At 39.2% G+C, this 576,716-nt stretch overlaps 4 protein-coding genes across 5 annotated transcripts; 2 read left to right on the plus strand and 2 right to left on the minus strand.

Annotated features, from left to right (window-relative positions):
* Positions 1-133,107: 133,107 nt before the first annotated feature.
* On the minus strand, positions 133,108-388,780 carry LOC135703419 (membralin). Its single transcript, XM_065224637.1, has 10 exons — positions 388,587-388,780; positions 388,436-388,518; positions 388,112-388,261; positions 387,507-388,051; positions 387,098-387,435; positions 386,977-387,034; positions 309,316-309,399; positions 233,327-233,459; positions 154,601-154,700; positions 133,108-134,650 (listed from the first exon to the last, which is right to left on the minus strand). Exons 1-10 carry the CDS (start codon positions 388,746-388,748, stop codon positions 133,535-133,537), a joined length of 2,769 nt encoding a protein of 922 aa, XP_065080709.1. The 5' UTR covers positions 388,749-388,780; the 3' UTR covers positions 133,108-133,534.
* LOC135703357 (uncharacterized) lies at positions 196,482-197,101 on the minus strand. Its single transcript, XM_065224551.1, has 2 exons — positions 197,069-197,101; positions 196,482-197,009 (listed from the first exon to the last, which is right to left on the minus strand). The coding sequence occupies exons 1-2, from the start codon at positions 197,078-197,080 to the stop codon at positions 196,482-196,484; spliced, it is 540 nt and encodes a 179-aa protein (XP_065080623.1). The 5' UTR covers positions 197,081-197,101.
* On the plus strand, positions 204,469-205,205 carry LOC135703358 (cuticle protein 19-like). Its single transcript, XM_065224552.1, has 2 exons — positions 204,469-204,589; positions 204,649-205,205. Exons 1-2 carry the CDS (start codon positions 204,578-204,580, stop codon positions 205,174-205,176), a joined length of 540 nt encoding a protein of 179 aa, XP_065080624.1. The 5' UTR covers positions 204,469-204,577; the 3' UTR covers positions 205,177-205,205.
* An 8,898-nt stretch (positions 388,781-397,678) lies between the features above and the next one.
* smg (smaug) lies at positions 397,679-463,384 on the plus strand. Of its 2 annotated transcripts, XM_065224624.1 has the most exons (7): positions 397,679-398,665; positions 433,924-435,084; positions 444,001-444,715; positions 444,787-445,422; positions 445,525-446,005; positions 446,076-446,301; positions 460,660-463,384. In XM_065224624.1, the coding sequence occupies exons 2-7, from the start codon at positions 434,207-434,209 to the stop codon at positions 461,474-461,476; spliced, it is 3,753 nt and encodes a 1,250-aa protein (XP_065080696.1). In that variant the 5' UTR covers positions 397,679-398,665; positions 433,924-434,206; the 3' UTR covers positions 461,477-463,384. The 2 variants fall into 2 exon arrangements, with proteins under 2 accessions (XP_065080696.1, XP_065080695.1); XM_065224623.1 differs by having other exon boundaries at positions 444,787-446,005.
* The last annotated feature ends 113,332 nt before the right edge of the window (positions 463,385-576,716 follow it).

Here is a 576,716-nt window from a genome sequence, read left to right on the forward strand (position 1 = left end):
AAATGTTTGTTGGTCCTAAACATATGCACAATTCATTCTGATGTGTAAATGGTTATTAATAGTATGTGGAATCGTAGATTATAATGAAAATTCGCCCTTGGCCTAACTCCCACTCTCTAGCAGTGGTATTATGGATAAAATCTGCCTGCAATCATTTCTTATGAATGCAAAGAAGCTTGAACCCGGGAGTTAGAAGGTTACAGCTCTACCGCAGCTTCAATATTTAGCCCATTTCAAGAACGCAAGCATTCCAAAGCTATTTTCACACATGATAATCCCCGCTCCAATACATTATTGATGCAAATATACATCATCACCATATATTTCCTATCGAGGACAGAGGAACGAAAAGGTAAATAAACTTAGCTGAGCGTAACTACACGTAGGTTAGAACAGTCGGCACCACATGCATCGGATAGGAATTTGAAAATTTTCCCTTAATCCACTTTTCAACATCACTTCTGTACTTTCAAATTAACACCTTTTTAAAATGAAATTGTAAATTTATAACATTTCCACTAGAACGAAACGACGCAGCAAAATAAAAACACGTCATTTTCGCAGCGCGGCCTACTTCGATCTTGTTGAATTTGCTTCGCTCAGGCCATTAAATATAAAACATACAATTGTTTTATTTTTGTGACCCTCTGTAAGCTAAATTGACAGGTTGTATGTGTCATACACAAACTTTACCTCCTCTCCATGCATCATACATACCTATAAAAATTATTATTACTATATCTCATAGTTTCATAATTTCGAAAAGTAGCATTTGTTCTGTAATGGGCATTTCCAAGTCTGAATAGGACATTACTGCCTATAATCGCATAAAAGTCTATTAATTGGCACCTACTTTCATATCATGTGATAAAACTACGGACTTTCATCATGAAAAATGAGAAAATAACATCATGTCAGTTTGTCTCATCAAGCAAAGTAATCGGATAGCAGTCCCATTCTGAAACTCAATCTTCCAGAAGTGAAGTTACGGTTCAGCTTTTTTAGTTATATTATTCGCTAATGTCACAAAACATGCAAGCTTCAGTACAACTCATTTTAACTTGAAACAAATATTTATAAATTTACTATCGTTTTTTGAAATATTTACATGGGAATCGCACTTCGTAATTTTGACTGCCATTTTCTCAATGCCTACTTTTTCATATGGGATTGATATGGAGTTATAGCACAACATTAGCAGCTCTTATTATGATAAAAACCAAAATACATAAATACGTGGTGGTCTTCGGCGACAGTGTCATTTGACAGAGACTGTCATTAGATTGGTACTGTACTTTGATAAGCTGTTTTGCAATTGTCGGAAGCAAAGGCAGTCGATTATCACAGAGAATGCGTCGACTACGGAGGCCGCTTACAACACTGGTTAAGAGAACATCATTTGATTGTAGAACTTCGTAAAAGTTCATGAAACGTTGTAGATTTTCACGGAAATCCATACATCTTCAAGTTTATTTAATAATTAAATCGCATATTATCTCCATAGAACTACAGGATGCTTAGGAGAGCTTGAGTAAACTTCATAGAAGCTCTGGAAACTTTCTAGACGTGCAGCAAAGTTTATACAAGTACATGGGTAATTCCTGCTCAAGCGGGTACACCACCTGTGGTCGATGTCACCTATTTGAGCCAAACTTGGCCAAAACACTTATTTTGGCATTCTGAACAAACGCCTTTTTTGCTTTTGCTCTGAAGTGCTTAGATCCCTCTGGGCTACAACCCTGGATTTTCCAGATTAAAAAAAAAATCATCTTTCAGAAAAGATTACTCCACAACCAAAAAAGCTATTCGTGAGAACGTCAATTTGAAGATTTTTTAATGTAGATTTTTTAAAGTGTACCGAAATTTTATTTTTGTTATAGTAACTACAGTAAAAAGGCTGATTACCGGAAGGTTTCCAAATTGTCAAAAAATGGCCTATTTTCACCAGTGGCGGGATTTTTTGTTACTTAATATTTCTGGCTCAAATTTTCACCACACTTTGAAAAACTCTTCTACTTGATGTGTTTCCAAGGGCAAATGATTTGGACAAATAGGTTTTGAGATGAGTGAGTGGTAGTTTTAAGCTTATCTGGTGGAAAATCAATACTATTTAATAATTTTTATTTTATCTTGAATTCCTTCACGCCGATGGCTTTGATTCTCATTATATGAAATCATAACTAGCTCATTTATTTACTTCTGTCCATAAAGTGAAAAATACGTTCCTATGGGATACAGTCAAAAAGTTGTGATTTAGAAGTACGATGAAATCAGATAGATTAGCAGGTATATAAAATTCCAGTTGTGGATGACAGCTCCCAAGTAACAATTCAAGCTGAACAGTAAGACCATAAGCTGATTATTGGTTGATCTAAGGTGTAAAAAGCTGAATTACATTAGGCTGAATATATAGTTGATTAGTAGAGCGTGAAGCTAATTGTATCCTCATAATTCAACCTCAATAGGTTAGCTAATCTAAAGATGGAACAAGCCTTATTTTAGCTGAATACTACTTCACAAATCAGCAATGCACTGCAAATATTGTGATATCCTGTTTTGTTAAATGTAGTCAGTGTCATTCGTTGCATTTCCGTCATTTTAGTTCTTTTTTATTCACTGCCTACCTTTCTAATCCCAAGCAGCGGCAGCAGTAGAGACAAGGTATAGGAGCTTTTTAGGAATAGCTCCTGCTAGAAGTGGGCTGCGACCGAGGGGGGCGACACATCTAAATCTCAATTTTAGATGCTCAAAAAATCTCACACTAGCGAATAAATCTTCAAAAAATCTTCTTTCATTTCTCGCATCTACTTGCGCATCATCTTTTTGCAGGAAATCTTCAAAATCGTGATAAATCTTCTTTCTATCTACTCAGTGTACGCGCAGCTAGCCACAGCAAATCACAATATTTCCTGCATCGTAGATAGAGTCGTCCCCCTCGGCTGCAACGACGTCGGAAGCATTAAAATTTGTATTTCTGTGATTTAACTGCTATATTGCACTGAATTTTCAGACAGAATTCCAAAAATATAACTCAATTATGGCACTAAAACAGCTTCCAAATGACGATCGAAATAAATCGCGCACTTGTGTCCACATTGTGTTAACTGCACTTGAAAATGAGAGGAATGTGTTACTGTCACCAGTTGTTGATTACAATTCTGCATTGCTGTATAATACTCTTCCGGTTGCTGTTATTGAACTTAAATTTGACGTGTTTCTTGTCAATGATCATACCTTTTACCACACATATGCTGAAGTGGTCCAGTAGGTAGGTATGATTGATGCCTGTGAATCAGCGACTGCCGGTTCGAATCCCGAAATGTAGAGGTAATTTTTAGACTTATAATAACAATACAAATATGTAAATATGTAAATCCTATCACCTTTTTGCAGTCCCATAAAAATATATAAGATATGAAGCAGTCTTCAATTATTTTTTTTTTCTCAATAAAACTAGAAGGCTGAACAAGGGTTGGAAAAGATTGTTATTTAATTCCTTGAAAAGCTTATAATTTACATAACTGTGAAGCTTTGGCTGCCTAAAATCACCAGATTTAGGTGTTTAAAAGCTGAACCCAGGTTAATGTGGTATATGTACAACAATTAGTCAAACTAAGGCTGAATTAAAATCGATTGAACAACACTTGTTAAGCTTAAAAAATTTACCTGTCCTGCTACTTGAATAATACTATTATTTGAGTAAATAATTCATTTTTTTTATTCAGTCTCACGAGCAAGAATGTTCCACCAGAAAAGCTTAAAACTCCAATTCACTGATCTGTTGTCAACTATTTGACCAAATCATTTGCCCTTGAAAACACATCAAAAAGAAGAGTTTTCCAAAGTGTGGTGAAAATTTGAGCCCGATATATTAAGAAACAAAAAATCCCACCAATGGTGAAAATAGACAAATTTTTGACACTTTAACACCTGCCGGTAATCAGCTTGTTTACTGTAGTTACCATAACAAAAACAAAATGTGGGTACATCTGAAAAAAATCTACATTAAAAACCTACAAAATTGACGTTCTAAGATCACGAATAGCATATTTGGTTGTGAAGCAATCTCTTCTGAAATTTGAAATTTTTAAAAAAATATCGAAAATCCAGGGTTGTAACCCAGAAGGATCTAGGCAGTTTAGAGCAAAATCAAAAAAGGCATTTGTTCAGAATACCAAAATAAGCGTTTCGGCCAAGTATGGCTCAAATCGGTGTTATCTACAACAACTTTTTTAAATTCTGTACCCGCTTGAGCTGGAATGACCCACATTTATCATTATAAAAGCCCAGTCAACTTTTTAGAAGCTCAGCTCATTTAAGTGTAGAGAAATTTGAAGAACTTCAACAAACTTTGAAGAAACTATACGAATTTTAGAGAAATTTAGAAAATTTTGAAGAAATTAGGAAACTGTGCTAAAGATCAGAGATTATTATTTAACTACATTGAAATTCTTCACACATCAGGGACTCTGTAGATGTTCAGGGACATCGTAGAAATGCGGAAGTCAAATAGATATTCGAAGATCTTCATCAGGGAAATTCGTAGAAATTTAGGGAGCTGTGTAAAAATTCTGCTAAACTTCGTTGTACAGTTTGTTTAGCTTCTGGAACTTAACTTTGTTTAGTCTCAAGAAACTTCATAAAAGATGCAAGACCTTCCTTAAGCTTCAAGGTTAAAGTTTAATGTTTTAATATAGTTTAGGGAATTCCGTAGAACTTCAGATCATAAAATCGACGAAATTCTTAGAAATTCAAGGAACTTTGATAAAATTAAGCTTACTTAAATTCAGCGAACTTTGAAGAAGTTTAAAAAATCGCGTAGCTTTTCGATGAACTTCGAGAAGCTTCATAGAGAAGGAGTTTAGTAAAATTCGTAGAAGTTCAGAGAATTTCGTACAATCTCAAGGAATAACTTCAGTGGCGCTGGTGGTGTAGTGGTAAGCGTGATTGCCTCTCACCCCAGCATACCTGGGTTCAATCCCAGTCGGTGCCGCCGGGATGTTCTGAGGCATAACATCTCTGATCACGCCTTCCTTCGGAAGGGAATTAAAGCCGTTGGTCCCCGGTTCATGAGTTGATGGGTCGATAGGTGGGGTCCAGGTGTGGGAGCTGCCTTCCTGGCACGTCGGTAGCATTGGTGCTCAGCACGGAAAACAAAATCGACGGAAATCAAATCAAGGGGAAAAAAATTAATAACTTCAGTGGTTGTTTTGAGAATGCCCTTGAAATTTTTAAAACTTCTTTTCGCCCAGATGTTCAAGAAATTCATTAAAAAGGTTCAGGGACTTCTCGGAGTATTGTATAAGTTCATTGATATTCTGAGATTTTATCAGAATCAAGAGAGCTTGGCAATGTAGTAGTTATGGAACTTGGAAGTAGTTCAGGGACCCCTGTAGATATTCAGGGAACATAGTATGAGTTTTAAGCAAGCTTGGTAAAAATTCAGTAGTAGCTTTATTAAGACATGGAAAAGTCTTAGACGTTCAGGGAACGTCGTAGAAGTTGACGTAACTTTGCATGAGAAGAAATTTTCTGGAAGTACATTAACCATCGTAGAAGTTCAGGATGCTTTGTAGAATTTGAGAGAACTTCGATTATATGAACGGAATTGCAATAAGATATCAATAAAGTCCTCTGGACAATTTCAAGATTGTGATGAATTGCTGAAATATGATTTAGTTTTTTAAAAGTTCGAATTAACTAGTGAATTCTAGAAGTCTAGAGATAATATAGAGAATTATAGTTCTTTCTGAGAGGGTCAGAAAGAAAGGGATGCAAGTGACAATCATAAACAGGCTCTATTATAAGATAATATGAACCGTAAATACATATCAAAACATCTTTCCCCCTCTCAAAGTGTAAGGCGTTCATAAATGTTGCTGGAAGCATCGGAAAGTTCCATTTTCTTTTTCTAATGTATGTCATAAGTTCTTTTCTTTTAAGGTTTGTGTGGTTGCACCCATTTTCTTCTAACCCCCTCAACTATGAAGATATAGGGCAGGATTCTTGTTTCCATTTCACTACATAAAAATAAAATAGATTTTTTGACACTCAATTGATAACTAAATTAGATATTAAAATATTGATATCGTGTTATAATATTTAAAAAAAAACAGCGGAAAAAAAATGTCCAGGGCTGAATTTTTTGAAAATAAAATTGAAATGTTGCTCAATAACATGCTGAAAACCCAAAGTGATTGCATTGATTCTAATGTTTTAAACAAATTAAGAAAAACTACACTTTTTAAGAAATATTAACAGGTGTTTCTCCTTAATATTATATGAAAATAGTACCTGTTCAATTTTGGCGATAAGCCAAACGTTGTAAAAATTGGCCCGTGTCAAAATCGAACGGTTTTATTTTTGAAATTTATTAAAAAAAACGATTTTGAAGCATCGTGACTTAAACATTATTAATCCGTTCAATTTCAAAATCGAACCGTGCCAAAATTGAGCGCGTACTGTAGCTTATTCTGCTAATAGATCGAAATTAGCTCTAGAATCCATGATACCATAATATCATAACAATAGAAATTTATGCTATTATTGCATAATAAGCTATCAACTTGTTATGCTCATAAGGTCTGTATCCATAATAATCCGGACAGATCAAAACTTAAGTAAAACACAAATTTTGCTTAATATTTCGATTGTAAATAGTTTTTTATTTCAGATTCATGGGATATTATTCTAAAATACACGTAGTCAAAACATAATTATTCGGTATTAGCATAAAAATTTAGAACTTTGCGAATTAACTCCTTTCACTAGGGAGTTTTTCTTTTGCTGCGTATTTTTTCGTCAGCGAATTAAATTTTTTTGCTTTAAATTTGTTAATTTGTGTGCTGAAAATTAGTTTCAAGTGTTCATAAATTTATCATTTAGTGATATACCGTGTTTTGCCTTAGGTTTTGCCTGTGTTTGCCTTGAGGGACTCGGTTGACCATAAATCTAACCTCCAAAATTTACGACACAGCACCAGTTTCATTTTTCGGTGTCGGTTTTCATTGCCTCCCACATTTTCGACGTATAGTTCTGTTTTATTGAGAGATTCATCACCACGGTCCGGTTGGTGAATTATCCCGGGAACGTGCTGATAACGTGTCCGTCGCGAGTTTTGGTGGTGATTCGGTGGCTGACGTTACCGTTATTCAGTAAGTTTTCCGCTTACAAAAGTGCTCGGCTTCTGGTCTCTCGCCGGTGTCGAAAATTGCGAGTAATATGAAAGATGCCTCACTGGATACGCCAAAGATTGGACGGGTGATAGCTGGTGGCCGCGAAAGGTTCCTGGGGAAAGCACTAGACGTGAACCTCCTCCAGACGTGAACATGACTATGGCAATGCAAGACAATTTGTGTTCGTTGAAGTAACTATTACGACAAAGGTGAATCACGAAATGAGATGCAAAACGTAGAGAAAACTACGGAACCCATAAATTAGAGGATCAAATTAACATGATGAGACCAATCCAAATACTTTTTATAATTAAAAAAAAAACATAAACTAAATACGTGCCAGGATTCAAAAAACATTTTGAAACTGGACTAAAGCTGTCTAGAATGACCATAAATGCGACATTGTAGAGAGAGCTCTTCCATAATAACACTGCCGGTCAGTGGGGGTTAGAGGGAATACACACACACACCCAATGACATAAAGCTAAATGGGGCCACAACATTTTTTTTTTATTTTTTTTTTTTCTTGATTTGTTTTCCATGCTGAGCACCAATCCTACCGACGTCAGGAAGGTAGCTCCCACTCTTGGACCTTACCTATCGACCCATCAACTCATGAACCGGGGAACAACGGCTTTACTTCCCCTCCGAAGGAAGGCGTGATCAGAGATGTTATGCCTCAGAACATCCCTGTGGCGCCGACTGGGATTGAACCCAGGCCTGCTGGTTCTACAGGCACTCTTTCTGGTAAATCTCCTTGTTGATTGTGCCTGTAGTGACAAAAGATTTACTCTTTCGGCCACACTTGCAAATTGCTTGTCAAATAAGGTATTTTTTTGGGGAAATTTCGATGCCTTCTTCGTCCTGAAATACTCAGCTGTCACATTTCTGGTCATAGCAGAATAGAAAACCAGTCCTGGAAGCTGCTTTGAAATCATCCAGCACATAAGATTCATCGTCCATAACAACGCATGAAAACTTCGTCAAATATTCGCAGTGCAAACGTCGAGCCCGTGATTTTGCTGTCAAATTCAGCCCCAAACGCATTGAAATTCGCATTGATCTCAGATTCTGAACAAACATAGAAAAAATCGCAAGATTCTAGGACAATTTTGATAATGTGGCCACTTTATCGGTCAATCCAGATTATCCAGAGAACCAGAATATGGCCACCAAAGTATAGTTTATATATTAAATACGCTTTGATCTCTTGATTCTGAACAACATAGAAAAAAAATCACAAGGTTCTAGGACAATTTTTTATAATGTGGCCACTTTATCGGTCGTTCCAGATCCTCCTTTAGGCCAGTAGAGTTTCCCTGAGGGCGTATATGGTGTCTTTACACCATATATACTTAGTACTATCAATTTCCAGTCATATACGTTAAGTAAAGTGTAAAATTATGTCGATAGATAGTGGTATTTCCTACTTTACCGGGAACTCGGGTTGATCCCGGCCCTCTATCTTGGTACGCAAAAGTATCCGGCCAATGAGACTACCACCAATCAATTCAGCAGAATGTTTCCTTTGAGAATACCGTTTTGCAGCCGAGATATTCAATTTAGTCGTGGTTTTGTCCATTTTCGCCCACTGTGCGCTGCTTTGATTTTTTTGACAAAACCAGGTGCCATTCCTATTTTACGAGCCACCGTTCGAACGGAGAGATTCGGGTTTTCCTTCAATATCCTATATACACTATATATGGAATGTAAACACCAATCATAGTCTTTTTCAACAAAGACTCCCAGCTATACCTCAGCGAGTTTTTTTACTCCTACGTACAATATTTCAAAAGTATAGTGATTTAAAGGTGTCCGGATTAATGTGGATAACCTGAACATAATGAGATATTAATAAAAAAAATTGATATTATTTTGCTCTGGTTTTGCTATTCCCCTCTACCCGGGAATCTTTTTTTCATGAATCAGAACAGGGCCCATTCACCCACTGAACATCATCGGCACGATTGCCCAGCCACCCACGCTGGTAAACTCTTTCGAAAGCTGCTGGCATTGATGGATAGAGAGAGAGAGAGAGAGAGTCGAATATGACGAGGATGTTGAAAAACCAGTGGTTTAACATGTGGTTGAGTTTCGAGGTTTTGGTAAATTTATTATGTGTTGCCTGTCCAGTGGTCGGAGCCTCTGTTGTTGAGGTTTCACTTTGTTCTGTTTTTTATTACTTTTATTACCAAAGCATGTTCCGGGGTATGACTGCTGATGGTGGCAGTGTGGGTTCACCACATATCAGGTGGCTTCGTTGATTCTTTTGTTGTGTTTATTAAAAAGCTACCTGAAATAATTGAAATTTCTACTACCAATTACGATGGTGTACCGATTGATGAGACCTACGTTTCCGTTGATTAGCTAGAAAACCTCATGCAATCCCTGTAATTCAATATATGAAGGCCCCATGGAACTCAGAAGGCATATCATTGTTATAAAATAATCAAATAGAAATTATATTTTTGGGCACCGGTTACACTTCAAATCCCAATAAATCTCATAATCGTTCAATTTCAGTCTGGAATTTATCACACCTTGCCAAATAGCCCACTGACAAAGCGCTGTACCAACAGTGGCTCATATTCTTGACCCAAATGCTTCCGACCTTCCATCGTTTCTCAGGTGCAAGTAATACTCTTTGCGAGCCGCTAGTCACGATCCATGTCTTATAGAGTCCTTTTCTCCCCTTTCCGTGAACACCTTAACGTGCCGTGATGCTCTAAAAGAAAGTGCCAAGTAAATCCCTCTATTCTACCTTGAACTTTCACTTTCCTTGGGATATCAAAGCCAATGAAGCCCACGAAAGAGAAAAAGCACAAATTAATTCTCATCATGCAAATGGACTTTCGGATACGTCCAAAAAACTGCCCAACCAAAACCTGAGATTGCTTCCGCAAATCCCCAAAACATGCCTTTTTAATGTTTCTCCACCTCGGGTTCTTAATCCGGAGAGCGTTCGCTTAGTTTCCCATCCTGCTGTCCCAATCCACCCGCAAACGATAAATGAGTCATTCACTTTCTCATTCGCTCGCAATACCACTTTTTCACAGTCCATTATTTCCATTTTGGAGCCATTCTCTAAATTAAATTTCACAATTAACTTCATCTTAATCCAAATTTAAGGGAACACTTCCCCCCATTATCCCCCTCCACGTTAACTGTGCCGTCCCCGTGGAAGCGCTGGCAAAGTGAAAAACGGTGCGGTTTTAAGCTCTAAATGAGCCGGCACGAAGCGAACGATTCTTGTCTCGTAAAATTAAATCACAGAACAACCGGGCAAAATTTGTGTTCTCCGTGTGCCAAGGGCTGCGTGGAACTGATGAAGAAAAACGACACGACGCCCTAGACGGGCAGCGTGTCAGCTGATGGGGCTGCGAGGACAAATTAGTGCCACCTACCTTGCGAAAAGATAACCTTCCCCCATGGGTGGAAGTGGCGAGCCATAGCGTGGTTCCACAACTATGGAGAAAGAGAGCATTAATGAAGATGGATGTTTCCGGTGTCCGCTCGATCCGAATAGGAGAAGGGTTGCCTCAATGTGCACCACGGCTAACCAACATGGATCCAACATATACAGGGGGAGAAAAATAAGACGATCAGAACGACGCTTTTGTTTGTCCTTTGCGAACCGGATTTTACGAAGATGCTCGTCGTTCGTCCGCCTCTGGGAGCTGTTTTTTTTTATCTCATCCCGCAACAGTTGACAGTGCATGGGTAAACATTTTGTTTATTTCCTTCTTATTTTACTTTCCGGTGGGTACTAAAAAAGAGTTTATTTTAATTAAATTCAAAGCCACAATACGCGGGCCCGGTTCAGCTTGTGTGGGGAAGACGGCTAAAAGGTGAGCGATTTCAGGTTTTTTTTCTGTCTGGTGGATGGATTTTAAAAGATTTGTAGCTTTGGTGGCTCAACGCGAACTTAAATAGTATTACTGAAACCCATATCAGCACAAGAAAACATATTTGAATCTGTTGCTTAACTATGTGGGTAACGTGATAATGAAAGAGGTGTTGAACAGGTCAAATTTATGTTGTAACCTGGGTGATGGGGAGACGGACTCAAGGTCCAATTTTGAGTTGGTAAATCAAACAATTTTTTTGTTCTCTCCGTATGAAGAAACCAGTATTGCAGTCCAGTTCAAAGTTCAGCTCGAATCATTCTATTTATGAAGGAATGCAGCGAAAATTTATCCACATTTTTGACGTAGGACTACGTATGTGATTTCTATATGGGGGTACACTTTGTGAAAACCGAAAATGGAACATGTAACAAAACTATGAAAGATTTTGAACGTTAATAACTCAGCTGCCCCTGGACCAATTTCAATAATTTTATCACCAATCGATCAGATGTATTTCTAGGCATCTCTGTTAAATTCAAATCTTTATCATTTTTCAAAACGTTTCAATAGTGAAATTTGTGCAACTGTTGCTATAATAATTAAATTTATCACCGATTGCCTGCGAAAAGCGATTTCCCTAACACAGATTTCAAAGTTGAATTGCATCCGGTCTCACCAAACGATGTCTATTCAATCATCGCGTGGTTAGTGGTGGTGTTCTCCAGCACACAACGAAAGGCTCCCCGCAAGCAGCTAGCTACCAAGGCTGGCCTCAACCGCTGATCGGATTCAGTTCCAATCACCGTGTGTGGTGGTGTCCGGTCGTCGGCATCAGCAGCAATGCTTTCGAACATTGTTCTCCAGTACACAACGAAAGGCTGCCTACAAGCAGCGAGCTGCAGCCCACATGAGCATCCATAGAAGAAGGAAGAAGGCACACCACTATTGATCGGAATCAGTAGCTCTTTGTCAGTCGCTGTGGGCCATCTATGCCAAGCGCGTCACCCTCATTCCAAACAACATGCAGCTCACCAGCCTCATCTGTGTTTTAACACCCTAATGGCTCAGCATTACTCAACCATCAAGACAAAACGGTCTTTTTTAGGACCACCATAAATTTGAAAAAAGAGTATTTTTTGGACATTTGTCAAGATCATCAATCGGATGTCGGTTCTCATATCAAGATATATCTGGAATTAGGGCGTAAAAGCTTTTGTAACAATGACTTCTTTCGATGAAGTCAAGGCTCGCCTACGCAAATCAACACCACCATCAGGTTGGGTAAGACTTCCCCTACCTGGCGGTAATGTTGGTTTGCGTGAGCGTGTCTTGAATTCCTAAAAATAATCGAGAGAAGTAATTGTTTACAAAAGCTGTTACGCCTAGTTCCAATTCTATCTAGATATGGTTAAATCTAACTTATCATGTACTTTAAGACAACATTGGGGGTGCGATTTCAAAAACCAAAGTCGGTCGCGGCATGAAAGTGGTCTGATTTTGATCCAGAGATGATGGATTTTAATTCTTCACACGCCAATCGATAGGATTTTTTCTGCGAATCCGTTAAAATTAAGACTTTATCATTTTTCAAAATGTCACTTTTGAAAATTGCACGGATGTGCAACTGTTGCTATGATAATTATCGATTACCTCCGAAAAGCGATTTCCCTAACACAGATTGTAAAGTTGAATTTCATCCGTGTTCTCCAGTACACAACGAAAGGCTGCCTGCAAGCAGCGAGCTGCAGCCCACATGAGCAGCCGCACCGCTATTGATCGGAATCAGTAGCTCTTCGTGAGTCGCTGTGGGCCATCTATGTCAAGCGCGTCATACTAAAGAGTACAAACAGAGAGAACTCCACTCCAACTCCTATTCCTACACAAAACACAAGCTCCTGCTGCAGTTAACAAATTAAGATTTATTATATAAGACCACGTAGTCCTACGTCATCATTCCGTAGAACCCCATAGGGCTGTCCCTTGTAGTTTTTTAAATATAAAAATCATTTCGCTAAACTTTTTCATCAAAAATTGGTTCATTATGCGTCTCCCTTCTCTTTCATGAATTTACGATCGCAAACAAACAATCGAAGAGTTACGATTTGGCTTTTCCCAACAATGCAGTTTGGCAGTGCTTGATGCCAACCGTTGGCGGTGAATCGATTATTTCAGCACCAACATTGCAAAAAAATCTTTCCACATCACCCGGGTGCTAACCATTTAGAGTAAAGGATCGGAGGTGTGAAATGGGTGTGTTTTATAAATTTATAAAGCAACACATTTTATTTGCACTCAAATTTTACGTATTTGTCAGATAAAATCCAAATTTGTAGGGTAGTTTTATACATGTACTTAGCTCAATTTTTGTGGGTTGTTTGGTAAAATGTCCGACACTTTTGCTTCACGCCATCTATAAGAGCTTGTACAGTCGTATCCGGTACCTTTTCTAATTTTTTATCCATTTCCTCCGCATGTCATTTGCATCATTTACTTTCTCCTTGGTCTTGTTGAGTTCCCGCTTCGTCATGTCCCAATAGGTTTGGGCGTAGTTCTGGACAGTTCGGTGGATTCATGTCCTTGGGGACAAAGTGCAGCGAATAAAACTCATACTATTCCAGCACGCTTTTAGAATAGTGTCATTAAGCTAAGTCCGGCCAAACTAATGGGTTTTCCCTGTGCTGTCTCAAAAATGGCAGCGAAAGTTTTGATGGTGCCCTTTGGGACGAATATGTTTATTATTTTTCCACAGATAGCCTGCCAAATAAGGCATTTTGATGCAAATTTCGGCATTTTCATTTTCTAGAAACAAGCATCCACTTGAAACTTATTTTTTAAGGTGTAAAACTCCTGTCCTGGTATTTGTTGGAAATCAGTTTTAACGTATGTTTCATCATCCAACAAAGCTTCCTTGAAGTCACCATATTAAATTCCGAAATGATGTCTGTTATCGATTTCCAGTCTCTACATATTGTACCGAGGAAGGTACAATATGTAAAGACTGGAAATCGATAACAAACATCATTTCGGAATTAAATATGGTGACATCCGATTGTAGTATTGTAGGATTGTACTGATTTCTGAGAGAACGAGATACAACGGAATCATCTTCACATTGATTCAACTCTATTATTCTAAGCTTCAACTTTACACGTTAACGGCGCCGGTGGTGTAGTGGTAAGTGTGATTACCTCTCACCCCAGCAGGCCTGGGTTCAATCCCAGTCGGCGCCGCCGGGATGTTCTGAGGCATAACATCTTTGATCACACCTTCCTTCGGATGGGAAGTAAAGCCGTTGGTCCCCGGTTCATGAGTTGATGGGTCGATAGGTAGGATCCAGGTGTGGGAGCTGCCTTCCTGGCACGTCGGTAGCATTGGTGCTCAGCACGGAAAACAAGATCGACGGAAAAAACAAACCAAAGGAAAAAAAAAAAAAAAACTTTACACGTTGTGAATAGCCTTGCACTATGAAAATAGCTTGTAATATCAATATCGTTCACATATCACGTATGATATTGATAGCGTGTGAGAGCGGGAAAATATCAAATGCAAATGATTGTGCCATCGCTGGTCAGCTATCAATTGTCTGCAGCTTCCTAGATGATCATTTTCTCAAAACGAATCCTATACACTGGAATCGAATCGTACGCAGACAGTGAGTCACTTTTACTCATTCGTATGGAGAAATTGTTAGAAGCGAATGAGTAAAGTGATTCACAACTGAGTACATTGAAATCAGTGGTGCAAGCTGATTACCGAACAATTTCGCAGCATTTGATTCGTTACATTCTGAAATACCGTCAAAACTACAACTTGTGTAGCCTTGGTATGTTGGGACGAAAGTAGTATTTCATTGTACCCTTATTATTTCCTTTATTTAACGTCGGTCTGTGTTCCGAAATCCAGTGCCAATCACCGATGGACATCGATTGCCATCCATTGACGGCAATCGAATGTGCAGGAAGGCAGCTTCCACACCTGCGTACACGGCGAATGAGAACGACTCAAATTTGAGTTTAGTTCACTCATAATTTCCAAAAGTGCAGGAACTCAGCGATGAGTAAAATTTGTCTCATGGTTTCCTGTGGAAAACCTAAAAAAACTGCCGGAAAATGAGGAAATTGACGAAAATTTTATTCAATCTTGGAGTAGTACCAATAGACTGAGTCAATACAATCTTTACTTTTCTCAAATTCGGGAATTTTTCCCTGGAAAATCCTGGGAAAACATGAGGCAAATTAACTCATCGCTGAGTTCCTGCACTTTTGGCGATTATGAGTGAACTAAACTCAAATTTGGGTCGTTCTCATTCGCCGTGCAGGATATCGCACCCATTCAAACACACAAGGGCCGGGACCAGAGATTTTTATGCCTCAGAAAAATCCCACCGGCCTCGGCTGGGATTGAACCCAGAACCATTGGGATGAGAAAGCAGTAACGCTTACCACTACACCACTACACCAGTGAACCCCGGCAATTTGGTGCTGGTGGTTCTGTCAAACTCACAAATTTCAGAAGTGTTATCTGAAAAAGGCGAATGCGGAAATGATGTACAGTAAACAAAACTAACGTTTAACTTTCATCTTATTGTGGCGCGCTCACTAAACCACACACGCTACGTTACACTAAAAAAATTCCACACATCATCATCATGTGTCTCACACTTCATTGTGCACTTGTGCTGTGAACTATGCCTAAACACTATTGGTTCGAATTGTGACACACTTGGAGTCTATGTGCCTCACAAGGTGATATCAACACCAACAAACCGACATGAAACTTAAACTTAACTCTTGATGGAGAATCCATAACGGCCGATTCATATGTGCAGCGATCCCATCTGTCAAAACCATAGAAATGTTTTATCAAGATAAAAAAAAATTGTCCGAAATAGATTAGATTTGAACCACCCCATAAATTTTGCACGCGTGTTCGTGGATAGGATAAATATTTTCCGGGCACAGATGCCAGTTTTGTGCTTTGATCAGAAATTTCTTTGTAATTTGTATGATCATTCATGTCGGTTTGTCGGTGATATCAATAGCTTTGCACATCATAGTTCAAATGTTGTACAATATTTTACTTTATCGATTCCAACAGCCGAGTAGTTCTGCAATTTATTTTACTGAGATTCGGTAAAACAATTGCCGAGACTCAGCTAACACATAAAATTTTACTGAGATCTCAGCTAACAGATAGACATTTTGCAGAGATATCAGCAGAAGTAAATGCCGAGATAATCGGCTGTTGGAGATTTTACCGAGCTAGATTAAGTGTGTTGCAGAACATGCAATTCACATAGCATTTAAATGCAAAAAACTTCAAATCCATCTGTTTTGAATAGTCGTGTGATTCAATGTGCAAAACACTTGAATGGCTAGAGAAAGATTATCAGCATTTCAAAGTTTAAAACATTAGAAATTCACGTGTAGAACACATTGAAGCATGGTGAAATACACTTTAAATAAATGTGATTATGAATATGAAAACTGAAGTGTTTAAACACATCGATCAAACGTGTGACATAGGAACTCCAGTGATGCCAGGTAAAAATTGCGCTTTGATTCTCAGTAGTATGCACAATTCATAATCAATTTATGAAACTTATTTGAGCAGCACAGAACCATATGATTTTTAAAACGAAAATATATGATTGTCATCGAATTAATTTGAACAAATGAGAATTGAACCAGGATACTTTCAGTGTTTTCAACACTATTGCTGTTATCGTCGATGATGAACAAAGAAAGAATGGTTTTGCAACGAGTAAGAGTGTACTAATTGTACTCATCTGTTTCTTGAGACTTCTTGTTTGGTGAGGAATAATTTTTTGTGAGACCCTTATTTGATTTAGTTCATTTAATTTTATGTATTTCTTCAATTTAAAATGGATCTACAAAATGTTCATCTTCACCCAACCAAAGTGCTACTCATCGTGAAATATAATCTATTTTGTAAGTTTTTTACGGATATAATTCAAAATGCTTCCAAAGGTTTGGCATATTCCTCAAGTCGGAGTTTTAAATAAAAATCAATGCACAATTTAATCAAAATATTTCGATTTCCTGATAGTTTCAAAAAACATGTTGATGAATGTTGCAGATGGTCATTAGGATTCTGTTTTCAAGCCGCTCGTAATATGTTCGAACGTTGAAATACTTGTGGTTATTAATAAGTATTTTCAGTTTAGTTTCAGAAGTCTTGCATGTCAGAAGAGTACACAAGGCGACATCGCTCTGATGAGACAACGAAACCCTACCCCAAGCTCCTCCCCTTTGCCTATCCTTCGACAATGTACCCCTCTAACCTCAAGTAAGCCGCGAGTATTTGGCCCAACTCCTACTAGACATATTTTTTTTATAATTACTTTATTTGTACAGGCTCAATCGAATAAATTTTACAGAGCCGAGTTATCCTTTGCGTTATACATTATTACTGTCTTATATTTAAAGTTAAAGGAACTGGACCGAGTACTCGCGGTTGTCTCGAGGTTAGTGAAGATTTACAATTTTTTGGATGGGAAAAGGGAAGAAGGAGGTTTGAAATGTGGTTTACGATACAACTATTTAATTAATCCTAAAGCATGAAATTATTTCTATTCATCTTGCAAACAAACATTGAAAAAAAAAAACCCACACGTACAAAATACAAACTAAACACAAGGTTAATCAAACTTACAATCAACGGCGCCGGTGGTGTAGTGGTAAGCGTGATTACCTCTCACCCCAGCAGGCCTGGGTTCAATCCCAGTCGGCACCGCCGGGGATGTTCTGAGGCATAACATCTCTGATCACGCCTTCCTTCGGATGGGAAGTTAAGCCGTTGGTCCCCGGTTCATGAGTTGATGGGTCGATAGGTAGGGTCCAGGTGTGGGAGCTGCCTTCCTGGCACGTCGGTAGCATTGGTGCTCAGCACGGAAAACAAGATCGACGGAAAAACAAAACCAAAGACAAAAACCTCCATCAATCGGTTTGAACTTCGTTTCACCACGAATATAATAAATTCGCAATTATCATATAGCATATAGCCTGTTGTTTGACATCCACACATGGAGAAACAAAAGGTTGGATTCCCATAGAGAAATGTCATTGCGGCAGTGAAGGACAATCCCTTTGTTTATGTTGCGTGGCGACATCTACTATTTGCAAGTGGGTACGTGAAACTAAGGATATCTCAAGAGCAAATTTTCATTATGTCGTAAGTTACATTCGCACCAATCCGAGAAAAATAAAGTTTTGTTTTGATGACCGAAAAGTTATTCCTAAGTTATTTACTCATATAATCTCATAGTGATAGCAATGTTCAACATATTTAGCAGGGTTTTAATCATACAAATGCAAATCGCTAGCTTTCATGCTAAGAAATACTGGTTTTTAAGTCAAAAGTTATTATACGTCGTTTGGTGGCTCCTATTGTTACTTAAGTCAAAGTGTATTTACCAGGATATTCGGGAGAATTATCAATTACGTCTCCTTACGTGCACCCCATTCATCATTTTAGGACCACCGAAATGATCTTAGCAACAAACAGTTCGATTTATTCACTTTAATAATGAGAAAGCGAAACGACGAACGTACACTTTTCACGGGTTTCTCAGCGCTGTTACTTGAGACAAACGGCATCTCCATAGAATTCGGGTGACTTAAGTAACATCGAAAACTATTTTGATCGGAAGGTGATTACGTCACAGCAATTTGACTGGTAAATAAATTTAAAAATGGGATGTGATCCTATATTTGGACAGTATATAGTTAGTGTAATAGCAGGAGCATCGATTGACACTGATAGCTCGACTTTGTTTACCTTTGTTACTTTCGACGTAATGAAAATTTGCTCTTGAATCTGTCACCTTGCCGGGGAATTAGGGTAGGTTTGATGTATAAATATAATTATACAATATAATATGAGGAAAGTAGCATGTAAATTGTGGTTCAAGGTCGGAGGCGAACCAGCTTCAGGCTGAAAGCCTCCCTAATAAAGAAAACCTAACCTAACCTTGTGTTGCAAGGCGGGAAACTTGTATATTTTTTGTGCATTCTAAGCATCAACGTTCTTCAGAAAAGTTATTCTATAGACCTTACAGATTCTATGATAAATATTATCAATGTAGTTATATAGTATTAAATTGAACAATAATTGTTCAATTTGATACTATATAACTACATTATTAGCCAAAAAGCCAAGTTTTCAAAAAGTGCTTCGGGCTAGTTCCTGTGTTGAGCAAATAAGCTTTTTTTTTACCTTGATTTGTTTTCCGTACTGAGTACCAATGCTACTGATGCCACAGGGAGGCAGCTCCCACAGCTGGACCCTATCTATCGACCCATACACTCATGGACCGGGGACAAACGGCCTTACTTCCCTACCGAAGGTAGGCATGATCAGAGATTTTATGACTCAGAAAATCCCTGCGGCGCCGACAAGAGGTGATTTTCTACACAGAAACTATTGAGGCTTTCAGAAAACAAATTATGGATGGGGAGCAAACAGTTGATACCATTGCTGAAAATGCTCAATAACTTTTCTAATCATAACATTTCAAACTCATTTCGAGTGAATTACAGTTTGCCTACGCAAACAAAGTACACCAACGTGAAGAAGGAATGCTCTCCTACTAAATGATGTTATTGGTTTACGTAGGCGAGCTAAAATACGCGAGAGAACTGCCTAAGAAGTTTTATTACTTATAGCGAATTCGTTTATTATCGGGGTTGGAACCAGTTCCAACCCAGTGCGAAACCGAACTTTTTGTCAGTGCGAACCTCAACCTGAGCTAGGTTTTAAAAACAAACGGACAAACTGACGTTTGTCAGAAAACAAGCAGACCCAATCTTGATACCCAATCCAGGTTGGAACTGAATAATAAACGAATTCGCTATTAGAAGAAACTTTAAATATACACCACGGATGGTAAGCAAAGAGTCACAATTGGTAGATTATTGCCTATAACTCACCACACTCTCCATTCTGACAATTTAATTATTATTATTATTATCAATGATGAACCACAGTAGGTATTTTCCCAAAAAAAAAATAAATTCAATTTTTTGCCAAGAAGCCGAAAGCTATAACTCGAAACAACCCAAACTTGTTGAGTCTCTGTCGAAATATCCTTTGAATACCGTAAATTGACTAGAAAATCCCAAATGGAAGCTCCTTAAATCACATTAAATTCGTCCCCTTGACCGTGCAACGACAGGAAACATGATCCATTCAACCTGACTGCCATGTGTTGCGATGCTCACTCGACCACAATGAACAAAAAATTGACATCCAGCCATATCTGCGTCCCATCTTTCTGCAATCGCTACATAAAACTTGACGTGACGCGACGATGAAGTTTAAGAAAACGTTCAAAAGTACGCATTGAAACCGGAGTCATCTTTTCACTCGGAAAAAGCGGTAAAAGTTGTGTGTACACCCCCAGACAAGAGAAGCGAAATCAAATACTCTACCGTGGCAAACCTCTTTTTCGTGTACATACATATTCTCCTCCAACCATCAGGGTGAGCAACGAACCCTTGCGGCAGCAGCACATGTCGGTATGTGCGGTGATGGTTGATGGACATGGCGAAGCCCAACGCCCCGGAGGGAAACCCTTATCAGTTTTTCTGCAAGGCTGCCTCCCATAACAAACAGAATATGGCGTGGCGGGTCTTCTGCTTTCGCTCCATCACTCGGGAGCAGTTTGCTAGTAGGTACCTACATCCTTAAAAGTGACTGTGTATGTGAGAAGGTTTAACAGAATATAGCAATCCGAAACCGATAACCGTGCGATCTGTGAACGCTCCGGTGAACTTGTTGTGTGAAAAATTGAAAGCAACAAATCGATCGGTATCAATATGGGAAGGGAGCGGCTCGTCATACGAACGTTGAGTTACATGCTGGTTTTAAGTTTATCTACACGTTTTTGAAGGATGAGGATGAGTTTTTTTTCTACTGTAAATGGAGTTTTAAATATTTAAAGCAATAGAAAATTCTTCATTCAACCACGATTTTATTCGTTAAATATATGAACGATTAAGTAATTCGGAAATTCTATAATCATATGCAATTCTAACATTGATAATAATCTTGAATTGATTTGATGTTGATGTGAAAAGTTATTTGAGATTGTACCAATGTACCAAACCTATTGTATTTTCTCCACCATAAAACCCCCAGTCAATCATCCAATATTTCGACAAACAATCGAAATGACCGCCATTGAACGCGATAATTAACAGACCCCAAACGCATTCGCCCATTGTACAAACAACCCACATGGAATTCAACCAACGATGACGGATAGCAATAATGGACGATAGGTGACAGATTGTTTTCGGGGAGAGGAAAGTAATAATGATGAATGAGCTTATGAAATTGTGCATATACATATCGCACCGCGTTGTTGTTACGGTAATTTTGTGGGTCTCATTGCTGCCAATGTCCGATAAAAGGGTGCCCCATTTCGATTCAACGGTTGTTCGGTTTCCGTCAATCATCAACATGAACGAGAGCTGCGGTTTCCAAGATACGATCCCCCGTGTATGAGTTAATAGACAAATTTCAGATTTTTTTTACCCATCCTACAGGAATGGATGCTAGGTCGGTTTCTCATTCAATTTGATAGTTAGAGACTAAATTGAGGTTCAGAACTGTGTACATATTTTTCGCCAAAAAATGCTACTGAACTTAATGGGTCAATAGGCTGAAATTAACAAACAAAGAAGAAAAATATTAAGGGCTATGGTATCAACTTTACACACTTAAATTTTTTCGCCGGGATTCCAACAGCCGAGTAATTCTGAAATTTATTTGGCTGAGATTCAGTCAAACAATTGCCGAGACTCAGCTAACAAATAACATTTTGCTGAGATATCAGCTAACAAGCAGATATTTTACAGAGATATCAGCAAAAGTGAATGCCGAAGTAATCGGCTGTTGGAGATTTTACCGAGCTAAATTAAGTGTGTATGATAAGTGGTGTGTTCTGATATGATGGTGGCTTTAGAGCGGCCAGTGTTGCTTACTGAAGATGGGTTCAATCCATCTCTCGAACTGATCAGTCGCTTTATCACCAGACATTATATTCGAGATTCTTTTGAGCGGCGTGCGAGCGTGTGCTTTTTACTTTACTATGAAAGTGTTACGAGAAAACTGTGTCGTATTAGACACATCGATCCTTCCCAAGCGACCGTGTATTTCGGTCATAAAAGCATTCATGGACAATGAGTGCTATGTCGCTTGTGACAAGTATCCATATGTCGCTTGTGACAAGTATCCAGCCTCACAACATAAAGAACGTTGTGTACCTGGGTATGCGAGACAAGGACGCGGCCAACAACATTGCTTCAGTCCATCATTTGAAGCATTGTATTGAAAGTAAGGGGATAAAGTTTCCATTACCCATCTACGTCGAGAGCAGTGCTATTGACGTACGGATTCACGATCTCCCGCCGGATATGGATAATGTGGTTATCGTTGACCATATGCGCCAGTATGGTGAGATAATTGCAATCAGAAGTGAAGTTTGGAAAAGCTACTTTCCAGGCTTCATTCATGGAGTTCGCGTCGTAAGGATGAAGCTTAATCATCCAATTCCTTCTTACATTACTGTGGACGACGAAGTGACTTTGGTGTCATACAAAAACCAAGTCAAAACTTGCCGTAACTGTGACCGAAAATCTCACCCGAAACAACGTTGCTCCGAAGTGGCAAAAAAACAGAACTCTCAATCGGAGATGGGGAAAATAACACCAGCAGCGATCAAAATCACAGCAACAGTAACATCAACAACAACAACACGAAGACCAACGGCAGTGATGCAAAATATCATGACACTCACGTGACACTCGTCTTCGCGTCAACCGACTATCGCTGACAGATCGTTTTGTCAGGCAGTGAGAGTTAGAGCCATGGCAAACAACAATCACCAGTAATGGTCGCTGCTCACAAGCAAAACTTTACACTCGCTGCTGATGATAAAAAGCACAACGAAAACAGTGAAGACTTCTGCAGTACGATCATGAAAAAAAGCGAAACGACAGAAGAAAATGAAAACAATGCCTACGCATTCCAAGTTCGTCTCGGCAGGCGCGACTGTGTGAGTTACAAACAAAGCAGGCAACATGAAACGGAAACTGTTGGGCTCACTCACCAACACACTCACATAAGCAAGCAAAGCAGCAACTGCTTCAAAACGAGCACAGATGAGTGTCGCGATTGTCGGGAATGACCAGATCGGTGATGGATCACAACATAAGACGACATTCACCAGTTGCTTTTTACTTCTTTCGTCAACTTGATAGATGGTCATGGAGTGAGCTTCGACGAGCTCATTGATAGGAATGTACAAAGCCTTACTACCATCAGCTGTTTGGCGATCGTGATTGTGATAGGTCGCAACTCTGACCAACGGCAATAGTAACCTGGCGGACGCAGCTAAAGATAAGCAGTGGCCTTCTCTTCCTAAACCGGCAACTGATGCAGATCTACACATAAACAATAGAGCAGTGATGAACAAGCGACAATGGTCTGTCAAATCGGAATCAAACAATCAACCACACGAAAAAAATTAACACGAACGAACCAACTTCCAGTGATAGTGATTGCAGCCTGACCACGTGAGTTATATTTTTCCCTACACGCAGGGACCATACAAGATCCCGTCGTTTGAGTGGATTGAAGATGAACAGCAGAAACGTGCTTTGATCGAGGATTACAAGCAGAAAGTGGATGCTATATACTTAGCGCAGCAAAATTAATGAGACAAAAATATTTGAATTATTTTTTATACGATACTTGGCTCCGTTGAGCCTTTCTAGACATTTGATTATAAGGCTCATAAACAGATTGAATAAAAAGACCATTTCATATTAAAGGGCTTTAGAGTCACATTGCCTGTTCGTCGTTTGTTGTTTGACATTTACCGATGTCGTCATCATCGCCGGGTTTGAATGGATGCATCAACAACTCAATCACAAGTAATGTATTGTAATATGAGGGGCTCGGTGGACTTAGAGCGACCGTTTTTGATTACTAAGTATCTATTGAGCGTACTAATCTCAGGCATCTTTATATTCATGAGTCGTTGATCGCTTTCAATTAAAAACATGAACACATCACATCAAGTCAGCGTACTGTTTACTAAAACTAACCCTGCTGCCAACACATATCCTTTATCCAGCATGACATCACGTAGAAGTGCAGAGTAATACCAGTGATAGAATGGACCTCGTTTTATTATTATTTTTTTAATATTTACAGTGTCTAATATGGTATTTGATTGACCTATCGAAGTTCAAAGTATTGCTCATCTGTCTGGCTACTGGCACGTGTTTATCCCTGGCCCATGATAAAGCCTCCTCGATAGACCGAAGACAACGGTCAACGTCTCCGGTTAGACATCATAGTCAACAGCAGTCTCGACAGCATAGTGTTGTAACTGATTCCAGTTGACACGATGGCAGTTGTGCCAGGAAGCTTGAAATCTGTTGACGGAGGTACGCACTTTGATTTGACCTGAGTTCTTGGTAGATGCTGATGTCGATATCTATGGTGGCGTGAACACTGGACCGACTCAACTAGTTGGGGGAGTCCAAGCTGAAGGTTTTATAGTGAGCATTTTGCAGGTCTTTGTTCAGGATGGTGCCGTTTTGCTTCCGCCGACTGTTGTCCCAAGCTTGGTGTGTGGCGTTCAGGTTGCCAGCAATGATGTAGTGTTCCCGCCGGCGCGTTGACTTCATGATGTCTCTCCGTTGGTTTACCACCGACCAGTCTCTGATTTTTACTTGTTTGATACTATAGGCGGAAATTATGATAAAAAGATTGATAGAGGTGGAGAGTTGGTTTTCAACTGTAAGCTTGGCAGCAGGCGTTTCTTCTTACAGCGATGGCAAATCCTCCTCCGTCGCAGCTCAAGCATCACCAACAGAAAATCAAGAAGAAGACGATTATCTCGGGCTTTAGGTGGGTTTCTGGTTATGCCGGAAATGTCAATGTTTCGCTCGTCGAAGAAGGCGATTTTTTCTCTCTCTCGCTTCTAAAAGCGTCTTCATATTGTAAAAGCAGTACTATATTTAAAATTTACTTAGGAATATTTTGCTCTCGATTTTGTTTTTTTTTTTCATTTTGAGTTCTCGGTTTTATCTAAGCCTCTGCTCGGGTAGATAGGACAACATTCCCGGGAAAGTTACCAAAAACACATTTCCCAATACCTGGGAATACATATAGTTGGACTTCCCGGTAAAAACTTACAGTGCCTTCCCGTTGCAATATGGGCTAAAAATGGTTAAAAAATACCCAAAATTAATCTCAAAAGAACGGTGGTTTCAGGCCATGAACAATTACTTTTCGAAATTGATTGATAAGCGTTTATGTAAAAAAAACGTATCTCGTTTACTACTTGCAAAATTCTTCAATGTCTATGCCTATGACTAAAGTATTAGGAGATTATTGGGTAGAATTCATTGGGAACTGAATCCACGGTTATAATTTCTAATTTCCTCAAATTGTCGTACGGTGAGATTTGTGAGTGACTCAATAGATTGCCGACAGAGAAGAACAAAAAGTAGAAGGGTCTGTACCTAGGGGCTCGAACGGAGGTTTGACGTAGGACCGCTAGTGAACGGAACAAATATGTTGATCTTTTAGTTCTTAGCTCTTTCCGTTTTTGAATTGGTCGCCCTGAAAAGGGCCGGTTGTTTTTCAAATGGTGACCACACCAAAGCAAGTCGATGCCGACCGGATGACGGCGGCCTAGTCATGCTGCCTGTTTTTTTGAATTGAAAAAAGTGAAAACCTACCTGGTTACGAGTACAACTTAACCTAACGTGCTAGATCACGTATGATCTGATGATTTGATCTCAGACAGGTGTCTCTGAACCTTTCCAGGATGAATACTCTCTGTTCTTCTAGTGTCTGAATTCCAGCCAGGAGGTGGATCTCAGAATTTCTAGTCCACGAGAGACTGTTTAGGACCATTCTAAGTATCTTGTTCTGGATCTTTTGTAGTTTAAGGTGATGGCATTTGGCCCAACTGTTCCAGATTGGCATCCCGTATTCTATTACGGGAAGGATGATGAAGAAAACGATTTGGCAAGCGTTTTTATTATCGCTGCTTTTCTCCTCCCTTTCTTTCATTTTTGAAATGGTGAGCGATTAACCGAGCATTGAGCTCGCTCATGTGAGAATGCGCAATGTGTCGTTTGTTTGATTGGTGCTCTATCGTTGCGTCCGTGTTTGGGATTTTACGTTACATGTCTGAATTTTGATTTTTTTTTTAATGTGACCCCCAGTATAGAAATTAAACCAGTAATCCTACGTCATTTTTTTAGTATTGTGGTATATTGGGGTTAAATCAATTTAATTTTAGCATTCAAATTCTTATTTTTTAAACAGTTTATACGTTCACAGATAAAATATTGTCCATGTATTTGATGACCTTGAATTCACATGACAATTTCTGTACCACATTGTTCATTGAGCCCATTTCCATAAATACTAAGGAATGTTGGGATAGATTTCATGTGGGGTAAAATAAAATCTGTGGCCATGGACTCTATTTTTTATTTTGAACGTAGTGATTTTCTGAGTGGACAAAAAGATTGATGCACAAAATACAAAGAAACTAATTTCTGGCAATTAAAGAATATAGCGGTGCCGGTGGTGTAGTGGTAGGCATAATGCCTCTCACCCCAAAAGGCCTGGGTTCAATCCCAGTCGGTGCCGCCGGGATTTTCTGAGTCATAACATCTCTGATCACGCCTTCCTTCGTAAAGCCGTTGGTTCCTTCGTAAGGCCGTTGGTTGAGTTGATGGGTCGATAAGTAGGGTCCAGGTGGGGGAACTGCCTTCCTAGCGTCTGTAACATTGCTGAATCCATTGGAAAATTAATGTATATTGGGGTAAAATGTGTTTTGTTTTGAACGTTATCTTATAGGCAAATGAGATCCCATCTTCTAAGCATTATTGTGCTATGTATTTAGTGACCTTATATAATATAATTTTTTGGGATGTATCATACAGGGAACTTCGGTATAACTTAAATTAATATTACTGTCAATCTAGAAATTAACTAAAAAATTAAATAACTGGGAGCTTTTCTTTTTTGATTATCGTATGTAGGATTTTATTAACTTATTCCGTTTTCCACATTAATATTCTACGTTTTGTCTTATTGTCGATATTTTTTCTTAATTATTCCATGAAAAGAAAAGCAACACATTTATGATTCTTAGGTTGTTGGGGGTAAAATGGACTTTGATTTTAATACATTCTCAATTCCCAATTCGGCTTACACAATCTAGGAATTTTTGCTTTGTGAATGAATTGAGGTTAAACTGTATCAACTCATACCTTGTTATCATTATACCTTGTAAAAAAGGTCTCTTTGTATATATGTGCATCATTTTATTGTTCACTCAGAAAAGCGCTACTTAAACAAAATAAAAATAAATTCACTTAATCGTTCATCCCAATGTGTTAGTATATAATGGAAGAGGCTCAATGAGCAATGTTGTCCAGAAGTTCTCTAGTGAATTTAAGGTCACTAAATACATGGACAACATTCTAAAACCACCAGCTCGAAGCATGTTGAGGGTAGTCGTAAAATTACAGTTAAAACACAATAGCATCTCACTTATTTTTTATGTTTTGTGCTAACGTAAGAACTACATGACATTCACAAGACGCGACGCGAGACAAGACACAACACTTATCGTTCTTACAACTTTAAAATAAATTAAAATTTACCTTACTGTCGACCGGTTTCGGGCGTGATGCTGCCCATCTACGGGACAATGTCCGACTGATTACTTGGATGTTCATACGTTGTTCCGTACACGTCCAAAAAGAAGAGAAGAGAAGCTACTGGATTCTCAGATTTGTCAGGTTGAAAAGGCAGGATATAATGGGGGGTTCATCTTCATTCATTAATGGTTCAGCAGCATTGGTGATAAATGATGATTCCCAGGCGGTTAGATGTGTAGTTTTTCTGACGGATTTAATGAGTTTTGCACCTTTCCAGTCAATGTTATGGTTTAAGCTAATTGTGTGTACTGCCACAGCTGATTCATTTGAGAATTTTGTCCACGAACTCCTTTTCATACCCATTCACTTCAGCCGCTTTGTAGATACGAATTCTTTCCTCTGCAAACTCGTCATCCTCCATGGGTACATTGTAAACACGGTGTGCCATGGAATGAAAAGCGGCTTGCTTTTGAGCTCCAAAGTGGTTGGAATCGGAAGTAATGTAGCGATCGGTGGACGTCGGTTTGCGATAAATACCAAATTTCAGGGTGTCGTCCTCCTTTCTGGTTATCATTAGATCCAGAAAGGGCAATTTCCCATCCACCTCTTTTTCTACCGTGAATTTTATTGAACTGTGCCGGGAGTTAAGTAGACTTACAGTTTGTTCTAAGTAGCGTTCTTTCACTGGTGCAAAAACATCATCTACATAGCGCCTCCAAACACGTGGGAAAAACTTGTGTTTTTCAGCATCGGCTTCAAAGTCACTCATGAAGATGTTCGCCAGGAGAGGCGAAAGTTTGCTGCCCATGCTTAGACCAAACGTTTGTTTGTAAAATTTCCCTCTAAAAGTGAAAAAAATCTGGTTCATGCATACCTCAGCCACAAGCAGATAAGCCTGGATGTGATTGTGTGGCGCTCGACTGCGTTCTAGATGTTGACGCAGGCTTCTTAAAGCGTCGGCGATTGGTACGCTAGGGAATAGTGCTGCAACATCAAACGATACCAAAATCTCACCTCGTCTCAACTTGAACCCTTCTAGCTGCTCAACCAAATCTACCGAATTTTTAACACTTTTTCCATGCGTTACGGGGTAGTTCTTCATTTCATCTACTAGCCACGCTGCCATTTTCTCGGTGGGTGTGCGGATATTTGACGAAATGGGTCTCATTCCAACCGGATTTTTGTGGATCTTCGGTAGACAATATAGCGATGCCACCATCGGATTGGGGACGTTGAACTTTCTTACAAACTTATCTTCTCCTATCAGACGCGCTACATTGTGCCGTGCAAAATTTGATTCCTCGATCATTGCATTGAGAGGATCTTTTGACTTGCCATTCTTAAATTTGCATTCTTCGTACGGACCGGAGCTAATCATATCATGGACGCGTGAGTCATAATCCTCCCTGTCCATGATCACCACGGCGTTTCCCTTATCTGCACGAGAGTAGACCACATCACGGGTTTTCAATAGCCGAATCGCACACGATCCACGACAGATACGTATTTCGACTACAATGTGCAGTCTTCATCAGTGTCATTCCCACTAAAGAACTTATCAAAATCTAACCCCCTTAAGTACTCATCCCCTAGGTAAAAAAGTCAAGATCATAGGTATAAAAATGAAACTACAACGGATTATGCTTAGTAGGACGGAAATTAGATCAAAAACCCTACCCGTGCAGAAACGCATCATGAGCTGCTAACAAAATTAAGCAGTATCAGCCTCATTCTCCTACTCCTGTGGAGTAACTTGAGAAAAATCTTCATTTTCACATGCCATAGAGTAGCTTTTTAACCGTTTTGTCTTTGTTTTATTATAACCACGAATCTTATCAGTTTGAATTAAAACCTTTATAAATATATAAACAAATAAATTTAATCGAGATGAAAAAGTTGTATCAGACTCTCCCCTACTCCACATTAAAAAATATTGATTGATTAAAAATGGATTTATCGATCAGCCATACAAAAGGCGATACAATAACAATAAAACATTTGTTTAGAGCAAATAGTTTGAAGAAAAATATGACTTTGTTATGGACTGGCAAACGTTGTGAAAGATTCTATAGACTAAAAAGTGACTAATGACCAATCGACTTTTGTTGAGTACTTAATACTACTAAATTGATTAATGATTTCTCTAATAAAATTTTAATAAAACTTAAACTAAGCTGTTAGGCATTAAGAATGCTACTTAGTTACTTATTCTACCAATATGGAACAAAACACGTGTTTTTATGGGCATCGGATGAATTCCTGCTACAAGCGGAAGGCCTGAAAGCAGACAGTACAACAACGATCAGAAGGCTCATTTATTCCTTTAAAGTTATTCCTAGAATTCCAATGGAATTTTTTTTTAAATTTGCATAAAATTTTCCCCATAATTTTACTTCAAACTACTTCGGAATTATCTATGAAAGTCTCCTCACAATAGTGTTGGAATTTATCTCAGTACTACCCTGCAATCCTTCTCTGAATTTTGTAAGACTCTCCTCAAAATACTTTTAGAACAATCCTCTGAATTTAAGACCCTTTGAATGCTTCTCCATTTATTCTGAGAATAAATGCAATTCCTTTGAGTTTATTATCTATTAAAAAATCAATTTGAGTTCTCTCCACAATTCTCAGCACAACTTAATTCACCTAGTACCGTAGTACGACGATGCTGCTCTCGGAAACTTCATCAAATATTGGAAATAACAACGATGAGTCTAAAGAAGGCGCATCGATTCTCCGGTGCTACCTCTGAGCGCATTTGTTTCTTCTAAAACTGATATTCAAATGAATAGATGAATGATTTTATGTCAGCATCAATTTGCGAATCGTTCCCCTTGTACACCTTCCAGTTTTGTGCATCTGACAAGTTCTACCACCATGTGTCGAACCTTTTTCCCAGATTATGTAAAGTATGGGAAAAAATTAACAGTGACCCCCAAATATTTTGCAAATTTGGAAAGTGCGATAAATTTCCTATGAGAATTGATCAAGAGTTTCTGATTTGCGTAGATCAAAATGATTTTGAGTGCGGGTATGTTGCGTGACGTTACAACGATTTTCACTACTCCACTACAACTACTTAACAAAACCTTTTCAGCAGAGGCACGTCCACCTTCAAATATGTGGGTGGGACAAGGTACTATGGTCTCATCGAGCTTTTTGAATATTTTTGAAATCCTGAACTGATTCCGGAGATATATGGCCGGAACGTGTTCTGTTTTGTAAATGCCATAAAACTAATTGCGGCCTAAAATGAATAAAACCCATCGTGTGACACATGAGCGTTCAAAAATCAGTTCAATGGTAGTAATAATCACGGTACAGGACCATACAGGCTACATACGGTCATGTTTCGGGAGCCCCCAGCCCCACTTTCTTGCCACTTAGGGCCGAAATCCATCGCTTAAATTCACATGAGAATTCTAACTAATTTTTCTCATCGTATGAGAACATTAGTCGGAATTTCTATTACAGTCAACTTTCCATTGGTCGAAATTGAAGGGACCATTGAAATAGGGAGAGATCGACATTCAGAACAGAGATTTATCAGCCTACTAGGGTAGATGAGCCAGTTTTGGCACTACATATTGAGCATATTTAGTTTTCAAATTTTATAAAATCGAAACGCCCTAGTTGTGCAGCAACTGATACAATTAAATTGAAGTTTAAACAATTCTGAATAATAAAAAGATCTAGAATGGGTTTAATTTGTACCGAAAACGTGAAAAAATAGATTATAAACTTCTAGCTTCAGTATCAGTTTTGACAGCACATGTTCCTTTATTGGCCGTAGGCATGTTTCAATTTTTAGCCGCAGCGAAGCATTCTCTAATTCTACATAGGTGCAATGAAATCTCGCAGATTTTGAAACAAATTCATCTAAATTCATGAATGTGGGCGTCTCAAAAAATACCTATGATGGGAATTAGAGGAGATGTCATTTCCATGTTATTCCACTATTTTATTCTTGGCACATGCACGAGTCACAGAAAAGAATATATATGATTTAACATATATCAATTTCTCAAAAAAAAAAAAATCAAATTCTCAATCGCCGTTATTTCGGTGTGAGAAACACAATAGTAATCCTGCGACTGTCCTGTTATTTCGTATCTTGCTGAACGATCTACCAATGCGAAGCTTTCTTCTGGCGTGAAGTTGCTGGTTGCATTAATATACGGTTGTACGAACTTGAGAAAAAAGAATCGAATGATACGTTCCTCTCGAGTAAGATTAGATACATCGCCTTGTATCTTTTGCATTGTCTGACAACCAATCATGTCAACTGCTTGAATGATGTCATCTACAGGAACGGGGAAATGCTTGGACGATGATGGTGATGTTGATTGCGGAGGAATAGCTTGTAGCACTCTTGGCAGATCCATATTGTCCAGCGTTGGTGGACTTGGCTCTGTTGCATCCATAAGGCCGTGGCAATCGAGACAGGTAGTATCTATATCGACATCATGAGCAGCTGTATCGATGGTCTCTGCTACTTCCACTACAGCTGGAACATTTACCTTTTGAGCTAAACATTTCGAGTAATCTACTTTGTCGGGATTGAAAGGATGCAACCCACAAACGCGGAAGCCGTTAATAATGCTCTGTGGCTTGATTCCATCTTCTACAGCCTTAGCCAACGCTTTGCCAAAATGTGGCAACGTGCATACTTCACCATAGTGTGCCAACCGCCATTCCTCCACAACCTGCCTCCATTTATCTTTAAGTGGCTTAAAAACGGCAACATCGCACGGTTGCGTAATGTGGGTAGTATGTGGATACAATGCAATTAATATAATACCCAACGATTGGCATAAATCCGCCACTTCCAGGGCCTTATGGGAAATGTGACCGTCCACAAAAAATATCACAAGAAAAGGATGAAAGTCTTTTCTTATGTACTCGGCAAAGTTATGAGCAGTCATCCAACCACGTTCGCTTACCCCAATGAGCCAGTCAGGAGGAAATCCTTCAGCGACCTCTGCGTACTCGCTGTCCAGGTAAAATTACCTGCGGAGTCACAACTGCACCTGCCGCGCTAAAGGAGAACATTACAGTAGCATTATGTTTTCCTGCAGCCTGCTCCACTTCGTAAACGTTTCTAGATCCTTTTCGAGCGATCACTTCTCTCGTTTTTGGGTGGAGGTAAAACGACGTCTCGTCACCATTCCATACCCTAGAAGCATCGTTCTTCTCTATCCAATCCTTTGTCATGGTAAACCATCCTCGGATGTCACCTTCACTTACACGGGCACTGGCAGTTGTTAAAGATTCCGGTGTGCGCAAAGAAAACCCAGGATTTCTGCGCATGAACGATTTGAACCATTTTCGCCCTAAGACCATAATTTGATGTCACTTTGTAACTCATTACCCAGGATGACCTGTTGCTTACCTGGTTGACCATCCTTGAAAGGTGTTTTCCGAGAGTCTTGCACAATGAATTCGTTCACTTTGAATTTTAAAGTTGCTTGTTAGACCGGAAACCCCCTTTCCTGCATGTTGGTTAACCACTGAATGATTTTCTTCTCTTCTGAATTCGTCAGTACCGATCGTAGACCCCGGGTGATTTGATTCTTCCACTTGCCGCTCATCCTAAACCAGATTGTTGATACGGCGGGACATTCCATCTTTTATTCGTTGGATGCAAAGCTGTATTGACTCTTCTACGCACCTTTCACTCCTGGGTTTCTCAGCCGTCTTTCCCATTTCACTAAAAAAAAAATCATATTCGTACACTGGTCAAGTTTAGAAACAATGTTTCTCCTTACCTTGAAATACGATCCAATCCAAATTGAAGTAGGAATTCCGAACCGAAGAACTATCAGCAAAAACCAACAATAAACGCTGTCAAAGGCTCGCTATCACACTAGTGCCAATTAGCGCACACTATGATCTGATGGTCCAGTTTTTGACCGTAGTTAAAAAGTATAAAATAAAGCGAAATATCGACTTCTTTTGCTTTCAAGTTTAAAACTTGAATAGTTTACTCAACAATTACATGATAAATCAAATTATTTGCTCCATATTTCCATTGTTACACACTAAATCAAAGTGACTGCCTTTTAGCCATATGGTTAAATATGGTCGAAAAATTTGCTCTTTCAGCAAATATAGACAGTTTCTTATAGAAATTTTCGGTGGAGTGAAAGGCCATGTTTCACGCACAGTCTGACGTTTGCTTATGGATTTTCTCATAGGAGTAAAGAGCTACAGAGTCGCCGTCAACGCCAATTGACAGGTCAGAGAGCACAGTCCTTCAGATCAGTTAGTACGGTTTTTTACTTGTATATGTGTTGGTTAGGACTTGGCAGTGTGCCCAGCGGGCGGTGCTTCAACAGGAGAGATGACTAAAGTTAAAAGGGTCAGATTTTATAATTGGAGGATTTTTAGTCTAAGTTGTCTATAAAATCGCATGTGGGACAAAGCTTGGACTGTCCCTCCCAGATCTTTTTTATGCGTAAGACACGTTCAACCTGTTCCAGCCACTCTTCGCGCCTCTGCTTTGCAGAAACTTTTGAAAAATTCTTGTAGGTAGTTCAACGCAATTCGCATATCTGCAATACTATTTGAGAGTTACTTTTCGTTTTGTTTTTCAGTTACAGTGGATGTCAAAAAGTTGATCAAAACCGTTGTAGCGTCACGTAGAATATGTCTCCTACATTCATACCTACTATTGAGCCTCACGCGTAGATCCAGCACAGATAAAGTTCTTCTTTAAACAAAAGAAAATCCCTTCACCTTTTTTTTATCATAGTCGCTTCAACACTCCTGGGTCATTCGTGACTTGTCCGGGTATAAGATTTGAACTCGTGGCTTTCACGTGTGAGGGAGGTATGGATGTTAACCACTACACCGGGGCCGTCCCCATTCCTTCATCCTAAAAATCCATCCAATCCCGAAATCATCCGCATCCATATACCTAACTTCATCAAACGCTGCACATTCCGTAAACAGCTCATCCTGGCTGTGCTCGCAGTATTGGTGCCAGCGGATGAGACTGTTTGTTTTGACCAGAGAACGATACCGCCTCTCGACTCCGCAGGGGCAATAATTGTCACGAAGAATAAATAATTCGTGCTATTTTTAACGTTTGAGGAATTATTTGCTTTACTGAAGGATAGCGCGCGGCCTCTACCAAAGTTCCGTAACCGTCCGCCCATTCCTGCCGGTGGTTCGTGTCCTGTCGTCCGTCGAATGAAACGTGAAACAATTCGTTGATGTTTGTCTCCCCCACCAGAAATCCATTCTAGTATCTGTGACTAGTTGGTAGGTGTAGGTATGACTAGCGCAACGATGGCAGTGAATATTTATTGATTTCATATAGCGCCCATCACCCTAGAGGGCACAGTAAGAGCAGATGAGGTTCGAATCAGGACGACCAACATTCGAAACGTGCCTGCGGGCAAATGATTGATGATACCGAGCGACTGTGTTATTTTTTTATCGTCTTCTGCGCGTTTCCGAGGAAGGAACAAACAGGATTACATGGATGATTCGAACGAGAGAGCGTGAGTGTGTGCGTCTGTGTGGGAACGTTGCTTTGCTTTGATGGATGCACCGGGGGAGGATAATTGAATTTTTATTGATGATATTTCATCTTTCCCTGCCGCTTTGATGAAGTGCTACGGCGGTGGAACGCGAAATCATGGCAAGATGGTTCAATTACGATAATTGTAGCTAGCGGAAAGGCGTGGATTATTGTTCGCATTGAGCAAATAGGAACTGACAGCTGAAAATTTCTACGAAAATCTCCGAGTAGCGCCTACTGGCTGGAAAGTTACCTCCCATTGCGAAAAGAGGAGAAAAATTCAACAAAAGCGCCAAACCTGGGTTCTCGGTCTGAGAACGACAAACTTTTGCAATAAATATCAATTTAAGAGGATTGCCGGTGCTGCTGCAGGGTTTGCGACCGAGCGGCGATTGCCCCATCGAACTAATGTAACGCAGACGGAAGTTCGGGAGAAAAAAAGGCAACATTCCTTCGAGCTAAACCAATCGAATTAAGGACCGATTTGCTGATGTTGTAACACAGCAATCTCGCCGAAGGGCAGCACAGAATCAATCGAATTTTGATACACTAAGCTCCGATCGGCTGGAGCAACTTTTTCCTTTGAGGTTGGTGGACAACTAGGGTGAGAGGTAAAGTGGACGGGTAGTTTGTTTAGTTTGAAAAAAAAAGTGTGCTTTGTTAATGATTATTAAATGGAATGAAAGTCACTGAATCAAATGGAGTGGACAACCAGAGGTACATTTGTTGAATTTATAGAAACAAATCAATTGAACATTATTACCATTCAGTATCATAATACCCTAAAATAGTCGGCACACCTGATTTCGTGAAGCAACAGCTCAAACTATATTAGAAGCCATTATGATTCCAGCACAAATTGGCATATCTGCAAATGTAAAATGAGCCAAATAATTTCAGTTTACAAAGCATAAGTATTCAACTTGTTACTCATTAGCTTCCAATTCGTTCCCAAAGCTTCGAATTACTACCTCCCACTCTAAAATACCCATGATGGGAGAATTTATTTGCATACAAATAATAAAAAGGATTTTTCAACAAAAGCCCCGGCAAATGTGCATACCCATAATTAAGGAAATATAATTTAAATAATTTAATTAGTAACCCAAATGTATGCTGGTATGTTTCGACACACACACACACACACAAAAACAAGCACAAACATGCATAACCAATCGTGGTGAATGTGATCATAAGCATATGTTTGGAATGCCTCTCCTGCCACAGTTTCGACGAAAAACTGAAAGCCAATCTATCCACCAACCCAAGCCCGCTCTCTCTCTAAAAGGATTCACAAATGAAGAGTCAATTGTTGATTCGGTCGGTTCAGCTCGGTTCAGTTTACTCGGAAGGATGGGAATTTTCTGCTGCGCAACACCCCCCCAACCACCATTCCCAATAATGATGATGTTAATGAATAGCAACAGCATATCTCTTTGGAGTTGGGGAAACAGCAGGGGGTGGAAGAAAGGAGGCACTTTGGAGTTTCGAGTTACCAAAGCAGAAAATCCCTTTGCTGCTTCGAAACGGCCATTTGTGTGCACGTTATGCAACCAGAGAGTGATGCACAATGCAGAGGCAAAACGATGAAATGGACGGACAGTTGGGAAGCCAATTTAAATTCAGCTCGCCAGAAGTATTGTACGATACGAACAATTCCAGCCTAATAGAAGTGGCATCACATGTTCATGTGCACAATCACACAGCAAGCGACAGAGACAGTGCGAGTCAGATGAAGGAGAAACAGACTGGGGTTTCAAAGTCCATGGCTGTCGATCCCGAAACAATAGAAGCTTTAATTTAATTCATTAAATTGTGAATGGAGCAGAAAATATGTCCATACGTTTGTTGCATAATTTAGTGGGCATGAATGGCAAAAATCCATTTTCGATCAAGCCTTTCAACAGCAGTGCAGTTATATTGCAGCTCTATCTCTTGCTGTAAATCGAGGAAGCGAACGCACCCGTGGAGTAAATTGTTTGCACTTTTCAAGGAAATTGTCATTGCCATTTTGAACTGAATACAGCCTGGACTAGTCACTTTCATAGCATCACTAAAGCTATTAAGGAATGGAACAAACATGTTTGGCTAGTGGAAACTGTTGACGTCTACGTGCTCGCAATTAGACCTGTGCGCCGCCACGCCACGCCGCCGCCGCCGACGATTTTCATACGCCGCCGCCGCCGATGAAATTGAACCGGCGCACCGCCGCAGTAAAATTGTTCACGCCACCGAATAAATTTATGTCACGCCGATGATAAATCCGCAACACCTCTTCGGTAAAATGCATCTTGAACGCGTTGCAATTAGAACGTGTGTGCACGCTCGTTCATGGCTTCTCCAAATTTAGTGAAAACTCACTCAGTTTCATTACAACCGGATCTACTCTAAATTTAGTAACATAGCCAGAACTAAATTTTGAGTAAAATGGCGAGGTACCTACTTGTTGATGAGTTCTTTCTACTCATTTCCATAGAATCCAAAATATAGGGAAATGAGTCAAAAATACACAAATGGGCAAATATTTCGTGTCTTTTCGTTTTTTTCTTTAGGATTAATAAACCAAAAACTGAAAAACAGTTAAATCAAGCATCAAATAAAACAAAATGCAAAACAATTTCCAATTATTTGCGGTACGTTTCTGCATCCAATTTGCATCATTTTCTAATGAATTCTTTCGAAATTTTCAAATTTTCTTCTACGACGGAAAGGAAAACTTCGTATTTTTACATTCTCACAATCAGGGCTGAAAAATTTCATTACAGTTAAAAAGCTACTTTTAGAAATTATGAAACTATGGGATATTGAAATAATAATTTTTATATGTAAGATACAAGAAGAGGAGGTAAAGCTTGTGTAGGACACATAAAACCTGTCAATGTCACTTCCAGAGGGTCGCAATTACCTATTAGTTATAATGAAGGGTATTCACTCATTGAAATATCTCATTACAGCTAAAATAGCTAATTGTGACCCTGTGAATGCAAAATTGACAGGTTTTATGTGTCCTATACAAACTTTGCCTCCTCTTCTTTCATCTTACATAAAAAATATTATTATTATTATATGTCATAGTTTCATAATTTTGAAGAGTGGCGTTTTAGCAGTAATGAGATTTTTCAAGCCTGCTCACAATTCCAGTTTGTTTCTTTTTGAGTCAACAAATGTGCTGAAATCTCAAAATTGAGATCCGCCTTTATTTATTTATTGTTGAGTCAATGTTGCTCATATTCAGAAATCCCAACTACTCATGCTTTGACGTTTCGAAAGAAGTTATGAAAATGAAAATGTCTGACTCATGTTTGAGTAACCTGAAACAAGCCTGTATGAGGCAACTATTTAGCGTCATTTATAGCGAATTCGTTTATTATCAGTGCGAAACCGAACTTTTTGGCAGTGCGAACCTCAACCAACAATCAATACGAAACTAACGATTTTAAATCGGCTCACCACTTTAGTAGCCTATTGGTCCCAAGCAAACGATTAACGTACCCTATTCTAGTTGAAATTCTATTACTACACTATGTTTGTTTTGATTCGCTATGAAAGTTTGACAGATAACATCAGGGGTGTGTGGATTCATGCAGAACATGCAGGGGTGAGTGAAATAGCTTGGGACTGCTTGGGACCGTTGTTCTGGTACTGAGTGAGCCAAAAATAATAATGATTTTCTTCGGGACCCAGTGGTCTTAGAGTTACCTCTATGCCTCAACCGGAGCTGGGTTTTAAAAACAAATGAGCAAACTGACGTTTGTCAGAAAACAAGCAGACCCTATTTTGACACCCGATCCAGATTGGAACTGAATAATAAACGAATTCGCTATTAGTTTTTTGACGTTTGTTCGCACTTGCTCTATCTAGCACACAGGGATGAATCAATATTTGTCCTCCTGCTCGTACTTGTTCGAGATTGCGTTTTGGTGCGCTGATCAAACGTCAAAAATCTCAGTTCACTGGTTTCGTCTCGATGAGCAAGAACGGCCAGATCTACAGGTGAGGCAGAAGGAAACTAGCTGACTCTTTCTTTCTCTCGATCCGACGAGAACACCGGATGAATGAAACAGTCGACTTACGTTTCCTTCTGCCTCACCTATAGATCCTGCGCATCGGTCTCGTCTTTACGCATTTGATTTTTGGAGGTTTTGTTTCCATTCACGACGACTTCAGCGATGTCGAATAAAATAAATAAAATAAAATAATATAATAAATAAATAAAATAAAATTCCCTTGAATTTTCTGTCGATTGATACTTCGAGAGCAAAAAACCTTTAAAGTGAAACGTGGAAAGAGTGGCGTGAAAATACATATATTGAAGGAGAAAGTGATCTGCTTGTTGTGTCAGAGGCTAAGAACAAGCCGGGTGATACCGAGGTCCGGAATTGTAAGTCGAAATGGATAAAATAAACAGACACATCTTAACCGATATCGAAGAATCTGGAGATTGACTTGATATGGATGAGCAAAACCCGTTATCTAGTATGGAGGAGGAGCTAAATGCTCAACTTCCGAGTTTGTGTGAAACGAATGTCAATGTTCCGTCAAGGACCTAAATAAGCTCCAACACTTAAAACAATCAGCGTAACACGTTAGCATTACTTACGTAATGTGATGAAAAGTCTCGAACTAAATAGAGCTGGCGTGAATGCTTTATTGAACCGTCTCACGATCTCATATTCACAGCACATGAGTGGGCGCTAGTTGAATACTTCCGAAACTTTCTTGAGCCGTTTGAGGTGAGTTTTTTTTTTTAAGTCGTGGTTCTGAAACTATAACTGTAAACTATTGTTGCTATATCTCTAGCAACTAAGCCTACTAATAAGTTCCATCTGACCGATTGGTGACCATATAGGGTTTGAAAATTAATATCCAATCAGTGCATTGAAGATCAGATGTTTGTTTTCTGATACACTAGACATTCGATAGCTGAGAAAATAATGTTTGATTTTCACCTAACGAACGGAATTCACTAATTGAAATACATTTAAAAAGCATCAGTGTTCATCCAGTTAATCTTGACATTTTGAAATTGCATCATTTTGGCAGAAAATGTACTTCAACTGAAACATTGTCTCAGTTAGCGGACAAGTTAAAAACGTGCCAGTTAAAAGTCGATCACGTAAGCGAACGTCTAGTGTCAAAAGTTTCATTTTAGTTCCGATGTGATTTTACTCTAGTCTGTTTCTAAAACATGGTGACATAATGGTGGTGAAAAGATTGTAGTAAAATTTCGTTTTGGTTTACAGATTATAGTAACCCTGTTGTCTGCTGAAAAGAATGCAACAGTTAACATTGCCATGCTCTTGCGATCGGAGATTGAAGCTTGTATCAGTGAAAAAAATGAGGACTTGCTTGCCATGACACACATGAATCTGGGGATGAAGGAGCATCTGAATCGAAAGTTTCCTGTTAAGGACCTAATTTTGATTTCGACTTTACTTGACCCTCGATTTATGAACCTGAAATGCATTAAAAGTGCTTTGGATGAACGCTCGATTACCAATTTCTTGTACGTACTATATGATATGGATTTATTGTACGGACATCATTAAAAAACGAATATTCAAATGGGTTTCTAATCGGTAGCTACATCAGATGAATGCGATGAACTTCCTTCTAACTCATCTTCCTCGTTGCTCAGTCTTGCTATGAAGCACTCAAACGTTGAAGATAGTGTGACCTCTGTCATCGAGAAAGAGTGCACCGCATATTTGGCTACGTCATACCCGAACAACGTTATAGATGGAGATATTCTCTGCTTTTGGAAAATTAGAAAGCTTGGCAGCCTTGGTTCGCAAGGTCTCGCGAAAGGTATTGTGTGTGCACACCAAGTGAACGAGTTTTTAACATAGCTGAGCCGACTGTATCTGCACGTCGGTCAGGCATCCACCATAAGAATGTGGATAAAACATTCTTAATTCATGAAAATTACAGCATTTGCAAAAATAGAATTGTGCAATAATCACTGGCTTACTGACGAGGATCGGATTTACATAAAGGTGAATAAGGGACTATTATTAACAACACGCTGAAATTTGACCTTTTTTTAATCTCTAACAGGTCCAAGTTGTGCGGGATTCTACGTATATCCGAAAGACTTCATCTTCAATTACATAAACAAAAGCTATATGACTACAATGCGCGTATATTCAAATATGCATCAGAGTAATAAAAGCACATCATTTATCACTATCAACATATAAATAACGTGTAATGCTCAATAAATGATAAAAGATTACTTTTCAATACTATCCACCTCTACATAACGTACTTTTCTTATACTTAATAAAAAGGTTGCTTACACTTTGCTATACGACTCCACCCCCTGCAAATGTAAATAAGCACATGACTTACTTTTCCAAACAAATTCTGAATGCACGGCCAATGAGAACGACTCAAAATTGAGTAAGAGCTACTCATATTTGAGTTAAGATTACTCAAATTCGCGAAAATTTAGCTCACCCATAGAATGAGTCAATTTTCCGACGCTTTTCCGAGGAAAATCTCGAATATGAGGAAAACTGAATGTAGTTGTAGTCGTTCCACTAGTGCACTTCTAAACGTGTGTAAAATTTTCTTAAATTTTCCACATATTCAAGAAGTTTTTCCCGGGAAAGTGTCACAAAATTTATTCACACTATGAGTGACCTACGTTTTAGCGATTTTGAGTAATCTGAACTCAAATGTGGGTAGCATTTATTGTACATGTGGGATTAGTTTGAAAAGTATTTTTTTTCTAAATCATTAAAAATAAACTCACACCGACCCACGCCGCCACGCCGCCGCCGCCGAAAGCAAACGGCGTGACGCCGCCACGCCGCCGCCGCCGGCAGAAAATAACATATCACGCCACCGCCGAAAATATTTTGATCGGCGCACAGGTCTACTCGCAATAACAATAACAGTATATTTCTTTGCTACGGAAATCAAATGACACGCAAGAATAACGCACAGTTATCTGTAAAATCAAGGGTTTTCTAAGAAATTCCATAAGGTCATTGGCTTAGCTAATGTGGGTGCCAAGGGGCCAGGCCCCCTCCAGAATTACGTAGCCCCCCCCCCCAGTATTTTAAGTTTTTTTTACGCACCGGTTTTTTGTAATCATTCAGCTTGTCAAGTTCGATGTTACCATTCAACAGCGAATAATATAATGGAACCACAAACAATGATTTTTGAATTTGACCTTTAAGTTGACTACTTTTCTTATGTTCTGGAAAAGGAGAAACAATTTTGAGATATTATATTATATCGACATTTAATCGAGGCTTTAAAAATTGGTTTTAAGCCCAGAGATTTTTCTTCAACATCTGGGAACTTTGTCAAAGGGCTTCTAAGAAGTTCAGGGAGAATCGTGGAAATTGAACAAACTTAGAAGAAATCATGGGGACTTCACAGATCTTCAGAAAAAAAATCGTAGAAACAAGGAACTTGGAAAAGTTTTGAAAACTGTGTAGAATTGAAAAATTTATTTTGGGAGCTTCGTAGAAGTTAAGGGAGCATTATTTTATTTCAGGCAAGCTCAATAATGATCGGGAACCTCTATATAACATAAGGGTACTTTTTTGAAGCCTCATGGACTTGGGATAGTTGTGGAAATTACGTACAAACTTAAGAAATTTCGTTCGTGAAACTTTGTGGAAATTCTACGAGAAACGTAGAAGTGCAGCAATCTTTGTAGATGGCTTGCAAATTTCGTAGAGTTTTGAGGAGATGCGTAAAACTTCATACAAGTGTAAGGAATTTTAACAAAGTTCAGGGAATTTTGTAGAAGATCTAAAAATAGCACAATAAACTTCTAAGATCTTCAGGGATCCTCGCTTCAGTTTAGGAAACTTAGTTGCAGTTTGTGATAGATCTTATTTCAAAAAAGCTCCATGACTTCTAGGAGGTTTTGGGAACTTCTTTAAATTTCGAGGAACTTTCCAGATGACTATTTGTAGACGATAGTTTTCTTTCCCGAAGTGCAAAGATATTCAGAGATCTTCGTAGAGATTGAAAAAATATAGAATTTGGAATAAATTCAGGGAACTTCGTAGAAGTTGGGGAAAATTTGCAAAACCTAAAGGAGTTTTGTAGATGTCCAGGACACGTTGCTTGATGCATTCAGACGTCCTTTCTAGACAGCAGGAAATATTCAAAAGATCTCTATATTGTAACAGTCACTCCATGTTGTAAATAGTAAATTAGTCATAAATAAAATAAGAATGAAATATATCGACTCCATACGCCAAAAGCTTTTTTTTATTGTGGTCACGTTAACGCTCTTGGGTCATTCGTGACTTATCCGGGGGTGAGATTTAAACTCGTGACTTTGACGTGAGAAGTTTGGATGCTAACCACTACGCCGGGGTCGCCCCCACGCCAAAAGCTATGCCAGTAGCAAAACGACACTGGTCGGTTTACTATAAAAATAGAATGCCTCGTGAGTAAAGCCACTCGACCTTGTACAATTTCTCCCAAGGCCGAGTCCAGTGAAATCTTCGGGAAACTTGGGAAAAGAGAGAGTGTGGCTACACCCGATTTTGAACGAAGGACCAGCGATCGGAATAATCTCTCGCATTGCCGATCTAGTTCGAAGAAGTTCGCGGGAAAATCGAACTTCCGTTAAGCTCGACCGAGGTCACCTTCCCTAATCTGAGGGTCACGGTTTCGCTTCACTTCCGTCCGAACCGCAGATTGCAGTGGAAGTGTTTCATTTTGTTCGCGTGATAGTTTCGTTTTGTTAAGTGAGTTAAAGCAACGTGGTTGTACTTTTATACTTAAATTCTAATTTCTCCTCGTTGATTGTTTAGCTATAATTATAAATCAAAAACGTAGTGTGCGTCTTAGGCTAGACTTTGTGTGTGCGGAAAATAAGCTAGACCAGGTAATGTGCTCGTTAAAAGAAATCTCTGCATTGTGCTTAATGTTCTTTTCACCAGCCGACGGCTACGTTTACGCTTCCAACGTCAGCATCTGCATCCCCGGGCGAATAATCCCGGCAACCGTCACCTTGTCCGGTGAAAAGCGATCCACATCTACATCGCTGAGCGGGGCTTTGTGGTTCATCCACCCACGTGGAAATCGTTGGCCGTTCAACACCAACGGTCGAACGCGCATCGATTGAAGGTAGCATTGTCGCTGCGCCAGTAACAGCTGCGCAGCAATCATCAGCAGCTAAATCAACTGGTGAGTCCGTTCTGTTTTTTTCGTTGAGTGTGGCGTCCAGCGAGGGCGCCACGGAGGACCTTTTTTGCCGACCATAAGGTCGAAGAGCATGAATTGCTAATATTTGGATTAGTCCAATAATTGTAAGGTTGGGGTGTCGGCAAGACAAACGTGCGCACGTAGCGTCGTATATGGATGTCCACCCAACCCATCAATGTTAGACACCCGGGTGCCAAGCTTTGACGTTCCCCGCTTGCTGCATCGTCGTGGGATTCATCAGGAAGAAGCACAAGAGCACAGCACAGATAGAAGGTAGTTACGCACACAAGAATAGGACTAGGTAGAGGAAGATAATAAAGAGGAGTAGAAAATACAAGCAATGGAAATTTTGTGAAAGCACGATCTAGTTAGAATAAAATCTTAGCTTACCGTTTTCCGTTATGAAATAAATGTTTGATTTGATTTCGATGTAATGTTGTCCTATTAAAATTTAGAATGAGAGGAAGAAAGTGTCTTCACGTTGTTTCGGGTCCTTGTAATTCTGTTGTTGTCTTCCGCGTGGTCGGATTTTGACTTTATGTTGCGTACCTCTTTTGCTGTAACTGTGCCTCTGGCGGAAATAGGTGGAACTACCGATGAGGAAAGCTTGACGTGTAACGTCGTTTTAGGTTTGTGTGCTCTCTTACCGTGAGCTTTGGAGAAATATTTCGAGGTGTGAGAGATTATGCTGTTTTAGCAATAAGGGTTTCTACCCGTTCAAATTCGGTGGTAGTGAAGCTGGCTCGATCTCTTCTTTTCAGGAAGATTACTCTTGGACTCGCCCTGACCCCGTCTCATCCGGGCAAACTCAACATGGTATGCTGTCTCCTTTACCGGAGTGGCGCTTAAGCCGCATACTTATCCGAGATCGACCAGTGACGGCTACAATACAGACGAGATATTAGTAAAGTTCATTGGATATTTTTCCAAGGCTTCAGCTGGATCATGTTCTGAGGATCTACAACCAATTCAAATGTTATTTCAAGACTACAATCAACTGTAGGTTGTTCAGGAAGTATTCAAAAGTTTACAAGCTAATTGAATCTGATGCAATCTTGAATGATGAATCTACATTTTATGGACATGTTTGTACATTCTCTATATGGAAGACCCGTGCCCTGATGATTTAGTTATCTGTCATTCCATAGCAAAACGATATAAGTTTCGTTAGAATTTGTAGTTTTGTTCCTTATCGCAAAATATTTAACTCGTATTTTTTTATTAGTCTTAAATTAATTATATTTATTCTGTGTGCACTTTACCTTGTTTCACAGTCAGAACTTTAGAAGATTATAAAATTCAAACTTCTAGAATTTAATTTTGCTTCCTATATCTGTGATCAAGGTTGCAAAGACTCATTTCAGCTAAAATAATGTTTTTCGGAATAATAAAACCAAAAGATGGTATGATGGCATGTTTCACTTGTAACTTACAAGAAGAGGTTACAAAGTATGCGTTGGAAACATAAAACCTGTAAATTTTGCTTTCTATGAGTCACAATCAGCGATTTGCTGATCGCTGAGTGAGTGAGTGAGTGAGTGAGTGAGTTTGTGAAAAATCGCTGATTGTGACTCTCATGAAGTGAAATAAACAGGTTTAATATGTCAAACACATTCTTTGCAACCTCTTCTTGTATCCTACCAATTCAAAATTTGATCATGGCATCTAATTATTTCATAATTTAGAAAAACATTGTTTTAGCTGAAATGAGTCTTTGCAACCTTGTCTGTGATTTAACTGGTGATAAAATATTCAAAAAAAAAACTAGTTACAAAATTCATGGAATTACCTGACTCTAAGAATTTGCTTAAGTTTTAGATACTTTAATTTATGAGATCCATTCGCTATGCGATTAAACAACAAAAAAAACATGAACAAACGATCATTGCTTATTCAAAATGACTAAGCTTTTAAGGCTCTCACATCGAGGTCCCATCCTTGAAATGAAATAAATATACTCAAATTTATAATTTAACCATGAAAAACTAGTAAGCCTCAATGTCATATTATTGGTCACAGAAAAAAAATACCCAAAAACAAGGTGTCTTGATGCAATTTGATTGAGTAACATCTTGGCGAGTTTTTATTTAACCATAGTTCAATAAAATAAAAAAAGATAAATGCTTCAGTCCACCTCTATGTCCCCTCCAGATAAATTTTCTAGCTACGAAAATGCATTGAAAATGTGCAGTAACAGAAACAGTAACGAAGGCTGGCAAAAATCAATCCAAGAATCGTTAACCGGCATGTGACGGAATGTTATGAAGACCATTAGCATTGGGTTAAAATCCAATTTCCGTCATGCTAAGCTCAACCCGCACTTTTTCGAACGGGTTTGCACCAACGGCTTGACACTCTACCATATTTTCGTAGCCAGTATAAAAAATCTCAGCGGTTCCAGAACGTGGAGATTTAATGCCTGACCCATTGTGAATTGGACGTGAATCATGGTGACGTATACGCCACATATTGAATTGCTAAAGAGAAGGCGATCATCATAAAGTTTAAATCGGAAGCATGCTTATGCCCTGATGCAAAACTCGGAGTAACTAACTTTAGAATATGGTATGAATTTCGCTTGCCGGGGGCAACGTGCAATACGTGCGGGTGTACGATCTGCCACCAGAAGAAACAAAAGATGGTGATCCTGTTGTTGATAACAAAATACGGAAAAGTGAAGGGTGTTATTCGGGAAAAAACTACAACGGACAGCCCTATGGGGTTGTACGCAATGATGACGTAGGACTACGTGGTCTTATATAATACATTTTATGTGTTAACTGCAGCAGGAGCTTGTATTTTGTGTAGGAATAGGAATTTAAGCGTTTATACTCTATAGTATGACGCGCTTGACATAGATGGCCCAAAGCTACTCACGAAGAGCTACTGATTCCGATCAATAGCGGTGCTTTCTCCTTCTATGGATGCTCGCTGCTTGCAGGCAGCCTTTCGTTGTGTACTGGAGAACACTATCACTCACCACGCGGTGATTGAATAATCACCATTGCTCGATTACTTTTTCAAAGAGACGTATCAGCTTTTGTAAAAAACGCATTTGATCGTCGATTTAGCGTAACTGGTAGCTCGCACACCCTTACTAACACCACAAGCAGGTAGGGGAAATTTTCCTCTATCTGATGGTAGTGTTAGCATGCGTGGACGAGCAACCAGTAACGCCAAATCGACGATCAAATGCATTGTTTGCGAAAACTGATACGTCCCTTTGAAAAAGTTATCGAGATTTGGTGAGACCGGATGGAATTCAACTTTGAAATCTGTGTTAGGGAAATCGCTTTTCGCAGGCAATCGGTAATAATTTTAACAGTTGCACATTCGGTGCAATTTTCAGTAGTGACATTTTGAAAAATGATAAAGTCTTAAATTTAACAGATGCGTAGAAATTCTGATCGATTGGTGATAAAATTATTGAAATTGGTCCAGGGGCAGCTGAGTTATTAACGTTCAAAATCTTTCATAATTTTGCTACATGTTCCATTTTCGGTTATCACAAAGTGTACCCCCATATAGAAATCACAGACGTAGTCCTACGTCAAAAATTCCTGCGGAACTGCGCCTTGATATGTTCACAGGAGTGCGAGGTGGTTATTAGCACGTGGAAAAGGATAATCCCTCCTCGCTTAATTTCCTCAATCAGAAGAAGAATATATTCTATTAGGGAAATAAGGATAAGGTGAGGTGGAGTTGTACCCGGTGAATTCCTGTCCCAAGCAGAAGGCACGTAAATAACAGCAGCAGCTTTGAAGCAACCGAATGTGGACAAAAAGGAGGATGAAGAAAAAACAGGACGATAAAGGCACCAGTTCATACGCTGGTATAATGGCTGAAGGTGCATCGTCGGACAGCAGCAGCCTGGAAAAAAAATAGAGGTGCCAGCAACGGCATTGGGATGATCTATACGAGTACGAAGCGATGCAGAAGAAGAAAAACAGCAGGAGAAAAATTAAGAATTCAATCCCTAAATTTACATGAAAAAATTATTATTCCCTCGGCTCCGTTTTGCTCCTAGAGACAATGAGCCTCCCAAATAAACACTATTGATAAAAAAAAAACAATTACAAAATAGATCTGAGATTTGAGAAAGTTTACAGATCTTTAAGGGTGAGTTCCAAGAACTTCCAAAATCAATGAATTCCACTATACTCCCAAGTAACATTGCAAGTTTTATCAAAGTTTTAAAGCATTCTACAAGTCTAAATCATAACCCTTCTTCTTCTTCTTGTTCGCATTTCAAGCTTATTGCTTAGCGCATATTAGCTTATTGCTTGCTCTCAACTTAGTGTTCTAAATGCACTTCCACAGTTATTAATTCAGAGCTTTCGATGCCAATACCAATGCATGAATTTGTATATTGTGTGGCAAGCACAATGATACTCTATGCCCAGGGAAGTCGAGAAAATTTCCAACCCGAAAGATTCCCTCGACCGGACCGTGAATCGAACCCGCCGCCTCCGGCTTGATAATACCGTGCCTTTACTGACTAGGCTATGAGGCCCCCCAAATCATAACCCTCATAAAACCAAAATTGTTACTTGGGACTATATCAATCTATATACATATAAATTAATTTCTGTCTGTCTGTCTGACCCTTATAGACTCGGATACTACTGAACTGATCGGCGTGAAAATGTGTATTCAGCGGTTTTGGGGCAGGGAAAGGTTCTTATGATGGTTCGAGACCCCTTCCTCTTTTTAAGGGGGGGGGGCTCCCATACAAATGAAACAGAAATTTCTGCATAACTCGAGAACTAATCAAGCAACTGGAACCAAATTTGGCATGTGGAAGTATAAGGAGATGGTCATAGGGTGTAGCTCCTTAGATAAGAGAAGGGGGGAGGGCTACGTACAATATAACATGCTTTGTTTTTTAATTGGCGCATAAACGCAAGCTAATATTGAAAAAACACTCAGCTAGTACTCTGACTATATGTTTTTAGTATTACTTCTACGTGAAGTCAACGATTTACAGAGTTGAAGATGCTAATTTCAAATAACAGACTGTAGTGGTAATTTTAATACGATAGATGGAGTAGATGAAAGCGTAGAGGAACTATCAACTCTACGCTTTCATCTACTCCATCTATCGTATAAAAATTACCACTACAGTCTGTTATTTGAACTCAGTTAGTATTTTATAAATTTTACATGGACTTCTAGAAACTTAAAAAACTTCAGGTGTGATTAAAGATCTTTGTGAAAGGTCAGAGAGCTCGGAGAATGTTCTGAGAAATTCAGTTTCACAAACATCAAAATATTGTGGGAAATTTATGGAAGTTACTAAAATGTCATGTACTTCCGAACCATTTTTTCCGTGGCATATTCATCACTGCAACCAGTATTTTGATCTTTCGATATTCCGAGAAATTCTATTAACTTAAAAAAAACTACAAGGGACAGCCCAATGGGGCTGTACGCAATGATGACGTTGGACTACGTGGTTTGATATAATATTTTTTTTTTGTTAACTGCAGCAGGAGCTTGTGTTTTGTGTAGAAATAGGAATTTTAGTGGGGTTCTCTCTGTTTATACGCTTTAGTATGACTATGATTGCCCTGAAAAGAACCTTTAGATATGAATTTTAGTTGGGACATGTTCAGAAAATTAACTCTTTTGGAAAATGTTGGTGGCCCTGAAAAGGGCTCGTCAACTTTTTTTGGAAAGCTATGTGAAATTCGCATGGATTTCATGCATTACATATGTGATATATTTATTGAGTGTATCCCCTGTTTCCAAGTTTGGTTACAAGATTACAACTCTGGAGAGCGTTTTGTGTGGTCGTTGGGAGCGTGTGGTTCTGACTATGGCGATGAGTTCACGAGGAGCCTATATGTTTTGGTGCAAACATCTTCTTTGCTCCATGGTTTCAAAAGACGGCTTAACCTGCTTTCAAGCTATTGATTCATGCTGCCATGTCAATTGCAGAAAGCATACCCTCGCTCCAGACTTAGGATCTATTACCGACCGCTCGTGTGTATGCTTACCGACATCAAAGCGATCCTCCAATCCAAACTAGCACAACAAAAGTTGGAGAAAAAGACGCATAAAAGTCAGACAGAAAAAGTGTACTACCAACCGCCGAAAGAAAAACAGACCCAAACAATAACACGAAATGAGGAAAACATGTTTCTTTTGTCTGCAAGCTTTATTTTCCCGCCACCGCAGCAGCAGTAACAGCTTCTGCTCTCCCTCCCGATCACACCACGTTTGCAGCGTTCGAATCTAAGACGGAACTTAGCAGCTACTTATTTTATTTTTATTTCACTTAAATTTTCCGTCAGTATTTTCTTCCCCGCTTCTGGAAGCAGTGACGTGACGGAGGAGCGACCCCACTAGACTGTTTCGGATGCGGGAAAATTGGTCGACAAGGGAGCCCTCACTGTGCTCGCTCTCGATGACGGTAAATACACATCCCATTGGTAGAGCAACAGGCTGCCGTTCACTCGTCTGACGAGGACGACGACGACGATGGTTTGGGAAGCCAGTCAAGCAAGGCAGAAAACCTAATAAAAAGGGAAAACTTCCGTAACGAAATTCCTCACTTCCGGGGGTGCTTTGTTGGATGCTGTTGTGCTCGTTCCGGGAGTGAGTGGCAAAATGGTGGGGAACTTTTTGCTTTGTCCTGTTGGGATGTCCTTGAAGGAAATTGGGAATCAAAGCTGAAAGTTTGTCATTCGGGACGGACGTCACATGGCCATTCGGATGTGTTGTGGAAAAGTGAGGCTATTTCTCGTATTTGCTTGATTGAATTGGCGAGGCTGAACTCAGTTGGGAGATTCTTTGGTAGATTTTGATTCGGGAATTTCGGTAGAAATAAATAGTAAATAGTAGCAAACTAAGGTATGCAATTATTGGAAAAATGTACACTAAATAACATCATCAGCGATAATTTTAGGACAAAAACTTGAAATTGTATGACACAATTTAAATGTGCTTAAACTGCCTTGTTTGACCCTTCTTACAGAGAAGGCTATGTATATCGCCAACCAACTTTCGATGCGAGGCCCGGAAGTCCAAGTGTCATATACCATTCGAATCAGCTCGACGAAATTTCTGTACACGAGCAGGTGAAAAAAAACTTATGAATACCAAATTCAAGACGTTAACTTGATGCCGGAATACCATAATTTGTTATTTAAAAAGTCATAGAATACCAATCCAATAACTCTTAGTAAATATTTGTTCCAAATGACAAAAATGTCAGCTGGGGACGTTCTATTGCATTTATGAAACATACCACAGCGGCGCCGGTGGTGTAGGGGTAAGCGTGGTTACCTCTCACCCCTGCAGGCCTGGGCTCAATCCCAGTTGGCGCCGCCGGGATATTCTAAGGCATAACATCTCTGATCACGCCTTCCTTCGGAAGGGAAGTAAAGCCGTTGGTCCCCGGTTCATGAGTTGATGGGTCGATAGGTGGTAGGGTCCAGGTGTGAGAGCTGCCTCCCTGGCGTCGGTAGCATTGGTGCTCAGCACGGAAAACAAGATCGACGGAAAACAAATCAAGGGAAAAACAATTAAATACACCATTAAAGTTCAGTTTTTTAAAGGTGTCTACCTTCATTAATTTCCACAGAATTGCAATCCTTATTATTTGCAACATTCATAATTTTCCGAAAATTCAGTGAAAAATATTTACACAAGATTTAACGCAACAGAGTACTCAAAGACATTGTTGCCAAAATGGGACCCACATTGTTCTTTAATTCAACTGTTTGCAAAATGTCAACATGATTTACCAAATGTAAATAAATCTAAATTCTTCTTAAATACAAATCTCAGCTACTTTAAATCATTTGCCAAACCAGCCCGCACGTTACCAGCAAACAAACGATCGTTCAACCACCGTGCGGAGAAGGTAATCCCGAAACAATAAAACAAATCAGTTGCAAGTCATTTAACGTTCACTCGCACGTACCCGAGTAGCTACGTGTCGGACACACATCACGAAATGGAACCACTGCTACCCTCCGGATTACTGCTAATTATACAACAGGATGAGCATAATTCCATTTTAACGATCCACTAATTAAAACTAGGTTTGAACCCTACATACATACTCACATCAGCGATCATACATACACGAGAGTACACTTTAAAACAGCCACAGCAATTTAGGCTCATACCACAGTGCAGTGGTCGGCCGAAGGAGAGGGGGTGGACGGAAAAGGACAATGAGAAAAAAAAACCACCATGGAAATTCCCACAACAATTAAAAGCCCAACCAAGTGGTCTCTGCTCTGTATTACTTCCTTTTATGTACATTCAAGTCGCGAATGGGGAACATGCTGCTTCGTCGACGTCGTCGTCGTTGTTGCCGGGACGAGATTTGCATTCAAAATTTAAAATAAATTATAAACTCATTAAATTCATGTTTTGCTGCCATTCGTTCAGCGTTTCCCTTCGCCAGAAATGAGCTCATTTTTCTTGTTTTCAACTTTTTTTTTTTTGTATTTTCTTATCTTCGTTACAGAAACGACGCGATGGCAACGTAGAAAACCCGGCTAGGAGAGGTAGTCATTTTTTCAAACAAAATGACTTTCCATGCTGCTGGAAGCAGAGTTGCGATAACTTTGGTAAGTAAGGAAGGAAGGATGTGAAGTCAGACTTGAAAAAAAAACAATTGTTTGTCTATGGCTTAAAGGCTGTTCTGCGTTTCAGAAAATTTGTTTAGTTGAATTTAGATCGTACCTTTAGTTACATGGGACTGGGCTCCACCTTATTTGTGGAAGATGCATAGCGGTGTTAAGGAATAGCATGAGGGTTGCTTCGTCTCACGTCGCTATAAAAAATGATCATAAACATTTGGACCATGTGAAATTTGTACGAATATAGGAGAAATGGCTCTAATGTTGGCTTATGGATCTAAGATTGGGCGCATCGCTAAAAATCTGCTATTCATCAATTTTATCTAGATAAACGCGTCATTGGGACGGTATTAATGGATATTTTTGGTCGCTATTGAAAATTTAGTCGATTTCTGAATTCATGTATGGGCCAAAATTAGGGGCATTTAGGCCGACATTACATCATTTCCCGTATCTAAGGGAAATCCAGACGATTCTTTCATAACATTCTAACCATTCGCCATATTATTTTGAGTGAAAGCTACATGCCAGACATTATGTAGCACACCTACATTGCATCCTAGATGTGCATTAAACGCGTCAGAGACACCAATGTAATGATCCTGAATAGCAGTTGATTTAGCGTGATAAACAATGATGATCGACATCTTTTAATAAATCACTGTTTGTTTTTACTTCGAGTTGAAAGGTATTCTTGTGCAAAGTTGTTACTGAACTACCGACTTTTTCTTCAGAGCAATACAGTGAAAAACTATTAGAGCATGGTACAAAAGTTGAGTTTCTTATTATACGGTATCTGGGCAACCAATGTACCAAATTGGACCCAAAAAATTACTTACTTTTCCTGGTTCAACGTCCTTCAAGCTTTGAGCTTCTGTTCAATGTTGCACCAATTAACTCGGTTTACGGCTGCTTGTATCCAGTTTGATGTGTGTCCTTACTTCCTAGATCATGTTCCACTTGGTCTAACCAATCGATGTGCTGCTTTGCATATTGTTCCGGCCAGATTCGTGGCCCATCCATTCAACCCATTCAACATTACGAACTTTGCGGATTCTGAGCTCACCATAGAGTTGCGACAAGTTTTTTCTTCAATACCCCGCCCACAGATTGCCCATAGTACATGTCGTTTGAAAACATACAATTGTTGCAGAGCATGTTTGAGCATCATCCACGCCTCGTACCCGTAGAGATCTACGGTCTTATAAGAAATTAGAGATTACAGCTTTTCCCCGAAGAACGCGTTACCCACTGAGCTGCACCCACCGCTTTGCCTTGGTGGGTTTTCAATCATGCACTCTGAGTTTCTGCGAGTGACTAGATCTCCATTGACCCTACTCACATGACAAAAATCAGACCAGGATGCAACTCAGTGGGTAACGCGTTCTTCGGGGGATAGCTTTATTAAACTTGATCAAGACGAACAGCGAGGATAGTCCACAGTCTACTGACAGTTGTCTCTGCTTGTAGTTCCATCTCATCATTTCCAGACATCACGTACTTTCAAAACTTATAACTCATCTAAATGTTCATGGTGGAGAAAAGTCACAAGGAAAATCAGGAAATTCCATTGCCAGAGAAATAAAAATTTGTCAAACGATTGTTTTCATGTTTCAATACTTCTTATCTTACTTTAGTATTGTCACGTAGGGTCACGAGTTCAAATCTAATCCCCGGACAAGTCACAAATGACCTGACACATAAAAAAAAACAAAATTCTCGATAGAAATTGATTAAATTTATTTACATATATTTCCATAAAATTTTTCGGCGTTTGACAATTTTTTTTTGTATACGATCCCTCAGAGTAACCTTAGAATTATTCGTTTAAGTCTCTAAGATTTTTCATCCTGATTTTTTTTTAATATTGGAAAACGATATCAAAGATCGAAAAATATATACCTTTGTTACTCAGAATTATAATAAAACTAAACATAGAATAAAGATAAATATTTTCATCATATTATGATAGCTTATAAGTAAAAACGGCAAACACCATTTGGTTTTTTAATTCCATCTACCTAAGGATTCATTTGGAAACATCCTAGGAATTCCCTTTGAAGTCTCTTTAATAACTGTCAACAATTTTTTCTCAAAATTTCTTTGGAACGCTTACTCGATGAAATTATCTTAAGAATTCCACAAAAAAATATCCTTTGAATTCAAATTCCTTGCAATTCCAAACAGAATTCAAATTCAGAACCATCCTCAGCCTTTCCTTGAATTGTCCTTGAATACCCTTTGTAATCTCATTGGAATTCTTTTGATATAAAACTTGGACCATTTAGGAATGGAGAAAACATTTTAGACTATTACAGCGCTTCTAGTGGATAAATTTGAAAACTTTTGATGTCTATGTGTACACAGTATCAATAACAATTAGAGTATAACATGGTCCTTATCAAAGCTAACTTCAAACTACCCATTGGAGTGGTACTATCTACCGTTAACAGTGGCGGAATGTAATGAAGACAATGAAGACCAACCAAAGCTCCTCAAACTAAGATTTCATCCAAAACTTCGATGCAGCCCACAGTATCGTGAATTAAATCCCGGGAATGCTTCCAGTCCTGCTAAGCCAGCAAACAACCGAACTGGACCTTTAAGCAGGACAATATGGCCAGAATCCATGATCAGAACCTTCCAACTCCTTTATGGTCGTTATGAATCCAACGTCAACGCAGACTTCAGACCACTGGGAGCCATGTTTCTCGCAAATGATAGTTTGTTTTTGTCGATAAATTTGCACGTAAAGATATGACTTGACTGAGAATTTGTAGATGCAACCAAAAACTGCGGTTTTACGGTAATCATATATCGATTACTTTTTCGAAGTGACGTATCAGTTTTTGTAAACGATTTAATCGTAATCAGTTTTTGTAAACAATCGACGTAACAAGTAGCTCGCCGACGTATGCTAACACTACAGATTGAAGACATTACCCCCTCCCTGATAGTGGTATTAGTATGCATGGGCGAGCTACCAGTTACGTCAAACCGACGACCATCGTTTACAGAAGCAGTTACGAACCTTCGAAAAAATTATTGAAATATGTAAGACAACACACTCGCAATTTTACTAGCTGGAATGTCTCCAGCACCAATTATTGTCATCCTTTCGATCCCCCGAGGTTCCCCTCAAGTCTAGACCACAAGTTGCACCCTGTGTAGGATATGCTACGCTTTTGCGAGTTCAAAGAAATCCAGTTTGTTTCAAAAGATCTCAACCCACCCAATTTTTCCCAGGTGGATTGAGAATTTTTGGGCAAATATGATGGGAATACGGAAAGCGGATGAATGAAGGAATAAGTGCGCCGAACACTCCAAAATGATTTAACAATGTCTTCTCTGTTTTATTACGAGATGTCTTCAACCATTGATTTCTTGAAGACTGCAAAAGTTATTCCCTTGCACAAGGGAGGTGACAGTACACTTGCCAGTAATTATAGGCCAATATCAATTCTGTCAGTACTAAACTAAGTTCTGGAAAAAGCTTTTGGTGAGCAGAATGAATGATTTCTTTAAAATACATGCTGTTCTATACAGTCATCAGTATGGATTCCACTCCGGATCAAGCACTCTAACTGCGGCCAATGAACTAGTTCATGACATTTACAACGCGTTGGACTCCCGGCAATCCATGGGTGTGCTTTTTCTGAATTTGAAAAAAGCATTCGATACGATCGACCATGAAATGTTGTTACGAAAACTTGATTTCTATGGAATTCGGGGTACAACAAACACTTTGATAAGAAGCTATCTATCATCAAGAATGCGGTACGTAGTTACAAATGATGCCTGTAGCAGTCCTCCAAACACAACCGTTGGAGTACCTCAAGGAAGCAACCTGGGACCTCTCTTATTCTTGATATATGTCAACGATCTTCCTAAAATTGGGTTGCATGTGAAGCCACGTCTTTTTGCAGACGATACGTCTCTGTCATATGCATCTACTGATTCGAATCAGCTTATCCAACAAATGACGTATGACATGGAGAAGTTGAAGATATGCTTTGCCAAAAACTTGCTATCTCTCTACATATCAAAAACGAAGTACATGATTTTCAAATCCGCCCGGTCTAGACCACCAGTAAACATTGTTTTAGTTGTCAGCTCTTAAACGATAGAGAATGTTGAAACATTCAAGTACCTTGGATTAACATTTGATGCCAATATCACCTGGTACAGCCACATAAGCTAAGGTCAGTCGGAAATCAGCTCAACTTGCGGTCTTCTGCGGGAAGTTTCAAAATACCTGCAAAGGAAACAAATGCTTACCATGTACCATGCTTTCGTCCAGTCAAAACTCCAGTACATGGCTTCAATCTGGGGGCTGACAGTAAATTTAAAATCATATCACTGCAAACCATTCAAAACCGTTGTTTGATAGCAGTTTACCAAAAAACGACGTTTGAATTCTACACTCTACTCTACTTCTTTTATCAAGAGGCAGCTATATCAATTTCACCTGTAGCCCCACTACGTGAAAAGCAAACACTAGTTCAAATGCATAATATCCTGTGGAATACTTCAACGCGTCATAATCAACTGCTTCAGCAAGCTAAGGATAGTCACTTCACCAGAACTCAGTTCAACTTAACGATAGCAAGAGGAAAAAAAATAAGTGAAAACATTAAAATGCATGAGTGGGTAGGTTCATACCGACGAAGTAGTAAAAATGCCCAAATAATCCATTAATCACAAAAAAAGGCATCGAAAATTCATAAATGGTTTTGAAACAGGTGGTTATTATCTCATCAGTTTGGATTATCTCAACATAATTTTATAATCAGATAAATTGTGCACGAAATATAATAATAAAATGTATGACCAAGATGTCTGACTTTCTGCGACCCACCAGGTCGTGAGCCATAGGTTGAGAAACGCTGCTCTATGTTACTTGAATAGAGCAACCACTTCAAAGTGAAAGGTGAAAGCCATTATTAACTATTCTACATTCAAATCAAAAGAAGAACCAACAAGACAGACCTTCTATCCCCTCATCTTCCCGTTTTGGCAGAAATCGGTCTCTTCGTAAATTTTCCAATCTCGAGGATGGAAAACAGTGTACAACACTGAGAGGCGTTTATGAATGAATGAATAAGGAGGGATAATGTGTCTTTTTCAGGACGAAAAACGATAAAGTGAAAATGAAATGCTCGATTGTGTACTTGGGTACTTTAAATTGAAGACGCGACTTGAAGATGACTGCCACGACATGAGCTGCTAAGAAAAATGTTGGAATGGAGGGATGGCTTCTCTCCATCCACGATATTGATGACCACCATTTATCATGCTTATTGTCACCTTGTTATTGTTGATAATGTTCCCGTTTGCCGTTGGTTGCGGGATAAAACGATGTTCTATTCTCCATGCGAGCTGTTCGCTGCTACCTTGCTATTATAAACGGCTTTATGGGTAATTTCCTACGACGAGTGTTTGTTCTAAATTACGCCAGATAATGTAGTTATATTGGCTGCATCGAATTGAGTAAGTGTATGGGTGTGGGTTTGGTATGCCCCACGGTCGTAAATGAAAGCAATCTCGGTTTAATTGAACTAAAATCCTTGCACATTTGAGCTTCTCGCATTGTTGTGTTGTGTGTATCCACAACCATTCCAATTGATATGGCATATCGTTCCTTTTTTTTCTCATCGATCCAGCAAAAACTTTGAGGTTACTCACTATTTAGTGTTCTTGGAGCTAAGCAGTTATTAATTGAGAGCGTTCCAAGCCTGCACTACTTTTTCAATGATACACACTAAGATTATTTTACCGAAATCTGTGAAATTTTACCGAACCTCAACAGCTGAACGTTCGGTAAACAGTTCGGTGATTTTTCACAGTTTTCCTGGAATTTATCAACAAATTTCTGTGAAAAATCACAGAAAATCTTTGAAAAATCACCGAACTGTTTCCGAACGTTCAGCTGTTGAGATTTCGGTAAAATTTCACAGATTTCGGTAAAATAATCTAAGTGTGTACATTGCACCACGTGGCAAGTACAATGATACTCAATGCTCTAGGATTCCGACAAATTATTTAACTCTAAAATGCCGCTATCGATTCTGCCATCACAAACTCAGTAAAAATAAGAATAACCATGACGTAAATTACAACTGTACACCCAGAATTAAAACGATTTAATTAATTCTGATAACTTGTATACGTATATTCGAAAATTCGTTATGAGTTAAGTAACACAGTAGAAAGTGTTATCTGACTCTTCCGATTTCTCCTTGTAGCTTCTATCAACTTGTTTCTCGAGGAACTTTGTTCCAATTTCCACAGGAAGTTTTTGAAGAGGTCCCCGGAAATTGCTTCGACTTCGACCCGGAAGTCTACCGGCTAATCTTCACAAGGAAATTAAACTAGTAATTATCCCGGGACCTGTTGTCTACTTCCAATTTCCCGGGAATCAGGAAATGTGAATAATGGAAAACATCCTGAGAATAGTATCTAATTTATACACGGAATGGAATGATGTAGTAGAATCTACCATATTGAGGGTATAAACTTATCGCACCTACGTATTCTTGCATACTACATTGTGTTATCACAACGAGCACAAGTGAGCGGCGCCGGTGGTGTAGTGGTAAGTGTGATTACCTCTCACCCCAGCAGGCCTGTGTTTAATACCAGTCGGTGCTGCCGGGATATTCTGAGGCATAACATCTCTGATCACGCCTTTGGTAAGGAAGTAAAGCCGTTGGTCTCCGGTCCATGAGTTGATGGATTGATAGGTAGGGTTCAGGTTGGCGTCGGTAGGATTGGTGCTGTTTTATTTAAGCATTTGGGGTGCAATTTCAAAAATCAAAGTGGGTCGCGGCATGAAAGTGGTCTGATTCTGATCCAGAGATGATTGATTTTTATTCTTAATTCGCCAATCGATAGAAATTTTTTCTTCGAATCTGTTAAAGTTAAGGCTTTATCATTTTCAAAATGTCACTATTGAAAATTGCACGAATGTATAACTGTGATAGCTAAAATTATCACCGATTGCCTGCGCCATTTCATTCAATTTCTTTGGAACTATATGTGGTGAAATATAAAACCCACCTTTCAAAGTGAATTGCACATAACAATGTCCAATGTCATCACTTACTCACACATGAAATCTGCCTCGACCAACCTGGCAGAACGCGCCCTAACCCTCACTGAATCAAAGGGCAGCTTTCCAAGCTTTTGTCGCCTACATTTCGAAGTGAGAACTACTAGAAGGAGGATAGTTTCCAAATTCGTCAAGTAAAACAGACGATTTTTGGGGCAAATCTAATAATTTCCGGTGGAAACTTTTGCTTGAATCGTGTGAGAAAACGTGTTTGCACACTAACTGTTATTATTTCGGTATGGATCGAAGATGTTTTCATGGAAAATTATGCATCACAAGTGTGCACTCACAGGTAGAGGTTACCTCCTGCGCAGCTGAATTTTTCGGAAAATGGTGAATATGTGCGATTTCCACTATTTGTGTTTATGTTGCACAACAAACAACTGCCGTAGACTTGTACATTCATAGAGAAACTTTAAAAAGAATATTTCTTGAATACTTTCATCAGACATTGATTAAACAAGAATTCAGCTTATTGAACACTAGTGAATCTTCTTTAAATCATACAATTTCTGCAAATATGCATCAATGTATTGAAAAAAATATGAAATTTATGAATAAATCTCCATTTTTCTATCACGGAGATGAACCAGTCTGCAGCTGAATATACATCATTTATTAAAAGTAGATCTTCCATCCCTAGATGTCCTAAGATAAAAAATCCCGGAATTTTCAAACTTTTCAGGATTTTTGATTCCCGGGAAATAAACTTTTTAATCCCATGATATTTATGTTGTGTCAGTTTTACTCTTTTAAAATCGTGTTTGGCTTATCTGAAAATGGGTTTGGAACCTGTGCCTTTCCTACATTTGGCAGCGATTTTTTATTGAGGTATTGCACACTGCCAGAACTTGTTGTTGATAATCATTGTACCAAAAAAAAAGTGACAAACACGATCTAGCAGTGAACCAAAGCGTAGATATTTCGAAAAAAAAATCTTATCACTCGATGTTTTGGTAGACAGACGAAACTCAGATTGAGTGCAGCTAGATGTTTTTCATTCATAGTTAATCGTTAAACTATCTTAATAAATTGTTTGTAAAAATTACAGACGTATGTAGTATTTCTTGAAACTTATATCCGATCATAAAAAGACACAGTATTTAAAGCTTCCGTAGAGTCCTCCCTTGGATTGTTTGTCAAGTTCCAGTTTGGCTAGTACAATCTTGCAAATAGTCTACTGCTCCCGGAGGAACTCCAATCCATCCCGGCTTCTTTCATGGCTTTCCTCAATCTCCCTCTCTGTCATTTTCTAGCCAACAATCTACATGTAATCATAAAGAGCACTTATACTTCGTGTTTTCACAAATACTTTCGAAAGCGAGATCATCCACCATGGAGATCATGTATAACATTGACGTTTGGTAAAAATCATAACATCACACGAAAACACTAACTTATAACTGATTAACAGCAACCATAATTTACTCGTTTGCTCTGGATTGGTTCTAAATCCTGAATTGATGCAATTTTAGTTTATGTTCAACAAGCCCACTTCTAGTATTCATAAATTTATGATGAAATTATTCAAGAAACATCCTTTTTGAAGTCACTGTTTAAAAGTACCAGTCTACAGTGGATAGTATCGATAGAAACATCATTCCTTAAATCATAACCGCCGAGAAATGTATGCTCTATTTATGGTCACCGAGGAGAGGAATGATTTTTAGTTCAAAATCCACTGTTACTAGTGACTGGGTAAGTTAAATCTGGAAAGCGATCATTTAAAGTCTGATATGCAAATTACACGAACCTATCATCCCAGTAATATAAAAAAGGGCCTGCGATTGAGCCTAGGGCCTCCTTTAGCTCAAGCGCAGCTACGAAGCAAGACCATGCTGGAGGTGGCTGGGTTCGATTCCCGGTCCGGTCTAGGTATTTTTCGGGTTCGAAAATTTCTCGACTTCCCTGGGTGTACTTGTTATACTAATGCAAAAATGGTACAAGCATCGAAAGCTCTAAATTAATAGCTGCGGAAGTGCATCTATAGAACACTAAGTTGAGAGTACGCAAAAGCTTGAAATGCGAGGAATAAGAAGAAGAAGAAGATTGAGCCCAAGATCTTCTGCTCTGTAAGCAAAAATGGACTCCGTAAGGCCACCGAGCCCCGATTTTGTAATGTTGGTATCATATACATTAGAAAAGAAGGTATAGGGGAAACAGCCCTATTGTTGCGGTACGTTAGCAGCGTTAGAAGCCTATTGTTGTGTATGGAGACCTCCATAAACAACAATGGGCTTCTAACGCTGCTAATGTACCGAAACAATAGGGCTGTTTCCCCTAATATAAGAGAGGAGCGGACTGGCTGATTTCGAGTAAAACGAATTGTCAAAGCCAGAGCCAATTGAGTAGCACCTATCTTGATTGCATTGGCATATACATCAGTACCTGTGTTACTTCCTCACATTCAATCTTGAAAAACAAATTTAAAATTCCAAATCTTAGTTTATTTCACTTTCCCAAGTTCATTACACGATAATCATCATCTCTGCGACTTTAACCATCCCGAAAAAAAAAGAATGTGGCAAACCACCCCGTAATGCTGTTACGTTAATAAATTAATTTTATCCTTCTCAATTTTCCACCCATTCACCTCCATCTCCGTCACCCTTTGCAATTCCCTCTCCATCCGACGTGAAAGCACCGAAAAATGGCTCCATTATAGCCTCCGTCCGCCACGTTTAATTGCCTCTATTAAATTAATATAATAAGTTTTGTTTTCCTCTTCCCATACCGGCCTTTCCCTCGCCGCTCGCAGGCATAAAAACCCCTTTCACGCCTTGCCTAGCCTTACCTCACCGCAAAACGATTCCCATTCAACAACCAACAACACCATCATGCCCCGAGACGAGAGTCCCTGTTTTGCGGTCGTCGGGATACAACAAGTGGGTGTGAATGAAAACGATGCCAAATTTTTTCCCCGTTTCGACTACCGCCACTCGCCCGCACTGTTATTGTTGTTTGTGTGCGCTCGCGCTAGTGATCGCTCGCGACGTGGGTTTCCACACCGCTCTCTAGGTAAGGTAGGTGTTGGTGGTGAAAAAATTCTTCTTTTGTTGAAGGTGTTTTTCGGGTGGCTTTCTTCCTTCCGATTCGGTATGCGATTGGGGTGAGTGGCCAGGAGTGGAAAAGTGAAAATTAAGCTGTTTGGCTTTGAAGCACCTTCATGCTCTCAGTTTTTGGCAACCAGGGCGTTGCCACTGGATGAACCTGACGCGGGTCGGATCAGCTGCGGAACGACCTGGCGAATGTCTGTTGGGGTGGAGGAGAATGAGTTGAAACAGGAAAGGTTTATTGATAAGGATATTGAGGTACTTGGGTTAATATAGCGAGTAAATGAAGTTTTATTATAGGGAAGGGTGATTGTTACCATCGATGAGTCAAAAAAGCTTTGACAGTTCATTCAGTGTTCTGTGAGTTATTGTGGTTTCTGAATAGCCACAAACTTAAACGATCGGTCATAGAATTCGGCGAATGTACCTAGAGCGACGGGTTTGATATCCGGCTTAGGCGAGTATCGTTTCGACTTGAAAATTTTATTCCGTAGACAAACACAAAGGGTTTTTTTTTGTAACATCCTTGAACTTTCTATTCGATCGAGTAATGCTCCCAGTTAGTAGAAACTGCATAGTATCACATATCCGCGGTAAGTAACAATTATCTTCTTGACGCATAAACCTGAATTTCCCCCGTACGTAATTTCAAAAAAGCACACCGTAAGCGGATACATGGCGCAAATGAAGAGGCTCCCCGAGACCGAGTGTTAGTCGTTCCCTGGGGGGAAATTGTTTCTCCGGTAAACCGCACCACCATACCCAATGCCAGTCCCCGTCCGGTAGCGAGCCGAGTCACTTTAATGGTGTTGCTTCTGCCCGGTTCCCACCGATATCCAGCACCGTAGATACTGGTACATAATACGGGTCGGCACCGGGTATAACGACTGGACGTAATTCAGGAAGCAACAGAAAGAAAGCAAATACTACGACACCGGATATCAGTTTAAATAAATTATAATTAACCTCGGCGTCGTCGTTGTCGTCATTGCCATCGCCGTCCTTCCAGTGGTTTGTGTGTAGGTATGTGGTCCGATAGCCTACCGTCTGGGAGAGGACCACATGCAATTGGCCACCTTCACGTGCTCAAGCTCGATCTACTCCGTTGCCTCCTCCGTTGGTTTGCTAGATATAGCTGAGAGTGGGTTTTATTATTGAGCGCGTCGTCGGTTGGGCTCCCACAGGTCCCCTTCCTACGGTGGGTTGCTGTCAGAAAGAAGATATCGCTCCTCGTAAAAAGTATCAGATGATTCGAGAACGCGTCTAGCTAATAAATGAGAAAATATTAATCTCCGCTGAGTGCTTATCCCGGCGATATGGCGGAAGATCCCTTTCGTGACAGGTCATAGTCGCTGGATGCACTATGTGAGAGTTCAGCAAAGGGAAGGGCTGGATCGTATTTCTTATCAACCCTAATGACAGCCAATATGACATCCTAGGGATGAGCTGCACCCGGTTGCGATTGGGATCAAATAACTCCGACTGGACGGAAAATTCTAGGGGAATGCAATCGAGCAGAGTAGACTCGTTAGACATCGGTTATTTGGTATTTTACCAAAAAAGGGCATAGTATAACTCAATGATACTTTGATTTCATCACTAACTAACGTAATACTAAGAACCATCCCTTCCCTTTCTTGTTTCCCTGCACAGGATCTTCAAAATATCATCGTAAAACTTGGTTGGCCACGCGTATTCTTGGGTTATTAACACACTGTTTATGTTGTTATTGCTTGAGAATACACGTAGTTGACAAGTGTTCCACACCAAATACCCGACTTCAAACGACAACGCGCGGAACGGTTCAAGGCACACCCAAGCACCGGAAAGTGAAAGTGGAGTGAGCCAATGTGCTGTTTACCATAACGATAATCGTTGATTAACATCGTTCCATCGGCCTGCTGTGATTTCAACCCCTCTCCGCCGGAATCTACCTCGTTATCATAGCAATCTACGATCAATTATACATTGCTGAAAGCTGAACTTGCTACAAAGTGAACGGACGGAAGGTTATGGCAGCGCAAGAAGTGAAGTGAATGAAACAGAAGTTAAACGCCTCCCATAGATTGGAACTATTGGTACATGGGGTGATAGCTAGGCATGGGAAAGGTAACACCTGTGCCTGTCTACGACGAGGCCTACAACTGCTCCGAGCTCATCCGCAGCAGATGATTTTGAAGCCGCTCCGTTCGCTTTAGCTCTGTGAAACGCATGACTTGGTATGCTAAACGATAAGCACAGTTCATCCCATGTTCAGTGACGTTTCATTGGCAGGCGATTGCTTCATTCGGGCTGAAAATGTTGTGAACAATTTTCTCTGTAAATCAAACGGATTGATTCTGGTTCTAGGAACCACAGTGAAATGATAACGAGCAAATCGAAGAACTAGTGGAAAAGGTTAAGTGATGATTTGAAGAAAAGGTTACGAAGTGATTGGATTGGAATACATATTTCGTTCAATATTATGTTTCAAAAAAGTAACTAATAACAATAATCGGGAGAACTTTAAATAAAAATCCGAAAGCCCAAGTATCGGCATTGATATACTGCCTAATTGGAATCCTTCTACAGACCATGCAATTATCAAAAAAAAATAAGCAGCCAATTTTCCAATGGAACATCTAGAAGGATGCATTTAAATACAGGATACACGCTAACTCCAAAGTACCCATTAATGTGAATTTTTTAACCATTTCGAAGAAAAGGGGATACAATCATGGAATGAGTAAAACCAGCTTTACAGTAACCCCTCCATATATGCGATGGATGATACCATCCACACACCGCTATTTCTCGGCTGTCCTTCAACCAATTGAGCTGATTTTATGAAGATAACTAGTTTATGGTTGACACTAATCACACACTTAGAAAAAATTACCGAATTCGGTTTGATTTCAACCGAGTTTTTATCTCGGTAGTCTGTTCGGTTCAAAGAGGAATAACCGAGCTGTCGTTAGTTCGAACATCGGTTTACTCAAGAAATACAGAACGCTGTCAAACAAACCGACCCACCTGTTGTAATTACGGAATTCGGTTCTCTTGGGCAGCGCTCGGTTTTCACTTCAAATCCTGCTTTAAATTTTGATTAAGGATACGTTGCTTCGAATTTTCATAAAAATAAATCCATTAAAAATAAATCCAACAAATCAATGAAATATATTTATTTAATTTGTTTTGGCGAATAAAAACTTCCGTCACGCGAGCTACAGCGTGGAAAAGTACAGTAAACAATTTAAAGGGTTGTGTCCTAGACACGACCGCAGTATGACGTAGAACCACGCAAAATTGATGTTTGTCGTGCATTTTTGTACTTATTATTATGAATGGGGCGGGGTAGAACGTTTCTTTTGTGCAGAATATGGAAAACAGGATGGACTTTGGATGTTAATCTAATTGCATATATAGAGGTACCAGATATGTTTTACAGTCAGTTGTTGGTAATTTACCAATATAATACCATCGGATGTATGTCTCCTCTTAAGCAATTGTTTTGAAAATTTTGGATTTTGTTTGTACTTATAATTGTAGTTTGCTTAAAATTTATTTCCCAGAAAAAAATTGATCGTCACATCCATGTCTTTTTTAAGTTGACGTTATAGACGGGGAGGGGGAGAGGGGTATTTTGCATATCTAAGTCTCATTCCTCATTATGTGACAGGTGATCACGCCGTAATCCACCTGAATCCGCTGATCGGATCGCTTACAGCAATCTCTGAACCTTGCGATGGAGTCAGCTCTCCGTAACTCCAGTGCCTGAAGACCAGCCGAGGCGGTGGACCTCAGAATTTCTAGTCCGCGGGGGACACTTAAGGATCTTGGAGTTTGAGGTGATGGCATTTGGCGCAACTCTCCCAGATTGGCATCCCGTATTCTATTACGGGAAGGATGATTTGTTTGTAGACAGCAAGCTTATTTTTCAGGGACGGGGTAGACCTCCTGTTGATGAGTGTCAACGTGCTCCCTGAAAAAAAAAAGCTTGCTGTCTAGTGTTAGCCCGAGGTACACGACCTCTTTGGACCATTCCACCACTGAGCCGTTTAAGTAGATCTTATTATTTTCAGACGGAACAAGTCTGGGAGATTTTGAGTGTGGAAAGATGATAACCTGGGTCTTTGCCGCGTTGATACGGATCATCCAGCTGTTGAAATATTCAGACAGGACGTCCAGGCCTCTCTGAAGTTTGGTAGTCAGAGCTCCGATGACCCTACCCTTGTAGACGATGGATGTGTCATCTGCGAACAGAGACATCGATCCACCATCAGGGAGAGCCGGCATATCGGAGGTGAACAGGTTGAATAGGATGGGGCCAAGGATGCTTCCTTGTGGAACCCCGGCACCGATGTTGAAAGCATCCGATGTGATGGTATTCAGAGAGACTCGGAACGTCCTATCCGATAGATAGTTGTTTTTTATCTTGAGCAGAGGCACGACAGCAGCGCTGTTTTATATCTTTTCTGGTTCAAGCAGAACGATGTGCAACCGCACCTGACAGGATTTCCCTCCGTTTTTTCATGAATTGGGCGGGGCAGAAAGTTTCTTTTGTGCAGAATATGTAAAAAGGGATGGACTTTGGATGTTAATCTTATTGCATATATAGAGGTACCAGATATGTTTTACAGTCTGTTGTTGGTAATTCATCGAATGTACGTCACCTGTTAAGCAATTTTTTTTAAATTTTGGCTCTGCTTGTAAAAAATTGTATTTACTTATAAGAGGCTATTCATAAACTACGTATACAGAGTTTAAGAGAGGGGGGGGGAGGTTGGCAATTATCCACATCCCAAAAAAACTTTAAAAAAATGTATGGCAATTGTCTGCGCAGGGGGAATGGGGGCCAAGAATCCAAAAAAAACCGTCTACGTAGTTAATGAACAGCCCCTAAATGTGATTTGTTTAAAATTTATTTCCCGGAAAAAAGTGGTCGTCAAAGGCCATGTCCTTTTGGGGTTGTTGTTAAGGGGGAGGGGGTTTTACATACATAATTTTCCAAGTCTCATTCCTCATTGTGGTGGTCATGGTCACGCCGTGATCCACCTTTAGCCGCTGACTTGGTCCTGCTTGCTGCAGGACCTAGTGCCATGTCGTCGGAAGCGGTAATGAGCAGAGTCAGTAGTAGTAGTAAAATTTAAGTTTATTTTCTGTTTTTTTATGTTTCAACATTTGGTTTAACATTTCAATTGATTAGCCTTTGGCTCTTCATCTTTGTTCTAGTTAATTTGTTATTCTAATGTGATGATTGCGTTTAGCGCTAATTTACAGAATACCCTTTATGCGATTGTTTTGGTTTGAATTAAAAAAAAATTATAACCTACCTACTTGAGCACAGGAACCTGCCTAACTACTTAAACTAGGTTGCCAAATCACGAATGATCTGATGGTTTGACCGCAGACAGGCGACTCTGAACCTTTCCAGCGTGGAAGTCTTTCGCTCCTCGAGTGTTTGGTGGTGGTGAATCTCAGAATTACGAGTTCGCGGTGGACTGTTAAGGATCATTCTGAGGATCTTGTCTTGGATCCTCTGAAGCTTTAGGTGGTGGCACTTGGCACAACTCTCCCAGATTGGCATACCATACTCAATAGCCGGCATAATGATCTGCTTGTGGACAGCAAACTTGTTTTTGAGGGACAGGGTGGAATTCCTGTTTATCAGAGGGTAGAGCGACCTGATCAAGATGTTACACTTGGTGGATGTCTTGTCCACATGGGATCGGAATAGCAATTTGCTATCGAGGGTGAGACCAAGGTAGACTACTTCACTCGACCATCATGGGAGGCTACCCTGAGGGACTCCTGCATCAACGTTGTGAGCAGAGTCAGGAAAGCAGCGCTGTTTTATATCTTTTCAGGTTCTAGCAGAATGATATGCAACCAAGTGGTATTCGTTTATGATGACTGGGTTTGTCTATATATAAATTGCTTTTTGACGTAATCACCTTCCGATCAAAATATTTTTCGATGTTACTTAAGTCACCCGATTTCTATGCAGATGCCGTTTGTCTTAAGTAACAGAGCAGACAAACCCGTGAAAAGTGTACATTCGTCCTTTTGCTTTCTCATTATTAAAATGAATAAATCGAGCTGTTTGTTGCTAAGATGATTTCGGTGGTCCTAAAATGATGAATGGGATGTACGTAAGGAGACGTGATGGATATTTCTCCCGAATATCCTGGTAAATACACTTTGACTTAAATAATATTATGGGGCCACCAAACGACTTATAATAACTTTTGACACAAAAACTTTAACGTATAACGTAACCAAACGACGTATAATAACTTTTGAATCAAAAACTTTGCTCTTGATATATGATAGACAAATAGATAGTTGGCATAATGGACGATAGGCATAATTCTTTTTTAAATCCATTCTTCCTCTCATGAGCTGTTCTTTGCAAACAATCTTCATCTTCTTTGAACATTCATGATTTCTGTTATTCTCAGAGAGCCAAAGGCTTACCATTTATATTGGCATTTTTTATGATGGGTCATTTGACGGGTACACGACGTTAGGTATACGGTCGTTAGGCATACGGACGTTAGGCATAATGTACGATAGGCATAATGGACGTTAGACAAAAAGGACGTTTGTCATAATGGACGTTAGGCATAATCTACCCGATGAATTCCAGAAGAACCGTCTATTGATTGCTGACATCGGTGACAATAATGAAAGAGTCTTAATTTTTGGGACTCATGAAAACTTGTGACTTCTTCGACAGGCAAAGTATTGGGTTGCAGATGGTACGTTTACCACAGTTCCTTATTTTTTTTTCGGCAACTCGTCACTGTTCATGGAAGTATCGCTCCCTCACATCAGCAGACGGATCCGCAAGTTTTCATTCTGATGACAACAAAAACAGAATCGTTGTATCGAAAAGTATAGGAGGAAATCCTGCTTTTTGTTATTGAATGAAAAACCACAGAACTCACCATTCTTCATTTTATGAGCTGTTCTTTGGCATCGTCTTTTATTCAACCTTAGTTGTTTTTTTTTTTTTTTTGTTTAAATGAAAAATCACAGAATTCACCATTCTTTATTTCATAAGCTGTTCTTTGAGAAATAACTTTTCTTCTTTGACAATTGCAATATGTGTGTAAGAATGTATTACAACAAATGTGTGATTTTTTTTATTTCTAGATGTGATTGATTTCAAGACATAGTTCAAAACTCAGCATAGTTTTCAATGCCAGATTATTTAACTACTAATCTTGGACCTTAGCAAATATGTAGCTAAGTCACTTATGGTATGATTAATAATGGATTCCAAACTGTGCTTATTAAATAAACTATGTTTGTATAACTTGTATCATTTTTTTATTCAACGCTTAGCCTAATTTAAGCATTGTTTACCATACTCGAAACAAGATTCTAGAGTTGCACAGCAGCAAGATAGTTTATGCCTAACGTCCATTATGCCTAACGTCCGTATGCCTAACGTTTTTATAACTATCCATCTCCTGCCACTCCATTTGACTGAATTACAAAATTTTTTGAGAACAATCTTAATATTTTTGTTCATTCATAACAAGGGAAATGTCTCTCTAATGTCGGCTTATGGATCTAAGATTGGGTCCATCGCTAAAAACCTGCTATTTATCAATTTTATCTAGATGAACGCGTCATTGGGACGGTACTATTGGATATTTTTGGTCGCTATTGAAAATTTAGTTGATTGCTGAATTTATGTACGGGCCCAAATTAGGGGCATTTAGGCCGACATTACATCCATTTCCATCCATTTTTGATTTGGCAATTTTTTGTTGATGGGTCATATGAGCGAATCACAAAATGTTCACATGCTTGATTGCATTGCTGTACTTTGAAAATTTTATCCTTCTTTTTCTTCTTTTTCCTTTTCTTTTCATGAGCTGTACTTTGAAAATTTTATCCTTCTTTTTCTTCTTTTTCCTTTTCTTCTTCTTCTTTAACGAAAGGGTCTTGAGTCATTAAGCCGAATGACATTATGCTTAACGCCATTAGGCTGAATGAGGTTAGATTGCATGGGTTACTAAGGCCTGTACTCGAAAAAAAAAAATGCACCAGACAAAAGTGTTCGCCAAAAATTTATTTTAAGTCGGATTTTCATGAAACTTTCAGGGAATGAACTAATACATATGGATTATGTTTCGGCATAATTACTTTATTCAATTTCCTTTCCATCACTGAAAGCCCGCACCTTTCCCTTAAGACCCCTCATTACATTTTGTGCAATGGTGGAGCCGACCTTTTTTGGTCACTTTCATCCATTCTTTCTTCAACTTTGGCCTTCATTTTCGAACTTTGGCCTTCATTATGGCCAAAAATCTTTCCACCGGACGAATCTCTGGTGAATTTGGGGGGTTGGCGGATTTTGGTACAAAAACAACGTTATTGTCTCTGTACCAATCCAACGTCGATCGCGCGTAATGGCATGATGCCATGTCCGACCAAAATAATGTCTCGCCTCCGTGGGACCGCGGGAAGGGCAACATACACTTCTGGATGCACACGGTGCGGTAAATTTCGCTGTTGATGGTACCCATTGTGATGTACAGTTTACTCAGTTTACCGCATTGGCATATGGCCTGCCAGAGCAAGTATTTTTTTGGCGAATTTGTCCACTTTCTTCTTCCTTATGTCTTCCGGAACATCAAACCGTGATTTGGCAACGTAGAACTCCAGCCACGGTATCTGCTTTGCGTCTGCCTTGATGTAGGTTTCGTCATCCATAACCACACACATCGGTTTCGTTAACCACTCTCGATACAGCTTCCTTGCGCGGGATTTGGTCGCCGTGTTTGGTTGATCACGTCGGTTCGGTGCCTTCCGGACCTTGAATACACGAAGCCCAGCTCGTTTCATGGTTTGCTGAACGAACCAGGCGGAACACTTTGCCTTCACAGTCGCGTCGCGAATCGAAAGGTTCGGATTACGCTTGAAATAATCCAACACCTTCCGGGCCTTCACAGGGTCAGCTGTCTTCGATTTTCTTCCACTTCCAGCCCACCGCTCGGTCGTCTGGGACTCCTTAAACGATTTTACCACCCGAGACACAGTTGTATGGGTGATTCCCAGTTGTCTTCCGATCCATCTCATGGTCGCAGTCGGATTTTCCATGACGGCGCGCAAAATTTTCCGGCGATTTTCTTTTTGTTTCGATGTTATCTCAATAGTCACTGAACCGATTGTTATGAAATTTTGCACATGTAAACAATTCACTTCAAACTAGTTATACCCAGATTTTAATCAATTTTTGCCCTCGGATAAGAAAGTTACACTCGAATAAAAATGGTGCATTTTTTTCAAGTACAAGCCTTAGGATAAGCAAATCATTATTCTACGGCGCCAATAATATTTAAATATGTCTACCTGTGTCATAAGAAAACCAGGAATTTAATTCCACTTTTTCACATATCAATCTTGAAAAATTTCCAAAATAACAGAACTCTTAAATCTTTCGAAGTCTGACATGGTTTTGAAAAAGTTATATTCAAATAGGAAAAACCGACATGTTGGATATTGTAGTGAGTTTTGTGTTTCGGGATATCTTGAAAACTTTTCATGACCTAAATTCTTAAAAACATGTAGTCCTTGATTTTTTGGTGTGTATCTAGTGCAAGATTATTTTTTTTCTGTCTAAGAACGTTTATTTATTTTTTTATGATTCAAAATTAAGAAGATTTTTTTTAAACCGGGTTCAGAAAGCTTGGTCTAAGCATGAGATCTCGATATAAATGAAATCATCAAACCTTGAGTTATGATTTTTTTCTGTGTCCAGGATGTTGAAAATTTCCTTATGTCTGAGATCTTAAAAATCCTCTTGAATTTTTATCAATTTTCCATGTTTAAGATTCGAAACCTCAATTTGAAACTATTTTTTTTTTATTATGTAAATAATTCAAATATTATTCTTCGGCTTGGAGGAGCTTTGAGATCATGGACTTAAAAAGTTATCAAAACTTTGAGACTTGTGAATATTTTTAGATCGAGACTATCCATGAACTTTGTTTATAGTGAAATTTAGAGGAAAGTGTTGGAGTTTGTTTAAAGTTCCTACAATTGAAAGTCAAAATCGTTGAAATGGCTATTTTCATTCCTATATTTAACGTCGGTCTCTGTTCCGCAATCTAGTACCAATCACCGAAGGACATCGATTGCCATCCATTGACGGCAATCGAATGTGCAGGAAGGCAGCTTTCACACCTGCATAGGATATCATTCAATAAAACGCACATGGGCCGGGACCAAAGGCTTTACTTCCCTTCCGAAGACGTGGCCAGAGATTTTTATGCCTCAGAAAAATCCCACCGACCTTGGCTGGGATTGAACCCAGACCCATTGGGGTGAGAAAGCAGTCACGCTTACCACTACACAACTGGCGCCGCCTGTTTAAATTGCTGTCTACTTAGTATGTGGACAACCCAATTCTGCTAACAATGGATTTCCTACTTTTTTTTCTGTTAATGTATTAATGGTGGATCTGCCTCCTGACATATATCATAGGCTAGATGTTTGAGAAGGCTCTTATAATCACAATGCAAGCTGAATTTCCAGATCCAAGTTTGAAATTGCAGACCGTATATGATAAACATACTTAACAGCATGAGCTTTTATGCCCAACGTGCATTATGCCTAACGTAAAAAAATCAAACCAGCGAACAAAATTTTGTTTGCATCGTCAGCTTTAAAGGATTCCAAAAACATAGCACTCAATCGGTTGACCTCTTGTGCTATGTTTAATGGATTTGATGCTAACAAGCTAAACAAAATCTATGAATTGGAACATTAAATACTGTAAATCACTTTAAAAACCCGAATTAGTCCTCCTAATATGACTAAAATAAACTGGCCACTGGGTATATCCGGAATATGTGTGGTCCTGGGAAATCCAAATAATTTCCATTAAACTGGTTTTTAAATTGTCATGTGATATAATGGGTTTTATTCGTGTCAGGCTAGATTTCGTCTCATGGCCGTACAATCTGGAAAGTGTTCCAGCCATATCTCCGGAACCAGGTTACCGATTCCAAAACCATTCAATCATGGATCACCATGAGACTACGAAGCCTTTCATGTGGTGGTTGTTGAATCCATTTCGGATCAGCGGTTGTTGAGAAACACGTCTTAGATTTTTTTAATAGAATTAGTCCCTCAAATCTGTGTTTTTAGGATCTTGTTCTGTCCATATCTCCGGAATCAGTTTATGGATTGCAAAACTATTCTATGGAAGTATGAAACCTTTCATTTGGTGGTTGTTGCGTGAAAAATTTGACCGAATGTGGTAATAATCTCAATTTACGGGAGAATTGTAAATTTTGTATATGAAAATGTATGAGAAATGGAAATGTAGTCTTCTACAAAGTTTTTCTGCAAAGTAGCTCCAATCTATTTCCAAAATTGGTGCAATAGTTTCGTTTCGTTTCCTTTACATTTTACCCTATATACAATTTAAAATTCTCCCTAAATTCATATGATAACCAAATTTGTTCAAATCACGACTCGCATGGCCATGAGCCGGAACGTACTGCTCAATTTCCTTTGGTTCTGCTTCGTTTTCAGCGCTTCAATTCAGGCTGGACCTCCGTACCTTAGTATCGATGAGGACACACTAGCCAGAAAACGCCTCTTGCTGCTGCTTGGACCAGAATTGTTCGGCATGATTCTGGCTATTGCGTCGATGACCAACAAATAATTTTGATGTATGTATGGCACTATTTAAAAAAAAAACACATAGTTCAATTTTTTTTTATCGTTGATACTTGCAGAGATTTTAAACTAGGAAAATGTTGAAGCTAGTTGAATTGGGAATCTTTTACAAAGCTCTATTGTTTAGGAAACATCTGGTCAGTTAATTCTATCTTAATTTATAAGAACAATAACAGAAAGCATTCAAATGAAGGAACAATCAAAATAAAATTTACAAAATAAACTAAATTTAAAAATCATTGCAAGTTTCATTCTCAATCTCCGAATCACTTTCTTCTGGGCTGTCCATGTTCAACAAGAACTTTGCATCTTGAGACAAAGTTTTTGTCTCTTTCTTGGGATTTTGTCACATACTGGAGATTAGTGGGTCCGATGATACAAGCAAACGACGAATCAAGTCAAGTTTCAAGTTCATTCTTGCGCATTTTCCTGTATGAACTCGACTGTAGATTCCTGAGCCTCTTCGGAAATGATTGATAACCTGGGTGCCATGAATCGGGATTTTATGCACCAAAGCTGGCATGTAATACCCCGGGTATAAGTGAACCAGATACCTCGCTGTTTCTGAACAATATTCGGAAAATCGTTCTGTGTTGATTTTTGATCCACATGCTAAGACCTAAGAACATATCAATATTTAAATTAATTAATTAATTAGGCTTGAAATCAACCTGCAATATTGCACCACATCATTCTAGTGCTGTTACATCCAGCCCAGTTATTGCAGATGTTTAATTAGCATTAGAAAAGAAACGACGTGCAGTATTCCCATCATTCGATGATCCAGACCCTCCCGGCTTAGGCTTGTCAACAATTAGCCCGATTTCGATCTTAAACTGTTTTTGAATTAGCTTCTTTCGAATCTTCATGTCTTCAACATCCTTTCCTCTTATCTGCCATTTTTTAATGTCAAGGCGGTATGACACGTCGAGAAAGTATTCCATGAAACTTATGAAAATTTAAATTAGATTAAACCCTAATGCACTTAAGTCTAACAAATCTCACCGAATCCAGGCATGCAATGTAGAAAGTCCAAACTGAAAAGTTTCACTGTTCTCCTCGCGTTGCTTCACAGAATCAAGATCATTCATTTGCTTCGGTTTTGCCTAGCAAATGTAGCAGGTCTGTGATGATTTATTACCCGAGACAGAATTGCAAAATGTTTCATCTACCATCGTCAAAACCATTTTATAACATACAATAATGGTTCTGTCATCTACCGTGATCTCTGTTGGAGTGAGCTAGTCAATTTGATTCTCTATATATTTCTTCTCGCTTAGCGACACTTCCGTCGTTTCACAGGCCTACAGAATCGTGTTGATGATGGTCTCGGATTTTGGAACAGAAGTTTTCCGTTTGCTTCTGCCTTAATTTGAACTAAGGAAGTTATAAACATATTAGAATCACTGGATTCTCCGCAATCGTTTTCAAATTTTTGTTTGTACTCCGGATGTCCACTGATACCATCAAATCCCCATTTTATCAAAAGTTCAACCTGAAGAAGATAAATCTTATGTTTAACGCATCAACGAAAAAAAAGTACAACAATCTTAAGCTCATCATCTGTGAAATCAGCGGCGCCGGTGATGTAGTGGTAAGCGTGATTACCTCTCATCCCAGCCGGCCTGGGTTCAATCCCACTCTTTTTTGGCAATGACAATTTTTTTGTAAGACGGATAAAGGTTCTCATTTCTAATTTTTGCGTCTCCTTGGATTTTCAAGTATTGCGACTTGGTTAAGTTGGCATCAATGATCAGTGCTAGAGCTTCCAGATCAGAATAGTGAACGGTTTGCTTCTCCTGGGCAGTCTTGTAAGCGGTCACGGTAGTCGACAAATTTTCTGTGATAATTGACTGCCTTTGCCTCCGACACTTGCAAAACAAGCCATCATAGTACAGTACCAAACAAAAATGTCATATAACAGGCTCTGTCATACGACACTGTCGCCGAAGTCTATCACCAATGTATGTATTTTAGTTTTTCTCATAATAAGAGCTGCTGATGTGTTTGTGTGAATTCTGAAAATAGCAAGCAATGATGTCCTAGTAATAATATTTCTGATCAGAAATGGTTTGATTTACACCAAATTGAGGAATTACAACGAAATCACATATGTCAAATGATAGCTATTTTGATAATTTTCTTTTAGCTCAAATGTTATTCTACCGCTCGTGTTGTGTGAGAGAGACGACGGTTGAGCATGAGTGTTAGAATGCAAACAGACTGTCACGCACGACAACGAAGTGAGTGTAGTAAAAAACGTCAACTGTTTCAACCCCTGCTCCTGGGAATTCCTCCAACAAACAAGCATTTAGATGCTAGAGTAGGAGTTGTCATTGTTGCTTCCTTTACTACTTTTGCCGCAGTTAATGATCCACTTTCACGTAGTTTCATTTGCGTAGCGTAAGCCAACTTGCTGACGGAATGACCTCGTCTTAGGTTAGCAGTTTTTATGGGTTGTACTCGGCGCTTTAAAGCATCAGAACTATCTTGAAAACAAATCGGTGTTCTTCCTCGGCTAGCTGAAAGAAGGCTAGAGAGTAGGATACTGGGGAGTTTGAAGGATTTTCTGAAGTAGTGGATGTGGCAATTTATCATTTTTGTCTCACTTCGATGGAACTTGCGATACAGCTTCGTAAAGTATTAGCAAATCGGAAGCAGAGCCCTTTCGACATCAAATCCATTCAAACAAGACTCGTCAATGTTGTACGCCGCATACACTTCCACGCATCTTCTTAACTTTGTCTGCCTCAGTCCCTTGGGTTTCCTTTCATATTTTGATTATCAATTTCAACTGAGCAAGTGCGATAAAAAAAAAGTTTGAAGAAATGTTTCACAATTTCCAATCAATATTAAAAAGATAATAATAAATACCTGAAGTAATAAGACATTTTCGATTACTTTTTATTGCAATTTAATAATCGCATCTACTTTGGGAACTCTCACTTGTGCTCTGTAAGTTATTTAACAGCCGAATACAAGCTGTACGATTGTGTTTTATTTTTAATACAAAATGCGTACACGCAAACCAAAAATCTATTACAATGAATGTTAGTTCCGTTTCCTGTCATCCACTGTTTATGAACATCGCAACGAATGTTAGAAATTGACCATGCAGGCGATGTAATGGTTTTTTGTCTTTTTTATTTCGTGTTCTATCTACGCTTTCGACTATACCAGTAAGCTTGTAGAACGACGCACATTGTAGAACATTGTAGAACGACGCACACACTTGCCTCGAATCTCTCCAGCAGAAAAAGCATACGAAGTCGAGCATGCGAGAAAATGAGCGCTTCATTTTTGCTTTTAGGCTATCCATTTTCAGAAGCATGGAGAGAGCAGTGGAGAAAGCACAGGTCTAATAATCGCAACGTTCGTTGTTCGAGTCCAGCCCGCGGCAGTCTATTTACTATTTTTTTTTCGACATAACTAATTTACCTCACTAACACATTCTACGTTTTTTGGTCTCCAATTTTCTTGCATTGGACCGCAGCTAGGTATATCGCATCCTCGGTTCATGCGGTCTCCACTAACATCCTCTGATGATGAATCCCACATAATTGTAAGCGAATCTTACATCCCCCGGTTGGGTGTATGATTCTAAAACATGCAACCGAATTAGTGGATTTCGATTTGTGGAGTGTTTTTTTTTTCCTTTGATTTGTTTTTTCCGTCGATCTGGTTTTCCGTGCTGAGCACCAATGCTACCGACGTGCCAGGAAGGCAGCTCCCACACCTCGACCCTACCTATCGACCCATCAACTCATGAACCGGGGACCAACGGCTTTACTTCCCATCCGAAGGAAGGCGTGATCAGAGATGTTATGCCTCAGAACATCCCGGCGGCGCCGACTGGGATTGAACCTAGGCCTGCTGGGGTTAGAGGTAATCACGCTTACCACTACACCACCGGCGCCGTTAATTTGTGGAGTGTTGACTATAAGCTTCTTAATCTTTGTATATATTAAAACACACAAAGCATAATAAAATAAACATTTAATTTCAAAAACCGTAACTGCCCTGTGGCAAACCAAATTCAGACTCTTTGGACACAATTTTGGAAACTTTTGAAATATTAAAATTGGTTACTTACCTTACCAATCAGGCTAAGGCCTTGTTGTCCTCTGCTGTCCGAAGAAGTCGTCTCCACTCTACTCGATCCATGGCCACAGTTCGCCAGCCTCGTAGTCTGCGAAGGGTCCGCAGGTCACCTTCTACTTGGTCGATCCACCTTGCCCGCTGCGCGCCTCTTCTTCTTGTTCCTGTTGGGTCGCTTTCTAGAACCATTTTCACTGGGTCGTCGTGCGGCATTCTTACGACGTGCCCAGCCCACCGTAGTCGCCCAATTTTTGCAATGTGGACGATGGATGGTTCTCCCAGCAGCTGGTGCAATTCGTGGTTCATTCGCCTCCTCCACGTTCCGTCATCCATCTGCACTCCACCGTAGATGGTACGCAACACCTTCCGTTCGAAAACACCAAGGGCGCGTTGGTCCTCCACGAGCATAGTCCAGGTCTCGTGGCCGTAAAGGACCACCGGTCTAATCAGCGTCTTGTAGACAGTCAACTTCGTGCGGCGGCGAATTTTATTCGACCGGAGCGTCCTCCGGAGTCCAAAGTAGGCACGATTCCCTGCCATAATGCGTCTTTGAATTTCTCTGCTGGTATCATTTTCGGCGGTCACCAGTGAGCCCAAATACACGAACTCATCGACCACCTCGATTTCGTCACCGTCAATCTGAACTCGGGGTGGGAGGCTAACATTGTCTTCCCTAGAACCTCTTGCTTTCATATATTTTGTCTTTGATGCGTTGATGGCAAGTCCAATCCGTCTAGCTTCAGCCTTCAGTCTGATGTACGTTTCCGCCATCATCTCAAAGTTCCGTGCCATAATGTCAATGTCATCGGCGAAACCAAGGAGCTGGATGGACTTCCTGAATATCGTGCCACTCGTGTCTATCCCAGCTCTTCTGATCACACCTTCTAACGCGATGTTGAACAGCAGACACGAAAGTCCATCACCCTGCCGTAACCCTCTTCGAGATTCAAAGGGACTCGAGAGTGTCCCCGATACTCGAACAACGCACGTCACTCGATCGTCGCCTTGACCAATCGCGTCAGTTTATCCGGAAATCCGTACTCGTGCATAATCTGCCATAGCTGATCTCGATCGATTGTGTCGTATGCGGATTTGAAATCGATGAACAAATGATGTGTGGGCACGTTGTATTCGCGGCATTTCTGCAGAACCTGCCGAATCGCGAAAATGTGGTCCGTGGTAGCGCGGGCACCCATGAATCCCACCTGGTATTGCCCCACGAACTCTCTTGCATATGGTGACAGACGGCGGCATAGAATTTGGGAGAGTACCTTGTAGGCGGCGCTCAGCAGTGTGATCGCGCGGTAGTTGCAGCAATCCAACTTGTCGCCCTTTTTGTAGATTGGGCATACGACACCTTCCATCCACTCCTCCGGTAATATCTCCTCCTCCCAAATCTTGGCAATTACCCAGTGCAGCGCTCTAGCCAGTGCTTCACCACCGTATTTCAATAGCTCACTTGGTAGTTGATCTACACCAGTTGCTTTGTTGTTCTTCAGCCGACCGATCTCCTCCTCAACTTCTTGAAGATCAGGGGCCGGTAGCCTGTCGTCTTCTGCGCGTGCTCCAAGGTCTGTTGCCGTGCCACCTTCGTTTTCTGCTGCTTCACCGTTGAGGTGCTCGTCATAGTACTGCTTCCACCTCTCAATCACCTCACACTCGTTCGTGAGAAGGTTACCGTCCAAGTCCTTGCACATATCGGCTTGCGGCACGTAGCCTTTGCGCGAACTATTTAGCTTCTCGTAGAACTTCCGTGTGTCGTTTACGCGGTACAGATTTTCCATCGCCTCGCGATCTCGATCTTCCTGCTGACGCTTCTTCCTTCGGAAAACCGAGTTTTGTCTGTTCCGCGCTTGTCTGTATCGCTCCACATTCAATCTCGTGCGGTGTTGCAGCATTCTCGCCCGTGCTGCATTCTTCTCCTCTACTAACAGTTTGCATTCGCCGTCAAACCAGTCATTTCTTCGGTCCGGGATTGCAGTACCTAGTGCCGCTACAGCAGTACTACCTATGGCTGAACGGATGTCCATCCAGCCATCTTCAAGAGAAGCTGCGCCAAGCTGCTCTTCCGTGGGTAGTGCAACTTCCAGCTGCTGCGCGTAGTCCTGGGCAACTCCGGCGTCCCGTAGTTGCTCAATGTTGGGTCGCGGCGTTCGACTTCGACGTGTGTTATGCACCGTCGAGAATTTTGAGCGCATGCATACTGCAACTAGGTAGTGGTCCGAATCTATGTTCGCACTGCGGTACGTGCGGACGTTGATAATGTCGGAGAAGAATTTCCCGTCGATTAGAACGTGATCGATTTGGTTTTCTGTGTGTTGGTCAGGTGATCTCCAGGTGGCTTTGTGGATATCCTTGCGGGGGAAAAAGGTACTTCGAACTACCATACCCCGGGAGGCTGCAAAGTTCACGCATCGTTGGCCGTTGTCGTTCGATACGGCATGCAGGCTGTTTGGCACGATTGCCGGTCTATACATTGCCTCCCGTCCTACCTGAGCGTTCATGTCGCCGATGACGATTTTGACGTCCCGTTGCGAACAGCCGTCGTACACCTGCTCCAGCTGCGCATAGAACGCTTCTTTCTCGTCGTCGGGTCTCCCTTCGTGTGGGCAGTGCACGTTGATGATGCTGTAGTTGAAGAAACGGCCCTTAATCCTCAACTTGCACATCCTCGCGTTTATCGGCTGCCAACCAATCACGCGTTGGCGCATCTTACCCAGCACTACAAAGCCGGTTCCCAGCTCGTTGGTGGTGCCACAGCTCTGGTAGAAAGTAGCCGCTCGATGCCCGCTTTTCCATACCTTTTGTCCCGTCCAGCAAAGTTCCTGCAGTGCTACGACTTCGAAGTTGCGTGGTTGAAGTTCGTCATAGATTAACCTATCGCAACCCGGGAAGCCGAGCGATTTGCAGTTCCATGTTCCGAGTTTCCAATCGTAGTCCTTATTTCGTCGCGTAGGTCTGTGCCGATTGTTCCGATCCGTATTTCTTTCTTCGGTATTTGCAACTTTGTTTTTTTTCCAGGGCGGCTTGTTGGGCCTGCCCCAACCCCCTGTCTCGCCGGGGGACCATCGTGCACAGCTCTGTTTAGAGTCCCACGCTGGCACTAGGACGGTGATCAGCCGCTCCTAACATGGAGAACAGACGCCGTTTTGAGCCGCACCTCCATGGTGAGCAGACGCTCAGGTTTGGTGAAGCATTTCCTCTATCACCGTACTATGGTTACCGCGCCAGTGTTCGCGTCGCACCTCTTCACTTTGCTATTGCCGGACTGGCAACATTGCCCAGGCTACGCCAACCAGCTGTGTCCATGTTTCAGCTGGTAGTCTTTTGTTATCATATGACTCGAGGAGGCGTGAAGTAGGAACTTGTGAGGACCAGGGCTAGGTATTCCGCTCCTTCCAGGTTGTCAACTCACCATTTTGTAACCCAATATTAAAATTGGTATGTAACCAATAAATCTTCAAATTAATTGCAATCTTTGAATCTTAATATTTCATAAAATACTGAAATTCATAAATCAAAATTCTTTGTTCACTAAAAACCACCGCATTCCCCAGGATACTAACTTATGATCTTTCCACAAAAATAAAGATCTGGTTTTAAGCTTTCAAATGAAAGTTGTTTCAAGTGCAGCGGTTTGCAGCTTGCTTAGCTATAGCGCATTGAAAAAGGGTAATTTTTGGCTTAAAAATCGCTATAGCTCTCACAAATGTAAACATAACACTGTAGTGTTTTCAGCAATGTTGCTTATTATACTATTTTCTAAACCTTCGCACAACATACCTAAGAGATACAATGTGATTAAACTATACAAAAGCTTAAAAGCTGATTTTAAGGTACAACTGTCTAAGAATATCCTATATCGTGGCAAATTGAAGTCGTAAACTTGATGTATTGGGCAAAGTTTCTTGAAATAATATTTTCTATAACATTTTTATGTCCATCTACTCTCTATTTGTTAAAATGGAAAAGTTCGGTTTCTGAAGTACAGTTGCACCTTAACAAAAATGTAAGGTGAATATTCCAAAAGTTGCAGAACAGAACATTATGAAAATCATTCGAAAACGTCAAATGGCTTAAATGTACACAAACATCAGGATACAATTACGAATCACGAATGTTCACTTTTAAACCGCTGTGCGGCGGCGAGGTTCTCTGCCATCTGAGTGATGGTTGGAATGAATATATTACAGATATTGGGGGTGAACATTGTATGATTTTCCAATTCAATAAACTCCTAGAATTTTGTAACTGCCAAACCTCCTAGGATTTCCGTAAACTTAAAAGTCCTCTTAGTAGAAAGTCAAAACGTACGAAGTTACAGTTGTCAAATCTTACTGCATGATTTATGAACAGTCCCTAATCAGAAATCTCAAACAGATGTTTAATCATTGGTATTCATCAATCATTGAGAATGTACGTTTATTCCATGATCATTATCACTAATCATGCATCTATTATTTTAATCATTAATGATTATCATCAATCAATACAACATATGATTTAATGATGAATCATTTTCAATTATCATCAAATATAAAGATTAAATCATATAATAAGTAATCATCCATAAATAATCTGTAAGCCATTAATTCCAAACGTTGCTTCAGTGAAAATGTACATCATTATTTAAAATTCAATCTCCCACGATTACTGTCAAGTTCAAAAGTATTTAACCTAATGCTCGGGTCGTTCTTTCTGATTTAAATGAAAGTGTTGCTCAAGAATACAACAAAATTTATTCAAATATCATACACGATATGGATCAAATCCCTCTTGCTCCAGTGAGTTCCTCTAAAATCTTCCGCATTAATTATCAACGTCTACTTTCCCACCTAGGAGAACAGCTTACTCAACGGACTTGAATTTCTGAAAGTATCCGGCCAGTGATCCATCGTCAGCAAACGCAGCCAGTTCCTGGGGAATAACGTTGGCATCCTCGATTCCGGTGCAGGGGCGGCACATGCACTCAAGGGGGGCCTTCGTCGAGACCTACCCGACCGGAAGCCAAGCCAGTCGGTTGGAGAAACAATTTAAAAATGTTAGCAAAAAAATTTCATTTATTTATTTATTTTTATCTCCCCACGTAAAGCATTCAACAGGCGACGGGCAGCAAAATGATATCAGGCAATCATGCATTACGCGTGGTGACTACATTCAATTTATCGCACATGTGCTAACTGGAGATTCATTTTAAATTAAGTTTCAATTTAATGGGCGGCAAATTAAGAGTTTTCCGGAGCATGATTTTCCGTACCTGTCACTTGGTTGCAAAAAAGCCCTGAAAAATTATTTATTTAATTATCTGTGGGTGGGTGTGAGACTTCCAGGACCAGTAGAAGTAGCATACCCCATTGGCCAGACTGTGAAAGTATACACCGAGCTGAAAATGGATCACTGGAGGGAGGGAGAGTCAGATAGTAATATTAATTTACCAACAAGTTGTGCAAAAATAAAAGCATGGGGTGAAAAATCTGCCGGAGGTTTTCCGGTTAACCTAACAATTCCGACCAACAACCGACCAACCGACCGACCAACCAACCTATAAAACCTGTGGAATATTTTAGTTTTTATGACTAGGTAATAAATTAGCATATATAATACATTGTGCTGCACTTTACGGTTATCCTCTTTATGTGTATTTAGAGCCCAGAACCAGAGTGAGCCCCGGAAAAAAACTTGCCGCATCAACAAATAGCTCTCTGGTTCTATCTCTGGATGGATGGCGGCGTTGCAATGGTAACCAACTTACCGTTACTCTCCTTCTGGGCGCTCAGTCCTCCCGGGAGAAGAATGCAGGCCAGCACCTTCAGCAGGACGAAAGCGGATGACTTCATCTGGATTAGAAAGGGGAAGAATAATGCGATTGATGAAATTAAAAACTGGTGAAATGTTAGCCGACACCAGCGTTGTTAATCGATAACCGTCGATAACGTCAGCGTTGACGTCTTCAATGGTGAATTTGCAGTGCAGACGTTATCGACGGTTATCGACTAACGACCTAACTATAATTGTCCAAAATTTTTCGATGAGTCGAAAATCTGGACAATTCTGGACAATTTTGTGGATTGATACTTTTTTTTTATAAAATCGACATTATTCTGCTTCTGACATCAATGACATCCCTGCTGTAATGGCAGCTGACTAAGTCGGGCCAGAGCTTTACGGAACCGTCGTGTGACTGAATGAATGGAAAAATTCTCTCCATTTTTCACAGTTACAGTACAAAGCTGTCATAAACTCCTGGTATTTAGAATAAATAATCAAATAAAGAGTTATCAAACAAAAATATCTATCAGCTACCATTAAACATTGTTTTTCAATTTCCGAAGCCAGAAAAGTATAAAGTTGAATTCATGACAGTCATCATAAGAATTTATATTTGTTAACTTCTGTAGAACGATTTACCATCTTATTTTAATGTTTGCTTGCAATAAAAAAAAATTCTTCCGACTTATTCCGTAATTTTTAGTTACGACTCCAGGGCTGGTAGCGATCAATGATGTCAAAAATAGTGATTTTAGTGACCATGTTGGAGAAATAAGTGAACAAATAGTGACTTATAGTTGTAAAAAAGTGACCTTTGATGTGATGTTTGATGTTTTAGACTTATTCAATTAGAATATCATAAGCTCCTAAATCTATTATTAGGTTTTTGCGGTGTGCATTGCTTTTGTGCACAGAGTGACATGAAGAAGAAAAGTGATATTTAATTATTGTGTGGTTGGATTCGCTGGAGGAGGAATTGTTTAGAAATGACTAGAGAAAATTAAGCACCGAGAATGCGCTCCCGGATATATTGATTTGGTGAGTACGTTCCAGTTGAAGATTGTTCTCTCTTAATATCCCTTTTTTGAATACATTTCATTTATCAAACATTATTATATGCTGGGTTTGGGGGGGGGCAGCCTAAGGGTTTCAAAGGATTTGTAGACTGGACAAGGGTTCGTGGATTTGCCAGTCCCTTGTCACGTGTTGATAGATGTACATCTTGTCGTTTGTCTTCCAAAGGTCTTCAATGAAGCTGATTCACCCTGCTGCAACAAACCATCAGGCAGAACTTTACAACCAGTGAAGTATCTGCAGTCATAGGTAATCCTTGCACTGATGGTGGGTTCTATTCACATCACATTAAATGGAATATTTACGTATTTAGAGAAATTAGTGGCATCGCGAGTGATAATGTGCGTGAAAGAGCTCCGTACGATCGGTGTTGATGTTGGTTCGCTTGCAACTATTTTTACAAAAAAAAATAAGTGTTTTCGTACGAAATTGATATCGAAAGTGCGTCTAAGCGTGTTTCGCAGTTGGGTGTGGTGAAATTCGTGAATTCGCGGTTTTTTTCAGGGAAAATTCCGTATCACAAAACTGCTCACCGGGTTTACGAGAGGAAAATAAGCATCGGGAATGTGCTCCCGGATATATTGATTTGGGGAGTACGTTCCAGTTGAAGATTGCTCTTCAATAACTACGTAGACAGGATTTTGGGATTCTTGACCCCCCCCCCTGCGTAGACAATTATCCATGCATTTTTTTTATTTGTGTGGGCCGTGCATAATTGCTAACGCGACGCGACCAATTCAAGAGAATCTTATTATTTTTTATTAACGTCGCTTAAGAGTAGAATTTAATGAAGGCATAAGCGCTTTTTCGTAGCTTTTTTATCTCCAGGTTTAAAAGATCATCGGTAGCAGAGGCTTATTCTTGTGTAAAGGGCACCACAGTGGAGTTTGAGTTTGAATAAATCCCAGGTCCTATTATATTATTATTATATATTCAATGACAAATATTTAAAACAGGATCAAAACACAACTGGAAGAAGCAACGTAACATTGTTTGATTTTCTCTAATGTATGTTCTAAGTTCATATGACAGAGCAATTAACCATTTTATTTTTCCATTCCCGGAGAGAAAATAACATTACTTGTTGATATATTTAATTGTATACTTGTAAATACTCATTTAATCAGATTCAGAATATGAGTGATCGGGGAGCTTATTGTGTTCGCGAGTCCTCCGTTTAGGTTGGATTTACTGATTTGAATCTTTAAGTTTATTTTCAGCTCTTCGATGATGGAAATTTTTTAGAATAATGGTTCACTTTTTCAGCCTTCGTTCAGGAAAATACAAAAAATATTGTAATCCATGATAACAAGTGCATGAAAACTGTTAACTGTCCAAATAACCTCGATTTTTCTGACTATTGATTCATTATTAAAGTGAAATTATAAACAGCTTTCGGGGACGCCGTTTTACTTGCATAGCTTTGCTGCGACGAACACTTGAAGAAATATTATTATTTAAAAATTTATTTTCAGCTCTTCAATGATGAAACATCTTTTGAGTTCGTTGATGACGGAACATCTTTGGATTTATAACGTAATTATAAGTTTTTCTCAGTCTTCACTCAAGTTAGATCCATTGTTTTGAATAAGATAAGTTTATTTTCAGATCGTTGAATATTTGAATATATGACATCATAAGGTTTACAAAATAATAATACACTTTTTTCAGTTTTCATTCATGCGGGATGTATGGATTTTAATTATTTAAGCTTGCTTTCAGCTCTTCGATGATTAAACACCTCTAGGATTATATTATAATATTTCATTTATATTATTGAATTTTGCATTTATATTATAAATATTCACTTTTTCAGCTTAGAGATGAACTAGCCTACAGAAGATAAAGTAAAGTTAATGTAAAGTTAAAGTAAAGTTAAAGTAAAATTAAAGTTAAGTTAAAGTTAAGTTAAATTTAAGTTAAGTTAAAGTTAAGTTATAGCTAAGTTAAAGTTAAGTTAAAGATAAGTTAAAGTTAGGCTAAAGTTAAGTTAAAGTTAAGTTAAAGTTGAGTTAAAGTTAAGTTAAAGTTAGGCTAAAGTTAAGTTAAAGTTAAGTTAAAGTTAAGTTTAAGTTAAGTTAAAGTTAAGTTGAAGTTAAGTTAAAGTTAAGTTAAAGCTAAGTTAAAGTTAAGTTAAAGTTAAGTTAAAGTTAAGTTAAAGTTAAGTTAAAGTTAAGTTAAAGCTAAGTTAAAGTTAAGTTAAAGTTAAGTTAAAGTTAGGTTAAAGTTAAGTTAAAGTTAAGTTAAAGTTAGGTTAAAGTTAAGTTAAAGTTAAGTTAAAGTTAAGTTAAAGTTAAGTTAAAGTTAAGTTAAAGTTAAGTTAAAGTTAAGTGGAAGTTAAGTTAAAGTTAAGTTAAAGTTAAGTTAAAGTTAAGTCAAAGTTAAATTAAAGTTAAGTTAGAGTTAAGTTGAAGTTATGTTAAAGTTAAGTTAAAGTTAAGTTGAAGTTATGTTAAAGTTAAGTTAAAAAAAAGTTAATATCATTTTATATTCTGTTTATACTCACGAGTGCGAGTGTGTGTGCGTGTGTATGCGCCCGTATGTATGTGTTTGTGTACCTATTATAAATCACTACAATCAGCATTAGTTTACCAAAAACGATTCCGGCTGCTGCAAACCTTTCCCCACATACAACATCCCAGTGATTTCGCGTGGAAGCGCAGAGGATTTCTCGGTTTCCTTCACAGCGAGTATCACGTCAACACATTCCTTCTCATTCCCTATGAACCTGCATTCGGACACGGCCGGCGCTGGTATTGCTAAATATTAGATCTTCAGTTTTTACACATTGAGGATGAATGTTAGTCCCAAACATCATCTGTTGGTTCTCTGTGTAATTGCAGCTGATCTGGTAATAACAGAGTAGCAACCGTGGGCGGTCAATAATGCTAATGCTAATGCTAATGCTAGAATATCATAAGCACCTAAATATGTACGATAGGATCCTTTAAAGCGAAAAATTCAACAGAAAGTTTATGAATAAACCTCCAAGTGTCTACTGCCTGGAAAAACCTCAAAAACAGGGAATTCTCAGGGAACTTTATTTCTGCTGAAAATACCTGGAAGTCTCAGGGAATCTTATAATTACTCAGGAAATTTAATATTTTTTTACTGTGAATATTCCAAAAAAAAATCATGCATTTTAAAGTAAAACCATTCAATACTCCTAGTTATTTTCATTCACTCATTTGAAATCGAAGCAAAAGTCCACGTAATTTTTTGACGAATACTTAGGAAGTGAAGGAGATGCTAAAAGAAGGATTACAATTAAATCTGAGAATAACTGCAGGAGATCTTCAAAGAAATTCGGAAAATAATGCCAGCGGAGATTTCCAAACAAAGAAAGGGGAGAAATCTAAGGAATTTGTGAGCAGAAATGAAAATGAATTCATAGCAGGCTTTCAATGTGAGTAGTAATCCAAGGGAAGGAGTGAGATTAAAAAAGAAATCTGAAATGAATTCAATGAAAATTCTGAGAATCTTACTGAGAAGAATTTCAAGGCAATTCCTAGAAAAATGATTCAGAGGATAGTTGCGAGAAGTATGCTAAGTCTATTCTTGTCTCTTGTGATATTTTTTTAGAGAATTCAGAGAAGCGTTCCTAGTGAATTTCTGAAATAATTCAATGAGAGTTTCGGGAGAATACGAGCGAATGATGAGAAGAACTCTAAGCGAATTTGCATGAGAAATCTCCGTTGAATATGCAATCGACTATTCTGAGGTCTTCTGAACAACTTTCAAGTTCCCAAAATATTTCTAAAGTTAATGAAACTACCTTGAAGTTCTTTTGTACTTTGAGAAACTAGCCTGATTCTCACAAAACTTCTCATCATTGATTTTAACTTCTCTAAACTTTTTCGGACTTCCTAAATTTTCCACAATTTTCTTACGATCATAAATTTTCTCTAAAGTTTAACAATTCACTGCTCTGAGGATATCGGTTATTTCTTAAAGTTTTATTTTTAGCTTTTTAGTGAGATCAATATCAAGTTCTCGAAACTTCTCTAAAGTGTTTGCAGTTCTCATTAAGCTTGTTGAACTACTGGGGGAGGTAGCTCATCGATTCTTCCGGTTCGCCTCCTAGCATCGTGCTATAAGGTACCAGGCGATAACCAGGGTAGTTGATCGATAGCTCGATGACGTCATTTCGTTGGCGTCTGCTATGGGAAATTCTCATAGCAGGCGTTGACGATGGGACGTTGTCGAGTTGTTGAATAGCAACTATCGTGGTAAATCACCGATTACCTGTCGATCTGCCAAATTTGGAAAGACGTCTGCATTGAATTGTCTCATATAATAATATTCCGCCCACTATATCACAAGAAATTGCGAGTAGCTGAGTGGAAAGGAGATAAGTTAAGCATTGGGTACAGGACCAAGTCTCCCCTGGGTGGTGCAAGAAGATGAGCGCAATAGAATCATCAAGTTGCCATAAGGCACGGAATGAGACTATTGCATGGCTGGGTAGTCAAAGTCTTCCATTCGTTAGTCATTTCAGGTGGATTAGAACAGGTTTAGGTTTAGGGTGGGCGTTGGCCAGAGTTGGATTTTTCAGATATAATCCTAAATAGGACCTAGATTATTTAATACACTAGTAACCTCAACTTCTGTCACAATGTTTCATTGTGACTAATCAACACTCAATGGGTAAAATATCAAATTTGCGGTAAATTTGAAAAAAAGGGAACTTGGAGTGTAGAGTGCACTGCCCACTGGACGATTCTGAAGCCTGACCAAGTGAGTGGGTTACGGGTTTATTTGATTGTACGTCATTTCCAAGTTATATATAGATACATTCATACCATTGGCATTTTGTATTTGAGATAGGACAGAGACGGGATGCGGAGGGCCCGCTTAGGGGGAGCGTAACCCATGTTATGGCTTCCATTTATTAAATAGTTCAGATAGGCTGGAAATGATAGGTTCATGGTGAGAAAATGTACCATATGAAGCCCGTTCACTGATCAAAATTAGATTCAAATCGTCAGGCCCTGCCCTGGAATAAGGGAATTGACGATGATTTTTCAAGTTTCATTTTGCATTTGCATATAATTGTAAGTTTAGGTTTGCTTTTGTAATTGTAAGATAGATAGTTTGCCTCAATTGAAACATTGAGTTAAACATGACGAATCATACCTCTAAAATAGTAGTAGTTACAGTGCCGCATTATCTAACTTTTGTTTTGTTTGTTTACATATAACTAATACTAATACCTCCTTGTTTTCTCTCTAATTTGTCTACTATGTCCCACCATCACGATGAGAGATAAGCTACCGTACATGGTACACGCTCATGTACACTCCCAAAATAGTATGCCGCAAGTAAGTATATCACAGAGGCAACTAAAGATCCAGAAACAAAAACCGAAAACGCTGAACGGCAGATTGGTTTACAGTGGTCGACCAGGGTGTGTGCTGATAAATTACAAAATTACAATTACATAATTATTTCATACATCAGCTTGAATTGCGTTGATCGATATTACATTTTTTTGGCTGTGCACTACACCACCGGAGCCAGCAAAGTTCAACAATCCATCGTTGCTTATGCCTTTGTTGTCGTTTGGAACCAGTTTTGCGAGGTAGGTGACGATTGTGCGTATTTCTCGCGTAAATTTTGAAAAGGGCCTAGCCTGAACAATACGTAAAGAGCAAATTGAAACATTGTACGTCGCGTGAAAGTGGAACTTAATGAAGGCCTAAGTACTTTTTCGTAGTTTTTAGTTTTCGGATTTGAAAGATCGTCGGTTACAGTGGCCTGCTTACTGAGCAGAAAAACGCGGTCCCAGGTCCTTACATATCAAAGAGATTTATGGTAAAATCGCTTGTGTATCGTGTATTTTGCGAAACTCGTTGTTGTCGTTGGTTCCGGGTTTGAATGGATACACAAATTTGAGCAACGGTATTATGTGATATGAGGGGCTCGGTGGCCTTAGAGCAACCGTTTTTGCTTACTGAGCAGAACATCATGAGTCTATTCTCAGGCCCATCCACAATCAAGATTCGTCAATCGTTTTATTTTTTAATATGACTACATGGTAATAACAGCAACTCGGTGATTAAAAAGGTGCTCGTCTGCCTAGTGGCAAACGTTTTTGCTTACTGAGCAGAAGACCGTGGGTTTAGTCCCAAGCTCCTTCGCGTTATATGATCGTTAGGACATCAATTCAGCTTATCGTTTACCAAAACGAACCCTGCTGCAAACCCAACCCTCTTATCCAACATCCCAGTGATTCCTCGTGGAAAAAAGAGGTGTTCTCGGCTTCCATCAAAGCGAGTGTCATGTCAACACAATCCTTCCCATTCCTTTCTTGACCTGTGTTCGGGCGCGGCCAGCGCTGGTATTGCCTAATTTAAGATCACCAGTTTTTACACATTGAGGATGATTGCTAGTCCCAAGCATCGTCTATTGGTTCTCTGTGTAATTACAGCTGATCTGGCAATAACAGAGTAGCAACCGTGGGCGGTCAATCAAGCTCAAGCTCAAGCTCAAGCTCATTAAGCTTGTTGAACTACCCTGAATTTAATTGAACTGTTCTAAAAATGTTTAAGCTTCTGCGAATTTCTGGACTTATATGAAAACCTAAATAATTTTCTTAACATCTTTAAAGTTCTCTGAAAAATTTGGGAACTTCATGAAATTTTCGCTAATTTAGTGAAACTAAACTCCCCTGAAATTCTCCTTGTTTTTTGAGCTTCACTAAATTTATTTGAAATGTGGGGGAGGTAGCTCATCGATTCTTCCGGTTCGCCTCCTAGCATCGTGCTATAAGGTACCAGGCGATAACCAGGGTAGTTGATCGATAGCTCGATGACATCATTTCGTTGGCGTCTGCAATGGGAAATTCTTATAGCAGGCGTTGACGATGGGACGTTGCGAGTTGTTGAATAGCAACTATCGTGGTAACTCACCGATTACCTGTCGATCTGCCAAATTTGGAAAGACGTCTGCATTGAATTGTCTCATATAATAATATTCCGCCCACTATATCACAAGAAATTGCGAGTAGCTGAGTGGAATGGAGATAAGTTAAGCATTGGGTACAGGACCAAGTCTCCCCTGGGTGGTGCCAGAAGATGAGCGCAATAGAATCAAGTTGCCATAAGGCACGGAATGAGACTATTGCATGGCAAGTCACGAATGACCCAAGAGCGTTAAAGTGACTATAATAAAAAAAAAAACTATTGCATGGCTGGGTAGTCAAAGTCTTCCATTCGTTAGTCATTTCAGGTGGATTAGAACAGGTTTGGATTTTTCAGATATAATCCTAAATAAGACCTAGATTATTTAATAAAGGGCGAACACGAAATTATTGCGACACAATTCAAACCGACCAAAAAAGGCGGAATCATATTAGAACCAACCAACCAAGGACGGTCTACGGAAGGAAATTGCCGGTGAAGCACGGAATGAAATACGAAGCGTTAGAGAAAAAGTCCAAGGGATTCCAAAAGAAGCAAATAACGACGGCGGAAGAGCAGAATATGGTGAGAACTTTCCATTCATTTTAAAAAAAATAAATAAATATCAAAATTACACTAAATACATGCCAGGGTTGAAAAGAATATTTTCGAACCTGGAAGTGTGTATGTATCACCAATATCCATTTGATAACGGTGATGCATACATGCGGGGCTTATTGTGAGTGAAAGTAACCTCGGAATGGGCGTGACTCTCCAGACATTCTGAAATGGGTTGCTGGATCTGCAATAGAGCTATCACCTTCTAACTCCCGGACTAAAGCTGTCTACAATGACCATAAATGCGACATTGTAGAGAGAGTTCTTCCATAATAACACTGCCGGCCAGTGGGGGTTAGAGGGAATACACACACACACACACACTAAATTTATTTGAAATGCTCCCGAAATGTCCATATAAGTTCCTGAAGTTCTCAGATCTTTCCTTAAGTTCCATAGACTTTTATGAAATTCTCGAAATGTTTCTGTACTTCTGTGAAGTATTCGATGCTATTCTGAAGTTTCAGGAACTTCTTTAAGCTCTCGCAACGAAATAATTAATATAGATCTATAATTTTCACTGACGTTCTCAAGATATGTCGATTTTCTAAACTTACAGCTTTTTCAATAGTCTAGAGTTTCCTGATGTTTTTAAAACTGCCCAAAATATATATAAATTTCCTTAAAATTCTCAATACTGCCTTAAATATCTTAGTATTTTTTTTAAAAAGAACCCACAATTTTACTGGAATTGTTTGAATTACCTTATGTTTTATAAAGTTTATAAACGCTCACAAAACTTTGCCTTAAATCACTAATTTTCCCTGGAAAGTCCAGCCATAGAGTTTTCTATGCTCACCATAATTTTTCTAAATTGGTTAAATGTTCCGGTAAATTTTCTGATATAATTCCCTGAATTTTCTAAAGTTTTCAGATCAATCATAGAATTCTCGGAATATCCCATAATTCCAAGGAACTCCTTGTAAGTCACTGCAAATTTCCTTATGTTAATGGGATTTTTGTGGTGCTATCTGATCGTCCTCAAAGTACTCGGAACATCACTGAATATAACAAAACAATTTAAAAATATCAACATTTTTTAGAAGTTCTCTGGAATTTCTTGAAAATATCGGTGCTTGCTAAAAGTTCTCGCATTTTTTTTTAATTAATGGAACTCCGTTGATGTTCTCTAATCAACTTAGCTAAATTTTCGAAATTTCTTAGATCTTGAAATATCTATGATATTACACCCTTGAAATACTCTTACATTTTCCGGATGTTAATATAATTTCTATTTCTCTGAGCAAAACGGAAGTTTCCGGGAATTTTCCGGAAACCTTCAAGGTTTCTGAAATTTCGTTGAACTTTTTTTAACTGCCCTTTAATTCTATGATCTGTCTTGATGTTCTCGAAGCTAAAAATCACAAGCTCACAATTTCTAATGAAGATCTCTAACACCTTTAGACCTTAGACTTACTAAAATGAAGTAAAGCTTGTTTCTTTAAAACTGATTTTCATGTCTTAAAAACGTTTGTGTTAATTGTTGTTGTTGTTTTTGTTTTTTTTTTCCTTTATTTAACGTCGGTCTCTGTTCCGCAATCTAGTGCCAACCACTGACGGACATCCATTGACGGCAACCGAATGTGCAGGAAGGCAGCTTCCACACCTGCATAGGATATCGCACCCATTCACAACAACACACATGGGCCGGGACCAACGGCTTTACTTCCCTTCCGAAGGAAGACGTGACCATAGATTTTTATGCCTCAGAAAAATCCCACCGACCTTATCACTACACCACCGGCGCCGGCTGTTGTTTTTGTTGTTTTACAAAAAAAAAAATCATATTTTAAACGCATTTCATAAATAGCTTTCTTATTATTAACTGGGAAATTATCCACCAAAAAACCTGAAAAACTCAGGGAACTTTATTTAGCCAAATGAGTAGACACTCTGCAGATAGAGAAAGACGATTAAACGTTAAAAAAAACTCTATACAAGGTCGTCAACTTCGAATGGTTCAAAAATTAGAACAAAATCGAAGACAACATAGACAGGCAACTTTTCCATTTCCTCGTACGACCGCTATGAGGCAGGAACAATTGCGTCATCTGCCGCTTAAAAGTAAATGCTTCGAACAAATTTGATAGCAAAAATTACATCCTCAGAAGAAAGGTTTGTGTATTAGCTCATTTTGCTATGCGTTGATCCCACCTTCGCACAAGTGTAAGAAGAATGATCAATCTTGAAATAAATTCACGTTAAAATGACTCGCTACCAGCCTTGCGACTGCCCTCTAGAGTTTTTTTTATTATCCTGAAGATATATTCGAATTCTCCCTCAAGGCTTATTCAACTATCCTAGAAATTATCATTTGATTTCATCGGAAACTTCTTCCAGAAGTACTTCTGACTTCCAAGATAGCTTCTTTTGACTTCCGCTGGAAGGTTCATCCAACTTCTTCAGCAAGTTTCTGAAAACTTCCAATAGATTTAAACTACCTCAGAATTTAACATCTCCGGAAGTTTCTTATGACTTCCTTGAATAGACTTTGCATAATAATGATTAACCCTAAAGCTTTACCTGGCCTTTCCCGGAAATTTCTTCTGGCTTCCCTTAGGAAATTCTTCGGATTTCTTCTGGAACATTCTTCCGATTAACCTTAGAAGATCTACAGATTCCTCTGTAAATTAATTCAAACTTTCTTCTTAGAAGTTTCTTTTGGGTCCTCTGAGAAATTTCTTGTAACGTTCACCGAAAACAATTCTAAAAGGTGTCCCACATCAAATTGCATCATGGAAAAAACGCTGTAGAAAATTACCCATTGGGTATTTGCTCTTGAAAATTTAGGTAGAAGTAGTTTAAAGTGTATTGTTTACACTGTATTTTTATCGCTGTCAGCTTTTCGTTGGCGTCACCCAAAAAGCATCGTCGCGAATTGATTTTGCGCAAGCAACTGGAAAATCCTCAACTCTCTCATCGGGACTTCGAGGACCGCGAGCACCACGAGGGACTGCATACGTACAAAGTGCAGAAGGCTCCAAATCGTGACGAACGGCAAAACACGGTGGGAAAGTCACGGGCCAGATGTTGCCGAAGTCTCATTGTCTCATCATGGATGATAAAACTTACGTCAAGGCGGACTTCTGGCAGCTTCCGGGGCTGCTGTTCTTCACCGCCCAGCACAAGTTTGATGTTCTGGAGGAAGTAAGGCAGCAGAAACTTTCAAAATTTTCCAAGAAATACATGATTTGGCAAGCGAACTGCTCATGTGGCAAACGGAGTGCGCCGTTCGTGACTACCGGAACTGTAAACGGGGAGATCTACCTCAAGGAGTGTCTACAGAAGCGTCTGCTTCCTCTGTTGAAGCAACACGAGGGCCCTACGATCTTCTGGCCGGATCTAGCTTCGTGCCACTAATCAAATGTTGTCCTGGAGTGGTACGAAGCCAACGGGGTCACTTTCATACCCAAGGACATGAACGCACCGGAACTAAGGCCCATCGAAAAATACTGGGATATTATGAAGCAGGCACTACGGAAGCATCCCAACGAGGTCAAATCTGAGGAAGACATGAAGAAAAAGTGGGCTTCCGTACAGAAGAAGCTGCAGCCAGATGTTGTACAGAACCTAATGAGTGAAGTTAAGTGTAGAGTACGAGCGAAGAGTTATGGTATTGAAATAGAATGAAGTTAATGTGCCAAAAGCTTACTAATGGGTTATATTTTATTGTCTGAAAGTTTGAAAAGGATCGGTCAACTAAGTAATTTTCTACAGCGTTTTTTTTTTCGTGATGCAATTTGATGTGGGACACCCTTTAAATGTTATTCCCGGAAATTGGACAGATCCCCGGGAATTGGGATACGCGATTTTTGTAAATTTTCCGGTAATTGTTGCCCAGAATGTCCCGGGTAGGAAACACTAGATCATGATTCGAAATTTCTAAAAAAAAAAATCATCCAGGGAAACGTTAAAGAGAATTAAAAAAACCTTGTATGATAAAATAATTAAAGAACTCTGCGTAGAATTCAATGGGAATTCTGAGAAAAATTTCATAGAAATTTAATAAAAATTCAAAAAAAGTCAGACAAAAACTCCAAGTGAATTCTGACACAATTTACAAAATAATTGTGAACCCTTAGGAATGATCCTGATGATAGTCCCAAAAGAATTGCTAGTAGATTTATTTTATTGCGACATTCCAAGGAAGTGTTACTTAGAGAATGTGGAGGAGAATTTACTAGAATTATTAGCAGCCTAGTTATAAGAAGAATGCCAATGAAATACTGACTCTAGACTGCTGAAAGTGAGGCAGCTCCGGCCTGTAAAACAATTGCAGGCAACTTGCTGATCTGATCTACAATGCATAGCAAGTACTTCTCCCCGCCAATCCAGTGTCACTTCAAACATTCAACTCAATAAATACTTAACAGTTACCGTGGACTCACAAGCTAAAAGCATTAAGAAGAGCTTTTTGAGCATGTTGATTTATTTATTGATTAATTATCTTTTGACAGATACGCGTATTTCGTCTACTACTTTCAAACTTTATCCGTGCCAAGTACTCAACACCACTGAAGAATCCATATTTTATCTACGACTTCTACTAACGGGTGTTCAATATAAAATGAGATTTTTTTCAGTCATATAGCTATTAAAAAAAAAAAAATTTTCAACGAATTCAGTATTTTTTATTAAAAACACAATGTGTTTATTCTTCAAAAAAATGCCGGCGCCGGTGGTGTAGTGGCAAGCGTGACTGCTTTCTAACACCCTGATGAGTTTGGGTTCAATCCCAGCCGAGGTCGGTGGGATTTTTCTGAGGCATAAAAATCTCTGGTCACGTCTTCCTTCGGAAGGGAAGTAAAGCCGTTGGTCCCGGCCCATGTGTGTTGAATGGGTGCGATATCCTACGCAGGTGTGGAAGCTGCCTTCCTGCACATTCGATTGCCGTCAATGGATGACAACCGATGTCCGCCGGTGATTGGCACTAGATTGCGGAACAGAGACCGACGTTAAATAAAGGAAAGAAGATTCTTCAAAAAAAACGGTCAGCCGTACGACACAACTTAGTCACGATGCTCTCACAAGAGCGCTGGACGGCACTGAAATCATTCTCATTTTTTATTGAACACCCGTTACTTCCGCTACTAGAAGTAGTAGCGGAAGTATTATTATTATTTATCTTTATTAGGGAGGCTTTCAGCCTTGGGCTGGTTCGCCTCCAAGAGCGGAAGTAGTAGAAGTCGTAGATAAAATATTAATATTAAATCCTTCTACTTCTATTAATCAAAAGGTACTATAAATAAACAGGTACCCAACTGCCATGACACATTTACCTAACCAATTTAATTGGTACCTAATTTTAGTTTCCAGTAGGTACACGGATAGAAATCTCCTTATACCTTTTGGCAAATTTCTATTGCTAATTATTCATAAAATGTATAAGTCAACCAATAAGCAATAGCCTTGAAAAAAGTTAATGAAGATCATATGACAAATGAAATGTATAAGCGGTCACACATACCTTTTAAGCATTCTTATAGGACCCATGAGGTTTGTCTTATGGTATGTATAATAGACTGATGCAAAATTTGAAATTTTCGCTCCACAGTACTCGAACGGTTCCAAATTAGGCCCTGATTAGCCTCCCGAAACTTGAACTTATTTAGTGAGAAACTGACATGGCACAAGCCATTTGAAGTTTATGTGGAAATTACTATGAGAAAACCAAACTTTTTGTTCATTGTCTTCTAGCCTTTTTACATATTGTACTGTTAACAAATTCTATTGCTATTCTTATGGGAATTTTTATCAGCTACAACTTTGCAGAAAATCGTTTTTCAGCCAAACGTTAAATAAAATAGTTATTAATTGTTTAAGATATTGATAATCTTATACCAAGATTGAGCAACTGTATTGTGGGCAACACTGTATTCTGCAGTGTGACATAGTAGCCACGATTTTTGTCCTCTATTCTACGCGTCATTAACACCAATGTTGCCTGCTGTACAGTTGATTGAGCATAATCATAAGATATCAGTGACTTGAATCATCAATAATTTTTGTTCCTTACATTTGATCGAAAAGTGGTCGTGAACAAATTTGTAGCTGAGAAAATTTTCAACAAGCTAAGCTATTATTTTTCAAAGTAGAGTGAACTGGTAAATTTTGAGATAGATATGAACCGAAATTATGGTTTCTCCATAGTAATTCCCATATAAACTTCAAATGGTTTGTGCCAAGTCAGTTTCTCACTAAATGAGTTCAAATTTTGGGAGGCTAATCAGGGCCCAATTTGGAACCGTTTGAGTAATGTGGAGTGAAAATATTAAATTTTGCATCAGTCTAATGTATAAGGCTGATGTTTTGGCAAAAATGTATAAGTGAAAGACACGAATAAGATAATTGATTTTCGTGCATCGTATGCTACGATGTGTGGTTTTAGGTAGCATGCTAAAGAGTCTCGAGTATCCGCTTCCTTGATCTCTATTAAGCAATGTTGATTTTTTTTTATAATGCGTTTATTTTTCCAGGCTCATTTGCCGTTAAATTACAAAATTACTTTAAACTAACGTTAGTAAAGCGGGGGCCGATTGCTCGCGGCTATCTCGAGGTTAGGGGTAACAAATTGTAAAAAACGAATGGCAGGGTAGGGATTGAGAACACAACGTTTTTTTCTAGCAATGTACTCAAACAATGTTGATGGATTATGTTTAAATATTTCTAAACTTTCCGCTACGTCTAGTTTCCAAGGCGAAGATACACTCCACAGGATATTAATGTTATCCTTTGCCAAATTGTGCCCCTTTGTTAATATATGTTCTGCAACCTTGGATTTAAATGCATAATAACCGAGCGCAATGCAGTTGGAAAAAGACAAAACAATCATCGATTTCGGTGCTATTTACGAAGTGTGTTCCAAAGGAGTTCAAAGTAAAATTCCAATTGTCGGAACAGCCTCCAGAGAATAACGAAGAATTATCCAAGCAAAATCTAAAAAGCATTTCAAATAAATTGTAAGATCATTCGAAGGAAGTTTTGAGGTTAATTTTAAAGGAACTTTGGAAGAATACTTGAGGAATTCTTAAGAAAATTCATAGGTCACTTTCCAAATAATTACAATGAATCTTTGGGAGCAATTCAAGCTAATTTGGTGGATGATTAAAGGACTATAGAGAGGACAACTATAGAGAAAACATTAATTAGGTTCTTGCGAGAATGATTAAGAATTGGAAGAGGATTGTAGAATAGACCCCGTTATAGAAAAAAAAGCGAATACCAAAGAGATAACCTTAAAATTAATCACGAGAAATGTTAGCAGGAATCCTAAAAAATGTGAGATAATTCGAATGGTATTCTTCAGAAAACTCCAATGGAAATCTGCGAAGAGTTCAAGCAAAATTTACTTTCATGATTTCGCTGGAACTCGTATTCAGATAAAGACAATAATTGAAATTCCGGACTTAAAACTAATCATGATATTGGGCATGGGATTCTGATATTATCTTTGGATTAAGAATCTTCAAGATCTAGGAAATATTTAGAATCCACAAAAAATTACCCCTCTATTACAAAATGATATTTTTACGATTTACCAAGGGTGCAGCAAACTCTCACTACACTTTTACAACTTTTTGGAATATCCCAAATATTGATAAAAAATGATCCGATGTACCGCTTGAGTAACTGAGGGCTTAGCGGCTAAGCTACCGTTTGCATACAACATTGCTGGTTTATGCGATATTGAAATATCGTGTAAATTTACGCCATAATAGCAATCCCAGTGCGAACAGTGTGTGCAGGGTAAAGATTCTTCAAAATACCGAAAACAGTCTCTGTCAAGTGAATTGGTACCACTTTAAGTAAACCTAAGCACATCTTACCGAGTATCTCCCATCAAACCATTTTAGCTGCAGACTAGCATATACAGGCAAAAATTAGCTGTATAAGTCAATTTTTGGGGCTCGAGGTAGACAACCTAATGTTCCAGTTCGGGATATTTTGGCTAGACGCGATCTGGAGTTTATGAAGCTCATATATGTTTACTTTAAGGATATTAACCTAAGATTGTAAGTTTGATTAACCTTGTGTTTAGTTTGTATTTTGTACGTGTGGGTTTTTTTTTCAATGTTTGTTTTTAAGATGAATAGAAATAATTTCATGTTTTAAGATTAATTAAGTAGTTGTATCGTAAACCACATTTCAAACCTCCTTCTTCCCTTTTCCCATCCAAAAAATTGTAAATCTCCACTAACCTCGAGACAACCGCGAGTACTCGGTCCAGCTCCTTTAACTTTAAATATAAGACAGTAATAATGTATAACGCAAAGGATAACTCGGCTCTGTAAAGTTTATTCGATTGAGCCTGTACAAATAAAGTAATTATCAAAAAAAAAGTCAATTTTTGCCCCGTAACGTGGGCAGATCACCTTTTCGTGGTACGTTACGGGATGTAAGATCTACCACCGATTCCTAGTCCTGACTACTTCAAACTAGGGGAACAGGATTTTTCAGTAATCAAAGGAGCACATCTTAGTCCTTGTTAATGTTTTATGCCTTGTTGATAGTGATAAGTCCTCGGGTTTCTTGGACCGAGGTTGATCTTGAAACAAGAAAAAAATGAGTTAGTCTTCATCTATGTGATTCCTAATCTTCTATTCGCTGTTCCCTAGTTTGAAGTTACTAGGGTTCTGATGCAAGGTCATTATCGGTTTCATTCCTTAATTTTGTTGCTAAGGAATCCAATTTTGACTGACAAAGGGACGCGCCTTTGGAGGGAGGTTCCAACACTCCGAATGGTATAAATAGCGGGACCTTTCAATTAGAGTCGGATCCTTGCGATAAATGCAAGAATGACAACTGAAAAAACCGTATACTTCATCATTTCTCAATAGTGATGAAGTAGTACGACATGCACTAAACTAAGGACACGGGATATACTACAGTAGATCAAATTACTGGTCGCAGTGGTGTTAGGTCCCGAACAGAGAAAAAAAGCCATTTTTTTGGCGGAATAAGCTAATCTGCTGCTAAAACTGTTAGTAGGCCTGTCTACCATAGAAGTGCGGTTCAAACAGTGTCTGATTTATTAATATATTCTTATCCTACACCGTATGAAAAAAAATCGTGTGAAGTCTGCAATATATTGCGCACATGTTTTAACGCTAGATTTTTCGGAAATTTACACGATAATCCATGTAAATTTAAGCGTAATATTACATTACTATAGCTTAAATGAATGTTAGCGGCGCCGGTGGTGTAGTGGTAAGCGTGATTACTTCTCACCCCAGCAGGCCTGGCTTCAATCCCAGTCGGCGCCGACGGGATTTTCTGAGGCATAACATCTCTGATCACGCTTTCCTTCGGAAGGGAAGTAAAGTCGTTGGTCCCCGGTTCATGAGTTGATGGGTCGATAGGTAGGGTCCAGGTGTGGGAGCTGCCTCCCTGGCGTCGGTAGCATTGGTGCTCAGCACGGAAAACAAGATCGACGGAAAACAAATCAAAGGAAAAAAAAATAGCTTAAACGAAACGAACAGAGATTTTAAGCGACAGTTACAATTCAGATTCTTTTGCTGTGTATGATGGATAGGAGATTCTAGGTCCACTACCTACAGATATCCCTTTTTTTACTTCAATTTGTTTTCTGTCGATCTTGTTTTCCATACTGAGTACCAATGCTACCGACACCAGGGAGGAAGCTTCACACCTGGGCCCTATCATCGACCTATCAACTCATGGACCAGGGACAAACGGCTTTACTTCCCCCGAAGGAAGGCATGATCAGAGATGTTATGCCTCAGAAAATTCCGGTGGAGCCGACTGTGATTGAACCCAGGCCTTTTGGAGTGAGAGGCAATCACGCATACCATTACACCACCGGCGCCGCTTACTAATATTGCTGAATCTTATAAATTGTTCAATAAGTCAACATGGAAAGAAAGGGGTTTTGATTGCTGCTGATATCTTAAAATTGTTCAGACGGAAGAAGTCTACTTATAAAATATTTAATACTTTTGTGTTTGTGAGGGACTTTAAGCAAGTGGTAATTTGTCCCTTTCCGTTAGTTTTTACTTAAATACTACATTGTCATAAGACTCGCTTATCTTATAAGGCTTATCTTGCGATCATGACGGCAAAGAAACAAGCTGTAGCCGGTAAACTTGGCTTATCGGATAAGGACACTCCACTAGAAATGATGTTACAGTCGAAAACTCACTTACCTTAAAAAATGCTACAGATATCTCGTTCCGCAAAATAGGCACCACTCAATCCGGAAATTCAATCCGATCCAATTTCTAGCCAAAGCCTGCTGAAGTACTTCTTCTGCCCACCTGGCAGAGCGAACGAGCAAGATCCAGCGGAGGGAAATGCGATGGACACAAAGGATTGGACGAACGCGGCTACGGCGCTAATGGAAGCTAATGCCCCTGCCTGGTGCACACTCGATGGAGGAAAAGCCGATGGAACACTGATATCGAGTCGGTGCATGCATTACACTATTTATAATTCCGACGGAAACTCGCTTTTCCTCCAGTAAGCGTACACTCGATGGCCATATTGTTGTTGTGTTGTTCGGCCCAGCAAGTGATTGGCGTTCTTTTTTTTCCTCCCTACTTCACTTTTCCTAGATGGCGTTGTTTTCCTTCGACTTTTTTTTTTAATACTGACCACTGCTGAGCTGAGTTGAACGAGAATTGCAATTTACAAGCAGTAAACACGTGATGTATTTTAACTCCCATCCTGCTTGCCGCATGTGAAATGCTCTTGAACTGGCAGTTGATGAATATGGGTGGTACACAATCTACTTAATAATGCTGAACTAGGGCCCTGAGGGGGTAAGCTATTATTTGGGTGAATATCGCAACTGCTGGTGAGGATTTATTTGTTTTGATACAGGGTGTTTTAAAATAAACTGGTGGCACTTGGATTACTCATCAGTTTGTATTGTATTTTTGTATTATTGTATTAATAGGGTTAACAACCCCATTTCCGGCCTATTAAGCAAAACCCGCACTTAGTCTTTCTTAATCTAGCGCAGTTTAGCATCAAACGGAATGTTATTATTACTGATGGCTTTCAAATTTATTTACCTTTCCGTACGTAGCGTAACTGATGATGGTTGGATCTATTTAAGCCGGTTTCACACGACGTCAACATTCATGTCGTATTTTTTTTTATGAATTCAGTATATAATTATGAAAAATGCGTGATTAGGGGAAAGATCTATCTTTCTTGTTTCTAATAATAATATAAAAAGTTAAATATTATTATTCAGCAAAGAATTATGATGTTGGTTGGACCTAACACATGAGGATGGTTGGACCTATTTTTGCAAATGCTAGTTTAGCCCATATTTGTTCAAAAACTTTGTTTAGAGCTTATTGGTATCATGAAAAAAAAAACCCTTTTTATACAGTTTTTATGAATTTGCTATTTTAAAAAAAAATAAAGAAATTTGAGTTTAACTTCGTTTTTAAAAAAGTTCACTTTCCACGCATTAGCTATTCATCATGGCTCATTTTCTCGGAAATCATTGACCCGATTTGGAAATTTTTTAACGTCAAACTATAGGTATTGTGGTCCCATTGAAAGCTATCGAATATTTTTGAAATCGGTCAACTGATTCCGGAGATATGGCCGAAACAAGTTCCAGGGTATATGGAATATCCGAACTTAATTCCGGTTTTATAGTTTTTTTTATTCGGAAATAAGTTTCAGTTAGCAATTTTTAGTTTGTTAACATTTTATTTCAAGTTAATTCACACACAGAAGGTGTATGAGAAGTGCTAAGTGTAAATTCATATTAACAGATTCTTTCGGCGCTTTCGTGGTAGTTCGGAAATCGGTGGTTACCCTTTCAGCCAACCTGACGATGGAATTCCTCCTTTAAATTTACGCCCAACTAGTGACGCAAGGTCTTTAGCAGCTTGCAAGATCTTTTTGGTCGTCTTGGGACTACCACAAGCAGCGCACATACAAACCCAATCCGCTAGCTGGTTTTCCAAATCAACACCCAACACTATTTCCCTTCCATATTTCTTGCCGTGGCTTCCTTTAATTTTTTGCGTGAAGTGTCGTTTTCGGAATATTGTACCTTTTCTGTGCCTGATACGCGGTAAGTGATTTATTTCTTACTAAAAGAACAGCTTCTTGAAGATTTTCGACCGTATAACTCTTTTCTTTAGTCATTTTTTCAATCGAAGAAACTGATCACTCGGCCAAAACGAAATCGGATTTCAAATCAGCTGCGCATGAAGGATGTAGAAAAACCGAAGCGCACCTAGCGGCCGTCTTAGGAAACACATAGGTCCAACCATCATCATGAGTAGGTCCAACCATGATCATATTTATCTATTCGAATTTCGTCAATTATTCAAATATTTTAGTGAAACCAATGGATAAATGACGTACTAACGTGTTGTATGTTTGAAAGTAAGGCATGATGACGAGCTAATGCATGGAAAGTGAACTGTTTTGAAAACACATTGAAACTCAATTGCTTTGAATTTTTCAATAAAACACCCATGCAAATTGAAGAAAATGAGTTTTTTATGATAGTAAAGTGATCTTTGAAAATAAAAAATTAGCGAAGATTGTTTAGTTTAGCGATTGAAAAAATAGGTCCAACCATCATCAATTTTTGGATAGGTCCAACCAGAATCAATTACCCGACCGTAAGATTTGATAGAGAGAAACCAATCGTTGAGATATTGTCAAAAGTCTAACACTGCTTCTTGACGCCAAACTCGGCCTACGGATTCTAAACTCGACCTAACGCATTGAAACGCCATTGAAACGCCAATGAATTCACTTCGGCCTATCGGATGATGATTCGGTCGGAGCGCTTCTTTTGTTTTTGGGAATAATGGGTGCAAACCTTCATATCACGCGTTCTCATTGACTTCGTTTGGTAGCTTATTAACTCATAATTGACTTGTTAGCTCTGAAATCATGGATTTATTGGAAGTTTTCTGCTCGATAGGCCCAAAATGGGCGATTAGGCCGAAGTAGTTCTCTACCCTATATTGAATTCGTAGGGGTGCTTTGTCCCCGTGGGGCGTTTCGTACACTCCTTCCCTATCATAGCATGATAATATGCTATTTTGCAATATTATGCTGATAAGTTGCTAATAAGGCCTCCCTTAGCTTAGTTAGTTAAGGCGCAGCGTAGAAGCAAGACCATGTTGAAGCCGGCTGGGTTCGATTCCAGGCCCGGTCTAGGATTTTTTTTTGAGCTGAACATCCACACACTTAGATTGTAATTAGGAGTTCAGTATTTTTGTTAACTGAAACGATTCTGTGAATAGAAAAATTGCAGATATTACAAAAGATCATGAAATATTTACCAATAAACTATAGTAAATTACAGCTGAGTTTGTTTTTATTTATTAATCGTTTTGCTTCAGTATACCATGAAAATAATATTTAGGTAAGTTTTGAATAAGTGAAGTTCAAAATACTTTATTAGATCGCTGTAATTCATCAATAGCACCATCACAACGACGATAGCAGCCCCATTGGATCAGGATTACTGTGGTATCTGACTTATAAAGAATATACGTATACTTCGTATAATTCAACATAGCACTTGCAATGCAAAATTAGACGAATTAATGTTTTCCCGGATACAACGTATATTCGTTATGAAGTAGTAGTAGGCATTTTCCGAATTTGAACCCACAGCAGAATCCTGTGTCATCCAGAATCGTCATAATGAACCATTTAGTCAAGACAATTGTTCACACAGATGGCGCTGTTCCATTGGTAGTAACTAATAAAAATCTCTATATAGAAATCTGAAAAGTGAAAATAATACGCTTTTGATGCATGTTAAGATCAAAAAAAGTTGACGAAAACATAAAGAAATGTTTAAGGATTTTGTCGTTATAGTTAAAAAAAAAAAAGCATGGCATGTATATTGATGACACTCTATTTGTGATTTCTCTCTAATAGAGTACCTGACATTAATAAAACATTTTTTTACATTAAATTTATTTTTATTAAGTTGTTTTGTTTTTTTCATAGTTTAAAATTGTAAGTGATCAACATTAGTTATTCATTCCTTCCAAAAATTACTGAAAGCCATTGGCTAATTTTTGCTAATTGGTATTTATCCTTTTACAGTGTGAACATTTGTTCTATTTTGAATTTTTAAATTTTAAATTTCCTATCTAACTACATTGAATCGAAGACAACATATTAAGAAGACTGGCAACTCTTCCATTTTCTCATACGCCCGGTATGAGACTGGCAAAATCGCGTCATCTGCCGCTCAAAGGTAAATGCTCCGAACGAATTGGATAGCAAAGGTTCCATCCTCAGAATAAAGGTTTTGTATTTGCTCATTTTTCTATGCGTTGCTTCCACCTTTGCTCGAGCGCAGCGCTACTGTGTCTGTCACTTGGATTCAGGCAAAGTTGCCAGTCTTCATGATATGTTTTCTTCGATTAAATCCTAACTAAACCTACTATTTACAAAATTATGGGTAACGATTTCTAATTTTTTTGTACTCTGAATTTAGAGTCCTAGTTTGGTGCCAACTGGCGAGCGCAGTCATTCTCTGGTCGATTTGATCGAGATTTGATTCAGAATCATCTTCAGGAACTTGTTCTCCAGGACTTGGAGCTTCTTCCGATAGCATAGGCGCAACAATCTGCCTGTAGACAGCTAGATTGTTGACGGTGGATGCTTTCGAGCGACGGCTGATGATCGGTTACAGACGTTTCAGCATGATGGTGCCTTTTTTGACTCGGTCTTCCACGAGCGACCGGAAGAGGAGCTTACTGTCGAGAATCAGGCCAAGGTAGTGTACCTCGGGTGACCACTCAGATTCAGCGTTCAGGACCTTTATCTTTGATGACGGTTTGAGCCGGTCGGTGTTGCTATGCGGAAACCCAACGGCCGCGTTCACACATATCTTCCTGTCGGTGAGATAAAGGTATAGGCATCCAATCCGTTTTGGAGCTTCGATACGAGAGTGCGCATTACTCGTCCCTTGTAGCTGACTGCCGAATCGTCAGTAAACAGCGACAGTGTTCCACCTTGCGGCAGTGTCGGTATGTCCAATGTGTAGAGATTGTACAATATGGGTCCCAGGATGCTTCCTTGAGGGACTTCGACGGGTACATCATACTGTTCCAAGAGAGCACTGCCTACGCATACTTGAGACGTCCTACCGTCGAGGTAGCTGGGGAAATGAAATCGCAGAAGCTTGTGCACCAAGCCATCGTGCCACACGTTATCGAATGCCTTTTCGATGTCCAGTATCGCCATGACCGTTGTCTTCAAGACCGACTTCACCTGATTGATGAGGTTTGAGACCCGCTTGAGTTGGTCCACCGTCGAGTGACCTCGTCGAAATCCAAATTGCCCGTCCAGTAGGATGTCGTTTGCCTCGGTGTGCTCGAGGAGTCTGGCGTAAATGAGTTTTTCAAACAACTTGCTAAGCGAGGAAAGCAAACGATCGGACGGTAGTAGCTTGACGGGTTGGTAGGATCCTTTCCCGGCTTCGGTGTCGGTACCACCTTGGACCGTTTCCAGGCAGCTGGAAAGTGTCCGAGCTCCAGACAGTGATTTAAGGCGCTCACCAGAAGAGTATGTGCTTTCGGTGCAAAATTCTTCAGGACAATGTTGAAGAGTCCGTCGAAACCCGGTGCCTTCATGTTCTTCGTCGACTTGATGGTGTTCACCAGCTCATCAAGTGTGATTTTCCGGCACGCCGGAAGCTCGCTAGGCTCAGTAGCTAGTAGCTGGTAGACGTTCTCAAGCACCGGACCATCCATCGAGCTGAAAAAAAAAATCTCGACCCAGATTTTGCGAAGCCATGAACCTAGGGGCAAGCCAGCTGTACTCCGAGCTAATATTTTTAAATCGAGTAAATTTGAGGTACTCATAATTACTCAAAAGTGATCAAAGTAGGTCTATGTCAACAAGTGAAAGCAGGTCAACTGTCATCAGTTTGAATAAACATCGACGGCAACCCAACGAGTTGATGATACAGTTTCTATCCTATCAGCAAGTATGGTATTTTCACCGCTACTGTTATAAAAAAAACCTGAATACCCAATGACATGGCACGGATTTAAAAATATTGATGCATATTTTTGTAACAGTTTGGTCAAAATTCATAGCGAACAAAAACTGTAGTCAGTAACATGGGTGAGCAATAATAAATAATAATAATGTCTACCCAAAGCGATTGGTCTAATTTAAAAATTCAGTCTGCCATCCGCATGCTTGAATTTGAAAATTGTAATCATCAGCAACATGGAATTCCTTATTGAAAAACCTTCTGAAAACAGTGGTGTTTGTCGTCGAGCCATGGTACACTAATTTCTTCAAGTTAGTACTCATAGATGTGCGACTAGAAGACTCTTTTAAATCTGAAAATAGAATGGAACAATCAAACGGTAAGAATCGATAAATGATGGACTCTACTATTTTTCGGAGGAAGAATGACGAATGAGTCTGCTTGTATTGAATTTTGAATAACTCGAGCTAGTCAGAGTTACTCAAACTTAACTCGGTTTTAACTCATGATCAAAAGCTGTCTTGCCCCTAGCCATAAACTGTTAGGAAATGGAGTTCACCTTTTCGACGGCTGTTATGTGAACCTCATTATCAGCTCTAAGAGGCGGCATGGGCTTTGGTTTGTTTTTAAGCACTTCTGTTAATCGCCAGAAGGGCCTAGAGTAATTTGGTAAACTACTAAGGTCTTTTGCAAATTACCTGTTCCCAAGTTTTTCCACCCAATAATTATTTTTATAATTTTGTTTATTTTTTATATATAACTTTCCTACTAACGTTATACGCTTGGTCTCATCATCAAGGTTGGTAAACTTACAATTCACCGTGGATGTCGGGATGAACCGTTGTTCCGCTTCGCCTATGTCATCGGAGAGCGCTTGCAGCACGTCGTCGATTTCTTCCGTCGTCGTTAACGCAGGATTTTCGACCACTCGATCCTCCATAAACCGCTGGAGTTGAGGCGAATTCGCTCGATGATTTCGCTACGCCTACGATGCTGCTGACGTTGGTTGATGGTTTGATTCATCTCGAAAACCACCGGTAGGTGGTCGGATGACAGCTCGGTAATGACACGGGGCTCAGAGCAACCGTCCGCCATGTTGGTGAGAACGATGCCGAGGGTGAATCCGACGCCGGCTGATGAGTAGAAGGTAGGCGAGTCCGGATGGAGGATCACGTAGTGTCCCGTCTGCAGGTCCGTGGCCAGCACTGCTCCGTTCTTGTTGCTTCTTGCATTGCCCCACAGCGAGTGAGTGGCGTGCGTTGAGATCACCGGCGAGGATAAACTTACCCTTCCGAAGAGTAAACTTCTGGATGTCATTCTTGAGTCATTAATTCGATTGTTTCATCCAAGCATGGGAAAATTTTTTTCATTTTGAATTTTTGCATGAGTTTTCCCATGCTTGGTTCCATCCGACTCCTTAAATTGGGCAGGACAGTAGATGGCAATGAGTGTGATGGGACCATCCGGCGATGCTAGCTCGACTCCAATGGCTTCGACGAACGATAGACGAAAGTCAAGCAGCATCCTGTACTCCAGTCCTCTCCTGATGGCAACGCCACCGCCTCTCTGTGCTCGAACTCGGTCCAGTCTAGCAATTGTATGATTTGGCAGGCTAAAGTTGACGTCCGCCTTGAAATACGTCTCGGTTTGAAACGCGACATCGATGTTATGTTGGCGCAGGAAATTTACGATTTCCGACAGTTTTCTCGCCACTGAATGGGCGTTCCAATTAAGGGCGTTGATGGTGAACGTGAAAGTTCGTCATGAAGTGCATCATTTGCACCATCATTTTTTGCATTTCACTGACAAGCGTTGTCAGATGACTGATTACCTGCGTCAGACCATCGATTGGAGGGACCAACGGTACAGCGCCAGGCTGGGTTCCCCAGAAACCTGGAGGAGTGCAGCTTGGTTCGGTTTGCGTCGAATTCCTATACTGCCTTCTGGGCAGCGGAAGGGGAGGTATTTAGGTTTGATGCGCGTCCTTCGGTTGGAGGAAGCGGTGGAAAATCATTTTCCCGATCGATTCCGGGTAGTTGCTTATTTTTCTGATGTCTCGGCTGGCTTGCTTTCTTCCGCAGTGCGATGAATTCGGCCCGCTTGGAACACGATCGACTAGTTGACTGCTTGTCCTGCATGTCCACGATGCATTGGGCAGTGACATGTTGTTGGCCGCATTTGGAGCAACGCGATTTCATATGGCAGTTGCGCGCGCCATGTCCGAAATTCAAGCAGCTGCTACACTGCGTCACTTCACGGTGGACCGGCTTGTACCGCTCCCTCTCGACGACGACACTGAGCAGCGTTCGGATGCTTTGAAGCTGCCTCATGTTTGTGGATACACCAACCAAATTCACGAGGCACAGTTGGTCGCGATACTTGATCGCCTCGTTGTGGCGTTTGATGACGAAAACTTTCACGGGTTGAAGGTTGCTGCGTTTTAGCTCTTCTTCCACAACCGAAACATCCAGCTCGTGCAACCCGCGTAGAATGACCTTGAAGGGCTTCGTAGACGGCACGTCGTGGGTGAAATATTCCACCTTCCAGAGTTGCAGTGTCTCCGCCACGGATTTATAATGTTCCGCCGAGGGGACGGTGATTTTCACACCATCAGCGCAGAGACGGAATTAAGCCCGTAGCCCTTTACGGACTAGCACATTCAGATTGTCAAGCAGCTCGCGTTGCTGTCCCTTGACATAGAAAGAAGGCAACTTCTCCTTTTTCTAAACGCTTTCACGCCTTTCGCCATCATCCTCCTGGAGCAGCGAGAACTGGTTGAGGGCTAGTATCGATATTGTTATCCGCCGGCCACTTGCCGCCTTGCTTCTGGCTACCCCTTGGGCCCAGTTTACCCATGCTTGGGTTGAACGAAAAAACTGACTGATTGACTTGCCATCACATGTATGGTACCTCTATATATGCATTTAGATTAATATCCCAAGTTCCTCCTTTTTAACATATGCAGCTCAAGAGGTACTTTATAAGCCACACCTCATTAATAAAAACGGCAGGAAATTCTGCTAGAGGCGGGGCTTAGATAGTATTTTTTGTACAGAATATGTAAAAAATGAGAGACATTGGATGTTAATCTAAATGCATGAATACAGATTCCAGACACGTTTTGCACTACACTGTCCTCTGTTAACAATTAACGGAAAACAGGCTATGCGTACTTTCCGATAGATGTCAACGCAAACAATAGCAGTGACATCGGAAATGAATGCAAAGCTTGACTAAATGGTTAATTATCATCATGCCTCCAAAACAAAACAAAAACTTACTCATGCCAAAATAAATCGACTCACCCTGATAATTTCGGATTTTTGTTTACTTCGACTCTTGAAACATTCCACTATCAGAAAAGAAAACTAGAGCTACAGAAGTTTTAAGAATTAGGTGACACTTGATCCAATTTTTATTATATTTATTGGAATATTATTTTTTAGACACATCTTGTGAATGAATATGTAAAAATTCTGGGGAGTCAGGTCTCCTCAAACAGAATTTTATTTTTTCCATACTCTTGTCTCAGGATTAAGTGTTTCTAATCTTTGGGGAGTCTCCGCTAACTGAGTTTGAAACTTCAATTCACACTGAACATCAATTCAACAGCATCAAATCAACGATTATTATTGATTTTACTTATTCACAATTTTGAGATGGGAAAATTTCATACGTTTTGGTTGAATATACAAAAAGTAAGCACAAATTTTCATGCTGGCTAAAAAAAATAGTGAAGGTAAACATACGAAATCCTCTCAAAAATACATATGTTCTACAATATGAGGCAAATGTCACCATAACATTAACTTCCATCACGGATCTTTGTGTAAACTTACATGAAAAAAAAACTGCTCTAAATTTCAAGAAAACAGGAAGAAACAAGTGTCCCCAGTCTCCCCCATACTCATATACTCCTGTTTTTTTTTCGTCTATTAATTTATTTGACAAGGCTCAACCCAATTAACTTTACAAAGCCGAGGATTCTTGTTCATTACACATCTTAAAACTATAGTAAAAAGGTACAACACAATAAACATTTTATCTTCCACTATCCAATTAGTCTCCTCCACCAGAACGGTTCCAGTGGTTTCATTGTATGGCAGATTCGCCAACGGGGGTCAGAGCGCTTTCATTGCAGCAATGGACGCAAAACGTGGTCAGCACTCACGAAACGGTTGCTTTCCAAAGTCGACAACGCTTCGACCGAAAGAACTGCTGATGAAGAACAATGAGAAGGACCAATGGTTGATGCCGAGTAAACAGACGATCGCGGGACACACATCGAGAGTGGTCTGCTTCTGTCGGCAACCTAGTGAACACTGAATTTTTCTAATATTTCTGCTGATTTTTGAAGAAATTTACTCATCCACTGCAATATTGAGAATTCGACTCAATTTTGAGTTATTCTCGTTAGCCGTGTTTGCCTCACAGAGAAAAGTGCTCGATTATTTATGCATAATTTTAACATCAATGCATAAGAGTGGTTAGTATTCATTATTTTCTTTTCATTCCATGCAATAAACATCAACTAAATGCAGTAATTAGTCAGAAATCAGTAAAATTCTGCATGTCATAAATTTATGTCGCGGTCTTGTCTGCACATAAACGAAACTGCAGACGCTGGCAGTTCCGAAATGTCACGTCATTTTTGCCGATTGCCAGTTTGTTTGTGTGTCCTTTCACTATGGACATTGTGAAAAGTATCGATTGTTTCTATTCAATTCGTCAATAGAAGTTAATCCATTTGATTTACATGGTCACTTCACCGTGAATGATTAATGGTCACTTCACTGCGTTTTCATCGTAAAAGGACACCCGTAATGAGGGTCATAATCAGCTTTTTTTTTTTTTTTGCCAGATTCTAAACATTGAGCTTCCCACATCACTCCGGCTCCGAGCCCTACCCAATTTTCATTTCCATCGATTCCAACTCGAAGGAACGTCACTGTAGGTCACATTCATTGCGACGGGAGCGAAAAACCACTTTGGACGCTATCGGTTGCAGAAATCTTTGAATGAAATGGCAAACTCGGGCAAACTGTGCCCGAATGCCCGCCCATCCATCCACTAAACGCTTCCTAATAGTGGCGATTGATGTTGCTGTTGGCGATTCCAGTGAAAATCTGGATCCCTCGTCTGGCTATTTAGGATGTTATAAATGTGGGGAAGACGGTGTTTAGGCTAACTAACAACAAGGCAAGACATATTATTCGTGTGGAAATTGAGAAAATCGGATCCCCTGCTGTGTAAATTTCTCCATCGCTCGCTCAGCATCTGCCCATTTGCTGACGTCCCATTGGAGTTGAAACTGATTTGCAACGTCACTCAGCCGGCTGTTCGGAAATGGATTTGATGCTTGTACTACATTGAGTGTGGAGTGATTGCTAGCTCAAAACGATTGGGCAAGGTCTAAATCCACGCCTGCAAGGTAAAATCTGTTCGTTAAGGACATGGTTCATAGTAGCCTTTTATCATACTTGACATTTGACACATCTCGGGATCACAATCAACTGACGTTGAAAATGCTGCTCTGTGTTTGATATAGAAAAACAGGTGTTGAGTTTAAAAAATTACGTTATTCAAGGTTAATGCGAAGTTGAGAAGCAGATGAGGTTTTGACGGACTTTGTCCTTAACTAGTGGTAAAACGGCTACATTCTCACGTAACTGAAGAAACTGCGTAGCGTTGCGTTCATCGATTTATTCGATGTAGATCTTATCTGTAGAGCCTTTTACAACTGCGTCCATTACTTAGGAATATTGTTGTCTGACCCATTTTATCCTCTCACAATTAAGGTGTCATAGACATTTGTTGACATTTCACGCAGTCCCAATCAGGCACAACTCGTCTCTTAAAGTCTAATATCATTTTGAGATTGCTTTGCCAAACTCCAAAGGGTTCTGATATCCCTTTTCCAAATATTGACATTCGTTGATTGAACAGTGCTTCACAGCTGCAGAGTATATGTTCAGCAGTTTCGTTTTCAAATTGAAGAAACCGACATTCACTAGACAAAATTTTTCCTATTTTATAAAAGTGATATTTGCTAGGGCAGTGACCAGTCATCAGACCAGTTATTACCCGAAGATATCTTTGACTAAGATTAAGCAAAATCTGGGCTTTTGCTGCACTTGGCGTTCCAGTTGGATTCTACTGTGGACGTTTCCCAACTTTTTAGTTCCATCCTTATACTACACTCAGGGACTCCACATAATGGTTCCGGACCGATGAAGTTCGATTCAGAAGCTCGTCTTGCTAGACTGTCGGCATTTTCATGTCCTTCAATGCCACAATGGCCGGGCACCCAGTATGATATTACTTTGTTCCTTTCGGCCAATTGTTTTAAGGAAAGAATACATTCCCACACTAGCTTCGATCGACATGTGAACGCATTAAGAGCAGCTTGGCTATCCCGAGAATATGCAGATCTTGGCAAACCTGTATTTTCTTGTTAGACAGATGTTTGCACATTCAATGATCGCTTGAATTTCTGCTTGATATCCTGTGGGACTATGTCTCATTGGTATAATTTTACTGACTCCAGGGCCAAAGACCTCAGCTCTAGTATGCTCACCCATCTTCGCGCCGTCGGTGTAAAATACAATAGATCCTTGACGTATGTTTGGCCCACCAGACTCCCATGTATGGCGGCTTGGTTTAACCACTTTGAAGGGAACATCGTAGCTTGTTTTTTTTTGCTGCCTGTGGTTTAACCAATGTTTCCAATTTGAGAAAAGCGCAGAGAATAAATTCAATCATTATATTCTACTATCAAAGTTACCCGCATTATCAACGGTGTAGGGGCAAAATATTGAGAACAGCATCCAAAGTATCTGATGATGTGCTTCTCATTGCTCCTGTCATTGATATACGAGGTATTTCTGAGAAGAGCTCCAGGTTAACGTTAAGGATAGTTCAGAGTTGAAGTTTTTGGTTGTTCTGAGGAAAATTACATGAAGATTGTAGAAAGGATTCCTGGTTCATTTTTAATTAATATTCCAAATAAGTTCTGAGAAGAATATACGGAAAGAGTGGATGGTAATTCCAAAGGAATTCTGAAAGTGTTGATTTCCTCTCCTGTGCAAAGAATTCCAAGGGAAGAAAAGAAGAAGAAGAAGAAGAATTATCAGAGGCAGCTTCAGTAGATTATTGGAAGAATCAGTTGGTTGGTTGGACCTATACTGATCTTGGTTGGACCTAAAAAATGATGATGGTTGGACCTATTTTTGCAAATGCTAGTTTAGCCCATATTTGTTCAAAAACTTTGTTTAGAGCTTATTGGTATCATGAAAAAACCCTTTTTATACAGCTTTTATAAATTTGCTATTTAAAAAAAAAACAATAAATTTGAGTTAACTTAGTTTTTAAAAAACATTGGCCACTTCCGGGCATGTTCTGGGTGCCCCCGGGGAATTTAGGGGCTTAAAATGACAGAATATCAGAATTTAATTCCGGATTCATAGTTTTTTTTTCTCCTAGGAGTTTTTTTTTCGGAAATAAGTTTTAGTTAGCAATTTTTAGTTTGTTTACATTTTATTTCAAGTTAATTCACATACAGAAGGTGTATGAGAAATGCTTAATGTAAATTCATATTGACATATTCTTTCGGCGCTTTCGTGGTAGTTCGGAAATCGGTGGTTACCCTTTCAGCCAACCTGACGATGGAATTCCTCCTTTAAATGTACGCAAGGTCTTTAGCAGCTTCCAAGATCCTTTTGGCCGTCTTGGCACAGCCAGAAGCAGCGCACATACAAACCCAATCCGCTAGCTGGTTCACCAAATCAACACTCAATACTATTTCCTTCCATATTTCTTGCCGTGGCTTCCCTTAATGTTTGCGTGAAGTGTTGTTTTCGGAATATTGTACCTGATACGCGGTAAGTGATTTATTTCTTACTAAAAGAACAGGCTCTTCAAGATTTTCGACCGTATAACTCTTTTCTTTAGCCATTTTTTCAATCGAAGAAACTGATCACTCGGCCAAAACGAAATCGAATTTCAAATTAGCTGCGCATGAAGGATGTAGACAAACCGAAGCGCACCTAGCGGCCGTCTTAGGAAACACATAGGTCCAACCATCATCATGCGTAGGTCCAACCATGATCATATTTATCTATTCGAATTTCGTCAATTATTCAAACATTTCAGTGAAACCAATGGATAAATGGCGTACCAACGTGTTGTTTACACCTTAAAGCAGTATTTTACTGCATGAAAATAAAAATAAATGTAAAAAATATTCCTTTTTTGTGTGTTTGAAAGTAAGGCATGCTGACGAGCTAATGCGTGGAAAGTGAACTGTTTTGAAAAACACATTGAAACTCAATTGTTTTTAAGTTTTTTTTTTCTATAAAACGCCCATGCAAATTGAAGAAAAAGAGTTTTTTTGTGATAGTAAAGTGATCTTTGAAAAAAAAATTTGCAAAGATTGACTAAACTAGCGATTGAAGAAATAGGTCCAACCATCATCAGTTTTTGGATAGGTCCGACCAGAATCAATTACCCTACTGAGGATCCTAGAGTCAATTCGTTAGTAATTTTTTTTATCGGAAATTAAAAAAATTGCACTATTTTTTATGTCTTGTGACCGAACATCTGTATTTTGATTTGAGGCTACTTTGATAATGCTCGATGAATGTAGAAGAAAATGCGTGAAACTCTAGGGGTAAGTCAGCTATACTCTGAGCTTATATATTTACATTGAGTAACTGTGAGTTACTCGTATTTACTCAAAAAATAACTAAGTAGCCTCAATTTTAATTTTTCCATACTGTCATATTTACAAACACACTAACGTCAGCCATTATGAACAGATTTTACTGAACTACCTAAAACGGTCATGCGGGTTCAATGATCAGTCCACCTCAACCAGGTCACTGTATTGAACGGGCAGGTGACAAACGACAGCATTTTAATTAGTTACGTTGTTCCTAGTTTAAGTAAAATACAAATAGTGATAAGCTTAACAAACCTTGTATTGCATGTTTTGGTGTGATAAAGAAAGGGCTATGTATTATTTAAGCGTCGCGAGTACTTAAGTACTAGTACTAGAGTACTAGTTAGTTGATGCGAAACAAACCCCTCCTATTGAATTGTCTGATTGAAGCGCCAATGGACGTTGTGGTTTGTCCTTGCATACATAACACACACTTAGAAATTATCACCGACTTCGGTAATTTTTACCGAAATCTGAACAGCTGAACTTTTCGGTAAAATTTATGCAATTCAATTCAATTGCTTTTCAGCTACTTTGAAACTAAATCTCCACTAAAATGACAAGATTTGATCATTTAAACAAGGTTGAAAATGTTTTGATATTATTTTCAAACTCAATAGCCTTTAAAATGAAGGTCAAAGTTTTACCGAACGTTCAGCTGTTCTGATTTCGGTAAAATTTACCGAAAACGGAACCAAAATCTTAGTGTGCACCCTTTTGTTTGCCGTGAAGCTGGAAGGTAAAGGCCCACCCAAGTTCAAGTCTCTTGGTGAAACAATTAATTTCATTTATTTATACTGATGTAAGCTGAAAACGATTGTCTATGTTCCAACATCGATCAAACGAGCTTCATCAACTATAATATGGATTTAGATAAATGATAATTAAATTCGGTAGTCACAGTGTTATAACTTATATGGTCAATAAGTTGTAGCCACATTAAACCCCAAGAACTATTCTGTTGTTTATTTTAGCTTGAGCGAAACCACAAATATGTTAATACGGAGAGAAACCTGTTCAACTGAGTTGCTGCGATATAAATTATCATTTTGACAACGATATTCATTATTGGGTAACGCGAGCAACTCAGAGTAACTCAAGATTTACTCAAAAATTATTCATGATGGAAAGCTGTCTTGCCCCTAGGTGAAACTCAAATAAATTAGTTCTTTAAATATGAAACTTTGAATGAGTATATAACCAGAAAACATCATAAGCAATAAGAATACAACATTGAATTTGTGATGGCTATTTAGGAAATACATTTCATAAGTGATGGTTTGGGTGCTTTTTCAAACAGGCGAAAAATAAGAAAATTGTTTTTGTAATATGTTTGTAAAATATGTAACACATGCTTTTAAAAAACTTTATACCATATCAACGGAAAGACCAGAAGGTCCCGAAAATACGTGCTCAACTTTTTGACTCAGCTCTGGTACTATCTTCGGTCCCAAGCTAATCGATGAACCCCTCATTTTATCTGTCAAACTTTCATACACCCAACCGGTGGATGTAAGATTCGCTTACAATTATGTGGGATTCATCATCAGAGGATGTAAGTGGAGACCGCATGAACCGAGGATGCGATATACCTAGCTGCGGTCCAATGCAAGAAAATTGGAGACCGAAAAATGTAGAGTGTATTAGTGAGGTAAATTTATTGTGTCGAAAAAAAATAGGAATTTGGTTGCCGACTGGACTCGAACCACGAACGTTGCGATTATCAGACCTGTGATTTCTCCACTGCTCTCTTCATGCTCCTGCCTATGAATAGCCTAAAAGCAAATATGAAGCGCTCATTTTCTCGCATGCTCGACTTCGTATGCTTTTTCTGCTGGAGAGATTCGAGACAAGTGTGTGCGTCGTTCTACAATGTTCTACAATGTGCGTCGTTCTACAAGCTTACTGGTATAGTCGAAATATCCACGCTAACACGAAATAAAAAAAAGACAAAAAACCATTACATCGCTTGCATGGTCAATTCCTAACATTCGTTGCGATGTTCATGAACAGAGGATGATAGGAAACGGAACTAACATTTATTGTAATAGATTTTTGGTTTGCGTGTAGCAAATCAAAACAAACATAGTGTAGTACTAGAATTTCGAATAAAATGGGATACGTTAATCGTTTGCTTGGGATCAATAGGCTAGTCAAGTTGTGAGCCAATTTAAAATCGTTAGTTTCGAATTGATTGCTGGAAATACTCTAAGCTCCAATATGGAACCAATGTTTCCAATTTGAGAAAAGCGCAGAGAAAAAATTCTATCAAAGTTACCCGCATTATCAACGATCTATTGGCAACACTACGAATCAATTGAAAGTTTCAAATCCTAGTCTACCTAGGATCAAAGGTTTACCAAAGATTCACAAGCCAGAAAACGAAATGAGGGAGATTATCTCGGCTGAAGGATCCCCCACTCATAAGCTTGCGAAATGGCTAGTAAAGGAATTTCAAAATATGCCTAATTTTGTTGCATTAATTATGTCACGCTAAATCAAGCAAAAAATTACCCCTCCCCCCTATCGTGACGTTTTTCCTATACCTAATGCATTGCTTGTCACAAAATCTTAGACCCCCCCTCACCCCTTAGAGCGTGACATAATATATGCATCAACCCTAAACCCTTTACCACTCGCCCAGTTAACAGCACACAGGAATTCGCAAATCAACTTCAGGCATCAGGAAAGATTCGGGAAGATGAAGTCATGGTTTCATTTGATGTCACAGCACTTTTTTTCAGTAAAGGAAGCCATCATCAGCCTTTTAGAGGACTGACTTCTGAAGCAACGTGAGGATTCTACTTGGAAAAACAAAGTTCGGTCATATCTCAAGCTTACTCGTCTTTGTATGGAGGAACATTATGTCATTTTCAGAGGGAATTTGTATAAACAAACTAAAGGCGCTCCTATGGGCAATCCGCATTGTCCATTTTTATGTGAATTGTTCATGGCTAACCTAGAATATTCTCTGGAGGATAGGAATTTGTTGCCCAAGTGTTGGTATAGGTACGTGGATGACATTATTAGCATTGTCAAAAGGAAGATTTGTCAAAAACTTTGGAGGTCATAAGCAACGTTCACAAAGACATCAAATTTACTCACGAAGAAGAGGGAGACGGCAAACTCCCCTTCTTAGATCTTCTCATCATCAGGGAAACGTCTTCGTTCAATTTCGAAAAGCGAGTAATACCAAGTACTTCAAATCATTCACATCAACACAAAATTGCCTCTTTTCACCACATGGTTCACAGGATGCAAACTCTTCCTCTTAGCGATACAGGCAAATCAAAGGAAATAGCTCACATTTTTTTAAATCGCTAGACTTAATGGGTATCAAGAAAGAAAAAAAAACAATATTTCCTAATTATACAAGTTTCCACATTTAAGTATTTTGCATGAACTTTCGTTTTTTTACAATTAAGTTCATAAATGTTTCACCGCCAAGGAACGTATGTCCACTTATATATATAGTTACACTTGTCATACAAAAACCAACGAGTTCCCAATACGTTCAGCTAATTCACTCCATTTGACCCCAATACGCTACCTGTTCGTTAAAACGAACCGTTCTCTTGTATAAAAGAGTAACCGAAAATATATTTGAGTAAGATAGTAGATTGAAATTGCATGATAAGGAAAGAGATGTAGCATTGAATGGTTACAGAGAAATTTGACGTACTTCCGGCCACGATGACCGTTGAATTCACACCTATCTGAGGGTTCTGAAACTTCTACTCGTTCACTTTGATTTGAACCGTGGAAGAGGCGGGAGTGCGAGTAGTTTGTACTTAAGTGCAGTTTTTGCATATTCAAGTTAAATACCTACCATTTAAAAGTTTATGTAATTTCTCAATGTTTCTACCGAGTCTAACGAGCTGTAAGTGCTGCGTAAACTGGTGATCCAACTCAGCATTTAGATTTGCTACCAAATGTGAATGGTTTCGCAACTGAAATCTATTCTCCGATAATCACTGCACATGTGGATTTGAAACACACATTGATCCCCCATTAAAATTAATCCTCTTTTGGCAACAGTTGTTCATCATTTTCAACTCAAAGCCACAGATAATTAAAACATTCAAAAATTCAAACGATTGAATTTTTCTGACTGATTGCAATATCAACAACAATAGAAAAAAAAACTATGCATTCACATCCTATACTCAGTTGATTCGTTTCGTTGTTCTTCCGCATTGAAACATATTTATTCACCACTTTCCGTTCAGGTTTTGGCTTTTCTCATCCCATGGCTACGCTTTCATCTCGTTGCGAAACGATTAATTAATTTAATCCTTTTCTTTGCTGGAGCTCAACAAATAATAACACACACACACACATACATCCGGATTCAAAACAGAAAGAGCCAAAAGTCTACCAGAACAAAGAGCAGAAAAGTGTGGAAATCTGTGCAAATAATCCGTCATTTTTCGGTTTGCTGCATTGGCCCCGGCGCGTGTGATCAATCAGTCACGTGATCGGCTTGCGCTTTTCATGGCTTCCCGAGCATTCGGCAAAATAGCTACCTCGTTGAAATGTTAATTAAAAGTTATAATGGAATAATGTTATGCATTATTTGATTTTGGCAGAAATTTTTGTTGCACAATTCGTCGAACGGTTTTATGAGCAGTGGAAATATAGCGGAGGTGGCTGAAAATCCTGAATTCTGGGAATGGATCCTTGCAAAAGACAAATTTACGGTCGTAAAAAGCAGATTACAACGTCCTGCATAATATGCTCAACGGGTAACAGGTGTGACTGCGTGTGACGTTGCCATATGTGTGTGTGCAACATCATCAGCAGGGAATATATAGTTTTATAAACATTTCACAGCACACGAATTAATGGCGATCCTACAGAACTACAAAACTATTCTGTTCAACGTATATGTTCGTCTCCAGAGAGGCACTCACCCCTATTCTGTATTTCGTTCGAAAAGGAATTCCTATACATAAAATTATTTTTTTGTATGAGAATTTCGTTTCGAACGAAATACAGAATAGGGGTGACTGTGTCAAACGAATCTCAGACTTATATCCATCACGAATCAAGACAATGTCAGATTTGGGTCTGCTAGAAGACTGATTGGCATCGGGTTGGCTTAGGTTTATGTCAGAGCTCCATTTGCCTGGAGGTTTCACTCAATTTAACGACATCAAGCGGTTCTCAAATGAAAATGATCCTTGTTTCCGTCAAATGACGATGATGATGATTAAAATTATCCATTTGAATGAGATCCCTTTGAAAGTGTTGCTATATTAATTTTTATTAAATATGTTCAATTGAATATGAGAATTAGCAGCACTGGCTCACAATTATCAACAACAACAGAATGTCAATCAAATTTTTTTGTTTTTTTGTAATTACTTTATTTGTACAGGCTCAATCGAATAAACTTTACAGAGCCGAGTTATCCTTTGCGTTATACATTATTACTGTCTTATATTTAAAGTTAAAGGAACTGGACCGAGTACTCGCGGTTGTCTCGAGGTTAGTGAAGGTTTACAATTTTTTGGATGAGAAAAGGGAAGAAGGAGGTTTTAAATGTGGTTTACGATACAAATATTTAATTAATCCTAAAACATGAAATTATTTCTATTCATGTAGAAAACAAACATTGAAAAAAAAACCCACACGTACAAAATACAAACTAAACATAAGATTAATCAAACTTACAATCTAAGGTTAATATTCTTAAAGTAAACATATATGAGTCTCATAAACTCCAGATCGCGTCTAGCCAAAATATCCCGAACTGGAACATTAGGTTGTCTACCTCGAGCCCGAAGGTAATCGTAAAACTCGGATCTGACTCCACGATACTCCGCACAAGACCAAAGGATGTGATCAGCGTCCTGGTAACCTTGTCCACATTCACAGAGATTGCTGTCTCCCAACCCCACACGGAACAAGTGAGCGTTTAGACAATAGTGATTAGACATGAGACGAGACATCACGCGTATGAAGTCTCGACCCAAGTCCAACCCTTTGAACCATGCAATCTTCGACACCATAGGGATTATTGAATGTCACCATCGTCCCAAGCTCCCTTCACTCCATTGATGTTGCCAGCTATCGAGCGACTGCTGACGATAAATAGAGAAAAATTCACTATAGGCGATCTGTCGATCATAAATGTCGCCTTCCATAGCGCCCACCTTCGCAAGTGAATCCGCCTTCTCATTGCCCAAAATTGAGCAATGCGAAGGGACCCACGCGAAGGTGATGATGAAAGAGCGCTCGGATAAAGCACTAAGCAACTCTCGTATTTTCAAGAGAAAATACGAGAAGTGCTTTACCGGCCTAATGGAACGGATAGCCTCCACAGAACTGAGACTATCCGTAAAAATAAAGTAGTGGTCTGGAAGAAGTGAAGCAATAGTTTCCAAAGTGTAGTGAATTGCTGCCAGTTCAGCCACCTACACAGAACAAGGAGCTTCATGTTTTCGAGAGGCGCTATGAAATTCATTAAATACACCAAAACCAGCGGACTCCTCTATTAGAGATCCATCTGTGAAAAACGTTCTTGCAGAATCAACATGACCAAACTTTGCAGAGTATAATGACGGAGCAATCATAGGACGATGATGCTCTGGAATTCCACGGATTTCCTGCGTCATAGATAAATCAAAATTCACTGAATTTTCAAAATCGGAGGAGACTACACGATTGGGAATATTTCTTAAAGGGCTGACATCCTGTGAGGTAGTACAAAGTCATAAAACATGTTTGGGGATTTAGCTCCAGAAGCTCCTCAAAGTTTTCGATCACCAGTGGGTTCATTACTTCGCAACGGGTGAGGAGCCTCAGAGATAACTTTGAAAACATGCCCGCCAGCACTTCGAGACTCATAGTATGAGTCGAGTGCATGCATCCTAACGCGATACGAAGACAACGATACTGGATCCGTTCCAGCTTGATGATGTGCGTTTTAGCTGCTGACTGGAAGCAAAAACTACCGTCTAGTCTAGCCTAGTCTAGTCTACACATACACAGCCAGTACTTGAAAGAATCCTGGAAAATGATACATCTATCATTTTTCTTGTCATTATTAATGCCTGCTGCACATCAAGGATGTGAAACAAACAATAAAGCGGCCAGGCCTACTGTGTAGCGTTTAGTTAATTTTTGTGGAAGTGAATGTTTACCATGTCTACTTAATAAGTATAGACAGTGGTTAACATTTAATCCACAGGAAATCAAAGAGCGGGGACATACCGTACCAACCGCTCCGTATGCAGGATTTGAAAATAGGCTATATAAATCGTTGGGAGTGACAGAGCTAAGAAAGTTAATGTACACTCCTTGGTTGTCCGATCTCCTGGGATGGAACACAGGTATTTACCCCTTGTGTTCGAGCGTACAGTTCTCCCTCCGTACAAGCGTGGACGGCACCGCCCACCCACTGCCATCCCTCAATCGATCCAGCCGACCTCAGTCGAAGGACAACAGAGAGCGGTGTGCGGACGTAACCTATACGGAGGGAATGCTGTATTCGCCTAGGTTATAGCGCCCTTGCTCGCTATTCGTTATTCGCTGTCTACAATGAGAAGAAACAATGCATGAACTTACAACACGCCCCGCATACACGTAGTACCGATATAAAATGTATATTGGTACTGCGTGTACACTTCCATCATCAAAGCAATTCCTGCTTTGTAGATGGAACGTATTTAGTAGGATGTCTCCTAAAAAAATATGATGTCTAAAATCCATAGGATGAATGTTAAGTCTCATCCGAATCAAATGATTCCAAATGCTACGGATTCATAGAAATTAAGTTTAAATAGATAAAAGTAAAAAAAGGAACAATCTCACCAAATCAGTCCAAGTGAATTCTTTGCAAGCAGCTCTGTCACGTTTGGTGTAGTAGTTCCGATCATAGACCCGCCTTACGGGGATCAATCCTCAGGTTTAATAGGGTCAATTGCTCCTTGACGCAAACACGAAGCGACCGCTCATAAAATCATACAACGCATAAATAAACTGAACTTAAAAACTATCACTCGCGATGCCACAAATTTCTGGAGCGGGAGCATAAGCGAAATCTAATTACAACTTCACAAAAGTCGAGAAAAAACGGAGAAAAAATTGACGGCTGAAAATTTTCCATGTCTTTCTTCGAGCACAGCACACTACGATCCCCTGACTGGAAGCAAAAACTACCGTACTCTAAAACCGATAAAATTGTTGTCCGGTACAACTTCAGAAGATCTTGTGGATGGGCTCCCCACCACGTTCCGGTAATTGATCGAAGGAAATTGATCCTTAGTTGGCATTTTCGTCTCAGATACTCAATGTGGGATCTCCAGGTGCATTTGGAATCGAACCAGACCCCGAGATATTTGAAGGACATGGAATGAGTGATCGGCTTACCCAAAAGTTGAAGCTTCGGTTGTGCTGGGCAAGTTCAGTTTTTGAATTAAATTCTTCAAATGCATTACTGATGGCTAGATCCAGTTGATCGCATATATCCAAATAGATAGCCAATATTCAAAAAAGTGCCGTAAAATTAAAGGAAGGTTCTGGAATGATAATATAGCTTCCTGCAATAAAACAATGTTCCCAAACTTGTACAAGCACAAGAACTTTCAACAGCTGAACGTTCGGTAAAACTATTACCCTCATTTCATAAACTGTTTTTAAAGAATGGAGTATTGCATTGTGGGAAAATTGTTCTCGTTTTGTAGCCTGATTTTTACCGATCAGTTCAGTTGTTGAAAGTTCGGTAAAAATTATCGAAGTCAGTAATCTTTTCATAGTGTGTAGTTAGTTGAAATCCTTATCGGAATTAATCACAAATTATGTTATTTCAGAATCAAATTAAATTTAGCAATTATCAGGGCTTCAAGACAGTTGGGTTTTTTAAGGGTATTGAGATAAACGTATTTTCGTAATCTGCATTAAAAATGGAACCGAAATCCAAAATTTCATCAATTTCGGTACATTACAACTACTTCGACAAAAATATCGTTGTACTCAGAAAACGAAGCTCTTTCAGATGTTGAAACCAATTAATGTTTCAAAATTAAAGAACCCAATTGTAAAAACAAATTAATCACCAATATTCTCGTTTTCGCTCAAACCGTATTTTCATTCAAGAACAAAGTTTTTTTTTGTACAGAACATATGGTTTGAACGTTAGCGAGAATATGAGCGAATAGCTATTATTGTGAAAAGAGCTTCATGTGAAATTAAAGGAGGGTTCTGATAAGATTTTTTAGGTGGTTAAGAAGAATATTCCATGAAAATATGCGGACACTGGGTTTTCATTATCATAGGAACTGCAAACTTTAATATCGATTTGCTTTCATTGTGTTAACTGACTTTGCTCGGATAGTTCATCTCCGATTTCAAGAGACTGTTGTTCAGTACTAAAGCAACAAAATTGATCAAATAGTGTAAAAAGAATTCTAACTGTACAAGTTTAGGATTAATTTTCCCATTTTTGAATTTATTACAGATTTTTCATAAATTTACCAAACAAATCTGCAATCCAACAATAACTGGGTAACTAAAAGCAGAACGAGTGTGTTGGTCAGATACGAATATAATTTGTAATAATTAGTTAATATATGTCAGTAACGATTTCAAGTGAATTCTGATGAGGTTTCTAAGGGCATACAGAGAAGAACTTTGAAGCTGTTGTATTCTGAGAATGGATCCTCAATAATTCTGGAGCAAATTCCAAATAAATTTTGCGGATAATTTCTAGTGGATTCCAAAGAAACTTCCGAATTACTCAAATAAGGTAACAATTCAAAATGATTATTGAGAAGAATTTCTAGGTATTCGGACAAATGTTTCCAAGGATGATTTCAAGGGAATTTGGAGAAGAATCTCTAGAGTGAATCATCAGAAGAATTCAGGGGATAACTGTACGATGATTAAAAGCAGAATTTTAATAAAATTTAAGAGGTCGATTGTATGGTAGGTCAAGATAGAACTAAAAAAACTTCAGCGAATTCTTTGGATAATCAAAAAATACAAAGAAAATCCAAGCGTGAATTCCAATAAACTTTTGGAGTATTCTGTAGATAATTTTGAAACCATTATAATGAAAATTACTTAGAAGTATTAGAGATACTCTAATATTTATTGTGGGGTATTCTGAAAACCTCTTTGGCTCAATTGCATTTGATTTGATGAATTGATATGTATAAGGAATAACCGTAAAAATTGACAAAATTTATTCCCGGAGTAAATCCAAAACTCCTAGAAACGGGAAAACCCGGAAAATTTCAAATCGCATTTCTTGGTCACCTTGTGCTGTATCCATTTCAGTAGGTATTAGGTCTGTCCACATATGTACTTACTTGTATATATTTGCTGTAAGTTGCTGTAAGTAACACATATGCTGCAGAAAGTTTGGGAACATGCCCTTGCTTTTTGCTGTATATAACAGAAAAGCAAGTACAGGACCAGACCTATTATCGAACAAGTAGTTTTCGAACAAAAGTTGGCCATGTAAGCGTGTCAGTTATGGCACTAGTACTCCAGGTCAAATATGAAAAAAATCCTGATTTTACTAGGTGGGGTGAAAAGTAACCTCTTTGGGAATGATTTTTTTTTTATATGTTTTTTTTTATTCAATATAGTCCGTTTTTAGCTCGATACACTTATTCCAGCGATTTTCCAACTTCATGATCCCGTACGAAAAGTAATTTTCCGGAAGGTCTGCAAAATACTCCTCCGCGGCGTCGATGATTTCCTCACGTGAGCTGATTTCTTTTATTGATGAGCCATCTATTGAGGTTTGAGAAGAGATAATAGTCTGAGGGAGCCAAATCGGGCGAATACGGTGGATGCGGAAGCAATTGGAGCCGTAAAGTCATTGATTTCAGCCGTGGTTGCGATGTTCTTGTGCGCCGGCGCATTGTCTTGCAAAAACATTTTTTTTTTCGCTTCATGTGCGGTCGTTTTGCAGCGATTTAGGCTTTCAATCGCACCAATAATGCACAGTAATAGGTCTTTTTTTACACGAGGAATAGGGTATACGTCCCTAACCTCGGTCTAATATGCAGCCATCGATTACGTTTTTAATCATAACTCATCAATGAATTTACCTGCAAACGATATTCTACTGCTAAATGGTATGCTTAGATATGCTTATCATGTCGTTTGCTATCAGAAACCACGAAAAGTTGAAAAACTTACTTTTTTTAAGACAATAACTCACGAGGGAAATGTATGTAATATGGGTCTATTGTCCCCAAATTGGGTCTATTTATGGATGCAACTTCGTCCTATCTTGTTTGATCCTCAAAAAAACGCTCTTGGTAACGTTTTCTGATGTATTTTTTTTTATCACTATCACTGTTAACTTAATGCTCTTCATTCCTCAAAACATTTCTTAGAGAAAATTTTACGAAAACTACATTAAATCACTCAATTTAAAAATTAAAAATTAAAAATTTCGCTTATCGTCTTTTGACCGCAGAATATCTAAATCAGAACATTGTGATGTTCATTATACAGGTTTGGCAGAAAAAATCTCCCTTCCTGTTCGTTCCTTATCATCCAAATGCAAAACAACATTGTTGACGTTACTCTTATTGCTATATGCTGTCAAATGAATTTCATGGGCCATAGTTAGGAACATAGAAAAGAAATGTGTCCCTAAAGTTGGGTCCATGTTTTACTTGTGAAAACGTTGTTAAACAATTAAAATAAACATAAAATATTCAAACAGCAACTGTAAGTTTTACGTCTAGTGTGTATTATCAGGTAATTCCAATCAATAAATGCCATAATCAGGCCATTTGATGATCGTCAGTCAACCTTCCCATCTTAACCTTATAAGTCATGGCGGCTAAAAACTCCGAACATTGTGATATTCTCAACCAGTTTTATTACTTACGAGAGCTGAAAATGTATTGAAATGTTGTGATATAAATTGATTTGTGTGTGGTACACATTTATCAACCATCAGTGATCAATATTTTCCTTATTTTTTGTGTAATATTCCTTAATTAATTATTTATTTGCGTGATAGGCCGAATGAAAGGACTAGACCCACATTACATACCGTAACCCTATGTACCGTGTAAAAAAACCATGTAAAAAAAACCTACGAGATTTTAATTTTTCACATGCTTAAATGTTTTAAAAAAATCGGATTTTGATGCCATTTGAAATTATAGCATGCTATGGTCCATATAGACATATTTAAAAAATTTCTGTATTTACACCAAAAAAAGTGATGCCATTCGATTACCTATAGCTTGAAACGGATAATGTGATTGGAATCAAGTCGATAGGTTGTATCGTTGTCGAGAAATTGTTAAAAACGTAAGGTGTTAATCGCGAAAAACCGTGTAAAAAACCGCGTAAATAAAAAAAGACTTCAGTGTACTCGCTGTTGATGGTTTTTCCTTTTTCGAGGTAGTCCACGAAGGGTATGCCATGACAATCCCAGAAAACCGACGCCATAACCTTTCTGACCCATCGAGTCTTCCTCGGCCGCTTCGGAGCACTCGTGCCGGCTTCAGTCCATTGCCGGGCACTCATGCTGATTTCTGGGGTGTAATAGTGGATCCATGTTTAATCAACAGTTACCAATCAACGCCAAAAGTCCCCCCGATTCACATCAGCAAGTCCAAACACTCTTTCGAAGTACTCTCGCGTTCGTGTTTTTGATCAGGAGTAAGCTTGCTCGGCACCCAGCGGTAGGATAACTTTTTCATATGCAGAATCTCACCCAAAATATGGCGTGTGCGCTCAGTACTAATCTTTGCGGTATCTGCTAGCTCGCGCACCTTCATTTTCCGGTCAGCCAACACCATTTCATGTATTTTTTGACATTGTCCTCTGCAACCGCATCGAAGGGTCGCCGCTGTGGATTTGATCGGCAGTGGAGTTGCGACCACCACGAAATTTTCGAAACCAATATTTGACGGTGTAATCTGACGGAGCATTAACCCCATAATATTTATCCAAATGTTCTTTTGTTTCCTTCGCCGTTTTGCCTCTCAAAAAATAATGTTTTATGAGAGAACAAAAATTGTTTTTATCCATACTCAACATGATGCCAAACACGTCAACAACAATCAGCTGTCAAAACAAAACTAAAGACAGTATCGTACTGAAATTTGGCATGTCTGCCTAAATAGGACCGGACTACAAGGCACCATAACCTTTTTTTGCAGTAGCAGCGCATTCTGGCGGTCAAGGAGGCTACTTTTCACCCCACTAGTATTTGCGCAAAATCTATATTCTAGCCTTGCATTGAATTAATTTTGGTAAAGAATGATAAAATTTAAATTTAAGATAATAAGGAACAATAAGGGAATCACTAGTGCCAAAAACTGGCACACTTAACGTATCTTGCCGATGTATGCAATCCACCCTCTCAGAAATTTTTGGATGACAAATGGCCACCTTTACCACTAGCGGATTACGGTGCTGGCGAGGCATCATGTTACTGTGTATTATTCTGAAAGTTATGTGCAAAGTTTTCCTAATTCGGATACAGGAGATGATTAACGCGACTATTCAACGACAGCAGGCAGGATCAGTGTTGGCAAAATCAGAAATCAATTGATATTTTTCCGCTCTCATGTGTTCGCAATATCACGCGTGATATTGGAACAAAATATCATGCTTGATATTGATTTTACAAGCTCCTTTGATATTGCGAGACTATTCACAACGTGTAAAAAACAAGTTGAAAGTTGACTCGACATAAAAATGATTCCATTGCACATCGTTTTCTTAGAAAGAGAAAGTATATTATGCTATCTCTTTTTACTCTCCACCGATGGAAGAAACGAAGTGACTGCTGCCAGCCGTTATGGAAGTTTCAGTTACATTCAGGTGTAAAGCAAAAATCATGAAACTCAATCGCACCACAGTTTGGTGAGATGTGCAGCTGGTGAGTTTTGTTAGCTTGATATTCCAAACTGCGATATCACAGCTTGCTAAATCAACCGCAGTAGTTTGCTTGTTGATTTTTGTCTACGAAAATCAAGCGTGATCTTGGGCGTTGGTGAGATTTGATTTTTTGATATTTTCCCAACACTGGGCAGGATTCCGTACTAGAAGATCTTGTGTGCACCATATTGCCGCTCCGTATAATCCTGCAGCAGGTCAACGAATTCCAAGGGTCCCTCTATTTGGTATTCATTGACTACCAAAAAGCTTTCGACTGTTTCTGTCACGAAAATCTAAAGCGCGCGCTGAGACGCAGAGTGGCGGATAAAATCGTAAACCTCATCGAAGCGCAGTATGAGGCTTTCACATGCATAACGGAGCCTTGGCTGACCTTATCCGGGTAGCCGTAGGTGTGAGGCAAGGATATATATCGTAATCGACGAGATCATGGTAGGTGCAATTGACCGTGTACCGAACCGTGGCCTGCTTTGATAGCCTATCACCATGGAGCACCTCAACGACTTCGATTTGGCTGATGATGTTGTGGAATTAGCACAACGGCGCTCTGATATGCAGAGTAAGCTCAACGACCTAACCGAATGCTCCTCTGCAACGGTTCACACCATCAACGTCAACAAGATCAAATCGTTGGATGACAACACGGACAACCCATCCTACTTTACGGTAGCAGGGCAAGCAGTGGAGAAAGTCGAAGGTTTTCAATATCTTGGCAGCCAGATAACGTCAGACGGCGGAATCAAGAGGTGCATGAATCAACAAGGTTAGGGTTACTTTTGTGAGTTTACGAAATATTTGGAAGCACAAACCAGAATACGACTTTTCAACTCGAATGTGAAATCTATGCTGATACATGACAGCGAAACATGGTGTGTATCAGTGGAGAACACCCAGAAAGGGCAAGTATTATTGATGTATGAACATGGTCCGAAATTTACACTTACCTGAAATGTAAGGAAGCTAGTAGTACAACGTTTATTTATTCGATTTATATACTGCTGTGTATCAATTTATATGTATTGTTGAGACTTTGGGAAAAGAAAAGTTATCAGAAGTCCTTACAGTTACAAGTCCATCATGACATGGGTAAAAATTGATGCGAACCATATTTTTAGGTAAAGAATTTCGGATAAAAAAAATGTAACCAAACGCCATTATGTATTGAATAAAACAAGAGAACCAACGATACTGCTTCTTTAATAAGCACAAGTTTTTGATGCTGCACAAGTTTTGTTATTTTCCACTTTTTTTTTTTCTTTTATCACCAGTGCTCAACGAAAGAATTTTCTTGCTTCAATTTTTTTTTTCATATGAACACAAACAAAACCAGGCATAATTGTTTATCGTAAATTAGCCGCTCCAGCGCTTCTATATACAGTATGGGAGAAAAATTTCATTGAATTAGTCCAGAGCACTATCTTTATTTCTTCGGCTGTTCTTGCAGCCACTTCGTCACCGTTGCTTCCCGTAGCTCGATTTTCCAGTAAATTCATCATCGCAATAAAAAATAATAATTCACAGATAAATAAGCATACACAGAAACAATGAACTACCACAGAAAGATATTCATCCTTCTTTATTTTAAGACTCTTCACTGCTTGAGTTCAGCACTGCTTTCGCAGGAGACCTACTGGTAGCGTCCTCTATACTACTCACACTATCGGACCCAACCGGCCCTTGACCGAGCACGGGGTTGGAGGAACTAGGTTCTAGACTGCTATTTACAACGGCAACGGTGCTTTCGAGCTTACTGCTGCCGGAATTTGCGTCACCAGCCTGCTGATGGGCAACGTTTTCAATGTTGTAGATTTTGTCAGCGTCAGTAGAATCGCTGACGGAATCTATGTTGCTGTCCAGCTCCTGATGTTCCTCTTGCTGGCGCTGTTGTTGCTGCTGCTGATGCTGCGTAAGTACTGCCTCGGGAAAGATGAAGTTGTTTGCTTCGTAATTGCGCTGGTAGTTTAATCGAGGATCGACGGCCGATGACGCTGCAATGATTTCGGCACTCAATGGCTGTGCAGTTGCATTGCTGGAATTGACGGGGATCGATCCCGCGCCAGTGGATACCGGACCCGGACGAATGATTGTTGGTGATCGACCAACGATTCTGATCCTTAGGGGATGGTTCCTATTGTTCTGAACGTTGCCAAAACCGAACCGAAGTCGCTGGGCAAACAAGTTGTTGTTGTTGTTGAGGTTCATGTTACCTAGCAGTTCCATACCCGCGGAAACGTTGGCTCGTAGACTTTGAACCAAACTGTGTGCGATGTTCCGCAGAGCTGCTGGAACACCATTGGCGAAAGCCGGTGTACCATTGTTGTTGTTATTGTTCCCATTCATTGACAGTAACCCGTAGTATCTAGGTATGCTGATTAAGATATTTCGATTGTTGTTGTTGTTATCGTTGTTCCGACGTTGGAATCGAATGGCATTGATTATTCCGTCCAGCACAGTAGCTCGCTGCTGCTGTTGCTGTTGTTGCTGAGACCCATTTTGGGCAGCTGCCGCTGGTTGACCAGCTGCCTGTTGTTGTTGAGGTTGAGGTTGCTGCTGTGGTGGTGGTTGCTGTCTGTTGCTAGCAGCTGGAGGTGGATTGGGAACCTGACCGTCACGTGTTTGAAGGATAATTTGCTGCAGTTGAGCTTGCTGGATTATCACCGGCAGCTCATAATGGTGGAAGAAGTAGATCATCGAATGCTGGAAAATGGAATATGAAAAAAACAGTATTATAAAGAAAATCGATTCAGAAATTCAAGCAGCTATACTGCCTATAATCGCATATCACTCCCATATGGATTTTCGTTTATTTCACGATAACAACGTTTTCCACTATCGATTGGCATCTACTTTCATATTACGTGATAAAATTTCGTACTTTGATATTGAAAACACCATCAAGTCAGTTTATCCCATCACGCAAAGTAATTGCTTATCAGTCCTATTCTTAAATTCAATCGTCCAGAGGTGAAGTTACATGTTCTGATTTTCGAGTTGCCATATTTTTCGATGATATAACAAACATGCAAGCGTCAATGCAACTGATTTCAACTGGAAAAAAATATTAATTTAAATTTAATTACTATGATTTTTCAAATGATTACATGGCATTCGCACTTCGTAACTTCGACTTCGGTTATGGGCAGTATATATCATTTAAGGACCACACACATAAAAATTAAGAGTGCTTTAAATGTTACTTATTTATTTATCTGTGTAAAGTGTATAAAAATCTAATTTAAAAAAATGTATTGCGAAATCTGACTCTTCTTACTAATCTCGGCGAAAATCTCGATTCCAGATTCAAGAATTGTAGGTATGCAGAATAATGCATTGTAGGTATGCAGAATAATCCTGTGACACCCCAAATCTATCTAGGATTGACCAATGCATTCGGATTCGGGTGGCCAATAAGAAGAAGACCAACTTCTCTCGATTCGGATTCTGTAATCTGCTATCGAAAGAAGACTATTTGATTCATAAAATCCCACAAAAAGAATTCTCAAAACCAACTCCATTACTGCGATACAGGTAATAGAGTTGGTCACCCGCCATTTTGTGTGAAAAGCAGTCATATATTTGAAACTTTATTTCTCTAAACTGAAACAACTTAAAGGGTGATACGGTCAAAATTTGGTCAAGGGAAAACGCGTGTAAATCGGTGAAATCGTTTATTTAAAAAATCAAATTAAATTTCTTTTTCAAGTTCAATTAGTATAAAATTCAGGAAAAATATTCAGTAAGGCTTCCGTTTTTCCAAATCCGAATTGCCGGGCCTTACGCTTGACCCCTGCCATCAGATTTTGTACAGCCACCTTGTCCACCTTCTTCGCCGCAGAAAGCCAGTTTGCCTTGAACTGCTGCTCGCCCTTAGCAGTTTTTTTGGTCTTCTTTAGGTTCCGCTTGACAATAGCCCAGTATTTCTCAATTGGGCGGAGCTCTGGCGTGTTGGGAGGGTTCTTGTCCTTGGGAACCACCTGCACGTTGTTGGCGGCGTACCACTCCATGGCCTTTTTACCGTAATGGCAAGATGCCAAATCCGGCCAAAACAGTACGGAACAACCGTGTTTCTTCAGGAAAGGCAGCAGACGTTTATTCAAACACTCTTTCACGTAAATTTCTTGGTTGACAGTCCCGGAAGCTATGAAAATGCTGCTTTTCAAGCCACAGGTACAGATGGCTTGCCAAACCAGATATTTCTTTGCGAACTTTGACAGTTTCATGTGCTTGAAAACATCTGCTACCTTTCCCCTTCCTTTTGCCGTATAAAACTCCTGTCCCGGAAGCTGCTTGTAGTCGGCTTTGACGTAGGTTTCGTCGTCCATTACCACGCAGTCAAACTTCGTCAGTATCGTCGTGTACAGCCTCCGGGATCGCGCTTTGGCCGTCGTATTTTGTTTATCATCGCGATTTGGAGTCACTACCTTCTTGTAAGTCGATAGTCCGGCTCGTTTTTTGGCTCGATGCACGGTTGTAGACGATACACCCAGCTTATTTGCGGCATCTCGGAGAGAGAGGTTAGGGTTTCGCTTGAAACTACCGGCAACTCTCTTTGTCGTCTCAGCGGCTTCTGGTTTTCGATTTCCCCCCGATCCAGACTTCCTGGCTGTCGACAAACGTTCCCCAAATACTTTAATTACATTTGTAACGGTTGATTTGGCAACTTTTAGCGATTTTGCCAACTTTGCGTGCGAGTAGCTCGGATTTTCGCGATGCGCGAGCAAAATTTTGATACGCTGCTCTTCTTGCTTGGACGGCATTTTCACAACTGAAGAGTGAATTCCAAAATCAAAATAGGAGCAACATTCTACACACACACACCTTCAAAATGAGGGGTGTTCAGGTTTTTTAAATGCAAAATTGAAAGAAATACGTCAAGTTGATATTGACCAAATTTTGACCGTATCACCCTTTAGTGCTTAGGAATAAGATGTACAAGGTGGCCAGTGAATTTTCATTTTGAAATTCCCGGTTTTTCCCGGTTTTCCCGGTTCAAATCTTTAAAAATTCCCGGTTGTTAATATTCAACAAAAAAAAAACGAAATTGATAGCATTTTTTAGAACGTGCTGAAAGGAATTTACTGAAGGGATAAATATATGATTTTAGAAGATTCCCAACATTGTGGGGCTTTTGAATTTGTGTAGAGTCTGAAATTAGAACTTTTTTTTTTAATCTGTGATAAATAATAACCTTCTTGATGCAAGATTTGGAGAAAAAATTATTAAAATTTTAGATTTTGATAAATTTTCAAGATCACAGATTTGAAAAAAAAAGAATATCATACTTATGAGTCGTGGAGTCATAATTGCTAAGGGCATTTTAAGAGTTATAACAAATTACAGGACAATCTATTGAATCTAGTGGACAAACCCTGGAGTTTTTAGTTAAATTTAAAAGAATTCAAAGTGTTGATTTCGAACAAATATTGAGAAGGATTCCCACACAGCTTTCGAATGAGAAGTTCTGAGCAGAATACCAGAATTATTCTGACATGAAATCCTTAGAAATTTTTAGATGAATTTGGAGGGATTTCTGTGGAGAAGAATGCAAGTTCTAAATTAAATTTTTATGCAATTTTAGAAGATTTAAAAAGGAGTTGGGAAAAACAAAACTTTGCGAAAAATTCTTACGTGATTCTGAGGAGAATTGTATGGGGATCGTGAGGAAAATGACAGATAAATTTTAAGAAGTAGTTCAAGAGAATTATAACATAATTCAACAAGAAACAGAGTTCTTAGAGTGTTCTGGCAATAACTTCAACCCTAATGCGCAGGCCAGTGACAAGGCCTATACCACCAGCAGCGTTTGACAGTAGGCAGCATGTCCCGGGCTCAAATAATTTATTTTGCTGTGCTGGGCCCGTTGACACCGTATAACATGTTACCTACGCGCCTGCCACTGGGCTGCTAATGCGAAAGATTCAGCACAGAACTTCAACAAAATTGATTGCAAAAGTTTGCTGATAATTAGAAAGAAATACTTTAAAATACTTCCAAGGGTTTCTAAATAAAATTTAGAAAGATTTCTGCTGTTTTGAATAGGCCTTTTTAATGCACCACCAATGTAGAGTGCGCCAAGCGAATTCGAGAGGAAACGTCAGCCAAACCATTTGTTTACATCAGAATGAGGATTTTTCACAACGCAAATTAGAGCATTTTTCAATCAACATCTTGCCAATTTTCATCAGTAATTGCCATATTTTACGATTTTTCACAGATCTGAACAGATTTGCACCAGAACTATTCACACAGCACAGCAGATAACCACTAAGGCACTTTTATAATTTTCCATTTTTCTCACCAAAAATATTCCTGAACACTAGCAGGAGCCTTGCAAAAACGATTTAGAATTAAATTTTTCAACTGTAAATCAAGTTTTGGAGCATCTCAGATGAATCAATTTCTCAGGAAAAGTAAACAAAGTGTTCCGCTTCCTATGTCTCACGCCAAACATTTCAGCTCAAAACACTCTTTTTGACGTTCTCCTATTTACCACCAGAGGTTGAATCGATCGTTTAGTTTCTATTAAAAAGGCGTATTCTAAGAAGGATTCCTTAAATTTTTAGAAAGGGTTGCAAGGAAATTCCAAAAAGAATTCAACGGTAATTATTAATGCTAATGGTGGTTTCGACTGGTTGATTGGAATCACTTTAGCAATCAACATAAACCTAGATTTTTTCCTCGAGATGGTTAATTTCTGTATCGACAGTTGCTATTTCCAGTTTCGCAACAAATACTACCAACAAACAATTTGGAACAGCTATGGGCAGTCCTCTTTCTCCAATTCTGGCAGAATTGGTAATGGAAATCCTCCTAAGGACTGTCACCAAGAAACTAAACTTCCCAGTTCCAGTTCTCAAAAAATACGTGGATGATCTCATCCTGGCACTACCAAAGGAGCAAATCGAATATACACAGAACATTTTCAACGAATACAACCAACATCTACAGTTCACTGTCGAAAAGGAGGATCAATGCCGACTACCTTTCTTGGACACTCTAGTCATTCGGAACACGGACCAAACCATATCCACCCAGTGGTATTCAAAACCAATCTCATCAGGTCGGCTATTGAATTACCACTCGTTTCACCCCACTAGTATGAAGATAAACGTCGCTGATAATTTCGTAAAACGAGTCACATCTCTAACCAAAATCACCACCAACCAAAATCATCAACAACAATACAACATAATTCTTCAACAACTACGTCGGAACAACTATCCATCATCACTTATTAACAGAATGATAAGTCGAGCAAAATCAACTACCCCACAACATCAACACCACCACCAGATTGTTTCACAGCAAAACCAAACAAACAATCCAACACCGTCTGATGAAATTCCAGCAGCAAACCAATAACACCATCTACAGTTCAGAAGCATCCCGTACATCGCTCATCTCAGCCCCACAATAACCAGCCTCCTCAAGAATGATTACCCACAGGTAAAAGTCGCCTATAGAACACTAAAAAACACTAAAAACATACTTAGACCGGTCAAAAATCCAATTAATGATCTCGACCAACGCAACGTTATCTATAGCTTAGCCTGTATAGACTGCCAGAAAACGTACATTGGGATGACGAGAAACCAACTCAAAACAAGAATCAGTGGACATCGAAGCAATATAAACCAATACACAAAACTAATCCAAAACAACCACACGAACACAGATGAAGAGATACATAACCTAAAGAAAAAACAGCCATGATCAAGCACATCATCGAAGAACCCCATATGTTCAACCTAACACAACCAAAAATTCTGGACAAAACAAAAAAAATATCAACATTACCAATATTAGAAATGTGTCACATAGCACACACACCTAACACAGTCAACCACCGTACAGATGTACAAGGACTTAACAGCACATATGCAGGTCTGTTACACACAATCAAAAAGTCAACAACACGCAGAAGAAACACAACTGAGTTACTATCAGATCAGACACTTCAATATCAATTGGCTCACAATGATGATCATGACCCACCGTAAATAAATAATGACGGTGACCCCCCCCCCCCTTTTGTTGATGGTCCCACCATCTTATTTAAAACAAACGTTGCAGTGCTGTGCAAAAGATCACTTTAAAAATTTCCTAAAAATTAACAGTAAGTACAGTATGATCAACGAACAAAATACCATTTCAACACACCGATTATTTATCCAAATTAAATTAGACAGGTCATGAAAAATCTACATTTACGCTGTCCTCGATTCGTAAAAGTTTGTAACGGGAAACGATAGACATTAGTGAGTTAATTATTTGTGTAATTATGTTTAATTTATATGTTATATATGTGCAATACATTTTTTAGTAACCCTTGAGAAAGACCACAACCAAACGGTCGAAACGTCGGGAACGTAAAAAAATAATCGTTTCTACTAAAAGACTGAGAAAGCCACCCCATAAAGTGGTAATTATTAAGCGGGGTATTTTCTGGCTTATTTCAGAACAATTTCAAAATAATTCAGAGCAGAATTCCCAGTTAATTCTGGAATTCATATCGTGAGAATTTTGAACAACGAAAAATTTAAACCCTGTAAAAGAATAATTCAGTTTCGGTTTTTTACAAATTTGTGTTTCCAAAGTCCAGCATCTTCAATATTTTCTTTTAAGGACCAAGCACTTTACATCTGAAATTGAAACGACAAAAATCAATTTGCAATATTGCTGAGTGATTAAATTCTAAAAACAATAAGACGGGAAACTGAAGAAAATTATGCAGCAAATAGAGTAAGACATTCATTTGGTAAAGGATTACTTTGTTTTAATGGTATATTCTGAAATTCTGGTGTACAAATTTATTCCTATGTTATGGTTAATTTATTTTTCCCGGTTCTCTCACCGAATTCTCGGGTTTTCCCCGGTTTTCCCGGTTACTTTTCAAATTCCCGGATATTTCCCGGTATTCCCGGTTTTCCCGGTTTGCTGGCCACCCTGGATGTAGCTAAAAGCTTTCAAATGGTATATTTTTTATAAACAACTAGGAAAAGCATGCAATATAGACCAACGAAAAAAAAAACTTTTTTTTTCAACTTAAATGTTTAATACAAAAAAAAGTTTGTAATTGTGTACAGTCGGCACAACATCCACGATTATCTTTAGAGTGCCATGAGAGTGAAGCATGTTAGTGTGAGAAGTGATTATTCAAAGATAATATGGAGAACTTTACTAAGAAAAAAAGCTTTGCGAAAAAGATGAATGCTTCCGTAAAACTTTCGAACACTATCAAAGATTCGATTGTGATTGATTAACATTAAAACAATGACTTTAATCAATTAAAAAATATTGGGGATTTTTTCAAAGATAGTCAAGATATTTACCCCAATTCAACGTATCGCATCGTCCCTCTTTCACTTACGAGACACTAAAAGTCACTTTGTGAGGTGACTCTCCATGCAAATCAAATGTAGAGTCTTCTCACAAGGAGTGACTTTCATTGTCTCGCAATTGACAGAAGGTCAACGCGATGATCTTGACTTGTAAAGTTCCATCATCTTTTTGCTCCAGAATAGTGAGGAGGGCACCGAATACCATTCTGGGATTTACATATAACCAGAACATCTTGAACTCATAAAGATTTTAGGGACATTGATTACGACATAATTTAACCTTACTCAATGACCATAACTCCAGAACAGTTTGGAAGCAATTAATATTTGATCACTGATACTCTACGGGGCTGTGCAGAAACCACGTGGTCCATTTTTTTATGATTTTGAACCTCTCCCCACAACGTGGTCAAACGTCCATACAAATTTCTGAAAATTTGTATGGATCGTGAAATTTCGTCCCCCCTCCCTAAATTGACTACGTGGTTTCTGCATGGCCCCTAAGATGCATAATGCGTTAAACATCATTAGTAGGGACCTGATGGCATGTCAAATACGTCGACAATTTACGAGTCAAACCACATTGATTCAAGAGGACATCTAGATCTCAACTTGAGGGCATTTTGTAGACCTTAAGATGTAACATGATTTCAAAAACATCTTGAAGAATATCAAGACAAAATGCATAAAAAGCACGAACATATTGTTGGTCACCTTCTTGTCTGGAGCTTCCCCGCTGTGCAATGTGAACACCGTTTCTCAATGTAACAGCTATTGCTTTTGTTCTTGAATGGGATTTGTAGTATCTGATCATCCATTTTGGCGTATGTCTTATTTCCGCCACTTTCCAAGGGGCATCCAAAACATGTCCAGTTATGGCTTTGGGCAATAAGGTAACTTATGTGCTTATGTCTGTGAATGCTCATGTTATTCGATGCCACCCGATGCCCAATGATGTCCGGCAGTGGTCAATTTGGTCCTTTGTAATATGATTTTATAAATTTTCATTTGATTTTTTGCAAAGCTTTTACTGCTCCAAATAAAAAAAAAAACAAATGATGGGTTAAACTTCATGTTGGATTCTGACTTCTTCTTTGGCAGAATTTGTTTGGATGTGGCAATGTGATCCTTTGTAGACAATATAAGCATGTTCTTAAATTTTCATGTGATTGAATGAGCTACGTACAACATAGCATGCTTTTTTTTAATTGGCGTATAAACTCAAGCTAATATTGAATCCTGAACAAGACCGGGCACATTCAGTTAGTATTTAATAAATGATACTTGGAAAAGAGTCTGGCGATTTTATCTTTATTATTCGTATATTTGTATCAACGATCTTTTACAGAAGGTGGAAGCTCATATAGTGAAAACAAATTCGATTACCTGAATTTAAAGTTTAATCAGCAAAATACTGCCAAATGTCAGAATTTTGAATTGATTGCAGTAAAGAAATATTACTGATTGTCAGTAAAAGGTTGTCATTTTGACAGAAGTTGCAAGTGCTGAAAAATTCAGCAGCATTATTTTGCTGGAACGTATGCTGATCCTTCTTCAATTCTAAAATCAGCAAAATTTTGCTGATTTTCAGCGATTTAAATTTGATGTGTACTACATCTCGTCCATTATGCCTAACGCATGTAAGCCTACCCGCCTATTGACCTAGAGTAAAATTATATTTTATTTTAATATCAATATATTATTATGTTATTGCTAAGTTGCGTAAATATTATAAAATAAAAATCAGATGTGAACTAACAGATAAATTGTCAGATTTTGGCGGTACACGGTTCATGAAAACAACTCTAAATTGAGTATGGTACACTTTTTCTACACGCTATTCTGATTCCACCCAGAAACTAAGTAGATGGTACCCATTCTTATGTGCAGCAATTAGTTGTCAAAATCTGAGTACACTAGTTTTGTTATGATTAGTAGAATCTACCCAGATTCTGGGTTAATGGTTCTAATCGCATGTTTCTCAAATTTAGAATGGCACCGGTATGAATGGAAGATTTCAGCGCTATCAAATTATTCTACAATACCGTGGACGGGGTTCATTTTTAATTTTAACTTCTAGTAACCCTATGATCAGAACTTTGAGTTTCTGGTAGCCTTTTTTGTTGTTTCATATCGTTCCATTTCGCTTTACTCTATTCCATGTGCTAGATGACGTTTGAGCAATTTTTAGATTGCGCGGTGTGCAGATTAGCGGTGTTAGAACTAAAAAGTGTTCAGATTAAGAACGGCCGATTACCGGGGGTTCACGGTACTGCTGAAAATTTAACAGCTACGGAACTGTTTGAATAGTAAATCTAACACTAGGCTCAAGAGAATAGGCCTTTTTAATGCACCACCAATGTAGAGTGCGCCAAGCGAATTCGAAAGGAAATGTCAGCAAGCACAACGCAAATTAGAGCATTTTTCAATCAACATCTTGCCAATTTTCATCAGTAATTGCCATATTTTACGATTTTTCACAGATCTGAACTGATTTGCACCAGAACTATTCACACACAAGAAATCCAGCAGATAACCACTAAGGCAATTTTATAATTTTCCATTTTTCTCGCCAAAAATATTCCTGAACACTAGCAGGAGCCTTGCAAAAACGATTCAGAATTAAATTTTTCAACTGTAAATCAAGTTTTGGAGCATCTCAGATGAATCAATTTCTCAGGAAAAGTAAACAAAGTGTTCCGCTTCCTATATCTCACGCCAAACATTTCTGCTCACAACACTCTTTTTGACGTTCTCCTATTTACCACCAGAGGTTGAATCGATCGTTTAGTTTCTATTAAAAAGGCGTATTCTAAGAAGGATTCCAATTAACTTCTTAGAAAGGGTTGCAAGGAAACTCCAAAAAGAATTCAACGGTAATTATTAAGCGGGGTATTTTCTGGCTTATTTCAGAACAATTTCAAGATAATTCAGAGCAGAATTCCAAGTTAATTCTGGAATTCATATCGTGAGAATTTTGAACAACGAAAAATTTAAACCCTGTAAAAGAATAATTCAGTTTCGGTTTTTACAAATTTGTGTTTCCAAAGTCCAGCATCTTCAATATTTTCTTTTAAGGACCAAGCACTTTACATCTGAAATTGAAACAACAAAAATCAATTTGCAATATTGCTGAGTGATTAAATTCTAAAAACAATAAGACGGGAAACTGAAGAAAATTATGCAGCAAATAGAGTAAGACATTCATTTGGTAAAGGATTACTTTGTTTTAATGGTATATTCTGAAATTCTGGTGTAAAAATTTATTCCTATGGTATGGTTAATTTATTTTTCCCGGTTCTCTCACCGAATTCCCGGGTTTTCCCCGGTTTTCCCGGTTACTTTTCAAATTCCCGGATATTTCCCGGTATACCCGGTTTTCCCGGTTTGATGGCCACCCTGGATGTAGCTAAAAGTTTTCAAATGGTATATTTTTTAATAAACAACTAGGAAAAGCATGCAATATAGACCAACGATAAAAAAAAACTTTGTTTTTCAGTTTAAATGTTCAATACAAAAAAAGTTTGTAATTGTTTACAGTCGGCACAACATCCACGATTATCTTTAGAGTGCCATGAGAGTGAAGCATGTTAGTGTGAGAAGTGATTATTCAAAGATAATATGGAAAACTTTACTAAGAAAAAAAGCTTTGCAAAAAAAATGAATGCTTCCGTAAAACTTTCGAACACTATCAGAGAATTTTAATTGATTAACATTAAAACAATGACTTTAACATTAACATTAAAACAATGACTTTAATCAATTAAAAAACATTGGGGATTTTTTTCAAAGATAGTCAAGATATTTACCCCAATTCAACGTATCGCATCGGCCCTCTTTCACTTACGAGACACTAAAAGTCACTTTGTGAGGTGACTCTCCATGCAAATCAAATGTAGAGTCTTCTCACAAGGAGTGACTTTCATTGTCTCGCAATTAACAGAAGGTCAACGCGATGATCTTGACTTGTAAAGTTCCATCATCTTTTTGCTCCAGAATAGTGAGGAGGGCACCGAATACCATTCTGTGATTTACATATAACCAGAACATCTTGAACTCATAAAGATTTTAGGGACATTGATTACGACATAATTTAACCTTGCTCAATGACCATAACTCCAGAACAGTTTGGAAGCAATTAATATTTGATCACTGATACTCTACGGGGCTGTGCAGAAACCACGTGGTCCATTTTTTTTTATGATTTTGAACCTCTCCCCACAACGTGGTCAAACGTCCATACAAATTTCTGAAAATTTGTATGGATCGTGATATTTTGCTGATTTTCAGCGATTTAAATTTGATGTGTACTACATCTCGTCCATTATGCCTAACGCATGTAAGCCTACCCGCCTATTGACCTAGAGTAAAATTATATTTTATTTTAATATCAATATATTTGTATGTTATTGCTAAGTTGCGTAAATATTATAAAATAAAAATCAGATGTGAACTAACAGATAAATTGTCAGATTTTGGCGGTACACGGTTCATGAAAACAACTCTAAATTGAGTATGGTACACTTTTTCTACACGCTATTCTGATTCCACCTAGAAACTAAGTAGATGGTACCCATTCTTATGTGCAGCAATTAGTTGTCAAAATCTGAGTACACTAGTTTTGTTATGATTAGTAGAATCTACCCAGTTTCTGGGTTAATGGTTCTAATCGCATGTTTCTCAAATTTAGAATGGCACCGGTATGAATGGAATATTTCAGCGCTATCAAATTATTCCACAATACCGTGGACGGGGTTCATTTTTAATTTTAACTTCTAGTAACCCTATGATCAGAACTTTGAGTTTCTGGTAGCCTTTTTTGCTGTTTTGTTTTGATTCTGCGCTCCGTTTCGCATCGTTCAATTTCGCTTTACTCTATTTCATGTGCTAGATGACGTTTGAGCAATTTTTAGATTGCACGGCGTGCAGATTAGCGGGGTTAGAACTAAAAAGTGTTCAGATTAAGAACGGTCAGATTACCGGGGGTTAACGGTACTGCTGACAATTTAACAGCTACGGAACTGTTTGAATAGCAAAGCTTCCAGCAGGTAGTTGGTTAGTATATTAATTGAACTTTGAAAATCTTTTTAATTCTTCACCACTTTTCAGGTATGCAGTAGCGCAATTCTGGCCAATTTTTGTTGAAGGTTGTGAACCACACACTTAGAAATAACTAATTTTACACCCGACGGAATCCATCTTTGACACATTCGAGGAGAAGTACGTTTGATTGAGCTGAATTTTGCGTCTATTATGACTCAACTTTATGTCAAAATTGACACTCGTATATGTCAATCTCAGAGCACCTAAATTTACATGATTTTTTCTTAGTGTGCAATTTACAACACTCATTCAAAAGCGCATTCGATACGATATCCCTACTTGGGGATTGCAATGTTGAATTCCATTTCGAAAAATCATGATTAATCACCTCATCAGAGGAGCCAGTCGGATGAGGTTATGTTTGATATAGAGCTTCTGCAGCGGGACTACGCTTTTCATATCTAACAAAATGGATAAAGTTTACCCAGATGGAAAACGTTAACATCTGAGTAACCTCAACCCAGTTTCCTTCAAAAGTATGTTTACCCAGATCTATGTAAAATGCTTGTTTACCCATTTTTGGAGAGGTTCAGTTTTGACCGAACTGGATCGACACTACCCAATTTTGTGTAGTGAGCATTTTACCGGCTATCAACTTAAAACAAACATCTAAGATTAAATATTATTCTTGTTTATTGTTTTTTTTTTCTATTACATATTATATTATGTTTTGCCATAACCTCCAGATTGAATAATATTGTAAATTGCAATATAATTTAAAACATGGGGGCGACCCCGGCGTAGTGGTTAGCATCCATACCTCTCACGCCAAAGTCACGAGTTCAAATCTCACCCCCGGGCAAGTCACGAATGACCCAAGAGCGTTAAAATGACTATAATAAAAAAAGAAAAAAAATTAAACATGTAATTTTCTACAATACTGAGTCAAATTTTACTCAACTGTGAGTTGTTTTTGATAGCCTTGTTGATATTGAGCTGTCAACTGCTAAGCGCTCAATTTACAGTGTACTAGTCACCTTTCGTGTCACTAGTGCCGCTAGTGTCGGGAAAAATCGATAATAGAAGAGTGAACCATATTGTCACTTTATAATATTTGGTGGCATGCTATTTGCATAATTTGCTGATATTTTGGGTCGCTTTTTAAAGACTTTGTAACTTTTTTTTAAGATGTCCCTATTTTTGACATTCCTGCTTGAACTGCAATGAAAAATTCGTTCGAAAAATGTGCTACAATATGCTTAGTTTAGCGGCGCCGGTGGTGTAGTTGTAAGAATGATTACCTCTCCCACATCTCTGATCACGCCTTCCTTCGGAAGGGAAGTTAAGCCGTTGGTCCCCCGTTCATGAGGGTCCAGGTGTGGGAGCTGCTCTGGCGTCGGTAGCATTGGTGCTCAGCACGGAAAACAAATCAAGGAAAAAAGCATGCTTAGTTCCTAGTTGGAAGTTCATTAAACTAACGAAGGGAAAAGTACGCAGAAGAAACCAAGACGACACATATTCAAAGCACACTTTTATTTGCGATTCATCACCATTGAGGAGGCACAGGTTTTAACTTCAAAATACAATAGTTAGGGTGACCAGTTAACAGAGAAAACCGGAAAATGTTTGAAACTCGATGCCACTGGAAAAAAAAAACGGGATGAACCCGTTAACTCCGATGCCAAATTGAAAAAAAAATACCTCCCCTCTCTTTAAAAAAACGATACTTGGACTGGACTAGATTTTCAGGATACAGTCACTTTGATGAATTATCAAAGGATTTTATTTTTTATTTTTTCCCAAAGCAATTTTGAACCGAATTTAGAATAGATTATAGAGATACACTCCCGATCAAATGTTTAGGATCACTCAAAAAATATAAATGCAAATGTTTTTGTTCATAGCTCTGCCATTTTACGTCAAATTTTAATTATTTAAATGTAATTTGAAAGGTATTGATTTTTTTTCTCAGAATTGGGTCGCCAAATTTTGAAATGAAATTAGTATAGTTGAAGATGCTAATTTCAAATAACAGACTATAGTGGTAATTTTTATACGATAGATGAGGAGATGCAAGTATATAGAGAGTAGAAAGCGAGCAAGGACAACTTTTCAGGAAGGTACAAATCGGTTTGATCATCTGTCTTTACCAACCCCCCCGTTGGAGAGGGATGGTGAGGGATATTCCCCCCCGCCACCACTGACAAAAAGAGACGATCGCCGACTCGCTCATGTACCAACGATGTGTTTGAAACAGTTCTATCGATTTACCACACTCAAGTTGTTATCCAGTCGTAGGTTTGGAAATTGCAGCTATTGTTACCTCTACCACGGTATGTGCCTTTGTCATCGTCGACTTGACGATCTCGAGATAACACGGGTAGGGTAGGTGATGCTACTGTACCTTTCGACCAATGACAGTATTTGATGGTAAGCTCCCATCCCTATCCAACGGGGGAGTTTGGTAAAGAGAGATGATCAAACCGATTTGTACCTTCTTGAAAAAGTTGTCCAGCTCGCTTTCTCTTCTCTAAATACAATTTTCACACTGTCGTACTCTAACGGAACTATCAACTCTATACTTTCATCTCCTCATCTATCATATAAAAATTACCACTTTAGTCTGTTATTTGGAATTAGCATCTTCAACTATGTAAATCGTTGACTTCACGCAGAAGTAATACAAAACATATAGTCAAAATGAAATTAGTAATTGAATCCTTATTCTATGCCGATCCAGGAACTTTAGTAAAAATTTGGTGGAAAAATGTAGAATATATTTTAAATCAATAAAATAGTAATTCATGTCATCGATCATAAGTTTGGGGTCACCCACAAAAATGTAGATCTGAGTAGAACAACGCTGAATAGGATTCAAAAGAAATTTTAATGAAAATTCCAAACAGTTTTTGACGCTAATTCTTAACGAACTATGAGTAAAATTTGGACGAGAAGGAGGATTATACTCTGAGGAGAACTCCAAGGTTATGTAAAAGAATAATCTTAAGACATTCTGAGGATAATGTCAAAAAGATTCTAAGAGAAAAGGAATTCGGAGCATATTTTCATAGGAGTTTTCGGAGAATTCATAGAGGGTATATTACGAAAGACTACAATGAAATCTGAGTGTTATTCCTTCAGAACCTTAAATGAATTCAGTCAAAAATTTATAATAAATAAATGATGATGGTCCCACCTCTGACCCCTACAAAGGTTTGAGCTGGTCGATTTATCTTTAAGACAATTATATGACATTTTAACCAGGTTAGCAAACAAAATCGAACTGGGTTCAGTTACAGCTATAAATTTCCTCTAGAGTTTACAGTTGCTTCACAGCGATATAAATGTGGAAAAGCTCAGGCGTCCACCTCTTAGTTCGCCTTTTTGTCCACCTAAAATATTCAAAAGTATTACAAGCAATCAAGAGTTAATGAACAATCAACTAAAATTAACATACACTAGCAACCCCGCAACTGATGCTATCATAATTTTCAGCAATGTCAGGAATGCTCACGAACCCCCAACATTTGCCAGAAAACTTACTACTAACTCAAGGTATCTTCCAAATAAGCTTCAAAATTGCATTTTTTTTTTATCAAATGTTAAATTCAGTCCTCTATATCCGTTATACGCGCGCGAGGCTCAAACCTTTGTAGACTACTTTTTTTTAATTAATCTACTATTAAATCAAATATTAAAAATCCATAATCACCATCGTGGCGAACAAAAATAGTTTTTTCAGTGCTACAATAATTATTGAAAAGTCGTTATGACAGCTATCCATATAAAACAATCCGTTAGGGTTAGAGATAACTTCTTCAAGATACATAATTTGTCAATTTATGAAAAATCAGTGGATAACTGCTCAAAAGACTGTTTTAACGTGTGAAATGTAGTGTCTTTTAAATTCTGTAAGTGTTGCTGAACATTTGATATGTCTAGGCAGCGAATTGAAAACATTTATTCCTTTAAAATATAATGAATTTTGTGAAGCACAAGTCAAGAAATGTGGTGTTCTTATTTAAAATTTAAAATTTATAGAAAGTATTATATCTATGTATGAAAGTCACTTCCTCTTTCAATTCGATCACACAAATATCGAGGCAGCAAACCGTTAACTACTTTAAAAATGAACGCCATAGTCAAATATACAATTCTTTGCTTCACCGACAACCTTTGTAAGGCGTCTAACATCAAAGTTGAGGAAGTGAATCTATTACATCTCAAAATCAAACGCATTATTTTATTCTGCGAGCGCTGTAATCTCGATATTTGTGTTGCATTGACCAGACATAAAATGCTTTTGGTTGTATCGCCTGGTTGAGGCGTATCCTGATTTAATAACGTACCCAATACTCCAACTCCGTAGTACTTATGAGGGTGTCACTAATTCGGTGACCTCTCGTTGAGTAAGTACTACATCAACATTTCCTTTCATATCCCAAGTTACGGTAAACATAGAATATAGGCACACAAAAGGAAAAGTTCGCGTGTCATTGTGAGTTTCGTGAACTTTTCCTGTAGATTGATTAGAGACCCGTTTTTTTCTGTTTTTAAACAAGGGAAGATAGAACTAGGGTTCCTTCTCTCTTTTCCTTTCTCCTACGGCCTTTTATTCCTTTTTTGCTCTTCAAAAAGCGAGTCATGGCGCTATAACCATAAGCCATATAGGGCTAAGACAAGAGCTAGTGCTCATGTCCCAACCACTCTAGGAAAATGGAGCATCATTTAACTTTTTTAGATTAGATGCTCCCAACGACCAATCATTTATATCAACGGAACGTACGGTACGAGATGTCCACGTTTCATCCATTTATTGAATTCTGCCAGGGAGGCAGCTCCCACACCTGGACCCTACCTATCGACCCATCAACTCATGAACCGGTGACCAACGGCTTTACTTCCCTTCCGAAGTAAGGCGTGATCAGAGATGTTATGCCTCAGAACATCCCGGCGGCGCTGACTGGGATTGAACCCAGGCCTTTTGAAACTAGACTACTGCTTTGTTCAAAACTCAGATGGCATTGTGCTGGCAGCTTTAAATGTAAAGTCGAGATCAGGCAGGAGATCCTAAGCCTTGAAATTGACTAAATTCGTTTCTATCGATAGCGCCAACCCCCCCCTGCAGAATAATTCCAACTTTCTCTGGATAATCAATCTTTACAGAAGCCAACTTAAAGTTGGTGCATACTTCTTCAGTTGAAATTTGTCTTAATGGCTCACCCCTACTGTCTGTATTGTAAACACCCACATAGAAGACGCTTTGGATTTCTCTGGCGTACCAGTGTCACGTGGTTCAATTATATTCTTCACGTGTACAGAATTCTATGTAACGCTCACGTGACCTGCAGCTCCGCTACCAAGAACATTCAAAGACAAACCCCGTCCTCTCCCAGCAGGGGCTATGCATGTGCTCTTAATTCGCAAAAGTCATCAATGGCTCGTGCAGTCTATGGGGACACGATGATGATGTATACTATAAGAAAGATGGTAGTTACGAACCAACATCAGAAGCAGAAAATCGAGCTTTCTTACAAGTTTCCTGTTTCTGGCTTGGGAAAGAGAGGTGATGGCATATAATTTAAAATTAGTCTCAAATAACTCAATATGCGACGGCACCTGTGCGATCCAGAGAGTCGCACACGGCAGCGTTTCTCAGCGGTCGACGCAAGATCTAGCAACGTGACGCTGTCAGACGTTTCCATCATAACGCTCGGTAGGTGTGGTAAGGCGAAGAGAGCGTGTAGACCGGAAGCCACCGGGGTGATACTTTCCATTGATTATGTATATAGTTTTCAGACGCAGTTTTCCATTTTCTCATTATACTTGGTGCGGTGGGTGGAGGTGGGAAGGCTTGCTGTGCAATGGCGACGATTACGTGAAAGAAATCCTAGAATGGCACAACGCAACGGCAGAGAATGAGAGATGCGAGGAAATGGAAAACTTTCACCCTACACCGGAAGCCGGGTAACAGCTCAACCGCTTCACCAACCTCAGTGGCGCTGCGGATGCTGGCGAGTGATTGAGGGGGAAACCTATCAGAAAGAGAGACGGATTTTTTTTTTCGGTTACGTAAAATTTTTCTCATCAAATAGCTGTCATTTGCATAGGCGTGTGTTTTTCTTCGGTTTGGCTTCCACCAGGGAGGGGGTTTTCCCTGGTACTCTCCGAGAACAGCAGCATTAGCATGTACCTACCAACGTAGATTACCGAGCCGCATGATTATGATGTAAATAATTCCGTGTGGAGCAACGTGAAATGAACAGCGGAACGACAACCAAAGTAATTTATGTCGTCAAGTAATAATGATGAATTTGGTATGTGATGTGCCTGCCAAACGAGCGGAATTTTTTGCAAGAAACATTTTCTTACTTAACTGAAAGAGTAAGTTTTTGTCAAAGCTGAAGCCTGTCATTGTCTTTGAAGTATTTCACGGCACTGGACACTGGACAAAATTTCATTCATTTTTCGTCAATGACAAAGGTGTACATTGCAATAAAAAGTGTGTCCATATTTAATTTTGACCAAACGTTAGGCGATGATCAAATCTTAGTGGGGATTTGAACACCCTAAACACTCTTCTAATGCTTAGAAGCTATCGAAAACAAATACAAAATTAACTGTAAAACCCAGAATACAAACACACAAACGCCTAACATTTTGCAAGCACAGGACGAAACAATATATTAAAAAGATCGATTAACAATTCCCAAAATATACCCCATATGCCCTTAAAACAGAAAATACCTCATTAGTAATCCATTAATACTCAGAAGGTTTTCCGAAACAAAAATCTATCGTACTCCCATGATTTACGAGCAAAAAAGGTGCTGCCAACGAAGTAAGCCAACAACAACAAAAAATCTTGCCAATTTACTAACTTCCGATGGTCATTAAGTTTTAATCCACAGGCGCATTCTATCGCAGTCAGTTTCAATATTCTTGACAACAAAAACAAAAGAAGGATCAATTCTTAAGTACGCTCAGCAGCTGCTTACTTCGTAATAGCACTTTCTTCTTGCATAGCACCATCATCCCCTCACTTGCTAGATACACATTTAACTTATTAGCACCTGATGATGTATTGTTTTATAATTGGAAAGTGTTGGTTCATAATTTATAAATAGCATTACCAATGGCTTACTCGGTTCCTCTTGCAGTGTTTCTACTGCACCGTTCTTGTTCTTCCCGAAGGTAATAGAAAAAAAGGACGATGGAGGATGGATTTTCATTTCCTTCTTTTCGCATCAAGACAAGGCGAAAAAAAGACGCGAACAGCACCCGGGAATATTGACGAACTTCCACTTTTATTATTCGTTTATTGTTTGATTAATGATGCAACTTTACTCATTCATTCAACTATGGTTGAAATAATCTGGCATCAGCAAGGGAAGGAAGTAGACCCTACCTGTATGTCCTCTGCCGGATAAGCGTCATTGTTTTTCACTTCACCTTGTCCGAAACGTATTTTTACAATATCGTTCACTCCCGCTCACTTGATACTAATTGGATTAGTGGAGATATTGCTTTCTTTTGAAAACTGACGCAGCCACAAGGTTGGCGGGAGAGGGGTCAGCACGCTGAGGTGTAATCACTTTCGCAGCACAGAACTCAACAAAAGGGTCGGAAAATCGTCTTCATTTCTCTTTAAGTTTTGACCACATTTTTGCGTTGCGGAAAAAGCTGAAATTTTCTAGGCTCGACTGAGTTGAACATGTGAAGGTACCAAAGTTTTTCCTACCTCAATTAGTGCTCCTGCCAGAAGAATGACTTGATTTCAACGACCAACGGTTGACCGAACCAATCGGACTCCAGTGGGCAGAAAAACTTTTCAAGTGTCAATATTTGATTGCACTTTGATCGTTATTTCAGTGTGGCGTTTGGTCTGACTTTTGTGGAGCTTCTTTCCAAACTAAAGCAGATTGCCGGCAAGCACTCGTTTTAATTAAGGCCTATTCTTTCCTTTTGATTCGTGCGCAGCTAACCGTGCCAAATTAGGTTGAACACTGACTAATTTAAGCGTTTGCCTGCACAACCTACGAGCGGATGACACCCCCCCCCCCCCCACCCCAAGGAAAAGTTTAATGGGTTTGGGCTATTCCTGGAATCGGTTTCGATTACGATCGACCATTATTGTTGGAAGGGTCTCGCTGGAAGCTCTTTAAATAATTAACGCATTTCTTTGGGAACGTTTGAAGTTTAAAGAAACCGTGTTGGCCCTTTTGCGAACAATTTGAAAACCGCACTCATTTGTATCACTTACCTGAATGAAAAGCCACGAAGTAAACAGGGACAAGTTGCTGTACTGTCCGTTGAATCGGTAGTGATAGGCGTAGAATGAAAAATGGTACAAGTAGAAAAATCTGAAAAGAGACAAAGAAAACAAATGTCAGTCAAACCTCATCCATAAATAATCAAGAACTAATTTCGCGCTCGAAATGGACACCCATCCAGCAGCGAGACATCAACCTTATAGCCACCATTAAAATTTATCACTTCCCCATACAGAAGATACAAACGGAAATCCACCATTCCATATCACACACGAAATTGATGGGTTTTAATCGAAAGGATTTGTGTTATCCGTCCACCTGGATCCGTCCGCCGGTCGTTCGAGAACAGCAGAGAAGGAAAACGTTCATTTTCCTCTCCGTTTGCAGCCATAAATCGAACAAATTTGAATTTATAGCTCGCTTGATTGCCAACTCGAAGGTGTTTGTGTCCTGTAGGTGGTCATGAGAAGGCCAAGGAATATTGACTTCCTAGCATCAACAGCAGCGGTTAGCGGAAACAGCAGTGACAAGATTCGGACGCAGAGGTGAGGCTGGGTATTAGCAGATATCGGCAGTTGAGCCTCGCGACCCGATGAGTGGCGCTCCCGGTCAAGTCCCGATTCAGCTTGCGAAGTTGTGCACCCAGCGTAGTCAATCGTCTATACTTTTGATAATTTGTATGGACCATAGACAGTCGTCAATATAAGAATGAAGAGATAAGATAAGAATGAATTTAAAATACTAGCATCAGATTTTCCTCGCTATTTTTATTCACACTTTGAACTTCATAGATCCAAAGTTGATTAATCTACAGTAACAAATAAATTAAAAAACCAGAGGCTTGAAATTATTATTATTTTTTTTTTTGGAAGATGCATTTTTCTTAGAAATTTTAAATTTGATCTAGTTCTGGACTAAAAAGCTATAATACATCAAGAAATTTTCAAATTAAAACTTATAGGAATTTCTGAGGAGCACAACTCCCTTGAACTTCAGAGGAAAATTCCAAGGGCATTCTGAGGATAATTTCATAAAGCTTGTGGGAGAAAACTAATCCGAGACAGAAGCTCTAGGATTTTTTTTAAATACTAAAAACAGGATAACAATTAAATCTGAGGACATCTTCAAAGGAATTCGGAGAAAATAAATTCAGTAGAAATTGCCAAACAAATAATGCGAAGAAATCTAAGGAACTGTGAGGAGAAATGCAAATGAATTCTAAGGAGGCTTTCAATGTGAGTAGAATTCCAAGGGAAGGAGTGAGATGAATTCAATTAATATTCAGAGAATCATTCCAAAGGGTTTCTTATTCTGGAGAATATCAAGGTAGTTCCGAGGAAAACTAAAAAAAAAATAGAATTCGGAGGATAGCTTGATCGAAATGTTGAGGAATATTTCAATGGAAATCTCCGTTGAATATGGAATGGATTATTCTGAGGTCTTCAGAACTAGTTGAAAGTTCCAAATTTTTCCTTAAGTTAATGAAACTGCCTTGAATTTCTTTTGTAGTTTGAGAAACTAGCCTGATGGTTACAATACTTCTCATCAAATTCCTTAACTTCCCTAAACTTATGACCTATTAAATTTGCCTCAATTTTTTTTAACAATTTCCTCTGAAGGTTTAACAATTCTCTGAGGTTCTCTTAACTTCTTTAAAATTTATGGGACTTCTCTAATGTTAACGGAACTACTCTGAGGTTCTCTGTTCTTTTCTGAATTTCTCAAAACTTTTCTAAAGTTTTTGAAGCTCTCATGAAGCTTGTTGTACTGCGTTGAATTTAATTGAACCGTCCTAAAAATGATTAAGCTTCAGTGAACTTCTGAACATATGCGAAAACCTCAATTAACTTATTAATGTCTCTGAAGTTATCTGAAAATCTAAGAACTGCTTTAAATTTCCCACTAATTTTCTGAAACTAATGGAACTGACCTCCTCCTGAAATTTCTTCAATTATCGGAGCGAACTAAACTTCTTTTAAATGCTGCTGCATTTTGCTAATGTACATAAACATTCCTGAAGTTTTTTTTTTTTGGTTTGTTTTTTCCGTCGATCTTGTTTTCCGTGCTGAGCACCAATGCTACCGACGTGCCAGGAAGGCAGCTCCCACACCTGGACCCTACCTATCGACCCATCAACTCATGAACCGGGGACCAACGGCTTTACTTCCCATCCGAAGGAAGGCGTGATCAGAGATGTTATGCCTCAGAACATCCCGGCAGCGCCGACTGGGATTGAACCCAGGCCTTCTGGGGTGAGAGGTAATCACGCTTACCACTACACCACCTGTGCCGTTCATTCCTGAAGTTCGCGGAACTCCTTTTAAGCTCCACAGATTTGTATGAAGTACTCGAAATGTTTCTGAAAAACACTGTCCTTTTGTGAAGTTTTTCTAAATTTCTGGAACTTTTGTGCTCCCGCAGATTTCATGGAATTAGAACGAAATAATTAATATAGTTCTATGATTTTCACTGTAGTTCTCAAGATTTTTCTGAAGTTCATGAAACTTCCCTTAAATTATCGACACATATTTAAAACTTCAATAGTCTAGACTTTCCTGGTGTTATTAAAACTGCTTAAAAACTTACAGAATTTCTCTAAAGTTCTCTAGACTGCCCTGAATTTATCAGTATTTTTTAAGTACCCGCAACTTCACTGTAATAGATTAATTTGCCTTGAAGCTTCGGCAATTTTCCTCAAGGATTTTAACCATTATAAACGCTCACTAATTTTCCCTGAACTTTCTATTCTTACCTGAAGTTCTTTAAATATTATAATATTATATTATAATTCCCTGACGCTTCAGACGTTTTTGGATCAATCATAGCATTCTTGAAAAACCTCATAACTCCAAGGAACTCCTTGTAAGTCACTGAAAATTTGCTTAAGTTAATGGGATTATTCTGAAGCTATCTAATCGTCCTCGAAGTAGTCGGAACTTCGCTGAATATCATGAAACTATCTAAAAATATCTAAATGTATTAGAAGTTCTCTGGAATTTTTTGAAGATATCGCTGCTTGCTGAAAATTCTCGCTTTTTTTTTAATTAATGGAATTTTAGTTTAGAATTAACAATAGTTGCAATTTCCAAACCTACGACTGGATGCCTTCCTTCAAATAACAACTGAAGGGCGGTAAAAAATCGGTAGAACTGTTTCAAACACACAGTTGGTACTTGAGCGGGTCGGTTTTCATCTCTTTTTGCCAGTGGTGGCGGGGGGGGGGACACCCCTCACCATCCCTCTCCAAAGGGGGAGTTTGGTAAAGAGAGATGAAAAAACCGATTTGTACCTTCCTTAAAAGTACAGTTCCGTACTCTAACGGAACTATCAACTCTATGCTTTCATCTACTCCATCTATCGTATAAAAATTACCACTACAGTCTGTTATTTGAAATAAGCATCTTCAACAATGAAATTTTGTTGATGTTCTCTAATCAACTTAGCTAAATTTTTGCATTTTTTTTAGTTCTTGAAATCTCCAGAATATAACACCTTTAAAATACTCTCACGTTTTCCGGATGTTCATTTCATTTTATCACGTTCCATAAATTCTCTCGGCGCTTTGCTGAAGTATTCGGAAATTCCCTGAGTTTCTCGAAACTTCTTTAAGGTTTCGACAATTTTTTTGAAATTATTTGAACTGCCCTTTGACTCTCTGATCTGTCTTGATGTTCTCGAAACTTCCCTAAATCTCTGAATTATATTGAAGATCTCGGTTCTGCTCGGAAATAAATGGAATTCCTGTTAACACCTTTCAATTTCCCTAAAATTCGTTGGAAATTCCTGAAATATTTCTGAAGTTTTCATAATTTTTCTGAAGGTATCGATACATTTTTGAATCGGAACATATTAAGGGTCCTCAATTTTTTTTCAGCACATCATGGAATTATCCTGAATTTTTCTATATTTACGATTAAAGATCTATAACTGCTTCAAAAGTCTGAACTAAAGCTACTGAAACTGCTCTAAAACTCCCCAAAGATCTCTAGATCTAGTTTTTCGGAGGTAGTTAGAATTTCTTTAAAAATTGCACAATAACCCTCATGTTTTCTATATTCCTCTAGTTCGCTTGACACCAGGGAAATTCAATGAAATGGCAGAACAGGAAACCCAAATTGATATGAAAATACCTACTTTGTGAATTTAAACTTCGTTTTTTCAACAATTGTGTTTGCTTCAAAAAATTTAACTAGACGTACGGATTCATTAAGGTCTATTCAACAAAATCCAAGCCTAATAATCAGAGGAAGGCGCCAAATCCATCTTGGCTGAACATAAAACCAAATTTTGACAAACAATACGAACGTTTGTGAATTTAAACCTGAATTCAAAAAGTAAAATCCAAGCATAAATTTAAAAGGACGGTATCAAAATCCAACTGAGCAGAAAAGGAAACCCAAATTTCTAAAAATATACTTTTCGAATTACAAACCAGGTTCAACCTTCACGTATGGATTCAGCAAGGTCCATTCTATAAAATACAAGCTTATTTTTCAAACATGTGAGCCGAAATAGGATATGACAGGACCGAAAAATCAAGTTTCTATGAAAATACGTATGGAATCAGCAATTCTATAAAATCCACGACTATTTTCAATGGAAGGCGCCGAAATTCAACTTGGCTGAACAGGAAACACAAATTTATATGAAAAACCATACTTTTGAGAATTTAAACCCAGTTTTCAAAAAAATTGTTCATACATCAAAAAATTTACCATTACGTATGGATTCAGTAAGGTCCAGTCTATAAAATCTAAGCCAGTTTTTCAAAGAACGGAGCCAAAATCCAACTTGGCTGGACAGATAATCAAAGTTTCTATAAAAATACGTACTCTTGTGAATTTAAATTCAGTTTTCACAAAAATTTAAAAAACAAATCAACCCTAACTTGAAGATTCAGCGAGGTCCATTCTATAAAATCCAAGTCTATTTTTCAAATATCGGTGCCAAAATTCAGCTTGGCAGAACAGAAAATCAAAGTTTCTATAAAAATACGTACTTTTGTGAATTTAAACTCGGTTTTCTCAAAAATTGAGAAATTCAACCCTCACATATGGATTCAGCAAAAAATATTCTATAAAATACAAGCCTATTTTTTTTCAAAAATCGGAGCCAAAATTCAATTCGGCGAAACAGAAAAATCAAATTTCTATGAAAATACCTACTTTTGTAAATATTAACCAGGTTGTCCAGGTTGGTCCTTCACGTACGGATTCAGCAAGTTCCATTCTATAAAAGCCAAGCACCAATTCCAAACGATAGAACCGAAGTCCAGCCTGGCTTCAAAAAAATCTACCATCACGTATAAACTCACAAATGTCTATACTATAAAATCCAAGCCTGTTTTTCAAAAGACGGAGCCAAAATCCAACTTGGCTGATCAAGAAACCCTCAATCACTCAACAGAAATGTTTGGACTCCCTAAGGAAGGTATTGAACCATTTCAGAAAATGTTGAACTCCGTTTGATAATTTAAGCTCAAAAAAGTGTCGGTTCACTTCGAAAATCTCTCTACACTTTAAGGAAAGAGATTAAATCAGCTAATGTGGCCTCACTCCAGAAAATGCGAAACCAATTATTTAAATCTTAGGTTCGGGATATGTTGAATCATTTCAGGAAAGTTTTGACATCTTTCAAAAGGATTGAATAACATAACAGAAAGGTTTAGACTCAGCTAGAAAAATTTTGATGACTTATTCGACTCAGTTTTGAATCTGCTTTGAAAATTTTTACCCCAATTAGGAGTTCTCTGAGACGTTTCTGATTTGGTCTTACTTCTAAAAATTTTAAACCAATTTTGAAAAGATTGGATTTAACTCGGAAACTGTTGAATCACTGTAGAAAAGAATTGAAACATTAAGTAGCATTGCAGCACTATTGTAAGTTACGAAATTTAGATCGAATGCGAAAATCGGGCGACTACGGTGCGCTGGGTATACATCGTAACAATGTCGGATAACGATCCAATGAAAATGGTTTTTGGAAGCGACCCGACTGGAACAAAACGAAGATGTGCGCAGCGAACAAGGGGGATCGATCATACTGAAGGCGGCTTACCTAGTGAGTTGCCAAACAAGATTAGGATTGAGTTCGATAAAATTCGTTCAACAACTGAAACCGGCTGATCCAATTTCAAAGACCTGTTATGCCGTACCGGTCTAGTACCAATTTATATAAAAATTCTGTAAAAGAACAATATGTTGTAGAATACAAAGTAAATGTAATGAAATAAAATCTCCAAATGAATTAGCAATACTCGAAAAATAAATACACACTGAAAATTTTTTTTTCCTTTGTGATATGCCAAACTTTTGAAGGCACAAAAGAAAAACTTGAGATTTGTTCCAGCCTAATCTTTCCTTAAAACAGTACATTAAAGTCAATCCCGTCTCAATTTGGGAAAATCCATTTTTGAGATTTGAAGAAAATTAGTTCTTTCTTGCAAAGCAAAGTAAAAACCGTTGTACATCCCGAGCAGGAACGAATATCTCGATACCTTAAATTGATATGGATGAGCTTGACATAAGAGGTAAAATACCAGAAAATAATACCAAAAAAAGATATTCCCACAATACATTCCTATACCAAATTATGATAATGCAATACCTAAACAATACCACACAGGTATTCTTTTGGTATCCAAATATCAATTTTTGTTATTTACAAAGTATTTTGTATGCAATTTTTTGGTATTATTCTTTGGTATTTTACCTCTTATGTCATGCTAGTCAATACCTAATTTTGGTATCAGGTCAGAATTAGGTATTCATTAGTTATTTTCTCTTGCTCGGGATATACGAATCACATAACATAATTATTTCTGCTCATGTTTGTTGAAGACTGGATTACCATGGAACCAAAAATCATAAAATTATAAAATACAGAAGTCGCGTTAATTTATGTTGCATGAATTCCCATCTGTTTATTTGGAAACACTCTATGAATATCCTCCTTGAGTACGAATGTTCTATTTGCTTTACAGGCAAGTCGAAAACCATTTTGTTCGTCACAATGGTTTTGTTTTCCCTTGATTTTTTTTTCCGTCTGGGGTGAGAGGCAATCACGCTTACCACTACACCACCGGCGCCGCTTATCGTCACAATGGTGATGATGGATTTTTAATATTTTATTTAATAGTAGTAGTAAAATAGCTAATTATGATACAAGTTAGAAAAACAAGATTTTTTTCAACAAGAGTCGTAGTGTATCAAACGAGGCTTGCCGAGTTGGTTGATTATGACGAGTGCTGGATAAATCGAGTTTTGCAACGAGCTGCAACTTTTGCAACAATTTGTTTTTTTTTATTATTATTATGGCAAGTTAAAGAAAATAAAGCTTTTATACAATTATTATTTTTTGATTTTGATTTTATTTTTTAACTTTGATCAATCTGTTGTTATGTAACCTTTCCCATTACACTTCCCTCTAGGTAACAATTAATAATGCAAGCTCAACCCCCGCCCCCTCCCTCGATGCGCTACGTAATTTGTGAATGAAGCCTTGCGGGGTTGCTAGTGTAAAAGGATGCTTTGTTGATTATTCATGAATGCTTGATCGCTGGGAGTACTTGTGAATATTTTAGGTGGACAAAAAAGGTGAACGAAGAGGTTGATGCCTAAGGTTTTTCACATTTTTTATCGCTGTGAAACAACTGTACACAATACAGGGAATTTATATCTGTAACGAGTTCGTTTGTGTCTACTAATCTGGTTAAGATGTGGTACTTAAAAATCTTAAAGATAAATCATTCAACTCAAACCTTTGTAGAGGGTAAAGGTCATCATCATCATTGACAAAGACTTCTGAGCTACATACTTAGATTTTTTTCCGAGATGGGCAACACCGAGAAGGTCGGCATTTTATGTTGTTGGATCTCAGTGAAAAAATTGCCGAGATTCACTAAAATGCATGTTTGCAAGCTGAGATCTCGACTAAATTCCCGTTTGTTAGCTGAATCTCGGCAAGATTTTCAATCCAGCGAAATAAAATACCGAGCTGGTGGCGCCCATCTCGGCAAAAAAATCGAAGTGTGTATAATAAAGAATGGATATGTTTTTTTTTTAAATTGTATCAACAAGCAACGAACAAATTATGAATTTCCCAAAATTAAAAACTATTTAACGAATATTTCTCAAATATCCGGCCCAACAGATTGATTCCAACAAAAGCGTAACCTGCAATCAAATCGACAATCGTACCGGAAAACAACATCTAATTGCTTCGTGCCTGGATGGTGGAAACGATTCAAGAAATCCTTCAATCGACTCCAACACCCAACCGGCAAATAATTCCAGAGTGCTACCGCTGCTGCTGCTGCAAAGTATTGCTGATTCCTGAGGAAACAGACGTGAGAAGTAGCTACTGCCCGCGCCTCGGTATGCGAACCAAGCCAAGCTCCCGGCGCTCCACTCAACAGTAGTGATGCTGAAGCATAATAATAAAGGCGACAAACAAAAACCACCGCAATTAAGTTTTGTGTGCGCCCGTAAAATCGATATAAATTGCATATAATTTTCCCAACCTTTATCGTTTCGCATTTAAATTTTAATTGAATTGTTCGATATACACAGTTATTTCTGTTTAGTTTTCCCTCAGAGTCACTTCACAACGTCGGTCGCTCGATCGGGTCGGGTCGGAACGGAAGGATACTGCTAGGAAGGAGTAAGGATTGCTGCACAAAGGGGAGAGGTGATTGTTGTTCATAAACTTCCCTCACCTTCGCTCCGTGCTATCTCGCCGCAGTGCTATAGCCCAGACGGCAGTTCACGCCCATATCCATACCGGAACACAATTATTGCTCGTTTGTGGGTGAGGTTTTAGTGCCGCTCTAATAGAGGATGGAAAGCGTTCTCTACATTTGTGGTGGCTTTCTCCGACCCCGCAATAGTAGTTGGCATTCAACAGGTGGACTGGGTCGGGAAGAACCATTTCGGTCCTCGTAATCCCCGGCTTTAGTTTCGGTTATAAGTGGATAGCTCATAACGCTCGTTACGGAGAGGGTCGCTCCTTTCTCGGAGCCCGACTACACGTGAGGCGACCGTTCCACAGGTGCTTCTATGGTGCGGCACTCGGTTGTTATCTTTGCACAAAACCGACACCGATCGAGAAGAAGAAATGCTGTACCTGGGTGCGGGTTTGAGGTGGCATATGAATTCAACAGTTCGCGTAAAATATGATCAATTTTAATTTCTTTATTTCCAGCAGTGAATACCCTGAAGGAGCAGCCAACCGAAGGCAATGGGAAAACACACCCACGGGCGAATTAATATTTCTCTGTTTGCTTTCCGGCTTTCGAAATGACTCTCCACTTCGATGGGCTCGTTCCTTCCCGAGCTTGGGAGTTGGGGGCTGCCGGCTCGTGTTCACACACCCGCACCAGGGTGTGCACACGTGTGGGTAGAAAACATATTCTCTACCCTGTTGTTGTTATTGGGAAAACATTTATCGCGAAACGCCTTTTTCGCCTCCCTAGGTATTATGCAAGCTACCATATTAGGTGAATCATAATTTATTTTTAATATCCTGGGCGCGTATTGAACTGCGCCAATTTGCGGTTCTATTTTTGTGTAAAGAAGAAAATTAAGCGGTTTCTTGTGATGCTCGTCGGGAACAAATATAGCTAGGCCAACGCTTTCCGATCGTACTAATTCATCCGCAACGAAAACAACGTACACACCACGTTAGATTGACGTTCTGACAGGTGGTAACAGACGGAAAAAAAATGTTCGCCACGTTTTCGAGCAGCCCAACTTCACCGTCTTCCATCATTGTCAATCCGTTGCGGTGAGCGCACAAACAACTTCAAACCGCGTGTTTAACAAGCTGTTACCTATTGTGTGTATGTGTTCCTGAAAGGAATGAAGACATAGCACCTACAGCAATCGATAGAAGGAATTTGCCACAATAATGTTCCCTTAATCATTAGTTTATGTATTTGATCGTATTGCGGATTTGGCACCAAAGTAGACTCCAAGACCTGTGCTAAAAATAATCCTTCAAAAAGTTTTTCGCTCAAGGCAAAAAAAAATAAAAGTTAATTGTTTTCATAGCTCTATCACCGTTAGTATGCTGATATGTTATTCTATTGTAACATGTATTGAAAATAGATTTAGTAGGGCAGACAAATCTATCGCTGTTTGACTATCACCCATATTCTTGTCTATCGCTCAAGTGGACGAAGTTATAGGGTGAAAATGGAGTACAAACGGCAGTACCCCCTTAAAAATGTTTTTTCAGTGTTGTACAAAGTTGTAAATGCTCTAAAAATTCACATTTTTGCTGATGAAATCAAATCGCTATCTCTTCGTTTTAAGGATTTACGTCCGTTTTTATAATTTTAAATGCTATCTTTAAGGGGGTGTATCTTACAGGTTAGCAGGAATTAGCAGCTAATCTCAGCGTTATTTTATTCAGAAATTTATACCCTAATGTTACATATACAACTCATAGGGGGATCCAACGGGATGCATAATGAATTTTCTAATAAAGTTCCTCAATGTTTTGTTACGTTTTGCTGTTTTCATGACTATTTTTCCAAGCGGGATTGAAAATTTGAGCCCAAAATATTAAGAAATAATTTTGGCCTCAAATTTTCACCACACTTTGGAAAACTCTTCTACAAGATGTGTTTCGAAGGGCAAATTATTTGGAAAAAAAATAGTTTTTGAGATATGACCAGATGAGTGAGTGGCAGTTTTGAGCTTTTCTGGTAGAAAATCAATGCTATTTAAAAAAAAATCTTGAATTCCTTCACGCCGATGGAACAATAATGTTGTTATGTTCTGAGCAGGATTTTCATTATATGAAATCATAATTAGCTCACAGCGGCGCCGGTGGTGTAGTGGTAAGCGTGATTACCTATCACCCCAGGAAGCCTGGGTTCAATCCCAGTCGGCGCCGCCGGGATGTTCTGAGGTAAAACGGGGGAAGAAGCCGTTGGTTCTCGGTTCATGAGGGGTTGTTCATAAACTACGTAGACAGTTTTTTTTTAATTCTTGACCCCCGCCCTGCGTAGACAATTATCCATACAATTGTTTTTAAATTTGTATGGGCCGTGAATAATTGTTAACCTACAACACCCCCCCCCCCCCAACTGTCTATGTAGTTTATGAACAGCCCCTGAGTTGATGGGTCGATAGTAAGGGTCCAGGTGTGGGGCTGCTTTCCTGGCGTCGGTAGCATTGGTGCTCAGCACGAAAACAAGATCAACGGAAAACAAAAAAATAATTAGCTCATTTATTTACTTCCGTCCACAATGTAATTGTGGTCCTAAAAGTGAAAAATACGTTCCTATGGGATACAGCCAAAACGTTGTGCTTTAGAAGTACGATGAAATCATATAAATTAGCAGGTACATATATAAAATTTCAGTTTTGGATGACAACTGCTACTTTAGTAATACCCTTTAATTTATTTTTTTAGATACAATCTCACGAGCAAGAATGCTTTTTGTTATTATAGTTCACTTGTATGCGTGCAAGCCTAAAAATCTATACTAATACTTAGACATAAATATAAGTCTTCAACTGTTTTCTGTGCATAGCTTCAAATGCGAAGAAGAAGAACATGACAGTTACGTTCATGAATGGAAAGTGTGTTTTCAACATATGAAAAATAAAGGTTTAACGTTTATTTTTCTTTATAACTATAATAATAAAAAGCATTCCTGCTCGTGAGATTATATCTAAAAAATAAATTAATTACTTAAATTAGGGTATTATTAAAGTAGCAACTTTCATTCAAAACTGAAATTTTATAAATGTACCTGCTAATTTATATGATTACATCGTACTTCTAAAGCATAACGTTTTGACTGTATCCCATAGGGACGTATTATTCACTTTAGGGCCACAATTAAATGTTGGACAGAAGAAAATAAATGAGCTAGACATGATTTCATATAATGAAAATCCTTTTTGAAAATATTATTGTTCCATCGGAGTGAAGGAATTCAAGATAAAATAAACAATATTAAATAGTATTGATTTTCCACCAGAAAAGCTCAAAACTACCACTCACTCATCTGGTCATGTCTCAAAAACTATTTGTTCAAATAATTTGCCCTTCGAAACACATTTAGTAGAAGAGTTTTCCAAAGTGTGGTAAAAATTTGAACCCAAAATATTAAGAAATACAAAATCCCGCTCATGGTGAATTGACAAATTTGATACCTGTCGGTAATCAGCCGATATGTGCAAGGACTTGGACGGTAACCTTCTCACGAATGAGTGTGAGGTGATTGAGAGGTGGAAGCAGTACTATGACGAGTACCTCAACGGCGAAGCAGCAGAAAACGAAGGTGGCACGGCAACAGACCTTGGAGCACGCGCAGAAGACGACAGGCTACCGGCCCCTGATCTTCAAGAAGTTGAGGAGGAGATCGGTCGGCTGAAGAACAACAAAGCAACTGGTGTAGATCAACTACCAAGTGAGCTATTAAAATACGGTGGTGAAGCACTGCCAAGAGCACTGCACTGGGTAATTGCCAAGATTTGGGAGGAGGAGATATTACCGGAGGAGTGGATGGAAGGTGTCGTATGCCCAATCTACAAAAAGGGCGACAAGTTGGATTGCTGCAACTATCACGCGATCACACTGCTGAGCGCCGCCTACAAGGTTCTCTCCCAAATTCTATGCCGCCGTCTGTCACCATATGCAAGATAGTTCGTGGGGCAATTCGCCGCCGCACAAAGTTGACTGTCTACAAGACGCTGATTAGACCGGTGGTCCTTTACGGCCACGAGACCTGGACTATGCTCGTGGAGGACCAACGCGCCCTTGGTGTTTTCGAACGGAAGGTGTTGCGTACCATCTACGGTGGAGTGCAGATGGATGACGGAACGTGGAGGAGGCGAATGAACCACGAATTGCACCAGCTGCTGGGAGAACCATCCATCGTCCACATTGCAAAAATTGGGTGACTACGGTGGGCTGGGCACGTCGTAAGAATGCCGCACGACGACCCAGTGAAAATGGTTCTGGAAAGTGACCCAACAGGAACAAGAAGAAGAGGCGCGCAGCGGGCAAGGTGGATCGACCAAGTAGAAGGCGACCTGTGAACCCTTCGCAGACTACGAGGCTGGCGAACTGTGGCCATGGATCGAGTGGAGTGGAGACGACTTCTTCGGACAGCAGAGGACAACAAGGCCTTAGCCTGATTGGTAAGGTAAGTACGGTAATCAGTCTGTTTACTGTAGTTACTACAACATAGGAGAAATGGATGTAATGTCGACCTAAATGCCCCTAATTGTGTTCCATACATAAATTCAGCAATCGACTAAATATTCAATAGCGCCCAAAAATATCCATTAGTACCGTCCCAATGACGCGTTCATCTAGATAAAATTAATAAATAGCAGATTTTTAGCGATGGGCGCAATCTTAGATCCATAGGCCAACATCAGAGTTATTTCCCCTATTATGTTCAGTTGAGATATCTGATATATAATATTGCTGTTTTCATACTTTAAGTCCAAAAGTTTGGTGAAATTCAAAAAATTAAGAAACCTATATTCTATTTCTTTGATTTTTACGCTTCTTTTGCGAGCGTTTTGCCGGCTCTTAACTAGGTATTTATTATTTTTTTCGCACTGTTTAGGTCATAATCACTGCGACCAATACATTGATCTTTTGTGATATGGCCGTGTCCTTTGTTTAGTGCATGTCGTAGTAACTCATCGTCATTACTATATAAAACTAGTGAGGTATTCGTTTTCGATACAATTAAATCATTCATACTTGCGCATCTCATAAGAATCCTCATTCAGCGGCACCGGTGGTGTAGTGGTAAGCGTGATTGCTTCTCGCCACAAAAGACCTGGGTTCAATCCCAGTCGGCACCACCAGGATTTTCTGAAGCATAAAATTTTCGATCATGCCTTTCTTCGGAAGGTAAGTAAAGCCGTTGGTCCCCGGTCCATGAGTTGATGGATCGACATGCAGGGTCCAGGTGTGGGAGCTGCGTCCTTGGCGTCGGTAGCATTGATACTCAGTACGGAACACAAGATCGATGGAAAAAGAATCCTCATTCAATTGTGATGTTCCATTATATTCGAAGCGTTCTAGGACCTTTCCAATACACGCCCTCTCATCAATCAAAATAAGTCTTACATGAAGTATCATTCAATTGTGATTTTCCGCATCATTTGAAAAATTCTGGGATCTCTTGAAACATGCACCTTCTCAGCAATCAAAATAGGTCTTCTTAGTAAGGAAACACCCGAGACATGGCGCACTCCATTCGAGAAATGTAACCTTCTGGCAGAACACTTCAGACACGCCTTCAACGACACAACTGCCTCAGCGGATCAAGTGAACGAGGCAACCAGAGACACGCCAAATCATGTGTTTCGTTTCGACATCTTTGAGATATCCGAGGAGCTAGTGGAGTCTGCCATTAACAAGATGAAACATTCGATCAAGGTTGCAAAGACTCATTTCAGCTAAAATAATGTTTTTCGGAATAATAAAACCAAAAGATGGTATGATGGCATGTTTTACTTGTAACTTACAAGAAGAGGTTACAAAGTATGCGTTGGAAACACAAAACCTGTAAATTTTGCTTTCTATGAGTCACAATCAGCGATTTGCTGATCGCTGAGTGAGTGAGTGAGTGAGTGAGTGAGTTTGTAAAAAATCGCTGATTGTGACTCTCATGAAGTGAAATAAACAGGTTTAATATGTCAAACACATTCTTTGCAACCTCTTCTTGTATCCTACCAATTCAAAATTTGATCATGGCATCTAATTATTTCATAATTTAGAAAAACATTGTTTTAGCTGAAATGAGTCTTTGCAACCTTGCATTCGATTGCTGCTGGCCCTGATGGGATCCCCGCATGTATCCTGAAGAAATGTTCCTACGCACTTACTAAGCCATTAACGAAGTTGTTCAACCTTTCACTGCAGCAAGGTGAATTCCCTAGGAGTTGGAAATCCTCCTTTATGTTCCCAGTATTCAAGAAAGGAGAAAAGCGCAAAGTTGAAAACTATCGTGGAATCATTTCACTCTGTGCCTGCTCTAAAGTGTTTGAAATAATCATTCATGACGCCCTATTTGCAAGCTGCTGTAGCTATATTTCTCCGGACCAGCATGGGTTGTAGTCTAAGAGATCTGTCTTTACAAATCTAGCACCATTCGTATCCTCCTGCCTTCGGAATATGGAAGCAGGAGCACAAAAGGATGTCGTCTATACGGATTTGAAGGCTGCTTTTGATCGAGTTGATCATGCTATCCTGCTAGCTAAACTGGATAAGCTTGGTGTGTCACAGGGCTTCATTCGTTGGTTCAAGTCTAACTTGACAAATCGAGAGCTCTGCGTGAAAATCGGAGCAGCACAATCAAACTCTTTCACCAACACATGCGGTGTCCCTCAAGGCAGCAACTTAGGACCGTTGCTATTTTCAATCTTCATTAACGAGGTTGGATTGATTATTCCGGCTGGCTGTCTCTCTTTCTATGCAGATGATGTTAAGATTTATGTTGTAGTTCGAAGCCTTACTGACTGTTTACAGTTACAGCATATGATCGAAGACTTTGAGGATTGGTGTTCCAGGAACTTCGTCTCTCGTGCGTTCAATATTGGAATTTGGAGATGTCATCTGGTGCCCATACCAAGCGATTCGGATAGCGAGAATTGAATCCGTTCAGAAAAAATTCGTACGTTATGCATTACGCCACCTCCCATGGAACGATCCTGTCAATCTCCCACCATACGAACATCGCTGCCAACTTTTGAGCCTTGATACATTAGAACGTAGACGCACTATCGCTCAGGCAGTGTTCGTTGCTAAGGTATTTATGGGCGGTATCGACTCTCCAAGTATGCTAGTAAAATTAGAAATGTATGCTCCTGAACGACCATTGCGGACAAGGAATTTCTTACATCTTGGGACGCGCGCAACAAATTATGGCCTGCATGATCCAATAAGATTCATGTCTGCTAGTTTTAACAGCTTCTACGAATACTTCGATTTCAACATTTCTGCGGCTGCGTTTCGTAACCGAATTCAACGAAGTCTGCACGAGGGATGAAATCTACTGAAAATTGGAATAATTCGACGTGCAATGATGGGCAAAATTACATTTTGCAACAGGTGAGTAACATTCTAATGCTCTCACAGCTTAAGAAATGTGCTACCTGAATCTTTTTTGTTTCATTTTCTCTGTATTTTACTTGACGACGAGGTTTGCTTCCAACGATTGACCATGCCAATTACACATTTTATGCTTCTGACTGCTGCTGACATCATGTTTGTTAAATGTTATGTTCCTAATTTTGTATTTTGTATTGTGTATTGTGAAAAGATGTGGGGTTTTTACGCCATTTCGGCTTTTCCCCATCAAAATATCAAATTTCATTAAGACAACACAAAGTCAGATGAGAAATATTAAATAAATAAATAAATAAATAAATAAATAAATAAATAAATAAATAAATAAATAAATAAATAAATAAATAAATAAATACATAAATAAATAAATAAATAAATAAATAAATAAATCAAGAGATGATACTGATATTTGACCATGCATCGGAACCCTAGTCTAAACCTGTTCATATATCCAATCCCAAAACCGAGGTTCATAACCGTCAACAAGAGGAGCTTCGGGCCGGACATTCATGTGGAAAGGTACCACGAAAAGGTGATCTACCCACATCACGGAGTGGCTCTGAATTAATTGTTCTATAAATGCACTTTCCGCGCTATTAATTTCTTCTTTCTGTGCCTTTACTGACTAGGCTATCTTAGGCCCCAATCTATTCCAAATAACCACGGTGTTTTGATATTTATTTATTTTTACGAAAGCTCCAGATAGCACCATTTAATATGATTTCACTTCCAAGAATCAATGAAGTTTCCTTCACAGTGAATTGATTCACACCAACCCGATTCTAGCACGGCTCCATAATGCTTGATAGAAGCTTTCGAGGAAGTATTGTATCTTGAGTATTGACTCAAATTTCTTCGCACTTTGTTTCTCATATGTTATTGTCGTCCACGTTCCCCGAAGTGTGATGGCATCCAGCCAGGCAGGTAATGTGTGGCGCGTGTACACACAACTTCAACGCTGGATATGATGAGGAAATATGACGAATTTTATGCAACGGGTTGGTTTCGCATTTTCTGGTTGCTGTTTCAGTAGGAACCCGTATCGATCTCAACACAAATATTGGGTGTGTCAATGATGATGATGGTTATAATGATGACGACGACAACGAAAACGGACGACAAAGACGATGTCTGGGAGGCAAGCGAGGTAAAAGAAGATGACGGGCTTATAAATTACAAACCCATTTCAGAAAGAGGTTGCTGAATAAGTCAAGGAAATTCTTTACCATTTGAACGAGTTGCGAATGTTCCGTTTTCCTATCAGAGTTATTTTTTTTTTCGTTTTCGAGGGGAGAGATGAGGATTTGAAATGTGTTCAAAGAGGCGGAAAATGGATGCCTAAAGGTGGAGGGGAGAAAAAATATCGAATCGGGATGGTCCGTAAGTGGATCGAAATGATTCAATATTTGCTCGAAAAATATGATTTTTTTTTTTTCCTTTGATTTGTTTTCCGTCGATCTTGTTTTCCGTGCTGAGCACCAATGCTACCGACGCCAGAGAGGCAGCTCCCACACCTGGACCCTACCTACCTATCGACCCATCAACTCATGAACCGGGGACCAACGGCTTTACTTCCCTTCCGAAGGAAGGCGTGATCAGAGATGTTATGCCTCAGAACATCCCGGCGGCGCCGACTGGGATTGAACCCAGGCCTGCTGGGGTGAGAGGTAATCACGCTTACCACTACACCACCGGCGCCGCTAAAAATATGATTTAAAGAACAACAGTTGAACCGACCATCACCGGGCGGTCCTGCGTTCACTCTATATATAATCTGTGGCCACTGTTCTGTTTCTGGTTGTTTCACTTGGATTGAAGATGTGTACATTGATAGTAGGTTGATGTAATAGAGTAGGGAGCTTTGTGGAATAAAATTCAATACAGGAAATGTACATATACTGAAAATACCAACTTTAAAATGTTACTTGTAATCAAATTAGCAAACATTTGAGATTCCTGTAATTTACACATTGCTTTATTCCAATTTTAAAAATTCCATTCGAGCTTCCTGAAGCAGCAGCGGCTTAGCTCCTAATTTTGATAAATGTTTCCTTGAGCATGCAACGGATACCTCCCGTGATGTGACCTGACATCATAGCCTTCAGAAAAACAACAACGGAGGGGGGAGAAAAGCACTAGCAAGTTTCCCAGAATGTGTGATCTACTTTTTGTCGTTCGTCTTACCTCCCATAGGTATAGATATCCACCCACGACCACACCCACGCAAACACATCCCCCAACAATAACAACGATATGGAACGGTTCGACTTTGTCAGAGTTGCCTGCCTTCGAAATCGGTTGGGTGCAAACCGTCATCCCTGTTGGGTGAGCGAGTGGACGGACACGGTCGTCAGCGAAAGAAGGATGCTGGATTTGTCTCCTACATGAATCAACTTTTCCTATTTTTCGACCACATGCTGGGATCTGGCTAAACCGTGCCCTATGCAATGAAGACGAGAGCAAAGAAAGTAAGGAAAAAGCTATACGGTTGTAATATGAAAACACATTCTTGGACCGTGGAGGGATAGGGTTAGCGAAATGAACTTGATGCAGTATGAAGTTGGGTCGATATTTAAAAAAAACAATTTGTATAAACACACACACACACACACACACACACACACACACACACACACACACACACACACACACACACACACACACACACACACACCCACTAGGCCAGGCCTCCGCTGTTCGGTAAAAATTTAATAGTCGGTGAAAAATTCAAAATAGAAAACTTATTCCAAATTGTACAGATTTTGATCAGTTTACACTTTATGATAAAAAATTTTAAAAAACATTTTATTGACTTCTTACGTATAACGATCATTAAACATTCAGTTGTTCAAAAACCCGGTAAAACTTTACCGACTTTGGTGATCTAAATTCAGAGTACAGAGTCTAGAAAAAGCGGAAAACTGTCTAAAAACACCCCTGAGAAAGATACAGCAATTATTTTTCATTTGAAGAATTTACATTTGAAACGTAATTTGGAAACACTTTTTTGAAAAACTAACAAAAACCACTCTCCAAGGGAGCAGCCATATGTAATGTAGCATATTTTTCACCAATTGTATCCCCCTCCCCTCAAACGCTACGTCAAGCAGTTTATAACTCGACCAAAAGGCGTAAATCTCGATTCGAAGCTGCTGTGACGATCCAGACGTTTATTTGCGCAAATGAGGTCTAAATCGCGATTCAAGGGGTGTTTGGCTGTTCAAAATGTTTAAACCTGTTTACAGGGTGCCCAAGTAACCAATCTAGAGCTCTTGATTTTATAAAGGTTTTATTGCAGCAACAACAACTTCTAATGGTTTTATGACGGTCATACACATTGTCATAAAAAAAGTCATATCAAATACTATAAGCTATCTACAAAACCCTAATAAATAATATAATAAAACCAACAGATGCTATTTAATGCCATTTACATGTATGAAAGGTTTTATGGTTGCTTTATAGTGTCTGATACATCCAATTTGAATTGCTCTCATTAAATCCACCAATCAATCCCAATGTTGATTTATAAGCAGTCGCAGTGTAATTAGTTGGCTATGAAACATCCATTTTAAAACACTGATAAGTACTCAATTCCAACTTGTCAGAATTGTAAACAACCAGTGCCACCAAAAACTTTCTCCACCATGCTTTCATGAAAAAGAATCAATTATTCTGGCACTTTTAAGTGAAATGTACAGAAGCATTTTATCAACATTGTAAACATGAGCCCGCTTCTGTAAAATAAAACCTTCCGCAAGTTGTTCCAGCCAAGAAACAAGTTCCCTGTGTTTCTGCAGATGTCACGGAAGCAGCTCTTCACTTTTTATGAAGGAGCTGGAGCTGCCTTCGCTATGCTGGCCTGACGATGAGGAAGATTAAACATTCGCCAAACTTCGCCAAACTGGCCATATTTGCATTGAAGGAGCTATCGGTCGTCTGGTCTAATTCTTCTTCTCCTCTGGTGCGAGCCGAATGCCAAACCAGTGCACAGTGGGGAAAAATTGACCCAAAATCCCACTTAATTAGACGGCCCTGGGAAGGAGCCTTTTGCAATAGCTCTTATGTAATAAATGCGGGGAATCGAATGGTGATGGTTTCAGATTGTGCAGACCTCAGGAAGTGGTCCATTTTGCCCGATTTTCCCCAAATTTTCGTAGAAAAAAATGAATTAACACGTTGATAAAGAAATTGGGGCTACCAAATTGAGCTTACATGTGCTATTCTATTGTTAAAATATTCATAGCGGAAGCTCGTTTCGTTTCAATCCCAAAAAAAGTCCATTTTGCCCCAATTCCCCACAAACTATTTAAATAAGCTAAATCACACGCTCATCTTTATTGTTGCTGTTAAAATTGAACCCACTTTCACTTAACTAAAGTAAAAATGTCTGGTTCATCGATTGTCGATGGTTTCAGATTGTACAGACATCAGAAAAGGGTCCATTTTGTCCGAATTCCCCTAACACTTTAATTATCTTTTATTTCTTCCGGTTATTCTAATTTGCAGTAAAGATATAACACATACTTTTACTTTTTTATAGTAAAAATTTATGGCAAATCTATTGGCGATGGTTTCAGATTGTACAGACATCAGAAAATGGTCCATTTTGCCCGAAATTCCTCTCACACTTTAATTATCCCCATCTTACCTCCACCTAAAAAGAGTTGTGCTGTTTTTTGCCCATTTTTGATTTTCAAATCATGTATTATTAAGTAAGATTTAACACGAATTGGTTTATGCAGTTTTCTTAAGCATGAGTTTAATCTACAGATTGCTGATATGATCAGTAATTGATTTATATCACTGTATAATTCAAAATTCTCAAGACAAATCCTAATCTCTGCATATCTATGATAAGGGGAAAGTTAGGGCGGCCATATTGAATTTGTCCGCCATAATTGATTTACAATCCCCTGCTCTCCACTACTCTTTCGTTCTGGAATTACGAGAGAACTTTAAATTATGTAAGACAAAATGTATGGGAAACGGAATTGACTAATAATTAGCACATGAGACTTATATTAACCAAACTATGCAGAACAACTTTGTTATCGATCGCAAACGTTTACTTACGAAGAGAATAACATTTTGCACAGAGGTCGAGTCGGTGTGAGGTCTTGGGGACAAACTTGTTTTGAATTTTAGTTTCTTTAAATATCAACCAACTTTGTTCAAATTTGGCGCAGTTGGTGGGGGCCTCAATACAGATCAAAACAGCAGTGTAGAACAGTTGTTGTTAAGTTTACCGATGGATAGCTCCTTCGAAATTTGAATTGTTTCTTATAGGCTTCAGCTTTCAAATTCTATAGGAGGTAAGCTCAGCTATGGCAGCTTATGCACGAGAACGGATTTCCGAATAAACTGACGCGATTGATCAAGGCGACGATGGATCGAGTGATGTGCGTTTTTCGAGTATCGGGGACACTCTCGAGTCCCTTTGAATCTCGAAGGGGGTTACGACAAGGTGATGGACTTTCGTGTCTGCTATTCAACATCGCGTTAGAAGGTGTGATCAGAAGAGCAGGGATAGACACGAGTGGCAGGATCTTCAGGAAATCCATCCAGCTTATTGGCTTCACCGATGACATCGACATCGTGGCACGGAACTTTGAGACGGTGGCGGAAACGTACATCAGACTGAAGACTGAAGCTAGGCGGATTGGACTTGCCATCAACGCATCAAAAACAAAATACATGAGGTTCTACGGAAGACAATGTTAGCCTCCCTCCCACTCCGAGTTCAAATTGACGATGACAAAAACGAGGTGGTCGATGAGTTCGTGTATTTGGGCTCACTGGTGACCGCCGAAAATGATACCAGCAGAGAAATTCAAAGACGCATTATGGCAGGGAATCGTGTGTACTTTGGACTCCGGAGGACACTCCGCTCGAATAAAATTCGCCGCCGCACGAAGTTAACTGTCTACAAGACGCTGATAAGACCGGTGGTCCTCTACGGCCACGAGACCTGGACTATGCTCGTGGAGGACCAATGCGCCCTTGATTTTTTTTTTTCGAGCGGAAGGTGTTGCATACCATGTACGGTGGAATGCAGATTGATGACGGAACGTGGAGGAGGCGAATGAACCACGAATTGCACCAGCTGCTGGGAGAACCATCCATCGTCCACATTGCAAAAATTGGGCGACTACGGTGGGCTGGGCACGTCGTAAGAATGCCGCACGACGACCCAGTGAAAATGGTTCTAGAAAGCGACCCAACAGGAACAAGAAGAAGAGGCGCGCAGCGGGCAAGGTAGATCGACCAAGTAGAAGGTGACCTGCGGACCCTTCGCAGACTACGAGGCTGGCGAAGTGTGGCCATGGATCGAGTAGGGTGAAGACGACTTCTTCGGACAGCAGAGGACAGCAAGGCCTTAGCCTGATTGGTAGTTAAGTAAGGTAAGGGAGGTAAGCTAATTAAAAATACATTTTTAAGAATAAAACCAATTTGGCAGATAGACTCAATATGGCCGCAAACATTTTTGAACATGCCAAATAAAACCATAACATTTCCGCTTTACTACAGTGGATAAACATACGAGTCTTCGAGGAGAGCAGATCCACCTTAGTGAACAGTTCAAATACCTAGGAGTTATTTTGGACGCCAAGTTGAATTGGAATGCTCAGCTTGATTCTGTGATTAACAAAGCAACCAGTGCCCTGTGGGCATGCTACAAAACAATTGGAAGAAATTGGGGTTTGAAACCAAAAATGACAATGTGGATTTGCACATCAATAATCCGTCCGAAAGTAGCGTATGCTTCGTTAGTGTGGTGGCCAAAATCAAAAAAGGCTACTGCACAGAGGAAACTAGCAAAACTTCAACGTCTAGCAGTTGGTCATGTAAGCATTTTAAAATACTTCTAAAGAAGGTTCAGTGATGAGTATGAATGGAAACTGGATGAAACCAGAGGAACACTATGAAATTCCCTTCAACGTATGTGAAACGGCACGTTCGGATTGAAAAAAACTGGTGGTCCTAACGTTTGTCAAGGCTCAATCATATTTTTCGCAGATGGCTCAAAAATTGGAATACGAACAGGTGCAGGAATCTTTGGCCCGGGATAAATATTTCAGTTGCGATGGGACATTTTCCAACAGTGTTTCAAGCGGAAATTGTAGCCGTACTTGAATGTGTACTGAGTGCTTACAAATGTACATCAAAGATCGTCTGGGAATGGATTCTCTCGCTTCGGCAACTGTGCCAACAGAACTCAGTAAACTTATATTGGGTTCCAGGACACTGTGGCATTGAAGGGAATGAAAGAACAGACGACCTAGCAAAGTTGGCCCAGAACCATACTGTGGAATATCATACTGTACGGTAAAAATGGAACTCAAATGCTGGGAAGAGCAAAGGGTGATGGCCAATTGGATGACTGTCACAAACTGCAACCAGTCGAAAAGATTTATAACTCCTAATATAACATACACCAAAAAGCTCTTAGAGCTTAATAAAAGAGCTCTTAGTATATACACTGGCCTAGTAACTGGGCACTGTCCTAGTAGATATCACATGAAGAACATTGGTCGGGTTCAGAGTGATATCTGTCGTTTCTGTAATTTGGAACGTGAAACCTCGGAACATCTGCTCTGCAGTTGTGGTGCATTACACAAGCGTAGATCTAAATTTCTTGGAAGTATTAGCTTACAACCTAGTGAAATTTGGTCTGCAAATCCTGGAAAGGTAATTGGTTTTATAAACCTTATTATACCGGACTGGGGAAAAGATGTGTCCAGGCAATTAGCCGTCCACTTGGGGAGGGGTACCACAAAAGTTCAAATAATGGACGCAATGGTTTTACTCCCCTCTCCAACAAAAAAAAAATCACTCTAAGCAGTACGTTGTTTTCTGGGTCAGCTAGTAATATAGCATATGCGCACACTTAAAGTCGACAGTAGTTATTGCTTTGGAGAAGCTTTTAAAGTTGAAGAAACAACTGGAATTGTTAACGAACTCGTCAGATATAAAAAAAAGAAAAACATATGTTCGTTTCTAATCGTACCGTCAACCCTAACTCCATATTCCTCCAAACAACAATATTCTCTTCCACAGCAACAGTGGTAGCAGTAGCATTGTGTGACGTAATGATCGGTGAACCTTTTTCCAGTGAAACTCTGTCGCAGGGTCATCCCCGCGTTCGCCTTCTTATCCACCTTGTCGACAAGTTTCAACTTCGGGAAGCACTGACTCTGAAGCCTACACGTCCGAAGCAGATTTTGTTTTGATTGCCATCGCAATGGCACACAACTCGGAATAAATATCTGTCTTAGCCGGTACGACTCATCTCTCACGTGTGCCTTGCGAACGTGCTGTGCTCGGTCGACTTTTTCCCGTGGACAAGACCTCCCATCATCAATTGCCTTATGTGAATTGCTGCCCTCTTTCTCTGATGATTATCCTCAGGCCATAAAGAAAAGCCTTTCACCTCCTTCAAAGAGGACTGCGGATACCGCACGTCGCTGCAACACCCACTTGAACTGAGCAACCTACCGAATCAACCGTCGCCGAAGGCAAACCTCAGTCTAGATCTTCTCCTTAGGATATGTGTGGCATCATAACAACCGAGATGTATCACCAAAAATGAGGAAAGGAAAACCTTGCAGAGCTTATTCCTAAGCGCTTCTTGATGCTTTTCTTCTGTTCGAGTTCGAAAACGGACTGAAATCGTTTCCCATCGAATGAACGAAAGAGAGTGGCAAGGATAATTCCTAGGCTTTTGGTTCGAATTTGAACAGAGGAAAAGTCCGGAGAAATGGCAAAAAAATATGTGTATACATTTCCATTATTTGTCTGGAAATATGAAAAACTCACAGACATAAATGGTAAACAATGGGTGCCTGCTGCTGCTGCAAATACACTTTCCGGTGCGAGCATCCAATTTGATCCTTTCTCTATTGCGGGGGTTTGTTCATTGAGAAGTACATCAACGGATACGACGGGTATGCTCCGTATGGACGAATTCCGGCGGTGAAATGGTAACATTGTTCCACATAGTTGCGGACAAACATACGTTTGCTGGATTCAACGGGAATGAAGAATCGGAACCGGTCGAATTTTTATTATGAGCATCGAATGGCATGCAACACCCGGATAGAGCCAATCATTTTCCGGGGACGCCAGTGTGGGGGGAATGTTTTCTGCTGATGGAGTGGGACTCTTACGTTGTGGATATGCTTGTTTTTATCGCTAAGGACTCTAGCCATTCACTTTTTTTTTTGTGCTCTTTGGTTGCTTTTACTTCTGGAGTAAACTATCCGAATCGTGCTGATGAACTCTCGAAAGGCACGAAATGGAGTGTACATTTTGGAAGTTTACTGTGAGTGCGGATAATTGGAATTCGGCACTGAATACAAACAGTCGATTTTTTCGTGATATGAATTGAATAAAGTTCGGGATTGTTTTTTTTTGTGTGTGGCTTTTTTTAAGGAGGATTGCCGAAAAATTATGGGGAAGAATTGATTTAAAAAATGACATTCTTATTCAATTATGATTTTATTTTTTTAAATTTGGAGATCAACATCTATAGCCTGATTGATTTTTTTTTTTTCTTGATTTGTTTTCTGTCGATCTTGTTTTCCGTGCTGAGCACCAATGCTACCGGTGCCAGGGAGGTAGCTCCCACACCTGGAATTTACCTATCGACCCATCAACTCATGAACCGGGGACCAACGGCTTTACTTCCCTTCCAAAGGAAGGCGTGATCAGAGATGTTATGCCTCAGAACATCCCGGCGGCACCGACTGGGATTGAACCCAGGACTGCTGGGGTGAGAGGTAATCACGCTTACCATTACACAACCGGCGCCGCTAGATTGCTTTTGTATGTATCGGTATATATAATTCAAAATAAGCAAGTGAGTGTACACACAATGTAGGTTGTGAAATTCAATTAATTTCAAGACACGGAGACCCAAATGGCAACTTATGGTATAATTAGATAGTTCAAAAGTTATCCGCATAGACGGCCGCAATATCTAACTTTTTACTCTAACATTCTAGAGACTTCAACATAAAAACATAAACAACTCTTCTGAAGACGTCAGAATTCTTACTGTTTCCTAGTGTGGACTCTTCCAGGTTACGATGACGAGTTTCTTGACTCCTTTGTCGTAAACCATAACGTTTGGACGGTTTTGGTGGATTAAGATCCGATGAAGACTACATTACACAGTGGTCCAGAATGCAAGATTTAGGTGGAAGGATTTGATTTGAGCCTGAAATTTAAACTTCATAAAAGTTGTCTAACTAGTCTACATAGTTGTTCTTTATAGTTAGGCCCTCATTTTTATGATAATGAATTCAAGGGTGGTTCTTTTTATTATTAAAATCAAAAATCTAACTTTTTTGTTTGAAGAAATTAAGGTATACATGTTTGAGCAAAATTATAGCTGAGCTAATTTCAAGCAACTTTGTAAAAATAACTTTTTAGTATCTGTTAAATTGACCGAATTAGAGCTTTTTTTTAAATTGAGTTAGGGTGTCTCTAAAAAAGCAGATGTTTTGCTCTAGTTTTCTTATTTCAAATTTATCAGCAAAGGTGTCTTGAAATAACTTTTAGATCTTTAGAAGGCGCAAATTTTTGCTCCACAGAGCTTGTCGATATCTTTCGCCGATCAATAATTATTACCGTTTTTCTACTAAAAGAATGCCCTTTTCAAATGTTAATATCTCTGGATGGGGCAAACAAACAAAAACAAAAATTTGCGGCTTTAAAAGGACGTATGTTATACTCAACAATATGAAAAAAATTAGCGGTATGTTATTTTTTTAACTCGTATAAAATCAATTTGAATTTATTCATATTTTTTTTACTATAATCAGTTATATATTTTTTCTTAGAAAAGATACACCCTAATAAACAAATACCACGAACGAACTTTATCCCCGATGGGTAAACTATCCCACAAATGGTTTGGATGATATGCCGAACACGTCGTTAAGCTCTCTTTTATGGTTATTTTTATTAGGGCAGACAAAAACTTTTGCTACAAAACGTGCGTCTTAAAGAGCTTTAAAAGTCCCTAGCAGATGACTTTCATGAGAAATTTAAAATGAAAAAGTTATCGGCAAAAGGTGGTAGTCATAGGAAATGTGATAGTACATTTGTTTCAATATTTGGACATTTAGTGTCTTGGGAGAAGTTTTTGTGCTTAGAAATTCCCTTCTTTGCAATCGCACCCTGACGAAGTCCTCAAAGTAGAGGATTTTTAAAAACTAATTTTTTTGTTTTACTAAATAAAGACCTGTGTTGTTTGAAAAAGCTGTAGCTGAGTTAATTTCAAGCAACTTTGTCGAAGATCATTTTTTTTTCTATCGCTTAAAGTTCTCGTTTTAGAGTAATTTTTCAGAGTTGACTTAGGGTGTTAGAGACACCCTAACTCAATTCAAGAAAGTAGCTCTAAATCGGTCAATTTAAGGGATACAAAAAAGTTCTTGAAATTGCTTGAAATTAGCTCAGCTATAACTTTGCCGAAACATGTATACCTTGATTTCTTCAAACAAAAAAGTTAGATTTTTTATTTTAATAATACTAATACCCACCCTAGAATTCATTATCATAAAAATGAGAGCCTAACTATAAGGAACAACTTTGTAGATGAAACTTGTAGTCTTAAGTTTCAAGTTCAGGCTCAAAACAAATCCTTCCATCTAAATCTGCATTCTGGACCACTGTGCATTGTAGTGTCAACTATTTATGTACGGTGTAGGCTGCATTGGCGAGTACTGGGCAGCCACGTAAAGTAATGAGACATTTCATTATATGTGTCAAATATTGCATGCAATCGCCCATTTTTGTATGCAGTATTTCTTGCGTGAAAAGAAATACAGGTTTACATCATCCGTTGTATTTAGATTATTATTCTGTGCGGTGACTGGTGACACCTCCGGCAGCTTAACTTTTGCTGCCAATCAGTTCCTTGTTGGCATAATCCTATTCTGGATGGCTGCCATATCGGCTTCGATCTCTGGAGAGGCTTCAATTCGGGTCAGCCACATGGTCGATGCGGATTTTTCGGTGTCGTTATTCAGTTGTTAGAATTGATGAAGGTGGGCTCCGTGTACTGCCATTAGATTGCAATTGAGACAGTAGTTTACATGCTGTAGCCTCAATCAGCAGCACAAACTGCTCGGTAAACTCCGTGTCGTGTGGCGTTTTCCACGAAGTACTTCCTCAGTTGTCGCATTTGGTCAATACAAGTACCATATGGTTTTATCGAGGTTCATAAATTCAAAAGTGTTACTTGGGAAGGTAAAGAACTTTAGTGCCAATTGAGGATGGTGCATCCCGAGTTCTCTGACCGCGCTGCTCATCCTCACCTCAGGGTCTTCTAGGTCAGTTCTGCTTCATTTCACTACTCCAAAACTAAAGATCAACAGGGGAATGACAAACGTGTTCACTGCGGTCAAGACACCAGCACACAGTTCACCCTGCTCAAAACTTATCTCCAAACAGCTCCATTTTGAGATTGATATGGCGAATGCTCGTGAGTTGGCGAAAACCAAGATTCGTCCCTAATCATCTCCCCTTAGTAAAACTCGTAGCCATTTGTCTCGGTTCAACGTCCACTTGCAGCTGAACTTATCGGTATTGATCAAGGCTAAGTATCAGGCTGTAGCCGCTGCATACTTTTTCTATCGTTTTGAAGGCTAAGCCAAGTCCGCACTGTCCTAATAGACCTTGAGATCTCCGATGGAGGAGGTATGGGTAACTTCCTGGTATTCTGCGTTCCCATACCTTACCTTGAAGCCATAATCGTTTCACATTGCAGGAACCTTACGACCACAAGATCAATTTTGTACATCTCCAGTATAAGAGGAACGAGTGGGGTACGGAGTCTATAGAGGAAAGTCAGTAAAGACGGACGATGTCAGTAATGTCCAGCGATGACTGCATCAATGATGGCGCCTGGTCTATTCTTTTTCCATCCTTTTTGTCCCCCCCCCCCCACAGTGTGCGGATACTTTGGCAGTGATGATTGAACTCAGGTTCATAATCAGGTGATTGGCCTGTTTTTTTGTAGGCGTTTGCTTCATGGTGACCAGCAAATCCCAATTAGCAAATTCCCGGTTATTTCCCATTTTTCCGGTATTTTTGAAATTTTCCTGGTTGTGAGATATACATTTAAATTAAGCATAAGACCGAATGCAATTGAGCCGAAGAGATCACTAAGGTAAATGGCACTTTATTAAGACAGCAGCATTTTTCACGTATCTTGAATTTGGGTCTGCTTTCGAACTCTTCAAAAAATTTCGATGTTTTAAGGTGATTCCCTGAACAGTTCAAAAATCTCCGCCGTGATGGCTGATATGCTCAGTTTTTCAGAGCACAAATCTCGAATATTGCTACAACGATGCTCATGATATTGGAACTCCTTGTTTGTTGTACGCGGAGTTCCAGTTTCTTTGTTATATGTTTTGCGAGAGTCTATATTTGTGCTCTTGAAATTTCAAGGTGATAATGCAATCAATCATAAATAAGGTTTCCAGAGCAATTTAGCTTAACTGCCTTGAAAATTTGCTCAAAATCCTTTAAAGGATTTTATTGGAATGTTTTCAAGCATTAGAATCAAGTTCTAATACAGCATTCTTCTAAAAAAATATGAGATTATCTCTAGGAGTCCCATGGAAAGTTTTTTTAAGGCCAGAAACTGTCTGCAGAACACTCCAAAAAATTCTCGAAATTAATTTCAAATTCGTTCTAAAAATTCATTGAAGCTTCCTTGCATAGTTCTTTTTAAAATCCGCCAAAATTTTCCTTTGAATTCCAATGCAATTCACCTCAGAGTTGTCTTATAGTTTTTTTTTTATATTAGAAGCATTTCGCGCCAAATCGAAGCTGGCAACACCCTCTCAGGTTTCAATGAAATTTTCTGGATGTGTAGACTTTGACTAAATAAGCACTTTTGCATACTCAGTTTTTCCAAATTTTATCTAGACTAACATTTTAGAAAGGCCAAACTTTTTCTACCAATTTTTTCCAAAAAATATTATGGAAAAATGACAACTCCTACAACAATGTGTTGCATGGATGACTTTTAGGAAATTGTCCATGTTTTCGAAAAAAAAAACGATTTTTAAAATTTTAAGTCGATTTAAAAAATGGTCATGTTTGCTTTGGATGAAACTTTGTCTCAAGATAGGTAATTATATTTACTACCATCCATCCATACATCGCCAGATGGGCACTTTTAAGGAAAACAAGTTTTTCTTACAAAAACTTTTTCATGTCTGAACTGATTTTTTGACCTACCATTTTAACACAAAACTAAACCAGTGAAGCTCAAAATCATCTCAGAACCCAATAAAGCTCAATTTGTGATTCAATTTTGTCTAATCAGCAACTAATCACTTGGATTAATCGAGAATTCTATATGAAAAGGGCTCATATCATAAGAAAATAATATAATTGATTATATTGTCTACTACTGAGGCAAAATCCAATACTTCTATAGCAACTTAGAATTCTTAGCTAAAATTATCCATAAAGAATTAGGTATGAATAAAATTTAAAACCTATACCATTAACATCATATACCTACCACTTCATTCTACCTATGAGCACTATAAAACTAAGGATGATTTCATACAAGTAGCAGTCAATCTGATAACGAAAGTTATGAAGACAAGTTTTAGTAAAATTATTATCATGGACCAAAGTAGTAAATTAAGGCTCAAAGGATTGAAATGTTGTGCAAATATAAATAATCTGAGATGCAACCGAAATAAGTTACGGGCCATATCGTCAACGAAGGTAGAAAAAATACATTCTATGGGACATAACCACAAAATTGATGAAACGATGAGCATTTGTGAGTCATGCTGTAGCGTGATATCTCATAATAGAAGTCCAGTTATGAAAAAAACTCCGATCGGTTGGAAATGAAGTAAAGATCCAACCGTCAACAAGTGGGCAGCAGCATAGTGATGATCCAAGTCCATCAACGAGTGGCCATCAATACGTAGATGAGCCAGGTAAGAACAGTCATCCTGATGATTCTATCGAATTTTAGCTGCAACCTCCTAATTGCATTTATTTTTTTTTTTCCTTCAGATACGGTACCATCGGTTCCATCATTGGAGTCAGTTCCATCAGCAGATGATTTGCAACGCCCATACAATTTTGAGAAGTTTAATGGCTTTTTGGAAACGTTGAATTTATCTCCAATTTCATCAAGGAACATGAGGAGCATGGATTATCGTTCAAAAAAAAATCTCTAGAAATTACACAAGCACACGGGAAGAAAACCGATTCCATCTACATGAATAAAAAATTAAAGAAATGAAATTACGTTCCATGCAATGAAATCACAACAATGATCGACAATTTTATGATTGGAAATTCATGATTTCATAATGCAGCGGAATCATGACCGCTACAAGCGTTACACGTACCTGGGAAACCGTGTTCATAAAATGTACTACATAGGTAGCTCTTATACGCCTTTTGCCTTCCTCCTTATACAAGAACTGAGAGTCTAGTGGTTAAAGTATGGGTTTAATGATACCAATGTTCTTGGCTCGAATCCAGTCTGATGCTTTATTTTATTTTGTTTCCCATGTTTTGGTTTAAAAGCTGAAAGTTAAATTCATGGTTTCAACTCGGATGATTCATAATTTCGGAAATCTTGGGTGCGTAATGCAAACATAGCTCATGATATCATGAATATTATTCATGGTGTATTTTCATAACATGAAAATACGCTATGATCATGACATCATGAGTCATTATTCTCGTTTTGGTGATTTGATTTGTTTCGGTGCAGTGCGTAAAAATATATTTGGCCTAGATACAGCAGACATTAGCAAAGTAGAGGCATACGAATAAATGATTGTGCAGTTAAAGGAGAAGTTCAATTCCCCTACAGCTGAATGATATTTTTTTTTGACAAGGTCTACATGTCCAGAAAGATTGATTGAACTCTGAACGGGTGCTGCCAATTCCCAATACGATTTGGCGAGAAATTCATGATGAGCCCTTCCCAAGTAACAATTTTGGTTTTATGAGGGTTCTGTAGACCATGATTTAGACTTGTAGAATGCTATAAAACCTCGATAAAACCTGCAATGTCAGATGGGTTTTCATATGAAATTCCCGATTAATCAACGTGAACTTAAGTGCTGATTATACAAAATTTAATCGCAAATTAAGCTTCATTGGATTCTGAGATGAGACAAAGTTTCACCCAAATCAAACATGGAAATTTTATTTAAATCGACTTCAAATTTTAAAAACCGTTTTTTTTTCAATGCAGATCTCTAATGGAATTTTCTTCAGTATTTTTTTTTCTTCGATAATTTGGACAATTTCCTAAAAGTCATCCATGAAACACATTTTTGTAGGAGTTGTCATTTTTCCATAATATTTTTTTGAAAAAAATTGGCAAAAAAAAAGTTTGACCCTTCTCAAAGGTTAGTCTAGATAAATTTTGGAAAAACTAAGTATATGCAAAGTGGCTTATTTAGTTAAGGTCCACACATCCAGAAAGTTTCATCGAAATCTGAGAGGGTGCTGCCAGCTTCGAATACGATTTGGCGTGAAATGCGTCATTATTATCGTGGAGTTCTCCTCTTAAGGGACAAGTAAAAAAAAATGTATCGATTTTTTATATTTTACTTTGAAATTTTTTAAAAAATGCTACGAGCACGAAGAAGGAGTGATCTATGGCCCCGGTATCGCCGATTAACCGTAAGTTCCAGAAATCATGTTTTTACACAACCCAAAACTTTAAACGCGTTTTTCTCGAAACGGTGTTTTCCAAATTGGCGGGAAAGGTAACTCAAAAAGTTCCCATCCAAATGACTTGAAACCTGGCGCATTTTGAAGGAAATAGAATAGAATTACTCTATGTGAACCACTGATATCATAAAAAATTAACAATAAATAATTTTCAAGTCTTCCTAAAGTGGAAAAAACAGTGAAAAATCAACTTTTTTTTAGATATTTTTTTCTAAATTTCTTAATCGTTTTTTTTTTGGTTTTAGATTTTCACATAGCACAAAAATTTTTTCTGAATAAGGTCTCTAGAACGCCCGCCAATAAATCTCAAATGTAGAGGAAGATTTAAGCAATTTAATGCAAAAAAACCAACGTTTGGGTTGTTTCATTTGCTCACAAAAAATCGTCGAGTTTTTGACGTGTTACTTGGAAAATACAAGTTTTCAAAATACAAGTTAATTCATCTGAAAATTCACTTGAAATTCATCCTAATTCCAGAATTTATTTCAAAATGCACTTGGAATTATACACAATTTTCTGAAAACTTTTTTTTTTTCAGAATGCATTTGAAATTGTTCGTATTTTTCAAGGATCATGAAATTTTCCACAGAACTTTCTACTTAGAGCTCACACATTTGACTTGGAGTCTAGTTAACACTCTCTTAGATGGCTTATATGAATCAAAATTCGTACAGTTCTACCCACAGTTCCCTTGGAAAATTTCTCTAAAATACCTTGGTGTTCTGCCAGCTTCTGCCATTCGAAATATAGCCTCAACATTTCTATACTATTGTTGACTAAATTTGCCAATTCATTTTTCCCGCCATAAAAACTTTCACTATCCAAATAGAAAGATACACTCTAAATCTCTAAATCCACCCGTCACTCACCCGGTACCATTTGGATTGCGACCGTATATAGCCCAGCTTTCTAGCTTTCATCTGATTACGTATTCCGGAAGAGATTTTAGATTTTCAACGCTGCATAATCTGATGATATGGACGACGACGACGACGACGAAGACATCGCCGCCTCCAAAACAGCCAAGCCGTCGTCACCATCGTGGTATAGCGCAAAGAATGACTCTTTCTCTGCATCCAAGCAGCTAGTCAGCAGCCAGTGCAACAGCATATGCAACAGGTTTATAAATGTATGAATGTGAAGCAATGTTCTTCATTTCCGTGTTTTTTGCCGGTTTCTAGAAAACTATCGTTCTGTATGTCTAGCACTGAGAAAAGGTCGTCTAAAGCGTCCACCGTCGCCATTCAGGAAAGGGGTGGTAAGACGGATCGTGAAGGTGGTGTAAGCTGTGTGACGGACCTTTCATCCACTGTCACACGAGCACTCTCTGTGTTTGCCATTCGGCTTCTCCAGAGGATGCCATATTTTGAATGGGTGAAATCTGCATAGGAATGCTTGGGATGTGAAGCAAGAAGAGCTCTGGCGGAATGGTTGTAGTTTGTCACCGGGAGTTAAATCTGCAACTTGTTGCCATCAGTTCCCAGTAGGATGGTTTCCTACGGGGGTACGAAAGTTAGTTTCATTTGGGGATCCTACCTTCCTGAGGACAAACCGAGCAAAAGTAGAGTGTCAGTTGACTTTAGTTGGTGGTGATGATGTTAGCTTCTAGCCGAGAATCAAATCACCCGTGGCAACTTGACTACAAGAACGAGTAAGATGACGAAGCTGGGCGATGACGACAGGGCGCAGTCAGTTCTCTTGTTAGAATATGCGATTCCTGTGCAGTTGTGCAGTGTGGAACTTATAGAGCCATTCCTGACATCGAACGAAGGTATAGTAGTGGTAGGTGGACGTCGCACGTCGTTTGGATACTGAATTTTATGGAAAGCTTTTTTTTGCTGTTCTTTGTCCGTGTGCTCGTGTATGAAAAATTTATTATGCATTTCCAAGAGCTTTTATGTCTGTAATTCAATAGTGAGATTTCTCGTTCCAAAATCTTGTTTGGTTGTAAAATAAGAAGATTGAAATATTTTCATAACAACCATAACACGAACATCTACATTTTCACCAGTCAGATTTCTTCAAGAAAATGCAGATAATATTGTCCCTAAAATGGGTTGCAAAAACATCCGATCTTGATTTCGGGCAATATAGCCATTCCACAGGAGCAATCTTTAAAAGGACTTAACCTCGCTTTACATACAAGTGAAAATTATTCAACCATATCGCGTGGGATAAATCTACAGTCGGCCTTTACTCGCACCAGCCCCTGACAAGAAGTGCTTTAGCCGTAAAAACTCAATCGAAAATCTTCTTTCCGTGGAAGGTAGCAAAACCTAGACCTCATCTCACTCCAAACCGACCGCCGCCGATTGATGGGTCTACTATGAGCTAGGGAATGATAACTCCAGTCATGAGACGATGATGACGCTGACGACGACTACGACGACGATGACTTTGAGTAAATCGAATAAATTTTTGACCCATAAAAAGGGTTTACAGCACACGCCGATCCGGCTGCCATCGTGACCGTGGAGACCCTCTTCATATATTTGTGGGTTGGCAACAAATTACGGCCACTTTATCGCATATTTTCCGATGATCCAACCTTTTATCGGTCGGTTGGTCGCGCGATGGTTGGGGTTCCGGGACCAACCTGGGACGAGTTGAACCAGTACCTTCTACACGGACGATGAGACCGACTCAAGGTTGACTTGAATTCGACTCAATTTTTGCACTCCTAGATTTCCAGGAAAAACATCTCGAATATGAGGAAAAACGAGAATGGTTTAACTCAGTCTCAGTATACTTCTAGACTGAGTAAAATTTTCATCGGATTTCTTGATATTCGAGAAGGTTTCCCTGGAAAAGCTCGGAAAATTTTACTCATTTTGTGAGCAAATCCACTTTTGACTAAATTGAGTCAATTTTGAGTCGGTCTCATCGTCCGTGTACTGGAAGCTGGAAGCTGAACTAGAGCAAGGGGAAAAAACAAAACAGTAACCTACCACCCGTGGTGAGTCAAGACAGCATTATTGACAGGTTAAGGACGATATAGGTAAAATTGATTTTCCTTCTCGGGGGGTTGCTGGGAAATGTTTCGTTTTCCCAGAGACAACGATGCGAAGAAATTGTCTTATCAAAAATAAATGAGACTTTCTCTTTTTTTTCCTCCGTTTTGCGATCGGTTATAAATGTGACAACTTTTACATTTTGGCACTGACGCGTGAATAATTTAGCTTTCGAGGAAGTAACTTTCATGTGTAGGTAGGCTTGGCATTTTGTTTGTTCTCGCAATTTGTCACGAAAAGGCAACAGGTAGGTATGTCATAGCTAGCCAACTGAAAGTGACCTCCGTCATTACAGGCCTATTTAATGTGGGTGATGTGATACTTCCAGGACTTGCTCAGTTACAACCGGTGTGTCAGAATCATTCGGAGTGGTATATTTTTATTTTCAATCGAATTGGGCAGCCTACACACTACGAAAGACTCATGTAAATTTTGTTGCTTTGAGATTGACGCATACGAGCGTCACTAATGACATAAAATTCTGAAGAGTTTCAGAGAAAACAAAATACAACTCGGCAGCAAGGATTTGTACCTAAATTATATTGCAACCCTTGCTGGAAGCTAGCATTGCACATGACTTTTACTTTTAATTCGATTTACGTGCAATCGAAATATTTTGCACATTTTTCGGTGCCATTAATTAACCAACTAAGATCAATTAATCAATATCAATACTGAATACTGCTTTTGCTTTTCAAAAACTAGTTGAATTTGAGAAGCACACGAAACATAAAGGTGATTGAATTTCTGTTCGATTGCAATACTCTCAAATTTAATCTAGTAAGAATAAGAAATCCTCGGAAAAATTCTAACGGGCTCAGATTTTGACAGTTCACTTGGCTCAAAACATTCTCTCCGCCGATCACTCCCTCTAGTGTTTCTACAAAAACCTTGAAGATAAAGTCAGTAACGGATTTTCTGTCAATTTGATCCGATGCCCAATCTGCATCCATGTGGAGAATTCCACTCGCTTTTACAGTAAACCCATTTTGGTGGTGCCTTTGAGGTATCTTTCAGTTCGTTGCAGTGATTGCCAAAGCGCTGTTAGCGACCTAGTTACAGGAACACACAGGTCCTATCGAACACACAGTTTCTCGTACATTAAACTTCCAAGAACTACTCAGTACGGCTCCTGAGTCCTACTTCCCGTTTGTATCAATTTGAATTTTTCATACCAAATTACATCAATTTTTTTTATTTAGTGTTTGTTTCCTGGGCGAGCTTTCATCTTAGTGCTTGCGGTCGTAGTCAAGATCAGGGCGTCACAATATCAGCTTCAATCGACTAAATCGATGCGACGAAGAGACTGCTGGCTTTCTTTTTCTGTTAAAGTCGAACAGCTTCGTAGCATTCTAGAACCTCAGTCGGCGTGTACAAACAAATGTTCAATCGCTTGTCTCTCTTTCTCCCGTCGCTCCATTGGTCTTCCTTTCAAGCTTTGGTGAAACGGATGAGCGAAAGAGCGCTCGACTTTGATATCTTTCATGAAACACATCAATAGAGGTTTCATGACGTATATGACGGAAAATGAAATTACATATTAAAAGCATTTCTCACGTGAAAACAAAACAAAAATTTAACGAAAACAGGACATAACACATTTTAAACAAATTGAAAGAGCGGTGATAGAGTGTTCGTGAAAGGGGATTGAAAGCCATAATGAGGTTTCGTTTAACTAGAAAATCGACGTTACTTACATTGAAAGCGATGAGCAAAGCAACGACGAGCAGATCTACAACCAGCGTGCTTCTTTTTCATTATCATTTGTTGCTGATAGTCTAGCTAGGCGTTATAGAAATGAAGCGTTGAACACGTTTGCATGAGAGAAACAAAACTCGAGTTCATTTTAGAGCTTCGAAAATGTAGAGCCCTGGTCAAGATGCATTCTAAAAATTAATTTCGCCACTCCACAATCCGACATCTCCAATTCACAGGACAATGGTTACTTCTAATTGTTAATAGTATGTAACGTACATAGCCAAATTGACTGCGTTTCCTGGTTTCGTGGAATCCTGGATTGACCAATACCGAGTTGAATCTTTCATTGTTTGAGTGCATAGATTGACTTGAGCAGCTTACAGACCATACCTGATGCCGCATTTACTCTATCAGGTTTTACCTCCATGTACAGCTCCAGTATCCTTTAAATGTTCGTGGCCAGTGACTTTTCATTTTGAAATTCCCGGTTTTTTTTCCCGGTTTTCCCGGTTCAAATCTTAAAAATTTCCCGGTTGTTGATATTCAACAAAAAACGAAATCGTACGCATTTTTTAAAACGTGGCCAACTGTAAATTTTCAGTGGTTATTTGTGGGAAAAATGAAAGCCAAATTACAGAAAGTGTTTTCTAAAGCTATAGGAAAAATTCAACTCTTTGAGTCATTTAATGTTTTCAAAACATTGATCTTTCGAGATACTTTGATAAATCGAATTCTACCACTTTTTATGATCGATACATCTTATGATTTCAAAGCCCTAGAATTTATTGAGTAATAGAGATTAAGTTCACTGGGCCAAATGCTATCTGGATGAATAGGTTATATAATAGGTGAATTGTGAAGAATAAGAGATTAAATTTAAAAAATGTTTCAGAAAAATGAACTTGGTACAAATGAGAATTAGAGCAAATTGATAGTGATATTGGATAGAGAAGATGTATATCCACTGAAAGATGATTTACTAAAAAGATAGATTCCCAAGATTCTGGGGCTTTGAAATTTGTGTAGGATCTGAAAATAGAACTTTTCTTCAAAATTTGAGATTAATAACAATCTTTGTGGGGCCTCCCTTAGCTCAGTCGGTAAAGGCGCAGCTACAAAGCAATACCATGCTGGAGGTGGCTGGGTTCAATTCCCGGTCCGGTCTAGGAATTTTTCGGGTTGGAAAATTTCTCGGCTTCCCTGGCCATAGAAGTATGATTAGGACTTGCCACACAATTATACCAATGCAAAAATGGTACAGGCATCGAAAGCTCTCAATTAATAACTGTGGAAGTGCATCTAGAACACTAAGTTGAGAGCACGCAATAAGCTAATATGCACTAAGCTTGAAATGTGAAGAAGAAGAAGAACAATCTTCGTGATGCAAGATTTAGAGAAAAAAAATAGTAAAAATGTGAAAGTTTGAAAATTTTCTAAGATTTCAGATTTGAAAAAAAAAATCATATATATTAAATAGCCGTGTTGTCATAATTGTCAAGGTTCTGAGACTTTGAAGTATTTTAAGAGTTAAAACAAATTACAGAACAATCGAAAGAATCTTGCGGACAAACCCTGGAATTTTCAGTAAAATTTAAAAGTTTTCAAAGTGCTTATTTCAAAAAACTATTGAGGAGGATCCCACATAGTTTTCGAAGGAGAAGTTCAGAGCAAAATTCCAGAATTATTCTGACATGAAGTCCTTAGAAATTGTTAGAAGAATTTGGAGGGATTTCTGTGGAGAAGGTAATTTTTGAAGAATCCCAAGAGAATTAAGATGAGAATTCAACAAGAAACAGAGTTCTTAGAGTGTTCTGGCGATAATTTCAACCCTAGTGTGAATGATTCATCAAAGAGCTCCAACAAAATTTATTGCAAAAAAAATGCTAATAATTAGAAAGAAATTTTTTTAAATACTCCAAGAGGTTTCTAAATAATATCAAATTTCGAAAGATTTATGCTAGAGTTGAAAGAAAATTTTGAAAAGGATTTCAAAGATATCAAAGCCTCCGAATAGGTTTAGATGAATTCTAAGACGGATTCCAAACAATTTCTTAGAAGGGGTTTCAAGGAAATGCCAATATGAATTCAATGGTAATTATTACGCAGAGTGTTTTCTGGTTAATTTTAAAAGAATTCTATAATAATTCAGAGCAGAATTCCAAGTTCATTCTGAAATTCATATCATGAGAATTTATAATAAGATAAAAACCCGGGGAAATAAAAGTTCAATTTCAGTTTTTACAAATATTTGCAGCATCTTCAATATTTTGTTTTAAGGCTCATGCACTTTACATCTGAAATTGAATCGTAAACATCAATTTGAAATATTGCTGAGTGATTAAATTCTAAACACAATAAGGCGGGAATCTGAAGAAAATGTAGCAAATAGAGAAAGACATTCATTTGGTAAAAAATCACTCTGTTTTATTTGGTTTATTCTGAAATTCTGGTGTGACAATATATTCCTATGGTGTGTCTAATTTATTTTTCCCAGTTCTCTCATCGAATTCCCGGGTTTTTCCCGGTTTTCCCGGTTACTTTTCAAATTCCCGGATATTTCCCGGTATTCCCGGTTTTCCCGGTTCGCTGGCCACCCTGCTGTCTTCGTGTCATTTGATTTAGGTGAAGGCCATATTGCACAGCTAACAATAACAATTTTTCGCCTTGTTTAACTTAAATTTGGATCCACCCCTAAACGGTCAATCGATGGGGTAAAAGGGGCATTCATATTCAATGATAGGATTGATATTTTTCGATTATTATTTGATAGTGAAGTAGTTAAACGGCATCAATTAGCCTTGAGAACTTTATAGCATATTTGAAATACACGCATAACATTAGAAAAAGGTCTCACCAAAGAAAAAAATCCAGGATTATTGAACCAGGATTATTTATCACACACAAATATAGTGAAATTTCAACTTTTTAGTTAGGTAAGAAATCCTAATATCTGGATAAACACCCCTATTCTGTATTTCGTTTCGAACGAAATTCTCATACAAAAAATATTTTTTTGTATGAGAATTTCGTTCGAAACGAAATACAGAATAGGGGTGAAAATGACATTTCTTATTTTCGGATATGTAGGAGTTGAATCTCATATTATTGTCTACATTATATTCCATTGATTAGCATATTTTATAAAATATACGCAATTGGACAATTTTAATTCTATTTTTAACATCTTTCGTTGCAAATCAATTGCTGAAAACCTAAACTTTTCATATTGGGTATAGCTTTGTTTACTTTTGCTTGTAATGGTTTTCATTCAAAGGCAATACCCATTTTTAGATCAGGAGTTTGAGCCAGCTGATACACTGCACAGTGTCCGGAAGCCGAACAAAACCTCAACAATCAAGTATGATATTTTTTTGATACATAGGGGTAATTGATGGACGCGGATCTCTAGGTCTACTTTCAGGAATTGATCATTTTCTCAGTGAATCCGAATTTCCGCAGAACCACTTCTCGCGGGATATCCCATTCCGACTGGCCAACCACAAGTCCAACGGATTCCTGTCTGTTCCGTTCAAAAGTAGATAGTGATACCTTTCAAATAGTGGCTCAATCTTAAAATTTGGTAACCAAATTGCCGAGAACCAGTCATGTCAACATACATCGACAAGTATTTTGCTCGGGACTTTTCCGGGTTCTTCTATTTCGGCTGGCTAACCACAGGTCCAATCGGGTTTCTACGTGTTATGTACACTCCCGATTATAAGTTTAAGGACACCCCAAAAAAACATGACAAATTTGGTATGATTATGATACAGATATTTACACATCTTTTTCGAACTGTATACTTCTGTAGTAATGAAAACCACCAAAAATATTCCAGTTTAAAATCAATATTTTAAGTCATTTGTAAACGAATTCGAACACCACAACTTTTTTCCACTAGCGACACCTGCTGCAAAACTCATATAAGTTTCCATTCCATTTCCTTCAAATACGCACCCCTTTTGCACTGATGCTGCTACCATGAATCGAAATTCTAGTGCCAATCATCGTTTACATCTTATTTCCCCATTAAAATAGGCAAACCGGGTTTGATAACAATCGAAAGAAACACATAACAGCAGAGCTCGGTATATCTTACCGTAGCGCACCCTGAAGAGAAGATCTACCCGCGTTACGGGATGATGTCCTTATACAAATGATTGGATAATTTGTTGTGCATTGCTTTATAACAATTAATTTATTTACATTCACTCAGTAAGTACTTAGACCTACTACTCAAAGCGATTTATATCATGATGCATCAGTACACAGCCGGTAAAATTCTCTCCATTCGCCGCGCCATTCAGTTATGACGAACCTTGTTCGAAATCATCCACGGCTGTGGGGAGTATTGCTGGTAGATGTGCATACTGGAAGTGGCCTTCTTATTATCCTCACGGTTCTGACGATGCTCAGGTGCATCAAGAACTGGGTACACTTTGATCGCATGAACCGCAACAGCCTCTACCGGAACTGGATGCTGACGCCGTTCCGGTTCATAGCGTACCACGGCGTTGAATCCGTTTCGATCGTCGGCGCTGTAGTTCACTATACGTTCCGTACCATCGGATTCCATGACTCGGTACTGACCACGAACTTGGTCACCGTGACGGCTTTCGTGTTGACTTTTCCAATCCCCACTCCAGTCGTCCCGAACGGCATAGCTATACGCGTAATTTGGATCTGAGTGTTGATCTTCATCCTGTTGATGTTGTGGTCGGTGATCTTGCTGTTGCTGTTGATTCCGGCTTGAGGACGAGGCCTGACGTTGTTGATCATAGCGACGGGAAGCAGCGCTCGTTATCACAATCAAAGCGGCTAATATCAACAGCTGGAAAGAATATAGTTCAATTAATCTGTCCATTGATAATTTCACGACAATGAATTTACCTTCGAAGCCATTTTCGGTAACACGTTGTTAGATGTAGCTTATTCACGCAGTCGTATCAAACTGATGACTGTATGAGCTTGACAAGCCCTCTTTTATAGAGCTTTTAGAATAGCTGAGAACAAGCATTCTAGAAAGTGAAGCGTCCATGCACCGACTGAACCGGGTAGAAATTAGTGTTGAATTTCATCCGGACGCATCTTCACTGAGCATTAAGGTTGCACTTGAAGCGAGACTGCGGCTTCCTTATAAGTTTGCTGTCGATGTAGAAAGAACAACTGTTGTTTGGAATTTTGATATTTCCGTGCATAATTATGTCTTAATCACGATTATAATCTCTCAATTTATCTTAATTTGTGAAGCATAGCTTCTGTTTCATTGTTCCATTTCTGAGATGATTCACTTTTTTTACCCTTCTTACAAAGAAGGGTATAGATATCACTTGAAAAACCGACTATCGATCCGAGGCCCAGAGGGCCGAGTGTCATATACCATTCGACTCAGCTCGACGAGATCGGAACATGTTTGTGTGTGTGTGTGTATACGTGTGTATGTGTGTATGTGTGTATGTGTGTGTGTATGTAACGAAATGAATGCGCTCACGTTTCTCAGCAACCGCTCAACCGATTTGGACAAATTCGGCGCCAAATGATAGGTCCCATTGAACGCTATTGAACGGTTTTGGAATCGGTGAACCGGTTCCGGAGATATGGCCGGAATAAGATCCGGTGAATATGGGCCTTCACGCTGGATTTAACGGAAAGCGTATCAAAACCATCATGCGACACATCAAATTACTACAGAATTCAAAAATAAGATCAATGCAAGTCGTGTTAAGTGTTCCAGACCACAGTGGACACACTTGGACATGTTCTGGGTACCCCGGGGAAGTTGCTTGAATATGAATTGAATTAAAACCCATTAAATCACATTAAAATACGATGATAAGGTGATTGGTAGCCTCACCAAATAGACTACACCCGGATATATTCCGGGTACCCCCAGGCAGTGGCGTAGCGTCACTGGATGACACGGGGGTGGGGGGCTTGGTCACTGATAATGACAATAAAATAAATAAACTTGAATAAGTAAGAAGGGTTTGATCACACCATAGGTGGATAAATTCGGGTTTTTTTTTAATAAAAATACCAGGGTGGTTCAAACTTTCGATTTTGATCCTCACTGCTCAATCGATTCTGAATCAGGTCCTTATTATTTTCACAAAACCGGAATTCATTTGGTTTCGATCTCATACTGCTAGTAAGCTTTTTGTTCTCCTACCCGTATCTTTCCTAGTATTTCGCCATCACGGTTTACGGGTAAGTTTGCTGCTCCTATAATTATCACAATAGATCTGAGAAATGGCCGCAGTGATGAATATACTCAACACGGAATATCAAAAAATGCTTGCTATATGTACGTATAGGAAATTTTCTCAGCTACAGCTTTGCCGAGGTCCACTTTGTGATTGTACGTCAGGAAAATAAACAAAATCGATTATTTGAACCATCCTAATACAAATATTGTATATTCTCTGTATAGTAGGATAGGGATTTTTTTTATTATGTTATATCACTGAACTGTAAAATAATTCAATTCATATTTCCCAATACGATTTGGGTATCCACTCCACTATGTATGTATAAATATGAGGCCAAGCACAATGAAGGTAGTAACAATATTCAACAAATTGAATCTGTGTTACCGTTGGTTGCCTTCAATCTAGAATGCCTTTAAAACATCTAATTGATTAAAACGCCATGAATGATTGGAATAGATGTTGGTTAACAATATTCAAGGATAATATGTTTCGAAATGTAGTGAGGAAGATTCCATTGAAGGAAATTATATAAATTCCCAAGAATCACAGGAATTTTCAAGGATCACATACATATTTCTTGGAATTGGATGAAAAGCATTTTAATCTGACGCGTTTCAAGAGCTTCAGAATAGGCTTCTGTTCGTGCAAGCGACATTTACCGGATAGGGATTTTTTTTATTATGTTATATCACTGAACTGTAAAATAATTCAATTCATATTTCCCAATACGATTTGGGTATCCACTCCACTATGTATGTATAAATATGAGGCCAAGCACAATGAAGGTAGTAACAATATTCAACAAATTGAATCTGTGTTACCGTTGGTTGCCTTCAATCTAGAATGCCTTTAAAACATCTAATTGATTAAAACGCCATGAATGATTGGAATAGATGTTGGTTAACAATATTCAAGGATAATATGTTTCGAAATGTAGTGAGGAAGATTCCATTGAAGGAAATTATATAAATTCCCAAGAATCACAGGAATTTTCAAGGATCACATACATATTTCTTGGAATTGGATGAAAAGCATTTTAATCTGACGCGTTTCAAGAGCTTCAGAATAGGCTTCTGTTCGTGCAAGCGACATTTACCGCCTTGACCCTAAGTACATTATATCAACCTTAACAATACCACCACTTGTTCTTACTGTTTATCTGTAATGTGCTGTCTCTGAATTACGAATACAATAAATATAACACAGTATCATCTGCCTCTGCCATGGCAGGACGGTCGAAATCATAGTCTTTTATTTATCAAATCACAACGTAGGAAAGGGTCCTGACCGTGCGCGATCATATGGTGCCGTGACCAGGATAGCGCGCGCCGTTTAAAAGTGTCGTGATATATTTTCTGCGATCAACACCAGTGCAATGGAAAATTCCACAACGCTACCGGCTACGATGGTGTGGCTTTTCAAGTAGCCATCTAGCAGAGCATTCCGCTCGAACCCAGCTCATCCTCTGATACTGCTGCATACGGCACAGTATTTGGCTGGAAGCGAATGCTTATTCAACGGGCAAAGTGCTTACGTCGGATGTCCACCAGACTGCGTGTTTGCATCATACAACAATGTACCTTTTCGGCTGCAGTCTACAATGAGCAGCGAGTTTGTTGTTTTTCATCACTTCACACTGCCAGATCATAGAAGTCATCAAATTATTTTAAAACCATTGGTTTTGGCGGGCCGGTATGTTCGTGCAAGCGACATTTACCGCCTTGACCCTAAGTACATTATATCAACCTTAACAATACCACCACTTGTTCTTACTGTTTATCTGTAATGTGCTGTCTCTGAATTACGAATACAATAAATATAACACAGTATCATCTGCCTCTGCCATGGCAGGACGGTCGAAATCATAATCTTTTATTTATTAAATCACAACGTAGGAAAGGGTCCTGACCGTGCGCGATCAGCTTCTTTTTTCGTTTTTGGTCAATACTTTTTTAGGTATATTTTTCCAGTCTAATTTTTATCGAGATGAAGTACTTTGAAATAGTAATGTTTCGTGTTAGAAAATTTCTTGACTTCCCTGGGCATAGAGTATGATTGGACGGGTTCAAACCCCGTCCACCTAAACATGCCCACAAGCAGTCTTTTGAACTATTTTTTTCAAATTGTTGAAACTATAATGTCAAATATGGAACCAGAAGTAAAACTGCATATTTATGGCGACTTCAATCAACGAAACGCAGACTTTATTACAGACATTGAAAATGAATCATTTTTACTCCCGGTCGTAGCTGAAGACGAAGCATTACAATTATTATTCGACAAAATATCTTATTTTGGTCTTAATCAAATAAACCATGTAAAAAATCAACAAAACTCATATTTAGACCTTTTATTTACAAATTGTACTGAAGACTTCTGTGTGGATACATCATTAGCACCTTTATGGAAAAATGAAGTGTTTCACACAGCAATTGAATACTCAATCTTCATACAAAATTCTTCTTCCTCCAGCGACTGGGAATACGAGGAAGTGCCGGAATACCGTAAAGCAAATTACGAAGAAGCCAAACGTAGACTATGTACAATAAATTGGCAAAATTTAATAAGTATTGAAGGAAATGTCGATACTGAAGTAGAAAAATTTCACTTAATTCTACAAAACCTAATCTTAGAAACTGTACCATCAAAAAAAAGAAGACAAACACAAAACAATAAACTAGCCGCATGGTTCAATCCACAACTGAAAAATTTGAAGAATAAAAAACAGAAAGCTCATAAACTATACAAAAAAGAAAAAAACTGAAACCAATTTGCGAAACTATGACAACTTATGCAACCAATTAAATACAGCCACCAACTCTGCATATGAGGACTATAACCGCAAAGTCGAAAATGAAGTCAAATCATGTCCTAAGAACTTTTTTAATTATGTAAACACGAAATTAAAAAGCAGCAATTTTCCTTCGCGAATGAATTTGGATGCAAATGTAGGTGAGAATTCTTCTGAAATTTGCAGTCTCTTTGCAAATTTCTTCCAAGAAGTATACACCACATTTTCGGAAGAAGATCGTGACCGCGATTTCTTTGCATTCATTCCTGAAATTTCTAAAAACATCTCTGTCAACCAACTTTCTCAACATGAAGTCCTCAATGCACTAAAAAACTTAAACGCGTCGAAAGGGTCTGGACCTGACGGCATCGCACCCATATTTTTGAAAAACCTTTCTGAAGAACTCGCATTTCCTCTAGAGCGTCTTTTCAACATGTCTCTGAAAAATGGAAAATTCCCTGAAATTTGGAAATCATCTTATTTGGTACCTATTTTCAAATCAGGTGCAAAATCAGACATTCGAAATTATCGTGGAATTGCTATTATTTCTTGCATTCCAAAACTTTTTGAATCAATCGTAAACGGCAATATTTTTCAGCAGGTGAAAAATCTAATTACAAGTAAACAGCACGGCTTTTTTAAAGGTCGTTCAACTACCTCTAATCTTCTAGAATATGTATCTTTCATTATTAAAGCGTTGGACAGTGGCAGCACGTTGAAGCGCTATACACCGACTTCAGTAAAGCATTTGACCGCATCGACATACCATTATTAATCCTCAAATTGCAGAAAATAGGAATGGAGCCTGGACTTTTGAATTGGCTTCAATCATACCTAACACATCGTAAACAAATTGTTCGCTTTCAAAATAAACTTTCAGAACCAATTTCAGTCACCTCTGGGGTACCCCAGGGTTCTCATTTAGGCCCACTTCTTTTTATTTTGTACATAAACGACATTTCCTACATACTTAAAAAAATAAAATTGCTTGTATATGCAGACGACATGAAGCTCTTTATGGAAATAAGTAATTCTAGCGATGCAGAAGAATTCCACACCTGGTGTAGTAAAAATCTACTTCAACTGAACGTAAAAAAAATGTACTGCAATAGCATTTAGCAGAAAAATTGAAACACCGCATATTGAAATATCATTAGGCAACCAAATAGTAGAAAAAAGCAAAATTGTAAGAGATCTAGGTGTAATCCTAGACTCCAAACTAACTTATATAGAACATTATAATACTATCATTAGTAAAGCAAACAGAATGCTAGGCTTCATCAAAAGGTTCAGTCATAATTTCGAAGACCCATACACTATTAAGCTTTTATATACCACATATGTAAGGCCAATTCTGGAATACTGCCACCTAGTATGGAATCCATACATTTCCATACACGAAGAACGCATAGAATCTGTCCAAAAACTATTCCTTTTATATGCTTTACGTAAATTGAATTGGACTGCATTTCCATTACCATCTTATGAAGCGCGCTGCATGCTCATCAATATACAAACACTTAAGGAGCGCCGCCAATTTGCAATGCTTTTCTTCATCAACGACATTATTTCAATGCGCATAGATTCGGCTGAAATTCTCGCACAATTAAATTTTTACACACCTTGTCGATATCTTAGAACACGGAATTTATTTTCAGAAACATCGTACAGAACAAACTATGCAAAAAATAGCCCAATCAATCGAATGATGCGCCTATATAATTTGCATTGCGGAACTATTGACATCACTATATCCAAGCAGCAAATACAAACTAAGCTAAAACAGAATAGAATTAATGCATAGTATGTAAGTAAACATTGTAATAATCATTGTATGTAGTCTACACTGGCTTGACGAAATGGAAATAAATAAATGGAAATAAATTTTTCTTTTGTCGCTCATCATGTGTGCTTTGCTTCTCAGTATCTTCTTTCCAAAAATAAATGGATTGTTTATAATGTTTAGCAACCTTCTAGTGAATATATCTTGACTAAAGATAAAGTACATATACTAACTCTGCCCCACTCTGGAGCCGCTTCCCGAGCAGGAGAAAATAACTAATGAATAACTAATTTTGACCTGATACCAAAATTTGGTGTTGATCAGCATCCCGAGCAGGAACCGATAGCTAATCGATAATAAATGAATATCTTAATGTGATATGATACCAGATTTCTGTATGTATGTATATCAAAACCTTGTTTTGCCATTATTCAGTTATCGAAATATTTTGTAAAACATCAAATGAATACCAAAATAACAAATATGTATGAAAAGGGGAATTTATATAATTTCCTTCAATGGAATCTTCCTCACTACATTTCGAAACAAATTATTCTTGAATATTGTAATGTTAACCAACTATTCCAATCATGCATGGCGTTTTAATCAATTAGATGTTTTAAAGGCATTCTAGATTGAAGGCAACCAACGGTAACACAGATTCAATTTGTTGAATATTGTTACTACCTTCATTGTGCTTGGCCTCATATTTATACATACATAGTGGAGTGGATACCCAAATCGTATTGGGAAATATGAATTGAATTATTTTACAGTTCAGTGATATAACATAATAAAAAAAATCCCTATCCTACTATACAGAGAATATACAATATTTGTATTAGGATGGTTCAAATAATCGATTTTGTTTATTTTCCTGACGTACAATCACAAAGTGGACCTCGGCAAAGCTGTAGCTGAGAAAATTTCCTATACGTACATATAGCAAGCATTTTTTGATATTCCGTGTTGAGTATATTCATCACTGCGGCCATTTCTCAGATCTATTGTGATAATTATAGGAGCAGCAAACTTACCCGTAAAGCGTGATGGCGAAATACTAGGAAAGAAACGGGTAGGAGAACAAAAAGCTTACTAGCAGTATGAGATCGAAACCAAATGAATTCCGGTTTTGTGAAAATAATAAGGACCTGATTCAGAATCGATTGAGCAGTGTGGATCAAAATCGAAAGTTTGAACCACCCTGGTATTTTTATTAAAAAAAAAGTGAATCATCTCATAAATGGAACAATGAAACAGAAGCTATGCTTCACAAATTAAGATAAATTGGGAGATTATAATCATGATTAAGACATAATTATGCACGGAAATATCAAAATTCCAAACAACAGTTGTTCTTCCTACATCGACAGCAAACTTATAAGGAAGCCGCAGTCTCGCTTCAAGTGCAACCTTAATGCTCAGTGAAGATGCGTCCGGATGAAATTCAACACTAATTTCTACCCAGTTCAGTCGGTGCATGGACGTTTCACTTTCTAGAATGCTTGTTCTCAGCTATTCTAAAAGCTCTATAAAAGAGGGCTTGTCAAGCTCATACAGTCATCAGTTTGATACGACTGCGTGAATAAGCTACATCTAACAACGTGTTACCGAAAATGGCTTCGAAGGTAAATTCATTGTCGTGAAATTATCAATGGACAGATTAATTGAACTATATTATTCCCAGCTGTTGATATTAGCCGCTTTGATTGTGATAACGAGCGCTGCTTCCCGTCGCTATGATCAACAACGTCAGGCGTCGTCCTCAAGCCGGAATCAACAGCAACAGCAAGATCACCGGCCGCAACATCAACAGGATGAAGATCAACACTCAGATCCAAATTACGCGTATAGCTATGCCGTTCGGGACGACTGGAGTGGGGACTGGAAAAGTCAACACGAAAGCCGTCACGGTGACCAAGTTCGTGGTCAGTACCGAGTCATGGAATCCGATGGTACGGAACGTATAGTGAACTACAGCGCCGACGATCGAAACGGATTCAACGCCGTGGTACGCTACGAGCCGGAACGGCGTCAGCATCCAGTTCCGGTAGAGGCTGTTGCGGTTCATGCGATCAAAGTGTACCCAGTTGTTGATGCACCAGAGCATCGTCAGAACCGTGAGGATAATAAGGAGGCCACTTCCAGTATGCACATCTACCAGCAATACTCTCCACAGCCGTGGATGATTTCGAACAAGGTTCGTCATAACTGAACGGCGAATGGAGAGAATTTTACCGGCTGTGTACTGATGCATCATGATATAAATCGCTTTGAGTAGTAGGTATAAGTACTTACTGAGTGAATGTAAATAAATTAATTGTTATAAAGCAATGCACAACAAATTTCCAATCATTTGTATAAGGACATCATCCCGTAACGCGGGTAGATAATCTCTTCAGGGTGCGCTACGGTAAGATATACCGAGCTCTGCTGTTATGTGTTTCTTTTCGATTGTTATCAAACCCGGTTTGCCTATTTTAATGGGGAAACAAGATGTAAACGATGATTGGGACTAGAATTTCGATTCATGGTAGCAGCATCAGTGCAAAAGGGGTGCGTATTTGAAGGAAATGGAATGGAAACTTATTTGAGTTTTACAGCAGGTGTCGCTAGTGGAAACAAATTGATTTTAAACTGGATTATTGTTGGTGGTTTTCATTACTACAGAAGTACACAGTTCGAAAAAGAAGTGTAAATATCTGTTACATATGATGCACATAAATTGATCGTAATATATCAAACAAGTTTACACTATAGATCATGTAAAGTAATTAGACATTTCCTTAAATAATCCAAAAATTGTATGCTACATTTCTTGCAAGTTGCTATTTTGGATGAAAGAAATACAAGTTTACATGAATGGATGTTAACATGTTTTCGGTTCTAAGATCAAGTAATTTGGAAACATAATCAAATCTCATTAAATTATATTTTCGAATAAGAAGTTGTGACCTCAACCTTACACTTTTGGTAATCCATTGTAGCTCACCGGAGACCAGTTCCAGACCAAACACCATACAAATTTGGATTTTCGACTCGATCTTCTCGAATTTGAATGAAACTTTGCATATGTGTTTGTTATGGACAATAATTGTTTTTTTTTTTTCAAATATTCGGGTATTTTGGATTTTGTCATTTTTTTTTTCAAAATCGCTTTTTTGATATTTTTCAATCAACTGTAGCACGAAAATGTAACTTCTGATCGAAGTGACGTCTGAGACAATGTTGTTAAGAAAAGTAAGGACTTTAGGGAAGTTTTTTTTTTGTTGTAATTTTGAGCAAAAATCTAATAAAGTGATAAAAACTCAAATATTGAAAAAAGTAAAATTGACGACATACTTTTTGAGATACTTGAGTTTTTAGCATATTTTTAATTTTTACTCTTACTAAAAAACGGGTACATTTTCCAAGAAAAACTTTATTTGTGTCTACAACTTTGTCTCAGACGTTATTTTGATCAGAAGTGCCGTTTTTGTGCTATAATTTATTGAAAAATCACATAGACGTAATTTTTGCAAAAATACTAGATCCAAAATGACTGGTTTTTTTTCAAAAATGTGAAACAATTATGCAATGTTTTATGAAAATCAGAGAAGGTTAAGATGTTACGATTCCTCATTTGGCATGAAAATGCTCAAAATATACGATATGTGTGTGAGTGGCATAAGTGTTATCAAAACCTTCTTTTAGTCAAATATTCCCTTCAAACACACACACAATCATAAATCATGTTAGAGTTTTGTGTCAACTTCATTACTCATAAGTCACGTTTGGTGTTAGTATTGAACGATAAGTGTCCCTAGTAGCACCCTTGTTATAAATTGGTCTTGGAAACGTATATACGACTTATTTCAGTTATAAACAAGTTGCTGCAACTTTTTGGAACATAATTATGCTACTTGGGGTTAGTACACTGAAGTCTTTTTTTACACGGTTTTTTTTTACGCGGTGTTTTTTACACGGGTTTTTTTACACGGTTTTCCACGATTTACACGGTACGTTTTTAACGATTTCTCGACAACGATACAACCTATCGACTTGATTCTAAACACATTATCCGTTTCAAGCTATAGGTAATCGAATGACATACTTAAAAAAAATCACAATTTTTGGTGTAAATACAGAATTTTTTAAATATGTCTATATGGACCATATCATGCTTTAATTACAAATGGCATCAAAATCCGATTTTTTTAAAACATTTAAGCATGCGAAAAATCAAAATCTCGTAGTTTTTTTTTACACTGTTTTTGTTTACACGGTACGTATCCCCCGTGTAAAAAAAGACCTGAGTGTATTGAAGCATAAGGCGCTACCTCATTTGGAAAGTCGTTTCGTATAGTGCCGTTTGGCATAAAGTCAAATAGCATAATGGTAATTTCGAATAACGATTATTTGGCATTAAATGTACAGACAAAATAGTTAAGTGGTAGTCAATTTTCTAAACTTTCCTGGTCATACGGTATAAAAATGCATGCATGGGAGGCATAGAACGCTCTTAATTAATAACAGTGGAAATGTTTTAAAAAAAACACTACGTTGGGAGAGATGGTCATCAAATGATTTATAAAAAAAGAAACTGTATATTCTCTGAATATTTATTAAACAAGGGAATATTATTTATGTGTAGTCGAACACATTACAAAATTATTGACATTTTAAACAGTATGTGAATTCCGCTATACATTCTCAACTCGTTTTTTCACCAGCCAATACGTTGAAAGACCCTCTGATGAAAACCTTAGTTGCACACTTTTCACAGACCGTTCTGAAAACTTATATGTAACCCTTTTCAATCACAATAAATTTAATTGGACTGAAAATTTGCTACTCTACAAGTGCTTTCATAATCAAAGTGCCCCCTAGAATGGGACATAGGGAGGACATACAATGCATTTAATTTTAAGTGAAATTTCGCTCGATAATATTAGGTTGTTCCACTTAAAAGACTCTCTTTCAAAACATATGATTTTCTATTATTATTGAACTCAGAAGGCACGATGCAAATGAGACGAACCTCATTCATCGTCATTCCTAGCACACTGCACCATCTAATCCATCCTTAATGCTCATCTCGTCCATCATACAACGCACAACCCGCACTTTACCTCTCTTTTTTGAACGGATATGACTAACATATTTATTGTTTCTATCGGAAATGACTTCTAAATGTACTTACCTTTCCATGCGTACCGGTAGATTTGATGAAGAGTCACAATTTCAGGGTGGTCAGAAAATTTTAATTTTGGAATTCCCGGATTTTTTTTTCGGTTTTCCCGGGGAAAATCTTAACATATTCCCAGTTGTTCATATTGAGCAAGAAACGATATGTAAGAAAATTTCCAAGATTGGTTTTAACATTTGTTTATCGTCTCGAAAAAATCTTCGTGAATTGGAAATTAAAAAAAAATCAATCTGGAATTGAGAAAATATTCAAAATGTGGGATCTTGGAAAAAATAGACTTCCACCTAACATATTTTCATGACTTTGAAACTTGAAAGAACATTCAGGGAACTAACAATGTAAAGATTTGTTTATAGAATTCTGCCAAGAAAACCTATGGAAATGTGGGGTAGATTTAAAAAGAATCAAAGTGTTAATCGAGGGAAACAATCTAAGGGAGCTCTGACCAGAATAGCAAATTTGTATATAATCCTAAGAAAATCTAAGATAAATTCCAAAATATATCTGGGAAGAGATTGGATTGAATTCCTAGGTGATTCGGAAGTGATTTGTATTTGAATATAGAGGAGGATACCAGGGTTTAAGGAGAATTAAAAAAATAAACATAATGTTGACGATAATTTCAAACGAATAGTTTAAGAAACGAACTTCAAAGGAATTCATAATAAAATATCATAAAGATCATATTTTGAGGAAAATTAAAAAAATAGGACAATTTAAATGAAATTCTTAGGAAATTATGACTTGACGTGTCAGAAAAGAGTCGGTCAAATTGGAAGCAGTTTTCGTCGTATAGTTTCATCGAAGAAATTGAATAAGTATTCAACAGTTATCAGAATAAGCGCTGTCAATGGAGGAAATGTGTCATCAACGTAGAATGGTGCCATTCAAAAGGACACGCGCACATTAAGATATATGTAAATGTCATACCACGCCCAGCTCTACGATTTTTGCCAGGCTGTGTTGAAACTTCATCCAAGGTTCTTTCTTCAGGTTTTTTTTTTGTTACGTCGAAGGCAATATCTATGAACAACAAACAGCGTACGTATCTTGTTCCGTATCGCACACCTTGATGATTAGGACTTACCCGGCTTCCGAGCAACACCAACAGCAAAGAGTGCCTATAGCATCAAAAAAGTAATAGACAACACTCCGAAAGTAGCTCGAAACGCGATAAAATTCATAAGAGGCGCGTAATTTAAGTTGCTAAAATGTTTTCCATCATTTTTCCATTCACGCCCAATTCTGCCACCTCCTGCTTCCTCCTCTCGTTGTTTGGCTCGGATTGTTTGGTATACTGATCCACAGACGGTCGTGTCACAAGTGTATACAGATTGTAATGTTTCCCCGCGTTTGTTTGAAGTTGTTTATGAAACTGAGTTTCTTTTCCGTCCACATTTTTCCCGTGGCTCATCCTCCCCCTCAACTAGGCACCAACCGGTCGGTCGATGGAAAGAAATCAAATTTCAAAATATTTGTCAAAGAGATTAAAAGTTAATTATTGTGCACACTGCTGTCGCCGTCATCGTCGTCGTCAGCGACAGTATCGTCACCGACATCATCATCTAATTCGAGTGTCGCCAAATATCTGGGAAAGGGAAAGTTGTATACGTTTTGGGCTCGAAATTGGCCGATGCTGGTGCCTTGATTTGACGGCGAAAGAAAAAATCATCGATATGATTTCACTTCTAACAAGTAGTCGAAATTCCTATGCATAGGAATCGATGCGGAAAGTGGGAAATTGGTTCGCGCTTGTGCAACTATTTTGCCGGGAATCATATTCAATGCATTTGGAAGTGGTCCAGCAGAAAACATCGAACCTTGAACAAAATCAAATAAATCTTTGCAAAAGAAAATTTAGATCAACTGAACTCAATGAAGTGGTTTTCTTTAGCATGGTGACCACCAAATTATTTCCCGGATTTTACTCAGAATATTGGTAATTTTCCCGGTTATGCGATAGACAATGAAATCAAGCATTAAATCGAATGCGATTAAGCTGAAAGAAGCGCTATAATACATAGTAAATTGGAAATTACGAAGGTAGCAAAAATTTTCTTGAATTTGAATTTGTTTCTGCGTTCGAACTATTCAAGATTTGTCTGTTTTCGCTCAAAACTCTATACAGAATTTATTTGGAATATTCTCAAAAATTTCCTTTAAAATCAAATCTCTTCACCCTACCTATCGACCCATCAACTCATGAACCGAGGACCAACGGTTTTACTTCTCTTAAGAAGGAAGGCGTGATCAGAGATTTTATGCGATCGGGAAAGTAAGCTTTGAGTCTAAGATAACACAGATAACAGATCACTGGTTCTATCAAACTTTTCTACTTTCTTGTTTCCTAAAGCCATTGTTATATTGGGTATGTTTCCTTTTCTACTAAAGGCCAAAAAAATAACCGCTGCCTTAAACTAAGAAGGCATTGAAAAATAACTGTTTAAAGATAATCATATTTTTTCAGCAGAATTGCTCTACAATACGTCAATTTTGCAGAAAATATGAGATAAGATTTGCATTAATATGTTGTTGATCTAGATCTCCAAAAGCTCATGGAAGCATGAACTCGTATAAAATCAAAGGGTATCCTGCAAAAATTTAACCTAAATGTTGTTTTGGTATGTTGAAAAAAGAATAAATCAATACGCAGTATTGAAAATTCTTAAAATCTTCCAGGAGTTTAGATCTTGAAGTTTTTTATACCCAAAACATTTTGTGGATACAAAGATGTGTTACCAAAATATTTAAATTGTATTGGAGATATTGTACAGGTTAATACATATCTTGTTCGATTTTCATTTATGGGTATTTTGAGTCTCCGTTCGAAACATAATTTAAGATTATCAATACGATTATTCGACTTAATGATAGAATGGGTAATCCTTCGGGAAGCCCCATAATATAATTGCTCAAGTAACAATTTTGGTTTTATCATGGTTTTGAAAGGCCTTATACGCTTAGAATTGGCTTAAAGACCACATTGAAATATGAAATGTTGCTTGTGTGGTTTGGAATAATAGGTTATAGTAATATTGTATTATTATATATTATATTATTATATATTATACTATATATAATAGTAACTTTAACACTCATTGATCATCCGTGACTTATCCCGGTTAGATTTAAGTTCATAATAATGATGATTACCCCTACGTTTGAGCTGGATGATTTATCTCTAAAATAATCAAGTACATTGACTTCAGCATGAGAGGTATGGATTCAGATCTTTATATTTTACAGGCTAATCAAGGTATTCTACGATATCCTGACTAATCTTGTGTGTCTAATTAGCACAAAGTGCAGAAATTATTTTTTATTTATCTCTGGACTAATCATCTCATTTTTTTTTAAGTTCGTTGATTGTGTACGGTGTCGAACATTTGCATGACAAGCATGATCGGGTATGCAAGGAGTTTGAGATCGGACATTTTATTAATTGGCATGAATTTGCTTCTCTATCTTCAAGTAGCTTTGTGACAAGATATGTCTCGGTTAGGCTTTATATTAACACTACTTTACTCGGAAAACTGTAGCAAAATAACCAAGTTCATCCAATGACAACCAAAAGAAATTCTAAAAAAATACTCTGTAAGCTATCGTGGTAGCTCCACATGCTCCAACAAGTGAAAGAATAGAATAGATTTGTTTTGTAATTTTGAGTGAAAGCATAATATGAAAATTGTAAACAGAAGTGTAAACAAATGAATATAATTATGTATATTAAAAAATTGATTGATTTCATGTAAAATTGCTAGTTTTATAAGGGTTTAAATGATTCTTGAAGATCAAATTATGGCCTACAAGACTATGATAAAACCAAAAATGTTACCTAGGATGAGTATACATTATCTTTCCCGGTGCAATTTGGGTTTTCCCGCATTTTTCCCGGCAAATCCGAATTCCCGGTTTTTTCCCGGATTTCCCAGTTCTCCCAGTTGGTAAAGGTAATTGAGTTACATTTTTAAAATTCAATTGTTGCAGGATCTTATCACACCAAATATGGAATATTTGTATTTCCTTGATGCATGTGTTAATGTCTGCGGCATCTTTTATTTAAAAAAAAAAAGTTTAATGTCATCAGCATAGATTAAAGATTTCAATTTCTGAAAAATGAAAGAGATGTCATTGACGAATAGAGTAAATAAAAGGGGTCCTCCCGAAGTGAGATCAACGTGATTTGATGCCTTTCCTTTTAATTTTACATTTAATGGCGATTAATTAAATATTATTGAAGGCATTTGTGGAGTATGGAATGAAAGCCTATTTTTTGAAGTTAAAATAGAAGCATGGGTGTGTCAATTCGATCAAACGCTTTCCTGAAATCCGCATATAAAACTTCTACATGGTTTCCGTTATCCATTGCATGCAAGGAATAAGCCGTGTTACATAGTAGTTATTCTGTTTTTAATTTGAAGAAATAGGTTTCATTTACAATCGCCTTGAAAAGTTTCGGGATGCATGAGATAATGACTATACCACGAGAACTACGTATGTTGAATTTTTGCCCGATTTAAAGATAGACACAACAAACGAGTTTTTTCCATATTTTGGGGAAGTTTCCGAATACCAGTGACATATTGAAAATCCAAAATAATGGAGCAGTAAGTTCAGTTGCTAAAGTTTTCACTTGCTGGATACGATCCAAAATATTCACGGGCACGGTCTTCTTCTGAAAACGTGGTCGACCAGAGCTCCGTTTATGTGTAGGTTACACTCAATTGAATGATATATAGCGTTTCTCAAATGATAAAGAGTCCATGCCTTCGTCAAATGACTAAGCAACTGATATCACCAGCGAATCCAAACACATAAAGCAACCAACGATACAGACAAATCGGTTGCTACGACTACCATGACAAACTCGCTCTGTAACAAAGCTCGATCGGAGTGGTAGAAAGATAACGATATGTTGCTTGCCTGCTTTGTTGCGATATTCATGGATGAGGACATAGCTTGATCTGAATCGAGAAAAGACATAACGAAAAAATTGCCATTAACACACGTGTATCATCTTCGGCTTTACTTCGTGAAGCAGCTTGCCAACAATTTGCTCATTCCCTTCTACTGCCCCGAGTAAACTGTTTCGCATGAGCTGCTTGTCATGAAAAAAAGGAAGAAGATTATATCATTATTGCTTTCCACTTCTGACATAGCGTTATCATTCGGTTCGTTGTTCGCTTGTCATTTTGTCATTTGAAGATATTTTTGATTCCTTGGATATACCCATTCAAAGGAGGTCTCCTTTGATAACGAATAGCTACTTTTCTCATTTTCATCCAAAATGTTCAAATGATTTTGAGAATTCACAGCACTGCTGCCGGGACATAATTCGAAAAAATATTACCTACTAATTCAGTCGAACACAAGTAGCTTAATTTCTTCAATAAATACAGCACAGAATTTTCATGAAATTTTGCTCAGAATTGTCATAGGGTTTTCCTCTAAAATCACCTGGAATTCTTCTTAGAATTCTCTTGAATTTTTCTACCCTTGGAATTCCAAGAATTCTGAGAAGAGTTTTCTTTGAAATTATACTCTAAAAATTCGAAAATCTTGGGATTTTTCAATTTGCCTTTGAATTGAATGCCCTCATCAGAACTCAGTTCCCTCAAAAATTTTTGGAGTTCTCGTAAGAACTCTCTTAACACTCTTCTCAAAACTTATTGAGAATATGGGTCATTCCAGCTCAAGTGGGTACACCACCTGTGGTCGATGACACCGATTTGAGCAAAACTTGGCCAAAACGCACCTTTTTTGATTTCGCTCTGAAGTACCTAGATCCCTCTCGGATACAACCCTGGATTTTCGAGATTTTTAAAAATTTCATCTTTCAGAAGAGATTACTCCACAACCAAATAAGCTATTCGTGATCTTAGAATGTCAATTTATTTTTTTTTTTTAATTTAGATTCACTTCGCAACCGATGAACCATTCTGACGACCATATGAGCACCCAAGTAACCATATAGTCGCAATATAGTTTGTATATTCTTACTTTTCTTGAGTATGGTTAATTGGGGAATCTGATAAAACTGTCACTTCTTGAAACTGATCCCTTTCGTATTTCTTTCATTCGCTTTTCGCACACGGAGGGCTCGGTGGACCAGCGACTTTGGACGTGAGCCTCGTCCCAGATCACCATGGCAATTCAATTCATTTCAATTCAATGAAACCGACCAAAAAAGGGCGGAATCATATTAGAAGTGGAAGTCTTGTCTCGTGAAATTTGGTTTAGCTTTCTGCGAATATATAGAAATATTAGGACTTAATTTTGGTTTTAATTCCAATCGGTTAACTGGCAACAAAAAATACCAATCTCAGGGCTGGTAGCGATCACTGCTGTCAGAAATAGTGATTTTAGTGACCATGTTGAATAAACAAGTGACCAAATAGTGACTAAAAAGTGACCTAAGAAAAGGTGCATCAAATAAATGTTTGATGTTTTAGACTTATTCAATAAGTATCTCATAAACGCTTATGTACGATATGAATCTTTAAAGCGAAAGATTCAATAGAAAGTTTATAACCAAACCCACGGTATTAGTCACGGTGTCTACTAACTTCAAAAATCTGGAAAACCGGGAATTCTCAGGAATTTTTTTGTTTTCTTAAAATACCTGGAAGTCTCAAAGAATTTAAAAATTATCTTATTAAGGATATTTTAAAGAAAATAATGAATTTTAAAATAAAACCATTTAATTTTTCTCGTTATTTTCATTCACACTTTGAACTTTAAAGATTCACAGTGGATTAATCTTCAGTAATAAATAAACTTAAAAAATAAATATTTTGTTTTTGTTTCTGAAGAATGGTGTCCTTCTGTGAAGTTTTCCGATGTTTTATGGAATTAGATCGAAATAATTAATATAGTTCACTGAAGTTCATAAAACTTCCCTTAAATCATCGACACTAATATAAAATTTATTCAATAGTCTAGACTTTCCTGGTGCTATTAAAACTGCCTAAACGATAACTGATTTTTTTTAAGTTCTCTAGACTGCCCAGTATTTTTTAAGAACCCGCAACTTTACTGAAATTAATTGATTTCGCTTGAAGTTTCGACAAATTTTCCTTAAGTATTAGAACCATTATAAACGCTCACTAATTTTCCCTGAACTTATCGATGCTTACTTGAAGTTCTCTAAATTTGTTTAATAATCCAGCAAATTTTCTGATATATATTTATGATTCCCTGACGCTTCTGACGTTTTAGGTTCAATCATAGAATTCTGTGAATACCCTATGATTCCACGGAACTCGCTGCAAATTTGCTTAAGTTAATGGGATTATTCTGAAGCTATCTGAGCGTCCCTTAGCGCAGTCGGTAAAGGCGCAGCTACAAAGCAAAACCATGCTGGAGGTAACTGGGTTCGATTCCCGGTCCGATCTAGGAATTTTTCGGGTTGGAAAATTTCTCGACTCCCAGGGCATAGAGTATGATTGTACTTGCCATACAATTATACTAATGCAAAAATGGTAGCAGGCATCGAAAGCTCTCAATTAATGACTGTGGAAGTGCATCTAGAACACTAAGTTGAGAGCGCACAATAAGCTAATATGCCATAAGCGATAAGCTTGAAATGCGAAGAAGAAGAAAGAAGATCTGAGCGTCCTCGAAGTACTCGGAACTTCGCTGAATATCATTAAACTATCTAAAAATATCTAAATTTAGTTCTCTGGAATTTCTTGAAGATATCGCTGCTTGCTAAAACTTCTCGGTTTTTAATTAAAGGGTGTCCACGATGAAATTGCCACACACAAAATTGATTCGCAAAATTCGAGTTTTCATCCGATTGCCATCAAATTTTCAGGGATTGAGAAATAACTATTAAACTTCATTTTACCATTTTACTCGTATTTTATTTACAGTCCATACGCAAATGCCCGCACCTTGGCCTTAACCCCGGCCATAAGATTCTGCACAACCTGTGAATCAACCGTTTTTTGCATGTAAACCCATACTTTCTTCAGTTTCTCGACTGTCTTCACTACCTTAGGTCGTTTAAGAAGGTGCTGCTTCATAATCGCCCAGTACTTCTCGATGGGGCGGAGCTCCGGAGTGTTGGGAGGGTTGAACATTTTCGGCACGAAATTGACCTTATTGTCCGCATACTACTTCAGCACGTCCTTGGAGTAGTGGCATGAGGCCAAATCCGGCCAGAAGATTGTTGGGACGTTGTGGGCCTTCAGGAGAGGAAGCAGCCGCTTCTGGAGGCACTCTTTTATGTACACCTGTCCGTTCATCGTGTCCTGGGTCACGAAAGGTGCACTCCGCTTCCCGCACGTGCAGATGGCTTGCCAAACCAGGAATTTCTTCGCAAATTTGGACATCTTCTGAGTGCGGACATGCTCCGGAACGCTGAACTTATCCTTGGCCGTGAAAAACAGGTTGCCGGGGATCTGTTTGAAGTCGGCCTTCACATATGTTTCGTCGTCCATGATGCAGCATTCAACTTTCGTCAGCATGTTGAGGTAGAACTTCCTGGCACGGGTTTTGGCGGACTTGTTCTGCTTCTCGTCGCGATTAGGGGCCTTTTGTACCTTGAACGTTCGAAGCCCAGCCTTAGTTTTGGCCTTCTGGACAAAACTTCGGCTTAGGTGCAGCTTCTTAGCCACATCCTTAACAGAGGCGTTCGGATTTCGGTTGAAGGCCCCAACTACGCGGTTGTGATTTTTGGTGTTGTACGGAATACTTTTTCCTTCACTTCTGGGCTTCCGATCGGTGGTCAACCGTTCCTCGAACCGCTTAATCACTCGCGACACCGTGGAATTCGCGATTCCCAACGTTTTAGCGATGGAACGATGCGAGAGATCCTTGTTCTCGTGATGAATGCGCAAGATTTTATCACGCACGAGCTGTTCTTTCAACTCCATTTCCGCGAGTTTTGATCACAGGACTTTAAAACATGCAGGATGTAAATAATGCACTATGAACTGAATCCACCCAAATTTTCATTAAATTCTACCCAACGGTTAAAAAGTTAGAGCAATTTCATAGTGTGGCAATTTCATCGTGGACACCCTTTAATGGAACTTTGCTGATGTTCTCTAATCAACTAAGCTAAATTTTCGCATTTTTTTAAGTTCTTGAAATCTCCAAGATATAACAGCCTTATATTCTCACGTTTTCCGGATGTTCATAAAATTTCCTGGAATTCTCTCGGAGCTTTGCTGAAGTTTTCGGAAACTCACTGAGCTTGACGAAACTTCTTTAAGCTTTCTAATATTTCCTTGAAATAATTTGAACTGCCTTTTGATTCTCTGAACTGTCTTGATGTTCTCGAAGTTTCCATAAAGCTCTTAGTTTTATTGAAGATCTCGGTTCTGCTCAGAAATAAATCGAATTCCCGTAAACTCCTTTAAATTTCCCTGAAATTCTTTGGACCTCTGCAAAGTTGATGAAACATTTCTGAAGTTTTCATAAATTTTCTGAAGGTCTCTGTACTTCCCTGAAATTTGCAGAACACCTTATCTTAAGGGTTCTCGATTTGTTTAACAGCACATCATGGGACTATCTTGAATTTATCTAAATTTACGATTATACATTTTCAATCTATCTAGCATTTCTGAGGTGCTTAGAACTTCTTAAAAATTTGCCCAATACCCATAAAGTTTTCTAAATTTCTCAAGTTCGCTTGACACCTGTGAAGTTCTCTGCAATTCTAGAAACTTCATAAAAGTTCCTGAAAAGTCTCGGAGGCTAAAATAACCGCTTTGAGGTTCTTACAGCTTCCAGTAAGTTTTTCATATTTTCAGCGTGTTAGCTTCCCTTATGTTCTTGCAGTTTGTTTATAGAGCTTCACTGAAATTCTCAGCATTACCTTTCATTCCTCAGAACTTCTCCAAAGTTCCTACAATTGTTGTAAAGTTAATGGGACTGAATTGAACATCTCTAATCTTTCATAAAGTTAATTACGAATTTGAAATAAATCAATTATTTTTTTTACTTAATTCCGGCACTTTGAATATTTTCAATATCTTGAACTAGTACATGGAATACGAAACTTCTTGGAGCCGGCGCCGGTGGTGTAGTGGTAAGCGTGACTGCTTTCTAACACCCCGATGGGTCTGGGTTAAATCCCAGTCGAGGTCGGTGGGATTTTTCTGAGGTATAAAAAGGGAAGGGAAGTATAGCCGTTGGTCCCGGCCCATGTGTGTTGTGAATGGGTACAATATCCTACGCAGGTGTGGAAGTTGCCTTCCTGCACATTCGATTGCCGTCAATGGATGGCAATCGATGTCCGTCGGTGATTGGCACTAGATTGCGGAACAGAGACCGACGTTAAATAAAGGAAAGAAGAAGAAGAAACTTCTTGGACTTACTTACTTGGAAAACTCAGGTAATTTATCCAGAAAAATGAGTAGACATCCGGCGATTAAACGTCCCAACGCAAAGAATAATCAATCTTGAAATAAATTCACGCTTAAACAGTTGAAAATAGTGACTTATTACAAGAAAATGTGACTTTAGTGACTTGGCCTTAAAAAAAAAGACTTTTTAGTGACTGACTTGAAAAAAGTGACCAAGTCACTAAAAAGTGACTCGCTACCAGCCCTGCAATCTGACAATTGAGGAGATCGATCGGAAAATAATGAAAATTATTAGAAATTAACTCGCTTATAATACTTATTACAGCCATCCCCGCCAAATGGTCGATTATCCAGTAAAATTAACAATAAAAACGGCAAAATACCAGTTGCAGCAACCGCAATTATAGTTATATACAGACAACAGACCATCCCTCAATGGTCAGTTTAAATGTATAATACCCTGATCCTGTTCTTAGCAAAATACACCAATTGTTTGACATGCGGTGTCTTTTCATAATAACGTTTTTCAATCAACCCAAAAAAAATGACTAAGATTCGGTTACGGCCATCAGCGATGCTAAATCTAGATTGATTCCAAGACCCACTCCGAAAGTCCCCCGAGAGCGGAGACCGGAGAAGGTACCGATAAAGTGCGGCATGCGGTGGTGCAAAGGAAGCCAATCGAAATATTTCGCCTTCATTCCGTGATTGAGCAATGCTCCATAACAATTTTGATGAATAAGTAATCGTTTTCAATAAAGTTATTATGACTCAATATGACGACAAGCTCAATAAGTAGCTAGCATTTCAACCGTCCCAAACCTCCGCCCCCTATCGGCGCCCGAACAATGGTCGTGCGATGATGGGCCAATCAAGACGACGAGCCGCCACCTCCCTAATAGCCGTATTATATTAACATCCACTTTGGCCGTTATGTTCTCCGCCAGAAGCCAACTGTGAAACTTCTTCCCGACAGTTGTTCCTGGGAACGCGGACGGAAAGTCACTCAAATTGACATTCCAACCTCAAGCTTTGGACGCAGGATCTGGAAGGGGAAATCAGAGGTGGGACCACCCGCCACACCCCATTAGTCGCTATTCGTTTTACGAGCTTGTTTAGCGGTACTGTATAAGAGCATTTGATTGCTTCCAGTGTATCACTTTATTATTGTTGTAATTATTGCATATTATTTCGTTACGATTATAATTTCACATTATACTTAAACGGGCCATGAATAGGGTCTCTTTTTTTTATGTGACATATTTTGCTCGCCGAGCGCTGCTATAAAGCAATAAGCGTATGGAGAATGGCAGAATACAATTCTGTGAGCTACTTTCTGTCGCCCCGGTGAAATAGCAGCTTTTCAGCAGCAGCAACAGAAGTAGAGTTGGTAATGGAAGAGGACAAACGATCGGAGGTGATGGGGAAATCATTATGAAATCGAAAATATTTCATAAAAATGAATTGATCCCCTAGTAATGCGTTTCGTTTAAATAGGAAATTCGCGTCGATGTTGGTGATGAAATTATTAGTGTTTTTTTCATTTTTCCCTTGCATTTTGGGAGCCCTCATTTCTTGCGCACAGGGCTTCCCTTTTCATTGTGCGTTGTTCCCGCGGTTCAAGGTATTCATCGTCCCTGTTTGGGCATAAAATTTGATTTGATTTTTGGGTTGTTCCCGGTAACGCACAAAAGAGAGTGGAATTTTGCAACGCTTTTTGTCATTAACTCGCGGAGGAACAGTTTACGTTGATATGGTTTGTAATTTTCGTTCCTCGATCATGTCGTTTTCTGAGAAAATATGTTCATTTCGACAAAAGGGCCAGTCCTTGTGGGTTTTTAAGTGTGGAGGTTTTATTTTGCATTGAACATTTTAATATGGTTTCTTTTCAGCAGAATTTGATATGTGTGCGTAAGTAAAGCATAGGATAGATCTATTGAGCATGCTGTGAGAGATGGATTCCCAGGTCAATTTTTTTTTTGTTCATTAATTTATTTGATAAGGTTCAACTGAATTAACTCTACAGAGCCGAGGATTCTTGGTCACTATACAATACATCTTAAAACTATAGTCAAAAGGTACAACACCATAAACACTTTATCTTCCGTTATCCAAAAAGCCTCCTCCATCAGAACTGGAGCCGCTTCCAGTGGTTTCATTGTATGGCAGTTACGCCATCGTGGGGAAAAGCGCTTTCATTGCAGCAATGGACGCAAAACGTGGTCAACGCTCACACACTCATCACGAAACGGTTGCTTTCCAAAGTCGACGACGCATCGACCGAAAGAACTGCTGATGAAGAACAATGAGGAGGACCACACAATGGTTGCTGTCGAGAAAACAGACGATCGCGTGGCGCACATCGAGAGTGGCCTGCTTTTGTCGACAGCCGAGTGAACACTGAGGGCCAGATCAAATTTAGAAAGCTCTCAATCAACAACTTTTTGTTTTCCTTGTTTTCCGTGCTGAACACCAATGCTACCGACGCCATGGAGGCAGCTCTCACACCCGGACCCTACCTATCGACCCATCAACTCATGAACCGGGAACCAACGGCTTTACTTCCCTTCGAAGAAAGGCGTGATCAAAGATGTTATGCCACAGACAATTCCAGCGGCGCTGACTGGCATTGAACCCAGGCCTGCTGGAGTGAGAGGTAATCACGCTTACCACTACACCACCGGCGCCGCTACAAAATTAACAACTGTTGATGTTCAAAAAACACTCATATTAGACTATCTTTAAATTTCAGACGGAAGAATGTCAAAGAAGAATCAAAAGAATAATTTGAATAAAAATCCATTCGATTGGTAACAGAGATATATACATTCAAATACAGATATACTACATTCAAATACAGATATACTACATTCAAATACAGATATACTACATTCAAATACAGATATACCCAGGGCTGGTAGTGCTGATGCGATATAATAATAGTGGCTAAAATTACGGAAATAGAGACCAAATAGTGACTTTTAAATAATAAATAAGTAACCAAAAGTAACATTTAAATGATAGCAGGACTGGGATCGATCACTGCCACAGTCTAAAATAGTGATTTTAGTGACCATGTTGTGGAAATAAGTGACCAAATAATGACTTATAGTTTTAAAATAGTGACTAAAAAGTGACCTAAGTAAAGAAAAGTAGTTGTTCTGATGGCACACCAAATAAATGTTTGATGTTTTAGACTTATTCAATAAATATCTCATAAACACTTATGTACGATATGAACCTTTAAAGCGAAAGATTCAATAGAAAGTTTATGACCAAACCCACGGTATTAGTCAGGGTGTCTAATAACTGCAAAAACCTGAAAAACCAGGAATCCTCAAGAAACTTTATTTTTCCTTAAAATACCTGGAAGGCTCAGAGAATTTAATAATTTTATTACTAAGGATATTTTTAAGAAAAAAAAAATTTTAAACACAAGCATTTATTTTTCTCGTTATTTTCATTCACACTTTTAACATTACAGATAGAGTGGATTAATCTTCAGCAACAAATAAATTTAAAAACCGAGACTTGAAATGTTTTTTTTTTTTTTTTTTTTTTTGAACATTTGAACTAGTTCTGGACTTAGAAGCGATAATAATTCAAAAAAATTCAAGAATCTGAAGTCAAATTCCATGTACAGTTTTAAAAGCTCGTGGAATTTTATTAAAATTTCTTAGGACCTCATTTCAAGGAAGTTCTGGGGAAAAAATCTTCCAGAAAAACATCAGATACAATCTGTTTTCAAGGTAGTTCTGAGGAATTAAAGATTTCTTGTGAAGCCTGATAGTTTTGAGTAGAATTTCAAGAAACCCTGAATTGAATTGAAAGTAAATTTTAATGAAAACTCTTAGTAATTTCTGAGGAGCAACTCCTTCTGAGAAAAATTCCAAGGGCCTTCTGAGGATAATTTCATAAAGTTTGTGGGAGAAAACGAATCCGAGGCATCAGTCCTTGGAATCGTTTTGAAAATACTAAAAGGAGGATTACAATCAAATCTGAGAATAACTCCAGAACATCTTCAATGGAATTCGGAAAATAAATTCAGGAGAGTTTGCCAAACAAATTCTGAGAAGAAATCTAAAGAATTTGTGAGGAGAAATGCCAATGAATTCTTAGGAGACTTTCAATGTGAGTAGAATTCCAAGGGAAAAAGTGAGATTCAAAAAGAAATCTGAAATGAATTCAATGAATATTCGGAGAATATTTCCAAAGGGTTTTTAATTGTGGTAAATTTCAAGATATTTCCGAGGAAAACTAAAAGAAAATTGAATTCGAAGCTTCATCGAAATGTTGAGGTATATTTCAATGGAAGTCAGAATGGACTATTCTGAGGTCTTCAAAACTACTTGAAAGTTCCCAAATTTGTTCTGAAGTTAATGAAACTGCTTTGCAGTTCTTTTTTGTTTGAGAAACTAGCCTGCTGCTCACAATATTTCTCATAAAATTTTTGAACTTTCCTGAACTTGATAGAACTTCCTAAAGTTTCCTCAATTTTTTAACGATCATAGATCTCTTCTAAAGGTTTAAAAATTCGCTGAAGTTCTCTAAGCTTCTTTGCAATTTATGTGACTTCTCTAATGTTAACGGAACTGCTCTGATGTTCTCTGTTATTTTCTGAAATTCTCAAAACTACTCTAAGGTTTTTGCAGTTTTCATGAAGCTTGTTGTACTGCGCTGAATTTAATTGAACCATCCTAAAAATGTATAAGCTTCACTGAACTTCTAAACTCATGGGAAGACGTTAATTAAATTTTTAACGTATCTGAAGCTATCTGAATATCTGGGAACTGCCTTAAATTGTCACTAATTTTCTGAAACTAATGGAACTGACCTCCCCCTGAAATTCTTCCAATTTTCGAAGCTTACTAAACTTCTTTCAAATGCTCCCGCATTCTGCTAATGTTCATAAAAATTCCTTAAGGTCGCGGATATCCTGTTAAGCTTCATAGATTTCTATGAACTTCTCGAAATGTTTCTGAAGATCACTGTCCTTCTGTGAAGATTTCAAAGTTTTAAAGCGACATAAGTAATATAGTTCTATGATTTTCTCTGAAGTTCTCAAGATTTTTCTGAAGTTCATGAAACTTCCCGTAAATTATTGGCACTAATTTAAAACTTTTTCAATAGTCTAGACTCTCCTGGTGGTATTAAAACTACTTAAACGATTATTGAATTTCCTCAAAGTTCTCTAGACTGCCCTGAATTTATCAGTATTTTTTAAGCACCCGCAACTTGACTGAAATTAAATGATTTGTCTTGAAGTTTCGACAATTTTCCTTAAGTATTATGATAATTATAAACGCTCACTAATTTTCCCTGAACTAATTTATGCTTACCTGAAGTTCTCTAAATTTGTATGATAATCCTTCAAATTTGTTTAAGGTAATGGGATTATTCTGAAGCTATCTGATCGTCCTCGAAGTACTCGAAACTTCGCTGAATATCATGAAACCATCTAAAAATATCTAAATGTTCTCTGGATTTCTTTGAAGCTTGCTAAAAGTTCTCGCATTTTTTTAATTAATGGAACTTCGTTGATGTTCCCTAATCAACAAAGCTAAATTTTCGCATTTGTTTAAGTTATTGAAATCTCCATGATATAACACCCTTAAAATACTCTAACGTTTTCCGGATGTTCATATTATTTTTTTTATAATATGTCTTGAGAACAAGTTAAAAAAATACTTCTATCTGACGTTATGCGAGGAATTAAAATATTGCTTTAATTTGGTTTTTGTCATTGTAAAGTCAATGTTATCGCAGTGCTTATTATATGTGTCCATCATTTGGTTCAAGGGTCCAAATTTGGCATAATTCGTACGATGACGATTTGTAGCAAATATATTTCTATTTCGTAAATGCCTGGATGGTGTATATAAATTTAAGGATGACAATAGTTATATTGAATCAATGCGATGTGATACGATATCGTTTACGAATGAAATCATAGCAAATTCACGACGCTCCTTTAATGTTTGGATATTTATGAGCATACACCGAGCTGTGTAAGATGGCAGAGGAAATACCGTCCTACCTAACTTTTATCACGTTCCAGAAATTCTCTCGGAGCTTTGCTGAAGTTTCCGGGGAATCTCTGAGTTTCTCGAAACTTCTTTAAGGTTTCTACAATTCCTTGAAATTATTTCAACTGCCCTTTGATTCTCTAATCTGTCTTGATGTTCCCGAAGCTTCCCTAAATCTCTAAATTCTATTGAGGATCTCAGTTCTGCTAGGAAATAAATGGAATTTCCATAAACACCTATAAATTTCCCTGAAATTCTCTGGGCTTCTGTGAAGTTCCTGAAATATTTCTGAAGTTTTCATAATTTTTCTGAAGGCCTCTGTACATCCCTGAATCGGAATATCTTAAGGGTTCTGGATTTTGTTTCAGCACATCATGGAACTATCCTGATTTTTTCTAAATTTACGATTATAGATCTTTAAACTGCTCCAAAAGTCTGGACTAAAGCTACGGAAACTGCTCTTAAGATCTTTTTTTTTTTTTTTTTATTAATTTATTTGTACAGGCTCAATCGAATAAACTTTACAGAGCCGAGTTATCATTTGCATTATACATGATTCATGTCTTAAATCTAGAGTTAAAGGAATTGAACCGATTACTCGCGGTCGTCTCGAGGTTAGTGGAGATTTACAATTTTTTGGATGGGGAAAGGGAGAAGGAGGTTTGAAATATGATTTATTATACAAATATTTAGTTAATCCTAAAACATGAACTTATTTCTATTCATCTTGAAGACAAACATAAAAAAAAACTACACGCACATTACACAAACTAAACACAAGGTTAATCAAACTTACAATCTAAGGTTAGTATTCTTAAAGTAAACATATATGAGTTTCATAAACTCCAGATCGCGTCTAGCCAAAATATCCCGAACTGGAACATTAGGTTGTCTACCTCGAGCCCGAAGGGAATCGCATAGCTCAGATCTGACTCCACGATGCTCAGCACAAGACCAAAGGATGTGATCGGCGTCTTGGTAACCTTGTCCACATTCACAGAGATTGCTGTCTCCCAGCCCAACACGAAACAAGTGAGCGTTTAACGAATAGTGATTGGACATGAGGCGAGACATCAGACGAATGAAGTCTCGACCCACATCCAACCCCTTGAACCAAGGACTCTTCGACACCTTAGGGATGATCGAGAATAGCCATCGTCCCAAACTTCCTTCACTCCATTTATTTTGCCAGCTGGCGAGCGACTGTTGACGATAAATGAAGAAAAATTCATTGTAGGCGATTTGTCGATCGTAAATATCGCCTTGCATAGCGCCCACCTTAGCAAGTGAGTCCGCCTTCTCATTGCCCGGAATCGAGCAATGAGATGGGACCCATGCAAAGGTGATGACAAAAGATCTTAAAGATAAAGCACTCAGAAGCTCTCGTATTTTCATGAGAAAATACGAGGAGTGCTTTACCGGCCTCATGGATCGAATAGCCTCGACAGAACTGAGACTATCCGTAAAAATAAAATAATGATCTGGTGCAAGTGAGGCGATCGTTTCTAGCGTATAATGTATTGCCGCCAGCTCAGCAACATATACGGAACAAGGAGCTTGAAGCATTCGAGAGGCGCTATGAAATTCGTTATAAATACCAAAACCAGCGGACGCCTCTATTAATGATCCATCTGTGAAGAACGATCTTGCGGAATCAACTTGGCCAAACTTTGCAGCGTAAATTGACGGAACAATCATGGAACGATGATGTTCTGGGATCCCACGAATCTCCCGCGTCATGGATAAATCAAAACTAACTGAATTGCCGAAGTCGGAGAAGCATACACGATGAGGATTATGCTGTGAAGGGCTGACATCCTGAGTTATGTACACGTAGTACAATGACATAAAACGAGTTTGAGGGTTTAGCTCAAGAAGCTTCTCAAAGTTTTCGATTACCAGTGGGTTCATAACTTCACAACGGGTGAGGAGCCTGAGGGACAATTCCGAAAACCGATCCGATAGTGGCAACATGCCCGCCAACACTTCGAGACTCATCGTATGAGTCGAGTGCATGCATCCTAACGCGATACGAAGACAACGATACTGGATACGTTCCAGTTTGATGATGTGAGTTTTAGCCGCCGACTGGAAGCAAAAACTACCGTACTCCAAAACCGATAAAATCGTTGTCCGGTACAACGTTAGAAGATCTTGCGGATGAGCTCCCCACCACGTTCCGGTAATTGTTCGGAGAAAATTGATCCTTTGTTGGCATTTTCGTCTCAGATACTCAATGTGGGATCTCCAGGTGCATTTGGAATCGAACCAGACCCCAAGATATTTGAAAGACATGGAATGAGTGATCGGTTTACCCAAAAGTTGAAGCTTTGGTTGTGCTGGGCTATGCTTCCTAGAAAAAACGACCAACTCAGTTTTCTCCGTGGAGAATTCGATACCTAGCTGGATAGCCCAAGTAGACAAATTGTCTAAGGTATCCTGTAAGGGTCCTTGCAGGTTGACCCCTTTGGGCCCTGTCGTAGACACTACGCCATCATCTGCAAGTTGTCTCAACGTGCAGTTGTCACTTAGACAATTGTCAATTTCTCTGACATAGAAATTGTACAAAAGGGGGCTTAAACATGAGCCCTGGGGGAGACCCATGTAACTAAATCGAGAAGCTGTAGAGTTTCCATGAGAAAAGCTCATGTGTTTCTCTGACAGCAAATTGTACAAAAAGTTATTAATTAATGGGGAAAGGCCACAAGCGTGGAGTTTGTCTGAAAGGACTTCAACCGATACTGAATCAAAAGCCCCCTTAATATCCAAGAACACAGAAGCCATTTGCTCTTTTTTAGCAAAAGCCAACTGGATTTCTGTGGAAAGCAACGCGAGACAGTCGTTCGTTCCCTTACCCCTACGGAAACCAAATTGAGTATCTGAGAGTAGGTGGTTCGTCTCAACCCATTTGTCGAGGCGAAAAAGGATCATTTTCTCCAACAATTTTCGAATGCACGATAACATCGCGATGGGACGATACGAGTTATGATCTGACGCGGGTTTTCCAGGCTTTTTAATGGCTATAACTCTCACTCGCCTCCAATCATCTGGAACAATATTAAACTCCAGGAACTGACAAAACAAGTTCAACATGCGCCTCTTAGCGACGTCTGGAAGGTTCTTCAACAAGTCGAACTTGATCCTATCAGCCCCCGGAGCCGAATTGCGACACGAAAGGAGCGCGAGTGAGAGCTCTGGCATTGAAAAAGGCTGGCTGATCTCGTCTACCGAATTCGTCGTTTCGCGAGGAATCATCTGTGCCGGCACGGAATCAGGACATACTTTTCGCGCGAACTTGAGAATCCACCGATCCGAGTACTCCTCGCTCTCGTTGTTTGAAGACCGGTTACGCATCCTTCGCGCCGTGTTCCAAAGCGTATTCATCGACGTTTCGCGCGATAAACCGTCCACGAATTGCCGCCAGTATCCGCGTTTCTTGGCTTTGATGAGGCTCTTGAGTTCGTGTTCAAGAGTCGAGTACGCTTCGAAATACTCGGGTGTTCCGCGTTTCCGGAAAAGCTTAAACGCGTCGGACTTTTTACGATAAACCTCAGTGCATTGCTGGTCCCACCAAGGGATAGGAGGTTTCCTACGAAAAGACGTTCCTGGAACCGGCCGAGTTTGAGCTCGAAGCGCGCTGTCCAAGATCAGATTGGAGAGGAAGTTATATTCCTCCAACGGTGGAAGCTCTTCTACCGACGACACGGCTTCATCTATCGCGGTCTTGAACGTTGTCCAATCGATATTACGGGTGAGGTCGTACGCGACGTTAACGGATTCCGACGAATTGAACCCACTGGCAATCGAAATTTTGATCGGCAAGTGATCACTACCGTGGGGATCCTGGATCACATTCCACGTGCAATCCAACGATAATGAATTAGAGCAAAGTGTGAGGTCTAATCTACTTCCATTTGAGGATGGACCAGCCAGACGTGTTACTTCTCCATTGTTAAGAATTGTCATATTGAAGTTATCACAGAGGTCATATATCAAAGTAGAACGGTTGTCATCATACAGTTCCCCCCAGCCTGTACCGTGGGAATTCAAATCTCCCATAATCAACCGTGGAGCAGGAAGTACCGAACAGATATCTGAAAGTTGTTTGCGATTAACAACGGCTCTAGGAGGAATATAAACAGAAGCAATACAAAGGCTCTTACCTTTAATAATAGCCTGACATGCAACAACTTCAATACCTGGAAATTGTGGAAGATTCACTCTATAGAAGGAATGGCACTTTTTGATCCCCAAAAGTACTCCTCCTCCACGCGAATCCTCACGATCCAGTCGAATAATGTTAAAATCATGAAAAGGAAGATCGATATCTGAAGAGAGCCAAGTTTCACATAGAGCAAATGCATCACAATCATTATTATGAACCAAAAACTTAAACGATTCTATCTTAGGAATAAGACTTCGACAATTCCACTGTAGAACAGTGATCAAATCCCCGACCTCGTTTGGAAAATTATCCATCGAAGGAGATGATTGCTGCAAGGAGGGGCCACTTCAATGTCAACTGCTTCAAGAGGGTTTTCACAGTAGGAAGCATTGCCAGAACAATGCTTTTCAGAGGATCAGAAATATCGAGGTAATTGAGGATACTGTCCACAATGTTATCAAATGAGAACAACCCAGATGAAGAAGGGGCTTGTGTTCTGAAAATTGGGGCATCGGGGGTTTTGGATGTCCCCGGGAGAGGTGGAAAATCCTGGGTATAATCAGTTCTGCGGAATCCAGGAGGAGTAGAAGTCTCCTTTTTTCCACCACTCCTTGATTTGGGCAAGCTGATTTGGGGTTCTTGATCTGCAACTTTCCGCGAACGGATGCGTTTTCGTTTCCGGGCAGAACCTTCCGGAAAACTGAAAGAAACTCCCTCCTCAGCCAAGTCAGAGCCAGACTCGTCATCTGACAAAAGAGCGAAGGGATTTGTTTCGTTGGTCGATGGCTTGGCTGTCTTAAGCATTTCTGCAAAAGACCGCCTGGAACGTTCTTTAAGAGAGCGCTCTAGTTTTTCCCCGCGTTGTTTGTACACCGGGCATGACGAGAGACCATGAGGAGTTCCCTTACAGTACACGCATTTTGGTGCAGTGACTGTGCAGGCGCCATCCTCGTGCTTCTCCCCGCATTTGGAACAGCGTGCCTTGCTGCCACAGTGGGACGCCGTATGTCCCAACTGCTTACAGTTTTGGCAGTTCATGACCCGGGGAACGAACAAGCGCACAGGTAGTCGAAGTTTTCCCAGCTCGATGTAGTGAGGAAGGGCTGAACCAGAAAAGGTCACACGGAACGAGTCTGTGGGGGTAAAACTCTTTTTACCCTCGCTGACAGATACTGAGCCCAGTTTTTGGACATCCAGTATCTTCACCGGGGGGAGCAAGGGGTTCTTGAAACGGCCAACCGCCTGCTTCTCCAAGATCTCGGGGGTCAGACTCGCTTCGGTGACCACACCTTCGATCTCCACATCACGAGCTGGGATGTAAACTCTGTACTCGAGCGTGAAGAGCTGGAAGGCAGCAATCTCGTTAGCCTGCTTCAGGTTAGAGACGGAGACACGAAGTTTATTATGCCTAACCTTCGTGATTTCGGTCACGGCTGAGTATCGCTTCGTCAGATCAGTGGAAATTTGCATCAAGTTCAAAGGTTTGTTTTTGGGCTGAAAGTAGACAACCCATGGCCCAGTCGAGTCATCTGGATAGGCTCGCGATCGGGGGCTTTTCTGAGACGAACCATGAATGACAGGACGTTTTCGTCTTTTCTTGCCATCGAGTGGCAAACTGGTGTCATCTTCCGACAAAATGTCCATATCGTCTTCTGACGAGACGTCCATTTTGCCGTACTAGTGGGAGCGGTAAACGCTCTACCACTGAAACGATGCTTAAAACCACACAGACACAATAAACAGAAAAAAACTACAAACACAGAAACACAAAATTAAATTTAACTGATGGGCGAGAGAAAGAAAGAAACAGGAAAAAAAAACTTATCTGCTATACTACTACCACCGAGTGATTACACAGCAGCAGCGGAGCGACGCGCAGCGTGGGTGACCTTCGATGCGCGTGTGCGGGCGATCTTTGTAGTGGTGTGCTTGTATGAGGCTCGGCACTCAGCTGGACACACGATGATGGATGACCGGTATAAATGCCGAGGCAGATGCTGACACTCGATGACGATGATCTGTGTGCAGGTATGCGTGATCACGCACCGATGAAGCGCAAATTGGTTTGCGAATATGCAATTGCAAGTGAACAATTTTCTTTCCGATGGCGCCGAAAACCACTTTCTTCTCAGAAAAACTCACTTTCAGATAATTGTTTAGCCGGGTACTATGCCAGTAATCACTAAGCGAGAAAAAACTGATAATTTAAACCAACCGAATACCGAGAAAACTTCCGAAATACCGGAGCGCGAAACAAGTCGACTGTACTTCTTGCTAGGTCGCAGTGGGATGTGCTCTTAAGATCTGAAATTCCCCAAAGATCTTTAGATCTAGCTTTTCTGAGGTACTTAAAACTTCTTAAAAATTTACACAATACCCCTCATGTTTTCTACATTTTTCAAGTTCGCTTGACACCTGTGAAGTTCTCTGAAATTCTAGGAACTTAATAAAAGTTTCTGGAAATTTTAGGATGCTAAAAGAACCACTTTGAGGTTTTTAAAATTTCCAGTACGTTCCCATATTTTCAGCGTATTAACTTCCCATATGTTCCCGCAGTTTGTTTATGGAGCTTCACTGAAATTCTCAGCATTTCTTTTCATTACTCAAAACTTCTCCAAAGTTCTAAATAATGATTGCGAAGTTAATGGGACTGCATTGAAGATCTCTAATCTTTCATAAAACTAATTACGAACTTGAAATAAATCATTTATTTTTTCCTTGATTCTGGCGCTTTTAAAAATTTCAATATCTTGTACTTGTACATGGAATGCGAAACTTCAAGATATTGAATAATTTTAGATCTTGGACTTACTCAAATTAAGTAAGTTTTTTTTTTACTTTTTAAAGTGAAAAATTAAGTAAGTGTTAAACTTCAACATTCAATGGATTTGATTGAAAAGCTGTTTCTTTAAAACTGATTGCCATGTCTTAAAAACGTTTGGGTAAATTGCTATTGTTTTGATCTAGAAAAAAGCATATTTAACCGCATTTAAAAAAAAGATTTCTTATTATAAGCCTGATCCTTTAAAGTTCTGGAAAACTCAGGTCATTTTATTTAGAAAGATGAGTAGACACCCTTTAGATAGAGAAAGACGATTAAACATCACAAAGCAAGGAATGATCAATCTTAAAATAAATTCACGCTAAAAATAGTTAAAAATAGTGACTGATTACAAGAAAAATAGACTTTTTAGTGACTGGCTTGAAAAAAGTGACCAAGTCACTAAAAAGTGACTCGCTACCAGCCCTGATACCTCAATATAACGTAACTGTCACTTTTGACGCAGTTTTGAAAAAAAAATAGATTTTTTATGTAAAATTGAAAGCCCCGGGTGGCGATCTTGCTCCGTCCTGCCCTATTTATCCTTTTTTGTTTGCTGATCCTTTTTTTTACGACAGGAGAATTTCAGTCTAATTCCCAAACTAATTTTATATAGAGGAAATGGATGTAATGTCGACCTAAATGCCCCTAATTTGGGCCCATACATAAATTCAGCAATTGACTAAATTTTCAATAGCGACCAAAAATATCCATTAGTACCGTCCCAATGACGCGTTCATCTAGATAAAATTGATGAATAGCAGATTTTTAGCGATGGGCCCAATCTTAGATCCATAGGCCAACATTAGAGCCATTTCCCCTACTGCATAACAAATGATTCACAGAAGACACAATTTTAGGGATCAGGGCAGGTCCCGAATTCGAAACAGAGCACACTGACACAAATTTCTCTATCCATCACTCCCACTCATTTTAAACCGCTATTGGCTTTTATATTTGATTTTAAAATAAAAATACGAACTGATTTTGCATCATGGTAAGGTTTTGAGTCACTTTGCATTTCAGCCTAAATATAAGAATACATACATTTCGGGAATAAAAACTCCAGCACATTCAATGCCTCTTCAACAACATTTACTAAGCTTACTATTGAACAATATTCCAGCCATCATGCAACGTTACTGATACAGCGTTACAGCTCAATGAGCCAACAATGACGACTGTTGTCAACAAATGTTACCATTGATTCTAAAAAAAAAAAAACAACAACTAGAAACAGTTTCACGAAGCGCATAAATCGACACCGGAAATCTTCCAGGCGATCCCCTATCTTCGCGCATTGTTTTCATCCTTCCCAACCAAAGCTCATAGCGCAAAACTGAACAACATTTCCAAGTTGGTCGTTCTCCTTTTGAAACCGGGTTTCTTTTGAACCAAGACGAAGGACTGGCGGGATGGGACAACTGTTTTGATAAGATAAAGCGCAGCAGGAAAATATTATGACAGATATGAATTAAGCGCTACTTGCGAAAGGAACGCGATGACGAAGGTTGGGGGAAGAAAGGTTGCTAGCTGCACCTGTGGGAATATTTTTTCTCCTATTTCACAGTGCTACGGATGCGATGAACCACACGAAAACACATTTTCTTATTTATGCGCTTCTTTTCCGAGTTCCGAGAAAGTGGAAGAAAAATTGAACCAGTTGAACGTTGAGTCCTCCACAAATAGGAGATAAAAGAGCATCACCAGGAAAAGTCTATTCCAGTGTTTTTTTTTCCCCCCCGTTTCCGCTAAGAAGAATTAGAAAACCGGTGGGTGGGTGGAACTGCGAGCAGTTGGAGTGACAAAAAGAAACGAAACGGGAAAAAAAAACTTCACTTCCACTTACCTTAACCAGTGACGTTTTGTGACAGACGTGTGACAGCACACTGCGTCGTATTGATCGGCGAACCAAACCACCAGGATAATGTAGAACGCGGTCGATGTGTCGTTGAAGAACTCCGACATGATGGCCTCCATTCCTGGAACGAGTGAAAAATAAAAATATACCATGAGCAGAGATGACAAAGCTGTAAATGGCTTGAAATGGGCGGGGGGAAAGGGAGCGTGAGTGCGGGACAAGATTAATCATATGTCGAAACGGTTTAATGGCAAAATGCGACATGCGATGACCCGTGGCCCATGACCAAAGGCTGCGTAAAAAATGAGGATAATGGACTTAGCTTTTGGTGGTTTGGTGCCGTTATCCCCGTTAGGTTTTTTTTTTTTATTTTCAAGTTGACTGCACACGGTGCCAAAGTAAATTGAATCAACGCGAAAAAAAAGTCAGAGGTGGGCCAATGTGTTGCCGAAGCTTAATTTAATTGATGAAACGCAAGTGGTAATGTCGGAAATCAAATTTGAAATCCACCATTTCCGGCAGTGATACATCATACTGAATGACGGTTACCTGGTCAGTTTATTTTTTTATTTTTGTATATAAAGCTCTGAAATTCAACATTTCTTTTATAAAACTAGATTTTCCGAAATATGTCTGAAACTGTTCAAGATTCGTCTCTATTTTTCTTAACATGAACACATCACGTTAATTCAGCGTACCGTTTACCAAAACGAGCCTTGCTGCAAACCCACCCCTTTTATTCAATATACCAGTAATTTCTCGTGGAAATGCAGAGGATTTCTATGCTTCCAACAAAGTGAGTATCACGTCAACACATTCCTGCAAATTCCTTAATTGACCTGCATTCGGACGCGGATGGCGCTGGTTTTTCCCATTATAAAGTTTGAGATCACCCATTTTTACACATTGAGGATGATAGCTAGACCCAAGCATCATCTGTTGGTTCACTGTGTAATTAACAGGTGACCTGGCAATAATGGAGTAACAACTGCGGGCGGTCAATCATGCCTATGATCATGCGCATATAAACTACAGCCATCTGTCATAATCAAGATATCCGTTGTAAAATGTGTAAGAAACCTAATCCTTTATCAATAGTTGAAAAATACGTAAAGATTGATTTTATAAATTTTTATACTGTTCATTATCTACGATTCAAACTTGTTCATGTTAAATGGGTTAATGAACATCAAGAAATATATGTTACTCATGACTTTTTTGACTTTAAATGATCTTTATTTCTTGTATTTGTGTGATTTACATGCATTACTTATCAAGTGACACAAATGCGTCTTTTCAACTTTGGTTCTTTTGAAATTTCAATTATTATTAATTACAGTTGCTAGTCCTATAAGGCCTGTTTTAAGCAGACCACCTTGGTGGGATTGGTTTGTTTTAAATTTGAAAAAGGAGACTACTTATAACTACAACTAACCTACAACTATTATATAGGTACACCTGATCTACTATATACAAATTGCTTATCAAAGCATGTTCTGATATATTACATTTTTGTGCAAATTTAGTCTTAATTTCGTTAATTCTGGAATCTATTTTGACAATGCTTACCTCTTCGTGTAAATTTGTTATTCGAAAGGACGATCAAGTACCATCCTCAGCACTCTATTCTGAGTGACCTAGATTTTGTTCCTGTGAGTCTGTGCACATGATTCCCACACCGGAGCTGCGTAGAGGATCGCAGGTGCTATGATTTGTTTGTAGACGGCCAGTTTGTTCACCCTTGAGAGGCGGGATCTGCGGCAAATCAGTGGATACAGACACCTAACTTGACTACAGTTTTCTCTACATGCGAACGGAAGAGGAGCTTTTCATCGAACAACATCCCGAGACAGGTTACTTCGGCAGACCACTCAACCCTTGTGCCATTCATGATTACAGTATAAGATGGAGCCGGTTTCAGTTTTGGCGATTGCCGATGAAGGAACATGATCGCTTGTGTTTTGGAAGGATTGATTTTAATTTTCCACGTGGTGGCATAATCAGCAAAGGCGTTAAGGCATCGTTGAAGTTTGTTCGTTATTTCGCGAGGCATCCTTCCTTTGACGGCTATTGCGGTATCATCTGCGAACAGGAAGAACACGCATCCGTCTCCGAGAGGAGGAATATCGGAAGTGTAAATGCTGTAAAGCAAGGGGCCAGCAAACTGCCTTGAGGGACTCCTGCTGGGATGGAAAACGTGTTTGAAAGGCAACCATTCCACGATACCTTAAACGACCTTTGCTGGAGGTAGTTATGGGTGATTTTAACCAGATGTAATGGGGAGTTGAAATTACAAAGCTTGTACACAAGTCCGTCATACCAAACATTGTCAAACGCCTTTTCAACGTCTAACTAGGCCATGGCTGTGGACTTGGATACATTTGTTACTTCGGATGTTATTCATCACCCGTACTAGCTAGGCCTCCCTTAGCTCAGTCGGTAAAGGCGCAGCTACAAAGCAAGACCATGCTGGAGGTGGCTGGGTTCAATTCCCGGTCCGGCCTAGGAATTTTTCGGGTTGGAAAATTTCTCGACTTCCCTGGGCATAGAAGTATGATTGGACTTGCCACACAATTATACCAATGCAAAAATGGTACAGGCATCGAAAGCTCTCAATTAATAACTGTGGAAGTGCATCTAGAACACTAAGTTGAGAGCACGCAATAAGCTAATATGCGATATGCAATAAGCTTGAAATGCGAAGAAGAAGAAGAAGACTAGCTAGTGATTGGTGGAGTGCCCCTTTCTGAACCCGAACTGTTTCGGAAGGAGAATGTTATTTACCTCGAAAAACTTGAGCAAACGATTGAGAATGAGTTTCTCGAACAATTTGCCCAGCGCTGAAAGGAGGCTGATTGGTCTGTAGTTTGAAGGAAATGTTGGATCCTTACTGGGCTTGCGGATTGGTATGATTTTTGTTACTTTCTAGATGCTTGGAAAGTAGTGCAGTTACAAGCATCTGTTGAAGATAGCGGTTAGAAGAGACTGCACTTTCATGCTGAGTCTCTTCAAGATCATGTTGAATATACCGTCAAACCCGGGAGCCTTCATGTTCTTGGTACATTTCAGCGCTGAGCAAATTTGTTGTACTGTAATCATATCCGCCGGAGGCACGACCAAGGGGAGACATCTAGGTTTTGAACGCATCAATCATCGAGCGGACTTTGGATAGCCGAGCCAAGCAAATGCGATGAAGCGACATACTCGTCGATCGCATTTGCTTTCTCCTGTGGGGTGATTAAAAGCCGATCGTCATCATTTTCGACTCTGAGAGGTGGAATGGATTTGGGATGAGTTTTAAGGACCTTGGCTACCTTTCAGAATGGTCTGGAGCGGTCATCCAGATTCTGGACAACACGCCCGGAGTGAGTCCATTCTGGAAGTAATTTGCCCAGATCTCCACTTCTCTGAAACTGGCGTCTACGAACATTTCTCAACCGAATCAGTAATTGGGTGTGGGAATCAATAGCAAGATATATGTGTTACTCTAAAGCAGAGCCAGTAGTGGAGGTACTAAGCCATTTTATTAATTAAACAATAAATATACGATGTACACACAATTGTTATACGTCAATCTATAGCTTTCAACCTCTATTTTGATAGAAAAATATTACAGTGTAGTAAAATTACAAACAATTTTAGAAAACTCATCCTTCATTAAAAGGAACACTCTTCCAGTAGTTGTGATAGTTGCTAACTTTGGAATGCGTTGGTTCCACTATTATAGGAACACTACCGAAACTATAGGTGCAAAGGAGTGAAAATCTTAAGGAATATTAATGATTTTCCGTAATTTTGGGCTAATTTAAAGTTTGAAATATGCAAATATGCTTTATTTTAGGACAGCTACCGATGAAAAATAATCTTATCCGGGTCCTTCTCACTATTCCGGCACAACCTCCATACCGCAACTATAGGTACACAACTATTACTGGAACACCTACCCTATAACCCATTTCAGATGAATAGCGTTTGTTTTGAAAATCTTCACCGTCACGTACGAGCAAAATGAACAAATGAGATCATTATACATCAACGATTACGCGTTTGTTGACACTGGTGAAGTGCTTATCCAACCCAAAATCAGAATCGATCCTCAAAAACAAAATAATCAAATTCATGTTGGGCAAAATCAGTGCTGTCAACCAGGCATGGAAAATCATTTGCATTCATTTCGTGCATTCATTTACATTCATTTGCCTCTAACTGTTTTTCATCAACAGCATTCCGCAAAATGATGTATAAAGCTTTTGTACGTTTAGTTATTAGCTACAACTTTTGTCATTAAGTCAAATCCGTATCTCTAATGCATGACAAGCCAGAGCGAACAGAAGCCACTACTGTTTTTCAGTGAATGTATTTTACATTCACTGAAAAACAGTAATAAGTTCTGCCCGCTCTAGTTGGTGATGCATAGGTGATACAGATTTTAGATATGAGCAAAAGTTGTAGTTAATAACAAAACCTACAAAAGCTCTATACATCATTTTGCGGAATGCTGTTGATGAAAAACAGTTAGAGGCAAATGAATGTAAATGAATGCACGAAATGAAAAAAAGTTAGAGGCAAATGAATGTAAATGAATGTAAATGATTTTCCATGCCTGCTGTCGACATAAGCAGACCACGCTCAATGTTTGTCACGCGATCGTTTGTTTACTCGGCAGCAACCACGTTTTGCGTCCATTGCTGCAATGAAAGCGCTCTGCCCCCCGTTGGATATACTGCCATACAATGAAACCACTGAAAGCGGCTCCCGTTCTGATGGAGGAGGCTTATTGGATAGCGGAAGATAAAGTGTTTATTGTGTTGTACCTTTTGACTATAGTTTCAAGATGTATTGTATAGTGAACAAGAATCCTCGGCGAATCGAATTGACATTGACAACAACACAGGTGATGATGAACATCCAACCACGAATGAACAAAAACAAATGTTGATCTTGATACTCAGAGGTTGCCTTGATCAAGAAAATGTTGTTATGTCAAAATTCAAATTCATGCAGGTTGTTGGTCTACCTGTTAAGGTTGTCTTCATCTTTAGCTAAGTTGAGTGTTGAAGAAATTATTGTTATCAGCACTACTCTAAAGTTAAGCGATTTGTTAAAATTTCACAAGGCTCAAAATTTGTGTAGACACAGCCAAATACGCTCAAAACTTTTATAGATGATCAATCAGCAGCCATGATTTTACAAATGTTAATGCTCATCCTGCCAAATTAGATCATAAAGCTTTTACAGAGAGAAAAAAAATCATGATGCTGTATACTGTCAGGGTTGGTAGTGGGTATTTGATGCAGTGTGCTTAAGTGATAAAAATAACGAAAATAGTGACCAAATAGTGACCTTAACACAATAAAAAAAATGACCAATAGTAACATTTATTGATCGGGAAGATATGAAAGATGTGGATCCATATTTTTAGAAAAAAATATAAACTCACAACCTACCATGAGCATTTTTCAAGCTTATTTAAAATAAAGCAAATGCTTGAAGGATCTTCTATTTTTTGTAAAATCAGTATTAATTGAATAATCAATAGGATCATTTTCTAGCCTACACTACCTCACACAGTACTATTTTTTCTGCCTCAGATTGTGGGACACAAACCATTTACTAAGTTGAATTTAGCTTCAGATCGCGGATTAGTTGTTAGAAAGAATTTCGGGATGTGAAAGATTGATCATAGAAATTTATTAAGAAATCTTAAACTTGACATAAATTGAGGTGCAGAGAAAAATGTCCAAAGTCTCGGACTTAGACAAATTTTAACAATTTTATGACAAGCAATTCGAAAGATCTCGGATATAGAAACTTATGTACAGAAATATTTTTAACTCTGAAAAATTTTCATGATTCTGAAACGAGGAAAAAATTTCCACTTAGAAAGATCACGGACATAGAAAATTTGACATGTGTTTATAATAATGGAATAATAAAAATATTTCATGTTCTTGGATATAGAATTGTTTCTAAGATTTAAGCTGTGAAATTTATCGATTCCGGACTTGTAAAAGCATAATTTGATGGACTTATAAAAGAACTCACGATTCTGCTACATGTTTGGCCAGATACTAAAGCTACTTCAAAGTATGTTCAAAAATGCAGATCTTTGAAAAAAAAATTGAGACGAGAAATACAAAGAAATTTCATTAAAGATCTTTGAAAAAATAAAAAATAAATAAATCTTCTCGGAATTTACAGGGAATTCCAGGTGGATGATTTGAGAATGCTTAGCAAAATGGCAAAGGAAGTTCCTGAAAAAAATCTCGAGAATTCCTAATTATGTCTGTATAGATTTTTAAGACATTTCCTGAGAAACATGCTAAAAGGGCCTATGTATCAAATGTAAGTAATGACTTTGCTCACGATTGGAACGAAAATTGCTTACGATTCCAAATTTAATAATTAAAAATACCAAGATAATTGTAGATTGAATTCTAAGAATTTCCCAGACGGGTTTCCAAAAGTGGCATACAGAGAATTTGGAAGGCTATTAGGTTCAAATATTTAAAAGGTTGAAACATTTAAATTAAGAGAATAATAACAGTATTCAGGAAAATCAAGGGAAAAGCAAATCTATAGACATATTGGGATGATTCTAAGGAAATTCTCAAACAGTTCCAAAGATATCCATTGAAGAGTTATTTTCTAGAAATGTAGAAATTATCTACGTAGGTAATTCAGACACTAAAAATTTGCTCTGGCCCTTGACATAGAAATTCAAGGCTCAGGATTGGGTAAATAGCTTTTAAAATTTTGAAACTTCAAATTCATGCTTCTCTCGGTTTTCCCAGTGGCTACCCTGCAAATGTCTAGATCAAGGAGTAGGGGAAAAAAAATTTGCCCGGACATTTAACGTTACGTCTGTTCACAACTATTCTAGTCAGATTTTACACGCTAGTTTGACTCTCTCTAGCTCTATAAAAAATTTTGATGTGAATTTTACAGGCAAACTCTTTACTCTCAACATTAATCGTCAAAAAGTGACTTTAGTGACATAATTTTAAGAAATAGTGACTTCTAATTTGGTGGTTTTTAGTCACAGACTTGAAAATAGTGACCTGACCTGCTACCAGACCTGTACTGTTGTGTAGTAAACCAAGAGGACAAAAAAAGGTTTTTACTGTTTATGCTTTACTTTTACTTTACTTTTACTTTACTTTTACTTTACTTTTACTTTAATTTTACTTTACTTTTACTTTACTTTTACTTTACTTTTACTTTACTTTTACTTTACTTTTACTTTACTTTTACTTTACTTTTACTTTACTTTTACTTTACTTTTACTTTACTTTTACTTTACTTTTACTTTACTTTTACTTTACTTTTACTTTAATTTTACTTTACTTTTACTTTACTTTTACTTTACTTTTACTTTACTTTTACTTTACTTTTACTTTACTTTTACTTTACTTTTACTTTACTTTTACTTTACTTTTACTTTACTTTTACTTTACTTTTACTTTACTTTTACTTTACTTTTACTTTACTTTTACTTTACTTTTACTTTACTTTTACTTTACTTTTACTTTACTTTTACTTTACTTTTACTTTACTTTTACTTTACTTTTACTTTACTTTTACTTTACTTTTACTTTACTTTTGCTTTACTTTTACTTTACTTTTACTTTACTTTTACTTTACTTTTACTTTACTTTTACTTTACTTTTACTTTACTTTTACTTTACTTTTACTTTACTTTTACTTTACTTTTACTTTACTTTTACTTTACTTTTACTTTACTTTTACTTTACTTTTACTTTACTTTTACTTTACTTTTACTTTACTTTTACTTTACTTTTACTTTACTTTTACTTTACTTTTACTTTACTTTTACTTTACTTTTACTTTACTTTTACTTTACTTTTACTTTACTTTTACTTTACTTTTACTTTACTTTTACTTTACTTTTACTTTACTTTTACTTTACTTTTACTTTACTTTTACTTTACTTTTACTTTACTTTTACTTTACTTTTACTTTACTTTTACTTTACTTTTACTTTACTTTTACTTTACTTTTACTTTACTTTTACTTTACTTTTACTTTACTTTTACTTTACTTTTACTTTACTTTTACTTTACTTTTACTTTACTTTTACTTTACTTTTACTTTACTTTTACTTTACTTTTACTTTACTTTTACTTTACTTTTACTTTACTTTTACTTTACTTTTACTTTACTTTTACTTTACTTTTACTTTACTTTTACTTTACTTTTACTTTACTTTTACTTTACTTTTACTTTACTTTTACTTTACTTTTACTTTACTTTTACTTTACTTTTACTTTACTTTTACTTTACTTTTACTTTACTTTTACTTTACTTTTACTTTACTTTTACTTTACTTTTACTTTACTTTTACTTTACTTTTACTTTACTTTTACTTTACTTTTACTTTACTTTTACTTTACTTTTACTTTACTTTTACTTTACTTTTACTTTACTTTTACTTTACTTTTACTTTACTTTTACTTTACTTTTACTTTACTTTTACTTTACTTTTACTTTACTTTTACTTTACTTTTACTTTACTTTTACTTTACTTTTACTTTACTTTTACTTTACTTTTACTTTACTTTTACTTTACTTTTACTTTACTTTTACTTTACTTTTACTTTACTTTTACTTTACTTTTACTTTACTTTTACTTTACTTTTACTTTACTTTTACTTTACTTTTACTTTACTTTTACTTTACTTTTACTTTACTTTTACTTTACTTTTACTTTACTTTTACTTTACTTTTACTTTACTTTTACTTTACTTTTACTTTACTTTTACTTTACTTTTACTTTACTTTTACTTTACTTTTACTTTACTTTTACTTTACTTTTACTTTACTTTTACTTTACTTTTACTTTACTTTTACTTTACTTTTACTTTACTTTTACTTTACTTTTACTTTACTTTTAGTTTGCTTTTACTTTACTTTTACTCTACCTTTACTTTAATTTTGCTTTACTTTTACTTTACTTTAATTTCTCAGTTTTTTTTAAATCTACCAGAAATTTTCTGAGGTTAATTGTACTTTCCTGACATTCTCCGGTCTATGCTTTTTTCCAGAAGTGTTTTACGCAGACTTTCTTGAAGCGCATGGATCTTCCTTTCAAATATCTCAAAACCCCTGCACTTCCCTGAACTTACCAGGAGTTTTCGTTCCTTCATGAAGTATCCTTAATGTTGAAGAAATTCTCGGAGCTTCTCTTACGTTTCAAAAAGTTTCCTGATATTCATGGAACTTCTTTGAAGACCTCATAGTTTTCCAGACAATTTTGGAGCGATTCTGAAATTCTCGGTTTATTCTAAAATTTGATGACGCTTTTTGAAAGTTCCTGCAATTAATTCAAGGAGCTGCTTAGAGCACTTGGAACATCCCTGATAAAAAATAAACTAAAGTTCTCTGGACTTCCTCGAAAGTCACGGAACTTTTAATAGTTCCTCAATATTTACCTGAAACTCAAGGTGCTGTCCTGAATTTATAGGATTAGTACTTCTGAGTATCCTATCCCAAAAACTACAGATCTTTAAGCTTCCCCAAAAGTATGTTCTATCCTGAAGTTTTTGAGTAAGGCAAAATTTCGAATTTATGGACACATCTCTGGAAATAGTTGTTCAATCGGGGAACAAATTCAAACCAGTTCGACAGCGGTAACTGAAAAATTCTACACTTTCAATACAAATACATAAATGGTCAGAAATCGAGCAATGTAGCGCGCCCTCATCACGGTCGGTGGCCCAAAACCTTCAACCGACCGCCATGAGTGGAAGAAAGCAAAGAAACACCCTCTAACTAACACGAACAGTCCATCCATTTTTATTCATCAGACTAATTTGAGATGATGGCAACCGCGCAGCGGGAAATAATTTATGTTTTCGTCAAAGTGGATATCCGATATACATATTTGCTCTTCTGCGAAGGTCCTTTCTGCTTCGTCCTCTGCGACACATTGGCAGAGCAATGTCACCGTCACCATTACCTCCGTCCACCACCATCATCATCATCATCATCATCATCATCATCGGTGGCAAAACGGGAGGGGAGATCCTTTCGGTACCAATCTATGAACTGCCACAGAAGAAGTAACAGCGGAGCCGAATTTCATTTCTTCCCATCCAGACCCTTTTCCAATGGGGATACTTTTTCCCGTCGTGCCGTTCTATCCAAGGCCTTGAAAGATCTGCTCCCAACGTAAGGAGCGGCTAGTCGCCAGTAACGGAGCGATTTAGTGCAGACGAGGTAAGGAAGGACAAAAAGGACACACTGTTTTAGTTACGGCTTAAAATTGTTCTCCCACTGCTTTTAGCGCTGCGTGAACGTGTCCGTTCCGTTTCCGAGAGGATTGTATCTCCATTTTTTTTACCCTATGTTCGAACAATCGCTTGTTCCGAGTTGGGCTCCGTTTCTGGACTCCCCTCGGGTGGACGACGCGTGCACAGTATCCTTGAATTGAACGTCTATTTATTTACATCATCTCGACTACTACTGTCTTTCGAGATGATGCCAGCGTGCAGAGGAGAAAATCGTAAATGTGACTGAAAATTGGCAGAAGCGATTCACATAGGTCAACTATTCGGATAATCAGTTTCGATTGCTTATAATCTAAAACTCCGAACGTCGTCCCCTGCCTAGAAAAATACGAGCCGGGGTTAGCTTTCTCGCTGTCCTCGCTCGCCCGCTGATCGATCGGGTGTCGTTTTCTTCGTGCCAGCTACCAGTAGCCATCGATACTCTCTACCTCTGTGCACGTCCTGCGGGGTTGGCGGGCAGAAGACACCAAACCGAGTCCCCAGTTGACAACACAAACAACGCGATACCCCGTGCTCACAGACACACGCACATGGTCCGGACCGAGGATATGTTTACTCATTTCAATTCAGGCACAGTATGGGGTTAATTTCTTGTTTATTCTGCTCCGCTTAATTATTAAATAAATTAATTTATTTTCTTTCCAGTGCTAGCTCTGTTTTTCCAATCGGTTTGCTGCCACCATCGATGGGTATATAGCCTGTGGTCATGTCCGGACTGCTGTCGACGAAGAAGAACGTGATGCGAGGGATTCATTTACATTTTCAGAGTTGCGCATTTCGAAACGCCAGAGAGCAACTACAGGTACCTACCAACTGAAAGGTTAATTTAACAGTACTGGTCAAAAAGTTTATTGTTGCTCAATTATGGAGTGTTTACACTTATGTTTTTTCACTAGCGCTAATGAGCCAGCTGCTAGCAAAAAAGGTCACCAACATAATGTAAACAGAGCATCAGCGTCTACCAGCATGAGATTTCAGGAGCAACTGAAATTCGTGCTAGTTGGCTGGTACACTAGCGCTAGCAAATCCGCACTGATGTAAACACCCCAATAGGAATAAAATAACGAGCAGCTGGAAATTTACAGACATATATAGAACTGGGGAAAATAAATAATGCTGCAATACAATTTGATTGATAACGAAGGAATTTCAAGTAAATATAGAGATTTCTCGGTACTGTCAAACAGCAAATATAGGAAAATGATTCCGTGGAATGTATCCGCTAGCAACCGATTGAATTTTTTTCTCTCTACACTTACGTATAACAGACATGGGCAAGGTGTCCCTTTATATCTGGTTTCTGGAGTACATTTAGACTACAAACTGATTGCATAATTTTTGTAATGATCATGCAAATAGAAAAACAACGCAATTAATTTTTTTTTAATGAAGATTCTGTAGACCATGATTTAAACTTGTAGAATGTTTTAAAACCATAATAAAACTTGATATGTTGCTTGGGAGGTATTCCATTAGCTGTAGCAGATACCTTGTGTTGCATTGTGTGACCAATCAAATAGGAAGGTGGGTTAACTACCCATAATCGCATAACAGTCCCATATGGATAGGAAATCAGGCAAATATGGGACTGATGAGCGATTATGGGCATGAAGAAAGCTGATAATTTAATAAAATTTAATGAAAGCTGAGACTTTTCTAATATGTTGCAGTACACATTATGATGGAGCAATAAATTCTTAATTAAGAAAAAAAAAAAAAAAAAAAGTGATATCCCAAGTAACAATTCAGGCTGAACAGTAAGAATAGAAGCTGATTATTGGTTAATTTAAGGTGTACAAAGCTGCTGCTGCTGAATTACAACAATTGAGCTGAATATATAGTTGATTAGTAGTGCATGAAGCGAATTGATCTAAAGATTGAACAAGCCTTATTTAAGCTTAACACAACTCAACAAATCAGCAATGCGTTACACAAATGTTGAATGTCGTCAGTGTCTTCGTCAAACGTTGCATTTCCGGCATTTTAGTTCTTCTAAATTCACTGCCTACCTTTCTAATTACAAGCAGTGGCAGCAGTAGAGACAAGGAAGAGGAGATTTTTAGGAATAGCTCCGAGGTAGATGTGGGCTGCGACGACGTCGGAAGTATTAACATTTGTATTCCTGTGTTTTTTTTTCTGTTATATTGCACTGTAGTTTCAGACCGCATTCCAAAAATATTACTCAATTATGGCACTAAAATAGCATCCAAATGACCATCGAAATAAATCACTCACTCCAAATGTCCACATTGTTTTAACTGCACTTGAAAATGAGAGGAATGTTTAACTGTCACCAGTTGTTGTTTACAATTCTGCATTGCTGCATAATACTCTTCCGGTTGCTGTTGTTCAACTTAAATTTGACGTGCGTCCAGTCAATGATCATACCTTTTGCCCCACACATTTGCTTAAGTGGTCCAATATGTATGGTTGACGCCTGTTAATCAGCGACTGCCGGTTCGAATCCCGAAATGCAAAGTTAATTTTTAGATTTATATTAACAATCTAAATATGTAAATCCAATTAGTCAGTAACAAGTTAAAGCATCTCCATATAAATGCATAGGATATGATGCGGTCTTCCATTATTATTTTTGAAATAAAACTAGGATTGGAAAAGACTGTTATTTAATGCCTTAAAAAGCTTAGAATCTTTATTACTATTAAGCTTTTGGCTGATTAAAATCACCAGATTTAGATGTTTAAAAGCTGAGCAAAGCTTGACGTGGTCTATGTACAGCAATTATTCAATTTAAGGCTGAATTAAAATTGATTAAACAATACTTGTTAAGCATCAAATTTTTACCTGTGATGCATCACAAATCATATGCGATTTCGAGATACATTTTGGTTTTCTACCGTTTCCACACAAATAATGGGTTGCTCTATCATATTTTCATACTGCCGTACTGTAATTAAATTAGATTTTAAAATGCTGGTAGTTTTTAGATGAATTTCAATATTTCTTTTAAAGAACACTAAAGATGAATTCCACACTACGCAGATAAAAATTCTGAATTTTAATAGTCGCCATATTCATAGTCTGGCGGATAGAATTTCGATCTATCAAAAAGCGGAACCAATTCAATATATTTTAGACCAACAATTGAAAACGTACCATCAACTTTTATAAACAAAACATTGATTACTCTTTTCTCGCCAATCGAACGCAAATTACCGGCATCATCGGATAGGGGAAACCTTCCTCATCCCAAAGATGGTGTTAGTTTGCGTAGGTTAGCCTTGAGTCACGAGAAAAGGGTTTCCGAAGTTTTGTTCGCAATAGCTGATGTGCTCTTTTCTGTTGTTGGTCGTGATTTGATCGATTGGTTCCACTATTTGACAGCTCAATTGGTTCCCGAGAGTCTATCCGCCAGACTATGAATATAGCGACTATACTTTTCACCCATTATTATTTGGCTCGTATGTCCTACGTTATTTTGTCATGCTTAAGACATTATTGATTTCCAGTTTATAAGGGATTCTAAACTCAACCCGTACATCCTCTCAAGATGTTTTCTTCGTGTTTTCCGTACTGAGTACCAATGCGACCGACACCAGGAAGGCAGCTCCCATACCTGGGCCCTACCTATCGACCCATCAACTCATGAACCGGGGACCAACGGCTTTACTTCCCTTTCTCAGAACAGTTCCATCATGTTCTTAAATATTCGTCAACCCTATTCAGCAGGCAGTCGAACTTATATTAGTGATAGCACACTTATTACATTATATCTGGATTTCTACATAAAGACTGCTGAACTTAGTTCAAATGAGGTCTGGTTTGCTTTAAAGGATTTCTAGATTTGATCAATAAGAATCATGATGTTCTTACTATTCGAAAATAGGAAGATGTCAAGACCCCTGAAATCCTTTGAACTTACCTCATAGGACCTCTGGACATGTTCACAAGTCTACTGGGTTTGTAAGGTCTGTGTAATAACTGTGGAAGTGCATCTAAAACGCTAAGTTGAGAGCAAGCAATAAGCATACTAAGAAGAATAAGAAGAAGAAGGCTGCCAGAATAAGTGAGGGCTCAGTGGAGATTGGCTGCTAACTGCCAGACGGGTAGTAGGTTGCAAAATGTGTTGTAACGAACTTAGAATGTGTGCCTTACAGTGTTGGCAAAATCAGAAATCAATTGATATTTTTCCGCTCTCATGCGCTAACTCGTGATATTGGAACAAAATATCATGCTTGATATTGATTTGACAAGCTCCTTTGATATTGCGAGACTATTCACAACGTGCAAAAATCAAGCTGAAAGTTGACTCGACACAAAAATAATTCCATTGCACATCGTTTTCTTAGAAAGAGAAAGCATAGTTTGCTATCTCTTTTTAATCTTCACCGATGGCAGACGCGAAGGGACTGCTTCAAGCCGTTATGGAAGTTTCAGTTGCATTCGGGAGTAAAGCAAAAATCATTAAACTCAATCTCACCACAGTTTGGTGAGATTTGAAGTTGGTGAGTTTTGTTTGCTTGATATTCCGAGCTGCGATATCACAGCTTGCAAAATCAAACGAAGTTGTTTGCTTGTTGATTTTTGTCTACGAGCGTGATCTTGGGCGTTGGTGAGATTTGATGATACTTTCCCAACACTGGTGCCTTATATAGTCAACATGTTTCCAATACCTTCAACTCGTATACTTTGAAGTCTCACATTGGATTCAATAAAAATGAATCATTGGACGTGATCAGGTTTCAAGTGGGCAATGATCTAAATTTTATTCTACTTATTTTTATTTTTATTTTTATGCTTCATTATATTATTATTTATACTGTTATTTATATTATTCTTATTCAATAGTGGCCTGAAACTCAAAAAAAATCCATGACAATTACGAACATTTCCAAAAGTTATCTATCACTCCGTGCCCCATAAATCATAAATCTACACACGCTACTGTTCCAATCTGGTAGCTAGAAATTCATCAGTTCAACCATTGATTCGATATTTGTTTTCTGCAGAAGCACCTATCTCCAAAAAAATATTTCCTTTCTACGCTCTTTCTGAAGCAATTCGGTAATCGGTTTTACCGATCCTACCTCCCTTTTCGTCATTCTTTGCAGTTTCCAGTTATGTTTCCGTAACTGGGGTCCACCACATCCTGAATATCTATAGCAAATACACACATGAGGGTTGCGGTGGATTACTTTGAAGTGACCGTACTCTTACCACTTTATGCGAGGGGGAGAAGAAGGGAACGGGAAGTGGGCAAACTCTCCAAATCCTATTGTGGTTCGTTAAGAATATAAGGGCAGAATCCTTGACAAAAAAAAAGATTTGAACGAAGCATACTTTTATAATTGCTTCAAGCTTCGTTATCTAAGTGACACTTTTAATTACTGGAATCATTTGAGACATTTAATTAAATCGCATAACTTTCATCGGTACCCACACACACACACTTACACTGAATGCGTGACGAAACCGACTTACTGTTGCCTCATTTCGGTGGCCTTAATCAGTCGAAATTGAGAATAATCACGATTCCATCTCCGAGCCACAGCTAGCAGCACGGAACAAGAGAAGGGGAAGATAATCACATCGTCCGAAAGACAGAAAAAAGATACGTCAATTTTCCGAAGGGGTGGGTTTTGTGGGTCACGTCCGAAATTGATTCCTTCATCTTAGCCGCTCCATCATCGTTGTATCGTTGTTACTCCCGGAGGAAATGTTTTCCTTATACGGTTTAGCCCCTCCAACACTTGCGGCGACGCGTCGCGGGGGAAGTTCACTCATTAATGAGTTTCAATTTTCCGCCCCTTCAATTTTCATTCGAGCCTTTCGAACAACCACCCGAAGAGTCGGGTGAGTATTTATGAGTGCGTCCGTGATTTGTAACATCATCATCATCATCATCATTGTGGGACGGCACCAAAATCGTCGTCAACAGTTCATGCCGAACAATGGATTAGGCCCTAAGTAACATTGACAGATTCTCTTCGTCGATTTTCATTTTGCAATCACAACTATTTTCAACACACAGTTTGATTGAAGAATCTACTATCTAGCATCTATATAATATGGCTACAAATGGTTTTGTAGCCAAGTTATTAACGAAAGAGAAAGTCGATGAAGAGAATCGATCAATGTTACTCAGGGCCTAATCCATTGTTCGGCTTGAACTGCTCGTGGAAATGGAAAACCGAAATGAAATTGGATCAAGATTTATTAATCGTAATCGAGAGGATAGGAACTGATAGCACTCGCATAGATTCATATTCCCCCTTATTCTGCGAGTCACTTGACTCTCTGTCACCGGTGAGCTAGCAATTTTAGATAGAGCTGGAATTAGGGCGTAACAGCTTTTGTAAACAATGACTTCTTTCGATGATTTCTAGAAAGTTTTTTTTTTTTTATTATTATTATAGTCACTTTAACACTCTTGGGTCATTCGTGACTTGTCCGGGGGTGAGACTTGAACTCGTGACTTTGGCGTGAGAGGTATGGATGTTAACCACTACGCCGGGGTCACCCCCTTCTAGAAAGTTAAGGCTCACCAACGTAAATCAACAATACCATCTGATAGAGGAAAACTTCCCCTACCTGACGGTTGTGTTGGTTTGCGTGTGCGTGCGTTGAGTTCCTAGAAATCATCGATAGAAGTCATTGTTTACAAAGGCTGTTACGCCCTAATTCCAGCTCTATCTAGAATTGTCACCTCATGTGAGGTAGCTCTCCGTGCAAATCAAATGGAGAGTTACCTCACACGAGGTGACAATTGCCACCTCACTGGTGAGATAGAGAATCATGTGACTCGCAGGATAGGGGGGACTACATGATAGGGACATGCATACGGATGTTGTGTAATTGATGGATGAGTTATGTAGGCCATATTAACTGTACCAGCCAAAGTTTTCCTATCTTGTTTGTTTGGTTACTAATCTACATCAAATAGACCAAACATGGTTTCTGGATCTCAGCAATGATATCATCCTAGCCCAATTTTATTCATCATAATTAATATTAGCCTAGAATGCATAAGAAATAAAAAAAAGTGCAGCTTTAAACATGGTAATCGAACAGCAAGTTTACAAAGGTTGGGCAGACTCTCGGCCATCAAAATTACCCATAAAAGGATGCTATCCTTGCCAATATTCGTTAAGGTGATTCCTTGAAGCGTCCAACAATGGCCATCATGATGGCTGATATGCTCTATCACTTCATGTTTTCTAGAGTACAAATCTCAGGCACTGTTTAGATATCGCTCATGAAATTGGAACTCGTTATTTGCTGCAGTGCAAACGTGATACTGATATCATTGTTGTATGTTATGTGCGGGCTGAAATTTGTTTGTTTTTTTTTTTTTTTTTCATTCCTTTATTTAACGTCGGTCTCTGTTCCGTAATCTAGTGCCAATCACCGACGGACATCGATTGCCATCCATTTACGGCAATCGAATGTGCAGGAAGGCAGCTTCCACACCTGCGTACGATATCGCACCCATTCAACACACATGGGCCGGGACCAACGGCTTTACTTCCCTTACGAAGGAAGACGTGACCAGAGATTGTTATGCCTCAGAAAAATCCCACCGATCTCGGCTGGGATTGAACCAGGGCTGATATTTGTACTCTTGAGATTTCGAGGTGATAATGAGATTGATCAAAAATAAGGTTTTCACAGCGGGTCACCTTAAATAAGTCATTTGGGTAATCTATTCCTTTTCATCCGTTGATTTGCCAACTCTGCTCGAAGCACTAATTACTCCAAGATTTCTAGCACTCCGAGAGCTTTTGACACCTCAATAAATACTGGAGCTTCAAGAACTCTCACATCTTTCGTAGCTCTGGAAATCCTTGGCACTCCAGGAACTTAAAACTTCCATATACCTAGCTTCTAAAATTAACGTAATGAACTCCATACAGTTTCTAAATGGCTTAATGGACTCTAGAACTTCCAGAACATGAAAAACCGCAAGAACGTTAAGGAATTCAGTAAAATATAGAATTCCAGCAACCCATAGAACTCTTAAGACCTTTCAAAACATCCATCAACTCGCAGAACACTTTGGAATTTTGGTACATACCTACTTCAGGATTACAGGAACTGCAGTTGCTTCTGAAACTTTAGTATCCCTTTGAACTCCTGTGAGCTCCAGCACTCTGAAATCATTCAAAACATCCTATAGAGTACTCTCAGAACAATAAGCACCTCAAGAACCTCAAGAACTCCAGGAATTCATTTTCTTCTTTTTTTTTTTCCTTTGGTTTGTTTTTTCCGTCGATCTTGTTTTCCGTGCTGAGCACCAATGCTACCGACGTGCCAGGAAGGCAGCTCCCACACCTGGACCCTAACTATCGACCCATCAACTCATGAACCGGGGACCAACGGCTTTACTTCCCATCCGAAGGAAGGCGTGATCTTATGCCTCAGAACATCCCGGCGGCGCCGACTGGGATTGAACCCAGGCCTGCTGGGGTGAGAGGTAATCACGCTTACCACTACACCACCGGCGCCGTTACCAGGAATTCATGGAACCGTTATAAATTAAAGAAATTCCAGTAGTCTGAGAACCTTCAAAACAACCAGTAACTCTTAGGGCTCTATCTTTGCGAGCGCTAGGAACATCAACAAGTTCCAGAACTGTGGGAACATCGAGAACTTCAGAAGTCGTGCTGCATCTCGGAATCTGGTTCGGTTCTGCGGGAGCTTCAGCAACTCCCAGAATTGCGACAGCATCTAAATCTCGAAAAACCGAAAAGGATCCTTCGAAAAAACAATGTTTCTGATTACCTTCGAATATTCGATCCTCAATTTGCCGTAAAAGGTCCGAGCCACTTCAGAAACGAGCTACCCAATTGTGGTACGTTCTACTCTAAATGTGTAGCTCAAAGATTATTTTGATATATATGGATTACTCTCTGTCAGTAATCAGTTGCAATAAATTATTAGTTTTGAGAAGAGAATACTGAGTTGCATATGCATTATGGACATGATAGGAAGTGTGCATGAGAAATGCATGCGAAGACAATGCAGACATAAATTCGAATAACAGCTATGGAATTGTTTGCTAAGAGGACCTCTTCAGTAAGTCAACAAAATATGCGGACTAAAGACCGGAAGAATCAGCCATTAAAGAGGGTTTAAAATGATTGGTGACTCTTGGGCAGATCCAGAGAACGAGAAAAGAACCGAATTTCAAAGACATGTTTTGAATAGTATGCAGGATAAGCCAAAGATAGATCGGACGAATAATGGAGGAACTGATACAAATACAGACTTAAAACGTCCAGGTCGAATGCACAGGACTATGTGAGATATAGTCAAGAACCAAGACCAAGGCACAACGGTTGTTCAAGACCTTCAAAATCATGTGATTCGTTCTTCACACATTATTCTCTGCCGTAGGCACGGTCATTCGAATCCAGCTCCGAAGTCCTCTGCAGACCCTTATATATGCCCTGCTCAGGGCTTTAATCCTACAAGTTCATCGGAACGTTTAATCGAAGTTTTCTTTTTCTTTTTTAAAGAAGAATTCTCCGTTTCTGATCAGAACAAGTGGAACACAGAACCCATAGATCGCGCTTGGTATTAGCATATCCACCTTCAATGTACAAGTTCACTAGTTCAAGCTATTCATAGATCAGCACCGGCGTCGGCCACGTCCCCACGATTTTTACCTCTGCGTCCCTACGATTCCCATTGGAAGGAAAGTTGTGTTAGTGTGGATCAGGTTATTTTTGATCTGGCTTCACTATGGTAAAGTGATGCGGTCGGTAAAGCAGATTTTGTTTATTTAAATCTAATAGGGAAAGATAATTAAGCATAATGATAAATTCAAGGGAAGGGACGTGCCTGGTACTTAGCTTCCAACGGTAGCCACAAAGCAACCGTGTCTCGTCTTATTTCAAAGGCAAATGTAAACGAAATTTAATAAAAAGCTGTAAACTCATCCGACCCACCGTCCAAACTCAACACTTCAAGATTCGTTCATCGCAGTTTATAGGATATAATATGTCCTGGAAACTAGTCCCAGAACTTCCAAAATTCAACATCAAAGTCCCCTGAAGACTCTACCTGACCCGGCATCGAATATTCTAAATTTAATCTCGAACTTCTCTGGAAGTACGAAGACGAATTCAAACGGAAAGCTAAGTCTTCGACGTCATCCATTGCAAGTTTTTCTGTTTCTTCTGACGCTGGAAACTCGGACATCAACCAGGCATTCTCCTGGCAGGAATTGCAGCATGCCCTCCGCTGCAGCAACGGAAAGTCGGCGGGTCCCGACGAAATCGGGTACCCTCTACTCAAGAGGTTACCAACGCCAGGCCAGCTACGGATGCTGGAGCTTTTCAACAAGCTCTGGCTCACCAACTCGTATCCAGCGTCGTGGAAAGAGAGCTTAGTCATTCCCATCCCAAAATCCAATGAAACAACCCGTGAAGCTAGCAAGTTCCGGCCAATAGCCTTGACATGCTGTATGGCCAAGGTCCTGGAGCGAATGGTCAACAGGAGGCTAAAGCATTTCCTTGAAGCCGAAAACCTGCTAGACCATCGACAGCACGCCTTCCGTCAAGGGTACGGAACGTCAACTTATTTTGCAACAGTAGGGGAGGTCCTCAAGAGTGCCAACGATAGCGGTCTCCACACCGAGATCGTCTCGCTGGATATATCGAATGCCTTCAACAGGACGTGGACGCCCCTCGTCTTAGAGCAGCTTGTCAACTGGGGGCTGTGTGGACCCATGGTCCACTTCATCAAAAATTTCCTGACCGATCGCTCTTTCAGAGTCGCAGTGGGCAACACGAGGTCCCAGCTTTTCAGAGAAGAGACGTGTGTCCCACAAGGTTCAGTTATCGCCGTTACCCTCTTCCTTGTGGCCATGAACGGAGTTTTCGGAGAACTGCCGAAAAATGTTTACATTTTCGTGTATGCAGACGATGTACTTATCGTAACTACCGGCCCAACAGCAGCACGCAACAGGATCAAAGCCCAGGCAGCAGTCTCCGCTGTAGCCAGGTGGGCCAGCGCGGTAGCTTTCCAGCTTTCGGCCACCAAAAGCGTCAGGTGCCACGTGTGTCCATCCCGGCACCGTGTCAGCGGGCCACCTATTAAAGTTAAAAGCCATCCCATACCACTGAAGAAGACGGTCCGTATTCTGAGGGTACTTGTTGACCGGTCCCTCAACTTCGAGCAGCACTTTAAGGCTATCAAGAACAACTGCCGCAGTAGGATCAACTTGATCCGCACTATCTCTCGCCCCCACCGGTCTAACAATCGTGACACTCGTTTCCGGGTTGCAAGAGCCGTCATCGATAGTCGCCTACTGTACGGTCTTGAGATGACGTGCATCGCCACCGAAAAGCTCGTGCAGATACTAGCACCAACTTATAACACCTACGTTCGGATTGTCTCCGGTCTTCTTCCGTCAACGCCTGCCGATGCCGCATGCATCGAAGCGGGTATTCTGCCCTTCGGCCATCGTATAACCGCAGCAATTGCAACGAAAGCCGCTGCCTTTACCGCAATGACCTCCGGAAATGACAGGATCTTTCTCCTCGATGAGGAGAACAGACTCTTCCGCATGACTGCCAATTCGGAGCTCCCCCCAGTGGCCAAGGTCCACTGGTACGGAGACAAAAGTTGGTGCATACCTCCACCAAAAATCCATAGTCGGATAAAAAGCAGGTTCAAGGCTGGAGATAACTCTGCAGCGATGAAGAGAACAATAGCCGAACTGCTAGGCTCGGACAACCCAACCCATGCCCACATATACACAGACGGATCGCTTTCCCGAGTCGGGGTCGGAATTGGAGTAGCCGAAATTTAAACACCGATGAGTAGCAGCCTACCACCACAATGCTCGGTTTTCTCCGCCGAAGCTGCGGCCATCTTTGTTGTCGTTACAACACCCTCAGACCGGCCCATACTGGTGCTATCCGATTCGTACAGCGTGATACAAGCCCTTACATCTGAGACCATGACTCACCCCTGGATACAGGCTATTGAGGAGGCAACACCTCCGAACACGGTGTTTTCCTGGATCCCTGGGCACTGCGGTATCCCAGGCAACAGCGAAGCCGACAGCCTGGCAGAATCTGGACCAGCTGGCCCCCGTTACACCGACGAAGTGCCACTACAGGACATAAAGCGATGGATAGTCAGCAAAATGTGGGAAGCCTGGGGAGCAGAGTGGCGCCAATCCCAATCCCTCTTCATCCGAAGAATCAAAGGAACGACGAGCAAGTGGTCGGATATGACGAAACTACGGGACCAGAAGGTGGTTTCTCGTCTTAGGACAGGCCATACAAGGATCTCACATAGTTTTGGTGGGACGCAGTTCCACAGAATGTGCTACGTTTGCGGAACCACTGCATCGGTGGAACACATCCTATGCCTGTGTCCGCAATACCAACAACTAAGGGAGCACCATCTCTTCATCTATGTCGCATTCCAAGTCACCTTTCCACTCTTCTTCAACTTCTGTTTGACAATTGCCCAATATTTCTCAATTAATCATATTGTCGAGCAGTTTTGGGACGACCTTCTACCAGCGGTTTTACGGAAATGAAACAATCAATTTCAGATTTTTCAAGCATTTTACAAATAAGACTCTATTTTCTCGAGGTTGTAGAAGATAAAATATTAAAATATTGTTCCACGTTAAAGTTCGAGTGGTAGGAAACGTCATTTTAAACTGCTCGAATGATGTGATCCATTGGGCGGAATTGAGGGCAGTTGGGTGGATTGATGTCGTTTTCGAAGATTTCTACCCCTTTGTCTCGATACCACTGTAGAACTTCTTCGCTGTAGCAGCAGCTTGCCAAATCAGACCAAAACCTTACAGGTCCATTGTGAGCCTTAATGTACGGAAGAATACGTTTTTTCATGCACTCCTGCTTGTACATTTTGATATCCATAGTCTTGTTTTTCACGAAAACCTGAGTTTTTTTGTCCGTAGCTGCAAATACCATAAGCTTTCTTGCAAATTTATCTGCAAAACGCATTTGAATTTGACATCACCTTGACCAGTGGCTTTATAGAACTTTTGTCCGGGAAGCTGCCTATCTTTCATACTTTGTAAGAACCTCATTGTACAACTTCTGGGACCGTCCTTTGGCCACTAGATTCAGCTTCAGAGTCCTGTTTGCCTGTTTGGTTGCTTACTGGCCCGAAAATATCGAAATCCTTCTCGCTGACGAATCCTTCTGACGGTGCTTTGGCTGGCATTAAATTTATTGGCGATATCATAATCCGATAGCCCTGGGTTTGCCCTAACCGTTCTCAACACCTTCAAATGCAGCTTCCGATCCATAGTTCCACTAAGACGCTTGCTATGATCCTGCCGATCCATAGTATGCCGCACACGGAAACGTTTGAGAACGCTGCACACGGTCGATTTAGCCATTTTCAACAACTTCGCGAATTTTGAACCAGACCACGTCGGAGTGGGTGTCCAAAATAAATTTTCGGTTCTCGGCTTCCATCAAGAAAACTTCTTTTGAACAAAATGAATCGTGACGATCTTTTCAGCACTGAAAGAGGAAACATTTCAAAACAAACTGCTGTCAAATCATTCCAGTTTCGACCGCTAGGAGCACTACAGTAGAATAAACAGTGCGTCTAGATATTAAATAACTCAAGCTTTACAACAAAGTGCCTTGTGCGGGGAATTGCGTGGTAACAAAATAGATACATTCCATCACATTACGTTTTGATACCCGGTATGGCCTCAGTCGCGCGAGATCTATTGTTCGGTGAGAGACCACCACCACCGGCGCCGCTCAGAACCACATTTTTGAAAACTATGTTTTTTTTTTTTCTTAGAAAGACAATGTAATTACCTTTCGAATGGAATTCGTCTGTTATGATTTTTTTTTTCAGTACAGACATGAAAAAGTTGTTATTTAACTTTATTTATATAAATCTGCCATCGACTGGACGACTTGTAGATATGAAATTTTTGAAAAAATTACTTTATAATTAATTAATTATTGCTTTTCAGTAAAGGAATTGATTTTATTTTATTCAGACCAGTTTCTACTATTCTCTCATTGAACAAATTTCTTAATTAATTTTTATAGCTATACAATAATGACCCGAGTTTGACAGCCCCTCAACGCATCAGACTTTGATCTTTCAATAATTTCACATAACCGTTATTTCAAATCATTCTCATTCGTCTTCAATTCAATGCAATAAGACCCCTTAAAAAAAACATGGGCTTGGCGCGGTTTGTCCACCGAGGATGATCTTGAAACAAGGAAAAAATTAGTTGGTTAGTCTTCATCTATGTGATTCCTAATCTTCTATTCGTTGCTCCGTAGTTTGAAGTAGTTAAGACTAGGGTTCTGATGCATGGTCATTATCGGTGTCATTCCTTAATTTTGTTGCTAAGGAATCCATTTTTTACTGATAAAGGGGCGTGCTTTTGGAGGGTGTTTCAACTCTTCGAAGGGTATAAATAGCGGGACCTTTCAATTAGAGTCGGATCCTTGCTATAAGTGCAAGAATGACATCTTTAAAAAAATTAAATACTTCATCATTTCCCAATAGTGATGGAGTAATACGATATGCACTAAACTAAGAACACGGGATATACTTTAATAGATCAAATTACTGATCGCAGTGGTGTTAGGTCCCGAATAGAGAAAAAAAAAGAATCGAACCCAGCCACCTCCAGCATGGTCTTACTTTGTAGCTGTGCCTTTACCGACTGAGCTTAGGGAGCATTAGAAAATATTTGCAAAAAGAGGGCTGACAAAGTTGTGCCATTACTGTATTATGTTAAAAAAAATTAAACAAATCAGACCCTTTCAAATGGAAGTTTGGTTATTTATAGGAAAACAAGATTGCAAAGTTGCTTGAAGACACGATTAATGGAATCCTATTCTTAAACCACTTCAGATTTTTCAGGCTTTCGGGTCTAATGTTCGAAGTTCGTAATAAGTACAAGAACCGAGTTTAATTTTAAAATCTGTTAGTACCCCTTAAAACACGAAATGGAAAGATTCCACCAATCTTGTCTTAGGAAGTTTCATTGGAACCAGAAAAGTTGTTGCCAATCCCATAGACGCTTCATCAAAAGTGGTTATTACAAAGAAGTTTGTAAAAAAACAATCCACCATTTCGCACATTACTATGCAGGGCTGGTAGCGCTGATGCGATATAATAGTAGTGACTTTAGTGACTAAAATTACGGAAATAGTGACCAAATAGTGACTTGTAAATACTAAATAAATAACCATTTATATGGTAACATAGAAATTCAAATAAGGTTTGATATTGAAATAAACCTTTTATGTCATGGAAATAAATATCAAATTTAATAAATTCCTCTAATTTAATCGAATCTCACAACGGAAACTCCTGTGAAGAGCATTTGAAGTGATTTGAATAATTTACTTTTACTTACGTTATACATGATGTCAAACAAATAGTAATTCCCATTTTTATGATCTTGAATTTGATTCTGCGTTCGAAATCTCTAAATATTTGATATATCTAGGTAGATAACATTGATAATTTGCTATGAAATTTTCACAGAATTTCTTCAGAATGATCTCAAGAACTTTTTTAGAATAATTCCCCTTCTTTTAAACTTAGAAGCAAATAGGCTTTTACAAACATATTATTGCATTCTTGAAATTCTTTGCAGAACAATCAACAAAATTCTTGGAAATAGATCATTTTCGTAGTTGGAAACGCTTAACATCAAATATCAGAACTAAAGTGGACATTTTATACGATAGATTAGGAGATGAAAGTAGAACGTTGATAGTTCCGTTAGAGTGTGGCAGTGTCAAAAATTTGTATACAGAAATTAGAAAGCGAACAAAGGATAATTTTGAGACAGGTACGAATAGGGTAGAGCATCTCCTTTACCAAGCTATCCGTTAATGAGGGATGGTGAGGGGTGTTTCCCCCTGCCACCACTGGCAAAAGGGATGATGACCGATTTGCTCATGTACCTCTGATGTGCCGAAACAGTTCTATTGATTGTTTCACACTCAAGTCGCCATCTGACGTAAACAACTACCCGCTTCGTACCTTCCTCAAAATTGTCCTTTGCTCGCTTTCTACTATGATAAACAATTTTCACACTGCCGTACTATAACGGAACTATCAACTCTATAATTGAATCTCCTTCTTGGTCGTATAAAATCTCCATTTGAAGTCTGATATTTGACGTTAAGCATCTCCGACTATGTAAATCGTTAAATTCACGCATGAAGTAATAACACATGATTAGTTAAAGTAGATTATTTTCGATTTTTTATTGATTTTTTTTGAAACTCCCCGAAGGCTCCTTCCATAAATCCATCCTTAGAATTTCCATGCAATTAACCTCAGAAGTTTCATAAATTTCTGCTTAGAATAATCTTGGGCTTCTCCCTTGCATTTAATTCGTATTTTCCTTAGAATCCCCATAGTATTTCCTCAGAATTCTTAAAACAAAAATCCATCACAAACTTTGAAACTCTTCTCAGAATTCCTTCCTCAAAATTCGATTCCATTTGAATTCTTCTCGGAATTTATTTCGAACTCTTTAGAATTCTCTTGAAAGTATCGTCAGAAATCACCCCAAAATTCTTTTAGAACTATCCGCAGAGACCATCTTTGGAGTTCACGGAATTTTCATGGAATTTTCATCAGAGCCATTTCAGAACTAATTTTGAATTCTTTTTATAATTAGACCTAGAATCCTCATTATAATTAGACCTAGAATCCTCATCCAATCACCATAGAATTCTTCTCAGAACTCTCGTTAAAATGCACTCCCAATTACATTAGAATTATTTCCAAAATTGTTTCGGAGCTGAATTTTGAGTCTCTATTAATTTAAACAGTAATCAAAAGCGACGACCGTATGTGTTAAGCCAAGTTTTACTATATAGGTAAACCTGGCTTAATATTTAAGCGGATATGAAGAAATCGGTCCTCAGAAAAGTTAATTTTACATGAGACCTTCGTAGTCTGTACTTTGGTATTCTTCTCTGATATATCTTGGTGTCTGCCCAAGAATCCTTTAAAATTCTCTTTTAAATCGAAATTGAAGGCATTTCCCAATAGTTTTCCTGGAGTTCTAACGTTTTGCGGTTCACTGGTCACCATGGTTAAAATTTTCAATTTTTTAACAAATATGTATATTTTGTTAAAACTACTGTAGACTTTCTTAGTGCCAAGTACTCAATTTAAACATTTTGTGAAAAAGTGACTTTAGTGACTATTTCCCTAAGTGTGACTTTTAGGTGTAAAAAGTGACTTTTTAGTGACTGGCTTCAAAATAGTGACCAAGTCACTAAAAAGTGACCTGCTATCAGCCCTGACTATGACCAGAAATCAAATTTTGTAGATACGGATCCGCAAAACTGAAGTAGTTGATTAATTATTCCGTAAAAATTCTATTGAAATGGCCTCACTGCACCTAGTGATATGCACTTGAAGCTTATATATGAATTACTCAGTTTAATGAAAACAATTCAAGACCCAATAAAAGCCACTGATATTTAAACAACATTAAGCTGATTCTCATGCCAATGACCAATTATGCTTTGCCAAATTCGAACTTTTAAAATATAATGCATCGAACCGACAGCAAAATCACCAGTTGAAATCTGATTGCTGTGAACAATAAATACGAAGTTCCCAAGTCAAAAACTGAACGAACGTTCCTCTAACTAGCATAACTTCAAAAACAATCCAAGCATGGAATTACCCGTCAACCGCAAACCGCCTTAAAACCTTGACATCTGGCAAACCAGCGTGGCGACGGTCGGTCCCGACGAAAACAAACCGACTGATGCCCCCCGAAAATCGTTTGCGTTAAGGAATTTCGTTTGAAGATTATGCAAATTTAATTCGTTTGATCAATTTTCACCACACTTGTACATATCGGTGTGCATGTGTGTAGATACATACGTGTCGGTGTAAAACAATTGAATCAAATCTGTCGTTCGTCGGTTTTCCGTCTGCTTTGTCGTCGTCGTCGTCGTCGTCGTCGTCGTCTTCGTCGGTGTATTGTGATTCGAAGAAACGTGTCGCAAGACGTAAGACTTTGAAAGCGTTATATCCTTAACCCGTTTTTGGGGTCGAGTGTCTGTGGATGGAAGGGTGTTTCCAAAGAGGAAGACGTCACCAACTTGTTGAACTTCGTTTCAGTTTCTGGGATTTCCTTTCCGGAAAGACCAGGCAAGTAGGTGGCGAGGGAACCTCTCAAATCGCTATGAATAACGATGTGTACCCTTCCAAACGGAAAACTTTGGATTCCGGAACCAATTCGAGCAAACCTCAACGCGAAGCTTTGTCAACGACGACGACGATGATGACATATACGGAAAAGTATGTGTGTGGAGTGGCGTTTGTACACACATGGTAGAAACAGAAAAAGCAGAACATGGTAGCAGACAGTACAAGAGAGGAGCAGCTTGAAAGAATTGATTTTCAATGAATATGATGATGTGAATAATCCCGGGGATTGAAAATTCATGCAATGTGTGTGTGTGTGTGTGTGTGTATGAGACGACGACGAAAAGCGAACACACCAGTGATCGGGATCGGTAAATTTATTATTCATAGCTTTGCGGGCAGATTCCGTCGCGTTGTGCAGCGCGAAGGGAATTTGTCAGGATATTTCAAGCGATGATGGAATTGGTGTCACTGTTCAAGAATTGCGATACTTTATCGTGTTTATTGTTTTAAAGTACTGATGATTGTAATTGCAAATGTGTAATCTAATTATGTACTTTGAACTCCATTCAGATACGAACCAAAGGGATTTTAAAGTTGTACGTGAGTTGAAGTTTTGTTGATCGTTCACTAGATTACCTTACCATCTTCAACCTCGGAATGGTCAATCAAAATTGAGTCTCCTGATGCTGTTCAGAAAATCAACACAGCATGTGTGCAATTTCCAATAGGTTGACTTTTGATTCCGCTTGCTGCCCACAGCTCCCAGTCGAATAGGCTCCGTTCGTCTGGGGCCACACTTGGTTTCTTCTTCACCATTGTCACGCCAGCCAACCAGCCAACCAGCCAACTAACTAACCAGCCGGCTAGCGGCGTCGTATCCGTCGTCGTCGAGCCAAGCCATGGAAAGCAGAAGCGACTTGTTAATGCAGACTCCTCTCGCCGAACTATCCTTCTGTTGAACGCACATAGTAGAAGTTGTTCCGAATGGAGGCATCCTATTACACACTTCGAGTCATATTTTGAATATCATACATGCATTCCTCGTGTGCACGAAACCCAGTAAGGCACTGCTGTTGCACACTTTGGGGTGACGATGATGATCACCTCCCCATACATGATGACAACGATGATATGATGATTATAGAGGAGCGACGGGGACGATGACGACGATGATGGTGTAGGCGGTGTAAGACCACTTCTTCGGTTGCACATCATGCAAGCGAGACTGCCTTCCCCTGTTTCAAGGCCCTTCCGTCTGTAGCTACATACTGTTGGATATGGTGGCGGCGGTGGCGGCTCTGAAAGGATATTGATATAACGAAACATTCATCTTCTATCCTATTTCACATATTATAACGTCCGACGACTCGTTTTACATATAAATTATTACCGAGGCTAGAGTAACGTCGCCACTGTACCGACCAACGATGGTACGATGTGCAAAGGAGTCAGCAGCTGGTTCTACCCAGAGTCACACGACAGAGGGTGTGAATTAAATTTGATACGTTCATTTGCCTTTTTGGTTTTCGGTGCACTGCGGGTTGTTTAGTTTGGCGAACGCCATTCCGAAGTGCAGCTTGTTCTGCTAGGAACTAAAAAGCGTTAAAGGAATACGGAAAGGATTCACTAGAGGTAGAAGCGTTGAATGAGTTATGCTCAATTGAAGCTGAAGCTGTCATGTGGCTTGAGTTGACTAAGGGTTCTGGGTAAGTGGTTTAAACCAAGATTACAATGTTTACTGTAGGAGTGGAAGAATGTACCGCATTGGTTTCCTCTTAACTCTTTTACTTTCATTTTGAGCATAATTGTTCTATTAGGGTGATTAGCGTGAGTCAAAATATCCTAATTCCAGCGCAAACTTTGTTCATTGCCCCTAGCAAGTTTGTGAAGTTTCGTGTAATTCCGAGAAGTAAAATTTGTTTATTTTTCCGTAATTTGGTCTGGGATCACTCTCTTGGTCTTAATTCTAAGGAAATTCTTGACAAACTTCCATAGATATCCTATAAAGAGATAGGGGAAATGGCTCTAATTTTGGCCTATGGATCTAAGATTGGGCCAATAGCTAAAAATCTTCTATTTATAAATTTTATCCAGAAGAACGCGTCATTGGGACGGTACTAATGGATATTTTTGATCGCTATTGAAAATTTAGTCGATTGCAGAATTTATGTACGGGCCCAAATTAGGGGAATTTAGGTCGACTTTACATCCATTTCCCTTATCATCTAGAAATCTAGAAATAATCCCGCATTGATCGTTTTTCAGACATCGACATTCAGACACAGGAATTCAAGATTTAATATTTGGTAAACAGTTTTTAAAATTATGAGACAACAAACAGGTGTTAAGATTTCTTTCTTGCAAAATAATTAAAATTCCGGTTTAAGAATTGTTTGTTATAGGCAATGATTGACATTTTTCGCTAAAATTCGGCCATCTGGTAAAATTTTCAAAATGACGTCTTTGAAATTTGAAATAAAAATCTTGCACGGAAGTTGAAGTTGACAAAGTTGAAGAGAAAAATAATGTTTTTCTGGAGCTTGTCTAATTTTAAAATTTTGTTTATTTTTAATAAAGTTTAAAAAAAAAAATACAAACTTCTATACTGTTTTAACAAAAATCGAAGAACAAGAACTTTGGGTGAAATTTATTAACATTCTAAAATTCACAAGCTTTTCTTTTAAAAAAAATTAAAATCGGGTAAGGACATTTAGAGATATTTGGGATTTTAACATCATTTTGGAATTTTAACTTAAAATAAACAGAACACATGTTTTGTTTATTTTTCCAATAAAGAGATTAGTATTCCCTAAAACTTTGCCTCAGGCCTTATTTCGAACAGAAATGCCGTTTTCGCGCTACATTTTTTTTTTTTTTTTAAGGACGCCATTATGAAAATTTGAAAAATCCAAAATGGCAAAATTTTAGCATAATTGTCCATAACAAACAATTACGCAGAGCTTCATTCAAATCGGAGAAGGTCGATTGAAAAATCGTTTTTTTCTCGGTATTTTCCTGGAACTGCTCAAATGGACAAAATGTCGAAAAGGACAAAAGCTTGAAAGGACTTTCGAGCACTTCAAGTTGGAGTGGTCAATAAATTTTATCTGTCAAAGAATTGCTCATGTTTCAAACGAGGAGTTGATTCGAACCGGTAGATATACACTCCCGATCATAAATTTAAGGACACCCCAAAAAAAACATGACAAATTTGTTATGTTCATATCTCTGTCATGTTACGTCCAATTTTCGTTCTCTTTATATCATTTGAAAGGTATTGAATGGAACTTTTTTTTTGTGCTAAAATTTCACCCAAAGTTACAATATTTTTCAAAATTTACTCTGAAGAATCGTGACTGATTTTCTCAGAATTGGGTTGGCCAAATTTTGAACTAAAAGTAGCAGTAGAACACTTATGCTATACCATTCATATCATTCAAATAACCTTTGGAGATCGAAAATTGAACGTAAAATGAGAGATCATTGAACAAAACATATTTGCATGGTTTTTTGGGGGTGTCCTTAAACTTATGATCGGTAGTGTAACCCTCAAGCAAGTTCAGTTGGAGTGTTCCAAAGCTTTATTATTCCAAAAAACTACTCATGTTTAGAAGAAACAATGAACTCCAAGAGAGAGAAACAAAGTTTAACTATTTTCATTTGGAGTGTTTCAAAGCTTTCAGTCACATCTTTTTTGTTTGTCTACTAAAATTGATGAATTCTTCGGAAAGTTTTAAGCTCTGTTATTAAGCAACACAACACAGTTGATGAATTTGAATTAGAACGAAATTAGCGGCATCGGAGGTGTAGTGGTAAGCGTGATTGCTTCTCACCCCGAAAGGCCTGGGTTCAATACCAGTTGGCGCCGCCGGGATTTTCTGATAACGCCTTCCTTCAGAAGGGGAAGTAAAGCCGTTGGTCCCCAGTTCATGAGCTGATGGGTCGATAGGTAGGGTTCAGGTGTAGGAGTTGCCTCCCTAGCGTCGGTAGCATTGGTACTCAGTACGGAAAACAAGATCGACAGCTGAAGTTCTCCACTTTATTTCATGGCACAACACGTTTACATTCTTGTTCAGTTTGGTAAAATGGCGTCGAATCAAGTGGAAGTACGCAAACGCATTTTGTACAAACGGCAGCAAAATCCAACGTTGTCGGTACGCGATCTCACCAAAAAGCTAAAACTGCCGAAGAGTACCGTGTTTAGTGTGTCTATCGGCACTATCAACAAAGATGTATACGAGAAAGAATGTTATTGCTACCGTTAATCAGAAGTCACGACACTCCAGCTCTGTTTTGGCCTTTTGTCACTATGCAAAATCCGTCCTGGAATGGTATAATGCACAAGAGGTCAAATACGTGCCAAAAACAGACAATTCGCCAAAATGTCCAGAACTTTGCCCAATTGAAAATTACTGGACCGGGAACTAATCGAAACAAATAAGAAAGCAAATGGCATCAAAGACTTCAAGAGAAGATGGAGGCACGCCGCCACTAAGATATCAGAGGATACTGTACGGAACCTGATGGCGGATATCCCACAGAAAGTTCGAAAATTTTGCAGACAAAAGAATTCACATTCAAATAAGCTACGTTTGCTATCTATATAAGTATACTTAACTGAAATAAACAATCGGTTTTGGTGTATTATGTGTAGATTTTTCCCCGACTTTATCTTAGTGTCCGAAATTTAACGTGGACATTAGAGTGATGCAAAATTTTAAATTGTCGCTCCATAATACTTAAGCGATTTCAAATCGGATCCTAACTTCTCAAAATTTGAACCCATTTGGTGAGAAACTGAGATGGCACAAACCATTTGAAGTTTGTATGGGAATTACTATGGTAAAACCAAGATTTTTGTTCATGTCTATCTAATAATTCACGATATCGGTCTTCTTCAAAAACTTTCAACTGTACCTGTAGGAAATTTTCCCAGCTACAACTTTGCTGAAGACTTTTGATTAAATGTCTTATGTCTTATGATCATGCTCAATCAACTGCTCAGCAGGCAACATTGGTATTTCTGGGGCGTTTAATAGGACACAAACACCATGGCTACTATGTCACACTGCAAAATACAGTGTTGCCTACAGAGCAGCTGCTTGATCATGTCATAAGTTTACCAATCTCTTAAATAATTAATAACTTTTTCCTGTCTCGTTTTACATAGAAACGGTTTTGAGCACAGTGGTAGCTGAGATAAGTTTCTATAAGAATGGCTATCGAACTGTTTCGCAGCTCAATATGGAAAAAGACTAGAAGACAATGAACAAAACGTTGAGATTTCCCATAGTAATTTACATGTAAATTTCAAATGACTTATAAAGGATAAGTTTGTTCCTTAGTAAACAACTTTACAGCATCTCTAAAAGGTTGTAATAATCCCATAAATCCTACTTTATTTGGTCCTTTCCGAATTTGAATATAACCTAAAACTTTACGTTCTAATAAAGTTAATTCTAACTAAATGAGTTGTAACTTTGGGAGGCTAATCAGGACCCGATTTGAAACCATTTAAGCACTGTGGAGCGAAAAAGTCAAATTTTGCATCAGTCTAGTGGACATGCTTTAGTTTGGTACTGTACTTTTTTAGTTGTTAGTTGTTTTTCAACTGATGATCTCTAAAAATACGTCGACTACGGTGACCGGTTACAGCACTACAGCACTGGATATATTTCCAAAATATGATGAATGTCATGATTTTCATTTAATTCCCAAAATCATCAACACTAGTTGGAAAATCCTAAAAAGGAGCTTCCAGAAGTTGTACCTGAAAATAAATGTTTATTATAAAATCACAGTTGGAACTCAACTTTCCACTCATCGTTCAAGCTTCCATTTTCATTCCTCACCACCAAAACCGTCACCATCAATAAAGTGAAATTAAATTTTTCAACCGAATGGTAAAATAGCCCGAAGGGTTGGACCATGTAAACGCATGAAAAACAATATCGCAAACGTACATGGTGGAAACAACGTATCAACAATACGCGTATGATTAATTTGTTTTATTAAATTTGATATCCCCTCATCCGCGGAAGCGTACTATACATAAAAATCCTTATTTGGATGGATCAAGTGTCCAGTATCAATTAGTAATCATATTAACACGCTGTAGGTGGGGGGGCTGTCATGGGAGTTACCTGGGGTGGATTACCAGCGAACATAAATATCGAAAGAGGTTTGATCGAACTACTTGCATAACACATTTTTCAGAAGTAATTTTGGTACAGAAACACCCTGTAATGCTAGACCATATGCGAGATTCGTTCAATACTAGAGGAACCACCCCAACTATTTTTTGCCATGTAGGCGTCCAATTTGGACTCATCTCGTTCATCCGCACGGGCAGGTTGGTGTCAATAATGATGTTTGACTTGGACGAGTACCGTGATTGACAGCAAAGATAGTTGATGTGTGGAGGATATTAACCCGAATCCCGATGAATTTGCTGTCAAATTGCTGGCGCAATGAAAGCATAGCACGAAGAACACGGTCCCTTTATCAGTTTCAAGCACCGAACTCACCAATCGTGATGGTGCATTTTTGGGAAAAGTCATAAAAGCCCTCCTACGTAACGTTTCTTCTGCTCTTCATAACCGTTTGGGCCAACAATTTACGATCACTACACTATCAATCGACGGAAGAACCGAATGCCGCACTTAGAGGCTGAGGCACTCAATGATGTCACTTTTGGTAGTGCTATCGTGTGCCTAGGGGTAATTTCATGGTGACGGGCGTGTGTCGTGACGGTCAGATGAATTGCCATAAGCTTAAGTAGAGCGCTGTCAACTAGAGTAGAGTTCCTGAAATTGCAAATTACTTTTGAAGAAATTCAAATCCTTTCCTTTTAATGTGCTGTGCAGAAGATATTTGTACAATTATGTATCGTCATGATTAGAGCAGTAGGCATTGGCGTAGCTAGAAAATTTATCTGAAGGGGGTCTAGGGGGGGGGGGGGGGGGCTGTTGCATTTTATTATTTTGCTACATTACGGTTAAATAAAAATTTGTGAGCTTTTTTTTAGATTTTGAATATTTCATTTCATTATCAGGTAGGGGAATTTACGTATTCTCGTCAATCTAAGCAGCGTCTGCACTTCTACTAGCATTTTCTCAGCGTCACGCACATATATGATGGGTCTGTTTGTTTACATTCATCTGCTGCTTGCTTCTCTATCCATTCCAATCGACAGAATTTTTCAAAACGTTTTGAAAGCGTTTTTACAACGCTCCAAACTTCTCAGGTGAGTGTGACTATTGTCGGCAGCCTCTTTTTCTTCGGCAACCTTCCCATTAGAACTGCGTGTTAACCAGCTGTTCTATTATCGGCAACTCGAAATCAACCCCATTTTGTAGTGCGTATGCTTTATTTGAAGAAAAATGTAGCATTACTGGATTGCTCGATCGTTCAAATATAATCAGATTGAAGGTGAAAGGCTAAACAATCGTTTGAACACATTCAGGGAAGTGCGTTGATGAGAAAACATAGTGAAATTAACGTTTAAATTTTGGTTGCCGAAAACAGTCAATGGGTGCCGAAGCCAACATTTACCCTAAATCTCAGACATAGGAACCAAAATCTAATTCTAGAAGTTTGAATTTTCTAATTTTCTAAAATGTTTCAAGGTAAAGTGCACACAGAATAAATTTCATACATTCAAGATTAACATTCTGAATGTTAAAATAAAATAGCGTTGAGATCCCAAATCTAGGGTAAATTATGGCTTCGGCACCCATTGACTGTTTTCGGCAACCGAAATTGAAACGTTTATTTCACTGTATTTTCCCATCAAAACTCTTCGCTGAATGTATTAAGCCGATTCCTTACCTTTTCAGCTTCAATCTGATTACATTTTTACGACTGTCAATTCCTGTTATACCATATTTATCTTTAAATGAAATATACATACTACAAAATACGACTGATTTCGAGTTGCCGATAATAGAACAGCTGGTTAACACGCAGTTCAAATGGAAAGGGTGCCGAAGAAAAAGAGACTGCCGACAATAGTCACTCTCACCTGAGAAGTTTAGAGCGTTGTAAAAACATGTTCAACCCGTTTTGATCAATTCTGTCGATTGGAATTGGTAGAACAGCAAGCAGCAGATAAATGTCAACAAACAAACCTGTCATGTATGTGTGTGACGCTGAAAAATCGCTAATAGAAGTTCGGACGCTGCTTAGATTGACGAAAATACGTAAATTCCCCTATATGTTTTCAAGATTTTGTACCTAAAAAAATTGATTTCTCTGATAATCTGTATCATAGCATAATTTCTTCGAATACAAATGTAAATAAGAGTCAATGAAATTATATCATAATTCTATGCACCGTTTTCTGAACATCTATAAAACTCCATTAGATTTTACAAATTTTCTTCAACATCTACGAATTTCTCTGAGTTTAATCCAAATTCCAAATTTATTCCATCGCTCGTGATCCTACGAAGATCTCTGTACATCGTTGCACTTCTGTAAAGTCACCTATCATCTATAAATATTCTCGAACATCTGGAAAGTTCCTTAAAATTTAACGAAGTTCCCAAAATCTCCCAGAAGTGCATGGAGTTTTTTTTTAAGTGATATCTGTGAAAAACTCCAACGAAGCTCCCTAAACTGAAGCGAGAATCTCTGAAGTTCTTAGAAGTTTATTGAATTATTTTTATATCTTCCTCAAAATTCCCTGAACTTTTTAAAAGATTCTTACACCTCTTCTCCTACGAAATTCGCAAAACTCGTACAAAGTTTGCTGCACTTCCACGTTTCTCGTTGATTTCCCGCCAAGTTTCTCGATATATTTTTTTTTTAATTTGTACAACATTTGTAGAACATAAGAAAATTAGTCAACTTGAAGGACTTTGCAAAAAATCGTTGATTGTGGTCCAATTTTATTAATCGCTGTTAAATAGTAACATCGAACTTGACATGCTTGACAAAATACCCCCCAAAAAAATCTCAAAAAAATCTTCGGAGGGGGGGGGAGGAGGGGCTGCATAATTCAGGAGGGCGCCAATGGCAGTACGGTGACGCCCATGCTCACTTCAGCGCAAATTGGATCCTTGGCCTATGATTATTGCCCATGCGGATTCAGACATGGGAGAGGGGGTTTATGATCCAAACGATGATGGAGTGAAGTGGTGTGAGACACACTACACGCAGAGAGAGTAATATGGGACACATATTTTCGCCTTTCCATCCAAGCCTTGTCATCTTATTCGGATAGAGAAGAAGGAGGATACTCATCGTGATGCGTTTTATCTATTACATGTGGAATGAGATGGATGAGAAATCAAACTCGAAATGTAATTTATTATATCACATTGTTGCTCAATGACACCGTGCAAGTGTGTCATGTATTGTTTCCTGAATGAGTGCGGTGTGCCATCCCTGATGGAGTGATATTAAAAGAAGGGTGCTTCAACTACACACTATTGATAGGAAGAAGTGACGTGGATGAAGTGCTACTCATTTGATGAGAGGACATTAGCAATAGTTTTTTCAGAAATCTTTCAGTATTTCTAAGATGCTGAAATTCTTCGATTTTCATGAAACAGTTCTCGGATGAATAGTCAAAATTTTGAAGATACTTTAGTAGACAATGGCTTCATACAGCGATTTTTCGAAACTGAACCACGCATGATAGAGTCTGCGCGGGCGAGTTAACAGTTTCGACAAATTAGCCATTAGCGTTAGAAGCCATTGTTTACAAAAGTGATTGATTGATTATTTCCTTTATTTGGGAGTTTTTCAACCGCATGCTGGTTCACCTGCGGATATTTTACAAAAGTAATTACGGCAAATTATTCATTATGGGCAATCATTGTATCTTTTTTTTTTTCAAAGTGACTAATCGATATTTTTAAATAAGTCATATCATGAAAACGTCAGTTTTAGTCATAAAGTTGTTGACAACTAGATGGTCTTTCCAAGAAAAATGTACTCCGTAAATCAAATGCGCAATTTTGATTAACAATTTATGTAGACTGAATTCCGCTTTGAATTCGTTTTACTTTAAAACTTATAAAAGTGTTATCTTTTCAGAAATTTTATTTGTTTTTATTTTATTAAAAGTCACTTTAACACTCTTAGGCAGGCATGGAAAATCATTTGCATTCATTTACATTTATTTGCCTCTAACTTTTTTCTTCAACAGCATTCCGTAAAATGATGTGTAGAGCTTTTGTAGGTTTTGTTATTAGCTACAACTTTTGTCAACAAGTCAAATCCGTTTCTCTTATGCATGACGAACCAGAGCGAACAGAAGCCACTACTGTTTTTCAGTGAATGTATTTTACATTTACTGAAAAACAGTAACTAGTTCTGCCCGCTCTAGTTCGTGATACATAAGAAATACAGATTTGAGTTATGAGCAAAACTTGTAGCTAATAACAAAATGTAAATGACTGTATGAAATGAATGCAAATGATTTTCCATGCCTACTCTTAGGTCATTCGTGATTTGTCTGGGGAACTCGTGACTTTGGCGTGAGAGGTTTGGATGTTAACCACTATGCCAGGGCCGTATCCACTTTAAAATTAATGAAAGTCAACTTTTTGTATATTGTTTATTATTCTTTCCACGGAAGACGGGGGAGTTTGGTCTCGCCGTATATTTATGGTCGATACACATTTACAGAAAATTATATGAACGATTGTTTGGTGGGACGTTAGCGAATTAATTGATGTGTAAACGTATTGAAGGCATACATATTTTTTGAAAAAATATTGAAAAATTCTAAATTAATATATTTTGTAGTTGGTGAGAAAATTGAAGAATTGATGAAATTAAAATTATTGGGCTTGACAAAAATTAAAAAAAAAAAAATCACTCAGGCCGATTTCGGTTCTGATCACCTTCCAGTAACTTTTGAAATATCCCAAGAAATAACTTCTAATCCCAATATCGAACATTTATGGAATATAGCTGATCCAAACATTCCTTTGAAAACCAAAAATGAAATTAATTATGCTCTTGAATCTCTGACTACTTCTATAGTTGAAGCAAGAGCTGCCTCAGTACCAAAATGCGAGGTTAAATTCGATTCAATTATAAAAGACGACGATCTTCAGCTCTTGATCCGTCTTAAAAATGTCCGTAGGAGACAATATCAAAGAACACGCGATCCTGCCATATCCGGCGGGATTTGCAAAAACAAATTAAAAAGCGATTCTCTGCCCTGAGGAACAAAACTTTTGAAAATAATGTTTATAAATTAGACCCGAGTTCCAAACCCTTTTGGAAACTCACAAAAATTTTGAAAAAACCTAAAAAACCTATTCTAGCGCATATAGAAGGTGGTAAAATTATGATCACAAATTTGGAAAAAAAAAGCTCAGAAACATGCTAAGCAATTCGAGAGTTCCCTTAATTTCAGTTTGAGCCTTACTAGTCCTATTGAGAATCAGGTTGCTCGGGATTATCTGAATATTTTCTCTCGAGATTTGGACTGATTTGGACGAATTAAGATCTATAACTAAAAAGTTTCATAATATGAAAGCTCCAGGTGTTGATGGAATTTTCTATATCCCCATCAAAAAACTCCCAGAGAGTACCTTGTCTTTCTTATTAGAATTATTTAACAGATGTTTCCATTTGGTATACTTTCATAATAAATGGAAAAATTCAAAAGTTGTTCCAATTTTGAAGCCGGATAAAAATCCAGCTGAAGCCTCTAGCTACCGTCCAATAAGTTTGCTTTCTTCAATAAGTAAACTTTTTGAAAAGATAAATTTAAATAGAATGATGCTTCACATCAATACGAACTCAATTTTTGCAGATGAGCAGTTTGGATTTCACCATGGACATTCAACTACTCATCAACTCCTAAGAGTTACCAATTTAATTCGTTCAAACAAATCTGAAGGTCACTCAACTGTAGTTGCTCTTATAGACATAGAAAAAGCATTCGACAGTGTTTGGCATGAAGGTTTGATTGCTAAATTGAAAAAGTTTAATTTTCCACTTTATATTATGAAATACGATCAAAATTATTTAACTGACAGAACTCTGCAGGTAAATTGTCAAAATTCCAAATCTGAACGACTACCTGTTAGAGTGGAAGTTACTCAGGGTAGTATTTTTGGGCCTATATTGTAAAACATTTTCACTTTGGACCTCCTTGATTTGCCACAGGGTTGCCACAAATCTTTGTTCGCTGATGACACAGGCATTTCCGCTAAAGGAAGAAGTCTTCGTGTTATTTGCAGCAGATTGCAGAAAAGTTTGGATATGTTCTCTTCTTATTTACAAAAATGGAAGATTTCTCCCAACGCTTCCAAAACTCAACTTATAATATTTCCTCATAAGCCTAGAGCTTCATTTTTGAAACCTAGTAGTAGTCACATAGCCACTATGAACGGAGTTCCAATTTCCTGGTCAAACCAAGTGAAATATCTTGGATTAATACTTGACCAAAAATTAACTTTTAAAGATCACATTGAGGGCATTCAAGCCAAATGTAACAAATATATAAAATGTGTGTATCCTCTTATAAACAGGAAATCCAAACTTTGCCTGACGGATAAACTTCTAATATTTAAACAAGTTTTTAGACCGGCCATGCTTTTTTTTTTTCCTTTGGTTTGTTTTTTCCGTCGATCTTGTTTTCCATGCTGAGCACCAATGCTACCGACGTGCCAGGAAGGCAGCTCCCACACCTGGACCCTACCTATCGACCCATCAACTCATGAACCGGGGACCAACGGCTTTACTTCCCATCCGAAGGAAGGAGTGATCAGAGATGTTATGCCTCAGAACATCCCGGCGGCGCCGACTGGGATTGAACCCAGGCCTGCTGGGGTTAGAGGTAATCACGCTTACCACTACACCACCGGCGCCGTTAAACCGGCCATGCTTTACGCTGTGCCAATATGGCCTAGTTGTTGCACTACCAGGAAAAAAGCACTTCAAAGGATTCAGAACAAAGTTCTGAAGATGATTTTGAAATTGCCTCCCGTACAGTACTACTGAAGTACATAGAATTTCGAACGTTGAGACTTTAGAACAAATGTCCAACAAAATAATTAATAATTTCAGGCAAAAATCGTTGCAATCCTCAATTGCAACGATTAATTCCAATTGATTTCAATTGTTATACTGACATGCATGTTTAAAAAACCTGTTTAAAATACTGAATTGCCAAGGCAGGAACAATGTATAAACACTTAGATACATATATATCATAGCAATTAAGGTTGGTAAGCTACTGTAGTATAACTGGAGCACCTAGTTTAAAAATGAACATGATTTATTTTGAATTTGGAACAAATGAAGAGTTTAAAAAACACTATCATTTTCTTTATCCTACCGATTCGAATGTGATGGTGTGACTTCTACTCCAACAGATTCAGGGAGATTGACGGCGTTTCTTAACCATCCTGTAGGAAGCTTTATACATATTGCGAATTGCGTTATTCGATTTGTTGGATCGTATCGTTGGAAGGAGATTCTTAAATTCCGGTGGATTTCACGTAAGTGCCTCTGCCGGGTCCACCCCTCCGTTTTTTGCCATTCATACAGCGATTTTGTGAATTCAGATCGTTAGCTCAAATTGATCTTGCTATTAAGTGGAGCTGCATACAAGACAAGATCTTCGAAGGGATGGTGGCAACCTTACATACGTACATTGCATTGAAAAAAAAAACACATACTTAGTTCAAAAATTCTCCGTACGTAAATCTTAAACATAATCGTTCAATGCAGATCACAATCTTCACCATCGTGAGTAATTCATGATTCAAGAGCTGCACTTGGTTGCTCCATATTATCCCAACTCCAAAGTATCGCAATCCTTGACTCTCACCACGTAAAAAAAATGTGAATACGCCTGTAATTTCATAAATCATAGGTCTTTGATGTCTTGGCCGGCATTTCTCAATATCATGAAAGCACCCATTTATCCAAGAAACCCTCCCTTAGGACGCTCTATTTAAAAAATAAAATCGAGTGCATTCTAAACAGTGGGCACAAGAACTAAATAGAAACCTTAAAAAGTTTTATAAACCGAGCAACTTTCTCCGAGACTGTAGAACTGTAGAAAATATGCCCACGACTCTAGAGATTTTGGCCACGCTACCGGCCTAACTGCCTTAATGTTCTTGTGTAATCTGACAGTAAATATGTGTGACAGTTTTTCAATTTCTTTTCATGTTATCAACTTGTATGATTTATTGCTCCAAGTTTTCAAAGCTAACGATACAAACACAAAACTAACAATCGATTAATTTCTTGAAACATATTATTGAGAAGCATATAATTAATGTCTCTGAGCCTTCGGCCCCCTTCAAATCGGGGGCACTGGATTTTGAGCCTGGTAAAATAAATTTAAAAATAAAATAGTTAAGCCATCAAACAATCACTGCCTTACCCCCACAGTCCGTTTTTCTTTCAAGCTTGTCCCTTTTTCAAGCATGCCACAAAGTTGAAATTGGCTCCAAACGCATTTGAATTATCTCCAACAAATGCGGATGAAAATCTACACACATCGATGCTTGATCATGTGAACGAAACGTATCGATCTCATAACGACCAATCATGGCAAGTCGTCGGAAAACATTTTCTTGGCTGGCCGTAAACAACTTCTTTCAAACGGTGATAAACAAATCGTTAAAAAAAAATTGATGAAAGCAAACATGGTGACAGGATTTGAATCTTCGCTTCATTTTTTCCTCTCATATCCTGGTCAAAGCTCCGTGGAAACTCGCTCGGGTCACAATTTTAGAGCATTCCACATTTTCTCGCAGCATTTTTAACATTCATTCTACCTTGCCGGCACCAGGCAGCCGTCCCCAGTCCACGGTGATTGATCGCACGATGATGCTCGTGTGCCGTTACTGGGGGCAACGGTGTATTTTCCGGTTTATGAAACATAGATATTTTATACACATCTTCTTGCTATGGCTCGGTTCAACCTGTTTATTTTTCGAACAGTTCAATAGTCGGTATTGCGAGAGAGCAATCGCCGTGTGCTTCTCTTTGAACTCCCTGGTTGATTTGGCTGCTTATGTGAGGAGGGAGGTCAAATGTGGGTGTGTGGGTGTGTACATTCATGAACGCTGTGTCACTAGGAGATTTTTCGTTTTCCACATGACCACTCACACTTCTGGAACGATGCCGACAACAATGCCAATCGAATCGACTGCTCAGGGTGGGGAAGCAGGGAAGCAACGCAGGGATGGGAGCGGGTGGCAGAGGAAACTGACCCGTTTCGACAAATATTTTTTTCATCTCACCTTCTCGAGGAATTGTTGTCGTCGGTCTCGGGGCTCCAAATTCCTCCCAGGAAATGAACCACCAACTGCTACCGAGATAAAAAAAAATGTCCTCCTTTGCGCGCAATCTACCATTTATTATTGAATTTCTTATAATTCAATTTTGTTCAAAACAAGACCGGATCAGCTAGCTAACACTATGCGTGTATGAGTAGGCGATCTTCAAAATTTCCACTAGAAACCATTCACATCACCATTCGATCATGAATGTAAATAATGCACCCCTAGCTTCCGTACCACCGCGAAGCACACCCGGAAGGCTAATACATTCCAACGAAATAGCACTGAGCACCCCTCCCAATCTATCTACACGTGTTATGGTTCACCGTTTAGAAGATTAAATCGTCATTAGGCCCGGTGGCACTCAATCCGGGTAAACTGTTACGCAAAACGTTACGTGATCAAAGTTGGTTCTATGTGTTGTTGTTATATGTGCTGCCATGATGTACCGACGCAAAAAGGTACAAATTTACACGTGACTCAGGCAGATAGGCCTACTCGAAATGGGTGCTCCATCCCTGAATCCCACAGTTGTTCTATTTCAGGGATAGCGACATAGAGAGAGATAGAAAGCCGGGATTCTGAATCTATACTGCCCATAAAAGCATAGCAGTCCCATATAGATTTTTGACAGTTATCCATTAGAATCGATGGTGAACTACCGGCAGTTTACTCTGTGTAGTAGAAGTCACATGTTTTGTTCTGAAAATATCGTGAAAAATACCAAAACAAGGTTGTCCAATCCATAAGAGTTTACGGAAAAATAAATTGTCAACACCGTTTTTGTCGGCTTGCTGTTTTTTTTTTTTTTTAGATGGGACTGATATGCTTTTATGGGCAGTGTATATCCCACAGTACTAAATACTAACCCCAGAACTAATGTTTGCATTAAAAGAGACCGGGTAATTCCCGCTTTACATTCTCTGCAGCCTCCGCAGATATTGTATCGAGCAGAGAAAAACCACAATTCGTGAAATAACAGTAGAGCTGGTAACAGGTAAACTATCAGCACCGGAAGAACGTGCCACCGTAGCCGGTGGAATACGATAAACACTTTATTAGCACTGTTAAATCTGTGTTCCGCAGAGCATGGATGATGGGATCGCGATGAGTAAGTATGGGGAGATTTTGTTAAAATAGAGTCTTACTGGTAGGGGCTCTCGAAAGGCTTGCGAAATATTCAACACACAAAAATCAAGATTTTCAATTCCATCGTCAAATGGCAAATCTCCATTCCATTCGGTTCAATTCCATTAACTCTAGATTTAATGTATAACACAAATGACAACTTGGCTCTGTAAAGTTTATTTGATTGCGCCAGTAATTGAGACAGCCAAAGTAATTTACAAAAAAAAATCCAACGTGAACAATTTATATAGTCAACATTGAGAGATTCTCTTCAGCGACGTTTCTAGCTATTTTTAATACACTGATCGATGAAAAAGCTAATAGGGGAAATGGCTCTAATGTTGGCCTAGGGATCTAAGATTGGGCCCATCGCTAAAAATCTTCTATTTATTAATTTTATCTAGATGAACGCGTCATTGGGACGGTACTAATGGATATTTTTGGTCGCTATTGAAAATTTAGTCGATTGCTGGGCCCAAATTAGAGGAATTTAGGCAGACATTACATACATTTACCCTATCTAACATCAAATACGACAAACAGTCAAGAAACTGTTTTGTAGCCATGTTATTAACGAAAGAGAAAGTCTATGAAGAGAATCGATCAATGTTACCTAAGACCTCAAGCATTGTTCGGGTTGAAATATGTTCTGTTATACGACAGCTAAACGCAATTCGTGGTTCTTTATTGAGCCCAGATAAGAGACATGTACCACAGTTAAGTGAAATCGTATAGAATCTATCATGGAGTATACAAATATTTAGTGCAAAACAATCTCCAATTCGGCCCTCCGTCAGCCCGGGAAACAAACTCTCCACCTCAGAAACGTGTGTTTGTATCAATTGTGGTATTCACCAGCATATTCACGCTTCTCTCTTCGTCACCGCGCACTGCTGGTACCTTGTAACAACATATGCGTTAAGGTATCCGCTCAGATATCTTCCAACCTCTCGGAGGCTCCGTTTTTCGGGATTTGGTTCGTTCGTCGATGAGCGTACCCCGGCAAGAATATTTTTAAACCAAACACTAATTGGATTATAAATTCAACAAATAAAGGTTAATGTAGCATACAGCGCCACTTTGCAGGGCGCAAACTACCCAATACCTGGAATTGCTCCCACTTATGCATGCAAGACAGCATGTATGTGTGGCAACCTGTTGTTGCAAAGCAAATCTGCACACTGAATCTACTAGCCAAAGTGTGTATGGGTGTTCATGAATGGAACCACCTAACGCAGCACAACCCTTTTCACAAATTTGCCGGATGCACTGTTTTATCTTCAGCAATGTTTACCGAACGTAGGAAGGTACACATGTAAAATTTGCCTGATAAGAGGGATTACTGTTATAACTTTTAATTGGTTTTGTACTTTCAATTCGATGCGTCAGGCGCTGCAATTGCATGGAGCAACCATCTTCACGGCGAGTGAGGCAAATTGTTTACAGCGCAGGAACCGACCATTAAAGAGCGCGCTTGAAGCTCAACCGTCCCAGCTCGAGGTTACAGACAGTGACATCACTAATCCTCACCGGTATTTGGGGAGAGCCCATCTACACATCGACTTTTACCGCTCATTTAAACAGTTTGATGTGTAACTTTGTGCTTTTACTACTGCCGGAGCGTACTCCTTCCCCTAGGATAGGTCGGAGAAGTTTTGGGTAATAGCCGGTTTTCCGGCCTTTTGAATGTTTGCCATGAGTGCAATGAATATGCAGAGGGCATAGAAGCACAAACCTATAAAGGGTTTTGTTCATCTAATTGGAAGCTTTACGATCGTTAACGTAAACCGAAGAAGCTTATTATTAGAGGATTATACGGATGTTTATGGTGCACTCAAAGTGCAATCATTAGAGTGTACCGAGAGTTGCATTCAATATGCACTAACTGAGATTAGGTGCTTGACAATATCTTTGCTTGCAAAATGTATTGAATAGGCCATAAGTCGATTGCAGCATAATTCTTTGAAATGTTACCTTTTAATGAACAACTAATAGCTCGAGTCTAATAGCCTAATCGACGGAAGTACTTTCGTAAACAAAGGCTTCAAACGACAATTTATCGAAACTAACATCACCAGCAAGATGGTGAAATTATTAAATTATCAGGGATTAATTCATAATTCCATAATTCTCGGACTTTGAAATAATTTTAAATCCTGACCTTAGAAGGAAACAAAATGTTAATTATGGGATCTGGAAACAGTTATTATCACGGATAGAGACATAGACATAGTTGCATGGATGGCTGGTAAACGGCTGGACTATTGGCACTGATGCGTGACTCTAACACTTCGAACACTTTATAATTATATCTTGAAATACCTATATAACAAGCGTCATATATGTTTAATGTTTATATGTTATTACATAGGTATATCGGTATTTCAAGATATAATTATTAAGTGTCCGAAATATGACGGTGTCCGAAAAACGAATCAGAACAGTACTTCGCGTACCTGCAGGTATAAAATAGACCCCGATTAGTGGTCTAGTGTGAGCCTCTTGGCCAGAAACTCTTGTCCCAAGATCTTCGTGGTGCCAGTTGGGGTACGAGCTATTATAGAAAAGAATGCGTAATCAACCCCAGTGGGACCTCGGTCGTATGCTGGACTAGCAATTGGCGATCTTGGATCGAAACAAAAAAGATCGTACTTTAACTATTTGTGTTATATTACTTCTGCGTGAAGTCAACGATTTACATAGTTGAAGATGCTAATTTTAAATAACAGACTAGAGTGGTAATTTTTATACGATAGATGAGGATAGCAAAGTAAAGAGTTGATAGTTCGGCAATGTGAAATTATTTATATAGAGAGTAGAAAGCGAGCAAGGACAACTTTTATGAATGAAGGTACAAATCGGTTTGATCATCTCTCTTTACTTAACTACCCCGTTGGAGAGGGATGGTGAGGGGTATTCTCCCCGCCACCACTGGCAAAAAGAGATGATCACAGACACCGAGATCGATTCTATTGGTTCAATTAATCGATTTTTTGAATCGATCTCAAACACGAAAAAAATCGACTGGATCGATCCTTTTCATAAGATTTTTGTTTCTATCCAAAACAATAAATATCAGTGCATTTACATTTGCAATTTAATATTGTTTTTTTTTTTATCTTCACCTAACCTATTCACATCACTTGCCTTGAACATGGTGTCGTGACCTGACCGAGGTTTCAAGCCTCGGCAATGGCATAACAAATACCAGCGAGATGCACATACGAGCGCTACATCATTCGTTAAATGACTGATTCAATCATGCGAAGCGATGCACAAAGCGAGAACTCAAGGCTCAGTTCGTTCACGCATGCATATGTGTGGGTTTATTAAGACCATAGAAACAACTGTACACGCTAACTGAATTCAACTCAATATGAGTATAGAGATCTCCAAGCGCAATCTCACGAACACTAAAATCCAACATCCATATATAAAAATGAAGAAGATGAAGAGCCAAAAAGGTATCGGAATATCACAACTAATTTTGTGCATCTGGAGAACTCTATGTCAAAACTTGAGGGGTCAAACTTTACTCTATATTTTATTATATGTACATACAAATTATTATTATTATTATTATTCCGTACCAACTTTGTATACCACACATGGATTCTGCAAACAACCAGTGTGACAGTTCAGTAGAAACATTCGCTTCTTATGACATATTTCAGGTTCATCAGTCCTCTGCTATGTCAGAACTGGTTGGCTATTCTCTAAAACTGGTGAAACCACATGGCTCAATTAGCTTTCTTGGGATCCCACTCGGATGAGTTTTGGGATATCTGAATTAAGTACTTACCTGTTTTTACACTCCGACCATCTAATCGTCTTGTTTCATATGTTAATCTTTTCTTTTTTAATTCTTTCTTAAATTAAATTACCATTATTAAATTACCAATAAAATGAATATTATAACCTGTTGAATCACTCACCTAATCAAGTATCCTGAGCAAAAATTTCCACATGTCAAATGAAATCAAAATAGCCATTTCCTATATTCTCATCATGTATGTATGCTACACTCACAACTTTTACTGCGTACGTACTACACAATTTATTTCTAAATGATATCAATCATCACACTAAATGACTATTATAAGTGAAATGTCATAACAAGATAGCTTATGTAACGAAATACTTGGCGTTAAACTGCACCAACTTTCCTATCATCCGTTAGCTTTGAAACATGTATTATTTTGAAAAATTAATCGATTCAAAAAGATAGATTAAAAATGATTGACTGAATCGGTGAATCGAATGTTTTCAAAAAATTAATCGATTCACTAAGATCGATTGTTGCCTCAAGATCACCTAATACTAATGCTGACAGGGAAAGAAGGTTCCTGTCCTGTGTCCTCAACAAAGAATGGCGGATCATCGCCCTCGTGCCAGCGTGAGAATCCAAACAGTGAATGCACGATGGTCCTCCGGCGAGACAGGGGTTGGTGCAGGCCCTGCAAGGCAGCCGCAAAAACTAGCAGGACAGGAAACAGTGTGGCCACTGATCCCGGTTGTCCAATATATTTTTCCCGGTGTCATATAAATACGGTGAAAAGGGAATACCGGCATGATTGATTTCAGCGATTGATGTCACTGACGAAAAACGTTGCGAAAACCGGAGAAACCCTCCCCGCACTATTGATAAACAAAGAAAATTTCCAAAATAAATATAATTTAGATAATTTCATGAACTCCGAAATTTGAAATGTCTCACAATTTTTAAACTTATTCAAGCTACACATAAATTATTCAAACGACGCTAGACCGTATTGATGGATTTAACATATCTAGATAGAGCTGGCATTAGGACATAACAGCCTTTGTAAATAATGCCTTCTATCGATGATTTCTATGAACTCAAGACACGCTCACGCAAACCAACATAACCGTCTTCCCCTACCCGATTGTGTTGTTGATTTTCGTTGGTGAGTCTTATCTTTATAGAAATCATTGAAAGAATTTTTTGTTTACAAAAGTTGTTACACCCTAATTCCAGCTCTATCTAGATATTTGTTCTTTATAAAACAAGAGATTCACACCGTTTGAAAAATTCATGTAAATTTCTGCGAGATACAGCGCACATAAAATTAACGATAGATTTGGCGTAAATTTACACGATATTTCGTGTAAATTTAAGCGCAATATCGCTTAAACTAGTAATATTGTATGCAAGTTTGTAAACGATTTCGTTGTTTATGTCAACTGTAACTCAAAATTAAATGAGGGAATATTTTACCGGATAGTTAAAATTCAGATTTTTTTTTTCTATGCTTGGAATAAAATTTAATTCTCGCACTAAGAATTTTTGTTGAAGACTACATGACAATTTTTTTTTAATAATTTGAGGCTAGGCCAGTTTTTCACATTCTTGAACTTTGCGAAATTTCGTATTTCAAAGACCTCAGATTAAAAAAAACATGCCTCTTGGACTTAAATACATGGATGGAGAATTATGATGAGAATGACAAATGAGTGTTGAGGACAATTGTAGAGGCATCCTGGGCAGACTCTAAATGGAATTTGAATAGAAACTGTAACGTGTTCACAATGTTCACATAGAAACTGATGACACGAGAATTCAAAAAAATAGTTCATAGTCATATCAATTGTCCAGGATGCCCCGTAACGTAAGTAGATCACCTTTTCGTGGTACGTTACGGGATGTAAGATCTACCACCGATTCCTAGTCTCGACTACTTCAAAGTAGGGAAACAGGAATTTTCAGTAATCAAAGGAACACATCTTAGTCCTTGTTACTTTTGTATGCCTTGTTGATAGTGATAAGACTCGGCATTGTCCATAGTTTGAAGTGGTTAAGACTAGGGTTCTGATGCATGGTCACTATCGGTGTCATTCCTTAAATTTGTTGCTAAGGAATCCAATTTTGACTAACAAAGGCCAGGCCTTTGGAGGGTGTTCCAACACTCCGAAGGGTATAAATAGCGGGACCTTTCAACTAGAATCGATTTCTTGCGATGAAGGCAAGAATGACAACTGTATCAAAACCGAATACGTCATCATTCCTCAATAGTGATGGAGTAATACGACATGCGCTAAACTAAGGACACGCGATATATTACAATAGATCAAATTACTGATCCCGAACAGCCAAAAAAATCATTTCAGAAGCTACCAAGAGAATTTCTGAAGAAATTTAGAAGAATGTTGATAAAATTTCAAAGAGTTTGGAATGATTTGGCTGGAGTTTAGAGCATGTTTTTAAAGAAATTTTGAGTAGTGTTTCAGGAGATTCTGAATTAATTTCCAAAAGAATTTTAAGGGGGATTTCATGAGAATTCCAATAGATCTTCCTCAAGAGCATTTTGAGAAGCATTTCATGGAAATGTTGAGGAAAATTTCTTTAGAATTCTGAGGTGAAATTGGCATATTCAAAGCGGAATTTTCCAGGAATATTCCAAGCGAATTGTAAAGAATACAATGGAGAGAAATTAAAGCAATTTCTCGTGAGAATTTTTAAGAATACAAAGATACGTTTAGAGTAAATTTTTGGCATTTCATGAGAGAATTCCTGAAGAGTTCTGCACAAAATACCGACTTTCATGGACAAAATTTCTAGAAATTACCGAACTATAACTGAAAGTAAAAAGTAATTCTGAAGACAAATTGAAATGATCCTAAGGAAATGAAATGAGAGCTTCAAAGAAATAATTGAGTTAAGGGAGGGCACCTGTTGAGAACTATAAAAAAAGGTATTTTTGTTTGTTTTTTAGAACATTAGAATACATGCAATCACTTCGAGTTGTCAGTATGTTATTAAGCAACATTTCAGCTTTATTTTCAAAATAAAAAATCAGTGCAAAGTATTAATTTTCCGCTGTTGGCAGCCTTGCAACCAGACATATGCAGGCAATGTTTTTGACGCCTGCAGGACAGCGTTGACAGCACTGAAACAGCGGAAAAACAAATAGGTTGTCTTCAATAAAATATCTAAAATTTAACATAAGATTTCTTCGAAATTCCCTAAAAAAATGTGTTTTCGTAAAAAACGCGTTTAAAGAATTAAGTGTGCTTAACGCAAGACTAACAGCGACTTACATTCATTTTGCTAATTCAGCACCATAAACCAAAACGTTCTAGAAGGTATAAGGTGCCGAAAATACAAAAAAAAAGATTTTTTGAAACCCACTAACAGGTCCCCCCCCCTCTTATGTTTCAGACCAGTTCCACGCCAAATAACGAATCGAAAAAACCGGACCTTCTCCGATTTGTATGAAACTTTGCATAATTGTGTTTAATTCACATTTCACATTTTTACAAAAATTCGACAAATTTTTGATGCTGTATTTTTTGCAAAATGGCGTCTTTGTAATTTTTCAATAAATTGTAGCATTTAACCGTCATTTCTGATCGAAATGACGTCTGAGACAAAGTTGTAGAGAAAAATTAAGTCCTTCTGGTAAAAAAAAACACATGGTATTCCTTTAAATAATGTGGAGTAAAAATTCCATAAAAATTTTAAAAACACAAATATCTAAATATATATCTTCCATTTTTTTATTTAAAAAAGGGTTATAAAAAATGCAAAAAAAAAGGACAAGAAGTTTAAAAATATTACCAAACGTTGAAGTTGTACGAATTTTGTAATTTTTTCAGTGTCCATGTTTTAAATACTCCTAAACTTTGCAGTTTCATGAGTTATGTTACAGCCGTTTTCGAGTTATGATTTGTTCAAAAATATCTAGTACGCAATTTTGATGTTTTTTCGAGAGTAAAAAGGCCGAATTTTTGTTCAAATGGGAATGATTGGTAATATTATTCTGCAATTATGCATAGTTTCATGCAAATCGGAGACGATCGAGTCCGAACTTCATTTTTTTTAATGCTCTATAGCGGCGCAAACATCGATCCGGACCATGCACCATGTGATGATAAAAGTGCACCAAAGACATTCCGTTGTCAAAAACATTCGGTACCGACGTCCGCCACGGAACAATCTGGAACAACTAAAGCTACCTAATGTCGCAATTGTTTTTGTTTTTTTTTTCCTTGATTTATTTTCCGTCGATCTTGTTTTCCGTGCTGAGCACCAATGCTACCGATACCAGGGAGGCAGCTCCCACATCTGGACCCATCAACTCATGAACCGGGGACCAACGGCTTTACTTCCCTTCCGAAGGAAGGCGTGATGAGATATGTTATGCCTCAGAACATCCCGGCGGCGCCGACTGGGATTGAACCCAGGCCTGCTGGGGTGAGAGGTTATCACGCTTATCACTAAATCACCGGCGCCGCTAGTGTCACAATTGATAACTTTAAGCCGTGGGCTGTAACTGATAAAGCACAAGACCTTGAAGCAGCGTTAACAGAGAACTGACCATAGCTCTTTTTGAGGACTACTAGAGTAGTGTCAAAGAAGCAACCCACAGCGCAGCAAAAGGTGCCATTGGGTTCGTGGAGAGAAATCGACGGAACAAGTGGATTGGAAAAGAATGTCAAACCATTTTAGACTAGAAGAATGCAGCGAGAGCGATGGTGCTGCAGCAAAGAACCCATCAAAATATCAATTGATACAAACAGAAGCGAAGACAACAAACTCATCTTTTCCGGGAAAAGAAGCACCGCCTGGAAAAAAAAGCATCGGAATCTTGACGGACACACATGAGGCGATCGAAGCGTGGAAACAGAGGCGGAGAGTCAAGACAGCAGGAGGAATGGCTTCATCGGTACGGCGGACAAGGGAGATATGCCAACTCCCACGATAAGTGAATTAAAGGATGCTGTCAAACAGCTTAAGAACAATAAGGCTGCTGGGAAGAATAGCATTGGATCGAAACTTATTAAAAATGGGCCCGGATAAGTTGGCTACTAGTCTACACTGACTGTAAGTCAGAATTTGGTATACAGAACAGCTATCGGAGGAGTGGAAAGGAGGAGTAATAGGTCCTAATAGGTATATCTTATTAGGATCGTCTTTTGCTGCCAATTGCCGCTAGAACGCAGATTTGTGGGAAGTTATCAAGCCGGTTTTGTGGACGGGCGTTCAACAACAGACCAAATCTTAACGTTGCGGCAGATTGTCCAAAAGTGTCGCGAATATCAAGTCCATACGCACCGTACACATTCATCGATTTCAAGGCCACTTACGAAACTATATATCTTAAAAATCTATAAAAGATTATGGACGAGAACGGTTTTATCAGGAAACTGACCGAACTGATTGAGTTCTCTAAAAATAACACAGGAATATCTTTAAAACTCTCTTAAGTATTCCTTTAAACTCTACCTAAAAAATTCCGTACAAATTGTCTTTGAACTTTCTTTTCAGAATTCTTATAAGCTTATCCTTCTTCTCTTCGAATACTACTCAAAAAAAACCTTGGAATTCTCCTTTCAAATCCCTTAAAATTCTCCTCAAAATTACTTTACAATTTTAGTCTCTTGGCATTTTTTTTTTGTAATTACCTTGGAATCCTCATCAGATTGTTGGAAATTTACATTGAAACCTACCCATGATTCTTTCGGAATTTTACTTAGAACTACCCTAGGCTTTTCCTACCTGGAATCAGGAGTTCAACAAAACCATCATGAATGAACCCCTTAATTATCGCTTCAAGTATTCCTCTGAATTCCGTTCCTTTGAAATTCTCGTAAAATTCAAAATACATATAAGCTGTGTAACTATTGCAAGTCCCTATTAAAAAAACGCTGGGTTCTTTGAAAATATGCAATATTCTTGAATATTTTTTTTTCGATCTGGATTCTTAAAAATTTTCTCCAAGTCCAAGTGTTTATCCAAATCCAATGTTTTTTTTTTTCAAATCATAGGGTATACGTCCCTAACCTCGGTCTAATATGCAGCCATAGATTACGTTTTTAATCATAACTCATCAATTAATTTACCTGCAAACGATATTCTACTGCTAAATGGTATGCTTAGATATGCTTATCATGTCGTTTGCTATCAGGAACCGCAAAAAGTTGAAAAACTTACTTTTTTTAAGACAAAAACTCACCAGGGAAATGTATGTAATATCGGTCTATTGTCCCCAAATTGGGTCTATTTATGGATGCAACTTCGTCCTATCCTGTTTGATTCTCAAAAAAAACGCTCTTGGTAACGTTTTCTTATGTATTTTTTTTATCACTATCACTGTTAACTTAATACTCTTCATTCCTCAAAACATTTCTTAGAGAAAATTTTACGAAAACTACATTAAATCACTCAAGTTAAAAATTAAAAATTAAAAATTTCGCTTATCGTCTTTCGACCGCAGAATATCTAAATCAAAACATTGTGATGTTCATTATACAGATTTGGCAGAAAAAATCTCCCTTCCTGTTCGTTCCTTATCATCCAAATGCAAACCACATTGTTGACGTTACTCTTATTGCTATATGCTGTCAAATGAATTTCATGGGCCAAAGTTAGGAACATAGAAAAGAAATGTGTCCCTAAAGTTGGGTCCATGATTTACTTGTGAAAACGTTGTTAAACAATTAAAATAAACATAAAATATTCAAACAGTAACTGTGAGTTTTACGTCTAGTGTGTATTATCAGGTAATTCCATTCAATAAATGCCATAATCAGGCCATTTGATGATCGTCAGTGCAACCTTCCCATCTTAACCTTAGAAGTCATGGCGGCTAAAAACTCCGAACAGAGTGATATTCTCAACCAGTTTTATTACTTACGAGAGCTGAAAATGTATTGAAATGTTGTGATATAAATTGATTTGTGTGTGGTACACATTTATCAATCATCAGTGATCAATATTTTCCTTATTTTTTGTGTAATATTCCTTAATTAATTATTTATTTGCGTGATAGGCCGAATGAAAGGACTAGACCCACATTACATACCGTAACCCTATCTCAGAACCATAAAAAAAATCAAGTTTCAGAATGTATGTTACTAAAGGTAAATCCACTCCAGAATTATTGTATTCAATTTGTAAAAGTGTATAAGGAGGAAGATAAAATTGGTTGTATTGTAAAATGTTTTTAAATTAATTCAACTGGGATAGAACCCATGCGCTTTGGAGTGCGAGGCAGTCCCGCTAATCACTACACCGCCGGCACCGCTAATTCCAGGTTTATCCAGGTTAAATAAAATTGACCGAGGATTCCCGGTTTTCCAGGTTTCTTAAGATAGTAGTCACCCTGAGTGCCTTACGGTATCAAAATAAACATGGGTGTCCCAACTTTGTTCGTGTGCAAAAATCGGTAATAGAGGCATTGCTGGTGGGATGCCTAAGAAACTGGAAGCAAGTAGCCATGAACTGAGTTACTTGTCGAAACATCTTGAAGAACTTCAGATCAGCAAAAGTAAGTAAGTGTTGTACGGTACAAAACTGATTAGCCATATTATAAGTTATAAGTTCGCATTTTATAGGATCGTACAATACATTTCGACATAATCTGTAGTATTTTACGGTTATATTTATACCTGTTGTACGAATTCTGGTTGCCTGGGTTATTATGGCCAACGTGCATTTTATAAACTAATCTCAAAATCGCTTTGTATAAATCCTTGACATGCAACTTTCGCTGAACAGCGACGATCAATTGATGCATTGCGTCAGAAGAAAAACCAATCAGCAAACTACAATTGGAAACAGACACACACATACACTTTTGATACGGAAATCAGGCTTGGTCCTTGGATCTCAAAAGTAATCAAAAAGTTATTACCGTGTGCATGATGTAAACGCAGAAAAGTTGCTACAACAGTTTGTAAAACAAGTTGCTAAAACTCAATAATGACATCTGGCAGAAACTTCTAGAGGAAAATTCAGACGAAAACATACGCAACCAGGAAAAAATTAAACGATAATCGCACACACGAAATAACGACGTATTCGATCACCATCAGGTTAAAATCGCTACAGAAAACGCCTAAAATTGAATCGACTCTCCACCGTAGATAATGATCCACGAAGGCCGGAGGGTTGGAGGGTGTTGCGAAATCCGATTTAAAGATTAATTCCATCGTAGTTCAGAAATGTATTCTGCCACCGCAGAGCCCCTAACATAGCTCTCGCTTCACAAAGTAGCTGAGCACTATTCAGACCTCAAATACATCATGTTAAACGCATAGGAATTTAATTACCAATGATCTAAGCCAATTGGAAGTTCGCTATGAAGTAAGAGCATTTTCCGAAATTCAGCTTTGGCTAATGGTTTCATAATCGTAAGTACCTTATCGTTCTTTTCGAGAATATATGCAAATGAAAACCATTAATCAGCACCAAGATTTCAATGATTCTTCACAAAGGCATTCAATTTAACACACAAATCGCAAATAAACAATGTTATATGGCGCCAATTTTCAAAAACCTACCACGCACGTTCGCTCTCCCATGATGAATACATACTGTAATCAAGCAATGCGCAGCTACTACCCTTCTTGCTGCAAACCTCAAACAATCGCACCGTGAACCGGCAAAACAACGGCTGCATATAAATTAAATATATTTCATTCGGAATGGATGATGGATAATAAATTTGAATAAAACTCATCTATCAATCAATATCGGGCATCGTAATTAATGTACACACATCTACACAGATCCGGCTCGCTAGGCGAAGCTTCAGGACGAACGACGAAGGATCTGTTAGTTGGTGGCTGCCGCAATACAACTCCTATCAATTTCCAACAAGGCAGCATATCCAGGGCAGGGCAGAGTAGAGAAAATATGGGAGAATGAGAATTGGAAGAGCTTCATATTCACAATATGTCACATCACGATGTGTCGATTGCGTGCCGCATTTCGATCCTCTCCCGGCGATATTCGATGGCGACAATGTTTCAATCTACTTTTGCACTGTCGTGTGTTCTTACCAGCAGCTCGAGAATGGAATGAGCGACAAGCAAGTGGGGGTGTGCAAATGCATGGAGCGCACTACGGTGGTCCTGGTATGTAGAGGAGGCCAAAGGATGGGAGTAGGAAGGATGACACTTCTGGACACGATTTACACTGGGTTGGAATGCTGGTTATTAATTTATTCCTAACTGAAAATTATTGGATGATGAACTACTAAAACAAACCGAATAAGTCCTGAATCGGTAGGCACAGAACTCGGTGCATTTTGAGAATTTTATGTGGCATAATTTTTAACCATTTCATGCTTATAACAAGAACATACGGATTGAATTTTGTATGAGGAATTTAAAATAAGTTTTAAAATCACGTCGTAGTTTCAGGATTCCCTATGAATATATGCTCAACAAGCAAAAAAGTCACCACTAGGTCACCGACCTTTTTATATTTCTTATATATTCACCTCTTATGACTGAATTAATTTTCCCGGTAACTGTATGTTGAAGTTTTTGGATTTTTCCGGACTCATGAACCAAGCGTCGTAGAAAGAACGTTGTGTAGCGAAATGATATGGAAATTATTGTAGCAATCTATATAAAAAAAAATATAGTCTGAATCGTGTTTTCCATGATAATGTTCACGGTGGAGGGAAATGGCAAAGAAAGTCAAGAAAAACCATTGTAGGATAATAAAAGTTTTCTAATGATTTTTCATGCTTGAAAACTTTTTATCTTTCACTGGTGAAAATTTCAGAAGTTGCATTTTACCGTGTACACGCTCGTCGAAAGTAACTCAGAGACTGAGTCAATTTGACTCACTCTCTTTTTTTCCCATACAACTTGACTAAGCTTCAACTAAAATGTTTCCGGGAAAATTTACTTCCCGTTTTATTTTTCGTTCATATTATCATTAACTGTACCTGTGGGTAAAATTTCATTAAGTTCTGAGACCCTTTGACCCAACCCTGTCCAATAATAATTTAAAAAAAAAAACAATAAAGGAACGTTTTCACTATGACTCCCAATCGAGACCACATCGTATTTCGTACTACGTTGTAGTTAGCCTATAGGAGGACACCTTTCGAAGCCTTATTACTCATTTCCAGAAACGAACCAGTCTATTGCAAAATATCTTTTAAATTTTAATGAATAAACCAATCTAAGCGTATTCTGAAAAGAGCTTCTTGGCAGGGTCGTCTTAACCACCCTTAAGGCCGCTGGTCTATTTTTTTTTTAATTGCGGGACCCTCTAGGATTTGTTTTTTTTTTTTATTCTAGCACACATGTAATAAAAATAAGTACTTTTCTGTATAGTTGAAGATGCTAATTTCAAATAACAGACTGTATTGGTAATTTTTATACGATAGATGGAGTATATGAAAGCATAGAGTTGATAGTTCCGTTAGAGTACGGCAGTGTGAAGATTGCATATAGATATTAGAATAGCGAGCTAGAACAACTTTTTTTTTTAAGGAAGGTACAAATCGGTTTTTTCATCTCTCTTTACCAAACTCCCCCTTTGGAGAGGGATGGTGAGGGGCCGTCGTAGGTCATCACAGTAGTTCACAGGATGTTCCAGAAACTTGTAAGAATTTTCCGAATTTTGTAGAACTTGCATGAAGTTCGAAGGCCTTATCTGAAGTTTTCAAAAATAGAACTTTTTATTGAACACGTTGAAAAGGTACTTCAAAGTAGTTACGCGTCGGCACTGCTTAAGTCTGCTATCAATTAAGCACAAATCATGCATGCATGTATATTGATTCGAGAAAAACATTAAATTAAAAATAAATACAAAATATATTTACTAAATTCTCAGAATAAATTTTGTTCATCAATGTTTAGTTGTGTGAAATATTTAGCTTAAGCAAAATGGTTAGTTGTGACCTGATTATAAAAAGAAAGTTTGACATGCATAAATTTTAAAACCTATTTAAATTATACAAACAAGATTATTTTCCTGGTGAACCTATGAAATTCCTGGTTTTTTCCCGGTTTTTCCTGGTGAAAATAAATTCCCGACTTTTTCCCGGTTTTCCTGATTTTCCTGGTTCACTTGCCACCCTGCCCCCTGGAATATCTTTAAATTCAGTTCAGGGATATCTAGAAGCTCTCATCTGAATTCTACCTAAAAATCACTTTCAACTTTCCTCAAAAGTTCCTAGAAATTCTTCTCTGAATGCCCGTGGCATTCTTCTCAGAATTCTCCTAAAATTCTCTATATAATCTACTTGAAACTATCCACAGACTTTCCTAGAAATTTGTCTCTGAATTATTTAGGAAGTATCCTCAGAATTCAATAGCCTCAAAGTCCTTCTTGGGATTGGAACCTAGGAACCCTATGGAAATTCTTCTCAGTACTTATTTGGAACCATCATAAGAATTGGACCTGGAATCTTCTTCACAATCGTTTAGATACTTAAAAAATCTACTCAGAACTCTTATTTAATTGCACCTGCAGCTCTTAGCTTTTCTCACAATCACATTGGAATTATTTTCAGAATTTCCTTGGAGATCTAGTTACAATTATCTCTTTAAACACAATATTTTCAGGGCATTTTTGCGGTTTTTCCTATCGCCCAGAAAAATGAACTTGATACAAATGAGAATTAGAGGAAATTGATAGGGATATCGGATAAAGAGAATGTGTCTTCACTCCGTTGTCCATACTAACATAAATATTAACTTTTCATTACTTGCGCAGATGTACAAAGTTAAAAACAAAAAAATATGTAAAATCTACTGACGTTTAAACTCGCTCAAAGTGAAACTAAACATGGTTCATGGAATTTAATACTCACTCACGTTCAATAGGCCAATACTTGAAAAATATTACTGAAAGGTTATTTACTAAAAGGATAAAAAAGTGATTTAAGAAGATTCACAAGATTCTGGGGCTTTGAAATTTGTGTAAAGTAGTTATAGACTTTATAGAACTTTTCTTCAAAACTTGTGAGGCAAGATTTGTAGAAAAAATAATTAAAATGTGAGTTTGTTTGAAAAAAATTAAGACCAAAAATTTGAGAAAAAAATGTCATACTTATGAGTCGTGGAGTCATAATTGTCAAGGCTCTGAATCTTGGAAGCATTTTAAGGGTTATAACAAATTACAGAACAATCGGTAGAATCTTGCGAATTTTTAATAAAATTTAAAAGTATTCAAAGTGTTGATTTCAAACAAATACTGAGGAGGATTGCCACAAAATATTCGAAGGAGACATGCTGAGCAGAGTTCTAGAATTATTCTGACATGATGTCCTTAGAAATTGTTAGATGAATTTGGAGGGATTGCTGTCGAGAAGAATGCAAGTTTTAAATTAAATTCTTAGGTAATTTTTAAAGATTTCAAATGGAGTTGCGAAACTCTGTAAGGAAAATTCCTATGTGATTCTGAGGAGATTTGTATGAAGATCGTGAGGAAAATGGCAGATGAATTTTAAGAAGAATTCCAAGAGAATTATGATGAGCATTCAACAAGGCACAGAGTTCTAAGAGTGTTCTGGCGATAATTTCAACCCTAGTGCGAAAGATTCATCACAGAGCTCCAACAAAATGTATTGCAAAAAAATGGTAATAATTAGAAAATAATTCTCTAAGGGGTTTTTAAATAAAATTTCGAAAGTTTATGCTATACAGTTAAAAGAAAATTTTGAAAAAAATTCAAAGGAATCAAAGTCTCCGAATAGGTTTAAAGGAATTCTAAGAAGGATTCCAATCAAATTCTTAGAAGGAGTTTCAAGGAAATTAAAAAAAATCAACGGTAATTATTATGCGGAGTGTTTTCTGGTTAATTACAGAAGAATTCCATGATAATTCATAGGAAAATTCCAAATTAATCCTAGAATTCATAATCATGAGAATTTTGAGTAACGAAAAATTAAAACCCCGAAAAACAATAGTTCAGTTTTGGTCCTAACAAATATTTGTTTCCAAAGTCCAACATCTTCAATATTTTCATTTGGGGCCACTTTACGCTTTACACTTTACACCTCAAATTTAAACGACAAAACCAATTTTAAATATTGCTGAGCTGTTTTTTTTAATCTTTATTATAGAGATAATATTGCTGAGTGATTAAATTCTAAAAACAATAAGACGAGAGACTGACAAAAATTATGCAGCAAATAGAGCAAGACATTCATTTGGTAAAGAATCAATTTTTTTTACTCATCTCCTAAGTTAAAAAAAAAGTAAAGATCACAGGGATTTTCCTTATTAGAGAGTTGTATAGATTTTTTTCTCCTTTACTTTACTTAAATCTTTGGTTTTTATTAGTTAGGTAGTTTCCGATTCAACACATTGTAGTTTCATTTTTATACCTGTGATCTTGACTTTTTTACTGAGAGATGAGTACTTAAGGGGGTTAGATTTTGATTAGTTCTTTAGTAAGAATGACACTGATCAAGACTGCACATCGTAGTCCAAATACGTATCTGTCATGGATACCAAAATTAATTAAGTGGAATTAAATGGAAGATAACCCTTTTTGCTTTTTTATTTAAGCATTCCACTAACAACTCAATTTCATTACTTCACTTGGAAATTTACTGTATGTTTTCTGGGTCTTTGTCTTCTATTTTAGTTCTCCTGGATTTATGTCCGGAATTATCTTAAAATATATTTATTCAAGCTGTTTCGTAAACATTTCTTTGGACCGCTGGTTAAGGAGGTTATTAGAATTCGTCTTGGAGGTCGTTTGAATTTGAAGGTTATCTTGGTTCTTCTCAGGTTTCTACTTGATGGCATCTGGACCAGAAAAAGTTGTATGGTCTTGTGGTCCATGTTATTCAAATAAATTTGCATTCCGAATGTTTTTTTTTTTCAAGTATGAGAAATAAGAGTACCCAATTTTTTCAACCCGGCTGAAATTTACGCTTACGGAAATGTTTTGAACTTTTGGAAATTTTATGATAAAACAATATCAATCGCAACCAAAATGACACACTTTCACTGCATGTTAAGCATGAATCGATGGTTATCAAATTCTCAAAACAAAATGTGCGGTCATATTTTTTTCCCAAATTGAATTACATTCCATCAAAGTGCTACAACTCTCCCGTATCATCCCGCCAAGTGATATGCACACCCACACCCAAACACACACTGGCGCGCGGACTCACACGAACTGACAATCTCACCATAAGTGGGATCAACCGGAAAGGATCTATAGAGTGGAAGACGTACGCGGTATGATTTTTTTTGTCCAACAAATATGGCATCGAAAGTGAGAAGGGACGAGGCGCAAATTCATTGTCATTTATATGGATACTGTAACCGGAACTGGTTCGATATGTCCCCATTCATTCGCATGATGATGTGGCCTCTCCTCTTGGCTGTTGTCCACAGTGGTTCAATAGAAGGAGCCGTCCGCTCCGTGTTCGCTCAATTTGGTTGGCAAGCAGCAGCATCACCATCATCATCATCGCCATCATCGCCATCATCGCCATCACCCCCAGCGTCCAATAGCAACAGCACCAGGAGCAGCAGTAGCAACAGGCATCATGTTTTATGGTTTTATGCCCGGTGAATGTGAGCATACGATGCTCACTCCTATGCTTGCTCGGTTTATGAATAGAGTAGTGAGTCCAAGTAAATCGAGTGGAGTTTAAACTGACAGCGAATGATGAGAAGCGGCTCAATTGAGTGGTCTATTGTTACCGTCCAAGCGGTGACAATAGATTTTGAGAAGGATTGATGTGTGCATGGTGCTGGTGGTTATCGTGGCGTCAAGCTCTCCGAACATGCAAGTTCGGCTAACATGATTTGTCTTTTCTAGGTACCCCACTGGCACTGACTGATGCTGCGAGCAATCTGTCAATTGGTGAATCGAATTTTCACTTCGCTGACAACGTGTCAAAAGTCTCAATTGATTTTTTTTTTCATCCGCTGGGAATATTACCAGAACGAAACGGAATCCCATATCATCAAACTTCAAAGAACTAATTGGTTCGTTGCGACGAAAGTTGGTGCCGAAATTCGCGGAGATATGTGAAACTATTTAGCAGACGCGCTACAAACTAATTAACAATTGACTGTTGCCTAAATACCCTTTGATGGGAAATCCAATCTGGTTTCTAATAATTCAATATTCACTCATGTAAACAAGTTCTCCTCCACACACCAAGTACCGGCTACAGATATGAACCTAGCTGGGCAGCTATGTGCCACATACCCTGTTTATCGAAGCCCCGAATAATATTCCCTGGAAATCAGGGGACGAAATTATAATTTGATTCGCTCCCCTGATAATTACATCTGCGAACCGCACGGTTGGGACTGATCTCATGAGAATCACTGGCTGATTGGTTCGGTGGTTGGTCGACTGGTTGTGTCAGTCAGTGTGTTTTGGACTAAATTATCGTCATTGGCAGAGAAGCAAGCAGAAATAGGGTTAAGATCCAATTTCCGTCATACCAAGCACAACCCGCACTTTACCTCTTTTTTCGAACGGGTTGTTGGAATGTTTCCATCAAAGAGGACTTCTAAATTTATTTTGGATTTGAGTTTCAATTCCGTCCAAACACATTGAAACGTGATTGGATTCACTTCGGCAGACGAATGAAGGCAGACAAAAAAATTGATTCACTAGGACCGCTTCTTTTGTTTTTGAGAATAATGGATGTAAATATTCATATCATGAGTTCTTATAGACTTGTATTGAAGCTTTTGAACTAAACTATCATACCAACCGTATGATTGATTCAATCACGTCGAAATCAATTCTGTATTGCATAGCTCTGTGCAATATGACGGAAATATGCGCTTATGCCGATTGTAGTACTCTACCCTAGAAGAGGAGTTCCAACGCATTTCAGGTCATTCGCTCGCTCGTCGAACGTTGCTTCCAGCAGTTGACCGCGTTAATTTAAGCTATTATTGGAACGCCACACTCATCTGGTCACACAGTTGGTACCGGTTCCCTAAGACAGGACGAAAGCAGTGGGGAGCAAACGTGGACGCGTATGGTGAATGATGACTGGGAAAAGGATACGGTGCGAATTGATACGGTAGCTTAATTATCATCTGCATTCCACCATCGGCAGCGGGTGACACAGGACTAAGGGAGGCGACACTGACCTCGCGGAAAGATTGCTAGGGATGTGCCAATCTATTGCTTTCCAAACATTTTCCAAGCTCTACTGACGCCATGGACCAGAACCAAGGCATGCCTTAAGCACGAAGTCTTGAAAAATCTTCGTTCAAAATGTGGTTTTATTCTTCAAAAGATCCTTTTTAGAATTTCCGACGTGAATTTCAAGAGATTTTTCTGATTATTTTTCCACTAAGAAACGTCTATGAGCTCTTGGCACTGTTTCTACTAAACAAAACGTTCACAAACTGATTCGAAGTTTCCTGAAAACCTTTTAAGCATTCTGAACACGTTCAAAACTTCCTAAGCTCCTTCAAAACTACGTGAACTCATCCGGAATCTCACTGACACCTTGAAGGAGCGCGAAAACTTCTCTGAAGTCCACAACAGCTATCCAAAGTTTCCTGATAATTTATCAGTAGTTTATTTATCTGGCTTTTTATTTAACCTTGTAATGCAATGTTTAGCTATCAATTAGGGTGCCAGCTTTCATTAGGGAGCAATTCTTCAGTTTTCAATTGGGGTATTCCTAAACAAAACTAAATGTATCCATCTAGGGGAAATGGCTCTAATGTTGGCCTATAGATCTAAGATTGGGCCCATCGTTAAAAATCTGCTATTTATCAATTTTATCTAGATGAACGCAACATTGGGATGGTACTAATGGATATTTTTGGTCACTATTGAAAATTTAGTCGATTGCTGAATTTATGTATGGGCCCAAATAAGGAGTATTTAGGCCGACATTACTTCCATTTCCCCTATATTGAATTTTATTTTTTGTAACTCCCCCAGCAGGCCTGGGTTCAATTCCAGTCGGCGCCGCCGGGATGTTCTGCGGCATAATATCTCTGATCACGTAAGGGAAGTAAAGCCGTTGGTCCCCGGTTCATGAGTTGATGGGTCGATAGGTAGGATCCAGGTGTGGGAGCTGTCTCCCTGGCATCGGTAGCATTGGTGCTCAGCACGGAAAACAAGATCGACGGAAAACAAACCAAGGAAAAAATAGGGAACACCCCTCACCATCCCTCTCCAACGGGGGAGTTTGGTAAAGAGAGATGATCAAACCGATTTGTACATTCCCTTGCTCGCTTTCTACTCTCTATACAGGGTGTTTGGTTCCGGGTTTTACATATTTTCAGGGTAGATAGTGCTCCTAAAGTTATGAAAAAATCCCCATGAAACATAGGGTCGGAAATGACTGCTAAGTAAGTTATTCAACATTTTATGTTTTTTTGTATAGCCAACTTTGGTTAGCTATATTTTTTAATCTTAATGTGGTTTTCTGATTTCAACACACCAAATGAAAGATTAAAGTGTTAGCTATCAATGCTTTCAAGAAAAGAACTCGATTAAAGTTAATTATCATACATTAAAATTGAAAAGTATGTTGAAAGTACCGAAAAAACTGGTGAAATTTCATACATTTTAGTGTTTTTGAGTTGAAAATTTTCATTTCTGTTTATTTAGTTGTTTTACAAAACATTTTCCATGCAGTTCTCTAGATTTGTGTTTTTGGTAGTAACCTTGTAGGCTTTATGGTTTCTTCGTAATTATTGATTTAAAACAGCGATAAAAACTTGTGACGTTTTCATAAAATGCGCTATAGTCACCCTATTCGTTCGTACGTTCGGCTGTTGCAGTGGACTACGCACATGAAAATTTGGTAGAATGTTATTGTAAATGTTTAGCTACATTCTTAACTTTTGATTACCGCACATCTCCTGCGCCGAAAGAAAACATAACTGCGGAGATGTTTCGCGGTATCGAATATTGCTCAGTCTCAGCAGAAAACACAACGAGAGACACCGAATCAGCGAATTCTGAGAGCGGAAGGGAGAGAAGTAGGTAGGTGGTAATAAGTCGATGTCCTTTTTATTTCACAGCACTCGCAGCTCAGCTGCGGTGCTGTTTTGATGGAGGAGCGTGGAGCTCCGTTGCTTCTGTATACACACTTAGATTTTTTTACAGGAGTTAGTATTTTACTGAATTTTTGGATTACTGACTCGGTTAAAATTCAAATGACTGTTATTCGTAAAGATTGGATAAAATCGAAAAATTTTATTTTTCATCATTACACAGGGTTAACAGAAGTTAGTCTGTAAATTTCCGTAACACATTTTCTCAACTTTGAATTTTTCACAGATTTTTTAAATTTTACCGCAATTACGAGTTTTCTAGGGAGTTAATCTCGTGCACTATTGTGATTTGAGGCACTAAATTATCATCACAGTTTTGTTATTGTATGTTTTCCGGTAGCAGATAATGGCCTCCTGGAAAAAGCGAAGTGGAACCAGAGCCCGAGGTTCTGGATCAACAATCTCTATGTAAAGATCCCTTCAGAACGATCGCGTTTGTCATAGTTGTCTTTGGTTTTTTGTTCATGATTTCGTTATAAAAAATCTGGGACTTTGAACAGTTATCTGAAGTATATGACTTGGAAAATTGGTAACTACACTGCAATGCTCATTTCTGTTTGCAAACTTTGTAAACATATCAAACAAAAATGAATAAATAGTGTATTACTGAATTATAAGTGGGGATGGGTGGCATTCACTAGCCCGAGAATACCCTCCACATGCTAGCCTCTTCACCAACCATGCATCAGTACACACTTATCGAGTCAGTAATTTTTACCAAGTTTTTGAATTGCGGTAAAATTTAAAAAATCTGTGAAAAATTCAAAGTTGAGAAAATGTGTTACGGAAATTTACAGACTAACTTCTGTTAACCCCGTGTAATGATGAAAAATAAAAAAATTCGAATTTATCCAATCTTTACGAATAACAGTCATTTGAATTTTAACCGAGTCAGTAATCCAAAAATCCAGTAAAAATACTAACTCCTGTAAAAAAAATCTAAGTGTGTATACAGAAGCAGCGGAGCTCCACACTCCTACATCGAAACAGCACCGCAGCTGAGCTGCGAGTGCTATGAAATAAAAGGGACATCGACTTATTACCGCTACCTACTTCTCTCTCTTCCGCTCTCAGAATTCACCGATTCGGTGTCTCTCGTTGTGTTTTCTGCTGAGACTAAGCAATATTCGATACCGCGAAACATTTCCGCAGCAGTGATGCCACATATACAGATTTATCTGTAATAATACAGATTTTTGTCAATATTTTGATACAGATATCTGTATATACAGATTACAGATTTTTCAAAAATATACAGATTTTTCAGATTTTTCAGATTTTTCAAATAAAGGGAAGATATGTTTACTATTTTTTATATTTTTTAAATACGAATAATAATCTTTTATTACTTTTGAACAGCTTGAATCCAATCTGAGCATCAAACCCAAATCGTCTTTTTCACTAAATAAATAATCATTGTTTTAGCTTCGAATGGACTTGGAATCTTTTGAGTGGACCTCTGATGTTCAGGTGCTCTGATTTCTCGTTGGAAGAAATAGTAGTTTCCCTTTCTATTTGTCGAAGAGTCAACTAGGTATATTGATATTTGATTAACAAAATTTCAGAAATAAAGAATATTGCAAGGGGCAATCAAATCTGCACACTGTGCCGAAACACAGCAGGACACATTGTTAGGCACATTAAGGCACAATTTGATAAGGAAGACACAAACAATATAATATAAAACGGCACCACTGTTGAGCGTTAACATTTTGCCAATCGTTTTTAAGGTTTACTACTCGAACTACTCACAAATGAAACTAGTGAGAGAATGTCATACATAATACTGGTGATACAAGGATTCAATCAAGAAGTTGTAAACGACAAACGGATACCCACCGGTGTTGTTGATCATTCGAAAAATTCTGTAAGTATTGTCTGAATCGTGAACCTCTTCAAACCTAACAAAACTAAGCCCGTCTCTTCCGAATCACAGCAAAAATCACAGCGGATCGTGTTTTCATCTAGAACAGCTTCTATCGGGGCCTCACTTCAGTCGAGTTCATCTATGTATACCATGGCCGGCCCAGAGCGTCTTGTCGATACGGCAGTCAAGACGATTGATACTGTCGTGTGTATGCAATCTCGAAGCGTACAACAAAGGATCAGAGCAATATCTTCTGCGAGAGTTGAGGTACATCAACAATTTTGTTATGCATAATGACCAATAAATAAGAAAACAAGCTATCCTAGGGGCGGCCAGATTTGCCTCCCGGTCTTGCCGAGTATCTTCGGGACGGAAATTTTCACATTTTCTCCTGCATTTTTCCACGGATATTCTTGTCAGTCATTAGTCTTAATTGGTGTGGTCTTTGATAGGACAACCACAGGACTTTAAAGCGATGTCCATAGAATATTGAAAGGTGTATCTGTAATGCTACATCCTCTTAAATCACGAATCGCCCACGTTTGTCATCTGTGTGGAGCTGACTGGATTGGGCGGTATCTTCTCGAGTTCTATACAGATCTAAGGCGCATGATAAAGTGCTTCCGCTGAAGTCTGTGGTCCTATTTTCAACGTATGACAGTTCTTCAGGGGAAAGCATCTTACGAGCGATACGATAGACTTGGGTTATATCTTTGAGGACACGCACTTCTGAGTCGATCAGATGATTTAAAACTGGTTCGACGATGTTGCTCCAAGCGTGAGATTGAACTATGCTTGAACACCGTATTGGTTTGATGGTTTGCAGTTCCTCTTCCACCTCCCGACCCGCTAACGATCTAATGAGAATGGAGGTGAATGTCTACCATGATCCATCAGAGAAATTGAGAATGTAAACAAAATTACAAAAGTCATAACTTTCATGGTTGCCAAACACCTTGATAAGCATACTTTAATTGTCCTTGATAGGTACGTTCGGCAGAGCGCTTGCCACAGCTTTTGACACAACTAATAACTCGGCACGAATTAAGGTGTGCCGAGTTGAACACCCCTTGGAATATTGCATACAATTCAACTAAACTTTCAGTAAAAGTTTTGTGTTAAAACTTATTGAAAAATTACGGAGTTGAAAAAAAGCAAATGTCCAGATAAAGGTTTTCGTAATTACAGACATACAAAAAATAAAATTCAAGAAATTGTGATAGTTACTTCATTAAGAAAATCTTCAGCCGGAAACAGATTCGCCTCTGACAACTGGAACTTAATGTTTATATTTTCAATCTATAGAAAAGATACACATCGCTTAACAAAAATTTTGTAGGATTTGGGGATTTTTCAAATAGACAAATTCTTTAGAAAGCAACCATTAGTAATTTTTCAAGATTCTAAACTTTGAACAAAGTCCTTCTGAACTATGAATTAACTCAATGGAGATTTATGTAAAGCTGCACTAAGACCATAATAAAGAAATTTTACAGATTTGTTTACAGATTTTTGTCAGTCAGATACAGATTAAAAAGATTTTTTGCAATGAAAATACAGATTGAAAATCAAAAAAATGTGGCATCACTGCTCCGCAGTTATGTTTTCTTTCGGCGCAGGAGATGTGCGGTAATCAAAAGTTAAGAATGTAGCTAAACATTTACAATAACATTCTACCAAATGTTCATGTGCGTAGTCCACTGCAACAGCCGAACGTACGAACGAATAGGGTGACTATAGCGCATTTTATGAAAACGTCACAAGTTTTCATGGCTGTTTTAAATCAATAATTATGAAGAAACCATAAAGCCTACAAGGTTACTACCATAGACACAAATCTAGGGAACTGCATGGAAAATGTTTTGTAGAACAACTAAATAAACAGAAATGAAAATTTTCAACTCAAAAACACTAAAATGTATGAAATTTTATCAGTTTTTTTGGTACTTTCAACATACTTTTCAATTTTAATGTATGATAGTTAACTTTAATCGAGTTCTTTTTCAAAGAGTATTGATAGCTAAGACTTTAATCTTTCATTTGGTATGTTGAAATCAGAAAACCACATTAAGATTAAAAAAATATAGCTAATCAAAGTTGGCAATACAAAAAAACATAAAATGTTGAATAACTCACTTAGCAGTCATTTCCGACCCTATGTTTCATGGGGATTTTTTTCATAACTTTAGGAGCCCTATCTACCCTGAAAATATGTAAAACCCGGAACCAAACACCCTGTATACAATTTTCACACTGCCGTACTCTAATGGAACTATCAATTCAATACTTTCATCTTCTCATCTACCGTATAAAAATTACCACTTTAGTATGGCATTTGAAATTAGTATCTTCTAAGTAAACCGTTGACTTCATGCAGAAGTAATACAAAACATATAATCAAAGTATGTAAACACACTTAAGTAGAGTTGGTTGGAAATGCTAACATGAAGCTTTAGTGTGATGATTTATTAGCTAGAGAGTACATATAAATACAGCCATTTGATAGCAAAACTATAAAGAGGTCCTCAGAATTTCGAAAAATGGTAGGTTCGTTCCTTATTGCAAAATATCAGACAAGTATTTTTTATTTTGTCATTAGGGTGACCATTTCCATGTTAAAGTGGTCGAAAAAAATCGTTTTGTTCCATTTTTTTTTTCAAAAATTACTTTTTGAAAAAAAAATATAATAATATTAAACAATTGAAACTTTGTATTGAAAAACATGGATTTTATTTGTTGTTCGTGGGTTTCATGGTTTGTAGACAGAGGGCACAATATGTTTTTTTTTTTTCGTTTAAAATTAAGACTCTGTTACACAACATATCAAAAAATCAGCGGTGTGTTTTTATTTCGATTTGAGTTATATTTTTTGTTTTTCAAGTTATCAAGTTTTGAATTTTAACTCAATACTCCTATGTGACCAGACTGCCATGCGTCTCCATTGATTTTTTCATCTACGCATATCAGATAGAGCGATTGTTTTTGAATAATTCATCTGAACGTACCAAATCGATAAGATAAGAAACTTCGAAATTATTTCAGTTTAGAATCTGCCTTCCAATGGTACACCGGCAGTGTTGGCAGAAAAAGTGATTTATGGCATTTAATTCAAACCATTAATATTTGAATACTTCTTTTTTTTTATCCTTTCTTGGGTAAAGTTGTTAGGCACTTCCTGGACTATATTCGTACAGCTTTAGCTACATGCTTCGGGTCTCTAGGGAATTACAACCAATCGTCCCAAAATTTTGCACAGTGGTTTGGGACCTCAACTGGAACCAACAATGGGTTGGTCTCGCTAGATAAGGTCTAGTTTACGTTTTGACGTAGGACTACGTCTTTAATTTCTATGCTGGGGGTCACATTAAAAAAATCAAAATTCAGACATGTAACGAAAAATCCCAAACACGAACGCAACGATAGAGCGCAAATCGAACACACGACACATTGCGCATGCTCACATGAGCTAGCTCAATGCTCGGTTGACCGCTCACCATTTAACCAATGAAAGGAAGGGAGGATAAAAGCAGCGATAAAAAAAACGCTTTTGCTTTCGAGCAACGAACGGATAAATATCGGACACGACGGATGGACGGATGAGTGGAACTGCACGCATCGCACCGATGCGAATACGACGATGAAAGCACCCACATCGACCGGAGAAAAAGCTTCCCGCAATAGGCAGCATGACTAGGCCGCCGACATCCAGTCGGCTTCGAATTGCTCTGGTGTGGCCACCATTTGAAAAACAATCGGCCCTTTTCAGGGCCACCGATTCAAAAACGAAAAGAGTTAACAACTAAATGATCAACATATTTGTTCCGTCCACTAGCGGTCCTACGTCAAGCTTCCGTTCGTGCCCCTAGGCACAGACCCTTCTACCTTATTTTCCATATTATGGTGACCCACCCTAATATATCTAGACCAACAATTGAAATAGGCGGAACAACCAAACGTAAACAATGGCTTTAAACACAAAATTCTCGAGAATCAAAACACTCCCACGCAAACTAACAATGCCATTCGATAAAGAAAGTTTGCTCTATCAGATGATGATGTTAGATTGCTTGGATGTGCTTTGATTCTCGAGGAATTTGCGTTTAAAGCCATTGTTCACGTTTGGTTGTTCCGCCTATTTTAATTGTTGGTCTAGATATATCATAATAAATAAGGTTGGAAAGCTACTGTAGTAGCAGGAGCACCTAGATTAAAACATAAATGTAAATTGAATTGTAAATTGAACAATACTCTATCATTTTTATCCAGATGAAGTTTACAGGGTGACCACCCATCGGAATTTTAAATTCCCACGATTTTCCCACATTTTACCTGACAACTCGAAGCTAGCAAATTTATAATCACTATTGCGTGTTGGATACTCGGCTTGCATTTTAAGTCGACTTTAGTGATTAAGTAGTTCACATCTTTCCGAATGGATTTAATCTTTTTCTGAAGTGATTCAATGCATTTCAACATGGTTCTAAAGTTTTTGAAGAGATTCAATACTTTCGGAAGTGTTTTCAAACTATTCTGAAGTGATTCTGTGCTTTCCAAAATGATAAAAAACTTTTCAGAACGGGTTAAATATTTTCCTAAGCGATTCAAAGCTTTACTGAAGGGATTCAGTGCTTTCCGAAGTAATTACAAATATTTATTATGTGATTCAGTACTTTCCGAAGTGATCCTGAACTTTTCTGAAGTGATTCAGTGCTTTCCAAAGTAATTCAGTACATTCCATAGTGATTCCAAACTTTTCTGAAGTGATTCAGTTCTTTCCGAAGCGATTTTGAACCTTCCTGAAGTAATCCTTAACCTTTCTGAAGTTATTACAAACTTTCTTGACGTTATTTAGAAGTTTCCGGAGTGATTCTAAAGTTATCTGAAGTCATTCAATACTTTCAATTTTATTATATGATTCAGTATTTTCCAAAGTGATTCCGAACTTTTCAGAAGTGATTCAGTAATTTCCGAAGTTATTCTGAAAAGATTCATTACATCCCGAAGTGATTCCAAACTTTCTTAATGTGATTCAGTGCTTTGCAACGTGTTTCTGAACTTTACAGAAGTGATTCCATACTTTTCAGAATTGATTCAGTACTTTCGAACTGATTCCGAACTTTTCTGAAGTGATTCAGTACAGCCGAAAGTGATTACAAATCTGTGCTGTGATTCAGTTCTTAGCGAAGTGCTTTCAAACTGCTCTTAAGTGATGCAGTACTTTCCGAAATGATTCCGAACTTTTCTGAAATGTTTCAGGACTTTCCAACGTGATTTCAAACTTATTTGGAGAGTGTTGCGGCTCACCATTTTTGATGTTTTTTTTTTTTTTTTTTTTTCTAAAGTTCTAAAGGCAAATCGAACAAATCACAATAAAGCAAGTGAAACCCGTAGAACAGATTAAAACGAAACGGTGAAATGTATCGATCCCTTTATGCACATTAAATAGTTATCTCTTATTTTAATGCCAGTATAATAAGTAATTGTAATCAATTATGTATAAAAAACCAAAGATTTTCAAATAAACTATCAGTTAACTTTCGAATATCCGAGCCGACATGCTGCCTCTCGGAGTGCAGTAAATTGAGTCTAATATTTTCCTATACCGATCCAGCAAAAGTCTTCGTCCGCTGTCGTCACTCCACCGGAGGTACTTTACAGGCCAAGAAACCGCAACGTAGCGCCCTAGTCACTTGGGCGTAACAGGGAGTAATGCAATATTCAATTTGAATGATACAAAATTTTGCCCAGCGGTTTCATACTTACAACGAGCAGTGAACGTCAAATTTGACTGCATGACAATTCCGAACTACCATTGGCCGTAATCTTGACTATACCGAAAAATCAATGTTTACGAAAATATTCCATTACCAATAGATTCTATTGTACACAACAACAAGTTGTATTTTTATTAATAAAGTAAAATGTATGACTGTTTCAATAAATTATATTACATTGTAACAATAGGTTCTATTGTTTTTGTATGGTAAAACGGCAGCATAATTAAAAAATCGCCAACTCTCTACCAACAAGTCGTTCCAATTTTAAACATAACCTCAAATCTATGTACTCAAATATTTCAGGAGCATCCCAAGCGAACCATTCATTATCACATAGTCATTGTATCGATTGGGGTGAAGCTGCCACACGGCCGCTACAATCCCGGACACACACCAACCAGCAAACCAGCAATGCCAAGAATTAAATATCACTTTCATTTCCTGTGGTTTGTTTACACACGTCCCACCCGGATGGCAGAGAACATAGTCGAGCAGAGCGGTCCAAATTTCCTCGGGTTTCGGCTGATTACCGACCGATATGGAAAACATCTCTCTTACCCTCCCGCCCCTAGTCTGTTCTGGGCTGGAATCTGGAAGTTCATTTATTCGAATGACTGTAAATCGCCGGCGTCACAATCCATGGCAGTAGTGTGACACTATAGATCAAGAATGCTTTCAAACCATTTCAAGTGTGCGGTTTTGCGGCTTCAGTTTGGTTTGTCGTAAAAGAATCGAATTCCCCCTTCAACGGCGGGTTGACATCGGGTTGATGGATGTAATTTCCTTGCCATTGAAAGTGAAGGTTTCAGGTCAGCAGTTTTGGACTCGGACTAGTGGAAAATATCGCCGAATTTCCATAAATTGTGTGGCATGAACATTGGCAACATAGCACGTTGATTGATACGACTCAATCAGCTAGGATATATTTCACTGCCTGTCTGGATCAACAAAATCAACATTAATTACATTCAATAAACACAACAATTAATTCAGCTCCATTAAACTCCCCGCAGCAAATGCCCGCAAATGTACTAATAAATCACATGGATGCGGGAAAAAAATAACAACATTTGGCAACAGACCATCAACGCCCACCCACAAGTATCAAAGAAAAAACACACACTAATCGTCATTTTTATGAAGCCTCCAAGTTGTTCGGTAATGGAAACAAATTGGCTTGCGTGACTGACCTGTCCAAGCCAACTATGGAGCCGAATTTCTGTTATACCCAACCACCAGCACCACCGTCATTCCATTAATCTAAGTTCAAATGGTCATTGGCTTTACACATGTGGTTGGTACCATACAGCATTGGTAGGTGATGACTACCCCTGGCTCATTACCATCATCACTCACCAGTCAGCGCAAAGGCCGCATGGTGCAATAAGTCTGTCTACACACAAACACACCTGGGCGATGATGGTGTTAACAAATTGTCGAGGAATTAACGAGTCCATATTTCAGGTGATAAAATGGAGTTGCGTGAATATGGGCTCGTCCGTCCGTCCGTTGCCGTCGGTATCAGCACATGCCATAACACAGGCACAGGTGGAATATGGGAAGCATTTTTCCGAATTTCCATGGAAGGAAGGCGAAAAATGATGTCGTGGATCGATTGCGATCATATTGTGTGTTGTATTCGGTAATATGTAGTTTCGTTTTAATGTGTGATAAAGGAGAAGGTACTTACCGACTAGCGCCAGGATGACGGTTAACAGAGGTGCCGCAGGGAAACGAACGGGAATATTGAATTCCAACATCTGGAGCAGGTCAACTGGAATGGAAGAAATTGTGAAATATTGATTAGAAGTCGCTGTGATCAAACCGAAAATATGCGTTCGTATAAGTTTATTCTCACGAGAAAGCTTGGATACGAATGCTCTGTTTCTCTCTCAATGTTACAACTATAATCGGGTAAAATCTATGGCTAGTATAAAAAAAACTGTATTTGTAATGTGTACACCTATAATGAGATCTGACCCTTCTTACAAACATAACATTCATTTTATTGCGAAATTTTTCTCGCATGATGTCGCATTATGGGGTTTGGCCCTATTTATTTATTTTTCATTGATTTGTTTTCCGTCGGCTTTGTTTTCCGTACTGAGTACCAATGCTACCGACACCAAAAGGCAGCTCCCACACACAGAGATTATTTTACTGGGGTCAGTAATTTTTTACTGGGTTTTCAAACAGCTGAAAAAGTCAGTAAACTGAAAATAACGGTCACACGTAATGCAACGAACAATTTTAACATATTTTATTTTTATCATCAAATAAATGTAATAAGAACACAGTCTGTATAAATTTCAAGAAAAAATCACTTTTATACAATTTTTTTAAGTTTACTGACTTTTTCAGCTGTTCAAAAACCCAGTAAAAAATTACCGAACAGGGAGGCCGTGATTTTGTGTGCACACCTGGACCCTACCTATTGAGCCATCAACTCAATTTATTATCTTCTTGAAGAAAGCTTATAGTTCAATCCATTAAAACCAGGTTTAAAACTATACTATCTCATAAACCGTAATAAAACCTTCTTACAACATTTACAAATTCAATTTTTCCCACCCTACAAGATGTTGTCAAGACTTATATTAAAATTTCTTAAACCTGGAAGGTTTTATTCAACGCGTATTTTTATGGTTCTCAAGACAACTTCAAAGCAGGCATAAGTACAGGGTGGCAAGTGAATTTCCATTTTGAAATTCCTAGTTTTTTCCTGGTTTTCCTGTTCAATGATTTAAAAATTTCATAGTTTTAAAAACTATGTAGGGTAAATGTCGGCTTCGGCACCCATCGACTGTTTTCGGCAACCAAAATTTAAACGTTAATTTCAATATGTTTTCCCATCAACACACTTCCCTGAATGCATCCAAACGATTCTTTAGTCTTTCAGCTTCAATCTGATTGTATGTGTACGTCTGAGCAGTCCTGTTATGCCAGATTTTTATTCAAATGAAGCATACGTACTCTAAAATGGGGTTGATTTCAAGTTGCCGATAATAGAACAGCTGGTTAACACGCAGTTCTAATGGGAAGGTTGCCGAAGAAAACGAGGCTGCCGACAATAGTCACACTCACCTGAGAAGTTTGGAGCGTTTTAAAAACGCTTTCAAACAGTTTTGAAGAATTCTGTCGATTAGAATGGATAGAGAAGCAAGCAGCAGATGAATGTAAACCAACAGACACGTCATATATGTGTGTGACGATGAGAAAATGCTAATAGAAGTGCGGACACTGCTTAGATTGACGAGAATACGTAAATACGTAATTTCCCCCTATTTGAAAAAAAAAATTAATAAAAAAAAGTGAATCCTTGTACCATCATTCTTCGCGCAATGCGGAATTTCGCAAACCAAAATAGGTATTAAGGTTCTTGTGAATGCCCGTGAAATCTTTATCTGATTGTTTGCTGTAAAGAAGCGAGTAGGGAGCCGCGCTACTTCGTCGTATCATGGCGCCTATTTCCATTCTATGTGCTAAAACTATAATAGCAAAGCGTTTTCACTCATGTTTTTGCAAAAAAAATCTTTGCTTACAAGATTAAGTACGATTGACACTGAAACATTTGCGATAACCCGTAAAATGAGCGATTTTAGGGGTGTATGACGAAGAAAAGCTGAGATACGACGGACTAGCGCGGAGCCTTATCTAATGTCTGAAATTTAGAGATCTATAAGCCTCTAAATCTTGAGATTTCCGGTTTTGAAACTGCGATTTTTTAACTTTATTATTGAGATTTTTAGCCTACGGGCTAGTTTATCTCAAGGTGAAATTGTGAAGTGTGATATGAATAAGGACTCTTTAAACAAACATTTGCTTCTAACAATTTTACGGATTTCCAGTTTCTTTAAATTTTCCGCAAATTGTCAACGATTAAGGATCTTATTTAGCGGAATTTTGATTACAACATGATTTCAAAATCATATGATTAAAAGATTTCATAAATAACACTGGTTTAATAACTCTTATTATTAAAAAAAAATGCTGAAATTCATAGAAACTCCCTAAAGTTCGTAGAACTTCCCTGAAGCGTTAAGGTCTTTCCTGAAGGGTTCATTGAAGTTTGTATTGACTGAATTTCATTGGAATTCCCCGAAGTTCGAAGGACTTTTTTCAAGATCTTAGAACTTTCCTGAAGTGAGTTTTTTTGAAATTCATAGGAATTTCTTAAATATCGTAGTACCACGAAGTTCGTAGAAATTCTCAGAAGTTCGTAAGACTTCCTTCAAGTTCGAAGAACTTTCTCGAAGGTCTGAGGACTTCCCTGAAGTTTGAAGGACTTAACTGAATATATGAGGACCCTAAATTTAGAAGAGCTTCCCCGAAGTTCATAAAGCTTTAAATATCGAAGGGTTTTCCAAAAGTTTGTGGGTCCTTCCTAAATTTCTTGGAAATTCCCTGAAGTTTGGAGAGCTCCTATGAATTTCATAGGACTACCCGAGCAGGAACGAATATCTCGATACCTTAAATTGGTATGGATGAGCCTGACATAAGAGGTAAAATACCAAAAAATAATACCAAAAAAATGTTCCCACAATAACATTCCAATACCAAATTATGATAATGCAATACCAAAACAATACCACCCAGGTATTCTTGTGGTATCCAAATATCAATTTTTGGTAGTTACAAAGTATTTTCCATGTATTTTTTGGTATTATTCTTTGGTATTTTACCTCTTATGTCATGCTGGTCAATACCAAATTTTGTATCAAGATCAGAATTAGGTATTCGTTAGTTATTTTCTCCTGCTCGGGTACCTGTAGTTCAATCGACTTCTCGGAAGATCTAGGGACTTTTTTGAGCTTGGAGAACTATGTTAAGTTCCGAGGACTTCCCAAGAGTATTGAAGACTTCTTTGAAGCTCGGAAAAATCCATAAGTGTCATAGGATTATCCTTAAGTTTTAAGCAATGCCTAAATGTCGTAGAAGTTATATTAAATCTGTAGAAAATTCTGTAAAATTTGTAGTTATTCCCCAGAGATTAAAGGACTTCCCTGAAGTTCGTAAGACTTCTCTGAAATTTGTAGAACTTCTCTGAAGGTTCGGAGAGATTTCCTGTCCGTCGTAGGTCATCACAGTAGTTCACAGGATTTTCCTGAAACTTTTAAGACCTTATCTGAAGTTTTTAGAAATATAACTTTTTATTGAACATGTTGAACAGGTACTTCAAAGTAGTTACGCGTCGGCACTGCTTAAGTCTGCTATCAATTAAGCACAAATCATACATGCAATTGATTCGAGAAAAAATTAAATTAAAAATAAATACAAAATATATTTACTAAATACTCAGGGTAAATTTTGTTCATCAATGTTTAGTTGTTCGAAAGATTTAGCTTGAACAAAATGGTTAGTTTTGACCTGATTATAAAAAGAAACTATGACATACATAAAATTTAAAACCTATTTAAATTATACAAACAAGATTATTTTCCTGGTGGACTTATGAAATTCCAGGTTTTCTCCCGGTTGTTCCTGGTGAGAAAACTTGAAGAATTTAAATTTACTTCGTGAAAAATGGACCGCTGTGTGATTCATGAAACAAATCTCAAATAGAACTCAATCCAGCTAAAATTGGATCGTTGAAATTTGTTATGGTTATTTCAGATAATGTATGAACAATTTTGAGAGATGAATATGCTAATAGCATTGGACATGTAATTTTGCTGCCCTGTAAAATTTACTGTTAATATCATCTATTAAACCGAAGATAAAAGCATATCGCCATTGAAATAATGCGAAATAAAAAGATTTAGAAATCATTAAATCAAAAAAATCATAAACTATTTTTTTTTTTTTTTTGGGGCTCGAGGTAGACAACCTAATGTTCCAGTTCGGAATATTTTGGCTAGACGTGATCTGGAGTTTATGAAACTCATATATGTTTACTTTAAGAATACTAACCTTAGATTGTATGTTTGATTAACCTTGTGTTTAGTTTGTGTATTGAGTGTGTAGTTTTTTTTTTATGTTTGTTTTCAAGATAAATAGAAATTGTATAATAAATCATATTTCAAGCCTCCTTCTCCCTTTCCCCATCCAAAAAATTGTAAATCTCCACTAACCTCGAGACGACCGCGAGTAATCGGTTCAATTCCTTTAACTCTAGATTTAAGACATTAATCATGTATAATGCAAATGATAACTCGGCTCTGTAAAGTTTATTCGATTGAGCCTGTACAAATAAATTAATACAAAAAAAATAAACTATTTTGATAAAAAATGACCGACATAGTTGCAGTTAGCTAGCTAATCATTAATTTTGCAGTATTTTGTTTAAAAAACATCAAGTTTTGATCGATATTTTATACAATATTTCCATTGGATATTCAATCGTGTAAGTATGGCGACGATCTTTTGCATGCAAAAGCATCACCAAATCACCATTAATTATTTATTGACTTGATTAAAATAATAATAAGTGAACTTAGTATCAAACAAGATCAATTATTCTCAAATAGAATTATTTTGCGCTATATAAAACTATTCACTCTCCATTAAACCAACTTTAAAAATAATTGGCTTTAATCGAGATTTTATAAAATTCTTGAATAAGAAGACCCACCGTGCTGCGTCAGCAGCAGTTTGACAGCAGTTTATTTACGTTTGTACGAAACTTTTTCTAGCGTCAGTCAGTCAATTTTCTTCATTCAACCAGGTAATAATTCAGTTTTTAATGAGTTCAAGCGAACACTAACTATGTTTCTTTGTCCAAAGGATGCCTTTCAAGGTTGTGCAAATATCCGAAAAGAGTTGTGAGAGACATTTTCCGATATCATGATGCAAATATTGGCCATCTTCACAAGGTAGAACAGAAACTTCCTGATGAGTTTGAAGGAGTGTTCTAGGATTTTTAAGCAAAGTGTTTGGTAAACGATCGTTTAAGATTTTAAGCAAATCTTTTAGAGCACTATTTTTGATGCTCTGAAGAATTGACCAGTTTTTAATCGCTGTCGAGAAAAGTCTTCATCCTCTTCAGATTCCATCGGTTCATCCTCGTGTAATAGTAATTACCAATTATCAGAAGAGGTCGTTCAACCACACATAATTGTTTACACTTCAAGTGCGTTGCACTCTTCAAGTGGCGCAACATTGTAATTCGACACTTTTACCCAGGCGCTTAACGCAACATCATCAAAACACAGATATCAGAGTACAATCATTGCGCAATGTCACTTCGCAACTGCTTGACCCAATTCTTTTCACAGAGCATTGAACTATAAGTGGGACATGTCTACACATCAATTCTTTTCCCTTTCCACTGACCTTGTTATGATGGGACTTTGTCCTAGACATTATGCAGATTTAGCAGATGGCTCAACCTATGTGTTTCGCACTGATTGGTTGACCTTAGATATCTTGTAGAGTTAATAATTATGTGTAGAGTTTAAGAATATAAATAGTTAAGTTCATTTTAGCTACAGTTAAGTTCAGTTTTAGTAATCAGTGAGTTAAGTGTACTTACTGAAGTACGCGTCGTAAAGTGGTGTTAATAAGAAATAATGTGTTAATACTTAATAGAGTTTAATAATGTTGTCGCGCAGAAACAAGAAAGGAAAGAACTCCAAACATAATGAAGTGTTGATAGGGATGTTTTACTCGAACTCTTTCACTGATTCCAGCGGTTCATCCTCAAACATCTGCCGCTGCTCAGTGGGACGAAATAAAAAAAAAAGAGGGACATGACCATTTGCGACGAAACTATTGAGTGTAGCATTTTGATGTCTTGCAGAATGTTTCTTCATTTTTTATGTTCTTTAATTGATACGTTAACCTTTTGATATTAAGAGAGGTATACACAAGATAAAAAAATAACTTTTTTATGTCTTGTTGAATTTGATGATCATCTATGGAAACATTGTAGATGAAGTCATTGTAAGAAATTTTGTCGAAGACGTCAATTTTCCATCTCTCAAGTGGACGAAGTTATAGGATGAAAATGGAGTACAAACGGTAGTACCCCCTTAAAAACCGGTTTTTTACCATAACTTTTTAGTTTGAATTTTACAATTTTTTTCAATATTGTACAAAGTTGTAAGTGCTCTAAACTGCACATTTTTGCTGCAAAAAACAAATTGCTATCTCTTTGTTTTAAGGATTTCAATCCTTTTTTATAATTTTTTAACGCTGTCTGTAAGGGAGTGTATATTGCAGGTTAGCAGGTATTAGCAGCTAAACTCGACCTAATTTTGTTCAGAAATTTACACCCTACTGTGACATACACAATTCAGAGGGGGATTGAAGGGGATGCCTAATGAATTTTTTAATACAGTACCTCAAAGTTTTGTTACGTTTTGCTGTTTTCATGGCCATTTTTCGAAGTGTTTACATTAGAGTGGGTTTCCCACTGCTCTTTCAATGCTTATTCTGGTCCCCAAAAACTGGGCAAAATTTGAACAAATTTAGTTATAATCTCTATTTGCGGAAGAATTTTAAATTTTGTATGGGAAACGGAACGGATCTATTCATTTACTTGCCAAAAATCCAAATATTGATCAAATTTCACAAAAACTCGGGCTTAGATAGAGAATAATATACCAAACAACTTTGTTCGAAGCTACAACCCACTCTGATGTACATACTTGGAAAAATGGTCATGAAAACAGCAAAACGTAACAAAACATTGAGGCACTTTACTAAAAAAAATCATTAGGCATCCCCTTGGATCCCCCTATGAATTGTATATGTTACAGCAGGGTATACATTGCTGAACGAAATAACTTGAGTTTAGCTGCTAATACCTGCTAGATACACCCCTTTAAAGTTAGTGTTGAAAAATTATAAATACGAATTTAAATCCTTTACATTAAGAGATAGCGATTTGCTTCAATAAGCAAAAATGTGCATTTTCAAAGCACTTACAACTTTGTTTAGCATTGAACATAATGTAAAATTCAAACTAAAAAGTTATGGTAAAAACCGGTTTTAAATGGGTAGGGCAGAGAACTACTTCGGCCTAATCGCCCATTTTGGGCCTATCGAGCAGAAAACATCAAATAAATCCATGATTTCAGACTCGGGTTGTGCTGTCAACAAGTCAATTATGGATTTGGTACGACACTTTAGTTAATAAGCTACCGAAAGAAGTCAATGAGAACGCGTAGTATGAAGGTTTGCACCTATTATTCCCAAAAACAAAAGAAGCGCTCCGACCGAATCAATTTTCATCATCATCCGATAGGCCGAAGTGAATTCTGTGTCAAGTCAATTATGGATTTGGTACGACACTTTAGTTAATAAGCTACCGAAAGAAGTCAATGAGAACGCGTAGTATGAAGGTTTGCACCTATTATTCCCAAAAACAAAAGAAGCGCTCCGACCGAATCAATTTTCATCATCATCCGATAGGCCGAAGTGAATTCTGTGGCGTTTCAATGGCGTTTCAATGCGTTAGGCCCAGTTTAGAATTCATGGGCCGAGTTTGGCGTCAATAAGCAGTGTTAGACTTTTGACAATATCTCAACGATTGGTTTCTCGGAAAGGTAAATAAATTTGGAAGCCATCAGTAATAATATCATTCCGTTTGGTGCTAAACTGCGCTAGATTAAGAAAGACTAAGTGCGGGTTGTGCTGTCAACAAGTCAATTATGGATTTGGTACGACACTTTAGTTAATAAGCTACCGAAAGAAGTCAATGAGAACGCGTAGTATGAAGGTTTGCACCTATTATTCCCAAAAACAAAAGAAGCGCTCCGACCGAATCAATTTTCATCATCATCCGATAGGCCGAAGTGAATTCTGTGGCGTTTCAATGGCGTTTCAATGCGTTAGGCCCAGTTTAGAATTCATGGGCCGAGTTTGGCGTCAATAAGCAGTGTTAGACTTTTGACAATATCTCAACGATTGGTTTCTCGGAAAGGTAAATAAATTTGGAAGCCATCAGTAATAATATCATTCCGTTTGGTGCTAAACTGCGCTAGATTAAGAAAGACTAAGTGCGGGTTGTGCTTAATAGGCCGGAAATGGGGTAGTTAACCCTACAGCCATTTGTACTCCATTTTCACCCGATAACTTCGCCCACTTGAGAGATAGAAAAATGACGTCTTGGGAAAAGTTTCTTAAAATGACTGAAATGTTTCCATAGATGTTCATGACTGCTTCTACAATGTTTTCATCAATTTCAACAAGACATAAAAAAGTTATTTTTTTTATCTTGTGTATACCCTCCTTAATCTCAAAAGGTTCACGTCTCAATTAAAGAACTTGAAAAATGTTTTTAAACATTCTGGAAGACATCAAAATGCTACACTCAAAAGTTTTGTCGCAAATAGCCATGTCCCACTATTTCTGATTTCGTCCCACTGTCGGAATGATTATCGAGTAAGCTTGAAGCTTCTGTAGCATCCGGTGATCTACGAAATCTTTCATTAGGATTCTCGTTATGATGGCTGAAACTTTCCGATACTATGTAGGGTATATGCTCATTTCCGGTTTTGTTTCCGGAGGAGTTCAATATTTTTTTTATAATTTGCACTGACTTTTCTTTTAAAAGATCCACTTGATTTAATTTGTTTTTCTATTTGTTTACCAACATTTCGATAGAAAATGTGTTGTTCTGTCATGCTCTTGAATAAGATCCTATAAACTTGCGTAAATCAATGTATTCTTCAAGGAGTTTTATACAGCACTTATGAAGGTTCAATGCCATTATAAATCATATCGTCAGACAACATCCTAAGAGTTGTTATAAGCATGAATATTCTCAAGTAAAACGAAATTTTATTTGGGTTCTCCAAGGGACCGCAACTTACATAAAACCAATATTACTCTATCAAAACCGCCTTAAGTGCATGTTATATTTTCAATTCCTATCGAAATCAACTATAAAACCTGAATAAATCAAATTAGCTTTGGGAATGTTGCTTAAGAAATGCAGTAAAAGCAGCGTAATGTCAGTTCATGCACTGTAATAATGATAATTTTATCCTTTTGGCAAGTAATTTTGCACCATATTTTCGAAACGATTGAAGTGAATCCACTTTGATGTGATATTAAAATTAATTTACTGCTGTGTGAAGGAAGGTGTGATCAGATATTTTAGACGTCAGAAAATTCCAACGTCGCCGACTGGGATTGAACCCAGGTCACCACCGGCGCCGCTTTGGTCTTATTTAGAAACTGGCTACTTCCCCTGTCAGGAACATGTCAGAATGTGGCCAGTGTGATCCTGCACAATTGATATGACTATGAACTATTTTTTTTAATTCTCGTGTGATTTAGGGTATCGCATGACGGGTTTCGGAACAAGTAAGAAATTGGCCTCTTCCTTGGGGGAATCCGGAACTTGTTCAGATGTGGCCAATGTGGTCGTGAGCACTTGATATGACTCACATTTGACATTGAACTATTTCTTGAATTCTCTCAGGTGTCGTAAGATGGGTTTTGGTCCAAGTCAGGAAATCAAGGAAGTGGCGGCACCTTTATCTTTGCTAATAACAAGTAGCCATAGCACGCATAACTGCGGACCGTCAAGTTGGCTGATATCACTCAACTTTTCTAGAGCACAAATCTCGTACACTTTTTTGCTGTACTGCACAAAACCTGTAGTTCCAGTTTCATTGTTCTATTTTTTGTAAGAGCTGATATTTGTGCTGTTGAAATGTCAAGGTAAAAATGAGATTAACCAAAAAAAAAGGTTTCAGCAGCGATTCACATTAAGACGTTTGCTACCTCACGCTACGGAAAACTTCCACTTGTTACGATCAACGCTTTGGACGCTTTGGAATTACGAATACTGCATATATATGCTTTGAAAACTATTTGTGTGACAGGACTCAACGGACTGTTTTAATGATTATGTTTCCAGTCCCGTGGGGAATAACCTTGGAGTGCCCAGGGAAGTGTATTAAGGCCCCTTTTATTTATTATGTATATTAATGACTTGCGACGTGTTTTACGACATTTTGCAGATGGTACTGTGTTATTCATTGCAGCTAAGGATTTAGATGATGCCGTTGTACCCTTGAATGAAGATTTGCATTCTCTAAGCAGATGGTTGAAGTATAAGCAATTGAGATTGAATAAAAGTAAAACGAAATTCAGGATATTTCGCGAGTAGCAACAGCACCGTCAGCGGTAAGAGGTGGATTTTCCCCCCTCTCTGCCGTCGTGCAGAATAACTTGCTCGCAGCGGACGGAATTCTACGAAGAGATTTTCTGGTGAAACATAAATGCAAACTTGATTGTTGAATCAAAATGTTAAGTGTTTTTGGTGGAAATTATTGGTATTGATATATGTAAGGTTTCAATAAGTATGGTGGCAAGTGGTTAGACGAAAAAGATTAGTGGTGGAAGTCCCAGAAGTGTGTGAAAATGTGAAAAGAAGATTTAGAGAAGATTGTGAAAAGAAAAAAAAATGGCGGGCAGCAGAAGGAAACGGATGGCTGAAGGACGGTCCAATGCGAAGAGGGAACAAACGGTTGCGTCCTTTGCGTAAGATGACCAACAGATGGAAAAATTGGGAATGGATGATTTGCTCCCCGAACAAAAGCTAAGTACAAAAATAGTTTTGTGTTGAGTTAGTTGCGCTAAATGTAATGGTATTCTAATATATGAATAAGTGAAGGTCTGAAAATGGGACCTTCTACCGGTTGGGGTGTATTGTTAAAGAAGAAAAAAAAAAGTTAATAAGAGTAGGTACGAGTTGCTATCAAGACGATGGTGATGTTGGAGGATCGTGCACAAGTATATCACACGGACGGGTATTGCAGCTCAATTTTGGGTTTGGTTTACTCGGAAATGGGTAGGGTTTAACTCGTGTTTGAGTGGATGTCGATCATGTTCTTGCAGATTTTCCGGAAAATCTGCAGCAAAGTGAGTGACATTGATCAAATTTGGGTGGACTTTTGCTCAATTGCGGATGGATACAATTTTGCGGTATTTGAGTGAAGTGACTTGGATTTGAGTAGCATTTTTGAACGTGTAGAAATAGGCAAGACAGCAACCAATTGAAGCGTTTGTTGTAATGCTATCTAGGGTAAATTTTTCATTTGCCATAAATTTTAGATTTAAGTATGGTCTTCATTTTAAATCAGCAACCTTATCTTCCAGAGCGCTTCCAGAGGACAGAAATTCAACATTTATAAAAAAACTACATCAAGATAGAGCTGGAATTGGGGCGTAACAGCTATTGTAAACAGTGGTTTCTTTCGATGATGTCTTGAAAGGCAAGGCTCGCCCACGCAAATCAACATCACCATCAAGTAGGGTAAGACTTCCCCTACCCGACAGTAATGTTGGTTTGCGTCAGCATGCCTTGAATTCCTGGAAATCATCGAGAGAAGTCGTTGTTCCCAAAAGCTGTTTCGTCCTTATTCCAGCTCTATCTAGACATTTGCCAGCAACACTGACTGGGTGTATCCTATCCCGTGCAAAGAATTATACCAAATTGTTAACAATTTCTGATACCCAGTTATCAAGATTTGATAACTGAACATGTTATCATTGTGGTTGAATAAACAGCCAATCAAAAAAAAACAAAACAATCATCGAAATAATACTCCTTGGATATCACAAAAATAACTGATTCAGTTATCATTGAAAACAACTTGATAACAAATCCTGTGATCCATGCAATTTTTTTCAACAGATTTCAAATCATTTTATCGATTTGGTATTAAAGCCTTACGCTGATAACTGGAATATGATTGACAGTGTTTTTTTTTTTTCCTAAAATGCGGATAATATTCCAAGCTTTGAACAAATATTGCAAAACTTAACAACTGAAAACAAAATTACGTCTGGAATAACAAGACTTGTTTTCAAGATGTTATCAGGTTGTTATTTTACTTTGCTCAGGATGGCTACCTTCCCTACTAACATGATTCCTAAATTCCCGAGACATTTATACATCTCTCTTAAGTAAATGTTGGACTAACATACCTTTCCTATCCCTACCAGTTGTAAGGACGTGGCCAGGACAATCCTGAACTGTTGGAGCGGGATATGTTTTATCTGGGAGATAGTGATTATTTCCTACTTAGTATCTGTCCAGTAATAGATATCAAACTGATGAAAAATTTAAAATTTTCGCTCCACAGTGCTTGAACGGTACCAAATTGGGTCCTACTTTGCCTCCCAAAATTTGAACTACTTTAGTAAGAAACTGACTTGGCACAAACCATTTCATGTTTATATGGGAATTACTATGGGAAAACTTATTTTTTTTTCATAGCTATCTAACAATTCACCACATCACTATGCTTTTAAAAATTATAGCAGTGATTGTAGCAAATTTTCTTGAAAACTACTTTTCAATCAAATGTAAGGAACAAAAGTTATTAATGATTCACATCACTGATGTCTTATGATAATGATCATTTAACTGTTCGGCAGGCAACATTATTGTTTCTGCTGCGAAGAATAGAGCACAAATATAGAATACAGTGTTGCCCACTGAACAGCTGCTTGATCATGCCATAAGATTATCAATCTCTTAAACAATTAATAACAATTTAATTTGACATTTGGCTGAAAAACGATATTCCGCAAAGTTGTAGCCAAGAAAATTTCCAGTAAGAATAGTTATAGAAATTTTCGACAAACAATATGGAAAATGGGTATAAGACAATGAACAAAAAGTTTGGTTTTTCCATAGTAATTTCCATATAAACTTTGAATAGTTTGTGCCAAGTCAGTTTCTTACCAAATGAGTTTAAATTTTGGGAGGCTAATCAGGACCTGATTTGAAACCGTTTGAGCACTGTGGAGCGAAATTTTCAAATTTTGCATCAGTCTAATAGGGTATACGTCCCTAACCTCGGTCTAATATGCAGCCATAGATTACGTTTTTAATCATAACTCATCAATTAATTTACCTGCAAACGATATTCTACTGCTAAATGGTATGCTTAGATATGCTTATCATGTCGTTTGCTATCAGGAACCGCAAAAAGTTGAAAAACTTACTTTTTTTAAGACAAAAACTCACCAGGGAAATGTATGTAATATCGGTCTATTGTCCCCAAATTGGGTCTATTTATGGATGCAACTTCGTCCTATCCTGTTTGATTCTCAAAAAAAACGCTCTTGGTAACGTTTTCTTATGTATTTTTTTTTATCACTATCACTGTTAACTTAATACTCTTCATTCCTCAAAACATTTCTTAGAGAAAATTTTACGAAAACTACATTAAATCACTCAAGTTAAAAATTAAAAATTAAAAATTTCGCTTATCGTCTTTCGACCGCAGAATATCTAAATCAAAACATTGTGATGTTCATTATACAGATTTGGCAGAAAAAATCTCCCTTCCTGTTCGTTCCTTATCATCCAAATGCAAACCACATTGTTGACGTTACTCTTATTGCTATATGCTGTCAAATGAATTTCATGGGCCAAAGTTAGGAACATAGAAAAGAAATGTGTCCCTAAAGTTGGGTCCATGATTTACTTGTAAAAACGTTGTTAAACAATTAAAATAAACATAAAATATTCAAACAGTAACTGTGAGTTTTACGTCTAGTGTGTATTATCAGGTAATTCCATTCAATAAATGCCATAATCAGGCCATTTGATGATCGTCAGTGCAACCTTCCCATCTTAACCTTAGAAGTCATGGCGGCTAAAAACTCCGAACAGAGTGATATTCTCAACCAGTTTTATTACTTACGAGAGCTGAAAATGTATTGAAATGTTGTGATATAAATTGATTTGTGTGTGGTACACATTTATCAATCATCAGTGATCAATATTTTCCTTATTTTTTGTGTAATATTCCTTAATTAATTATTTATTTGCGTGATAGGCCGAATGAAAGGACTAGACCCACATTACATACCGTAACCCTAGATATCCGTCTTGCTCTTAATAGTTTTGAATTCGTACCACCTACGATATTGTGCAACTTGTTCGATGCTAATGCTAATGCTAACTAAATTCATGGTAATTTCGCGGAATCGAGTAAATTATAATGTAATTAATGATGAGGCTATTGATCGCGTTCGGGAGATTAAATATCTTAGCGTAATTATTGATCACAAACTTACGTTCAACTCAACAATTTCCAAGAAGTATGGAATTCTTTATTAATTCTGTTTTTAAATTATTTTATTTATTTTTTTTTTCAATTTTGTCCATATGCAGGATGGGTACAGCATTTTTAATACCACCTGATTTTTATTGGATTTTATTTTGTGATTGTTTAAAACAATTTGCATTAAATTTGGTTGAAAATTGAGATCGCGCGATCAAAAATAGAGGCCAAAAAAATCGCGTAAAAACAGAATTGAATGTATAATCATCATATCATGTCATATCATATTAGTGGTACAACTAGGTTTCTTTATATGGAATTAATATAAAGATCACTAGATACAGAACTATATGCAAAAATACATTCGCCTTTGCGGTATTGCTTTATCCAAAACCTGGATCGAAGGAATACAAGAAAAACAACACGACCACTGATCGTTCCATATGTAAGATCTACCACCGATTCTTTGTCCTGACTACTTCAAACTAGGGGAACAGGATTTTTCAGTAATCCAAGGAACACATCTTTGTCCTTGTTACGTTTTATGCCTTGTTGATAGTGACAAGACTCGGCTTTGTCTACCGAGGATGATCTTGAAACAAGAAAAAATGAGTTAGTTAGTCTTCACCTATGTGATTCCTAATCTTCTATTCGTTGTTCCCTAGTTTGAAGTGGTTAAGACTAGGGTTCTGATGCATGGTCATTATCGGTGTCATAGCTTGTTTTTGTTGCTAAGAAATCCAATTTTGACTGACAAAGACGCGCGCCTTTGGAGGATGTTTCAACACTCCGAATGGTATAAATAGCGAGACCTTTCAATTAAAACCGATTCTTTGCGATGAAGGCAAGAATGACAACTGTATCAAAACCGAATACTTCATCATTTCTCAATCGTGATGGAGTAATACGACATGCACTAAACTAAGGACACGGGATATATTACAATAGATCAAATTACTGGTCGCAGTGGTGTTATGTCCCGAACAGAGAAAAAAATCGTTCCATATATTATAATAAATCAAATTGCTCTTTAGATCTAAATTGCTCTGAATCCCTTTTGACGAATCAACAGAAACCTCCTCGCTGGCAAACCTTTTCAATTGTTCCCTTTCGCAGAGATCAAACCTTTAAATCCGCACCAGCAACTACGAGGCAATATATCAATGATGCTAGGAAATTGTACAGCGATGCGCCTTATCTTGCTGTTTTCCACCTTACTGGAGTTTTCAAAATTCACAAACACCGTCTCTCCTTCTGCCGGAAGAGGTGATAAAAAAAAGTAAACGCTCCACGCTACAAGCTTTTACCACTTGTTATTTTGTTGATTTCCTGCTTCTAAATTTGCAACTGTTGCAGACTTGTTGTTGCAGGAACAAAAATGTTCTCAATCTTGTTTACATTATCCTGGCGTTGCGTTGTAGGATCGCAGGCAGGCAAACCGTCTGCACCGTGGTGACAGGAAACCAGATTATCTGGACCCCCTCCGGTTCCGATTTGCTTCATCGTGTCGTCGTCGTCGTCGTCATTATCAAGGCTCAAGCTTTCTGGGTACGGCCGGGGATGATGAATCAAATCAAAAGTGCTTCTTTTTCCCACCGATGCGGCGTCGTTGTTGTGTTCATTTGGTTTTTCATCCTCCACTGACGCCCTATGGATGCTGGCGTGGCGTGGAGAAAAGATACACCCTCGAGGGTATTCTATTAGCTACCTTCCCACTCACATACGTGTCAGTCAGAAACATCATGACGACACGAGCGAGCGAGTGAGTGGCGAGAGTATGTATGTTGTTCTGTTTTTTGTGCTTGAGGCATGTCTCGTCACCTCGGTGACCAAATAATGTGGCGGTTTTTCCTGTTGCTGCTCATGTGAGGTCTGTTTTGTGGTTTGTTTCACTTCTACTTTTTTTTCTGCGAGGTGTGTATAATCCCGGACTGGGAATCAAATTAAAAGTTGCAAACAATATGTGCAGTTATTTCCATTTTTTTTACATAGTACTAGGATCTATCGCAGTAATTGTCCAGCTTCTCTAGATGCTTGGCCAGGTCCCACGTTCTCTAATTCCTACTTGGTGGTCTCATAACTGAATCTCGGATGCTGAACTCCATGGCCTATATCATTAGTAGCCGATATCAGTAGAAAAAGGCCGTCGATGTAGGTTGCAGGACAACTTATTAGAAAATCCATATAATTCTGGAACTATGGGTTCCTGAGTCTGACATTGCTGGATTAAAATCCGGTGCATACTTGGAGATTTAGTTTCTTCCCATTCGCAGTATGTGATCGACTCCACTTACATTCTCGAATTTCTAACATCCTCGGATTCGCAAACTTGTAGGGGGACAGGGGGGGTTAGAAGGACATCATAAGAATTGTGATTGTTTAATCGTCAATAAATACAGCATTTTGCTGGTAAAACTTTTTTTTTCGAATCAAAAATGGTCCAAAAGTTTACAATTATTTTCAAGAGAGGGTGAAACGAACAAGTGCTAGAATAAAACGGACAATTATAAAAATTCAATGTTTCTTTGTCATAACAACAACTAGTTCGTGTGATTATTGTAGAACGGACTACAGGACCCAAGAACGCATTGGACACGCACTTTTACTCCATACGAATGAGTAAAAGTGAGTCACTCACTGAGTAAGATTCGTTTTCAGTGTACCTAGCTAGTCTGGGCTACAAAATGGTGAGTTGACAACCTGGAAAGAGCGGAATACCTAGCCCTAGTCCTCACAAGTTCCTACTTTACGCCTCCCCGAGTCATATGATAACAAAAGACTACCAACTGAAACATGGACACAGCTTTTTTTTAACTTTATTAGAGAGATTTTTAGCCGTTGACTAGTTCATCTCTAAATATGGACACAGCTGGGTGGCGTAGCCTGGGCAGTCCGGCAGTCCGGTTGCCAGTCCGGCAATAGCAAAGTGAAGAGGTGCGCCGCGTACACTGGCGCGGTAACCATAGTACGATGATAGAGGAAATGCTTCACCAAACCCGAGCATCTGTTCACCATGGAGGTGCGGCTCAAAACGGCGTCTGTTCTCCATGTTAGGAGCGACTGATCACCGTCCTAGTGCCAGCGTGGGACTCTAAACAGAGCTGTGCACGATGGTCCCCCGGCGAGACAGGGGGTTGGGGCAGGCCAAACAAACCGCCCTGGAAAAAAAAATACTGAAGAAAGAAATACGGATCGGAACAATCGACACAGACCTACGCGACGAAATAAGGACTACGATTGGAAACTCGGAACATGGAACTGCAAATCGCTCGGCTGCGATAGGTTAATCTATGAAGTAGAAGGTGACCTGCGGACCCTTCGCAGACTACGAGGCTGGCGAACTGTGGCCATGGATCGAGTAGAGTTGAGACGACTTCTTCGGACAGCAGAGGACAACAAGGCCTCAGCCTGATTGGTAAGATAAGTAAGTACCTAGCTAGTCAGCGATTCCCATCTCGGCAATATAATCTAAGTGTGAACGACGTTTAAATTTTGTAAGCTTTTAACCGATTAAATTGTACCCTCATGTTTGTCTTTTTCATCAAAGTGTCGCTTAGTGCGAGGTCAAGAGCACATTGCTCTCCAAACCTAGAGTTCACAATCCCTACCCTACCATCCATTTGTTACAATTTGTTACCCCTAACCTCAAGATAGCCGCGAGTAATCGGCCTCCGCTTTACTAACGTTAGTTTTAAGTAATTTTGTAATCTAATCAATGAATATTGGCTCCGCAAAGCCTCAGCAAATGAGCCTGGAAAAATAAACGCATTATGTATAAAAAAAACCGGTTAAACGGAAAAATGGTATACAGGGTGTTTGGTTCCGGGTTTTACATATTTTCAGGGTAGATATAGGGCTCCTAAAGTTATGAAAAAATCCCCATGAAACATAGGGTCGGGAATGACTGCTAAGTGAGTTATTCAAGATTTTATGTTTTTTTGTATTGCCAACTTTGGTTAGCTATATTTTTTTAATCTTAATGTGGTTTTCTGATTTCAACATACCAAATGAAAGATTAAAGTCTTAGCTATCAATGATTTCTAGAAAAGAACTCGATTAAAGTTAATTATCATACATTAAAATTGAAAAGTATGTTGAAAGTACCGAAAAAACTGGTGAAATTTCATACATTTTAGTGTTTTTAAGTTGAAAATTTTCATTTCTGTTTATTTAGTTGTTCTACAAAACATTTTCCATGCAGTTCCCTAGATTTGTGTCTTTGGTAGTAACCTTGTAGGCTTTATGGTTTCTTCGTAATTATTGATTTAAAACAGCCATAAAAACTTGTGACGTTTTCATAAAATGCGCTATAGTCACCCTATTCGTTCGTACGTTCGGCTGTTGCAGTGGACTACGCACATGAAAATTTGGTAGAATGTTATTGTAAATGTTTAGCTACATTCTTAACTTTTGATTACCGCACATCTCCTGCGCCCAAAGAAAACATAACTGCGGAGATGTTTCGCGGTATCGAATATTGCTCAATCTCAGCAGAAAACACAACGAGAGACACCGAATCGGCGAATTCTGAGAGCGGTAGGGAGAGAAGTAGGTAGTGGTAATAAGTCGATGTCCTTTTTATTTCATAGCACTCGCAGCTCAGCTGCAGTGCTGTTTCGATGGAGGAGTGTGGAGCTCCGCTGCTTCTGTATACACACTTAGATCTTTTTTACAGGAGTTAGTACTTCTACTGGATTTTTGGATTACTGACTCGGTTAAAGTCAAATGACTGTTATTCGTAAAAATAATCACAACTTATCTCCAACAAAAACAAACAGCTCAACTGATTGAATAATAGAAGAGGGGGGGGGGGTTTACATAATATGTAATATATTATATGCTGGTTCACTAGCGCAACCAACTCAACTAACTAGCACGAATTTCAGAGGCTCCTAAAATTACATGCTGGTAGATGCTGACGCCCTGTTTACATTATGCTGACCATTTATAAGTACAGCTTTAATTCACTAGCATCAGCACACCAGCACAGATGTAAACACCCAAATAGCGGTGGGTGAACAGAACTACTCACCATTCGTGTAGGGTAGAACAGACCGAATTGCACCCCGGGCCAAACGCGCGATTTGATTTTCCATAGCTATTCCACTCTTAATTTTTCCGAAATGCTAGTTCAAGTACTAAACTAGCACTGTGACTTGTCAAATTAATGAATTAAAAACGAAAATGCTATGAAAAATCGCATCGAGCGATTTGCGCGAGGTGCATTTTGGGCTGTTTTCCCCTAAATAAAAACAACGCGCTCAAGAAGGATCGCATTCTACCTTCTACTAGCTCCGTATCAGCCATGGTAGCTGTTATGTTGTTGTTGGATAGGGCCTGTTCATAAACTACGCAGACAGTTTTTTGGGATTCTTGAACCCCCCCCTCCCCCTGCGTAGACAATCGCCCATACAAAAATTTTAAAATTTGTACGGACCGTGGATAATTGTCAACCACCCCCCCCCCCTCCTAAACTGTCTACGTAGTTTATGGACAGCCCCATATAAGTTATCATTATTAGATATACTCAAATCGTGTGAAAACAATCAGCTCAATTTGTTAACATAAAGCCAAGAAATACCAGTGGGTGGACGGCAACAGAAACACGCTCTTTTTAAGTGGGTGATTTGGGTATTTTTAATAATCCTGGTAGATGATACTTTGAGCTCATAAGATTCATAAGATTGCGTAATGCTTTTTAGCCAAAAGAAATCTAAATGAATTTCATAGATTTACCTTATGAAAATAATGTTGACAAAAAAGTAAAAAAAAGGTGGCAGACCAGAATCGAACCATGGACATTGGCATTATGAGACCACTGCTTTGACCACTCGTCTATTAGCTCTAGTCGCGTTATAAATTACCTTGTGTAAGAAAATAATCTTTCATAAGTCGCCCCAAAGAAAATTCCTGCGAGCAGCAAGCGTGTTTTCGGAAATCGAAAACACTCGGCTTTGGTGCTTGCCGAAGATCCATACACCGGTGCAAACAATTATGCACGGGCACCGGTACCGGTGCCTTGTTCGCTGCGTTTGGTGTTTTCTATCGAGCACTGGTACGGAGCGTACAAATCAAAGCTCTTGGTGGTGTGTAAAAGAGGCAGTACGCAGTGTAGTGTTGCGTTTAGACATGCCTGCTGAACATCTTTACTGGTATCCTTCATTAGGTGGGAATTTCGATATTGGAACGAGTCATTCAAGTCGACCTGCAATAGTATCAAACGGTGTGTCGAGTGTCCTCCGTCGCATCAGCAGACGAACTGACACAAAACATACTGGTACGCTCATTTATAACCTCGCGCAATCGGCTAGTCTCTCTGTTCTCTAGATAGCATGTGATTGGTTAATTACGACAAAAAAGTTTGACCAGTTTTAAATAGTCGATCATTGATCTCTATCCCAAACAAATCTTACATCCAATCTGAATCAAATGGTAGAATTAAAATTTCATTTTCATTTTCATTTTCATTTTCAATTTGCAGCGTTTGGTGGGGCAATGGGAGCGCAAGTCAATCCAAAGCCGAGGATAAAGGTAATGGCTGAATAGTCTATGCGGACCACTTGAACGCCATGGGAAAAGGAAGGGATTGAAGAGGTCGGTTATTGGGAGGTTTTGAGGAAATGACACATAGTACTAGATTTGTGTTGCAAAATGTAAAGAAACCGAAAATCCATCTCCCACTGATTCATCCTATTACATATATACCAAATTGATATTTTAAAGCAACTATCAAAATAAACAGACAATATATGAAAAGGCTAGTTGCCTCCCTAAGCGGACCCCCCGCATCCTAACTCTTTTGTTAATTTACTTAATGTTATTAGGCTGTCTAAATTTTCTTATTTAAGTTCGTTTGATGATTATGATATCTCATTAGTCTAATTTAATAAATAATTGAAATCTCTAATTTAGCTAATCAATCATAACCCATGCTTTAATCAAGTACCTAAACTGCTATGTAATCTAAAATTTAACGTGTTTCAAGTAATTTTGACTTTGATCTATATTTATTATATCTTAGATCGACCCAGGTGACACCTTCAAGTGACTAAAATGCTTCAGTTTGAAATTAGTTTCCTAGCTGATTTTTTAAATTATATAAGGTATATGCTCCAACTACACTCACACGTTTCCACTATGTCGTCCCACAAAATTACGTATGGATATATCACAATAGAAGCACGCCACAGTGGAAATCCCGAGCCATAGTTCAAACACTTATCCCAAACCAAAATGAAGCATATATAAGATTAGTTACAATACCATGGTGGTGTTTAATATTGTTCCCTGAGTAATGCTTCAATGAAAACAACAATGAAAGCTTGTCACGCAAATAGAAGGAGCACCGTTGGGCACTTTCTGAAATATTTCAATAATATACTTCCCTTGCAAACCCAAATAAATCTATCTGCGTAAAAATAAATAAAATAAGAGTGATTTGCAGCAAAACCCGCCAGTATCGCACCCAACGTCAGTGCCTATACGTAAGCGTACTACAACGCGGCTTTCAAATAAAGGAGTAACAAGTGTGATACTATCACTTCAGGCTAGAACTTTGGTTCTCTTATGCAATGGTTCATCAGAGAGGGGAAGCTCAGTAATCCTCATCGCATGCTCATGACGCTATTCTGTCACGGCATGAACCAACGATGCCGAACCTAAACCAACCGTCTCCAACGCTCCACTATGAAGCATAAGATTAGGCCCACCCACCAACGTCCAGGTTAAAAACTAGCCAAGGGGAGGGAATCAAATGGTAGAATTAAAATTGAAAATTAATTAAAAAAATGACAATGTTATAAGCGTTCAGAACCTGACACTATTTCGTCACACAATTTTTTTTTATTGCACCCCAGTATAGTCCACAAAGACGTAGTCCTACGTCAAAAAAATCTCTTGAGATAGCTTCTGGAAAAACTTTCAACGTAATCCAGAAGAGTTTTAAGTGGAATTTTGTAGAAAATCGAGAGAATCTTCCAGAGGAAATCGGTTGATAATTTCGGAAGAAGTTCAAAGAAACTTGCAAGATAAGTTTTGGAATGTGGTTGGAAATACGTTCCAAGAGAAACCAGAAGAACATCTGAAGGAATTACTGAGGAATATAATTAGAAGTAAAAATTCATCCGGAGAAAGTTGGAAGAAGATTTCGGGAAAAAATGATAATTTTAAGAAAAACTAGAATCCTTCATGCCTTCATTTGTATTATTGAAATTCTATTCTTTGTAACAGTTTTAAGGCTGGAGAGGAAAGGTTTACGCTTTTGAGTTTTGCTCTTCCTTGTATAACTTTCATGACTGTAATGTGTTTTGGCTGACTTTGGAGGATTTTGTGTTAGCTATGGTAGTCGGTAGTTCGTTGAGTTGACCACATCTAACCCCGGAACTGTCTGCCAGGTTTCCGCAGATACAAGGGCGGCGTATCCATTGTGCGCCGGCCTGAACAATCCAGAATGCTTGTTTTGCGAGATCCATTTTGCCAAGCTGATGTGAAGGTCATGGTGTTGTGGCCGGCGAAGGGGTGTTGTGTTGAAGTATAGTGCAAAGTTCACAGCACCAGGACCCGCACGATTGGCACAACACTCACATTTCATGAACGAACCGAGTACTAGACCGGGACAGCCAGAAACGGAATAGTAAAACAAAGAAAATCATCAGTGGATGGGAGAACATGACGGGAGAACTCCCGAGGAATCTGACGAGACGGAGAACCGTAAGTAGGACATCGATCATAATGAGGTGCGTGCACACATATATATAATTTTCAGACTCATTTCCATTATCTTATCTTAAAACACTTTCCCCCCTGTCAATACTTCGTTGCCCTTTAAGCATGATGGCTTCTCACAATGGCTTGCTTGATTCCATGGTAAGCGATATGCAACCGTTGAACAACGACTTTGAGTATAATTACATATAAACTGCAATCCTTCACTTGAGTGACATCCCATGACCTTCAAACACTATATATAATGTAACCACAGCACACACCTCATAGAGATCATTGACCTTCATAAACTTTCAGCGAAATCATCATAGTAGATAAAGATTAGTTTGGTAGTAGTAGTACTTAAACCATGCATAGAGATAAGTTAATGTACCAGAACCTGGACGGACACGGGGGAGCACCCATGTGAGTCTAGAGTATTGCACGAGCTGACGAGTGCAGCGGGAAGGACAGTAGATGTATAGACTAGGGGGTTGGTCCCTAAATACGCTGATTTAGCGGAAGGCACGGTCTATGCACTGAACAATTACAATTCCAGGGAAACCCAGAAGCCTTCATGTATCGTTCAACAGAAATTATAACATGAACATTCTGATTAACCTATCTGGTTACTGGATATAATTATTTCCAGATTCCTGGGAAATCCCGGGAAAAACCATCTATTGTTTCCCAAAATCAAAAAGGTCGGGAAATGGAAACACTACTCAGAATTCAATTCCCACGAAATTGTCATGGTAATCTCCTCAGAACTCTTTAAAAATTCTTTTCAAAACCTTGGCAATCTTCTTCACAAGAACTACCAACGAATTTCCCCAAGAACTACCAAGTGTCTTGACAGCCAGAGGTCCAAAATCTTATTCTTCCGAAGAGAGAACGAAGTATATTTTTTTCCCGATTTGTCATCAAAATGCAGGGTCTTTTCCCGATGATTTAAAATTCCTGGCGTTTTCCCGGTTGTCACGATTTCCCGTTTTATGGACCGTGTTTTATGTCCATTCTATAACACGACGTAAGAAAGAGTCGCACCGGCGCGCGAGCATAAAGACTGAAACGCGCAAAAATTGGTCGACAAAAAAAATCTTTTCTTTCAGTCAAAATTCATATAACAAAAATCATCTTATTTTTCTTTTGGTAGTTCAATTCATATATTTAAAGGAAAAAAATTTCGTTTATTCTTTTGGTTTGCCAAATCCGAACTGCCGTGCCTTCCGCTTAACCCCTTATTTAAACTGCTGCTCACTTTTCCATAGATTTATTAGTTTTTTTTTAGATTCCATTTGACCAAGGCCCAATACCGTTTGATAAGGCGGAGTTCTGGGCTGTTGGGAGGGTTGTGGTCTTTCGGTACCACAACAACGTTGTTCGCATCGTACCACTCGATTGCCTTTTTCCCATAGTGGCAGCTCGCCAAGTCCGGCCAGAACAGCACAGGTCTATCATGTTGCTTTAGGAATGGTAGCAGCCGCTTTTCCAGGCACTCCTGGACGTAGATCTCTGGTTCCCGTAGTAATGAAAATGCCGCTTTTTAGACCACACGTGCATATGGCCTGCCAGACAAGATATTTTTTCGGGAACTTCGATAGTTTGATGGTTTTGAAAATTATAGCCACCTTCCCTTTTACTGATGCGGTATAAAACTCCTGTCCCGGAAGCAGCTTGAAATCCACCTTCACATAAGTTTCGTTGTCCATGACGACACAGTCGAACTTTGTGAGCAGATTCGTATGCAGCTTTTGGGACCACTGCTTTGCCGACGTGTTTTGTTTGTAATCTCGGTTCGCCACCTTCGCCTTCTTAAACGTCGACAACCCGGCTCGTTTCTTGGCCCGCTGCTCAGTAGTATGGGAGACATTTAGCTTGCCAGCGACGTCCCGGATGGAGAGTTTAGGATTCCGCTTATATTTCACCGCCACCTTCTTCGTCGTCGCTGCCACGTCCGGATTACGATTGCCGCCGCTTCCAGGCTTCCTGGCGGTCGACAGACGCTCCCCGAACACTTTTTAAAAGCAATTTTGCCAACTTGGCGTGTGAGAACGTCGGATTCTCTTGTTGCGCGAGTAAAATTTTGACACGCTGCTCCTCTTGCTTTGACGTCATTTTGAAATCTGGAGAGCAAACGGTGAAAACTCATCATAGCAACCATTGTATATATACACTCAACTTCCAAATGCAGCATTTCAGGTTTTTTATGCATTTTTAACAGAAATACACCAATTTGAAGCTGACCAATTTTTGCGCGTTCCAGACTTTAGTTGGTGCCGTAACCAGGATCATAACATGATCGCCCCATGGCGTGAGCTTTTCTTATGTTCTGTTATAGAATAACAATAAAACATTACCAAAGGTTTAGCTGCGGTCCTGCCATGTTGGAGGCAGTATAACTATTGAGTGAATGTTAGATTTTCTTTTTAATTAACACGGACATCATCAATCGGCGAATGTCTTGAAAAGCATCGCCACTTGACCTCATCTTCCCATCGAACAAATAGCTTTTGTGACATCATTATCCGCCTAAACTAAACCCATTTTAATCTTGGACAAACAATGTGTATCCATCGGAATGTGCAGTCAATTTATTGTATTGTTGTTGTTTGTTCCGTCCGTCCGGATATTCTTCCCTCAGCCTTGATGCGTATGTAACCTTATGCCCATAAATAACCACGTCGCCGGCCCGATCGGTGTCGGTCGGTCGGTATAATATGTACACCGAAAGTATCACTTCAATGTCCTAAACTCGTGTTATTCAAGAGCGCTCAAAATGGGCTTTTTTTTCTCCCCCGCCAATGGGCTGCCACACCAACAGGTATCAAAAGCCATAGCAGCCGATTCGTTTGGGAAAATTTCTGACACATAATAGAATGGTGGTAGCAACGGAAAATTGCGCTATGCACTGGTCCATTTTTTAGGAAACTGGATGACAATCCCCTAGTTTACCTTGAACCATGACGACAGGCATGGAGGACAACACCGTGTTTGCCATATCAAAAACCAAAAGGGCAATCTCAGGCTTATGTGGATGACGACGATGGTGTTGTATACGTGCGCCTCCCATATGTGTTATCATTTATTAGATATGTATTTCGATAATAAGCGTAACAAGTGTCCTATGACAAAATTGATAAGGTGAACTAGAAACCCATGGCCCGGTCCGGGCCTAGGTTTCACATTCTTCCACCGCACTGCACTGCACCGGCCGCCAGGAAGGTGTCTGTTACCGTCTAGGAGGGGTTCGGATGTGTCATGGTTGTCGAGCAGCACTCACTCTAACGTGTCGATTTAGCCAGGCACACATTTTTCCGCTCACTGCCAGACGATAATGATGTGACAATACACATCGTACTCCCTCGGCCTCAGCGCAATCATCAATAATCTTTCTTTCGTCTTCTGTCCCCGTCCTTTACCTGTGGGTCTATTTTCTACGCACGGGCGAAGGTGACGAAAAACATGTGGAATTCCGATATATTACGGATTTATATGATGGAACAGCGATGATTAGGATATGGCACATGATAAGTGGAATATCGAACGCCTCTTGTGGAGTTATTGAAAACGACAAACTATTACTATGCAACACATAGCCAGTCAGAAGTATATCTTCCGATTTCAACCACGCGTCTTTAGTTGTCTCAATTTTTTCAGTGATAGATATCAAGGACAACCGTAAAAAAAATTCACAAGACCAACTTTGCTGAAAACGATCTCAACATATCTATCTTCTTTCGGCTGAACAGGTCCAAGAGCCAAAGAGAGAAGCTCCCACCTCCCCTTCGACACAGGGGAATACAAAAAGGAAAGATCTATAGACACGCTACCCATCACGTCGCAAGTTTCCCGTGGTCACAGCCAACCACAGTGTCACTACATATACACTTGCTTGCCGATGATATGGCTGGACCAACTATATCTAACAGCCGAACCTAATTACACACATTCATGTCAAACGGCTATCATGTTTCACTTTCAATTCACTTTGGCTACATTTTCATGGTAATATATTGATTCGAATCCTTTTATCTTTTCGTGTAGATATACGTTCAGGTCTCGGGTGGCCCCTTGGGAAGAGCCTTTGCCTTCCTCGAACGAAGGCCCGCCAAGAAATCTACCGTTGTGCGTCGTTCGCAGTGTGCCTGTCGTCTGCAACGGGCGTTCCAATGTGTTTTATTTTTTTAGGGCAATACTAATGGCATCAGCAAACATTGGAAGATGCCGTAGACTCAGCGGAAAGGTCATTCTAGAACTTTATTTTGTTGTTGATAATAATATAATTTACAAAAAAAAAACTGGAACAAACTATCAGCCAGATTCCTAATTGGGGTTTATTCGTCGAAATACAATTTTTCGGATTTAAACATGAAAGGTTCAAAATATCGATTTTGCTCCACCTACTCAATCGATTTTAAATCAGATCCTGAATCATTCTTTTTTTTTTGGTATCAAGCTGGAGCTACGTGACAGCTTAGTTTCAAGACTTGACCCATTTGAATAAATTTTTCTTCTATCTTTGAAAGTACAGCAGAAGGACTAGCCTATGTTGGCAGCTCTGTATTCCGTGTGTATTGTTTCAGGATAGTTATGGAAAAAATGCTGTAAGGTGTGCGCGTAGATACATCCGCGTAGTAAACCAATTGAATAGTTAAATCCGTTTCGACCGAAATAGCTTAATTATTTAAGTTACGAAAACCGCGCGAGTTCCGAAATCCGTGCGAGACAACCGAAGCGAGAGAAAAAAGGCTTATTATCATTTGAATAGTGCCACCAAAATAAATGTGATAGCCTACGTTGGCAAGTTGATTAATTCTGGTTTCCTCCCTAGATATTCTACTTATTTTACTATTGAGCTTTGTTTCAATTTAGTTATTTTACAATCATTTCAAAATTTTGTTTCGTTATTCAAACTACATAAGCTCAAAAAAAAACTTTGGTAAGCTCTACCTAATTGCGAATTACTTCTGCGTAAGCTCCGAAGACGTAGGCGCGTTGATTCCGACAGCCGCGAAAAGTTAAACATGCATCAATACCACATAAGGAAAGATCGATTTTACAGTCACGTAGGGTTTAGTTAATAGATTAACATTGACTGCTGTTTACAAATGTAAGTACCTGAACACTAAGAAATAAGTTAACTCAAATGCTTTAACCGCACATATCAGAGATTTCGCGTATTGAGAGAATAATATAGTTATCGAGTGCAATAAACTCAGGGGAAAACAATACCTACAAAAGATTAAAATTTATCAATTGTCACATACCTCTACTTTTACTAATTGCCTAAACTATTCCTCTTCTTGTTAATTTGCTAAATGCTATTGGTCTACTTGCGTTTTCTTATTGAAGTTCAAGACTAAAAAGGAAGATTTATTCTACAACTTTAAAGGTTAGTTGCCTCCCTAAGCGGACCCCCGCATCCTAATTCTTTTGATAATCTACTTAATGTTATTAGACTGTCTGAAGTTTATTTTAAGTTGATTTGATGATTATGACATCTCATTAGTCTAATTTAATAAATTATTGACATCTCTAATTCACCTACCATCACCCATGCTTTATTAAGTACCTGCACTCACAACTATGAAATTCTCACCAAAAAAATAACATGCAGTTCTTCTTAGAATTCAACACAAAATTTGTCAGAACTTTCTTAGAATTTTTAACCGAATTTATTTGAGGTTCTATAGGAATTATACTCATATTTAATTGTAATCCTCCATAATATACCCTCTATGAATTCTCCGAAAGCTCACATGTAAATATGCTCCGGATTCCTTTTGTCCCAGAATCTTCTTTAAATTATCCTCAGAATGTCCTTAGATTTCTCTTTTGTATTATCTAGAAGTTCTCCTCACAGGGCTGGTAGTGCTGATGCGATATAATAGTAGTGACTTTAGTGACTAAAATTACGGAAATAGTGACCATCTATTGTAATTTAGCCATCTATGGTAATTTAGAAATTCAAATACGGTTGGATATTGAAATAAACTTTTTGCGTCATGGAACATAAAATCAAATTTCATAAATTCCTCTAATTTAATCGAATCTCACAACGGAATCTCCTGTGAAGAGCGTTTGAAGTGATTTGAATAATTTACTTTTGCTTACGTTATACGTTATTCAGCCTCTGGCTGAAAGTCTCGCTAATAAAGATAACCTAACCTAACCTAATAATAATTCCCGTTTTTTAATGATCTTGAATTTTGATAATTCGCTAAGAACTTTTCAAAGAATTTCTTCAGAATGATCTCAAGAACATTTTTAGAATAATTCCCCTTCTCTTAGAGGCAAATAGCTTTAACAAAAATAATATTGCATTCCTGAAATTCTGTGCAGAACAATCAACAAAATTCTTGAAAATAGATTATTTTTGTAGTTGGAAATGCTTAACGATATTTGATTTAAAGTGGACATTTTATACAATAGATGAGGAGATGAAAGTAAAGAGTTGATAGTTCCGTTATAGTACGGCAGAGTGAAATTCGTATATAGAAAGTAAAAAGCGAACAAACGACAATTTTGAGGAAGGTACGAATCGGGTAGAGCATCTCCTTTACCAAGCTCATCAGTTAATAAGAGATGGTGAGGGATGTTTCCGCCTACTTTTTCCACTGGCAAAAGGGATTATCGCCGATTTGCTCATGTACCATCTGACGTAAGCAACGTCCCGATTTGTACCTTCCTTAAAATTGTCCTTTGCTCGCTTTCTACTTTGTATAATTTTCATACTGCCGTACTATAACGGAACTATCAACTCCATAATTTAATCTCCTCATCTATAGTATAAAATCTCCACTTTAAGCCTGATATTTGACGTTTAGCACCTCCGACTATGCAAATCGTTAAATTCACACATGAAGTAATAACACATGATTAGTTAAAGTAGATTATTTTCGAATTTTCATTAATTTTTCTAGGAACTCCCTGAAGGCTCCTTCCATAAATCCATTTTAATTTTATTTCAATCATCCTTAGAATATGCAGTTAACCTCACAAATTTCATAAATTTCTGCTAAGAATAATCTTGGACTTATCCCCTGCATTCAACTGGAAATTCAATAAGTATTCTCCTTAGAATTCCCGTAGTATTTCCTCAGAATTCTCAAAAAAAAAAATCCATCGCATAATAACTTTGAAACTCTTCTCAGAATTTCAAAATTCGATTCCATTGGAATTCGTCTCGGAATTTATTTTGAACTCTTCATCATTCTCTTGGAAGTATCGTCACAAATCACCCCAGAATTCTTTTAGAACTATTAGCAGAGACCATTTTTTGAGTTCAAGGAATTATCATGGAATTTTCATCAGAGCTCCCTTAAGCAAAATTTCAGAACTAATTTTGAATTCTTATTAGAATTGGACCTAGAATCCTCATCCGATCATCATAGAATTCTTCTCAGCACGCTCGTTAAAATGCAATTTAATTTGGAATTATTTCCAAAATTGTTTAGGAGCTGAATTTTGCGTCTCTAATAATTTAAAAAAATAATCAAAAGCGACGATCGTATGTGTTAAGCCAAGTTGACCTATATAGGTAGACCAGGTTTAAGAATTAAGCGGATATGAAGAAATCGGTCCTCAGAGCACTTAATTTTACATGAGACTTTCGCAGTCTGTACCTTGGCATTCTTCTCTGATATACCTTGGTGTCATGCCTAGAATCTTAAAAATTCTCTTAAAATTTACTTTGGATTTTTTAAAAGACTTTCTTGAAAGACTGTTGAAAATCTATCACAGATAAATACCTTTGGAAAGTTTCCAAGGTTTTCAATTTATTTTCTGGTAAAGGAGATATATTTTTCCCGATTTTAGATCGAAATTGAAGGTATTTCCCAATAGTTTGCCTGATGTTATAAAGTTTTGCGGTTCACTGGTCACCCTGGTTAAAATTTTCAATTTTTTAACAGATATGTATATTTTGTTAAAACTACTGTAGACTTTCTTAGTGCCAAGCACCCAATTTAAAAATTTCGTTCATATTTTTAAATCTCACTCTATTTTAGTAAAGGGCGAACACGAAATTATTGCGACACATTCAACAGGGCATAACTTTTTTACCATTGGGTAAAAATCAACCAAATTTTGCACACTTTCTCATTGATGTGTATTGTGTACATGCTGTCAAACTCGAAGTCGTGTTTTTCGATTCAACGAAAATGGAGGTGAACCATCGCGAGTTGAGAGAACAAATTCTTTCCAAACACCTGGAATTTCCTGACCTGTCGCACCGGCAGTTGGGAAAAATGTTGAACATTCACCATTCAACCGTCTCCAGAGTGTTGAAGCGGTTCCAGGAGCGGTTGACGTTGGACCACGGCAAAGGAGCTGGAAGAAAACCGGGACCGGAGAACAAAAAGACGGAGGGAAAGGTGAAGCGGATGATTAAAGCAAATCCCAACGTCTCAAGCCGTGATTTGGCTCAAAAGATCGGCATGTCGCAGAGCTACGTCCAGAATGCAAAGAAGAGAGCTGGACTACATACATACAAGGTACAGAACTTCCCAAACCGCGATGAGCGGCAACAATCGACGGCTAAAACTCGGACACGGAAGCTCTACGAGAAGATGCTGACAAAATATGGCTGCTGTGTGGTGGACGACGAAACGTATATAAAAGCCGATTTTAAGCAAATTCCGAGGTTGGAGTTTTTCACCGGCAAGAGCAAGTTCGATGTGGACGACAAATTTAAGAAGAAGAAAATATCGAAGTTCGCCTCCAAATATCTCATTTGGCAGGCCATCTGCTCTTGCGGACTGAGTGAGCCTTTCGTGACAAAGGGCATAGTAAATGGCGAGATCTACAAATCTGAGAGCCTCGAGAAGCGCCTTTTGCCGTTCTTGCAGCAGCACGACGAAGCTCCGCTATTTTGGCCAGATTTGGCATCATGCCACTATTCTAAAAGTGTCCTGGAGTGGTATGAGGCCAATTCTGTCCATTTTGTTCCAAAGGACATGAATCCGCCAAACTGTCCGGAGCTGCGCCCGGTGGAGCAGTACTGGTCAATAATGAAGCGGGAACTTCGGAAGAGCAAGAAGACAGTCAAAGACGAGAAGGACATGTTAAGAAAATGAAAAAAAAAACTGAGAAACTGGTACCGGATGACACTGTAAAGACTTTGATGGAGGGCATCAAGCGAAAATGCGTGCAATTTTACACTCAAGGCTCCATCGATTAACTTTTCTTTTGATTTTTGAAGTAAATATATGTATAAAACTACCCTAAAAATTTGGTTTGATTCTAAACATTATAAAAAAAATTGGCATGACATTTTCGGTGTCGCAATAATTTCGTGTTCGCCCTTTAGTGAAAAAGTGACTTTAGGGACTATTTTTAGGAAAATAGTGACTTTAGTTACTTTTTGGAGTAAAAAGTGACTTTTTAGTGACTGGCTTCAAAATAGTGACCAATTCACTAAATAGTGACTTGCTACCAACCCTGTCCTCAGAATTATCATGGTGTAATCCTCTTTCTGGTTCAAATTTCATCATAATTCCATAAGAATTAACGTCAAAAGCTGTTATGAATTTTCATTAAAATTTGTATTGAATCCTATTCAAGGTTGCTTTGGAATTCTACTCAGAATTACCTACAAAAGCAGAGTTCTGGAACATTGGCGAAAATGATCCAAAGGTTAAACTTTGTGGACATTGACAAGAATAAATATTTAAACTCATCAGGTACATGAACTTGGTGAAATTTTAGAGATCTGGATTCCAATTTAACTTAAACCAATCAGTAGATTAACTATATATAAAACCAAAAGCTACTTATTGATGAAATAAATATTCGACATAAGAATTTGAGACTGTTCAGTTATGGGTAACAATTTAAATTCGAACTTGTCGTATTTAAAGTTCCAGAGAAGCTTTACGGAGCTCAACAGGATTATATTTAAGTTCAAGTATTTCTTTCAAAAGAATTTCCCCTTATAGAGTTCTTTAAATAAATACGAGTTGCCTTGCATTGCAGTTGGGAGTACCTAGCATTTTCTTTATAACAGTGCAGAAATTCTCTGCAGAATACTAAAAAAAATCATGAAATTCGTGCTTAGATTCTCTTCGAACTATAAACTTTTTTAAAGAATTTACCTCCTTAGAAATTCTCATGCTGTTCATCACTGAGTTTTCATAAAAAAAAATTATCTGAATTGTCTTGGAGTTCTCCTCTAAGTTCTACTGAAAATTCACATGGAGTTCTCCTTAATTTTATCTGGAAATGCTTTCCAAGTAGTTCCTAGTCCAAGTTGTACCCAAGAAATTGTTCACAGGGCTACTTAAAAAACACTGATCTCACACAATTGACTTGGAGCTCTAGTCATAACCCTCATATAATTCATCCCAAAATTCCATTGAACTTTTTGTCCGACGTACCTTGGTATTACATATCTCTAGAGTCTATTTTAAAAATTTGTTCAAAACTGCTTTGAAGAAAAGTTTGTTTAATAGTTTTTCAAAGTAACTGTATCCTGAAAATCTAGGGTCTTGAGATTTTTTTAAAGAGAAGAAGAAGCACATTTTTTTTCAATTTGGCATCGAAGTTCACGAGTTTATCCCGGTGACATCGAGTTTCCGGTTATCCCGATTTCTCGGTCACCCTGATTATTTAATTTTGCAGTTGAAACTGGACTCCTCAAAGGTGCGAAAGTATGCTTTGATGATGTATCGTCTTGGTTTCTTCTGCGTACTTTTTCGTTTTTGCGGTGTAGCACCGGTGTAGTGTAAGCAGGAATAAGCGCGAGTCTTTGACAGCTTAACAGCATTTGTTTGTAAACAAAGGTGCATCCTATATCTACACCCTAAAATATTTCGGTGTACGACAACAACTGAAGTGCGGTAAAAAATCGGTAGAACTGTTTCAAACACACAGTTGGTACATGAGCGGGTCGGTTTTCATCTCTTTTTGCCAGTGGTGGCGGGGGGGGACACCCCTCACCATCCCTCTCCAAAGGGGGAGTTTGGTAAAGAGAGATGAAAAAACCGATTTGTACCTTCCTTAAAAGTTGTCCTAGCTCGCTTGTCTAATATCTATATACAATCTTCACACTGCCGTACTCTAACGGAACTATCAACTCTATGCTTTCATCTACTCCATCTATCGTATAAAAATTACCCCTACAGTCTGTTATTTGAAATTAGCATCTTCAACTATGTAAATCGTTGACTTCACGTAGAAGTAATACTAAAAACATGTAGTCAAAGTACATTTTTTTTAGATAAATATATGGATGGAAGATAAATTAAAAATATTACGTGTAATCTTCACGTGTTTTCACGTGAGAAATGCTTTAAATGTGTTATTTCATTTTCCGTCATATACGTCATGAAACCTCTGTTGATGTGTTTCATGAAAGAGAAAACTATCAAATTCGAGCGCTCTTTCGCTCATCCGTTTCACCGAAGCTTGAAAGGAAGACCAATGGAGCAACGTGAGAAAGAGAGACAAGCGATTGAACATTTGTTTGTGCACGCCGACTGAGGTTCTGGAATGCTGCGAAGCTGTTCGACTTTAACAGAAAAAGAAAGCCAGCAGTCTCTTCGTCGCATCGATTTGGTCGATTGAAGCTGATATTGTGACGCCCTGCTCACAATACTTCTCATCAAATTCTTAAACTTCCCTGAACTTTATAGGCCTTCCTAAAGTTTCCGCAATGTTTCTAACGTTGCCTTGAAGTTTCTACAATTTTCGATAAGCATTATAACCATTATAAGCGCTCACTAATTTTCCCTGAATTTATCTATGGTTACCTGAAGTTCTCTAAATTTGTTTAATAATCCGGCAAATTTTCTGATATATATTCATAATTCCCTGATGCTTCTGACGTTTTCGGATCAATCATAGAATTCATAGAATACCCCATAACGGAACTCCTTGTAAGTCTCTGCAAATTTGCTTAAATTAGTGGTATAATTCTGCCCAAGGCTGAAAACCTCCTTAATAAAGAAAACCTAACCTAACCTGGTATAATTCTGAAGCTATCTGTCGTCCTTGAAGTATCTAAATTTATAATAAGTTCTCTGAAATTTCTTGAAGATATCACTGATTGCTAAAAGTTCTCGCAGAGCTGTTTCTTTAAAACTGATGGCCATGTCTTTAAAAAAAAGTTTGGGTATATTGCTGTTGTTTTTGATCTACAAAAAAAAAGCATATTTTAACGCATTTAAAAAATAGCTTTCTTATTATAAACCTGGAATTAATCCGTTAAAGTACTGGAAAAATTTGGAAAACTCATGTAATTCTATTTAGAAAAATGAGTAGACACCCTGTAGATAGAGAAAGATGATTAAACGCCCCAAAGCAAAGAATGATCAATCTTGAAATAAATTCACGCTAAAATAGTTGAAAATAGTGACTGATTACAAGAAAAAGTGACTTTAGTGGCTTGGCCTAAAAAAAGAGACTTTTTAGTGACTGGCTTAAAAAAAGGGACCAAGTCACTAAAAAGTGACTCGCTACCAGCCCTGTAAATGGAGCTACCTATGCTGCTATTGTTCAAAATACTAACCAACGTAATTCTAACGGAAATTTTGACAATTTTGACTTAGGAAGCATTACCCAAGTAACAATCTAAATGCTTGGAAGATTTATTCTTATTTTATCATTGTTTTATCATAACATCCCTTCCAGCCTGTGGTTGTATTACGGTTTTGTGTGCTTGTCATAAAATCAGGCCGTCAAGTCGTCTATAAAACTGTTTTATGACTACTAAATTAAAACTCAGACTTCATAGTTTTAACGGTAGCTGTAAGGTGGTTCTGCATCACTACTTATAACTGAAGAATAAAACCAAAACAAAACATACAATTATGTTTTATTGTACACTTTTTATGACCGATATAAAACTTGAAGCAGTCTTAGACCTTCATTAAAGCTTCATTACAACTATCATCTTTATCAGAGGCCTAAGATTCACAGATAAGAAATATACTGCTACAACAAAAAATACTCTGAAATTTTTTGTCATTATAAAAAACAAATCTATTCAGATATATGAAATGAAAACCCCTTCAGTGCTTCTGAACACGATGAAGATGAGACGATCGACAATATGAAACTCCTGGAGGAACTACAGTTATACGATCCCTACATAAGGCACAGTGCGGTGAAGGAGCTCTTAAAAATATTGAACAAGCGGCTTTCCGATACACTTCCGAAAGATCCACGAACCCTTCTTAAAGCAACGCCGACAGTTTCACTAAATCCGTTTGGAGATGGCCAGTATTGACATCACGGCTTTAAACCTTGTATTGAAAAAGCTTTTAGTGGATCCAATAAGCATTTCTTACATCTTGATTACAAGCGAAAATAGGAGGATCGCTTGGAATGTTGACTTTTTGACAGGTGGTCATGGTTTTTGTTTTGTTTTGATTCGCTGTACCGAATAAAACCAGCAAGCTAGTTATATAGCTTAAATATAACTTAACGCTCTCAATTTGGACTACGAAATGCTAAGATACAACCATTAGGTTTATGTTATGCTATAGAATTCCAATCTAGGAGAATATGTTATATTGAGGTATTTTTAAGGAGTAGCAAGTTATAACGAAAAAAATGTCGCCGTATGAACAAATTTCACACAGTATGAATAATTACGCTTTAATTGATAGGCAATAAAACACTTTCATACATCTATGTATAATTAAATAATATGTGACTGGTTATTGCTCAACAGTAGTAACAGTTTTGTACTAAATAGATAATCTTTGAATGACTCTTTAATGCATGGTGCTAATGCAGACAAATTAAAAATATCCCTATATTTTAGTATTCATATGGCGCACTAAATTTATGCTCCTATTTGGTATAATAATCACCATAAATATTGCACGGCATGCTGTGAAGCATATACAGATTGGTTTAAAATTATAATAAAGTCGTCTTATTTTCAATGTACAATAATATCAGCCATTATTACCAACTGACAAGGATCATGATTTCACATCAAACATCGAAAGAATAAAACCACAATAAAATATTTCTCAATATTAACTATCATCCAAAAACCCCAACTTAAAACCTTCAAAGTTGTCAAAATGTTTTCCGTATCATGTTTTATCAACTTCTTCAGGAGCGATTTATGCGGTTGTAATATAGTTTTATGGTAGTCATTAGAAGGCTGTTAAAACTTTCTGACCTGGAGGAGGTTTTATGTTTTCATTTTTAACAATCACGTCTAGAGTGTGATAAAACTGACATAAATCCTATGCTCCTAAAGTAGTTCGCATATCAAGTTTTAATGACTGCATTAAAACTGGGCCAATTGGCCATGACATGGCTGTATTGCGATTTTCAGGAGATTGTTAAAGCAATGTGGTCGTCAGTGAAGGTTTTATAATTTGGTTATATCAACTGCTATAAAACTTAAATAAAACAAAACTTGTTGCTTGGGTTACTGCCCCTAAAATGGAATTTTAACTCCATGTTTGATCCTATTCAAAGTGGAGTAAAATTTGCCAATAATATTTTCATGACTTTAAAATTCAGTAATGGATTTTAAAGCATTAAATATTTTAAATTGGAATGCTCGATCTCTTAAAGATAATGAAGACGAGCTGTTTAACTTTTTGAGAGTTCATAACGTGCATATTGCCGTTATAACTAAAACGTTCCTTAAACCTGACCATAAGGTTAAGAAGGACTCAAATTATTTAATTTATAGAAATGATCGTCTTGATGGACCCTGTGGTGGCGTTGCCATCATTATTCATAGACGAATCAAGCATAAAATTCTTTCTTCATTTGAAACCAAAGTTTTTGAAACTTTGGGAGTTTCTGTTGAAACAAAATTTGGACAACTTACGTTTATAGCTGCCTATCTGCCATTCCAATGCGTAGGCCAGCAAAAGAATTTTCTCAAGGGTGACCTCCAAAAACTTACCCGTCATAGGTCTAAATTCTTCATTATTGGTGATTTTAATGCAAAACACCGCTCATGGAATAATGCTCAAAGCAATTCCGATGGTAATATTCTGTTTGATGATTGTTCGGCAGGTTATTACCAACAATCAATACGAAACTAACGATTTTAAATTGGCTCACTACTTGACTAGCCTATTGGTCCCAAGCAAACGATTAACGTACCCCATTATAGTCGAAATTCTAGTACTACGCAATGTTTGTTTTGATTCGCTATGAAAGTTTGACAGATAAAATGAGGGGTTATTGGTTTTTCTTATGTTTCGAGGGGTGAATCGATTAGCTTAGGACCGAAGAGAGTACCAGAGCTGAGCCAAAAAGTTGAGCACGTTATTTCGGGACCTTCTAGTCTTAGAGTTACCTCTATGTTATTACACTATTCAATATCCAAACAGCCCAACATGCTTTTCTTCTGCAAGAAATCTCTAAACTATTGATTTGGTCTTAACTGATTCATGTCAACTTTGTAGCCAATTGGTTACCCATGCTGACTTCGGTTCTGATCACCTTCCAGTAACTTTTGAAACATCATACGAAATAATTTCTAGTCCTAGTAGAGCTGTTGACTTTCAATTACCATAGAGCTGATTGGGAGCAATATCGAACATTTATGGAATATAACTTCGATCCAAACATTCCTTTGCAAACCAAAGATGAAATAAATTATGCTCTTGAATCTCTGACTACTTCTATAGTTGAAGCAAGAGCTGCCTCAGTACCAAAATACGAAGTAAGGTCTTTAACTAAAAAATTTCATAATATGAAAGCTCAAGGTGATGATGGAATTTTCTATATCCTCATCAAAAAACTCCCAGAGAGTACCTTGTCTTTCTTGGTAAAATTATTTAACAGATGTTTCCATTTGGCATACTTTCCTGATAAATGGAAAAATGCAAAAGTTGTTCCAATTTTGAAGCCGGATAAAAATCCAGCTGAAGCTTCTAGCTACCGTCCAATAAGTTTGCTTTCTTCAATAAGTAAACTGTTTGAAAAGATAATTTTGAATAGAATGATGCTTCACATCAATACGAACTCAATTTTTGCAGATGAGCAGTTTGGATTTCGCCATGGGCATTCAACTACTCATCAACTCTTAAGAGTTACCAATTTAATTCGTTTAAACAAATCTGAAGGCCACTCAACTGGAGTTGCTCTTCTATACATAGAAAAAGCATTCGACAGTGTTTGGCATGAAGGTTGTTTGATTGCTAAATTGAGAAGGTTAATTTTCCACTCTACATTATGAAATTAGTTCAAAATTATTGAACTGAACAACTCTGCAGGTAAATTAACAAAATTCCAAATCTAATCGACTACTTGTTAGTGCAGGAGGTCCTCAGGGTAGCATTCTTGGGCCTATATTGTATAAAATTTTCACTTCGGACCTCCCTGATTCGCCTCAGGATTGCTACAAATCTTTGTTCGCTGAGGACACAGGCATTTCCGCTAAAGGAAGAAGTCTTCGTGTTATTTGCAGCAGACTGCAGAAAAGTTTAGATATTTTCTCTTCTTATTTACAAAAATGGAATATTTCTCCCAACGCTTCCAAAACTCAACTTATAAAATTTCCACATAAGCCTAGAGCTTCCTTTTTGAAACCTAGTAGTAGTCACATAGTCACTATAAACGGAGTTCCAATTTCCTGGTCAAACCAAGTGAAATATCTTGGATTAATACTTGACCAAAAATTAACTTTTAAAGATCACATTGAGGGCATTCAAGCCAAATGTAACAAATATATAAAATGTTTGTATCCTCTTATAAACAGGAAATCCAAACTTTGCCTAACGAATAAACTTCTAATATTTAAACAAGTTTTTAGACCGGCCATGCTTTACGCTGTGCCAATATGGTCTTGTTGTTGCACTACCAGGAAAAAAGCACTTCAAAGGATTCAGAACAAAATTCTGAAGATGATTTTGAATTTGCCTCCCTGGTACAGTACTACCACAGACAAACAGACGTAACTCTTCATTGTGTATCTTCGTTCATGCATTTAACGGTTGATTTGAATATTATCAGTTCCGCGAACTACTCGCCGCAGCGCTGGCATCGGATCACTTTGATGTTTCTATATATTCTATAGAACTTTTATGCAATATTGTTTACGAGTTAACGAGCAAGCTTGTTTTCCGCGAGAAGCCAGAGAGATGTCGTTACTGAGGTTATATGTTTTGAGATACTATGTTTTCAAGAACAAGTTTTTCAAAGAGTTACGTCTGTTTGTCTGTGGTACTACCAAAGTACATAGAATTTCGAATGTTGAGACTTTAGAACAAATGTCCAACAAAATAATTTATAATTTCAGGCAAAAATCGTTGCAATCCTCAATTGCAACGATTATTTCCCTTTATACTTAGATAAGATTTAGTTTTAGTTTGTAGTTTTAAGATATCAATTGTTATACTGACATGCAGGTTTAAAAAACCTGTTTAAAATACTGAATTGCCAAGGCAGGAACAATGTAAAAACACTAAGCTATATATCATAACAATTAAGGCTGGTAAGTTACTGTAATAACTGGAGCACCTAGGTTAAAATGAAATGTAATTTATTTTGAATTTGGAACAAATGAAGAGTTTAAAAAAAAGAAAAATGTTGACAATTTTTAGACAATCAATTTTAAAGACCTCGGATATAGAAACTTTTGAAACACCTCCAATTTTCATAGCTCAAGGACCTGCACAAGTTTTCTAGATAGCGGTCCAAGAAAAAAATCTCATTATTCTGAAACGAGAAAATTTTTCAAGATGGAAAGATCGTGAATACGCACGGAAAATTAATCTGACTCATATTTGAGTCAAGTTTACTTAAATTCGCAAAACCGTAGGTCACAAGAATGAGTAAATTTTTACTCAAAGATGTGTAAATGTCATTCAAATATGAGTGATATTTGCTCATATTTGAGTAAAATTTACTCAAATGTGAATTTTAGTGAACGGGACTCACATTTAGATTTATTTGCCGTGTAGAATATTTTGCATGCGTCTCGGACTTAGCATCTGGAAATCGAAAAAAAAATAAAAAATTCCGGGATAAATTTTAGACCAATTTTTTAATGCTGGGACTTAAGCATTCGAAATATCTAAGACAAACAAATTAAAAAAACGGCCTGGAATAATTTTCATGCTTCTGAAACGTAAACAACATTTTATTAGTTTATTTGTTTATTTGGTAAGCGGAATTTTGCAGGGCATGGATCACCAGAAATCGTGGTTACGGATAATGGTCCACAATTCGACAATGAGGAGTGGGCAAAGTTTGCAAAAGAGTGGCACTTCAAACATGTAACATCTTCTCTGTACCACGCACAAGGCAACGGTAAAGCAGCCATTAAAGCAATGAAACAGCTCTATAAAAAGTGCCAGAAGCAAGAACTGGATTTTTGGCAAGGCCTCCTGCAGTATCAAAAGAATACCAACTCGGTAGGTTCAAGTCCAAACCAGTGATTGTTTTCGAGAGATACGCGCAATGCGATTCCTCTGATCACAAACAGATTGCAACCAACCACAAGGAGCTAAACACGTTAAACAATGGATCCATGAAAGGAGACAAATAACGAAGGCAAGCTGCGACAAGACATCGAAGGAACTTCCAATGATGGCAGCACTGCGCCATTCAGCATCGCGCGTTCATTCAGTCAGTGTAAAAGCAACTGAACAACCATTCATTGCCGTGCAAGCGGATGAATAAAAACCTCACTTGAGTTTGTTGTCTTGACCAGTAAAGACGTGTTTTATTTACTTTGCTATTTCACAGCTAACAGGTTATGGGCCTGTGGAGTTAGCCATTTTGTTTTGTGAGAAAAGTTAACACGTTTCATCAAGGCTCTGAACCATTTGGTGGATTATTTTAACTTTTGGTCCTCTACGATATCTCACGACGCCTGAGTGGAGCAAGGATGAACCCGAGGATGCCAGTGAAGGACACGACTGGACAATTGCTTACCGACCCCACTGACCAGCTGAAACGCTGGTTTGAGCACTTCGAACAACTTCTTCAAGTTTCGACGGCCAACCAGCCATCAACATCTCGGCATGATCCGCCTAGGGTGCGGCGCATCACTCGCGTCAATTCCGAGGCCCCAGAGTTCTGCATAACGGAGCCTTGTCCGACCCTATCCGGGTAGTCGCTGGTGTGAGACAAGGATGTATATTATCACCGCTACTGTTTCTCATCGTAATCGACGAGATCATGGTAGGTGCAATTGACCGTGTACCGAACCGTGGGCTGCTTTGGCAGCCTATCACCATGGAGCATCTCAACGACTTCGATTTGGCTGATGATGTTGCTCTACTAGCACAACGGCGCTCTGATATGCAGCCGAACGCTCCTCTGCGGCGGGTCTCACCATCAACGTCAACAAGACCAAATCGTTGGATATCAACACGGGCAACCCTTCCAACTTTACGGTAGCGGGGCAAGCAGTGGAGAAGGTCGAAAGTTTCCAATATCTTGGCAGCCAAATAGCGTCGGACGGCGGGACCAAGAGCGACATAGGTGCACGAATCAAGAAGGCTAGGGCTGCCTTTGCGAGTTTACGAAACGTATGGAGATCCAACCAGATAAGTCAACGCACCAAAATCCGAATTTTCAACTCGAACGTGAAATCTGTGTTGTTATACGCCAGCGAGACGTGGTGTGTATCAGCGGAGAACACTCAAAAGCTGCAGGTCTTCATCAACCGATGCCTGCGGTATATAATTCGTGCCTGGTGGCCTCACAACTGGATCTCGAATGCCGAGCTCCATCGTCGATGTCATCAGAAGCCGATAGCAACAGAAATTCGAGAGCGAAAGTGGAGGTGGGGCGGAAACGAAATCTGCAAGCAAGCGCTGGATTGGAATCCAGCAGGACATCGCAGCAGAGGCAGACCCAGGGGCTCATGGCGGCGGAGCCTCAATAAGGAAATTAAGCAAGTCAATAGAAATCTGACCTGGGCCCAGGTCAAGGCAAAAGCGAGCAACCGCCCAGGATGGAAGTCTTTCACGTTGGCCCTTTGCACCGCTGGTGGTGCACAGGACCCTTAAGTAAGTAAGTTAAAATTTGACAGATGGAAAGTTATCGATTAACCCTGCTATCCGAGCGTGGTTATTTCTGACTTGACAATTGTTGAGTGCTTCTCGAAAACCGGTCGGTCGACAGCACACACGCTTACTCGAAAGTACGCATTTAATGAGTATCTTGTACTCATTTTTTATATTTATTCTTATACGTCAAAAAATGGTTATTTTCATAAAGATTAAAAAGGGTATTGTTTCTTCATTTTTGAAAATATCTTAAGGCAGAAAAAATTAGTAATAATAATAATCATTGTCAACAGTCTGATGAACTGAAAACATAAAAGCACGGAGTATTCAGGTTGCGAAATGTGTTGTCATTCTTGCAAATCGGTCGAAATTCTCGATGAGATTCTCGGTAAAAATGCTCCGACTAGTGCTGTTATTATAAGATCACACAACGTAGATGTGATTGAGCCAGTGAATTCCTTTCGGCCGATGTTCATTAAGGCTAAAAACGAGCACAGTAAAATAGTGCTTTGGACGGCAGCTCCGATTGTTACGAGGTAAGGAAAAGACATGAAACCATGCTGAAATTCTAACAAGTGTTCCTGTTCCAGATCAGCGGAGATCTTCGAGAAGGAAAACGACATGCTCAATTATCTGAACGTTTTCGATTAGCAGCATCCATCATCGGATTGATTCCTGCAGTTGTAACGGAATGTCTTAATGGTTTTAGCAACGGGAACTTGTGGTTCGATATGATGATAGTTTCAGAGTCGGGAATCAAGAGCGAGACGTACGAGTCTCGGTAAGTTCGGAGTATGAGTGGGATGGCGAGAGTGTGGATCGGGAGAGTTGACTGTGTGATGCTAGACGGGTTAGTTGAGTGAGATCAGTTCGTATGGACGGACGTGTGCGCGGCTACGAAGCAAATCGTTACAATGGCGGCGAGGATGAAAATCGGTAAGAGATCAAAATGTATATATATATTTAGAGAAACGTTTTTACTGGGAGTCTTAAACTGAATTAAAAATGGAACGCGATGAAATCAAGTGTTGGAAATAGTGAAAATGTGGCATTATTTTTATTTTTAAGTGAACAAAATGGAAAAATTTTGCGTCTGGAATAAGAACAAAATGGCGTTGTGTTATGGATTTTTTTTTGTCTGGTAGGGGATCTGAATGGAAATAAGGCTCCGTGTCAAAACAGGCTTCGTGCCAGGAACGGGCTTCGTACCATAGGTTGACTTCATACCAAAGATGGGCTTCATGTTATAGACGGGCTTCGTGCCATAGCGGGCTTCGTGCCATAGACGGGCTTCGGGCCATAGACGGGCTTCGTGCCATGATCAAGATTCGTTACAGAAACATGAGTAATAAATAGAGAAAGTTTTCAGATAAAAGGGGCTTCGCGCTACTGAGCAGAATGCTTCGTGCTAGTGAAGAGTCTTAAGTAAAAGGGGGGATTTTTTTTCGCCTCCATGGTAGAAGTTCCGGAGCGTAAAGAAACGTGGCTTCGTGCTAGTTAAAAATGATGGAACGTTGTTTTTTATTGTAAATTGTTTTCTCTTGAAAGAAAGGTTATGTTTCAAATGATGGACGGAAGCATATTTACTGCCCAGAAAAGTGATGTTGATTTTTTTTATTTATCCATTTTGTTTGTAGATGCGGCAGTTATGCCACCCTTTAACGTAGGGCCTGATCCTAGAAACGACTGGATTAGGTGGAAGAGAGCTTTTGATCGGTTTCTGAAAGCCAACAAAATAGAGGAAGATGATGAAAAGTATAACCTTCTCCTAGTGGTAGGAGCCCTTGAGTTGCAAGGTTATTATGACAAAATCACTAAGTGGCACGTAGTAAGCCCACCAGAAGAAGGGAGTGATGAAAGAATTATCCTAAAATACGAGTCGGCTATAGTGTCCCTTGACAAATATTTTGCTCCGCAACTCAACAAACGTTTTGAACGCCATCTTTTTCGGTCAATGAAGCAAGACGGACAAGAATCGGTTGTTGAATATGTGTTTCGATTGCAAGATCAGGCAAATCGATGCCTTTTTACTGATATCGATGACATGATTATCGATCAAATGATAGAAGGATGTAAATCTTCAGAGTTACGGAAGAAACTCTTGACGGATGACACAACGTTGAATGGGGCACTTACGCTAGGTAAAACATTGGAAGAAGTCCAAAAACAATCCAAAGAGTACGAAAAACCTTCCACATCATACTCGGACGGTGCGGTTGTTCAGCGAATAACGGGAAAGGCTCCAGAAAAACATGGAAACTTCGACAACTCCAGACGATGTTACAACTGTAACAAAACGGGCCATTTGGCAAAGGATACGGAAAAATGCCCGGCAAGGTTCTCTGTGTGCCACAGTTGCGGATCGAAAGGGCATTTCAAGGTATGCTGTCGTAAAAGGAAGCGGAATGAAACTGACACCCAGCGATATACACCAGCTAAACGGGTACATGCTATCACGTCCGAGATAGCCGACGATGGAAAGGGCGTATTTTTTGTTCATGCACATTCGGAAATGGAGGAAATTCTTCAGCTGGACATGGGTGGAGTATTAACAAAGTTGTTAGTAGACTCGGGATCCCCGGCTAATATCATTAATAGCGCAACATTTGAACATCTCAAAACAGAGAAGGCAATCAAACTGAACGAAAGGAGTCCACAACAAGATGAGGTAAAGCTGAAATCGTTCGCCTCGAACCGGAATATTTTCTTCAGTAAAGTTTTCGAGACCGAAATCAAAGTGCCAGGTGAAGAGCAAGGTATCTGGGCACACATTTTGGTGTCTCCAGAGGGGCAAACTAATTTACTGAGCAAAACCAAGGCGTTTGCACTTGGAGTGCTTAAAATTGGATACCATATTAATCAACTTACTACGGATTCTACTGATGCAATGGTTAATCCGGAATTCCCGAAAATACCTGGTGTGAAATTGGATATTCAGATCGATCGTACTGTTCATCCAGTTGTACAGGTAGCGCGTAGGCTGCCAATGGCCATGGAAGCCGATGTGGAAGAGGCTATACAGGAGCTGCTGGAGAAGAAAATTATTGAACGAGCTGAAGGACCCTTGTCGTGGGTATCTAACCTGGTACCGGTACGGAAGACGGACGGCCGGATTCGTTTGTGTGTGGACATGCGGACTGCGAATAAGGCAGTTCAGCGTGAAAACTACCCGATGCCAAACATCGATGCGGCCATGGCGTCTATTACCAAGGTGATTTGAATAATTATTTGTTTGGGTTATATTTCTCTTTTTAATTATATAAATAAAACTAAACTGACAGGTGGCTAAATTGTCGAAAATTGACCTCGAAGCGGCATACTATCATTTCGAATTAGATCAAAACAGTCGGGATATTACAACGTTTGTGTCTAGGAGCGGTGTTTATAGGTTTTGCAGACTTATGTTTGGCATCAAATCAGCTCCAGAACTTTTTCAGCGGGAGATGGAAAACCTGTTCAGAGGTATCAAAGGGTTGATTGTCTATATGGATGATCTATTGATACACGGAACCCCTGTTGAGGAACATGACCTGATTTTGGAGCAGGTTCTGAATCGGTTGAAGACCATGAATATGAAAATCAACGAAAAGAAATCAGTGTTTGGGGTTCAACAGGTCACATTCTTAGGACACCATGTCAGTACTGAAGGAATCAGACCAACAGACGATAAGATCAGAGCCATCCTAGATCTGCAGGCACCAAATAATGTATCGGAGCTGAGATCACTCCTGGGACTAATCAACTTCATTGGAAAATTCATACCAAACCTGTCAGCAATGACATACCACATGAGATCGCTGCTCACTAAGAAATGTTCATTCACGTGGAAAGAAGATCACACTAATGAACTGGCGTTGATCAAACAAACGTTGGGTAGAATCGATTCTTTAGGATTCTTTGATTCCAAGGATGAAACCATACTTGTAACGGATGCTAGCCCATTCGGTCTGGGAGCGATTCTTTTTCAGCTAAAAAGCGGAAAAACTAGAACTATCTCCTGTATCTCGAAAAGCCTTGCTGACAATGAAAAGAAATTCTGTCAGACAGAAAAGGAGTGTTATGCCATGGTGTGGGCGATGGAGAAGCTATTTATTTATCTATACGGGATAAAATTTACTCTAGTAACAGATTGCAAACCACTTGAGTATCTTTTCAACAGGGTTCAATCGAAGCCATCTGCGAGAATTGAACGGTGGATATTACGCCTTCAAAGTTTTGACTTCACGGTAAGATATGAGCCAGGTGACCAAAATCTGGCAGATGCATTGTCCACGTTATCACAAAGCAAAAGTTGCGCTATTATTGAACCAGATGTGGTTGCCTGGCTATCAGGAGAAGTCAAACCAGCAGCATTGTCGATCGAGGATCTGGAAAAAGCTACATTACAAGATGATGAACTTCAAGTGGTGAAGGATGCAATGTACTCAGGAAATTGGGACAATGTTCCTAGTCAGTATAAGACTGTAACCATAAAAGATGATTTGTCTATGTATGGGGAACTAATCTTGCGTGGAGACAGAATTGTTATCCCTATGCAGCTAAGGGATAATGTAGTAAAACTTGCTCACGCAGGGCACCAAGGGAGCACTTCAATGAAAGCTCAATTAAGAGCAAAAGTATGGTTCCCTGGAATGGATAAATTAATAGATGAGACGGTTCGGCACTGTAAACCATGCAAAATGACTGCCCTCCCTGATAAGCCAAATCCTATGACGCGCCGTATTCCAACTGAACCGTGGCAAGATTTAGCAATTGATTTTAAAGAAGGTTTACCAGGAGAAGTATCACTATTAGTGGTAGTCTGTTACACCACACGGTTTATACAAATAGAACCAATGAAACCAGCCACTTCCCAACGGATCATAGGGTCTCTTTTGCGAATGTTCAGCAGTTTTGGACTTCCCCGATCAATTAAGGTCTGAGGTCAAGCGTCCAACGGATTAATTCAAAATAGCCACGTTTAACCGTTCAATAACCACGTGTTGCCTCTCTCAGAGAGTAACAAAACATGTTGCGAGATAGCGCTGGCAATGTTGCCAATATAATGGTAAAAAAATCAACCTTTATATTAATTACATTCAAAGAGAGATTGGGAAAGCCAAGTTCCCAATGACCTCATCCGACATGTCTCGAGTGCCTTCGAGGACGTGGTCAGAATGTTGTTTGAGTCAAAACTAATCATATCAGGCATAACATTTGATAACGACACAAAAGCATTTGTAAACAAACTTTCTAAGGCCCTTTACACGCGAACCAAAGTACGCCCACGCAAACCAATACCACTTTTGGAAAGGCGATAGTTGCTCCTATCCGATGATGTTGTTGGTTTGCGTGGGCGTACATTGGTTCACGTGTAAAGGGCCTTAGAATGTTTGTTTACAAACGCTTTTGTGTCGTTATCAAATGTTATGCCTGATATGACCTATAAGACTTCAAAATAAGATCATGTTTGATCACATTTAGTTTCCAGAACAAAATAGTCACACATGCCAAGGATGAAAACATAAAAGATCAGAAATTTCATATATTTGGTTATTTTGAGCATAATCTCAATAACATGTTAACGCAATTTTTATTGAATCAGAAGCGATCTTTACAAGACGTTGCAAACATTGAAAATAAATATCTTGTAGGTCTGAGAAGAAAACTATGTAGCCCTCAACGTAATGTTTTTAAAGTTACCATGCTCATATCAAAAATCCAATAGCCCAATTGATCAATTACTGTTATTATTTCAACAGCAAGCATTCAATTGAACGTTACAATTTTCATGGTTGCGCTGACCAAGTATAGTCACATTAGTAAAAATTGTATACTCGTAATACATTTGCCATGGTATATCTGGTTTGAACAACATAATAAAAATAATTTAAACTACGCAGTCAATTCTATTGTGTACATTATAATACGAATAATAGAAATGACAGAATGATACAATTTAAAGTTTGTAAAAATTACCACAAAGGCGGACTAATTACTAATAAACTAATTACTAATAAAAAAAATTACTAATAAAAAAATTACTAATAAAAAAAATTACTAATAACAAAATTACTAATAAAAAAATTTAACATTTCATATGGTATGTACTACTATGGTACCGTTTCAGTGAAGGAAAGAATGGTGGCAACCATGCGCATCTGAAAACATTCTCTTCTTGCGCCACAGAAGTGTATTGTAGAAAAGAGTTTTTACTTCGCTTTGCGGTTGTTGAAAATAATTTATGTAGAGAAAATTACTATGTGCGGGGAAACATTGCGATGATAAATTTCTCCCCGTTTTAGCAATGAAATGGCAACACACTACTTTACGAAGAGCAAAATTGTCCCGTTCCCTCATCAACATCCTGTCAGAACTGAGCAGAAAGAGAACGTTGAGAGAGAACTTCAGAGAAGAGGAATGTGAGACAGTACGCGCCACAAAGTAATATGACCTAAAGCGTTTATAATGCGTTTTCCAAAACCAATTGAAGGGTTTTCATCTAGTACCTATTCGTAAATAAACTACTGGTCTATCATTAGGAAAACTGTTCATATAAATTAATCTTAGTACGATAAAACATGTCATTGAGAATACTACTCTGAAACGCGTATTGCACCCACTTCCCTTGAGGTCTCTCACAGCCAACGCGCGGTGCGTTGTGCGCTTCAGGCTTACGTGTGATGAAATTACTGATCGAGCAGTTCGACAAGAGCTCGAACTTTTACTCGAATTTAGAAATTCGAGTAAAATGCAGATCGTCCGCTGCTAAGGAAAAGAAGTCTTTGGGTGAAGGCGTGTTTCGTACCAAAATTCTACATATAAGCGCGTAGTTGCATGTTAAAAGTGCGCTCGTTTTCGTCGAATCGTCCTGGCGTCTTCGGTGTACTTATTCATCATTATGAAGAAATAAGTGTAAAATTTATTGTACGGTTAACTTACTCGTATCTAATCGATTTTTCTATTAGTTAGTTTTTATAGTTACACACTTAGAAATAAAAAAATTAACACGTAACGAAATCCATCTTTGACATACATGATGTGACGTAAACAAACTACTCTGTACTAATGTTTGTAGATGGAAGTGCAAATAAGTCAGTTGAATAACTGATTTATGCAAATAAACGAAAGCACATAGGCTCTGATTCCTCGTTGTAATAATTAGAGTTCACCAAATTAATATTCATAAATGTTTTACGCATAACTTTTAGTGGGTTTTTTTTACTTACTTATGGGTTTACCAGCATCGCAATGTTTTTCCTTGTCACAGCTTGCAGGAAATTTTCTTTTATAAAACGTGTTAATTTCGGCGCAATTTTTCTTGGATAATAATTATTTTCTTTGTTTACCTTACAAACTACGTAGTCATTTTCATTAGCGGCAATCACGAATACGATGTAGCACAACTCTGCATCCGTAAAATATATACAGGCCTGAGCTTCCATCACTACATTATTATCAGCAATAGGAACACCAGCAATAATTTTAAAACCGAATCCGTGGCATTTCTCAGCAGCTGCTGTCAAAGAATTATAATGTGTTTTCATATTATGATGTTCTTTTCGTTTTGCAAGCAGGAGAGCCCGGCCACTTGTATCTTGTCCTAAAATAATAAATATTTTATTTTATGTTAGATAACATACAGAATTAGTACACCATCTATAAATACGCATGAATATGGTCATTTTCGTGGTATCTGTAGGATCGAATCGATACAATTTAGCTCTTGCGATAGAAGTTGCTGTGCTTTATCTTGAATAGAGATGCGCTTTTTAATAATTTTAAAATTACTTGCAACCGACGATATTGTGTCTGCTTTTTCGGAGAGTTTGTCTAGATTTCTAGTGTTCACAATATCCGGAACAACAGTTGAAAGTATTCTTCCTTTCGAAAAACGTGAGACATCATGCCACGTTGGATTACGGATTACTATATCTGTTGATATCTGAAAACAATTTGCATATTAGCTAAAGTGTGTTGTCAGTGACGAGGGAATAATTCTTTAAAATTGAAACACGGGTTTTCATTTGGTAACACGTGGGCTTAGAACATGAATAAACAATATTTAGATTCCAGAGAACTGGTCTTTGTAAAAAATAAAAGTATGATATGAAGTAAAATTTATTTTTTTAAATTTTTTAACCGAAACGGCTTTTATTTTCAGGGTAATTTGAGACGATCCTCTAGTTTTGAATCGTGAGAAAACTTAGAAAAACTATGTCAGATAGTTTTAAAAATATTCTGCAAATCATCGGAGTTTCAAAGCTGATTATTACTACTGTTTTCGTTCAAAATTAATATGTTTTATCAATGTCTATTTAAAACAAGTTTTGCTTGAGAGCAACGCCGGTGGTGTAGTGGTAAGCGTGATAACCTCTCACCCCAGCAGGGCTGGGTTCAATCCCAGTCGGCACCGCCGGGATGTTCTGACGCATAACATCTCTCATCATCAGGGAAGTAAAGCCGTTGGTCCCTGGTTCATGAGTTGATGGGTCGATAGGTAGGGTCCAGGTGTGCGAGCTGCTTTCCTGGCATCGGTAGCATTGGTGCTCAGCACGGAAAACAAGATCGACGGAAAAAACAAACCAAAGGAAAAAAAAAAGTTTTGTTTCAGGATACATTTTACTTAAAATTTCCCATGTTCGGTCCAAGCCATACAATATGGCTCATCTTGTCAGATTTTTTTTCTGGTAATTACTTTGGTGTTTCCTTTTGTCGGAGATACTCTGGAATTTATTTAAAGATTTGTTTGAAAATCCGTTAAAAAAATAGAGCTTAAGTTCCTACTAAACCTGCACTTTTCCTCTCTTGTTTAACAAAATTTAACAAAAATATATGTTTCTATTATAGATTTTTTTTTGTTAATTACTTTATTTGTACAGGCTCAATCGAATAAACTTTACAGAGCCAAGCAGTGTTCGGAAAAACTCAAAAACTCAAATCTCATGCATGAGTTTATGCGCCTATTAGTTTTGCCTTGCAAAATTCAACGTCGCAATAATCACCGATGAGTTTTCAGGTTCAAAAATTCATTGTTTTATATTTTGGCGTTATTCATTGTTCTTACTATTGTTTGTGCATCAGGGGTTGGAAAACTAACACAACATGCATAGACATGATATCAATTGACGTTTAAGTGGTTTTTGTGAGTTTAAAGCTGGAATGATTTTTCGGCGTTCTTTATACATTATAAATGTCTTAAATCTAAAATTAAAGGATTTGAACCGATTACTCGCGGTCTTCTCGAGGTTAGTGGATGACAATTGTTTGGATCGGAAAAGGGAAAAGGAGATTTGGAATATGATTTATGATTAAAAAATTTCACTATTTATAAAACATATTTTTAATCCTATCGACGTTATATCAACTCTGTAATTATACAATTATTACAGAAACAAATCTACAAAAAATACGCACACACACATACAAAATACAAACTAAACACAAGGTTAATCAAACTTACAATCCATGGTTAATATTCTTCAAGAAAACATATATGAGTTGCATAAACTCCAGATCGCGTCTAGCCAAAATATCCCGAACTGGAACATTAGGTTGTCTACCTCGAGCCCGAAGGGAATCGTACAACTCGGATCTGACTCCACGGTGCTCAGCACATGACCAAATAATGTGATCTGCGTCCTGTTAACCTTGTCCACATTCACAGAGATTACTGTCCCCCAACCCAAGACGGAATAAGTGAGCGCTTAGTGAATAGTGATTGGACATGAGACGAGACATCACACGAATGAAGTCTCGACCCACCTCCAAACCTTTGAACCAAGGTTTCTACTAAAGATGACTTCTTAACTTATTTACCTTTCCATTTAAACCGTCAGTTTTTTTTAAAGAGTCACAAACTGTTTTTATTTTGTTAAAACTTCATTGGACATACTTCGGCAAACGGATGAAGGTAAAGTTAATGTAAAGATGAAGAAAAATTGATTCTAAATGAATGCTTCTTTTGATTTTGAGAAGAAAGTGTTTTATCTATGATTGATTTATTCCCCTTTAAATCATTGATATGAAAGACCACGTTGGATTTTCAACGTGGATGTGCAAGATACATTTTCTTCTCTCATTTTTCATTTTCACTCTCTATTATTTCCATACAAATTTTCTTCACTTTCGTTCAAAGAGAATAATTACACACTCACAGCTGTGAGTTACTTTTTACTTTCGTGCACAACTTTTAAGAAACTGCATGAATGAAAATCTCTCAGGGCTGATAAGCACTTTTAAAACAAACTGCTGTCATAACATTTCAAAACCGACCACTGGAGGTGTTGCAATGAAACAAAGAAGGCGGCCCGAATCTTACTGAGTTACACTTGAAGGCCAATTTCAAAGAAATTTCTGAAAGAAATCACTAGTTCATTACCAAAAGAATTCCAATGAAAATTCAGAAGTAACTTACTAAGGAAGATGCAAAATAAATTACACAGGAAATTGAATCCATAACTCCAACAGAAATTCCAAAAGTTATGATCAACCAAACCCCAGAAAAAATTAAACCTGAAGGAAGTAGTAAAGCAATTCAACTTGATAAACCTTATTAGATGCAAAAAGACATTGTAAAAGAACGACGAAATAAGTTAATTTGAATAAAGCTCCTAAATAAATTTATTGAAAAATTCAGGCGTAAATTAAGAATACAATTCCAAAAACTATGACATGTTTTTTATCCTTCTTACTTTATCGCAAATCCATCGAAAGCATTATTCCATTTGTGGTTTCATTAGATTATTCTTTAAGGATTATAGATGTCCGGTATGTTATGATAAACTATATAGAAAACACTAGCATGTATTTGAGTAAATACATAGCTGATGCGGTCGTGTTGCCAAAAACGGGATGGCACTGTAACACCAAACATATTTGAAAGGCTCAATAGCGGGAGCCATGTGGTTTCGATAAGTCAATTTTATTTTGTAACAAAGATAACTTGATTCTAGGTCCAGTGGGAGTTGAGAATAACACAACCAAGATTACTATGACTGATAGCCAAAGAAAATCTCATAAAGTTTAAAAAATAAATTTCTAGCATTTCACACTACATCCAATGAAATAATTTGGAATTATTATTTTTTCACAGGAATGGTCTTGATATGATCTTATTGATAAATCGTCAGTAGTACGAAAAAAAATTACAGTGAAATTTTCAGTGGAAACAATGCTCTAACATTAATATTTATTGTCTGCTACCTAGATGTACAATGAATGTACATAATAAAATGTTGTTATAATGATTTTTATCCTATTTTTCATTTATTTTATTGTTAACATGATTCGGTCATGAACAATAATGAACATTACAATAAAAATTGTTGTTACATTAAATATTGGTGTGTTTTCACTGTGGGTTACTTCACGAACAATGAAAATACATCTGATTGAAGCATGCAGACTATGAGAGGGTCAGCAACACTGCCAATGTAATCAAGATAGGCGCTACTCGTATGGCTCTGGCTTTGACAGTTCATTTGGCTCAAAACCAGCCAGTTCGCGTCCGCTCATCTCTTTTTTTTTCCTCTGTTCGGGACATAACACCACTCATCTCTTATTCTAGACCCTCTCTAAAGCTGGGTTAAGATGGTTCAATTCAGCGTTCAACTCACTTGATATCGGACTTGCTCTATTCGTTGCCAAGTAAATTGAACGCCTAAGACCAGATCAGTTTGAGTTGAATTCAACTCACCTGCCTCATCTAAATCGCGCTTAATGTAGACCTTTTCCGTGCAGTCAATAATATACAATAATTTAAAAAAAAATCCACCGCTTGAAGACGTCAGCATGGAACTCTCAGGTGGAAGCATATTTCATGGGCGATTATCTCCAGTTGAACCACCAAGGAGACGTGACCTAGGGAGATCGAATGCAGGGGAGTTGGCCTGCATTTCTCACAAGTTCTGGATCGAATCTCAATCCATAACCAGTAAAAAAAGGACTCACCCGTAACAGACATAATACCACCCCCTTCCCTTCCCGGGCGATGTTTTATTTTTTCGATTTCTTTTTGAAGTCGATAAAGTAGATCTGTTCCTATGTTCCTATCAGAGACGTGTTGGCAACCCGTGATCTCTGCTATATGCAGTCCGTTTATGTTTTTCTTCAAATGTCTAGTATAAGAATTTAATTCCTTTTGTCTTTTGTCTCTCTTTATTAGTTTTTGTTTGTCTTGTCCCCCCGTCTCGATGAGTCTCATCGTCGCCCACTGGTCACCCACAATAGCCGGTCGAACTCCGGACGAAACTAGAACAGCACTACCGTTCATACTGGCGACAACGCTCTGATGAGACAACGAAACCCTACCCCAAGCTCCTCCCCTGATCCTATCCTTCGACAATGTACCCTTCTAACCTCGAGTAAGCCGCGAGTAATCGGCCCAACTCCTACTAGACATAGAATTAAGTGAATTTTGTTACACACAGTGAACAATGAATTATCGGCTCCGTAAAGCTAACGCGATTGAGCCTTCCAAATAAACGAACTAGATAAAAAAAAGTAGATCTGTCAAGCCAACACATACACTCTAAAGTACACTGTTATTTTTTTGGTGTAATAATATATAATGTTATTGAAAAAAAAATATACGGGGAAATCTTGAAAATTTCATTGTTAATCCATTTACCATAAAATTTACTGCTTAGTACAACATAAATCAAGGTAAATTTATTGTGGACGTAACAATTTAAATCACTGTGAAGACAATAATATTCGTCTTATTATTACATTGTTTTTAAATGTATTTTTGTTGTTATTTTTTTTTTTTTTTGAGAAGTAATAGCAAAAAAATATTTAACAAACTTTGGTTAATTGGGCGAAACAAATCAAGAGAAATAGTACAGTGTGTATTTACTTAGTTTTTTAATTAAACTCTGTTAATTATTCTGTTTTAGCTTACATTAAAGATATATTTTTGGACAACAGAGCTTATTGATGGATTAGAAATTATAAATTTTCGTTGTACTTACCAATTATTCAGAGTCTTTTGCAGTAATCGTGGCACTGGTCGGAGTGTGCAGCACGCTCGGTCCATATCTTATTTCAGCGTTGGTATCGCTGTTGGTTATAGATGCATCGGCAGGCTAGGAATTCCCTTCACCATTGCAAAAATATGCACGGCAATGCTGGTGATGTCCCATTATATGCCGTATGTCATTCGTGAGGCCCATGACATCATCACCAGCACCTGCAGCGCAATGCAAAATAGCAGATTTTACCCCTGCGCAAATTTTGACAATTTTTGACCTTAGAAGGGTACGAGAAATTTCACTTTCCGATTTACCAACAATCTGTCAACCGAATGATGATATGAAATAAGTAATCAGAAAAATTTAACAGTAATTAAAATTACCGTAAAGCTTACCACCACTGTAAAAAAATGCATTTGATTTTTCTAAAACCAATGAAAAAATTTATTAAAAATCTATAAAAATCTGTTTTTTCCGCAGATTTTAAAGAAATTTTGTGTGTAAACACATGCTATTCGATGTCATTATGATAAAAAGTTAGGTATAGAAAACCGCAGAAACGAAACCATACGATTTTGTTTTATTTCCAACTTTTTAAAATGAAGAATTAGAAGCAAAGACACGTTATTATTTTCAAGAATATTAGAAAAATGATGTCCTTTAATTTCAATATTTATAGATCAATCAAAACATGCTAATATTTTCGTGGCGGTAAACTTTGCTATAACGATTTTCAATGTTTTACTCATTAGTCACTGTACCAAAGTTTTACCATGTTAAATTTACAGTTGGCCTTTTAATCCGCTAATATTTTTCTACTCAATAAATTTTTTTAAAAAATTAGCCAAATGGGTATTGATTCAAGGGAGCCGTACTGTTTATGAAAGTTTCTTTAGACCTAAAATAGTTGTGGATTTGAAGTAATTTGTGCGATTTTATGCCTTGCGACCTGTACTGCATCCTGTTATTCACATTTCTAGTGACATCTGTCGTCTACATATGTATTACGCAAAAAATCTGTAACACAAATTTACTAGAACACATAACAGAGCGTTTTGATTTTGAGCAAATTAAGCAATTTCAAACGTTACCCTCTCCATTTGCCATGACACTTTTAATTATTGTTCGAAAATTCTCGTCTAATCAAAAACATTTCGTTTACAATGTGCAGACTTCTTCAGTGTCTTGTACAAGGTTGCAAAGACTCATTTCAGCTAAAATAATGTTTTTCGGAATAATAAAACCAAAAGATGGTATGATGGCATGTTTTACTTGTAACTTACAAGAAGAGGTTACAAAGTATGCGTTGGAAACATAAAACCTGTAAATTTTGCTTTCTATGAGTCACAATCAGCGATTTGCTGATCGCTGAGTGAGTGAGTGAGTGAGTGAGTGAGTGAGTGAGTGAGTGAGTTTGTGAAAAATCGCTGATTGTGACTCTCATGAAGTGAAATAAACAGGTTTAATATGTCAAACACATTCTTTGCAACCTCTTCTTGTATCCTACCAATTCAAAATTTGATCATGGCATCTAATTATTTCATAATTTAGAAAAACATTGTTTTAGCTGAAATGAGTCTTTGAAACCTTGGTCTTGTACTAATACTTGACTCTAGTACAAGACATTGAAAAAGTCTGCACATATTACACAAAATACGCGCCTTCCATTCATTTGGCTAAAAAAATGTTTTATTAAATTATGGAATAATAAGATATTATTCTAATATTTTGATGTGTAAGCAACAAGAAAAGACTGTGAAGTTTGTGTTTGACACATAATACCTGCCACTTTTGCTACATGAGAGTAGCAATAAGCGATTTTATCATTTTTCTCCCCTACTACGTGAAGAGGCGATCAGAAGATTGCTAATTGTGACACTGTCAAAGCAAAATTTGTAGGTTTAATGTGTCAAACACAAACTTTAGAATCTTTTATTGTCACTTACACATACACAATATCACCATAATATCTGATTATTCACTAATTTCATAGAACATTTTTTAGCCAAAATGAATGGAAGGCGCTTTGCTGTAATCCCTGGATGAGCAATTATGGCAGTGGAATGAAATGGAAATTACTAGTCCTTCTCATTTTTTATACAAATATTTCACTATAGATGTCCTCATTCATCTTGAAAAAAAAAAAATGAATGTAAAAATTCAACTTTGGCAATGATAAAAACTCCCATAGTAAAGAAATTAAAAATACATACCGTCTAAAATATATCACCATTTTTTTTTTTCTCTTCAAAAAATTGCATGAGCAGTATCTATTTCGCGTGTCGATGAAATTGTCTGAAAGCTTGACTGCGGTTGGCCAAGCATTCAAGACTTAACGGTTTTATTTTGAACTTGATTTTCGATTTTGTGTAAAGTTTGAGCAATTATAAGACGCTTCATTTCAGAAAATCCTTTTTGACTATGCGTTTGTTTGAAGTACAATAAACCAATAAATGTTTGCTCTTGTGTAGTCCACGGACCTTTTACATGGGTCTTGTTTAACTAGAATCAGTCCAGTATGAAAAAGTTATAAGAGATTAAATTCTTTATCACAATATCAGAAAAATATACATAATACTTTTAATTAAGAAATATTCAAAAAATTCCAATTTTTCTCGTTCACGTTTACTCTTGAAAAACATTGCAAAACAGTCACAAGAAAACTCATTCTGCAATAGATCTACAGTTTTGTCGACGAAGATCTGCCCACACATCTGGCAGGTTATAGTAATTGTGGATACTATTGAAATGTGCTTTTCATTGGTTAACACCAAGTTACAATCATTGCATTGCTTTGCATGTTGCGATCCCAGTCTCAATGTCCATCGCATTAGAAAATCTATTTCTACTATCCGATTTCCGGAAATTTTAAACCACAATGGTTCAACCACGCGAGCATATTGGTGCCCATTTAGATCAATGTTCGAAACACTAATTACCAGAATAATGGGAAATACAAAGAATAGGAACTATGTGAAAAAATCGTTTATTTAGAACACCCATTAGAAGTGATCAGTCAACAGTTAAAGAAAGGTTTCAAAAAGGTTTGATAACAATTGCTTAGTTTAAAAAAAAAAAAATACTTGGTCTTCAGTTGGTCATATACCTACATAACGTTATCTGGATATTTTGACAATACTTCAGGATGATCTATTATTAATCGGAAAATGTTCAATTGTTCAATAATTCAAAGCATACGAAGTTAAAGCATACCGTCAGAAGACAGCAGGTTGACCAGGAATTATTCCAAAGACCATCAGTTGGTCAAATTCCTGAACAATGTATTCTCTGAATATTTTAGCAAGAGGAGGTTTAATATTTGAGAGGGTTTAATATTATAAGATAATAAGATTTCAATCAATGTTCTCTGGATATTTTGACAATACATCGGAAGGATGTCATATTATTACAGAATAATTTCAAATTGCTTTGAATCAACTCATGACAATTGAATTTTAATGTGACAAATAAACATTTCAAAATAAATTAAATTTGCGTATTTAAGTTCGAAAGTTCCCAGATACATGAAATTATATGCTCCCAATATTTTGAATTTTTTACAGAATAACCTCAAATATTTTTGAAACATCTCATGGGAAGTTCAATTTGACTAATAAAAAGTTTAAATTGAAATTCTCGGGTTATTACTAAAATTAATTAATTTATTCAAATTATTTTCAAAAATACCCCGACACTAGCAAGTTTATTTTCCAAATATGCTAAAATTTCTAAAGAATAATCTCAAATACATTCGAAACAACAAAAACTGATAATTGAGGTTCAATGTGACTTATAAATATTGACAATCTGAAATACAACGCTGTATGATTTCTAAAATAAATTAAATTTGCATAACCATGTTCAACAAAACGTCGAAACCAGTAAGTATATGCTTCAAACGAGCTGAAATCTTCACAGAATAACCTCAAATACGTTTTGAACATTTCATGAGAATTGAGGTTCACTTTAACTCATAAATATTTAAAATTGAGATTGCAAAGCTGGGTGGTTGCTAAAGTTAAAAAAATAGCTGTTTAGTTTGTTCTCCTTAAATATTTACAGAACTATTAGATAATTTGGAACAACTCATGAGAATTGAAATTCCGTTTTACTTATTATCATTTCAGTCAGAAATGGAAAAGCTGGGAGATCGCGAAAATAATTAAAATAGCATAACTTTTTTTAAAAAAATTACCTAGAATCATGAAAGTCTACACACTTAGCTTTTTCCCGAGATTGGCACTGCTGAGCAACATCGGCATTTTTTTTACTGAGATATCGGCAAAATTTCTGTTTGTTAGCTAAGATCTTTGCAAAATTCCCATGTGTTAGCTAAATATCGGCAAGCTTTTTACTGGGATCCAGCAAAATAAAATGACGACGTACTCGGTGGTGTCAATCTCGGCAAAAAATAAATAAATGTGTTAGATATTTCTGAGACGCTTTCCCTCCCATGTAAGACAACGTAAGCTAATTTCTAACACTGCCTTCCTCATAACTTCTTACGAAATTATACTGATATGGCAATTATCTCAGTCGTGGTTGATCAAGTAGATCGAGTGATCTTAACGATTAGACGAGATGGACCACCCGTGGCTTTAGCCTATCACCATTGGCGTAAATAGAGGGGGGCCAGGGGGCCTGTCCCCCCCCCAGGCTTTGGGTTGCCCCCCCCCCCCTCCCCCAGAAAATTGCAGAAATAAATACCGGAGCAATTTATTTTCCAGATTATTCACAATAAATTTTGCTGTGATTTTAAATTGCTAAATATATTGCATATTCATGGTTGATAATTGGTTCTCATCTTTTATTTATTGTTTCGTTGATTCCCTTCAGTGTAGAAACGTTATGCCTTGATGACGCTTGGTGCAGTAACTAACTTTTTAAATTGGCATACCGTTACTGCAACTTCACTCTTCATAGACTTCTCTGACACCGTTGGTATTAGTGAGTAAAAAAACCCGCTGTCGGGTCAGACACTTTGACAGTTGATTTTGTGGTTAAAAAAAATAAACAAAATCGTTTTTACTCTGTTAGACTAGCACAATTGTGTTAGTGAGATCTCGCGGCAAGAAGTCTATGTCATCCAATGACGTTTATATAAGGTTCGGGCCAATAGGCAGCTTGCTGTTGTTAGAAGCAAAAATATTGTAAGTTATCTCCCTCCCCATACTACCGATGGTTTATGTCTTGTCAGCTAGGGACATGGCCCCCTCCAACCCAACATGGTAGTTAGCCTCTACCTATCACCCATATGACAACACAAAAAAAAAAACTCTAGGCTGATTTGATCATCTTGTGTAAATAAAAGTAGACTCCAAATCAGGTCATAGACCTATTGCCTTAGAAAAATATAAATCGTTACATAAACCAACATCCCTAATTAAAAAAATACCATACCAGAACGATAACCCAAATGATAGAACTATTCCACAAATCGTTTGAATGATACCCAGAACATGACGTTAAGCAAAATAACCATACACATTTTATTAGGGATAGCAGAGTCCCGTTACTGAAGAAATTGGACAAACCTTGGTTGAATTATCATCATACTACCTTATCTTATTTCACCATCCGAAGATGTCTGTCTCTGGCGCTTTGGTGACGGCTGTGTATCTTGGCATTCTCGTTGATACCTTTTCACTTGACGGACAGCAGATTTTTTCTTAAAAAAAAAAAACCATTTTGCAAAAAAATTAAATGACCCGAGACCAAACACTTGCTACGTAACTTTGGAATAAAAATTCGAGTAGTTTTTTCCTTGCTTTTTTTACAGTACTAAACGCGCCGCATAGATTTCCCATTCTTTTCTATTTAGATTCTCTCTGGTTCAAGGATCAGGCTCAGCCATGTGGCCAACTCGTATAGGATGTTTATTTATGTATCTGCTTTTGGCAGTAATAAATGACCGAGGGATAATATCTATTTTACTTTCACATAAACGCAATTTAATAAAATCGTTTGATAAATTGCATATTATACATTGATCACATACTCGAAAAGATTCTAATGCTGCTGCATTTACAGCATTATTGCGGGTCATCAAAGTGTGAAAAAGAAACATAGCCTTCCACTGGCAACACAGTACTTGCTTGACTATGGTATATGCTCCATTCTCTCTTCTGCTCAGAGAGAATGGCAGAGGATTATCTCAAGGATTCTCTCCCAATTTAGGAATTCAAGTAAATTTTAATGAATATTTTGCAACTTTGAAGCCGAGTTTCTCAAAAATTATAGCGAGTGCACACATTTTTTTTTGTTCTAAAATGATCCTTAGGGAAAAACAAAACTTTTGTCACGAGGAATTATCGATCCTATTTCTCTAACAACTAAAAACTTTGAGAGAAAGGCATAAAGTCACTAAAAAACGGTTCCAGAAATGGTAACAAAAAGTTATCAAAGTTTAAATTTGAGAACTCCCAGAACTTTGAAAATTCCACAGAATATTCTTTGGTATAATTAGAAACGATTGTCAGTTGGATTTTGCGATAATCTTTACCATATTCGAGATAATCGGGTTTAAACACCAGTTTTTCGAAAAAACCATCAAAAATGGCGGATCGTGACCTCAGACCTTAAGTCGGATAACGGACCGCAATTCAGATCGGCTGAATTTCTTAATTTTTGTGTCAGTTACGGAATCCATCTTAATCTGTCTACACCATATTGGCCCGAACAAAATGGAGCGGTAGAACGACAGATGCGAAACATCGGAAAACGGCTGAAGATAAGTGCTATTCAAAAGACAGACTGGAAAACTGATCTGTATGAATATTTAATACTGTACCACTCAACTCCTCAAGAAGCCAGCGGGATCTCTCCGGGTCGAATGATGTTTGGTCGAGAGATACTAAACCGAATCCCTTCTATTCGAACTCCACCATGTTTGAAATGGGAATCTGCGAAAGATAAAGATATGGAGAAAAAGGAAACCCAAAAACAAACCGCTGATGAACAACGTCATGCCAAGATTCATGATTTGCGGAAGGGAGATACAGTCTTGATGCGTAATATGAGATCCGGGACAATAGAACCTAACTTCAGAGAAGAGGAATATGAAGTTTTAGAATATAATAAGGGGGCGGTAACAGTTAAATCTAAGGATTCGGGAAAGGTCTACATAAGAAATAGTTCTCACTTAAAGCGGTTGGAAAATGTGAGAGATGGGTGTTCAAATAATTCGAGAATAGCTGAGTCTGAGCTTCCCGATGAAACAATAGCACAAGAGCTCGAACAGGATAGTACAGATGCTCCAAATTTAGAACTAACCTTACCAGTTGTAGATGTAAATAGCGAAAACCTTTCAAGAAGATTTTGTAACCGTCCGGCTAGATTCAACGAATATATCACGCAGTATCGTTAACTTGTCATAAGTGATAGCGGAGATGAACATAAACGTTGAGAATAAACATTATTTTGTGAACGTATTTTTGAGCTTGACCTAGAATGGACCTTAATTCATGAAAAAGGAGGGATGTAACGGAATGTCTTAATGGTTTCAGCAACGGGAACTTGTGGTTCGATATGATGATAGTTTCAGAGTCGGGAATCAAGAGCGGGACGTACAAGTCTCGGTAAGTTCGGAGTATGAGTGGGATGGCGAGAGTGTGGATCGGGAGAGTTGACTGTGTGATGCTAGACGGGTTAGTTGAGTGAGATCAGTTCGTATGGACGGACGTGTGCGCGGCTACGAAGAAATAGCAATACATATTTGGATCCGTTTAATATTGATTCTGGTTCAATAAAAATTATGAAAACATTTTACATTTTACTTTTTAATTAGTTTAAAATGTTTAAAATTTAATAACAGGCAGCTCCATGAAGCAAACATTAAAAAAGAGTACTTTTTATCCAAGGGCAGAAAAAACAAAATACCCATTTTTTGAAGCATTCGTCGAATACTCATTAATGAGTAAACTCGGTTTTACTCATTTAATGAGTTAAGCCACTTTTCTTAAAAATGGGTCTTTTTTTACTCATTAATGGGTACTTTCAAGTTAGCGTGCAGGGATTTTCGAACATAGAGAATAACTTTCGAAGTGTCACTTTTAACCACGAGTTAAATTTAACTCGGCAAATGGTTCACAGCCCAAGTGGATAAAAAACAAAAGTGCGAGTTATTTTTATTGAATTTGTTCGAACATTTGATTCAATAAAATGGAGCGAACGGGAATCGCAAAGCTTACGAACGATAATTATGATTCTTGGAAATTGGTAGTCGAGTTTCTGTTAGTGAGAGAAGGACTTTGGAAGTACGTCTCGCCGGGAGTGAAGCCGGGAGCGGCTGCGGAAGGTGCAAATGCGGTGGTGCTGGCTGCCTGGGACGAGGGAGACCAGAAGGCGCGCGCAAAGATCGGTCGGTCTGCTTCTGTCAAGAAGTCAACACGGGCACATTCGGAATACGAATTTCGCGAAGGCAGTGTGTGGGACAATTTGGAGCAGCAGCACCAGAAGAAGACGCTGACGACCAAAGTGCATTTGCTCAAACGGATCTGCGACATGAACTACCACGATGGTGACAACATCGAAGAGCACCTGATGGAGTTTGAGGATTTGTTCGAGAAGCTGGCTAACGCTGGTACAAAGCTAGACGAGGGCCTTCAGGTGGTTCTAGTGTTTCGAAGTTTGCCAAATTCGTTCGACGCTCTAACGACGACGTTGGAAAACCGGTCCGGCGACGATTTGACGCTGCAATTAGTGAAGGGGAAAATTATCAACGAAGTACACAAGCGGCGGGAATCGTCGGTAGTGGATCCGGTTGTTCTGAAGACGGACGATAAAAAGAAGAGTGAAGAACGAAGGTGGTGCCAACAGTTCTGAAGGGGTGAAAACAAAGAGAAGAAGATTTCAAAGCAGCAAGCGAAGGCTAAAGTCGCGAAGTTCGAAGTGCAAGGATTCGCATTTGGTGCCAGTGAAAGTGCGGTCAAGGACTGGATTGTCGATTCCGGTGCGAGTTCGCACATGTGTGCAAATCGCAAGTTCTTTGTGTCGCTGAGTGAACCGCGAGCAGATACGCCGAAATCGGTGACGGTTGCCGATGGCAAGCGAGCAGCGGTGAAAGGTGTCGGATCGTGCATGATTTGTTGCTACGGTGAAGATGGTGACGAAAGGGAAATTTTGCTCAGTGAAGTGCTATTTGTTCCTGAACTCGATATGAATCTCGTGTCGGTTGGCAGGCTGGTGCAGAAAGGAGTACGAGTCATTTTCGACCAGAAGGGTTGCACGATTGCGAGTGGGGACCGAGATGCTGCTGTTGCGCTGAGAAGCATCTTCCAATGGTGGAACGAGCGAATGTGGCATCGGATCAGTGTCACAGGAAGTTGGGACATCGTGATGCTCAAGCTATCCTGGATCTCGGGCGGAAGGAATTGGCAACTGGTATTAAGGTAAATAGCTGCTCTATTAATACTACTACCAAGAAGGCGAAGTGGAAGTCCAATGGCGATTTTGGACCTGGTACACAGTGATTTGTGTGGACCGATGAATACGGTCACGCCCGGTGGTCGGCGATATTTTTTGACCTTGATCGATGACTACAGCCGTTATATCACTCTGTATTTCTTGTCCAAGAAGTCGGAGACGGTGGATGCTATCCGAGATTTCGTGCGCAGTATGAAAACGCAATTCGGTAGGCCGCCAAAGATAATCAGGTCTGATCAAGGAGGAGCGTACCGTAGCGCGGAGATGGAACGTTTTCTGAAGCAGGAAGGTATACAACAGCAATTCACGACAGCATACACGCCACAGCAGAACGGAGTCGCTGAGCGCAAGAACCGTTCGCTGGTAGAGATGGCGCGGTGTATGGTCATAGAATCAGGATTACACTATCGGTACTGGGCCGAGGCGATCAGTACAGCCAACTGCTTGCAGAACATGTACCGGTACAGGAGACGCCCTTCGAGATTTGGTATGGTTCGAAGCCGGACATGCGCTTGCTGCAGGTGTTCGGCACAGAGGCGTACGTTTTCATCCCGAAGGAGAAGCGAACGAAGTTGCAGCCGAAGGCAACGAAAATGACTTTCGTTGGATACTCCCAGCAGCATAAAGCGTGGCGTTTTATTGACACAAAATTGTTTTCAGTCGAGACGCTCGTTTCTTGAAGTCGAATAAGGATGTCCAGGATATCATCGAGGACGAATTGCTGGTGAAGAATCGGATGAAGACAGTGACGAAGATTTTCGTGGCTTTGAAGAAGATTCTTGCGAAGAAACGATGCGTGACTGTAAGGGTGATCGGAGTCTTTACGAAGATGCTAATGGTAGTGAAGTGTTCCGCCAGGATGATGAATCTATCTCTGTCCAGGAGGAGTCGACTCGCTTCCAGGAGAAATACCTCGTCGTTCTGGAAGGTTAACCAAAGGTGTTCCACCTGAGCGTTACTTGGCAGATGGCAAGATGGTTCAGTGTCGACAGGAAGAACCTCGCAGCTATCAAGAAGCAGTAAATGGTCTTGAATGTGACCGTTGGAAGGCTGCCATGGATGATGAGCTTAAGTCTCTGAGCGATAATGGAGCCTGGGAGTTGACAACATTGCCATCAGGAAGCAAGGTAATCGGATGCCGTTGGATCTACAAGAAGAAACAGGATGAGCAAGGTGAAATCATACGGTATAAAGCAAGGTTAGTTGCACAGGGTTTTACTCAGCGGTATGGTCTTGACTACGACGAAGTTTTTGCTCCGGTCGCAAAGCAGGTGACGCTTCGTACGCTTCTAACCGTCACTGGACGTGACGGAATGCAGCTTAGGCACGTTGGAATGGTGATCTGGATGAGACTATTTACATGCGAGTACCACCCGGACTGCGCGTTGGAAGTAACACAGTTTGTCGGTTGCGTAAGAGTCTATATGGGTTGAGGCAATCAGCAAGAGTTTGGAACCAAAAGCTGAATGATGTTCTGAAGCGACTTGGATTCAAATAGGCGGACGCTGACCCGTGTCTGTTCGTACGGAAGAGGAACGGCAGCACAGTGTACATCCTGGTGTACGTGGATGATATGTTGATCGTTACATTCAACAGCGAAGAATACGATGGAGTTGTGAAAACCTTGTAGAACAAGTTCCAGATCACAAAACTTGGTGACGTGAAGTATTTTTTGAGTATAAGAGTGACAAAGCATGTCAACGCCTACTGCTTGGACAAAAATTCTTACATCGACAAGTTGGTTGCGCAGTTTCGACTTGCGGAAGCTAAGGGATCACGGATTCCAATGGGACGTCGAATATTTACAGCAAAAGGAGGAGAATGAGAGGCTTCCGAACAATAAGAAGTTTCAGAGTCTCGTCGGAGATCCTTAGTGTCTAGATCACGAAGATGACAAAAATAAAAATATTAGTGATTCCATCAGCACCAAATGAACAATTCTGGTCTGTTCGCAACTCTTCTTTGTCGAACTTTACACGCTGATGTTTAATAAATCTTTTTAACACAAATTTGTTACTATATCAAGCTGTTGCTTGATGTTATTTTTAAAGGCATATTATTTTACTCTTGACATTATTAGTCGTAAAAAAGTGACTTTAGTGACTTTTAGGTGAAAAAAGTGACTTTTTAGTGACTGACTTGAAAATAGTGACCAAGTCACTAAAAAACCTGCTACCAGCCGCGCTACGCCCCTGACAATACCGAAAATTGGACCACTCAAACGTATTTTGCATTCCTCAAAAAAGTTACTTTAGTTGCTTCAGTCTAAAATAATAACTAGCTTAACAAAAGTGACCAAGTCACTAAAAAGTGTGACCAACTTCCAGCCCTGTAAGGGAGGCCCCTGAGCTTACGGACTTCAAATACGTCAGAGAAGATTTATGAGTGGAATATAGAGTTGTGGGGCGCGAACGCGGACCGCGAATAAATAAAACGAATAAAACTTGTTGTTTTTAATCGACAATCTCAAGGAGCTCTTTATTGTCTCACGTGTTTTACAACTCTCACACTTCCTCTTTTTCTCTGTTCGCTCACGAGGGGTGCGCTGATTGAAAGCAATACCAAGCACCACAGAGTCCCCCCCAGTCACACCAGGAATCTAACTTTGTGTCCTGATTGTGTGATTTTCGTATTTTTATCGTCCTGTGGATGACCATCCACTCCTTGATCGCAGATGAATGCCGGTTTGATGCGGTCGATTGAGATTCGTTGAACTTTCCCATTTATTCGAAGATCCATTAACTTTTCGTGACGATCAGCTACTTCGTACGGCCCTTCATACGGTTGCACAAGTGGTTTCTTCACAGCATCTATTCGCACGAACACGTGACTGCACTTTTGGAGTTCGTGATTTACAAATACAGCCGGTTTGACATGATGGTTTGGGTCAGCAGGGTTCCATTTGCGCATAGTGGATTTCAGTTGTTTTGCAAATTCAGTGCGATCGTTATATTCGTCTGTTGACTCAAAATATTCTCCGGGTATACGCAGCGTCTGTCCATAAAGCAACTCTGCTACCGAGCATCCGAAATCAGATCGATAAGCCGTTCGTAGTCCAAGCAAGATTATAGGAAGTTCAGCAGTCCAATGTTTTTGACTCACTGCCATTATGGACGCCTTGAGTGTTCGGTGGAATCGCTCCACCAAACCATTTGGCTGTGGATGGTAAGCTGTCGTTCGAACATGTTTTGATCCTATCGCTCTTGATAACTCACGAAAAAGGTCCGACTCGAATTGCCTTCCCTGGTCTGTCGTTACAGTCTCAGGTATTCCGAAGCGTGCAATCCACGTATCGACAAATGCGCGAGCCACTGTTTCGGCGGTCATATCGTGTAATGGAATCGCCTCCGGCCACCGAGAATAACGGTCTATGATTGTTAACAGATAACGATATCCATTCGAAGGGGGCAGCGGACCCACTAGGTCCATGTGCACATGACGAAATCGGCTATCCGGTAGGGGAATCTTTTCGATTGGTGCTTTCGTATGTCGATGAACCTTAGAACGCTGGCAGGATAAACAGTTCTGAACAAATTGCTTGATGTCCTTATTCATGTTTTTCCAAACAAATCGATCGGCAACCAATCGACGAGTAGAGCGAATTCCCGGATGTGCTAATCCATGGATGTGTTTCAGCACTGCCTGGCGATGTTGCAAGGGGATGTACGGCCTTACCTTATTTTGTGAAACGTCGCAATACAAGGGTACAGATGCCAGGGGGGTCTTCCGAGGTTCCAGTTTCAGTGAACTTGATGTTAATAGAAGATGCTTCAATTCGACGTCCGCCTGTGGGTCTTTGGCAACCGTTTCGTAATCAATTGCCATAGGAACGTTGATTGCTTCGATTCTTGACAGTGCATCCGCAACAACATTCAATTCCCCGCTGATATGCCGGATATCGCTGGTGAATTGGGATATATACTGTAGATATCGTTCTTCGTGCGGCAATCTGGAATTTGGACTTGAAGTTAACGCTGTTGTGAGTGGCTTGTGGTCGGTGAATATAATGAATTTCCTTCCTTCAAGTAGGTGACGAAAGTACTGTACGGACATTTTCATCGCAGTAAGCTCCCTACCAAACGTTGAGTACTTGAGCTGCGCTGGCGAAAATTTTTCGGAGTAAAAGCCCAATGGCTTCCACCGTCTTTCGTCTAACTGCTGGAGAACCGCACCTGCTGCTGTGTTCGACGCGTCGATGAGCAAACTTAGCGGTTTTGTAGCATCGGGAAAATGCAGCAATGTGGCGTCCGCTAACGAAGTTTTACATTCCTGGAACGCTTTTTCGGCGGTTTCTGTCCATCCTGGAATCGTTTTTTCTGTTGTCTGGGATAAGTCTCCGTAATTCGATCTGGGTGTCAGTGGCATGAGGAATAAACCGTTTATAACTGTTAACCAGTGCGAGAAACCTTCGAAGCTCTTTGACAGTCGTCGGAAGTGGAAATTTGACGACGGCATCGACGCTATTTGGAAGTGGACGTACTCCATCCTTGCTAACCAGGTAACCAAGAAATTCCACACTTCGTTCCGCAAAATGGCTCTTGGAAACATTTATCACAAGTCCGTAAGATCGGAGTCGTTCGAACACTGCTCGTACGTGCTGATAATGTTCCTCCTCCGTCGACGAAGCTATGCAGATGTCGTCTACAAACACCACAACAAAATCCATATCGGCAAACACCTGATGCATAAATCTTTGGAAGGTTTGGCTGGCGTTGCACAATCCGAACTGCATCCTCGTAAATTCCAAAAGCCCGAACGGGGTTATGACGGCCGTCTTGGGAATATCTGATTCTTCCACGGGAATTTGATGATGATGATGATGATGATGATGATGGTCCCACCTCTTACCCCTACAAAGGTTTGAGCTGGACGATTTATCTTTAAGATAATTAAATATGACATTTTAACCAGGTTGGCAAACAAAATCGAACTGGTTTCAGTTACAGATATAAATTCCCTCTAGAGTTTACAGTTGCTTCACAGCGATATAAATGTTGAAAAGCTCAGGCGTCCACCTCTTAGTTCGCCTTTTTGTCCACCTAAAATATTCATAAGTATTACAAGCAATCAAGAGTTAATGAACAATCAACAAAGCATCCTATTACACTAGTAACCCCGCAATCTGATGCTATCATAATTTTCAGCAATGTCAGGAATGCTCACAAACCCCCAACATTTGCCAGAAAACTTACTACTAACTCAAGGTATCTTCCAAATAAGCTTCAAAATTGCATTTTTTTTTTTTATCAAATGTTAAATTCAGTCCTCTATATCCGTAATACGCGCGCGAGGCTCAAACCTTTGTAGACTACTATTTTTTTTACTACTACTATTAAATCATATATCAAAAATCCATCATCACCATCGTGGCGAACAAAATAGTTTTTGCAGTGCTACAATAATTATTAAAAAGTCGTTATAACAGCTATCCATACAAAGTAATCCGTTAAAAATAACTTCGTCAAGATACATAATTTGTCAATTCATAAAAAAAAATCACTGGATAACCGTTCAAAAGACAGTTTTAACGTGTGAAATGCAATGTCTCTTAAATTCTGCTAATGTTGTTGAACGTTTAATGTGTCTAGGCATCGAATTGAAAACATTTATTCCTTTAAAAAATAATGAATTCTGTGAAGCACAAGTCAAGAAATGTGGTGTTCTTATTTCATCCGCGTTTCTAGTATTATATCTATGATAGTCACTTCCTCTTTCAATTCGATCACACAAATATCGAGGCAGCAAACCGTTAACTACTTTAAAAATGAACACCATAGTCAAATATACAATTCTTTGCTTCACCGACAACCATTGTAAGGCGTCTAACATCAAAGTTGAGGAAGTGAATCTATTACATCTCAAAATCAAACGCATTATTTTATTCTGCAAGCGCTGTAATCTCGATATTTGTGTTGCATTCGACAGAAATAAAATGGATGGGCAAAAGTCTAGATGAGGAGAGATGATTGATTTGTATAGCTGTATTTTACTGGCAATAGTTAAATCGTTTTTCAATCGACATAGAATTCCATACTTCTTGGCAATTTTCTTGATGACATTGTCAATGTGAGAGTTGAACTTAAGTTTGTCATCAATAATCACGCCAAGATATTTAATCTCCTGAACGCGATCAATAGTCTCATCATCAATTACAACAGAGACGTTCTCATTTAATCGATTCCGCGAAATTACCATAAATTTAGTTTTACTTGTATTCAATTTTAACTGCTTACACTTCAACCATCTACTTAGATACTGCAAATCTTCATTCAAGTGTGAGACGGCAACTTCTAAATCCTTAGCTGCAATGAATAACACAGTATCATCTGCAAAAAGGTTAATGTCGCAAAACCGTAAAACACGTCGCAAGTCATTAATATACATAATAAATAAAAGGGGCCCTAATACACTTCCCTGGGGCACTCCAAGGTTGTTCCCCACGGGACTGGAAACAGAATCATTAAAAACAGTCCGTTGAGTTCTGTCAGACAAATAGCTTTCAAACCATTTATATGCAGTACTCGTAATTCCAAAGCGCTTGATTGTACTTAACAGTAAGGGCCTAGAAATTGTTTCAAAAGCGCGTTTCAGATCCAAAAAAACAGCAACAATCGTATCTTTACGCTCCAAGTTGTCTTTCCACTTTGCTAACACCAAATTCAATGCAGTTTCACAAGAATGACCTTCCCGATATCCCGATTGTTCTGGTATCAACAAAGAGTTGCTATTCAAATACTCCAACAGCTGGCCTTTAACAACAAGTTCTAAGATTTTCTCTAAAGTGTGCAACATGTTGATGGGACGAAACTCTTCGGCTTTAATCGTTCCAGCAACTTTTTGAATAGGAATCACTAAGGATTCCTTCCAAATTTGTGGCACATGTCCATTCTGCAATGATTCATTAATAAGGTCCAGAAAGATGTGGCCAATGACATGAAAGCAATCTTGAATAACTCTAGCATTAACATTATCTACTCCAGCCGATTTTCCTAATGAAAAACAAATAACTCTAAGTTCATCTAATGTAATTGGGTGAAAAACTTCAAATCTGCAACTACTATTAACTGGCTGTTTTATTTCGTCAGGTTCATCGACCAATTCAATAGATTGATTGATCAATGAAACACTGTCTACGAAATAATCATTAAACTTAGATGCAATTACTTGTTCTGACTGTTCTAATGTGCCATTAAAAGTTATGGACCGCGGTTTGCAATTACTAGGTTTTAATAAAGATTTCAAAATTTTCCATAACTCTTTGCTGTTGTTTTGATGCTGATCAATCTTCCTTTGAACATATTCACAACGAGTTTTCTTTATCGATTGTGAATACTTATTACGCGCGATTGTGTACCTAGTCCAATGATTGTCATTATTAGATCTACAAAACTTTTTGTACCATTTGTCCCTTTTCCGTTTAAGACGCAAAAGATCCAAATTGTACCAGCTGTTCGAGTTTTTCAAAGAAACAAACTTTTGCTCAACTAGTTGATTGGTACACGTTTTCAAAGTGTTATTAAGAACAGCTGTAGATTCATCTAAGTTACCGTCCGCGAATGGAAAATCCAGGCTTCTCTCAACAAGGTTTGAAACAGCTTGCTTCGAATATTTCCTCCAGCACTTCAATTTTACAAAATTATCGTTATCGTTAACATGGTCTAAGACATTAATCACTAAAGTCTCATGATCGGTTATTTTCAAATCAGTATCCGTAACTGAACAAATGGAATCAAAATTGGAATAAACGTGGTCAATTAAAGTTCTACTGTGCCTGGAAATACGCGTATATTCATTTACCGTTTGCTTTAAATTAAAAAACTCAGCTAAACGCTTCAAATGATTCGAATTATGGTTATCACGCCAATTAATATTAAAATCACCAGCCAATATATTTAATTTACTAGAATCAAGGAATGTCTCGAGCCAGTTCTCTAAAACTTCAACAAAACGCTGGTCACTAGAACTGGGAGAATGATACAAAACACCATAATTACCCATCTTCATGCCACGTACAACTGTAATGCCCAAGAACCAGTTGCCATCAATAACTTCGTTGGTACGAAGGTTGAATTGAACTGATTCTTTGACATAAATAGCAACACCGCCAGTATGTCTAGAATGTGATAAACAAGCAGCAACCATATATCCCGGAATACTATACTGATCAAAAGCTTCAGTTTCTACAATATGAGTTTCAGATAATAAAACTAAAAGAGGACGTTTTTTCTCAACAATCTGACGTAATGCTACGTAGTTTGTTGACAACCCCGCAATATTCAAATATAAAAAATCGAATTGATTCACATTCCTGGAACTTGGCTGCTATTTATTGAAACGCAAGCTGCTTTTCTTCTGATCAAAAAGTCTTTTATAGAGCAAACATTCCGAGCTAAATGCGGCATGGTTGACGTCCAAGTTCATTTTTCGTTCTTTATTCATTTTCAAACAATTAATACATTTCAATACAGTTGACGTACACTCCGACGTTTTGTGTTGTTGGCTGCACCTAGAGCATCTATCACAATTTTTGCAATCCATGCTCTTGTGCCCAAATTCTCCACATTTGAAGCATCTCAACACATTAATCGCGGGAACTATCGAGCACCGATCAAACCCTACATTTACTTTTTTCGCACATAACAAACATTTATAAGTATCGACATCGACTTCAATTACAACACTAAACTTGTTATAAGTGAAGCGTGGATTTTCAAACATGTTCACTACTTTTACATCATTAATAGCGATGTCTTCATTTTGACTTTTTATGTAGTCAATAAAGACATCGGAGGAAAACTGATCGCTCATGCCCACTATTTTCAATCTTGGCACCGAAGTGGGAACAACAGCACTATATTTTTCACCCAGATTGCTTTCAATACCATTTTTCACATCACTTACGTTTGCTCCTGTTGCACACTCAACAATAATGGAGCCATCTTTACCATTTCTAAAATTACTGATTTTGTGTGTTTTTGGATCCAACTGAGTTTTTTAAAACTTACGAGTATCTTCGCAAGGTTGTTTGGACTCTTTCGGTTTAATCACAATGACTGGACGAGTCTTACGATTTTCTGGTTTGTTACTTTTACTATTACTGTTACTATTAGTTTTACTTTGACTAATACGACTATGTCTTTTTACAACATCCGCAAAACTCGCATTTTCTTGAAAAACAACATCATCATCATGATCACTATTACTAATTACTAATTTACGTTTTTTGCGTCTGGTATTTTTGTCCGATTCCGACTGAATCGTCCTAGATGAACTGCACGGATCATTCTTTACAGCTAATTGGTTTTCCGCATCAATTTTAAAAAATGAACTTTTCATATTATCCAATTTCTCACAAATCAAATTTTCAAGACCATTTACATTTATTCTAATATCTGCCATCCCGCTTTTAACCGCGATGTCCACCTGAGCAGCAATGTGATCTCGCATGCCAGTGATCGAGTCCGAGAGTTGAAAAACCTTCTTCATCTCTTCCTCTATCCTTTTGACGCGCGAGATCAGATCATTCTGCTCGTCACAACTCTGATCTGATAGACAACTATCACACTTGAACAGAATATTTGCATTATCTGCTATAAGCCTGGCCGCAGTCTTAGTGAGTGCCGCACAAGCGAAATGGAACGTTCCATTGCACGGACCTACACACGTAACTGGGAGCCCACTCATAGCAATAGACTGCTCGCATACATTACACACATCCATTCTACCAAATTAAACGCTAACACTGTTAGCAGCAGACATATACAGGGGAGGAGAACACAAAATAAAATTTTACCGCCACAGCTCACTATACAAATCAATAGCGCGCCGGGGGGGAAATACAAAATTAAACAAAAACTAGTTGCTAGGCAACCTTTCCTCTACTTATCCTGTTAGAAAAACACCACGGGCACGCGTTGGAATAATCCTTTCGCGGCACACGCCACTATTTCACACGAAATTATTAATTTATTTTCACAGCACAACTCAACAAAAACACTACTTTGTACGCCATATCATTAGCATGGTACGCCCTTTCGAGATCCAGTGTGGTGAAAATGCTTTTGCCATGAAACGTATTCAACAGGTCGTGGATATGTGGTACGGGATAGCGATCTGGAACAGTTACCTGGTTTAAAGCACGGTTATCACCGACGAATCTCCACTGACCGTTCTTTTTCGGGACGCAATGGAGAGGACTAGCCCAACTGCTGCTAAACGGACGGCATATACCCAGCTCACTCATCACCTGGAACTCCTTCTTAGCAGCGTCTAGTTTGTCTGGGGCGAGGCGACGACACTTGCTTGCTATGGGAGTCCCTTTCGTTTGAATGTAGTGGGTGACATCGTGCTGGATCGTTGTTTTAATTGTAGTTGGCAACGTCACTTCTCGAAATTCAGTCAATAATTCTCGGAAAGGATGATCTAGGGCGACCACGGTTATGGTTTGAACAGTTGTGTCTATTATACCCCCAATAGAGGATAATTTAGTAAGTCCGTCAATCAACCGTCGGTGTTTAAGATCGACGAGGATTCCGTACGACGCCAGAAAATCTGCTCCAATAATCGCAACACCTACATCACCAATCAAGAAGCGCCAATTGAATCTTCGACGTAGACCACGATCGACCGTGAAAAATCGTTTGTCGTAAACTTTAATTCTGGAACCGTTTGCAGCATGGAGGTCGAAATGTGCTGTTCCATTCGAACGCTCACGAATTGAAGCTGGGAGAATCGAAACATCCGAACCGGTGTCGATAAGAAACTTTGTGTTGCTGGTACGATCGAATATCAAAATACGGCGACTTTCCGGAGCTCCGTCCACCCCCGCCGATTCGGGTGAACGGGAGTTTAGTTTTTTTGGTTACTAAACTGGCACGGGTCTCGACACTTGAGAGCGCGACCACCGAATTTGCGATGAAACCAGCATATTTCGAAATCGCTTGCATTTCGACTCGAACGTCATGTCGAACGGCTACGGGATGAGCGGTTTGCCTTGAAGTGCCTAATTTCGGTAGTGAGAGCCGCGATTTGGCCTCGCAATTCTTCCATATCGTTGTTTCCAGTGGGCATCGACGCAGCTGCGACGTGCGACAACGAAGATTCCAACATTTTGTCGGCCATTTCCGCCAATTTACCGATAGTTCCGTCACTGATGGTGAGAATGGCTTTAACGTTTGGGGGCATTCTCTGGAGAAACAACATTTTCAAGAGCTCATCGGTTACGTTTAATCCTGCTGCCAGCTCTTGCATTTTTGCGAGCATATGTGTTGGCCGCATATCACCCAAATCGCAGGAACTCAGCAAACGTTCCAACCTTCCTTCTGCAGACACTTGAAAAAGCGAGATCAAACGATTCTTCACCGCACTGTACTTATTTTCCGCCGGCGGATTCGACACTAAGTCCGTTACGTGGCAAATGACCGATTGGTCGATTTTGGCAACAATGTGATAAAATTTCGTATTGTCTCTAAGAACATTCGCGAGGGCAAACTGAGCCTCTGCCTGTGCAAACCACATGACAGGATCGTTCTTCCAAAAGTCCGGAAGTTTTACGGCGACGCCAGCGGCGACGGCAGCGTTTTCGTTCGGGTTTGCCATTTTCGTTGAAGAAATGTATGGAAACGTTATCCAGTCGGTTCTTCTCCGTCGGGGCCACCAATGTGGGGCGCGAACGCGGACCGCGAATAAATAAAACGAATAAAACTTGTTGTTTTTAATCGACAATCTCAAGGAGCTATTTATTGTCTCACGTGTTCTACAACTCTCACACTTCCTCTTTTTCTCTGTTCGCTCACGAGGGGTGCGCTGATTGAAAGCAATACCAAGCACCACAGAGTCTTAATGCAAGGTTATCGAGTTGTAATACCGACAAAGTTACGCAGATATTTTTTAGAAATACTGCATTCATCACATCTTGTGGTAGAGTGTTGCTAGTGTTGGGTTGTACCTGATGACCCAATGTCGACAACGATATTGAATTACCGTTACAATAGGTTTGTTCCCGTACCTACAGAGACTTACGAGAAGTGACGGGAATCAACCTTTTGTATGAAACATAGTTGCGCAAATAGAACCGAACACTGGAATCAAAACTGGATGACCAATAAATTAACACCTTCTAGAAATTTGCAAGCGGTTTTACCACGCTAACCATCACCAAAAAAAAACATTAACTATATCTAATTCTAAAACAAAACCGGGAAGCATCCCTGCTAATAGGCATGCCTGACTCATTTCGACATGCTTCAATGCTGTTTGGGTATTAACTCAACAGAGCGGTAAAATCTTACAACCACTTAGCAAAAACGGTTCGTTTTATATTCGGAAATAAATCACTTACCGATGAAGACAAATATTTGATGATGAGAATACCGCAGCAGCATAGAGATCGAAATGGTCTAAAATTGAAAACGAATAGCCATCAAAAGCCCTCTTACATACAAGAGATCCACATCACTTACGAATAGAATCATGATGAAGAACGGCGCAAAGTAGGAACTGCGGGACATTAACCACATCGAAACGAACCGATAGTGTTCTCCGGTGATCACATTCCTCAGATAGCCCTTGTTGTCTTCCTGCTCGGCCAAGACCTTGACCGAGGCCATCAGAATATCATCGTAGCCAAGGAATTCTTTCAGAATGAACCGACTGAAGGAATCGCCGAAGCATCTATCCTTGTCCGGATCCAGGGTGACAACGTGGACTGGGATATTCAGACGCTGCCGGGTGGCAGCCGACAAGCGGAGGAACCCGTACTCAAGCGAGTACTCCACGACATACTGTCCATCGGCCCAAGCTGAGGAACGAGATAGAATCGTATATGAAAGAAGAAAAAAAACATAAAACTTCCTTTATCAAACTACTCACTGGCTTCGGCTTTCGATTCCGGCTCCGTTGGTTCCTCTACCAGATCTACCACTTCCTTCACAATCGTCTCATTGACGTACGTCATCACGTTGCCTCCGGAATCGTCCAACTGCTGTTCTCCCACTGGTAATTCATCCTCACTAACTTCCATCTTTGCCTCCTCTCCGATAAACTGAGTGCTCTCGATCAGAACATTGACTTCTACTTTATTCGTACCACCTCCGTCCACTGCTGGCGGAAATCTGCCATCCACCCGAGAAGTCATCAGTTCCTTCCCGAAGCGTGCTTTCGACTGCGGATGCGATGATTGGTGCTGTTGTGGCTGACTGGACCATGGGCTACTGTTGGCATAGCTTTGCAGCAGCAGCTCCGGATTCTGGTTCTGCTCCTGCTGCTCATGGGGCAACGTAGTCGACGGATCAATGCTTATCATCCCATTTTTGTGACTATTTCGCAGCAGATTGTTCACTTCGGCTTCCTCCAAGCTGATGTCCTTGTTTTTCGCTTCAGCAATAATGATCGGATTGTAACGGATGATTTCCACTCTGCGGAAAGGATTTCAATAATTAGGATTTTGAATATAAGGGGGGAAAGTGGCAGATTACCGTAGAACTCCATCACGGGGCCAATCGTTTTTGACGTGTTCCAGACACGTTGTTGGCGTTTGGGAGAAATGCACATGTATGTAGACCAGAATGAAGAAGGCGGCCAGAGCCTTCAGCAACATGATCAGTTCAATGGCACGACGAACGGGCCTAAAACGGAGGATTCAGTAATGATGTAAGTCAAGAACCGAACAAAAATGTTTCAGATTAAAAATTGAACAGGCACCAATTCGACACCTATTCGGAATTACCAAAACAAAACATTCCTATTGGAAGCTCAAAAGATGCAAACGTAGCAAAACATTTCCGACTCAACTAACTTACTTTGGAACCATTTGAGCGTAGGCAATGGCCGTTTTGAAAAACAATGCATGAAACAGCCTATCCCGAACGTTAATCAGTGGATTCTAGAAAGAGAAGAGAAGGCGCACGTAAAAGCAAACAAATTTCCCAATAATCTAATAAAGCTTCTTACCTGGGCATTATTTCTGCCCCGGGGATTTATCAGAATGGGTGGAAGGGGGCCGTCCTGTCCGCGGTTGATGTTGTTGTTAGCATTATTATTGCTGGGTTGAGGTGCCTCGGCAGGTTCCGGCCCAGCAGGTTCCTGCGGCGGTGGCACACTCGGTTCTGCCATGATTCCCTATTCGCAAAACGGCCAATGTGGTCCTACAATGTAATAATGCTCGTTGTAAACAAATCCAAAGCTCCCATCCAAAAAGAGCCTCACTCAAAATCAACCTGTCACCTTGGTGTGTTATCTTTGGTCCCCTCCGCCTGCAGCTGCTGCAGCACCGATCGATTTTACTCCGTTCTTATGACACCTCTTGGGTCGGCTCCACACCAACGCAATCAAAACCTGATAAAACAGGTCTCACAAACGCACAAACTCGATAACCAGAAAGCAATCGCACCACACTCACTATTGCAAAAACCGTCCACTATCAAATCGAATTGAACGCGAAATGCGATCAAGAAAATTTGCAAACAGAAACTTGCCAATCGAAAGAAAAATCTCGCGACGTTCGCACCCCAACCGAACCGACGACGGCGACGACCGAAAAAAAAAAAGTTTGCTTCTTCCGTCAAAAAATCACTGTCCCTTTCCAAAACAAATACGCAGCACTCGGTTTTCTCCGTCCATCAAGTGTCCCAACAATGTTCTCCGTGAATCTGAACGATCCGACCACACACGGCCACCATTGAAGCCCCAGCACAAGCGCGGAAAATTAGCGAAAATTTGACTCCAGTTCCGTGTTTTTCCTTGAATCCAGAAAAATAATTTTCTTTTTGACACTCGCTCGCGACGACAACGACGATGATCACATCACATATCGAAACAGCAAAAAAAAAATTGTCTGCTTTTTCTGATGTTGCGCTGCTGCTCTGTTGTCATCCGAGGGGAGCCCCTACAAACTGCGTACTATAACTTTAGCTCTCCTCCTGTAAGTTCCAAGTCTGAAAAATATTTTTTAACCGAACTAGCAATTGGGTTGTTTAGGGGTATTGAGGTTAATACATAATCGGTATCTGCATTAAAAATGGAACTGAAATCCAAAATTTCATCAATGTTGGTGCACTGGAACTGTTTAAAATAAGTACGATTAATTTAGCAAAAATCACCATCTTAGCGCCCCTTGGTGGAACCACAGACAAACAGACGTAACTCTTCATTGTGTATCTTCGTTCATGCATTTAACGGTTGATTTGAATATTATCAGTTCCGCGAACTACTCGCCGCAGCGCTGGCACCGGATCACTTTGACGTTTCTATACATTCTATAGAACTTTTATGCAATATTGATTACGAGTTAGCGAGCAAGCTTGTTTTCCGCGAGAAGCCAGAGAGATGTCGTTACTGAGGTTATATGTTTTGAGATACTATGTTTTCAAGAACAAATTTTTCAAAGAGTTACGTCTGTTTGTCTGTGGTGGAACTTTGAATAAATCAGTGCACGAAGATTTGCTACACTCTTCTCTCACCCGTCAATTTTAACAGCTTTGGGTGTTTTGTTTTGGCTCCCATTCGTTGGCATCTCTTTTACTCAGAGACAAAATCTAGACCGACAATTAAAATAGCCGGAACAACCAAACGTAAACAATGGCTTTAAACGCAAATTTCTCGAGAATCATAAGACACCCACGCAAACTAACAATTTCATTCGATAAAAAAAGTTTGCTCTTTTAGATGCTGGTGTTAGATTGCGTGGATGTACCTTGATTTTCGAGAAATTTGCGTTTAAAGCCATTGTTTACGTTTGGTTGTTCCACCTATTTCAATTGTTGGTCTAGAAATGATTGGAACCAAAAAGTGAGGTTAAAGACCGTGCACTGCTCTATGGGACCGAACTGTCAATGAATAGATTTACTGTCAACGATCAAAAATTTAAATCTTGATTTAAAAATCGAGATGAATGTCTACGCCCTAATAAAATGTTTATGGTTATTTTGCATAATGACGTGTTCGGGGTATCATCCGAGCCATTTGTGGAAAAGATCTATGATTTGGGAAATTATTCGTTTATGTTATTTTTTATTAGGGCGGGATCGATAAAAATATCGTTGTGCTCAGAAAACGAAGCTTTATCAGATGATGTGTAAAAATCGGTACATTTTTCGAAGTTAAACAACACAATTCTGTTTACATTAAATCTAAATTTTATTTAATGTGTGCAAAATGTAATTTTATGTTCTTTATGTTCAGAATCTGATAACCCCGTGCATTCATTGTAGTACAGAAATGCTACAATAATTTAGTATCCGGACCTTCCCACCCAATACGTTACGAAATATGTGAGGGCTACTCTTCAAACTAGACTTTTTTTTTTAAATGTCAAAATTAACATTTTGAAGGAGGATCCTTTGATGGACTATGGTTGACTGATGACCAACTCGTAGGCCAGAGTGTGGATTTGTGGATTATTGTTGTTTATGCACAGCGGTACATGCTAAATGCACGCCGAGGGGTTTCTACCAAGCTTGATCGGTAATCAAAAATTACCACAATTTATTAAAATATTAAGTGAATTTTGAATTGGGTTGTTAGGGGTATTTAGGTAAATACCTATTCGTTATCTGCATTAAAAATGGACCCGAAATTTCATCAATTTTGGTACACTGTAACTATTTTAAATAGGTACGATTACATAAACACAAATCACCATCTTAGTGCCCCTTGTAGGGACTTTGTATGGGAGTAAGCTGTCAACGAACAGATTTAGTGTCAACGATCAAAAATTTAAATCTTGATTTAAAAATCGAGATGCATGTCTACAGGATCGATAAAAAAAAAATATCGTTGTGCTCAGAAAACAAAGCTCTATCCTCGGCTCTATCAGATGATGCATAAAAATCGGTATATTTTTCGAAGTTAAACAACCCAATTCAGGCATAACACTCGGCATAACATTTGATAACGGCACAAAAGCATTTGTAAACAAACTTTCTAAGGCCCTTTACACGCTAACCAAAGTACGCCCACACAAACCAATACCACTTTCGGAAAGGGGATAGTTGCCCCTGTTATGTCTGAATTCTTTATTATTCCATGTAAATTTTATAATTTAAGTTGTTTCAGGCGAGACCAAAGCTGAGCCAAAAAGTTTTACTTTTAATGTTTTATATCTTTATTAAGGAGACTTTCAGCCCTGCGCTGGAGCCAAAAAGTTGAGCACGTTTCTTTTTGGACCTTCTGGTCTTAGCGTTACCTTTATGCTTACACGATATGCTCTATTGTTTTTTTTGACCATGAACATGAGCTTTTCAAGAGGTGATATTGCCAGTTGTACAATTTTGGTTTTCAAAATATGAACTTTTAAAATTACATGACGATGGTGAAAGAAAAACTTTCAACCGAGGTTTCAGTGCTCCAAAATTGATGAAATTTAGAATGTTTGGTTTCATTTTTAATGTACATAGATTACGAATATGTATTTACCTCAATACCCCTAAAAAAACTCAATTATAGATGCTCAACAAATCCCCTAATAAAAAATAACCATACACGAACGATAACCCAAATCATTGAACTATTCCACAAATGGTTTGGTTGATACCCAGAACACGTCGTTAAGCAAATTAACCATACAATTTTTATTAGGGTCTCCCACTAGCGTATCAATCTTCGCAAAATCTTCTTTCATGTCTCGCATTTACTTGCATTGCCCATCTTTTTTTTTGCAGGAAATCTTCAGCATCGTCATCAATATTCTTTCTATCTACTCAGCGCGAGACTCAGCGTGCGCGCAGCTAACCACAGTAAAACCATAGAGGTACCTCTAAGACTAGTAGGTCTCGAAGAAACGTGCTCAACTTTGTGGCTCAGCTCTGGTACTATATTCGGTCCCAAGTCAATCGATGCACCCCTCGAAACATAGGAAAATCCACGAACCCCTCATTTTATCTGTCAAACTTTCATAGCAAATCAAAATAAACATTGTGTAGTACTAGAATTTGGTAAAACACTATTTTTCCTGCATCGTAGATAAAGTCGCCCCCCTCTGAGATTTTTCAGTTTGCAGTGAGAAAATGTACTTTTCTGTTTTGTATTTTAATGTGCCTCTAAATATCTTGACAGAAACCTTGGTAAATGGTATCTTTCAATATTTATTTGAGTCGATTATTATTTCATTTCTTACATCTAAACCCATCTACTTGCATTGCTCTCCACCTTTTAGCAGGAAATCTTCAAAATCATAATCAATCGTATTTCTATCTATTAGGCGCGAGTGCATCTCACAACACCAAACCAAAAAAAATGGTTTGTGCCTAGGGGCACGAACGGAAGCTTGACGTAGGACCGCTAGTGGACGGAACAAATATGTTGAGCCTTTAGCTCAATTGTGTGACCCTGAAAAGCACAAACGAAGTGACAGACGACTAACTGGCGAAGAAATCCATTAAAATAATGTGGTTCACTGTAATAGAATTTTCTTGGAAGCTTGTGCCATCATCCACCAGATGGGTTAGTTTTTTTGTTTTGATTTGAACAAAGTTGATTTTGTGTACAATGATTCTTTGACAGTGTGCAAAGAGTGTATCATTTTGTCATATTTTTATGCATTTCAGTTTTGAGTAGAGTGAATGAGATAGAACCAAAACATTCTAATACATTTGGTGAAAATGCTAGTACAATCCGGTAGTAGTGTTGCCATGTGGTACAATCCAGTAGTAGTGGTGTTGCCATGTGGTACACTGAAAAAAATTAAATAGCAGGTTAGTCACCAAAGTTTTCGAGCAGCTCCGTCTGTCACTTCGTTTGTGCTGAAAAGGGCCTTTTGTTTTTCAAATGGTGGCCCTGTAAATGACCATTTGTTGTTTCTTTCTGGTGTCCATCGAAAGGCTTGTTGGAGTTGGAGAGTATGGAACGAATAGGTACTAATCGCTGTTGCCTTTTGTTGATATTGCTGTTATATTTGCTTCAGTGGATGAAGAACTAACACGAAATGCATAAACGTGCTACCAATTGACGTCTGCGGGAAGGTTTATAGCTGGATGATTTACGCATGTTTATTCTCTCAGGAAGACTCAATGACCCATAGCTGATAGTGATTTTCCGAACACTGCTATTGGCACTGATTGATGATTCTTTGCTGTTATTTCTCTCCATGGTACACAAATATTTAAATTTTGTGAACCTGTTTTACCCACCATTTAGAGATCTTATACCCTGGACAGACTATGGCTTATATCATGTAATATAGGCTGTCTTGCAATGAGCACTCATACATAGGATTTCCAGTGAAAACTAGATGTATGAGTGCTCATTGCAAGATAGCTTATATTACATGATATAAGCCATAGTCTGTCCAGGGTATTAATACCCCGTTCACATTACAGCCTATATCATGTAATATAGACTGTCTTGCAATGAGCACTCATACATAGGATTTCCAGTGAAAACTAGATGTATGAGTGCTCATTGCAAGACAGCGTATATCACGTGATATACGCTGTAATGTGAACGGGGTATAAAAGAAATTCTATAGCGTATATACACACTGAGTTTTTTTTTCTACCGAGCTCGGCTGTGCAAATCTCGGCAAAAAAAGTTTCACTGAGATCTCAACAAAAGTGACATTTGATTGCTGAGTCTCGGATAATGCTTAGTTGAATCTCAGCAAACAAATGAAATGTTTACTGAGATCTCAGTAAAACTTTTTTGCCGATATCTGCACAGCCGAGCTCGGTAGAAAAAAACTAAGTGAGTATCGAAATGTGTGGTTACACATGGCTTTTATGTATACACATATTAAGTATGCGTCCGACACATAGATATCATTTGTTGATCACATTGCAAAAATTCATGTGTGGTACACATAAAAACAATCTTTGAAATTTTATCAGTGTACGAGATTGTACCGAATGTGTGCCGAAGACATGCCGAAGGTATGCTGTAGGTGAGCCAATGGAGGATGCTCAAGTTGTGCCGAATCTAATTTCGGCACAATGTGCTGAGTGACTAACCCCTTGGGGTAGGTCACTCAGCACACCAATCTTGGGTCATCTTTTTTTTTCAGTGTGCCGCAAGTGTACCGATTGTGCCGGTCATAGAGCAAGCTGCGATTTTTTGTAAAATACCTATCCCGGTAACCCGGTATTTCTGACACCTTGAATGTTTTGGTTTGAAATCGCAAGGATAAATCGGTTTTTCGGATTTAAATCTACACAGCAAAAAAAAAAGTAATATCAATCAACGTAATTCATGCTGATGTATGAAATAATGATGTAATAGCAAAAAGCAGATACAATATTACATCAATGGATGTAATTTTGTTCGCAAAATCGATGTACATCGTACAATGTGATATTACACAACCGATGGATTGACCTGGTTGCAGCAGTTTGGATGTAATATTCAACAACTTTTTTTGCTGTGTATAAGTGAACCAAGAAGTGAACTGCTGTTCTGAGTTCATCTGGTATATTTAATTAGAGGGTGTTCCTGATAATACAGTCAAACAGCACGTAATGTTATGAATAACTTCAGTGATCAGCAGTGCTCCCATTTTATTTACAACCATCAAACGCCTACGAGATTATGCCGAAGGTGTGCCGATGGATGTGCTGAGTGACTTACCGCTTGGTTTCACTCATAAAACCTGACAATTTCACACATTCTTGATTTTTCGCGAACAGCGATCCGAGCATCGCTGATTGTTACTCTTTGAAAGCAAAATTGGCAGGTTTTATATGGGAAACACATTCCTTATAACTTCTTATTGTAGCCTACTAATACAAAATATTATTTATATGCTTCTAAATAAATTCTTCTGATAAATAAACAAATCTCTCGAAAAACACGAGTAAATGAAAATTGAAACATGTTATTTTTGTTATTTAATTTATATTTTAAAAATATACCGTAAAGACTAGAAATTTGGATACTTAGCCCATAGATCCGAACACTTTTAAAAGTTTATTATCACTGCCTACTATGCTCAAAAAGCACGTAAACGTGTTTTAGTATCGATCTGAATCACACATATTAGTTATCTTGCAAAGTAGACGTAATATTTAACTATAATTTAAATATCCGGGTTAACCCGAGGGTTAACCAACCGTCCAGTATTCAGTGCATTACGGTAATTCAGCATTATGAAGAAAAGATCGATCCTGCAAAGATCGAGTCTTTTGTACCAATTAAAGCCTACACGGTAAGAAAAAAGTACCCAACGGCCAGTTCACTTTTACCTACTTTTGACTAGTTTGTCTCATTTTCTCCTTCTAATGTTGTCAAAAAAGAAGGAGCAAAACCTCCCAACAGGGGTAGTAAAGTGTGGGAACCCAACGTTGGGTATAGTAATATTTACCTACTGTTGGGTACAACTACTTTTGGTTAAAAAGCTAGTGGAAAATTCCATACGAACTGCACACAAGTAAATGAAAATTACTTTGACCCGCTTTACCTACTTTTGGGTTCCTGCACTTTAGTGCCGAGATGAGTGAAAAGAAATTAATTTTGGGTACTTTTTTCTAACAGTGTAGTACACAGATCAAAGCGAAACGAAAATTGAAGCACGCCAAAAATTCATTAAATTTCGCTAGCGAAAAAGGTTATGAAAAAAATGTTTGTGGAACATTTTCCAGTTTCCTTTTTTCGCAGTTTGCAGTTCATGTGGAACGAAATCGATCAGTTTACACCTCCAGTGAAGTGAAAATCTGACAGATACGCTCTTTCTCGAAACGTCAACTTTTCGCTTAGCTGCTGCTCTTTTCGCTAGCGCTGCATGCGCGAAAAAATAAACGTAAGCGAAAAAGATACGATCCACAAAATTAGATTTCGCTGGATCGTATCTGTTTCCAGTTCAAAGCGAAGTGAAAAATTTGCCAATTGTGTTTTTCACGCAGGTGAAAAATTTAGTATTTTGTATGAGGTTATCGCTTCGCTTCGATCTCTATACAGGCCTTAAATCGATGGATCTATTCTAGTGCTGTAAATAAACTCGATCCTCCAAGCTCGGTCTTTTACTAAAGATCGCCCGATCCTAGGCTGTTCCATTTTTTTTAAAGCTTTATTAAAGAGATTTTTAGCCTTAGGCTAGTTCATCTCTAGTAGGCTGTTCGACTCATACGTCGTGTCCGACGCTTATCCGTCCGTTGCTCGAAAGTAAATGACGAAGAAAACGATTTGGCAAGCGTTTTCATTACCGCTGCTTTTCTCCTCCCTTCCATTCATTGGTGAAATTGTGAGCGGTCAACCGAGCGGTGAGCTCGCTCATGTGAGCATATGTGTCGTTTGTCCGATTTGTGCTCTATCGTTACTGAGATCGTTACGTCCGTGTTTGGGATTTTTCGTTACATGTCTGAATTTTGATTTTTTTTAATGTGACCCCCAGTATAGACTTCTCTGACGTTGAAATGCACAAGTATTAGTGCAGAACTCGGGGTAAATTATAAGTATTAGTGCAAGAAAACCTTTGAATTTACCCAAAGTTCTGCACTAATACTTGTGCAATTCACAAACGTTAGAGAACCCTAATAACATTGTTATGGTTATTTTGCTTAACGACGTATTCCGGGTATCATCTAAACCATTTGTGGAATAGTTCTATTATTTGGGTTATCGTTCGTTTATGGTTATTTTTTATTAGGGAAGTCTATAGAAATTAAAGATGTACTCCTACGTCAAAATTTCCTGCATCTTAGATTCCCGCATCCCTCGATTTGAATATATTCAATGAATGAATTTAAAAAAAACAGTGCCCCTTTGAAAAAGATAGCTGGACACGAAAGTTTGTCATAGATTACTTTACGCAAGAATTCACTACCGCCTTGTGTATTCTTGTTGACCTGTTAGAAAAGCATCATCAAACTGCTTGGCTCCCAATGACAGTTCGTGACAGCTTGATTTTGACTCCTTTTGACGTTCATATTTGTCTAGTCTGATTCTCTCTCCCAGGTAGGTTTTAACCAATCAGGGTGGATTCATCCCAAATTTGAGTGGTTTTAAAATTGCGTGTACAGTTTGGTACCCTGTAAAACCGCCGTAACCAAATACGATCCACAAGCTGTCAACATATTTTTTGAGCGCCACTTTGACAGTCAGCTGCCATCATCTTTTCTCGACGGGTGATCGTCTTGCGTTCGTTTTCTCGCGTTTCCATCTTCAGAGCCAGAGTAGAGCAGAGCGCAGGCAGGCAAGACATATCAAAAGCAGACTGGGCTGTATGTTGTTTCTGTGTGCGCGGCGGTGTGTGATTAGAGTGCGGGACATCATCAGAAAAGCGAGCGAGCGAGCGCTGTGTGTGCTTGCAAAAGAGAAAAAGAAAATCGTCGCGAGTTGGCGAACAAAAAGGGAACAATACACACTTTGGAAAACCTGTTCGCCCATCTTGTTGCTGGTCGCCATTGTAAGTCCTATTGTTAGGTGACCCCGCGCGGTGAAACAATAGTGAGTAACATTTTGCGCGTTTGTTCAAATTTTGGGTCGTGTTGAAAGAGTGAAGACGAGGCGGAGGGTTCTCTTGCTGCGCCCGTTGCGTGCAGTGGTTGTGTGCGTTGGTGTTGATGTGTGCGCGTGTTTGTGTTCGTGTGTACAACTGTCAAAAGTCGAAGGAGAAGAAAAGTGGAAAAAAATAGAAAATAATGTGCGCTGCTGTGTGAAAAGAGCAGACGGCAGAGCAGCAGCAGCAAGATTGACGTGCAAAAGAAAAGGCCATCATCACGACGGCTAAAAAGAGGAAAAGAGGAATTTTCGCCTTTTGTACGTGCTTATTTTCGGTGTGTGTTCGAAAGTGTTGGAAAATGTCCGCAAAGTAAGTCCCGACGTGGGGTCCCGTTGGATTGTTCCGTTTCGCTTCGTTCTCCGCGGTGTTGTTTTTGTTGGAAGCCACTTTGACCCACGGACAATCGCTGCTAAACATCCGGCCGGAGAAGGGAACGAAGGGAAGGAGTTTCTGGGACACTCCTGACACGGTTACTACTTGTTCTCCCTTGTCTCTGGCGTCGGGACGCGGTCGAACTTGAAAAATCGTCTATTTTCGGAGGAGCCAAACAGCACCACCAGAGCAGGAGGAATCTTTGAGGAGGTGGACAGCACTAATTGCGTGCGAGGTAAGTTTTCTTCTTAAGTCTGTTTTATTTTCTTAAAATCCGCGTGCGAATTTCGACGGAATCTCGGAAAACAGAAAAATAAAGAGGTAAATGTGAGTGTTGTAAATACTCTGACACACATTCACTTTAGTTTTTTTCTTTCGTTTTTAGTCTCTTTTATTTTTACGGATATTTTTCTCTGCCACTAATCGGTAGATAGCAATTCGAAAGTGTATCGAAAGTCAGGAAATTTTCTTTGCCATTACCACCTATGCATCGACAAATGGAAGCAAAAATGGTCGCCTGGACATTGTTGAACCTATTGATTAGAACAATAACACTTTTTGTGCTGGAATTTTTGTCGGGCCCCAAATTGAAAGATCACGAAGACTCCATTTTTCTTCGCCGACTTTCGTTCGCAGATTCATTCCGCTAATCACCGACCACGCACACCCTCGTTCGGATTGATCGCAAAGTTGGTGGTGGGCTGGCCGCTCTCAAAAACCTGCACCCGACTTTTCAAGGGTGTTTCGTTCTATTTAGTGATCATTCTTCGTTTTTCATTTTCTATTTTGCGGAAAGCGCTCTGCAATGAGTCGTCTTTTATTAAATTCGAAACAATGCAAAGGTTTCGATTCGGTCCGTCCCCTCAGCGATCCCTCCCCCCACATATCCGTCCGCGATCCGTTCCGGCCACCCCGCTCGGGCTTCGGCGAACCGTCATTCATCATTTCGGGCGTACTCTACACACATGTTGTGTGAATATTTTCGCACTTTGGTTCGTTCGTTCGTTCGTCTCCTCGTCCGCCCGCTGCTTGTCTGTCTGCACTGTTTTCTGCTTGCTGTAGGTTAGCTGCCGACGAGAGTGGTGTGGCCCTGTTTGGGAATTTAGCATGGATTTGCCTTGATGAGATTGGGGCGAGAATATGGCTTGCTTGAGTCGTAGATATCGTTTTTTTTGCCCATATGCTCTGGGGTGAATGCTTCTGCAATCAATCCATTATTGCAGGAGTGTTCCGCTTGTGACACGTTCCGTTTGCTGGCGACATACAATTGTATTTTATTCGTAGTACCCTTACCGGGATATACCCGAATCAGGGATCGTAATCCCTCCCAACTGTTTTTTTTCGATGGCCGGCATTTCGAAAATATTTGTTAGTCTTAGATTTTTGAAATTATTTCCATGTCTGGGGGACATTGATTTTTAAACGTCTACGTTTTCGGGTTTTAAACATGTTTCCAAGTGTGAGATTTCACATATCTCACTCTTTCTGAAACTATCGGGATGTCGAAAAAAAATGTCAATCCATAGAATTTTGATCTGTTTTCTTAAAGGAGAAGGTATTTGTACCTGTAAAACGATGACATGACCCATTTCATGAATTTTCAACTACAGTCCTTATTTTTACTTTTAATTGGTGTTTACTCTAGCCAGAACTTGTTTGAAACTATCTTTTAGTAATATCAAAACATTTTTACTTACCGGGAAATTTAAAACAAACTAGGGTTGAAGTCCAAAAAATGATATTTTCAGGTCGCTTTGCACGTCACGCAGTGTTTTACTTCTAGTAGCAATTATTAAGAACTATATTCATAAATATTGATTGTACAAAGTAAATCATGTCTACTTTCCATTGGTGCACTTTACATTAGTGAGAAGTCTATTATAGATTTGAACTGGACTGAAAATCTGCGTCACCTGGAATGGGTCAACTGCTCTTAACTTTCGAAGCCTCGAATGTGAGGAATGCAGTGGTGAAGGATGTTCCAGCAGAAGCTCAAGAATCGGTCAATTGCAATAACATAGATCGTAAGGCTAAGTCATGGCCGATGAGCTTGATGTCGGGCGAGTACTTGGGATGTAACCGGGAGAAATCTACAACGAAGGAGATGTGGAAGGCCCTTGAAGATCCGTTTGCCAAGAAGCAGATCGCTCGTCTTCAATTGAAGGAAGGGCGCTTCACTACGAGCGCACCTTCTGAAGTTTGAAAACCTTGTTTGGCCGAATGGCGAGTTGATGCAGACCGGTTGCTGAGTGACGAGTCAACGTGGTGGGACCTGCTGTATTTTCGGGAGAGCATCGTAAGAAGCATGCAAGCGAGAAGTTTACCGGAATGTGTCACACTTGTGGCAAACGAGGTTACATGAAGAAAGATTGCCGGAAGAATATAACCTCTGGATGAGGCTACCCCGTTTGGCATAGCGACGAGTCATTTTTTAGTGACTTGCTCACTCTTTTCAAGCCAGTCACTATTTTTAGCGTCAGAAAGTATTTTTTTAAATGCGTTAAAATATCCTTTTTTAGTAAAACAACAACAGCAATTCAAGCTGAAAATTGCATTAGATCCGAAGTAACATTGATCGATTCTCTTCATCGACCTTCTCTTTCGTTAATAACTTGGGTACAGAACCGTTTCTTGACGTGTTTGTCGTAATAGATAAATAACAACTCGACAGTGAGTAAGGCTTGTACTCGAAAAAAATGCACCATTTTTAGCCGTGTGTAACATTTTTATCCGTGGGTAAAAGTTGATGAAAATCTGGGTATAACTAGTTTAGAGTGAATTGTTTACATGTGCAAAATTTCATAACAATCGGTTTAGTGGTTATTGAGATGTCATCGAAACAAGAAGAAAATCGCCGGAGAATTTTGCACGCCGTGATGTAAAATCCGTCTGCGACCATGAGATGGATCGGAAGACAACTGGGAATCACCCATACAACTGTGTCTTGGGTAGTAAAATCGTTTAAGGAGTCCCAGACGATCGAGCGGCGGGCTGGAAGTGGAAGAAAATCTAAGACAGCTGATCCTGACGCGGCTCTGAAGGCAAAGTGTTCCGCCTGGTTCGTTCAGCAAACCATGAAACGAGCTGGGCTTCGTGTATTCAAGGTCCGGAAGGCACCGAAGCGGCGTGATCAACAAAACACGGCGGCAAAATCCCGCGCAAGGAAGCTGTATCGAGAGTGGTTAACGAAACCGATGTGTGTGGTTATGGATGACGAAACCTACATCAGACGCAAAGCAGATACCGAGGCTGGAGTTCTACGTTGCCAAATCACGGTTTGATGTTTCGGAAGACATAAAGAAGAAGAAAGTGGACAAATTCACCAAAAAATACTTGCTCTGGCAGGCCATATGCCAATGCGGTAAACTGAGTAAACCGTACATCACAATGGGTACCATCAACAGCGAAATTTACCGTACCGAGTGCCTCCAGAAGCGTCTGTTACCCTGCCTGCGGTCCCACAGAGGCGAGACATTATTTTGGTACAGAGACAATAACTTTGTTTTTGTACCAAAAACCGCCAACCCCCCAAATTCACCAGAGATTCGTCCGGTGGAAAGATTTTGGGCCATAATGAAGGCCAAAGTTCGAAAATCGTCTAAGGTGTTTAAGAACGAGCTGGAGTTGAAGAAAGAATGGATGAAAGTGACCAAAAAGGTCGGCTCCACCATTGCACAAAATGTAATGAGGGGTCTTAAGGGAAAGGTGCGGGCTTTCAGCGATGGAAAGGAAATTGAATAAAGTAATTATGCCGAAACATAATCCATATGTATTAGTTCATTCCCTGAAAGTTTCAAGAAAATCCGACATAAAATAAATTTTTGGCGAATACTTTTCTCTGGTGTTTTTTTTTCGAGTACAGGCCTTATGCATAAGGGCGTAAACGCGATGATCGATTCTCTTCGTCGACTTTCTCTTTTGTTGATAACTCGCTTGGATTAACGTTTCTAGGTACGTTTGCTGATGCTTTTGATATCCAATACAACCTGTTACAGTACTGCATTGAACAAATTCTAGAAAATTGTTTCGCTTAGCTGTAGGCAATGTAAAGAGAATAGCGATGAAGAGAATCAATCATCGCGTATACGCCCTTATGCATGCTCACTCTCGAACTTCTGTCGTCGATCTGTGTGTTGAAAATAGTTGGGAATGTCTTAGCATGGCCGTGGCGATGCAAAGCGAAATTCGACGAAGAGAATCTGTCAATGCTCCCTAGGACCTAATGCATTGTTCAGCTTAAATTACGGCAAACGTTTTTCAAACCACATTTAGTCAGATCAACGTGGATTTATTCCCGAAAGGTCTGTTGCTACTAACTTGCTGGATCTAATACCCCGTTCACATTACATCCTATATCACGTAATATAGGCTGTCTTGCAATGAGCACACATACATAGGATTTCCAGTGAAAATTAGATGTATGAGTGCTCATTGCAAGACAGCGTATATCACGTGATATACGCTGTAATGTGAACGGGGTATAACTGCTACCTGTTTTTCGGCTATGGAAGATAAAGCGAGGGTTGACGTAATCTATACGGACCTAAAGGCGGCTTTTGACAAAATTGATCATAAAGTGTTGCTCAGCAAGCTATAGCGATTGGGAGCCTCAAATCGATTGGTGTCGTGGTTGTCATCGTACTTGACTGGCAGAATGCTGTACGTTAAACACGGATCTTATGTTTCATCGCCATTTGCTAGCACGTCCGGTGTCCCGCACCCGACCCAAAGACCCGTTAATTTATGAATACCACATCGATGATACTGTTCTTAGCAGAGTGGATAAAGTGACGGATCTTGGTGTCGTATTGGACTCGAAGCTTTCCTTCCATTCCCATTATGCATCGATTATTTCCAAGGCTAATCGTCAACTTGGCTTCATCTCTAAGATTGCCAAGGATTTCACGGATCCACACTGCCTAAAAGCATTGTACTGTTCACTCGTAAGGCCGATCCTAGAAAATGCTTCAGTTGTATGGGCTCCAAACGACGTATCATGGAATCTAAGAATCGAGCGTGTGCAAAAAAGATTCATACGACTTGCGCTCAGAAATCTACCGTGGTGTGATCCTTTGAACCTTCCAGCATATCCCGATAGATGTCGTCTGCGTGACCTCGAAATGCTTGATCGAAGACGTAAGCTACAACAGGCTACGTTTATAGCGAAATTACTCAACGGTGACGTCGATTGCTCTCATCTTCTGTCACTACTTGATTTCCGTGCTTCAGGTAGGATATTACGTCAGCAATCCCTGATCCAACCGAGCTTTCATCGTACTCTCTATGGCTACAACCAGCCTATTTGTGCAATGTTTCGTATGTTTGTATCCGTCGAGTCCGCGTTTGATTTTGGTATGTCCACACTTCAATTTGTGGATAGAGTAAGAAGACTGAACCTTATTTAAGACGAATAGTGTATTCTTTAAGACAACTTTGTCAGACGACTTATTAAATAAATAAATAAATAAATAAAAAAAAATCAACTAAATGTTGAAGTTGACCGCTTACTTAATTAAGTCTAAGATCTTAAAATATTCAATGTCTTAAGGGCAGTTCCCGTAACTTTAGTCCAGACTTTTGGAGCAGTTTAAAGATCTTTAATCGTGAGTTTCAGGATAGTTCCATGCTGCGCTGAAAAAATATCGAGACCCTTTAAGATGTTCCAAGAATTTCTGGGGAAGTACAGAGACCTGTAGACAATTTATGAAAACTTCAGGAACTGCACAGCAGTCCAGAAAATTTCAGGGAAGTTCGAATGTGAGATCTTCAATAAAGACTGTACTCGAAAAAGTGAGGCACATTGATTAGTTTGTAACTTTTCAGCGTGTGGGTAAAAATTGATGAAATTTTGACTGAAACTAGCTAAGAGTGTTATGTTTATGCTGGCAGAATTTCATCACAATCGGCCTAGGGGTTATCGAGATGGCACCGGAGCAACTGCAGATCCGCAAAAAAATCTTGTGCGCCGTCGTGGAAAATCCGACTGCGTCCCGCAGATGGATCGGGAAACACCTGGGAATCCATCATTCGACGTTTTCCCGGGTGGTGAAGCGATTCAAGAAGACTCGAGACGACCAAGGGTGGACAGGCTGCGGCAGATAACCGAAGACAGCTGAAGGCCAGGAAGTTGTTGAGTCTTTTTAAGCGGCGGCGATGCGACGAAGAAGGCGGATGTTTCCATCTGGTTTGTCCAAAAAACGATGAAACGTGCCGGCGGCATCCACATCTATAAGGTCCGGCGAGACGCTGTTTTGGCTAGATTTGGCATCTTACCACTACGCGCAGCCGGTGGTAGACTTGTACAGAGACAACAATGTTGTTTTTGTACCAAAAGACGTCAACCCACCGAACTCGCCGGAACTTCGCCCGATTGAGAAGTTTTGGGCCATCATGAAGATCAGACTTCGTAAAACACATAAGGTGGTGGAGAACGAGCTGGCTTTGAAGAAATAGTGGGTTAAAGTACCAAAAGAAGTCGGCTCCACCCTTGCCCAAAACCTTACAAGTGGTGTCAATGGAAAGGACCGGGCATTCGGTTATGGAGCAGAGATCCAACAAAGCAATGAAGTAGAAATCTAACCACAATGTTGTAGTTTATTCCCTGACAGTTTAAAGAAACTCCAACTTAAAATGAATTTTTGGCGACCATTTGTGAGTGTCTCACTTTTTTCGAGTGCAGTCTTTAGAATTGAGAGCTTCAGGGAAGACAGATCAGAGAGTCAAAGGGCAGTTCAAATATATCCAAGGAAATTGCAGAAACCTTATAGAAGTTTCGAGAATTTCAGGGAATTCCCGGAAACTTCAGCATAGCTGCGAGAGAATTTCTGAAGCGCAATAAAAAATTATATGAGCTTACGGAAATTGTGAAATGTAATACTAGAACTTCAAAAAAAAAATGCAGAAATTTACCTAAGTTGATTAGTGAACATCAAAAAAGTTCCATTAATTTAAAAGAAAATGCGAGAACTTTTAGCCAGCACCGATATCTCCAAGAAATTCAAGAGAACTGCTAAGAAATTTAGATATTTCTAGACCAACAATTGAAATAGGCGGAACAACCAACCGTAAACAATGGCTTTAAACGCAAATTTCTCGAGAATCATAATACACCCACGCAAACTAACAATGTCTGTCATTCTATAAAGGAAGTTTGATCATTCAGATCTGGTGTTCGATTGTGTAGATGTACCTTGATATTCGAGAAATTTGCGTTTAAAGCCATTGTTTACGTTTGGTTGTTCCGCCTATTTCAATTGTTGGTCTAGATTTTTAGTTAGTTTCATGATGTTCCGAGTACTTCGAGGACGATCAAATAACTTCAGAACAATCCCATTAACTTAAGGAAATTTGGGAATTCTTGATCAGAAAACATCAGAAGCGTCAGCGAATTCGGAACATTAAACAAATTTAGAGAACACCAGGTAAGCATAGAACACATCTGGGATGTCCAGATAAGCTCAGGGATTATTAGAGATTTCAGGCAAAGTTTATAAAACTTTAGGAAAATTGTGAAATCTTCAAGGCAATTTCATTAATTTCAGTAAAATTGCGGATTCTTATAAAAATACTGAGAAATTCAGTGCAGCTTAGAGAACTTTAGGATATTCAGTAATTTTTTGGGCAGTTTTAACATCAGCAAAGTCTAGACTATTGAATAAATCGTGAATTAGTGTCGATAATTTAAGGGGACTTCCCATGAAATTCGAAAAAATCATGCGAACTTCAGTGAAATTCGTAGAACTAAATTAATTATTTCGTTTTGATTTCAAGAAAATTGCTTTTCCAGAGTTTCCAGACTTTCAGAAAACTTAAGAGATGTTAAGAAAATTATGGAGGTCTTCACATAAGTTCCGAAGTTCACGAGAGGTTAAACATTTTTAGGGCAGTCCAATTACATTCTGGCGAAGACAACATATCGAGAAGACTGGCAACTCTTTCATTTTCTCATATGAACGCTATGAGCCAGGTACAATCGCGTCATCTGCCGCTGCTTCGAACGAATTTGATTGCAAAGATTACATCCTCAGAAGAAAGGTTTGTGTATTTGCTCATTTTTCTATGCGTTGCTTCCACCTTCACTCAAGCGCAGCGGTACCATAGAGCTAGCTCAAAGACTGGTAGGTCCCGAAGAAACGTGCTCAACTTTTTGGCTCAGCTCTGGTACTCTCTTCGGTCCCAAGCTAATCGATGCATCCCTCAAAACATAGGAAAATCCACGAGCCCCTCATTTTATCTGTCAAACTTTCATAGTGAATCAAAAAAACATAGCGTAGTATTAAAATTTCGACTGGAATAGGGTACGTTAATCGATTTGCTTGGGACCAATAGGCTAGTCAAGTACACGGCGAATGAGAACGACCCAAATTTGAGTTTAGTTCACTCATAATCGCCAAAAGTGCAGGAACTCAGCGATGAGTAAATGTGTCTCATGGTTTCCTGTGGAAAACCTAAAAAATCTGCCGGAAAATGAGGAAATTGACGAAAATTTTATTCAGTCTCGGAGTAGTACCAATAGACTGAGTGAATCCAATCTTTACTTTTCTCAAATTCGGGAATTTTTCCCTGGAAAATCCAGGAAAACCATGGGAAAACATGAGACAAATTTTACTCATCACTGAGTTCCTGCACTTTTGGCGATTATGAGTGAACTAAACTCAAATTTGGGTCGTTCTCATTCGCCGTGTAGTGAGCCAATTAAAAATCGTTAGTTTCCACCGGTTGGCGGTATTGTATCTGTCGTTTGGATTCTGGAAAAGTTGCCAGGCTTCTTGATATGATATCTTCGATTCTGGGCAGTACAACAAGCTTAATGAGAACTGCAAAAACTTTTGAGAAGTTTCGATAACTTCAGAAACGAACAGAGAACCTCAGAGCAGCTCCGTTAACACTAGAGAAATTAAATAAATGTTAAAGAAGTTTCGCGACCTTCAGCGAATTGTTACAATTTTAGAGAAGGTCCATGATCGTTAGGAAAATTTAGGATATTTTTGAAAATCCGAAAATGTTGAAAAGCTTCATGAGAAGCATTGTGAGCATCAGGCTAGTTTCTCAAACTACAAAAGAACTTCAAGGCAGTTGCACATCAGAATAGTCCATTCCATATTTAACGGAGGTTTCTCATGAAAATTCACTAGGAGTTCTCCAGAAACTCTTAATAGAATTATTCTAGAAATTCACTGTTGCGTTCCGTTCTCTGAATTATCTAAAAAAAAAGATCTCGCAATTCCATTGAAATATTCCTTAAAATGTAGTTGGAAGTATCGTCCGAATTCAATTTTATTTTTATTTTCCGTGGAATTGGATTAAAATTCTCAGCGGCGCCGATGGTGTAGTAGTAAGCGTGATTACCTCTCCCCTCAGCAGGCCTCAGTTCAACCCCAGTCGGCGCCGCCGGAATGTTCTGAGGCATAACATCTCTGATCAGGGAAGTAAAGCCGTTGGTCCCCCGTTCATGAGTTGATGAGTCGATAGGTAATGTCCAGGTGTGGGAGCTGCCTCCCTAGCGTTGATAGCATTGGTGCTCAGCACGAAAAACAAGATCAACGGAACACAAATCAGTAAGGAACTCTTTGGAAAGATTCTCAGAATTTTCATTGAATTCATTCAGATTTTCTTTTGAACCTCACTTCTTTCCTTGGAATTCTACTCATCAGAATTCATTTGCATTTCTCCTCACAAATTCCTTAGATTTCTCTTCATTATTTTTCTAGCAAATTGGAAAGCCAGGAAAATTTCTCGAATATGAGGAAAATCCATGAAGATTTGAGATTATACTTATAGACCTCTATCGATTTTCCTTAGAAGTTGAAAATTGAAGTTCGGTTGCCACCCTGTAATTCAATTTGAATTTTCTTTCCGAATTCCATTAAGGCCTGTACTCGAAAAAAATGCACCAGACAAAAGTGTTCGCCAAAAATTTATTTTAAGTCGGATTTTCTTGAAACTTTCAGGGAATGAACTAATACATATGGATTATGTTTCGGCATAATTACTTTATTCAATTTCCTTTCCATCGCTGAAAGCCCGCCCTTTTCCCTTAAGACCCCTCATTACATTTTGTGCAATGGTGAAGCCTTCCTTTTTGGTCACTTTCATCCATTCTTTCTTCAATTCCAGCTCGTTCTTAAAACACCTTGGACGATTTTCGAACTTTGTCCTTCATTATGGCGCAAAATCTTTCCACCGGACGGAATTTGGGGGGTTGTTAGTTCTCCCGACAGTTTTCTGGAAATGCTTCTCAAAGTTACCTGCAACTAATAGTTAAATTCCTTCTGAATTGTTCTCTGAATTCTTTTAGAATTATTCGAAGAGAGAGAAAGGGAGAATTCTAGAGGGTGGTTCATAAACTACCGTAGACCATTTTTGGGCGATTTTAGAACCCCTCGTAGATAATCGTGTCCATACGGATGTTTGGAAATTTGTCCAAGTGTCTACGTGGAGTTCTGAAGACTAAAATACTCCTCAAAACTCGTTTGGCATTTTCATCCAATTTTATAGCCATATCTTCTAAAGTTAAGTGTTAACGAGTGTCGAATACCTGGAAAAAATCAGGTTATCTCAGGGAGTTCAATTTTTGACCTGGATCTCTGGGAATTTTAATTAAGTTCAGGGAAATAATTCTCAATCTTTATTCATAACTGCAAACTATAATGATATCACCAATCATGTAGGAAAGTAAAACACTGATTTTTTTAAAGAAGGCTTAGACTAGAACCATTTAAATCCAGGGAAAAGTTCTTTGGATTAGTGAATTTTTTTTAAAGGATCCAAGACATGAACCATTTCTTCATGGTTCTGGGCCGTATTTCAGTTTCAAGGTTTCGTACTTCTTTTTTTCCTTTGTAACTGTCTTCACAGGACGGCTAAGTCCAGTTTGGTTCATCTTACCAGGTTTCGCACTAAGGAAAATTTTGAAGATTGCGGACTTCGCTTTTTATTTTTATTAAAATATGATTTTTGATCATTTGCGTTTCGACGAATTCCGGATTAATTATTATTTTTAATAATCTAAACCAGAATGATTTGCAAAATTTCGTACTTCGTAATTTCGCTAAGCTATTTTTCGGATTTATAAAGCTATGAGATGCTTTGATGATAATTCTTATTTGCAAGATGCAAGTAGAGAAGGTAAAGTTTAAATATAACACACAACCTAATAATTTAGCTTTCAGAGGATCACAATAGCGATTAGCTGTAACGATGAGCAATCGTGATGAGCGAGCAGTCAGCGATCATAAAATCACTAGTTGTAACCTTCTGAAAGCAAAATCTACATATTTTGTATTTCAACAACAAACTTCACCACCTCTTCTTGCTTCTTACAAATAAAAATTATCATTATAGGTTACCTCATAGTTTCATAATTACAAAAAATAGCATTTTAGCTGTAATGAGCATTTACAAGCTTGATTTTGAATTTAGTTTTGTTTAAAACCGAGGTCCTTTGATAGTTATCGGATCTTGGATCTTGAAACAGCTTAATTAAGATCTTGGAGTATGAAAAAAAAAAACATTCAAGGCCCAGAGTAAAACATACACACTTAAACAGAGACCGTGAGTTCGGTAAAAAAATACCGTCTTAGATCGGTAATGCTAAAAATTACAGATAATTCGACAATTAAAGAGAGACCAGAGTTAAAAATAAAAAAAAAATTACAGATGTTTCGGAATTTTCTTGCTTTATTGCTGCAAAATGTAAATGAAAGGATTTTGTTTTTTTTTTCTGTCGGTCCAAGTTCCATTCCCGTTGGCGACGATGTGAAAACAACATTTGGAATCTTCTTCCAATGCTTCCTTGTTTTCAGTTTAGCGCCGAATCTTTCCGACAAAAACTTAAGTTTTCAGATCGTCGCCAACGGTTTTGTTCATTGGTGGTACAATTTGCAACACTAACTAATTGATCACGACTGCAGCCAAATTTTTGCATAAGTTGCAGTGACCGCCACCTTGAAAAAATATTAAAGCAAATTACAGTTGAGTCGGTGACCTTTTTAAAAAATTACAGATCTCTCGGTAATTTTCGATTTGCATATAGTCCTCAAAATTACAGTTCTCCGGTAAAGTCGACTACAAATCAATCAATGCACATCGGTAAACGTTACCGATCGTTCGGTAAATTTGACAGCTAATTTTGCTGATCCAGTTTACAGATTTTTCGGTAATGTTCTCGATTACCGAAAACATTACCGATCGTTCAGCTGTTGAGAATTCAGTAAATGAATTACCGAAGTCGGTAATTTTTTCTAAGTGGGTACTTTCAAATCAAAATCCCGGATTTAAAAAACAATATCACAGGTTTTGAAATATTAATAAGATTCCAGACATAGCAAAATCTCGAGAGCAATTTCAAAGATTTTCGAACATGTAAATAATTTCAATATCTCAAATTAAGAAGAATATTCGATATCCTCAATTTTCCATTTTTTTTATGATCCTGGACTTCGAAAAAATATCATAATCTCTGAGCTTCTAGACCAGTGGTGCGCATCCAATGGCCCGCGGGTCACATGCGGCCCGCCGAGTGAGTTTGTCCGGCCCACATAATGCTTCCAGTCTGTGGAATGTATGAAACTTTTATCAAGTTAAGGTTCCATTGGATTTCATATAAGAGGTTTTATGGAACTTCTTCTTTTTCATTCTCCGAAATATTTTCTGGATCTCTTCCAAATTTGTTTTTAAATTTCTCTCGATTTATTTATCGAATTTCCGTTATAATTTGTATCACAATTTCTTTAAAATTTTGCTTAAATTCATTTACAATTATTTTTTTAATTTCTGTTGGTATCTCACCAAAACTTCCATACACTATCCTCAGATGTTGTGAGTTTAATCTTTCATGGAATTTAACTGAAAACTACTGCCAAAAAAAAAAGACTAAAAAGGCTGCAGTTGGTAACCCTCAAAAAAAAAAGGAATGTCCGTGAAAGTTTGGTAGACAAATTTACAATACATTTTCATCCAATAAAATAGTTATTAAGTCAGGAATCAACAGTTTGGGTTCACCCCACTGTTGTTTTACTTTGTACAACGGCGCGAGTAACCAAAGGTTAAATTTTTAAAATTTGTGAAGTTTGAAATCTTAAAAAAATTTCTTTTAAGGTATAAGAATTTCATAATTTATTCTCTCAAAAACGCTCAAAAAAAAAATCCTTCTGAATAATAATAATAACAATATGTGATACTAGATGATTTCGAAGCCGTTATGTTAGTTATCCTATCCTGGAACTCCAAGGCATTCATTCAATGAAAACAATCATCCATTTCCAATAAAGCCTGCGAGGCATTTTTCAAGAGGCAAGAAATACAATCGAATAACCAAAACAAACACCCCCGGGGGTTGTAGGAAATTCATCTTCGAACTCCCATCTCACACATAACGCGCCTCTACCTAGCTCTCTCTCTCTCTGGATGAAATTTTCCAAAAGCAAAATATTGCATGGTCATTAATTTGTAATGCCAATCACTGTATCTTTCGAGCCGCGCAGTGCCCCGTAGTCCGTAGGCTCTGAAAGTCTCGAAAGGTGTTCGATTGTTTTCTTATTCGATTTTTCCATTGTCGGCATTTCGACTACGCTCTCACCACGGACTGCCGCCCTCCCTCTTCTGGCTCCCAACAACAGCAGCGAACGGATCGAACTTTTTGGGGGAAAACGAGAGAATGAGGTGAGCGTGCTTTTTCGATTCGGAAAAGGTGAAAATGGAAGCACACGGACGGTGGTAACTGTTTTTGTTTTTCTCCTTTCTTGTTGCCCGAGATGCCGAGTCGTAGGTTCGTCGGAGAAACATATGGAGAGACTTGTCTCTTTTCTTTTCTCTTTCTTTTTCGGGTGAAATATGGATTGGGTCTATTAATGCACATTGAACAACGAACGAATTTACGACGGGGGTGGAGTAGTAAGGAACATGAGGACATGCAAGAAAATGAAGAAAATACTCGAAAAAAAAATCAGGTCAAATCGAAGAGGCCAACGAATTACCTATTTGATACTGATACGGGAACGTAGTCAATGCAAAACCGATGAAGTCTTGATTTCGGCAGTGGTACGCTTGATTTGTAGATGGATCATGTTGCAGTTAGCTACTAATGAATGAAATTACTTTTGCGCATTTCACATTGTTTCTTCTAAGAGTGGCAGCTTTAATGAAGCAATTAAAACATATGCTAAACACCTTATTGCAATAACTGGTCCAGTTCTGAACATCATCCAGCAGCAGAGCAAAGGCGGTTCATTGTTTTTGTGAAGATATTTGTATATTCTCACAATGAAAAGCTTCTCCTTCAGACTACTGTTTGTACTGTTCAGCAGCACAGTAAAGATCGCCTCTGGGTGTGCTGCCTGTGCGCTAACTAAGTAGTACCTACTGCTCAATACCTATAGCTCTATACTACTGTACTGTTGATTTGAATCGCAATGATACCACAAATCCGGTAGCCACTTGATCTCTGGTGCCGACGAGAGTCGTCGGGCCGAGCTGAGCGTTGCGTTGTGTAATCGGTTTCATTCGCTCGCACGATGGACCGTATTGGACACGGCACGGTTTGCTTAGGGATTAAAGATGTAGCAATAGATTTGCCATCTTCGAGATCGGGGGCCTTATCATGGAATTCGAACGAATTGAATTTTAAATGAAAGGCATCAACATTTTGTTTCTATTGTTGGTTGATATTGAACATTTTATTAATTACACACTACCAAAAAGTCATGTAAATTTCCGTGTCCTGAGACCGACACATGCAAGCGGCCCAAATGACAAAAGAATCAGTTGAAAGAAACGAGAAAATAAATTCAATCAATCGTACTTTTCGTCGAGTTGCGTATGTTTCGGTTTGGGAACACTTAATTTTACATGACATGTTTGTTTACGTTCCATAATTTACGTCAAAGATGGATTACGTCTCGTGTAAAAATAGTTATTTTTAAGTGTGTAATTAACATCAAAATCAAAAAATCTTACCTTAACATTTAGGTTAAGGCGAAGACAACAAATCAAGAAGACTGGCAACTCTTCCATTTTCTCATACTTATTACTCAAGCGCAGCGCTATTGTATCTGTCGCTTGGATTCTGGCAAAGTTGTCAGTCTTCTTGATATGATGTCGTCGGTTAAGGTCTGGGTGTCCTTTGCTGTTCACAGAAGTCGTAAGCCACAGAACATAAGCGGCGCCGGTGGTTTAGTGGTAAGCGTGATTACCTCTCACCCCAGCAGGCCTGGGTTCAATCCCAATCCAATCAGTCGGCGCCGCCGGGATGCTCTGAGGCATAACATCTCTGATCACGAAGGGAAGTAAAGCCGTTGGCATGGCTGGTAGCGAGTCAGTTTTTAGTGACTTGGTTACTTTTTTCAAGCCAGTCACTAAAAAGTCTCTTTTTTTTAAGGACAAGTCACTAAAGTCACTTTTTCTTGTAATAAGTCACTATTTTAAACTTTTTTAAACGTGAATTTATTTCAAGATTGATCATTCTTCTGAATAGGCCTACATTTTGTTCTATTTTTTGAACAATTCGAAGTTGACGACCTTGCATACCTTGCTATCAAATCCATTAAATGTTGAAGTTGAACACTTACTTCATTTTAGTAAGTCTAAGATCACAAAATGTTTAATGTCTTGACGTTTGTACTAACAAAGACGAGAAAACTTTAATGAAGTTCTATTGATCTCAGAAAAGCTAGATCTAGAGATCTTTGGGGAATTCCGGAGATCTTAAGGGGAAGTCCCCGAAACTTTAGCCCAGACTATTGAATTGGTTCAAAAATCTATAAGCGTGTGTTTAGACAAATTCAGGATAGTTCCATGATGTGCTGAAATAAAATCGAGAACCCATAAGATGTTCCGAAAGATTCAGTACAGATACCTTCAAAAAATTAATGAAAACTTCAGAAATATCAGGAACTTCACAGAAATTCAGAACATTCCAGGGAAGCTTAAAGGTGTTAACAAGAATTCCATTTAATTTAAAGCAGAACCGAGATCTTCATTAGAGTTGAGAGTTTTAGGTAAGCTCCGAGAACATCAAGACAGATAAGAGAATTAAAGGGCAGTTCAAAAAATTTCAAGGAAATTGCAGAAACCGGAATTTCCGGAAACTTCGGTTTGCTCAGCGAAAATTTATGGAACGCATTAAAAATTATATGAACATCCGGAAAATGTGGCAGTATTTCAAGGGTGTTATATCATGGATATTTCAAGATCAGCCGAGAACTTTTAGCAAGCACCGCAGGGCTGATAGCGGGTCACTTTTTAGTGACTTTGTCACTTTTTTTAAGGTGGTCACTTCAAAGTCTCTATTTTCGTCAAAAAGTCACTAAAGTCACTTTTTTTAAAGCAAAGGAGGCGCTCAATAAAGAACGCAAAATATTTTTCTTAAAAAAAATAATGTTTTTTCAACCATAAAATCATTTTCAGTGCACCTATGTATAGCACTCAGCTTTGTTTAGAAATATCGGTCAATTCTTTTTCGCTTTGACAGGTTAAATGTTGACTGAAGTTCACTTCTATTCGGGTCTACGAAATATGGCGCACAGGTTGATAGATCCTTATGGGGATTTTCTGTGGAGTGAATGAATACGAATGATTCACACAAGGAGTAAAGAGTTCTAGCATATGAAGATGAGTGAGAATAATGTTATTCTTACTCTTTCTGGCGAAAAATTCGCCCAGACATACCGTCGAACAATGAGGTGTCCGCTTTCTTTTATTCGCAAGTTGGCAGATCTCAGGTTGGCATTTTCTATGCTGTAATTTGTGAGTTAAAGTGCTAAAATTTGTGAATTGTGATTGAATAAATGATGTTGTAATTATTGTATGCCATTAGTGAGTCGAGGTAAGTTAATAAAATAAAATTCCGCAGTGAAAACAACGACAATAGAAATTTCATAAAACATAACCCCACCTAGTGCGTTTTTTTATTGTGCATTTCTCACCCAACTAAACTACTTTTTCGGTAGCTTTCCAAATGGTGGAAATGGTCGTAAAACTGCGCTTTTGCATTGCATCGGCTTGAGGTGTTCGGCGCACTTTTTCCACAAACGAAGTGACAGACGACTAACTGGCGAAGAAATCCATTAAAATAATGTGGTTCACTGTAATAGAATTTTCTTGGAAGCTTGTGCCATCATCCACCAGATGGGTTAGTTTTTTTGTTTTGATTTGAACAAAATTGATTTTGTGTACAATGATTCTTTGACAGTGTGCAAAGAGTGTATCATTTTGTCATTTTTTTTATGCATTTCAGTTTTGAGTAGAGTGAAAGAGATAGAACCAAAACATTCTAATACATTTGGTGAAAATGCTAGTACAATCCAGTAGTAGTGTTGCCATGTGTTACAATCCAGTAGTAGTGGTGTTGCCATGTGGTACACTGAAAAATTGAAATAGCAGGTTAGTCACCAAAGTTTTCGAGCCGCTCCGTCTGTCACTTCGTTTGTGCTTTTTCCTTGCCTCGTAAGGAATACGCTAAAGTGACAAGACGTCCCGGATTCGCCTTCCTGTCCCGCATTACCAAATGTCCTGCAAAACGTCCCACATTATCAAGTGTCCCGGAAATTGCCTAGCGTTCGAAATGTTGCTTTTGGTTTTTCGTTAGTGTATTTTTGGTTGTTTTCGATTCCATCATTTCTACGGGCTTCTTCAACGTAGTCCTAAATTTTCGGTTTATTTAGAACTATAAAAAAACACAACACCGGTGTTGTAAATTTTGGTTTATGCTAGATATATTGTGCATTATTTTGAACCTGGTATATGCTGAAAAATCCTTTGAAGTACTTGAAGGTACTATGACGTTTTGAGAACTTCTCTAAAATGCTGGGATATTCTTGTGAGATTTTTCGTATTCTCTACAATTCTGGGAGATTATTTTGATTTTTAGCAGCTTTGGAGAAGCTTGGTGATCTTATATTAAGTATTTGGACTATAACTAGAACTTCAATCCGAAAAACAAAATTGATGTGCAACGAAACTATCTGAAGTTCTGGGAAATAATTTAAATTTCTTTGAACTTTTCCTGAATTCTCACATTTTCTAAAGGAGCATTCTTCTAGCGTAGCATTTTTTAATAATTCAAGACCCCCTACCCCTTCGTCCTTAAAATCAATAAACTTCTCTGAAGCTCAAAGAGCTTTTTGAATTTCTGACATATTCTGCCAAGTTCCTCAAACTTCCTTGATGTTCTGCGATATTGAATGAAAAACTATAACCCTCTCTTTAGTTAGTTTGGTCTTGACATATTTTGTTCTTTGGAATTCTTTGAGATTAAGGGAGCTTTTTTATATGCTTTGAACATTATTGAAATTATAAAAAATTTCCAAAGGATTAAAAAAAAGTTTAGACTTCTTCGAAATGCTGGCAGATTCTAAAAGTTGTTTAATTTTTTTAGAAGCTGGGAGAAATTCTCTCAATATATAAAGTTGTCTGAAATTCTTAAACTTTCTCTGATGTTCTAGGATCTTCTATGAAACTTTTAAGCTTCTTTAAAATTCTGTAAAATTTATTAGTTTTTAGGACTTCTCTGAAATTTGAGGAAAATCTTTAAAATTTTCAAAATTTACCTGATGTTCTTTAAAACTTTCTGAAAACTTATGATCTTCTCTTAAGGCTTTGAGTTAAGATAACATGCTGGAGGATTCTCAATAAACCCTTCAAATTGCTCTTAACTTTTGAGATTTTTTTAAAACTATATATCGTTGAAATTAACTGACGCAAGGTTCTTAAATAATTTTGAAGTTCTCCCAATGATCTTCTCTGAACTTCATTAATATCTATGGAACTTCTTGAAGTGATGAGTACTTCTATAAAGTTCTGAGGGCTTCCCTCTAAAATTGTCGTGTACTCCATGTTTCGTTGAAGTGAATTACTGAAGTCTAAGAAATAAAAACATTTATAAAGCTATTAAATAATTTTAATAAATTAATCTCACATAATGAAGGATAATTCATCTTCTCAGTGAGAAAAATATAAGTGAGTTTATATAGTAATATAACTGGTTAAGTATAACTAAACTGTTTTGTTTTTTTGAGAAAAACTAATTGTTGCACCAAAATAAAATATCTTTAGAATACGGGGATGTTGTTGTACGGTAGCAACACCTACTTGAGTTAAGAGAAGAATCAGAAATATGTAAAAAAAAAAGTGAGGTGCACGAAAAGACCTGTTTTCGTTTCAATAGTTTGAGTCCATATCAATAGTTTTTATGTGTTTTTTATGTGAAGTGGCTATGTTCAACCTTTTTCGTGTATAAAATCAATGATTCCATGGAGCATTGTTGAATAACGAGGCGATTTGTGAATCGATGATTTTTGTGTGTTTAATTGTGTGTCCAAATTTTTTCAATTTTTAGAAAATTATACAAATTTTCATCCAAGCTTTAAAAGAATTGATAAATTAGGCATTTTTTTAACAGGATGATATTTGCTACCGTCGGCAGGTAAAGTATGCCTTTTTGGTGTACGAAATAAACCCTAAACAATGGAAACCAATTAATATCATTGATATGTAGCTGCCATAAACTAATCAAGCCTCTTCCATGATTCTACAGGGCGAAGAAAGTCGTCCACTCATTTCGATACATTGCTTGGGGGAATCTCTTCGCTAATCAACACTTTCGAGGTCCGATGTCAGATTAACTGTGAAAAAATGGCTGTTGTGTTTTGTATTCACATGGAATAGTAACTATCGGGCAAAAAACATTGGAAAGGAAACATTTTTTGAACATAAATTGATGCTTCTATAAGTGCAAAAATTTGTGCGTTTTCTTTTCATCAAAAACGCTTTTTAAAAGCACTAATTCGGTTGGTTTTCAATGTAAACCTGAAGAACATCTATCAAACAATGTTTTAACATCAAAATTTTCATTCACATTTCACTTCGAACTCAAGTGCATTTTTACGAGCTTTTTTCGCAAACACATTTTCATTCGAGAAAACTCAATGTTTCGCTTAGTAGAAAATTACTATGACATGAAAATCTGACTCTACGAACTTCACACTTTCACCCCGTATCATCATATAAACATTACTTTAATAAAATACGCGTGAAAATGCTTGTCGAAATGTTGACAAAAACATACCATTTTTGTTTACGTTTTTCTAATCGTCCCCGACCCGTCAACTGATAGTGCCCCTTCCCTATAAGTAAGCCAAAGACATCGAGACGATGCAACGCAAAAGCGCAGTTTTATGGCTATTTCCGCTCTTTTGAAAGTCAGCGAGATTGTTCAGTAGGGTGGGCAATGCGCAATATTTAATTTGCTGAATTTTCTTTGGGAACCAGAATCATCTTTCTTTCAAAGACTGGATGTTCTCGTTAATTGTATTAAAAAAATATATAATTTGAGGTCATATTCAATTAATAAGCTAAGATTCTAAACGAATTGAATTAATTTTGTTTTGTTTTTTAACAGTTCGAGTATCAACTGTCGCGTTTCCCTGTGCTTAAAGATGGGAAAATGTTGTTTCCGTGTTGTTTGGTTAAAGCAAGTGGATTCCAGTGGATGCACGGTATCGGATTGGGACAAGAAACATTCAGAAACGGAAGTGTTCTGCTAAATCTGTAGAAAATCATTTTCGATTACGAAAGGATTCCAGGCCATCGATCAACATGCGAGGTCCGCAAAACATAGAGATGCATGGATCGCTCAACACGGTGCTAACCAAATGCATCTAACCGTAGAGCAAGAAGCGGGGTCCTCTGGAATAGTTCCGAACAAAAAACTTCAATTATTCAGCGAGAAGCATAAGATAAGGTTGAATCACATTAAATTCAACCCAGAAATAGACATTCATTTTACATTTTTTTTTGCAAAAAATGTTAATTAAAACAAGCGGTTCACTATGGGATGCTGAAAGGGTTTTAATTTGGAACATCTGACTATATGTTAGATTTTGCTGTGCTTCCGTAATTGGTAATTTTCCGTTTGATTTAATCAATATTTTTCATAAAATAGATACTAAAGAGTTGTGAAAGGAAATGGATTTTACCGGATAATCGCTCCAGTTTTTCTGACCAATTACAATAATACCAATAGTGCACTAAACGAAGCGGTCAAATTTAATAAGAGGCGTAATGCATTAGGAGATGCCATTAGATAACGAATAGTATTGCGAACTCAAAGCTGACAAAAATTCATATGGGACTGATGTGCAGCCCTGCCTGTAAGAAAACTGACAACATATAAGTGCTTGTATACAATACCAACCCAGGGTCACAGTCTCGCCATTCAACGCTCAAAGCTTGAGGGTATTTGTTCAAATGAAATACTATATGGATGCGCATGAAAGCTAGTAGAATTGCCAGTCTTCTTGGTACGTTGTGTTCCATCGAACAGCTGAAATTTAGATGTGTTTTCCTGCAGATGAAGACGGACTATATAGGTTGTACCATACAATAGCGATTGTTTTTATTAACGATAATTATAATGAATTTTCATAGCATAATGTTTAAAATGTAACACACATTTTGGGCAACAGGTTTACTGAAAAAAGGATTTATCTTGAAAATTGAACAAAATGAAAGAGTAGCCAGCAGCAGGCTAGTGCAAAAATCAATCACTCATGTCTGTTTACAACAGATACCGATCATACAAGAACAAATACTACTAATATTGACAAAATGCTTAAAATCTTCTTATACATTTTTAAATTGGAGCTCAATAAGTTCTACTTGGGTCTCCTTTTTTGGTCACTTTTTGTGCCTTAAAAGTCACTTAATGGTCACTTTTTTACTCATTTTAGTCACTAAAATCACTATTTTTGGATATATTTCGTGCTATCAGCCCTGAAGCACCGATACTTTCAAGAAATCTCAGAGAACTTCTATGAAATTTTGATATTTTTAGATTGTTTCATTATATATACAGTGAAGTTCCGAGTACTTCGAGAGCGATCAGATAACATCAGAAAAATCACATTAATGAAAGGAAATTTTCAGCGACCTACAAGGAGTTCCTTAGAATTATTGAATATACCAAGAATTCAATGATTGATCCGAAAACTTAAGAAGCCTCAGGGAATTATAACTATGTATCAGAAAATTTACTGGAATATTTGATCAATTTAGAGAAATTAAGCTAAGCATAGAAAACTTCTGGGATGTCCAGGCTTTCCAGGGAAAATTAGTGTTTTCAGGCAAAGTTACATGAGCGTTTATAATCTTTATAAAACTTCAAGAAAATTGTAGAAGTTAATGGCAATTAAATCAATTCCAGTAAAATGGTGGGTTCTTTAAAAAAAATACTCAGATATTCATGGCAGTCTAGAGAATTTTAAGGAAATTGAGAAATATTTTGGGCAGTTTTAAAAACATCAGGAAACTCTAGACTATTGAAGAAGTTATGAACTAGTTTCGATAATTTGAACTTTAGACAAATCTTGAGAAATTCAGGGAAAATCATATAACTATATTAATTATTTCGCTGTGGAAGCTTAAAGAAGTTCCTGAATTTTCAGAACAACTTCGAAAACTTCACAGAAGTACAGAGATCTTCAGAAACATTTCGAGAACTTCATAAATGTCCATGGAACTTAAGGGATCATCCGAGAACTTCAGAAACTCTTATGGAAATTTCGGCCCCCTCCCTAAGTTTAGTTAAGCTCCAAAACAAAGGGAATTTCAGGGGAGTTCAGTTCCATTAGTTTCACAAAATTAGCGGGAAAATTGAAGAAGTTCCCAGATTTTCAGAGAACTTTAGAGATGTTGAGTAAATTATTGAGGTTTTCACATAAGTCCAGAAGTTCACGCAAGCTTTTTTAGAACAGTTGGTAGTACACCAAGCTTCATGAGAACTGCAAACACTTACGAGAAGTTTCGAGAACTTCAAGAAAGACATCGATCTCGCTAATAAAGCTCTAAACAAAACAAAAACTTCAAGAGAGAACAGATATCCTCAGAGCAAAGATATTCCAGAGCAGAGAAATTACATATATTTTAAAAAAGTTTCGAGAAATTCAGCGATTTGTTAACACTTTAGAGAAGATTCATGATCGATAGGAAAATTGTGGAGTCTTTAGAAAGTCCGAAAAAGTTTAGAGAAGTTAAAAATATGATGTAGTTTATCAAACTACAAAAGAACTTCAAGGCAGTTCAATTAGCTTCAGGAATATTTTGGGAACTTTCAAGTAGTTCTGAAGACCGCAGAATAGTCCATTCCATATTCAACGGAGATTTCTCATGAAAATTTACGTGGAGTTTCCTATCTTAGGCATGAGGTCTAAAATTCCTCAGAACTGTTGAACAGAGTGCAGTTGATGTTTTTCTCATAGATTTTTTCCCAGAACTCCCGTGGAATGAGGTCCTTAGAAATTATGATAAATTCCATGAGCAAAACTGTGCAAGGAATTTGACTTCAGATTTTTGAAAATTTCAAATGTCAAAAATGTATTTGTTGCTGAAGATTAATCCATTCTGAATCTATAAAGTTCAATGTGTGAATGAAAATAACTAGGAATATCAAATTCTTAGTAAGAAAATTATTAAATTCCCTGAGACTTTCAGGTATTTTCAGGTCAAATAAAATTCCATGAGAATTCCCGGATTTTAGTCATAAGCTTTCTATTGAATCTATCGCTTTAAAGGTTCCTATCGTACATATTTAAGTGTTCATGAGATTCTAACTGAATAAGTCTAAAACATCAAACTTTTATTTGGTATGCCATCAGAACGACTAATTTTGTTTACCTTTGATCACTTTTTAGTCACTTTTTTACAACTATAAGTCACTATTTGGTCACTTATTTCTTCAACATGGTCACCAAAATCACTATTTTTGACAGCATTGATCGCTACCAGCCCTGCTTGGTCCCCGGTTCATGTGTTGATGGGGCGATAGCCGAGCAAAGCTGGAGATCAAATTGAAATCAAAATTTGCTGTTATGATGTAACTTATTTTGAATACTCCAGTTGAACTCATTTTGGATGACTTAACGGTTAACACAGCAAAAATGAGAGCAAACTTTTACACTGTTGAATCAAATGGAAAACTAATCTTGCTTTCAATGGAATCAATTTGATTACTGATTTTGCATTCATAATGTTTAACTGAATAAGGGCATGGCGTAAATGGTTACTATCCATGCTTCTCACGCTGACAGAGTTGAGCTCAAATTTCACCCCGGGCAAGTCATGAATGACCTAAAATGTGTTAAACAAAACAAATAAACAATAATCATTAGACATAAACGACAGATGAACTTAAATTAAATTTTAAACAAGACGTTAACAGCAAAACTTCAAGTCAAGTTGCTTTCATTTAAAATGTTTTGACTGCATAATGAAAGCACAATATGATATCAGACTTATGTCGCGATAATTGAAATCAAAATGAGTTTTCATTATGATAGGAACTGCAAACTTTAGTATCGATTTGCTTTCATTTTGTTAACCGACTTTGCTCGGCTAGGTAGAGTCCAGTCGAGTCGAGGTTGAAAACTAAATTAGTTAGGCGATAACAACTGAAAACAACATGATTTCTGGAATAACAACACTTGTTTTTTTTAAGATGATATCAGGTTGTTATTTTATTTTGCTCGGAAAGCTGAGCAATGTCGAGTGAGTTTTCGTTTTGTTTTTGGACCCTGATGAAGATCCCAACTCTTGGATCAAAACGTTGACGATCATAAAACTGTAATCAGCGCTTTTTCTTAAAGACTTAAAAGCTGGAACAAAGTTACCAATTCGGGGGCCTCCCTTAGCTCAGTGGGTAAAGGCGTTGCGACAAAGCAAGACCATGCTGAAGGTGGCTAGGTTCGATTCCCGGTCCAATGTAGGAATTTTTCTGGTCGGAAAATGTTTCGACTTCCCTGGTCAACAGCGTATAATTTTGCCACACAATTATACTAATGCAAAAATGGTACATGCATCGAAAGCTCTCAATTATTAACTGTGGAATTACATCTAGAACACTAACTTGAGAGCACGCAATAAGCTTGAAATGCGAAGATGATGAAGAAGAAGAAGTTACAAATTCATCACTTCAGCCGAATACCCCTAGTAATAGAACTGGACACCGAACGTCATCCACTTACATTGTAGGACCTGTTTTCGGACCATTATCATTGGAACCGGCTTTGAATAACAAACATGACTAAATGGCCCTGAAATAGATAGTTATCACGTTTGATACACCCTGCGAAAATCAATGCATGAAGCCAATCCAACTACTTATTTTGAACGATATATTAGGTAATGAAACACCTGTTTGTCCAAACAACCAACACCAAATCGAAATTAGCCCAACAGCAATCTAAATTTCGTAGATTTCATCTACGATCCGTATCTTTGTGAAACTCGATTAAATCCGTACAACTACGGCAATTTTCGACTTCTCCTGCTGACGAGTCAAAACGAACTTTGTTTTTCTTCTTTTCGCAGGCTTTTTTCGTTCGTTTTTCCATTCAGCATCAGGGTCGTACTTAAGACATTTATTGCTCGTCAAATGCATACAGGGTTCAACCAACCGGTGGAAACTAACGATTTTAAATTGGCTCACTACTTGCCTATTGTCTATTGGTCCCTAGTCATTCTAGTCGAAATTCTAGTACTACACTATGTTTGTTTTGATTCGCTATGAAAGTTTGACAGATAAAATGAGGGGTTTATGGATTTTCCTATGTTTCGACGGGTGCATCGACTAGCTTGGGACCGAAGATAGTACCAGAGCTGAGCCAAAAAATAGAGCACGTTTCTTCGGGACCTTCTGGTCTTAGAGTTACCTATATGGCTAAACTTCATAGGTTTGTTCGATTTTATAAAAAAATAAAAATGAATCTTTTAAAACCTCTTGACGTATTTCTTTCGACCCTCCTCCACATATTCTCTACATCCTCTAAAGAACAAATTTACTTCCAACTGAGCATCTTAAAGATTGACCATCATATCTCTTCTAAGCAGCTTTTAAAACAACATTAAAGAACTCAGGGTGGCCAGTAGACTGATGCAAAATTTGACTTTTTCGCTCCACAGTGCTCAAATCGGGTCTTGATTAGCCTCCCAAAGTAACAACTCATTTGGTTAGAATCAGACTTCGCACAAGCTATTTGAAGTTTACATGTAAATTACTATGGGAAATCTCAACTTTTTGTTCATTGCCTTCTAGTCTTTTCCATATTGAGCTGCGAAACAGTTCGATAGCTATTCTTATAGAAAATTTTCTTAGCTACAACTTTGCTGAAGATCGTTTATATGTAAAATGAGACAGGAAAAAGTTATTAATTATTTAAGAGATTGGTAAACTTATGATATGATCAAGCAGCTGCTCTGTAGGCAACACTGTATTTTGCAGTGTGACACAGTAGCCATGATTTTTGTGTCCTATTCAACGCCCCAGAAACACCAATGTTGCCTGCTGAGCAGTTTATTGAGCATGATCATAAGACAGCAGCGCATTGAACGATTGATAACTTTCGATCCTTGCATTTAATCAAAAAGTAGTCTTCAGCAAAGTTGTAAAGTTTCCTATAAGTACAATTGAAAGTTTTTGATGCAGACCGATATGGTGAATTATTAGATAGACATGAACAAAATTTTTGGTTTTACCATAGTAATTCCCATACAAACTTCAAATGGTTTGTGCCATCTCAGTTTCTCACCAAATGGGATAAAATTTTGAGAGGTTAGTCAGAATCCGATTTGGAAGTTACCCAGGAAAACCAGGAAATTCAACAGGAGAACCTGGAAAAATCAATGAACATTAACGCTAGCGTTTTAGAATCAACTAGAGAAACAGAGCAAGTTTTTCACCAAAAAAATACTTGCTCTTGTTGCTGCATATTTTCCATCTGTTATTCATATGTGTTTTGGATTTAATTACTCATGATAACTACCCGCATAAATGCGAACCATAGCATGACCTTACCAAAAATGGTTAAACATTGTTTATAATCCCTGCTAAACTTTAACTGAAATGGTTATGGAACTTTACATGAACGTTTGTGTGATAAAGTTGTAACCGTATGCATTATGGTTTTTTGGAAGTGAAGCTTACAAATAATGGGTTGTTAAGACCCATTACTAAGCCAAATTCTTGATTTCTCCTCACATTTTTAGGAAAAGAATTGTGTTGGAACCATTTTATTTATAATTTGAGAACTTTAATGGTAATGGTTATGGTAGTCGGTAAGGTTCATAGATGGTTTTGTAACATCGATCAACTTTTTATGTGGAATATATCACGAATTGGTTGCCTGTAAATGACAGATTACCAATTCGCGATATATTTCACGTAAAGCTGACCGATAATTCAAAACCATGAATGGACCTTACTGGCTACCATAACCATTACCATTAAAGTTCTCAAACCATAAGTAACAAGGTAAAAATATATTCCTCTCTCCGAGAATGAATGGAGAAAACAACTATTTTGAATGGTAATGGTTCTTAACAACCCATTACTTGTAAGGTTCACTTCCAAAAAAACATTATGCATAAGGTTAAAACTTCAAGCAAAAAGCATGATTGACCGCCCACGGTTGCTGCTCTGTTATTACCAGATCAGCTGCAATTACACAGAGAACCAACAGATGATGTTTGGGACTAACATTCATCCTCAATGTGTAAGAACTGGAGATCTAATATTTAGCAATACCAGTGCCGGCCGTGTCCGAATGCAGGTCAACTAGGGAATGGGAAGGAATGTGTTGACGTGGTACTCGCTGTGAAGGAAACCGAGAAATCCTCTGCGCTTCCACGAAAAATCACTGGGATGTTGGATGTGGGGAAAGGTTGCACGCACACGCAGGGATCGTTTTTTGGTAGAGCGATTATAATACACAAACACACGCACACACGTGTGCGCACTCATCCAATTTCTATTTTTAGATCAGGACCCACACTGTGGTAAGTGATGCGATCGGTGTTAAAAAAGAATTCGTTTTCATTAAAATCTAGTGGGTATAGAATAAGGCAAAGTGAAAAATTGCAAGGAAGGGGACGGGCCTGGGATTGAACTCCCGACCTTCTGCTCAGTAAGCAGAAACGGTAACCACTGAGCTACCGAGCTATACATAAGGTTAAAACTTCATCACAAAAACGTTCATGTAAAGTTCCATAACCATTTCAGTTAAAGTTTAGCAGAGATTATAAACCATGTTTAACCATTTTCGGTAAGGCCAAGTAATGATTTGCGTTTATGCGGGTATCCACGATGTCGCACATTGGGCACAAAAATGTATAAACTAAATCTTAACTAAAAAAAATATCCTGAAACTTTCAAAGGTTGGAAATCAATATCACCGTGGAATTCTTTTCAGTTTACCCATGGCATTAATCCCAGAATTACCTTGGATTTCTGCACAGAATTATCATGCAATTTTTCTTCACGAATCTACTAGTGAAACAGAGCAAGTTTTTCACCAAAAAAATACTTGCTCTTGTTGCTACATATTTTCCATCTGTTATTCATATGTGTTTTGGATTTAATTACTCATGATAACTACCCGCATAAATGCGAACCATAGCCATGTCCTTACCAAACATGGTTAAACATTGTTTATAATCCCTGCTAAACTTTAACTGAAATGGTTATGGAACATTACGTGAACATTTGTGTGATAAAGTTTTAACCGTATGCATTATGGTTTTTTGGAAGTGAATCTTACAAATAATGGATTGTTAAGAACCATTACTAATCCAAATTCTTGATTTCTCCATACAGTTTTGCGAAAAGAATTGTATTGGAACCATTTTATTTATAATTTGAGATCTTTAATGGCAATGGTTATGGTAGTCGGTAAGGTTCATAGATGGTTTTGTAACATCGATCAACTTTATGTGAAATATATCACGAATTGGTTGCCTGTAAATGACAGATTACCAATTCGCGATTCCACGTATAGCTGACCGATAATTCAAAACCATGAATGGACCTTACTGGCTACCATAACCTTTACCATTAAAGTTCTCAAACCATAAGTAACAAGGTAAAAATATATTCCTCTCTCCGAGAATGAATGGAGAAAGCAACTATTTTGAATTGTAATGGTTCTTAACAAGCCATTACTTGTAAGGTTCACTTCCAAAAAAACATTATACATAAGGTTAAAACTTCAAGCAAAAAGCATGATTGACCGCCCACGGTTGCTGCTCTGTTATTACCAGATCAGCTGCAATTACACAGAGAACCAACAGATGATGTTTGGGACTAACATTAATCCTCAATGTGTAAGTGTAAGAACTGGAGATCAAATATTTAGCAATACCAGCGCCTGCAGTGTCCGAATGCAGGTCAACTAGGGAATGGGAAGGAATGTCTCGGTGTTAAAGAAGAATTTGTTTTCATTAAAATCTAGTGGGTATAGAATAAGGCAAAGTGAAAAATTGCAAGGAAAGGGACGGGCCTGGGATTGAACTCCCGGACCTTCTGCTCAGTAAGCAGACACGGTAACCACTGAGCTACCGAGCTATACATAAGGTTAAAACTTCATCACAAAAACGTTCATGTAAAGTTCCATAACCATTTCAGTTAAAGTTTAGCAGAGATTATAAACCATGTTTAACCATTTTCGATAAGGCGATGATTCGCGTTTATGCGGGTATTCACGATGTCGCACATTGGGCACAAAAATGTACAAACTAAATCTTAACTAAAAATAATATCCGGGAGCTTTCAAAGGTTGGAAATCAATATCACCGTGGAATTCTTTTCAGTTTTCCCATGGCATTAATCCCAGAATTGCCTTGGATTTCTGCACAGGATTATCATGCAAATTTTCTTTACGTTAGTTCTTCTAATAATATTCTTGGAATCTTGTTTAGAAACCTTTGAAACTATCCTGTGAACTCGATTACGTTTAAAATCTTTTCAATATTTTCTTTGCACTCTAGTCAAATATTTCTCGCCTGTTTCGTACTACATACGGCTGTCAGTTCCGAGTCTATGTGAATTTCCTTGGTAGAATGTTCCGTTATATTTTAGCATCTGACTATTTTGCTGCTTGCCTGAGTTAATGAATTTGCCCATAATTGCATGCGCTCTTATTCACTCAAAACATGTTGAAATGTAGTTGAAGATGCTAATTTCAAATTACAGACTGTAGTGGTAATTTTTATACGATAGATGGAGTAAATGAAAGTGTAGAGTTGATAGTTCCGTTAGAGTACGGCAGCGTGAAAATTGCATACAGATAGTAGAATAGCGAGCTAGGACAACTTTTTAAGGAAGGTACAAATCGGTTTTTTCATCTCTCTTTACCAAACTCCCCTTTTGGAGAGGGATGGTGAGAGGTGTTAACAAAACCTTCTATACATCATTTTGCGGAATGCTGTTGATGAAAAAAGTTAGAGGCAAATGAATGTAAATGAATGTATGAAATGAATGCAAATGATTTACCATGCCTGGTCAAAGTATGTTGAAATGATTTTCCTGTAAAACACATAGTTTTGCAATTGTTTGCACAAATTTCATAGATACAGTAAACATAATAATTTTAAGTAAGTGAAAGTCACAATACCTGCTGATTCTACTTAAAAACAGTTAAGGATCGCTCATTTCTTCTCCAATTTATATGAATTTAATAACTTAAAAATTAGTATTTTTAAGAAGTTATACGGTAATATGTATTAATACATTTATTCAGAATAATCCAACATTAAGATGTTGAAAAATAGTCTAGGAAAGTTTTCAAGCTTTAGATATTTTTTTAAAAAAACCAGAATTTAGAAAAATCTTTTTAGCCCGGTAGCTTTAGTGTTTAGCATGGTTACGGGCTACGGGTATTATCAGCCTAGCCCCTCATTGCAGCCTATCAAGTAAATCACTAATTTATTAAGCAATTATACAGAATAGTAATGAAAAACTAATATCACATCTGCTGAGAAATTGTAATCCGTAAATGAATTGCCTATTTTTGGGACAAATTTAGTACGTTTATTGCTCTTTTTCAAAGAAAAAGGTTAGTGATTTTTTTTTTTAATTTTCAATTTCTAGGCGTCATGATCTTGCCGTATTATTGCACTAATGAAAATCTACACTGCGGTGGTCATCGAAAAACCTGATAATCTCATGAATTGAAAGGACTTACCTTTTTGTTACATGGTAGATGATTTAATAGACAATATCACAGTTTTCACTTGTATTGTAAATTCAGAAGATTTAACGTAAATTGCGCTTTAAGAAATACAAAACAGCCAGTGTACTAATGTAAACAATAATTGCAGTGGTACCTAAATTGAATGAAATTTTGGTATTTGATACAAGCTAACTAACAATTGCTAAAATGCACTGTAGGAAGTGATCCAATGTTTGGCTAATTAACTGAAATATCATTCTGTTCATAGGTTTTGGGGAGAAACACCATTTCACAATACGTTTCTGATGAACTGATTTTTTAAATTCATTAATGAACTTTTACAGTTACCTACCCGCTGAGAGAATTAACAACAATATTATCAGTTATCAGAAATATTTCAGAGAAATTTAAAGGTTTTTACTGGAATTATATTTATTTCCGAGCAGAACAGAGTTCTTCAATACAACTAATAGCTTTGTGGAAGCTTCGAGAACATCAAGAAAGATCAGAGAATCAAAGGGCAGTTCAAATTATTTCAAGGAAATTGTAAATCCTGTATTGAAGTTTCGAGTACCTCAGGGAATTTCCGGAAACTCAGCAAAGCTCCAAGAGAATTTCTGGAACGTATTTTAAGGGTGCTATGTCATAGAGATTTCAAGAACTTTAAAAAATACGAAAATTTAGCTAAGTTGATAAGAGAACATCAACAAAGTACCATTAATTAAAGAAAAATGTGCAAGCAGCGATATCTTCAAAAAATTCCAGAGAACTCCTAATAAATTTAGATATTTTTAGATAGTTTCATGATATTCACCACTGGCAAAAAGAGATGAAAACCGAACCCTTCCTTCAAATAACAACTGAAGTGCGGTAAAAAATCGGTAGAACTGTTTCAAACACACCGTTGGTACTTGAGCGGGTCGGTTTTCATCTCTTTTTGCCAGTGGTGGCGTGGGGGGGGGGGGGACACCCCTCACCATTCCTCTCCAAAGGGATAGTTTGGTAAAGAGAGAACCGATTGGTACCTTCCTTAAAAGTTGTCCTAGCTCGCTATTCTAATATCTATATGCAATCTTCACACTGCCGTACTCTAACGGAACTATCAACTTTATGCTTTCATCTACTCCATCTATCGTATAAAAATTACCACTACAGTCTGTTATTTGAAAATAGCATCTTCAACTATAATTTTCAAGTTTTGTGTGCTAAAAGTTCACCCAAAGTTACAATATTTTTCAAAATTAACTCTGAAGAATCGTGACTGATTTTCTCAGAATTGGGTTGGACAAATTTTAAAATAAAAGTAGTAGTAGAACACTTATGCTATACCATTCATATCATTCAAATAACCTTTGGAGATCGAAAATTGAACGTAAAATGAGAGATCATTGAACAAAACATATTTGCATGGTTTTTTTTGGGGTGTCCTTAAACTTATGATCGGTAGTGTATATTAATTATTTCGTTCTAATTCCATGAAAATTGCGGGAGCACAAAAGTTCCTGAAATTTAGAAAAACTTCGAAAACTTTACAGAAGGACAGTGTGAAAACGGCGCCGGTGGTGTAGTGGTAAGCGTGATTACATCTCACCCCAGCAGGCCTGGGTTCAATCCCAGTCGGCGCCGCCGGGATGTTCTGAGGCATAACATCTCTGATCACGCCTTCCTTCGGATGGGAAGTAAAGCCGTTGGTCCCCGGTTCATGAGTTGATGGGTCGATAGGTAGGGTCCAGGTGTGGGAGCTGCCTTCCTGGCTCAGCACGGAAAACAAGATCGACGGAAAAAACAAACCAAAGGAAAAAAAAGAAGGACAGTGATCTTCAGAAACATTCCGAGAACTTCTTAGAAATCAATGGAGCTTAAGAGGAAATCCGCAAACTTTTTTATAAACATTTGCAAAATTCGGGGGTATCCAAAAAAATGGAAGAATCTCAGAGGGAGGTCAGCTCCATTAGTTTCAGAAAATTAGTGGGAAATTTTAAGCAGTTCCCAGATTTTCTGATAACTTCAGAGACGTCAAAAAGTTAATTGAGGTCTTCGCATACGTTCAGAAGTTCACTGAAGCTTAAACATTTTTAGGGCCGTTCAATTAAATTCAGTGCTTGTACTGCAAGCTGCATGAGAACTGCAAAAACTTTAGAGAAGTTTTGAGAATTTCAGAAAAGAATACAGAACCTCAGAGCAGTTCCGTTAACATGAGAGAAGTTACATAAATTTTAAAGAAGTTTAGAGAACTTCAGTGAATTGTTAAACCTTTAAACGATCGTTAGAAAAATTGAGGAAACTTTAGAAAGTCCTATAAAGTTCAGGGAAGTTTAAGAATTTGATGAGAAGTATTGTGGGCATCAGGCTAGCTTCTCAAACTACAAAAGAACTTCAAGGCAGTTTCATTAACTTAAGGAAAAATTTGGGAACATTCAAGTAGTTCTGAAGCCCTCAGAATAGTCCATTCCATATCCAACGGAGATTTCCATTCCTCAAAATGTCGATGAAGCTATCCTCCGATTTTTTTTTAGTTTTCCTCGGAATTACCTTGAAATTTTCCACAATATGAACCCTTTGGAAAGATTCTCCGAATATTCATTGAATTAATTTCCGATTTCCTTTTGAATCTCACTGCTTTCCTTGGCATTTTACTCACATTGAAAGTCTCCTAAGAATTCATTGGCATTTCTCATTACAAATTCCTTCGATTTCTTCTCATAATTTGTTTGGCAAACTATCCTGAATTTATTTTCCAAATTTCTTTGAAGATGTCCTGGAGTTATTCTTAGATTTAATTGTAGTCCTCCTATTAGTATTTTAATACAAATTCAGAGGATTCCTTTATGAAATTATCCTCAGAATACCCTCGGAGTTTTCATTAAAATTTACTTTTAATTCAATTCAGGGTTTCTTGAAATTCTACTCAGAACTACCTTGAAAGCAGATAGCATTTGACGTTTTTCATAGTACATAATTTCAGCAATTGACTAAATTTTCAATAGCGACCAAAATATCCATTATTACCGTCCCAATGACGCGTTCATCTAGATAAAATTGATAAATAGCTGATTTTTAGCGATGGGCCCAATCTTAGATCCATAGGCCAACGTTACGTTAGAGCCATCATTTCCCCTATTTCTAAAATTTATCCCAGAATCGTACAACTTTTTGCAAGACCGAGATTTTAAATCCTAGTCGCAAGTAAAATTCCTTAATCTTTTGAAATGGAAAAATCTTGGAAAATTTTCCTCGTTCCAGAATAATGAGAATTTTTCTTAGCTGCAATCAAGAAAAGTTGGTTAGATCTCAGAGTTATGAAAAATTGTCTATTTCTATGTTCGAGATCTTTAAAATGGTTCGTTTTAACAGTTCGTCCAAGTCCGAGACTTTCCAATCCAAGATTTCGTAATAAATTTCGATGTTCATTACTTATAATAGCCAATTCGCAAACTGAATCTAAAATCAACTTAGAAAATGGTTTGGCTTAAAAAAATCGATTTTTTTTCGGTTACAAAACGAATATTTTTTAAATCTTCTTTCATGAGATTCAAAAGTTTACTTTTAATATTCAATTTATATTCACAATCTAAATAAGACTTGAAACTATCTTTTTGTTTAAAAATTTGTCGAATTTTGCACTGATTTTGGTATCATTAGTGATGGTTGGCAACCCCACTTTCCCCTATTACCTAATCCAAAACCCTAGGAAAATTACTGCCAGATCCCGACCTCTTCAAATTGCTCTCGCCCGGTTTTTAGAATAACATAGCTAGAACTCAGAGCTTGTCAGTTCGCACAATAAACACTAATCGCGTCAACAATCTTGCCAATACGCTCTTTGAAAGTTGTCCTGATAACGGTCTGCCCGGCATTATCAGTCAGTTGATTTGCAAATTACAATAACAACGAACCGCTGACAGCAAACCCCCCCCCCCCCACCCCTTGTCTGCTTGTACACACTCAATCGGGTCGGATTATTCAGTGTCATCTAATCTATAAACATGATTATCATCTGCATCACGATCATCCCATGTAAGTCGGTACCACCGTCTACGCTGTATGTGTATGTAGGTGTGCAGACTCAAATTCACGCGCGCACTAAGCCGTTTGCGAGGAACGACAGATGCTAATTTCCCTTGCACGGTGCGACATCAGTGGGGTGTTAATTGGCGAAAATGCCGAATGGAAATTTTAAAAATAATAAACTGCGTCCAACACTGCTCAGGCAGCAATAACAATTATTACACAGTGTGAAGAGAGTTCAAATTTTGTTTTGTTTGCTATTGTGTTCGTGATTTCATTTTTTTTTTACTCTGCGATGCACTCTCTTTCTGCCTGTCTTTGGTTTGAGGAAAATCGGTTATAAGACGAAGGTAGTAGTTTTCTTTTAATTTTTCTCGTGCCTCTGCGAAAATCGACCGCTGTTTATATTTGGAATGGAAAACAAAAGTTGCAATTTTCTCTCTTTGGGTATGCTCTTTTCTCAATTGTTCTCTCTTGTTTTGTATCTTTGCAGCTGGTAGTTGGCAAATTAGGCGCGAGTCAAAACATTCGAAAACATAAAACTTCACTACCAAGCCCCAAATGCTACTTTGAAGCAAGCAGTGCACGACTGCTTTAATCGATACCACGCCTCCGGTTAGGCGCAAAAAGAGCGTGTGTCACAAGTGTGACCTGACCCAACCCCGCCAAACAGCTGCCACACTCTCCGGCCGCTCGCCACACTCCGAAGGTATCCTTTGATAAAAAATAAGAACAAGTGGAACAAACAAACTAAAACCCGAACAAACACAAACGAAATGAAATTCCCCGGTGGAAATCAGTTGCTATTTTGCGAACAAGTGGGTACCGTGACATCGTTCTTCGAGCAGTGGAACGACTGCGAGCGGACGGTGGTGCTTTATGCTCTGCTGAAACGTGTCCCATTTGCCAATTTAAAGTTCCTGCAGCTATCGATCGATTACAACCTTGCCCAGAACTACAGCTCGCAAAGCAAGCTGCAGCTACTGGAAACGCATGCCAACAATGCCAACTTCCTGAACAAGCTCGTCCAGCGGTATCAGAACACCACCACCACCACCACGACAACCGGCTCGTGCTGTGTTGGGGGTGCCGCTGGGGAAACGAACGCAACAACAACTACCCTCCATAACAACAACAACAACAACAACAACAACCACAACCACACCAACAACAACAACACCAGCATTGCCAACAACAATCTAACCATTTCCGATTCGAACTACTCGGACTCGGAGAAGAAAAATTCCACCTTTGATCTGTCCTCGACCAGTTCCTCGTCCTGTTCGTCCACATCTGGGGTGTCCTGTGTGTCGTCCTCGTCCCAAACAGCTTCCTCGCTGTCGTCGTCATCGTCCTCGTCGTCATCGTCAACGACCTCGTCATCCAACGGCCAAGCGACTGCAAACAAACCACAAGAGCACAGCAAAGCCAGCAGCAAAGCCAAACCGGTCGAATCGAAGAAGGACATTCTGAACGATATGCTGACGTACCTGCCGCTGCTCAAGCCGGGCAACGACGACGTGAAGAGCGTGTACATGTCGCTGATACCGGCCGCGGTCGAGGATGCCTGCCAGCAGGCCGTGCCCACCGAACTGGTGCAGCACATACTGTCCTACCTGCTGATACATCCGGCCGTTAACAATGACGATAGAAGGTAAGCCATTCTCTGTTGTGTTGTGTGCTGTGTGCCCTAATGGCTTTGGTGTTGTTTCTGTGTGTTGTTGGTATGGGGTTGTGTTTCTTTTTGTGTTTTTGTTTTTGCATTTTAATTTTTGTTTTAAATGTCATCATCGTGTCCGTAAGCTACATGTTACATGTTTTCATCCTTTGGTTGGTTCAGGGGCACGGTGTTTCCATCTATCACTCATCCATTTTTCCGTTAGAATTACACTGAGCGATTTGCTGAAAGTTGTGGGTGGCAAGTTGAGCAAGAAATTCTGAAAAACGAGAGAAACGGTGGGTGGTTTATTTTTAAATTCCCTGGTTAATGTTGAAAGATCCAAATATCCAAGTTTTCGAGTAACTTCATTTGCAATTGTTGAGCGGTCGATTGGTAGAACGAATCAATCATTTGCTTTCTTTCTTTTAACATGGCTTTAAAAAATGTTACATTGGTATTGATCTTCTTATCATAATCTTATGGATAATCTTTTATCAGAATCTGAGCCAAAAATGGCTCACTCGCTGGTTCTAGTCTTTAATCTAACCTTTTCCGATTAGCACCCGGTGAGAACGTTTTTCATATTCTTGCAGTTTCTCGCGTGTTCCGTCATACTGCTCTCAGTTCCGAGTCTATGCGCAGCCATTTTTTTTCGTTTGGTTTGTTTTTTCCGTCGATCTTGTTTTCCGTGCTGGGCACCAATGCTACCGACGTGCCAGGAAGGCAGCTCCCACACCTGGACCCTACCTATCGACCCATCAACTCATGAACCGGGGACCAACGGCTTTACTTCCCATCCGAAGGAAGGCGTGATCAGAGATGTTATGCCTCAGAACATCCCGGCGGCGCCGACTGGGATTGAACCCAGGCCTACTGGGGTGAGAGGTAATCACGCTTACCACTACACTACCGACGCCGTTATGCGCAGCCATCTGCTTGGTAAAACACATTTTTTTTTTTCAAATGTTTGCATGTCGATCGAACCGTAAACACAATAAGTTAAAGTAGGTGGTCGATAGGTAGGGTCCAGATGTAGAATCTGCCTCCCTGGTTTCGATAGCATTGAAACTCGGCTACCTATTGACCCATCAAATCATGGGCCGGGGACCAAAGGCTTACTTCCCTTACGTGATTAGAGATTTTATTACTCAGAAAATTCCAACGGCACCGACTGGGATTGAACCCAGGTTCTGAGAAGCAGTCACGCTTACCACTACACCACCGTCGCCGTTGAAGATTCTTCTGTCACCGTCCGAAAGTTTATCCTATTTATTCCAGAAACTTCTTCCAACTTCAAGTTGAAATCTTTTCCCCTGGTAAGTTGATTAGGCTTGTTTTAACTGTCTCTGGAATTTGTTGCTAACTTGCCCTGAAAAAGTCTCCCGATTTCTTCCCTAGAATCCGTTGTGACGTCGCTTAGGAGTGTCTGTCTTCTGACTTTCTTTCGTAAAATTCTTTCGACTTCTCCAAGAAGTTATCTTTGATCTTAATCAGCTGGTTTTTTCGGCTTCCGTCTTCTCTAGGAGATCAGTTCCAGACCAAATAGCGAAAAATTAATCAAATTTTAGAGTTTACCTTTCAGAATTTCATGAAATTGGTCGCTAGGGGCAATGAACCAAGTTTGTGCTGGAATACGCCATTTTACAAAATTAGGCGTTAGTAAAAATGGTTGAACTACGGCACAAACTTGATTCATTGCTACTACTGATCAACAATGTGAAATCTCATGGAATTTCGATTTTTTTTTCGAATCGATTTATCAGTTGGCGTGGAACTGCTCTGGAGCTTTTTCAACTTCCATTGCAAGTTTCTTTTCAGATGTCTATTTTTTTACGTCCTGTGGAAGACTCTTCTGATATCCTCGGAAGGTTTATTTTCCCGAAATTTCTGTCAAGGTTTCCCTCGAATTGTCATTCGATTCTCCAGGAAGTTGCAACCGACTTCTCTCGGAAGTTTAGTTTCACTTCCCTCGGAAGATTCACTTGACTTATCTTGGAACTTTCTTCTGAATGCTTCTAGAAGTGTTTCTGGTCTCCTTTGGAAGTGTTTTCCGACTGTTTCCGGCAGATTTTCCAAACTTCCTTGGGATTTTTTTACGACATCTCTCGTTAGTTATTTTTGGACAACACTGCATTGATAGATACTTAAACAATGAAAATATAATCCCGGTTTGTCAGTACGTCTTATTTTTCAAAACATTCACGTGACAACCGTTTGTTTTTCTAAGTGGTGAAATGCATCGAAGTCGGCTACTGCAAACGATCCCGAAATTATTCCGGATGATTCCGGTGGAGATTTCAGACGTTCCCATCGGAAATACCAGTCGTCCCCGCTGGACATTCCAGACTCAGATTTCGAACGATCCCGGTGGGAATTATATGAGTTTCAGAAGGAAGATCCAGACGTTCCCGAAATTATTCCAGACATTACAAACGAAAATTCAAGCAGTTTTCCATTAAGATTCCAGATGCTTCCGAACCCAAGTAACTTTCTGAGATTTATCATGGTTTTTGAAGAGGTTTATTAGTCTTAAAATGGACTTGAAGGCCATAATAAAACCAGAAATGTTACTTAGGTAGTAATCCTGGATATTCCCGACGAGAAACCCCAAAAGTTCCCGAAAATTCCAGACGTTCCTAACGGTGATTCCAAACTTTCCCAACTTTGACTCTAGATGTTTCTAACGAGACGTTCTCAACGAAAATTTCAGGCACTTCCGAAAATGATTTCAAACATTATTAATGGATATTCCAAACGTTTTCGACGGAGGTTCCAGACGATCCCAAAGATGATTCCTAGTTATATCAAGAACGTTTGGAACGTCCGTCGGGATCGTCTGGAATGTCCGTTCAGTACGTTTCGATACCAAGTTGTATGGAATCTCCGTCGTGAATACCTGGACTGCTATCCCTAATAAACGTGTACCATATACTGACGATATATTAGATGGTGCGACCATACCACATAAAATTGGGATGATATCCCGAATTGGTGGTTAGGCGCATCTTATGGTTATTGTTTATGCGGGATGGAGCTTTTTCAACTTTGGAAGTTTCTTTTCAGATGTCTATTTTTTGACGCCCTGTGGAAGACTCTTCTGATTTCCTCCGAAACTGACTGGAAGCTTCTGTCAAGGTTTCCCTCGAATTGTAATTCGATTTTCCAGGAAGTTGCGACCGACTTCTCTTGGAAGTTTAGTTTAACTTTCCTCGGAAGATTCTACCGACTTATCCTGGAACTTTCTTCCGAATTCCTCTAGAAGTGTTTCTGGCTTCTGGGAATTTTTTACGACATCTCTCGTTAGTTATTTTTGGACCATAATGCATTGATGGATACTTAAACAATGAAAATGGAATCCCGGTTTGTCAGTTCGTCTTATTTTTCAAAACATTCACGTGACAACCGTTTGTTTCTCTAAGTGGTGAAATGCATCGAAGTCGGCTACTGCAGACGATCCCGAAATTATTCCGGATGATTCCGGTGGAGATTTCAGACGTTCCCATCGGAAATATCAGTCGTCCCCGCTGGACATTACAGGCTCAGATTTCGAACGATTCCGGTGGGAATTATAGGAGTTTCAGAATGAAGATCCAGACGTTCCCTAAATTATTCCGGAAACTCCAAACGAAAATTCAGGCAGTTTTGCATTGAGTTTCCAGATGCTTCCGTACCCAAGTAACTTTTTGCGTTTTATCATGGTTTTCGAAGAGTATTATTAGTCTTAAAATGGACTTGAAGACCATAATAAAACCAGAAATGTTATTCGGGTAGTGATCCTGGATATTCCCGACGAGAAATCCCAAAAGGTACTGAAGATTCCAGACGTTCCTGACGGCGATTCCAAACTTTCCCAACTTTGACTCTAGATGTTCCTAACGAGACGATCTCAACGAGAATTTCAGACTCTTCTGAAGATGATTTCAAACATTATCAATGGATATTTCAAACGTTTTCGACGGAGGTTCCAGACGATTCCAAAGATGATTCCTATTTTTTATCAAGAACGTTTGAAACATCCGTCGGGATCGTCTGGAATCTCCGAAAAAACGTTTGGTATCTCCGTCCGAAACGTCTGGAATGTCCGTTTAGTACGTTTAGATATCAAGTTGTATGGAACGTCGTGAACACCTGGGATCCCAATCGGAAAAGTCTTGAATCTCCGTCGGTTAAATCTGGAGTTCCAGTGGAAAACGTTTGGAATCTCCTTTGGTAGCGTCAGGAATCTCCAATCAGAGCATCTCAAAACCATGTTGAAAATGTCTAAAATCATCGTCATAAACCTCTGAAATCTCCCTTGTGACCTTGGAACTTCCGTTCAGAACGTCTCGCAGCCAATTTTTAAAACGTCGAATCTCCCTGTCGTTCACGTCTGGAATCCAAGTCGGTAAAGTCTCGAATCTTCGTCGAGAAGTCCCAGTCAAAAACGTTTGGAATTTCCATTAGAAACGTCTGGAATAATCTCCGGAAACGTCTGCAACCTTTGTCGGGCATGTTTGGAATCTACGTCGCTATCGTCTCAAATCCAAGGCGGGAACGATTAAAACTTCCGTCGAGAACGTTTGGAATCTTCATCGAAAACCATGTTGGAAACGTCTAAAATCATCATCATAAACCTCTGAATTCTCCGTTGGGAGTTTCCAAATGCTTCCGTACCGATGTAAAATTTTGAGTTCTATCATGGTTGTCGAAGAGGTTTATTAGTCTTAGAATGGACTTGAAGACCATAATAAAACCAGAAATGTTACTTGACGAGAATTCCTGAAGTTCCTGAAGATTCCAGACGTTCCTGACGAGGATTGCAAACTTTCCTGACGGTGATTCGAGACGTTCTCAATGAAAATTCATGATACTGCTGAAGATGGTTCCAAACATTCACGATGGAAACCTAGAACCAAACTTGTTCAAGAGAGCTTCCAGACGATTTCAATGCTGATTCCAATTTTTATCGAGAACGTTTGGAACCTCCGTCGGGATCGCCTGGAATCTCCGAAAAAACGTTTGGTATCTCCGTCGGAATGTCCGTTCAGTATGTTTCGAAACCAAGTTGAAAACGTCTAGAATCGTCGTCGTATGGTACGTATAGAATCTGCGTCGGGAACGCCTGGAATCCAAATCGGAAATGTTTCGAATCTCCGTCGGGAAAATCCGGAGTTCCAGTCTGGAATCCCCAATAATATCGTCTCGAAACCATGTTGGAAACGTCTAAAATCGTCGTCATAAACCTCTGAGTTCTCCGTTGGGACCGTATGGAATCATTTCCGAGAACGTTTGGAACTTCCGTTCAGAACGTATCTCAACCAATTTTTAAAACGTCGAATCTCCCTTTCGTTACATACGGTAAAGTCGGTAAAGTCTTGAATCTTCGTCGAGAAATCCCAGTCAAAAACTTTTTTTAATCTCCATTAGAAACGTCTGGAATCATCTCCGGAAACGTCTGCAACCTTCGTCGGGCATGTTTGGATTAAAACCTCCGTCGAGAACGTCTGGAATCTTCATCGAAAACGTCTGGAATCATCTTTGGGAATTCAGTAATGCCCATGTCTTTGGGAATCCAAGTCAGGAACGCTTGAAATCACTGTCGGGATCCTTTGGAATATCCGTTCAAAACGTTTCGTTACCAAGTTGGGAAAGACTATAATCGATTTCGGTAACGACTGGAATCCTTGTTGAGAACGTCTGTAATCTCCGTTCAGAACGTCTTGAAACCAATTTGTGAATTTGTGAATCATCGTTGAAAACATCGTTTGGCACGTCCGCAACCATCTTTGGTAACGTTTGGATTCTCCGTCGGAAGCATCTCGAATCCAGTTCGGGAACGTTTTTAATCTCCGTCTGGAATCCAAGTCGGGAACTTCTCAAATCTTCGTCGTAAAAATTTGGAATCTTAGTCGAAAGCGTTTGGATTTTCCGTCGGAAATGTCTGGAGCTTAGCTTAGCTTTGGGAAGGTCTGCAACCTATTTCGGGAACGTTTCGAATCCAAGTCGGTAACGACTGAAAATTCCCTCAAGAACACCTGTAATCATCTTCGGGGACGTCTGTAATCTCCATTGGTGAACGTCTGAACGTCTGGTAAAAGGTGTCCACGATGAAATTGCCACACTATGAAATTGCTCTAACTTTTTAACCGTTGGGTAGAATTTAATGAAAATTTGGGTGGATTTAGTTCATAGAGCATTATTTACATCCTGCAAGTTTTAAAGTCCTGTGATCAAAACTCGCGGAAATGGAGTCGAAAGAACAGCTCGTGCGTGATAAAATCTTGCGCATTCATCACGAGAACAAGGATCTCTCGCATCGTTCCATCGCTAAAACGTTGGGAATCGCGAGTGATTAAGCGGTTCGAGGAACGGTTGACCACCGATCGGAAGCCCAGAAGTGAAGGAAAAAGTATTCCGTACAACACCATAAATCACAACCGCGTAGTTGGGGCCTTCAACCGAAATCCGAACGCCTCCGTTAGGGATGTGGCTAAGAAGCTGCACCTAAGCCGAAGTTTTGTCCAGAAGGCCAAAACTAAGGCTGGGCTTCGAACGTTCAAGGTAAAAAAGGCCCCTAATCGCGACGAGAAGCAGAACAAGTCCGCCAAAACCCGTGCCAGGAAGTTGTACCTCAACATGCTGACGAAAGTTGAATGCTGCATCATGGACGACGAAACATATGTGAAGGCCGACTTCAAACAGATCCCCGGCAACCTGTTTTTCACGGCCAAGGATAAGTTCAGCGTTCCGGAGCATGTCTGCACTCAGAAGATGTCCAAATTTGCGAAGAAATTCCTGGTTTGGCAAGCCATCTGCACGTGCGGGAAGCGGAGTGCACCTTTCGTGACCCAGGACACGATGAACGGACAGGTGTACATAAAAGAGTGCCTCCAGAAGCGGCTGCTTCCTCTCCTGAAGGCCCACAACGTCCCAACAATCTTCTGGCCGGATTTGGCCTCATGCCACTACTCCAAGGACGTGCTGAAGTGGTATGCGGACAATAAGGTCAATTTCGTGCCGAAAATGTTCAACCCTCCCAACACTCCGGAGCTCCGCCCCATCGAGAAGTACTGGGCGATTATGAAGCAGCACCTTCTTAAACGACCTAAGGTAGTGAAGACAGTCGAGGAACTGAAGAAAGTATGGGTTTACATGCAAAAAACGGTTGATTCACAGGTTGTGCAGAATCTTATGGCCGGGGTTAAGGCCAAGGTGCGGGCATTTGCGTATGGACTGTAAATAAAATACGAGTAAAATGGTAAAATGAAGTTTAATAGTTATTTCTCAATCCCTGAAAATTTGATGGCAATCGGATGAAAACTCGAATTTTGCGAATCAATTTTGTGTGTGGCAATTTCATCGTGGACACCCTTTATCTTCGTCTGTAGCATCTCGAAGCCAAGTCTTGAAAGCTTGGAATTTCCGTCGGGAAAGTCTACAATCATCCCCAGAAACTTCTGGAATCCTCGTCAGTATCACGTAAAATCTTCGTTCAGAACGTCATCTTTGGAAACGTCTACAAAATTCGTCGGTAACGATTGGATTCTCCGTTGGAAGCGTCTCAAATTTAAGTTGGGAACTTTTTAAATCTCCGTCTAGCATCCAAGTCTCGAAAGTCCCGGATCTTCGTCGGACAAATGTGGAATTGACCGAGTTCTATTAGTAGCAATTTTCCAAATCCCTCTTTTACCACATAAATATCGCGCATGTTTTAAGCAACTGAATCTCTTTTACTTTTAGTTTGGTTTTTCACAATTCACCTTATTGCCACTATTCCATCTCATCAACGTCATTACTACTCGATCATGGCTTTTCGTGAGAAAATACAGTGAAATGAACGTTTAAATTTTGGTTGCCGAAGACAGTCAATGGGTGCCAAAGTCGCCATCTACCCTCACACAACCGAACAATAAAACACGCGCGATCGAGGTCAAACCGGGCAACAAAAGGGAATGTGAGAGCACGCATCTCTTTTGGTTACCTAGCACAAACGTATGCAAAAAGAAAACAATTGTAATCATACTTTTGGACACGGGGCTTGGAACGAATTGGACGATCGATTGCTTGCACAACCTTTTTTAAAACTTCTATTCACAAACAAAAGATTAACCCATAGCTTAGTTTCTATTCCATTTTCCTGTAGATCCAGTGACCCATTTTAAGAATTAATGCTTAAACATGTGCGCGCTTTGGAAACTCTCACACACACAATAAGTCCCGCATACATTCATTACCCTTATCAAACTGTACACACTTCTGTACCCAAAAACAAGATGCTTTCGTTCTTAGCACATGTTTAAAACTCAAATTTGCTTAAGATACGATCTCATTTCTATGAAACGAGACCGAATTTCATTCAGTTTTCCAATTGTTACAAATGAACATGTTCCAGGAGCTGCCCAAATTTAGTTCTTTTCGCATCAAGTTATTTGAAAACACCGAAAATTATAACCATAAAAACAAACACGTCCACTTGCGACAAAAGCGTACTTCGATATTCAAAATGTTTCATTGGAGTGAATAACTTGAACCGAAAATTTACTACCATAATATCACCGTGTCAATGTACCGTCACTTATGATTAAATAAATCCTGCAATCACCCAATCACTGACAGTCACGTGACTCGTATCTAAGTTTCACTCACGCCGCTATAAAATATGTTTTTTTTTTTTAAATTTTGAACTCATTAGATGAAGAGGTTGTAAAGTTCAGAGAGTCACAATCATCGATTTTCGAGTGAAAACTCACGAATCGTTAAATCGCATATTGTGGCCTCTTGCAATTCTTGTAATTCTGAGTCAAAATATCTTTATAACATCTAATGATTTCATAATTCCAAATAAAATTTTCTATAGCGAAGTGAGTGGAAGCAACCCTGCCTAAGAGTGATTTTGAACCATTTCTAATCGATTTCCCTTACTCCTTCCAGATCTCTAAGCTACTGGCTGCGCCATCTGGAGGAACACATCGCTACCTCCTACATTCCGACAACGCTTGCCTCATCGGCAGCAACTGCCACCAATAATATTATAAGTAACAACAACAACAACAACAACAACAATACTACCAAGATGGTTAATAGCAACAGCACCTACTATATTCATCCTCCTGCTTCGCAACACCATCACCACCAGCAACAGCAACAACAGCAACAGCAGCAGCAGCAACAACTCGTTGGTGGATCAAATCAAAATCTGGCCAGCAAAACCGGCAGTCAACAGTCGCTACAATTCCTCGCAACTGGCGCATGGCATCATCTACAGCCACAGCAGCAAACTCATCATCAACACCACAATCCCCACAGCAACAATAACAATGGCGGCAGCAACAGCAGTAGTTGTAATCAACTACCGCAACAGCCACAATCGGTTTGCATTTCCAGCTCGTCACTGTTGTCCAAGTCGCAGCAGAGTCTCAATCAAGCTAGCAGTAGCAGCTCCAGTTCTAGTTCCTGTCTCGATAGTGCGTCCTCGCAGCTACTGAAAACCACCAACCTGCTGGCCAATTTGGATTGGAGCACTGACGTAACGAACAAACCTGAGGACGGCGGTGGGACAGTCGTTGGGGATGGTAATGGAAATCCTGGCAGTGCCGTCCGGGCTATCGGAAGTTCGGAGAATGTCTCCATGAAGGATTTCGTACCGGTGAGTCTGAATGGGAGTGTTTGATTTCTGTGTATTAGGGTTTGACAAGGTGTTTCTTTTTCATGCGACAGGTCACATTCAACTACTCGACCCCACAAGGTAGTAGTCAATCGATCGGGAATAGCAGTGGAGCCAGCAGTGCCGGCACCACCACCACCACCACCAACAACAACAACACCAGCAAGCACCACCACCTTATTGCGTCTTCTAGTCAAGCATCGGGTGTAATCCTGGGAGGCAGTGCCAATGACAGCAGTTTGAATCTAAACGGTACCGGCGGCCTGGGTAGCCACACGATGGTGCTAACCGATTTGGACTCAAGCGACGATAACCATCTGAGCTTTAGTAAAAATGGCACCGAGATATTCGACTACGATTGTGATTACGATAATGAAGAAGAGTTTAACTATTTAGCCCGTGCTGCTGCCGCTGTAGCCGCTGGGGGATCCTCCAGCACTAGCAATACTAGCGCTCCCGGGGGGACGAATGCGGCTGGATCCGCTGCTGTTCCGTCGTCCGGCTCGGGATCGGGAGGACCGGCCAATACTAGCAGTGGTAGCAGCAATAGCAGCAGCAGCAAGAATCGTGTTTCGTTCGATGCTAACATAAGTGATTACCTGAGGGTTCCTCCGATTGGCGTGGGGGAGTTCGATTTGGATGGAAGTGGTCTGCTGAAAACTCGCCGGTCCAACAGTCTTACCACGACGGTAAGTAGTGCATGTGGGTTTTCGGTTAGGGAACTGCACCAACAGAAACATAACAACGAATGTTTATCGGCGGAAAATCTGAGCAATCTACAACTACTGCAGAACAAGCCGAGGAGTTTCTCGTTGACAATGGAAAGTCCTCGTTCATCGTTGACTTCCAGCGGTTCGGAGACCCGGTTAGACGACTTCAAGCAGCATCAGATGATGAAGATGTATGGATCGCCGAATATAGGGATGTCCAGCATAGCGCACTGGTTGAAGAGTTTGCGGTTACATAAGTACGTGTGGTTGTTTTCCAATCTTACGTACGAGCAGATGATGGAAATGAATGAGGAGTATTTGGCCAATTTGGGCGTTACCAAGGGAGCCAGACACAAGCTGGTGCTGTGCATTCATAAGCTAAAGGAACGGTACAGTTTGCTGTTGCGGCTTGAGAAGGAAATACTATCCGCTGGAGGATCCAGGACTCAACTCGGTCCAGTGTTTGATGAAATGACAAACATCGTGTTGACACCGATGAAACCGATCAGCCACGAGCAGAAGGAGGACATCGCTGGATTGTTTGTCAAGCTGTTAGATTTGAGTGAGTATAAGAATGTTCGGGCTGGGAACATGAATGTGGGTGATTTTCAATTTTGTTTTCTCTATTTCAGTTTCCTCGATAGCGCTAATAAGACCGATATGTGGTCCCCAGGAAGAGGAATGTATGAACGTTTTCATTTGGGTGTTGGAGCGAGCGCTTCATAACGATGCTTTTGCGGCGCATGCCACCCAGATTAAGGAGTACAAGTACAAGGCAAACAAGCTGAAGATGGCGTACGCACCGAAGAGTCATTATGCGAAGAATACCAGCATCAACGGGAACATTAATAAACCAAGGTGAGTACCGTGCAGGTACCATATTCTGCGGAGTTAAAAAATTTTTCTGATTTAAATGCCGATTTGAATGATTTTAATTGATACTATCAGTAAAATGTTATCTAATATAGTAATAGCCGGAAATATGAGGACGACTCAAAATCGAGTTAAAAAATAGATTTTGTGCACCAATGCGGGAAGCCTAATTCTTCGCAGGTTTGTTTCTAATTCTGCGCACGAAAAAAACGAAAAATGTTTTGAACACATGTTTTTATTGATATGTAGTATGTGCACAAAAAAGGAAGCCATTAGCCATTTATTTGATCCTTTGTATGATTGGGTCTTCGCCCAGATTAGTTAAAACTGTTGACCTTCCTGGGCGCTTTCTGCCTGAGCTGCACTTAGCCTTTTCACACCCAGAGTGTTTTGGCATAATCGATTTTAAAAACCAGTATTTCTCGAGTGTAAACCTGGAAAATCAGGGAATATCATGGAGTTCATTTTTGGACCTGGAAAATCAGGGAATCTCAGGGAAATTCATTCAAATTATATTATAGTACCGCAATTCTGTCACAAATCAATGGCCTGTTGAATGAAAACAACCGCACCCTGGATCTTTGCTTTGTGCGTGCTCGTGATTACAGCTCCTTTCCTCTCCACGGCACCCGAACCTTTAGTCAAGGAAGTGCATCATCACCCTGCTTTAGTTATCGTGATCGAAAATAATATTGTCCGTGATTTCATCAGCACTCCAAACGCTGTGTCATATGACTTCCGTAGAGCTGACCATCGCAGTATTGTCCATGTGCTTTCTAACCTAGATTGGGAGCATATTCTAGATCCTGTAGACGTCAACATTGTTGCACAAACCTTTTCTCACGTTTTGGCATGTCATTGACAGGCACGTTTCCAAAAAGATCATCCTATCGACTCATGCGTCCCGTGGATGACGAAAGATCTTCGCTCGTGGGAAAGAACTAAGAAGGCTGCTCTCAGAAGATTTACTAAATTTCGCCCACTGCCGCTGAAATGCTACTCTGTCAGACTCAACCACGAGTATAAGCGGTTAAGTCGTCTCTGTTTTCAACGCTATCAAAGGAGGATTCAACGGCGGCTAAAATCACTCCCGAAATCCTTCTGGAACTTCGTAAATGAGCAACGCAGGGAAGTCGGCTTACCCTCTTCCATGATTTTTAATGGTGAAACTGCTGGAAATCAACAAGACATTTGCAACCTGTTCTCAGCCAAATTTGCTAGTGTGTTTGAAGCCGAGCAACTCTCCGCTAATATCATTACTTCCGCGGCCAGTAATGTTCCTTTGATCAACCAAACGCTCAGCATGGTCGAAGCCACTACAGATACGATTTCTAGAGCAGCATCTAAACTTAAGACTTCAGTTAAAGCTGGACCCGATGGTGTTCCGTCGATTATTCTTAAAAAGAACATCACTTGTCTTTTAGATCCACTGCGCCGCATATTCCAGCTCTCTCTTTCCAGCGGCATCTTTCCGTCTTGCTGGAAGACTGCGGATTTGTTTCCTGTTCATACAAAGGGAAGCAAACGCGACGTAAACAACTATCGGGGAATCACATCGCTGAGTGCTGTATCAAAACTTTTTGAATTGAAAGCAATCCCCCTTATTCTGCGAGTCACGTGACTCTCTCTCACCGGTGAGGTGACAATAGTCACCTCGTGTGAGGTGACTCTCCATTTGATTTACATGGAGAGTCACCTCACACGAGGTGACAATTGTCACCTCGTCGGTGACAGAGAGTCACGTGACTCGCAGAATAAGGGGGAATATCTAAGCATTGACCAACACGGATTCCTAACTGGGCGTTCCACAACTACGAATCTGCTGTGCCTATCGTCTTACATCACAGACAGTTTGATTGCTCGGACCCAAACGGACGTTATCTACGCAGATCTTACGGCCGCCTTCGATAAGCTGAACCACGAAATTGCGATCGCTAAGCTTGACAGGTAGTGTAGTGGTAAGCGTGATTACCTCTCACCCCAGCAGGCCTGGGTTCAATCCCAGTCGGTGCCGCCGGGATGTTCTGAGGCATAACATTTCTAATCACGCCTTCCTTCGGGAAGTAAAGCCGTTGGTCCCCGGTTCATGAAATGATGGGTCGATAGGTCGGATCCAGGCGTGGGAGCTGCCTTCCTGGCGTCGGTAGCATTGGTGCTCAGCACGGAAAACAAGATCGACGGAAATCAAATCAAAGGAAAAAAAAAAAGCTTGACAGGCTTAGGGATCGGTGGACATCTTTTGAGATGGTTTCGTTCATACCTCACGGAGCGCCAACTGACAGTAACTTTGGGTACTTGTCGCTCAGCAAGCTTCTGTGCACAGTCCGGTATACCTCAGGGTAGCCATCTGGGACCATTTGTATTTCTCCTTTACTTGGACGATCAATGTCGAGCCCTTACGTATCCGAAGGGCTACTCTGCAAGGAAGAATCGACTGCGAAGCAATTCTGCAACAAGTGAACATTAATGTTCAACCTCGATCACTACGCAACAGTCTTATGCTGAGACTTCCACTTCTTCGAACTAATTATAGCTTAGGGAGCGCTATTTACGGCTTGCAGTGGGTGTTAGTGAGCAGCGTTCGATTTTCACTCGACACGGAATATGCTTCGTCGAAGATTCTCTGACTTTTTTGCTGACCGAAGGCGCTTGACAGCGAAGCTAAGTGTAAACTTTAAGACATACCGTGCCGATTCAAATTTCGGACACTTAAACTCGAATTTCGGACACTTTTAAAAGTTGATTATCTCGGTCGAATATGATCCACATGTCTTGTAAATTTTAAATTTTTTTGACTAGTGCCCTCCACGATCATCTAACATTATTACTTTGTTTCTAACTGGATGTAATATTTAATTAAAAATGAAAGTGTCCGAAATTTGAATCGGAACGGTATACATTTTTAGTAACTTGACAATGCTTTCCTAGTTATTTTCGTTTGTAACTGTAGTATAGGTAGTCTGTATAATCTGGGACTATTTCTAGTCTGTTGATGCAAACATAACAAATAAACAAATTCAGGGAAATATTTCTTTTGAACAAAAACTTATTAATAAGTATGACTGACTTCGCTAGTTTCAAACAAATTACTCGGTGTAGTTTGAGGATGGTTGTTCATTTCAAATTTTAAATAGAGTTGCGAACGTGGGGTTGTTCAATGCTTGATGTTGCATTTTTGCATGCTGGGCAAAAGTTACTCACATAAAAGGGTATTTCGATGATTTTGAGCCTTTTATAAATTCAGCTTCCACTTGGTGTTGTCACATTCCTGAGTTGAACTGGTGTAAAAATCCATTCTCGTAGACGTTGTAAGTTGTAATTGTTACTAATGGGTATGTGCATCTGTTAATAGATGTTACACCTAATTACGTCTGACAAAATTTAACCTTTGAGTAGATTGGTCCATTTGCTCGATCCAGCGGTGTCCAACAGAAATCAATCCCTTGAGCACATTAGAGCGCCTTTGAGTGAATGCAAGCATGGTAAAGAGTTAAGCTGTGTTTAGACAAGATATGTAATTGAACAACTCAGTTGAATTCAATTGAGCCTGGTTGAACTTTTTTTTTTAATTCGAGTGAGTTGATCAAGTCAGTTAAATGGCATGGTTTCAACTGAGTTCATCAATTGACTTGCCTTGTCTAAACCCAGCTTTAAGAGAAGATGATGTATTCTTAACAGCTTGATTACCTTAGAGAACTAACTAAATGAGAATTTAGAATAATGGTCTTGTTTGGGAGAAGTGTCTATTGATTGCTTGGAGTAGCACTTTTGTGATTTAATAATGATTCAAATATACGTAGACAAGCATTGCCTTGACAGCATAGAGTGGCTTTATTTAGTATTCTAGGTCTTCATTGGAAACATGGCTAGCTCGTAGCTTCTTAGTGAAGTTGTAGTTTTGTTGCTGTTATTGCATTTTAGATGGAATTAACTTACACAATTCTGGAGGTGAAAGCAATTTCCCACTGGAGGAATCCGCCCACGAATTAGCTTTTGGTTAAGCCTATTATCCGGAATAATTTCCTTGCGGAGCTGGGTCTCAAAATGTGCTCAAGGCAAATCTAATATAAAGGGGTTAATAACAAGTGTTTCATATGTAAAATGCAGAATGACCAGCTGAAAATTTGAAGTCACCCTAGGCCCTTTTCAATTGTTGGTCGAGAATCTGAGGTGAATTGCATGGGAACTTTAAGGAGAATTCCAAGCAAATTTAAAAAATTGAAGCTCCAGTTAATTGTTAGAACGAGTTTAAAATTCGAAGAGAATCTAAAGATGAATTTTAGGAATGCCGAAACTAAATAGCTGAAACTTACATTGGTTGGTCCGAATACATTATAGGGTAGAGCACTACTTCGGCCTAATCGCCCATTTTGGGCCTATCGAGCAGAAAACATCAAATAAATCCATTGTTTCGGAGTTAACAAGTCAATTATGTGTTTGGTACGATACTTTAGTGCAAAAGCTACCGAACGAAGTCAATGAGAACGCGTGATATGAATGTTTACACCCATTTTTCGCTGCAACCGAATCCAGTTTTATCTTCATCCGATAGGCCGAAGTGAATTCAATGGCGTTTGAATGGCGTTTCAATGTATTAGGCCTAATTTAGAATCCTTAGGCCGAGTTTGGGGCCAAGAAGCAGTGTTAGATTTTTAACAATATCTCAAAAAAAAAATCTCTTTAGCAAATTTTACGTTACATACGGAAAGGTAAATAAATTTAGAAGTCATCTGCAGTGAAAACACTCCATTTCGTGAAAAAAAATCAACACGAAAAATAGAGGCAAAGGGCGGGTTGTGCTTAGTAGCAGGACCCCACAAAGTCACTTTCAATCGAAAATCATCAAGTGACGATGAAGCTGTAAACCATCACTTTCAATTGAAAGTAATTCTGTCTTCTCTTCGAGCCCGTCAACATCAACAGAACCACTTTCGATCAGTTTTCATGCTGTTTGTTTTGGCTTGACTCGTGTTCATTTCTTCTTTCATTGGCAAATGAACTTACTTTTGCATTGAAGCGAAGCTGTTCGATCCAAATTCACGCAGTTTTTATTATTTTTGTTGATTGTTCACTATGCGTATGCGTATGCGTGCACGTGGATGTCAAATTTATCATTGTCGGGTGGTTTGTTTACCCATCAATATGGGTATTTTTTTTAATCGGGATGACGTCTAGAGATCGAAAATTGATATGCGACGCCATTTTTAAATCCAAGGTGGCGGCTTCCAGTTTAATAAAAAGTGGGAAATACTGTCAAATATCCATCAAAAAGGGTATCGAAGATGGCGGCTTCCGACAAGTGGAAATACAGACAAATATACATCATGACATTTTTGTAATCAGTATCAAGTTTACAGATCGAAAAATGATATGCGACGCAATTTAGAAATCCAAGATGGCGGTTTCCGATTTAAGAACAAATGGGGAATATTTTCAAATACCCCTCAATATACACTCCCGATCATAAGTTTAAGGACACCCCAAAAAAAACATGACGTCCAATTTTCGTTCTCTTTAGATCATTTGAAAGGTATTTAATGGAACTTTCCTCGTAGGCAAATTATTGTTCAATATAATTTACAAATTTTGTGTGCTAAAAGTTCACCCAAAGTTACAATATTTTTCAAAATTTACTCTGAAGAATCGTGACTGATTTTCTCAGAATTGGGTTGGCCAAATTTTGAAATAAAAGTAGTAGTAGAACACTTATGTTATACCATCCATACCATTCAAATGACCTTTGGAGATCGAAATTTTAACGTAAAGTGAGAGATCATTGAACAAAACATATTTGCATGGTTTTTTGGGGGTGTCCTTAAACTTATGATCGGTAGTGTAGGTATTTTTGGAATCGGGGGCTGGAAATCGATATCCGGCGCCATTTTGAAAACCAAGACGGTGGATTCCGATTTGCGGAAAAGTGTAAAATACCCTAAAATATGGTTATTTTAATATGGGGATGAAACGTAGATGCCGAAAATTGATGTTACGCTGTCTTTAAATCCAAGATGGCGGATTTGGTTAAGAGAAACTGTGAAATGCTGTCAAATACCGATCAATGTGGGTTTTTTGGAATCGGGGTGACATCTAGAAGCCAGAAATCGATGTCCGATGCCATCTTGAAATTCAAGATGGTGGCTTCCGATTCCAGAAGAAGTGTCAAATGGCATCGAATATCGATTTTCAGCATCTACGTGTCGTACGAATCGGACCCCGTTCCGAAAAAAATACCCTGATATTAGGGTATTTGACACTTTTTATGAAACCTGATGGCCGCCATATTGGATTCCAAAATGGCATCGGATATCGATTTTCGGCATCTGAGCGGTTCCATATCATTAAAGCAACGAGTAATTTTCATCTTTTTTGATTTGCATGAAACCTTGCATACAAGTTTTTGGGGAAGAAAAACGCCGTTTTGCATACTTGGTTCGCCATTTTGAATCTAGCCTTACTTATGAGAAGGGCCTATGAAAAATGCACATGATATCTTCAAAAAATTGTATCTCGGAAACGGTTTGTCCGATTGGTTTGGTGTCTTGGGCGAAGTTTTAGACAATTGTTGCTAATTGAGGAGCTTACATTTGCAGTTCTCAAAAAGGTGTATCTCGAAATCGAGTTGTCTCATCGGTTTGATGTCTGTGGCGATGTTCGGCAATAGAGAGAAAATATGCACAGTATAAACACATCCAGTTTAAATGGATTAAACTGTTAGGCGATATGCAAGAGTTGAATGCACATTTTCAGCACAACGCACCAAAAATCTTTTGAAGAAATCATTGTTCCTGATAGTGGGATTTTGTAACTTGTTTTTCAAAATACTTTTAAGGCAGAGAATTTCACTTGAATCTTTAAGCTGTCAGTGTCATTTTAACTCAAAAATTTCCAATCTTTCCGAAAAAAAAACACTTTTGAAACTGGAAAAACACGGAGTACATCCGAAAAGGGCCAAAACTTATTAAGTTATCAAAAAAAAAACAATAATAAATCAGTAATATCTTCTAAACGGTGCATCTTAGAAAAATGTTACCGAAGTACTTTTTGTTTGCAAATTTGATGTACTTTCATAACATTAGGGTGACAAACTTTTTTGACTTTTCTTAATAGCTTTTTTGAAAATTGTATTTTTTTAAAAAACAATTTTTTTCATTGTAACCTGTTTTTCTCCAGAACAACCTACTGTGCACTAAATAGCATTTTCAGTCAGCTATAACATAAGGATAATAAAAAAATTATTGACATGTCACTTTAAAGGGAAAATTTATATTTTAGTTCAAAACACAAATACCAAACTTTTTTTTTACCGTGCATATTTTTTCCATATAACACCAACAATTGTCTAAAACTTCGCCCAAGACACCAAACCAATCGGACAAACCGTTTCCGAGATACAATTTTTTGAAGATATCATGTGCATTTTTCATAGGCCCTTCTCATAAGTAAGGCTAGATTCAAAATGGCGAACCAAGTATGCAAAACGGCGTTTTTCTTCCCCAAAAACTTGTATGCAAGGTTTCATGCAAATCAAAAAATACAAAAAATAAAAACTGGAAAAATTTCCCACTTGTTCGTGGAACCGCTCATCTACACGTTGTTCCCGTTCCTAAAATACCCATATTGTAGGGTATTTGACACCAATTGTCACTATTTTGAATTTCGAAATGGCGTCGGGTATCGATTTTCAGCATCTACATGCGTTCCCTTTTCCGAAAATATTGAGGAAAATATCCTATTGTAGCGTAATTGACACTTTTTCTGAAAACCGATGGCCGTCGTTTTGGATTCCAAAATGGCGTTGGATATCGATTTTCGGCACCTTCGCGTCGTCCCTGTTCCGAGAATAACCATATTGTAGGGTATTTGAGACTTTTCCTGACCCCAATGGCCGCCATCTTGGACTCCAGAAGGGCCTCGTTAATTTACTTTTCGTTTGACATAAAATAATATATTATTACTACGGATGCCATCCCTATCGGGAACCGATATTGTGCGGATACTACGGCTTTACTTCCCTTCCAAAGGAAGACGTGACCAGAGATTTTTATACTTAACGATCCTCCGCACCTCCAGGGGTGCAAAGGGCCTTTGTGAAAGATTTCCATCCTGGGCGATTACTAGCTTTGGCCTTGACCTGTGCCCAAGTCAAATTTCGGTCAACGTTCTTAATTTTACTGTTTAGGCTGCGCCACCACGAGCCTCTGGGTCTGCCTCTGCTGCGATGTCCTGCTGGATTCCAGTCCAGTGCTTGCTTGCAGATTTCGTTTCCGCTCCGTCGTAAGGTGTGGCCGACCCACCTCCACTTCCGTTCACGAATTTCTGTCTCTATTGGCTTCTTATGGCACAAACTATGAAGCTCGGAATTTGAGATCCAATTGTGGGGCCACCAGGCACGAATTATATACCGCAGGCATCGGTTGATAAACACCTGCAGCTTCTGAGTGTTCTCCGCTGATACGATATACACACCATGTTTCACTGGTATAACAGCACAGACTTCACGTTTGAGTTAAAAATTCGGATTTTGGTGCGTTTACTGCCCTCGCCTTCTTAATCCGTGCACCTATGTCACTCTTGGTGTCGCCGTCCGACGCTATCTGGCTGCCAAGATATTGGAACCTGCCTGCCCAGCTACCGTGAAATTGGAACGGTTTTCCGACATCCAACGATTTGGTCTTGTTGACGTTGATTTTTAGACCTGCTTCAGAGGAGCGTTCCACAAGGTCGTCGAGCTTACTCTGCAAGTCAGAGCGCCATTGTGCTAATAACGCAACATCATCAGCCAAATCGAAGTCGTTGACATGCTCCATAGTAATAGGCTGCCACAGCAACCCACGGTTCGGTACACGGTCAACGGCTCCAACCATGATCTCGTCGATTACGATGAGGAACAGTAGCGGTGATAATATACATCCTTGCCTCACACCCTCGATTACCCTAATGGGGTCAGACAAAGCTCCGTTGTGCAACACTCTGCATGAGAAAGCCTCGTACTGCGCTTTGATGAGGTTGACGATCTTATCAGGTACTCCCTTGCGTCTCAGAGCGCCCCTCAAGTTTTCGTGGTTTAGTTGGTCGAAAGCTTTTTCGTAGTCAATGAATACCAAGTACAGGGACTCTTGGAACTCATTGACCTGCTCCAAGATGATGCGGAGCGTGACAATATGGTCCACACAGGATCTTCCAGCACGGAATCCTGCCTGCTGTCGTCGAAGAGTCGCGTCGATGTTCTCCTGTATCCGATTGAGGATAACTTTACACAGAACTTTGTCGCATACAGTTGGATCAGTGGCGTCGCGTAACCTCACTTTTTACCTGTTCAACAGCTTTGAAAACGTTATTTAGGGTCATTTTAACATTCAAATAAGTTTCAAAATGCACAGGGTCTTATAATTTCACTGATTTATATTAATTGATACCAATATTGTTTTATTTGATTACGTTTTGAAAGTTGCTGAACAGGTAGATTGAGGTTAGGCCGACGCCACTGAGGTGGACGCCCTGCATCCAGTCGGCCGGAAAAGTCGTGGTGTCCCAGATATTGACGAATAGTTGATGCAACATTTGTGAGGATAGCATGGGGTCAGCTTTGAGCATCTCTGCTGATATGCGATCGACCCCCGGGGCTTTGTTGGACTTCATACTTCGGATGGCTGCTTCTATCTCCTGCAATGATGGAGCTTCAGTGTTGACGCGAGTAACGCGCCTCACCCTTGGCGGATCATGCCGAGATGTTGATGGTTGGTTGACCGTTAAAACTTCGAGGTTACTCTTCTGTGGACATGGATCGTTCCTGTCTTTCAACCGCCAGCTGCGCATTGGTGGACGGATTCAACTTGCATGGATTATCGCAGCTCAACCAGATTGCAAATTCAAAAGGCCGCATCCTCGATCTAATACTTGCAAATGACATCGCTTTGCCTAATTGTACGGTTTCAGAAGCCATCGAACCACTGACTTCTATTGATATTCATCATCCAGCCATAGAGGTTGCATTATCCCATACGGTCCCAGTTTCATACGAAGCGGTGCATGATAACACCAGTTTCAATTTCCGAAAGGCTGATTTTGCTGCGATGAATTAAGCTCTACTTGCTATCGATTGGAGTTACCTTAATTCATTCCAGAACTTGGATGATGCTGTGGATTTTTTCACGAACGCTGTAAGCAGTATTATCGCTGAACATGTACCTCTTGCTGGAGCTGCACAGAAACCACCCTGGTCAACCAATCGCTTGCGAATGCTTAAACGCCACCGTTCTTCGGCCCTTCGAAAATATTGCAGCAGTCGTTCGTTGCACTTAAAACTACAGTTCAATCGTGCAAGCCGAGCACACAGGAACCACAACCGTTTCTTGTACGCTCGGTACATAATTCGGATGCAGCGCAACCTACGTACCAACCCGAAGCAATTTTGGTCGTTTGTCAAATCTAAACGTAACGAAGAGGGTCTTCCTTCGTCAATGTATCTAGGAAATCTCTCTGCTGACTCAACTGCTGGAAAATGTGAACTCTTTGCATCCCAATTCAAAGTGTCCTTCAATAATTTCGCTGCGCAACCTGCTCAAGTTGAAGAGGCAGTTCGAGATACTCCACAGGACGTCTTGGACTTCGACAATTTCTACATCGATGAAAATGAGGTTGCGAGGGCAATAAGTAAACTGAAATTCTCGCTATCTGTTGGACCTGACGGAATTCCTTCAGCGATGCTGAAAAGATGTACTTCTGCGCTATGTCAACCTTTGATGAAACTCTTCAACCTTTCGTTTCAACAAGGAGTGTTTCCCTCGAATTGGAAATCATCATTCTTGTTTCCAGTTTTCAAAAAGGGGGATAAACGAGATGTCAGCAATTACCGTGGCATAACCTCCTTGTGTGCATGTTCAAAGGTATTTGAAATCATCGTGAACGTTCTTTTTGCCCGCTCTAAACATTACTTTTCGGTTGATCAGCATGGATTCTATCCAAAAAGGTCGGTTGCTACAAACCTTGCTGAATTTACCTCTCTGTGCATTCAAGCAGTCGATTCTGGGAAGCAGGTGGACGCTGTCTACATGGACCTGAAGGCTGCTTTCGATCGGGTTGATCATAACATCCTTCTGAAGAAGCTGGAGAAGATTGGTGTAACGTCTGCTTCAGTGGATTGGTTCAGGTCGTACCTAACCAACAGATCCTTGTGTGTAAAAATCGGTTCAAGTCAATCGGAGATGTTCGTTAATCAATCTGGCGTACCACAAGGGAGCAACCTGGGACCACTGTTGTTCTCCTTGTTTATCAACGATGTGTCACTGATTCTGCCACCGGGAGTGCGACTTTTCTATGCTGATGATGCTAAAGTCTACGTCATTGTAAACAGCTTTGAAGACTGTCTCGAACTGCAGAATATCTTGAATTCCTTCGAAAACTGGTGCACAAGGAACTGTATGACTCTCAGCATCGAGAAATGTCAGGTAATCACGTTCAGCAGAAAGTTCAAGCCAATCGTATATCCATATTCGTTATCCGGGCAACCTCTAGCGCGGGTACAACGTATTCGAGACTTGGGAGTTAGTCTCGATCAAGAACTCACTTTCCGGTTCCACTATGATGACATCATCTCTAGAGCAAACAGGCAGCTTGGATTCATTATGAAAATTGCTAGTGGATTTCGTGATGTTTTCTGTTTGAGGTCATTGTACTGTGCTCTAGTACGGTCAATTCTGGAATTTGGAGCAATCGTTTGGTGTCCTTATCACGATAGTTGGATTACACGAATCGAATCTGTACAGAGGAAGTTTGTACGTTATGCTTTCAGGAACCTTCCATGGCGTCATCCTCAGCATCTGACACCATACCAGGATCGTTGTCAGCTACTCGGAATAGAAACGCTGAAAAATAGACGTCAAGTTGCTCAAGCGATGTTCGTCGTTAAAATCCTCAGGAATGACATTGATTCACCATCCTTACTAGCAAGAATGAATATCTACGCCCCCGAACGTTTACTACGACGACGAAATTTCCTACAGTTTGAACCCCGCAATACCCTATATGGACAGCATGATCCGGTTAGATTTATGTCAGCTACCTTTGATGAAGTTTTTCATTTATTCGACTTCAACGTACCGGTGTCCACGCTGCAACGACGGTTTACTGACCATTTTCGTAATACTTGACTAAATTTGTGTAATTTTATTTATGTATATTTGTATGAACCCTACATTATGTTATTCATTAAGACAAAAAAGTGTCAGATGAATTATATCAAATAATAATAATAATAATAATAGTGTGCATCTTTCCAATGAGGTAAAGATCCAGACCAACCCTGGGACCTGGTAGCCTAAAGGGTGATACGGTCAAAATTTGGTCAATATCAACTTGACGTATTTCTTTCAATTTTGCATTTAAAAAACCTGAACACCCCTCATTTTGAAGGTGTGTGTGTGTAGAATGTTGCTCCTATTTTGATTTTGGAGTTCACTCTTCAGTTGTCAAAATGCCGTCCAAGCAAGAAGAGCAGCGTATCAAAATTTTGCTCGCGCATCGCGAAAATCCGAGCTACTCGCACGCAAAGTTGGCAAAATCGCTAAAAGTTGCCAAATCAACCGTTACAAATGTAATTAAAGTGTTTGGGGAACGTTTGTCGACAGCCAGGAAGTCTTGATCGGGGGGAAATCGAAAACCGGAAGCCGCTGAGACGACAAAGAGAGTTGCCGGTAGTTTCAAGCGAAACCCTAACCTCTCTCTCCGAGATGCCGCAAATAAGCTGGGTGTATCGTCTACAACCGTGCATCGAGCCAAAAAACGAGCCGGACTATCGACTTACAAGAAGGTAGTGACTCCAAATCGCGATGATAAACAAAATACGACGGCCAAAGCGCGATCCCGGAGGCTGTACACGACGATGCTGACGAAGTTTGACTGCGTGGTAATGGACGACGAAACCTACGTCAAAGCCGACTACAAGCAGCTTCCGGGACAGGAGTTTTATACGGCAAAAGGAAGGGGAAAGGTAGCAGATGTTTTCAAGCACATGAAACTGTCAAAGTTCGCAAAGAAATATCTGGTTTGGCAAGCCATCTGTACCTGTGGCTTGTAAAGCAGCATTTTCATAGCTTCCGGGACTGTCAACCAAGAAATTTACGTGAAAGAGTGTTTGAATAAACGTCTGCTGCCTTTCCTGAAGAAACACGGTTGTTCCGTACTGTTTTGGCCGGATTTGGCATCTTGCCATTACGGTAAAAAGGCCATGGAGTGGTACGCCGCCAACAACGTGCAGGTGGTTCCCAAGGACAAGAACCCTCCCAACACGCCAGAGCTCCGCCCAATTGAGAAATACTGGCCTATTGTCAAGCGGAACCTAAAGAAGACCAAAAAAACTGCTAAGGGCGAGCAGCAGTTCAAGGCAAACTGGCTTTCTGCGGCGAAGAAGGTGGACAAGGTGGCTGTACAAAATCTGATGGCAGGGGTCAAGCGTAAGGCCCGGCAATTCGGATTTGGAAAAGCGGAAGCCTAACTGAATATTTTTCCTGAATTTTATACTAATTGAACTTGAAAAAGAAATTTAATTTGATTTTTTAAATAAACGATTTCACCGATTTACACGCGTTTTCCCTTGACCAAATTTTGACCGTATCACCCTTTAATCCAACCACCTCAAGGTTTTACCAGGGCCCAGGGACTATTGTGATGTTGCTGCTATTGCAATTGAAATTGAATTAACTTTCAGGATTTTGGATGTGAAACCACTGTTTGTTTTTACTATTTCCCGCCATGTCTCAAAATGTGGAACAGTTAGAAAAAAAAACATCTAAGGGTAAGATAATTGTCATGCCATGGACCACTTCTCGTATCATGGGATTAAATCGAGGTAATAAACGGATCATGAACGTGCTGAAAACTTTAAGCGATTAAGCAAGCCTTTTCTTGTAGGTTTATTTTGAGTGCGTTACCGTTTTTGGCAACAAGCGATTTCTTTTTACATAAAATGTTTCGAACGCTTTATTCAATTTGAAATTGTACTGGACCACTCTTCATGGGTTAGTATATATCTCAGGAAAGAAATAGTTGATGAGGTCGTGTTGCCAAAACCGGGTAGACAACCGTACCTTGATTTTTTTTTAAAGAATTGCTGGTTGGAAATCAGGGAGTATCAGCGAATTTGGTTTTCTTCATTGAGTCGACACCCTGATGTATTGATTTTGTGATCTTCGACCGGTAGATGGAAATTCTCCCAAAAACTGTCCTTGAAAGTGCCGGAGCCCAAGACCATGTTGGCAACTTAACTTAAACTGCAATTTCTTGAAATTTCCAAAAACACATTTGATTTTATTTGACAACAATTTCCTTCCGTTTCCGCATTTCCAGGTGGTCCACAACGATCAAACACAAACCGAACAATCCACCCGAAGGTCAGAAAACGCCTCACCGCAAGAGTTCCCTGCAGTATTTCACTTCTCCGATGCAACAATCGCAATCGTCTCAGCAGCAGCCACAACCACCGCAGCAGCAATCCCAGCAGCAAAATTCCTCCTCTTCCCATACTCATCTTCAAGCGATTCCACATCAATACTACGGTCACGGTCACAACCCGAATGCCGGAACCGGTCACAACAACAATTACAACAAGAGTTCGTCCTATCCGAACTTTGCGTCGAATCTGTCCAGCGGTGGTGGCTCCGGAAGCAACATCAAACACCACGTGCAGCATTTACAGCAAGGCCAAGGGCAGCATCAGATCCAGCAACAGCAGCAGCAACAGCAACAACAGCAGCAGCAACCCCAACCGCAACCACAGCAAACACACCATACCCAACAACAGCAACAGCCGCAGGTTCCTCACGGTAACTTTATGTACCATCGCCACTCGCTGAACAACATTTCTGCGCATCAGCATCAACAGCAGTTCCTACAGCAGTTACAAAACCAACAGCAGCAGCAACAGCAACCCCCGCTGCTTCCGTCGATTTTCCTTACTGCAGTGAGCAGTGGTGGTGGTCCTCTTTCCAGCAAGGGCAAATCTCAACCGACGGATGCTGTTGGTTCCATCGCTACGGATGCGACCGTTCCGAAATCCAGTCCAGTGGATCTGCTGGGAAGTAAAAGCCAGAACAACAGTATCGGCGACATCAACAGCCGGCTGGAGTTTCTCTGTCTGCAGATGACCGAGCAGGCAATAAACTAAAGAGCGCATGCGCAGCGTAGCACTAGCAAGGATACAGTAGTGGCTAGTGGTAATTGTTACTAGAAACGTTGTTTATTTTAGGAATCGATCGCGAAACGATGCATGCCTCCTCTTCAGGCATGCAAATTAGTCGACGATAGAACTTGTAGTTTTATTTTTTTCAATTCTTGACGCTCTTCAAACCTTCTAAGCTTAAAACATACAAACAGAAAATGGAAGTAAGCAAATTCTTAGAAGCAGAAAAAAGGGAAACCTATATTTCGATAAACTCTATATATATAATCTATTCATCCCTCTCTCTCTCTCTCTCTGAATTGCGAAATGGAGGCAAAATTAACGCAAGGAAATGGAAATTTCTAATTAATGGTGTTGCAATATTTCCTTAGAGACAGGATTTGATTGTTTATCTGTTTGTGTCTGTTTTCACTAACTTTCTGACTCTAGGCTAGACAAGGACGGCAAATAGAAAACGAACGAAGTCGATGTAGGCAAATGATTACGACAATGAGACAAACGAGATGAAAGATTAAGTGTAGGAAATTTATTCATCTAAAGCGGGTATACATTTGAAAGTGGTAGTATTTTTTGTTTACAATTTTTCAGTCCTTTTTTTCTGTCTTATGAAATTATTTAGGTTTTTTTGTCACTACTTAACACACGTGCGAACACATATTTAGACGTAATTCTCTCTTTATACAAATTGAGCTAATAAATCAGCAGTCGCATTGACTATTGCGACCGGGGAGAGAATTAGATTAGATGTTCATAGTCTCTCCTAATTTCAAAAAGTAGGAAATCAAGCTTGGAAACCGAAAACGAAGGCAGTCCTATTACACTAAACGAAACGCAACCGGGATTGTGATTGTGTTTTGCGACCAGAGCAGATTGTTATTATTTTGTTTTTCTCGTCGGTACGTGCTAGCGTGTTTGCTGTGAATGTCGAAACCCGTGAATGTGGAACCATCTATTTATTCGAATCCGCAAACGTGAAAGCCGAAGAAAAAAAAAAAATGAAATGTTCACCTATTTATTATGGCAAAGAAGTTCTTTCAAATGTTCGTCGTCGGTTAAATATTTTGTTATGTGTACATATTTTGGAACAGATTACGTCTAGCGGGCTTATTTTGTAGGAAAAATAATTTATTTTTATCACTCACCGGAACAAAAAAATATTAAAAATAAAATAACAAAGCATATAGGAAGAGATGTTCAATTGTTTCATTGTAGATCAATCAAGCAGCGACATGTCTTCGAGATTTAAATCGATACCAGAAAAATATAAAGAAAGTAAACAAAAAATTAGTGTTGTTATGTATATTTATTGATAAACAAAGATATCATCGTTTTTGTTCTATTTTGTTTCTTTGATGCTGTGTCCACAATATTGGAGTAAACACACACACATACACTATTAGGCGTACTACTAACACTGATGTATGAGAAAACAGCAGCCAGGTGGGTCAGTGAATCAGTTAATGTTTGAAATTATTTTTCGATCGTACTAAATAACAAAAAAAAAAAAAAAAACTACATGCAAGCACACGGATGTGTAATGTAATTGAACAACTTACTAACCTAACACAAAGAACGGCAAGCAAAAAGTGATTTCGTCGCAAGTTGTATTCGGGCCAATATGGTGTGTGCCTGATGGATGATGAACTAGGAGGCAGTTAAAGTGCGGGGAAAGGGAACGAGCGAATGACGACGGGTTGAGATGAGCGGGATATTGTGTATGATTAAATCAATTAAATTATTAACTGCTAGAATGGGAGCACGAAGTAAACTGAGCAAGACGAGCGCAAGAGAGAGGTAGATTCAACAAGTTTTATGTAGTGGAGTTTTTATTATGAAAAAAATAATGGAATAAAACAAATCTAGTAATGGAATATATTTATTTTTGAGCCAATTCAGATGTTGATATATTGTTTTTATACAGAAGATATCCGATGGATCCTTGCCCCCAAAATTCATTAAATTTCAAGCTTTTTTTTTAATTTTTCAGAGAAGTTCAGTTCGAATTGAGGTAAGCCCGGAAATCTACGAACAAAAATTGAAATACTTAGTCGTCGTGGGTTGGTCTCTCGGTAGGTCACAAGCTTAAAACAACCGACTATCAATGTTGTGAAAAGTCCTGATTAAAGAGTGATACGGTCAAAATTTGGTCAAGGGAAAACCGGGAAAACGCGTGTAAATCGGTGAAATCGTTTATTTAAAAAATCAAATTAAATTTCTTTTTCAAGTTCAATTAGTATAAAATTCAGGAAAAATATTCAGTTAGGCTTCCGCTTTTCCAAATCCGAATTGCCGGGCCTTACGCTTGACCCCTGCCATCAGATTTTGTACAGCCACCTTGTCCACCTTCTTCGCCGCAGAAAGCCAGTTTGCCTTGAACTACTGCTCGCCCTTAGCAGTTTTGTTGGTCTTCTTTAGGTTCCGCTTGACAATAGCCCAGTATTTCTCAATTGGGCGGAGCTCTGGCGTGTTGGGAGGGTTCTTGTCCTTGGGAACCACCTGCACGTTGTTGGCGGCGTACCACTCCATGGCCTTTTTACCGTAATGGCAAGATGCCAAATCCGGCCAAAACAGTACGGAACAACCGTGTTTCTTCAGGAAAGGCAGCAGACGTTTATTCAAACACTCTTTCACGTAAATTTCTTGGTTGACAGTCCCGGAAGCTATGAAAATGCTGCTTTTCAAGCCACAGGTACAGATGGCTTGCCAAACCAGATATTTCTTTGCGAACTTTGACAGTTTCATGTGCTTGAAAACATCTGCTACCTTTCCCCTTCCTTTTGCCGTATAAAACTCCTGTCCCGGAAGCTGCTTGTAGTCGGCTTTGACGTAGGTTTCGTCGTCCATTACCACGCAGTCAAACTTCGTCAGCATCGTCGTGTACAGCCTCCGGGATCGCGCTTTGGCCGTCGTATTTTGTTTATCATCGCGATTTGGAGTCACTACCTTCTTGTAAGTCGATAGTCCGGCTCGTTTTTTGGCTCGATGCACGGTTGTAGACGATACACCCAGCTTATTTGCGGCATCTCGGAGAGAGAGGTTAGGGTTTCGCTTGAAATTACCGGCAACTCTCTTTGTCGTCTCAGCGGCTTCCGGTTTTCGATTTCCCCCCGATCCAGACTTCCTGGCTGTCGACAAACGTTCCCCAAACACTTTAATTACATTTGTAACGGTTGATTTGGCAACTTTTAGCGATTTTGCCAACTTTGCGTGCGAGTAGCTCGGATTTTCGCGATGCGCGAGCAAAATTTTGATACGCTGCTCTTCTTGCTTGGACGGCATTTTGACAACTGAAGAGTGAATTCCAAAATCAAAATAGGAGCACACATTCTACACACACACACCTTCAAAATGAGGGGTGTTCAGGTTTTTTAAATGGAAAAATTGAAAGAAATACGTCAAGTTGATATTGACCAAATTTTGACCGTATCACTCTTTATGATCCTCAAATTTTAGTAGGGGGGTTTGAGTTGTAGATCCCCCCAATTGTTAAGGTTTCAAAATTTGCAATCGTCGAATATTTAGGCCTATTCTGCGCGGTGTGTAAGATGAGGTGACACACACATGAGGTGACACACTTACCTTTCTCGAGTAACTCTTCATTTGATTTGCACCTCACCTGAGGTGACAATTGTGACGCGCAGCATAGGCTTAATTGAGTATTGAGAACATTTTTACTGATAACTGATCAATTTAGTTTTTCATATAGGGGAAGTGGGGCAATTTCGTCAATTGGGCAATGTGTCCACCCACATCACACATGTACTACCTTTGAATTTGGCTTGATCGATATAGCACAAGAAAGGAGCAAATTCAAACAAACCACTAAAAATCTGTATGGTGGGGCGTTATTCCGAGAGTCGAAGTGACTTTTGTCACTAGTGAAGTGTGAAAAGTCACGTCGTGGTGACGTGAATCTTCAATTGATTTGCACACTCTCGGAATAATCCCCAGGTAGTGTGGGACGGAGGTGACGAAGAAGTAACAACGCGGCGGAATACCGTATGCGTGATAATGTTTTCACCATCGTACAAACAAGGTTCCCGTGTCACCTGTGCATACAATGCCTTGGTTTTCTTTGCATGCACGTAACCTATAGCTCATACCGTAGTAGGCTGTGTATAAAAAAAATGATTAACTTAGTTTGACAGCTGCACCATGACGAAGTGGCAGCGTATTTGTGATTTGTCCCACGCGCAAATGTCGCAAAAAGACATTTCAATCGCCGTGGGAGTGTCCCGGTGGACCGTCAAAAGGGTTTTAGACCTAGAAAAGAAAGGACAATTATCCGCGAAGGTGGCCACAGGTCGTCCGAGGTCAGCTCGGGTTCCGAGGGTTATCGCTGCTATCAAAAGGAAGATTCGGGTGAATCCAGTGCGTTCAATAAGGAAAATGGCAAAGGAACACGGGATCAGTGACTTTACGGCACAGAAGATCGTAAAGGAAGATTGCGGGGCGAAGTCGAGGGCACGGAAAAAACTCACATTACAACCAACCGCATCCGGGAGCTACGAGTCGAACGATGCAAGAAAATCTTGAACTTCCTTAAGCGAAAAAATCCGGTAATCCTGTTCACCGACGAGAGCATGTTTACCGTCGATCCCGTATCAAATTCCAGAACCGACCGGTATATTAGTTCTCTTCCGGTAAAAGACGTGGCCGACGAGCACAAGAACGTGTATCTGATCAAGCATCCTGCTAGCGTTATGGTGTTTGGATTGGTGGCTTCCGATGGCAAAAAATGGACCCGGTGTTCATTCCAGAAGGCGACAAGGTCAACACGGAGGTCTACATCGGGATTTTAAGCAAGTATGTTCTTCCGTGGATCAAAGAACAGTACGGTCCGAAGCCAAATGTTGTATTTCAACAAGATGGGGCTCCGTGCCACACCTCGAACCGCACTCAGAAGGGCGAAGGATATGTGGCCGCCATCCAGCCCCGATCTTAATCCGCTGGATTACTCAATATGGCGCGTCATGAAGGCCAATGCCTGTTCTAAACGCCACCCGAGTACAGCAAGCCTCAGACAAACATTGACCCGTATCTGGAGAGAAATGAATCCAGACTACATTATTAGAACCTGCCGTACATTCCGGAAGCAGCAAGTGGAAACTCGATCGATGATTAACATAGTTTAAGACTCTGAGAAACATCCCCCCTTTGAATAAATAAAAAAAAAAAATTCGAAAACGAAATTTTTGAGAATTTTTTTAATTTTACATTGCTCTATGGTGCAAACATTATCACGGTAGTGTGGGACGGAGGTGACGAAGAAATAACAACGCGGCGGAATATTTAGTAAAACGAAACTTTATTTCTTTTCACGTGGCTTACACTCAAAAAAATTATCACATATCTAATGGATGAAATCCATGTGAATTTCACATAGCTTTCCTGTGATCACATAGCAGCAAATCCCACCACAAAATCACATGAATATTATGAGGCCGATGAAATTCATTTGAAAAATCATATAAAATTCATGTGATCGCATAAATGTTATGTGAAATTCAGATGAATTCCATTAATTTTGATTATGGATGAAAATCATGTGCGTTTCCAATGGAAGCTACATTAAAACTAATTTCGGTGTACACTTTTCGATACATTTTCCGAATGACAGCTACCTTACAGGGTAGCCAGATGATAGGGTGACTAAAAAATTAGCGCCACCACATATGCCCGTTCAGTTACACTGATGTATCTGTGATTTCCAGGGAGAGCAGTCGTTCGATTCCTTGCCGCAAGCAGGACGTCGTGATCTTCTACCAAAACGCCGGTGGAATGAATTCTGATGTTGAAGAGTACCGCCTAGCTGTATCGGATTGTTGCTACGATGTAATTGTCCTGTGCGAAACGTGGCTCGATTATCGAACGCTTTCCAGTCAAGTCCTGACTACGAGGTCTTTCGTTGCGATCGAAATCCTAACAACAGCCGTAAATCTACTGGTGGAGGTGTTCTTGTAGCTGTCCGTGACGGGTTGGAGGCAAAGGCCATTTATGGAACTATGTAGAGCAGGTTTGGACAGCCATCAATCTGGGTGATCGCACACTATTTCTATGCGCTCTGTACATTCGACCTGATCGAGTCCGGGACAATGAACTCATCGACACTCACTGTCGGCCGTAGTTTGGACTTCTGCTTCGTGAGCAAACAGGACAGGGCTCCATTAATTTCCTCGGCTCCTTGTGCACTAGCTAAGCTAGTTTCACATCACCCTCCTCTAGTTGTCACTGTTGAGGACAAACTCGTGCGTGATTTCGACAATTATCCTGCTACGGTTTCTTATGACTTCCGTAAAGCTGACCGCCGTAGCATCATAGATGTATTGTCTAGCATGGTATGGGAGAACATCCTTGATCCAGATGACGTTGAGGCTGCAGCGCAGACCTTTTCACATGTCTTGGCATATGTCATTGACAGACACGTCCCGAAAAGAACTCACCACAAAGTGTCTCACCCTCCCTGGCAGACGAGCGAGCTACGTAGGTTGAAGTCAATCAAGAGAGCAGCATTGAGAAGATTTACGAAGTATCGCACGCTTCCTCTGAAACTACATTATGTGAGGCTGAATCAATTGTACCAGCGAATCAGTCGTGAATGCTTTTCAAGTTTCCAACGAGGCATCCAGCGCAAACTTAAGCTACACCCGAAATCCTTCTGGAACTACGTGAACGAGTAACGCAGGGAATCCGGCCTCCCATCGTCTATGGAATTCAACGGAGAAGTTGCTGCCACTCTTCAGGATATATGCCACCTTTTTTCCGAAAAGTTTGCCATTGTATTCACTAATGAGATACTAGCTGACGACCATATTAACCTGGCTGCCAGGAACGTTCCAGTAAATGATCAAACGCTGGGTGCAATTGATGTTAATGCTGAGATGATTTCTAAGGCCGCGACTCTGCTCAAGTCATCCTTCAATCCTGGACCTGATGGAGTTCCATCTGTATTTTTGAAGAGACGTATTGCTAGCTTGTTAATTCCGCTACATCGCTTGTTGCGAATGTCTCCCTCCAGTGGCATATTTCCATCTTGCTGGAAATTTGCGCACATGTTTCCCGTCCACAAAAAGGAAAGGAAATGAGCTGTGGATAACTATCGAGGAATTACATCGTTAAGTGCCGTTTCGAAGCTACTCGAGCTAGTGATTATGGAACCGTTGCTGTTCCATTGCAAACAGTATTTGAGTGCTGATCAACATGGTTTTACCAACAATCAATACGAAACTAACGATTTTAAATTGGCTCACCACTTTAGTAGGCTATCCTGAGGCAAATTGACCTGAATGTTCAACCCCGACTGCTTCGTAATAACCTTATGCTAAGACTGCCTCTACGTCGCACAAATTATGGAGCATACGGTGCGATTTGGAGACTGCAGAGAATATTCAACAGAGTTGCATCTGTTTTCGACTTTCATCTCTCCCGTGATGCGCTTCGTCGAAAGTATTCTTCTGTTTTTTAAAGGGCAGTAGTACACCGAAAATAGTTTTCATGTAGCTTCCATTGGAAACGCACATGATTTTCATCCATAATCAAAATTAATGGAATTCATCTGAATTTCACATAGCATTTATGCGATCACATTAATTTTATATGATTTTTCATATGAATTTCATGGACCTCATAATATCCATGTGATTTTGTGGTGAGATTTGTTGCTATGTGATCACAGGAAAGCTATGTGAAAACCCCATGGATTTCATCCATTAGATATGTGATAAACTTTTGAGTGTAACTGACTATAAGATAGGGTAAAGAACTACTTCGGCCTAAGCGGCCATTTTGAAACATCAAATAATTCCATGATTTCGGCGTTAACAGGTAAATTATGCTTTTGGTACGATACTGTAGTTCAAATGCTACCGAACGATGTCAATAATAACGCGTGATATGAATGTTTGCACCCAATGTTCTCAAAAACAAATGAAGCGCTCCGACCGACCGAATCAATTTTTAAGTTCATCCGATAGGCCGAAATGAATTCATTTGCGTTTCAATAGCGTTTCAATGCGTTAGGCCGAGTATAGGATCCGTAGGCAGAGTTTGGCGTCAAGAAGGAGTGTTAGACTTTTAACAATTGAGCTTATTACGGATGTCACTTCACGGTGAAAACTTGTCACTTGTCGTCACGGTGAAGTGATTCCCATTTGATTTGTACGGCAATCACGACTCTTATTCTGAGTATCGCTTCCTTATCACCGTGTAGTGACACCCGTAATAAGGTCCAATACCTCAACAATTTGTTTCCCTTTATCAAATCTTACGGTACGTACGGAAAGGTAAATAAATTTAGAAGCCATCAGTAATAATAACATTCCGGTTGGTGATAAACTTCGCAAGATTAAGAAAGACTAAGTGCGGGTTGTGTTTAATAGGCCGGAAATGGGTATTTAACCCTATATGTTTTTTAATGTTTTTTATGTTAAGACCATGCTTGAATGTTTTTTTTTACTATAGCTGATAAGGTTAAAATCTTTTCAAATCAAAAATATTTTTAAGTTCATAGATTTCACATAATCCTTTTCCCTTTGTCCTCCTACTTTTCCTTTCCCTCTTCTCTTTTCAGAAAGCGAGTAATGGCGCTATAGCCATAAGTCATAAAAGGCTAGGACAAGAGTGAGTGCTCATGCACCAACCGTCAGAAGAAAATGGAGCATCGCTTAACCTTTCTAGCTTTCATGCTTCCAACGACCAACCAATCATATAATTACCAAAATCGGAACGTACGGTACGAGATGTCCACGTTTCATACATTTATTGGATTCTGAAGCATCGAGTTAAATTCCGAAAGGCCCGATATTTTCTGAATCATCTTGCCCCTTAAATGCTGCACAGTAGGCCTGGCCGTTTTGATATGTGTGACGCATCTTCGATGTGAAATATATATCAAATAGACAAGAAAAATGAGGTAGGTATATATATGTATCATTTTCCAGGATGTTTTCAAGAACTGGCTGTGTTGGTGTTAGATTAGATAAGATTAGTACGCCTTTTTCGGTATTTTGTCACAGAAAATGATTTAAATTTTAGGCTTTTTTATTTTTACTTGAAATTACTATAAACATTTAGTGGTGCCGGTGATGTAGTGGTAAGCGTGACTGCCTCTCACCCCAAAAGGCCTGGGTTCAATATGAGCCGGGATTATCTGAGGCATACGCCTTCTTTCGGAGGGAAGTAAAGCCATTGGCCGATGGGTTGATGTTAGGTGTGGGAACTGTCTCCCTGGTGTCGGTAGCATTGGTACTCAGTACGGAAAACAAGATCGACGGAAAACAGATCAAGGAAAAAAAACATTTGTTTGTATGTTTTTCCCAGAAAAAAATATTTTTCTCTACAACTTTGTCTCAGCCGATCAGAAGCTATACCTTTATTGAAAACGACGTTATTTTGAAAATTTTACAAGATCCAAAATGGTCGAATGTTAGTATAAATGGGAACCATGATGGGTAACAAACAATAATGCAAAATTATTCGCAAATCTGAGAAGGTCGAGTTTTTCCGATTTGTCATTTAGCGTGCGTTATAATAAAGAAAAAACGTTGTTAATTTTCATTCTATGCGTTCTGATAGACTTTGTAGAGGATCTTTTAAACTAAACTATCCAAACGTATGTTTGATTTGTTCGCAATGAAAACATTGATAGGGGAAATGTATGTAATTTCGGCCTACATGTCCCTAATTTGGGCCCATCGCTGAAAGTCTGCTATTTATCAATTTTATCTAGATGAACGCGTTATTGGGACGTTACTAATGGATATTTTTGGTTGCTATTGAAAATTTAGTTGATTGCTGAATTTATGTATGGGCTCAAATTAGGGACACTTAGGCCAACATTACCTGCATTTCCCCTATATTTAATGTTTTCTGTTCGATAGACTGAAAACAGGCGCTTAGGCCGAAGTTACTCCTTGATCACGAACTGCTCATTTGCTAATAACTTTGCACATAGTTGACGAAACATAGTTCTTTTTTGAGATACGTAAAAAAACAGCTGGTTTTAAGGTGCGATATAATTAGGGACTTAGGAGTAATTCTTGACTCGAAGTTGACACAAAACAAATAATATGTTGGGATTCATAAAAAGATTTAGTTATCATTTTAAAGGCTTATATGCCATCAATACTCTTTATATAGTTTACGTGAGATCAATTCTAGAATATTGCAGTGTGGTTTGGGCTCCATACCATAAAACTTATATAAATCTAATTCTATACGATCAAAAACAGTGTTTGTCATTTGCTCTTACGATACTAGCCTGGACTTCTTTTCCCTTTCCTTCTTATGAGTCCCGTTGCATGTTTATAAACATTGAAACACTTAAGAAACTAAGAGAAATGTTGACAAATTCAAATAAAACTTATGTTTTAAAATAGCATGTAAGGCAACAGCACTATTGTAAAACGGTCTACACTGATTGGCGACAAATAAACAAAAGAAAATGAATTTAATTTTAGTAATAAACTCGCTGCTCATCTCGGACTTTAAGTATAAAAATTCATTCGTGTTGATTCAAATGTTAAGGTTTACCTACTCTTTGCATATCTACAGTAAAATATGATCCTAATCTATCAATTACTTAAAAAAAAACAAATTTCAACAACTGAATGAAAAGTTATTTACAAATGAGCAGTTGGTGTGTACAACTGTCCACGCCAAGCATATCTACAACCTTCATCTCTTAGTTTTGTGACAAGTTGAAAAAACAGAGACAAACAGGAAATTTGACTATTCGGCTTCAGAAACTTAGTTTCAACCCGTAGCATTCTGAGACTATCGTTTGTAAAATTGTAATTTGCAATTCATTGTTTTGTTTTCAAAAAATTCCAATTCAACCAATAATTCTTGTTCACGTTTCTCAAAAACAAGCATTCATTCAGGCATACACCGCCTGAAAATAATGTCCTCAAAAGCCAACAAACAAGCTTACAAACGAGGTGTTTGACCAATTAGACCTCGACCACGCCGGTACCTCGTCGTCCTTCTCCTGCCTCCCTGTCTGTCTACACAAAAAATAACGCCGCTAACGTAATGCATTTCGCGTCAACCAAATTAAAGATAAATATTTGACCAACATCAATCTCCTTTAAGCGATTTCACGTCATCGTCATCGCCGGGGCCAATCATTATTATTATTATCACCATGCAGTTTTGCGTCGATCCAGCGAGCGATCTGTGGCACCATGCTGACTTTTTTAATGTTTTATTTTTCCCGAAAGTGCGCTGCTTAATTCTAAACTCGGTTCAGTCGTTTCGCATCATTTTTTTTATGGTTGTGTCAAAAATTCAAACGCTGAAATGATGCGACGACGCGCGAGAGTCTTTCGCCGGCCAGAAATGAGACTGTTGCACCTCATTAAAATAACGATCAAACTTGGCGTGGAACCCTTCTGAGCCCGCCGGGTAAGTGGGACTCGTTTCCTTCGCGCCAAAAGGGATATACAGTTCTACCGGTTCTTGGCTAGCGGAGCGGGGCTGCTTTAATATAGAGCGCGTCAGAAATATTTGGTCTCAACCTTTTCTGGCTGCTTTGCATAATTAACGAGTTGTGTAGTTGAACAAAGATGAATTACAGAACGGCTGATGTCGCATTGAAATACGACTTTCGATGTTTAACACATGTATTCCGTTGTTTGGTGAAATGTTTTATTGGAAAATAAATATGCCCAACTGTTTGCGGGTAGTAGATACCACGCCCAGGAAAGAAAAATTCAAATGCTGATTGTGTTTGAAATTAATTTTTAGTGGTTGGTGATTACATATATATGCATGGGGGAAAATAATCACAGCAAAAAAATAATTTTGATATCACATCAAAGTGGATGATGGTCAATTTTTTTCCCATACATTCATTGGCAGTCTAATGAACATCCTCTTACGTGCAATATTTCAAAAGTTACAGTGATTTAAAGGTGTCCGGATTAATGTGGATACAGACCTTAAGAGAAATAGGCTTCGCGTATTTCACTGCGGCCTCCATGTGCTTCGTTTATCAACCTGGACAGTGCGTTGGCTACGTTTAGTTTTCCAGTAACTATTCCGATCGTAGAATCGAATGATTGTAGGCGAAGCGCCCAGGATTCGGCACGAGATACTGCTCGTTTTCCCAATCGATGTTGATTGTTGAAAATAAATTAATTTGCCTCTGCATCTGTTCTGATTATAAAAGTTCGCCCCAATGAATAAAAGGAAAAACGTTCCGCCACCCCACTACTGCCAACGCTTCTTTTTTGGGTTTGTGGGTACTTCCGCTCCGTGGTCGTTAGCGCTTTCGAGGCACATGCAATCACGCGAGGTTTTCCACAGTTGTTCCACTGCACAAGCACAGCACCCAAACCCGCGGGTGACGCATCAACATACAGCTCAATCCTATCCGTCGTACTGTAGTAGCCAAGGGCTTGGATTTCTTTCAGGGCCGAATTTCTGAAAAAGTTGAATTCCTGTTCCTCTGCATCCCTCCAATAGAACTGATCAGCTGTAGCCAAAGCACGGAACCAAATGGTTTTTTTTCTGCGCGATTCATGATGAATCGGTCCGTAAAAGTAACCAATCCGAGGAAACTTTGCACCTCGGAGCAGTTTTCATGGCCTGCAGGCCTAAAGTTCTTAACAGCTTGCACTTTGTCATCTTCTACTTGCCATCCGCCCGGAGTCAGCTTAAATCCGATAAATCTAACCACCTGAGCACCGAAAACACACTTGTCTATGTTAAGTTTCACATTGTGCTCCTTGAAACGACCCAAAACTTTATCCAAGTTGGCATCGTGCTCTTATTTGGTTCTCCCTACCACTAATACATCGTCCAAGTAATTTACGACACCCTAACAACCTTCGAGAATTTTTCTTTGGACAACCTCCTGGAAAATATCCGACGCGTTACATAAGCCGTACGGCAGGCGACATCCAGGAACATCCCGAATTCGGTATAGAAGTTAGTGAGGTGACGAGATTCGTCGTGTAGCTCGATATGGAAAAAGGTTCTGGTTCTGTAAATCCATGGAAAACCATGAAGCTCCATTCAGGTTTGCAACAATGCTTTCAAGGGTCGGCATTGCAAAAGGTGTTCTAAGGATATATCGGTTTGATCCTCGTAAGTCGATGACTAGCCGGATGTCATCCTTGCCCTTGGGAACGACAAGCATATAGATGAGCAGAAATCTGTAGACATTTCATCAGACACAGGTTCGATTATTCCTGTGGTGACAAGGTTGCGCAGACGTTACTCAACGATCGGCTTCAACGCTTGGGGAATATTCATGAAAATGTTTCTGCACGGGGGTTTTTCCTTATCGTTTATAAGCTTAAATTTCGGAAAAGGTTCTTTGCAATGGACTCTCGATATTTCGCTGGCTTCATACCTATTCGATGGTTCATGTAACGGAACTCCCAAACCTAGCATCAGTACACAATATCTAATCGCCGTGGATTTACTTAACAGTGCTCGACGATCGTCGACCACATAGAATTTTTCGAGCAGACCTTTCGTTGGATATGAACAAATGAGCTTCGAATGTGGCTGTGACAGGAATCTCTTTGTTGTACCTTTCGTTTTCTCGCATGTATCGAAACAATGACTCTTTAAAAGTATTTACCTGCGAAAATAGTCAATAAGGAAGTCGAAAACCATTCCGGCCACCTCTGCCATGATACACCCATCCTCAAGAGGGGATGTTCGATTCTCAAGAGGGGATGTTACAGTAGAGATTGAAGCAATTAAATTATCACACCTAGATACCTGTGAATATAATGAAAGGATATGCAACGTGTATCATACTTTTTATAATAGTTATATTTGAATTTGTAGAGCTTAGCAATAGGAAGAGGAGAATAGAAATAATGGCTTAATGGTAGTACCACGAATTTGTTTGTTTTATTCAGAACCAAAAAAAAATCGCATAAGGATATTTGGATATGAATAACTATTCATACGCTTTATTGCAAAACAAAAATAAAAAATCATTAAGCACTCACGGAGTCGTTTTGATTTTCATCCAGTTCTGCTTCCTCGATGATAGCAATCCGTTTCGGTGGTGGTCCGGAGAATGGGGCTTCCAACTTTAGACGTTTTATTCACGCTGTGGGTTCAGTGTAAGTCTGCGATGATCGGCACGCTCTTTGTATGTGACCCAGACGGCCACAGTTCATGCAAACTTTGTCTGCTGCGAAGCACTTATCAGCACGATGGTAGACACTGTCACACCTATTACCTTACCAATCAGACTAAAGCCTTGTTGTCCTCTGCTGTCCGAAGAATTCTACTCGATCCATGGCCACACTTCGCCAGCCTGGTAGTCTGCGAAGGGTCCACAGGTCGCCTTCTACTTGGTCGATCCACTTTGCCCGTTGCGCGCTTCTTCTTCTTGTTCATGTTGGGTCGCTTTCTAGAACCATTTTCACTGGGTCGCCGTGCGGCATTCTTACGACGTGCCAGCCCACCGTAGACGCTCAATTTTTGCAATGTGGACGATGGATGGTTCTCCCAGCAGCTGGTGCAATTCGTGGTTCATTCGCCTCCTCCACGTTCCGTCATCCATCTGCACTCCACCGTAGATCGAAAACACCAAGGGCGCGTTGGTCCTCCACGAGCATAGTCCAGGTCTCGTGGCCATAGAGGACCACCGGTCTAATCAGCGTATTGTAGACAGTCAACTTCGTATATTATACAAATTTTATTCGACCGGAGCATTCTCCGGAGTCCAAGTAGGCACGATTCCCTGCCATAATGCGTCTTTGAATTTCTCTGCTGGTATAATTTTAGGCGGTCACCAGTGAGCTCAAATACACGAACTCATCAACCACCTCGATTTCGTCACCGCCAATCTGAACTCGGGGTGAGAGGCTAACATTGTCTTCCCTAGAACCTCTTCCTTTCATATATTTTGTCTTTGATGCGTTGATGGCAAGTTCAATCCGCCTAGCTTCAGCCTTCAGTCTGATGTACGTTTTCGCCATCATCTCAAAGTTCCGTGCCATAATGTCAATGTCATCGGCGAAGCCAAGGAGCTGGATGGACTTCCTGACTATCGTGCCACTCGTGTCTATCCCAGCTCTTCTGATCACACCTTCTAACGCGATGTTGAACAGCAGACACGAAAGTCCATCACCTTGCCGTAACCCCCTTCGAGATTCAAAGGGACTCGAGAGTGTCCCCGATACTTGAACAACGTACATCACTCGATCCATCGTTGCCTTGACCAATCGGGTCTGCCATAGCTGATCTCGATCGATTGTGTCGTATGCGGATTTGAAATCGATGAACAAATGATGTGTGGTGACAGGCGGCGGCATAGAATTTGGGAGAGTACCTTGTAGGTGCAGTAGTCGTCTTCTGCGCGTGCTCCAAGGTCTGTTGCCGTGCCACCTTCGTTTTCTGCTGCTTCACCGTTGAGGTGCTCGTCATAGTACTGCTTCCACCTCTCAATCACCTCACACTCGTTCGTGAGAAGGTTACCGTCCAAGTCCTTGCACATATCGGCTTGCGGCACGTAGCCTTTGCGCAAACTATTTAGCTTCTCATAGAACTTCCGTGTGTCGTTTACGCGGAACAGATTTTCCATCGCCTCGCGATCTCGGTCTTCCTGCTGACGCTTCTTCTTTCGGAAAACCGAGTTTTGTCTGTTCCGCGCTTGTCTGTATCGCTCCACATTCAATCTCATGCGGTGTTGCAGCATTCTCGCCCGTGCTGCATTCTTCTCCTCTACTAACAGTTTGCATTCGCCGTCAAACCAGTCATTTCTTCGGTCCGGGATTGCAGTACCTAGTGCCGCTGCAGCAGTACTACCTATGGCTGAGCGGATGTCCCTCCAGCCATCTTCAAGAGAAGCTGCGCCAAGCCGCTCTTCCGTGGGTAGTGCAGCTTCCAGCTGCTGCGCTTAGTCCTGGGCAACTCCGGCGTTCCGTAGTTGCTCAATGTTGGGTCGCGGCGTTCGACTTTGACGGGTGTTATGCACCGTCGAGAGTTTTGAGCGCATGCATACTGCAACTAGGTAGTGGTCCGAATCTATTTTTTTTCCTTTGGTTTGTTTTTTCCGTCGATCTTGTTTTCCGTGCTGAGCACCAATGCTACCGACGTGCCAGGAAGGCAGCTCCCACACCTGGACCCTACCTATCGACCCATCAACTCATGAACCGGGGACCAACGGCTTTACTTCCCATCCGAAGGAAGGCGTGATCAGAGATGTTACGTCTCAGAACATCCCGGCGGCGCCGACTGGGATTGAACCCAGGCCTGCTGGGGTGAGAGGTAATCACGCTTACCACTACACCACCGGCGCCGTTAGGTCCGAATCTATGTTCGCACTGCGGTACGTGCGGACGTTGATAATGTCGGAGAAAAATTTCCTGACGATTAGAACGTGATCGATTTGGTTTTCTGTGTGTTGGTCAGGTTGCGGGGGAAAAATGTTCTTCAAACTACCATTCCTCAAGAGGCTGCAAAGTTCACGCATCGTTGGCCGTCCTACCTGAGCGTTCATGTCACCGATGACGATTTTGACGTCCCGTTGCGAACAGCCGTCGTACACCTGCTCCAGCTGCGCATAGAACGCTTCTTTCTCGTCGTCGGGTCTCCCTTTGTGTGGGCAGTGTACGTTGATGATGCTGTAGTTGAAGAAACGGCCCTTAATCCTCAACTTGCACATCCTCGCGTTGATCGGCTGTCAACCAATCACGCGTTGGCGCATCTTACCCAGCACTACAAAGCCGGTTCCCAGCTCGTTGGTGGTGCCACAGCTCTGGTAGAAAGTAGCCGCTCGATGCCCGCTTTTCCATACCTTTTGTCCCGTCCAGCAATGTTCTTGCAGTGCTGCAACTTCGAAGTTGCGTGGTTGAAGTTCGTAATAGATTAACCTATCGCAGCCCGGGAAACCGAGCGATTTGCAGTTCCATGTTCCGAGTTTCCAATCGTAGTCCTTATTTCGTCGCGGTCGCCGACTATCTCCTCAACCTCTTTTCCCTCACCAAAATTACACAGACGAGTAGTTCCTGCTAGTCTCGACACGAACGTCAGGTCCGACTCTCCGTCTTTCTGTGTCATTAGAGCTAATTTACGCCGCCGAAGCATGATATCCGAGCCAGACGCAAAATAACATTTCAACCGGTGCATTGCGTTTGCGATCATTCGTCGATTTCTTACTTTTAAACACTTTCAAGAGACGTGAGTCAGCTTTCACTTTGAAAATCGTGAATCTTGTCTGCTCATCTGTAGCCAAGTTCATGGAGTCCATAAGCAAATCCTTCCATGATTCGAACGAGTGTCGATGAATTTCATCGCCTTCTTCAGCGGTCTGCATTCCGAATTATTAATAGAGGACATCATGGACAAGTGATTTACGGATGTCAAGAATCGAGATTCCTCATAGCTTCTGTTGGTAATATTTTGTTGCGTACTGGAAGGCCTCGGCCCTCCGTCGAATTCAACCTCGCTCTCGCTCGGCGGGTGCATGGATGTCGATTTAAATTGTTCAACGTTAGCTTTTAGTTCTCGCATGTCATCTCGGGTTTTTTAAGCTCTGCCAACAATAACGAGCTGCGTGCATGTTCTTCCATTAGTTCCTTCTCCAAACCTTTCTCCTTTCTCCCCTTTGCTGGAATGTCGATTCCGGAAGTAGTTTGATTTTTTTGGCACACATGTCAATAAATATAAGTCAATGAGCACTGTTCTCTACAAAACATCTTGCACGCATGTTTTCGGTGTTTGCTATTCACATCCGTAAAGTTATTATCGTTCATTCTCACTCCGATTCGCGTCCTTTCGCACGAATTAAAACAATTCAAAAAATATTCGTGTCCTCTCGCATGAATTAAAATAATTCAAGCCTGATTCGTGTCCTCCCGCACGAATCCTAACATTTCCATCCTGATTCGCGTCCTCTCGCACGAATCCCTACATTATTATTATTTTATTTTTATTCGCGCCCACCGGCACGAATCCCAACATTCATATTTGATTCGCGTATTACAGATTTTTTTTAAAACTTTGTTATAAATACCATCATTCCTAGAGCACTGGATCTAATATTTGCTGAAGTATCATTTCAAAAACACAGATTCAAAATAGTCGAATATTATTGAGTGCGTCAATTAGAAGATCCGCTTCGAATATGGTCCCTCCACGGTAACAGTAGGTTGTTAGAAATTCTTGAGAGCATTTCCAGATCAAATAACAAAAGAAAAAATAATTACTGCCTTGACCTCCTCCGATTGGCATGAAACTTTGCATAATTGTTTGTTATGGTCAATCACTCACATTTGAGCTAAAATTTGGCCATTGTAATTCGCACAAAAGCTTCAAAATGGCGTATTCAAATGATTACTCAAAAACCTCACTTCCAATCAACCAAGTTATAGAAACAAATAATTCTATTTCAGGAATAAAATACACAGTATAAAATTTCTATTCTAGTCCTAGATCAATTTAAATTTGTTTAGTCCATATTTGCAAAACTATCTTAATCTAAGACCTCGCAAATGTTATTAAGTCCTAGTGACTCCCGATGAAATATATCTATCAATGTTTCTAACCTTGTTTTTTTTACAGCTCCAAGATAATCTTGGAATAAATTTCCATGATCTCAGAGTTTGGACATTTTTTTAAAATTTGTTCATGTCCAAAATTTCCAAACAAAATTTAATTTCCCAGAATCTTGGATTTTTTTTGATTCAGGAACCAATTTGGTACCGTTTGAGCACTGTGGATCGATATTTTCAAAATTTGCATCAGTTTAACGCTTGGCTAACATCCGGAGGGTAAGCTAACAGGTTTTCTGATAAAGTATTATTTAGGACCGTCCTAAGCTCAAGCGGTTCACGTTAAGCCCATTATCCCGACCAGCCAGAAACTTGGTCGATGCCGAGGGTTTCTTCACTTACTTTCAACATGATATATCTAGTGGTAAAATATGCGTTTTTTTTTTGGAATGGTTTACTGATTAATTAATAATCGGTTAATCAAACATCGACATCATTTAACTAGGGCAGTTGCAGTCTTTCTAAATTCATCGGAACTGTCATTGTAGAAGTTGAGATCCTCCTTCAGTTGGTATTAAGAGTTCCAGTCTACATTATTAAGAGTATGGTTAACTACCCCATTTTCGGCCTATTAAGCATAACCCGCACTTAGTCTTTCTTAATCTAGCGCACTTTAGCACCAAACGGAATGTTATTGTTACTGATGGCTTCCAAATTTATTTGCCTTTCCGTACGTACTGTAAGATTTGATAAAGAGAAACCAATCGTTGAGATATTGTCTAAAGTCTAACACTGCTTCTTGACGTCAAACTCGGCCTACGGATTCTAAGCTCGGCCTAACGCATTGACACGCAATTGAAACGCCAATGAATTCACTTCAGCCTATCGGATGAAGATAAAAATTGATTCGGTCGGAGCGCTTCTTTTGTTTTTGAGAATAATGGGTGCAAACCTTCATACCACGCGTTCGCATTGACTTCGTTCAGTAGCTTATTAACTAAAGTATCGTACCAAACGCAAAATGGACTTGTTAACTCTGAAATTATGGATTTATTTGAGGTTTTCTGCTCGATAGGCCCAAAATGGGCGATTAGACAGAAGTAGTTGTCTACCCTATATACGATTCTCAATTTTCCGTCATAAATTATTGGTTTGGTCTGTCTTTTTTTTTTAAATAAATGGTCTGTTATGCCTGGCATGAAAAACAAGAACTGTTATCAAATTGTTTTCAAAACTTGTTCCAACAATTAGTCGGTGCCGATCATTCTCCATTTGCACACAACTGATGCACTGTCGAGACCATTAATTTCAATTGGAGCTAATTCTAGCTTGGACCATGTTGGAACGCACTTTGCAATGCAAATTCCTATCAAAAGCACACCGTCAATCTCCATTCTTAAATTTATTTGCTTTTCACTGCTCAAAATCACACGGTCGCAGACTCCGCTGATCACCTCTAATATCGTTTTCTTAAACAAATAAACATCCTCTCTAACGAGCAGCTAGAGGGGTACTTCATCAGCCCAGGATGGGCTTTGCCACGATAGTGGGCCGTAAATTCCGCCAAATTATAACCCTCACTACTGCAGGGAATCACTTCTTTTTTTTGGAAAGGGGGGAGGGCTGCATCCCTGTTGGCACGGCAAATCGAGCGAAAAAATGCAACTGGCCATCAATCGCACAATCCCGGACGATCATACGCGTATCAGCATCTTTTTCCTTACTCTGGTACCGGTTGGGACCACGCGAGGGAATAGTTGATGCATAAATGATTGAAATTATCTTTCCCTTTTTTTCTGTATGTAAAACATATAGGATGTCCAAAGGGTTTGTTTGTTTTTCGAGTTGGCCAATTTAAGGAGCAAATTATAGTCCCGACCCAACCGGCCGGCTTTCAGAGTGCAGTAAACTGCAGCGGCCGTTGATTGAAATGGACACATCTCATAAGGCCTGGATTTTGATGGCAGGAACTTTGTGCCGAACGAGACGCCTGAGACGCGTCATAAAAGTTGACGAAATTCGCGCTTGGGTTTAGTGCCTTCCGAAACTCGTTGTATTATTTGGCCACATAATTGGGACTTAGACTGGGCGCCTCTCGCAACTGCATGCAACAACGCAACGGTGGGTAATCATTGCAGAATAATTTTTAATGACGCGGTTGCCTGCTGCAATCTGCAACCACTCGTGACTGCTGCGCCATTGATGGACGTAAATTTTCTCGACTAAGGTGGAGATATTTCATTAAGTAAATCAAGTGAATCAACCTTCATTTGGAAGTTGGAATGCGTTTAAAAAAAATCTTTAATGGATTTTTCAGCGATGAAAGAAGTGCGTATGAAGTATAGCAAACCGTCATTCTGCTTGACACATAATATTGGTTTTGCTGAAACTCCTCCAAGGAGATTTTTGTTTTCTGCAAAATCACGCTCCTTGCTTCAATTATTTATGTCATACATATTGTACTGCAGATTTTGAGCTAAAGTATCGTTCCACAAAACAAAATCAAATTTGAAACTGGAACCTAATTTGGTCAACGTGCAACTTTTCTCGCTCATGATCGTTTCGATTGAAATCGAATGGCTATCACGAAAACTAACAAGAACCATCTAAGCTGTTAGCTATTGTATTAGGCACATAACAATTATTTCCCAGTTCTTTGTTGTTGCAAGTGAGAGAAAAACGATATAATATTAAAGAAACTAATAACAATCATTCAAATTTGGGAAATTATTTCCCTGAAATTTAGATCCAGGCCCTTTGGAGTGAGAGGCAGTCACGCTCACCACTACACAAGGTGAAGATATGTGCTGCAACATTTTATTTGAAACCTTACGGTAGGCCTGTTTCCTCTGGCTATTTGGTCTTACTACTCTTCTTGAAATCTAGTTCAGTGGTTCTCAAACTATTGTCCATTGCGACCCACTTTGAAAAAAATCATAAGCTCGTGACAAAGCAATATTGAGTGCACATATTATAAGCCCAGTATGACTTTAAAGGGTGATACAGTCAAAATTTGGTCAAGGGAAAACGCGTGTAAATCGGTGAAATCGTTTATTTGAAAAATCAAATTAAATTTCTCAAAATTTCTCAAATTAAAAATCTCAAAAATTTGTTTGAAACGCAAAAAAAGTTTTAAAACTACATAATTGTCTGAAACCCAAAAATAGATTGACATTGGCTTAAAAATTCCAAAATTGCAAGAACAAATAACTCACCGTACAATATGCCTAAAATCGAAAAAATGGCCTCAAAACGCTGAAATGGCTTGAATTCAATTGAAAAATTCAGCAAAAAAACTGTTTTAAAAATACTAAATGTTGTGATGTGATGTGAATGGAACCCACCATCAGTGCAATGATCACCAAAACCTGCAGATACTTTACCGGTTGTAAAGTTCTGCCTGATGGTTTGTTGCAGCAGGGTGAATCAGCTTCATTGAAGACCTTTGGAAGACAAAATGACCAGATGGCCATCTGTAATCACGTGACAAGGGACTGGCAAATCCACGAACCTTCGTCCAGTCAACAAATCCTTTGATTCCCTTAGGCTGCCCCTCCCCAACCCAATATATAATATAATGTTTTAAAATATATGATTTACAGTAATTTTCCAATTCTGTCAACTCCTCTGCATCCGGATTTTAATTATTTTAGATAATAGGAATTGTTATTTTAATTCAGGGTTGCTTCTACTCACTTGCTATAAAACAATGGTTTTCTAAATTATGAGATCATTCGATGATATAATGATATGCTGTACTTGTAAGTAACAAGAAAAGGGTGTAAAGGATGTGTTTGACTCAAAAAACCTGTCAATTTCGCTTTCAGAGCGTCACAATCGGCCATCTTATGATTCGCGAGCGTTCACTCTGAGTGAGCGTTCACGAATCTTTAAATCGCTTATTGTGACGCACTAAAAGCAATATTGACAGGTTTAATTTGTCAAACACATACTTCACGACCTCTTCTTGTAACTTACAAGTACTAATTATCATTATCACATCTAATGTTTTCATAATTCGGAAACACATTTTTTTATAGCAAGTGAGTGGAAGTAACCCTGTTTTAATTCTCTTTCTTTGATAAGATAAATTTTAATTGTTTTTTTTGGGTGCTTTAAGGTCTGTTTTCTGTTTTATTTTTGAAAAGATCACCAAGGACGGTTTGAAAAAAAAAGGGTTATTTATGTAATCAAATACGAATTATTTCAATGAATTTACTTGTACCAACGAACTTTGATGACTTACCCCATCCGAAATCGCACTATTACTTTCCTTATAAATTTCCTCTGATTTTTACTTCAATTTTCCCTATCCTTTGCTAGCAACTTCTAGACTCTTTCATCCATCCCCCCTTACCTTACCAAATCTTGCTCCAGTATATTTTTCTACGTCTACCCTCTTTTTCCAATTAAACTTAAATTTATAAACTAGTTGACCACTCACGGTCCGCTGGCCAGTTATGAACATAAACTTGTATGGAAGTATCGAATAGTCCTCCGGTTCTGAAACTGCGTGCAATTGGCAAACTCCAGAGACGTACACTCACAATATCCTTGGGAAATAGTTGAGTCACTGTTATAATTTCGCTATCTTCCACTATTTGAAGCTGGCAATTGTATGCTGGGCCGAATAGAAACATTTTAACCGGATCTAAAACCGAATAATAGAAAAAAATCCAAGGAAAAAACTAAACTTGACGTCCGCTTACAAGCAAAGCCTACTTCGTGATGGTTTTAAAAACACTAAATGGCCTTAAAATCACTAAAACCACCAAACAACTCTTTTAGTAATATTGAAAATGACTGCTTTCATTGATTCTTCAAGATTCCAAAAGATTTTACAACCGACAAAAAAGGTCCGAAATCGACAAAATTACCTACACTTTCCGAAATGGCTTAAATATTCAAAAAGTGGCCTAAAACGCCAGAAATGTCAAGATTTCCCAAGGGGTGGTCACTCTACACACTTGTTTTGCGCCAACTTTTTTCTCAGTGTACCTCAGTGTGCCGCAGCTGTACCGGCAGTGCCAAAAAGTCATTGAACTGACTTTTCATTGCTTGTGAATAATGCCTTGTTTGGCAACCCGGTATTTTAACAGCTCTTGTTTTTGGTTTTGTTTTTCAATATTTTTAAAAACGACACGGACTCCAGCTGGGACTACACACTGGATGCATGATGTATCCGTCTCCAAGGATGCCTGCAACGGACGAGCTCCGTTGCTACACGATCCTTCCATCTTCGTCGGAAGGCCGACTCCGCACAACGAACGTCAATCATTAGTCTTCCCTTCTAGGAGACGGCTGAGGAAACGGATTTGCACCGAATTTTTCACCGCCCGAGTATCCTCCGTCGGAAAACTGGAAGCTAACACCGGCCGGAACACACGTCAGACCGAGGGGGGTGACACTTCTAAATCTCAATTCTAGATGCTCAACAAATCTCACACTAGCGAATCAATCTTCGAAAAATCTTCTTTCATTTCTCGCATCTACTTGCATCGCGCATAATATTTTTGCAGGGAATCTTCAGAATCGTCATCAATCTTCGTTCTATCGACTCAGCGTGTGCGCAGGAAAGCACAGCAAAACACAATTTTCCCTGCATCGTAGATAGAGTCACCCCCTCGCGTCAGACTGATTAAGGACGCACCGCTGACCCGAAACGAACCAGCCAATTTTCCAAGCAGAACTACTTGTCAAAGTCCACCAACCCGTACAATCAGCTTCAAGGTCTACAGCGCCTCCCAGGCCAGCAAAAATCGCATTCTCCACTTCTTCAATACCCCACCCGTATGCCGTCCGAGGATCTGCTGCTGACTGCATTGACCACCAAGGACTGCCACCCGTCGCAAGTGCAAATGTTCCCGCTGAAATCGGAAAATTCCTCCTCCGGATTGGTCGAGTTCTCGAGCGTAGCCCTGGTGGTGAACGTAATCATGAAGTGCAACCACAGTGCAATCGATCACAAATGCACAAAACTGCCGTTCATTATGAAACTGTGCTTCTCCTCCAAGAAGATGAACGGTGCGTGGAGCAACGAGAACACCGAAACCACGTTAGCTTTGAAAGAGCGGAAGCTTCTTTTTCTGAGAAAAGAAAGGCTTTTCCTTTTTCTGTGTAATTAATGTTATGATTCGTAATTATAATTTCTTATTGTGTTAGTTGGAAGTGCAAAAAGGAGGGATAGTAAAAGTAATTTTTTTGAACTATTTGAGATTTTGCCAAGACGGTCCTCCAACATTATATGTTGCACGATGGAATGGTTGGTGTAGCAGCCACCGCCATGGATGTATTCGAGCAGTTCGAATGGTCGGATGGTATAGTTTTTGTTTGGTTGTTGACTTTCCGATTAAAACTCAAGCACCGCTTGTCGTGACCGGCCCAAGATTTCTAGCGTCGGCCACGGCTACAAGAATTAGCGATGCAGCTCCCACGGCTGCGGCTGCTTCCAATGCTAATACCGCTGTCAGCTGTTCTTTGTCTGGGTGGATGCGACTGCCGTCACGGGTGTAACGATTTTGAGAATCCATGGCGAGACTTGGTGGAGATTCACGGTTGTTTTGAAAATAATTTGACTAGGAGTGGCAACATCAAAAACAAATTTTGACACATGCACACTGGCGCAGAAAAAGTTCAGTGTTGCCAGTAACTTTAAAGATCATAAAATTGTGATCATGGGTGCCAAACAACGCCAATGACTGCACCCGGGTGTGCCCAAGTTTGATTTTGGCACACTGTGTAAAGTGATCAACCCCTTGAGATTTCCTAAAAAACGAGAAAAATTATGCCAACAGTTTTTATTATGACCCGAAACACGTCATACACTCATCAAAGATATAAAATTTTTTCATGCTATATAAAACTTCAAAATTGTCAAGATTACCCTGATAACGAGAAAAATGGTGTCGGAAATGATACAAAATCTCATAATGGCACAAAACTCACCAAAAATGGTCCAAAAATGGCCACTTCTTTTTGTAACGCAACTGAGAGAGTGTAGTAGTAAAATTATGTTTATTTGTGTTGATTATGGTAGTACATTGATTTATCATATTAATTGATTAGCCTACCTGGATCTTCATCTTTGTTTAATTTGATATTCTTATTTAATGTTTGCGTTTTCAACTAGTTTACAGAATACCCCTTTGGGGATGTGTTTTATTTGAATTGAAAAAACTGATAACCTACCTAACTACGAGTATAACTTAACCTAACGTACTAGATCACGTATGATATGATGATTTGATCTCAGACAGGGTGAATACTCTCTGTTCTTCTATTATCTGAATTTCAGCCAGGAGGTGGATCTCAGAATTTATAGTCCGCGGGGGACTGTTTAGGACCATCCTAAGGATCTTGTTCTGGATCCTTTGGAGTTTAAGGTGATGGCATTTTGCGCAGCTCTTCCAGATTGGCATACCGTACTCGATTACAGGAAGGATGATTTGTTTGTAGACAGCAAGCTTATTTTTCAGGGATAGGGTTGACTTCCTGTTGATAAGTGGATACAACGATCTTATCAAGATGTTGCACTTGGTTTTCGTTTTGTCAACGTGCTCCCTGAAAAGAAGCTTGCTGTCTAGTGTTAGCCCGAGGTACACGACCTCTTTGGACCATTCCACCACTGTGCCGTTCAGGCTGATCTTGTTATTCTCCGACGGAACAAGTCTGGGAGATTAAGAGTGTTGAAAGATAATGACCTGGGTCTTTGCCGCGTTGATACAGATCTTCCAGCTGTTGAAGTATTCAGACAGGACGTTCAGGCCTCTCTGAAGTTTGGCAGTCAGAGCTCCGATGACCCTACCCTTGTAGACAAAGGATGTGTCATCTGCGAACAGAGACAACGATCCACCATCAGGGAGAGCTGGCATATCGGAGGTGAACAGGTTGTATAGGATGGGGCCAAGGATGCTTCCTTGTGGAACCCCGGCACCGATGTTGAAAGCATCCGATGTGATGCCATTCAGAGAGACTCGGAACGTCCTGTCTGATAGATAGTTGTTTATTATCTTCACTAGGAAGATTGGAAGACCGTATTGCTGCAATTTGAACACCAGGCCATCATGCCAGACATTGTCGAACGCTTTTTCAACGTCCAACAACGCCATAGCAGATGTTTTCGAAACAAACTTGTTCCGTCTGAGAATGTTTGTTACTCGAGTCAGCTGGTGGACGGTCGAACGACCTTTCCGAAAACCAAACTGTTCCTCGAGTAACAAGTTGTTTTCATCGGCAGATGTTAGGAGCCGGTGGTACACTGCTCTTTCGAACAGTTTTGATAACCCTGAAGGCTGATTGGTCGATAACTTGAAGGAGAGGACGGATTCTTCCCAGGTTTCCGGATGGGTATGACTTTAGCTGACTTCCAACACGAGGGGGAAGTAGCCAAGTCTGAGGCACTGATTAAAAATCAGTGCCAGATGGTTGTAGAATCTGGAACTCAAGTGTTTGAGTTCCAGATTCAGGATGTTGTCGAAACCTGGGGCCTTCATGCCTTTAGATGATTTGATATAGGCCAACAGTTCATCACCCGTAATCTCGGATTCCTCTGGAAAAATGTTAGGAATCTGAAGAAGATTGGTTGCATTTTCAGCAACCTCAGATTCATGAGGGCTGACGATGTTTTGTCCGAGATTATGGGAGCTGACGAAGTGTTGACCTATCGCTGCAGCCTTCTCTTCAGGAGTTATCAGATGAACCACTGGGTCTCCGGGACGATCCAGTGGGGTCAGTGGTGGAATGGGCCTAGGCTTGTTTTGAAGAATTTTTGTATGTTTCTAGAAGGGCTTTGCACAATCTGGGAGAGAGCGGATCTTACTAGCAAAATCGTTATTTCTGAGATCCACCATCCTGGCCTGAATGATCTTTGTTAATCGATTACAATTGGTCTTCAAGCTAGGCAGACCAGTACCCTGGTACTGCCTACGAATGGTGTTACGGAGTCTAATGAGATCTTTGGTAGGGCTGTCAAGGTTCAGAGTGTTACTCACGTGTTGTTCCCTGGCCCGGAAAATCGCCTCCTCGATGGTGTGTAGACACCGGTCAACATCTTCGGACGTCCCCGGTTGGACATCGTAGTCGATGGTTGTGTCGACGCAGTGTTGATATTGCGCCCAGTTGACTCGATGGTAGTTGCGCCGGGAAGCTTCGAATCGGTTAACCGAGGATCCAACTTCGGCCACCACCGGGTAGTGGTCCAAGCTCAGCTCCTGGAATACCACAGGTTGCAAGATGACTGAGAGAGTGATTAGACAGCGTTATTTTGTACATCTCGCAGCTCGTAATCGGCTGTACGAGTTTAATGAGCCTATTCGTGTCGTCGCTAATGCGCTTAATAACGTTTATGCTTTGTTCGACTTTAATGTGCCGTTAACTGTGTATTAGAAAACTGTCCTAATTTTGAATGTTTTTTCGTTTTGTTTTATTATTTGTTTTGATTCATTAAGCCAACATAGGGGAATTTACGTATTCTCGGCAACCTAAGCAGAAACCTTCTTTCTATAGCCTTTTTCTCTAAGGAACGCACACATATGCAGTATTGGTTTGTTTACAATCTTTTGCTGCAAGCTGCTCTAACAATTTCAGTCGAAAGAATTGTCAAAAACTGTTTTGAAACGCTTTTACAAAGCTCCAATCTTCTCTAGTGAGAGTGAGTATTGTCGGCAACCAGTTTTTCTTCGGCAACCGTTCCATTTGAACTGCATATAAATCTGCTGTTCTATTATCGGCAACTCAAAATCAGCTACAATTTGTAGTGCGTGTGTTGTATTTCAAGAAAACCTTGCTAGATTGCTTTTTTTCAGTGGTAAAAATATAGTCAAATTGAAGCTGAAAGCATAAAGAATCGTTTGCATACATTCAGCGAAGTGTTTTCGTAAGAAAATCAAGTGCAAATAGTGTTTCAATTTGGGTTGCCGAAAATAGTCTGTCATGCCGAAGCCGTCATTTCCCCTATATTATATAGCATATAACATATACTAGATGAATAAAATAAACATTAAAAGTAGCCTAGACTTCCCAAACAGATTTTAAAATTCCAAAATGATCAGAAACTGCCAAAAATTGGAAAAAAAAATTAAAACAAAAAATGGTCCAAAATGTCGAAGATTAGAAAAAAAAAATTAAAATGTCAAAATGGGGTGTCAAGGGCATCACGAAAAAAACGCTATAGAAAATTACCCGTTGGGTATTTTCTCTTGAAAAATTGAGAAGAAGTAGTTTAGAGTGTATTGTTTACACTGTATTTTTATCGCTGTCAGTTTTTCGAAAGTTGTAAAAATGGCGTCACCCGAAAAGCAACGTTGCCGGCGCTGGTGGTGTAGTGGTAAGCGTGACTGCTTTCTCACCCCAATGGGTCTGGGTTCAATCCCAGCTGTGTCGGTCTCATTTTTCTGAGGCATAAAAATATCTGGTCACGTCTTCCTTCGGAAGGGAAGTAAAGTCGTTGGTCCCGGCCCATGTGTGTTGTGAATGGTGCGATATCCTACGCAGGTGTGGAAGTTGCCGACCTGCAAATTCGATTGCCGTCAATGGATGACAATCGATATCCGTCGGTGATTGACACTAGATTGCAGAACAGAGACCGACGTTAAATAAAGGAAAGAAGAACAAGAAGAAGAAGAAAAGCAACGGCGCGAATTAATCACTTAATTCGAGCAGTTAAAATTACATTTACTACAATCGAACTTCGAAATATTTTTCTCTAACAATATTTTGAGATTTTTTCTTCTACAGCCACGAGAAAAGTAGCCAAGATTTGAGCATTTCATTGAAAAATAGTAATTTGTTGGTCCAGTTTTGAGAAATCGCTGGTAGAAAGTTACGCCAAAACTGCTTGACAAAGTGATCCATTGATTTTGCGCAAGCACCTGGAAAACCCTCAACTCTTTCATCGGGACATCGGAAAACAACTCGGAATCGTGCAGTCACAACGGTGAGTCGTGTGATTAAACGTTACTACAAAACTCTGAGCATCGAACGGAAGGAGAAATGCAGTCAAAATGGATGTTCTATTAGTGATCAGGATCACAAGCGTGTCGTGAGAGCGTTTAAGCGGAATCCCAATGCTTCGGTCAGGGATTTGGCCAAAAAGTTTAATCTGTCCAAGTCTTTCGTTCAGAGAGCCAAGGAACGGGAGGGACTGCATACGTACAAAGTGCAGAATGCTCCAAATCGTGACTGAATCGTCATCGATGGATGATGAGACTTACGTCAAGGCGGACTTCCGGCAGCTTCCGGAGCTACTGTTCTTCACCGCCCAGCACAAGCTTGATGTTCCGGAGCAAGTAAGGAAGCAGAAACTTTCAAAGTTTGCCAAGAAATACATGATTTGGCAAGCGATCTGCTCATGTGGCAAACGGAGTGCGCCGTTCGTGACTACCGGGACTGTAAACGGGGAGATCTACCTCAAGGAGTGTCTACAGAAGCGTCTGCTTCCTCTGTTGAAGCAACACGAGGCCCCTACGATCTTCTGGCCGGATCTAGCTTCGTGCCACTATTCAAATGTTGTCCTGGACCCGAGCAGGAACGAATATCTTGATACCTTAAATTGGTATAGATGAGCCCAACATAAGAGGTAAAATACAAAAAAAATGTTCCCACAATACCATTACAATACCAAATTATGATAATGCAATTCCTAAGCAATACTACACAGGTATTCTTTTGGTATCCACATATCAGTTTTTGGTATTTACAAAGTATTTTGCATGTAATGTTTTGGAATTATTCTCTGGTATTTTACCTCTTATGTCATGCTGGTCAATACAAAATTTTGGTATCAGGTCAGAATTAGGTATTCATTAGTTATTTTCTCCTGCTCGGGGAGTGGTACGAAGCCAACGGACATGAACCCCCCTAACGCATCGGAACTAAGGCCCACCGAAAAATACTGGGCTATTATAAAGCAGGCACTAAGGAAGCATCCCAAGGAGGTCTAATCTAAGAAATGAAGACATGAAGAAAAAGTGGGCTTCCGTACAGAAGAAGCTGCAGCCAGATGTTGTACAGAACCTAATGAGTGGAGTTAAGCATAAGGTTCGAGCGTACGGTTATGGTATTGAAGTTGAATGAAATAAATATGCCAAAAGCTTACTAATGGGTTATATTTTATTGTCGGAAAGTTTGAAAAGGATCGGTCAACAAGGTAATTTTCTAGAGCGTTTTTTTCCGTGATGCAATTTAATTGGGACACCCTTTAACCTGTACAGTACCAGGACGAACGATTTTTTTTTCAACAAACTCGTTCCCAGTAATGCCTCATCCGATTTTCATAAACTTGGATTTTTTGTTATATGCGACAGTTAGAAGATACTGAGAGGTTAGCACATATCATCGGCAAAAGACGTGCGTGTGAGAAAATTTGCGAAAAAATCTAAGGGCACCGGTGGGATTCGAACCCACAATTCCCATTCAGTACACGGGTGCATTACCAATTATACAACGGTGGACCTATGGTCTACGGATGTATTTGGCTAATGACATATAAGTTTCGAATCCGTTTCCCTCCCTAGTCTTTTTGCGCAAGCGTTCTCAATACACAACAATCGTCTATTACCGACGATATGTGCTTGTACCGCAACCACTCAGTATCGGTCGATGTCAACAAACACAACTCGTCTCTGTTCTACATCACACATGTTGGATACGGGATGTCCAATGCAGTATGAATAGAGCAATGAGCTGCTGGCCTCACCTCCGACCACCGGGCCATAGTGATGATTTATCATCAAATTAATTTTCGATTTAGGTTAGCGACTGAAAGTCAATTTTTATTTGTTATATGCGACAGTTAGAAGATACTAAAAAAAAAAAAATATTCTCACACGCACGTCTCTTGCCGATGATATGTGCTAACCTCTCAGTCATGCTTGGCATACACAGTTTTGGTTACGAACTGCTCATTTGCTAATAACTTTGCACACAGTTGACGGAACGTAGTTTTTTTGAAGCAGTATATAGAATAGAGTGTAAGCGTGTTATAGATATGTAAAATAAAGTAGATTTTAATGCAAGTAGTAAAGTGTATTTGTTTTTGCGTTGCAAAAATGAGGTGAGAAATGCTCACTACACATCTCGGAATTTAAGTATTAAATTGATTAGTGTTGATTCAAATGTTAAGCTTTACCAAATCTTCGCATATCTATAGTAAACTATGGGCCTAATCTATCAATTACTTTAAAGAAAAATAAATTTCAACATCTGAGTGAAAAGTTATTACCAAATGAGCAGCTGGAGTGTACGACTGTGCATGCCAAGCATGCTCTCAGTATCTTCTAACTGTCGCATATAACAAATAAAAATTGACTTTCAGTCGCTAACCTAAATCTTGGATTTTTTTTCAAGGGGAATAGTTGAACTAACTTTTGTCGTAGGTGTCACCCCCTTAGAACCCTCCTCGTTCTTGGGAGATGTAAATATGTCTGTGTTTTTTTGTACTTTTTTAACCAGATTGACCAAATGTTTTAAATTTTCACGCGAATCGGTTGTCTGGTGCAGCAAATGATATCAGATAGATGAAATATGATCAGTAAGACTGAATTTAGATGTTTCTATAACGTATGGCAACGATATTATCGGTTTCGGGAGTCTCAGAAATTGGTTTTGTACACGCAAACCAAAAATCTATTACAATGAATGTTAGTTCCGTTTCCTATCATCCTCTGTTCATAAACATCGCAACGAATGTTAGAAATTGACCATGCAGGCGATGTAATAGTTTTTGTCTTTTTTATTTCGTGTTCTATCTACGCTTTCGACTACACTGAAAAAAGTTTGCACTTAGTTTCTATTAGGAACGCACGTAGTATTTTTCCAAAAACAAAAACAATGATTTTTACCTGAATATCACATAGCATCAGAAATTCTATATGAGAAATCATTGGACACATAACGTTCATGTGATTTAGTGGTGCAATTTCCAATAATGGGATCACATGAAAGTTATGTGAAATTCACATGGATATTTTCCACTGGTTATGTGATTTATTTTATGAGTGTATACCAGTAAGCTTGTAGAACGACGCACATTGTAGAACATTGTAGAACGACGCACACACTTGCCTCGAATCTCTCCAGCAGAAAAAGCATACGAAGTCGAGTATGCGTGAAAATGAGCGCTTCATGTTTGCTTTTAGGCTATCTATATTCAGAAGCATGGAGAGAGCAGTGGAGAAAGCACAGGTCTGATAATCGCAACGTTCGGTGGTTCGAGTGCAGTCGGCAATCTGATTCCTATTTTTTTCGACATAACTAATTTACCTAACTAATACACGCTACAATTTTTCGGTCTCCAATTTTCTTGCATTGGACCGCAGCTAGGTATAGCGCATCCTCGGTTCATGCGGTCTCCACTAACATCCTTTGATGATGAATCCCACATAATTGTAAGCGAATCTTACATCCCCCGGTCGGGTGTAGGACATAGTAGTATCTCAGGCAAAAGTTCTTGCAGCATGTCAAATCATGTCAAATAGGTAGATTCAAGTGAATGAAGATGATTTGAGATAATTTTGGCCAGGGTGGCATCGGTTCCGGAACGCGGATCTATGAATTCCAGCGAAAGGTTTGTTGGAATATAATTACATCGAGGTTATGATCCCAACAAACAATTGCCTTTTGAAGAAACGACTTCTTGACGATTTTATTCCACTTCATGCTTAATAATACTTGTACTATTTTTAATAATAACTTCTGTTCAGGCTTTGTTCACACAAATTTGGAGAATTTTATCAACCACAATATCAAAATATTTGGTGTTGAAATAAAGTATGTCGAGAAGCTTTTATTTGACTTACAAAAGTTGTAAGAGAACTTTATTCGATCAAATTTTTGATTATTCAGCGTTTACTAGACATCATATTACTTCCTTAAACAACGATGGTATAGAGGTGTATAGAGACGCTTGATTATCATGTGAAATAATGTTTTATTTAGACACTATCATACATTTACTAAACGATTATTCAACTACGGAATAATTAATCCGAAAATAAGAACGGGACAGAGCATGGTTGTTCTCGTTAGTGATAGTGTTGTGTCATTTATTTCTGTCAAAGCACGCACCCTCCACCACACATAGATCCTAGAAAATTTATTACATACAATGTAACAATGTAACACACATACACACATGTCGTTAGATGGGATTCGAACCATGACCTTCCGATCACCAGCCGCTTGCCTTGCCATCTGTGCTATCCTAGAACAGCTAAATAAGTAATAAAACCTTGAATCTGAATACCTATCAGCACTCCCTGCCGTAACTCTAGCTAATTCAAGGACATGTGAGAATGATTAATTCCTTCAGTTGTTTAACATGAGACCAACGTTACCTCTCCATCACTCTAATTTCGATGGAAAGCATGCTATACTTTTCGATAGATCTATGAATTGGTTGTCGTGGTGATACGATCTATGATTACGATTTAAATTAATTAGGCGTAAAAAAAAATAAAAAAAAAGGATTTAGGCTGGGATTGAACTCGCGACCTTCTACTTGGAAAGCGGAATCGGTAACCACTATACTACCAATTTCGTTTTGTTGTTAGCCTGAAGCATTGTTGTGGAATAATGAATGAATACGCCGTTTGTAAAGCATTTATAAAGCATGAACTTAAAACATGGACGCATAGTTGTATAAGAGCTATTATGCTGACTGTATTCACCTTTATTCAGTAATATTGTTAAGCAATGCAATGGAATCTAATAATGGAGCTAGAAAACAATTATTAGACGTATAATAAAGCATGTTATTAAATCAATTTAAAACAGTCGAATTAAAGCGTCAATGTAAGTGAAAATTACACTTATTCAGTATGTTATTAGATCAAACTTCTGGTGTTGAATCAGGAAGACAGTAATCGTTTGTATAGATTTTAATAAGTATATTAATCAAATCAGAGCAATCAGCGGAATACAGGCGCATCATCGATCTCAATGAGGTTTTCTGAGCACATAATTTGACAACCCGTTTTATTCAGCATTGTACACTGTTATAAAGCATTTATTCAATCTATATGGGCAGTGTTGTGGAATAATAAATCTAATACGTTGTTTATAAAGCATTTACAAAGCATTCCATTAAAACATGGACGCATAGTGGTATACGAGCTATTTTGCTGACTGTATTCACCTTTAATATTGTAAAGCAATGCAATGAAATCTAATAATGGAGCACGAAAACATTTATAAGACGTCTAATAAAGCATTTTATTAAAGCATTTTTTTTTATATATATCTTTATTAAGGAGACTTTCAGCCGTTGGCTGGCTCGTCTCCGACTTTTTTAAAGCAATTGAGCGAATTAAAGCGACAATGTATGCGCAAATTACACTTATTCAGTTTGTTATTAGATTAAACTTCTGGTTCTGAATCAGGAAGACAGTCAACGTTTATAAAGCTTTTAATAAGTAAATTAATCATATCAGAGCAAACGGCGGAATAAAGGCGCATTATCGATCTAAATGAGCTTTTTTCAGCACATAATTCGACATCCTCTTTTATTCAGCATTGTACACTGTTATACAGCATTTATTCAATGTGTATGCTTATTTGTGATTGTGAATTGTTTGTTGGGATATCATATTATACCAAAATGACAAGCTATGACCAATGAAATCAGGCGGGGCGGGGGCCGCCATATTGGATTTTGGTCCGCCATCTTGAATTCCAAAATGGCGGAGGATGTCAATTTTCCACTTACACTCATCGAGCCCCTTCCGTAGATACCCATATTGCATGGGTTTATATGTATATTCCCTATCCGGAGGCCGCCATATTGGATTTTGGTCCGCCATCTTGGATTCCAAAATGGCGGCGGACGTCAATTTTCCACTTCAACTTATCGAGCCCATTCCGCAGATACCCATATTGCATGGGTTTAGATGCATATACATTGTCCGGAGGCCGCCATATTGGATTTTGGTCCGCCATCTTGGATTTCAAAATGTGGATGTCGGTTATTTACTTTGACTGTAATACCAAGCTATTGATTTTTCGTTTGGTTTTTTGTTACTGTGATTTTGCTACTCTCAAGATCAGCTAAGATAAAATCAGTCGTGATTTTCTGTTTGCGATTTTGCTAATCTGGAGATCAGCAGTGCTTTTCGGCCGTTCCTGATTTTGGATTTTTTCCATCACTGATCATAACAAAGGCCAACATACAACTAGGATTCATCTTTAAAGTTGCTAATGAATTTCGTGATCCTCACTGTCTCCGGTCAGACCACGTGGATAAGTAGATTTGAACTAAATCAAAATAAATTTGTGAGATATGCTCTCCGTAGTGTTCCATGACAAGATCCTGTGAACGTAGAAGATGCATTGCGCAGGCATTCTAGTCATTTGAAGCACGTTATGCAGGGTATGGCCAACTAGATCCGATTCGATTTATGACAGCAAGATTAAATGAGGTTTACCAGTTATTCGACTTCAACTCATCCACTACAACATTTCAACGTAGATTACTGGACAGATGACACATGTGATTGATGGACAGAGCTGAATACCAAGCGACCTTGCATACATGATCGCCCACCGCAGTATAGCTATTCGCGCCATTGGATATAGTTTTCATTACCCATTGACATAGTTTTAAGTTTTTATCTTTGGAGCATTGATAATGGATTTTGTTAGCATGAACCTATTTATGTAACTGTTCAATATAATTAGCTTGTAATGTGATTTGGAACAAAACATATGAGGGAGGTTTTTTTGAGTAAAATCAACCAAATTAAAAGGGCTTTTCCTCATCATGCAACATTTCATGAAAGCGTCAAGCCAAATGACAGTAAGTTAAAATAAAATAAAATAATCTGATAATGTGTAGGCTGAATTGCATCATCAGACTCAAATTTATTAATTAGTTATGTTTACGTTACGGATGACAGATTGACAGAAAGTGACCTATTGTGGTCATTGTGGCCAATCAAATCAATTAGAAACATCCTAATTAACAACTGTAAAAGTACATAAAGATTGCTATCCTGAAGTCAGATGTAGTTTTCTAAACACGGAATTTAAGAAGCAACAAGCACCACGCACTACCTTTTGCAGATATAGTTTGAATTCTATGATTTTGTTGCGTGGGTTTCCCCCGGGGATATTGGTAACAAGATGCAATCTTTAAAATTAAAGCACGAATGCTTGTTTGCAGCCATCTAATTTTGAAAACCAAATAATTAACGAACGCTCGTGGAGTTTCAGATGATTAAAGTGCAAAACAAGCTCCAAATGCAATCAATGATCGGAAAGTTGTTTTTTACGACCAGCTCTTGCTCGTTCAAAATTGATTTTCCAAACACCCTAATGTGTGCTCTTACTTTCGGCGCAGTGCAGCTGATTTACGACTTTCGGATGCTCGAAAATTGCCGCGTGTCGGAGGTGCCCGGGAAGCAAACAGAACGGCAAACAGCCTCTTTCGAGAGCACTTCTTGGGCCGGACCGGATGAAAGACGGGGCGCCGGTCGGACAGCCACTATGTGCAGTACATCTATGAAACAAAAACTTTTTCCAGGATTCCGAGAGATGATGCACGGTTTGTTTGCACAAAAAACTGGCCAACATCATTAATCAATAGCACTGGGGCGAGAAAATAAACAAAAATCATACCTTCTAAATTTTGAGATTATGAAAAAAATACCTGAAGAACGGCAAAGTGGGGGTAAAAGGCACCGTGTTTGAGTTTTTCGATTCCTTCTGCCAATTCTAAGTAATCTTACGCATGGGTCTCTTCTTCACCCTCTTTCTTTGCCACTCGATCGGTCACGATTGGCTTGTTGATTCGAACAACTCCTGTTTGTTGATCCTAATTTATTACGACCGCACCGCCATAGAACATCCCCGGCATTCCGAATGGCGCCGTGCCAAATAAAATTAATGATGTAATTGCACCGGCCGTCGTTGATTTTTTCCCCCCGGCCCGTTCACCCTTAAACTTCCATACAACACGGGTGGTCCGTATTGTCTTACAATTAAAAGAAGTAATACCTTCATTGGTCAAATTTTATTGTCCAATTATTTCGTCCGAATTTCTATTAACTTTCCCGATCCCAACCCAAATTCTTCGGATCAGCCTTTTGCAAAGGGTAGGGAAGAAATTTTCTCTTTCTGGAATTAACTTTTTAATTAACTCAAAAGTTATGGCAAAAGTAACACCTTTCGCAATTGGTTTTTCGATTTCACCCGGGCAAGACGACATAACAAATGGGATGTTTTATTGTGGTTTAATTGAGAAATTGTTCCACGTTGTGCAGAGCGGCCCGATCAGACCGCAAAGCGATCGGCCCAAATAACGAATCCTTCGGGTTTACGCCTTTCAGGTGTTGAGAAATTGGACAATTAGTCATGTTCATGACTGCGGGATAAGTGATAAGAATTGTGATTCGCGGGTTCGTCGCTGGCGGAGCGTTGAAATCCTTCCAATTTAATGGCCGATTTTATGGTTTGGAAAGTGCGAAATCAATGGATATAAAAACACCTTAGGGGAACAAAAAAAATTCTTTCCCCCTCATGCAACGAACCTGTAAATATTAAAAATTTAATTATTTATAGCTGTTTAATGTTTTTAATGTGGCGAAATAATGAAACACTTTTATTCGCATTAAAGATAAATATCGTAATAATGGGATCCTGTGTTTGGTAAATGCAGTCAGGTTTTTCTTTTCAACACTGATTTTTAACTTCAGCTGATAAAATGTGCACTAAGCAATATCAATGTTCAAAATGCACCTGCATGTCTCCGCGGTAAAGGTGTCTTCAAGTTCCACACTTCATTTATCACAATGGAAAGATTAATGCTTTGTTTGTAGAAATTACTCTCGCCGACACCGTAATTAATGCCAGCGGATTATGATTAATGCCTCCCTCATACTCACCTTCCTTTCGTCCATTCCATCCTCGGAAAGGTTACATCCCATTTCGGTAAAGACCTTCCCACTTTGGGTTTCGGTTTCATTTCGCTGAAGCCACTTTGCTGAACCGATAAAGCATTATTTAGGTAAATAATTAGCACCGGCCAGTGTTTCTCGGCTGGAGTCCGGGTCAGCGGGCATCGAATGCAAAATGTGCTGGCATCATTGTACCCCTCTGTCCCGTTCTGGTCTTGTCGGTTTGTCGGTCGATTCAGAGGCGAGTCCTGTCTGCCTGCGGCGGCGGTGGTGGCGGCTAGCACAGCCACAGCCGATCGGTCAAATCAAACACAGAAATGTGTGAAATTATATGTTTCAACCGCACCACGTTGGAGCAGTTTCGAGAGTTGAGTCGCGTTGTGTAGGATGCTGGGAGGATCTAATGAGAATGGGAAATCCATCTCGGATGCAAGACGGATTTTGACACCTGCTTAAGGAGGCTAATGATGTTGATTTTTTTCTTCTTGAGTGATGTGATAGGCGAAGTGTGATAGACTGTAGTTCCAATGATCCATTAATGGCACTTTTATAAATTAGTTTTCATTGTTGACTGGTGCTAGGTTTATTTCCTGAAGATCGGTGTATTATATCTACCATTGGTAGGCAGGAGTATCAGATAACCCACACAGTTAGAAATAACTAATTTTACACGTGACGGAATCCATCTTTGACATAAAAGATGAGACGTAAACAAACATGTCATGTAATTTTAAGTGCTCCGAGACTGAAAAGTTCGTTGCTCGACGAAAATTACGTTTGATTAAACTATATTTCACGTCTGTTATGACTAAAATTTATGTCAAAATTGACGCTCGTATATGTCACTTTCAGAGCACCTAAATTTATATCAAATTTTTCTAAGTGTGCAGTTAATTAACGAACGATTAAGAAAAAAAAAACATAATCGAATTTCCTCGATGGATTCTGTAAAAAATGTGTAGTATTGCCTTAAAAAGGACCCTATGTAAAAATAAGGTCCAAACGAACATTATTTTAAGGGGTTGAGGGGTTGAGCAGCACAGTTTGGATTTGGTTTTGATAAAAAAAAATCGCTCAAGGTTGTGGGGTGATTAAACGTGGTTTCGATTAAAGCATTGTAAATTGGATCAATGGAATGTTATCAAAAAGAGAAATATCAGCAAACCTTGGAAGCTTACTCATCAATGTAAGAGCAACCAAAGGATGTCCGCAAGGAGGCGTGTTACCACCTCTATTGTGGTCTTTAAAAGTTGATGATCTTCCCAATATTTTAATAGCCCAAGGCTTCGAAATAATTGGCTTCGCAGTCATAATTGCACGTGGCAAATATGATTGCATTATCGCCAACAGAATCCAAATTGCTTTAAATTTAGTCTCATCGTGGTGTGATCGGGAAGGATTAAACATAAATCCTTCTAAAACTTCTATCGTGCCATTTACGCGAAGGAAGAAATTTTCATTAGACAACATAAGATTGAAAGGCACACTTTTGGAACTTTCTAATGCTGTCAAATATCTTGGAGTATGAATGCTCTATGGATATGCAAAAGAACATTCGGTAAACAGCGGGGACTGAAACCGAAAATGATCCATTGGATTTACTCGGCAATTGTGAAACCCAGGATTAGTTATGGTGCATTGATCTGGTGGCCAAAAACAAAAGAGAGTGTTGCTCAGAGAAAGTTAGAAAAACTTCAAAGGTTAGCAACTCTCTCAATAACAGGTGCAATGAGAAGTACACCATCGAAGGTATTGGATGCTTTGCTTTATATGCTACCATTGCATTAATTTGTACAATATTTTTTTTTATTTTTTTTTATTTATTTTTTTTTATTTATTTATTTATTTTGTCAACCAACGTAGACTAGTACATATTAGAATACAGTTTTGTTTTCTTAAATTTATTTATTTATTTCGTCAACTTTGGACAAAAGGTTAAAAGTATAATTTTTTCTTTAATAAAAATTAAGCAGTGTCAGCTTTCCTATTTTTTATGAATTATAATGTCTTATGGAGTAAAAATATTGTTTTAGTTTATGCCGAGACATTGTAAAGTCAGTGGTTTCTCAGTATTGATTGTAAGAGGCCATCATGCGGTTTAATGGCCCATATTTTGCATAATTTGTGCGATGATGTTTTATGGCAAATAAATTTCGATTTCGGAGTTGCCGAGTAGGTGCATGGAAATTTAATTTTGATAAAAGTTCTGTGGAGTCAATGCGTTGCGAAACGATATCGTTTACAAATGAAACCATTGAATATTCACGACGCTCTTTTTATGTTTGTAAGCATGCAGCGTGCTTCATATGATGGAAGAGGAAATGATGTCCAACCTAATTTACGAAGAGCGTATAATAGAAATTGTTTTTATACGGATTCTAATCTTTCTTCGTGCGTGATTGAAAAAGGAGACCATACAATGCTGCAATATTCCAGTATTGACCTCTCATAGGCGATATAGGGTAAATGTTGGCTTCGGCATCCATTGACTGTTTTCGGCAACCAAAATTTAAACGTTAATTTCACTATGTTTTCCCATCAACGCACTTCCCTGAATGTGTCCAAACGATTGTTTAGCCTTTCAGCTTCAATCTGATTATATTTGAACGATCGAGCAATCCAGTAATGCTACATTTTTCTTCAAATAAAGCATACGCACTATAAAATGAGGTTGATTTCGAGTTGCCGATAATAGAACAGCTGGTTAACACGCAGTTCTAATGGGAAGGTTGCCGAAGAAAAAGAGACTGCCGACAATAGTCACACTCACCTGAGAAGTTTGGAGCGTTGTAAAAACGCTTTCAAAACGTTTTGAAAAATTCTGTCGATTGGAATGGATAGAGAAGCAAGCAGCAGATGAATGTAAACAAACAGACACATCATATATGTGCGTGACGCTGAGAAAATGCTAGTAGAAGTGCAGACGCTGCTTAGATTGACGAGAATACGTAAATTCCCCTATAGTGTTTTAATTGTGTATGGGTCCTGCAAAAGCGCTTGATAAAGTCTAGCATGTTATTTGCCCTGTGAATAATTGTGTTGTAATGGTCTATGAAAGTTAGTTTAGAGCCGAAAAGTGTGCTCTAAGGATTACAAGGTCAGTGAAACTCTTTGAAGGAGACCTTAGAGGACATCTTAGGATTCTAAAAACTGTTAGTATCAACTCTCTAGTAAGGAACAACGAAGACTGGATGGAGAAAATATACAATTCCAATCGACTTTTTCAAGTAGTTGATCCTGGGCGTAATTTATGGCAATTTGATACCTTCGTCCAGGATTGATTGTTTTGTTTATACAGATGGTTCAAGATTGAACAATCAAGTGGGAGCAGGATAAACTGGCCCAGGGATTCAAAAATCGGTTCCTATGGGCAGATGGCCAACTGTGTTCCAAGCTGAAATCCAAGCAATTTTAGAGTCTTCCATTATATGTTTGCGTAGAAACTATAAGAGTTCAAATATATGCGTCATGTCCGACAGTCAAGCTGCTCTAAATACTTTAAAGTCGGCGACATGTACATCAAAACTTGTTTGGGAGTGTATTCAATCACTTCAAAAATTGTCTTGTCATAATATCGGCTGCATCCCTTAGAATGGAGCTAAAAGCGTGGGAATCTTCAAAAGTGGAGGAAAACTGGAAGAACACTTCTATTGCTAGGCAGTCGAAGCGATTCATTAATCCAAACATTCCTGTGACCCATAAAATCCTGGAACTTTTTAAGAAAGATCTTAGTATACATACAGGTCTTATAACAGGTCATTGTCCGAGCCGTTATCACTTGAAGCTGATTGGAAAACTTCAAGATGATGTATGTCGCTTCTGTGGCATAGAAAAGGTAGACTCGGAACATTTGCTATGCCACTGTCCGGCAATTTGCAATAAAAGGCGTAAGTTCTTCGACAAGGGGCTGATAGAACCCTTTGACATTTGGAGAACAACTCCCATTACGGCAGTGCACTTTATTCGAAGTATAATGCCGTGCTGGGATAATGCTATTAGTCCAACGATGGCGATCACTTCTAATAATAGTGATACGGCATCTTGATATAGCTAAAGAAACAAAAAAACAAATGGGGAATATATCACAATAGATCAGAAAAATGGTCGCAGTGATGAAAATACCCGACAAGCAAAGAAAAAAAAAGGTGCAGGAGGTGAAACGAAAATCTAAAATGCGACCATCACGAAAAGATGTTAGGTTTTGAAGGATTATAACTTGGTCAATTATAGATGAAATTTAATTCCAAATACATCAATCGATAGGAAATAACTCTCCAAATCTGCTGAAATAAAAAGTTTGTTAATTTTCTATATAAAAACTTTTGAAAAATGTTCAAATAAAAAGTAATAATTTTATCACTTTTTTCATGAAATAAACGTTCTCCCCAAATCCAGCCGTCATAATCGAGTTCCACTTCGTTGCACATCGTTCTGCTTGAACCTGGAAAGTTATAAAACAGCGCTGCTGTCGTGCCTCCGCTCATCATCATTCGCTGCCAGACTGTTGAGCAGTTCAGTCGATTTGAATTCTCTCTAGTTTCGTTCGTTCGTTCGCAAGTCGAATTAGCTCCGCGTTGTGTAGTGACGCTCTCGCTGACCCAGCCATGGGTAAGAAATCGCGCGGTAACGCGAGTGCCGGTTTACCGGGAAAACAGACTCTCCCAGGAGACGGCGCGACCACCGAGCCAGCCCAGAAGAAGCAGAAGAAAACCCCATTGCCCATCCCGACAGGCGTTGCGGACCCGCAGCCGGGGCCTCCCGGAACTAAACGACCCAGACCTGAAGACAGCAGCGCCACCGTATCAGCAGCAAAAAAGCTGCTGAGCAACAATCCGTTCTCCGCCCTGCAGAACGGAGCGCAGCCGCAGTCGGACCCTGAGACGGTGCCGAAAAAAGTTAAGTTGCCACCCTTCTATGTGAAGGGCTTCCCTCCCGGGCTATGGGAGCAGCTGGATTTCTACATTAAGCAGGGCCTTCGCTGCACCATTCAACGGTGCACGGAAGGCTACAAACTGAGGGTCCCGGCCGAAAAACACTTCAACGCAGTTCAGGCCCTCTTGGACAGAATGAAGCTGGAGTACTTCTCCCACGACATCGAGGCCACCAAGCCGCTGAAAGTGGTGCTGCGCGGGCTCCACGACATGGACACCACCACCTTAAAGGACGAGATTAAGGCGAACGGCCTCAAGCCGGTCGAAGTCCACAAGATGACCCGCAGCAAGGCCATCAAGTATCGTGACCAGCTCTACCTGGTCCATCTGGAGAAGAACTCCACAACCGTGAAGGATCTCCAGACGACACGCACACTGTTCCACATCGTAGTGAAGTGGGAGCGGTATAAACCCACCCACCGTGGCGTCACTCAGTGCTCGAACTGCCTATTGTTCGGGCACGGCACCAGGAATTGCCACATGGCCAGCCGCTGCATCAAATGCGGCAAAAACCACAAGATCGACAACTGCGACAGCATCGAGGAAGCCACTCCCACATGCGCCAACTGCGGTGCCGCCCACAAGGCCACGAGTAAGGCCTGTCCGAAGCGGGCCGAATACGCCGAGATCCGGAAGAAGGCCTCGTCCAACAGCCAGCCCGGTCGCAAAAAGGTTCCAGAAAACAACGCGCAGAACTTTCCTCCGTTATCACCGGTCCAATCACGGCCAATTCCAGTGTTGCCGCCGCTCCCGCTCAACCAACAGTTGGCTGCCGCTGCAGTACCCGGTCAAGCCTCCGGGCCATCGACGGATCCCCCTGCTCCGGGATTGGCCGGTACAACCGGTGAAGCTACAGACGATTCTCCGCTGTCAACGGATGAAATCGTCACACTGTTGGCCCAGGCCATCATCATCAAGCGCACCTGCGCAACAAGAACACAACAGCTCCAAGCTATCATCTCCTTCGTCGCTAATTATGGACCGTGAACCCATAAAGATCGCCAACTGGAACGCTCGCTCCGTAGGGGCGAAAAACATTGAGCTTGCAGACTTCCTCCGCAAGCACGACATCGACGTGGGCCTTCTCACCGAGACCCACCTCAAGACCGGTGACAGCTTCTGGCTGCCCGACCACAGCATTGTCCGGCTTGATCGCACCAGCTCCAGGGGGGGCGACGTGGTCATCATCAAGAAAGGCATCAAGTACTGCACCCTACCCCACTACCGCACTTCCATCATCGAGGCCGTCGGCGTAGAGGTGGAAACATCGACCGGAAACATCCGGTTCATCGCCACCTACTGTCCCCGGCAATGTACCGTTAGCAATGGTACAGCACAGCAGTTCAAGAACGACCTTGCCATCATAACCCGCACCAATGCCCGCTTCGTAATCGGAGGGGACCTGAACGCCCGGCACGAGGCCTGGCGGAACTACCAGCAGAACCAGAACGGCCGCCTGCTATTCGACCATTCCCAGCATGGTCTCTATTCCGTCTGGTTTCCGGACGAACCAACCTTCACATCACCGACGGGCAACCCATCGACGCTGGACCTGTTCTTGGCAAACACCAGATTAGCCAAGCCGGTTGCCATCAACGACCTGAGTTCGGACCACCAACCGGTGCTGACCGAGCTGGGCTACAACGTGGCCCCTGCACCGTGCCAGCGGAAGGACTACCATCGAGTCAACTGGGTCCAGTTTCGACGCGTGGTCGACCGCCACATCGACGACAACCCACCGCTCGACACAGTGGATGACATCGACCGGGCCCTGGAGGGTCTCCATCAAGCCATATCCGTGGCTGACGAAGAGTGCGTTCGACGAGTTCCTGTGAGGGGTAAGTTCCAAGCAATTGATTCCCACACCAAACTCTTGATTCGGCTCAGAAATGTTCGTAGACGCCAGTTTCAGCGGACTGGGGATCTGCAGCGTAAATACGAAATGGTCGATCTGAATCGGCAGATCGCTTCCAGAATGGTCTCAATCCGGAACGAGAGTTTCGGGCGGCTCGTTCAGAACCTGGACGACCGTTCCAGACCATTCTGGAAGGTTGCCAAGGTGCTGAAGTCTCACCCCAAGCCCATTCCACCACTTAGAGTCAATGACGAACGGCTTATCACCAACGAAGAGAAGGCCAATGCAATTGGGGAGCACATTGCCCAGTCGCATTTGCTTGGCTCTACAATCCCAAGTCCACTCGAGAACCAGGTTGTGCAGTGCGTCCAGACGTTAGATGCCTCCCCTTGTGCCGTCCCTCCAGAAGAACGGATTACAGAGGAACAAATTTGCTCAGCGCTGAAATATAGTAAAAACATGAAGGCTCCCGGGTTTGACGGAATATTCAACCTAGAGTTGAAAAATCTCAGCGCGAGGGTGCACTCGCTGCTGGCTGCCATCCTCAACAGATGCTTGGAGCTGCACTACTTTCCAAGCATCTGGAAGGTGGCAAAAATCATCCCGATCCGCAAACCTGGGAAAGACCCTTCACTACCGTCAAGCTACAGACTGATTAGCCTGCTCTCAGCGCTGAGCAAGCTGTTCGAAAAATTGATCCTCAGCCGACTAAACAAGTTTGTGGAGGAACATGACATTCTTCTTCCGGAACAGTTCGGGTTCCGTAAGGGGCATTCCACCAATCATCAGCTAGTGCGGGTGATGAATAACATCCGGAGTAACAAAGCTGTATCCAAGTCCACAGCCATGGCCTTGTTAGACGTCGAAAAGGCGTTTGACAATGTCTGGCACGACGGACTTATATACAAGCTTTGTAACTCCAACTTTCCACCATACCTTGTGAAAATCACCCGTAACTATCTCCAGCAAAGGTCGTTCAGGGTGTCGTTGAATAGTTCCCTTTCGGGACAATTTCCGATCCCAGCAGGTGTTCCGCAAGGGAGTCTGCTGGGACCACTGCTTTACAGCATCTACACGTCGGACATCCCTCCTCTAGGAGACGGTTGCGTGTTCTTTCTGTTTGCAGATGACACCGCGATAGCCGTCAAGGGTAGGATGCCTCGTGAAATTACGAACAAGCTCCAACGATGCCTTGACACCTTTACTGATTATGCCACCACGTGGAAAATCAAAATCAACGCCTCGAAAACCCAAGCGATCATGTTCCTTCACAGACAATCATTAAAACTTAAACCGTCTCCCTCCTGTACCGTAATAATGGATGGTACAAGGGTCGAGTGGTCCACTGATGTTACTTATCTCGGGATGTTGTTCGATGAGAAGCTCCTGTTCCGCTCGCACATAGAGAAAACCCTAGTTAAGTGCTCCGCCTTGGTTAGGTGTTTGTATCCGCTCATTTGCCGCAGATCCCGCCTCTCAAGGCAAAACAAACTGGCTGTTTACAAACAGATCATAGCCCCCGCGATCTTCTATGCCGCCCCGGTGTGGGAATCGTGCGCTCAGACCCACAGGAACAAAATCCAGGTTGCACAGAATAGAGTGTTGAGGATGATCCTAGATCGTCCATTCGACACAAGAATAGCAGACCTCCATCAAGAGGCAGAAATTCCCAAAGTAGATTCCAAAATTGATGATATGACAACTAAATTTATTCAAAAATGCAATCTTTCTGAACATGCTTTAATAAGCAATTTGTACATAGTAGGTTAAGTGTATATAGTAGAGTAGGTTAGTTTTAAGCTGTAAATAGTAGTATTAAGTAGTTTCTCTTCAAATTCTAAAAACAAAACAAACCAATCCCACCAAGGTGGTCGACCGTGTACTAAGTCTAGGACTAATTCTGTAAAACAAATTTTGAATTTTGCCCATACCTAAAGATGAAGAAAGCAATTAAATCATTTAGTAAAAAATTTATATGGTAATCGTCCAAGTTAAACTAAAATAAAGATCATTTAAACTAAACTGCCTCCGCTCATTTCCGCTTCGGACGTGATGAGTGGATCACCTTGACAACCAGCGTTAGGGTGGAAGGAGATTCACCTCTTCAACGAGCTGTTCTGCATTAAGCTCAAGCTACACCTACCCGATATCATCTTTTACGACGGCGATTTTCTCGCTCTCTCATTTATCGAGAGTCGATCGGATAATATCGGTCAGGTGTGGGAAGAGCTTTAATTTAAGAACGATGTCGTACCGAAGCTCATTTTCGCATCGGACAACGTAGTGAACAGATCGCCTGAGGAACTAGCAGCAGCAGTGGAGCCTTCTGATCCAGTTCAAGCAATCGGTCCTTCTCAGGACCATAAATGTTCACAGAAAGAGTTAAATTCTTGTGATAAATAGCGGATAACGCGGAAAATGTCATTTAAAAAAATATCCACCCCCTATAACAAATTGTAACAATTTTCCCTCACAAATTGCCTAGCATCCTTTACGGAGCGGATCTGTGGAGCAGGGGTGGTGTCTCCCTGCTCAAGTTTCTGGAACCTCAGTACAATAAGGCGTACAGAATTTGTAGTGGAGCGCTGAGATCTTCAACAATAGCTTCCCTATTGGTGGAGAATGGTAAGGTACCTTTGGTGAATGTTGTCACTGACGACCTGGTCACTAAGGCACTGAGGTTATTAGAGAGGGATCCCATCCTCAATGACAGGCCCACGGTTGCAAGGGCGAGAGGATGCTGGAGTGACTTAGCGGGAGTAGATTTTCCCACGTTAGCCCAGCGAGTTAGGCTGTGGCAACGGGCATGGGATGCTACTGCCCCAAAAGTTGATTGGAGGGTTAAAGCTATGTGCGAGGTGCGGGCCAGCTCTGGTGTGGCGAAAGCTGCATTCAGGGAGGTCGCTGCCTCATACGAGGGAAGGCCCATGCTATATACGGACGGTTCTTTGATCGACGAGGAAGTTGGTTATGGGGTGTCTGGGGAGGCCATAAGCCGCTGCGGCCGGTTATCCGGTCTCTGTGGTATCTTCTCAGCTGAGGCCTATGCTCTCCTGCAAGCTTGCAGGCTAGCAAATGGGTCTCAGGCCGTTGTATTATCTGACTCTGCGAGTTGTCTTTCTGCCCTTGTTGTCTTGTTGTTGTCTTGGACACCCGTGGTACGATACGCTAACATAACCTTTGCATGGGTACCTGGACACGCAGGTATACCAGGGAATGAGGCTGCTGATACACTAGCTAACCAGGGTCGTCTTGCTGGGTGAAGCAGACCTCGCGATACGCATGGAATGTATCTTGGCATAACAACCGTGATTCATTCCTGCGTAGAATCAAGAACACTACACAAGAGTGGAAAGATGTACCCAATTCTCGAGATCAGAAAGTTCTGACTCGACTGAGGATTGGTCATACACGGCTCACTCATGGACCTTGTTTTAGCGGCAGTTGTGGCCTACTTCCAGGGATGCGGTGCGGTTTTAGATGTAAATCATCTATTGGTAATGACGTAATTGTTTGACCAATTATTGACCCCCCTTCCCCCTCGTAGCGTGTTTTGCAATACCTAATACATGACCTCCCTGGGGGCCTCCCATAGCTCAGTCGGTAAAGGCGCAGCCAAAAAGCAAGACCATGCTGGAGGTGGCTGGGTTTAATTCCCGGTCCGGTCCAGGAATTTTTCGGGTTTGAAAATTTCTCGACTTCCCTGGGCATAGAAGTATGATTGGACTTGCCACACAATTATACCAATGCAAAAATGGTACAGGCACCGAAAGCTCAATTAATAACTGTGGAAGTGCATCTAGAACACTAAGTTGAGAGCACGCAATAAGCTAATATGCGATATGCAATAAGATTGAAATGTGAAGAAGAAGAAGAAGAATACATGACCAGTCACAACTTCTGAACCACCCCCCACATCTCCTCTCAAATGTATTGCAAACGATATTCGTAGTAGACAAATTTCGGTTTTACTCATGTTTTACTCATTGCATTGGTTTCGTGATCGCCAAATTTAACGGAATATTCATTATGCAGTTACTACTGCACCCGATGGACGATGGAGCAGTTCCACGAGACGCTGGTTGGACTTACCGAAGAGCTGGTCGGACGAAGATCAGTAGTCATCGGAGGAGACTTCAATGCTTAGGCAGTGAAGTGGGGAAACAGATGTACCAACGCAAGAGGGCATATTCTGCTGGAAACTCTGACGAAGCTGGAAATTAGGCTGTTCAATAAAGGCACCACCAGCACTTTTCGCAGAGATGGCTGGGAATCCATTATCGACGTTATTTTATGCGGACTGCATTCCGTCGCTGGTGGAAAACATGAATTGGAGTGTGTGAAGAATATACCCATAGTGACCATCAGGCAATCTGGAGGACGGAAATTTGCGACCTGAAGTGGAAGACGAGTTGACAGAATCGTTAGGGAGAGCATGTGACACGACCATGCCGAGGAAACTGGAGCTAAATAACAGAGGGCCTCCAGCTTACTGCTGCAACGAGGCAATTAGCACCCTGCGCGCAAGTTGTCTCAGAGCCAGAAGACGTGTTCAGAGAGCAAAAACAAAAGCAGACAGAGAGGAACGTAGAGGAATGTTCCGAGCACATTAACGAGAGATAAAGCAGAGCAAGTAAAACTGTCAACTGGATCTGGGTCGAGACGCTGATGCCAACGACGCACACCGTGTCAGATATCAAGTCATGCCCGCTGAAATGTGCTTAGAGAACCTGAAAGTCATCGTGGAAGGACTTTTTTCGAAGCACGATCCAACGACCTGGCCACCTACATCGTACGGAGACAGAGAGAGAGATAACGACGAAGTCACCAACGAGCAACTCGTAGCAGTGCCTGCTGTTACTCTTGGAGAGGATCATCCTAAACAGGCAGACGAAATGCACAGAGAGTGAGCAAGGATTGTCGGAGAGGCAGTTCGGATTTCGAAAATTAAGAGCAAAAGTGGATGCAATTCGGACAGTTGTCGAGAGAGCCGAGAAGGCGTCGAAACAGAAGTGGAGAGGAGATCAATATTACGCTGTGATAACGATCGACGTCAAGAATGCGTTCAACAGCTCCAGTTGGGAGGCCGACGCTACTTCCAGAACCGGGTTCTGATCTACGAGCCAAATATGGGACAGAGACCGATTAGGATCACGGTGGGAATTGCTCAAGGCTTCATCCTTGGTCCAACGCTCTGGAACGTGATTTAAAACGGCGGTCTAACGCTGAAGCTACCCAAACGAGCTGAGATCGTTGGCTTTGCGGACGACGTCGTCTTACGGTAACAGGCAAGACGCTGCAATAGATGGAAATATTGGCGACCGAGGCGATCGACAGGATTGGAAACCTAATGCGTGGAGCGAAGCTGCAGATAGCCCACAACAAAAGCGAGGTGGTAAAGCGCTGCAGCGGTCAGTTGCGTTGGGAAGCACGCAATAAACTAGAAGTGCGTATTGACATGCCTGGGTGTACTGGTCGACGACCGTTTGGCTTCAATAGCCACGTAGAATACGCCTACGAGAAAGCAGCGAAGGCCATCAACGCGGTAGCCAGAATCATACCGAACATCTCGGGACGGCTCTTGGCTAGTGTATTTACGATGATAGTGAGACATGAAGGTTCAGCCTTGGTTGCAGCGCTGAAAACCAAGCGGAATTCACCGGCTCAACAAACCGTACGCAAACTTTTCGAGACATTTGGTGTACCCTTTGTTGTAAGAATAGTAAACATTTATCAGTAATTCCATTAATAGTTGATTTCAATTTTAACCATTTTGATGGTTAAAATATTGAAAAAGAAAATTTCCCGGTTTTGTCAGTTCAAGCATAACTTTTCAAAAGGACGTAAGTCACAAAAATAAACAAATCGAGTTTTTCCCTCTATCCGGTTGTAAATTTCGTGCTTTACTCATTAGTAATTGCGAAACAAAGTTTAAAAACTTAATCATCGAAGAAAAATAAATTCAATTACCGCCCTATGTGTTCTTCTTTCAATGTTTTGAAAAAGGTTTAGATACACCCTATTGTCGTCAATATGACGCAACTGTAAAAAATTGAAAATAACACGCAAACCGCAGATACGCTAACAGTGAAACGTTGCGTCGTGCTGCTTCCGAATAAATTCAAAATGGATTTTGATGCAATACAGCTGCTGCTAGGTATGTTTTTGTAAATATTCATGATAAAAACGTAGTTGAAAATATTTTTTTTAGACGCAGTCACTCAGCTTGACGATCCACAACCAGGGTCACAACAGTTTGCTGTTTCTTCGGCGTTTATGGCCCAATTTCCCAGCGTCGAGTACTACGAAGAAGTTGAAACCGTTTCGCTAAACTCGCCGGCAAATGAAATGCCCCCATAACAGGATCTGAACATAAACAATGATGCTTCTCGTTGGTTGACTTTTCTAGCGGAGGAAGTTTCCGTTAGCAGTTTAAATCTATTAAACATCATCCATTTCATTGAACGCCAAACGCGCCCAACCCGTCGTGATAATAATTTCTATGGTGACGATTTCGGTGCATTTTGCTTCCAATGAAACAGATAATATTTCAACCATGATAATTGTCGTCATCATGACCATGGTGGTTCAGCATAATTTTCATTAGACTAACCTGAAAGGTATAATTCGAACCGGTGCGCACGCCAAGATGATCACCCCTAGTCTCGTTTTCGAACGAATCGGAACGTTCATACAAAAAAAAAATTCGTCTCGCCGGTCGTTGTCTTCCTGGCTGCCGTCTCAAACAGCTTCGATTCCACGTACACCAGCGCTCGCTGTTCCGCTTCCAGCAGCGGAAGGAAACCCGTTTCTGCTCTGCATGTTTGTTTCTGACAGGACTTTCTGAGGTGACAGGAAAATTGTCTTGTCTGGGACTTCTTTGTGTAGGTCGAACAACTCACTACCTGATACTGGATCCCGTTATTTTAATCCTCAGTTATACTCTTGTTCCAGATAACCTGCTCCTGACTTCCGTTCCTCAAAATGACGAATTTCTTTGTGAGAGTTAGCAGACCGACGTATTTATGCTTCCAAATAAAAACTGGTGTATCTGACGCAAGTGTAAAACGATCTGTCAAATCGACGCATCTCACAAGGTGTATATAACAACCAAGGTACTATAACGACGAATCAATCAAGGTGTATGTGGGAAGTTCAGAACCAAAAGGGTGTATCTTTTAATTTTATCAAAATTGCTGTTAATGTATTCAAAACCCCAGCATTTTTCATAATAATCATAAACTACCATCCTGTATGTAATTTTTGGCAGCAACAGATCGTGAAAAATAACAAAAAACTTTTAAATAGGGTTTAATAATATAGTCTGAATATTGCTGCCCCATTTTTCTCATTTGATGTCAAATGTTACATGCGTCCTTTTGAAAAATTATGCTTGAGTTTGCCGTTTTTGTCAGCATAAAATTTCAGATGGGACTGACAAAAACGGGAAGTACCTAAATTGACATGGTTTTTCTAAAGGTGTGGGATTTGCGGCGCCTCCCGTCGTTCAGGCGTATTGTTATAGCCACGAAGTGAAGGTTTGATTCCCGCTCCAGCCAGCTGGTTGAACACAGTGTCGATTATCTTTTTGTTAAAGATAAGTAAGGGTAGAGTTGGAGTATTTTTCTGTACGGATCTACACTGAACTACAACATCTGCTAAACTTCAGATGATTAGTGCTTTGCTCGAGCCCTTTTACTGTACTCTTTTGATACGTTTCCATGTCGGATGATAATTAGTCGTATGTATACCATTCAAATCTGCTACGGTTTTCAATTTGCATGTTGTGTCATTTGAAGGTTGATGGATACTTATTTGGGGGCTTCCCTTAGCTCAGTCGGTAAAGGCACAGCTACAAAGCAAGATCATGCTGGAGGTGGCTGGGTTCGATTCCCGGTCCGGTCTAGGAATTTTTCGGGTTGAAAATTTCTCGACTTCCCTGGGCATAGAAGTATGATTGGACTTGCCATACAATTATACCAATGCAAAAATGGTACAGGCATCGAAAGCTCTCAATTAATAACTGTGGAAGTGCATCTAGAACACTAAGTTGAGAGCACGCAATAAGCTAATATGCGATATGCAATAAGCTTGAAATGCGAAGAATAAGAAGAAGAAGAAGAAGAAGAAGAAGAAGGATACTTATTTGAGCTCCAAGAGATCATTTTATGAGTTTACAAGAAATAACAGCAAAAATATATTCGTCGTTGATTTTGACGTAGGACTATCTAGATAGGGGTACACTTGGTGAAAACCGGAAATGAAACATCTAACAAAATTATGAAAGATTTTGAACGTTAACAGCTCAGCTGCCCCTGGACCAATTTCAATCATTTTATCACCAATCGATCATAAATATTTCTACGCATCTGTTTACCTGGTTAAGACTTAATTATTTTTAAAAATGTCACTATTGAAAATTACACGAATGTGTAACTGTAGCTATGATAATTAAACTTATCACTGATTGCATGCGAAAAGCGATTTCCCTGACACAGATTTCAAAGTTGAATTCCATCCGGTCTCACCAAACAGTGTTTATTCAATCACCGCGTGGTGAGTGGTGGTGTTCTCTAGTACACAACGTAAGTCTCCCCGCAAGCAGCGAGCTGCAGCCCAAATGAGCATCCATACACGGTAAGAAAAAATACTCAAAATTAAGTTAAAAAAAAACTCAACGTTGGGTTCTATAATTTGAGGTCCGCCGTTGAGTGAATCAGAAAAGCGGCGTTGGTTAAAATTTACTCAACTATTGAGTAATAATAAATGAACTCAAATATAAGTTTATTTTCATTGAGGTTGCTCTTATGCGCCTTTAACCATTTCATTTTCACAAGCGTTGATAGACGAGTGGTCAACACACGGGCCCCGTAATCTCAACGTCCATGGTTCGGTTCCAGTCTACTCCGTTTTATTATTTTTTTTGTCAACTTGGTCAACGTGGATTCATGATCAGGATTACTCAAAATTGAGTTTTCTTCTTTAACTTAATTTTACCTAGCCCCACGGAAGCCACGTGATGAGTGAAAGGAACTCAATTTTGGGTACTTTTTTCTTACCGTGTAGAAGGAGGATGAAAGCGCACCGCTATTGATCGGAATCAGTAGCTCTTCGTGAGTTTCTGTGAGCCATCTATGTCAAGCGCGTCATACTAAAGAGTATAAACAGAGAGAACCCGCTCAAATTCCTATTCCTACACAAAACATAAGCTTCTGCTGCAGTTAACAAATAAGATTTATTATATAAGACTACGTAGTCATACGTCACCATTGCGTACAACCCCATAGGGCTGTCTCTTGTAGTTTTATTTCATATTTTTTTCTTAAACAATAGATTTTTTTAAAGTAATACAATTTGTATTTATTTTTTACTGCATAGGCATAGAAATTACTGTTTCACTTTTTTCACATTTCACGCCGAGATCACACTACACTCAATCGATTCCTAGCAGTTCCCCTCAATACGTAAATTATGGCGCATAGAAGCCAACTTCTCTTCCACAATTTTTGTCGGAATCTAGTTTTCAATAGGTCTGGCAAGGTAGCCGGATGGAAGCGAATCAGCTGAAAACACCACTTCTGATCAACTCGATTGGTCACATTGCAATTTTCTTTTGGCTTCGTCCGGGTGATGATGATGAATAGATCTTAGGTGAGAATTCCTCTGCAGCACTAGCAGTGTATCCTAGATGTGATCCAGTTCTTCCGTCGCGCTGGCCCTTGTATTTGCACGACGTTATCTGAAAATGCATATACTGGGTGTTCGGTTCCTTAGTGCAAATAATTTAAGGAGCGATAGAGATCATACCGTTCCGATTCAAATTTCGGACGATTCAAATTTCGGACACTTTCATTTTTAATTAAATATTACATCCAGTTAGAAACAAAGTAATAATGTTAGATGATCGTGGAGGGCACTAGTCAAAAAAATTTAAAATTTACAAGACATGTGGATCATATTCGACCGAGATAATCAACTTTTAAAAGTGTCCGAAATTCGAGTTTAAGTGTCCGAAATTTGAATCGGCACGGTATTTGAAGTAAAAAAATTGTTCTACGCATATGATCAAATCTCAAAGATTACTGAGTTATTGAACTTTTTTTCTGTTTTGGTATATGCTTGCCATAAATTGGCTCTAACTATGCCATTTAGCACAAAACTCTTGCCTCCATTGGACAGCTTGGTAGATTTCCTACTTAATAGTGTCATTTCTACTTTAAGAAAACTGCATTTAGATCCATTTTAGGGATAAACGAGTCTAAAAGTTGTGTTTTCCTACGGGTTTTCCCTTATTATTTAAAAAATACGTAATAAAGTGTATTGTAAAGATGACACAAATTTTCTATCTTGTTTAGTTTTGTCGCAATTTTTTACTAAACACACCATGTCGGGTCGTTAATTAACGGTTGCGTAAAACACGAATTCAACCCCACCCACCGTGCGTTGCTGTTGACGTCTGTTTACAGCGCGCATAGCACACTTGATCGCCACGCCACGTATAAGATACATTTCACCAGATATCCAAATACTGTTATCTAAACAGATTTTCAATTGAGGAACTATTTACTTTACATAGCAAGGTTACTCCAGTAGTCAAAAGTAAATCATCTGATTTTTGAAGCATCATCTTCCATCGGAGTTGTCATTCGGAAAAAGGATTTCGGTGTTTCACTTTGAATGGTCGGATGATTCTTACGAATATAGGTTAATGTGTTTTAAGTGCTTTTTCAGGGTTTGCCTCTGATTCAACTATCACAAAATTTAGTTTTAAAACTCTAATGATTAATGGTAAACAACGTACGTATTTTTTGACATATGCTGTTGTTTTGGAAGATCGTGTGAAGAGATTTTAACTCATTCTAGAATCACTCACAAGCACCGGAAATTTTTCGAACCTATTGGCAGCGTTTCAAAAGTCATTTTTGTCCACCCAAAAAGTGCAAGTGATCTTGTCACTCACAACACATAAACCCGAAACCGGACAAACGGCGTGTACTTCCCGCGTTTTAGTTCGGGGAGATAAGATTTGATGTTTGCAGCCTCCCGAAAATTGCTACCCCGCGGTTATTTATCGAAGAGTTACCATTAAAATGTGCTGCCGCTGCTGCTGTTGCTCCTACAGCGATCATGATGATGATTGGTCGTGTGGTGCGCATCGGCATAAAAGGAACAGAACCTTATCTCGCACATTTTGATAGCGCGTCTCGTGAGTGAGAAGATGCAAACGACATTCCATGTATGGGCGTTTGTCCACAGGGAAAGGACATGCACGGGGAGAGAGAGAGAGGGACAACCATAACCAAGATGCAGCTTTTATTTGCTCGACGACGATGATGATGGACGTCATGCTGAGAGACAGTTTTGAGCGAGATATTTCGCGGGGTATCGCGATTTGACAGCGGTGTTGGCAACTTTACACCCAAACGTGAGGCTCAGTCCTGCGGGCTGCAGGACAGTGGGCAATTGTCTCTATATGCAAGTTGCGTTCATAAGTTAGAACATTATGGATATAATCATTGATGGCACATTGCTCTGAGTGTAACTTCATTGTGAACGTACCTACAAGGAAAATTGTCTCAAAATTTTATTAAAATCAAGTCCTATCGGCACAATTTTTCCAAAACCCAGTGCATTCACTCCCATTGTGTGCACGAACCGGCCACACTTCTGTATCGTTATGATCTGGTTTCGGGAGAAGGCTGCTCCACCCGATACCAGATCTGAGTGCTTACACTGCTTGTAGATATTTGACAAAACATGCCAAAATGCACACGGTCATTTGCATCACCCGTCTTTGTCATCTTCGCGTCGCGGTCAGGCAACCACAAATTACGACCGCGCAAAACAACGATCTTATCGACCACGGTACGCTCTGAATCAGGCACAGGACCCCTGCTGGTTTGCCATCACGCCGGATGCCGATCACGCTGATATTGCTGCTGCCACCACAGAAGGCGTATAATGTTTTATTAAATTTAAAGAATTTGCAAATAATCTTAATAAAAACTAAACAAAAGTAATTGGGAGGTGGAATCTTATTTCTGCAGCCTTCCATTCTTTCGGCTCGACTTTCTCGGTTCTTGATCACATAACTGGAGGCAGTTTCGCAAATTGCATTCCCTCAGCGTGCAGCGGCTGCAACTGTGCTGCCTCTATATTAGTTTTATTATCTCATCTGTTGAATGGGCCGGGGCATCTCAATCAATATGGCAGCATCATCAGGAGGATTTTTTTTTCTTGTTGTTGAAAAAAAAAACATCAATTTTTCGAAGAATGACCTTTTCAGCACATGGTGTGCAAAGTATGGTGCCACCTTGTGATCATGCTGAGGTCCACGCAGAAGCGAAGGTCAGAGAGTGGTGATCTTCTAATGGTGGAAATTTGTCACACACGGCGGCTGGGGTCCTGCGAATTAATTGGGAGGTGGAGTTTTAAAAAGAATTTTTACCTCATGAAAATAAATTCTGAGTGCTTTGGAAGCATTCGTTGAGAGCTACTTTGTAGGTAAACTGCAGTGTGTTTGATTGTATGCTGATAACATCTTTGAATTGATTGTTCTGTGATATTCCACACGTACGGTTTGGACCAGATCGAACTGAACAGATACGGTAGAACCAATTTGTTGCATAGCTTGGAACGTTGACGTTTTAATTTATGTACGGATCGTTGGGGGTGTGTTACAAAAATTGCAGCTGTGCATCTAACTAACTTGAAGGCACAATGAGCAGAATCGTTTGCTGCTAAGTTCAAGAAAAATTGAAGTCTTCGCTTGGGATGTTCATCGAAGAATTTAAAGACATATTGTCGTAAATTAGCTTTGAAGATAACTGGTTATTTCCAAAAGATTGGATTGGATTATGCAACAAAGTATAGTTTATATTGAAAATAAGTATAGTGATCGTGATTGCGCACAAACGTAGCTAAAGATTTCTGTATTTCAATTGTTTTCCTTTTAAGCACACACTGATATTATTACCAAATAGAACAGATACTCATTTGTCTCACATGCCGTTTGTATTCACTGCTATTTTCTATTCAATATGCTTTTGAAAGAACAAAACATGAATTTTCAACATCAACATACAGTTCCATATTTTATAAGATTTTTTCCTATTTTTACCACAGAGAACTCGAGGCTCGAACAAAATTTCTCTAAAAACTTGTGTAAAGATTCCTATTCGACTTAAGCGCCACTAACGGCGACTTCCCCACTTAAAAACACTCTTTGACAACATGATGGCGCTGTCGCTGCACAAATTACACTAGACACTAAGTGCTAGTAGCGCCAAGTGGCAATTTTCAACAGAAAATTTATCGATACTAACGCCAAATTGGTCGAAAGTGGAAAATTTATAGAGAAAATCAGGAGATGCTAACACCACGTAACGGCGACGTTCCCACTTATTTTACACAAGTTTCTGACCGAACTTGAACGTCTGTTCTCTGTGTTTTTACTACAATTAATCGATGAAAATTGTTCCTGCACTTATTAGCCAAAAGATGTCACTTCTGTTGTTTGTGGCTAAATCTATCGGTAATTACACATACAGAGAGATACCGTTGTCTGTGGATGGAGTTTTAGCCGGTATTATTTTCTGTGGCAGCCAGACATTTTTGTCGTTACAGATATTTACATACTTTTTAGTTTTTTTCACAGATATTTACAGACTTTTGTAAACAAGGGAAAATTTTAAAATTTATTTGCTTACACTGTTTTACATCTTTAATCAAATTACACGTGCGATACATTTTGCAACACGCAAATTCGCGCCTTTTCAATCCACCAAACTCGAAACGGGACTTGACAATCGAGCTTCTCACTCTTCCTAGTGTTTTTGAAGAATGCCCTTCAGAAAGTTGTGCATGGTGTTTGACGGATTTGACCAATGATGCCAGGAATGTACAATATTTTTTTCTATTTTAATTATTTTGATTCCGGCATCACTGCTAGCCAGAGTAATGCGATCTCTCTGTCCTTTTTACTCCACGATTGCTACTGTCAAATCGACCAATCAGAAGCTGGCTCGGATTTGACAGCAAATTGGCTCGAAATCGCTACCCGATTGTCAAGTCCCGTCTCAGCACCAAACGAACGAGCTGTCGCTGTTATAGACGGTCATAGTTATGGACCTGCCAATCAGGAGCCATGTTGTATCCAAAACGAACATTTTCCATACGGTTTGTTTGGAAACGGCAACGCACGCCGGTCAATAACAATGAAACGGACAGTGTGTTTATATCGTATTCCATCTTTTTATTCGAGAACACCCACCGCCGGATGCAGTTTTAGTGCTGTACAAAGCAGCCATTTTCACTGTTTTGTACCTGAATAAGAGTCGTAAAAATGTGGGCCGGCGCCGGTGGTGTAGTGGTAAGCGTGACTGCTTTCTAACACCCCAATGGGTCTGGGTTCAATCCCAGCCGAGGTCGGTGGGATTTTTCTGAGTCATAAAAATCTCTGGTCACGTCTTCCTTCGGAAGGGAAGTAAAGCCGTTGGTCCCGGCCCATGTGCGTTGTTGTGAATGGGTGCGATATCCTACACAGGTGTGGAAGCTGCCTTCCTGCACATTCGAGTGCCGTCAATGGATGGCAATCGATGTCCGTCGGTGATTGGCACTAGATTGCGGAACAGAGACCGACGTTAAATAAAGGAAAAAAAATGTGGAAAAAATCGTGAAAAATCAAAGGCAACCCGAGCGGAAACTCCATCACGAACTTTTGCAAATGATCAGCGCATGTCAAATTTGTCCACTTCCCGGGGTACCCTGTACATCTGAAAGAGGCCATTGTGATCATTGGGTCTGAATATGTCCACCATTGATCTTATGGTAAAATTCTAATTTGATTTGAGGTGTCGCATGATGAGTTTTTGTTATATCAATCTTTTGCGAATTCCCCAGTGAAATCTGGAATTCAAATTTTTTTTCATATCTTCGGAACCATAATTCCGATCGGTAAAAAAAAATCAATAGCGATCTATGGGGATCTGAAACACATCTTCTGAATCTTGTTCCACTCAAATTGGTCCAGCTATGTCTGCGAAAATTGAGTGAGTTACACTCATACGTATAACATCGTATGGCTGCTCTTTGGTAATGCTGCTCGAATTTATCGTTTGTTAGATTTTCTGTTATTTTAATTTAGTTAGTTAGTTTAAGTTTTAGTTTTTGTTTTTCGCATACATTTTGTTCTGATCGGTGATTGAATTTTATTAGTTTTATAAATCGTTCGTGTTAATTTTATTTTATTGAATAAGCTTTTGCAAATGTTTTGTTCTCGTGCTGCTGATACCATCAGGGCTATCTTTACCATCCTTAGGGGCCCTGGTCTATTTTTTTTACTAAAGGGCCCCTATGCTTTGTTGTGACAAACCTTATTCGTAATTTTTTTTACTTATGATTACGTCTTTCGGCAACACAAAAAACCAAAATCGACCGCGTTACGAAAAGTGGTCAGGTTTTGACTACTTATAACTCTGTCAATAGCGAAATGATTTCAATTCTAAACATGTCAATCGATTGGATTTTTTTCTACGAATCTGCTAAAATGAATACTTCACCAATTTTCAATAGGTCACTATTGAAACTTACACAAATGTCCATATGTTGCAATAGTGATCACAATTATCACCGATTGCCTGCAAAAAGCAACTTCCCTAACACAAATTTCCAAATCGAGTTCCATCCGCTCTCGCCGAATGGTGCTTTTTCAATCACTGTGTGTGGTGTTTAGACTGGCCCACAAAAATAAAAGTTCTAATTTTCCACGGGCCAACCTCTGGATTGGTGCCTTTAGGTGAGAAAACAATTCTCTGAAAGTTTTAGCTCATTTGTTTGTAGGATCAGCTGGCTCTTTTAGTTTGAATTTTGTATGGGGATTTTAGACAAAATACATGAAAAAGTGACACTCTTACACTATATCGATCATAAAAATGTTTCCTTTTCTTGATTTCATGCAGGTTTTCAAAACTTGTAGTTCAAACAATAAGTAACAACTTTGCTCAAAACTGCATTATGAATCCGGTTAGTTTTATTGAGATATGTGCTTTTGAATATATGAGCATTTTGTATATGACAATTTCAACCAAATCTCCTATATGAACATTAAACCAAACGCGACAGCCCGTGTAACTTCAAAAACAGCTGAAACCCATATAAGTACAACAATGAATATCTCCATAATACTAACTTGAATCGTGATGCTGTCTTGAGAAAAGTTGTTCCTTATAGTTTAAGCTACAAATTTTAAGCTGAAATTCTGAGCTTAATCGAGTTTGCTGAACCAGTTCTATGCACGAAAGAGTGACATAATTTTATTTCTTCTATTTCAACCAAAATCCCCATATGATCTTTAGACCAAAAGCGCCAGGTTGTGTTACATCCGAATGAGCTGAAATTTTCAGAGGGGGGTTTTCTCACATAATGACACAAATCTGGGGGTTGGCCCGTTGAAAAAAAAAATGATTAAAAAAATCTCCCATATAAATGTGGGCCAGTCTACTGTAGGCGTCCGGTTGGTCGTTTTCATCATCATCAGCAGCAGTGCTTTTGGCGCGTGGCGTTGAACATTGTTCTCCAGTACACAACCAAAGGCTGCCTGCAAGCAGCGAGCTGCAGCCCACATGAGCGTCCATTCACCGAAGGAGGAGAAGAAGCCGCACCGCTACTGATCGGATTCAGTTGCTCTTCGTGAGCCGTTGTGGGTCATCTATGCCAAGTGCGTCACCCTCATTCCAAACAACATACTAGTACAGCTCGCCAGCCTCAACGGCGCCGGTGGTGTAGTGGTAAGCGTGATTACCTCTCACCCCAGCAGGCCTGGGTTCAATCCCAGTCGGCGCCGCCGGGATGTTCTGAGGCATAACATCTCTGATCACGTCTTCCTTCGGATGGGAAGTAAAGCCGTTGGTCCCCGGTTCATGAGTTGATGGGTCGATAGGTAGGGTCTAGGTGTGGGAGCTGCCTTCCTGGCGTCGGTAGCATTGGTGCTCAGCACGGAAAACAAGATCGACGGAAAAAACAAACCAAAGGACTAAAAAAATAAAGCTCGCCAGCCTCATCCATGATGAACACCCTAATAGTTCAGCATTACTCAACCATTGCTTACCAGCAAATTTTCATTGAACTTTCGCTCGCCTTGCTACCAGCCACATCACCCCCAAAGCTTTTTGATAGTGTACCCAGCAATCAAACGTTTGTGGTCAAATGCGTCAAGTATTGAAGTGGTACATATAAATTCTCCCAATTACCGAATACCACATAACCTTGTCATTTAACCAGAAACACTTCAGATTAGGGTAAGGTTTTCTCCAGGGCGCTAGGAAAATGCAACAAAATCTCGAATTAATATGATCAATCGCGAACATCTCGCAATTATAAAATGTTAGCAAGAAATTTCTCCTATCAATTTTCACATTTTTATTATCTATTGAATAAACCAAAAATTCCGTGCATGAAAATGCATTATTTTGTCATCAGAAAACGAGGCGTTTCCGTCATGGGAACAAGTGGTTTCCCTACCACAGTGACCGAATATTGATACCGAACACGTAATCTACGGTCCTGTCTTGGATACAACCTCTTACTTTTTCTAAAGGGTGATACGGTCAAAATTTGGTCAATATCAACTTGACGTATTTCTTTCAATTTTGCATTTAAAAAACCTGAACACCCCTCATTTTGAAGGTGTGTGTGTGTAGAATGTTGCTCCTATTTTGATTTTGGAATTCACTCTTCAGTTGTCAAAATGCCGTCCAAGCAAGAAGAGCAGCGTATCAAAATTTTGCTCGCGCATCGCGAAAATCCGAGCTACTCGCACGCAAAGTTGGCAAAATCGCTAAAAGTTGCCAAATCAACCGTTACAAATGTAATTAAAGTGTTTGGGGAACGTTTGTCGACAGCCAGGAAGTCTGGATCGGGTGGAAATCGAAAACCGGAAGCCGCTGAGACGACAAAGAGAGTTGCCGGTAGTTTCAAGCGAAACCCTAACCTCTCTCTCCGAGATGCCGCAAATAAGCTGGGTGTATCGTCTACAACCGTGCATCGAGCCAAAAAACGAGCCGGACTATCGACTTACAAGAAGGTAGTGACTCCAAATCGCGATGATAAACAAAATACGACGGCCAAAGCGCGATCCCGGAGGCTGTACACGACGATGCTTGACTGCGTGGTAATGGACGACGAAACCTACGTCAAAGCCGACTACAAGCAGCTTCCGGGACAGGAGTTTTATACGGCAAAAGGAAGGGGAAAGGTAGCAGATGTTTTCAAGCACATGAAACTGTCAAAGTTCGCAAAGAAATATCTGGTTTGGCAAGCCATCTGTACCTGTGCCTTGAAAAGCAGCATTTTCATAGCTTCCGGGACTGTCAACCAAGAAATTTACGTGAAAGAGTGTTTGAATAAACGTCTGCTGCCTTTCCTGAAGAAACACGGTTGTTCCGTACTGTTTTGGCTGGATTTGGCATCTTGCCATTACGGTAAAAAGGCCATGGAGTGGTACGCCGCCAACAACGTGCAGGTGGTTCCCAAGGACAAGAACCCTCCCAACACGCCAGAGCTCCGCCCAATTGAGAAATACTGGGCTATTGTCAAGCGGAACCTAAAGAAGACCAAAAAAACTGCTAAGGGCGAGCAGCAGTTCAAGGCAAACTGGCTTTCTGCGGCGAAAAAGGTGGACAAGGTGGCTGTACAAAATCTGATGGCAGGGGTCAAGCGTAAGGCCCGGCAATTCGGATTTGGAAAAGCGGAAGCCTAACTGAATATTTTTCCTGAATTTTATACTAATTGAACTTGAAAAAGAAATTTAATTTGAATTTTTAAATAAACGATTTCACCGATTTACACTCGTTTTCCCTTGACCAAATTTTGACCGTATCACCCTTTAACCTTCTAGCAAACATTTAATCTTATTAAACTAAATTTGTTTTCGACTCATGCTTGCGAATTTGTTAATATAAGTGTTGATATTAGTTTTCATCAATAAATATCGTACTGAATATTCGTGATCAGTAACCAATTAAGTCTGGCTAATAGCATCCCTCATTTTAATTTTCACTCATATTAATCTATCTTGAGCAGTTGGTGGTCATCGTTGAAATAAATATCCTGAAGATTATTCTCACATTTGAAAAAAAAAAAACGATTTGATTAATAAAAGATGCCATGCTACTTGATATCAGTCCAGTAAGCTCATATAATACAGTCATTGGCCTTATTGGCGGGGTAACGGGGGCGTGAATAAGGATACCCACAGCTTATGGGAATTTCATTTGTTTCAATATACACTGGAGTCGCTTAAAAAATCGCGTAAAAAAAACCGCGTAAATTCTGGAATCCGCATAAAAAAAAAACGTGTAGATTCCAAAATCCGCGTAAAAAAAACCGCGTAAAAAAACCTTGTAAAAAATACCGCGTAAAAACACCTTGTAAAAAAAAAAACCGCGTAAAAAGCGACTCTAGTGTACAACGATAAACCTCGTTAATTCTGAAATCCGCGTAAAAAAAAAACCAAAATCCGCGTAAAAAAAACCGCGTAAATTTCAAAATCCACGTAAAAAAAAACCGCGTGAAAAAACTGTGAAAAAAAACCGCGTAAAAAGCGACTCCAGTGTATAAAGCTTTACTGTCTTCGACAAGGTTAGACTGGGTTAGACCAACAAGCCTGTGTCATTGGATTGAGGTTTAATTTGGAACTACGCCGTTAGAGGCGCTTCACTTTTATGTTACTTATGACGGGTGCAATAATATATGGAACTTGGGTCCAACAGTCAGCACGGCTTTATGAAGCATCGTTCAACAACATCGAACTTAATGTGTTATGAATCAGCGATATCCCGTAGCTTAGAATCGAAGCAACAAGTGGATTCGGTTTATGTTGATTTTGCGAAAGCGTTTGAAACAGTACCGCACAATCTCATCGCTGCCAAAATGAACCACATTGGATTTCCGACATGGATCACTGAATGGCTCTATTCATACCTGTCTAATCGCAATGCTTTCGTGATGGTGAATTTCGCACGCTCCAGGACTTTCAACATACCATCTGGCGTGCCACAAGGCAGTGTTCTCGGTCCTCTTATTTTTATCATTTATGTTAATGACCTGTGTGACATGCTCTCATCATCCAAACTTTCTTTTGCCGATGATCTAAAATTTTTCCGTGTGATTGTTTCTCCCACTGACTGTGTCGCGTTGCAAGAAGATGTACATCGTGTGATAGTCTGGTGCGATGACAACGGCATGCGCGTAAACAGCAAAAAGTGCAAAATAATATCCTTCACTCGCTGCAACAACGTTATTCACCATCAATATTACATGGGGCCGGATTCTCTAGAACGTGCAATTTCAATCTGTGATCTAGGTATTACGATCGATTCGAAGCTAAGGTTTAACGAACACATAAACATCGTAACTGCTAAAGCATATACTGTGCTTGGTTTTATTCGTCGTCATGCTTCTGGTTTCACCGATGTTTATTGTCTCAAGACGCTATTCTGCTCGCAGCATTTTAGAATATGCTTCCCCGGTTTGGTCTCCATTTTACGTTACGCATATCCTTGCGGTTGAAAGGATTCAGAAAAGTTTTATAAGGTTTGCATTGCGTCAGCTCCCCTGGAATGATCCAGTCAATCTTCCAAGTTATTCCGACCGATGCAAGCTGATTGATTTGGAATCCCTCTCTGCCAGGCGTCTCAAATTGCAACGACTGTTTATCTTTGACCTCATAACAGGAAACGTGGACTGTCCTGAACTTCTGGAACTGATTCCATGGAATACTCCTCCTCGACGATTCCGTAATTCCCCGTTACTTGCAATTCCATTTCACAGAACGAACTTTGGATTCAATAATTGTTTTAATTCTTGTTTGCGTTCCTTTAATGATGTTTGTAGTGAGTTTAATTTTATTTTGACCAAACATGTGTTTAGTGCTAGAATAAGTCGTTTAGATTAAATTAGGTTTTAAGTTATGAGTCTGTACGACGTAGTCGAAGATGGTGATAAAATAAACATATAATAATTCATGATCCTGGCCATACAGAAAGTGGGTATCTTCAGCAAAGTTGTTCAGGTGACCAAGTTCTTTCGGATGGTGGTCATGTTAGTACAGAACTCTCTCACGATGCAGCACTAGTGTTTACATGAGCTTCCAGTATAAACTGTATCTCAGAATACTCTCACTACGCGGCACTAGTGTGCAAGTGAACTTCTTGTATAAACTGTAACTCGACTGTACAGAAAGTTGCTGTATTCAGATGTTGCTGTGCAATGTGAGAACAGGAACCGGAAAAGGGATGACGTGTAGAGGCCGAAAACCGATGCCAGATGCCATTTTAAAATCCAATATCGCCGCCATTGGTTAAAACAAAAACTGTAAAATCGGAAAGGGAATGACGTGTAGAGGCCGGAAATCTATGCCAGACGTCATTTTAGAATCCAAGATAACGGCCATCGGTTCAAGAAAAACTGTCAAATACCCTACAATATGGGTATTTTCGGATAGGGTCCGACGTGTAGTGGCCGGAAATCGATGCCAGACGTCATTTTGGAATCTAAGATGGCGCCTATCAGTTCCTGAAAAACAGTTAAATACCGTACAATATGGGTATTTTCGGAAAGAGGAAAACGTATAGAGGCCGGAAATCGACGCCAGACGCCATTTTCAAATTTGGTTCAAGAAACACACACAAATACCCTACAATATGAGTGTTTCCGGAAAGGGGACGACGTGTAGAGGCCGGAAATCGATACCAGGCGTCCTTATGGAATCCAAGATGGCAGCCATCGGTTCAATTAAAACTGACAAATGCATACATACATACATACATACATAGATACATACATACATATACACACTAGGGTGTTTCAGCGTTATATGGAAAAAAGTCAAAGTCTGGGATTTCAAACGCTACCCTCTGGAATGGTAGTTTTGGGGGTCAGAAACACCCTGCCAAAATTTGAAGAGATTTGGTTCACGGGAACCCCTCGCTCAAACGGCTTGAAGTTTGTATGGGGAAAATCGACAAAATGTATGGGGGAGCGAGCCACTTTCACATTCGCGGCTCTAGGTGGCGCTGTAGTGGGTCGATTTTCTTCGTGTACCTTTGTTTCGCTGTTTTGAAATGTTGAATTCAATTTGAAGAAAGCTAAGATGAATATTTACTCATGAATGAACTTTGACAGGAGGCAGTTAACTAACGACTGTAAGAAGCAACATCAAAAGCATCGTTTTACTACGTTTTACGCAGCAATAAATTTTACGGATGTTCCGTATTTTCAGGACCAGCGAATATATAAAAAATCACCAGTTTACTACATTCAATATAGTTGCAGGGATGAAGCAAGGCCGTCTTTGATAAAATTTACACATAAATCAATTTTACGGATGTTCCGGATCTCCACACGGACCATCTGGTGACTACTCAGAGCCATTGAACAGCTAATGTATAAAAAATCACCATTTTACTACACTCCACATAGTTGCGGAGTAAAATCAAGGCCTACTAGTCTAGTCTAGTCTAGTCTACACATACACAGCCAGTACTTGAAAGAATCCTGGAAAATGATACATCTATCATTTTTCTTGTCATTATTAATGCCTGCTGCACATCAAGGATGTGAAACAAACAATAAAGCGGCCAGGCCTACTGTGTAGCGTTTAGTTAATTTTTGTGGAAGTGAATGTTTACCATGTCTACTTAATAAGTATAGACAGTGGTTAACATTTAATCCACAGGTAATCAAAGGGGACATACCGTACCAACCGCTCCGTATGCAGGATTTGAAAATAGGCTATATAAATCGTTGGGAGTGACAGAGCTAAGAAAGTTAATGTACACTCCTTGGTTGTCCGATCTCCTGGGATGGAACACAGGTATTTACCCCTTGTGTTCGAGCGTACAGTCCTCCCTCCGTACAAGCGTGGACGGCACCGCCAACCCACTGCCATCCCGCAATCGATCCAACCGACCTCAGTCGAAGGACAACAGAGAGCGGTGTGCGGACGTAACCTATACGGAGGGAATGCTGTATTCGCCTAGGTTATAGCGCGCTTGCTCGCTACCATTTTCTTCTAGCGGTTGGGACCTGAGCACTAACTCTTTTCCTAGCCCTATATGGCATATGGTTATAGCGCCATTACTCGCTTTCTGAAAAGAGAAGAAGGGAAGGGAAGGAGAGGAAAAGGACAATTTAGTTGTAAAATCAAGGCCTACTTTGATCAAATTTACGCAGCAATAAATTTATCATATTTTCTGGATCTTCCAGCGGGTTATGTCGTGACCACTCGGAACAATTGAACAGGTAATAAACAAAAATCACCATTTTACTACATTTCACGTAGTTGCAGAGCAAAATCAAGGCCTACTTTAATCAAATTTACGCAGCAATACATTTTACGGATATTCCGGATCTTTCGGCGAGCCACTTGGAGCCAGTGACCAGCTAATATATAAAAAATCATAATTTTACTACATTATATACAGTGGCAATGAAAAATCAAGGCATACATTGATAAAATTTACGTAGCAACCAATTTTACGGATGTACCAGATCTTTCGGTGGGTCATCTGGTGACCATTTGAAGCCAATGGCCAGCTAATATTTCAGAAATCACCATTTTACTGTATACCATATAATTGCGGAGGAAAATCAAGGCCTACTTTGATCAAATTTACACAGCAATCAATTTTACGAATGTTCCGTATCTACAAGCGGACCATCTGGTGATAACTCGGAGCCATTGAACAGCCAACACATAAAAAATCACCATTTTACAACATTTCTCATTATTGCAGAGAAAAATCAAGGCCTACTTTGATCGAATTTATGTAGCACTAAATTTTACGGATGTTTCGGATCTTCCGGCGGATCATCTGGTGACCATTGAAACGCTTATATATCTAAAATCATTAATTTACTACATTTCATATAGTTGCAGAGAATAATCAAGGTCTACTTTGATCAAAAATACATAATAATCCGGGTCATCGGAAGGCCTTCCGGTGGACGCTCAGTATTCAGAACCAGGTTATGGGTTGATTTTGTTAAAATATTAATCAGCACTACCCATAGATGCCTGTTGCTGTGGATTTTTAGCACCACCTTGTTCTAGACGACTGGTACCTTTTCTTCCCCCGATGGCCTCTCGGAAACCCGGAATAAAACCGGAACCACTTGGCCAATCTGTTCCAATTTTTAGTAGACCCAAATTTCGAACATTTTTTCTACTCACTGTGAAAATTTCAACCAATTTCATGGTTAAACAAAAAAGTTATACCTATGCAAACATTGCTATTCGTATACCTGTTCGTAAAAATAAAAACTGCACAAGCGCGTTAGGCCCTCCCCAGAAGTAAAGCAGGTGGTGTTCGTTTGAAACGCTAATAACTTTTCGGGGGTAACTCGGATTCACATCCGGTCTTCAGCCAAGATGTTCCCAATACTCCAAAAGTGCTACATTTTGTACACGAAGAAAATCGACCCACTACAGCGCCACCTAGAGCCGCGAATGTGAAAGTGGCTCGCTCCCCCATACATTTTGTCGATTTTCCCCATACAAACTTCAAGCCGTTTGAGCGAGGGGTTCCCGTGAACCAAATCTCTTCAAATTTTGGCAGGGTGTTTCTGACCCCCAAAACTACCATTCCAGAGGGTAGCGTTTGAAATCCCAGATTTGACCTATTTTGAAACACTCTAATACACACACATACATAAACATTTTCTGATCCCGTTGAGATGAGTCTATTGGTATATGCCATTCGTCTCTCCGGGTCTTGGAACAAAATTGTGTTTTTCAAGTGATATCATACCTTGGTGTACGCTAAAGGCAAAAAGGTTGGTTCAGCAAATTGTGTTATATTTAGCCAAGTTTTTCTCCCCCAGGTGTGTAATTATTTGCAATTTGTGTGTAATTTGTATTTGTAAAATCGTTACAACAGTGTTAGTGTTTAGCGCCAATTCATCGTACTTGGCTTCGTTGTGAAGTACTCTCCATTTCTGGTTAACTGCGTTTTCAAGAATATGAGTGAACTAATCTTAACTTTGAGTCGACCGCATTAGTCGTGTAATCGTAATTTATCATTTTATTAATTGATTTTAACGTACACACTTAGAAATTATCGCCGACTTCGGTAATTTTTACCGAAATCTGAACAGCTGAACTTTTCGGTAAAATAAACTAACTAAATCTTCACTAGAACGACAAGATTAGATCATTTAAACAAGGTTGAACATGTTTTGATATTATTTTCAAATTAAATAGCCTATAAAATGAAGGTCAAAGTTTTACCGAACGTTCAGCTGTTCTGATTTTGGTAAAATTTACCGAACTTAGTGTGTATACGGCATAAATGGATGCATTCCTAACTCCAATTAGGTTCAAATTCGTTAAAAGCAGGTCTTTTTTGCTCGAACATGACTTTTACTGGCATTTCAAATTTCGCATCCATTTCATGAACGCCCCCCAACGGCGCTGGTGGTGTAGTGGTAAGCGTGATTACCTCTCACCCCAGCAGGCCTGGGTTCAATCCCAGTCGGCGCCGTCGGGATGTTCTGAGGCATAACATCTCTGATCACGCCTTCCTTCGGATGGGAAGTAAAGCCGTTGGTCCCCGGTTCATGTCGATAGGTAGGGTCCAGGTGTGGGAGCTGCCTTCCTGGCACGTCGGTAGCATTGGTGCTCAGCACGGAAAACAAGATCGACGGAAAAAATAAACCAAAGGAAAAAAAAAGAAAAAAAAGAACGCCCCCCAATGCAGCCCAATTACAGACATTTTTCGCAAAAAAAAAAATCTGGCATCTCTGGTGGCAGCCCACTTAGTGTGATTCTAAAACTATTGCATTTCGCTGTTACGAACAATACAATGGTTCGTTTCGGTATTTCAACCAATTAACAAAATCAAAATATAGGACCGGCATGGTTTTAATTTGGAAGTGAATTATCTGTTCTACATTGAGGAGCAATTCCAACCAGCGTTCTTATAAGTTGCCCAGTCATCCCAGGAAAGCAAGAAAAATAATGGCATGCAGTTGATTCCGAAGGTAATACAATTCTGAACATGCTGTGTTTGAAGTAGTCAGGACTAGGAATCGGTGGTAGATCTTACATCCCGTAACGTACCACGAAAAGGTGATCTACCCACGTTACGGGGAAACTGTAACTTAATTAAGGTGTTTCCTTGTAGATTTCGTTTTCTTATCACACTTCGCAATGTCAAGAACACAAATCTCAAGATTTACGAAGTTTGAAAATCTATAAATTTCATACATCGCTAGATCCTTCGCAGCAAGCAACAGGCAGTAATTTCAGCTGTGTGTATTTACAAAATTCCATAATATTTTGACATGTTCAATTGCGAAGTATAATGCGAAAAAGGACACCAGGTATAAGGAATCACCTTAATCAATTTGAAATAATTGCGGTTTCTCTTAGTCAGTAACGGCCAGGCTTTAAAGGAGAATCTTGATGGGGGCCAATATCCGGTTCGGCAGAGGAATTTCTTAGTGCTTGCCACACAATATACGAATGAAAAAATGCTTAGAAACCTCTCAATTCTGAGTACTTGATCGTAATGTTGCAGTTGGGGCATAATAGTCACCAGAATGAAGAAGGTACGAACAATTATTGGTAATTATTGCAGAGGGATACCTGAAACATAAAAAAAATAGTCTACATTAAAATTTTATTACACTCAGGACTAAGTAATGGCTGCTTTGCTCTCAAACAACAACAAAATGAACTCTTCCGCAGCAAAAAGCATCGAACCGGTCCGGTAAGTTCAACGATTTGACCCTTCAACGATGCGTATTTGCAAATTGACCCCGTTGTCGTCTGTCAGTCGGTTGGCCGCGGCGGACGCCTTCTGTCATGGTCTACTTGAGGTCCTAATGAAGGGTCATTAAATGGACGCGTGTAATTTTTATCCCGAAACTTGTGATTTGCAACGCCTCCTTCCGTCGTTGTCTGATCTTGAGCAAAAATCGTTCTGCAAGCATCAGGTCACCTGTTTCCTGACACAGACCCAGACCCAGAACCAGATCAACTTGATCTTTCGGACGAACCCCGGGATGGAAGATATTTGTGCCTCAATCATCATTTCGGTTTCTTATGTCGTCGTCGTCGGAAATCATTTCATTTTGGCTTTTAGAGTGCACGTGTTTCGCTTTCCGTGAGAAAATCCTTCAGAGGTTTCGCTTTTTACGTCCTCAATCTACGAGCATGGAAGATGCGAAAGTGTTTTCGGCGTCAGATGAAGATGGACATCACTCTCTCTCTCTATCCGATATCAAGCGAAAGTAAATTACACCACCACTGTCATCCACTGAATATCACTTGGGGTCATCATGAATGTGCCTCAATTTGATCTTACTTCCCCAGAGCCATCAGTGTCAGTGAGGGTACGGAGATATACACAGAAGAATGAGGAAACAGCAAACATCTGCTTATCCCATCATCTCGCAGAATTCCACCCAGCGAATCTTGAAGTCTTTAAATTAATTTTCTTGTTCTCCCTTCCGGACAAGCGTCCTGGGACGAGACAGATTTCATCTTTCCTCGCGCAATCACGATTTTGACATCAGCGCTGGACCGAAAAGAGCCGAAAACATGCAACGTGACCCACGTTAGCCCCGAACGCATGTTTGCGAATGAAATTACGCGTGGTACTTTGGGCACTTTCTCCGATTGTAGGTACCTGTAAGTTTGCACTGCCCAAAAGGCGCTCGGGGCCGAAATCGGCCCTATCAGTTATGTAATGACCGTTGTTTTCGACTTCTTTAGTTGCTCAGTGCTGGATAATTTCACTCCGAACATAAGAGTACCTCAATTGCTCGTGTCCAAAGCATTGCGTTCAGATGCGTTTGAGAATTGCAAGTGCATCGGCTGCCGTAGGGGGCGTTTTATGGCATGAGATGGGTAATTTCCCTATGATCGCTATCAAAGTGCTCCGGATGAAATGGTAGTGAGAAGCATGTGTTGTTGCTGTTTCTTTTTTAGGGAAGGTCGATCACTTTTCTGGAAGATGCCGAAGAAGCGATGAGGAATGTTAGCTTTGATAAAAAGCTTGACATTCTTTTTCATCTTGGATGTTTTGTTTCAACTAAAATTTTATGCTGTCCACATCCCACGTGGACATTTGTTCAGAAGTTTTTGACCAAGTACTTAAATGTCGATGAAGTGTGTCATTGTGCCGAAGGACATTTTGCATTTAGAGAAAACACTAGATGTTCAATATTTTAAGAAAATGTGAAAACTTGATTTAATATACCTAGAAAACAACGCGTCGCAACTCAAATGGCCATTATTAGGTAGAATGAATTTTAGGAAAAGACTTTGGGGTTTCACTACTCCAAATCGGGAAATTAAGCTTCTATTACAGATTTGCATGAAAAGTAAACATGTAATGTATCACATGAACATATCCTGTAATTTAATTCATGCAAAAAATGGTAGCCTATATATTTTCAAGGGAAACATGAATGCAAAAGGTTTCTTTTTTACCATAATTTGTTTTCCGTCGATCTTGTTTTCCGTGCTGAGCACCAATGCTACCGACGCCAGGGAGGCAGCTCCCACACCTGGACCCTACCTATCGACCCATCAACGCATGAACCGGAGACCAACGGCTTTACTTCCCTTCCGAAGGAAGACGTGATCAGAGATGTTATGCCTCAGAACATCCCGGCGGCACCGACTGGGATTGAACCCAGACCTGCTGGGGTGAGAGGTAATCACGCTTACCACGCTCACGCTTATGAGACGAAGTTGAAGAGAAAAATAAGGTATTTCTTGAAAAATAAACAAAACCTGTTTTAATATATTTTAAGTCAAAAAAAAAAAATCCCAAATATATCAATATCTGTCAAGTCTGTCCGCTTATAGCCCTTTTTGCAATATTATGCTGATATTCGGCTGATATAAAGTTTTTAAGCCCTATAACAACTTTATACTGCAAAAAAGATATCCAAGGCTATTAACGGATGTGGTGGTTACTTGGGGTCCTTGCCTGATTTTCGAGAAAAAAGTTTATTAAATGTGCAAATTTATTTTCGATGCGATGCGATGGACGCTTGCAAACTAACATAAATCGTAGAGCAAGAACTTTTGGTAAATTTTTGATCGCTTTGATTGAACGTTTTTTAGTGATTTTTGCACTTGAATTTAAAATGTCTCAAACACTGTTTTCTAATTATAGATTACATAAAAAACGTTTAAAAAAAAAGTTCAAAATTTTGACCAAAAGTTGATATTATACACTGATAAAATTTCAAAGATTGTTTTTATGTGTCCTACACATGAATTTTTGCAATGTGATCAACAAATGATATCTTTGTGTCGGACACATACTTAATATGTGTACACATAAAAGCCATGTGTAACCACACTTACTATTCATGTGACTCATAAATTTCATGTGTGCTTCAGGGTGGATTCTCTTTATGTGTGGTCACATGAAAATCATGTGGAATTTTACATGGAAATTCGTCAATAAAAATGTGTGGAATTCTATTAGTGTGCGATTTTTTGTCAATTTTCAGCTGTCCAAAATTTCAAATATTTTTCAAGTTTGAATTTCTCCAGAGCTTTTTAATATTTTTTTATTTTTTATTTTTAATATATTTAATTTTTTAGAAACTCGGAAATTTTTAGGAAATATTTAGGTTATTTTTTTAATTTTTAGAAATAATAAAAAAAAAAATTGCATATGTTTCTCAGAAAATGATTATTTTTCTCAACAACTTTGTGTCACACGTCATTGCGATCAGCACTACCTTTTCCGCGTTACATTTTAGAGAAAATTTTCAAAACGCCATTTTGAATATTTTACAAGATCCAAAATTGCCGAATTTCAGCAAAAATGCGTATCAATCATCAAAAAATTATGCAAAGGTTCATGCAAATCGGAGAAGGTTGAGTTTTTCCGATTTGTCATTTGGAGTGGAATTACTAAAAATGTTGAAGGGACCAATATTTATAATTACATAAACTACTTTTCTACAATATGTTGGTTACGCTACATGTTTTTGTTATCGCTCCGCAGAATTCAGACTATTATTTTTGAATTAAAATTTCCAGAGGCCAGTACTCTTTCAATAGTGCAATTATAAAATTGACTATGCGTGTCATAGAAATCCCCTTAAACCATTTGGCAAATTTCTATTGCTGATAATACCAATTATGCCAATTATACCACAAGAAAGGGGAACTTATATCCTTTTCAGCAAGATAGAAATATCAGAAATCCGATGACCACCAAACCAAAATCAAAATTTTCACTATATTTGTAATATCTTCGATATACATTACAAATAAAGTCTGGAACGCGCAAACATTGGTCAACTTCAAATTGGTGTACTTCTGCTAAAAATGCATTAAAAAAAACCGAAATCCTGCATTTGTAAGTTTAGTGTATATACAATGGTTGCTATGATGAGCTTTCACCGTTTGCTCTCCAGTTTTCAAAATGACGTCCAAGCAAGAGGAGCAGCGTGTCAAAATTTTGTTCGCGCAGCAAGAGAATCTGACGTTCTCACACGCCAAGTTGGCAAAATTGCTGGAGGTGGCTAAATCGACCGTGACAAACGTTTTAAAAGTGCTCGGAGAGCGTCTGTCGACCGCCAGGAAGCCTGCAAGCGTCGGCAATCGTAATCCGGACGTGGCAGCGACGACGAAGAATCCTAACCTCTTCATCCGGGACGTCGCTGGTAGCTCAATGTTTCCCATACTACTGTGCAGCGGGCCAAGAAACGAGCCGGGTTGTCGACGTTTAAGAAGGTGAAGGTGGCGAACCGAGATTACAAGAAGGGGAGGGAAGGAGTTTTATACCACATCAGGAAAAGGGGAGGTGGCTGAAATTTTCAAAACCATCAAACTATCGAAGTTTCCGAAAAAATATCTCGTCTGGCAGGCCATATGCACGTGTGGTCTAAAAAGCGGCATTTTAATTACTACGGGAACTATCAATCAAGAGATCTACGTCCAGGAGTGCCTGAAAAAGTGGCTGCTACCATTCCTACAGCAACATAATAGACCTGCGCTCTTCTGGCAGGACTTGGCGAGCTGCCACTATGGGAAAAAGGCAATCGAGTGGTACGATGCAAACAACGTGGTTGTGGCACCCAAAGACCACAACCCTCCCAACAGCCCAGAACTCCGCCTTATCAAACGGTATTGGGCCTTTGTCAAACGGTATCTAAAAAAAAAAAAAAAAACTAATAAATCCCTGGAAAACGAGTAGCAGTTTAAATCTAACTGACGTTCGTCGGCGAATAAGGTCGATGAGACCACTGTGCAAAATTTAATGGAAGGCAAACCAAAAGAATAAACGAACGATATTTTTGTCGACGAATTTTTGCGCGATCCAGTCTTTATAGTGAAACATAGTGATTTTGGTTTGGTGCTCGAAGGGTTAACTCCTTCTTTGTTACACGAGCAGTGCTTTGCCGAATAAAAGTTTTTGAATAATCCAACTTAAAGCCTTCGAAAGTGCTTGCAACTGTTCGGCCAGTCAACCTTTTGTCCATTTCAATATTTTGTCCATATTGACCTTTTGTCCTTTTAAATTCCATCCGAACATATTTGCATACGACCTTTTGTCATTTCGACCTTTTGTCATTTCGACCTTTTGTCATTTCGACCTTTTTCCCGTTCAAATTTTTGTCCATTTGTAAGTGTTTAACGAGTTTCCAACCAGAAATACAATATTTCAGTTTTAGTTTTGCCGAAGATTTTTCGTAAATGTAAATGGCATCAAAGCAATAATTGGTTTATATAATAAAAATAAAAATAAATAGGATTCAAATAATTCCTTGCTTTGTCATTAGATTTCGATATTAATGTAGTCTAGTGAAGCAGTGCATCGTGACCACACCGGGAAATTAAATTTCTAAACACGAGCATAATGACCACAAATGAAGGGATGTGCTATAAAAATGGCACTATACGCTACTATACTGAGACTGGTAGGAGAAAGCCAGGATATGTTTGAAAATAGGTAGTGTAGGGACGCTCTTCAATGCTTCAAATGGCAAGCTATTGATACGAATTAAGCCCATGGATGCCTGTTACTGAATTGCCAAGGCAGGAACAATGTAAAAACACTTAGATATATATCATAACAATTAAATCTGGTAAGTTACTGTAGTAAATGGAGCACCTAGGTTAAAATGAAATGTAATTTATTTTGAATTTGGAACAAATAAAGAGTTTAAAAAAAGCCCTTGGATGGGGTGATCATCATCCGATTTGAATTCTGCACCCAATAAGCTATATAAGCCCAGTTCCTCCAATGATCGTACTCTTTTTTTTTTCCTGGGAAAGCAACAAGTGAAGTTAGGGTTGGCAATTTTATAAAAGTCTTGCTAAAAGTTAATCAGCTAGTCTCGCAGTGAAGTAGTGCTACGAGAGTTTCGACTCGCATGTTAACAGGACAGTTAGAGCTAGTGGCTAATTGCAAAGGAGCGTTACGATCGCTAGTCCTAAGTGTTCAGCGTCCAGTAACCACGTAAAAATAGTAAAACGATCGCTGTTGAAGAAAATCCGTGGTTCAGTGATAAGTTCTTCCCAGGGAGCCGAACAGGTTAGTCCGGCACCATGGCACGGGAATCCATTGGTTAACGTTTCTGGCAAGAGGTGCTGTATTCCCAATTTCTGGCAAGAGGTCCCGGAATATTCGTTCTGGCTTGAGGTGCTGGAATCTCCCACCTGTCCGGCAGTAGAATCAGCGAGAGCAGCAGCCACAGCAGAAGAGTGAGCCTTTTAAAGTTTAATCTTTCTTTCGTAAATCCTTCTGGTTAAATTTAAAAAAAAAACCATTCGAAGTCAACCTATAATTTTAAATATTGTGTCGCGTTTATTACTTGCATACGCTGGAAATTTGTTACAGGTTGAGAACAAAAGGTGTTAAAGGTGAGTTTTCCCTAACTACGGTGTACCGACCCGGAGCCGGTAGTCACACATTAAACCTTTTGTTCATTTGGAGCTTTTACCATAGACTCCCTCAAAAATTATAGTCAGAATCCCTTTAAAATTTACCTACGCAACAAAATTACGCAGGAATTCCAAAGAGCCAAGAATTTAGATTTCAATTCAAAATGTTGTAAATATGAATTTTTTTAGAATTTTTTTTTCAGCCTTGTATTTAGAAAAATATTCAAGTTACAAGTCTCAAAAAAAAGGTCGGAGTTTCATAATCTAATTTTTTTTCACTGCCATGTTTTCCAGTTTAACAGATACAATTTGTACATTTTATCCTAAAATTTAAGTTTTTATAATATAATACAAACGAGCTTTATTTTATGAAAGTTTATAAAAAAATAAGATCAAAACGATTCTTCTATAGAAATATAATTATAATTATGAATAATGTTATTATAATAAGCAGATAAATTCTGATAACACAACATGGTTTATAAAATTGTAACACATTATTAACAGTTTAATTCACTAAGAATCGTTGATTCAGTGTGGATCCGACTTTAGCGACACGTCTATAATATCTTCAATTCGCTTATGGTCCGCTATCTAAAAGTTGAAATCTGTTTTTGTTCTTCCCAGATAATTGTGAAGCTTTGGACGTGATCTAATAATCAGAATAAAATGTGGTGTGCAGCCTCAATCAGAAACTAGCTGAATGTAACTACAAGATATTTAAACCATTCAAATCCTTGCATCCCACTTGAAGACAACTTACATCCTCGATGGGTCACAACCCATGTTGATTGAGAAATGGTAATTTAAGCAGGAATCTAATAAACATATTAACATAGACTTTACAGTTTCATGCATACATTAAATTATAATTCTCTAAATAATGTCGGGTGGGACGAGTAAACTTTTTTGACGTAGGACTACGTCAGTGATTTCTATATGGGGGTATAGTTTGTGAAAACCTAAAATGGAACATGAAACAAAATTGTGAAAGATTTTGAACGTTAATCACTCAGCTGCCCCTGGTCCAATTTCAAATATTTTATCACCAATAGATCAGCAATATTTCTACGCATCGATAGCAATGCTATCGATCAATAGCGATTGCTGTTGATTTTCAACAATAAACTATTGAAAAAGTGGTAAATATCCAGCATTGTCCAAAAGCGTCGAATTAACTAATAAATCGACCAATTACTTACATGCTTATGCTGCTTTCTCAACACAGTCATCAGAGAATCATTCCTAGACGAAACATGTCGATGTAGCATTACGTCGAGGCTCGGTAGCTCAGTGGTTACCGTTTCTGCTTACTGAGCAGAAGGTCGGGGTTCCATCCCAGGCCCGTCCCCATCCTTGCAATTTTTCACTTTGTCTTATCCTATTCCCACTAGATTTAAATAAAAACAAATTCTGCTTTAACCGATCGCATCACTTACCACATGAATCCTGATCTAAAAATAACCTACATCACTAACACAACTATCCTTCCCGAGACAACCATGGAGATGTTGAGGAATTCTCGGTCTCTAGTAACAACCGTACTGTGCAAGTTGATTAGTTCTGATCATTCACGGAGGAGCAAATTGTTGTTGTGGATGATAGAAGAGAATAGCAGAAATAGTGCGAAATAGGTAAGTGAAGCCACGGTGATCATAAAAAAGGCGTTCATCCTTATGCTTCTAAGCCCCTTACAGTCGTCGTCACAGCAATGAAAACTAGCGTCGCACCGCTCTTGTGGAATATTTTAGTAGCTCCGAAAAGGACCTGTTTTGTTAGATTTCGACGGAGAAATTAAGAGCGTTCACCACGAATACGACGAGCCAGCTGAATGTTCTTTGGCATAATTGTGACACGCTTGACGTGGATGGCGCACAGGTTGGTATCTTCGAACAGACCGACCAGATGGCCTTGCTGGATTCCTGTAACGGCCAAGCTATGGAAGCGCAGATCGGTCTTGAACGTCCTGGGCGATTTCAGGAGGAGCCTTCCCTCCGGTGGACTTACGAGCGGTCTGTTTGGTACGAGCCATTGTGCTTAGTTATGGTGCAGATACGATGAATCGAACACGTTGAATAAAAATTTCAACCGCTTTCTCCTCTATTTAAAAACATACTTTTGTTATGTACAACCAATCATAAACGATGAAAGAACAAAAATGCAACAACTTGCTAGAAGAATTTAACCTTCGAGTAGGTATAAAAGAGGTATTCATGGTCAAAATAAGCATCATTCTTTGTTAGACCGTCAAGCAGGTCAGTATGTATTGAGCTCGCTCTCTAGAGTTAAATGGAAAGTTTTTTGCATCCATTTCCTGTCAACCGTACCCGAAAGCAGCTTAAACAGCATAAACATTGCCTGGACATGGCAAGGGAGGCAAAAGACTCGGTGAAGGAGGAGCCAAGCGTCACCGTAAGGTGTTGCATGATAACTTATAGGGTATTTCCAAGACTGTCGTCAGGCTCGTTGTGATAATGCGTATCTCAGGGACGCACCCTGTATGGTTTCGGAGGTTAAGCTTCGTTCATTTTCCCTATCTGAAACGGCCCTTTTCAGGGCCAATAACAAATTTCAAAAGAGATGGTTTAGGAGTTCTTGGCATGAATGAAATTCCTGGAACCAGCACCTATGGGGGATTTCAACGTAGAGGTCTCGAAGGGCTGAGAATATCGGATTCGTCCAATGTATGAAGAATTTTCTGCCAGTCGATCTCGTATCAGACCCAAAGCTGCTGACTACATTGGGTGGCAAATGCATCGATTTGGTGTTTGCACGGAAAATACCGGAATTGCCAGCCAAAAGATCGCCCCTAGTTCACCTTGTTGTCTGCTGTAAGTTTCTGAATAATTCTTGAATATGGTTGATCATTTGCTTTATTTTATAGCCACCAACGACACAGTAGTGGCAATAGGATGCTTCCCTTTTGAACTGCACAGAATCTCTCAAATCTAGCGTTAATTTTATGTGCGCTATATCTTGCAGAAATTCACATGAATTTTTTGAACGGTGTGAGTGTTCAGAGTATCCTTTTACAACAACGTCACCTTACATACCGTTCATTTTAAAACCACATCACCAAAACGGTCTTTTTGAGGGCCATGCAAAATCGAAACGGCTCTTTTCAGAGCCACAAACCATCAAAGCGGCCCTTTTCAGGGCCACCATAATTTACAAAGAAAGAGTTAGTTTGGAATATTTTCTAGCACAAGAATAATTACACATGACCTGAAAAACGAATCTTATTAGTATTAAACGGAAAATGGACACTGACCAATTAATACACTTCGGAAGAAATTCATGGATGTCATAATAATCGGGAATTATAAATAACGTTCGTTCAAAATAGTTAACATATGTGAGCGTAGTCCTAGGTCAACTGTTCGTACAACCCCATTGGGCTGTCCCTTGTAGTTTTTTTTAATAATGTTTATTGCAAACCTCCTCACCGTTGATCTTCTTAAATTAAAATATAGATTTTTAAATTGAAGGAAAGCAACCGCTTTTAACATTTTGATTTCATTTCTGATGGGAAAAACTGATGCCCCATGGGGTAATCGAAAATGCAGGTGCCACATAAGTATGTGCCAACCAAACATATTTCCTTAGAAATCAATGCTTCGGGCCATCTAAGTTGATCAAAAGGCATTCGTAAATGCTTAAATCATGATTTTCGTTATCACTAGCTAACGATTTTACAATTGTTTCTCCCCTGTAGCCTGAAGCTTTATTCTCGATTGAATGCAATGCCAATGCATGTGTAGATCCACATGTGATTTCCAAAAATCGATTCGTTCCACCACACTTGGTCGGTAATACGACGACGGACGCATCGAAACGGAATGGTTCCACCACAATTCGGTAGCAATTTTCCAACACTTGCTCTCTTCTTCGGTCCCAGGTGGGCAACGCAGAGTGCTGGTACCATAATAACAACCTACAATTTATCAAATATCCAATTTAATCTTATTTAAACGTCTTCGAATTGCATCGAATAATTGCCAGGTTCGTGCTACTTGTTTCGTACGCATTGCGGCACGGTTTTTCCACGGGAGTGCAATCCAAATGCATACCGTGCGTTGATGTATCATTCGAATTCATTCCAGTCCGCCGGTGCCGTTGCTGGAGATGCTCTAAAAAACATCCTTTTCTGGGACCGAAAAAGTATCACCGCGCGCCTTGCTTGGCACTATGTTATTATGCAAATGTCTGAACTTACTCATTTGAGGGGTCTCTACGAAGAAGATACGCTCTCGTTTGAAGCGACAGGAGCACGACGTGGCGCAGAATTGAGTTAGCTGAGTAAATAAATTTAATTTTCCTCTGGTGCTTTTCATTTCGTTGTAGAAAAATGGTTCATTTTATGTCGAAAAGAGAAGAAAATATCGCCGAAATGGGTTGATATTAATCAAGCATCGGAGGATGGTTTGTCCTTTGGGCCAAAGTGCTGCAAAAATTCTTCGCCGAAGAAGACGAACGACCAATTATGCATCTACATAACTTTTCATTATTTTCAGCCAGCCTTAGTTATTTGTTTTAGGTGCTGCTTCTTGGAGGAAGGCAGAACGCCAGAAAAGGACACCGTCCGAACGTCGTCCGGGAGCACGACCGCGTGCAAAAGTGAATTTGTTCCCCTTACATTAGCATCCCATCGTCATTTCGCGAGGCAATGGCATCAACCTCCTACCTGGTCTGCAGGGAAGGAAACGCGCGTGGATCGCACCCAGTCAGTCCGGTGTAAAATGTGTCCGCGACGACAGCATCCAAGGCAGCGAAACCGACACGTTTTGTCTCACTTTAGGGCGGTCACTCGATCATTTTTTTCCCCGTGTGCTATCGTCCTACCTACATTTGGCTTTGAGACCGTTGCCAACAGCCAAAAAGGCCAGACTCGACATCGGTTCGATCAGCCGAGAAGGTAATCGTCACGCGTGTTTTTTCCACGGCGATATCAGATGCAGATAGACAATTATGTGCTGCATGCATGCAGGCATATGCAAAAGTGACCCTGTCGCGAACGAGAATGGAACGCGTATCATGACTGGGGAGATAAGGGAAAAGGTATCATTTTACGATATGTCAGCACTAGTGTCCCGAGTGCTGAGAAATGATCGTTTCACGAGTTTTGGCTGATGATGCCTTAGTCTAGAAATGCTTTCATGCTTTTTTTTTAAATTCTATGTCAGATCAGTTTTTTTTCAATGATTTGATACATAACATAGCATAACGGGTGTTCAAAAAAGAAATAGGGGAAATGACGGCTTTGGCATGACAGACTATTTTCGGCAACCCAAATTGAAACACTATTTTCACTGGATTTTCTTATGAAAACACTTCGCTGAATGCATGCAAACGATTCTTTATGCTTTCAGCTTCAATTTGACTATATTTTTACCACTGAGAAAAAGCAATCTAGCAGGGTTTTCTTGAAATGAAACACATGCACTACAAATTGTAGCTGATTTCGAGTTGCCGATAATAGAACAGCAGATTTACATGCAGTTCAAATGGAACGGTTGCCGAAGAAAAACTGGTTGCCGACAATACTCGCTCTCACTAGAGAAGATTGGAGCTTTGTAAAAGCGTTTCAAAACAGTTTTTGACATTTCTTTCGACTGAAATTGTTAGAGCAGCTGGCAGCAAAAGATTGTAAACAAACCAATACTGCATATGTGTGCGTTCCATAGAGAAAAAGGCTATAGAAAGAAGGTCGCTGCTTAGGTTGCCGAGAATACGTAAATTCCCCTATGTGATTTTTTTCAGTCTTATAGCTATTAAAAAAATTGATTAGCCCTGGTTAGCCGTACGACGCAACTTAGTCGTGATGCTCTCACAAGAGCGCTGGGCGGCACTGAAATCATTCTCTTCTCTTTTTTTACTGAACATCCGTTATAATGGCAAAGTATACGCGATTATTCAAATCGTGGGTGGTTGTATAATATACAGTTCCGTATATAAGTATATAAAGTCACAATGTTTGACGTAGGACTACGTCTGTGATTTCTATATGGGGGTACACTTTGTGAAAACCAAAAATGGAACATGTAACGAAATTATGAAAGATTTTGAACGTTAATAACTCAGCTGCCCCTGCACTAATTTCAATAATTTTATCACCAATCGATCAGAAATATTTTCACGCTTTTGACTGTTGATGTTCAACAATAAAGTATTGAAAAAGTTGTAAATGTCAAGCATTGTCCAAAAGCGTCGAAATAACTTACAAATCCACCAATTACGTACATGCATATGCTGCTTTCCCAACATAGTCATCAGAGAATCGTTTCCAAACGAAACATGTCGATGTAGCATTGCTGATTCCTCAACACTGTCATCAGAGAGTCGTTAGTATTTGAAACAATTTTAAGTGGTATTGGCCTGTGCGAATAGGGAGGATGCAATTGCGTAACGTTTTGCACACTCATCGCCATATTCAGATCCACACGCCCCCAACTACCACTCGAAACGCTCTCCATAGTTGTAATCTTGTAACCAAACTTGGAAGCAGGGGTGCAAGTGATTTTGATCGATACTCTTCATCGACTTTCTGTTTCGTTAATAACAATAACTCGACAGCAAACACATTCATTGATACGTTTGTTGTTCTGGATGATAGAAGATCATGGCAGCCATGGTCACCATTGCGTACAACCCCATAGGGCTGTCCCTTTGTTATTTTTTTGCTCTGCAAAAAAGTTAAAAGAGCAGTAACTTTTCTTATTTATTATTTTTTTATTTGTTCTCGATTCAAAATAAATAACATTTCATTTTAACCTAGGTGCTCCAGCTACTACAGTAACTTATCGGCTTTAATTGTTATGATATAAATCTAAGTGTCTTTACATTGTTCCTGCCTTGGCAATTCAGTATTTTAAACAGTTTTTCTAAACCTGTATGTCGGTATAACAATTGACATCTTAAAACTAAAACTAAAACTAAATCTAAATATAATGGGAATTAATCGTTGAAAATGAGGATTGCAACGAGTTTTGCCGGAAGTTAACAATTATTTGTTGGACATTTGTTCTAAAGTCTCAACATTCGAAACTATATGTAGTATTTACTGGAGGCATGGAGGCAACTTCAAAATCATCTTCAGAATTTTGTTCTGAATCCTTTGAAGTGCTTTTTTCCTAGTAGTGAAACAACTAGACCACATTGGCACAGCATAAAGCATGGCCGGTCTAATAACTTATTTAAATATTAGAAGTTTTTCTTCAGGCAAAGTTTGGATTTCCCGTTTATAAGATGATACAAACATTTTATAAATTTGTTACATTTGGCTTGAATGCCCTCAATGTGATCTTTGAAAGTTAATTTTTGGTCAAGTACTAATCCAAGATATTCCACTCCGTTCATACTAGGTTTCAAAAAGGAAGCTGTAGGCTCTAGTTGAGTTTTGGATGCGTTGGGAGAAATTTTCCTTTTCTGTAAATAAGAAGAGAATATACTTTAACTTTAATGCAGTCTGCTGCAAAAAACACGAAGACTTCTTTCCTTAGCAGAAATTTTTGTGTCACAGGCGAACAAGGATTTGCTACCCTGAGGAACTCCTGCTCTAACAGGTAGTCGTTCAGGTTTGGAATGAAGATGATTGACCTGCAGAGTTATGTCAGTTAAATAATTTTGAATTAATTTCATAATATAGAGTGGAAAATTAAACATTTTCTATTTAGCAATCATACCTTCATGTCAAACACTGTCGAATGCTTTTTTCTATGTCTAGAAGAGCAACTGCAGTTGAGCAGCCTGCAGATTGGTTTGAACGCTATGGGCATTCAACTACTCATCAGCTCTTAAGTGTTACCAATTTATAACACTTAAGAGCTGATGAGTAGTTGAATGCCCATAGCGAAATCCAAACTTCTCATCAGCAAAAATTGAGTTTGTAATTGTCTTTTCAAAAAGTTTACTTATTGAAGAAAGCAAACTTATTGGATGGTAGCTAAAAACTTCAGCTGGATTTTTATCCGGCTACAAAATTGGAACAGCTTTTGCATGTTTCCACTAATCAGGAAAATATGCCAAATGGAAACATTTGTTAAATAGTTTTACCGAGAAAGACAAGGTAATCTTTGGGAGTGGTTCGATGGGGATGTAGGAAATTCCATCATCTCCTGGAGCTTTCATATTATGAAACTTTTTAGTTATAGATCTTGCTTCGTCCAAATCAGTCCCCCAGGAACAATCAAAAATATTTACCCGACAGAAAATATTCAGATAATCCAGGGCAACCTTATTCTCAATAGGATTAGTAAACTCGAATTGCTTAGCAAGTTTCTAAGCTTTTTCCAAATTTGTGATCAAAATTTTACCACCTTCTTTAAGCGCTGGAATAGGTTTTTGAGGTTTTTCAAAAAGTGCGTGAGCTTTCAAAAGGGTTTAGAACTCGGGTCTAATTTCGAAACATTATTTTAAAAAAATTCGGTCCTTAGGGCAGAAAATCGCTTTTAAATTGTTTTTGCCGCCAGATAAATTTCATAGCAGGAGCGCGCATTCTTTGATTTTGCCTCCTACGGATATTTTTAAGCCGGATCAAGAGCTGAAGATCGTCGAATCGAATTTAACATCGCATTTTGGTATTGAGGCAGCTCTTGCTTCAACTATAGAAGTAGTTAGAGATTCAAGTAACATCGCCTTTGGAATTTCAAAGCTAAATTCGCAAAGGAATATCAAAGCTAAATTCCATAAATATTCGATATTGCTCCCAATCAGCTCTATGGTATTTGAAAGTAGAGCTGTGGGGATTAGAAATTATTTCTTGGGATGTTTCAAACGTTCCTGAAAGGGGATCAGAACTGAAGTCAGCATGGGTAACCAATTGGCTACAAAGTTGACAAAGTTGATAAGACCAAATAAATAGTTGAGGGATTTCTTGCTGAAGAAAAGCATGTTGGGCTGTTTGGATATTGAATAGTGTAATAACCTGGAGAACTATCATCAAACAGAATATTACCATTGAAATTGTGTTGAGCATCACTCCATGAGCGGTGTTCTACATTAAAATCACCAATAATGAAGAATTTAGACCTATGACGGGTAAGTTTCTGAAGGTCACCCATGAGACATTTCTATTGCTGGTCTACACACTCATTTTTTATTGCTGGAATCCAGTAAAATTTTGTTGGATTTTGTTGAGCTGTATAACCAGAAATCCTACCAGCAAAGTAAATTTTGCTGGTTTTCCAGCAAATGTTTTTTGACAGAACGTTGCTGGAAAATCAGCAATTTCTTTGCTGAAAAATATGGTGTTAATTTTGCTGGAATTTCAGCAATTACGCAATTACGAGAAGCTTTTCTCGTTTAAATAAGAAAAAAAAAACAGGAAAACAATTCATCAAGTAGTCACTTCAACCCTCTTTTATTCAGTTGTTATTAAAATATCTCTACACAAAACTATTAACTATCTCCAAATTCTTCTCCATTCGCACTGAAGCATCTTCTCCATCTTTCTACCGAATTTATCTAGAATAAAAGGCAATCTGTTGCAAGATAATATTTCCTTCAAAATATTCCCCTGTCTTACCGTTATTATTATGCAAAATAGTAGTCTTCTCCAAACAGTTATAGTCCAGTTATGGTTTTACAACAAAATGATTTTTTGTATAATTTTATTTGTAAGCGGTCGTCCAAATAATTAACTAGAGTCACGTGTATTTTTGACACTTCATGATTTGCTGGTTTCCGGCAAACACAACTGATTACTGGATTTTCAGTAATTGAAAAGTTGTTTGCTGTTTAGTTGAAGATGCTAATTTCAAATAACAGACTGAAGTGGTAATTTTTATACGATAGATGAGGAGGACTGCTGTTGTTTCAGCTAAAATCGTTTTGCTGGATCATTTTCAGCTAACCATTTTGCTGGAAAATGAAAATAGAATTTGGTGTGTACGCATTGGAATGGCAAATATGCAGCTATAAACGTAAGTTGTTCAAATTCTGATGCGACAGAAACTCCCAAAGTGTCAAAAACTATGGTTAGTAACTTTTTTGAATGTTCATGGAATTCTCTGAAATCTTGGCAGCTGATTGACCACTGTATTGGTTAAATTTGTAAGAGGTTTGAAGTAGTCTAATCAGAAATTAATTTGCCAGAGGGAAAATTAACCAAACAAGCTGAAATGTTGCTTATTTATAGTAAAGACCTAGTTCTTTCATAAGCTTTAAGTATAACAAAAAAAAGGTCAGTATAGTAGTCCTATGTGACCATGTTACAGTCGCTTTAAATCAATGGAGACGCATGGTAGTCTAGTCACATAGGAGTATTGATCGAAAATCTAAAACTTTATGACTTAAAAAATATAACTAAAAAAAAATATCACAACGCTAATTGTTTTATATGTTGTTTAGAAAATCCTTAATTTTTTAAGGAAAGTTTTAAAACATATTGCGCCCTCTGTCTACAAACCATGAAAACCATAAAAAAAACAAATGCAATCAATGTTTTTCAATGCAAATCTTAATTTTTATATATTTAATTGCTTTTCATTCGATATTTTGATCTTTGGAATCGGCGGCCCAGTGGTTAAAAGTTATGAATTAAAAAAGAATTTTAATAATTTATGATAAGGAGCAAAACTACTTTTTTAACGAGATTCTGAGAACCACTATATCGTTTTGCTATGGTTTGGCTTAGGAGCTATGCATTTAATATGTCACGCTTAAATTTAGGAAAAAATACCCCCTCCCCCCTTTTGTCACTTTTTTCCTATACCTAATGCATTGCTTGGCGTAACATATCCATCACCCCTTAATGGCATTCGACGTAGTGGCCCTACACCGCTATAGTTTATTAAACTCCTCTAAAGCTTTCTAAACTTCCCTGAACTTCTATCAGTAATTTTATGATGATACTTGAGCGAATGAAAAGAGGAAGCTGTGAAGCTTGAAAAACTTCTGGAAGATTTAACGAACAACAGATAGGTTCAGAATACTTTTGAGATCTTAAAATGTTTAAGAGGGGATCTGAAAACTTCAGAGCTTCTAAATAGATTTCATGAAGGTTCAGAGAGCTTCGAAGATATGCTGTGAACTAGTACGTACACCTTAATTGGTGTACAGATCGTGGAAGTTATGAGAGGTTTTAGAGATTTATGTATTCAAATACGTTCTGTGAACTACAGAAATGTTCTGATTTTTTCTGATGATGATGATCATCAATGTATGCAACTTTATCCCTATGTCTGTAATATGTCAGTACTATGTATGAAGTCTGTATGCATGATAAAATGTCTTTATAAATACAGACGTGTCTCTGTAACTTTGCACAGAACTTTGAGAACAATACAAGTAATTTTCTTGGGCGGTGTTCCAAATGTTTCTTTGAGAGCGTGGTTCAAAGGTCTGGATGTAAGTCGGGGCTTCATTCGCGTGATGTCACTACTCGCTAGACGCACATCTCTACAGGTATTGGTATTGCCCAGGTAATGCCGCCTCCAGAGCACGACTGTTGGATACCCTAGTGGCCCAAGGTAGTCAACCCTTCCGTGAAGTAAGAGATGTATTGGGAACCCGTGATCTTCCCTACATGCAGGCGATCTACGAATTCCTTTGTTTATCTGATGTTAGAGTTTGATGTGACCATCCCCTCCTTTCCAAACAACTTCCAACCATTGTGTCCCAGTCTTATTATCCTCCTGTTTCTGTGCTACTTTCCCCTGCCCAACCAGGATTTGGTCAACCGTCCGAGAGTAGTATCTGAAGGAGGCTTCAGAAACCAGTTTCCTACCTAGATCCTTCCTATCGAAATTGTCACCCATTAGCCTCGAGGCCGCCACGAGTAATTGGTACCCAATACTAAGCTAGAACTACTGCTGTTTAAAATGTAAATTCAAACATTACTGACTTTTGGCTACGCAAAGTGTCACACACGACTGAGCCTAGTAAATAAACGAACTATTTAAAAAAAAACATGATGTCTGGCCAACTGCCGCCCACAATCAGATCCTTCTTCTTATGGACCTTCACCAAGATACCCATCCAGTCAGCCGGGAAAGTCATGGTGTTCCAGATATTACATAAGGAATGATGCAACATTTGTGTGCAGAACATGGGATCAGCTTTGAGCATCTCTGCTGATATGTGATCGATCTCTCTCTCCTGCAGTGATGAAGGCTCAGAGTTGATGCGAGTGATGCGTTGCACCCTTGGTGGATCATGCCGAGGTTTTGATGGCTGTTTTGCTGTCGAAATTTGATGGAATTGATCGAAGTGCTCAAACCTACGCTTCAGCTGGTCAGTGTGGTCAGTAAGTAATTGTCCAGTCGTGACTTTTTCTGGCATTCTTGGGTTCATCCTTGCTCCACTCAGGATATGCATATTTTCTGATAGCCACGCAGTTTTAATTTTTTTTAATCAGTACGGAAATGCATTCTGTTGTTACTGTTACTACAGCACCCTGAAATCAATACAATAATTGATTTCAGGGTGGACTTATCTTCACTGATGGCAAGGATATCGGAAAAACAAATATTTAGGCCGTTTTCATACGTTTTTGCTGGTTGCTAACTTCTGGGAAGTTGTTTGAATTTAAATAATCCTTCCTTCTTTTTATGAAATAATTGAAAAGGGTGGTTCCCATTTAATTTCAAATCCAGAATATAACTTTAAAGGTTATCAGTAGTTGCATTGTAATTTCATGCAACTATGCTGGCCATGCTTGATCAATTCTCCAACTTTCAGTACCAATTCTAACCATTTTTCAAGCAACTACATTTCAGAAGATTTGTAAAGCAAGTCATGGTTTATATTTTTCCTAACGTAGTTTTAGATATACATTGACATATAGAAGTTCTGGGTAATTTTTTTTCACAAAAAACCATCTTCTTCATCCTCGCATTTCAAGCTTATTGTTCATTGCATATTAGCTAATTGAGTGCTCTTAACTTAGTGTTCTTGATGCACTTCCACAGCTATTGATTGAGAGCTTTCGATGTCTTTCGAGATATTTTCCAACCCGAAAAGAATTCCTAGACAGCATGGTCTTGCTTTGTAGCTGCGCCTTTACCGACTAAGCTAAGGGTGCCCCGCAGTTTTCAAATGGTAATACGGGTTCCTCATAATTATGGAACACCCCCAATTATGAAGCACTTCGGATCCAAGACCCAACTAGTATCTACATCGCCTGCGCCTATCTGCCCTGCGGAAGACTACCCAATCTAGGAACCGAGATTCGCAGAATACTTCGGCAGTTACCAGAACCCAAAATGTTCATTGGGGACCTGAACGGCCATCACCCGGCCTGGGGTTGTCCAAGAGCGGACCCACGAGGGGTCACCATCTGCGATATTTTTGAGGAGGAAGATTTAGTCATCCTAAATGACGGGGGCCCGACGTTCTTTAACGGACGGCACACCACCGCCATCGACGTGTCCGCAGTTAGCCGCTCCTTAGCGGGCAAAATGCTATGGGGCATCAACCCGGATCTGCACGGCAGCGACCACTATCCGGTACAGATCCGGTTATCCGCCGCAATGGCACCGGAGAACACCAGAAGACCACGGTGGCGGTATGGAGAAGCCGACTGGGAGGGCTATCAGCTCTCTTACCGAACTCTCGCGCAGACTGAAGAACCTACGGACATCCCAAGTATCACGAGAGTCATCCACAAAACAGCCAGCACCAACATCCCAAGAACAGGCAGTATTCCCGGGCGGAGGGCACTCCGATGGTGGAATGAAGACACGAAAAGTGCTGTAAAAGCCAGGCGGAAGGCACTCCGTAAACTCAAGCGAACCTCTACGAACGACCCTGCGAGAGAGGAAATCCTTGCAAACTACCGCCAGCAGCACAACAAATGCCGACAGGAAATCCGGACGGCGAAGTAAAATAGCTGGTCGGATTTTCTGGAAAGCATCAACGCCGAACAATCGTCAGCAGAACTGTGGAGCCGCATCAATGCCCTCAGCGGCAAGCGGCGATCATCGCCGCTACAAGTGCAAGCCGACACCGTTACCATCACCGAACCAAACGCCGTAGCAGATGAACTGGGAAAATACTTCGCCAAACTATCAGGAATCGCGGAGTACAGCGAAAGTTTCCAACGACGAGTCGGTCCTTCGCTGTCCTCGGTGCCCACTTTCGGAATTCCCACAGACAACGACGACCTACCGATCAACCAACCATTCTCCTGGGAAGAATTCTCGTTCGCTCTTAGCCGGAGCAACGGAAACTCGGCCGGACCGGATGAAATCGGATACCCACTGCTGAAGCATCTACCGTTCGAAGGGAAAACACAATTGCTCGAACTCTACAACCAGCTATGGACCAACGAAGAATACCCGGACGAATGGAGGGAAAGTCTCGTGATCCCGATCCCCAAAACAAATATAGGGACCAAGGACGTCACAGGATTTCGCCCCATCGCGCTGACCTGCTGCATGGCCAAAGTCTTGGAGCGGATGGTCAACAGAAGGCTCAAGCAATACCTGGAGTCTAAGGGACTGCTTGACCATCGACAGCATGCCTTCAGGCAAGGGTACGGTACCTCCACCTACTTCGCCACTCTTGGAGAAGTCCTGAAGGAGGCACAGGACCAAGGCCATCATACGGAGATCGTCTCGCTGGACATCTCCAAAGCATTCAACAGAACGTGGACACCAGCAGTAATGAAGAAGTTAGCCGAATGGGGACTAAAAGGACGCATCCTACACTTCGTCCGAAACTTTCTGACCGACCGATCTTTTCGGGTGTCGGTCGGAAACGTCCAATCCAGAAGGTTCAGCGAAGAAACCGGAGTACCACAGGGTTCGGTCATCGCGGTCACCCTCTTCCTGGTGGCCATGAACGGGGTCTTCGACAAGCTACCCAGGAACATATATATTTTCGTCTACGCGGATGACGTCCTCATTGTAACGGTGGGCCCCACCCGGCAGAGGACGAAATTAAGGGCGCAAGCGGCAGTCTCCTCGGTGGTCAGATGGGCTGACTCCGTTGGGTTCCAGCTTTCCGCCGGCAAGAGCGTGCGCTGCCATATATGCACCACCCGGCATCGGAACAACGGACAGCCCATCATGATCAAACAGCAAGCGATACCAACCAAAAACACAATAATGGTCCTGGGAGTGCTCCTCGATCGGAACCTATCCCTCGAGCCGCACTTCCAACAGGTGAAGAAGGACTGTCGTAGTCGATCCAACCTGATGAAGACCATCTCCCACCCCCACCGATCCAACAACCGTGAAATCCGCTTCCGGGTAGCCCGAGCCATCATCGACAGTCGCCTATTGTACGGCGTAGAACTAACGTGCCTTGCCGCCGAGAAAGCCGTCCAAATCTTGGAACCGGTCTACAACGGATACGTAAGAACAGTCTCCGGTCTCCTGCCCTCCACCCCGGCCGACGCCGCGTGCGTGGAAGCCGGTATTCTGCCTTTTCGGCTCGTCTACACCGCAGCTACCGCTACCAAAGCCGCTGCCTTCCTCGCTAAAACGTCGGGAAACAGCAGGATCTTTCTCCTCGACGAGGCGAACCCACTCCTCCGCACGGTCGCCGACGTAGATCTCCCTCCAGTGGCCAGGGTCCACTGGCACGGAGACAAAAGTTGGCAATCACATCAGATCAGAATCGACAGCCGAATCAAGGACCGCTTCAGGGCAGGAGACAATACACTGGCTTTGCGCCGGACAGTCGTCGAAACTCTCGGGGCGCACTATCAAGATCACGAAATCAGGTACACTGATGGCTCGCTCTCCAGCAGCGGAGTGGGAATGGGGGTTTCAGGAGATAGTTTGGTCGTCAGCAATTCACTTCCGGCCCAGTGCTCGGTGTTTTCCGCTGAGGCAGCGGCCGTCTTTCACGCAACCTCCCTTCCGGCCAATCGGCCGATCCTCATCGTTACCGACTCACAAAGCGCAATAATGGCCCTAACCGATGAAGCACCAAAGCATCCGTGGATACAAGGGACGGTAACGCATGCGCCGCCCAACACCGTATACATGTGGGTACCCGGGCACTGTGGCATCCAGGGGAACGTGATCGCCGACCACCTCGCCGGCTCAGGCCCCATCGGACCCAGGTTCTCTGACAATGTTCCGTTCCAGGACATCAAAAAATGGATCAAGCGGACGGTTCGGAGAGCGTGGGACAACGAGTGGAGGAACAATCGAACTCACCAACTACGAAAAATCAAGGCGACCACCGATCCCTGGAAGGATCGACCGAGCCTCAAGGAGCAGCAAGTGGTGTCCAGGCTGCGCACCGGGCATAGCAGGGCCTCCCATAATTTCGGAGGAACACCGTTCCGGAGAACCTGCGAAACCTGCGGAGTTCCAGCCTCCGTAGAACACATCCTCATCAACTGTGTGGAGCTCGAGGACCTTCGGGTTGCCTTCGGTCTGGAGGGAACCAGCATACAAAGTCTGCTTGGCGACGAGTCCCCGGCAGCAGACGCCCTCATCGCCTTCCTGAAGGAGGCGAATCTTTTTTACAACATTTGAGTGTTTTCTGTTTGTGCTTTTGAATTCGTTGGCCCTTTTGGTAGTGTTTTACAATATTTTATATAATTAAGCTAAATGCCCACTTGCCAAGATTGGGATCCTCCTTTTGAGGTCCCAATTCTTTTTTGTAATTTTTAAAAGAGATGAACTAGCCTTAGGCTAAAAATCTCTCTAATAAAAAAAAAAAAAAAAAAAAAAAAGCACTTCCATTTGCTGTTACTCGAATGTGGGTGATCCATAATTGTTTTTAGGTGTTCCATAATCCATATTATTTTTTCGTGACACGGCATCTGAAACTCAAACAGCAAAAAAGTATTAATAATTTCCAATTTTTTTCAGGCATTGCAATACATTTTTAGATGTCTTAGATCTATCAGGCAGAAGAAGGCTAAGCATTTCCATAGGCAGTTGGGTTCTTTCGTTTTGAAAAAAAAAAAAAAAATGCATCGATATTTTTTAAACCCATAGATTTTCTTCTTTAATTTAAAATCCAGATTTAGAGCAAAATAATAACTTCACTGTTTGACTCTAAACAAACAAATTGACTGCTCGTCCTCCTACACAGTTGCACCGGAGGGTGCTAAGATTTTGATTTTAGCTAATGTAACCACACTTATTTAAAATAGTAACAGTGCTCCAACACTGATGAAATTCTGGATTTCGGTTTCATTAGAAATGCGCATTACGAATATAAAATTTCCTCAATACCCATGAAGAACCCAATTCGAAGACATTTTACGTTTGCATGCTAAATCATTGGAACTTTCCCTTAAATTTATTTATTTAATTATTCATCTGACTGCCTACATGAAATATCTTAAAAACTATACCATTCCTGCATTTCTAATTCGAGTCAAAAAGCGAGCAGAAGGTTCCCCTAATTCAATCAGTTCTTCAGCAGCCGTGAACGTACGCATCAAAGTTGTTTGTGGTTCTTTGTAACTGAATGCTGTTCGATGGTATCGTGGTTGGAGTAGAGTACCATTTCGTAATGCTCTCGGCGGCGCTCGGATATCTAACAGTGAAAGAAGACTCAGAGATTTTGCGGATCACGTCACGGTAGGTTACGCAATGCCATCCTGATAAACTTTCGCTGAACACATTCGATCCTCCAAGTTCCAAGTCAACTGATGAGGAAACCAGACCAAGGAGGCGTTTTCCAGGATAGGTCGAACAAGGGAGCAATAAAGATCTTTCAAGCAGTGTGGGTCAGAGAAGTCCTTTGATATTTTCGACACGAATCCTAACTGACGGTTAGCCTTGGTGATCACAGCAGTACGGTGGAGATTAAACGTTAATTTATGATCTAGTAGAACGCTTAGATCGCTGAACTGATCGGTTCTTTCCCGTATAGAACCGTTGATGACATAATCGAAAATATGCTCACGATAAGCCCATTCCGATTGCACCAACCCACGAATAGATCCAATAGCAATTGAAGACGAATACAATCCTCAGTACATCGCACCACGAAATACAGTTTTAGGTCATACGCAAGCCTGCAACCATCTCCAAGTACACGCAATACGTCGTCAAAGAGTAAAAGAAACAACAACCTGCCAAAATTCCTACCTTGTGGTACGCCCGAAGAGTTCGTAAAATACGAGGAAGTACTGTAATCAAGTAATCAAGTTAAAACCGCAAACACCTGCAAGTCAGGTACGAGCAAAACCACGATGTCAACCAATCTGATGTGCCGAGTTTGGATAGATTAGCAAACAGAATATCATGGATGATCGTATCAAACGCTGACTTTAGGTCCGTATCGATGACGTCTACTTGCGCCCCATTCTCCAGTTGTTCGAAACAGGTCGTGGTAAAATCCAGGAGACTTGTTGTAACCGAACGTCCAGGCATGTTGGTCGCAGGAAATGTAGCGATTTTCCAACTGGGATTAAAGTTTAGATACAAATCCTTAAAAGTTCTGTGCTATATCCAGCAGGTTAGGTTACATGTTGTTTGAATCCTGGCCTTGCACTTGATACTTATGGTGATGATGAATTGTTATCGGGCATTTAGTTAAAAAATATTTGCATGTCGCTGATGAATTGACTTCCGACACGACTGATATCATTGCAAAAGAGCTGTTGAAAGTACCAACAAAAAATATAAAGTAATGATTTCCGTAAAAGTCGGGAGTAAGTCCGAAGTCAGACTTCATAACTGTAATTTAGGGCTGGCGACACAATATTGGCTTACCCACCTTTAGGCGTCCCCATGGAATCCTTTATTTTTTTTCTTTATTTAAGAGGTTTTCAGCTTAAAGGCTGGTTCGCCTCTGAAACCCCATGGAATCCTTTATATATTTATATTTAATCACATTTCTCACAGTAAATTCAATCTCTTGATTTGTTTTCCGTCGATCTTGTTTTCCGTCCTGAGTTCCAATGCTACCAACGTCAGGGAGGAAACTCCCACCCTAAACCCTACCTATCAAAACCATCAACTCATGGACCGAGGACCAACCAACGGCTTTACTTCCCCCTTCCGAAGGGGATTTTATGCCTCAGAAAATACCGACGGCACCGACTGGGATTGAACCCAGGCCTTTTGGAGTGAGAGGCAATCACGCTTACCACTACACCACTGGCGCTAATTATATGGTTAATTATAATTATATGGCCTAGTCAGGTTGAAGTCATTGAAGGGTGATTTTTAACTGCACAGTTGTGCACGTTTGAAACATATGGACTTCTTTACATATAAAATAACTCAGGAATATTTACAATTGTTCAACATTCTTCACATCTCGGGTCACACGGCATCACGCGACAGCATTTGTCAGTCGCGCAGCCCAGCACGACTTCTCCAGCTTGATAAATCTAATTTTACGTTGTCCTTTTTCTCCCCACTCGCTTTGCTCGTAAAACTGCATTTTGCATTGGCCTTTGTGATTTTGTCATCACCGGTGTTTCCTCGATCGCCTGAGTGTGGGGCACCTCCGAAAGGGTCCGTTGCGGATCGTTTTGTTTTTCTGTCCCCAAGTGGCCCGGTGGAAACAAATTTCTTATACCAAATTTGGCAAATTCCTCTCTTGGCAGGATACATTTCCACCTATTTGCCAAACCAACGCAACCCCAGCAGCAGCAATCCGGGGAACGCCTTTGCCATGTTCGGGGCCTGGCACGAAGAAATAATGCGTGGCAAATTGGCGAATGTCGTAAAATTTGGCTCACACGCTTGGGAGCCTATAATTTAAAATTAAAATGAGAAATTATTAAATATTAATCACTCGGTAAATATTTACCCAGTCAGGCGTTTGCGGCTATCTGTGCACTGAGTCGGTCGATCGGCGGCTCGTTTATCTAAAGCTACTTCATTATTACAAGCATTTTGGTGCCAGAGCAGACAGTGCACTTGCCTTACCACCTTTCGATCCAAACCTTATCCTGAAAACCACAGGACGTGGTTTTGAAAAAAATCCTCGGAAGTTTGTTTTTGCAGTGCACTTACCCTCTAATTAGAAACATCACGAATCTTGTTCTCCGAATAGAACTCGCAGCAATATTCCATCTGACCATCGGCCAAAAGTTGCATGTTCGAATCGATAACGTGCAGCCACACGAATCTCAAATGTTCCGGACGTTGAAAAAAATGACTACTTTTCTGTATCTTCGCAGGCGTGCAGCCAGGCAGCGCAGCATGATTTCTCGTGTTAGATTCGATACCTGGACGTGCTAAAAGTAACACAAACAACCTGCACACCGATGATGATAGAATGTGGATTTTTTGTGTGTGCTTTGCTGGGCCTCCAAAGTCCACGCTGGGATTGATGGTCTGAAGATTGCGATCGCCTGAGAAGCGAACAACTCCCTTCAGCTATTCATCATTCCTATCCCCTACCATTAGCGGGAGCGAGGCGGATTGGTACCGCGAGGCCATGAATTTATTTGTAAGTTTTCATAATCAGCTTGGCATGAGTCTGCCAAATTTGAAGAACATTCGGAAAAGAATGTTCCTTCGGGTGTTGGATGCATTTTGCTCTTGACGTGTCTATCAAAATATCTTCATAAATTGCATTGTCGGGCACTGTGAATGATGCAGGTGTGTTTATTTGAGATTCTGAGTAATCATACAATCAGTAGGGAACATGTTTCTAAGGTAATTCCTATCATCATAGGAAAGTACATTTAGTAAGTACTCCCCGTAACGTGGGTAGATCACCTTTTCGTGATACGTTACAGGATGTAAGAGCTATCACCGATTCCTAGTCCTGACTACTTCAAACTAGGGGAAAAGGATTTTTCAGTAATCAAAGGATCACATTTTAGTCTTTGTTAATTTTTATGCCTTGGTAATAGTGATAAGCTCTGGACCGAGGATGATCTTGAAACAAGGAAAAAATTGAGATAATTAGTCTTCGAATATGTGTATGTATGATGTATGATAATTGTCTACCACTCATTGTAGCATAGAAACTAAGTCCGATAGCAGTAGGCGTTTCTCCTGTTGTACCAAATTACTTGTATTTTCAGTGAAGAATGTTTAGTATAACGTAGATGTGTGATTTTTATGAGGGTCTGAGAGGTGGTTCATGTCGAGTAATGGTCATGAGAACAACATGCTGTCTAATAAATTTTGTACAGTCCTAAATTTGAAATCAGCGGTTTTGCAAGGAAATTCTTCTGTCATTGTTGGTATTGAATGTTGGATCTGAACCAATGTTGCTACAAAATTTTATAATGAAAAATATTGTTCAGTTAGTCCGCAATTTCACTTCAAACATTTGGCTCATTTTGATTTAAAAATCAAAACCTTTCGAAACAAATAAAACATGAATCCTGTCACACTTTAAATATTCAAAATCAGTGAATAATTTGAACAAGAAGTGGAAGAAATATGTAAAAATAGACAAAATACAGTTTTTGCCACTGTACAACTTTTTTGGGACATCATTTTGTTCTCTCATCCTTGTAAATTTCAAGACATTTGGTTTAATAGTTAAAAGGTTAAAGCATTTTATGTGTGTGCCATTTTTCACGACTGCACCCTTTATATCCGATCAGTATTCTCACTACCAAAGTTCAAGCATCTAGGATTCCGGATGAAGGGATACGGTACGACCACCGACAAACCGACATGAAACTTAAACTAAACTTTTGATCGAGAATCCATAACGGCCGATTCAAATGTGCAGCGATCCTATCTGTCAAAGCAATAAAACAAATTATCTTGATAAAAATAATTTGTCCGGAATATATTAGACAAGAACCAACTCTTAAAATTTGTACGCGTGTTCGTAGCTAGGATAAACATTTTCCGCGAACACGGTGGCAGTTGTAATTTGTATGGTCATTCATGTCGGTTTGTCGTTGGTACGACTGTAGCAACCGGTGGAAACTAACGATTTTAAATTGGCTCACTGCTTGACTAGCCTATTGGTCCCAAGCAAATCGATTAACCTACCCCATTCTAGTCGAAATTATAGCACTACACATTGTTTGTTTTGATTCACTATGAATATTTGACAGATAAAATAAGGGGTTCGTGGATTTTCTTATGTTTCGAGGGGTGCATCGAAGATAGTACCAGAACTGAGCCAAAAAGTTGAGCACGTTTCTTCGGGACCTTCTGGTCTTAGAACTACCTCTATGAATATAGTACATTATGAAATTTGTTAGTCATGCCAAGAAATTACCTTTTAAGTTAATTTGATCTAAATAATATCCAACTACTTCAAGTATCGTAGCGTGGGTAGATCAGCTCTATCCCTGCCTCTAGGTGGTGTTAGATCAATTTCTTAAATCTAGGGTTACTAGTTTATTTTTTCAGTTATAAAAAAAAACAAATCCTTATCCTTATTATTAACAAGGCTTTAATTGTTAATTGTGAAAAAAAAAACTAGGGTCACATAAATTATATTATTTTAACAATATAACCCCTTCATGCCTTTTTCATCTATTGCAATGGTGACCCGAAAAATAAGACTATACTCACCATCTAGCGTTGAAAAGGTCAGCGTTAAAAAAGTTCGAAGGGCGTGAATATAGCACTAATTACAAAAATAAAAGTCAAATTATTTTCATTAATTACAATTTCTGACTGATATGCTTTTATGGGCAGGCGATTGAAGGCGACCAAATATATTATATTTACAATACAATACACTCTTGCGCTAAGCTGGCGAACCAAATTTTTAGTGATGAAAGCGCCTCTGTGGCCAAAAAGGCTACCAATGTATTTGTTTATCTTCATGAGGGGTAACCCAATTTAAATTTTTGTATAATGTTTTGAATGTTTGTGTTCCAGCATATTATTTTATTTTATGACAAAAGTGACATGTCAGATAAATTTTCATGTAATATACAAAATGTAATTAAGGAAAATAATTTGACTTGCATTTTTGTAATAAAGGCTGCATACGCACCAATCGAATAAATGGATGATTGTTGATGACATTTGTCAACGCTAGACAATGATACGTTGTACTTGTAAGTTACAAGAAGGGGGTTTAAAGTTTGTGTTTGACTCATAAAACCTGTCAATTTTGTTTTCAGTGCGTCACAAGCAGCGATCTTATGATTCGTGAGCGTTCACTTAGAGTGAGCGCTCACGAATCGTGAAATCGCTTAATGTGACGCACTGAAAGTAATATTGACAGGTTTTATGTGTCAAACACATACTTCACAACCTGTTCTTGTAACTTACAAATACTAATAACCATTATAACATCTAGTGATTTCATAATTATGAAAAACAATTTTTTATAGCTAGTGAGTGGAGGTAACCCCTCCGTACAATAAACAACATAAACAACATGAGCAACTATAATGTGCACATGCATTGTAGTCGTTCCAGAATTGATTGAAATTTTGGTATTTGCTACAAGCTACGAATTAGTAAAATGCACTGTAGGAAGGGAAGCAATGTTTTGCAAATTAAATGGAACATGGCTAAATTCTTGGAAAATAGACCATTTCACTAGACGCTTCTGATCAACTGATATTTCAAGCCATGAATGAACTTTTACAGAAGGCAAGTTATCTACCCGCTGAGATAATTAAAAACAATATTTTCAGTTATGTCTGGAAAACTGGCTGCTGTCTTCGCGTAAAATGAACCCATACCTTATGACTATAATTCCTTGTGCGTCTCTGACTTGTGTTATTGCTGTTTAACACTCTGAATACGATGCCTCCGAAAAACGTGTAACGGCAAGTTTGCAATGGAATAGCTCTAGAATCAGTATCATGGTACCACTTTTACGGATCTTCTGGTGGACGGTCCCATAGTCATTCGGGTCTATCTTTATGTTAAGACCCCAAATTTATTCTAATATCACAGTTTCACGTGTTTTCGTAAAAAGCCTGGAACTCTTGGATCAATTTTGGATGTTCCGGATCTTCCGCTGGACGGTCTTATGGACATCCAGGTCCATGTTTATGTCACATCCCCAAATTATTTCTATCATCACAGTTCCTAATATTAAAAAAAAGTGGAGCTCTACGATCAGGATCGTGGATTTACCACTTTTATGGATGTTCCGGATCTTCTACTGGACGGTCCGATGGCCATCTGGGTCCATGTCCCAAATTCATTCTTATATCACAGTTCCTAATGTTTAAAAAAAAAATCGCAGAGCTCTAGGATCAGGTTCATGGATTGACCACTTAATGGTTAAGCTATGCCATTGCAAACTTTCCGTTACACGTTTTTCAGACGCTTCGTAGTCGGCGTAAAGTTTTTTACCCACCGTATTCGGAGTGTTAAAAAAGGATGCTTACCCGATTGGTTCTGAAGGGCAGAGTGATTAACTTTCTGTTAAAACATACTAATCCTTTTCTCTCTTATCATTAGGCGTGCTGAAACTCCTCAAACTCACTGGAGGTATTAAAACACTCTTGTCCTGGGAGTTTAACCAGCCCTCACCTCGAGTGAGTGGTGGCACACACTTAGAAAGAAATTGTCGCCGACTTCAGTAATTTTTATCGAAATCTGAACAGCTGAACTTTTCGGTAAAATCTATGCAATTCAATTCGATTGCTTTTCAGCTACTTTGAAACTAAATCTCCACTAAAATCACAAGGTTGAACATGTTTTGAAATTATTTTCAAATTCAATAGCCTTTAAAATGAAGGTCAAAGTTTTACCGAACGTTCAGCTGTTCTGATTTTGGTAAAATTTACCGAACACGGAAACAAAATATTAGTGAGCAGGAATATGGAAGAAGTAAACAAAAACTCCTCGAGAGAGAGGGAGAATGAACTTCAGCGAGAGGATGATTTGACGTGAGGTGCGCTTTTCGAGACTCCGGATGACTTTTTTTGTTCAAAGCCAGAAGCCCACGCGTAAAAAGCGACTCCAGGTATACTAATGCAAAAATGGTACAGGCATCGTAAGCTCTCAATTAATAACTGTGGAGTGCATCTAGAACACTAAGTTGAGAGCACGCAATAAGCTAATATGCGATATGCAATAAGCTTAAAATGCGAAGAAGAAGAAGAAGAAGAAAAAGAAGTTCAGAGTTCACCCAGAGTGAGAGTAAGAGCGTGTGATAGAAAACATGAACATGAATGGCAGCAAATCTCACTCTTATTTTATCCCCCTTCGCTCACAAGCTCTGAACCTCAGTGGAATAATTTGGCAGTAGGCATTCTACTCATCAGAAAACTGCTACGCTCGGCTCAAACTCGCGAGTGAGGCTCCATCGAGCCTGCTTATCATTGCCACTCATCACATTCATTGGGTAATGATGTTTATTCTAAAAAAAAGTATATAAATCTAAAGTGGAGGCGAACCAGCCCCAGGCTGAAAGCCTCCCTAATAAAGATAAATCAATCAATCAATTATATAAATCGAAAGGAACGATATTTTCTACAAAATTGCACAAGATGTAGAATTAATCAGTGCGTTTCAGACAAATTATTTAACTTAATAAGGCAATCAATTGACTCATATTTGAGTTCCATTCACTCAAATTCGCAAAAAACGTAGGTCACTCATATACTGTATAAATTTTTTCTTAGTTTTCAAGGAACATCTTTTCGAATATGTGGAAATCTAAGAGATGTTTCACTCAGTCTATTATTTTCCCCCCTTGATTTGTTTTCCGTCGATCTTGTTTTCCGTGCTGAGCACCAATGCTGACGCCAGGGAGGCAGCTCCCACACCTGGACCCTACCTTTCGACCCATCAACTCATGAACCGGGGACCAACGGCTTGACTTCTCTTCCGAAGGAAGGCGTGATCAGAGATGTTATGCCTCAGGCGGTGCCGACTGGGATTGAACCCAGGCCTTCTGGGGTGAGAGGTAATCACGCTTACCACTACACCACCGGCGCCGCTATTAGTCTATTAGTATACTCCTTAACTGAGTAAATTTTTTGTTGATTTCCTATATTTATTCGAGCAACATTTTTGAGAAAAGCGAAGAAAATTTTACTCAGCCCCTCTACGTTTTTGCGATTTTGAGTGAAAAACCACTCATTTTTGAGTGATATCATCGGCCGTGGATTACAATTCCGATTAGGCTCTTCGAAAGACTATCTCTTGACATGTCAGTTCATTACATGTGTGGTCGTGAGATGATCAATTTGGCTTTTATTTTTATTCTAAAAGCAGCGTAGATATGTTATCTGGATTTAGCCAAATATATTATATCAACTACAGAGATCTCCAAGCGAAATCTCACGAACACTAAAATCCAACATTCATATATAAAAATGAAGAAGAAGAAGAACCAAAAATGTATCGTTATATCACAACTACTTAAAAAGGTAGCGCGCGGTCTCACGTACACTTTTTTGCATCTGGAGAACTCTATATGATTCACCGTTTCGCTTAAAAGGCTATCAACGTACAGTGAAGATTCCTATAGTACGGATTCGTTCTAGCCAGATTCCTATAGTACGGTTGCCACTGGATTCCTATAGTACGGTCGATTCGGCATTAACGAATACACGTAGCATATGGGATTTGAGCTAATTGGGACCAAACACTGATTGTACGGCAATTTAAAGAGATAGCTTCCTGATGTCTATGGAGAAAATGTTGAGCAGATACTTGGTCACCTTTCGTTAATAGTCAGCTCCCGGAAAGTCATAAGACTGGTCCTGTGGAAGATCTGGAGCATCCGTGAAAGTAGTCATTTTATGAAACTCCCAACAAACAATTTTAGCTGCAGATTAGCTTATATAGCCAAAATTTGCCTTATGCAGCTAATTTTTGCCTGTATAAGCTAAGCTGCAGCTAAAATTGTTTGTTGGGCTGATCATAAAGCTCCGCGGTTTTTTTTCAAAACCACTCAAAGACGTCTTACCATAATGAATTCGGAGTTGTGACCAGAAAATGGATGCTGGGGACTACGGGATGGTTCATTAAAAGATCCGGAACATCCGTAAAAGTGGTCAATTCATGAAACCGAAGAACTCCGTGGTTTTGTCGAAACCACTCATAGGTGTCTCAACAGGATGAATTCAGAGCTTTTAATTGAATATGGACTCTGGGGATTATGCGATGGAACATCCGTGAAAGTGGTCAATTCATTAAACAGATTCTAGAGCTCCGCAGTTTTTTGAAACCACTCATAGACGTCTTATCACAATTAAATCAGAGTTGTGACCAGAAAATAGACGCTAGGGACTACGGGATGGTTCACTATAAGATCCGAAACATCCGTAAAACTGATCCATAATTGAATCTGATCCTAGAGCTCTGCGGTTTTTTCGAAACCACTCATAGACGTCTTATCACAATGAAATCAAAGTTGTGACCAGAAAATGGTCCTTGGGGGCTATGCGATGGTCCTCCGGAAGATCCGGAACATCTGTAAAACTGATCAATTTACGAAACAGATTCTAAAGCTCCACGGTTTTTTCGCAACCACTCATAGACGGCTGATAAATATGAATTAGGAGTTGTGACCAGAAAATGGATGCCGGGGATCACGGGATGGTTCACAAAAAGGTCCGAAAAGTGGTTAATTCATGAAACCGATGCTAGAACCTCGCGGTTTTTTCAAAACCACTCATAAAAATCGTATCAGAATGAAATTGGAGTTGTGTTTGGAAAATGGACTCTGGAAACTACGGGATGGTATTTCGGAAGATCCTGAACATCCGTAAAAGTGGTCAATGCTTGAAAATGATCCTAGAACTCCACGGTTTTTCGAAACTGTGTGGGGCGAGTCGATCTATCCGTGCGCCACTCTATATTGTGTACTCTCCTTGTCGACTCACCGACATCCAACAGAGAGCGAGTAAGCAGAAGCATCATTACGTGAGTGAGTGTCAAGCAGGTAAGATGCGTCCGGGTCAAAGATGGACGCTTACGGAATGAGTGGTTTGCCGATGGCAGATCACATCTTCACATTTGGCGACCGTGACAGTTCTTTTCGCTGCCTATTTGATCACAGCGGAAAGAAACGAATACAAATTTTGCCGTTGATGCAATTTGGAAGGAAATCACTCATTCCGCAAGCTAAAATAGAACAAATTTATTATGCTGGAAGTGCAAAATCAAGATGGCTGCCAGAATGGCTAGTACGACAAGGAGAGTACACAATATAGAGTAGCACACGGAGAGCCCCACACAGAAACCACTCATAGACGTATTATCAGAATAAATTCGAAGTTGTGACCGAAATATGGACTCTGGGGACTATGCGATTCCATATTTCAGTCACAACTCTGAATTGATTCTGATAAGATGTCTAGAGGATCAGATTGATGAATTGACCACTTTTACAGATGTTACGGATCTTCCGGTGGACCATAATGTGGTCCTCTGGGTCCATATTCAGGCCAAAACTTTGAATTCATTCTGATAAGGCGTCTATGAGCGGTTTCAAAAAAAAAAAAAATATAAAGCTCATAATCATTTTAATGAAAAAACCATTTTCTCGGATGTCCCGGATCATCCAGAGGACCATACCGTGGTGTCCAGGGTCCATAATTGGATCACAACTCCGAATTCATTCTGATAAGACGTCTAGGAGTGGTTTCGAAAAATCCGCTGTGCTCAGATTCATGAATTGACCACTTTTACGGATGTTCCGGTGGACTATCTCGTGGTCCTCTGGGTCCATATTCAGGCCACAACTCCAAATTAATTCTGATAAGACGTCTATGAGCGGTTTCGAAAAAACCGTGGAGCTCTAGGATCAGATTCATGAATTGACCACTTTTACGGATTTCCCGGGTCTTCCAGAGGATCAGACTCGTGACTTTCCGGATGCTAAATGTTCCCAAAAGGTGGCAAATTTTCTGTTTAGTAACTTTTCAGAAGACACCAGCGAGTTATCTCTTCATTACCCTACAATAAGCGTTTGTCCCCAATTAGCTCTAATCCCATATGCTACGTGTATTCGTTAATGCCGGTTCCTATAGTGCGGTCCCTATTAACCGTACTATAGGAATCTTGACTGTATTTGTTTATCTATATGAGGGGTAAACCAAATGAAAATTTGTAAACATTCGAAATGTATGTATTTCTGCATCACATTTTATTTGATGACAACAGTGACACGTCAGCAAATTATTATGTAATATGCAAAATGTAAGTAATGAATATAATTTAACTTTTATTTTTGTAATAAATGCTATATTTGCGCCCCTCGATTGTTGCTAACTTTTTCAACGCTAGATGGTACGTAAAGCCATATTTTTTGTGCCACCATTGCAATGTATGGTAAAGGCAGGAATAGATCATATTGTTATGTATCGCAATGGTGGTGACGAGATAATTAATTGTCTCGCTGTGATCTATCTAATTGTGTGCCACCACAATAGCTACTTATGCCATTTGCCACTTACCATTTTGGCGCTCAACCCATGCTGTGACCAACGCTGGCGGTGTCCTTTGCCCGGTTTTCCGGGATAATCCGGCTCGAAGGACCATAATGTTGGGTTACCGGACCCTTCCAAGCCGTCGGTCCCCGGTTCATGAGCTGATGGGTCGATAGGTAGGGTCCAGGTGTGGAAGCTGCCTCCCTCGCGTCGGTAGCATTGGTGCTCAGCACGGAAAACAAGATCGACGGAAAACAAATCAAGGGAAAAAAAGAAGAATTTGACGGCAAAATCACGGGATCGACGTTTGTACTGCGAATATTTGACGAAGTTTTCGTTGTTATGGACGATGAAACTTATGTCCTGGAGGATTTCAAGCAGCTTCCTGGGCTGGCTTTCAATTCTGCTATGGCCAAAAATGCTACAGCTGAGTATTTCAGGACGAAAAAGGCATCGAAATTTCCCAACAAATACCTTATTTGGCAAGCAATTTGCACGTGTGGCCGAGAGTAAATGTTTCGTCACTACAGGCACAATCTACAAGGAGATTTACCAGAACGAGTGCCTACAGAAGCGGTTGCTAGCATTCATCAAAAGCCACAAAGAAAACCCTTTGTTCTGGCTCGATTTGGCATCATGCCATTATGCTAAAACTGTGATGGAGTGGTACATAGCAAATCATGTCCAGAGTTCCGTCCAATCGAGAGATAGTGGGCTCTGATAAAGCGGAAGTTTTCTGGAAAGAAACAAGGAATCAAAGATATCAAACACTTCCAACAAATATGGACAAAGACGGCCACAACTGCATCTGAGGAGTCTGTACAAACCCTAATGGATGGAGTTAAGCGCAAGTTCGAAAATGTTATGCAAAAACCGAATACCTATGTTTTGACTTCATAAATCATATCCCAAAAATCTGAAATAAACAACTACAATTGAAATATAATGCGAAATTTGTGTTTTACTTACGTTTTGATGTGTCCGGATTATTGTGGATACAGACCTTAGTATAATTGTGTGGCAAGTACAATCATATTCTATGCCCAGGGAAGTCGAGAAGCAGTAATGATCTAGAGCACAAAAGGTCAAACACGGCAGGTAATTATTTTGCAACTGAGTTATTAACGAAAGAGAATCGCTCATAGCAGATAGGACCTTTAAAAAATTTTCATCTAGATTATCACAATGGGAACAACTGCTTCAAATAAAAGCTGCCATCCTCGTGCAGAACAATACCGACTCGCATTGCAAAGGTAAACGGTGCGCCCTCAAAGTTCTTCGACTACTTCACATGCATTGAAGCTGCTGCACATCAACAGGTTGATGCGTTGCTTCCGTATAATTGCTAAAAGAATTCACGAGTCCCGCATTTTTAGTCCCGGCGCGAATGCCTAATTACGTTGTTTACCGTAAACGAGAGCTTGCCCCGGCATTGATCGGCACAAAAGGGTAGTAGAGTCGTGACGTACACGTTTGCCACATGACCGCTTTTCCCGAAATTTGGGCTCTCTCTCCAGTAGCAGATGCGCAGCAAATCTCGCCCGGTCTTTGTTCCCCGAGCTTGAAGAAGAAAAAACAGTCTCATTTTCCTTCGTAGTGTTCTGAAAATTAAAAACAGTCCTCAATTATCGGACCGAATTTGTTTGCAAATTAAATGGCTCTTTTGGATATGCTTCTTTTTTCCTTACGTTCTCAAATACCTTCCAATCTATATCCAATTTCGCTGGTAGCTACTGCACGTTGTTACCATCGGAATCCTTCGGGGTGATCGTGGACAACTGTTGTTCCCCCCACCACGTCATTCCATGCTGGTCATTTCTCATGAGCCAACACTTTCGGGGAAAATATGAGGAATCATTCAAATTACATCCCGAGTTCGTGTCGTGAAAGTGTTCAACCGGCCTCACAGGATCGGATCGCGACCACAGGTGGAACTCCCGGTCAACAATCCGATTATAATGCACCAATCACGAGTTCTCATCATCATTATCGTCGTCCACTCCGTTGCTGTTTCAAGGATACTGCATTTGAACGGTGCATAATCGGTTGCTACATTAATTATCATGCTCGCTTCTCGAACGACGACTTTTTCTGCATGATTGATGAATACTCATCTGAAAATTAAGGAATGAAGATGTTTGTGCGATCAAGCAAACAGTAGCTGAGAGGGGTGATTACCGAAAAATCAGTCCTGGAGTATGGGAACGGGACTTGAGGATCAGCATAACCATCTTCATCCACCATAGGAAAGTGGTTTCTGATTAAGCTGGGCGTCTCGGCGAAGGATCACGTTTTACGTTTATGGTGTAATTTCAAGTGGTTGCGTAATTTCGGAACCGATCAAAACGAAACCAATGGGCTTAAGCTTCCGAGAAGAATGATTACCTCGTTAACAGGTTGCTTTTTATGGAGGGATAATTGGCTAACGGTAGTTAATTGATAAAACGATGGAATCTGGGATTTCAGAGAGGATTTCAGGATGTCCAGGGTTGAGAATATTTTCCATGAGAACCGAGGAAATACTTTACAAATTTCTCTACTGTTGAGTTTATACAAATGTGGTTGAACGTAATTGTCCGAGCCATGAGTCATTTGAATGATTTTAGATGAAAACTGATGATGACTTCCTCGTGCCGCCACTGGCACATTGCGTTCTTTTTCACGTGATGATTTTCCGTACTTATTAAGATCCAACGTCAAATATTGCGTCGGTATGATGTTAAACAAAATTACAGGCTTAATTTAATTTAAGAGGCCCCAAAATATTGATTTTCTTGAAGAGATATTTTTCTTTGAAGCTGCCTTTACGGGTAAAGACGGACCATAACATTTCATTAAAATAACAGCCTGGTTTTGATAGAGTGAATCTCATCTCAAAACACATTAACAGGCTCAATCAATCAGCTCGGTACAGCGGAAAGCATTTCAATCTCTTAAATTAAATTTTCTCACTTTCCTTCTCGGCTCAACTGCAACACAAAGCATCTTTGCATGCATGCACTCGTTCTAATTAGCAACTGAAGCTCATGGTCGCATTGGTCCAAACTTCCGCCAATTTGTCTTGATGCTCGAAAAAAACCTGTCCAGACCATATCATTATCCTTCGAAGAAGGCATTTCAACTTTACACCTCTCATATATTCGTTTAATATTAGAGCCATATACTGCATTGGGCGAGATGGGCACATTTCCAGACTGCGGCAGACGTGTGAGGGATAACTAGCACGATAAGCACAGCTGCTCCCGTCGTCATCGTCTTCGTCTCTACCATCATCGCTCGAGATGATGTGGGCTCACATCAAGCATCCACATCACAAGTGTGAAGAAATATAGAGGAGACTTATTAGTTGGTCCAACAACCGAAATGTAAATATTTTTTCCTTGTTTGCCGAAAATTTTGGTTGAAGCAAAAAAAAAAAATCTTTCGTAGGACTTCAAAACAAATGCTCTGCTCTCTGAGCCGGTGCTAGTTAGAGGTTTGTCTGGTTTCGATTTCAGGAGACCAACCCACCGAACGGAAGGCATATCATTGTTTATTCAAATCATTACTCAAATTGTAAGGCTTAGAAGCACTGCCAAAACTGGTGTCTGCGGTTGATGGGTTCTGTCAGGGTTACCAGCAGTCACTGTGTTGTTTTGATGTTGGAAACAACCTTGCTGATTACCCTGAAGTAGCCAGGACCACTCGGCGAGACCAGTGACGTCTTTATAATATTTGCACCTTATAAAAGCTGAGAGGTGAGAAGATGGACCGAAAATTAAGGGCAAAATCGAGCCACAAGTGATGGTTATGTGTACATTTGAAATATGGGTCTCGTCTTCTTGGGACCTCGTCAAACAGAAAAGCCACACGACTGCCTGGGCTGGTGTGATGCGAGCATACATTGCAATGGTGCCGAAAAAGCAATAATTTGATTAAAAAGCACAAGTGCGAATCTTCTCACGTCGCAATGATGGGGAGATGGTTTTGATTATACACTGCAATGCCGGCACCGGGACTGCAGGTTTGGGCAAGTGCATTTTTTTTGTCGGTCGAATCGGACCATTTGCGCCTGGTCTGAGCTTGGAGGCGTTCCAAGAAAACGCTTTAGAAGTGCCAAAACCAGAATCGTCCAACACACTGGTGTCCTCGAGACATTTTCAACACATTAACATGTATCTTAAGAACTTGTCATTTTCATAATCATAAAGAAGGGCTGCTTATGACACCGCAGTGGGGATGTCCCTAATGCAAAGTTTGCTCACTATTTTTTTACAAGGCCACATAAAGGCTGAAGTCACTTTTTAATTAAATTGGAATTCCAATTATCCTTCATATTTCGTACTCCAGCATTAGAATTGCCTAACATTATTTCATCAATTATTTTGTCAAATCTCAAAGAAAGAATAATGGCCTTCTGTCAGAAACTATTTCAAATATTCGCCTGAAATTTCTTCTGACTTCTTTTGGAAAGCAATTTTTTCGTTCTTAGTCCAAAAGTTTGAATTTCCGCCTTAGAAAACTACCAAAATATATTTATTTATTTTAAAACATACACTTTCGATAAGCTTTAAAACAATCTGGCATCACTGCTGTCATCCTAGGTGCACACTAAAACAAAACATCATCCTCTGTTCGAAGGAAACCACAGACCATTCAAACCGAAACATCAAAATCACTTCTTCTAATGATTTTTTTTTTGTTGGGGGGATTTGAACCACTGCGTCCATTATTTGAACATTTGTGGTAGCCCTGTTTACTGTTCGTATCATGCAAGCTGACCACCATTTAATGAGTGGACAGCTAATTGCCTGGACACGTCCTTTCCCAGTCAGGTATGGTTTATGAAACCAACTACCTTTCCAGGATTAGCAGACCAAATTCCACTAAGTTGTAACACTACGAAGAAATTTAGATCTACGCCTGTGTAATGCACCGCAACTGCAGAGCAGATGTTCCAAGGTTTCACGTTCTATGCTACAGAAACGGCAGATATCGCTCTGAACCCGACCAATGTTCTTCAAATGATATCTACTCGGACAGTGCCCATTTACTAGGCCAGTGTATATACTAAGAGCCCGTTTATTGAGCTCCAAGAGCTTTTTGGTATGTGTTACATTTGGAGTTATAAATCTTTTCGACTGGTTGCACTTCGTGACGGCCATCCAGTTGGCCATCACCCTTTGTTCCTCACAGCAGCGTTTGAGTTCCATTTTTACCGTACAGTTTGATATTCCACAGTATGGTTCTGGGCCAATAAATGGTGAATTGGAACCTAATTTTGCGAGATCGTCTGCCCTTTCATTCCCTTCAATGCCACAGTGTCCAGGAGCCCAATATAAGCTTACTGAGTTCTGTTTGCACAGCTGTCGCAACAAGAGAATACATTCCCAGACAATCTTTGATGTACATTTGTAAGCACGAAGTGCTTTTAGTGCTGCTTGACTGTCAGAATAAATACAGATATTTGCACATCTATACTTATGTACTGATTGTCATCGGGGAATTTTTAAAAAACGTTTTGTTCACTTGAACACTTGTATTCACTTCATCAAATTAGAACTACAGATCAAACTAGAACTACCAACCGATCACTTTTTGAGTCAACTAAGATCTGACCGCCTGTTCTACTTACGACCATCTAGCAACCTAACTATTCTGTTAAACTGCTGAGGTCAGCTGGAAACAGTCTACGTCGCCACGATGTCCTCCATCGAATCGTCACGTACCGGGATTCAGGTTGCACTCGATGAGGTCTGATCTGATCTATTCCAGACGCTATGTGGGAACGACGATGTTGTTTCTGGGAATGATGAATTGGCTGGTTGCATGGCTTGCCTGCCGTGGAAACTACAATGTAAGGTGGATGGGCTGGATCTTAGGCAGGCTGGGACATAACTCTATATTTTCTCCTTAGACAAACACTTACACATTCAAGTATGGCCACGATTTCCGCTTGAAACACTGTTGGACAATGTCCCATCGCTACTGAAATATTTGTCCCAGGGCCGAAGATTCCTGCACCTGTTTGTATTCCAATTTTTGAGCCATCTGTGAAAAATATGATTGAGCCTTGACAAACTCTAGGACCACCGACATCCCAATCCGAACGCAACATTTCACATACGTTGAAGGGAGTGTCATAATTGTCCTCTGGTTTCATCCAGTCTCCATTCATACTCATCACTGGTCCTCTTTGGAAGTATTGTAAAATGCTTAGGTGATCAACCAGGTCTCCAGGCATGACCTTTTTTAGACCTTTTGAGCCTTAGAGCACTTCTTTCCGCTTCTAGTTGCACGTATTTATTGCGGAGTCCACCTGATTCGACGTGATCGCAAAGATTCTCAGACCCCACTAGGTGTATCTCTTCAAGCTTCTGTGATTTGACGTGCAGACGACGTAGAATCATTAAATGCCCTTCTAAAGTGAGTGGCAAACAAAATGCACTTTTCCAAAGCGGAGGTGGCGACTTCATCGCCCAGAAACATCTCAACGGATAACCCATTCTCTTTCCGTTTAGAGTCGACAAATTTCCAAAAATGTCGTGGATGTCTGCGTAGATTTTCCTGAGTTTTTACAGATAACGGTTATACGTGCGATAATTGTTACTAGCACGTGCGAAATGTTGCTTGGAAAAAGGACAACGAGACTGGCAGTAGGTTCGGAGTGCTTTGGATCTTAGACGTTTGAGTCGTCGTAAATGTATATTTCCCCAAGGTGGTTTCGAAGATGGCCTGCGCAGTGGAACAAAATCAACTAAGTAACTCTTTAACACACTGTCAAATCAACCAAGTAACTCTTTAACACACTGGTGAAGTACTTCAAGGATGTGCCAGTCAGTTTGGCGAAGCGCTTTAAGTAATCCTCCAAAATCAGCGCGGTGAAAGTCAAGTCCAGGTTCGTCCGGGAAACTCTCAAATTCAGTAGGCTGTGCGAGACTAATAGTTACTTCAAAAGCGGGATGATCGGCATCAAGAAAAGAGAGTGGTTCTACAGCTGCTTCAATCTGGCATCGAGAGAGCGTTGCTTCATTCACCAAAGCGAAATCCAAGATTCGCATGTTCTGATTAGTAATATAGTTAACTTGATACAGAACATGCAGATTGAAGCCATCGAGTAACGAGGCGCAAGCAACAGAGATGTGAGACTGCAATGCATCTACGGAAGGGCGATCGTTGCTTGGTGTGTTCCAGACAAGTCCCGATTGATTATAATCGCCAAGAAGAATAGCATGATCGTTATTCCCAAGGTGTGAATGTATCGCTTCGATAGACTCGATATGGTTATTCACGCTAAGTAAATCATTCTTGCGATCAGGTGGAAGGTAAATTACACCAATACTAAATGAACATTGATGCAGATAACTTAACCCAAAGCTGTTCTAGAGATACATTTACCGGAGTGGGATCAATGTACCCGTTGAAATTAGTTGAAATAGCGATCAACACTCCACCACCACGTGATTTATGACTGTTAATATTGCTGCGATCTGTTCTGTAAACGGTGTAGGAATCTCCGAAAAGCTGTGGTGAAAATATTTTGTCATCAAGCCATGTTTCCGTAAGCACTATAACGTCATAATGACATGACAAAACAGCCAAGAAAACGTCGTCAATTTTCGTACGCACTCCTCGAACATTCTGGTAGTACACCCTTAGTTTGTTATTAGAATCTGAGACCGGTTCGTTGCAAGCAAGTGTAACGGGAGTAGGCGCAGAAGAATTGTTCTGGAAATTTGATCTACTTGATTGTCGTGCAGTGCTCGGAGATGAACCATATACATATACATTTACATTTACATTTTACTATTTCTAGCGTTACTTGGACGAAGATCTGAAATACCATCGAATTCAGTAGCGGAGTAAGAAGTCAGGAAGGATGCGCAAGCAGTGGCAATGGGTCTACTGGCTGGAAGGAATGCTGATGCTGTTTGCTCTGGTTCGATGACCGGTAACGGCTGAGCATCTGGGCGTAGTACAGTATCAACCACTCCATTCATGAAAGCGTCGCTGTAAATGAGAA

Source organism: Ochlerotatus camptorhynchus, unplaced genomic scaffold (assembly GCF_037179485.1).
Source record: "Ochlerotatus camptorhynchus isolate MF236.1 unplaced genomic scaffold, CSIRO-AGI_Acam_v1.1 ptg000213l, whole genome shotgun sequence".
Taxonomy (NCBI): domain Eukaryota; kingdom Metazoa; phylum Arthropoda; class Insecta; order Diptera; family Culicidae; genus Ochlerotatus; species Ochlerotatus camptorhynchus.

Excerpts from the sequence above, each read along its gene's own strand:
- LOC135703419 (XM_065224637.1), bottom strand. The coding sequence starts at position 388,748 with ATGGCAGAACCGAGTGTGCCACCGCCGCAGGAACCTGCTGGGCCGGAA. Across the intron at positions 388,519-388,586 it reads GGGGCAGAAATAATGCCCAG|AATCCACTGATTAACGTTCG; the intron begins GTAAGAAGCTTT and ends TTCTCTTTCTAG. Across the intron at positions 387,035-387,097 it reads TCTTCATCATGATTCTATTC|ACCATTTCGATCTCTATGCT; the intron begins GTAAGTGATGTG and ends TTTCAATTTTAG.
- smg (XM_065224623.1), top strand. The coding sequence starts at position 434,207 with ATGAAATTCCCCGGTGGAAATCAGTTGCTATTTTGCGAACAAGTGGGT. Across the intron at positions 444,716-444,786 it reads CCATGAAGGATTTCGTACCG|GTCACATTCAACTACTCGAC; the intron begins GTGAGTCTGAAT and ends TTCATGCGACAG. Across the intron at positions 446,006-446,075 it reads TGTCAAGCTGTTAGATTTGA|TTTCCTCGATAGCGCTAATA; the intron begins GTGAGTATAAGA and ends TCTCTATTTCAG.